Here is a 451,222-nt window from a genome sequence, read left to right on the forward strand (position 1 = left end):
AACAATGTAAAATAAGTTCGACATCCCTGGTTTAATACAAAAACAAAGATGAATATGTTGCGTTAAGCTTCATTTAACGCTTGTGCTACACACAGCCAGGACAGCCGCTCGCTGCTTGTTGTGCACAGAAACGAGCTCTAGCATTGTAATTTGTGTTCCCTTAAATTACCCAGAACATCCCAACCTTGAGCTCAAATGAAACGAGACATTTTAAACAAATTCTCCTTTACTTGAGTTCATTTGTAAATTTTTATTACATTTTTTTTATTCATAACAGCAAGAATCAAATATAGCAATGCAGGCCCCGTGAATAAAATGGGTCACGTACTTTTCTCTTAACTCCACACATCCATCAGTGTTGGCACAGCACACCACAAGCTATACTAACTACCTCCATGACTGGAATTATTGCATGATGCTATAGTTAATCAAAACCAAGGCAAACACAATCCTGTGAGATCCAGAACATACCACACCCCAACTCTTTATAATTTTTCTCATATTTCATTCAGATGATTGGATTTTATGGCTTTAGACTGTTGCAATCAGTAGTTTTCTCTACACACGCTTTCCAGACGAGGTGGCTGGTATGCAAACATGACGCATCCTTTCAGGGGGCCCGGAACAGTAAAACAAGCAGAAACAAACTGCAGCAGAAGACAGAATACATCATCTTAGCACTACAAGCAGAGAAAACAAACGACAAACCAAAAAAAGTTCAGTTTACATTATATCATAAATGTAAGCATGCGTGCTTGTAGAAGATGAGAGGTGACTAAGATGATCAGGACAAAATTTCAAACTAACTGGTTAATAACCAAACTACGAAGCAGTATATCATTCTGCAGTTATTCTTAAATTCTGACCTGATGTTGAACTACGATCGGGTTCGGTCAGTTTCATCTACTAGAAGCACAGCTTACATAAACATAAAGAACATACTTATAGCTATGGTGTTTGTGTTGCATGTATTTTAACTCTCCAAGTGGTGAAACTTTAGTGAGTATATTCTCAGGAATCTTTTTTTTTTAAATAAACCACTATTCTATTTTTATATTTTTTAATATATATTTTATTCCATTACATTGATAGAATATTGTATACTGTAAATACATCTTTCTGTGTAAATGTTTTCTTAATCAATAGTACTGTGTTGTGATTTCTTTTTTTAAACTGTATATGTATTTCCTTTAACATGCATTCCTCTCTGAGTACAGTAAAGAGACAGGACGTGTTGTGATTGGTTGGGCCTGGGCGGGCGTGGCCATGACACACACCTGTGCAGTACAGGCGGGTTGGGGGACCAGACAAACCCAGTCAGGCCCTTACCCTGGAGGGTAGTGGACGCCTCCTCCGGAAGGTTACCTGGCAAACTACAAGCTGCTGACAAAAAAGAAGAGCAACACTTGGCCTTTTCTGAAAGGGGTAGGAGAGTGAGAACTCGGTGCCCTTTTGATGCAAGCAATTTTGTTCAGCCTTTCATAAGATTTTTTTTTGTTATCCTAGCAAAATTCCTTGTCTTGATAGACATTATTTTTTTTATTCAAAATAAGATCTCAATATACATGATTCTTTCTTTTTTGACTATGTACAGAAGTGCAAAAAAGTCAACCATTATCACCTCAAGATTCCCCACCCCACCCTTGTTGTTTGCAGATGGCTGGGTAAGAAACGAGAGTTCAGACTCGGTTTCCTACTCGCCACATTCACCTGACCCCGCCAGCAACGCCCCCAAAAGTGATCAAATATGCAGCTTGTTTTCCAACATGGCCCAATTTCCAGGGAGAGTAAAAACATTAAAACAATAGTTACTATTTGAAATGGATACAGTAGAAAATAACATCTTTACTCTAAACATCTAAGAACTAGATTTTTATAATAGTCTTTTTTTTTTCTTATATGACTAGTTACAAACCTTACAATCATTAAAATATTACTCGTTTATTGGCGACGGTTGCCACAGCGACAACCTGGGCCTCTCTGTTCTATTATTTCATTACTGTTAGATACTCATATAAAACATCTTTGTTCAAAGAAGACAAAACAAAAAGACTAGCGAAATGAACAATATGCATACAGTTCAACAATATGCATAACATAGAAAATATTGAGTTTACAATTGTAATCATACGAAAATTAACATTACATGGAATTTTAGGGAACTGTGCATGAGGAACACGCAAACACACACACTGAACCTTATATTCATTATAAGAAAGATAAATATAATAAGCCAAACTGAAAATCTGAACTAATATCAAAAAAATCATCCAAACAAAACAATAAAACAATTGTTGTTGTCTAACAAAGAAAACCGCAAGAGAGTTAAGAAAACACAGACAAAAAAAAGTGACAGTTACATAGTGCTCTCTCTGTGTGTTAATATGGCGTGGATTAGGCAACTGGATGGTTCAAAATGGCATGTTGCATTGTGCTGACCCGATAATACATTCTAAGGCTTTGGATGAGTTATACAATCGTTTATATTCTTGCCACTTTCCCTGTACTATCCACCAATTGACTATGCCTGAAAAAACACCCAGAATATTAAAAAATAAAATAACATAAAGAGTTCTAGAGATCTACTCCAAACACTCGATCCTTCTTTGGGCTACATATTTTTAAGAATTTAGCCCCACTAGTCTATCCACAACACCTAACAACAGTGACACGAAAAGACTTTGGCTGACTATCTGAAAAACAGTTCTCAGGTAGACATAAGAACAAATACTCTTAAATATGTCTGACTTTATATACACTACACTGAATTTACTTTAACCTGTCTTAAAATATGAATAACGATACCAATGAAAAACAAAATCGGGTCGTACAGGTCGCGTATTTGCCAGTCGCACTGTCGATTTTGACTTCTGTCTCACAGCAGCGTGGACATCATCTGATCCTGACCCTGTGGTGTCATGATAACAGTTTCATCGCTGAGAGAGCTTCTTTGGTCTCTCACCCAGGCTGAGATCTCACAGTCTACTCGTCTGACGTTTAGAGTCAACAGACTTAATGGCCGCACAGAGCTCGGATTACGAGTCAAGTCATTTCACGTCTAAACAACTGACATCAACAACAAAGTTGAAGAAAATAAAATTAAAAGCTAATCAGTAGAAGATTTATGTAAAGCACACGATCCGGGGACGGTCATCTAATCAATGGGGCGATGGTGCTCTTAGGGAATCACGGACAATGACGGGCTATGACATTGGACACTTCATGCTGTCCAAAAGAGAAAAGAGACGTATTAAAGGGAGTCGTTGAGTTGCAACACTTTGTAACACTGTTTCTATACCATTCATGTAGTTTGAGATGTATGGCACTTTACAGGGATGCCTGCAACATTAAAGACATGTGCTTAAGAGATAGAAAGGTAGGCTACAAAGGTTTGAAAGACACCTCACAGACATTCAGTTGCTATTTTGCCTCTGAGTGCACTCATGTAATTTCCCTTATATCAGGTTTAACAAAATCAAATCATTAACAAAATCATCGTGCATGCATATGTGATTCAGTCAGATTATTTCGTTTTTCCTCAAATGAAATACAAGGTGCACCTTTGTGTAAACAAAAGACCAACAACCGATGAATAAACACACACAACGTAAGTCATGATTCTTGGTCAACAGACGTACCGATTCAGTCGACCTGTTCAGCGACTGCTCCACACATTTACCTTATGTTAACATTCAAAGTGTGTCTGGTGAATAAAGGTCAGTTGCCTCTACAGAACGCAAGGCAGTCTTTGATGCGATGTTGTTCTTTTCTCTTGTTGTGTAATAGTGTGCATGAAGTACACATGAAAACGCTTCTAACAAACTGTGCCTCCTATGTTAACATGCAGATTTATTCCAAACCAGTTCGGTCCTCCGTTTCGCTCCTGATGTTACGAGCATGGAGGGTGACCACTAATCTTGGACTTGACACCAGCACGCTCCAGCTCCATCTGAAAAGAAGTGCGTGAAGTACAGGAGGTCAGTTGTGAGCAACGGCAAAATGGCGAAGCAAAGCTAGTGAGTTTACTGCTGACTTAGAGTTCAATCAGACAAGAATGCTGATAATAAGCCTCAAAGTTTCTTTCTAAAATTTCTGTCTAAAACAAATGAATGTATGGTTTCCATAGTAACTGTGAATTACAAACTGTACTTGAACCACTCATTTGTTTTATTTATTTGTTTATATATACATATAAAGCACTGATTTTTTTAATGTGCAATCATATATAGAAATACAGCATGTAAGGCAAAAACTGATAATTTATCATTTTAACAACCTTGAAAGTCAATACTTGGTATGACCACCTTTATTCTTCAACGCTCTAAGGGAAGCTTACTTGCAGTTTCTTCAAGTAATAATAATAATAATAATAATAATAATAATAATAATAATAAATTTTATTTATAAAGCGCCTTTCAAGACACCCAAGGACACTGTACAATAGATAAAAACACATAATAAAGTAGTGTTCAGGAGTAGTTGTACAAGATTCCTGAAGGACAATAATGTGATCCAGGCTTTGGAAAACCACTGAATAACTGGAAAATGTTCCACTTGTTTTTCTATCTGTTGTTACTGCAGTGTGTTTGCGATCACTGCCCTGCTGAAAAGTGAGGCGGATGGTGTTGCACGGTGGATCAAAACGATGATAATTTCACCAGTTATGTTCTCCAACACCACAGGCTGAAATACACCTCTAAACTTTGACAGAGCCTCAACACTGTTTTACAGGTCCGTAGATGCTCACTGCTGTACTTGTCTTCTGACCTCCTCTTTGCATATTGATGATGATTTGAATCAAAAATTCAAATTTACTTTATAACAGCTTCTTGAAAACAATTCAGCAGATCCATTTATGATGGATCAGCTGAAGTGTCAAACTCCTTGAAAACAAAATCTAATGAATGAGGGGTGGCTCGAAACTTTTGTACAATAATGTACGAAGTTATAGTTAGCGAAAATCAAGGCAAACAAAAAGGTTAAATGAAGATCTCTGAGGGGAGGCAGACTATTTCATGCACTGTTACTGAATATTAGAACCCATTAGCTGCACAATTGTCCAATATGAACATATTTCTTAGAAGCACAAGCTGCTTTAGAACAAGATGTGATATTTGACATTTTTGATGTTACTTATCTGTCATCAACATTATTAGTATTTTATTATTTCATATATTTTATTAACTATTTTTAGAGCTTTATATCGACACAGGTTATATCAATCAATTCTATAATACATTGTTTATGTTCTACTTTACTAAAACGCTTAAAGAGCTGAGATATTCACAGCTGTATTAAAAACAAAAGATTTTTGATCTTAAAAAAATATGTAAAAGTATGCAAACACTGAGCGGCTGAAATTAATTTGATCTAGTTCAGCTGTATGATGACTATCATATCGTAAATCTCATCAGCGGGGAATCAGGAGCGCAAGAAAATCTGATGGATCACTGTAGAAAACTTCCACAGTGGCCAAGTCATACAAGACAAACAGGATATTAATTCATCTCTGTTGGCTTGTGCTGTTTGATAGTGTGGAAGCTTATTTGCTATTCCTGGCATGTTGTAGCTGCTGGCAGCTTACAAGCTAGTTAATGTTTCCAGCAACTATTTAGAATCACAACTTTAAATATTGGCAAACATTACTGTATAAATTTCAACATGCAGGGAGGGAATGTAAACAGATAAGCACTAGACGCTCTACTTGGCAGCTTTTAATATATTTATTTATTTATATTTCATTTAGTTTTTTTTAATTCTACCTGTTTTGCTGTGTTTCTGTTGATTATTCTAAGCTAAGTTAAGCAGCTCCTGACTCCAGCTTCATCTCTAACGTTCAAATATGAGCGGAGACGTAATCTTCTCTTCTAACTGCTACCAAGTAAGTGAACAATTTTATTTTGTAAAAAAACATTTCTCCCACAACTCCCCCAAAAAACAAACAAAAAAAAGCTTTTGTAACTCTGTCACATCGGAGGTTTGGAGGTCTTTTTCAGAGAAAAAAGATTTATTGTTCGAATGCATTGTGTGAGGTGCTGGAGGTGCAGTACATACTGTTCTGAGACTTCTACATCTGGGTCACATACTTGTGACTAGTCAGATGGTCTGCAGATATTATTGGAATCTGATTGGGAGGAGAAAAGACAAATAGGGGAGGAGGGGGGAATGGGAAGACAGAGGGAAATAAACAGAAGGGTCTACCGCAATGAGGACAAAACACACTGGAACCACAACCGCTAACAAGCATAAGCATAGCGATCATGTCTATAATCACAAATTGAGATATTTAGAAATAACTAGCAAAGACCAGAGGTGATCCTTGTGCACCACTCATGCACTTTTCATTTCATTCACATTGAAATCGTACGATTAGAGGAGAAAAAGTCAGAGGTGATAGCAGAGGTGAAAGACTGTGAAAGAAGGCAGGAGAGGAGCAAACCTGATTGGCTGTTGCTGTTGCAAAGGGAACACTTGTGGCAGATGTGGTGGCTGCAGACACAGTGGCTGGGGTAGCACCGTGCATCATGGGTACTTGGAGGGGGAAAGATCACACAGGCAGTTGAACCAGAGCAGATTTAAAGCTTTTAATGCTTGACACTTCATTTGTATGTCTGTGTATAGAATGCTGATAAACATGAGATCTAAACAGCTTCAGATTTATTGTCTGCTTTCTAGCAATCTTTAACGTTTTATCTACAAACATCCCAGCAATTTGCGTAAACTCATAGCAACTCACCTGCTGTGGAAAAAGAAAAGAAACGTCAGGGAAATTATTTAAATAGCGGCTAATTGAAAATTGGACGAGCATATCATATCAGGAGGCAGCGTGTTATTTTCTTGGCGGGGAGCATTCAAAACTGAATAAGAGACTTCACTAGGTTTTGCAAAAATTACAGTACAATCAGGATTGCATAAACTTCACACAACATCTCTATCCTTTCTTCTGCTACCACTGATAAATCCTCATGTTTATATGGCATTTATAACCAGACAGTATAATGAGGCGCTCAAGAGGTTAAAGAGCTTGAAATGTAAGTTAAACAAAGCAGGGGTCAGGGGATTTTGAACTGCAACAAGCATTAGGTGACAGACAGATCTGTGGTGAAGCAAAAAGGTCTACAGTACAGAATAGTAAAGCACATCATTTCCAATTGAAATTACACAAGTATGCTCACAATCAAAATTTGCAGTTTACATTTGAATAGCCTGTGTTGAAAAGACACTGAATATCATTTTGAGTACATTTCAAAGTCTAAATTAAAAAAAAACAACTGTGCTCACTTTATGTGGTGAGTTAAATGAGAGTGACTACAATGGGTTCAAAGATCATCAATAAGGAAAGCTGGCACCTACCAACACTTGTTGCAGGTGTCATGCACAATATCGAGCCTGCCCATCATGCATTGCAACAGGGAGTGGAGTGAATAGGGGGGAGAAGAAATCAGCAAAATGCATTACAAGTGTTACAAAGTCAGACAATATTGGATTCATTCTGGATGTAAACATGTGAACTCTTTCATAGAGTGGCCACAGCTTATTATATGACAGCATTGGTTATTATTACTTTCATGGCTTGCAGTTGCTGTAACTGCACATACTGCATATTTAAGAAAACATATGCATGAAAGGTCTGAGTGGGAAGAGGTGGGAAAAACTGAAAAGAAAACAAAACTTGCTGGCCAACCCCAGTTTACTGTTCAACTTATCCATTAAACTGAAGGGCAAATTAAACGCTACCACTACCCCAATTTTCCTGTCAGGGCCATGGCAGCTGTTTGTACGGTGACAGGTTTGAATGGCTTGCTTTTTAAGCCCTCAAACAGTGTAGCTGTAGTGATCTGACAGTCCAATAGAGTGGGACATATGAAGATCTGAGGATCTGAATGTCTCACAGATGGGAATCGATGGCAGGCTATTCTTAGGCTGTCACAGGAGAATATGGGGCACAGTTAACGATGACTATGCAGTGCCCAAAGAAGAACATTTAAAAAAGCTGTCTGTGTGTGTGTGCATTTTGTGCATGCACATGTAGTGTACACCTTGGGTATAATTTAAACTGGCAGAGAGTGAAGAAGTGCCCCTCATGTTCCAGCAGTCGTGGATTGTCTTGCCCCATTTTTCAGAATTTCAGTTCAATTAAAGTCATATCTGTTTATGTTTATGTTTTTATACCACACAAAACATTTTGAGCCCAAAATGTTGATTTGTAACTAATTTAATTAAATGTATATTTCCCATGTAAATGTAACATCAAATGTTCAACTTAATGAACATTTTAATAAATAAAAACTTTGATTTATTTATCTCAGTTGCATCTTATTCAAAATTACTGCTTCCTGTTTATTAGAATGATCTTTTGAGCATGGTTTATATGTAATACTAAGGGTGTTTTCACACCTGCAGTGCTTAGTTCATTTAAACTCTGGTTTGTTTTTTCCCTCAGTGCGATCATTTGGACAGATGGGAAAACAGTAATTGGACTCGGGTGTAAAACAATCGCACCAAGACCCTTTGGTTCCAAATGGACTCCAGAGCAGTTCGTTTTTCATGTGAACATGATCCGACCCAACTGCGTTCCAAGTTTGAGCTCAAAAAGTTCCCGTTACCATGTATGCTTTGTATTCTGAATGCAGCAAGGTACTATAAATGTGCCAAAGTCTGTGCAGGCAAACAACTAACCGTGAAATGAATATAAACTCTCCACTAGTCTAGAATGCAGCACCTTCTTCCTGTATTTACTGTTGTTTGTCCAGCCCCAGACTCATCTGGCCAATAAGCAGCCAGAATATTTTCACGTGGTTTATAGTGAAACGTTTTGGTTCACTTGGATTTCTCCGTGTGTGAAAACAAACCAAACCACCGGGAAAAGCTACAAGTTTACAAACTCATGAACTGACTCGGGCCAGAGAAAACAAATATAGGTGTGAAGACATCCTAGCACTGCCTGCCTGCCTATAAATGAAAAAAAAATAAACCTTTTGACTATTATCTTCCCACTTGTGACACCAAAGTTATGACCATGCAGTACATATATGTGCAAATAACACTGTGCAAGTTTTTCCCCCATCATTTCACACATTCAGCCAGACAGTGCAGATACCAAACCATAATCAAAGGAGTGTGGAATGTGAATAGGATAACTGCCACAAACACCAGTTAAAGAAGACTCGGACCTTACCTGATGGTATGAAGGCAGCCTGCTGCTGAAACTGCATGTTGGCCAGGGCCTGTTGGTACGGGAATACACCAGCATTGAACATAGTGGTGGCACCGTTGGCTTTTTCAAGTGCAGGTCTCTTTGGTAAAGGAGGCAAGACGGGAGGGAGCCCCTGAAGAGGGGACAACATCAAAACAAAAGGATGGGAGTGAGGGAAATCAAAGTATGGTAGCAGTGACATTCAGGACAGAGAGAAGAAAGAAATTCATTAGAAGATTAAATTGCCCATCAAAACAGCAATCAAATATATTGGCAAGCAAGCAGTGGACTACATTACTTCTGTCAGAGCAGGCGGACAGAGGTGCTAGCTGACAAAAAAATGTGTGACGTATATCTTACGACAAGCATAAAAGTACTCAAGATATTGTCATGAACCTTTTTACATGATTTTAGAATATTACAGTAGATACAGTCAATATTTTGCTTGCTGAGAACTCGAATTTTCCGTAAAGAGAACTTAGCAGCTGCTTAATATAAGCTGAAGCACAGATTGCTGGACCACCAATGGAAATGATGTAGTTAGGGAAAGTTGCGCTGTCAGCTCCATGATAATAGTAAACTATACGCCATGTTAAGACTGTCATGACACCTCTTTACCAGTTATGCATGCAGTATGGGAAATGACCAAGACATGCAAAGACTACCATAGCTTATACCACAATAAACTTTTGCATTTTCATGCTTTGAGATTCACTTAAGGTGATGAACTGACATTGGAAAATGTAGTGCATTTCCAGTTTTGAGCCACTGTCCTTATTCTTCACTAATGTGATTGGAATCTGTTTTTAATCTTAAAACGTCAAACCAAAGGTTACAATCAGTTCATCACCCTTAAGTGCTTTCTCATTTAGTTAGTTAAACACAGCTTCAAACTATATCTATCACACCACAGCTGCATGCCAAGCTAAAAGGTGAAAGGTCATAGTACCAGATCAAAAGTTGCGTCGAGGGGTCGCTTCATTGATTTGACAGCCGACTGAGTCTTAATTAGCAGGCAGCGAGCACATGATGGCAATGGGCCAATGGGGTTCAAGCGCATTAACAAAAACCAGCAAGCGAAGGTGCGTCATGGGGGCAGCAGTGCAGTGTGGGTTGGTGAGGAAAAAACAAAAACAAAAAAAACAAAAAAACAAACAAAAACAAATCATTGGAATGCAATATACAACAATTACAAGACTTGTGCATGCACATTAATGGCTTTAGGGTTACTGAAAAGAATTACAGCCCATAGCAAACTTTGCTGTCAGAAAAAAGTTTTTATTTTCATGAATGCGAAAATTCTATGCCAGAAAAGATTATTAGCCAATGAATGAGCTTTGATCAAATACATTCATTTGAAACAGATTATAAATATTATCTAATGTGATTCTGCCCTCTGCTCCAGATGCACTGCTTTCTTAAAGCCTGTGGTGGCTGGACCATGGCAACTGTACTGAAACTAATTTCCTAAAGTGTCACTTGACTTTTGGTCCTAGGCCCGTTTTAAGGGTCTTAAACGACTGCAGTTTCCAGTACTTGTGTGATTCTCCTCTTCCTGTGTTTTCTGTTTCATTCACATGATTTGAATATACCATAAAAAATCATTGACATCTTCAGATGTGTTTGTTCCTAAATTGATCCTAGGGTACATGTATGTATCCTATGTCCTCTTTAACAGGTGGGCCAATCTGAACAAAACTTTTGTATCACATACACTGATTATGAAATTGTAGATACATTTTAAAATGTTTTATTACTAAATCCTTTGTCCTGTCTCTGTCCCATCACCCCCAGCCGATCATAGCAGATGGCTGCCCCAGATGCTGCTTCTGCTGGAGGTTTCTTCCTCTTCAAAAGGATTTTTTCCTTCCCACTGTCGCCAAGTGCTTGCTCATACAGGGTTATCTTATTGTTGGAGTTTTCTTTCTAATATTATAGGGTCTTTACCTTACAATATAAAGCTAGAGAACACCTTGAGGTGCTTGTTGTGTTCTCTGTTTGAGTTTGTTTCATGTGTCACAACTAAATACTCAATGAAGACTTTGAAAAAGCGTCACAGGTCTGGCTATTTGTAATAAAAGAAAAAAAGAGGACAATCATTTAGTCTAATTCTATAGATACACTCTAGTAATAATTATCATTGTGCCATTATATTCATACTAATTGCCATTTTATATCCCAGGAAGTTACTACATTTTATTTGGAAAAGATGAGATTGGACATGATAAATGGCAGGCCTGCTCAAATTGTGCTGAATCAATTGAAATAAACAGAAATGAAAGGTTAACTGATATAAAGCTGACCCATATTTTTGAATTCAGTGAAGCACAATATTATCTACTGTACAGCACTTGGCGGAGCACGACCTTTTTACTGTCTCTTTAGAGAAACCGATCGCTGCATTGCGGAAACAAGATCCAAAATATGCCGCAGTCTACACAATTGTCTTCTCAGCAAAAAATGTTACACATCTATCGACTGTGAAAAAGCAAAATGTAAAACTAACAAAGCAGCAAAACAAGGAGGAGCAGGCGAGGGGAGGCTCAGTCACATACTAGCACGATTACTGCTGCTGCTAACAAAGCACACATTGACACAAGCTACATCTGTATCATTTTAGGGAGTACTGAGTCAGAGCTGCAGAGGCACAACGGAGACTAAAGGTTGAGGTTAAAAGCAGGGTAAAATGTACTGGCTCAAGCAACGCTGTCGATACATAGAAAATTATCTCCAGATTAGAGTATTTGTGGTGCAATGCTTCTGCTCCAAACGAAAAAAGAAATTATTTTTGGAAAAACTATACATTTTAAACTTTAATGTACATTAAATGACATTTAGCTTTAATTGCTAACAGCAGGTTGTGAGATTGTAATACTTGAATGTTTCTTAGTTTGATTTGCTTTTGGAGGTGTAATGTAAACAGATACCTACCATGGCTGCAGCAGCTGCAGCTTGGTTGACTTGGTGTTGGGCGGCTTTGATTTTGGCCTGCAGGTGAGCCGGAGGGTGAAAGTACTTGCACTTCTCCCTCGAGCAGCGGCCCTTTATGTAGTCCATACACACGGTGACTGTGTTGTCGTTGGTGTCGATCATGGTGCTATCTGCAGGATGGGCAAAGCGACAGTCGTTCTCCCCACGCGTGCAGTTACCCCTCTGATATTCCCGGCATACCTGGGGCAATGGTAAGGATTTGATCATAAACCTAACACACATACACAGTTACACACATAAGTTACAAAGTTACTGGTGAGTCCACGTGATAAAGCAATCCATCTGCTCTGTCATTTCAGATGGTATCAGACAAGGTAACCGATCTTAATGATGGGTTCGGCCATTAATGTTGATTGATAAGCAGAACAGATCCTAACCAACGTTTACAGACTCATTAATCACACCGCATTCATCCATTATTTAAATGAGAACTGTTTTTGTTCTTCCTGAGTCTGACAGAAGGGGGCAGCACTTGCATGAACAATTGGGAAAATGCCTTCTTCATTCTGAACGTACAGACTCAATGAGGCTCATGGGAAATATGAAGCTGGTTACCCTCGAGGGAGGCTGTAGCTGACGTAATTGTCAGCCGCTGGAACACAGTAGCAAACACACGCGCGCGCACACACACACACACAAAAGGTGGGTGTATATATATTATAAGGCAGCACTGTTTTTTTTTTAATTTAGGCACTCAAAGAGCCTTGCAATAACTTCAGATCTCTGCTCTCGGCGCTCCATCAGACCGTTGAGTCTGAACTGGATTCGAGATGCAATCCTCCACCAAAAGAAATGCAATTTCATGGTGCGTTGTATTGATCTATCAGTTACTGTGATGGAACAAGCCATTTACTAAGTCTGTTTACCAGTCTCCCTGTCTGCGTGCATAAAGGATTTGATTTGTGGTGGACCGGCTGCCAGACAAAAGGCCACCAGCACAGTTATCTGCAAACTGCTCTGTCTCCAGTCCTGACAGCTCATCATCTACGTTCACTGACTGCTGTGAGTGATAGCGTTTCTCTCTTTGCCTGTCCCTTGTTTCTCGTGGGTACCTCTCCCTTTCTCAGATATGTATGCCTACACGTGCACACCACCCCACCACTGCTAACCAGTAACTACTGCTACTTGTCTTATTTTTTTTTAAACGAGAGACTGCCTTGTTGTCAGGCAGATATTGTAGAGGCGGGTGAGGGAGGGAGGAAACTTGGAGAGAAGGGAAATGTAAGCGTGGTTGACGAATATAGAGTAAAAAGACAAGGATGGAGATGGAGGAGAAAGTGAGAGCCTTTGGTGATGAGGTGTATGTAGGCTGTCATAGGAAAAAAAAAACAGGGGAGGACTGAATGATAGGATTTGATGTTCTCGGGACCAGATGTCTAACTATCCCCCTGAGCTACTTGCATCACCATGGTTGCAGGTGACCAACATATGACTTTATGCATGCTGACATGTTGCAGCATACCGTATGTAAGGAAAAGACAGCAAGACTTCTGGAGCATATTTTCTCAGGAAAACTGTCTGGGGCATTGTCTTCTAAAATTGGAATTTCTCACAGCCTAAAGGAAACAGTCCGTAACACATCAACTGAGCGGTATGTGTGTCGCTCCACAGAATTCCAGCTATGTTTACTTTGAACGACACACACTGGAAACTGAAATATGACTGGCCCCTTTCTCTAAGATATTTTTAGCAAACCTAGTTCCTTTCAAATTAAGAAACTAGGATATGAAATCTCCTCATCAAAAAGTTTCACCCACACATGCAGCCTCACTACGTCTCCTGCAGCCTGACCACCACAGATGCCGTTGACCAACAGGCCTCTCTATCTAAAAGGAAAACAGTGGAATGAGGAGAGTATTTCTGATTTGGTTGATAAATATTTCATATCCCTTTGCTATCGATCTTTTGCAGGACAAATCGTTTTAATCCTTAGAGGTTAAGGATAGTCACTTATCCTTAACCTCTACAGCATGACTTGTACTAACGCCTCCATAAAATTCAGTCAGCGGCCTTTGCTTTGTTTCTGGTATCTCTGTCTCTGCCTGCTCCAACCCCTCCCCTGATGACCACAACAGGTCTACAAATTGATTTCCTATCTTCCGCCTCCATCTCTCTTTCCTGTCAGTAACCTGTTCTGTCGCTCTGCATGTTGTCCATTCATTCACTTGGTCCAAAGACTTACTCAGCCTCACCCCCATTAATTACCCAGCTACCCAACATTACATCTTAAATGTAACCTTCCTGCATTCTTGCACGCCTCCTGCCTGCCTCCAACGATTTCCCCATTATTCCGCTGCCACTGTTTCTCGGGTGGGGCTACATAATGGATGAGATTGACTTACTGTCCAATTAATGATTATCTGAACGCAGCTGGAGGAGGGGCGCTCATCAGGTTTCAAAGAACTAATTGCTTTCCGAGAAGAAGTAAAGATTTTTCTGAAAATGACATATGTACATTATAACCCGAGCTTGTGCCAGACAAAGTTATCCCCTTCGTATCGATAGTGTCAGCAATGGTAATGTTTGTGGATGCTTTCATTAACATCTCATTCTCTTGCTTAAGTCTGAGAAATAACTCTGTCTTGGTAATGGCATGTAGTTAGTGTAACAGAAATGGTGTAGATACACAGACGTACAAACAAGACTATTAATATTGAATAGACAGATCCTACATCTGAAAAGCTTCTGTTAGAAAGGAGTGAAAAAGGTATTTCTCCCAATCGTTTTTTATAATCTGCGAGCGGCAAAGGAATCACAAAAAATTATGCAAATCCTCCCGATGTGCTTTCATATATTTTTTCCCCACTTTTTCTTGCGAATGTGTGTAAATGTTTGTGTTCCTCCTCACCTCCAGTCTGTCTGTCCTCATGAGTTTCTGTGCAGCAGCGGCGGCAGCAGCAGCAGCGGGTATGGGAACGCTGGGGTTGCTGGTGACCAGTACGGGGGCACTGGGCAAGATGTCAGCGGGCATCAGGCCGGGCGACACAGGGCCAAGGTAGGGGTTAAATGCAGCAGCCGCTGCTGCAGCAGCATTGGCATTGGTTGCAAGGCTGGGTGTGACTGAAAACATGGGCTGAGAGCACATGCAAAATAAGAGAGTTGGTCAAAATTGATCCACAATGATTTCTCACAGTCTATGTATAAAGATGCTACATATATAATCACATTGTTTCTTCCTCATATAATTATTACCTCTGGTGGATATACAGCATATGATGCAGAAGATTATCAGTAGCAAAGCAAAAAATAGGAACTCTGATTGTGGATGTGGAAGGAAAGATGCAAAAACAGATAATTAACAGGCTTACATCTGAGGAAAAAGAACATGGCTGCTCGTCTTTCATTTGCACTAACGCGCAGAGCAAGCGTCAGTATGTGGTGTCACCTTCTTCCATTGATCAGATTGAATCACATGCTTCATACCCCAGATATCACACAGTTAGCAGTACTGATGAAGGACGTCAAGCTGTGTGAGCATGTGAGTGGGGAGAGAGGCTTCACTGTAAGATAAAGTACTGCCTGTATGCGTTGTACTGGAGTTTGACAGAGAGAGGAGTATGCACTGCAAAGTTTTCCCTGCCTGATCCTGACCTCAGCCCCAGTCTAAGGATTGTCTTTTGAGCCCCTGCCAACAGGACACAGTGAGTAATAGAGGAGCGGCAGCCAGGGCTGTACTGATACATTCTTCCTAAAACCTCCTCACTGCTCAGCGATGACTCAGAAAATCAGAAATAATTCTTTCGGCACTGCCCTCTGGAATGTCTGAAGAGTTGTTTGCAATCATAAGGTGCTCTGGAAAAGCAGATGTGTCTCACTCCAGGTGCTCAGATATCAGTTTGAGATATTTGCAGCTTGGGGTTTGGATGGAATAAGCATGATGTCATCTAAAACATTTGCGGTCATGGGGTTTTAACTATGCAGTGATATCATCTTGCGAAGAGTTTGAAAGCTTACTAATAGGCCTTTTTTGGAACACGTCAAAGTTTCAGTATCGATATGAAATTGAATATTCGCATTAATTAACAAAAATGCTATAACAGAAACATCTATAATTGCATGCAGGGCTTAATTACAGTTCAGCAGTATTTGTTTTCACTATTCCCAGTAAAATGTGTTATCCTCTCTTTTTCAGGGCATGTTTGCTGTTGTTGTTTTTTGCATAACGGTGGAAAACCTAAAGTTAAGTTTTGCTGAAAAGTCCCCACTACAATTATAATGATCATGATGGTAAAATGTGACGTAACAGTCATTGCACAACTTTATTTATCTAAATTGCGGTTTTACCAATTAGCCACTGAACTGGTTATAATGGACTAAGAAACATACTATATAAAGACATTCAATACATATTGAAACTCTTTGTAAACAAGCTTAAATTCAGATTTGAATATTCTAAGATTTGTACGTCAGACGCACTGACCTAGTTTGACCTTTCTTTGTTGTAGTGCAAACACTTTGCCACATGAGCCATAACTTCAGCTCCTAAATATTTAAACACAGAGATGTGGCCAATTACACCCAGCCACTGGAATGTCATTGGATTGTGGCTTCATGCTTTGACTTATTTTATTTTCAAAGAGGATCTGTACTAAACAGGTCCTTTCCTACTGTGAGTGAGTGACAACCAGCTGTGACAGACCCGAACCACTTCACTGTGTTCATGGTCCAATGCATGAAATTAAAGTAGGTTACCTACATACACTGAGGAAGGATGGATAGCTGCAGATAAAAGAAAAAAAGGGAAATAAAATGTGGTAGAGATACTAAGGGTGGAAGAAGGAGACTGAGCTACAAACACAAGGTGAGGTTAGGAAGAATAAAGTCTGATTCTTAGAAAGGTAAGTACCCGGTTTTACCCTTTGATCCCTGTGCACAGAACATGCTCTATTTTCTTGACTTTTCTTTGTAGTGGAGGTCTAAAGCCATCTCTCCTCACTGCTGTCATCCTATCTCCTTCACTTTACCTACCTGTCTTACCCTGCCCATTTATCTATTTCGGCTGCATTCCCTTCTCCCTTTCTTCTTCTGCTGTGTCCTTCTTTGTCAGCTTGTCTTCCTGCTTCTTCTCTCGTCTTGCTTTCTCTCACCCCATGACATAAACAGAAAGGAAGGCTTTGCTGTTCCAGGGAGACCTATGCTTCTTTAAACCCCCATCCCTCCCAATGGGGCTCTCAACTCAGCCTCTCTTTTCTAGATAGGGTTGATAAGCCATCAGCTAAGTGTGCACTTGCAGATGTGCGTCAAAGCACACTGCATCTTTTGAACTCCTTTGAATAGTGTTAGACAAATTCACTCCAGTGCTCTCACTTAAACATAAAGGAACAGTGGAGATGACAGAGGAATTACTTCAAGCCTGACTGGCAGTTATCATTGTTTCTGTAAGGTTTCTGGATCGGTCATGGAAGGATTCATTTGGCTGAACGGGGCTGTGGCTATCACCTTGAACATCCTTGGAGCATGCTGCGCATACATAGAGCAACATCTTAACTCAATTTTGTGTGTGTATGTTACATGGCTTTATGGATGTGCTGTTAATCATTTAAAATAATTCCCTTCATTGCCTTATACCAGGACTGGCTATCCATCCATCCATCCACCCATCCATAGTTAGAACCTAACCCAACTGCCTATTTAATCCATTCATCCATCCATTAGTTTTCTATATTATGCAATGTACAAACGAAAGGAAAAGTAAGAATAAACTTTCATCAAATTAACTAATTCTGTCAATTTTCTTTAAGCTAAACATTTTTTTCAAACTCAGTCACAGAACTGTTTTTCATGGCTTTCATGTTTGTCAAGTTCATTTAAAGAACACTGAACAGACAAACAACCCTACCCACCGGCAGTCCTATGATCGGCCCGAGTGCTGATCATATGATTGCCCTTATGATCGGTTTACATTGGACAAATGCTACAAATATTTTTAGGGGGGTTTAAAATCGGGAAAAAAACAATGTTTTCAATAACCCTTACACACTGTTTATACTTCATACCTTTGTAATATGGTCCTATTTGGAATGTATTTGTTTTATTGAATGTGAAACTGGCAAGAACATTCTGGAACTGCTGGGATTTATTATATAACCACTAAACCTATAAACACTGTCTTTATTGTTGTCATTAAGCAAATCCTAGGAAATTACCAAGTATAATTATGAATGTTAATTTAGCAATAATAAACCGTTAGATGACAAAGCACACAAAATTGCTTATTGCAAATTGGTCTGTGCATTCACAGCAGTGGTAGGAAACTTTGTGTATGTGTCACACATGTATTCTACATGTGTGACTGTTTTTCCTATACTCACTGAAATGGCATGGATTCTGGTCCTTATGAGCGTCATGTCTGATCAATCTTGTGCTATTTCACATACAGTGCTTAACAAATTATCAGAACACCCAGTATAAAGTCTGTGTCACAGATGATCTTAATTACACAGCATAATTACCAAAATCACTGCTATCATGGTTTCTGTAGTGATTATTCCACCAGTAAACATCAGCTAATCAAAACTATGCTCCTAATGTTAAAATATAATTGCTGCTGTTATCCATAAATTTTCAAATGTAATGTTTTACAAAAGAGTTGAAAAAATAACTAGAATGTCATTAATTAAGATTAAGACGCAACATTTCAATTATTTACTTGCTGGACAAACAAAAATGTATGTTATGCTTGATTCATTTCTGACTTCTCAGAGAGAAGTCCAGTGTGCCGACTATTTGGGTCTAAAATGTGAATTCAGTTTGTTAGCTGTTCAATAAATACCAATAAAACAAGACAGCTTTCTGAAATATTTGTGTCTTTTTGTTGTTTTAATGACAAGTCGTCAAATAAATTTGTTAAGATCTGTAAAGTGGTAAGCACTATGTGCTGCACTGACACTCGATCGAGCCAAAGTTTATATTGTGCTGGCTACTGTGCCAAATCTGTACTGTGTAATTTTTTTGTGCCTGCTCACTGTCTTCATATAGAGTATGTGTGTCTGCTTCCCATCATTCATTGTTTCTACTGGTCATGTCAATGCAGAAGCTTCCGAGACAGCATGTTTGCATTGCACCTTGCCAAACCATTCACGCACAGTACAAACCACAGGAAATAATGGTTTTCAGAGGGCAGCGGTGCTGATGCTGATGTTACATTTCGGGCCCTCTACAGGAACCTGGGCAAATATGGTGGGAACGCAGCTCTCGTGACAGTGTCAGGTCTCATTTGAGCTGTCACTACTGTCCCATAAAAAATTCACACTGACATCATGTGTGCAGTTACACAGTTTCAAAATTCACTAAAACCACCATATTGACTCAGACTAGTGGACATAAAATCCATCTAAATGGATATGGGCCAAACAGAGCCCTCAACTCATTACCACCAAAGGACTGACAAACACAAAACACCTTACAATACTCATCAAAAGACTCAAAAACAAAAAAACTTACACAAATCCACTACAAACTGTATCTGGGAACAATATGCTTATTTGCACACTCAGTCACATAGTTACTGAACACACATCTAAATTATACTATATTTGCAGATTTTGCATCTTGCACATCTTCGTCTTGTCTCGTCTACAATATCTTGACAATAACTTGAACCAAAGGAAAAAATGGAGTCAAGCTAAGTTCAATGGATATAACTTTTTAGGAAAATTTAAACAAGAGTTTGTGCTGGCCTTTAATTCACTAAAATCTAACTTCTATCCTTTTTTAAACCCTCATATAATTGTGAGTATTTTTCCGATATCAAGCAACATTTTAGACCCACTGCTATAAATGACTAAATTCAATTAACATTTCGCAGTTAAATATTTTTTACCTGTTGAAAACAGAACATTTTAGACATATGGTCATTGGTATGGGTATTTATTGTAATAATTATCCATAATTAAGCCCGGAATGTTCAAACCGTTATATTAATAGGTAAGTAACCGTAAGTACTCTGTCCACTGACAAGGTCCAGCAAATCAAGCCAACTTGCATATTAAAAATGGATGGCTATAGAGTGGTTATTCGTTTTTTAGACGTGTATTTCAATAGAATGTTTTATATGCAATGTGCAGTTAATTGCCACTTTATTAGGTACATAATTATTAATAGCTTTAGGCCCCATTTTGCCTTTAAAACATCTTTAATTCAACAAGGTCTTGCTCAGAGACTGTTTTGAAAAGTGCTTTGTTGGATTAAGATCTTGTGACTGAAGCCCATTGGAGTACTGTGGCACTTTAGTCTGTTTAAAGCGGGCATCAGCAGGTGGGTACACTGTGCTCATAAAAAGATATATTCAGGTAGGCTGTGGTATTTAAATGATGCTCAGTTAGTATGATGGGGCGCCAAGAAATTATTCGCTACATCATTAAATCACCACCACTGGCAGCTTGAAAGGTTGATAGAAGGCATAACGGATCTATGCTTTCTTGTTGTTTTTGCCAAATTCTGACCTTACTACCTGAAGGTCACACTAGATATTGAGATTCATCACACTGGGCAAAGTTTTTCCAATCTTCTGTTGCCCACAAGATTGGAAAAACTTGAACTTTGAAGCAGTACCCCATCTACTTCAAGGTTCAAAAGGTTGTGCATTCAGAGAAGCTCTTCTGCGTACTTTGGCTGTAGCAAGTGGTTAGTGGAGTTACTGCTGGATTCCTATCGGCTCAAAGAAGTCTGTCCATTCTCCTCCGACCTCAGGCATCAACAAGGCATTTTGCTGCTCAGTGGACATTTTTCACCCGGCACACAATGCACCCGACCCCTATGGCGCCTCCTGCGGGTGGTGGGCCTGCGGGAGGATGGGCCCATGTCTCCTCTTCGGGCTGTGCCCGGCCGGGCCCCATGGACTAAGGCCCGGCCATCAGACGCTCGCCCTCGGGCACCCTCCCCGGGCCTGGCTCCAGGGCGGGGCCCCGGTAACCCAGGGTAAACTGTTCCCTCAATATTCTTTTCATAAGGGTCTTCTGAATCGCTCTTTGTCTGGTCCCTCACCCAGGACCAATTTGCCATGGGAGACCCTACCAGGGGGCAAAAGTCCCCAGACAACATAGCCCTTGGGATCCCTGGGACACACAAACCCCTCCACCACGATAAGGTAGCGATTCAAGGAGGAGCCTCCTAGGTGAGGTGTTCCAGGCATGTCCCACCGGGAGGAGGCCCCGGGGCAGACCCAGGACATGCTGGAGAGATTATATCTCTCGGCTGGCCTGGGAACGCCTTGGTATTCCCCGGGATAAGCTGGAGGAGGTGGCTGGGGAGAGGGAGGTCTGGGCCTCTTTGCTTAGGCTGCTGCCCCCGCGACCCGGCCTCGGATAAAGCGGATGAAGATGGATGGATGGATGGATGGATGGATGGATGGACATTTTTCAGAGAATTCTCTACAAACCTCCAGGGTTTGTAGAGAGGTGTAGAAAGGTGGACAAGAATATACCTGCTGCTCGGTCTGTGGCTTTTTGTCTGACTCAGGGACCACGGCGTTGTTCTTTGTAGACATATTTTCCTCATTGCCTTGTTTAAACCGCCAAAAATGGTGGTTTAAATTTCGTGACTCACTGACGAACCATTTTGTGGCATGCAGTCTAACGACATCGTATTTTGGTGCCTGCTCGGATCACTTGGAACCTCAGGCGAGCAGGTACTAAAAAAGGTACCTGGTACCAGGCACTATGACCTAATGGAAAACCCTGAAAATGTGGCGAACCGTGCCAAGTCGATCTGAGTAGGTACTAATGGAAAACTGACTTTTGACCATGTCTACATGCCAAAATGCACTCAGTTGATGCTATGTGATTGGCTGATTAGACATTTTTGTTAATGGGCAGTTGAACAGGTGTACCTAATAAAGTGTCTGGTGAGTGACTACTCACCACTGGTTGTAGCTGTGTGCCGGGCATCATGGCGTTAGCGAGCTGCATCTGCTGGGCCAGCATGGCCATGTTTTTCTGTTGGATGAGGTTGTTTCTTCCATTGATCTCTAGCTGGGTCTTTAGGTGAGGAGGAGGATGCAGGTACTTACAGTTCTCTCTGGAACAGCGGCCCTGATGGGATGAGAGACGAAGAGAAAGGAGGAGACAAGGAGGGCAAAATCAAGGGAGGGGGGTGGGGAAGAAAGACACATGGGAAGTGGTGGATTAGAATCCTGTTCCCTTTAACCACAGCCTAATGTATAGAAGTAATGAGCCTTGAATTAAGTCGCTTCCCTCCTATTTAACCGGTGCCGACCTCACATCCTTGACATCTGGGCCTGCCACTCTTTTTGCCATAAAGCAGACCAATCAGTTCTGCAGAAGATGTAGGCTTACTACCTTCTCTATTTTCTCAAGGTCCCATTGGGAGACAAATTAGCTCCAAGAGCAGAGATAAAGAGGATTAACTGTCTATCTGCTCCTTCTAAGAGATTGCTTTACACAAAGCAAACATTAAACAAACACAATGTTTCCGTGTGTCTGTGATAAAAGGAACACTTCATTGTCTGGAAATTATTTTTTTGGTTTCATTTGTTTATTATTTGATCAAAATCATGAACTTTGTGATCATAATTTCTTCAATGCTGAAATAACATCTTTAAATTAAGTCTAATTTTAAAAGTAAAAACAATTGCGTTGAATTGATTCGGCATTGTTGGTCTAACCCCAAAGAAAATTTGTTTTGGGAATCTAAATTAGCAAAAGCTCCCCAGTCTCCTCCATCCTACCACCTAAGAAGCTGTTCAACTTGATGCTCGATGTTTTAAAAAGCCCTGTGAATCACCATTGATCTCCACTCAATTCAAACAAATGAGCCATGTGTCAATATGGGACATAATTTCAGTAAAGATGAGGCGGGAGAACTGATGTAGGATCGATACGTGATTGGAGACTCCTGTGACACGAAACATAAACACATTATGGCAATCTAATGCTGTATTATGCTACTATGCTAGAGACTGTGGTCTGTGTCTGTGCGGACTCACTGCTGTGGGTGCTTATATTCATTCTGCAGCCAGCAGCCCAAAGGGAGGAGAGAATGTAATTTACACTCTCATAATGCCTGCTCCACTGAACACTCCCCTGGCTAGGTGTAATATCTTAGATATCTCCACCTCTCTTTCACTCCCCCTTTCTTCCTCATTCTCTGCCTTTCACATCAATCCCCATACATCCTGAGCCCCGTGCTGATATTTGCTCTCCTCATCATGAATACAGAGCAGCGCAAGTACCGACGTACTGCTGTGATCTGTGTATATATTCATGTATGTGTGCAGCATTTGTACTACTCCTTGCCTTTGTCAGCTTCTCTCTCTGTCTTCTTCTTGTGCCTCAACCACCTCATCAAAATGCATCCTCAATCCATCTATTCCCATTACTGCTTTATGTAAAAAAAATTTTCAGGGGGATTGGGAAACCAGCCCTGCGACAACTCCACAGTGTCCCCTCCCATGGGGAATTAAAGGTTGGCTGTCATGCGACTGCTTATCTCAGTGAGATTACCTGCTGCTCACTGTGGCCTACTATGACACCTTCCTTCACAGCCTAACACATACACTCTCCCACTCTGGCTTTATGCTTAACACCTCTCTTCTTTCTCCTCCTTTCACTTCCTGGTCTTGCTCTGTCTCTGCCTCTTTCCCATTTATTCTGCCTAGCTACAGCATGAAAGGTACTTTGCATTGGAGAGCAGCAGAATGTCAAGACTTCATCCAGCATTTTGATTGGCTAAAAGCTGTGAGGACTAGCATTCCTAGCCTGACCATTGGCCCAAAGGCCCACATTGACAATGCTCCAAGTCATCCCTCCCGGTTCATCCCTATGTGGCTGTAAACTATTGATCAGTGTTAATTGGTTAATGTCTTTTGATTTTCAGGGTACATTCCCTCTGGACTCAAGCATGTCAAATCCAGCCGTGTGTGTGTGTGCGCGTGTGCGTGTGTGTGTGTGTGTGTGTGTGTGTGTGTGTGTGTGTGTGTGTGTGTGTGTGTGTGTGTGTGTAATCAACTGTGACAATGCAGCCCCTCAATTACATAAATTACAGCTCTATCTGAGGGCTGTAATTTATTTAAGCTCTTTTTCAGCGGGGTTCCCTGCATCAGTTTTCAGTGGTCAAAGCTCAAAAGGTTTTAAACACTTACACATTTTAACAAGCCATACTGGGAATAAGCTGCAAAATAATTACTTCAAGAATAAGAAACTTTTGTAAAGGTTTTTAAAGAAGAAAAGGTTTAAGCTTCTGGTAAACAGGTGGTGGAAGTGCTTTTCTATGACGAGCAAGAATGTAGATGATCTCATGTTGCCAGTTTTTTATCGAAATATTTATATAAAAAACAACTACCTGACATTCTGGTGCTTTTAACTGGCACCACTCAATCGTTCACTGCAGTCAAACAGTGTTATTTTCAAAATAACATGGACAAAATTCTTAGGTTATGTTTTCGAAAAAGGTATTTTCTTTCTCGAAGATGAACAATATCAGCAAATTACGTGGATCCTGATAAAGACAGAATCTGAATTATCGTTTATTGGCTACATTCAGAAAGGTCAGCGCCCTAATATATTCATCCCCCTCTATTTTCACCAGCAGGGCCATTATCTATAGCAGCGTTGTTGTTCTCCAAACAATGCCATGCATGAGCCCGTGGTCCTTGCCAATCATTGTCTGTGATGTTAATGTTTTGGCTTCTCTCTTGTGCCTTTTCACCTGTCTGCCTGTCCTCCATGGAGACGTTAATATGCTAACAGACTACCAGCATCTGTCTCTCAAGCACTCTCCCTACTGTTCCATCTTCTTCTCCTCTCATCTTATTTTTGTCTCTTCTGTCTTTTTCCAATTCTTCAGGTCCAGTTCTCTGCAACTCCCTGCCCCATTCTTTCTTCTTAAGAATTAAGCAAGTTTCACACGTTTGGTTCACTCTCCAAATAATGGAGGTAGCTATTCCTCAAATCCAGATTCTAACACTTGAACCAATTTACCTTCCCAATATTTTAGTTGAAGCAAAGAATAGTTAAATGGTTAGCACTTTAAAGACAGGAAATCACTTTTCACTATTAAGGTGTATGGAGAATAGAGCAATCTGTTGTTAAAAATCACCTTAGCCTCATTAAACCAGATTTCTCCCATGTTTATTATAGTTCCACACATGCAGGTTATTCTGGTTCGGCACCCAGTACCAACTTTCCAGCTGGTCTCCAGCTTGACTATATAAAGGGGAGAAATCTCATTAGCTTTATCATGCACACCTGTCCGTTGAACCTCCCTGACACTGCCCCTTGAGCTCACAGTACCAAACCTCCCCTGCAGCTGAGCCAGCGACCGAACCTCCGCCACAGTAAGTAACAAGGAAGTCTTGGCCAAGATGTTCGACAGCTACACTGAGAGTTTCTGAAACCCACAGAGGCAATAAGTCATAAGTAATAATAAGTTATAAGTCAGTAGATAAACTGATTGATTTCCAGATTGTGAGTTTAACCCAGAAAATTGGAGTTTTGGTCGAGAGTGCAACATCCTCGACGTCTGGGCAACCACCTTCGGTTGCAAGGTGCAATCGGAATCCTTGTAGAAACTGCAGTTCCTCTCACACAGATTGGAAAATGTTTACAAATAATTGCTTACTAAAATGCTTGCTGACTTAATAAATACAACAAATTGTTACCAGATTCCAATCAATCTGCTCAAATGAGCAAAACTCGCCTGTGATGAGTCTCTTTCGAACAGTGGACTTAATTCATTTAAATGCAAGGTTCTGGTTATATTCCTATATAATAGCATGGCTGCCAAGTACCTATGTAGTTTCAGAGCAACAGAGACAGTCAGCAGACTGACTGTCTCTGTTGTTTTATCACCATCTTGACGTACCAAATTCTCTCTGAAAACGGCACATGACTGTGAGTCGTCATACACCAGGTCCCTAACTTTAACATGGCCATTTCAAGATCGCAAGTTTATTGCACACCGTTGTAATAATTCTGTGACTGAAGCCGGTACAAAGATTAACATATCAATTTGTGTCAGCATACAGTGATAGATAAGTGAGTGGATATAAAAAGATTTTATTCTGAAATCTTTAATCTTAAGGAGACCCTTGGTTGTGACTTGTGGGGCACAGAATTGATAATTATCTGCTTTTTGTTTTTTCCTAATAAGTGTGTCATGTATTTATAAGAAGGAATAAAACAATTTAATTTCAGGAATTATACAAACTATTACTGCTGTAGTAGTTGTTGTTGTTGTTGTTGTTGTTGTTGTTGTTGTTGTTGTATTATTAATACCACTATTCCATAGCAGTAATTACTGTCAATATGTTTTTTTAACTGCTGCTTTATTTTGTCATCAAATGTAAGTGTATTTTTTGTCATGTCTCGCTCCCATCATCCCCTGGTTCTGAGGTTTCTTCCTGTTAAAGGGAAGATTTTTCTCCCCTTTGTTGCCAAGTGTTTGCTCAAAGTGAATCATTTGATCATTTTATTGTAGAGGATTTACCTTCAAATATAAAGTGTCTTGAGGCGACAGCTGTTGTGATTTGGCACTATATAAATAAAATTTAATTGAACTTAAAATGTATTATATACATAAAGGGATCAAGGGTCAAGACACTGACCCACATGTTTACGAAGTCATCGAATCACTATTTTTGCGTACATGTAAATGTTTCGGGGCGCTGTGATCTGAAACTCGCAATGTCGGTCTTACTTGTTGCCTGCGGTGCTTTGACAGCTCTCTGAAAGATGTGCCTGAGGAATTCCAGTGAATAAAACCTGTGGCAGAACTCCTCTCAGAGATTGGCAACAGAGGCAAAGACAAGAACAGAAGAAGTAGAAGGCAGACAGTCAGAGAGAGCTACAGAAAAGCAAAAGGGAGTGAGACAGACAGAGACACAGATGCAGAGTGTGCTTTTCATATTAATATTAATCAAAGTGGTCTGTGCAAGTGATTTCGGCTGTGCCTTTGTTGGCATGTATCTACAGTATATCCTCCAAAGGGCTGAATGGCACATTGCTTTCCACAAAGTCCTTCTGCGCGTTCACTCCCGTAATCACACACTGATTCTGAATGATCTTTTAATCTACCCATCCAGAATGACTCATTCCAACTTAACCACACATAATCCAACAGCATCTGATCTTTTCCGCATTTTCACTCTGTCTCTCCTCTCGGTGTGCCTGAGCTCCCCTCAAACCACGGCTGCACAGTGAACACCGTGACCAGTGTGACAACTGTAGAGCTTAAGTCTGGACGGCCACCGTTCCAAGTCCCTTTGCATTATTAATTCTCTCTCAGTGGAACTGCCTTTCCCTCCTGCTCCCAAAGACATGCATCAATCAAGAAAGTGCCGTCTGGTTGAGGGCTGTGGTGAGAATACACAAGCTCACATGCACACGCAGACACGCACTCTGGGGCATGTGCTTTCCTGACCAAAGGGTCCTGTTGGCAAGCATACGTCAGACAAAATATGACATCAGATACGGTACAAAGAACAGCCTGTCTGAGGACTCAGAGTGCTGCCAGACAAGCCAATGTTGTTAGTACGCACACACATACACCCCGTGCACACAGACACACGTACACACTCTAAAACAGAATTTTTATTAAGCAATACAGCTCAGCTGCAAACCACTGGCAAATCAGGCAGTATGTTAGTAGGTAAACCCGATGAGAAACATGTTTTTCGGAGACAAAAAACATCCTGTTTTCATTGCCTTCCCTTTTTCCACCTCTCCCTGTTCCATAGCTAATACCAGCCGGCTATATAAGTCTCATTATCTCGATCCAATCATTTATTAAATCTGGAACACCCCAGGTGCATTAGTATATTAGCCTGGATCAGTTAATGACCTTAAAATCTCATTTAACTGGGCAGAGGGATAAGCCGTTGAGACAACGACAAAGATAGACGTGTGGACAAAAGAATCACAGACAATGATAGACGAGGTGACGCAACACACCTGGTAGAAACTAGTAATGGAACATTACAGCGGACGAATACCGCCGAACGTCACGGCTGACGTAGAATCCGAGGAAAGCTTTTAGCTGCAGTGCTCAATTAGCCAAAACACCAATTACATTGCCCAATAGCACACAGAGTGTTAGCATGTTTTGGGTGGACGTTGGTACAAAATCATTAGCACAGGAAGTTAATGACGGGGCAAAATCATTAGCCCCCGTGGCTAATGACAACACTCTGCTGCTGCTGAGCTGAACTGCTCTTGTGATCTATTACCATACACGACGGACACATCTAACTCAAGCAGCTCATGTCAAAGGAGCATTTGACATTTTGATTCTTTTATTACTGGCTATCATTCTCCTTTTTTAAAAAAAAAATTAATATTATGCTCTGCATTAATCAGTCCTTTTTCAAGGTAAGATACAGAGAGAGCTCACAAATCCCAGTGCTTCTTTTATTTGCTCTGAATACACTGGCTAAATCACATCAATCAAAATATCAAAAAATAATGATAAAAGCCTAGAATTAGAATTTGGTAGGATTTTTTTGTTAAGATTGTCTGGATTTAATCGTGAAAAAAAACCCAGATCCCATGCAGGACAGATTTTGAAATTCTTTCCATTTTGCTGTGAGGAAATGAATGAAAGCCTCCAAACAGATGATCAAGAAACAGGTACTTGCTGAAATCACATGAAGTGGACAGAAATGTCTGAGGAATTACAGTGGCATTGCTATTTTACCACCAGTACTGACTTATTTCACAGTGGGCCACCCGACAACTAAAGGAGTGCACTGGAATTGGTTCAGAGAGTGTATACCATGTAATCATTAGACTCCCTTGAGGCCGGGCAAATGAGGATAAGGCATACCTTCTGTATCTGCTGCTGACCGGTCTGAAAGTGAACACCAGCATGGTTAAAAAAAGTCAGCATTAGCACCCAAGAAATAAAAAAAAGGATTAAATGAAACGTCAAAGTGACCAAGTCAGCAGCAGAGCCTTTTTTCATCTTTGCTCACTATGCTCCTTTACTAAAGTCACACAGCTCAGACTTCTTCATTTTATTTTTCACTTGCTTATAGGGCTGTTCGATATAACCATATATATCAGATGACGATATGAAAACGTCTATCGTTTCATTTTACGCTATCGTTTGTTTCGTGGTATCGCAAAATAAACTGTTTACGGCTATATTTTTTCATTATTTTGATGGTCACTGTAGTGGCTATATTAATTTCTTAAAGTTCTCTCTTTCTCTTATATTTAATATAACCACACTACAGACAAGCGCTTGTTTTTATGCGTTGTTGTTATTTCCACATAAACCTTTCACAATAAAGCTCAAGATCCTGTTGAGACTTTTCAAAATACACAGAATCACGTGAAAGATCTAGAGCAGGGGTCCCCAATCTCAGTCCACGAGGGCCGGTGTGCATGCAGGTTTTAGATCTCACCCTGGGTCAACACACCTGAATCACATGATTAGTTCATTACCGGGCCTCTGGAGAACTTCAAGACACGTTGAAAAGGTAATTTATCCATTTAAATCAGCTGTGATGCATCAAGGACACATCTAAAACCTGCAGGGACACCAGCCCTCGTGGACTGAGATTGGGGACCCCTGATCTAGAGTATTTGCGGATAAGAAGCAAAAAAGAGCCGTCAGGTGCTAAAAAGTAAACCTTAGACTCAAACAGAACAGGCTTTCCCCCGCAGCACGCTGTGTAATAAATACTCACAAAGAAAATGGCGGCCGTTACAATCTATGTCTAAAAATGTATAATTTCATGCATCGGTTAAAACACTCGACGCCCAGCTGGAAACACTTCCCGCAAGACGAGCTGCCCGAGATTCACAGAATTTACAGAAAATGTTACATTTTTGTGATTTATATCGTTATCGGATGATATATGTCTTAATATCGGGATATGAGATTTTGGTCATATCGCACAGCCCTACTTGCTTATAGAATCTGCTTTAAAATGCGGGATGAAAACGTTCAAATAAAAAAAAGTCTCTGTGGCGTCTGACCCTCTCGGCTGCATTATAGGTGGGAAGTGTTATCTTGGCTCCAGCGGGAACGTCATTGTAGAGTTGGGTAAGGCAAAGTCCCTAATTAGCTTTGTTCTCATTTAGTCTACAACGCTATCTCCCCTCAGACAGACAAATACACACATTTTCAAACACATATACACACATATAGACAGCAATGCAGAGAGAGGCGAGAGAGACCACCCCACAGCCCCTGAGATCTGGCCCTTCTTCTCTATTCCTCTTTCAATTAACCCTCTTCCTCCATCCTCTATCCGTTCATCTTTTTCTCTCGGCCTTTATCTCTCCTTCACTCTCTGTCTGAGCGTTCCCTATTCACAATCTTTAAAGTTTAGTCTAATTCAGTTTTATCTCCCATTCACTCTGTCAAAAAGGCAGGCAAAGAGCAGACCCATTAAAACAGGCTTAATGGAAGACTGTTGAACAGGCAGACAGGATTCAACAGCTTTTAGACCTAATTATTTCCTGCCCATCGTTGTAACGCTCGTTCTGCAGTTATACTGTATGGGCGTCACTGGCTGCTGGGGACAGACCTCTGTTCTTTTTTTGGATTTTCTTCATCTAAACCTTCCCCCTCTTTTCATATCTTGCTCTCCATCAATTTTCACTCTGCTTAAATTGCTTTACACTTATTGTCATTAAGTGTTCATTAAGAGGTGGGCTAAAGAGTTTTTGTTTTGTTTTTTAATTGTTTGCTTATGACTCTATTTCAAGGCGGGGCGAAAAAGATGGAGTTGTCCTTGTAAATGAACAAAAGATGCTTGCTGACAAAGAATGGCAGCTGCCTTTGGTTTGTGCTGTGATCTTTAGCAGCTACATAAAGTGGCTCCGAAGTGAAAACAAAAGATGCTGTTGGCAACAGGAGACGGGCAACAGAGAGCGCTGCTCTCAGCCAATGAAAACTGCATTTGACGTGGTCGCTGGAGAGCAAGAAAAACAGTTCGATGCCTTCTCTGCATAATGACCTGAAGAAGGCCTTAATATCAAATGACTGTTCTTTTTTTATGAGTCAAGATCAGATGCAGTAAAGTCAGCTGGCTGGAATGTTTTATTCAGCTCTTCTGATGAGTCATGGGGGACATGGCAGATAATCACAAGACCACAACCTAAAGCTTCAGAGTGTGAAAAACTGAGGGCAAGTTGTCAAATGCTAGTAGAGACATCTCTTCTTACATCCATGTGTGGCACATCTTCATTCACGCTCACACATACTCCTTCAACAAAGGGTGTCACTGTACTGGCATCAGCAGCTAGTGTCATTGCCTTGAGGTTAAAGCAGATAAGAGAGGATTAGCATTCATTACTCCACGGAGTGATGATACACCCACTGCAAGCACACACAAAATGATGCACAGGCATTCTTAAAGCACACACACTCGAGGAGCGTAGCCAAATGCTTTTCTCCAAAGATTATATTAATAATAGAAGGGAAGTACAAAGGAAACAACAGTAATACAGCATGTAATCCTTTGTATCATCAACAACTGCAGAGCTGGAAATCCTTAAACTGAAGCCTTTGGGATACATGACGAGTTTTGGCATTGTTGGGGGAAAAGAAAAAGAAAATAAGCACAACAGTAAAAAGGAATTAGCTATTCAGTGCAAGATTCTTCTATTTCCATAATGGTTTCATGATGAAGTTACCCGTTTCCCATGTGCACTACCCAAGAGCACTCAGAACAAAAGTAAGAATTGTTTAAAAAAACAGATAGATAGGCGTCTTTCCCCCCCTCAGAATCTTGTCTTCTCTACAGGAAAGGAGCATTCAGCACAGAGTGTCTTTTTCCTGTAAAGAGCCAAAAGGGAGCAAAAGTAAAAGACGGACAGAAAGAATAGAAACAAAGACTGAGATGGAGTCACGGGTTAAGGATGTATTCTGTTGGGGTGATATATCATGTAGAAAAGCATGACACAATGTGTCTTAATTCTCTCCCTCACACACTGTGCACAGCAGAGCAAAGGGCCATCACCCCCCTCCGTCTTCACATAGCGCCTTCCGGCTGCACACTCATCCACATCGATCCACATTGATCAAAGTCGGCTTGTACCACTTCAGCAAAGAGCGGGGAAACGCTGGACAGGGTGATCACCTTCTCTAAGCCTCTCTCACAATGGACTCATCTTGTCAGAGCTGCCACTGCCACGTATTGTATCCCGCTGTAGTCGCAACACGTAATGTTGTCCATCCACAAAGCCAATTAGAAAGAAAAAAGTATGAACAAATTCTAAAACTGAACAGAATTTATAGAGGAGCTTACATGAAAAAGCTTGCTTGAGAAAATAAGGATCTGACTGCACTCTAGATGTCATTCAGATCAAATATTTGTGAGGACATGTAGTCCAGTCTAGACTTAAAATACCAGCAGGGAAGCTGCGGTGGTAGACACGGGGGTGACAGACAGCAAGCTGTCGGCAGACCCAACACAACACAGCTGCTGTAGCCCTTCTGATGGCTGAGCCTGATACCGATGTAATCCAGTTAAAGCCTCCTGAAGAATCACAATGTCTAACAGCAAGCCCTGCAACATGCACTATAACAATAAAGGGATATTACAGACATTCTTCAATATTGCACATGCCGAAGAGCTGGCTGGCACCACTCCCGTTCACTTCCGCACTCCCTTTCTCTGTTATTACTTTCCTTCCATCTACACACCATCTTCCTGCACTTCCCTTTTCTCGACCTGTCCATCATTGTCCATGTGACATAATTTGATTTCTGTCCATCACTCTTTCATTGTCTTTCACTTTATTTCGTTGCTACACAGTCTCTTTTCCTTTCTGACGCCACCCTCGTGCCTCATCTGTGTCTCTGCAGGGATTACACTCTCGGTGTCTTTTATGTCACGATGATGCAACTGGTGATGCAGACATTTTCTGCAAATGACACCGTCTCATTGCGTCATCTCACCTTGTTCTATTTGTCACTGTTTACTTGTTTTATTTCATTTCATGTGTTCATTTGCTCAGGTTTGCATGAGTTGCATGTTTCCGGGTGGGTTTTACAGGTAGTCTTTGTAGGAAGAAAAGGAGAGAAGAGCCGTGCTGAAAGCAGCCAAACATCCGCTCCATAATGGTCATGAAGGATCAATACTGCATGGCGACAAAGTGCTGATAAACAGTGTGGTTTCTGTTAATTAGCACTTCTCTAACGATCTCTCTCTCTCTCACACATTTTCTCCTCCTCTTTTCCCTACTCTTTCACTTTCTGTACTTCCCTCCCACCCTCTTCATTCCCTTCCATTAAAACCCTTTGTTTCTCTGACTTGATCGCTTGGTCACTCCTCTAAGTCTGCTGACGCTGTCCTCCCAACCAACACTATCTCCGAGCAAAGAAAACAAAGTGAGGGGAGGAATCCGAGTTCTTTTCACAAGCGTGATGAATATCCCACTCCTGTGTTTGTGGCTGACGGCTCTCAAGGATGAGATTTAATGAAGCTCTCATCCAACTCTGATTATTTTCTAATTAAAGGAAGGAGTGATGAGGGCAATGAGTAAATTCATGAATGCATGTTTATAAATGCGAGGCAAAAAACCCCCAAAAAACAAAACGACAAATACGCCAATGACAGATGCCAAAGACAGTAATCACACTCAGCTGAATCTTGTTTACTGCGCTCCATTGGGAATGGAGGTCATTTGGCAGGAATACATGATCGTAGCACTTAAACAAATTACAAATCTAGCACAGAAGTATGTTTAACATGTTCAGCAAAATGCGCATGCAGCTGCTGTAAGTATTTTTTCTTACTTGCATTAATCCGGCTGGACTTCATGGCTAAGAAACTGGATATCTGCAAACATTTTTTTTAGGATGCTCGGGAGTTAGGAAACTTTAGAGGCAGTTTTTCATACCTCTTGTATTTTGCCATTCAGTTCTTATAGTTATTTGTCAAATGTGTTGCTTAGTTGGCCTTTTCAGAAGGTGAAAAAATAAAACCCTAATTAATATCTATGCTGTTTAATGTAAATGTGTTTAAAAGTCGTTGTTGTATTTCAGAACTGAAGGTTGTACAGAGAGCGCAGCTAAGGTTTGGTTCTGCTAAGAGTACTCACCAAGCGTAGCTGGTCAGTAAATCCCTTCAAAATATCAGGCTTAACCATTTCTAATTTAATATGTCTTCACATTAAGGATGTTAACCATTAGGGTTTTTTTGTCAAATGTTTGTGAAGATAATAATAATATGAATAACAATCAAAAAATACCTTTTTAATGAGTAATGCATATGTTGTTTTTATAAGTTATTTTTTTGATATCAACACTGATTGTTAGGATCTGAGGTTTGCTTACACAAATACATTTCTTGTCTTTCAGCGAGGCTTTGAAGTTTTTAGCAATTAGCCTAATTAGCCAAGACACTGTTTTGTTTTCATCCTGTAATCAAATGAGTCTATACTCCCTAAGCGTAACAATAAGAGAGCAACAGTATGCAGTATGGGCTCGATGTTAACACCAGCTGTTTAGAAGTAAAATGTTAATAATGACAATGATCCCAAACATAATGCCATGCATGCATGTTTGCAAACCTTGATAGAAAAACATATAACGGAACACTATGAGTTACGGATTGGCCTCCCCAGAACCTCAACATTATTGAAGCACTGTGGGATCATCTTGACCCTAGAATGAAATAAGAGGCAGCCAACATCCAAAGAGGAGTTTTGAATGTCCTTCAAGAAGCCTGGAAAATGAGAAAGCTTTGCTAAAAGAGTTCAGGATGTGTTAACTACTACACAACTGGAGAATAAAACTGTTCACACCAAATATTGACTTGTTAAAATTGTATAACCTCTGTTTTTGCCTTATATACTATGTCTTAATCTGTGTTTTTACATGTTTCATGTGACCCGGGAGCAGCTAAAAGCAGTTTGTTTCAATCACTGCACCTATTTCTCATTGTCCTGGAAAATGCACAGTACTGTAGATGAAAAACAATTTTCAAAGACACAACAGTTTGTCGTGTGGAGACATTCATTTCAATCCAGTTTGGTTTCACACAACACCACAACTATCAGCCTCTTATTGGAAGCAGTGCTGCAGACTGCCCGCACAACACGTCTGCCTTTGTTTCCACTTTGATCATCCATGATTCTAATTTCTCTGTTCCAATGCGTTGTGATTTGCGAGCTATCCTGCCGTGGCTTCCATGACGACACATAATCGCTTCAAAATGTCCAATGACACAACAGCGTGCGACTTGCCCAGCCTCCAGTTTCCTGCCTGCTCTAGCCTGCAATATCATTAACCAGGCACCAAAGCCACTCTATCGTGATCACCTACCTGAGGTGAATACTTATTATTTTTCAGGACCCTTTGTGCTTTACTGAGATCAGCGAGTGTGCTTGTGTCATTGTGTGAGTGGGTGTCTGCAGGCGAGAGTAAGTCTTTGTTGCTCATGTCAGTTTGTGTGTTTATGTGTTGGAACCTGAAAGTGAATGATTACACTTCAGAAGAGCTACTGCACGATGCCCGCACTGGTGCGATCGGATGAAGAGTGCGGGGTCAGTGACGGATAGAGAGAAGCGGAGATGGAGCAAAGACGGGGGTAGGCAGAATTACGGTGCAGCCAATCGACAGAAGCAGGAAAACAAGTTGGCAGATGACTCTCTGTCCTGGGGTGAATTAATGTTCTGTTGCTTCCACTCTCCATTTACTTCACCCTCCACCCCCGTACACCTTACTTGTCTGCAGTCTAATTTAAATGTTTGTTTTATTACATTAACCTGAAAGAATTACAAATGGAGAGCTTTGAAAGGAGCCCGAAGATAGCGAGAGGTGAGGTCAAAAAAGGGGAGGAGGTGGAGGCGGAGGAGGGACAGCGATCAGCACACGCGGAGAAAGGCGATGAGTTAGTTTGGTGAGACGGGGGACGGGGATGGGGGCAGTCGAGACAGGCTAACAGGAATGGATCGCGCCATAACTGATTAGATATTCTATCCACAACAGCACTAGCAGCAGGAGCAGCAATAGCAATGGGACATCACGACTCAGCACGCAGATATCCTGATATTACCTTCAGACTCTCTAAATGTCCAGGGCCCTCCAGTTTGTTAAGAAAACACATGCAGAAGTAAGCATACGCAAGAATGACACACATATTTGTAGAGAAATACGCACAGAAAGCTCACAAGTTGAAAAATGAAGGGTACCAAAAGGTGAAAGAGGGAAGTTTCCATGAGCTGGGAGGCTATCCCTGAATGCCCTTGTATATATTTTGGCTCTGGTGTTGTTGTGTCATGTCTCCATGCTGATGCAGCATGTTTAAAGATGGATGTGTGTGTGTGCGTACGTGCGTCTATGCTGATGCAGTGTATCCACAGATGGATGTAATGGTGGCCTCTCTGAGGACAGAGAGACATTTAGAGGAGACGTTTCAAGGGAGGACCTGCTCATGAATATAGCCAGACAAAGTTAATAGCTGCTGGCTGCGTGTTTTCACTCCTCAGTTCATGGCAATGTGCTAATAAAAGTCTCTCTTAGGCCAATATGTGTGAAAGATTATATATAGTATATCCTGCTTAGGAAGACCAGACAATATAAAAATGGATCTACAGAAATCATAAGAAACAAACAGAAGTATAAAAGTACTGATCCCACAGTGAGCAAAAGGGGACTTTGGGGTCAAACTGAAATATGTATCAGCTAGAAAATTAGCAAATACTCTCTGGTATGTAACTTGTTCTGCACACTTACTTGGTAAAAAAATAAATAAATACAGTCTAATTTATTTCACTCTAATTTTCTGCAGTGAAGCAGCCCTTGACATAAGTGTTTTTGCCACAGAGTGTAAAGTCTAATGGGAATCACTGCTAATTTTAGCAATCTAGGCTAACTAGCTTTCACTTCCTTAATTTTTCAAAGTGTAATGGGAGCTCCCAAATGCCAGGACACAGCATCTGCTAACAATGCTCACCTGTGACTGCCCAGCAACTGATTACTCAAAAAAAGAAGCTCATTTACTAAAATATGTTAAATATGCAAAAAAGCATAATGATTGTAGACTACTGAAGTAATTACAGTGAAATGAGCAAACAGCCTGGAAACGAACTAAAAACTGCACTCTAATTAAAAAAATATATATAAAATGAATAAAACTTGTGTAAAAATATTACACCATAACTCTGGTCCCCGGAAGGCCAAAGATAACATTACAAAGACGCTTAAATTTTGTCCATCGTCTAACTAATAAAGCCCCAGACAAACAAATGTCTCACCAAAATATGATGAAAAGTGATAAAAGATAAAATCGCTGAGTGTGAAATGGAAATGAAAGTGTCTGGGATGCCTGTAAGGTAAAAAAAAAAAAAGAAGAAGAAGAAGAAAGGGGAGAAAGAGGGACGAGGGCGGGATGGGTTGAGTAGAGACAGATTAACAGAGGTAATGAGAGGAGAGGATGAGAGCGAAGAGCATGGCAGGAGAATACAGATACAGAGCAGATTAACTCTGTCGGAGTACGTTTCCTTTTCAAAGAGTTCTTATTCAATATACTGCATCCCTCTGTGGACTACACACTAACACACACTCACAGCTCTACTTCTGTTTTCTGCCAGGCTCTGATCTCAATATATATTGCCTAGCCTATTCTGCTGTTATCTGTTCTCGGTGCTTTCCTCTCGCCCGCTCTTGCTCACCCCTTACATTTTTGAAAACGTTTTCAAGGACTTTGAGGTATACAGTATAGCTATGTAGGTCACTATACCTTCCCAATGCTGCTGGCTTGTGTGTCTCCGCAATGTGGCGATGTATGTGTGACTGTTGAGTGTAGCTTTTAAACACTGATCACTGCGACAGGGACACCAGGTGATCATTGCGTAAATATATTTGTATATCGCAAACTAAGCATACAGTATTGATTCAAACACTTTACAACACAAATACATCAGCGTTGTTGGTTCAGAGGACAATGAGTTTACCAAAGCTGAAAAGTGGGGGTTTTTTTTCCCTCTGACTATCTTGCATGAATTATTAAGGTCCTTTGGGCAACTTTAAACAAACATAATAATACTCCATCTTATTTGATTAGAATGTGCCTCTTAGTCCCCACCAGTTGGTACATCAAAGTCTGTTTTTTTAAGTAAGGATTCAGCAGAAATAAGACCTTGTTGTAGACTACAGCCACATCCCAGCGACTCTGATAACAGCTGACCTTTTTTTAATTTTAACATGAGCTTCTGTGGGGGTTTTTCAGTGCCTACGAAGCTTTTGCTTTTTACAAGAAAATATTGTAATAACCTCACTTGTTGCTTGCGCCACTCTATCACTTCCTTAATGCACTTGAACAGGCACTCTGGTGTTTATGGCGGTAATAACACACATCACCATTGGTGTGATGATTGCAAGGGATTCTCTGTGTTATTGCAATAATACAGTCACCATATCTCAAGTACACGTGGAATCACTGGTATAATCTTGAATGCAAAATGTGTGCGTGGAACATTTAATTTGCTTAAACAGTGGCAGGACTTTATTAAGCTCAGACAATAACAGCACATTTACAGGCCAAACTTTCAGTTAAGAACTTGGCTGCGTTGGGTCTGACAAACAGCATCTTGGAAAATATACTTCATGCTCTGCTGAATGAAAAGATCCAGGAAGGAACGGCACTTGTATTCTCAGCTGTAGGCCGTCCGGTTCTCCGGTGCTTTATGTGACACATCACTGGGGTTTGGCTCGAGTGTGAAATGAACATCCCCTGGATTGCCAAATCTAAATATGTCCTTACCTAATAAAAGTCAGACCCCACACTGGCCATAAAACTTGGGACAAAGGGATTGCAGGACTTCAAACAGTGTTTGATCTTTCATTGCTGAACTTTCTCTTTGTCTATGTTAGTTTTCTTTTGCCTTTTTCTTTCTGGCAACTATAGTTTTGAACACAATGAGCAAGTCAAATTAAATCAAACCAGCGCCCCTCTATAAACACATTCTTTATAAGATGTTTTTTCTGGCTTTGTACAAAGAGGCAGAATTGAAACCCCTGCTGCCTGATTGGTTAATTACCATAAATCCTCTAACAGCCCATTATTCAACATTACATCAGAACAAAATTGCTGACAGACTGTTAAAATTGTGATATACTATATTTACACCATACGTTTGACCAACTTGAATGTAGGCCACCAAAATACTTGTAGCTCAGTGTAACATGCAAGTATTTTTACTTAACCAAAACTATTAATAATAAAAAGAATAATATTAAATTGTGCAAGAAAGAGAGAACAACTTGACAGCACGCACTGTGCTGTTTTTCACATTTATTCACCACATTCAGGACACAATGCCCTTGAAGTTTACTCAGTGAAAAGGTGAGGAACAATTACAAATACACTCAATATAAATATAACTTTTTCTCTTCATAATCTTTCATGTAACATTTTTTTTCTGCCAAACCTCAAGTTCCACCAGCATAAATAAGAGAAGGGCAGAGAAAATGCATTACTTATACAACATTTAATGCTCCCTTATCACAGAATTTCCTTTAAAAACTACTAATATATGTCTGTGAGGACTTTGAAGTTTGTGTGTGTGTTTGTGTAATGTTGTTTTCTTTGAAACAAATAATTTGATCATCCTCAGCGGGCTTATTAGAATTCATGTTAATACGGAATAACAATATATTCCGTACAAGATGAAAAAAATCTTCGTAGTGAAATTGTGATTATAAAAACTCCCGCTCCCCAAAGAGCAAAACTAAACTTCCTCATGTTTCCTGTTAAAATAATGTATTTTTAAGAATAGAACACATTTTCAACAATGTATCATTTTGTAACTTTGAAAGTAGCTATTCAACACACACAAGCTTTAAAGGGTTCTAAACTTCTTATAGAAAAAAGAAGTTTTAATGAGAAAAAATTGCTGAGGAAGTCAACTCGCTGTCAGATAATTTTAGCACAGTCATCAGTAGCCAGTCGGAACCCCTTTGGCTTTTTTGGCTCACTCTCACCTGTTTCCCATCACAGTCCAATGGTAAGTTTATTGTATTTCGTCAGCTTAAATGCCCCCAGATTTGCTTTTTATTCACTTGCAGTGAAACCAGCTTTCTGTCCAGCTGCTAATAGCAACAAGCTGTTGAATTCCTTCAGCAGGAGACAAAAGGAAGAGCATATCCCACTGTTTTCCATTCTCTCAAACAGTTACAAAAATACATTGTTTGTTCAAATCTTCTGAAACGGACTCTTTAGCACACGTGAGTACATCCTGATCTGGCATCTCTTTCTGTTTAAATGTAAATAATTTTAAGAGTAGAGATTATACAAGGTCACTCCAATGCCATGACATCTAAAGGGGAATTTCTGCACCAGGACATGGCATCAAGCTACTTCTGTGCTTGGCAGGCTGAACGGAGAAATTTTTCAATACGACACAACTGCACGCAAAGTCAAAAGTGAACACCAACTCACAGAAACTCACTGTTAAAAATGAGAACTCGGGTTGTAGACACGTCTGGTTCATTTGGAAAAACTTGAAAAAATGACCTACGTATTAGAGAAGAGTTTTGAGTATTTGAACAAAGTGGTAGATGCTGTTTGATTTATTATCGTAGACAACCTCTAAACAGAATGACGGCTGAAAACATTTGAAGACTGGTAAAGAAGCAATGCATTACATTATCAGTACTTCTTCCAATGGCAAATTAAAACTAAATAAAATCATTTTGAAGTTGTGCTGTGTACCTAGACAGATTCCTCATGTCTTTGTAAACATCGTATTCTTCGTTACTTGAGTCCAGGCCATGAGGGTCAGTCTCACTGTAATATTGGCCAATCATAAAGAGCCTCTGCCTCATTTCCTGTCTGCTTTTATCAGTCCATCCTCTGTTATACGCCCCGTAAATGGAACTTTCCACCATATTCACCACTGACAAAAACCTATTTTTGTGACATTGCTGAATGGCTGAACGAAGTTTGGGTATAAATAGGTATAAATAAAGGTATTATCATAAGAGACCAACTGGTAAGAATTCACAAGGCTCTGATGTGAAAATAAAATGTGCATTTACGGAATCTGAGAAAGACTTGATTCAATACATAAAGAAGATAAAATTAAGGAAGCTATCCATGCGTCTTTCTATTTCTCCTGCTACAAGTCCTCCTTTCCTTTGCTAGCCTGCATTGTAAAAGCACCGAAGGGCAGGTGGTGTGAAAAATTATCCAGGGGTGGGAAGCCACGTTTAGCACCATCCATCCCTTTACTCCTATTTTTCTATCCACATTCTCCTGCCTGTCCTTCCCTTATCCCCTTGCCCCTTCTCCATGCCTGGCTATGTATTATGAATTCATCTGCAGATAAAGCAGATCTATCATTCTGTCATGAAGGCAGGGAAGGGAGGTAGACTGTGGAATGCCCTGGCACTGAGAGCAGGGAAGGGCTGTGTGCATAGTGCTATGCTTCCTTGCGCATTCCCTGCTGCGCCTGCTCTTGCCCTCTCCAGCTCTGTCTGTCTGTCTGTTCTCATGATCCATACAAGGCCCCAGCTGCCCCCCTTATCCATTCTTGCCTTACCTGTACCAACTAAACCCACACAAGCCACCTTAGCTTCAGCCAAACAGCCCATAACTGTAATAACACAGTGCCTGGCTTAACAAGAAATCCATCCCCAGGTATAAACCAAGGCCTGCACTGCTTGACTAACTCTCAGCTCAAGTCTCCAGTTACACAGAATAACACCCTGCTTGCCAATCAGATAGGGGACAAATTACAAGACGTGCACAAGAGAGTACACAGAGCTCTAGGATCCAGAACGATTGTGCCCACTGGAGCCAAAATATAGAGATGTATCTCACCGATAGCTCTGCATTCAGCACATATAAAACATATGAAGTAATGAGAAAGCAGTTAGAGGCATGTGTGTGCATGTTGTACATTTGTCTTGTGTTTATCCCGTGTACGTTCACTTTTATGATCTTTCGATGCAAAACCTCTCAGCCATCATGTTTGGCTCTCAGCCATTGGACAGCCTTTACACCCAATCTCGTTAATGTCGATCAAATAAAAAATGAACTGCATATTCGATGTGTATGAGTGTTTATAACATTTTGCAGCATCAAATTTAAGAATACATCCATCCAATTTTCTTAACCGATTGAATTCCTATCCCAGCTGTCATTGGGGTAGAGCGTGGATAGAAACAATCATTCGCTCTCACAGTCACACTTAGAATCATATTTAACCTAACATGTTTTTTGACTGCAAGAGGAAGAACCCAGCAAACCGGCAGAACCAAACCCAGGACGTTCTTGCTTTGAGACGGTGCTAATCACTGCACTGCTGTTCCACCTACATATGTGTGTTATCAAAATTTACCTCCTTGACTGTCTTATTTTCTCTTCTTTTTCTTTAACTAAGTTCACACCTGACTTTGTCTCCTTTATATCAAAAGAAAAATGCCTGAATTAAATTACGTCAGCATCTCCTTATCAAATTAATAACATCTGAGATATCAAAATGTTTATGTTGGCATTTGTTCCCCTAGAGTATCTGCATTTCAGTATACAGAGTATAATGTCAGGATGAGGTGTTTATTCTTTAACTATGCTAACACTATGGTGGTAGGGTAAGTTTTGTGTCTTCTTAGTGATTTCCTCCAGAATCACCAAGAAGCAGATGTTTCTAGTTTGGACTGAACATTGTTTAGACTGATTTTGTTCTATTTGTAAAAGTATTAACATTCCCATCAGTCTCAGCTAAACTTTGTGTTTAGCTGGCAAACATTTGTATGCTAACATGCTAAACAATGATGGGGGCAGCTGTAAAGCAGACACATTAAACATTATCACTAATCTTAGCATGGCTCTAGATTCAGTTCTGCTCAAAACTGGCTCAAAATCAGAAAACTCTCCAACCACAGTGGTTAGCTGCCGTGAGCTAACACTCATGAGTCAAGATGCAAAACCTCTCCAATGTCTCCAGTCGCCAGAATCAAACCTTTGTCCTCTGTCCACCTTTCGTACCACTTACACTGACAACAAAAGCAGTTAAGCTTATTGCAAAATGTATTAAATAAAATTGGTTGAAAGCCTATAAACAGATTTGGTGACAAGCTACACTGCGACATAAATTTCTGTGTCATTTCTTCTGGAAGTTTTAATCAAAACTTTACTCGCGCCTAGGGCGTTTTAATCTCTTTTAAGCATTGGATAAATAATTCTCGCCCAATTTATTATACCTTAATATATGTATTTGTGTTTTCTTCACAACATCTCAGCTCAGTCCATTTTCCTCCCTCTTTCCATCCACTCTGCTGTTTGATTTTTCTTCCCCTGTCTCGGAGAGAGGAGTTGCATAGTGGGAGTGTGTTGTCTCAGTGCCAGGGCAAAAATAGACAGTAAATTACAGAGCCTTCTGAGAACACCCCACTGTGCTGCATGACCTCAAAATAACACACACAGACATATACCCACAGACTTACATACAAACGTGAATTACACAGTATGCTGTCCTACTTCTCTATTTCCCATGCAGCCCGTTGATGTGACGATCACACAAAATCCTTTGCAACTTTGTGCCAACCAACAGTCCTGCACCAGAGTTATGTGCCTGCAAAGGAAACTCTGAGTCTGATTCACAGATGTTAATGCGATTATGGCCTCATCTCAGCTTACCCTGACACACAAACATACTTTTAAAAGTATTTATGCAGATCTATATACATTCTATTGCCAAAGTATAACCAAATGTAGTCATAAGAAGCACAGCAATAAAATAATATTTTGTGTCGATTTTGTAGACGAGTTAAACAAACTGATAAATTCTCAGACAACCCTTGTCAGCAGCATAAGCTCAAAAATAAAAATAAAAACTCCACAAAAACAAAAAAACAGGGCAGTGCTGATTGAACATCACAGGTGTTTGTCATACTCACCTTGAGAGAGTCAAAACAGGCAATGACTCTGCCATTTTCCACTTGACAGCTCTTGGCAGGGTGGGCGAACTTGCACTCACTGTCTGGTCGTGAACAAGTTCCTCTCTGGAATTCCCGACAAACCTCCAGTGTCAGCCACTTTGTGTCCCGGATCGGTGTCACATTCACCGCCATTTTAAACCAGGAAGGAGGGGTCGATTAAGAGTAATAGATATCCAGCAAATGCAGTTATGTCTATTTCTGTATGTTTCTAATAACACTGAGGCAAATGATGAGAAAGTACAAATAAAGGACATGGGAAAAAGGCAGACTTTACAGGTTTTCTCCCCAGGGTCTGACTCTGAATTTAAGCCTAAGAGGCCTTGCTGTCGTCTACCACCTGTGGCCCATCCTAAGAGTTTGTTTGGGGCTCCTTCAGCACCTGTCACCCAGGGCTTAGGCTGCTGACAGCCAGAGAGACCTGCTTTGTAATCGCTCTCTTTCAAACACCCACACCATGCACACCAGTTCTCCCTGTGCCTTGCTTGCTCCTCAGCTGAACTGTCAGGTGAGATGAATGGCAAAACACATTATCGATCGAGTTGGCCCATGATGAAAAGATGCATGGCTGGAGGAGAGAAGAAAGCAGGAGAGGAGGAGGAGGGGGAGAGGGGCCGGTGGAGGGGAGAGCAAAGAGACAATCTTCTTCTGCTAAAACGAGCCGATAAAAACGCTGTGTCTTCAGTATCGGCCTCTGTCTGCGGAGAAAGGTGGCGTGTTTGACTTCCACAGAGGAGGGCTGAGTGGCATGGGTGGAGAGAGGTCTGGCTGGCAGACAGAGGAAGGGATGGAGGGGAGGAGGGAGGTGTCAGTGATGTGGAGACAGCCTCAGCGGACGAGGCTGGCAATCATGGCAGTCCTGGTGCTCGTGGTGTGGCTGGCAGCTCCAGCAGACATGGACAGGCGCAGAGGCACAGGCGGCTTCAGCGGAGCCAAACAGCCACAGGGGTCAGCGAATGAAGGCACTTCTCTCTGTGGAGAAGGAGGGAAGAGTATCAGGGTAACAGCGCTTATTGCACATACATGCTCACAAACACAAGGCTAATACTCTTCCTCTCAAACACACACAATTGGATTCAGACACAAAGCCTCATTTGAACTTGCCTCCCATTCATTTTGTCGCGCACGCTCTCCCACAGTAGCTCTCGCAGACACTACCAGGCTCTCAGCTGGAAAATCAAACACCACATTGCTAACAGGAAAGCTCAGCAAAGCTCAAGCATTCAGGCACAGACAATTTATTTCAAAAGTCGACCATGAAGAAGAGAGAGGGGGGAGACAGAAAGTGGAAGAGGGACAATTATGTTATGCATCTTTGTCTGCATCAGTATTAATTAACATTTAGAATTAGCGCCGTAAACAAACAGAAAATAATGAATGACAAGTGAACAATAACAAGACAATACAAAGAAAAAAAAGAAACACAATAAACAAAAATCAAGTAACTATACTCTAAAATACTGCAGCCAGTATTTACACGCACCTAATGGCGAGCACTCAAGTATCAAAGTATTGATTTGTGATTTAACAATCGGCCCATCCCCAGTAAGATTAAAAGTAGCCTATCAGCAAGCTAGACGGTCCCAGCGTCACTGCTGGAAGGTTGCCGGGTAGGACAAACGAGGCAATGACTTGATAAAGGTCGCTACAGAAGAGGGAAATATTTGGGACGTGCTTCTTTGTTTTACTTTTGTTAGACTCTTTTCTGCGATAGTTAAAGCATTTCATCTGAGAAAAAGTGGTTGCTGAAAGAACATGACTGTCCCTCAAATCTCCAACAGCTTACAGGAAGTGCCCAAAAACCGACATCCCACCAGTGATTACATCACTTCTAAGTCTCCCACACTTTAAGAGATGAAATATTTCTGTGACAGTGCTATCATGAAACAGTGGTATGATGTTTATATAAAGCATCCAACTCGATAGGAGTCCTCTGGTAACTTCAAAATGACCTTATTTAGAGTGACCTCTCAGTCAATCTCACCGTGGCCTGTGATTCACACAGAGGCTCTATTCCTAAATATGTATTCCTGGTATTAGGTAACGCCTCTTTAACTCCAAAACATGGTATAGTTTCAGTGGGGTTAAATTAGCATTTAAAGTGTGTAGAGGAAGAAAACTAAGTCAGAAAAAAACCAAGCAAATCAACTCACCAAAGTCTGTGTGGATAGATATCAAGTCTTAAGCATGACTTTAAAACTTACTCTCAGGTGGTTGTATTAAATCAAAGCATTTATCTCACTGGGCTGTCACAAAAAAACCCTTAATGATGCCAGATATTTAACAGTAGAGGAGCATCAAGGACCAACTTTTTTCAGATTTTTAATCAGTAGTCTAGCAATGTGGCCAAGAGTTAAAAATGACAGTTTGAAGAAAAATGAAGAGGTACATGACTTAGGAAGGGAAAAAGCATAATAAAATGAAAGTACTTGGTCAAGCATTGATTGCTCCTATTTGGGCCAGTCACTTCGTGAACTACTTTTTCAGCCCAAAGCTGATATTTTGGGCAGCGCGGATATGTGCAAGTGGCAGCAGAGTGAATAGAGAGATGACTACTGCTTGCCAAAATTAGTCTTCTACATCACCCACTCTTTCTTCCTGACCTTTCTGGTATCAACATATATTCAAACATTGTTTTTATTTATGCTGAAATCTCTAAGACACACATGTCAAGATGTGAGTCAACACTTCCTGTATGCAGACAGAAGTACAGGAAGTACAAATTAAGCATCAACAACTAACAAGTCAGGAAAACCACCGGTTACATTCAGGAACAGGAAGCCGTGCACCGAAAAAAGAAAAACAACTCTTTGGACAGATGAAATCAAGATTAACTGTTAACAGAGCGATGGGAGAAAAGCTCAGAGATGGAGAGAAACGGTTTATGACCTGAAGCATACTGTAACATCTGTCAAACACAGTGGAGGCACTGTTATGGATGCTACTGGAATCGAGTCACTAGTGTTTATAGATCATGTGATTGCTGATAAAAGCAGCAGGATGAGCAGTGAAGTGTACAGGGATATACTCTCTGCTCAGATTCAGCCAAATGCTGCAAAACTAGTCAGATAGTGCTTCACAGTGCAAATGGATAACCCTTAACAAGAGTTTTCCAAGAGTTTTCCCAAGAAACCCAAGAGTTTCTTAAGGCAAAGACATGATATATTCCTTGGTGTCCTAATCAGTCACCTGATTTCAGTACATCAGAGCATGTTTTTCAATTATTAAAAGTAAAACTAAATGCAGAAACCCACAAGCAAGCAGCATCTGAAGGTGGGTGCAGTAAAGGCCTGCAAAGCATCTCCAGAGAGGAAACACAGCAATTACTGATGTCCATGGGTTCAAGACTGGACATTCATTGACAGCAAAGGATTTTCTTTGAAATGATATAAAATGATGTCCGCCCAGTTACTTTTGATCATCTAAATATGTGATATAAATGTATAAAATGGCTCTAATTCCTAAGCATTTATTGCAAAACTTTTGTTAAACCCCTTAAATTAAAACAGAAAGTCTGCACTTCCATCACATCTTGACTGCTTGATTTAAAATTCAAAGCATCACGAGGTCAAGCAAAGGCTTGAAAGAGAATTCGTAACGACTTTGGAAAAAAGAACCAGAAAATCGAAGGACCCAACTAAATGGTACTTACTGACTTGGCAGCAAATGTCGTGGGTACGTTGTAGCTGCTGGAGCTGAAACGAAAATATTGTGAAGATGAACTAGAAAAAGCACATCCATGATACTTTAACTTGTTGTTTGTCTTTGTTTGTTTGTTGTTTTGCAGGCTATATAAATGTGGACATCTGAAAAAGATTACCTCATTACCACCGTTGTAATTTTAAAACGCTGAATCTAAAACATTTAAAATAGAAGAAAATGCTTGTCACACTGAGATTAGTTGCTCATCCTGTAGATTTATATTTCCCCTTCCCGCTGTGGAGATGATCCAGTGTACCTCAAGTCTTTATTAAGGCATTCGGCATCTGTGACTGAATTAAAATTAATTAATGATAATCCTGAAGTCTGGCAATACAGCAATGCTGAAACTAATGGTAAACCTTAAATTTATTGTACTGATGTATGTATTCACGCTATTTATTTATAGCACACTCTCTAAACCTGTCATGGTCCCTGTGCCTCACCATGTGTTTTTGTTGTTTTTGCTCTGTCTCTCTCTCTCTCTCTCCTGCCGGGGCGGTGCTCATTATGGGCTCCCGCCCCTGGCCCACGCACCTGCTATCTCCACACCTGCTGCCTATCGTCGCAATCCCGAGCCCTACTTAAGATGGCAGCACGGTGCTACTCGTCGCTGTATCGTTGAGCAATCAGTCTGTTTCTAACCGGAGTTTCTGTGTACAGATCTTTCCCGGACCCGGGAAAGTAAATAAATTCACTGTCTTCCTTGCAAGGATCCCTGGTCTGCGTGTGAGTCCGTTTACACCCCGTGACAAAACCTATTAAACCTTGGTATTAACTAATGCAGATTCTAATAAAACAGCATGATATCCATAGCTCACCCACGAGAATAACAAACTGTTGTATGTCTAAAACATATCATCAAATCTACAAGTTATAGTAGGAAATGCACCGGTAATTAACATTTACACGATTTGTGTAATCATTTTTTTCCTCGAACAGCTTCGAATTCTCCGAACTAAAGCCATTATCTTCTTTCCTCTTATTAAAGATGCACTAGTGCATCCGATGGTAAGCAGTGTGACAAAGTAGGCACCAAAGTACCTTTCCTTAGTATTTACAGAAGTCATCTGTCTCGTGTTATGGCTGCCATACAGACGCTTTCAGTTTGAACCTTTGCAGAGCAAAACCTTCACTTTCATACAAAGCAGCATACGTTTCTCCGAAAACATGTATTATATAACATGTATGTGCCTGTGCCAGCTATCCCATGTGCTCTGATTATATTTGAACTGTGAGCCAAGTGGCTATGATGTCATATTTAAACTTGATTTGCCAGACTACAGGACAGTGTTCTTCATAGGACAGTTCCTAAGCCTTGCAAACATTTCCATTGCAGAATCATACCCTATGAGTTAACCACCATAGCTGTGCAGCATTCCTACCACCATTTTTAAAGGACACATAACATTTTTGTTTTTCAAAATCCACATTAAAAATTAAAAGTTTCAACATTTTTTATTGTTTTCATTTATTAAAAGTAGTTTCAAAAGTGTAAATGTCTCACATGCACTATATTATGTTTATAATTTTTCAAAGTGTTGATCAGCATGACCAGAAAATGGACAACAGTTGTACTTTTCTGTAACCTAAGTAAACAATGTAACACAAAACAATGGAATCATAACTGAAGTGCATCAAAAACTATATTCCCACGTGGGGGATGATCCTGGGTCTCCTGGTTAAAAGTCTTGTTTTATTTGGTCTAAGCACAAAGGACATGAGACATCAGAGCATAACCCCACAGTTCAGTTGCACTGAACTCTCGCATATGCTCATATAAAAGGGAATATGCCTCATTTGCAAGGCTGCATGGTTAAAAAGAAAACAAACAGAGAATGTACATGGATTTGATTAGACAAACTTACCCTTGAGTCCTAAGGCAATGGCATGCTAGTTTTCTGTTAAGAGTTATGCTTTCTGCGGGTTCTGGAATATCCTAAATGAAACAGCTATGACAAAATAATATAGATGTAATGGGGCTCCACGTTTACATGCATTATTAGTGCCAGTTCCACATGGGGGAGGGAGTGAGGCACCTTAGTCGACTCTCACCTCAAAGCAGGATTAAAACTAAGAAGTAACAAATGTGAGAAATGACTCTGGCACAGAGGAAATATATAAATAAAGAAGTCATCAATAAACATCTTACCACGTGTGAATAATGCATGTGGCCATTTCCCATAGCCTGAGGCAGAAGATATTATTACACCATCAGATCAACTAGCCAAAGTAATAAGTTGGAGTGCAGAAACCTGGGGATGTTACACTCCCACAAAACACCCCGATTTCTTCAAACCCCAAACAGACACATGCACCCCTACACACACACACACACACACACACACACACACACACACATAGAGTTCATTAAAAAGAATAAAATATTGGCTGAATATTCTGTCTCATTCCAGGCCAACCCCAGCTGTTGACATGTGGTCAGCACAAAGCAGACTGTAATGCCGAGTGTCACCAGGGTTCACGTATCTCCTCGTTTAAAGAGAGCCATCTGATCTTGTGTTAATCTGTCTGGTAAAACAGTGCCATTCATTTGGCCCAACTCTACATTATTTCATGCATATGACAACTGACCAGGAAAAACACACTGATTTAGCTCAGAGTGACACCCCTGCTGTGGAAGTACTGACTACTAAGACCCTCTTACTAACATATCTGCAACACCTTTATAATATTGCAAAGGTAACACTGATTTGGCAACTTCTTTGAACAAAAATAAGACTCAACAAAAATAATATCATGTTATGTCTGTGAGAAGCTGCATGTAATGCTCAAAATTGAGAAATCTGTGACCCCATGAGCGACTCAGCCTAATTTGCCTCTGGGGACAACAGCCAATGTTTTTGTGGCTTTCTGTTATCCAAATATTTGAGTCAAGATTTCCATTTTTGTCCTCTGGTCATTGTTTCCACATCCAGATAAAGAACAAGAAGGTAATAAAAAGTTACAGCTCATGGTTTCTGGACGCTATATCCAATTTGCTTGCCACACGCAGCTTTTATCTGCATGCAACCACAGCCTGCTCACACATGAAAAACTCAAGGTAGGCTACAAAAACCTGAAAATATTCATGTAGCAAAAAGATTAATTTGTTAAGTAGCTATTGGTAGTAGTAGAGACTTATCCACTATTAGCTAGAATTGAATGAAAAGGTCACCAAATTTTTTGTAAGTCATTCTGAGCTGCACACCAATATCAACTAGCAGTTGTGGCATTTCACATAAAAATGCAAATGTCACACTGCAGGTGGCACCACTGAAAAAGTCAGCAGGGTTCATCCTCTGGGCACCATGAATGTCCACGTAAAATGTCATGAGACTTAAATCAGGAGTTGGTCAGGATGTCTGAGCCAAAATGGCAAGCCAGCCAATAAAACAGAAAGACAGGCCAAACAGAAAAACAACACTGCCATTTGTAGCATAGATATAATTAATTATACATTAGTTGCTCAGAATGATGTCAGTGTTATTTTTTATATAGTTGCATACCATAATATTAATTTGGACTGTTGAGCATAACACACATGAAACTGAGCTGTTAACTAAAGCAACATGCAGCCCTGCATCTGAGAGTAAAGAACAGACAAAAAGAGGAAGAATGAGGAAGATTTTTGTGAACGCAGGCCAGAGATCTGAGTCATTTATTCACTTTGAATGACTTCCAGAAAAGGGGAAAAAAAATAAAACCAAAGGTGAAGAAAAGAAAGCTAGAAAGCAGGTTCCTTCATGTTTGATTTCCTACGGATGATCTACCAAACACAGTTCACTGAGAAACAGAAGCTTGCTGGAAACTAAGAGAAAATAATATGCTTGAAAACATAACTCCCCAAGAGAGTCACAGGATAAACTCTGATCTATTAAAGTGCCTTCGGAGTTGCTGTCTAGCATTTGAAAAGTCTTGTGTGTTCATGCAGTATAAGTTGATGGTTCAGCCACTCTCTAAGTGTTACAAATTCAGCCAAGAGTTCAGAATCTGTTTTTTATGCTCTTTCTCTCTGGATTTTGGGAATACAGCAGGTTAGAAACAGGGATTTTTATCTTCTGGCTCCAATTTAATTGTTCAGTAAGTTTACACTGCAGGTATTAAGGAAGAAGTTGGTGGCGTAAGAGGCGAGGACTGGGAAAAAAGAGAAGGGGAAATTCAGTAATGTGAGAGGTTAAAGGGCGCTGACTGCAGCAGCAGCAAAAAGCAGATGCTGGACGCTTCATATTACACCGCATCACCGGCTGACCAGGATATCATCTATAAACGACCTGAGCTGCCCTTTATACTGATAGGCACATCAGGGAGAGCCTGTATGGGGTGGGGAGGCTGCGAGAGACAAATAGAGTAAAGGAGACCAAAGGTGGTGACAGGAAAAGGCTAGAAGCTGGAAAGGGATTGATAAGAGGCAAACAGGAGCAATTAGTACAAGTCTGTAAGAGACAGAGGTCGGTGTCTGGTAGTAAGACAGGAAAATCAAGGTGTGAACTGGCAGGTACGCAAGAGGAGGAATCAAAAGGGAAAGCTGGGAGGGCAAAAAGCAGAGTTTTAAAAAGCACGCCTGGCATTCTGCTGTGATATCATTTCAACATTTCTCATCTCTCTTCATTTCTCGTACCCTAATCTCCACCTGTTCTCCTTTTCTGTTTCTTTACACATGCATGCTTCAGTGTTTCACTTATTTTTCTCTCCCCAAGTCTTTATTCTTCAAACAAATCTGCTCGCCTTCTGCTAAGTTGCACTCGCAGTATCATGTGACATAAACAACTCTGTGAACGTGGCTAGTCTTTTAATAGTAGCTGTCCTCGTTTTATTCGCCCACTGTCTCAGCCCCCTCTATCTCTCCTTCTCGCTGTCTCTATACTCATTCCTTGTTCACACAACACCTTATGCTGCAGTACCACCAGTAATGTGCTGCAAGGTCACCATCGCCACGGCAACTAGATAAACCATGCTTAAAGCAAGGACAAAGTGGTTAATGGTGTCAGGTCCAGCCTCATATCATAGCAATATAAGGGAAAGACACAGAGTTTTCAAATGACACTGTGACATCGGGAACGGCCACTGGGCTGTCCATTAATGAGGCTGCAGTGGTTAGGAGCAGGGGTAGCGCAACGGCAGGAGACAACGCCTGTATATATGCATATAGCTTTGCCGCAGGAGTGTCAAGCATAAGGTCCGGGAGCCAGAATCGGCCCGGCAAAGACTCCAATAAGGACCATTGGATGTGAAGGACATTGATTTTGGACTGGTAACTGCAACTTTTTGATATAAAAGTTTTAGACAAAGTTATTAACTTACAGATTTCTGTCATTTTACTTCTTACGATACATGTTGACAGAGTTCTTTAATTTAATACAACAGCATTTCAGCATCCATACATTCTCTTCCGCTTATCCTTTTTAGGGAGCCAATCCCAGCTACCATATGGCAAGAGGCAGTGTACACCCTGGACAAGTTGCCAGTTTGTCATAAGTCTAACAACCACTCGCACTCAGATTCCCACCTCACATTCACACCTAATTTGGAATGACCACTAACTGCATGTCTGTGGACTGTGGGAGGAGGCCATAGTTTCCGGAAAGAACCCAAACAAACAAAGGGAGAACATGCAAACTCCACACAGAAAGGCCAGGTGGTGGAACCGAACTCAGGACCTTCTTGCAGTGAGGCAACACTGGTCTGGTCTTTAAACCACACATCTATTCAAGCAGTTTCAAAAGTTGGTTTGGTTATTTCCTCCCCCAGAATGGCGCATACTATTTAAATACATTTTAATAATGGAAATAACAGATACACTGTGCTGCAAAATTGAAATTTAATGTGCTATGACTTAACACACTTGATTAATGGTGTCGTTTCTGACCTGTTTTGAAATATTGCATGAGGGATTTTGTTTTCTGAATACAAGTTATATTGAAGGTTTACATGCAGTCCTAATTAGAGAGGAAACTAATTTCCTCTATATGAAAACATCAAATGTCACAGTGACAACAAAAAATGGATTGTTGCCTTCAGATGATCTGCAGTTCTGCAGTGAGAATGCTGACAGGGAATGGAAAGAGAGAGTATATTTTTCCCATATTAGCTTCTCTTCATCGCCTCTATATAAGGTCTTGAATAATCAGGTCAAATCTTATTTTAAAGACCTGATAGTACCTCGCTCTCAGACTGCTGGCTTACTTGTGGTTCGTAGGATATTTAAAAGTTAAATGGGAGGCAGAGCCTTTAGCTTTCAGGCCTCTTAAGTTTGGATTTGGGAGACAAACACCCTCTCTACTTTTAAGATTACACTTAAAAACTTTCCTTTTTGATATAGCTTAGAGTTAGGGCTGGATAAGGTAACTCTATAAGCCAAGTCTGCTGGGGACTTCCTATGATCACTGAACTTTTTTTTTTCACTTTTATTATTTGCTATTAGATTAACTATTACATTAGTTATTATTGATTGATTGATTGATTGATTGATTGATTGATTGATTGATTGATTGATTGAATCTTTATTTTGAACATGTTGAAAAAGTACAACAAAATAGAATTAAGAGACAAATGAACAAAGCAAAACAAAAGGAAAATGAGCAACCACAGCTCCAAATAACTTTCATGTTCAAAAAGGAGCAGGAAGAAGCATAAGCTTATTTAATCCCACCCCTTTTCCACTATCTAGTATCAATAGACTACAGAAATACCTCCTTGCAATTACATTATATGACATGTGTATTTTTTTTAAATATATATACATATATGTTTCTATCTATCCATACATACGTATATACACATACGCACATATACACATTTTCAATAACCCCATTAACACCTCAAGGATACACAACCTACAAATATATACATATACCCATACCAACATACCCGTGCACCCGCACACACATGAAAATATTAGACAAGAACACCCTATCAAATCTCTACCTTTTCCCTGTACCCTGTAAAAACCATATCCTTAAACCGCTTTTTAAACTACGCCATGCTTGGACATTGCTTCATATCTTTACTTAGTCTGTTCCACAGCTTCACTCCACACACAGAGATGCAAAAACTTTTTAATGTTGTACGGATACGAGGATGTTTTAAATTTAATTCCTCCCTCAAATTGTATCCCCGTTCCCTTTTAGAAAACATTTTTAGAATATTGTCAGGAAGCAGGTTATTTATTGCTTTATATATAATTTGTGCAGTGAGAAAATGAACCAGATCTGTGAATTTTAGAATTTTTGATTTTAAGAATAGTGGATTTGTATGATCTCTGTAACCAGTTTTATGGATTATCCTTATGGCCCTTTTTTGTAATATAAAGATTGATGATAGCGAACATTTGTAAGTATTGCCCCAAACCTCTGCACAGTAATTCAAATACGGTGCAATCAGGGAACAATAGAGAATGTGGAGTGATTTGTGGTCCAGAATGTGTTTTACTTTACTCAAGATTGAGACACTTCTTGAAATTTTGTTATGTATATGAGTTATATGAGACTTCCAGTTTAATTTATCATCTATAATCACGCCAAGAAACTTATGTTCAAGTACTCGTTCAATTTCCACACCATCTAAATGAATCTGCACTTCTGCATTTCTAAGGGAATTCCCAAATAAGATTATTTTAGTTTTACTTAGATTTAGTGATAGTTTGTTCCTGTTAAACCATTTTTTTAATTTTGCACATTTCTGAAGTAATTGTATCCAGCAGCTCCTTTAGATTCCCCCCAGAACAAAAAATATTTGTGTCATCTGCAAATAATACTAATTTTAATATATCAGATGCCTTACAAATATCATTTATATAAATAATAAATAATTTTGGACCCAGTACAGAGCCTTGTGGAACACCACAAGCAATGTCCAAGCATGATGAGGAACGGACACCCAGCTTCACAAATTGTTTCCTGTCACTTAAATAATTTTTCACCCATTGCAGTACAACCCCCTTGATCCCGTACCGTTCCAGTTTATTAATTAATATGTCATGATTGATTGTGTCGAATGCTTTCTTGAGATCCAGAAATACTCCAGCTGCATACTGTTTCTGATCTATAGCATTCGTAATCTCCTCAATTGATTCGATTAATGCCAGAGATGTTGATCTTTTTGATCTGAATCCATATTGACTGTCAGAGAGTAATTTATATTTATCTAAGAATTTGTCTAATCGTTTATTAAACAGGTTTTCTAGGATTTTGGAGAATTGTGGTGGTAAAGAAACAGGCCTGTAATTTGTGAAGTGGCGTCTATCCCCGGTTTTATACAGCGGCACAACTTTAGCTATTTTCCTTTTGTATGCCACTTTTCCCGTCTGAAATGATAAGTTGCAAATATATGTTAGAGGTCCTACAATTCCTTCAATGACCTTCTTGACGATTTTCATGTCAATATCATTACAATCAGTGGATGTTTTATATTTACACATGTGTACAATGTCAATTATTTCTTTTTCCTCCACTGATGTGAGGAACATTGAGTTAGGGTTCCTATCAATCAGGTTTTCACTACATTCTACTGATGGCAGTGACTCAGGAATTTGTTCTGCCAGTTTTGGTCCAATATTTACAAAATAATGATTAAAGCTGTTGACCTTATCAGCAGTGTTTTCCATAATATTGCCATTGTCGATAAAGTATTGAGGATAACTTTGTTGTCCAGAATTATTTTTAATGATACAGTTTAAAACATCCCATATTCCCTTCATATTATGTTTATTGTTGTTCAATATTTTACTATAATACTCCTTTCTACATACACGTATAATATTGGTCAACTTATTTTTGTATTTTTCATATTTATTTTCAGCATCTTTTGTTCTTTGTTTTAGGAATTCCCTATAGAGTGTATTTTTCTTTTTACATGCGTTTTGTAAACCCTTGGTGATCCATGGTCTATCTGAATATTTGTGCTTTCTGTTGTATTTTATTGTTGGACAGTTTTTATCGTACAACTCCATGAATATTCTTAAAAATATGCCATATGCAATATCAATATCAGTTTCTTTGTACACATTGTCCCAGTCCTGATTTAATAGATCGTTCTTAAATGCATTCATAGTTTCTTCTGTCCTTACGTCTGTATCTCAGTTGTTCTTCATGCTGATTTTTCTTATAATTAGTGTCATAAACTGCAAAAACTGGTAGGTGATCACTGATGTCAGTAATTAATATTCCACTCACAATGTTGTTTTCCATATTGTTAGTGAAAACATTGTCAAGTAAGGTGGCACAATGTGGTGTAATTCTGCTAGGCCTGGTTATTTTAGGATGTAAACTCAAACTGTACATAGTGTTTAGGAATTCGTCGGTCATTTTATGCTTTTTCGGATTCAACAGGTCAATATTAAAATCACCACAGATAAACATAACTTTTTGATTTGTTTTAGAGAATATTTCCTCTATGAAGTCATTAAATACTATATTAATGTCTGGTTCTCTTCCACACTGTGTCTTCTGTCCTCTGTCCCTCCCCTCGCTGCCCCTCCCTGCGCCTGGTTCTTGAGGTTTCTTAAACCTCAAAGGAAGTTTTTTCTTCCCAACTTTTGCCAAGTGCTTGCTTTGGATCGTTTAATGGTTGGGGTTTTCTCTGTATTATTTTAGGGTCTTTACCTTACAATATGAAGTGTCTTGAGGCTACTGTTGTTTTGATTTGGTGCTATATAAATAAAACTGAAAACTGTGCATTAGTTTGATTTTAGGCAATTTTCTCTTGAATCTACAGTACCTCAGGAAAAATAAAGCCTTTGCTTGGTTTCCTCCCTCTCAAGCTGCTAGAGGAACAGTGATGGGCATCTTAGTCATGGCACAAGTTAACTCAAATACCTTGCCGGGGTTTAACTGAAATTATAGGGCTCACACATGAACCCTGTCAAACAAACGCAAGCTGGAGATTTGATCCGACAGTCTTCAGCTGAGTGTTAGTCATTGTGGAATGATACTCCATTATGATGACGGTTAGACAGATTGTACCATCAGGGTAATCTTATACCTCATTCTGATGCTGAGTTTGCGACACTCATACACACACACATATTAGCACTGCGACAGCAGGCCTGCATCAGCTAGAGGAAACACAATTGTAGTGATAAACGTAAGGTCACCAAGTGCATTTATAATCAGGATACTACCATATGAGTGATACGTATGCATATGCACATCAACGATCTCTCGTGCACTCTCTCTAATTCACACACACACACATTAACCACACAGTCTGTGACTCCCTCCTTTAGCTGTAAGACAAACAGAGGGGAGGGGAGATGACAAGGGGCAGTCAAGTGGCACGTGTGCAAGCTGTCGTCTGCACTGTGGTATCAGCACAAGTGTTTAAAGAGCCTGACATGCACATAGACAGAAGGGGTGAGGCACTTGTAGCACACTCATATGACTTGGGATGTGTGAGATCATATAGATTTCATGGTTAAGATATGTGGTTTGATATGCTACACAGGGAGAGGGGATTACATGCAGTCCCCATGTACACATACATTGTGTGGATGTACACATTGTCTTCCTCCTTTACTGCAGTACGGCTACTTTGCTGTGGTGATGCCAGCCTGGTGTAATGCAGCGGCAGCAAGGGTGTCACTGAGTTCATGGACATAAACCAACCCACTGCCAGACCAGTCTGCTCCTCTCAGGAATAGCAATGGAGGTGGTGCGTGTGTGAGTATATGTGTGCAAAAAAGTATGGGTGGGAGGGTAGATTTTGAAAGATTGGAAAACGCTGAGAATGAGAGGAAGAGTCACAGACCGAAAGACTGATAGAGACAGTGAGTGATAGAAGAAGATGTCCAGGGGATATAGATTTAATGGCTGGAAAGGTGGAAGACAGATGCTCATGAAAAAGGAAAAAACACCTAAATTGTAAATTCACTTGGCATCTCAGCATGTGTCATTTCAAGCACAGGGCCATTTTCAGCAAATGCACAAACACAATTGATGTCACTGACATGACTGTTCAGTTTAACAATGTCTGTTTCGCTTTGAGACATGTCAGCCTCGAAAGACAATACAGGCAGACAAGTGAATGCAAAAGTTATAATAAAGAAAAGCAGCACAGTTAAAGTGACAGACAGATGGAAAGACAGGGAAGGGAAAGGTGGCATGGCCTGAGAAACAGAACAGATATTTTGCAAATAATGAGAGGAGTGAGGAAAATAAGCAAAAGGTAGAAAAGGTAGAGCAAAATGAGAATTATTTATGAGCTACTTGGCTGTGGAATTCCTTTACAGAAAAAAAAAAAAAAAGATTAGTAACTGTGAGATGATCCCCGATTAGGAATGGAGGTCTGAAAAAGCTTAATAACATAACGTAAAGTTCAGTAGATGAAGATTATTAATGCTAATGATTTGACCTTCTGGGACTTTTTTCCACATCCAAGAGTCTGGCATTTTTGATCAAATGAGGAAATACCAAAGAAGTGCCCCTCTCAGAAGAAAATATCACCACCACACCCACATGCGAAATGCAGGATCCATGGCTTGTCATCAGATCTATATAAAGATCTAGTAAAGCGCTATATAAATACAGGCCATTTACCATTTACCAGATCAGCAAATCGGCCAAACATGGGGATAATCTGTACTCTTCAGCTGTCTCTGACCAGTGATTCTGTTTGACACCTTAATCTGTAGAAACCACAGAGGGCTGCTCTATGGAGCCAACTGTATTTACTATAGATTACATCTTCCACTAGTGTGCATTAGTCCGGTGACAGCTTTGCAGACTGCAGGGAAAACAGCAATCATACACCATTGACTGACTCACTGTGACTTTGCCACTCGCCAAATGGCCTCGTAGGACTTCCCCAACCATTTGTCTGAGTGGCTGTCTATCTGCCACTTACACGCTCTGTGTCGAATATCTGAGGCTTGGAATTCAAAGTCGTGTCCGCTCACGTTCTTTTGCTTTCACCTTGATCAAAGCATCCACACTATTTTCTTATTTTCTGGTAACTGAATAATGCAAATAAGAGTAAGGGTGAGTTCATGTTGTTATGCACATACACTTTAGCTTTTTCAAACAAACACACTGCTCATCTGCATTCAACAGACTGCCCCGTGGCTGCTGAAGACAGCAGGGAGATGACATCACTTCGAAAGGACAGAAGAGGTGGTGGATGAAACTAGAAGGTGGGGGAGGATGAGAAATGAGGACAGACCTTTTCTACATTTTTTTTTTTAAATTGCAAAGAAATTCACAAACGCAGGTAATCAAGCATTCTCTCACTCTCCCTATTAGAGCATCTTCTTGTCTTACACACTCCTAGTTGATCAGTCAGAGTTATGCGTGCTGTGTAATTCAGTATGTATCTGAGTGCCTCCACACGCCGCTGTTCTATACCCTAATGACCTTGTAGATCTGCAGAGAAGTTCTTTCAACCGACTCAGACACTGAAAGAGAAGCAAAGCGAGAGCCACAAAAAAAGCAGGCAGACAGAATAAAACTGAAAGCTGCAGGGAGAGACAGAGACAGAGATGTGCAATATGAGAAAGTAGAACTGTGAAAGAGAGTGGCAGGTGTGGAGATAATGATTGATAACAAGCAGCAAGGAGTGTGAGTTTGGTAAATAACAAAAATGTGCATGTGAGCTCAAATATGGTACTCGTTTTACTTCTACCACTATACATAGCGGTAGGTGTGCCGCCCACAAACAATCAACATTCAGGCATCATTGCATTTTTTCTTCTTCTAAATTTTAAACCTGTATTTTCAATTTTGTGAGTCACTATCAATTGCCATGACACCGGAGCAAGATACCATTAAGGGAAAATCACCTCGCAGCATCAAAATAAGTCTTTTACCGGTAAACCACCGCAATGCTTTTATTGTGTTTTTATTGCTCTGGAAAGTGAAGGTATAGTTCTAAATGTGAGCAGCTATAAGCTGTGCCTTTGATAAATTAATATTTTACCTTCTTTTTGATAAGTGGGTTGGTGTTTAAAAAAAAATCAGAAAGTTCAAAAGATTTCACAGAGAATTTTAGGTGCGAGGCACTCATGAAGCTTAAAATGAAACCCTCCATTCTGTCATCGAAGAGACATCATGCACCACAACCCCTTTTTGTGCAGTGTGGAAAATGTATGTAGATGAGTGGCAAATGAGATGTGCATGAAGATAAACTGGGAATCACATTTTTTAACAGAAATTATGCACATGTAATAATCATAATTTCATCACGATTGCTCCTCGTTTCCTAACCAATCCTGGTGCAAAGATAACAGCATTTAATGTACTTTTCTTAACGGATATTGTGAATATTTTACATTACACACAATATTCAACAGATTTTTTTTTTTTCTTTTTTGCACGTGCGTTTGTGTGTCAGTCTGAGTAACGTTCAGGTCATTTCCTGAGGGCAGCTGCACTGTAAACACCAGTAGCCTTGCTTTTGTACAGAAGTGCAGGACTGTTCTCGAGTCAGAGATTGAGTTGGTGTGCGTGTGCGCGTGTATTTATGTTTCTCATTCAGGTATCCATCAGGGTGAGAGCATATTTAGCATTAGTGTTACCAGCAGTTTTCACACAACAGGGACTTTATTGCAGTCCAAAAATAAGACAGACACAGTGTAAACGAAAAGGGAATGTGTGTCAGTGTGAGTGTGTGCTAACTACTCTGCGAAACATTAAACACCAACCTTACCCATTCTTTTTTGTCTGCTCAGCTCTTTTCCACATTTATGCTCTCGCAAATCAAAACTACCACACATTAGCAGTGAGGCGCAGTGTCAATATGCACATGTACACACATAATTAGAAACACTCATAAAACTCACTCAAACACCCATCAACACATCAACACACTCAACGTCCAGATGGCGAATAAAAATTTTCAAAAGCGAGTCACGGCAGAACAAAGGAGAAAAAGTAAGAATGGACAACTCGGTCTTGTTAACGCAGAGTAGCACGCAACCCACACAAACACACACACTCACACAGACACACACACACATATAAACTGAGTAAACAGCAAGACTTACTGTATCTCTGCATGGACTCATCTGACTGCTGCTGAGGGGAGAATGGAAAGCGAAAACCTCATGCTTGCTTCGCGGCACTCCTCTCTTTCACTCCCTCTGCCACCGCCCCCTCCTCCTTCCTTTTTCCTTCGCTTTCTCTCTCCCTTGCCTCTTTTCCTTCCTCCTCCTCCTCCTCCTTTTCTTCTTTCCCTCTCTCCCTCCTTCCTTCTTGGCAGAGCCTTACAGTATTCAGATACACCAGTCTCCATATAAGGCAGCACAGCTAAACATGTCACACATAATTTATCCACAGCAGGCTGCAAGTTCACCTTTCACAGCCCGTGCTTGGATCGTATGCAATGGAGGGAGGGAAGGAGAGAGGGAGGGCAACGCAGGGGAACAGACAAACTTCTGCTGTCAACAGCCACGTTCCTACGATTTGGCAGCGCGAGGGAGAGTGCACGCATCCGTGTGCACGTGTGTATGTTAACAAATGCTGACAATCAGACCGTGAAAGTGCTACCGGAGACCGAAATGCAATTCACCTGCACTGTTCCGACACCTCCCTCTCTGTCTCTCCACCATCTGTATCTGCAGTCAGTTAATCTTATACAGATGATGTTTGCGAGACCTGTCCACCCGCACGCCCCCTCCTCCACCACCACCCTGCTCTCAGGAAAAGAGAGAGAACTGCAAAGGAGGAATACACAGAGACTTGAAAAAAAAGACAGGAAGAGTTATAGTCTGAAAGAGGGAGAGGCAGCAAGTGAGAAGGGTGAGATAAAAATAATATGTCAACAAATAAGATGCTATCCGGAATGCTGTCTGGTTGCAGCAGGGAGAATCAGCGCAATTCCCTCTGATGATGTGTCAGGTTTTGCAATCGATGGCTTCAAAAATACATAGTTCCTGACCTCTCTTCTGCCTCTCTCGGTTGAGTTTTTCTCTTTTTTTTCTTTTTTGAACCTCATAGTCTTTCTAACGGTCTTGAAGAAAAACAAAAGCACCATAAAGATAGCTGCTGTGAAAGGCAAGAAGAGGAAAAAGCAAGGAATAAGAGAATGGGAATAATAATAGCTGCACTTGAGAAGCCGTGTTGGCTGTTAGCTTTTTCCTCCCTCCTCCACAGCTTCAGTCCACTCACAGGACAGCAAGAGTCACAGCTCTGTTGCCATGGCTTCTAACTCCATCAAACACTACGTCAGGTGCATGTGTGTATGTGTGTGAGCATGTGTGAATATCTGGCTTTGTTATTGCAGAGGTGCGTGTGTGTGCGTTCATGCATGTGTGTGTGCGTGTGAGGTGGGTGTTACCGAGTGACTCAGAGCCACATCACTGACTTATAGCAGCAGTATTTCATCCTGTATATTATTTATTTGTGCATGTGTGTTGGTGTGTGCGTGTAAGACAGTAAGTGAAAGGTGTTGACTGAACAGCAAGCTAAAGCCCGCCTTCAAAGGCACCTATGATGGATCTCTGCACTGCTCTAAGTGTTTAGCTCCAGCTTCTATAAATATTTATCGGTTCGTTCATAGAGTCAAAGCAACACAATACAGACACCAGCAATATGGAATTCAGATTTTAGAGATGGCAAGTCATTGTTCTGTGCCCAAAAAAGGTCCTGTAGTTGGCTTAGAGGACTATGCTCAACTGTGTCTCCAAATGTGTACATGTTGCACTGTGATCTTTTATAAATCAGGTGAACTCTAAAACACTAGGAGTTTTAGAGTTCACCATTTTTGCACTGGAAAAAGCATCATCTGTAGTCGGACTATGCATGCTGGAATAGTGTACTTATGATAACAGTGAGGAAGTTCAGTTTGGAATGATGCGCACTTCTTGCCCTTAATTATGAAGCAGCATGGGAAGGACAACCAACCCTGATCAGCAATTACATCACTGCTAGTCAGGTAATATTAACAGCCGCTGATGTTGTGGCTGCGTTTGGTGTTAATGTGCATAAAACAGTCATTTTCATCACAGAAGAATTTAGTACTTGATGTGTTTCAGAGGCTCGGCGAGTTGTAAATGTCCAATAAATGCAACAGTTAATGTGACACATTCAAATGCAGCGGTGTTACTTCAAATAAGTGCACAACTTGCCATATTTGATTTGAAACTATCCTGTCAAAATTACGCAAGTGTACATAGTGTAACTACTCATCTACCTCATTCAGAACACTCATCAACACTTCTGCAGGCAACATGGCAAATATTACAATGTTAAAATGATCCTTTCAAATGGAAGAAGAGTATTGTAGTTAGAATTGCTGCTTCACAGCAAGAAGGTTCATGAGTTCAAATCCAGGCTGGGGCCTTTCTGTGTTCTCCCCATGTCTGCGTGAGATCTCCTCCCACAGTTTAAACACATCTATGGGGTTAGGTTAAGTGCATGTGTGCACTTGTGTGTTAATGTGTTTCTGAAGTAACCGTGGGTATGGATGTTTGTTTGTCTCTATATATTAGCCCTGCATGAGATTAGCGACCTGTCTAGGGTGTACCTAGATGGATGGATGGATGGATGGATGGATGGACGGATGAATGAATGGATGGTTAATATTCATCTCGGTAAATTAGAGACACATAAAATAACTTAATATGTATACTTTGTCTACTCCCACATGCTCAAAAAATATTTGTCTCCTTAACAGCAAAATATTCTGTGTTCATTAGTCTTCAACTAGGATCTCACTGCCCCTTGCTGTTGGCTGGGTAGTGTAGCAATAGCTCTTGAAACAGCTTCCCAGTGCAGTGTGTTCAGTGTCAACCCAAGCAGTAACACAAGCTTCAGTGGAAGGCAGAGCTAAGTCTGTAACTGCAGGTTGAGGTGATAATGTTTTGTGGATATGTCATTAGGGGTGACATGTTTTACACTATTTTTGCAGCTTGTCTCTTTGCTAACAGAAAACTATTGATTAGTCTTATAAAAAGCTACTCAAACTTCAAATGTAAAACTGCATTTCTTACTTCAGAAAATCAACGGCTGTGCAAGTGTTACAGTGCAGCTATTTTATTTGTTCTTTAAAATGCAAGATATCTGACTGAACCCTATTTGTAAGGAGCTGATGTACTCTGATTACCAGCTCCAAGGTATGAATCTCAACTGCATATGTTCCATCTGAGACAAAGTGTAAGTAGTATGAAATGGAAATAATCAAGTAAAACGCCGTTCTTTTAGAATTGTTTGAGTAAAAGGACTTTGCACAAGCAGCCTTCTAGTCAAAAGGGATAAATACAGTGATGAAAAAACAAGGCAGAGTGAAAGGTCTTGGACTTGCAGATAATTGCTGCAATTGCAGATAATTTATTGCACACTAAGGTTCCTGCTCACCACTCTGCTGATGTCTGTGTATGGAAGAGAGAACGACAAAAGACTTTTGAGTCACTGCTTTCGAACATAAGCCGTTACACGTTCAATCCTCTCTCATGCTGATCATATCAAAATGAGGTCATGGACTCGTGAACATGTGGAACTTGTGTTCCAGGTCAATAAAGGCAGGAATGAGGGAAAATCTTAAGCAGAACACCAGAGACAGCATCAATTGTAGTTGAACGAGCAGATCTGGACCCATATATCACTTTTGAGCCATGCTGCTGAGCAAAGCCAGGGTTGGGCCCAGACCAAAAGCCTTAAACCTTAAAGATTTTGCAGAAGCGAAAATCATACAGGGACAACCTGACATAGCAAGTCTGTTGTTAACCATTCCAGGTCCAATCGCAAATACTTAACCTTCCAGAAGTTCATCCTCAATCCGAACAGCTCTGTGTACAGGTACCAACATATTTCGGGGCCCTGCTAGTGTGACTGTACTGAAAATGAGGGAATCTTTCAACACAGAGCTTTATAACAGACCAGTAGTAGAATATTTGAATATCATTTGTTTTAAAACCTCTTAAACTCACCACTGAAATAGTTCTGGTATAACCACTGTTATTCAGAGAAATTTTGGATTTACTCTCACGATCTGAAACCACTATTCTTCAAGCCCCCCCCCCCCCCGCAAACTTTTAACGAAGCAGCTACGCAGATACATACATGAACAAACCTGGAAATAATCAAGTACATCTTTAAGCACCAACACAGCTACAGAGAAGATTAAGAGGTAAAGAGGATACAGTCAGCAACAGATAACATGGAGGGAGACAATTAATGAAAGCAACCATTATGAAAAAGAGAATCAACTCCATTTTGAATGTGACAGGTGGATTTTTTGCAGTGGCACAGCAAAGAGACTGGTTTTTGGCCAGTGCTAAATGGAGACAAGCTGAATATTCACAAGACATTTTTGTGCGATCTGCATTGTAGTTTCTTTTTTTCTGTTCTTTTTCCTTTTTTTAAATTTTATTTGCAAAATCTCTTTGCATAGCCTGTTAATGTTGAGCAAAAACAGATCCCATACCTACATAATTGTTTCCAAAAGGTGCAAGATACACAAATATAGTTCCTCGTGTCATAGCTCCTTTGAGGGCTCTTTTGTGATAAAGAGCACTATAAATAAAACTACTTTCAGCCATATTTCATTTAAACACAGAATTTGTATTTCTTCAGAAAACACATTCAAAAGTCTTTCTGAAATTATGATTTAATCCAAAATAACCAGTTTTACTGACTGATTTGGGGTTTTTTTGTCTTTCTACTTAACATTGTTGAAACATGATTTTACACTTGAGTCCCAGAGGGGAGACTTCCCAGTTGAGTCTGGAGGTAATAAAGTTTAAGAGTGTGTGCGCTAAGCTGATGCAATTGCGCTTTTCAGGTTGCCTCAGTCTCTGGCGCAAGAGATATGGTCACAAGCCTCTGTGACAGTTAAACCGCAAAATGAATACAAAAGCTACCCTTTTACCTGTCAGCTTACACCAGTGTCATTTAGGGCATGTATAGTAGACTACCTTAAAAATGTATACGTGTATACGTTTTACAACGTTGTATAATTGTTGTCTTTTTTATAGATAAATATATTTTTTGTCCAATAAAAAGATATGTTTTAGTATAAAATGAACATGTTACGCTGTTTCTGATGAATTTAACTGTCCAGAATGACAGTGCTTTACAATTTGTAATTTCCTGAAAGTTTCATCATGTTAACCAGCACTATCTGAACAGAAGCGCGCACAAAAATCGCATCCAGTGTATTGAAACTGGCTACAGTTAAACAAACCTGCTAGATCAAAGGAAAAAAGCATGCAAATACCAAGCCAAGTAACAACCAAAAACTGACATGAATATATCACAGGCATATCAACTATTTTGATTCCGCTCTATTTAATATACTCTTCCTCTTGAATAATCCAAGTTTCAGGTTTTTTTGAGACAGAATTTAGCAGCAGTCACAAGCAACAGGTAAAGAAGTTGTCGGGATCATAACATGTCAAATATTAATCACACCCTGGCATCTGTATAGAGCCACTCTTCTCTTCTCACTTGGCAGGGGCGAACAGAGAAACAGACGATCTCGAAAAACTCGGCGCTATCTGTGCGGTCAGAGCAAAGCTGTCTTACCTGCCTGGACGTCCGTGTATTTTCTTGCTTCGGTCTGGGTGTATGAGTGCGTGTGCGCTCACAGACAACCCCTCGAACAGGAACTGATGAATCTGCACGACTTCAGCCCTGCAGCGTGCGGTGCATTATGGGGTTTCAGTCAGGCTCTCTCTCTGCTCTCGCTCGCTCTCTCTCTTCCTCTCTGGCACAGTGTTAGAGGGGGATGTCCTCGCCTCCTGCCTGAAGAGAGGAGGGTGAACTCACACACGCTGTGTCCATACACACACACGCAAACACACACACACACAATGCAGAAGAAGCCTCGTGATGACGATTGCCGCGGCTTTGGTTGCCATGGCAACAGCTCCCCCCCCCCTTTGCTGTTGTAGTTCGGACTGAATATTCTGATAAAATACTGATAAAGAGTCAAACAAGAAAATACTTCACATGCTGAAATCTCCCTACATGCCTCGATTTCACATCTGCTTGGAGCCAGCTGACGCTGAAATGAGGAAAGACTCTTGTGGTCATGTGACCACTAACTGTTGCTTCTGCCTTCTTACGTTAAGAAAGAGTTGTGGAAATGAGTGTCTGCCTCGCTGTGTGTGTGTCTGTGTTCTGAGCATGCGGGTTGATGTAATGGTTACTGGAAGCAGGCTTCCTGTTTGCGGTCTCTTTCCTTTTCTTCATTGCTACTGCCAGTCCACTGAGGCCTGCTGCCCTTTGATAACACATTTCAGTCACATTATAAACAAGGGAAGTACAGCTGGATAGCCCAGTTAAATGACTGGGTGGCTACACATGTTCATGCAGGCATACAGACAGACATACAAAAAGACTAACGGTTCCCTCCACTATTCACTTTTCTGGAAGTTGGTTAGTTATTTAGTGCACAGATTTATCAACAACTGTAGACTGATAGACAGAAAATGAGCAGAAACAGAGGGCGAGCAAAGGAGCAGTATAAAGAATGAGAAGTAGAGGGAATGAGACTGAGGAAGAAAAAGAGACGAGGTCTCCTCTCTACCGTTGCCCATGGAGACAGAGTGGGTGGAAGGTCGTGGCTGTCCTTCAGGCCCTATAAATCAGCATATCACAGCTGAGTCCTGCAGCGCAACCATCACGCTGGTAACCCCCAACGCTCAGTCTTTAAACGTCTAGCTTCGCTTTTCGTTTATTTTGCATCTTCCACCGCACTCTCTGCCCCTCAATATCTCAGTCTTGGAGCAAACCACTCTGCGTCTAATCCATTTGACCCCAAATTAATTTTTGCATGTTCCAAAAACTTAGTAGACAACATTTAGAACAGAAACATCCCCACTATGTTCTCTGTCTTTTCGGTAGCCATGGGAACAGATAAGAACTGGGATCAGTGAGCATCGATTGCTGAAATTGTTTTGACAATAATTTAATCAGCGAGTTTGGCAGCAAAAGGCAGAAATCCAGGGTAAAGTCGAGGTCAGAGGCAACAGGTCAAAGTGAATTTAAGCATGCCAAGATAACTATATTGATTGAATTTAGAGATTTTTAGTTTAATGATATAAACTTTATATTTATTAACTCTACAGGTCCTTGTTTGAGCTGCATGATAATAAGACCTGTTCTTGGATTTTGGCAACAAAACTTTACACTTATGAATGCAGATGAAACCCTCAAGGGGGGAAACATAAACTAAGAGCGTTAGTATACTAAGGATTTATGAGATGTAAATGTTTATGATCAAATCATTATTTAAGTCCTTTTGTGCCTGTGTCATTTAGCTTTAACAACTTGGTGTGACCTAGGCCGAGCTAGCAATGCTCGACCATGAGAGTGACTCCTGGAGTAATTAATCACATGTGACTAATGTTTATCTTTATTAACTATGCGGTACATGGAGTAGGGAAATTATGACAAAACCTGAAGACAGGATACATGTACAATGGTATGCAGTTAAATTTGACAGTATAATGGATACCTAAATTACTACCAGCATTACATAGGATCCATACTTTGGTGTTAAATTTGTGGTGTAGAAATGTAATTACATGTAACTTCTATGTAGGCCATAATGATTGTGATTGGCCTGTTTAGTATCATCATTTTCTCTTATGCATTCCTGAATACTTTTTGATATACCTTTTGAATGGATCAGTGACAGAATAATAACCCCAGCCTCACTATAAGAACTCACAGACGGCACCAAATTCTCAAAACTAACAGAAAGGATGTGAGACAACATACAAATGAGTGAAAAAACACGAGGGATGCAAAAACGTTTGCTCTAAATCCACGAGAGAAAAATTCTCAGCATTTTATTGCCACTGCATATTCACTACAGAAGTTTAAATCAACAATTATAGTGTAAAGCTCTTATTCTATATACAACTATATACTCACGGGTTACCATGCTTCTCTGAGCTGCCAACTCAAACTCACCACTCTACTTTTTTCTTTAAGTATGCAGAGAACATGCCACTAAGTTGCAAGCTGCTCCTGCAGGCAATTCTCTGAGGGGCAGAAAACTAAATTAAATACACTGGGCTTTTCCATGGGTTTTCCATTTTTGCCTCTAGAAGAAGCACGTATCAGTACAAGCATTATTGCTAAACACTCAGGTGGTCTGTGTAATGAAGGGTCCTTGAAATTGAGGGACACTGAATCACCTGCTCAGATTTGAAAGCCAGGATGATTAGTCTGCTCTCTGGGACTAATGGTAGTAGCAGGTGTCCACAGACTCTGGGTGCCACATCTATTCATTAGAGACATTAACACTAACCCCACACACACAGAGAGAGCAGGAGTGAGTGAGAGAGAGGCAGAGAACTCACTGCTCATTGGAACGATTCATTAACAACACTTTAGCTCCCCTTAAGCGCAATAGCCATTGATTAGGTTTATGCATAATGAAGGTGGTGAAACTGTTTAATTATTGCAGCTCTTAGATTTTTGTCCACTTTGGTTTAGATTTTTATGGCACATCTGCACTGTAAACATCGTGCACCTGTCTACACTATACTTTGGGAGTATTCCTGTATACATTAGAGAGACTAATGTGTACAGGAACTACAACTTCATCAATTGCTCCTGATCTGTGCAAGCAATTTTTCTCCGTGCAGTATTGTTGCAGGGTGGGGAGGTGGGACTCTGTGGCAAGTAGCCTACTGCTTTAGATAATTCACAAATATAATACACCCACAGACTTTATATAAATCATGAATGTAGCCACTGTGATATCCCCCAAAGGCTTAACATTGGTGGTTTGGCTACAAGTTCGTTTTAGTTACTCTTTTTAAGCCAGAAGCCACCTCCTTTGGATAAAATGTCAAAGTTATTAGCTAACGCCAGTGAGCTTGGTTAGCAAGGTGTTTCCAGAAAACCAATGGCACAGACAAACATATTTGCTAATTAGTACTAAGTAGTGATGGCCCGCTTGAAGCTGACGCTCCGGAGCGTGTGTCGAAAAAAACAACACACTGGTTCAGAAGCACTGTGTCGAGGCTTGCTTCGTTTGGCAAAAGTCACGTGACCAGTGACGTCCGAAGCTTCATTACGCACGTAACTGCTTCGGTACCTGATTCAAACGGATATAAGGAAGTGAATCATCCACGGGATTCGTGGAGTGTGTTGATGGTGACAGAGAGCGAAGAGGTGATCATTCCACTGACAGATATGAGCGAGGAAGAGAGGACGTTCTGGCGTGTGGGAATATTTTGAGTTGATTTTGCTCAATTCATTTTATCTGCCGAAGTGAAAAACTTGAAATGTCCAAAATCATGTTTTCATAATGTAAATATCATTACAGCATATGACTTTAGGAACACTTCCATGTGAATTAAAGCTAATGAAGACTACAACAATGTATTTGACACTATACGTACATGACATTGCTACAGTTTAGAAAATCATTTTGTTTATTGTTTTTAGGTGATAGTCTGCAGGACCCAGGAATACCTGCATATCTACCTGCTTGCAGTGTGGTTCCTGCACTCCACAGCCTCTTCTGTTCCATGCAAGTGGATTTTCTCCAGGGCAGGAGAAACTATTTCTAAGAAAAGAAACAGACTCAGCCAGCGCACAGTAACACTAATCCTCTTTTTAACTGTAAATAACAAAAGGGCTACCTGACATAGATCATGTTTTTACTTTGCAAGTTCTTGATTAGGGATGGGTTTTGATTATCGCCTTTCTGATTACAATCCATGCTAAATTGAATAAAGTGATATTGATTCATTACAATCCTGTGTCGATTTGTAAATTAACGCCAGCATATCAGGTTAAACCCCACAACATGTCGTCAAACACCATGCAGCTAAAACAGTAACTGGGAGCAGGTTTACGGATTCTGCATACAAACGTGAACACAGAGCGCGGACCCGACGCGTCAGAGTCAGATTTTGATGTGTCGTCAGGTCCGCGCTGTGTTTGCCTCTTTTTTCTTCGCTGGCTTCTGCAGCTGCAGGTTTCATAACTCTCTGTTTACATCTCTAATTAAGTCTCACATGTGTCAGCTTTCTTTTAATAGATACGAAATTATGGATATATACTGATACATGACCAGAATTGTAATATTTCTGACTGAGGCAAAACTTTCAAGATTCCAATCAAATTGAATCGGATCCTGTATCGAATCAAAAATGATTCTACAAATCAGTAACGATGCAGCCGTACTCAGCCCCCTAAGCATTTTCCCTTTCCAGTTCACAATCAGTCTCCCCCCTATGTCAAAAATATGTATAGGACAATTGGCCTCGTCTAATATTTTGTATGAACCTGTCCAGCTGTCCAGTGATTAAATGACAAGTAGATGGAGGCAGGACTCCACAGCAGGGGCATACTCCATAATGTGCTGTGCGTTATCATATGTATATTATATATATTGCTCACTTATTGTATTTACCAACATCAAGGAGTTATGAGCAAAGAAAGGCCACACCATAGTGCATGTTTAAATAGGGAAAGTTTATTGATCAAAATGTATTACGCAAATACGCATTACATTTTTGTCAGCCCCCCAATCGAGAAAACAAAACCAATTACATGTTCAAAGCAATGGAACGGTGGCCCAATATCAGAGAGAACTCCACTCTTGAGTGAGCAGTGATGCTTGAGCAGTCCGTTTTATTTTGCAGATTCAAGCTGCTCTTCAAAATATTCGCCACCAGATGTCACCGGAGAGGACTGTGTTGAAAAGCTTCGAGTAATGAACCATTTTTCAATACAAGCTTCAGTGCTTCGGAAAGCTTCATTTGGCCATCACTAGTACTAAGTAAAAGCCTATTAAAAAATGTCACTCACCCACACTGAAGGACGTTGAAGCGCTAACTTTCTAGATGGGTTGAACCACTTTGTCACACGATTCCATTAAACATGGTAGGTAGGGCCAGGTCAGTGATTGGCTAGCTGAGCAGCCCTAGCCAGGAACTAACTGGCTTCAGCTGCCTGGGTTGGGACATCTGTCAATCAAATTGATGAAATCCCTAAATTCAGTTTAGAGATGGATGAGTAATTAAGTATCTATAATAATAATTAAATATTATTTAATACTGTAAAGTTGGGCAGTTTAACGTGGAAGTCTGTGGAGATTTCTGATCTAATGGAGGCCACTGGAGGATCTGCAGTTTTTGACATTTCCTCGTTAGCTACATTTTTCATTTCGACATTTTATATTTCCTTGGAGATTACTGGGTACCCTGGGGACAACAATTTAGAATCATCCAGCTAATGCAAAAAACTAAACAAAACTGGTGTTAACATTAAGTTATCACCAGTGTGTTAACTTTGCACAATTTGGATTGCAAATTTGCCTAACTTGTGAAGTCCATTTGGGCTTGTATCAGGATGGGCATCTAATATAAAAATCTTCCAAATTAAATATGTGGCATTATCTGCTGGATAGAAAAAGTGTCAGGGTTCTGGGTCAGGTTCGACCCAGCATTTTGAGTTCTTATGTTTTGGTTTATTTTTGAATGATTGTTTTGTTTCTCTGATACTATGATGATGATTATTATTAGAGTTCCATGTTTCTGTTTATCCGTGTTTAAGGATTTGTTGTTTCATGTATTGTTTGAGTTGCATGTGTTATATTCTGTCTGCGTCTTTGTTTAGTGGTTTCTTGTTTCCTGTTTTATTGTGAAGGTCTGTGTCTCATGTGAGTGTGTTCAGTTCTACTGCTCCCCTGTCTCGTTAGTCCAATTTCTCCCAGCTGTGTCTCCCTCCTGTTGCTCATTCCCTGATTACCACCCTGTGTATATTAGCCCTGTGTTTTCCTGTGCTCATTGTCGTGTCATACCATCAGATTATGCCTGTGTGTTTCTGGGCTCAGTATTCAGTGTTCACTTCATGTTTTGTCTTCATGCCAGCAATAAAGCTGAGGTTTTGAGTTGTATTACGTGTCCGAGTCTCGCATTTGGATCCTCCTCTCCATCCGCCTGCACACAGAGCCCTGACAAAAAGGTTTTGCTCATGGAAGTTAGAAGGTAACGTTAGCTTGCATAGTTGAGTGCCAGTCTGCTACCAGACAAAATAAACAAGTCTGGTTATATATCTGTACTGTGCAAACAATTTGAAAGCAAAAGGCTGCTCACAGAGCAGAAACTTACCTCTCATAATAAATGCGGAAAGAGTTGTAGTTAGTATTACAATAAACAAATATATTTTAAAAAGCTCCAGGGAACAAAAAAATGAGACCTAGAGTCAAAAAAATCCCTTTTAAGTTCCAGTTACTGAGGGCATTTTTTGTTCTTATGTTTGTGTTATGTCACACCTTTATTCTATTCAATGATGCTCTGATATGTCATTTCATATCAATGATATGACACATCAGTGTGTCACCTTGGCCCCAGCTAGCTGTGATTACCTGTGGAGTAGGTCATCTACCAATTAGAAAATTGGTGGATCCGTCACCGACTCCTCCAGTCCACATGTCGAAATATTCTTGGGCAAAATAGTGAAACCAGAGTTGCCCCCTGTTCATCCATCAGACTGTGAGTGTATGCTTAGGTGCAGATAAAAGTGCTGAATGTGTGCGTGACTGGGCTAATGAGACTTGTAGCCAAAAGCGCTTTGAGCACTCAAGTTGAATAAAAAAAGTGAACCAGACCATCACCTCAAGAAGAGTTTCAACTGACACGATCTTCAAGTGTGCAAACAATTAAATCAGTCAACTAACTAATTAATCAAAAACCACAACCTGAGAGGTTGTTTGGATTTCATCTATTATTTTAAGTTTATAGTTGAATCCTATAGGTGCTGTCACTCTCAGCCCATTACGCTGGGGTTGACAATAAATATAAACACTCAGGAACCGCAATTACAGGACTGTGGACATCATATGATAAAAAAAAAAAAGTTTGACGTCATGGTCATAGCAGAAGGGAAGTCATTATAGGAGTTTGGGATAATAATGGTCTGAGGTAATTACGGTAACACCATCGAGGCACCCCATCTGGGAATCTGGTAATGATGAATGGACTCATCACTGATGTGATGGACTCATTTTGTGGCTCTCTATGATATGTCACAAACTTTCACTGAGGCAGTTCCAGGAGTATTATGCTAATATTTCTCTCACCTCTTTCTATATGAAGACCTTTATAGACAGTGTTTGAGCGGTATCTGCATAGATGTTATTTCAAGCACATCTTTTTATGTATTTATGTCATTCAGGATGATGGGGGGAATTCTTATGCACATATATTTTCTATCTTTATTCTCAGCAATATTACACTTAAATGGATGATCTTGCAAAGGTTGATCAAAGTTTAAAAAATGAGAAATTTTGACACCGTTCATCATGGATCCAAATACACCAAGGTAGCGAGAAGGAACAAAAACATTACATGCAAATTTATTTAGGAAGCCTCCACTAAAACCATAGTTTATTCTGACAAACTCCAGGACATTTATATTTTAATTCTTTCCCTGCTATCAGGGGATGTAGAGGCTGTGCTGGACAGTTGCCATTTGATTTAGTCATCAGGGTGCTTTATTATATTGCTTGCAAAATGAAAAGACCCCTTTTTGTGATTACACCCGTAGAAGCAGAACAAAAATATTTTATATCATACATCTAAATAACACTGAACCTGTGATTAAATAGTGAGCGCTTAGATTAATCTGTAAACAGCAGAACGTCTAGTCAAGACTTGAGTTCCAGTTGCTGATGACAGTCTGAGCAGGCTTTTTAAACAATATATCTGACAGCAAAATAATATTTACCCATTTATTTTTAAACACATCTTCCCTCGTCTCTCTCAGAGAAATGGAGCGGGGATGGGCGAGGGGTTCGATGTCTGCCTCTGTATTAATCAGACTCTTCCCGCTGAGACAAACTCACACCAAACAGAATGAACAAGCATCACTGGGATGAATTCTTTTAAAAATTCATTTACATGCAGATTATCAACAGTGCCACTGCTGTATCATCCAAACAATATGAAGGAGGCTATTGTAGAACAATCACAAATCAAAACCAAATAAATACAATTATGTTTTGTGAAGTCTACAACAAAACTGTTTTAAAACTGTTTAAAAGAGACACAAATGCACAAATACCGACTGCTAATCAGTCTTTTTCCTGCCAGAAACTCAAAGAGAATACCAGAATGTTGTCATCACCCTTAAATTAAAGGTTGTTGAACCTGAGTAAGTTCTGCTTACACCAGTGAAATGTCAAGAAGAAAAAAGCAGCAACTCTCAAGAGTTTGGCAAGAGTCAAACTTCAAATTACCAGTAATTCTTTCAAAATTAGCAACACATTTTCACAAAAGCAATTTTTTTTCAGAGCTGATATTTTCATTACTTTTTGTTTTTATCTGACAAATGGTACTTTAGTTTAGTGTGGGTATAAATTATTCAAAATCTGAGAAGTTGCTGAAAATACATAAGCGCACTATATATCCCTGTATGAAAAAGAAATGGAAAAGTGCATAGCAAATGTTTATATGAATCGTACCTACTGAAAACATTAACGTGGGCCCTTTTGTCAGTAAACCATGAGCCACTTTCACATAGGAATTCATCAGGACAGCAAGTTTTCCAGTTTTTTTGGAGGGGTAAGGGAGTTGGTTGTTTTGTTTGTAGAAAACTTAACTAACACACGTGATGCCCACTCAATGTATATATTACAAATAACTGGAAGTGCATTCTTCCAGAACTGACAGTGTTCAGTGTCACAATACTAATGCCTAGATTCTTTCCCCCCAAGAGTTGCACGCATTTTGTGTGAAGGTTTTTAAAACTTTTAGTGGGTAGTTCATTTCACTATTGTGAGTATGTTGACCACAAGGACCATCAACCACACTGTAACTAAAGGACAACAAAGATAAATAATGGGTTAACTATGCAATCAGAAACATAAGCATTGAGTAGACAAATAACCCTGCTTGTTCCAGTTATTCAGTCAGATCTGCTCACCTGGTTGGAGTGCTACTCAAACAGAATAATGTAATCTTGTTGCAACCTTGCTTGTTGCTGCTTAACTCGGAAAAAAATGTGGAGACACAGAATTATCAGTTACCTAACAATGCTGTTAGAAAATGCTCTGCAACAAATTTAGACTCAAGCTAACCTCAAAATAAATAATGAAATGGGGCTCTTAAAAAGCTTTGTGTATGGGGTACAGTAGGAAAGGCGCTGTATGCGAAGGAGGCCTTGATGTCTCAGATAACGTAGGTTACTCTTGGGTTTGATCGAAGTATACCTAAGGCTACTGAGAGAAGAGTTAGAATTCTGAAAAATAAAACACACCCGGGCAAGCACAGTCTGGAGCACACAGAAGAATGGATGCATGCACATAAAATATGGTGGGAGTGAACAAATCTCAGCAGATTGCCCTTGGTAACTTGGTGTTGGTAAATATTAATAAGGGCAATCTCTAGACTTATTGCAAGTAGCAGAAAGATGTGTAAATGTGTGAGATGGCAAGGGAAGGACAGGGAGACATAATGAATACTGAATAGAATGCTGAAGAAAGAGAACAGATGCTAAGACACAGAGACAGACGGGTGAAGGATAACAGAGGAAAAACAAAGCTTTGGTTTCATGACAGTTTAGAAATAGTTGAGAAAGAAAAGAAATGCTTTGGTCTAAGAGATGCACATACCTTTTTCAACTAACTGGCTATTATAGTATGTTACAATGATACAAAAAACTTTGTTTATGTGCAGATTTTATCTGATTAGTAATGCGTGAACAAACACTGACTTTCTCTACTAATGGGCTTGAATTTGAAACCCCAATTCTAGAAGCTTTTCAAAACATGTGAGTTTTTATTGCTTCATTTATTTCATACTTTGAAATGTGGCCAAATTTCCAAGAATTCCAAGTGAATTTGCAGATAGTAGTTTGAATGCATAAATAGCCTGTGCTAATAAATAGATGATTTATTCTGCTCGTTTCAGAGGGGGGGGGGGGGGGGGGGATTTGGGATTCTGTTTGCAATACCACCTATTTAATATGAGATAAAAACCCGACAGGCACAATGAGTTTAAGTATATTCTACAAAAAGTGAAAATGGCAGGAACATACTGGAGCTGATGGGATTTATTATAAAATCTTGTGTAAACATTACAGCAGTGAAACACTCGTCATAGAATCTCACCATAAAAAAATGTCATAACTACCAACTATAATTATTAATACTAATTCAACATTAATTAATATTTAGAATACAAAGCATAAAAATTATAAGGTAATTGGTAGGAAAGCTGTGTTGCATTTGTGTTTTCCACACTCATTGAAATGGCACTGATTCAAGCTTCTCAAAAATCACCATTGTCCTTGAACTGACTTACACAGGTGGATCTAAAATGAATCTGAACAGATATGGGTTCAATTTGACCCAGAACAGTCTTGGTTTATAAAAATTAGTAGCAACTGTACAACTATGTCCAATTTGTTTCAAAATTTTCATTTATTTCTGTGTTTTGGGTAACTTCAGGATAATTCATCTAATTTGAGGCTAAAAGAATAAGATTTTATTGTCAAAACAGGCCAAATTTGACTTAAACTGTATGTAAGAGTTAAACTGTTAGCTCTGTTGTAATCAGAAAAACCTAAGAAAATCATCTCCAGCAGCAGCAGGCAGTATAAAAGATGTTCTGTTTTATTGGACAAACAAATGTGTTGTGAAATAATTTTGCCATGGATAATTGTGAGTTCTTGATACACACTGCACACATTTGTAATGCTATGATATTTACCAAATGAGGTGATTAGTGATTTAGAACACTTATTATTTTTTTATTTTTGCATTTATTTTACATTACTCAATCCGAGCAGCTTACCCGGAAGGCATGCATTCTTAGTTAACAGCTGGTTTATAACTATGGGGAAAGCCTGATGGACAATCAAGAGCATGCCTCCTTTGTGTAACATGTACTGTATACTGAAATCCGCTGATCTTCCACATGTTCTTTTTCAGTAGTGATTTACTGTTGCCTTTAGGGTCTCTGAGAAAGACTGTTTTATCATCCCTTTGAACATCATGCATATTTAAACATTCTCATGTATGCACTGTAGTGTATGCCTGCTACCAGAGGAGCACAGGCACATTATATAGATAGATAGATAGATAGATAGATAGATAGATAGGTGTGTGTGTGTGTGTGTGTGTGTGTGTGTGTGTGTGTGTGTGTGTGTGTGTGTGTGTGTGTGTGTGTGAGAAAGCAATAATGCTTTCTTTCTTGGCATCCTGCAAAATATTCTAACAGACAAATAGGTGAAAAGCCAATAATCTGTGTGCAATACAGTCACAACATGTATATATGTCTCTTTTAGCTAAAAATAAGTCTGCTTCTCAGAGGTGCTGGCCAGCCTAATAGACTAATTAACTCAAATCTCTGGAGTACTTTGATAGTCAAAAGAAATGTAAAAATAAATAAATAAATCACACAACACTTTGCATTGAAACCATGGACTTGCTGTCTTTGATGGTGTGCATCGGTTTATGTGGATTTCCTTAAAAAAAAAAAAAAATTCTTTCAACATGGATCCAAACATGCAAATTTCTGTCACACACACATTCCCTGACGGAATGATTTCTCACTTTTCACACCCTTTTCCCCTTTCCTTTGGAGACAGTAATCCCCAGCTGCAGCACTAATAGCATTAGCAGAGCATATCCAATCCCCTTATAGTACTCTGCCAGGGAGCTCAGACCTACCCTGAGACAGACACTCTGCGAGACTACATTACCCATACTCCTCAGGAGTTACCTGGTTACCTAGTCCAGTTTGGTTTGTAAACTAAGACAAATATTAAACACAAAGTAGAAGGCATTTTATACAAGCTACTGTCTACTCTCAGTTCTACCACAGAGGCACAGAGCACCAGCTTTAGTATCACACAGTTACTGCAGTTGTCACAAGTTAGGAACACTATGGAAAAAGACAGCACAGGATAAAGAGGGCTAAGTGTAAAATAAGGTAAGCCCTACATGTTTAAGTTTAGTCATTATGCAGCTGTGTGAAAAATGATACTGAAAGGCTGCAGCGCGTTAAAATCAATCAGTGTTTTTTTAAATGTAGGTCCAGGGATGGAACAGTCAAAAAGCTGCTTAAGGCTAAAGAATCTCAACAATTTTAACACCGGTACAACATTTTGCACATTTATGGATCCAATCCTTATTATTACTCATAAGCAATACAGTTGCATCATTTGAGACATGTTTGCTGCAGCAGTGAAGCACAGCTTTTACTTTAACATTGAATGATCTCCTTTTCTCATTTGTGGTGCACTCCTCTTAGTTTTGCAACCACTTGGGAAGTAGCAAATCAGCATGTTACATATAAACAGGTGACTGTGGCAATCTGCTAGAATCCAAGGCAATCTCAAGGAGCTTTTTAGTTCAACAACATATTTCCCATTTGCAAGCCATTACATGCAGCGACAGCAAGCGACACTCACCAGCTAGCTGGAGAAAATAATTTTTTTCTGTATCCACTGGTGGCTACTAGGGGGTCATGGGCTGGTCTCCTGGCTGGTATGACTGGAGCTAATATAAAGGGTTGGAAAATGTGTGTAAGAAAGAGCAAGAGAGCCCTTTTGGACATGATCATTTTCCAGTGAGACAAGTTTAAACTCTCATGGATTTAGCACCGAGATTTTTAAATTACGGTTCTTTGTCTAATCAAACTAATTGTTAGTATGGGGTCTTATTTGTAAGCAACTCACATATTATTACATATACATATTTATTTGATTTCGCATGCACGACAGACCAGATTTTTTAAAAAAGATTATGAAAAACACGCCTTGCATATTCATGTGTTTTGAATGAACAAATGGTATGAAATAATTTGAATATAAAATTCCAGACCGGCATTAACAACAGCATCATTCCTGAATTATTCATGTGCACGCAAACAACACAAAGCACTGTATGCACATTTCTGCGCAGACATACTTTTACTCACAAGTGCTCTTTTTTGTGCTAAGAGAAAATAAAAGCAGACAAATAGGAGAGGATGCTGAAAACAAACCCTGTTCCCAGACACAGCCATCTAAGGCAGAGCAGCACCAAGCCAAACAGCAGAGAACTTGTCTTCCTTCATCCCAGCCTCTGTAAGCCAGCTCTCAGCTTCTTGACTGCAGCTCCATCTCTCAGTCCTTAACCATTGCTCACAGTGAGTCATTGACTTAAAAACAGGCTGCAGTCTGCCACGGCATCAGCTCATAAGTAATCATTCTACTGTGCAGTGTAAATATTGGTGTTTATAAGTGTTCTTTCTTACTTTTTTTTTGCATGTGTCCAAGGAAGGATAAAGAAAACTAAGCAGATATGGGAAGGGAACACGGAAGATACAAAGGGGTTAGAAATGAAAGAAAGATTGGGAAAAAAACGAGGGTTGTGTGTCAGGCCTAAGAATGAGCTGTAACCTAATGAGTCTAAATGAAAGCTGACTGTCTGAGCTAACTCAATTCTTTGCTCTGCTAGTCACAGTTCTTAGCTTAATGATGTTTGCTGCAGACTACTGATGCAAGAGCCAATGGTGGATTGTCTTTTTTGGTCATATGTTTTCCTGCGTGTGGCATCCCTCTTCGCCACTTGCATGTGTAGAATGTTGAACTTGGCTCAGGGAGCACACGTGATGACATCACCCACACTGTGGAGCAGACATCCATTTAAGATATGTTTACCGTGCTTAAACCATTGGCATGCCTCTGTCCCTGCTCGTGTAAACACAGAATGCGGCTGACCATGTGCCCGCTTGCGTACCATGCGTATACAGCGTTTACACAAAACAGATAAAGAAATAAAAACCAGAGTGGGGAGTGCGGGTAGAGGAGGCAAGGCTGCAATCTGTGGCGATTTGGTTAAATATGGAACAAAGAGGAAGCAGCGCAGGGGTGAGGATGTTCCAGGGAGGTCTCTCTGCAAAGGGTATAACAGATTTGGAAAAGGAAATGTGTAGTGTGTACACAGAGGTGAAGAGAAGACATAGTTCATGCTCAAGAATGCTATAAAGCTGTTTGTATAGTCAGCAGGCCAGCCCAGCCTAGGTGTTGAAGCTTTTTTGTACAGAACGTTGGCAAAAAAAAGAGAGCAAACGCAAAAGAAATTGTGGGAATTGAATAAAAGAAAAATAAAGGATCTATAGAGAGAAATATGTCATGTTATAAGTCAGAGAGAGTTTTTAACTCAGCGAGAATCCAGGCTCAGATTAGTGGAATCTGGGAAGCTTTCTTTAGAATGACATGTAAACCTCCTCCTGCCCTACTGCGCCATTTCTACCCGTTCAATAGTCTTTGTTTCAGTGTGCTTATCAGCAGCACATCTGTTTCACATGTCATGTGATTCCAGAGCAAATTTACTATATCTTTCAGAGCCAGGTTTGTGTGTGTGTGTGTGTGTGTGTGTGTGTGTGTGTGTGTGTGTGTGTGTGTGTGTGTGTGTGTGTGCTCGTGGATGTATGTATGTGCGTCTCCTGGCCCAATATCACAAAGACAGAGAGCAATTAAGTCATGCACACACTGGAGGGGGACACAATTTATGGCTCTCCCCTGACTTTTTATTGCTTGAATTCTTCTCCTTCTCAGCTCAGCTTGTTAGCAAAAATAAATAAATAATTGAAAAAGCCTAAAACCTGGTTGGATGTGCTACCAACAGGGTAATGAACCCATAACTAGCATTTCATAAGATTCAAGACTGGAAAAAGGAGATAAAATTGGATACAGATGTGAGAAACGATGAACTCTGCAAACTTTTTTTTTTTTTAGGTTACTGTATTTCTGTGACATAAGCTAAAGCACTTTGACAGTGTGCGTCTTGTAGTAGAAAGTGGAGGTGGGCTCTGCTACCAGAGGGCCATGAGTAATGTTATTTCCTTGTACCATAGCTACAGTGGCTTACTAACCCAAGCTTAACGATACCCGAGGAGCCAGAGCAAACCTCTGACATAGGGAGGTCTTGTGTTTTTGTGAAAGTTTCACCCCTCAGTTCATATTAGTGGATTTTCTTCTCCTGTGACCAAGGTCTAAGGAGAATTTGGTTTTTAAAAAAATACACAAAGCTAAGTAATGTGTGAATGTGGTAATATACAGGTGATGCAGGTAAACAAACTGGCTTTTTCATGGTAAAGAAACTCGTTTTAATAGGAAATATATTTCATATCTTTGGATTTTTTCACTGGAAGCAATACTGCATGTAGCTGGTTTTTGTGTCTGCAAACACAAAAGAGCAAAATGTCCATTATCTTGAATTAACAGATTGAATTTCATGACTATTTCATAAAACTGCCATGAAACTGTGCTGGTGTTCCACTACAGAGGCAAAGGGACAGAGCATATATATATCGTACAAATTGTGCTTGTGAAGAAAAATGAGTGCAGTGCCACTGTGGTAAAAGCACGCTATCCAAAATCTAATAATCTGAAGTTGACGTTTGAAGGTTTGCAACCTTTAAACAGAGCCAGGTTTTAGGAAAAAGTACTGCTCCCTATACAGATAGACTGAACATTAAACCTAAAGTGAGTCTACAGTTGTACTGTTATCTACAGATGTACAGTAGTGTGCAGAAATCTTCAGCCACACTTCATTTCTTTATTTTGTTTCCAAACTTGTATTTTTTTAAAATGGTCTTGAACGATTTGTTCACCAGGCTTTCTGAACGTTTGTACATTGGACATTGGCCAGTTGGCTTTCTCCTGTTCATTATCAGAGGTTCCTTTTTCCTTTTTGTTAAGGTACTTTATAAAGCATAAAAAGGCACTTAACACAGAACACAAAGGCTACCAACAACATACAACTATGGGCACTATGCACGTTTCAGTTCAATTTTCTTTTATTTATATAGATTAAGTTTATATAGTAAGATTTTACTTGCGCAACAGCTGTTGCCTCAAGGCACTTTCCATTGTAAATATCATGCAGAGAAAACACCAACAATCAAACAAACCCCTTTGAGCGAGCCCTCGGCGACAGTGGGGAGGAAAAACTCTTTTAACATGAAGGAACCTTTGGCAGAACCAGGGAGGGGCAGCCATCTGAAACAAACAGTTGGGGTTGATGGCAGAAAGACAAGCGAGGCAGAGATTAACAATAACAATAACATTTGAAATTGAAAATTTTGATTCAATTCATCGTCATCAATATGTATGGACAAAGTCAGGAGAGAGATACAACAGTGAGTGTCTAAAGTTATCTGTATAATACATGAACACATTCATACTTTGGTGCACCATGAAATACCATCTGGATTGGCACCAGCTTTATACCAGCCTGGAGATCTATTCCCAAAGACTACTCTATTTTACATTTTCCTAGAAAAGCATAAAGGGGTGAGGGGTGACTCAAGACTTTTGCATCTTTTGAATCTGCTCAATACCCTAACTTTCAGGTCTTTCAGACATTTCAGGCAGTCATGCATTGCTTCTCCCCTATATCTTCACCTTTTGAGGATTGTCCAGGGTTTTTCTTCAAGTTTACTTTATGTCTGGTTTATTCTGCTCCACGATCACGATTGTCTAAACCAACTCTGACAGGATGCAGTCACTATCTCGCAGTGAGATATGTGATCTATGATGTTGCTTCTCATCAGTCAGACAACCAAAAATATTTCAGTTTTGCATATTTTTTGCAGTAAAACTTTGCTCTTTATTCCAAATTGTCTCACTTTAACAAAACGCAGGGACTAAAGCTCCACCGGGACAAATGTCACAGCTACTGTAGTGTTGACAAAGACTAGTCTGGCTAAGTCTATGTCAACAAAACCTAGTAAGTTTTTCATCTCAAGATAAAAAAAACAAAACAATAAAAATAAAGAATTCATTCAAAGGATTAAAGACTTAAAATGTAAGCGTTTATGTGAAATGTAAGCAACATAAAATTATCCCAATGCCACTTTTCCCCATTGGAGACATTGGGGGTATGTATCATAACCATCTGTATACAATGTTTGTGTAATTATTTTCATTACAAGCAGAGACAAAAGTTCCACGCTGGAAGATTTAAGCAGTCAGTGTTTGCCATGTCCCCCATCTGTTAGCAGCAAGCTAATATTGCAAATGTGCCCTTAGGTAAACTTTACTGACTTCTATTTTTTCCTTTATTTTCTAGGTATTTACTCGTGAACTGTTTTGACCTGATATTTGTATGAGAGTCAAGGAACCTTGCAGTTCATCTGAAATGGCAATATAAATATTTCAGTTATGAATAGAAATGCGTGCTGACAGACGTACCCAACGTTGCCATTCACAGAGAGGTGCGGCGTGTGGAAAATTTAAAACAAAAGTACTGTTTGTATGATTTTTCTAAAGACAAGGTCGTGTTTTGAATTACAAATCGAGTGAGGAATTGTGGCACTGACAGAGCAGAGATTCTGCGCGGGGTTATTTTAGTTTTCCATCTGAGCAAAAATCTAATTTAGCTCCATCTCTCCTTGACCACATACCCATGCAGACTCTCTCTTCACAGTGCAACATAACTCAAGGACAGTGAGTCAGCCGGCCAATATGAGCCTAATCAAATCCACGGTCCCGAAATGTGAGCCACCGTGAGACTAGCAGAGAGTTGGGATGTCACAGGGCAAGACCTTCGCCCCATCTACCTGCTGACAGAGGCAATGACAGAGGGCGCACGAGCAGAAATGGGAGAGATGGCTTCCGTTTGTTCTGTTACCATTTTTTCTATGTATGTGTGCACCAAAGCACAGAGATGAGACACTGCCGTGCATAATTGCCACCTGGGGAGAGAAAAGAGAAGAAGGCAGCGTTACTGACCAATAACGACCATGAAGGTAGAAACACTAGATAGACTGCTTAGATAAACAGACCACGTGCACTAACAATGACGAGCACATACAAATATGCATCTATTATGGATTTTTCTGTATTTCTTTTATACATATCTAAGTATAATAAAAGAAACCGAATAACTGTTCCTGACCACAGCACAACCATTGAAAATCTTAATGGTTTCGTTTCTCCTGGTGAGCACCTCCAAACATCATCTCTCTCCATATTTCCTGTATTTATTTTCTTAGAGCCAAGCAGACCAAGAGAAATTCCTGTGGGTGTGCTATTTAGGAGAACTTTTGACCACTTCAACAATGGCTGGCAAAGTGAGCCCCGTCATCAAGTGCCAACACATACAAACCAGGAAGTCAAAGACCCCACAGAGGAAAGTCGTAATTCTTCACCTCTGACACGGATGCCTTTTATAGTAAGATATTTAGACTTTAAGCTGTCAGGCTTCATATTGTGAATTCGGCTAAGTGTGAAACCTTAGTTCCTCATGTTACTTTTTATCTTGTCAAACTGATGTGAGAATACCATCCACCTTCTGCTCAATGCAATATTTTCCTCCAAGCGCCTGTTGCGAGCTCTGTGTTCTTAAGCGTGGAGACAGATTTCAGTGAAGTTCTCTGTGGAGCCTAAAAATTTCCTCATCCCCTGTCACTTTGTGACACCAATTAGGAGGTTGCTGGTATGACAAGCCATTGGTCCATTGACAAAAAACCCTCTCTAGCTGTGTTTATGTGAGCTATGATTGATTTTATACTATAGCATAGTGAGGGAACGAAAGAACAAAAGTAAAGACCGTTGCAATGATGACGACAGAGAAACAAGAAGAATCCAGACAGGAGGAAAAAGGAAACAAGCTGAAAGTTAAAAACTTCTGATGTCATTTTCGGAAATAGACGTGGGTTTTTTTGGTTTTTTTGTCGGCCCACTTGACTGTCAGCTGACAGAGACACTGATCTCCAGTGAAAGAGTGATAAGAGAGCTGGTGTGCTCATTGAATACTCCTGTTATGAGCACCTGCTGTCTAGAGCAATGTACATGGCTTCAGAGTCATCACAGCAGTTTACAAGACACTCGCTGTTCTAAACCATTACAGTGGGCTTTACATAATGTAACCTGTTTCACGGCTCCCAGGTTCCCCATCACCAGCAGCAGCATGATGTCATCAAGTCAAGATGCATAACAGGAGGACCATTATTTTGTGTGCACTGTGGATATGTTCACATCAGTAAAACTTGCGATGCCAGTAATGAAACAAGAGAAGATCCTTAAGAGTGTGTGTGTGCATGTGCTTGGAAATCCTCCACAGAAAACTCACACCTGCCAAATGAATGATAACAATTCATGTGGACTCTGAGCACGAGGAGGCAAATCATAGACAGATGCTGCCATTTAGAGTGCACCCCTGTGTGTGTGTCACAGTAACTGGCAGCTTAATATGGGGAACAAGTTTCGTAGCTAGTGAAAAATCTACAAGCTACTGTTGAGGATAATTGAAAGCAGGTTGCTGCTGACAGTCCTGACAGTTCACCGTCAGAGAACATATGTGCAACCTAACCAAATGTTATCTGAAGCTGTACTGTAGGCCATGAGCACAGCAGGACAGCATTAAAGCGGAGAGCTCGCATGACCGTAACAGCATACAACCATAAAGCGTCTGGATATAGCCACAACTTAACCTTGTGCTTGACTAACTCTAAGGGCTGCCGATAAGAGATTGAAGTGAAAATGTGTAAAGGTTATACGCAGCACTTAGCTGAGGCTGAGAAATTTAGCTTTCAGCAACGTTTTCAGTGACTAGCGAAGCGATTAGCAGACAGTTAGCTGACCTGATGGTGGTTTTGAATTTATGAGTCCCAGTAGACAGAAGAGGCAATCATATCAGTAACGCTGAGAAAGCCTTACACAGCATACACCACCAGCGTGTGTAAAACAAGCTTCTGGAACTGCAGTGACTGAAAATGAAATAGATGCACAGCACAGCAAAGAATGCCAAACGTTATCAAAGGAGATCGCGGTTCGCACTAAGAGCGTCTGCAGGTCTCATAAAAGATAGATATGGCAATCGTGCTTATTTAATCATGTTCTGTGTGAAAGCAAACCTACAAAAGTAATTAGCATATTAGCTTATTAGCATAGCATATTATTACACATTTTCATACAGATTTTAAACATAAAAAAGCATAAAAAGTAATAGTGATCTATATCTAAGAGAAAGCTGTCCAGTTGTGGCATCAATATGGCTTCTTATACAAAAAATAAAAATGTGCATTAAATTACTTTTTTTTACTGCTTATGCGTAAAACTATAATTTTCAAAAATATCATTTTGATTAAACAGCTTGTGCATAGAGCTGGATTATCCATTACAGAAACATTTTTTTAAAAGTGTTAATTTAGAGCAGCTGTGGCATAAAGCTTACATTGGGTGGTGGGCTAATAAATTACATTAATAAATGGTAAGCGTCTGACATGGATAAAACATCCTGAGTCTAAACAGCTCTGAAACTGCCCCCATTCTGTCGCTGTGGATTCCCACTTGAACAATGAAAACAAGAAGTGTTTGGAGGCTTTGAACATTTTTAAAATCAGCTTGCGTAGCTGGACCTGCCTGTGACCCCAACAAGGGGACAGGAGCAGGTGAAGCCCCCAATCTCCCCTCTGTCTGTGAAGGCCAATTTGTGTGCTGCTCAGACAAACACTGAATGAATTACTGAAACACGGCCTGATCGTGCCTCTGAGAACATTTTGGAAATTGAGGACTGGAAGAAAATGAAGGACATGATTTTAAAAAAAAGAGTTAGGTAAGGCTGAAATGATGATAGAGGAGAAACATTGAAATAAGACAAAAAGGATTCAAAAGCGCATTTATGTAGAGAAAAGTTTATGACAAACTCAAAGGTTTTGGACATATTTCAAGAATTGAGGTAATTTATCTCTCATCCTCACCTCTGTAATTTCATACATGTTAAACCTTTACGAGACAATTTGCTGTGTCGAATTGTGATCCAATTAACCCACTGTCAAATGTGAACCATGTCGATAATTAGTGCAGACTTGTAGTGATAAAGCTCTAAGTGTGTCACCTTCCAGAACTAGGACAGCCGTGTAAGTTGCAGAGACTAATGGGAACACTCACTGAGAATCAGCCTGCATGAAGCAGACATTCACTCACCTCACTCATGTTTTACTGCACCGTGAAAATGTCCTTAAAATTATACCAATTGTTGTCAGACCAAACAATATGGCCTTATTCTATCAACAGATGTGATTTTTTTTCCTTTTGGGCCACCCACTCCTTTCTCTTCCCTTTAGTCATTCTTGTTTTCTTCATCTTTGTGTTTCTTTGTGTACACACAAATACCTCAGGGTACATTTGGGACTAATTGGTCGTCTCAGGTGGAGAGCGTTCGTCTAAGCAGATTAAGTTTGTCTCAAACAGAGATCAACTAACACAAGCATACACACAAATACAAATTATGAGAGCGCTATGACATTGCAGGCAGATGCACCCTCTGCTCTGTTATCTATATTCTTACTGACTCTCATTCTGTCTCCTTCTGCATTATTTTACTGTCATTCACTATCCCACAAAAACGCATCTTTATGATTCTTAACTTGTTCATTTTTAGCTACAAATGTTGATACTTTTTTAAAACTAAGTTCTTTGTCTATTTCATTGTTGTTCTATCTACACAATTCTATCTATGTATTTCTTTATAAACTAAGGTAGGACACTTGGAATTTCAGCCCGATATATGAGTATTGACTTAATGCTGCCCTCTGCTGCAAAAAATTGGCATCATACAATGTTTGCTGAGGCTGGTACACAAAATTTACAAATGTAATTAAACAATGTTATGGTTTGTACACAGTTCCTGTGAATATGAACACAGTCTGCTTATCAGTGGATCTCATTTATATAACTTACAACATGCAGCTTGTCTTTTGATGTCCTGTAAACAACAAACACAACATGAAGCACATATTTACACTTTCATGGTTTCATTTTACTCTGCTTCAAAAGCACGTACACGGCAGGTTTGAAGGGGACAGATGCATTTTGTTGTAACTGCATTCAGCATTCAATAACATCCAGTTAGTGCAGCAGCTGCACAGAGTTGGCAGGCCAACAAGAGGGGCAAACAACAATAAAACTAATGTAAACCATATAAAACAATTATGCTACAAGAAATTCAATTAAATTGTTTCTCTTTTTCCCGTTTCTTGTAGCAAAATGTCTTATTTCACTCCAGGATACTACAGAGCACCAAGTTGTGCATTGGAGAGTCACTTTGAACTGTTCAAATCACAAAAATCCCAATTCGTGGTCAACGTAAAAACACAAAAAGTTTGTCATACAGACTGCATTTGCATGAGATGTCAAAAACCCTTCAGCTGCACATGCTGTCATGAAGATACGCAAGACTTACGTTTGCTTAGGCCTGCCACCAGAGAGCACTCTTCTCCTACACAAAACAGCAAATAAAAAGATCTTGAACTATATTAAATATAAGAAAGGCATTATTGTAAAAATAATAATGTGACTGTTTCATTATGCTATTTAAACAAAGGCTTGCACGCAACAATGTAAAAGAGATGAGAAGGGGAAAAATTATTTTCATTAATATGACTTAATTAACTTTAAGAAAACTAAGTAAAGCATATTTTATGCGTATCATTATTTAAAGAAATAAATAATTTAAATAAATTAAACTAAAAAGAAAAGCAAGCGGGGGGGGGGGGGGGGGTCTTGTAATCTGGAGAATAAAAATGAATTCATAATTCAAAGATGATTATATAGCCACTGTAAATATAGGCAAAACATAACGTGATTTTTCTCACGTGAGAATTAAAACAGACTTACATCTTTGCCCTAGCGCTGGCCTCCGCTAGAACAAACTGAACACTATTAAAGACAGGAATGCTGAAAGATTACTTTTGATCCCGTAACCAAACAAACCCCTCACAGTCCCTGCCTGGGTTTCATAAGGACATGCCAGCTGTATTATGTCTGGCTTGCTTTATCTGGAGTTAAAGGTTTTCAATAAAGGCCCAACCTGACTTTGTCTCACACGAATGTGTCTTATGATCTCTCAGCACTATGTCATGTGCTTTCAAAAGGCTGCTAAACATTGTAAGCTCTGTTGCCAAAATATACTGTAGACTCACCATCAGGCTCAACATAATCACGATTAGTGTGTTATGTAACCACAGGACAGGTGTTGAATACAATATGCTGGAAAATGAACAAACCAACAATGTCGCATTAACATATTAGCCATTTGATTTACTCTTACTGATGATGAGAAGTGTTTTTCTTGATGTGTAGACAGCATTTTCATATAGGCTTATTTACATTGTGCCAAGTCACAAAAACAGTCATCTTAAAGCACTTTATATAGTAAGATTAATAAACTACAATATTAGACATAGACAGACGAATGGATTGGAGAAGTCCCCTAGCAGCTTAATCTTTAAGCGTTAGCTGATCCAGACCTAACTGAACTCAAACTGAAAACTGGTTCCACAGGAAAAGAGCCTGTGAACTGAAAACTATGACGTGCTCTGCTGGGATAATATCATACTATGAAGTCTTTAAGCTATGAAAGAAGCTGATTTTTTGGGAGACGGATCTTGCCAGTAAAGAAAACTGTGAGAAACAGGATCTCCCTTTTTAGACCCTGCTAAGCACTTTTGCTGCAGCGTTTTGGATCAGCTAATGACTTATCAAGCTACAATAGTCCTGCATAGAACAAATGAATGAACTAGTTTTCAGCATCAGTCTGAGACACGATGTTTCTAATTATGGCAATACTGTGCAGATGAAAGAAGGAAGCCCTAGATTTGTTTAATGTGCAGATTATAGGACATATTCTAATCAAAAAGACACACACAGCAGTATTGGAGGCCAAGTCTGAGTTTTTATGGACAAAAATAATATAACTTCACTATTTGTTTTTTGTTTGTTTTAGTTTTTGATGTGTTGTTGTTCTGGATGAAAACATTTTTAAACACTGCATATGTGCCACGCAGTGAAAAAGAACATTATCACATGAAAGTATACCTATACTGCTTCCTTGTGAATTAAGAGTCTGAGTAGCTGCTAATGAAATGCACTTGTGAGCAAGTGTGAGCACAAGTGTGAGTCAGGTGGAGCTCCTCTCTTACTGTCTTTGCAACTTTGTACTGAGTACTGAGGTCTTCGCGAATAAACTCTGAATTCATTTCAATCAGGCAGTGCTCGGGCAACCCCACTGGCCTCTGGCCCCAAGGAGAGGTGCCGCTTGTCACCAAAGTAATCTCAAGTCAGATGTTAAGCCAACAGCTGAAGTTTGGCCCAAATTGTGTCATGCAGCAGGCATTGATCCCACAACAGCAAATCTACAACAGAATGGCTGAAAAAAAGAAAAGTATCAAGGTGTTGGAATGGAGCCCTGCATCAGACTGGTGGCCTGTCCAGTGTATCCACACTGCAATGAAAAAACAAGACTTAATTTCTCATGCACTGCAGCCCTGAAGCTTTCTTGATATTGCCTATGTAGCGGCGCCAGGAGGGGAGGAAAGGATTTGGCTGAGGCAGGTTAAAGCTGAGCTTACATCCCGTCGACACACACCAAATGTAGTGGCGCAAGGGATTGCAGAGGAGCGAAACACCACCAACCTAAATGCTATTGTTTTCGTGGGGTGTAAAAAAAGATGATTAATAGATGTACCAATTTTCACAATCACGCAGGTTTGTTATCTGGAGCACCGGTGGGGCAAAGAAACAAACAAAATTACTAAAAATACTTTATTTGATAATCATCAATAGAAGTAAAAAGGTTAATTAAAAGGACTGCCTTTGTACAGTAACAGCCTGACAAACAGGTAAACTAAATATAAAGGGGGAATACTGCCCACTTGGAGGCAGACTACAGGGAGGAGTGCCCAGTGTGCCACCCGCTACTCACCCGTGCGACCTCACCGCAATCCTCACTGTAATCTAACCGGTGTGTTATACCTATACCCCAGTGTACACACATGCATTCTTTGGAGGAAGGGAAACCACCACACGTGCCTAGTCTCCCACAAACGGCCGGACCTTCTCAAAAGAAAAGGACAGAAGAGTTACACAAAGTAAACAACTAAAATAAACAACAAATACAGATTCTATCCTAGAGTCTCCTTTAAACACACTTTAAAACATCACCATCAAGCGTAAAATACCATCACACAAGGGGCAAATAAATGCCGACCCTAGTTGGAATAAACCGAATTAAAAGTAGAAACAGGACAACAAGTAAACAAGACCATAAGACAAGACAGCAGTGGTTTAGCATGATCCTGTAATGAAACAGAGAGAAGCAGTAGTCAGGGTCCACCCTACTATGCCACATTATAACAAGCCCGTAAGTGTCAGGGTCCTGGGACATGGTGACCCAGGATCCCTGAGCAGTTATGTATTATATTATTATTATCATTATTATATGTATTTTGGTGTTGCTGCTGCTCTTCTCCATGCCTGTAGATGTGTGTGTGTGTGTGTGTGTGTGTGTGTGTGTGTGTGTGTGTGTGTGTGCGTGTGTGTGTACGTCTGCGGGTATGCTTGGAGGATGGAGCTCAGCCACCTGCAGGCCTGAGGGGTGTGGCCCTGTGGAAGGACTGGCCACACCCGAAGCCACACACCTGCTGCTGATCAGGGCTCGTCGGGGGAGCTACTTAGGAGAGTCTTGGAGCTCCCACCGACGCGGGATCATTGCATGAGACTCCACGTTAGTCGTCCTGTTATTGAGTTAGTGTGTGTGCGCATGCCCGCAGTTGTATGTGTCCTGACGGCTGCGTCTTATGTTTCCCGCAGGAGCAGCGTGGAAGACACGAGAGCAGCGAGCACCGGGGGGTGCTGACACGGGAGCGGAGAGAGCACAGAAACACGGACTATTCACGGGGAGACACGACACTGGAGTCTGGGAGAACACGGGGATTTATTGTTACGTTGTTTCACTTTGTAAATAAACACTGTCTATACATAGAGCACCGCGCCTGGGTCCTCCTTCCCCACTCCTTCCACGGTGTGCCATGCCACACCGTGACAGAATGATCCCGCCACGTATGGACCCAGCGGTCTCCGAGGAGAGGCTCAAGAGGGAGGTGATGGACAAGATTTACCGCATGTGTGAGTTATGGTGGGAGAAGCCTGCGGAAGATTTGCGTCGCGCCGTGGAGAGGCGGCTGCAGGAGATGCTTTTTAAATTCCCCTGGCTGGTGGACTCTCTTAATTCAGTAGTCCTGGACTTTCTGCTTTCCACCCTCCACCTCCACTCTCCTCCTCAGGCTGCTCACCTGCTCGGACAGCTGGTGGATTCACTGCCTGAGACGCCGGCCCCGACGTCAACACGGAAACGACGTTCGCGCCGTCAGCGTTCCTCACCGCAGCCGACTTCTCAAGAGCCGGCTGAGGTGAGTAATAAGGACACTTTTCCATTTCCCTCACCATCTGTTTGTTTTTCTGCAGTGGACGATGACGCTGCCGTAAGCCTTCCGACGGTGCAAGCAACATCACCTCGGTCAGAAGGCTCCACGCCACTCGCTGCTTCACCATCTGCAGCTGTAGCACCGCCATCGTTTCATCTGCCTGAAGCCACCATTTCAACATCTTTTTCACTGCCAGCCGGCGAGCCGGAGGAGCCCGCACCGCCAGCTGAGGAGCTCGGCGAGCCGGAGGAGCCCGCACCGCCAGCTGAGGAGCTCGGCGAGCCGGAGGAGCTCGGCGAGCCGGAGGAGCCCGCACCGCCAGCTGAGGAGCAGCCCGGCGTGCCGGAGGAGCAGCCCGGCGTGCCGGAGGAGCAGCCCGGCCGCCACGTCCTGCAGCCCGGCCGCCACGTCGGGAATCGTGGGTTGTGCTGAGGCGGGTGCTGCAACGCCGCCGCCACCGGACCCGTGGCCGTCCGCCGGAGCTGCTTCGTCGCCGCCGTCGGACCCGTGGCAGGCCGCCTGAGGAGCAGCGCCGCCGCCGTCGGACCCGGGGCAGGCTGCCGGAGGAGCTGCAGCGCCGCCACCGCCACTGGATCCCGGGCAGGCCGCCTGGGGAGCAGCGCCGCCGCTACTGGGCCCAGGGCTCGCCACCGGAGGGGCAGCAGTGCCGCCGCTACTGGAGCAGTGGCAGGCCCCCAGAACTGATTTTCTGCTGTTGCCGGACCCGTGGCCGTCCGCCGGAGTTGCAATGTCGCCGCCTTTGGACTCGAGGTAGGCCCCCTGAACTCTTTTTGTTATGTTGATGGGCCGCCTGTGACTGTTTTGTGGCGTTTTTGTTTTTTTTTTTTTCGTTTTGTTGCTCCGCTGCTGGCTGGGACTGTGACCTTGGGGGGGTTGTTTTCTTTGGTTGTTTTTGCTTGTTTTGGTTCTGGCCCTCCGTCCTGGTTCCCCCCGCCGCCCGCCCTGGGTTGGTTGTGCTGTTTTTTGTTTTGGTTTTGGGGTCGTCGGGAGCCGACCCTTAGAGGGGGGGTACTGTCAGGGTCCTGGGACTGGGCGACCCAGGATCCCTGAGCAGTTATGTGTTATATTATTATTATCATTATTATATGTATTTTGGTGTTGCTGCTGCTCTTCTCCATGCTTTTGTGTGTGTGTGTGTGTGTGTGTGTGTGCTTGGAGGATGGAGCTCAGCCACCTGCAGGCCTGAGGGGTGTGGCCCTGTGGAAGGACTGGCCACACACCTGCCGCTGATCAGGGCTCGTCGGGGGAGCTACTTAGGAGAGTCTTGGAGCTCCCACCGACGCGGGATCATTGCATGAGACTCCACGTTAGTCGTCCTGTTATTGAGTTAGTGTGTGTGTGCGCATGCCCGCAGTTGTATGTGTCCTGACGGCTGCGTCTTATGTTTCCCGCAGGAGCAGTGTGGAAGACACGGGAGCGGAGAGAGCACAGAAACACGGACTATTCACGGGGAGACACGACACTGGAGTCTGGGAGAACACGGGGATTTATTGTTACGTTGTTTCACTTTGTAAATAAACACTGTCTATACATAGAGCACCGCGCCTGGGTCCTCCTTCCCCACTCCTTCCACGGTGTGCCATGCCACACCGTGACAGTAAGAGTCTTGTTACCACTCTCTAAGGGTGTTACTAAATGAGCAGCTTTCCTGCAGTGCTTCCTGCGACCTGGGGAAGATGATGTGGATTTGAGGGCATCCCAGCATTAGCCCGAGTAGTCCTATGTAAAGGGGCCACACCATTCTGGACATCAGCAATACCTGGCAGCGGATCTGTGCAAACCACAGGGGACATTGAGGGTTCTCCAAACATCCTGAATTTTATGACTGCCTCTAAGCCCAACTTCCTTCAGATAAACCAACTGACCTTCTCGCAGGGGAACTTCCTTTACACGCTGGTCGTGGCATGTCTTACACCAATTAGCTTCAGGGATTTGCGGGCAAATGACCCATATAAACATTAGGATGGGTTTGCGCATCTTTAGCCGACCGTCATCGCTCACACTCCTGGCACCACTGTTGGGTGTTTCCATACATCCCTATCCATTGAGAAAATGACAGGCCATTGAGCACCATTGAGAAACCACATCTACTGTTCTCCGAACACCCTGATAACCATGCTCCTGGTGCAGCTGCTGCAAAACCTGACCCTGATGGGACTTGGGTAACAATACCTGCAGCGTCTCTTCTCTCCCAGGATGACAGACCATCCAATATAACATGTCATCCCGCTCCACTAACCTATGCCATTGCCTGACCAACCCAAGGGTCAGCCTTGAAGTGCAACCACATTCCTTGGCATCAGGCCCCTGTCTCCAAAACTGCAGAAACTCCCAGATCATGGGGTCAGTCACCTGCAAAACATGAAGGTCAGACAATGCATACCCAGGGAAGACTGAGGTAGTGGCTTGGACAACGGGTGTTACTGGTTTCCTACCAATAACCTGGGGCAAAGGGTCAGGTACTACAGACTCTGAGCCTAAGTGAACGGCGAATATGTTTCACATGACTCAGGTTAAACATTAACCTTAACCTCGGCTCAATGGTTCAGGGGGCGGAAGTTTTCCTGAATGGAAGAACAAACAACATTACTTGAACTGGCTTGCGGTGCTGTACCAGCTGACTGAGCAGGCATGACTGTGGGCTCACCAGGGCACTCTCTGGCAAAATGCTCAACCTTCTGGCACTGTCTGCAAATTATGGCCTTATTACGTGAGGCAGGATATGGTTTGGAAGCACTATTCAAAGCAGCAAGACCCCTTGCGAGCTGATTCAACTGCTCTTGCTGACTTTTAAGAATCTCTTTCAACTCCTGTATTTTAGATTCATAGGGTGCAATACCTGCCAGACTACCTCTAAAAGGGACCTCCTGGACACTGTGCTGAAATCCTAACACCGGGGGAACCGAGTAACTTCTATTCCTACTGCCCCTTGGCATACCTCCACGCTCCCATAATATAGCCTCCCGACGAACATCCATCAAGGTGGCAGTAGGGTGGCCGCGGACATACTGCTTTAATTCTCTTTGCAAGAAACAATCATTTTCAACAAACTGATCTTTAAGCAAGACATCTTTGTTCAGCAGATCACGAGGGGACTGTTTCACAACCCTATGCATGAGACACATAAGAACATGTGAAAATTCCTGTAATGTCTCTCTCTCCTGCTGTCATCTTGAAAAGAAATCCTCCTGCAGAGAAACATATGACTTAGTACACCCATACAGTTCCTGTAAAATAGTCAAAATCTTTTCACGACCATCTTTCTCCTCTGGAAGCTGATATTTAATCTCTTCTCTGGGCTCGCCTTCCAGGTGATCATAGATAAACAGGGTTTGGTCGGCTGGTGAAAGATGTCGTACCCTCAAACAGGCCTGCACCTCTTCCACCCACTTGGCAATACCTATTCCAGTCTTACCGTTGAACCATGGGCACTACCTCTCCCGAGGAAGATAAATCAGTCTCTCAGTCACGGGAGCTTAAATAGCAGAATACCCATGGGTTAATGAACCCGTAGAAGCAGCACTGGTTCCAGGTTGCTCCGATTCTCGCTTTTGCCGCATCTGCCGATTTTCTGCTTGCAGCTGAGCAACCAAGTCCTTTAGCTGTGTGAGCTCTTCCAGATTGTGGTGGCATGAAGGAGGATAGCGCGAACATCCACTCCTCCCCAGCTGATAATTAGAGGCCGTTGTAAGAAACAGCCATGCTTCACTACACCTACATACAAATGCATTTGCAGTGTCAGACATTGCATAGTCTACCAGCTGTAGGGTTGCCAACTCCCTGAAAAATAAATAAGGGACACCTCGTGGCCAGGGCCGGGCGACCCAGTTGTCTTCACCCTTCCCAGTGTGGTGAATTTTCTAGCTCTTTTTTTGTGTGTGAAATTATTTTTTTAACCATTTGACTTGAAGTTGATTTAAGTAGATGCATATTCTATTTTTTGTGATATGAACACATGTGAAACAAATGATCATTTAGCCATTTATTTTTAGCTCAAAATGACAACATTAACACAGTAAAACAGGTCTCTTTCTTAAACAGAAGCCTGTCATGCTTAACTTTTGAGAATATAAGTAAATCTTTCTTTAAAAGCACTCTGTCCTGCTTAACTTAAAATAATAGAAAACAATAGAAAGAAAAATATTCTTGTAACAGTGCACATTTAGTGCATTTAGTACAATTGGCTTCAGTTGAGGTATTATTTCAGCTTTTCTAATGCTAATCAGCTGCTCCTGTTTGTAAACCCACTTGCTCCCATGATTACGCATCATAACTCATCATCATTATTCATCTATGTATTACTTTTATGTATTAGTCATCAATTTGTTGTAATCATCTATCCTTGCAGTTGTTTATTACACAAAATAAATTATATTATCACACTTCTGGCCACATAGCGCAGATATTCACTGCACATGCCCATATTAACGTTTTCCAGCCAGGTGTTTTCCTTTTCCCATTCTTCCCTTTCTCTGAGGGGAACAAACATTGCTGCTCTAATGCTGGGCTCACACTGTGCGGTTTTTGGCCCATTTTGAGCCGATTTTTGAGTGATCGGACCGATTTTGGCCTTCATCGTGCGTCGTGTAGTATACGTGGGGTAACGAGAAGTGATTAACACCTCACGACCAGCTCCCGATCATCAATCGCTCGTGAGGGTGTCACCACAGGCGCTCACACTGCTCACGCGCAAACGTAAACGTTGGTGAAAAAGACGGCGCAGCACGGCTGTGCAGCGTGTGATCTGGACACAAGCGATGGAGGCACAACTTGTAGAACTTTGGAAAGCTCATCCGAGCCTTTTCGATGTGGCACCACAAAATTATCACGACCACAACAACCGTGAAAATAGTTGGATTTACACTGCTGCTCAATCACAGCTGCCTGATCAATGTTTTTCATTAGCAATTTAGCAAAGTTGATGGTAGTGGTGTGTCTGTGTGAGTGAAAGACAGAGAGAGCGAGCGACAGATTTTCTGTTATAACCTTCATTTTATGGAGGCACAGTGTGAGCACTCAGGTCAGGCATCAGAGCATCGGGCCGTATAGTGTGAGACCTGCATCGTGACCTATGAACGTCTAACCCCTGTGAGTCAATCGTGCAGTTTGAGCAGGAGCTGAATAACGTGACTGAAAAAATCGCACAGTGTTTGCCCAGCTTTAGGTGTACTGTCGTCCGAGACTTGCACCGCAGTGTCGGCGTTTGTTCCCCTGTTGACCATGCTTCTTGTTGTGGTCATCTGTTGTCTTCCGGTATTTTCTCCGCAAGCGACCTTTCCTCGACCAATGAGATGAGCGGTAATCTGAATTGTCATACTCGAATTGTCATAAGTGTGCTGTCAGCTCATTGGTCACAAAGCAGGAGAGGGGCTGGGAATTATGTTTTCAAACAAAGCGTTAATTCCATAAACATTTATAGACTACTTTTGATTCTCACTGTATTACGGGACAAAGTGCGTCCCTTATTAGCTCAATACGGGACGTGTACTTTTGTTTCGAAATACGGGACGATTCCGTATTTTAAGGGACGGTTGGCAACCCTAACCAGCTGCCTTGTAGAAAATCGTTGTGATGCCCACTAGCAAGAATTTGAGCCAATATTGTATTAGCACAGGTAATAGTCCCATGAATTCATGCCTCCAACATGGCCTACTCAAGTAGCACACTTGCTCAAACTGCATACAATTTATTTAGAAGTGAGAATGTGGCATTTTCAACATGTGCAAAACCATGCCACTTTATTAATAAAGTGCTTGAGGATGTCATGCTAAAATTATCCACACTACTGATTGAGTGACTGATAGTGGAGAAGAAAAATTATTTTGGGTTCTACATAACACATTATAATACAGAAAGAGGAAGTGTGAGTTTACTCTGAAGTGAGTAAAGAGTTATTTTGAAAATCATGCTCTAACTAAAAAGGAACTCAACTATTGGTTGATGCAAGATGTACGTGACTGAAATTTTTGCAGCTTCTTATGAACAAGTATAACCATACAGTGACTCAAAAATACCTTCTAGAAAACATTTCAGTGCTCTTAGAACTTACGCCTTTAACGTTTGAACAACAAATTCCAGGGAAATAGCTCTGTATACTAAAATAAAGTAGCATTGGATGACTAGACAAAAAACAATGAAATAAAAACATTTTTGATTAATTTTTTATGAATTTTGCCATTTTAGTCAGGACTGCCAGAAGCCACCAAGCAAGACCATCAGCTCAAAGGAGACTGTAAGTAAAATTATAGAATCATGCAATGAGTGTGATTTCACATTTTAACACATTGTTGCTGTTTTAACATAAAATGCATATAGCTTCAACTTTTATTAAATGGATGAAAATATCTTCTTTATACACTGATGCTGTGCTTTAACCAAATCCACTGATGATGTGTTTTTCAGATTTAAACACATTGTTGCTTTGTTTACATATAAAGAAGACAGTCTCAACTTTAGTTAGGCGTGGCTGAGAAAGGGTGAAAAAAATCTTATTTTCACACTTCTATTGATATTGTGGTTTAACCAAGACACACACACATGATGTGTTCTAAAATTATAATTTTTCAATATGGGAAAATAAGACCTTCAGTAACTAACTTTTGAGCATCAATAACATTGGAGAATGTACTGTCGGATAATCCGGTGGAACTCAGTGAACCTGCTCTGTAACTGTATGCGGTCTGTCACATCATGGCTGAGTCACTGTGGGTCATAAATGATTCACTTTGCAATAATTTTATTTAGAAATTATCATTACGAATGTCGGAAAGGGAAAAAAAACAGTTGCACAAACTGACATGTTGCAACAGTGGTTTCCTTTTCCCACACTTGAGTTCAGTGAGCTCTTCAGAACAACTTATTATTTTACAAATGTTTGTAAAGGCAGCCTATGGGATCAATTCATAGATAATAATAATATTGAATATATTACAGTGATGCAAGCAGTCATGCATTGTAATCAGACAATATAAATATTCAAGCAGAAATATGTGTTGACAAAATAGACTCAAATATGTTTATTTTATTATTCAGATTAGGAAAGATTTCAAATAAAACTATACGAGTCTTCATCAATTGAATGCAAATGTTTACATTTTTTTCGAAAATTCAGAAGAATTTAAACACTCGATTTGGTTGAAAATTTGAAAAATAAAATTTAAAAAATTTGTTTTTTCCAACCCTTGTTTCAATATCATGCTGGTAATAATGGAGGAGAGCTCATCTGAGCTTTTGATAAGAAAATTATATTCTATATAGTCATGTTTTCTTGGGCGTCCATCATATTTCCACGCTGTAAATGCAAATAACTCGCAAAGTGTTTGTGTACTTAAACCATAAATGAAATGGCTATTTATGTCATATTCGTGGCACCAGTACCCTGACTACTCTGTGTTTACTGTTTCCAGTGTACAGAGGGAGGTTGCACCTGCTCACTACCGCACATCATATCCTCGCTAACAGCAGCTTTCAAAACAACTACACCATGGTAAGTCTTATCTTTACAAATATAATGTGTATTGTGCTCAATGTGTTCAGTTTGAGTTAAGGAGATCTCCTTAAAGTTTTCTTTTCCAGAATGTAAGACTTTGATATAACTGACTGGATAAATTAGTTTGAATAAATAATTTACTTTGTTTTTTCTCTCATTTTGCCCCAATCCTCGCCTTTGTCCTCTTCCTTTCTCCTTCTTTCACTCCTGTCTTCTCTGTATTCCTCTTTTGCTACAGGTGCTTAATTGTATGCAGATAGTTGAGGCACTGGAGACCTATTACCTGCCAACATTTTATGGAATTGAGTTCTCTGTTGGTTTCCTTGGCAACCTGCTGGTTGTACTTGGTTATATATTTTGTTTACAACAGTGGCAGAGCTGCAATATTTACCTCTTCAGTCTTGCGGTTTCAGACCTTATTTTCCTCTCCACATTGCCACGCCTCTGCTACCTTTATTCAAATCACAAGGAAGAGAGCAATCTCTATGTTTGTGTTATCAACCGCTACGTCCTGCATGTAAATCTTTACTCCTCCATACTCTTTATGGTTTGGCTCAGCATGGACCGCTTCCTGCTCATAAAGTATCCAATGAGGAACCATTATCTGCTCAGGCCACGAACAGCTCTGATTGTTACAGGGTTGAGCTGGATAGCTGTCAGCATTGAAGTTGCCCCAATGATAACGCTGATGGTGCAGGACCTAAAAGAAAAAAATTGGACCATGTGCCGAGATTTTGGCAGTCTGAAGGGAGATATCAGTGTGCTTGGCTACAGCTTGGGGCTGACAGTGACAGGTTATATTCTCCCTCTGTTTGGACTTTGTGTTTTTTCCTACCAAATAGCACACCTACTGCGTGTCCAGGAAAGGGCTCTGCAGCGCAGCACGGCATCATCATACAAGCGGCCTCTAAAGGTGGTTGCATCAGCGGCAGCGCTATTTCTGGTTCTCTACACTCCCTACCATGTGCTTAGAAATGTGTCAATAGCAACTATGCAAGGCTGGGCAGGACTGGAGATTTGCACACGGATGCACATAAAGAGTATCTATATCTTGACCCGACCTATAGCCTTTTTTCACAGCGTAATCAACCCCATCTTCTACTTCCTCATGGGTGACAAGTTCAGAGACCTCCTAGAATCTAAGATTAGAAATATAGTCAGCAAAACAGTGGTGCAAAGAAACCCTTCATGAGTAAACTACAAACTTACTGTACGTAAAAAAAAAAAAAAGAATATCAGCATAGCATCCATGTACATCAATGAGACCTACTTTGTAGTTTCTTTATTTTATTTTCTATATTTCTTTTTGTATTTTCCTCATATCACTGCTTCCTTTAGTGATGCACAAATATATATATATACGTACACACACACACACAAACATATTATATATATATATATATATATATATATATATATATATATATATATATATATATATGTGTGTGTGTGTGTGTGTGTGTGTGTGTACACACATATATATTATATTATTATTAAGTAATAAAAAGTTGTAATAGCATATTCTTGAAGTAAAAGTATGAATGAAAGTTTGTCACATTTGCTGAAACTCTTAACTTTGCATTGCTTCATCATTGTTACATCTTATTTGGGAATGTTTGCACATTATAGTGCCATATAGCTTCTTAAGCTAATAAAGACTATTAAAAACTGTCTGCTCTTTTATTATTACCTAGACTTCAACATTTTCTCCACAAATCATTAAAGGGAGTATTGGTTAAATTAATATATATTTAAATGAATTTTGATTAAATAACTGGACAAAAGTTACAAAAAGGAAAAAAAAATTTGCACGATCTACTAGAAGCAAATGCCGTAGTCTGAGATGAGCTGGGTGTGGAATGACACAATGAGTATCAATTACACAGTTTCAGTTCCTGTATTCACTTAATAAACCATAGTATGTAAACATCTGGCTGACATAGTCTAAATCAACAAGAATGATTTAAATTCGAACAATTTTGGTCTGGTCAAGTTGGTCTTTCCCATGTAAATGCTGCATGTTCTCCATGTGCCAAAGAAATGCATGTTAGGTAACTTGATTATCAAACCTAACACGATAAAATCCAACTAGAAAAATTGAATCATAGAGGCGTCTCATGCAAGGATTTTATGCCCATCACGACTAACCACACCATGCTTGACCTATCATTTTATTTAGCCTGGACTACCTTCCTGATATTGAGACAGAGCAAACAGGAAAAAAAGAGATGAAAGTATGCCAGGACAAATATAACGCCTGAAGCTCTATATTACTTATAATATGATTTGGTGATATACTAAAACAGTAAATTCTCTGGGAATATTACATTTCAGACCACCAACGTCACAGAGGCATCATGGGTATCATTTACAAAAGGTTTTATCCTGATTTCTGTATGTTGAGTACAGTTATTTAATTTAAATGCCGGAATGCATTTCAAACATTTACTCTCAAAATCCTAAAATCAATGTTGTATTTGACATTTGAAATTACAGATTAAGCTATTAAGCTTCATGAAAGTTTGATTCTTGCAACATTTAATTACTGGAACATTTTGTCATTGGTGAAGATGGTGTTAGTGCTAGCAAATCAAGTACAATTAACCAGGAGCCAAAGTAAGGATCAAGTAAATTTATTGTCATATAGCTTTAAAAAAAAAATGCACCTAACAAAGGAAACCCAGGACAAATAATAGAAACTGTTATATTGACAATTGAGCAAGTGGAGCTGTTTGAGGAAATAAGCTAGCTTTGTCTGCTAACTTGAAATGTTGCAATGTGTTTTTTTTTTACCAACAATGTTGGTAAGAAAAAAAAAAAGAAGCTAAAAATCAATGAAGACATACTGTGCCCAGTTTCATACACATTTCAAAACTTTCAGACCAGAAAGGCATAGTGTTAACTGCAGCTTGTTATTTGGATATCTCCCATATGTACAGAAGTCACAGAGGTGGTGTCACTCAAGAGAGAGGAAACAGTAATGCTCTAATGACAGGTGATCAGTCTAAAGTCACCTCACCATTGCTAAAAGAAAAAGCAACTCAACTTCTTGTGTATGTTAGAGATAAAAACAAAAGTCAAAGACAAACAAACAACTGTCATAAAAACACAATCAGACGTGCATAGAAAGCCAAATTACCAACTCTTTAATCGCACCTACATACTGTTCACCAAACTGGCAAATGGTCTTGTACTTACAACTCCAGCTAAGTGCCCTAGTCTTTGAACCATTGCTTATTGCGTATGAAGCAAAAACAACTCTACATGCTACATTCCTGATATGGCGACTTTATATTTATGACTCTATGTTCCCAAATGAGAGCACTTTCTGGTTTTCCAAATGTAAAGTAGTTTATTTACATAATGTACTACCATAAAAAATTATCAGCTCATATTATAGGAAGTGAGACTTGTAATAATCGGTAAAGGTTAAGGCTCCAGATATTTTTCCTCTTTTTTTGCCATATTGCTTCTTTACACTGAGCTAAGCTTTATAGCAAAAATGTGTTTATGCGTATGGCGAAGCTTTTCTTTGCAGCATGCTCTTTATATACAGATGCCAATATTCTTCATGGAATGTGGATTATTTTATTTCACTGCCTGTAGCCTTGAAATGAAAATATTTTAAAGCACAAAGCAAGTAGATGAGTTTCTGATGAGGATTTGAAGTTGTTTTTTTCCCCCTTTTATTAGATTAAAATGCCATTCATTCTGCAGTTTAAATTAAGGGTATTGCCATAAGCAACTCTATGTGCACCATTTACATGTAAGGGATACACAACAAAAGGAGTCATTCTTTTTTGTTTTAAACATGTTGCGATTATGCAAGCCAGTGTTTTTGATATTTTCTAACATCACCTCAGGCTTCAGTGACCTGCAGCTTGGATAAATGTTAACTTTGGCTAAACAGACTGTTGTGAAAATTCTTTTCTGCTGTGTCAAAACTTACACTGGATTCTTTAAACCTCTAATGGAATATTTCAGAACTCTCAGTGGTATGCATTACTTATTAAAGCCATAAGATCAAACTAGATATGAGGTGCTGTGGATGGAAAACCATAACAGGCCAAAGAAAGTCCACAGATATTTTTACCCTCATATTTGCCTGTTGAGCCAAACACAACACTATTATTGTACTTTTGTGATGCCGTCATGTGTTGTGCTGCATTCAAGCCACCCTATTTGGAAAGAAAATGTTCTATCCTCTCAAAATTTTGCTCCCTACTCCTATCAATTGCAACAAAACGTACAAGTTTCTCAATAAATACACACAAAAACAGAAAAGGAGACACGGCCAAGAAACAAAAGTCTACACCCAATCAAAACATTCTTGCATTGTGAAGAAATGCTGGAATAACTACTACTGATCCTCAACCTTTTACAAATTTTCCTTGAGCCATTTAATATAGTTGTCTGTCATGCGACGTGCAATCAGGAAGTCAGTTGGCCACACGGTGAACATCAATGCTCCGTGAAATCCTGTGTCATAATGTTCATGTGTCACCTCAACGCCAGCAGCACGGAGCCGTGTGGCATACATGATCCCATCATCTCGGAGAACATCATACTCGCACGTCAGAATGTAGGCCTTCGGCAAAGAGCGTAAAGCTGCGTCAGGAACAAGCAGAGGCGACGCCCTCGGATCAGCAAGAGATCGAGATGGTCCATCCATTGCAACCGTTCCCTCGGTAACTGCGGGAGCACTGTAGTTGTACTTCCTATGATACGTTTCTGGCAGAAAAGCACTCCAGTTGACAAACTTCAGCAGGCTTGAAGACTCTGGGTTGTTGTGGGTGTTGGCCATCATTGCTCTAAAAAAAGCTTTGTCGCTGGTGAAGTACTCACTCCAGAAACGCACCATAAGAGTGCGGGGCAGAATGGGCATGTACTGATTCTGCTGATATGAAGGTGTGTAAAGGTCCAGAGCCTGCAACACAGGATAGATGAGTGCTTGGGCCTTTAACTGAATCTGCTGAGTCGGCTCCTTTTGTAACTGTTTTGACAGAAAGAGAGAACGAAAGAAGGATTAAAATGTTAGCCCAGAAATGCATGTGTCATTGTGGTTGACTCAGTTCACTTCAGTATTTTCTGTTGGGCTTCAAGTGTAATGACCTGTTAACTTCAGTGTTGTAATACCTACAAACCTAAATAGCAGAAGTAGCAAGCATGTTGGATTAACACAGCTGCCCACAAAAACAGGTCCTTGACCAGCCTTCATGCCTTTCAAAGAAATAACACTTCTGTTATTTATAAGCCTAAGAGCCATTTTTGATAATACAGTTTCACACTCAGTGCTTTTTCTATACTTAAGCACCTTCGCATACACACTCACTCAGGGTTCAGTTTCTTGCCCGGAGATACTTTGAGTGGCATTTCAAAGTAACTTGGTATTGAGCCACCACGCTACAGCCGCCCAAAAGACACTGCTTTGCAGCGGACGCATTAGATGTAACAGTTCTTATTTATCAGTTAACCACTTCAATTGTTTTTAAAGGCCAAATGATATACAGGGTACAGGTCGTATGATGGTTGTATTTTAGGTGTTTTTAAGAACCAAGGTTCCTTGGTTGTTTTTTCCTAAAAACAAAACAGTGATGGTATTTGTAAGGTATGTGAACTGTACGAAAGTTGAAATAAAGTATCTAAGAATTGATTCGCAATTGTCAGGGTTCCTGGGTCGGTGACCCAGTGTTTTCAGTTTTGTTCATGTTCAGTTTATTTTGCCACTTCCATGTGCTCACTTCCTGCTTTTCCTGTGTCAGCTCGTCTAGTGTCATTAGCCAGATTATGTTCAGCTGTGTACTCATCGGTCTCTCATTATCATCCTCATCAGTCTGTGTATTTAAGCCCTCTGTTTCTACTCGTTCACTGTCGTGTCATTGATGTTATGTTGTCCTTCCTGTGTGTTCCCTCAGTTCAGTCCGCCATTCAGTTGTCCAGCCAGTCAGTGTCCGTTCACCCACTCCTTATAATAAACCTCACCTACCTGCCAGTCCTGCATTTGGGTTCCTTCTTCCTCGCCTCCACGCAACGCCTGACAGAATGACACGACCCGTGCCATGAAGACACGATTGGAACCCAGCGGACTCGGACCTCTACGAGCGGCAGGAGGTAGCGCTCTCCTTGTGGGCGGAAAAGCTCAAGGAGAGACAGCGGCTCTTCGCGGAGCGAGAGCACGTCTTCGAGGGTACTCGCTTGGCTCTGGGCGGGCCTCGGAGACGCCGCGTTCACCCACCTGCTACCTCCCATGCACCGGAGCATCTGCCGCGGAGTGTGGGCGTTTCACGCCGCGCTTCGGCCGCTCCCTCTCTCGCCACTCCGCTCCTCGTTCACACACCCGCCGCCTCATTTGCCGGACCTCCACCATCGCCACGGCACAGCGGCTACGCCTCCCACCTCGGGTCAACGGAGGCTACCGCGCCAGAGGCTCTGCTGTTTACCCCGGCCGCTTCCTCTTCCCGGAGAAAGCGGCGCACACGCCGCCATAAAACTGACTACTTTCAGCCACTCCCGATGGTGAGCTCCAGTGCCTGTTTTTCGCACTCACCATCTGATTATTCACTTAAAACGCACAATAGACTCACTTCTGATTCATGGGGAGTCTCCCTCCTAGACGAGGACGTGGACTGGGAAGAGTTTTTCTGCTCTGCTCCAAAGACTGTAAATAGTGGTGGCAGAAAAACCAGAACAATCCCCAATAAACCTGCCAGTAACACACACACCGTCACTATTTCCACACCCGTTACTCAGCCATTTCCCACCAGCATGGCGGCCCAGATTCGGCCTTCCCCTTCAGCCGTTTCACCTCCTCTGATGGCTAGGGCCCAGTCTACACCCACACCAGTGCCAGCTCCCAGGAGGAGGGCAGCTGCGACCCAGTCTACCTCCACACCCGCTTCTGTTTCTCAGGTGGGGGTGAGTGGTGTCCAGCCACCTCCCGTGCCTGTCCCAGCACCCAGGCTGAGGGCAGCCCGAATCCAACCTGACCATCCCAGAGGCCCAGCCGAAGCTCTCCAGCCAGTGCCCTCATGCTCCGGAGGCTCGGAAGAGCTAGCCTGCTTACTCATCAGCCCACCACTTCATCCACCACCTGATCCAGCCTTTCACGCACTAGCTTTATCCCTGGTTAGGCTGGCTGAAGTGTCCCCTGCTCAGGCACCAGCTTTACTAGCCCAGGCTATAGCTTTATCTCCCTCATTAGCTCAGTCTATAGCTCAGCCATCAGCTGTACCAACCTCAGCTCAGCCATTAGCCTCACCGACCTCTGTTTATCCATTAGTCTCCTCAGTCCAGTCAGTTCACTCACCTGCCCTCCAGTCCCCTGTAGTTCAGTCTCCTCCTGTCCTCCAGTCTGCTCCTGTCCAGTCTGTAGTCCAGTCAGTCCAGTCTGCTCCTGTCCAGTCTGTAGTCCAGTCGCCTCCTGTCTCCCAGTCGCCCGTCCACCATCCCGTTCAGTTCCCGGACCTGCAGCCACAGCACCCAGAGCCAGCTGTGAGCTCTCCCGCTCTTCAGCCAGGGGTTTCCGCGCCCGCTGGCCCGGCCGCTCCTCAGCCAGAGGCTTCTGCGCCGCCTGGTCCGGCATCAGACTCAGCCGCTGCCTCGCCTGGTCCGGCCTCAGCCTCGGCTTCTGCTTCGCCCGTTCCACCGGACCTGCTCAGTGGCCGTCATCGCCGGCGTCTTCCTCGCGGCCGCCCACCGGAACAGTCTCATCTCGACCGCTGCGGCCACCCACCGGAACAGTCTCATCTCGACCGCCGCGGCCACCCGCCGCGGCCACCCACCGGACCGGCTTAGTGGTCGCTGCCACCTTCCACGTGGCCGCCCATCTGAACTGTCTCGTCTCGGCCACGGGCCACGTGGCCGCCCACCGGTGCTGTCTCGGTGTGGCCTCCGAGACAGTAAATAAATACAGTTTTTAAAACAGTTGAAATTCCCATAAATGTTAACAGCACAGTTAACCTTCAATCAGGTTGGAGGTAGAGCATGTGACAGCCTGTGGGTAGAAACCTTTGAGTCTGTTTGCCTTTGATCTGATCGACCTGTAGTGTTTACCAGAGGGGAGGATGGAAAAAAACGTGAGTGTCCAGGGTGCGAGGAGTCCTTGATGATGATACTGGATTTCTACTGAAATCTGCCAGTATAATTTTCCCTGAGGGGGGTTAGTGAAGTGCCAATTGCCCGCTCTTCCGCCATCACCACCTGCTGCAGTTTCCTCTTATCCTCCACAGTACAGCAGTAGGTCAGAAGGCTCTCGATGGTGAGCGGTAGAAGATCTCAGATCGCTTTGTTCTTCTGAAGTCGATTACCATCTCCTTGGTCTTGGCTGTGTTCAGATGTAGGTTCTTGATATAAGGCTCATTTGTGCTGGAGGTTTCTTTCTGTTAAAAGTTTTCTTTTTCTTCCCACTGTTGCCAAAGTGCTTGCTCGTAGGGGGTTATATGATTGCTGAGTTATTCTCTGTTTTCTTTGTATTAGTGAACTTACCTTACAATATAAAGCTCCTTGTTGTGATTTGGCATATATATATATATATATATATATATATATATATATATTTTAGGGGTGCAACGATACACAAAATTCACGGTTCGGTTCGATACTTTGGTGTCACGGTTCGATATTTTTTCGATACAAAAAAAATGTTCATGCCTTTTTAATTTTTCATTTATTAAAATTATAAATTTATATTTTAACTCAAAAGTACAGTTTTTAAATTTAACCCTAACCCTTGTGCGTGTTTTTTATTTTGACAGCGAATGCGCACCTGCGGACCACTTATGTGCAGCCCTGGTTATATAGTTCGTCATATTGCAGCCACAGAAATTATTTTGTCCATGAAACCATAAAGCTGCACTTTCTTTTTGCCTTATAGTCTGATTTGTCATAACTTCTCCGTTTTGTGGTAAGCTTTTCTTTGGCTGTCACTTCTTCACCCTGACCTGTCTTATTTGGCTCAGCAGAACTAAAATATATATACTGCTGCTTTTACACACGCACTCACATAAGCTCAGCGATTCTCTGCGCAATCAACCTCTCACATGTTTAAGCTTGCTGTGGGAGATTTCACTTGTCATGTTTGCATAGTAAGCTAACGATTAATAAGACGATGTCAGAGGAATTGGTGCACAAATTATCATCACTCACAGATCAGTGCTGTCGCTCTCTATACACAGTCCGCACGATTGCAAAGTGAAAGCAAAAAAACAAGCGCAAATTCAAACGCGATTTCAATATGTCACATATTGACAGTGGCTCACAGATGCCAATGACATAATTACCCAGCTACATTTCTGAAAGAATGCAAAAGCATTGACATATATTTTTCCTTCCTACAATAGCCCGACGGGCAGGGCAGAGATAGATTTTGGTAGCCCGACTGAAAAAAATCGCTAGCTCCAGGACGTCGGGCTAGCGATATTGCGAGCCCTGTATCTGATTGAGGAATCACTCATCTTTGGAAAAGAGAGTTTATTACAGAGAAATGTCTCTTTCCAAAATAAAAGCTATACTATCCGCTTCTTCTGGGCTATATTCTCAGCAGCATAAGGAGAATCACGTGCTAACAGCTGTCTAAATGACTCGGCTAAAGTTAGTAGCATGCTTGTTGTTTTGGTCTTTGCACTAGGATGATGTCGGTGTAAATGTGCAGTCATATTCGTTGTGTTCCCACTAGTGCTTTCAGGTTAATCTCGTTGAAATGACCTTAACGCCACAACACGGCAAATCTCCGTTAACGAGCTACCGCCGATCGCCCCGTGTGTGGGGCTAGACAGCCAACACGTTAACGAGCTAACTGCGCTAACACACTAGCTCCCACCCATGTAATTGAGCATTGCATGGCACATCCAACATACTGTTTTACTTTAGTCCATGACTCGCTTACCTTCAGGGTCATACGTCACATGAAAACCATAATAATTCCAAACGCCAGATCTGAATGAGGGTGGGGGAGGTCCATGTGTCTTGCTAGCTTGCCCTGCGCTCTTCCTTCTGACTATGCTGTCTGTGTTGAGTGCTCAGTGGATCTGCGCTCGACAGTGCAGCCTAGGCGGAGTAGTCGAACGCAGATTCACTGAGCGCTCAACACAGACAGCATCGTCGGAAGGAAAGTTGATAAAATAAATTACAAATGTTGTATTGTTCGATACATATGCGTACCGAACCGAAAGCACTGTATCGAACGGTTCAATATCGATACGAATATCGTTGCACCCCTAATATATATATATATATATATATATATATATATATATATAGAATTGAAAAACTTGAATTGAATATAAAGATGCCAATACTTAGATCGAAGACAGGAACAGTCTTCTGTTTCAGGGTAAGAGAATACTATTTATCACACAGTCACTCAATAACCTATTCTTCTGCCACTTCATGAACAGGAAAACAGATTCGATGTTAGAAACAAAAGTAAAAAAAAAAACAGTACCTGTTGGGTGACTGCAGCTGCCAGGTTCCCCCCAGCACTATCCCCAGACACAGCAATGCGTCCAGGGTGCACATAATACTGGGCCAGCACCCCCTTCTGGAGGAAATGTTTGACCACACGGTAAACATCCTCATAGGGGATTGGGAAGTGGTGCGCTGGAGCAAGGCGATACCTGAGCAGAGTTAACTATTTAAGTCATGTTTACAGACAATATTTGAGCAAACAAAACACGTTGGAAAAAAAATTTAATTATTTTTAATTATTTAATTATTTTTAAGACAAACAGACATCTTTTAAACTGAATAGGCAATAAAGAGACAGAGTATAGAAAGGTTATAAAAATGAAACGAACTTATTGCCATTTAGTTATTAACTTGAACTATAACTTACATAATGTGCAATGGATATAATATTTATGTAATGAAAAACTCAAGGAAAAGGAAAAATAATAATAAAAAAAGTATATATCTGGTTGCATAAGCGTGCACAGTGTGGAGATACAGAAATTCTTTTATTGCTGCCATATAATCTGCATCATTATAATTGCATTAATAACATTCTTTACAGCATTATTTCATCTAATATTTCTGACAGTATTGATACTGCATTACAGTTGTTTATTGAAGATGTCCATTTGAGGATCCTTCCATTGTGTTAACTTTTATTACAAGTACGGTTAGAAGTATTTTATACACATTGCATATCTGTGCTTATTTTGAGTTGATGTTCGGTTCATTAAGGGTCTTAAGCTTCACTGGCGTGACTGTCCAGGTGATACATGCTGAGGGAAACTAGAACATAGAAGGATAACTGCAATGCATGCTTACAGTACATATAATACATATAATCTAGGAATGTGTCCGGCCTGAGGCCTTAACTCATTTGGTGTCTTACTATATTTTATTCTACTTGGTAACAGATGATCAGAGTCGATAATTAGCCTCAGAGACCCTGAGGGCTTGAAGTTTATTACCTTGTATGGAAGGTGTTATAGAAAAGAGAAGCTCTATGTCTGCTTATAGCTATTAAAAATGTACGATTAACTGTGACTAATGTCTGGAACCTATTTTAATCTGTCATTGACGCCATGGGGGGGCGTGTACCCACAACATGTATTTTGGTCAGAAGACATATGTTGATGTTTTCTCCGGGCTGTTAATAAACTCAACGTTTGATTGCACTTTTCTGGGGCCTCCGTGGTTTGTGACACTGCTCTACATTGATTGATTTCGCGACAACAGCCAGCTATAAATAGCCCATGTCCAGAATCAAACAATCACTTCACAACTACAGCTGCTGCAAACTGCTTCTACGATGCTGAAATATGGTTGACACAATAAACGGTTTTGTTTTGCTCTGACCTTTGCAGTGCTGGTGTCATCTCTACAAGTATTTTAATCTATTTGCCAAATGTTACGCATGGCTGACCCTGAGACTCACTAATGCTTCAATTACGCATTGAACCACTGGCAAAAAGCAGAAAGGAATTCAGATGAGCCAGATAAGGAAATACCCTACACACCCCAAACCCATACGCTGTCCACTTTACTACACAGTGGGTTGGTTTCATGACTATGAAAATCTACATTTTAAGAGGTAGAAATACCCATATCTAAAAAGATGTTTAAAAGGTGAAAAAAATTATTTAGTGGATAATGTTAGTATTAGCAAACACACACACAGACAAGGAGCCGGGTGTGCCAAAGAATAGCAGTGGAAGTGCTATGATGGGGAAAAGGCTTACAGAGTCCCAAACAAAAAGAAAAATGGAGAGCTTAACAGCATCATCACTTCAATCTAGCCTGTGACTAATGAGGGATGACGGGGACGTGACAAAAGAAAATTGTGTATGAGCAACAGGGGAAAAGTCGGGGGAAGAGGATGAGATCTATTAATACCACAAACAAAAAAGAATTTAAATAATGCCATAAAAAACAAAAAACATGCTGCTTCAGCAATACCTCTTTTTTCACAACAATATACATGACTATAAAATACGAAATACTTACTCCACTGAAAGAACCACAGCATCGAGCTCAGTGACGACTTTTCTGGCCAGGAGATCATATGGACTCATTCCTAAGTAGATAGTAGAAAAGCAGGATGAAAAAGACTTAAGTAATACAATACATCGCATTAAATTTCATAAATTTGATGCTACAGTAAGAGAGATGAACCTGGCATTCAGCTTAGCAATACTTCCTGGAAAGATTCATGTTACTGTAATTGTGAAAAGCCTTTAACAGATTGCACGAGCAGCGTGAGATGTGTCAAACTGCATGTCTCGTCTTTGGATTAGCAAGGGTAACCACCCCCTGAGGTCCCCACCGATCTTGCAGAAGGCATGTTATTTCCTCAGGAAACTGAAAGCTTTGTGATTTGTGATTCACAGTTTGTTCATTATTTATGATCCTGTCACAGTCCAGCCACTGGGAGTCGATATGAAGCTGTAATGTCATGAACCGCAATCAATCAATCAATCAGAGAATATCACCACTACTCTCTTGAAATAACAATGGTAATATTCTGAGATGAACACACAATGTGTTCATCTTTCAGTTCACCTTTAAAAGCCACAGAGTCATTATTCAGTGTGATAAAGGAGAACAGAGCCCAGCCCAACTACTTACTGGAACTCCCCAGACACCATCCTCCACCGTGCAGGTATATGATCGCTCTCCTGAGGTCTGTGTCACTACCTCGGTGCTTTGGCTGATATAACACCACCTCTACTCCATCAAACTTTTCTTCTGTCACCTTGACATGCTCATCAGAAACAGGTGCAATCTTCTCTAAAAGAGTAATGAAGTACATTACCCCCATGTAGTCCTTCAGGCCCAGTAATTCGCTTATGTCTGCCTGGAAATGGAGAAAGGCAAATGTAAGGTGTAGAGAAAAACACATCACATAATTTGTTAGTGTTTGTGAAACATGACCCATCTCTACTACCTTTTGTACAAATGATAATGTTAGGATAAACAGGCTTATACTATGTACACTTATGCCAGCCTAACATCCATAATATTCAAAACAGAAAAGGTCAAATATGCCAAGCTTGTGACCATGATAAGGAGGAAGCGAGAGAAACAAGGAGTCACAAGAACGCTGTCTGGCAAAATGTCAAGTCCCCTAAAGTTAACCGTTGAAAGAAGTCATATCTAAATGAAATAAAAGCATGACTGGTACTCCATTATGTCTGCTTGCTGAAGCAGTAGAAAGCTGGCTTCAGGGTAATCAGCTGATGTGCCCACAATAACCTAATCAGAGTCATCTAGGACGAGTACCATCAGGAGCTCCTGTCAGGCAGTAGTTTTATTAAAAAAAAACAAAGAAAGAAAAAGAAAGAAAAAAAAACACAAGAGGGGTCCCTTTCTTGACATTACAAAGACCAAAGTGATGTGTACTAAACATTTTAGTATTAAATCAAAATTCAGGATTTTGTTACAAAATGGTCATTACATCTCCAAAACAGATGATTTTTTGTAACTCTCATGTTCTCATGTTAAAAGGGAAAAATGAGATACCACTATCTCTAGTTTAATAACAGAATTGTCCTGTGGTGTTCGAGGTAGTAGACTGCACCTTTTTTCTAACTGCATAATAATCAATATTAAAAACAAGTGCAGCACTAAGATTTACTTAATACTTAGGATGTTAATAAGAAAAAAAGGTGTTCCAAAATAAATCCACTAACCATTATATTAAAACTACACTACTACTGATGATATGGTGCAACACTAATCTATGCAAACCGCATTTGAAGACAATAAAAAAAAAATCCACCTCTATTAGCCGTAGCACAATGGGCTACAGTAAACCACGGGCGTCTTATCCGTCATAAACGCAGACGGGTTCCCTTGATAGGTTCTATTATTAGAACAGGTGAGCAGGACTATACAAAACATGGATTAGCATCTGACATAATCTGGTGTAACCAGCATGTGCATCTACATCAGCAAAAAAACAAAACGTTTAACCTGCCACCTTAGCTGCTCAGAGAACAAAGGCAGTTTACCTACCGTTTCTCAGCTTATGGCTACATGACATACATACAGTGCATTAAAGTGATCAGAAAGGTGTGTTCATACATCCACAATACTGAAGAGCCTACACTCTTTGGGCTTGTATTTCAGTAACAGCAGAGCAGATTATCAAGATAGACGGCAAGAATAGTTCTTTTATTTTTTATTTTTCTTACCAGATGGCTGAGACTTCTAAAGAAAGAGTTGGTCAGCATGAGTTTCCATCTCTCTTCTATCTCCTCAGGAATGGGCTCGTAAACGTAATAAGCGGTGAAAGAGCAGAAAGCGACGAATAAAATTATGCTTCCCAGCCTCATTTTCCAGCGTGGGTCCCTGGCCACAAACTGCGGGGTGCAAAACAAACGGGCTGTTGCGCTTGTTTTAAGTCACTTCGCTTCGCGACTAAGCTTACTCACGGAATCAATTCTTGGATCCACGCGAGCTAAATTCTACAGCGAGCGCTCGGTGTCATTTTGTGGTCATCTGTGCGCAAATTCTGAGCTTTTCTCGATGCTCCAGTGGGCTCCTTAGTGCGTGTCTGTCTCGTGGAGCAGCAGAATTAATTGAAGTGTCAGTGATATGGAGACAGGAGCGCGCACGCTGTGTGCTCACGAGGCAGGAACCGTCCCACCTTGGCCTACAACTCAAATTCCTCAGGTGCCTTCTAATCGCTAGATTACACGGGGCGCGCGACTAAACTTTATGCTAAGATGCACCTGATGCACGAATGTCGTGGCTTGTACCTCAAACATGGCTGGTGGATTCAGATTTCCCCTTTTTTTTTCATTTTCCCTTTCACTCTTTCCATTCCCCGGCTACAAGTTTTCCAGTTGACTTTATATGAGGAGAAAGTCTGTGTAGCTTCTATATGGACACAGCTAAAGTCTGTTGCAGATTTGGTTGCAAGGCTGTCCAAGCTAATTATATAATTGGTGACGGAGCCAACTCTGATGTCTGCTTTCTTGGTAGGACTGTCAAAAGCAACATGACTCTCTGATGCACTCACGTTTGCAAACGCTGCAGGAGGGACGATTTGGTGCTTGCTGCAGCAATGGGAAGAAAAATGTGCAGATGCAGGACTTTTTGGTTTAGTTTATCTTATTTTCATGGGTATATCTTTGTGTAGAAAAAGTGACAAACTGGTTCAACAGAAGTGGGGCGTCACAAGAGATGTACTCGAGACAGATGGAATTTATTAAAACAAAACCGTTCAAACCAACACTGGAGCAATGCCAGTAGTGAAGGCTACCCTAGCATGTGCACTGTCAAGTTTTCTGAACACAAAAGAAGGCTGATGCCAGCTGGATCATCCTGGATCAAGATGAGAAAAAGAAGATGAGGGCCAGCCTTCATTACATTACTTCATTGCATTTGGTCAAATAAGAGACACGGGGAAGCTGAGGTCAGTAAATAATGAGGAGCCCCTTTGCTGTCAAAGTTGCAAACTCTAGCTGTTTATGTTTTTAAATGAAATGATCCATATAATAAATCCATATCCTAAAGCCTTGGTCTGAAATAGTTTGATTTCTCTATAGGGTTCACCTGAGAAATTATGAACTATATACCTCCCCATGACTTAGAGTTGACCTCTCTGTTATGATCTTTTTAATTTCTTTTAGTTGAACTGGAATTTAAAGTTGGCTGGTGTTAAGGTGCAGGTATGTGTCTCCTTCCATCAGCCGTCAAACTCAATTGAGATAGAATCTGCACGATGCAGGGCATGACAGTGGGTGAAAGCATCCATGAGACCGCTCACTGCTGAGCAGTGGAATACTAAATCTCTTCTCTGAATACAAAATCACACTTCAGACACTCAGGGATTCTCCCTGGAATTCCCTCCCTCTCGTTCGCCTCCAACAACTGGCCTCATCTCTGCTTCTGATGGAGACCACCTCAGATCACTTGTAAATCTTTCATGGAGCTCTCTCCACTCTTTGCATCTTGTTAATGGGGAGGATGGGTGTCAGATGATGTGGGGGTGGGTATGTTGTCTTCATCTACGTATAGTCATGCTGTGCAGTGCTATGCCACGTGACTCTCCAACACCCTGCTGCGTGTATGGGTAGCTTAAGCAGATATGTACTGAAGTGTAGGAATATGTGTTCATGTGCTTGCTGGTGTAATCAGTGTAAACTCACATAAATACATATGAATGTGTGTACACACACAGATGGGCACATTCTTGGGATTACCAAATCTACAGAGGCACTTCAAATAGTTATAATTAAGGAACTCAATCCAGACCTCCCCTGCTTATAAGTATGAGTGGCAAACTTTGTAACTTTTTAAATTGCAGAGCCCCTGCTGAGGCAAAGCAGCTGCCCTGCATGACAAGAGGCATCTGAAGGCACTTCATTCCAGAGTCCAGAGTGAGATGAGTGGAAGGAACATTTATTTGATATAATAATCAAAAAATAGGTCAGGTTGCATGGCCAACTTTAAGCAACTAACCTCAAACAAAACCCAAATCCACAAGATTTTTCCAATCTCATTAAATGAAATCATCATATATAAACATACCTGAACACAAATATTAAACACAGATATTAAACTTGGGCTCTGCTAACTCTTAATTCGAGCTTCCAAAGTTGTTTTCATGCAAAACAATTGTTTTCAAAGTGTGTTACTTAGAAATGTAATGCCCAGAAAAACACAAAAAGCTTTTTGGACTGTGCTCTTGATTTTGTTTTCTTGCAGTTAGTTTTACTGCATATATTATTTTACACACACACACACACACACACACACACACACACACACACACACACACACACACACACACACACACACACACACACAGCTGTCATATGTAGTTAAACTGTACCCAATAAACTTTGATTTTTATTGTTCATTTCACCAAATGTGTCTTATTCAGGTTCATACGTGTCATGAATGTTTTTCCATGGAAGACTGAATTGAAGTTGGACAGAACAGAAGTTGGAGGCAATCTTGAAAGAAACGATGGCCAATTTTAAACCAAGATTTTTCTTTCTTCAAAATGTGGCTTTGCTAAACATTTATTTTAGCTAGGAAACTGAACATTTGACTGATCATAAAACAAAATAAATAGTATCTGCTTGTACAAGTAGAGCAGTGGTACTAGGCACTACATGTCTGGGCAATATCTTAAATATTTGTTAGTGTCTGGAGTAACGTACAATAAAATTGTGTTTTTTCATTATGTGTATTCGTCTAAACACATGCAAAAATGCATCTATTCTTAGCCAACAGGCTCAACAGGGTCAAATAACTGTCTCTGATTTCAAGCTTTAGGCCAAAAGCAGAGGCACAACCTTGGGAGGTTGCTTTGTGTTGTTGATCCACCCTAGTCACATAGTTATCATTTATGGATTGCTGGCTTCATATGTGAAGGGCTGAAAGAGCTGTAACTTGTCAGTAAAGACTGACCTACAAAAGCCATGCTTGCATAATCTATCTAGAGGAATGGAAGAAGTATTTTGCCACAGAGTGAATAAGATAATCAGCATCTGACTTGAGTGAAGTGAATAAAACGATAATATTTACATGGAACGTATGCTCTGTCAAAGGTTGTGAGGAGTTAAACGTTTGCCCCTGTTTCACATTAGAAATAATAAACAGTGCATTCCAAAACAAACTCATTGTTTTTTTCCAAAGCTCATTTTGTTTGCACCATAATACACAGTTCCACTATGGTTTTCTTTTGTTTTGTTTTTTGGGGAAGCAGCATCTACACAAACACTTTCTTACTAAATCCTTGCATGGCAATATTTGAAATATTTCTTATTTTAAACAAATCCAGAGAAAGGATCAAAATCGGGAACAGAATTATCCTCCTGACGAGCAGACCTCTATTGCTGCCAAAAAGAAAAAAGTTACTAAAACAGTTACAACTAAAAACTTCCCTAAGCAATTTTCTGTCATTACAGTAAACATGAACAATGACATTTAATTTAATACAATTGTTACGGCCCCTGGCCTCAGGTGGCCCCACCTTCCTCTATGGAAATCAAAGCGTTCCAGGACTCACGGGTGATTGGCTGGTCAGGGACCTATGCCCGCCCAACTTCATGCAGATCAGTGTGCCAGACCACTCACACCATTGGCTGCTGCAGGAGCATCATCAACCATCAAATGCTCAGCAACCCAAAGGGGTGGGTTTTGTGAAAGCTGAGGCCTGTAATGAGGTCCATGGTTGTGGTGGTAAGGTGCCGGACCCCTGTTTCGAACCATTCATTTTTGATGGCTCAGTATCGCTAACCGACAATCCCTCTGATTTAAAACCTGTGCGTATTTTAAGGGACACTGGAGCTTCTCAGACTGTCATCCTCTCGAGTGTTTTACCATTTTATGCTGAAAGTGAATGTGGTTTTAATTCTGTTCTACGGGGGATAGAGATGGGTTACGCTCCCAGACCAGTTCACAGAGTTTTTATCAAATCAAAACTTGTTACAGGATTTTTTCCCCGTTGCTGTTTGCCCGGCCTTGCCAATAGAGGGTGTGGCCATGTTGTTGGGCAATGATATTGCGGAAGGGTTAGTGCTCCCTCATCTGGAGGTTTTAGACAACCCCCTAAATCAGAAGACTTCTGATGTTTCCGTGCACCCTGGGCTGTATCCAACCTGTGCGATTACTCGGGCAAAAGCTCATAAAGATACTAATGTTGCCCTCTCTGATTTGGTGTTGATGTCCTCATTTTGCGAGGAGAATGATGTACCAACTAAAAGAAACAATGTTCTGTCAGCCCCAGACTCAGTGAAACCTGAGGAGCCTGATCCATTTCCAAAGGTCTCTTCGCTACCCTTGACTAGAGACCAGCTGTCAGCAGCTCAATTAGCTGATGAAACACTGCAGAGCTGTTTCAAATGTACGGTAAGTGATGAGCAAGTCAATAAAGCGCAACAAGCCTATTTTGTAGAACATGATGTTCTAATGTATCAGTGGTCTCCACCAGGTGCAGAAGGTGCAGAACGGAGTAAAGTCGAGCAGATTGTCGTGCCCTCTGTGTACCGGCAGAAAATCCTGGCTCTTGCCCATGAAAGCCAGTGGTCAGGACACTTGGGCATCACAAAAACATACCAGCTACTATTAAAGCACTTCTTTTGGCCTGGTATGAAGTGTGATGTTTCTAAATTTTGCCGCAGTTGCCTTTTATGTCAGATTGCAGGTAAACCTAATCAGGTCATACCCCCAGCTCCGTTTTGTCCCATTCCTGTAGTGGATCAGCCATTTGACCATGTCATAGTAGACTGTGTGGGTCCACTACCTAGAACAAAATCAGGAAAGCAATACGATCATGTGTGCAGCTACCCGTTTCCCCGAGGCTGTCCCATTACATAAGGTTACAGCAAAATCAGTTGTTAAGGCGTTGACAACATTCTTTTCCGTGTTTGGCCTGCCAAAGGTCATACAAACTGACCAGGCCTCAAACTTTCAATCTAAGTTATTCAAACAAGTGGCTAGCACGCTAGGTGTCAAACATATCGTGTTCTCTGCTTATCATCCTGAATCGCAACGTGCATTAGAGCGGTGGCATCAGACCTTAAAGGTGATGCTACGCAAATAAGTCTGAAAAGAGCTGGGATGAGGGAGTTCCATTTGTGTTATTTGCTGCCTGTGACGCTGTTCAGGAGTCACTTGGTTTTAGTCCTTCTGAGCTGGTATTTGGCCATAGGCCACGCGGACCCCTCAAAACTCTGAAAGAGGCATTTTTGAGCCCACACGGGGCGTCCAACGTAAATGCAAGCAGGTATGTAAAACACTTCCGTGAGCGTTTGAACCAAGCCAACGCTCTGGCTAAACAGCACCTTGCTGTTTCACAGAGGAAAATGAAACGCCATTATGATAAGGCTTCTGTTAGAAGAAGCTTTCAAGTGGGTGACCAGGTTCTTGTACTCTTGCCTGTTCCGGGCTCAGCCTTGTCTGCTAGGTATAGTGGCCCCTTTAAAGTCTGTGAAAAGAGAGAAGGAGACTGATTATGTAATTTGCACTCCCGACCGCAGACGCAAAACACGTGTCTGCCACATAAACATGTTGAAATTATACCATCCTCGGTCGACACCAGAGCCTGATGGCATCTGTGCACCTGTTGTAGCCTCAAGTCACCTAGAGGAAGGAGGGGTGGACGAGGTTGATGGTTTAAAACTAAGTTATCCCACCTGTTCTAGACCCCGTCTGTCTAACTCAGAAATGCTTTCAGCATTGCAGAGTTTGCTCGAGCATCTGTCTTCAGAGCAGCAAGAAGACATAACTGTCTTGATTATTGAATACACCTGTTTTTTCAGGGATGTGCCAACTCGCATTACAGTGCTAGAGCATGATATTGATGTCCAGGAAGCTAAACCTATTAAGCAGCATCCTTATCGAGCTCATAAACGCTTGCTCAAGAGACAGGAGGCTGACTATTTGCTGCAACATGGCTTAGCGAAGCCCAGTCAAAGCCCCTGGAGCTAACCTTGTATAGTGGAGTCTAAGCCAGATGGCTCGCCCCTTTTTATTACAGACTTCCGGAAGTTCATGCAGATTAGAGTGTGCCAGACCACTCACACCATTGGCTGCTGCAGGAACCTTGAATACGACGGACCAATGACGCGGCTGCCTGCATTTACCTGGGAGTATAAAAGGCTGAGGAGTCTTTATTTGTGGGGGACTTGTTGATGTGAACAGACTCCGTAGACTGTCCCTCCTGCCTTTGCCTTTGCACTTTGCAACCTTTGTGTTGAGTAACTGCCTGTGAGATGTTTAGGTGATTAGTGTTCTACTGTTGTTATTAGTGTTATTTGAATATATGAGTTGTTATGTTCGTTTAAATCACCCTATTGCCTAGTGAGTTGTTTCACTAACTGTTTTCAGTTGTGTTAATAAACCTTATGTTTTTCTTTTTATGTAACCCTCCTGTCTCTGGGCTCATTTATGTTACATCCCCTGTCGCCTAGCAGAGCCGGGTCGTAACAACAATGCGTAAGGTGGGGTCTTTCTTTTAGTTTTCTCTGAGGTCCCTGATACACATGGTCTTTGGGGACTGTACAGTGACTGTAAATGAGCTGTTTACCTAAAATGTTGAACTTTAGTTTTCATCACTTTTCACCAGATCCTCCCTATGTCTATATCGACCAACGCTGCAGTTTATTATTTCCACACTGCGCCTCATGATCATTGGACTGGGTGTAGGAGAGACCAGTGGATAAGCTCTTTATCAGTGCTTACCTATGCAACACTTCTATCTTCAGGAATGTTGGCCTCTAACCTCAATTCCACGTGAATTTCTCCTGTTATCACCAGACACAAGGATATCCAAGGGGGGTTGCATTCAGCTACACATTGACTAAACAACTCAAAACATAGATAAAAAGCTCTGTATTACAACCCGGTTCGAAATGACCGTAACAAGAGCGGGGCGTCCCGTGACTTCCCACGCCCAAACAGACACAGCCACAGCATCGGACTTTTAACAATAGTTTATTCACAACAATGGCACTCACGGTAGTGGGAGTGTATAATTTGAGGTGAGCTAAGGCCAACACAACAAACAAAACTCAACCTAGGCCCACGTAACACTCTGGAAAACAGAATAACTCAGCCATTGCCTGTTTTAACCAGTTTTGACAAGTTATTTGAACTACAGCCCAAACATGGCGGAACATAAAAGGTTTGGAGTTTACATCATGTCTGACATATTAAAACTGGAGTCTACATCTACATCAGCAGCTTTATGAGGCTGTACTTAAGCACTATCTAAGCCCTGCTAATGTCAGCACACTAACATGCACACACTGATAATGATAATATTTGAATGCGTAACACATTTCTGTCTTCCATTTTCTCCATCTTATCTGTGTATGTTAGAATATGAGCAGGACTAAGCACAAAGTACTTTGCTGAGGACGATGGAAGAACCTTATCCACAAGCATTTGGTGATTAAGCTAAAATATAACAAAACTCGAGTTGTTGATTCCACCAAGTGACAAGTCAAAGATCGCAAAATTGATTATAATTCATCTCAAGCAAGGCATAAATACACTAAAATGAATGACAATACATCCAGTACCTGTAGGAAAGTCACATTCAAAGGCACAAATGTAGACCCAATGGAGCTAGAGGGAAGGTTGAGGAATCATATAAATCATATAAATCATTTAAATCGCAACTCCAGAAAAAAGACAGATGATGTTGCTTAAAATATACTGTTAGTGTGAAAACATCCAGTATAGATTGTAGTCATCAGAGAAAAAAAGTAGGAAAGAAAAGAAATGTCTAAAAAAAACAAACAACTAATTTCCTGGTAGCTGTCACATAAAATACAAAGCACCATCTGCTATCAGCTATCTTTGTACAACATTGGACAAAAGCCTATTTATAAAAATATTTTATTCCATGTATCGCACTACATAAATGATGGTCATGACTACTCAAGCAATACTTCTTAAATGAACTTTTACAGGAAAATTACAAATAGCTGCAGTGCATTAATACTTAAGGTATAAACCCTGCTTGATTATTGACTTTTACTCTCCAGCAGAGGGTGCTCTGTCCTAAATCAACTACTGCCAGGCTTCAACACATTCACTGAGTAACATTTTGCTTTGCTTGAGTCAAAATCAGCTATTCCCCAAAAGTGTTTTATGAGGAAAAACTTTTAAAACTTCTGCAGGAGGTAAAGCGTGTCCAGAGTGTAGCTCACTTCTCACCGTATAACGTTTGGGATAGACTCCACCCAGCCTGCGACCCTGAACTGGTTAAAGAGTGAAAAAAAAGCACTTTCAATGTGCAAACAGCCACAGGGAGGTGTCTGTGCAATGTGCAAACACATCTGCTGCTAAAGGCACTGTCACCTCTTTGTCAACATATTTAACACTACTGAATGGGCTCCTAGGAGCCCACATGAATAATTAACTGTAAGAAGCAATCAGACTAGCAAAATAAAAGTAATAATACTCTTATTATTTTAATAATACAACAATATTAAAAATAATAATAATATTTCCTGTCTGGATGTTACCATTCAGATGATGAAGGTAACAATGGCATCTGAAATGGTTGAAATGCGATGATATCAACACATGCTATCACAATGATGTAATATCATTAGGAACAAACTGATTGACAAAGTCATACAAAATTGAAATGATTAAAAAAAATACCTGTGAGATATCTCTGCATGGACCCCATTCGGTTGGATAAAACAGGGTTTAAACAGGGTTAAACAGGTGCAGTGTCACATAAAACCCCCCGTTTCAATCATCTTAGTAGTTTCCAAACTTTTACTAAGTCAACAAACTGGATTTTCTGTCGTTCTCCAAGGCAGATGGAAAGATAGGACCATGCTTTTACCGCTGCCTGAAAGTGAATAATATGATCCTGTGACTAATCCCATTAACTGAAATTCTGTTTAGTAAAGTATAAGGTCATGCAGGATAACAGGTTGGCTCATCTCTTCCTCCTTTGGACCTCGGTGCCTTTTAAATGTCAGGATTCCTGGATGTTTCTGGATATTCCTGTTCTTGTGAGAGAAAACTTGGCCATCAGTGAGGACAAAGAGATATTGGAAGAACTACAAGGTCTGGAGGATCAATAAGCCACATGTTCAATTTTTATGTCCTTTTGGCATCCTTGGAGACACAATAAGGCCTTTAACTGTGGATGCGTGATATAATTTACAAGCCCCTCAAACACAGACAATATTTTTAGTATTGTTCTTTCAGAGTTTTGTAAGGTATCCAGAACCTACATTACAGCTTTATTTTGTAGTGTCTCAGACTGTTTTGATTCAGCTGTAGAGCTCTAATCTTGCAAACTCATCAATGATACATCTATGTCTCTTTACAGACTTAACTTCTGAACCTTCCCAGTATTTGTGATGGGTTTATCGATACAGATTGTTATAGGGCATCATTATATATTCAGGAAAGTGTTTGTGTCGTTATCTTTAGTGGCTAGTTAAGTGTTATCTTAAATGTAAACTTATTGTGGAGGCAGGACAGGTACAGTAAGGCAGTACACAGCAAACAGTAATTAGCTATTGAACTGAGTGAATAAAGATTAAAAAAGGACAAAGTGGGGAAACTGCAGATGTTACGGTGAACAAAGCAAACAGGGAAGATGAATGCAAAAATAAACAAATCATGAACCGGAAAACAACCACAAAATTTTGTTTAGTCTGAAGATCAAACCCTGAAACAGACACTCGAAAGAAACTGTTTTTTAAACAGGTGTTGCTTTCACTTGCTGCATGACTCAAACTGGAGAGAGGTTACATTATGTGGACATTTATATTGTGTAATTTATGGTACAGTTGCTCAGCAAGTTTTCTACTTATTATATAACCTGCAGCATTTTGTAATCCGCGTACTTTTGGTTTCAGCAGTCGTTTAATTCTTTACGTGGCTGTGAAAGACTCACATTTTTGGTCATGGTTTTAATTTTATGCAACTGACAAACTGCAAGCTGTTTTCCATTAATAGCATTCTTATTCAGTGAATTAACTCACACATGTGTTCAGTGTGATGCTTCTCAATATATGCAGATAAAAAAAAAAGAAATGTGATCCATACCTAACAGCTTGGCCCTTGATATCCTTTAATGGCTCCAATGGAATGCAGTGGTTTTATTGGGGCCACTAGAGCCCAAAGGACCACTAGGTATGGAAATATAGTGGGATAAGTAAGGTAGCGGGGGTTGTTTTTGTTTTCATAGTCCTGGGGCATTAGATCAAAAACACATGTTGTTACACTTGCTTCACGATTGGTTTAGTTAGTAGCAAAACATTGTACATTAGAATTACTACACGCAAACAAAAGAAGGCAGGATGTGTGCACCACTGGGTCCTGCTACACCAGCACAGGCTGTGTAGTTTTTTTTGCTTGTCTGTGTGACCAAGAGTAAGAAATATGGCATGCTACAATGATTAAGCTGCAGAACTCATGGCGTGCAATACAAAAGAAATACTTCATTTAAATAGGATCGCTAAGGACAACTGATCACTGCAGTCAGAAAGATAATCAAAACCTGAAACACAGAACTTTACAAGTCTGTCAAATAGCAGTTTGTATTGCTTGCATCCTTCTATATATCACAATAAGGTCACACACATTCACACATGCTAACATGCTTGGGCGTCTATATATCAATGATGTCAAGCACATTCATATGCTTGGACATACTGACCATCAATTGCTGGCCACATACACACAGCACAAGCACAAACATAACAGGCATTTTTCACAAGTTTCCAACATCAAACCTCAAAATGATTCAAGGGATGATGTAACATTTTGACTAAATGAGTTTTACCTTGAAAACAAAGTAAAGTGATAAAGGTAAATGGAAAATATCAAAGAGCTAATTATTGCCGATTATTCTTCTTTTCCCTTCAGTAACAAATAACTTGCAGATTATTAGATCCTGACTAAGAAGAAGAAGGAGAATCGAATTACTATTAAGTTAATATGTGATCAGCTCCTGAAGTTCCTGCCATGTATAGCATATATAAACTCCCACATATATAACCTACACTTTATCAGGTAAACCTTACTAGTACCAGGTTAGACCCTGTTTTGCCTTCAGAACTAAGTCTTTGCAGCATAGATTCGTTCCTCAGAGATTTTGGTCCATGTAGCATCACACATGTGCTGTGTGAGATTTGTTGGCTGAAAGGCAGGCAACAAATTTCATTGTCATATTTAAGAAACAAGGTCCAGATGATCTGAGATTCATAACATGGCGCCTTGTCCTGTTGGAAGCAGCCATCAGAAGACGGGTAAACTGTTGTCATCAGACCACACAATGTTTTTCCAGTCCAATTATGGATGAACAAATGTGAACTGTAGCCTGACAGGTGTGCCATCTGGTGTGGTCTTCAGCTACTGTAGTCCATGTGCTTCAAGGCTCAGTGTGTATTTCAGAGATGGTCTTCTGCACACTTTGGTCTTAAGGGATTGTTTGAGTCACTGCTGCCTTTCTCTCAGCTCAAATCAGGCCGGCTATTCTCCTCCAACGTCTGGCATCAAACAATGTATTTTTATCCAGTGGATTTTCTCTTATTTCCTTGTAAATCCTAGAGATGGTTGTATGGGAAAATCCCAGCAGATCGACAGTTTCTGAAACACTTAAACCAGTCCATCTGGCACCAACAACCATGCCATGTTGAAAATCACTTAAATCACCTTTCTTCCCCATTCTCATGCTCCGTCTGAGCTTCAGCAAAAAACGACACATGGAAAAAACAATAGTAACAATATGTGAAAGATCCTAATCATTTATAACATGACTAATGAAGTTAGTCCAGAGCGGAAGTCTGAGCTACACAAAACTGTTGTCATATTCAATAATAATAATGGATTTTAATTTTTAAAAAAAACCCAGCAAGAGGTCACGGTTTATAATAAAGGGATGCTGACAGAAGATACAAAAGGTCAGCCTGATAGATTAGAATTACGTCTCTGGTAAAATATTGTTTACAGATTTCTGTCTTACGGAAAAAGCAATTTAAAGCTAATTAGCCGCTAGTCTGAGACAAGTACGGATAAACATTACTATGAGGAACAAATAGTTGTTGACTAGCCAACATTAACAAACTGATGACTGATAAAGCTGAAAATAATCAAAAACAGCCACGTGTGTTCATGGTACTATAAATGCTCATCAAAGCATTATTTCAGCAAAGTCCATTTTCAAATAATCATGATAGTCCATGAGGATACAATCCCATGATAAAAGCAGTGCTGCAAAATCATCGAATTTGACGGTGAAATCCTCCATAAACCAATTTTTCAGAAGGAATTTAAGTTTCACTCGTTTTGATTCCCCTCAGCAGGAATAAGATAGTAGTGGACAGACGAATACAGATGTGCACATAACACAAAAAGGAGTATTAGAAACAGGATAAAGTCCAGCAGAGTTCAAAAACATCCTAATCAGGAGTACAAAAAATGATTCTGACAGCAGAAGCCAGTCCCAAACAGGCTTTTGCAATATTGAATTTAAGACAAAAGGATCTGAGTAAAAAATTATTGTTGAATTGTTGTGCCTCATTATTCTAAAATCTGTTTTTACTCATGAGGCCAAAATCCTTCTGTCTTTGTTTTGCTGTGGTCACAAAGACTAAAATACTCACTAACAGTAATCAAACAATCACAGTGCAGTTGTGAAACGAGAATATACTGCTGATCGTAAAGCAGTAAAACACAGATCCATTAGGAATTTATTGAGCAGCCTGCTAAGAAACTCCAGCATTTTCTTGCTATCGCAAGCATCCTGCTGCGGCTAAAACGCTTTTCATTATCGCTGAGATGTAATTGCTTAGTGTAGATCAGAGCTGGCTAGTTCAATGCCAAACAAAGCAGGATTCTAAGCGTATCAGTGATTAGTAAAGAAATACCACCAAATTATTTTTAAAAAGTGATAGCTGAGCAAAAATGTCAGAGATACATAAGCTGCAAATGTATATCCATCAAACACATCAGGTGTACAAATCTCAGATTTATGAGTTTTTGTAAACAAAACTATGCATTAAACTGAAATTTAAAATCTCCAAATTTAGTCAAACAAGTCATTCTAATTTATCTCTGTGTGTGAGAGAGCGTGAAATACCTGTCAAAGAGACTGTTTGGAAATTCTGTTGCTCTCATACCATAAGGTCATGTGATTTCCTCAGTGCTAGAGTGTGACTGACACTTCAAAGCTAACTTTAGCTACCTGACCCTGGCCTGGAGTCAAAGGCTCAAGGTAAGCGTGCATGTGCACAAGAAGACTAATGTGTTAACAGTGTCAGAGTCTGAATGGCAACAGAGAGCATGTTTCTTCACTCATTATATATCAGCCGCATGAACTTACAATAAACAGAGGATTAAACCATCAACAAAAGGCCCTACTTTACCTTTACCTACTTTATCTTTACAGATAAAGCAGACGGTAAAGATGCTAAGAATAGCCAGAAATCTCAACTTATGTTTGGAAATTGTAAAATACAAAACATTGAGAACTATCAAATCCTGCACTTATCTGTTACAGCATATCAAGCCAACGTTTGCTTTCTATTTCAGGGAGGATTTCATTTAGCACATCTTGACTCACAAAGGGTAACATACTGAATAAATCTGTGAGCAGATGTTTTAGCTTTAAAATAACACAGTCATTTTTTGCAAAAGAATTCATTCATCATTATCTAATAAAAGGGTGCGGTACAATCACAAGTACTGAGTGTAAAATGTACAATGCTGACAGGAAAGAATGGTTGTTTCTTTGTTTTGGTTTTTTTAAAAATGCTACTGCTGAGGTATCTTTCATCAGACCACTGCACTTAAACTGTTCCAGAAAACCTCATTACAGTAGCAAATGTAGCAAATCACCTTCATGTTATCTATGCAGATGATATGCAAACTTGATTAATAAAGTTGCTATACAACAAGAGACTTTTACAAAACAACAACAAGATATGGGAAACGATAGGGCTCTCCGACTGAGCCAAATATCTTCAAACCTTCCATGTCATGACCCATAAATGCCAAATGTCACGTCAGCTTCACAGCAGACAGCTGTTAACAGTCTGACAAATGTTACATTGGTCAGGCATGTCAGGAGAACTGGGCTCGCTTTCATCAGTGTTGTTGAGAATTTGTGAAACCTGAGTAAAGACCTTGTCCAGGAGTGAAACACAGAACTGAATTCCAGTGCAACAGATTTTCCGAAAACTCAGACAACACACAAACTAATGCACTCTACACCACACACTGTTTTTGTTCTCAAACAGGATATATTTCATTTTCTTACATACATAAACACATTTATCAGCTAATGGAACTGGAATTAGAATTTCACTGTTACCTACTGCTACAAATATAAACATATATCTAGACTTTTCCATAGCTTAAATAAGGCTGGAACGTCATGTCAAGTAGCTAAAGGATAAGATTGAACAAAGTGTATGAGGAATGCCAGAGTAACAGACTGAAAATGACTTAAAATAGTAGATAGCTTACATCTGACAAAGACAGTCAAGGACTCCACAAAAGTGAAATGTCACCCATTTCAAATCATTTTCCTTGTAAATTTATGTAGCAATTTGTTGACAGTATCCAAATAAACTTAAATGACATGGGGATGGATGCCTCCCAACCCACACTGGTCTGGAAGGGTCAGATGAACAGATGAGAAAAAAAAGAAAATGTTCTCCTGCATTGCTCCATCAAAGTAAGAAAAATAACTGGCTATCTGTTCTTATGTCTGCATGGCCTGGATTTTGTAATCCCTCCTTTTGCTAAACTCTAGGTTTATGCAACGATCAATCTTTCCGGTCTCCCTAATATACAAAGCCTGTTTGACACTAAAGCTTTTCAAGACCTCTCGGTGTGTTTACTGCTCTATAAAGCACACCTGCAGATAGATGTGTGGACACATAAACATCAGTTAATTTGCATATCACAGACACACAGATAGACCAGATAATTAGAGAGAGTTTCATTTTTAAAGCAAACTACATGCACAGATGTATCTAAAGTAAACATTTCTTGATACAGAAAAACAGAAAATATGCTGAGTTGTTATGAGGAAAAACATGTCAGGGGTGTAGAGAGTGTCTCATGTCAGGCGATATTGTTTTCAAACCACACTATTCCTGTCATTCACCCCCTCAGAGGAGGGCCCCCAGTCAAAACCAAGCATTGAATGAGAAGGACTAAAACCAATGCTGTGTGTTTCCAGAGATTTCTCAGCCACCAGCTACCACAACATTTCTCCACATTCCCTTTAGCCTACACTGAATATTGAGAAAAGACAGCAATATGTCATTAACCATGGTGCTTCTGTGTGTATAAACGGAAATTTTCCATTAGCTGAACATTATTAATTTAAAAAAAACATAGTCTCAAAAAACCACCTTTAAATCTTACTTAGCCTCTCATTTTAAGCACTTCGCTTGGAGAACAATACAGCTGCCCTTGCAGTGCTCCTCATCTGGAGTGAATTAAAGCTCAAGAGAAACAGTTTCCTCAGCCAGAAGAAGGATGGAGTAAGCTCAACTTTCTGATCAGTAGAATCACAAACAAACAAATCCTGTTGTACTGGCCACATGGCTGTCCACATGCAAGCACAGGCTGTTGTAAACTATGCTCTTCCCATCATCTCCCCTATTCAGCCCACTAAGCCTCTTACCACTATCCTTTTCCATGTCTCAGAAGAGGCTTAACTTCTCAGTTCTAATGATGACTTGGATCAAGACATAATTAGCTCAAATATGTGTCTGCCCAAAAGAGAGAATAAGAAATCTGTTCTGTTAGCAGATTAAACACACTTTAACTGGGTTGGACATGAAACTCGACATAATTTAATTAAGTCGTGTTTGTATAAGATTACTTGTGAAAGACGAGAAGAGAGGCTCACTAACTCCAATCGTTACAGCAGTAGGGAAGTAAATCAAAAGTGTAGGGGTCAACAGAGTGGGAGAACACAATATCAGTACAATCTAACCAGTTAGTAAATCAAACGCACACTTACATCTATCACATAGTGACAGTTGCTCGGCACTTTATTTACTTCATTTAAGTTAGATATCACAGAGAGAAGAGAAGAGAAGAGAAGAGAAGAGAAGAGAAGAGAAGAGAAGAGAAGAGAAGAGAAGAGAAGAGAAGAGAAGAGAAGAGAAGAGAAGAGAAGAGAAGAGAAGAGGAGGTGTTTGTGTCCATGTGTGATGGTGTGTTATCCAGATGTACAAGTTAAAAAACAACACCGATGGAATATGCCAACCTTGCCTGTGACCAATGAATGGGAAGCCCTATATCTACACAAATAACTAATCCACAAACACACAATCATCTCTTCGTCCTCTGTGGTTCTAAATGAATCTAAAAGGTTACACAGTGCAGTGACTCATTAGTTAGTTCACAAGTATCTGAAAACGAAAACCAGTCCACTTTGTGTGAGTAGTTTCTGATAAACTGAGCCAGCTGCTGAGTGTCACAACCATAAAAGCTTCTTTTATTGCTCAAGATCTTAAGCCATTCATCATTATTTTATTAGTATGATAATATATTTTATTACATTTTTATTATCCGGTCATTAATTCATTTTGTTTGCCCTATGAGAAAAGATGGTATCTGATACCTGGTGGTTTCTGAGCAGTGGCTACAGAGATAAAAAAGTGGCAAAAAAGCACAATATATCCACTTTATCTTAACAAGAGAACAGATTATAACAGTAAATGAATGACAGTTTGTGTGCATTGTGTATAACTTCAGTGACTTTTGTGATAAAACACACTAGTTAAATGAATGGTATGGGGGTTTTTTTTTGGGTTTTTTTTGCCTTTGCGTGTCAGAATAGTGATTTATGTGTGGAATTTATCATAAGAAAACCCCCCAAAAACACACACAAAACCAATTTATTCAAATGACCCATTTGATAGGAGAGGGGGAAGCGAACCGGCTGCTGCTATAATGTGTAACACATTGTGGCTCAAATGTGTTTTAATCTGACAGAAAGACTTTCACAGAAAAGAGTTTGTGGAGTATGTGTGGACAAGCTTGGGGTACGTTTGGTCCAAATGTAATCACAGAAAAGCAGGATTCAATGAAAATATGAAAGAAATATATAATAAATCATATCAGGAAAGTTTCAGATTCTTCAAAAAGACATGTGACCTCCTTCTAAGCTTGGTCATATGAGTCAAAAATTATTGTCTTGGCAGCAGTTAATATTTCCAATATCATCCCGAGTAACTCAAGATGAGGAAGAATTTTGTTGGCCTTTAACTGTCTATGAGATCTTTCAAACAAAGCAACTCCCTGCATTTTTATTTGTAGTTTGTCTAGAACTGCATTACTGCAGTTTATAAAGGAGGAGGAGAAGGAGGAGACTGAAGCGTGTGCTCTGCTGCAGGCGCTCGCAGAGAAATGACTCTAGTCCCTCTGTGCTTACAGAGTGTGCTCATCTAAGAACTCAAACTGGAGAACTACTAAAACTGAATGTGGACTTTAAACAGTTTGACTAGGAATTTCTAATTCGTGCTTCTGCAGCAATTCCGGTTTCTACAGATGTTTTAGTGCGGTGAGAGAAACTGTATACTGTATCTTTTTTTCATGGTTTAAATTCTTCTGTCTGCAGATATTTTACTTCTGCAGAGTTATTTTTCTCATTGTTTTTATTTTATTTTGCAACTGCATGGACACATTTTGACTTGAATGCGTATCCTTCCCTAAGTTTTCTTCTTTGATAGCAACGAATAGCAAAGACGGAAATTAAAATATACAAGAATAGAATGGAACGAATGAAGGAAATGGCTTGGAAATTAAAGCTATTTTTTTCTATCTATATATCTTCATCATTCTCTCTTCAGGTGGTTTTCATTAATGGTTCACGACAAAGTTTTGCTCTAATTTCCTGTGCAACTGAAGCCCCCAACTCTGTGCACAATGACTGAGTGTGTGTGCAGCTCTTCATACCTGCAGAGGTGGTTGCTAAAGACTTTGTTGTTCCTGGCTGCTGCGCTGCCTTCAAGTGCTGACTGTCCCAAACCATGCGCCTGCGATGTTACCACTGAAGTGCACTGCACCTTCAGATACCTGACTTTAATACCTGACCACATCCTGCCAGCTGTTGAAAAAATTAACCTCGGGTAAGAGTTGAAGTACACATACTCTTGGTGAAGAATTACTGAGTGATTTAAACTGCAGACTTTGTAAAAGAATAGCATTACAAAAAGTATTTCTACAAGTCAAACAGGTTTAGTCTAATAACTAGACCACATATAATTACTGTCTGGAAAAGAAATAACCTTTCAGAATTGAGATAAAAAATGTTTATTTAAAATGTCATTGACTCAAGAAAACACAACTTTATAGCTTCAATTTGTGAAGCTGGTTAATCAACAAGCAAATATTAGCTCAGGTTAGGTGACAAAGCCAATCTTGCCATTAGCTAACAAGCAATAGCTAGCAAGCATTAGCCATCAACAATCTTAACCGGAGAACTTTAGCAGTGTTTAGTTTTATGTGCTTTGAGAGGCTTAGTTTCTCAAAAAATAACCAACAAAAAAAAAAACAGCAAAGAAGTAAATCACCACTCTAGTCGGCATCCCATTGCCATTGTCATCCAGCTAGTAGCTGTTACCACAGCCACTAAATGAATTCATCATAAAATTAATCATCATTCATCACCAAATCGTCTATTAATGCCTCTGGCTGTTACTATGTTAAAGATTCTGAAATACATGATGCATAAACAGAGCTGCCTTACCTCTATCCTGTCTGTGGTGCCCTGGTACTACTTCAGCCTGCTTGGAAAGCTATTTGTCAATCAAATGACACACAAGTGCATTCAATTATTGTACGTAATTAGACCTCATTTCAGAATGTGACCAGGCCGGAGCAGAGTATTTACTGCAGACATCCTGAGATGTCGTGGCAGGATTAATACAGGCAGAATTAACAGTTAATTATGTAGTCCTAATTTCCTCTACAACTGTCATCTCCAAGGGCACGTCATGTTGCCTGCTGACACATACAGAGTGAACTCAAACATTACTCTGTACACACTATAAATTGTTTTCATTAATATGTATCACAATATTAGTAATCAACAACCTTTACTGGCATTGTTTTAAACTTGTCTTCACATGCATGTATGTTTCAACATGGTAAAATGTGGCCCTGACCTAGCATGGCTAGTACTACCATCCATCATGTGTTTGAAGTAGTGTAACATGAGAAAGAGCCAAGGTCCCTTACCCCAACCCCCAAACACAGACACATGCAAAAACCACCTATAAACAGTTAAAAAGTACTTGAAATTTCATGTATACTGGTTCCTGCTACAAGAGCTTTCTCTGAGATGCTTTAGTATGCACACAGCCTCTGTTTGGCAGGATATGGTATCAAAATCTGAATAATTTATTAATCCCAAAGCAATTATATAATTAAAATTATTAAATTAATTATTAAATTAAATTGCCTGAATGAGGAACAGGTAATATAGTCAGCACAATACTAATGTCCAGTATGTCAATACTGAGGGCAATATATACCTATAGTTCACCTAGTGAGGTGTTTTCACTTATTTGTCCGAGTAGACAGGTTCTGGATTAGAATGAATGCTTTTTTTCGCTGAGATCTTTCACCAGCATTGCCCACCTTTTAGGTTATATGTGCAGAACTTCAGTTGCATTTCAGTAATATTTCTGCAAAGTATATTTGAAGGCTCATTCAAAATGATGATCAGTAACCAAAGCTTTTTCATTTCTATGCCGTTAGGTACAACAGCATAACTATCCTGAGAGAAAATGATCTTTCAGGGCTTGAAAACTTGGAACTGTTGTTGCTGCACAGCAACATGATACACACTACTGAAGACAGAGCCTTCAAAGACCTTAAGTCATTACAGGTAAAATCCTTTGTAAACAAATTACTCGCAAACCTCACTGCAACATCCAAAATATATCTTTGTGTGACAACCCTAATTTTTATTTCATTTTGACTTGTTATTATTTTCTAGAGTAGATTTTCTTATTTCAGTTTATATTTTAAATTTGAAAATGTGTTGTTTTAGTTATTTTTAAATAAATTAGTTTACATGTTCGTTTTCATTTTTGAATGGAGGGCATATGTCAAACACAAGATTGGAGAAAATCAATAATGGTACTGCAATAAAAATAAAGAATTTTTTGAAAGCAGTTGAAGACATCTACAGTTTCAATAGACATGACTCATCAGTTGTAGTTGCAAATTGCAGTAAAGGTTGTTTTTAGTTTGGTTTTAGTTTACAAAAATAGCCTTACTGCTGACATCATATAGTTTTAATTCAGTATTTCTGTGATGACATACACACATCAGTAAGTAGAGCATGCCTACATAAATATGTTTTTGTTTGTTTTCTGGTTTGTTTTCTGGTTTTTAGATAATATCTGCTTGGAGGGATGAAAAGTTCACAGCTGATTTTCTTTACTATGACTGTTGTCTCACATTTCCATCCATAATTAGTTCAAAATGACAAAAAATTTCAAAAAGCATAAAAAGACGACACAAATGTGAGGGGAAAACAATAAGAGTTGTCCAATTACAGCACAGGGTTTTCACCATGGCAAAATTGATTAAGAAGTATCACCTTTGCTTTTGCAAATCTAATTATAAAGTAATGAAATTAAAAAAAAATAACTCAGGCACAAGTAACTGTGTTTAACCAATAACAGGCAGTATAATTCAATACAGAATTTCAGTGTCACAAGTCCAAACTTGTAAAAACAGAGTTGTATCAACTCTTTTGTGGTTCACAAAAAGTAAATGCCTCATGTTTCACAAAGAATGTTGAGTGATTCACAATAATTTTATATGTCTGTGTGTGTTATGTGAAGGATGGTCCTTGATTCCTTGCACTTTTTCAGACTAAATAAACAGTCTGACAATAATTCATGTTATGTCTATAAAAACAATGTAATTGTGTATTGACATAATAGCTTTCAGTTATCATTGTTTTGACCACCATCTCTATCTTCCTAATTGTGTTTTCCAAGGTCCTGAAGATGTCATACAATAAATTAAAGATTATCAACAAAGAGACTTTCAAAGGCTTGGATAGTCTGCTGAGACTCCACATAGACCACAACCACATCGAATTTATAAACCCTGAGGCTTTCTTTGGGCTTACCAACTTAGAATTGGTTAATCTGGAGGGTAACTACCTCCAGCAGCTCCACCCGGACACATTTATCACACTGAGACACAGCCAGGTTTTCAAGGTATCATCAGTAAGAACCATCCACCTGTCAGACAACCTTCTGACCACTCTGCCAGCAGACATTTTTTCAGGCTGCAGTCAGTTAGAAAATGTCTTCCTCCATGGCAACCCCTGGAAGTGTGATTGCCGTATGAAGTGGTTCTCACTTTGGGCACAAAGAAATACAGGTAAGGAGTGCATCTGTGCTTTGGACAATTCCCAAAGTACTTAGAGGCATATAAAATTGAACCGTGGTTAACAGCTAAGAAAGTCACTTACTGAATCTAAACAGTTTCTTTTTCATTAATGCCAGAGAAACTTTCTCTAAACCTCTGTAAGCCGATATTTGCTACCAGCTTTAATAAGACCCATCTGGTAAAACTGCTGGCAGTATTTGTGGTTGTACTCAGGTTTGAGCATAGTATGTTTTTCTCTTAAAACCTAATAGTGCATGGGATTGTATCCCAAGCAAGACAGGCATATCCAAGAGAAGCATATAAATCTTTGCAGAGACATTACAGGAAGCAGATATCATATAATCTTTTCATCATGAGGACCATAGAAAACAATGAAGACATAGAAGAACTAAAGTTATACATTTTATTTATGACTTGGCAAGCACGAAGGTTAATCGAAATGTCGCAATTCTGTATTGTGATTATGACCTTTTGCGGTTCACAAGTTTTATTAGCCAGTTTTGGTTTGGCTGGAACATAAGTTTGAAAGTGTGATTTTTTTTTTCTTCCATGAATCCATCTAAACATTGCACTGCTTAATAATTCTTTCCAGGTGTGCTGAAATGCTGGCGAGACAGGAGATATCCCAGAGGCCTATGTGCTGTTTGTGAAAATCCTTTGCTTTACCACAAAAGGCCTCTATCCCTTCTACCCAACAATGCTTTTACTTGCACCAAACCTTTGATCCAACCCCATCTAAAGCAGAAAAACATCAGCCTGGATGAAGGGAACTTCTTTCCTGTTTCCCCCAAGGACTTTATTGCCCCATTAGGCTCAATACAAATGAACCTGACCGACCAGTTTTACAATGATGCCAGTCTAACCTGCACTGTACAGCGGCCCACTTCTTTTGAGAACCTGACTCAAACCCTGGAGGAAGGAGAAGGAAACAATGTCACCATGCTTACCACTTGCATAACTACGTATTTGGTGTGTAATATTAACCATGAACACATCCAGCAACTGTGGCAGATCTTAGCCACCTACAGTGACTCTCCTATGAGGCTAGAGAGAGGTTTAATGTTGGCCACAAGCCCAGAAATGGTGTACCGATATGCTCAGATGAAAACAAAGGATCTAGATAAAGAAATAAACACAAACATTAAGGCTGAGATTAAAGCCTCTCCTGCATGGTTAATGCAGGGAGAAGTGAGCTTCCAACTAGACCGCACTGCTACCACCTTCTCTACCCTGCACATTAAGTACCAGTCTGTGGTAAACCTACGTTTGGAAAGCACACCATCTAAGAGGGACCGGTATTCCTGGGCCATGATCAAACGAGATAATCAAACTAAGACTGAGCACACTGTACTTACAGGTGGGAGTCAGAGATTAACGCTTAATATACTAGCTCAGAGATGTGACTTTTACTTAGGTCTGCACATACCAGTAACTGAACTATTTACTTATGTATGAAACTATACTGATCATTGCACTAATAAAATAGGAAGCATTTAAAAAAAAATGAATTCAGAATTTCAAAGACTAAAAAGTCTTTTCTTTTTAGCATGAAAACGGTTATGATATTATCAAATGTTTTCCTCCTGACCTAGGTGGTGTGGTACAGTTGAGCTGCCATATCCAGGGTGATCCAAAGCCTCTCTTGGAGTGGATTTTACCAGATGGAAGCAAGGTCAGAGCTCCTTATTCCAGTGAGGACAGGAGAATAATAATTACTGCTGAAGGAAAGCTCACTCTTCGAGGTGCAGATACCTCTGACACAGGCCTCTACTGGTGCATTGCCACAAACTACCTGGATGCAGATATCCTCATCTTTCGAGTGACAGTTCTGTCCACTGATGTGGAAGAGGCTGAGGTCAATGGTGTTCAACTCTCTAGGCCACTGGGTGAAAAGCTTGTTTTTGACTGTAGCTCCTCGGGGAGTCCTGAGGCCTCAGTGTCTTGGATTCTGCCTGACCATTCAGTGCTTGACAAGCCTCATGGGAACAGAAACATTTTTAAGAATGGGACATTGCTGATTCAGGGTATCACAGCAAGGGATCGAGGATTTTATAGGTGTTTAGTTGCTAATCATGTTGGAGTTGACCTACTCGTTTCTCAGGTGACAGTAACAGACAAAGGGTCCGTGACAGCAAGTGTTTTCAACAGTGAGGGATCAGGGATGGTGACGGAGTTTGCAATGGATTCTAGCTTGACACAAAACACAGTCAAACTCAGTGAGATACACCACTCCCAGCATGCTGACAGAACTATCCAGGAGTCCAGGACCATTACTTCAGATCGGCCTTACCCCAGACACAGATCACGTGGCCGAGTAGGTTTTGGAGGTAGACTGGGACAGAGAAGGAGGGGGTCAGTCCGCAACAGCCACATCTGGAGTAGTAGGGTCTTTGATAAAGCTTCCAGGAAAGTAGACCCGCAGAAGTTTGCAGAATTTATGAAAAAGGCTCAGGGTGGCTCAAAAATAAAGAGTGATAGAGAAAATGAGAAAGTAAAATATGAAAACACACATATTGGTTATTCTGGTGACAATGAAATTGGCTCTGGTGAAGCTCAAGATGAAGACCATCTCATTGTTCTCCCAACAATAGTCCAACCAACAACAGATAATCCACAAAGAATATTTGCTCAAGACAGGCAGACTGAGACAGTAACAACCACACAAATTGGTGAGGGACATATTTTAGCAACAAAGGAAAATGGCATGGAAAATAGATTCAGCAATTATATTAATTCAACTAAAATAATGGAAAATAGAGACATGGCAACAACAGAGCCATATATGCAGTCTACATTCACTACAGATCCAAGGTTAGTTGAGACAAACAACTTTTACACCCTTGAAAGAACCAGCATGCCACCTTCGAACCTACAACCAGTCACTCTCCAACCTACTGTGACAGACACTTCACAAGAAACCCAACTAGAGTTATCAGGAGAAGCACCTGCAGAACCAGAGACTTCGACAGAGGGTGCTTTTTCTTCAACTACAGACCCTAATGTTACTCCAATGAGAGATGAACCAGGCCCAGTGGAGCTAGTCCTTCACACAGACCCTGAAAGCCAAACCTCATTTACAGCAATCACAGCTACAGACAGACAGCAAGACAAGATCATTTTCCATACAACCCAGACAATAAAATCCCCGCGCCTGCCTGCAGGATCTACTATCATCTCCCGGCAGCACATCCATATAATCCCACGCCAAAGTAACAGAGGAAAGGTTGGCAGGAGGAACTTTCAAGGCCGCAGAAGAATCATTAAACCAAACAGGATCCATGACATGCAGTCCTTTATTAATAAACTTAAACAATCCACCATGAATAAAGAAGGGAATGCCTCTGTGCCATATCAAATTCAGTTGACCACAGGTAAGAAACCATGTTCTTAAAAACCCTGTTGTTTTGTACTTCTGTGTTGCATAAATAATCAGTCATGAAACAATACGTATGTTTTTAACATGGTTCTTTTTTTCTCAGCCTGTAACTATAATAAGGCAGCAACCACTGATTTGGCAGTGGTCACACCAACAGCATCTTCTAGTCCATGTTTACACAAAACAGAGAAACCTGCTTATATGCAAAAAACCACAAGTCATTACATGACTTCAAATGCCACATTCAACAAAGCAGAGTCTAGATCAGAGACTTCCAATGAGTACATAACGTTTGCAGTTGCCCCTGAACTGGATCCTACAACTAAAGTCCCAACCACAACCACTACTACATCTACTTCTAAGATCATTCGGGGAAAAATTCCATGGAACAAGTTGTTTGGAAACAAAGGAAGGGAAAGGATGCTCAGTAGGCTTAAGAAGCCATTAACTGCGAATAAAACTTCAACTACGACTGAAACAAGAGGCACCCTAACCACAACCATTGCTCCTACGCCCATTACCTCTGCAAACTTATTAGTTAAAGTTGATAGTTTGTCACCATCCAGACACACAACGAGTAGTTCATTAGATGATGATTATGGAGATGCATCCTCTGCTGATTTCCAGTTCACAACACTGGGTCCCAGCTTGGACTTTATACCTGTTACTAGTTATTCTGGTTCCTCACAGTTTTATACCACTGCAGAAACACCACCAGAATTACAGACTCTACCCTCGCCACCCACTGTCAAACCCACCCAGCAGGAAAATCTTGATGTAACCTCATCTGGGTCTGGAAGACTGTCTGACAATTTGCTTATAATCAGACAGAGGCCTGGTGAGACAAGAGGTAGGCTAGGGCGGAGAAGGAGGCCCAATAGGAGAAGAAGACCCCTAAGGAAACCTGGAATTCCCAAAGTCCGACAAACTACAACAACTGAGGCAATAACTACAGAGGCAACAACCATGGAATACACAATGGAGGCAACCACACTTTTTCAACAAAGCGTTTCAGAATATAATCCCATTTACACACAAAAAGATGCCAGAACCACAGTATTGGGTACCACTGAAAAAAGATCTGAGGAGAGTGACCTATATGAGGACTTTGACTGGACATCTAGTGGTTCATCCAGCTATCCTACCACCATGACACCTCTATTTTCCTCTGCCACTTATGATCCTGCTACTACACTGATACCGCATACAACTAAGCGGTTTTACACAACTGCTCAGACAAGATTCCACAGCAACATCAAACCACCAACACAAAGGAATGGTGACACCAATCGCAGTTTAGTGTTGGAGAGAATTAGACCTACCGGTACTCGAAAAAGCAGTGGTACTAAAGGCAGTGTAGATAACTCTGATACACTGATCCTTCTAACAGCTCAGCAAGGCTACATGATCAGTACCCCCGTTCCTTACATTACAGACAAGGATTCTGCCACCTCTACTATTTATAATCAAGTCTCGGGATATGATGCTACCAGTGCCGGTAATGCTGGTTTTGAACCCACTACAAAGGTCATGTCAAGCAAACCCAAGATAGTGGGTGGAAATGCAGCTAGCTTTACTGTACTGTCTAACTCTGATGCTTTCCTGCCATGCGTGGCTGTTGGAAACCCACAGCCAGTTATAACATGGAAACGATTCTCCTCCAGCACAGGTAGAAAAATGATTTCATTCATTCTTATCATTAGCAGAACCAAAATGTGATACATATTAAGATATGGGAGTGACAGTATTTTTGGCATCATGTAGAAACAAAATTTGTTGTCAGGTGCAAGTAAAAGCCATTTATAGAAAACGCTGCGATAATAAAGTAACAATACTGTTTAAATTTTGTCAGTTGCTTTAAGTGATTTGTGTAGAATGTTTTAGTGTTTGTAAGGTAAATATTTCATTGTCTCTGTATTTCTTTTGTCCCACAGGAAGAACCATTACCATTAAAGAGAGGATGGGCAAGTATGAGGTGTTGAGCAACGGCACGCTGTCAATCCCAAATGCCAATATTAAAGATCGAGGCCAATACTTCTGTCTAGCTGAGAATGACCATGGATCAGATAAACTTATTATCACCCTCTCAGTGGTAGCCTATCCCTCTCGCATTTTAGAGCCAAAGATGCGCGAGATAAAATCTTATGCAGGAACCACAGTTGAACTGAAATGTAAAGCAGAGGGCCGGCCCATGCCTGTGATATCTTGGATCTTGGCCAACCGTACTCAAGTCATGGGTCAAAACACTGAGAAGGGAAGAGCATCAGTATCTGCTGTGGGGACTCTGGTTATTAAATATGTGTCTGTTTATGACAGAGGTCATTATAAATGCATTGCCAGTAATCCTGCTGGAGCTGATACTGCTACAGTCCGACTGCAGGTGGTGGCAGCTCCACCAGGTATCATGGAGGAGAAGCGGCAGCAGCTACAAGCTATTCTTGGCCACAGTTTACAGTTACCCTGCACTGGTCATGGTACACCTCAGCCTAGTGTTCACTGGGTTCTCCATGATGGGTCAATGATACAATCTAACAGGCCTGTAATCGATACACGGATATCCATGTATGAGAATGGGACGCTTCACATTAAGGATGTGACTCCAGCAGACAGTGGAAAATATGAATGTATTGCTACCAGCTCTACTGGTTCAGAACGAAGAGTCGTGACTCTGACAGTAATACTACAAGAATCTGCTCCTCAGATATTGGAGATATCCAAGCGCTTGACTGAGTTGTCATATGGGGATCAGTTAAGACTAAACTGTTTGGCAACTGGAAACCCTAAACCTAGGATAATCTGGAAACTACCTTCTAAAGCTGTGGTGGACTATTGGTACAGGTAAAAATACGTTCATTGGTAGAACAGGTATTTATTGTATTATCTTTTATATTAAAGTTACAAAATTCTAATAATTCAATGTGCATGATTTGCATAAATATTGCTTAGAAAAACTGTAGTGGTTTAGTGAACATTCTATGGAAGAAAGTGGATAAAAATCACCAAAACAGACTTATTTTTGCCCTTAGCCTCTCATGAAACAGTTAAACTGTTGAAAACAATTCAGTGGCATACTGTTATGCTTACCAAAGTAAGCACTGATTGTGAATAGAGTACATGCATTTATATTTTTTATAGGTTTTGTTGCCTGCACTGATTCATTGAATGTCCCTCATAAGTACACATAAAAACATGTAATTCTCTCTAAATGTAAAGAAATGAGATGCAGATATTGACTATACTTATTCAGAGCATAACTCAGCACAGTCAAATGAAGACTGAAGTGAAAATATTTTCAATACAATGGTTCTCTTTCTATGCTTCTATTAGGATTGAAAAAAAAAAACCCGACACAAAAGTCATCATACCGAAGGGAATTGGAGTGTATTTCATTTATATTTTTCCTAATTGTTAGCTTGTTCAGTGTGATAATAATGCAAGCATGTCTTACCTTAATTTTACGTCTTTAAAAAAGCATTGTACGTTTAAACCACATTTCTTATACCCCCAATACCTGTTTATATAAACACTTTGTGTGTTGGTACATTGTCATTTGCAATGTCTAACACCAGAGAGAACAGAAAGACTGAGGCAATGTAAAACAGCTACTGATTTAATTGCTGTATCTCCCCAGTGGCATTCTGTACACATTTGTTTGATGTAAGCAGATAAGACACTTTTCCACTGTTACCGTTTTGATTTTAGCTGTTTGAAAAAATATATGAAACCATACAAATTTATGCGTTTTGCTCTTAATAAGCATAGACAAGGAATTCTGCAAATTATCTTAATGCCAGGTTTGTAACTGTCTCTCTAATTTTCTTTTATTTGTTACTCCAGGGTGGGCAGCAGGATACAGGTCCTTGATAATGGTACTCTTACTGTTAACACTGTGAGTGACAAAGATGCCGGAGATTATCTCTGTGTGGCCCGAAACAAGATTGGTGATGCTCTACAACTCATGAAAGTCAGTGTATCAATGAAGCCAGCCAAGATAGAGACTAAGGTATACAGCAAGAAGCAGGTACCCTATGGAAAGGACTTAAAAGTAGACTGTAAAGCCTCAGGGGCACCAAAGCCAGATATCTCCTGGGGTCTACCAGATGGTACAATGGTCAACAGTGCTTTGCAGTCTGATGCCAGCAGTAGAGGAGGACGAGAACGTCGCTACACTCTGTTTGACAATGGAACTCTTTATCTAAACCAGGTATTGAATTGGATCAAACACAAACTGCACAAACATATATACATATATATCATGTTTATATATCGTGTTTTCATATCATGTTTCTCCAGGTTGGAATGTCAGAGGAAGGCGATTATACCTGCTTTGCTGAGAACCAGGTTGGCAAAGATGAGATGCATGTACATATCACTGTAGTTACAGCATCCCCTAGGATGCGTCCATCCAGCCAGACCTATGCTAGAGTGAAGCCCGGAGGAAGCATCCTCTTTGACTGTGAGGCAGTTGGAGAGCCTAAACCTAAGATATTGTGGATACTTCCCAATAACGATGTAATAGCAGCATCACATGAACGCTACTTAATGCATGTCAATGGTTCTCTGGATATTAGGGATGTCAAGGTAATTGATGCAGGGGAGTATGTTTGCATGGCTCGCAACCCTGGCGGAGAAACCAGAAAAGTCTACAAGCTTGAGATAGGTGGGAATCCACCAGTGATCAATGGCTACCATCAGAACAGAACAGTCATTAAAGAAATAGTGTCTACATATTCCAGGAAACTTATAGATTGTATGGCTGAGGGGACTCCCAGACCTACTATCACTTGGATTATGCCTGATAACATCTTTCTAACAGCACCCTACTTTGGAAGTAGGATTAAAGTCCACCAGAATGGGACACTTGAGATACGTAATGTCCGCCCTTCTGATACAGCAGAGTTTATTTGCTTAGCTAGAAATGATGGAGGAGAGGCAGTAATGGTGGTGCAGTTGACGGTTACAAGTATGCTTCGAAGGCCAATCTTCAATAATCCCTTCAATGAACGTATTGTGTCTGGGAATGGGAAAACCACAGTTCTGAATTGTTCTGCTGATGGGCAGCCAATGCCAGAGATATCATGGACTTTGCCTAATGGAACACGGTTTATTGGTGGAACCAATCATGGTTCTCGCCACCAAATAAACAATGATGGGACTTTGGTCATCCGCAGTACTCACAAAGAAGATGCTGGGAAATACCGCTGTGGTGCCAAGAATCTCATGGGCTACATAGAGAAGCTAATAATTTTGGAGATTGGGCAGAAGCCTTATATCCTGACAAGGCCCAGGGGTATCATACGCAGCATATCAGGGGAGCCCCTCTTCATTCACTGCCTATCTGATGGGAGTCCCAGACCAAGAATCTACTGGACCGTTCCTGGTGGTCACACTCTTACTCGGCCTCAAGTCCTCGGACGCTACCAGTTGCTAGAAAATGGTACTCTTATAATTCAGGACACTACACTCCATGACCGCGGAAACTACATATGCAGAGCTCGAAACGATGCTGGTGAGGCTGTACTTACTGTCCCCGTTATTGTCATTGCCTACCCTCCACGGATCACAATGGGGCCCCCCTCCAATGTGAGGGCAGAGACTGGGAGACCTATTCAGCTCAACTGTGCTGCTACTGGGATCCCCAAGCCAGAGATCACATGGGAGCTTCCAGATCATTCAGTTCTATCAGCAGCAGAAAAGGGGCGGCCTATGGGTAGTGAACTGCTCCACCCTCAGGGTACACTAATCATCCAGAGGCCCACACCCTCAGACTCTGGAACATACAAATGCCTTGTGAAAAACCACTTAGGTACAGATTCAAAGGTCACATATGTACTTGTGCTGTGATTAAAAATAATAGCTGAAGGTTGACAGTATATGCTAATGTAAATATTAACAGACACATATTGTCTGCTCACTACACTACCTATCATCTTGTGGATTAGTGAAGATCAAGGCATGTGTAATACAGAAGCTGATTATGTGAGTAATTAACAAAGCACAAAAAAGGAATTTAAAAAAAGAAACTCCTGCTTGCTTGTAACATTGGAAGCTGGGGTCTGGAAAATCAAAGTACTCATTTAGGGTAGTCCTAACGAGAGCAACAGAGCCAAATCATAGAGCCAAACCTAAAGTAATTTCTCTGACCTGCTGTTGGACATAGTAGCCAAACAGGAAAACAGAAATTAGAAGGGGGGGGTTGGTCTTCTCAAGAGGTCATAATTCCCTTTGGACATAACAGCAAATTTAAAAAAAACAACAGAATATGTAGTAAAATGTATTTTATAAGTAATTCAGTGTTTTTAAGTGGGAAAAAGGGTTTATTCAAATATATATATGATACTTGTCTTACACTGGACATGGTATATTGCGTGCGTGCGTGCGTGCGTGCGTGCGTGCGTGCGTGCGTGCGTGTGTGTGTGTGTGTGTGTTAATTAAGGTCTATATAGATTCCTATATGTCTATTTGGAACACAATGGAATATAATACATATTACCAATCTGTTGTGTTGTACATGAGAATTTACAGTAATGTTATACATTATGCCAATAATAAAGTCCATGTATATCTATTTGCAGTATCTCCTTAATTAAAGTATGGGGAAAAAACATTATAGGGCACCAAAAAGTCACAAACAGAAGCATATTCAGCTCTGGAATTTTAAGTGCAGGCCAGCTATGAAAATAATCCTTCACTCTCTTTGTCAGTGGGCAGGATCCACAGGGGAGCCATTGATATTTGCTTGTCATGCACCCTGATTTTACTGTGCTCCTGCAAATTAAACTGGAAGGTGATGAGTAATGTTAAGACAGAGGAGGTGAACTTAACATGAGTTTGTACTGCTGCTTGAGCCTGCCATCTGAAAATATATATTACATGCTATACACCTTATGCAAGGCTTATTATGCTTGCTCTCTAACCACACTTACTTGGCAAATGTCAGCTGATTCACACCGTCTCCTTTTTCTAAAGAAATAGATACATGGTATTTTAGTCATGCCCTGTACCTTAGGAACAACTGGAAATAATTTCTCAGTGAATTACTCCAATTTTGAATTGCCCATAATGATGCATGCTTTTCAATAGGAAAATCTTAATCTGTACAACACCTCATAAAGAATGCTGTATCTTCTAGTAAGTATACTTCACCATTTGTGTAAAAGTAAAAAGAAAACAAAAACATCAAAGTTAATTATGAATCAGTCTAACATGTTTTGAAATGCTGTATGCAGCTACTGGCCATACCATACCATACCATACCATACCATACCATACCATACCAGCATGGCTGAAAATGTTAAACACCACTTTCAACATTGGAATGTTCAGTACCTGCCAATAAATGCAGTTTTTAGATTTCAGAGAAATAAAAAAGGAAAAAATAAAATTCCAAAGTTTAAAGCCAGTCTGCACAAGTGTGATATAACCCGGGCAGATATGGAGGAAAACGGAATTGTCCTCCATAAACTCTGGAATGTGAGGTACTCGCTGTGTGATTTGAGAGAAAAGTGCTTTCATATGTGAGTTTGGTGACAAACAGATACAAATCACAGTAGTTATGAAGGACCACCTATTCTTTACATATGGTACCTCAATGTAAAAGACAGTTCATCATTCACACCGGGTGCCCTGTTGAGATGTGGACGGTGAAAAGTTTATTTGTTCAGTTCTGGTTTTGCAGTTCATGTTCAGGGAATGATGGAGTTTATGTTCCACTGACTTGGATATTTATGAGGATTTTGAACATGTGATTTTCTCATTTTCTCCTTTTCCCTTGGATATTTAAAGGAAGAGGGTGGAAGTCTAACAAGTATCATTTAAAAATAAGGTTTTATGAGAAGCTACTGAGAGGAGGACTGGGGTTTTTTGTGAAATTCACCTTCACCAGGTCAAAGTCACTTTTTGACCCAATTGCTGGCCATAGCTTTTGTAACTAGACTTTTCAAGCATGAAGCGCTACACTACGGTGTTGCGAGAAGATAAGTAGAGCCTGTTTTTACTCTCAGTGGGGTAGGTGGACTTATGGCCACTGCTTGGCCACCTTGAAGACTGTGGAAAAACAGAATATACTCAGAATCAAATGACCTGCTAGAAATGTTGTGGCAACTTGTAACAGTCTACTTATAATACACAACATTAATATACACAGTTAGATTTAAAAGTGTCACGGACTTGCTAACTACCATTTAATGCATTCACAGGTGAACTAGAGCATTTTTCTTATTCTGTACATGTAGTGAATCTCCTTTTGGGATTTTCACCATTCATTTTCTTTTCAAGAACCACCAGTACATATGAGTATCCTACCACAACATCTGTGTGGTAGTTAATCCGTATTGTCATCTTAATATTTAATCAAATTGCACCTTATGTGAAAGCTATTGTTCATATTGTTAAATCCATAAATAACTATGCTCTGACTCTGCTGCCCGTTCTCACAGTGTGGCATTTCCTCTCATCTCGTATCACTTTCACATGATATGATATTGGTTTGATAAGAGATCTAATAGACGGTGTTTCCAACCATCATCACAATCCAACACAGGAATGTATTTTAAAAGAATGATGTTTCATTCCTCAAATATAGTTGCAGAGACTTGGAAAATTGTTATATTGCTCTAAAGCTGGTCTTGCAACATGTGGCAATCCAGAAGCTTAATAACTCGTTACACATCTTTCTGTATGGGAAATCCCTGCAATAGGAACTGACATTTAAAAGCAAGAAAAGGAGCAAGTGAAAAAAAGTGTGAAGGAAAAGGGATGTTTACAGAGTGGGTAGATGAGGGAAACCAGAGAAGGGTGAGACATAGTTTTGGTCTGTGGTATGAATTCCATACTTAAACTAGAATGCTAGCAGCATGAACATGGAAACTGAGATGTCTGGAGAGCCCTGCTGGGTGCTGACCAACAGCGGTTTCAGACAGTACTCTTCTGTTAGCTCACAGTCTGCTTCACTTCTTTGAAGCTGCAAACTTGGCAACAAGTAAAGTCCCCAGAAAAAATGTAGTCACACTCCTGCTGATATTTTGCTGCCTATGGGTGGAAAACCCTTTCAAAACAAAAATGTAAAAAAAATTCTCATTCTGTTACACACACAGCCTTTTTAGCCTTGTGGGAATACACACACACACACACACACTTGCTCATACAGTCGATTGGTGTTTCTGTCAGTATCTGAGCTACGACTAGAATTTCACACCAGCAAAGTAGAATCCACACATCCACACCACACCATCCATTTTTGCACCTTTCTTCAAGGTACAATCTGTCATTCTGGGATGGTGGTTCCCTGAGTTATTGCTTTTCAGTGTTGTGTTTAATCATCTTTCAGTTTGAGTTAATATTTAATATGTAATTAAAGATTACAATAAGGTAAGCACCTGTAATTCAGATGAAAAGCTCATATAATTATTCATCTCTACTTTCAAAAGCCCTAAAAGTTTTCTTTTTCTTTTTAAAGTGAGCCTTTAGTCACTACCTAGATGCAAAGTATTTGCACCAGGGAAAGTACATAAATCAGCTTCAACCATAAACTGGCTGAAGTTTTCAGAAAGTGAAATGTTGAAAGCAAGAGGGTCCTAACAAATTTAGAAGTGTCTGGTGTGGTACAGTTTTTATATATAAGAACTTGTATACAGATTTTAATGAGACCATATTCCACAGTGTTTATCTTGAGGGCGGTGGAATCTGATTATGGATGCAGATGTGGTACTTTGGTCCCCAGAGAATAATCAGATGGACCAGTGCAGCCTATTTCTGTTTACCTAAGCATTTTTCTTTCAGTTATACAAACACCCAACTAAAAACATCAAAGTACCTCTAAATTATTAGGTCCCCAAGGGGACATGTTTTCAAACGAGCTCTTTCACCCAATTAGACGGCATCAGCAGTGTGGCACTGCCACTTTACGCCTTAGGCTGATGCTTTTTTTTAACTGGTGGGTGGGTCAGCTACATAAGTCTTACAATGCATAGGGGTATTAGCATATTTTCAATCAATGTGCTGTCATTATGCTACACAGAGCTTAACTGAACCATACCAACTGTATTATTTTAAATTCTTTCATTATTTTCTTATGTTGCTCAATCATTCCTTGAATTTTAAGCCTACTGAATGTTGCCGTTTGACTGGCTTCCCATATTCTTTTTGAACCCTAATTATTTCCAGTAGAAGAAGACCAAGACAAAGCTGGAGGACTGCTGTAAAAGAGTCATATGTTTGCAAATTACGTTCCTTTACTTAGACACATCTCACATCACATGACAGCATTTCCTCGGTGCCTCTGGAGCTAAAGCTTAATTTACCACTCTCCAATAAAGCCAGTGTGTAATTTAGATGCACTCTGGAGGAGCTGGAACACAGCTGAGGAAACATTACACAGCTATAAATTAAAAAAAGAACAGCACCAGCAGAAGCTCATTACAAAACCTGAAACCTGCTCCAGTTTACTGTGACATTGATGGTTTTCTATAAACATCTATTTTCACTGTTATGTAAGGTGTCAATTTTTTAACTAGCTACAGATTCAAACAACCTTGATTTTGTTAGAGAACACGAACAAAAAAGGTTTATTTTCCAGAAACACACTACACCTTCACTGACCAGTTCACCTTCAGTTCTAAATGTGAATTAGAATTCTTTTGCTGTCATTATACAAAGTACAACACAATGATAAAGTGGCTACACCTTGCAAAAAAAAAACAAAAAAAAAACAAAAGAGAAAAGCAAAGAAAAAAACATACAGTAATTTACACAGTAAATATAAAGACATACCACGTATGGTGATGAGATTATGGATAGTGACAAAAAGCAGGTGCATGTATTTTGAAGTTTCACTGTGATTTAATCAATAATGGACAATATTACACAGAGTATTCTAATAATTTAAGATATTGCTCATTGGGAGTTTTCCCTTCCCACAATCTTCTGAGCTGTGTTGATGATCTGCTGAATCCTGCTCCCCTCTGCTTCGGTACAGCCCCTGTACCATGCAGTGATACAGCATGTCAGCACACTCTCTGTGGAGGAGCAAGTCTCTGTTGTGTCTTTCTTGTGACTGCTGAGGTATTTGGAGTTCAGGATAGGTCAACAGAGATGATGGTACCCAGGAATTTGTGGCCATTGCCACAATTGATGTTGAGAAAGCTTCAACTCAGGGCTGTTCCTGAAGTCATAGGTGATTTCCTTTTTTCCCCTTTGCTCAGTGTCAGGTTTTTGGTGAACTCCAAGCTGAAAATTTCAGAATCTCATCTTTGACATGGCTTGGACATGGACATGGCTTCTTCTTGTAATAAGATTAAGCCACATGTTATCTTTTGTCAACCAACCAACAGATGGCATCAATAGACCCAGTTATGAAAATCTATGTCGTTCCAAATAGTGCTGAGAAAATACATGTAAAAATATGTAAAGGATTTAAATCTGAAAATCCTTTGAAAACAAATATAAGTGTCCCAGAAAATGAAATAAATTGGGTTCTTTTTATAAAACATGCAAAATGTCAAGGTTTAGTTATAAACAATTTTACATGACTTCATCCAGCTCACCTACTGTGGCTAGTCTGCCTCACATAAATGGTACCCTAGCAACCTCAGAGAGCACAATGACATCACAGGGAAAACAAACCCTCAACAGCTCTGAGTTCAGCAGTCGCTGGTAAAGTCATCATAAAGGCTGCTTTGGACACTCTCTGAACGTTTTATTGCTTTATATCTCATGTTGAAAATAAATGATAAACTTGTTGGGGTGATTTTGTTTCAAGTACAATGATGAAAATCTGCTTTCTATTTAGTTTGCTTTAAATATCTGGAATCTATGGGCTTTGTAAAGTGTTGTTTAAGGTTTAAAACATATTAGTATCTAATTCGTGTTTGTCTGTGAAGGTTCTCAGTCATCCAGGTCATCGTAGTCAAAGGAGCTTGCAAAGAAAAGCGTCTGGACTTCTTTAAGTTACTTGGAGACGTTTCACCTCTCATCCGAGAAGCTTCTTCAGTTCTAAGGTCAAATGGTGGGGAGTCCCAGATATAAACCTAGTGGGAGTATCCCCCCACAGAGGGACAAAAGGACCCCCTGATGATCCTCTAATCACATGAGCCAATGTGTGAAAACGGGTGTGGGTCCCAATCAGCCAGAGTTTCGGGTGAGCTCATTGTGAAACCTGACCCCACCTTATCATGCAATTTCCTGAGGTCAGATGGCCCAGGATGTGAGTGGGCGTTAAGGCGTCTGGGGAGGGAACTCGAAACTGGATTATAGGTGGCAGACAGTTGGTTTCGTCAACCCCCGCTTCTGTTCAAAGATGGTCGCTCACAGTGGACATAGATGGCTTCTTTCACTCCTCTTTCAAACCATCTGTCCTCTCTGTCCAAAATGTGAACGTTGGCATCCTCGAAAGAGTGACCTTTGTCCTTAAGATGCAGATGGACTGCTGAGTCTTGTCCTGTGGAGGTGGCTCTTCTATGTTGTGCCATGCGCTTGTGAAGTGGCTGTTTGGTCTCTCCGATGTAGAGGTCTGAGCATTCCTCGCTGCACTGTACAGCATACACCACATTGTTAAGTCTGTGTTTAGGCGTTTTGTCTTTCGGGTGAACCAGTTTTTGTCTTAGTGTGTTGCTGGGTCTGAAATACACTGGGATGTCATGCTTGGAGAAAACTCTCCCCACCTTTTGACCTTAGAACTGAAGAAGCTTCTCGGATGAGAGGTGAAACGTCTTCAAGCAACTTAAAGAAGTCCAGACGCTTTTCTTTGCAAGCTCCTTTGACTAATTCATGTTTGTTTGTTACACTGGGCTTTTAGCACATCTAGCCCCCACCTTTGTGGGGACCAGATGTGACACTCTCTGGCCTGCCCCTTGGCCTGCCTGCTGCATTCTTTGTGCACACAGGTCTGTGCTGAGCACACAGAGACACTCTGTCAAATATGCCTGGTATCCCTCACTGGCTAGCTTCTAAAAGAGAGCTGTTGTTCATATTTTTCAAATCTCATGCTATTCACCCTGCTCTCCTGGTCAGTGGGTTTGGAGATTACCAAACAAACTTTAGCACCCTCATGAGACTTTAAAAGTAAAAAAATATGCCACTGCTGACCAGAGATGGGCAGTAACGCGTTACAAGTAGTGCGTTACTGTAATCTGATTACTTTTTTCAAGTAACGAGTAAAGTAAGGGATTACTATTGCAAAAATGGTAATTAGATTACCGTTACTTCCCGTAGGAACGCTGCGTTACTGCGTTACTAAAACCGTGATTCTTTTTGCGAGAATGTCTCATGACAGTGACGTAAGCGAGTGCGCCGTTAGTGACAACAGCTGTGTGCAGATCAACAGTGGATCACATATCGATTGTGGGAGAGAGTATGAGCGTGCAGCGTTTAAAGCGTGGAAGTACTGACCTTACCTTTGAGTTTGATTCTATAAAAAGTGACAAAAACATTAGCGTCCATCGTGCGTGGGAAGAAAACTTCTTTTTACAGCGAAAAAACCCCCTAAACTTCCGAGCAAGCACCGAGTGCGCTACGACGTAATGCGCAACTGACCGCGGCACACCTGCACCAAGGTAAACCTCCGCCTACCCTCAGTCCTGCTTTACAGGTGAAAATAGAGCAACAGGACCGCTAGTCTTTGACTTTATTTATTTTCTGCTGTGTTTTACTTGCATCTATTTGAAAGAGTGAGTGAAAACACAAAAAATATTTTATTTTATGCACTGGAATGTGTAGAAAATAGGTTTAAATGTTAAACTAATTTATTCAAGTCAGAGAATGTTGCATATAATAAAATGTTTGCTTGATGCATAAAGTTAAAAGGTTAAAACTAATAAAACAAGTTAAAAAAGAGACTTTTCCTTTTTTATTACATTTTGTATGATGGATTATGTAGAAAAAGTAGAATTGGGCTGAAAGATCTATCGCTTTATCACCTATTCAGGTTGTAAATCGTGTTTTTTTAAAGTAACTAAGTAACTAAGTAATTAATTACTTTTGAAAATAAGTAATCAGTAAAGTAACGGGATTACTTTTTGGGGAAGTAATCAGTAATTAGTTACTGATTACTTTTTTCAAGTAACTTGACCAACACTGCTGCTGACAGGTGCGAGCAGCAAAACACATAACAAGAAATGTAGATATGTGTTACCACTTTGTATTCATAGCAGCTTTTTCCTATTACCTGGCTTATAGCAGGCCTTCTTGCCTCATTAGTACATGTAAGCAGATTGGTTCCTTAAACCGAATCATCAGGAGGTTGCGTAAGTGATAGCTAGTGATGTTGGGTAAATTCAGTTTTGATTTGAGATGAGGCTGCTACATACAACAGCTGAGCTAATTGTCATTTGACTTTCTCCATGCATCTTGCTGTGTAATCACAATGTCAAGTAGTATCAACACAGGAACACACATTAAACCACCACTGATTGTGCTGATTATTATGAATAATCTGGGTAGTTTTTACATAAAAATACTCACCTATATCAGTAATGACAACAGTTACTTGGAATTTTAAAAAACTTAATTGAAGAAACAAACAAAAAATGTTTTAACAATTCAAGACAACACATTGCAATTATAGGTATTGTAACAATTCATAAATGGTTATACTTGTGGTCATGGGAGGCATGAACTAGGCCACATAAGTAAGAACTGTAATACACAGTGTAAGTAAACAGCTGTACTGATGGTTTGAAATATGCATGTAAGCACTTTTAAAGGTATAACTTTACATTGTTATTAATTCTATATGTGACACCGAGCACAGTTACAATCATGTTGCATTTACTCTAAGATATATAGTTACAGTGTCATTACATATGTATTCAAAATCTGGAAAAACTTTTGTTCAGCACTTCTGTTGGTGCATCAGTCCTCATTTATAAGCAGTCATACGGAGAACAACACTTCCACTAAATTGTGACAAATGGATGGATTTGTGGAAAAATCTGTTGCGCAAGCCAAGTAGTGTTTCTGGGTCATTCAGTGATGCAAATGCCAGACCTCAGACATGAACAGTGATTTGTAGCAATGCAGAGACAAATGCTGTTGCTAGGAAAACATCATAGGAGCAACAAACTGGAGCCTGACATGGAATGAACTACATCATTCACCGGTACAAACTCGGAGCCAGTTGGATCCACTGATGGTCTTGTATTCATGCCATTTCAATGCAGACAGTCAGCACACCTGTACTGGACACATGGGGATAATGAGAAATGAAGAATGTGCTTAAGTTAGCAGTATGACTCTGAGACCATTTCATAAGAGTTTTATCATAAATATGTAATGGCAGCAAATATTGTTTCATCCTTGATAAAAGCTATATATGCTGTAGCTCACTATTTTTAGCTAGACCAGTCTACCTCTATATGATCTCTATATGATCTGTGTCAAGTTGGTCAAGGTGGATAACCATATGGAAGGCAGACCCACGGGAAACTACACAGAGCAGCACACAAGTAGGAGTGGTAGCTAAGAAAAACCTTACACTGTCAAAACAAACTGTAGCCCACACATTTCAACTTTGTGGAGAGAGACCAATTTGAAAGCCAGCCAAAGAAAATGCATACATATACACATGCGCACATAAAGGCAAAAGACTGTGTCAAACAGACCACAAGCAAGGACCACCCCCACTGTTTTTCTTTCTCTCGCGCTGTAGTAAGAAGTTTTTGTCTAACGTCTTTAAACCTGTCATCATGACAAAGTGATCAAACATACAGTAAACTGTTAGCAAAGGTCAGAGGTCAAAGTTCAGCGTCAACTTGCCTGTGCATCAACCAGGCAAGGGGAGCATCTTCACACAGCTTTAAGACCTCGTTGTTAAAAGTTTGATATTTTCCTGAAAACAAGACTTTCTTCCATTCTGTCCAACTCCATTCAAAGTTACCACAACCTCACAGGTCTTAAGCTTTTGCCTAAAGCAGTTTTTCTCTATCTGCTCTCAAGTTTTTACCACAGGGTGAAAAGAGTAGTTTGACGCTGCTGGTATGTTAGCAGTGTTTAAGTTTGTGGTTGATCGGAAGACTATGCGAGTGAACAGAGGGGGATAGTGTTGCAAAAAGCTCAAGTCTTGTGTTATGCTTTGTGTTATGCTTTTTCCTCTATTTTAGGTTTTGTTTTCAAATATTTAACTTTTGTAATTATCTATTAATTACTTGATATATTTGAAGACGTGAAATAGTGTCTGTTCAATGGAATTGAATGAATAGTCACTTGAAGCAAACCTCTGATAAAATTCTACAAAGTTTATAAGAAACTGTCAGTTGATCACAACCTACATGCTAAAGACACAAAAGTCGCCATGATCTGTCATATCTGCAGGTGTAGGTGCATGCCAGGTAGAGTTCTGGACCCAAAAATGCTGGACTGAACTAAAAATTGCAGCTTTAATGCTGGAAAAACAGGCCACCCAAAAATAAAAGGCAAAGGACAAACTAAACAGGCACAAAACATAAAATAAACTGATTCACTGACAGGAAGGAAAACAGGTGGACAGAACAAACACCTGCTATGCATGAGAACATGACAGCGAACATAGACAAGGGAAACACAGACAATATGTACACAAAGAGGATAACGAGGGAAGCAGTCACAGGCGGGAGCACAACTGACACTAATCTGAGTGATGTGACAGGGGAAACAAAACTGAACATAATACACAGGAAGCAGGAGATTATCAAAATAAAACAGGAAGTACAACCACTGAGACTAAGACACGTGGGTTTGACATGGGACCGGAGAGAACAGAAGGACGTGGGTACATGACTGCGAAGGCTGAAAGACACCGATATGAGACTAGGAAGACTGAGCTCCAGAGACACAAAAACAGACTAGAACATAAACCAAAGCAAACACAAAAACTGGGTTGAGTACCTGGGACCATGTGGCTGTGTTCGGTGGGGATTTTCTCCTCAAGGCTGAGGGGTTTGCTGAATGAGGATTTGAGGCAAAATAATTTGGATTCTGTTTATAGTTTATGCATCTGAAACTGTCCAATAAACATTTTTCAGACATAGTTTTGACCAATATTCGGAGACAGTGAAGTTAAGTTAACCAAAACTGGAAATACTGCAAAGTCTAGTTGTTCTTAATTGTGGTGTGTTTTTGCATAACTGCCATTTTTGGTCTGCATCTTTAACATGTGATTTTGCCCATACAGTTCCCATACAAGGTTACAAAAATGACCTTTCTTGGAAGTAAGCTGTGATTCTTTTAAATAAAACTCTGCAGTGGGTAGTGCTGACTAACTTATGTCAGACCTGAGTTCTAAATTTTACATTTTATATCTATGAAAACCAAAGCCGAAAAAAGTGGGGAAACCAAAGAGACAGACAGATTAGTGTTAAACTGAAAAGAAGCATATGTAGATCCTGGGTCCAATCCAGGAGAACGCATGCTTGATTCAGTCCTGATCAAACCCAGATGTGACGAGAACATAGCTGCAGAAAACATGACTGGATAGAAATATGGCGGATTGGAAAAATGACCTTACATATAATATTTTAGTTTATAGAGAGTTTAGAAAGTTTTATTTGACTCCACATGACTAATAGATGTAGGCAAAACAAATTTAGAAAAGCATTTCTAGGAACTGAATACTGCTGATAATGCCAGTCTTATTCCAGACACAGGAAGTTGCAGCATTGTCATGCTAGCTTCTGGCATTCAGGAAAATGAAGGGCAGAAGGCATCAGAGTAATGTGCTAAACAGAGAAGTAAATATGGGCCTTTATAGCCAGTGCTCATCAGCAAATCATTCATGAAATTATAAAACACACCTTTCTAAATATCGAGCACAATATTCTGAAACTGTAACTGGACTGAACATCATTACTTGTGCTTATTATTTTTTAAATACTAATATTTACAGCTTAGGTTTTAGTGAGTAATTTTCTTATTTACTGTGTTTTTAAGGTACAGAAAATGTTTCTTTTAAAAATGTTGTTGAGCATGTGACATATAATTAAGATTATTAAACTTAGAACCCTTTAAAGTCTTCAAAACCCTTCATGAAAACAAATGCAGGTCACAAAACAGTATGGCAAGGCGGAGATGAGAATGGTTTGTTCTGGGGCGGATTATTGCCATCAAAATGGTAGTTTTGCCCAGATTTTTGTACATCTTTCAGTCAATCCCAGTGTGCATTCCCCAGTCATATTTTAAAAAGCTGGAATCTATTGTATCCTCCTTTGTTTGGTCGGGTAAGGTTCCTAGAATTTCCAAAAAGCATCTTGTTAAACATAAGACTTGTGGTGGCCTTGGACTCCCAAATTTTAGATTATATTATATGGCTGCACACTTAAATATTTTTTCATTTTGGCGAAGGTGTACTCCAGGTGCTGATTTGGAAGGACAACCTTCATGGTTGATGATGGAACACCTGTCTTGTAGACAAACTTGTCTTCCAGCCCTGCTTAATAGCCCGATAAAAGTGAAGAATATGGCAGAAATCCTGTGATTCAAAATTCAGTTAAGGTCTGGAACCAACTATTGGGCACAGTAAAGGCTCCTAAAATGTATTTGGATTCTCCAATATGTAACAATCATGCCTTCAGGCCCGGGCTGGAGGACATCACGTTTGTGACATGGCAGGGAAGAGGGATTTGTTCTCTCAAAGATATTTACATTGATGGACATTTTCCATCTTTTCAGCAATTGAGGGTGAAATTTAATCTTCCTAATTCACATTTTTTCAGATTTTTACAGTTCAGACATTTCATCAAGGCATCTATTCCACAATACAATTTGATTCCTCGAAACTCAGTGCTTGACAGCTTCATGTCAGTTGAGCCCTATACTAGAGGTGCTGTGTCTCGCTTTTACAGGGCCTTACTAGATATATACAGTCCTTCATCTAATACTTTTAGGGAGCAGTGGCAGGAAGTCCCATGTACCAGTCATTAGCCTGATGGATAAACTTAAGTGAAATATACTCTGTCTTAACATTCATGTATGCTGTATTACCACCTTGTTGACTTGCTGTCCACCTTCTATTGTGTTCTTTTGAAGGTGATTGTTGTATACTGCTCAATTATAAAATCAATAAAAATATATTGAAAAAAAGAAGAATGGTTTGTTCTACTATTTATTTATTTACTTATTTGTTTATTTATTAAAAGGGTCGTGATGTTTGTTTGTTTGTTTGTTTGTTTGTTTGTTTGTTTGTTTGTTTGTTTGTTTGTTTGTTTGTTTGTTTGTTTGTTTGTTTGTTTGTTTGTTTGTTTGTTTGTTTGTTTGTTTGTTGTTTTCTAAAAGGCATTTGGACCAGACTTAAAATATCTCATCACAGATGGCTAGTGTTTCTTCAGGCTCTGACTCCAGAAGAGGGAAGTTAGAAGGTGAGCCTCTCTAAATGGACACGTTTATTTCACATCATGGAACACGGTTATAACCGTTGCAATCAAAATGACATGGGAAGGCACTGAGTTCAAATTCTGAATGGAGCTCTGAGCGGTGGAAAAGTTTTACATCAGTGAAGCAGCTGCCAAAAACCCCTTGATATTGTTTCACAATGGAAGAAAAGGTATTACTGCCATATGCCTCCCAGCCGTTCTTTTTTGTTGTTCTTTTTTATTTTTTCCTGTGTGTGTGTGTGTGTGTGTGTGTGTGTGTGTGTGTGTGTGTGTGTGTGTGTGTGAGAGAGAGAGAGAGAGAGAGAGAGAGAGAGAGATTTTCCATTATCAAAATCTAAGCAACGCAAGATATTTTCAATGTTTGCTGAAAAACTGTAAACATGCTATATCATATTTAGGTGGAAGCTTGCGAGCTAACTCCCTGCTAACTTCTAACTCCGTTAAATGCCATAATTGTTACACCTGGTAGAGCAGCCACACTGATCATTTTATTACATACGAAAGAATTTAGACAGTTTTTCAACTCTCAGTGATCAAGCAGTGATCATTTGACTTATGGACCTGCAGCGGAGTTTGGGCCCAGACACAGCTAAAGACCGGATAGTTTTATAGAGAAATGTAAATAGCTATTAATATGTGTTGGTTATAATACAATGTGTTATTTGTCCCCTGACTGCAAAGACTTGGGAGAACAATTTAATAAAAATAAAAATTACTGCCTGAAAAAATGCCTATACAAAGTAGAAGCAGTGAAAGTTACAAAATAGTTGTAATTTAAATTAAAGGAAGCTAAAAAAAAAGGGGGGGGGGGGGGGGGGGGAAGCTGATTCACTTGTATTATAGTTTTAAAAAATGGATTTATATTCAATTTAATGAATGTTTGTGTCTGATTACATAACTCTGGAAATGACACATGACAGGAAAGTGAAAGAAGAAGGCAACAAGGATAACTTCCTGACCTATACATCACTAGCAACTCACGCCCTGTTTTTCAAAACTTTGAAACTAGGAGGACCAGACAGTCTATATCTGGTAAGAATTGGAAGTATTAAAGAGCGAGGGACCATTAAACCCAAAAGACACCACGCTGGGACTTGATGTGGATTCACTGACAGAACGCAGGAGAACTTGTCAGGTGAAAAACAGAACCTTACAGCCTATTTTTAATAAAGGTGTTTAATTTAATGTTTAGCAAATTTTGAAATAATTCTGTAGCAGTCTTTGCTAAAATATACAAAAAACAGGTGTTAAAAATTGTGCTGGTGTATTGCACAGTGTTTGTTTTCATGAACATTGTGCAAAATGGCATCAGCAAAACAACGCTGTTTATTTCTGATGTTTTTAGCCACTTCCTCCATACAGCATGTGGCTACACAAAGATTCACTTTTTCATGATTAAGATTCTTGAGCAACTTAAAGAAAAACAACTTCCTCTCCCATTTTTTTTCAGGCAACATGGAGAGAAATACAGCTTTCCCCCTGTTCGCTGGCAATCACAGCCACGCCAACAGCACTTGCTCCCGTGACAATGTTTTGAAGAATGTGGTTTTTCCCATTCTCTACTCCTTTCTTTTCCTGGTGGGAATGTCACTCAATGGTATGGCAGTGTGGATATTTCTTCGCATCCCCTCGCAGTCTCACTTCATCATATACTTGAAGAATATTGTGGTTGCAGATGTCATCATGACCTTCACATTCCCTTTCAAGGTTTGCCACGCTTGCATTAGCAAATCTAAATGGGTTAAGGATTCATTGATGGTTAATTATAAAATTATTGGTATTTCATAGGTTATTTGTAAGTATTTTAATGTTTTTTCTCATCGTTTTAAGTTCTAAGAAATGATTATGAGCCTGAGTTGTAAATATAATTAAGCAAACAAATTTGCTGTTGGTAAGTCAGAATCATGAGTTCTGAACTACAAAGAAATCAAGCAAGAAGTGATTAGTTTTAAATTGTAAGCCCCTAATGAATAAACATCTATTAACTCTAAAGATCAGATTTTTAATAAGAGAGTTTCCTGTGAGAGAAAATTAAAAGACAGACAATTTATGAACCATAAATTTCAGGGTAATCCAATGAAAATAGGTTCCATCAAACTTAGAGATAGAATTTGTGGTTTGAATGTGGAATAGGTGTTTGACAGCACAAATGTTTGTGTTTCTGCAGGTGTTGTCAGACTCCAACATGGCGTCCATTGGCCTACGGATATTTGTGTGTCGAGTTTCCTCCGTGCTTTTCTACCTCAGCATGTATATCAGCATCCTCTTCTTTGGCCTGATCAGCATTGATCGCTGCAGAAAGACCCTTAACCCATTTAAGGGCACTAATTCAACTCGGCTGAAACATCGAAAACTCCTTTCGGGGGCCATCTGGACTTTCCTCGTAATTCTCTGTCTTCCCAATGTAATCCTAACAAGTAAAACCCCGACTTCTCGATATTTCCAGTGCAGCAAACTGAAGACAGAGGGGGGGCTACGTTGGCATGAGATAGTAAATCATGTCTGTCAAGTGATTTTCTGGGGCAACCTGTTAACTGTGATAGTTTGCTACACTCTAATCACCAACGAGCTGTACCGTTCCTACTCTCGCACAAAGTCTCACAGCACCGGAGGCTCGATATCTCAAGCTGCAAGTCGGGGAACAGTTAGAAAGCCTCACAAGGCCAAAAGAAAAATGAATGCAAATGTGTTCCTGGTTCTGGCAGTGTTCTTTGTGTGCTTTGTGCCATTCCACTTTGCCCGAGTGCCATACACAATAAGCCAGACCCGAGCCAAAAGCTTTGACTGCAAACTCAAGCTCTTCTTCTTTCAGCTGAAGGAAAGTACACTTTTCCTCTCATCCCTGAATTCTGTCCTGGATCCTCTCATCTACTTCTTTCTCTGTAAGTCCTTCAGGACCACTCTGTTTAATACCCTGCACCTACGTCCTGGTACTTGTAGCTGGCTAACAGGAAGAGGATCAGATACCGACATGTGCAGCTCCCCTCAGGGAAACTCCACTGCTAGTACATAAAATCACTGGACCTGAGAAAGACATGAAGGCATTTATGATGACGTATAGTAAAAAAGTCAACTAAATCCAAATTCAACTGTATGACATGCTGCAAGGGACAGATATAGTGATCTAAAGCCTGTCACTGGCTGTAGAAGAGTAAGCCACGGCCCATATTTGTCTTTATTACCAACTCATAATATTACAAAAATACTAATAGCATTAAACCATATATTTGATTTTACACAGTCTTTGAAAACAATGTGAATCAGCATTACCACAATGAGAAGCTGAAACGAATCAACACATGTTCGCAGTGTTGCCGATGTTTGCTTTTCTAGTCTTCTTCTCTCTCACTTTTTCTTACTTCTTCTTTCTACTTCTGTTGAAGTTGGACATAACATTTTGGGGATTTTTTTTTATTCTCACACTGTCAACAAAAGAAGAATTGAGAAGCAGTCATAATACTAACTTTAAGACTTCCAGAGAATATCTTACTGTGAAACTATAGCAAAAATCTGTATAATGAACCCTAAGTATTATATGCAATCGCCTTTTAATATACTGTGATGTCTTTATGCTGCACGGGGGTGCTTGCTGCTTGCATTAGCACTGAGTGAGATTTAAGGATAAGTAAACCATAGAGCAGATTATGCAGTCTTGTTATTATTGCTATTCTGAAGCATTAAATGAATTACAACGAAACTAAAGTTGGAATGGACATATCAGGAATCTCCAAAAACAAGCGCTGCTTTCTGTCATAACTGCATAGCAAAAAGATAGTTGTTTAAAAGGTTTGCAGAAACACATTATGAAACAAAAATAAAGGAAGTCAAGTGTTGATTACAGCTTTTCTGTGGCTTTTTCTCACACAGGCTACTATTCAACCCTGCATCGCTCTTTTGTAATTATTGTAGGACTGTCTACTTCTATAAAAATCTATTTAATTATTCACATTTCAAAACAATACCCAACTCAATTTTTTAAAAAAAGTCCAAAAGAGATAATACACATTAGTAATAAATGCTTGTAATAAAACAACCTCGATTTCCATCTTCATAAATCACTTCCCTCTGGCCTGAAAACACAAGGCCTACCAATATGTGTCATTTGAATCTGCTCACAGATTTGCATCTCTCTGGTTGAAAAGGCACATAGACACTTTCAATTCATTTTTTACTGCATTAATCTTTCATGTTGTGCAGTTTGGAGTTAAGGACTTGACCATTCCTTGTGGTGAGTGGCTTAACCCTATTTTCACTATTAGCTGAAGCTAAATATATATGTAGGACTGGTTAACATCAGAGTGATAAATCGTTCGTATGCTTAAATGTTGTTTGTTTAAAAAGAGCATAAGGTCTCTTTATGACTTAACAGTGCATTTGTATAGCTTCAGTTTTGTTTACCTGTGTCCCTGCGTGTCTCTGACTGAGAAAAACAATCAGGTCTGCTCACTCACACAGGACACGCGTCGGCTCTTCATGAATTCAAGCTGAAACATATTTACTGACATACATGTGTAACTCACTGAGAACAGAATCATGTTATTGCCATCACCAGGAACCAAACTGTCAGTAAGTACTTGACATGTTAAGGAACCTATGAAGCAAATGGTTTGTATTAGGCTGAAAGGGAAGCGCCTCAGTACACTTCACGAGATAAAGTAAGGTTGTGACTCAATGCATCTATAGGTGCTTGCATGTGTTATGTACTGCATTCAGTGAGGCAAAAATAAAACCTTCAGTGGCAAAACAGCCATCATTCAGGATGCATTCAAATAGTGTGGGGTAGCATTCAAAAACAAATCCAAGTAACAAATGTCTTCTAAACTATAAAAAATGTAAATCATGTCGAAGTGGGCAAAGTGGAAAAATTTACACTGCTACAAGTAATCTCGTTCCAGCTCATTTCACGCCCCATTCTCCACGTCAGACATGTCGGCCTTTGTGTGTTGTCATATCGCACATGAAATATCGCACTCTTGCATGATTCGCAGCTTATTTGTGTTTGCTTGTTGCACATACTGTAAATGCAGGCGTAGGTCCCCTCTCATGTCCAGTACTGCCATTCACTTAGCATGCACCTGGTGCATCGCATTAGTAATATTATAAGCTCTGAACTTAAAGAGACGCTGTGAGCATATGTCTGCTGCTACTTGCGTCTGTACAATTCATCTTTCAAATCATTGCGAGACAAGCCAATAACCTCTGGAGGGAAACTTCACAGATTTGGGGAAAAGAAACATACATCTTCCTGTAGACAGCAATGTACTGCAAGTGTATGGAACTCCTCAGCCAAAAAACATCCAGGCTAGACTAGACTGGATTTCGACCAAACTAGAAAGCACTATGAGAGCAACTATGCACACAGTAACTACAGTTAGTCTGCACATCTGCAGTGTAATGAGGCCTTAGTGGGAGAGAAAGGTTGGTTTTGCCAAAAAAAAAAAACAGACAAATGCTTAGTTTGATTTTGACCCCTATGTATTTTTTACCAGATATTGACGATGTCAAACAGCACAGAACACCTCTCCTCTGACTGTCGCTCTCCCAGCCTGGTGGCCTTCCACATAGTTCTCTTATATCTTTTATTCTTCATGTTTCCTATTGCATTATTACTTAATGGAATAGCAGGTTGGGTGTCTTTACATCTAGACTCCACTTCTACCTTCATAGTGTATCTGAAGAATCTGGTGGCTGCTGACCTTCTCATTACACTCATGATCCCACTAAAGGCAGCCAGCATGCTTCCGGGTGCAACAGTTGAGTTTAGGGCTTTCATCTGCCATTATGCTGGCGTCTCTTTCTACTGCTCTTCGTACACAAACATTGTATTAATGGGTCTCATCAGTTTGGACCACTTCTTCAAAATTGTTCGACTACGTGGAAAAGTCCTGGGGCAAAATATGAAGTTCAGTGTAATAATGTCCACCTTGGTTTGGATTCTGTTGTTTGGTGGTACTGCTATTCCAAATATCTTTCTCACCGACCAGGTTCCTGCTACTCAAACTGATGATTTATGTACGTCTTTGAAACCCCCAGCTGGCAAAAACTTCCATAAATATGTGGTTTTATTTATGGAGATTCTTTTCTGGTGTGTCAACATACTGATTGTGTTTTGCTATATCTGCATTACCATGAAAGTGTTGCAGTCCTTCAGAAACTCTGGGAGCAATAACAGACGGGGAAAGAAGAAAACCAAGCTGCAAGTCTTCTTGATCCTTCTTATTTTTTGGGTGTGCTTTGTGCCACTCCACATAATATTCCTATGACACAAAATGAATTCTCTGACACTGATGTCTGCACTCCAACATGGTTAAAGATAGTCAGTGAATTAGCCACCTGGATGTCTGCTATCAGTGCCTGCCTAGACCCTCTTCTCTACATCTTCCTGTGCAAGGAGTACAGAGGAAAAACTAGTGGAGATGAAGAAAAGTATCTGTGCTGGTGTTCATTCTAGTGACAAAAATGTGATGTCACAGTAAACAAAGTGGGACAAAGGCTATTTTCTGTATTTGTGAACCTTTAAAAACTGAGATATAAGTATTTGATCTTTGGTAAAAAAAAAAATAAAAAAAAATTGGGTGAGTGTTTTATGGTAAATTTATTAAAATCTGACTTACTCAGAAAACAAAACCATAGCACGCACTTTTGATCTTTAAAGTTTGTATTGTACCACCCTCTAGTGCCCCGATAAGGATCAGCATCTATTGAGAGTGAAGGTCCCCCAACAGAAATAAGACAATGCATAGATAGATTAATAAATGTTATGTTGCTTGCAAAATAAGTACAATGCACTGTAAATTTACAGTTCTATTCTAGCTAATCAAAGACTCAGCAAATCTCAATTTGCCTTTTGTTTTAATCAAAGCTGTGTGTTTTTTATACATACATGTGCTGGTTATTCTACATATGTATATAAATATACAGTTCAGATTATTTCGGGACCACTTAAATCACAGACTGGAGCTTTAACAATGAAATATTCAAGTTGAAAATCTTCACTTAGATTAATTTTGAAATTTGTTGAGAACCAAAATCATCAACTCTGGATTCTAAGGGCTGGGTTCAAAATCACACACACACACACACACACACACACACACACACACACACACACACACACACACACACACAATTCAAATTTTTAAAAAAAAATGTTTTACTTACATAAACACGTAAATTCAGTTTCTTATTTTCCCGATATATATAACAATAACAATATATGTTTTTATAAGTTTTTTATAGTTTTCTAAAATATTTGTGTCTTCTTTTTTTGTGACAGCTGGACTAATTAATGTGTTAAGCAATGTACATCTTCTTTGAATGGGTGAATATGTGGATGCTTAGACAGATGGATAGATAGATGTAGTTTATCATTCATTTCAGTGTTTTAACTCAATTATCATCTGTTGCTTTGTTTTTCACACACCATAGAAAGATAACTCGGCTTTATATAAATGCATTTTTGCCGCACAAAAGAATGTAATTGTGTCTTTTATTATAAGAGCTAAACTGCTACTGCTAAGCGCTAACCACAAGAATTCTCATAAATCTTTTTTCAAGATATAATAAGATTACTGTTAAAGTGCACTATTGAGTTGTCAGAATGTAATTCATGTAATTCTTTTGTTAGAGTTAATTTCTTATTTAGAGACTTTTATAGCCTGTGTAATTTTTTTCAAAATCTTTAATCGTTCTCTAAGGAATAAATGTGTATATGCAACTGTGTCCTCTTTGTTCTTCAGCACAAGTCCGCTCTCAGCACGATGAACTTTCTTGACAGCTGTTGCATTTCCTTTTGTTTAAGAAGACAACAAACTTGGCTGTAGGGCTTTTGTGTTTGCTTTAACATCTGATATCATGCTTTGGTCACTTGCTACATGATTGTCAATTTATTTCTTGAACTAACTAGTGCAATAAACAACCCATCGATGCAAATGCAATCAGTCTATTAAAAACACTGTAATAATATTTTTTCAGAAGAACGCTTATTTCCTACATCGGCAATAAAAGTCAAAACTATGATGAGTGGAGAGTAACTTTGAGGATGACGAGTTACATAAAACACGGGAGTTAGAGGTCTTTTCTATACACACCCATAAATGCTTCAATCTAAAAGCGAGGCAGATGTAGTGATGTGTGAAGTCTATATGCAGGCACTAAAAATCATGGGTCACCCTGACTACACTGGTTCACCCCATTGAATTTCAGGTCTAATCACAGTTTACACTGCGAGCTGGATTTATGGCATCTGTTTTGTTTCTCGGCAGAGAGCAATAAGCTGTTATTGTTTTTGCATGTGCTCTGATAAATTACCAGACTCACAGCTGAATTTGTTTGCCATGAAAATCAACAGTATTTCTTAAGCGCCTGCCATGTCAGTGCATTGTCAAGCATTATCTTGTGCCTTAGAAGAACCACTCAAGTCATCAACTGTAAGTAATTCTCAAGATGTGCTCTTATCTTTATTTAAGACTATAGTGTTCACTTTGGTAGCATAATCAGGGGTGACAAAAATAACCTCTCAACTAATTACTTCTCAAGAGCAGTGTAATAACACTGAATTTAGTCTACAGTTGTACACTGAAAGGATTTTTCTGTTCTAGTTTAGAATAATTCATTAAATATGTCCTGCATAGCAAAGTTAAACAGAGACTTTTCTGTAAGAAATATATATGTTTCTAAACCAACAAACATATTTAACCATTTAAACAATGTATAGAGTATTTCTTGGATTAGTCGTGTTTCTATCAAATCTCCTTTGTAAAGGCTATAAAGAGAATGAATTATCCTGCCAGGATAAGGATGCATATAATCTGTAGCATTTGGATTATAATGTATTTACTTTTTGATTAGCTTTCATAACTGGGAATTCAGAACAGTAATTAACACTGAATACAGTTATTGAAGGACGTCATTTATTTGTAATGGAAAATTGAAAATAAAATACTGGTAATAAATAAATGTATTTAAAACAACATAATAATACACCACTGCTTTTGCCCTGTTTAGCCTGCAGCTTGGACTAAGATAAGCAAGAGATAATGGATGTCACGTGGGATGCAGCCTTTCAGAGTAATCAGAGTGAGTAAAGAACTCAAAATATCAAAGTAATTAAAAAAAAGTCATGAATTGTTGAACATTAAAGTGGACTTGACACTTTACATGTATTAAGGCTAATTTACACCATGGAACCCTGCTCTAAAGACTGTCACTGTGTCACTGTAACAGAATCACTGGGTTGGTTTGTTGATTGGTTGCAGGTAATAGACTTGAATTAGTTTATGTTAGCTAACAGTAACAAAGCCAACAAGTGAGTGGAAAAAAAGAAAACTAAAATTGGAAAGCAGTCTATGCAGGGCTGTAATAAGGAATTTTAAAAAACCTGCAAAAAAAACAAAACAAAAAAGGATGCGCTGTTTACTTTAACTCTGTGTCTTTTAAGCAGTAATTTGTTTTTAGTTGCTGTCTAGCTGCACTGAAATGCAAAAATCTGTCTGTTAAACATGATGTTAGAGTTTGTAGAGCACTTTACAAATGAGGACCCTGTGGAGGAGATCCTGTTTGAGTCAGGTGCACCGAAGTCAGAAACTTGATTTTTCCTGTCATTTTTCCTATCCACTGGTGTACTAAGCACGGCAATACCCTGATGTTCACAACATTCGATCAGTGCTGTTTTATGCAATAACATTTTGTGGAATCTCAAACACATCCAAACAGTTTACAACATATCAGGTTACTACATTCACCACAAATAACCCTATAAGTTTCTTACCAAAGCATGATCAGGAATCCTAACATAAAAAAGTCCAAATCTAATTGAAAGAGAGGATTGTTTCCCTGCGGACACGCTGGTGGATATAAGGATTCCCAATTTTGCTTTGGTAAATGGCCTGTATTTGTATAGCGCTTTACTAGTCCCTAAGGGCCCCAAAGCGCTTTACACAACCAGTCATCCACCCATTCACACACTGGTGATGGCAAGCTACATTGTAGCCACAGCCACCCTGGGGCGCACTGACAGAGGCGAGGCTGCCGGACACTGGCGCCACCGGGCCCTCTGACCACCACCAGTAGGCAACGGGTGAAGTGTCTTGCCCAAGGACACAACGACCGAGACTGTCCAAGCCGGGGCTCGAACCGGCAACCTTCCGATTACAAGGCGAACTCCCAATTGGATCCTGTGCAGTAAATCAGCTGTTCCTAGGACTGCGCTCTTCTGGACAGAGATCTCCGATGTTGTTCCTGGGATCTGCTGGAGCCACTCGCCTAGCTTGGGAGTTTGGGGAACTGACTGCTCCGATTACCCCTGGGACCACTGTTACCTTCACCCTCACATCTTCTCAAGCTCTTCTCTGATCCCTTGGTGCTTCTTCAGCTTCTCGTTTCCCTTTTTCCTGATGTTGCTGTTATTTGGTACACTACGTCGATCACTACGGCTGTCTTCTGCTTCCTGTCTACCACTATCATGTCTGGTTGGTTAGCCACCACTATTTAGTCTGTCTGTATCTGGCAGTCCCACAGAATCTTAGCTCGGTCATTCTCCACCGCCCTAGGCGCGTCTCCTATTTTGACCTTGAGGTTTCCAGGCCATACTCGGCACAGATGCTTCTGTATACTAAGCCAGCTGAAACACCAAACTGAATGTCAGACTCCAGCTTGGCTCTCATCAACACAATCCTCATTTATAAATGCTCTACAAACCATAACATCATGGTTAACCGGTGGATTTTCCCATTTTAGTGCAGCTAGCTAGCAATGAAAAAACAATTAATGCTCAAGAGACAGACAGTGAAAGTGGACTTTTATATATAAATATAAAACTTATTGCTGCAGTCAAGGGCAGCATAAATTTGACCTCCTTACACTGCATATCAGTTCCAGTTTCCTTGTTTTTCACTCAGTTATTGGACCTGTCACTAGTTAACTTACATAAACCTATTTAAGTGTCTTAGCAGCAACTAAACAACTAACTAACCAGTGATGTCACTTTCTGTACTGGCACAAACTGGCACTAAACACATCCTGAAAGCTTTCACTTTAAGCACTTAAATCCAACTACACAGACAGTTTTAAATCTATAACAGTTTTTTTGTTCAGTAGCAATGATACATGTAGTGTTTCATGTCCATTCAAGTTGAATGCATTCAAGGAACAATCTGTTTAAAATTCATACGTTACTAAACAGAGTATATAGGGATTTTCTTTTCTGGAACTATGGCCGTTTAAAACATGTTTTCCTTCTCTAGGTGGAGCGATGCCAACTGAGACAGCTCAAAATGATTCAAAGTGCCAGAGTTTCACTTACAACCCAAATGTTATCCCAGCCCTCTACTATCTGATGTTCCCTTTAGCCTTGTTGCTGAATGGTGTAGCAGCCTGGGTGTCCCTACACCTTAAGTCCACCACCACCTTTGTGGTGTATTTGAAAAATCTGATTGCTGCTGACACTTTAATAACCTTGATTGTCCCATTCAAAATTGCATCTGACTTGTCGGGTGCATCACAAATTATATTCAAACTGTCATGTCGTTATTTCAGCGTCGTTATGTACAGTCTAATGTACATATGTATTGGTTTGTTGGGTTTAATCAGTGTAGACCGTTTCTTCAAAATCATGACACCCCACGTAAACTTTGGCCAGAATGTGACATTTAGCAAAGTGATAGCAGGCTTAGTCTGGATAACAATATTTGGAGTCTCAGGTTTACCAAATATAATTTTAACTAATAAATCACCCAACTCGACACAGGTCATTACTTGTATGCAAATGAAAGGAACAGAAGGAGTTGTATATCATACAAAAACAGTGATTTTTGTCAATATTTTCTTCTGGATTGTCAGTTTGGTCATTGTGGTTTGCTACATCTGCATCACAAACAAAGTCATTGAGTCATTTCGAAACTCCGGCAGCAATAACAACCATGGAAAGCAGAAAATCAAACTACGTGTTTTTCTTGTTATTATTGTCTTTTTTGTGGCGTTTGGACCATATCACATAGTCAGGATCCCATACACGTTTCAGCAAGTCAACTATGCCAGTAATTCCTGCTTGTTTGAACTGAGCAAATTTGCCAAAGATGCCAGCCTTTGGCTTGCCACCACAAACACATGCATAGATCCACTTCTCTATGTCTTTCTGTGCAGAGAGTTCAAAGAGAAACTGGTATCTTTGATGGCAGATGTTGCCATCTCACTTAAATTGGCTTCAGCACCAGACAAACCAGACACCACTTTGCAACAGACTAAATTCTGATAGATCTTACGAAATAGTATCCCCGATTAGATCGGCTCAGATGTTATTGCTGTATTGAACTTAATTATTCCTGTATTTATTAACATTTAATTGCATTATTTACTCTTTTAAATCGTGTAAAATTGTCCTTTTAGTACTAAATGTACCACATGAAGAGTTTGAAAAACTGTAACATGAAACGCAACAGAGTGAAGTGGTATTTTCATGCATATTTTATGTAAAGGTAGCACTTTAATCAGAAGGCGAATGGAGACAACGCAATTATCATGCAAATCATCTGTCTTTCATGTAGATGTTTTGTAATGACTGTGGTTAAAGTAAATAAGGTTCATGGCAATAAAGAGTTTGTCTAAAATACATTTTTGTATGATGTTAAGCATGTATGCAACAAGTTTATGTCCTACTGCATTGCTTACTAATTATTAATCTGCTAAAATATATGTCTGTATATTCCATCTGATCTCACTGAGCTTTTACTTATATATTTTTCTTTGTGTGTGCCAAACTGACTGTTGGCTCATGGAATTATATTGTGTTTATCTGTCATGATATGTATCTACATGTGTGATGTGTGTTAAGCAACAACATCATTTGGAGACTTGTAATAGAAACATTTCTCAACTTGCTTTTGCAGCTGTCATAATTCTTGGTTCAAATCCAAACAAAATCCCACAGGAAGTTATTTTTGCAATGTTCTCAGAATGTCCTATTTTTAACAAGAAAGTGAGAGTGGAAGGGGATGGTCAATCAGTCAGTTGTTGTTGTAATTTGATACTATTTACAGAAAATACACGCTATTTCAAACAGGGGCAATTTATAATAATATCATTTACTTCCCAATTTTTTTTACATTAATGCATCATGGTAGAGCTTGCTTGCTTTCAAGTGAAGTCAGTCAGAGCAATGTGCAAGCTTTGCATGTTACTGTTGCCCACTAAAACCACAGCTGGTGGAGACTTTTTGAAACAAGGCGTAAGTATTGAACATTAGTTGCGAGGTGGAGCGAAGAGCTGTAGGGTGCAAGAGGTCTGCAAATAAGTCTGTGGCTGTGGTGTTCGCCTCTTAACAGCTACTAAGTCTGACGCAAGCTAGCGGAGGCAGAGGGACTGGCACGGAGTAGAGCAAGCCTCTCAGCAGACAATTGGAACAGGAAGCAAGGAAGGAAAGGGTCTTTCACCCGGAGGAAGACTGGCAAACTCATTGGGATTGTGACAAGACAGCCACACATTAGCTCCAGGGACCACCCATTGTAAGAGCATCAAACACACACACACAAAAACACTTAAAAAGAGAGAGTCAGAAGGGGAGGAAATACCAAGAAAGACATAAAGATTCAAGACTCAAGCCAGAACCAGTATTCCTGGACTGATTAAAGAACTAAAATAACAGCAGGAGGTTTTCAGTTTTATTTATTTTTTTATTTTCCTTCATTATTTCCTGTGGCTAAGAGGAAAAAAGAGGAATTTGATATTTCACTTCTTCCTTTTTATGAAACATTGTATTTTCCGTTGCATTTTGTCATTATTCTTCTCATGCCCCACCTAAACAGACGATAAAGACACAAAAAGAAGGTAAGACTCAATTACTGGCTTGTCATGTACATCTTGCAGATAAATTACTTTGTGAAACTGGGCACAAATACTTAATTTGCCTAACAATGTAACTTGCAGAAAATCTAATTAACATTTGAGTGCACACTAAACCAGACAAAGGTTTGAAAGCAGTGTGTATTAGTTGCCATAGTCCATGTGTATAACCTCAGTGCTATTCTTCAGAGCAAAAAGAAGAGAGGACATAGGGAATATAGAATGAACAGAAGCTCAGACTGTGCATTTAAAGTATATATTAAGTCTGTATCTACATGACTACAACAAACAAAGTATTGGTATTTTTAAGTAGAGGGTAGGAAGCAGCTGTAACATTCAAAATGATCTGATAATTCCTGTTGTCAATTTTTTTGTAACTCTTGTCATATAAATGAATAAACATCTGTCATATAAGTAATTATAATAATAAAGTACTTCAGCTACATTTTCTTAGGGACTTTTGAGAGATAGACACAATAATGCTATAATTATCTCATATTAATTGTAGAAACAGCATATTACAGTGTTTTTATCATTTCTTATGATGTCTCTGTCATCTTTTTTTCACTCTCTCATCCTGTCAAAAGCCAACTAAGGATCACAGTATGAACAACACCCTGTCCAACACCACCTCCTTCAAGTGTGTTCGGGATACCAGCATAACAGCTGTGGTTTTCCCCTGCCTATACAGTGTCCTCTTCATAGTTGCTCTGATACTAAACTCCCTCGCTGCATGGATCTTCTTCAGTATCCGAAGCACTTCAACATTTCTGGTCTTCCTAAAAAATGTGGTAAGACACCAAGGCTTTTGCTTTGTAGGTTTACTCTCCGCTGCAAAGTAAGGAAACAACAACAACAAAAAAAAAACAGCATTACAATAACAAGGTTAAAATTTGCTCAACAACAGGTGGTGGCTGACTTGCTCATGACTCTGACCATCCCTCTGAAAATCTTAACGGATGCAGGTGTGGGTTCCTGGCAGCTACGCGCCTTCCACTGCAGATACTCTGCGGTGCTCTTCTACATCACCATGTACATCAGCATCCTCTTGCTGGGTCTCATTAGCTTGGACCGTTACCTGAAGATTGTCAGGCCCTTTGGGAAGTGTGCCCTTCAGCGGGTCCGTGTTGGTCAGATACTAAGTGCAGCTGTTTGGGTGGTAATGCTATCATTAGCGTTACCCAACGTTATTCTAAGTGACAAGCCGCCACGGCCGTCTGGAAACAGACTGAAGTGCACATCCATGAAGAGCCCGGCTGGCTTGCTGTGGCATGAAGGTTTCAACTACTTCTGTCAGGTAGCTATGAATTAAGGAAACACTTTGAAATTTAAGTAAACATTCATATTCAACCTCCTTCCATAAAATTTCAGAACCAGCTGTTCTCCTTTAAATGTATCCCACAGATGACACTGCTGTCAGCTTTTTAATGTTACTCATAAGCATGTGTGTAAGCAAATTTCGCACAATAGAGAAGTGTTGCTATTAATATATCTGAACTACACAATCAGCTAATTTAAACAGAATACACGATGTCCTTCTGCAGTTATTAGAATCTTACTGCTACTGCTGACCTAAATTAATTGGAGAAAAGCTGTGAGGTGCTCCTCTGATTTCCCCTTTTCTTGTTTTGTTTTTCTAGGTTATTTTTTGGGGGACGCTTGCTTTGATGGTAGTCTGCTACACATTCATCAGCAAGAAGGTTTATGAGTCATACAAAGCCTCAAAGAGTAGATCTCGGGGTGCCAGTCGCAAAACCAAAGCGAAAGTCTTCGTTGTAGTGGGTGTGTTTTTCATCTGCTTTGCACCATTTCACTTCGTCCGGGTTCCCTATACCCTCACCCAAACACGGAGCGCAACAAGTGACTGCAAGGCTCAGAATGCCGTCTACTTTGCCAAGGAAACCACCCTGTGGCTTTCAGCAACAAATGTATGCCTAGACCCGCTTATCTACGTGTTTCTATGCAAGGTGTTCAGGAGAAGACTGACTGCTGCACTCTGTATTAAGTCTCTCCAAAAAGGTTTTGACTCAGCCACATCAACGCAACTTGAGATCTCACAGATAGCCTACAGTAAAAGGCTGTCACACAACGGCACGTCAGAAGCCAGTGAACAGTGCACTCTGGGACACAATTAATAACACCCTGGAAGAATGTTTATTTTGTATATAGTAATTCCTCCTAATAAGACGGTTGTAAAAAAACAAACAAAAAAAACCATGTAAAAACGAATGCAAGTTTATAAGAAACTGATGAGTAGACAATGTGTCAAAGAAGGAAAGCCAAAAAGTCTCTGTGAGCTACGACTACTGCTTTTCATACAGTACTAACCAAGTTTCTTTGTTTTTTGCTAAGTCATCCATCACATTTCCTTGCTTGCACTTGCTGTCATTTACACTTCCTCTTTTCTAATCTTACATAAACTGCACTTTCCCTTTGCAAAAACTTTGACGTGGTGAAGATCTTGACAGCACAAGGATTAATAACAAGGGACTGAATAATCATTGAAAAGAAGAATAATAGACTTTAACACACTCTGCTTCCAGTAATTAAAATGTTACTATCAGTTTAATAAAAATTATATTTTTCATGCTGCAGTTGCACAGTGTTCACTTTTATGTACTTTTCTGAGGCTAACAAAGCTCACACAAGCATCATTGGTGGGTAAGCTAAAAAGCAAGCCAAAACATATACAACAATAGCTACATACAAATAGATGAGGTTTGAAGTTAAGTTTAGGGGGGCTACCATGAGTCGTAAATATGTCTTGAACTAGCGTTAGTCATGAAATTGAATTTGTGTATTCTTTATGTTGGCTTCTGAACACAGACGATTCAAGTATGAGAGATCGTGAATAAGAGATCATGATCTTGACAAAATGTTGTGTCTGCATCAGGTGATAAAGTGCGCTGTTTGCTAATCAGAAGGTCAGTGGTATGGTCCTTATCTTTAGTCTGCTTAAACTGAATTGAAAGTGAATTTTTTTTTTTTCTTTTTTTTTTGCCTGTCCCGTTTGGCTCTTTTGCCATCAGAATTGTTGTCTAAAGGCAAAGAAAGATGCCCAACGGATTTACTTTACCAAATTGACCATCCCAGCCTTGCCGTAATGGTCCATTTGATTCACCTTTTATTGTTTATTTTATTTTCACTTACTGAATACGGGACAGACTTGACTGGGGGAAAGAAGGGGAGAAAGAAAGAGGGAAAGAGAAACAAGCTGAGAAGAGGGACGGGGGAGAAGGGCAAAAACCAAAAACCAACAGAACGGGCAGAGAAAAAAAATGCATATATCGATCACCTGGGTCACCTGCTGAGAAAGAAAAAAGAAAGCAAGCAGAAGAGAACAAGAGTAATAGAATAAACAACATCACAATGATATATGGGAATATGACAGTAAATACTAAATGTTAAACATTATTGTGCAGCACATAAGATCAACAGAACACAGTGTGCTTTGAGGTAGGAGCCAAAAAGGGTGTAGTTTGTGGGTGTGATCACCCGTGTGTACACCTGTGAGCATGGACGCGCTTGTTTTTTGTTTTTTTAAAAGGTTCCTTCATGTAATGATCTGCTAGAGGGTGTGGGGGGGCCACAGCCCCGTCCTCCAGGGCGTGAAGCAGGTGTGGAGGAGATCAAAACTCCAGACATCCAGAGGCCCCCAGAACACAAGAGACCAAGGAAGACCAACAGAGGGGCAGCTGCGCCACTGTCCCGGAAAGAGCTGAGGAGAGTCCCAGATGAGGGCTCACTCAGCAGCCGCGGAGCAGAAGCCAGGGGGGGTTGCAGTGACGCGCCCGTGAGCTCCGCCGGCAGCCAGCTGCACCTGAGTGACCGAGCCCCAGGCCGAGAGGCCGGGGGCACCCCACCTCCGAAGTGGCCCGAGCGAGCCCCAGGCTCCAGGCCCCGATAAGCGGCCGCCAAGGAGTGAGCTGGTGTGTACCTGGACGCCCATCCCCAAACACAAAGAACCACCAACGCACCGATGTCTGAGGGGGTCCGCCACTGGCAGGGGAATATTGAAAGTGAATATTAAAAATGAAATAAAACCAAACATAATGGCAAATATAAAATTGAAATATCTGTTTTGGGAAACGTAAATACTGGTGTTAGTCAGTCTTTCACATCTGGTACTTAAAGAAAAGATGCCAATTAAATAGAAAGAAAAGGTCAGTGCATTATGAAAGCTTGACAGGAATATGGTTGAGAAACACAGACCTTCAAATAACTTTTCATGGTGTTTAATTATTTGAATTATTTGTTTGTTTGTTTTTTGCTTGCACACTTTACACTAAATGATAGATGACAATATTTACCTATCTAATATCAGTGTTATTTCATATTTGGGACATTTTTTGAAAAAAACAATGAAGGTAAAAAAAAGAACAATGAACAACACCCTGTCCAACATGAGGACAGAAACGCAGACACATAGCGCATTGCAGGAGATCAGCTATTTGATAACAACCACTGCAACCCAACTAGAACAACGCCCAGCAATGCTGCAAGAATTTCCAAGTATAGTATACTGCCTTTCACAATGCTGCAGCAGCTTCTGATGAATTTTCAAATTGAACAAGGGATGGGAAAAAGAATACAGATCTGGAATTAATGGACTTTTCCCCACACTACCACACCCCGAAGATGGGCTTCTGGACATTCACAAACTGGTTCGGCAGAATTAATGTCACTTCCCACCTGATTTATAATCCAGTCTGCATGTGGGTTTGATTAATATAATAATGAAATATGATCTTTCTCCACCCCACCCACTGTCGGTTACGATAGAGGCTGATATTTGGGCAGGAAATTAATGAGCTACTGAGTGGGGAGAGTAGCAACTGCAGCCGGGGGAAGGACCATTCATCACCTTCAGATTAAATCCTCTGACAGATGATAGTAGTGAATTATGAGAAATACTAAATTACATTCATGGAAATTAAATAAACCCCCCAAAGATAATGTTACCTACCCATTTCCACAGAAACAGAATTCTATGACTAGGGATCTATAACATGAGGTAGGGACTGACATTTACTTGCATGGTTGTGTAGCTCACATGTCAGCAAAACCAGTAATGTCAAGGTCTGCACTGACAGACCGTGTGAAGGCTGAAATGTGGACCCAAAAGCAGACATGTGGAAACAAAACTTGATTTCAACTAAACATGAAACACGAAACATGAAACATCTAGTACCTGAGCTAGACGAACAGACGACAAACAAAGGGAAACTCACACAATATATACACAGAGAGGTGACAACAGCTGGGATGAATGGACATGATGACACAGGGGGAGTAAAACTAAACACACTGAACACAGGATGAGAGACTGTCAAAATAAAAAAGGAAGCAGGAAAAATATGGAGCTGAGCGCGAACACACTTGTCAAGTAATGTTTTCATGTTAGAGCTGCCAACAGTTTTAAAACACTCACTGTGATTTTAGGAAGTTTATTAGACAATTAAATATGTTAGGATGATATATTTATATTGCACGGATACATTTGGTTACAATAAAGTAAAAAAAAATCTGAAAAAATATATACATAGAATCAGAATCAATTGAAGTATCTCGGGGTCTTGATCACGAGCGAGGGGAGGAGAGGAGAGCAGGAGATCGCCAGACAGATTGGCGCTGTGGTGCTGCAATGAGAGAGCTGAGCGTAAAACATCGAAAGGAGCCAGTTGAGGTGGTTAGGGCATCTGACAAGGATGCCTCCTGGGTGAGGTGTCGGGGGATGTTCCACTGGGAGAAGGCTCTGGGGCAGACCCAGGATATACTGGAGAGATTATATGTTGCAGCTTGATTGGGAACAGCTTGGTGTTCTGCCACACAACCCGGAATTGGTGGCCAGAGAGAGGGAGGTCTGTGCTTCTCTGCTTCAGGCTGCTGCCCTGAGACCCATCCCCAGATAAACAGAGGAAAATGGATGGATGGATGGATGGATGGATGGATGGATGGATGGATGGATGGATGGATGGATGGATGGAGTGATATAACATTGGGGGTTATTAACAGCATTACTCTGATAAAGAGTGTGATTACATTATCACATCATATGAGAGTTTATTTGCCAAGAGTCTGTGTCCAAAAATGTTATATCCACTTCAAAGACACTGACTCCTCAACCTGTATCTGTCTCCTTTCACAAAACAGTGGACAGTCAGCCTACACTCACTACAGATGAACACCGGGTACAGTTTATGAGGTGACCCGCTTGAGGGTAAAAACATAAAATACCACAAAATATCGAATTGGCACGAGTCATGCCGTTTTCATCAACGTGAGCATTCTGCTCAGCTCTTTCTGATTTGCATAAAAGATTTATAGTCCAAAGTTGGGCTGTTATACAATTGAAACTTCATATATCAAATATGTTTCAAGATGATCGGTTGACCCCCTTTTAGGCTTTTTTTTTTCACGCTATGAAATGTTTAAACATGAAAATCTTGAAAACTATTAAAAGATAAAATCCTGGTCTGTCACTGGTCTGTCTTACCATCAAATCAGCGTCTGTAATTTGAGATAAATGTCTGAGTATTGGTTTTTGAAATACAATTTATCATATTTGCTCAATCTAACGTGTAAGTGTAATGAAAATAGCATTTGTTTATTTTGTGACTATCAGCGCCCCCCACCCACCAAGTTTTTGTAGTTTGTAGTTTTGTATAGTTTTTGACATGTTGATGACATGTTGGGAATCACCTGTCAGGTCACCTGACAATTCAATTCCAATATAGGCGATTTAGCTTTATTGCTTTATTCTTCCATCTCCTATGAAGAAATATAGTCTTTACAATTTTCATTAACCTTTATTCTCACCATCTTTGAATCCGGTGACCAACGAAACTAGCTATCACAATAGTTTAAGCTTTTAAATTAAAGTGACTACTTTATCTGTCCAAAAATACTGCCACACTTTTTACTGTAAAGTTTAAAACCACTTGAATCCGCTTTCGTTTCTTCAAAGAAGAATTTTTAAACGCAAACTCCGCTCTTCTTTTTCAAAACATCCCTAAAAGACCATCTTTCGTTTTTCAGGGAAAGGTGATCTCAACAGTAGCTTTTAGCGTCTAATATTTCATGCTACATCGTGACAAACGTTACTAAACCTTACTAACTAACCGTTTGTGCTCACTGTGTAAGACGAAACCTCGTCTGTTATTTACACTCATCCCACTCCGCTCAGCTGACTGTGCGCGCTCCCGAGGCGTACGCCAGCTTCACTGCGAACATAATGCCACGTGACGTGCATAACGGGTCATATGACTGACACTCTTAGGTCTTCCTCTCTGCTGTGAACCTCACAAATAATCGAACATGGCGGATTTGGAAGAGCGGCAGAGATTGTTGGGAGACGAGGACAGGGGCAGTGGACCCGGCAGGCCCATGCTCGCCATCTGCGACCCCAGCCGCTTACTGCACCGACTGGTTGTCCTTTTTTTTATGTGCTTCCTGGGATTCGGTAAGGAGTAAAAGGCGGCACGGCGAGCTATTTGGGAGATTTGGGACTAACTAAAGTTAAATACTATCAAGCTACTGTAAATAATGCACGTTGTTGTCTGCTTATTATGTATGAAATGTATAATAAATGCAATAGTGTCACGTCTGAGCCCCGCTAATGTGGGTGCTTTGTTCCAGGAAGCTACTTCTGTTACGATAATCCCGCTGCACTCCAAAGTCAAGTCATCCAGGTATTTCACACATAATTCAAACTTTTACACCAGGGCCTTAAAACCAAATGCAGACATTTATTTTAATCCCACACTAACAAGCTTTTGGAGATTTATTTTTATATAGAACAGAGGTTATCTTTTAAAGATCACCATACTCTATGTAAACAAAAAAAATCTACATAATAAACAACAAGAACAGTCAAATAAGATTCCTAGTAAATGGTGTTACACAGATTTATTCAAAAACCTAGAGCCTACTGTGCATTGTGCTCAACACAAAATGATAGCAAAAACTAACACAAAGCGAGAGTCCAATGTCTGTTGTTTTTCTTCTGTGACTCGCCCAGGATTTGCATCTGACGACTGCAGACTTCATGCAGTTGTACGCCTGGTACTCCTGGCCTAATGTAGTCCTCTGCTTCTTTGGGGGATTTCTGCTTGATCGGGTCTTTGGTGTCAGGTAACGAGAAGAACCAGTCGGTTGTATGTTTTTTGCCAACTATGTGTTGTGTATGTATTTTCACCCAAAAGACAAAAGTGAATGCTCCGTATGGATTTTGTACATGTCGTCTTGATTGGTATCTTTCCCCATGTTCTTGTTTACAGGCTGGGAACCATCATCTTTTCCCTTTTTGTCTGTGCTGGACAGGTAATATACTCTTGAAGTTTCAGAAGAATGCAGTTACAGATATACATTCTGTTTAAATCCATATAGCTCAATAGAAAAAATCCTTGGGAAAACTGTGGTGATTAGATTGTTTTTAACTTTTCTACCTCTGCATAGGTGGTCTTTGCTGCTGGAGCATGGACAAATCAATTTTGGCTAATGGAAGCTGGACGATTTATATTTGGGTAATAAAACCAAAACAAACTGTCTTCTAGTTAAACCTTTTTATTTTACTAGCATGTAAAAACGTAAAAAACAAACAAACATTGGTCCTTTTCTTGTTTGAAATAGTAATAAAAAACATGCAGTTTCTTATGACACTGATTCATATCAGCTTACAGAATATGAATGATATAGTCAGAAATACCATATATGGGGGATTCTTAGCGAACCCGAACACACATCAAGTCGCTAAAACAAAGTCAGTGTGGTGTTATTCAGTCACATATATTTATCCGTCAAGAGACATTAAAGTCTGATTCTAGGACTCAGGTTTTCAGTCTTGTTGCTTACATGATCCCTTCTATGTTGTCTTTTCTTGGGTAGTATTGGAGGAGAGTCTTTGGCAGTAGCCCAAAACACATATGCAGTGAACTGGTTCAAAGGCAAGGAGCTCAATCTAGTATTTGGCCTTCAGCTGAGCATGGCTCGCGTGGTAAGAACGCTCCAAATGAAAAAGTGCATTTATACAGGCTTTGAAATACTTGTATTTTTGTTTGTTTTGATATTTTCAATGAGGTAAGCTGTACAAAATGCATGCCACTGACTTCTCTGCTCATCCCAAGGGCAGCACGGTGAACATGAACATAATGGGCTGGATTTATAACAGAGTTACAGATGCTGTTGGCTCGCCTGGACACGCCGTGCTGGGTGCATCACTCTTGATAGGTAAATGTTTTACAGTTGCACTTCACTGAACCTGACTTGTCAGGTGAGTTTTACACTCTCAGACTCCAGTTACACCCCCTTTATTTCCTTGTTTGGTAGAAATGCTACACCCTTTCTTTTTTACTTCTAAGTTCAAGTAACACAGCTAGCACAAACCAACAGAGAGAAGTGATATAGAGAACTAAAAGTGCTGCCGGCTGTTCCAGACGAATCACAAGGAACAGAAGAAGTGCCAGTTCTTGTAACGTTATCCTCTGACATGCAGACGTTTCCACTTTTGCACAACTTGCAGTTTTGTGTTGTTTCCTGCTGCTTCTAATTTCACTGAACATGTTTAGTGGCAATAAAATGATTCTGATTCTCCATTTCTTTTTCTCCCCTTAGCTGCCATAACGTGCGTGTTTTCCCTAGTCTGTGCCTTGGTTTTGGGATTCCTTGACAAAAGAGCCGAGAGGATCCTCAACAAGGAACAAGAAGGAACAGGTAACATCTTCCCATACTTTCTCCCTCAATTTTGTGTTTTCCCTCTTTCACTCACATCAGTGAATGAATACTAGAAGTCCTTCCACAATCGTTGCAGATTGCCCCCGTGTGCAAAGTCAGATTTAGTTTTTGTTTTGTTGAGCTCTAAAACCAACTATCTGGTTTGACTCTACTTTCTCTGTTGTGTTGGACTTTTTGTTGTTGTTGTGTTGGTGGCAGTTATAGCCAGAGGTGATTTTGTGGTTCTAACCCTAGTCACATGACAAAAATAACCTCTTGAATTTATTTACATTTAAAATGTCAAGAATATCCACTTGGTCTTTAGGTTGAAATTACCAGAAGTTAGTTGTCAAAGGTCTCTCTGACCTCTCAAAACCTTTTTTTTTTTTGGTTGCAATGGTTGCATTGTGTGGTTTCATTAGTTAACCCATTTGCTGGCTTGTCAACAGTTTAATTTCTCAAAAATTTTCAGCAGAAGCAACATTAGCAAGTTGAGTTGGCATCGCATGATGTCACCCTATTAAAAGGGAAATGAGAAGTGAGAGCGCTGAAGCCTGAAATGCATCCATGTGTATCCTGCCTAACTCATGAAGTAATTATTAAAAAAAAAAAATCACGCACATCAAATATGATAAAATAATGAACTGATGGCATTTTTGTATTCAAATGGTTTAGTCTGCAGAATCATGGATGAAAACTACTACTCGGCGGGGAAGAAAACGTTTAAATTTGGCATGCTGTAGCATTTGTCAATAAGGAAAAAGGTTGACATGTGTTAAAGAAGCATTTATTCTTTTAGAGTTGGTCAAAGCAAATGGTGTTCTCAGACAGATTTGTTTTTTGTGTTGCATGTTAGCCGAAGTGATCAAGATCACGGATGTGAAGCATTTCCCTGCAGCCCTGTGGCTTATCTTCATCGTTTGTGTAGGCTACTACGTGGCAGTTTTCCCCTTTATTGGACTGGGACAGTGAGTACTCCATACGTCTGCACTCTTCCTCTAACACCATGTTTCCTCCAGTGGTCCTTATATTGCTTTTATAGTATATATACTGTCTGCAGAACGCTGTCTGCTCTGTGCATCCCCTGTTTCTCATGAAATACAGGAAGCAGCACACGGATCCAAACATCCAAGTGCATTATCTTTGTTTGTTAGTGGTGTATTTTATATGTTATTCATTTAATGTTAAAAGTGACCTGATTTAGTCTTTCCTAAAGTCAACATATCCTGTGATGTGCCCATAACCATTTAGCTTTGAGTGAAGAAAGAACTCCCACTCTAAATAATGCACTGTTATGGTTAAAATGCTTGATAAGAATTAAATAAAGAACCGTCATGAAGGTAGTTGTTCAACCTCACAATGTTGTGTTGTGATTAAACTACAAAGGGAGTTTTTGACAAATAGATTTGAAGTGAAAGGACACAATTGCAGCCATTACAAAATGAATTTCCTTCACTGAAAGGCGTTCTCAGATCACGTAGCAACTGACATGGATTTGCCACAATGGGTCAGTGCTAACTGAGCGGATGGCTGCTATGAAAATTCAATCTCTCCTTTTGTTGTCATAACAGCCAAAAAGCTAAGCAGTGCTTTGTACTGTGAACGTATCATCTTGTCTTTTCATTCGCAGGGTGTTCTTCATTGAAAAATTCAGCTTCTCCCCAGCTCAAGCCAGAGCTGTCAACAGGTAACTCAGCTTAGGTGTTGCCTGTTGGGCAACTGAGACCAAGCTACCTTAAGATATTAGCACTCTTTATATTCTGCAGTTTTTGTGGCGGGTGAATTTCATTTAATATAAGGATATTCTTTATATAATGTTTTAACATGAATCATTCATTGTCCGTTGTCTATCTTTCCTAGTATTGTGTACATCATATCAGCCCCTGCATCTCCAGTTTTGGGCTTCATGGTTGATAAGACTGGGAGGAACGTGTATTGGGTATTGCTTGCAGTGGCAGCAACACTTGCCGCTCACATGATGCTGGCCTTCACTTTCTGGAACCCATGGATCGCAATGGTGACTTCCCTGGCAACCTTTTACACTGCACTTAAACATTTTGCACATTCATAAACCGTTATAGTATGTCTTGAAAATTGAGTCTGTTCGTGTGGATGAACTAAAACTTTTTTTCAGTTGGAGAATTGTTTTATCTCGTGTCCAGTTAACTTCTTTGGTTTCAGCCAACTGAGAAATTGTAAAGTGAGATTCTGTGCATTTGCTTGATTTCCAGTCCCTGCTTGGCGTGTCATACTCCTTATTGGCCTGTGCACTTTGGCCCATGGTGGCTTTTGTCGTGCCTGAACATCAACTCGGGACAGCCTATGGCTTGTATGTGCCTTTTTTTTATCATTAAGACTTAAATTATACATATTCTGCTTGTTTGGGCCACCCATTAACATATAAATATTGCTATATTGACACTGATGTGTGTTCTCTGTCTTTGCACATTAGTATGCAGTCCATTCAGAACCTGGGACTCGCTATCATTTCCATAGCGGCAGGGGCGATCCTCGACAGCAAAGGGTACCTGGTTCTGGAAGTGTTTTTTTGCGCCTGCATTTGTGGTCAGTACTTTTATGTCTTTTTGTTTCCCTTTTTTTTTTTTTTCAAAGTCTTGTTAGACACTTGTGAGTGCCATTGTTGGTTATGTCTTTTTTTGCATTGGTTTTCCTTCCACTTTCTTGTAGTTGGACTGATAGCCGCAGTGTTGCTGTACTTTGTGGATTACATTAAAGGTGAGAAAAGACTGGAGTGTTGAATTGTCCCACATTTTCACTCCTCTCTGTTTTGTGTTTCTTTATTGTCTCCGATTTTCTTCATAAGCTTTCTCATATGACATCTTTTCACTTTACTCTCACACTCTTTTCCTTACCATCAGATTCACTCACTGCTTAATCTGCCTATTTCCTTCTCTTGCTCCAGGAGGAGATTTGAACCTGTCAGCCGCAGCCAGAGCCAAACTCAGTAAAGAAGCCAGTTCAGATGCAGAGTGAGTAGCTTTGACCTTCCACACACCGTCAGTGCTTTTCCACCCACTTGCGCATCAATTAGACAAGCATCTCAGAAACGTATTGAACACTTCTCTCATGCAGTCAAGTGACATAAACACATTGTAGGTAGACAGAAACTTCCAATATAGACACAACTAATAGTTTTAACTACAAATAATAGTTAATAATGTATAGAGGTTATAAAACATACCAAAAGTTTTGGTCGATTAAACTTTAATTTGTTCAGAGTGGTTGTTACAGAGAACAGGGTTATGGACTTGCTAGGGATATAATACAGTGTATCAATAATGTTATGATTTCTTATTATCCACGCTTAAAATGCAAGAAACCTGTACAACATGTATTTTGTATGTATTATATATTATACATGTATTACACATATAAAAATGAAGCGGACTGACACAGACTTTGTTGTTGGTTCTGCAACAAAGAGAAATTTTAAAGGTAAAAATCCTTTATTAGGTTTTAGTTCAAAAGTTTTTTTTTTTAATAAACACACACAGGCAAACATGTTTTGAAGCGAGTCTTCTTTAACTTCAGGAAGTCATTTTCTATATTAGCTGGCTGGGTTATGTGCTTCGGCTTTCATATTCATTTGTACTGACACGTGCATGTTAGCTGTGGTTGGTTTATTTTGTACTCGCAGCACTGAATGAAACCAATACTTCTACTTTCAGTTCACAGTTACAATTAGAAAGAACGATGAAAGTCACATGTTTTCTGGACTCATGTAGAACCTGACTAATCTCTATTTTTATGTGTGTGTTATGACTTGTGCAGACTGATTAATATCTCCTGGTTCATGCCTTAATTGATATTTTCCAGATGATGATGATGATGATGATGAGCGAACACACATGGTCCTGGGCTTCAGAGCCAGCAGGCTGCAGTGTCCACCCCTGAGCTTTCAATCTGCTACCATGGGGCAGGACTGCGGTTCTGACTCCGCCCAGTGATGTCATCTGTGGTTCTTCACACCAGAACTGACTGTCTGGAATTGGGACTGTTGCATAACCTTGCATAAATGTCTAAATGCGATTTTACGGGACACTTGACAAACGACATATCCTACTTAATCCACAGTTACTCTCCAACGTGTCAAAGTTACTTTATTTCTACTTGGATTCACTCACTACTGACTTTTTGTGTGTGTCAAAGTTCAGCATGCTTGAAAAATATTTGAATTATCAAAAGATGACATTTGTACTTACAGCACAGAGTGAAGGGGTCCTTTGATTTTATCATGTACTATTTATTGTTAATTTAGCTTTTTAACATGTAAAATGGGGTAACTGATTTTAAATGTTTGGGGTTTTGTTTTTTTTGTTTTCTTGTTTTTACAAAAAAAAAAAAAACATTTCTGCACAACTGTTATTAGCCTGGTTGCAGAAAGCTCTGCAGTTCATTTATGTACACACCATTTGTCACAATTACTAACCAAAATCAGCCTTTTTGGACTGTGCTTGGGCACAATGGGCTCATAGTCAGTTCTAATATGTTTCATTGACCTTTGTGTGGCAGGTTATCTCAAAAAGGGCAGAGCTCTTTGTTTAAGTCTTTACTGGCTGATTCTCTTATTTCTTCATTTACTCTTTGCTGATTTGCAAAGTTCATAAAATTTTATTTTCTGTTCCATCATCAAATGTTACAATTACCTTAAAGATCTTCTTTTTTTAATTAATTTTATATATATATATATATATATATATATATATATATATATGAATGAGATACACCTTTGACGCGCTTACCCATGTAATGATATTCACAGTCTCAACTTTTATAAACTCTTCCATTAATGTGACCTTTATTTATTTAAAGAGTCAGATCAGTTCCACGCAAGAATTGTGTTTTATCGATTGTCTTTATTGCTCTTTTATCAAGCTCAGGTAATTAATTCTTTCTAAGCACTTCCCCAAATTGATATTTGCTTTATCTTAATGGTGTAACAACATATTCAGCTTAACACTGACCATTCCAGTAATGTGGGAGGAGGATTTTGTGTTAATGGCAGGGTCACGCACTGTGGATGATTAACATTCACTACCTCAGTTGGGCAAATGAACCCTTATTCGAGTCTTAACAAGAATTTCATACATACATAAAGACAGCCAGTACAATTAATAGTACAAAAAGGGAAGAAAAAAAAAAGGTAGTTACACATTCAAATGACTATACTCAGAAATGGCTGCTCGGTCAGCTTGTTTGCTCTGTGGTGTCGGGAACTCACTGCAATTGTTTAACAGAGAAAACTTGTATTAAACTTTAACTGACATTGAACTGTGTACAAGATGACTGTGAAATGGTACAGAAAAATTCAAAGTTATTGAAAAGATCACATTTGATGCCATGAACAATGACATTCAATTAAACATTTTTTTTAAAGTATCCTTTTTTTTTTTTTTTTTTATTGAAGTAGTTCTGTAATACTTTTGTGTCCTTTTCTCTGTCTTCTGCAGCAGACTGGGTGACTAATCCTATTGTAATATTTGCATAATTGTGTTCATGTTAGTGTTGGCTGCAGAGATGTTCAAAGTGTCTATGTTATTTTATTTTTTCCTGCAGGAAAGAAAGGCAGCCAAGTAAGCCGACACAGGGTGAGCTGGCTAGACTGGCACCCATGTCTGCTTTTGGCTTACGCAACCGCTATCTCTCCAGGCTGGGCGCACAGGTACACAAACACACACACACTTTATGCAATTCATATTCAAAGAGAGCCATTTATTAATCCGTTCAGCCTCTTATCTTTACAGTGATAGAACATTATGTTTTTTCTATTATTGTTCTGTTTGTAGGCTTTGCTTCTTCGCTGTTGTAACTTCCACTGTGGGGGTTTTTCTTCTTCATTTAATCTGTCCTGTCTTCTCTTCGCTCAGATCCCAGACCACTTCTCCAGCCATCTGTCATCACTTGCTTACAGGAGTGTTCTGAAATGATGCCCTTCATTCAGCTGTCTGCTGCTCCAACACTGTCACTCTGTGCCTCGAGACAAGTATATGCTAAAATAGACGATGCTTTAAAAAAATGTCCTATTTTCAATGGAAATTTGAAGCGCTTTTTACCTCCAGGTCATTTTTAATCTTCACTTGAATTACTGTTCCGAGTGTTCGCTGGTGTGTTTGTTTTATGGCTACTTAATGTCACTGTTTGGAATATTTTAGACCTGTCTTATTTTCCATTTTTGAACTGAATATTTCTTCTCTTTTAGAAATAAGATTCTCTACATACGACAGAGGGCACCAGTTCCCACAAATGTTTAATGTCACCTATGACCACAGTGTTGCTGCTTTCTATTGAGCAGTCTGTTGATTGTGGTGTTGCTCCAGTTTTGCAAGTTAATTGCAAGATGACCTTAGTATTTGCATAATAATTGCACAATTAGTGAAATTTTGTATATTGTTTAGTTATGACAAATGCATTTTTTAATTTAAATCAATAAAATGAAGTATAAAACACAGAGAATGCGTTTGTAGGATAATTTAAATCACTGTTGTCTACCGATCACATCCCTTCACGGATTATACCCTTCACACCTCTTGCTGACCAGACACACAGTGGGCTCCACTCTTTTATTCCTCCTCCAGAGCCAGGCTCTGAACTTCAGACGCTTTGGCTGAGAACTACAGAAGTAGATGAGAGGATTTACGCAGCAGTTTAGCACGACAACCGGTTTCCAGACTTTAAACGTGATCATGGCCAGGTTCAGCAGATGACAGTTTCCTGGCATGTAGACTCTGACAAACATGTAGACAGTGCGGACAATATGATACGGCACAAAACAAACGGCAAACATGAGGCACACAGTTAAAAGGGTATACAAGCACTTTTTGCGCACACGCTGTTTCCTGGTATTAGAAATGCAGTCCGCGGCCCCGCAGTACAGCACCTTTATCATGGAGCAGTAACAGGTGACCACGACCAAGAATGGGATCAAAAAGCCCGCTATAACCAAGAACAGCCCATATGGAAAGAACATATCAAATTGCGTCGGGCCGGTCATTTCAAAGCAAACAGTCATGTTGTTGATCACACCCGTGTGCGCAAACACAAATGTCGGTGAAATCTCGGCATTGGCTAGAATCCAAATGGACCCTGACGCAAGGATGGCGAACTTTCTGGTCCTGAGGCGCACAGCAGCGATGGGATAGCACACCCCGATGAACCGGTGAACGCTGACGCAGGTGACAAACATTATGCTACAGTGGAGGTTGACCAGAAAGACAAATCTAACAGTTTTGCAGAAGATGTTGCCGAAGGGCCAGAAGTTTCCCATAGCATCGCTGATGATAAGTGGAGGAAGGGCCAACACGAAGAGGAGGTCCGCGACTGCGAGGTTGGTCAGGTAGATCACCGTGTTGCTCCAGCGGCGCGTCCGACAGATAACGCACCACAGCAGGACGCCGTTTAAACTCAGGCCAAGCAAAAAGACTAGGCTGTAGGACACCGGGATAAGGATCCTTTTATAGTAGGTGGACAGCGGGCAGATTTGGAAGTCCTCCATCCAAAAGGCCAAATCTGATGGTTTGATAGGCCCTACAGCAAAACGCCCTTAAAGGAGGCCTTTTAGTATTTAGGCATCTTTATACCTCACCTCTTCGGTTCTCACCTGAGTCTGTGTAGGGTGGCGTGATATAAAATATCAATCGTGCTGTTTGTTTAACTTGAGTCCAACCCACACCCTGGAAGTTAGTTGCTAAGAGCAAATAGATTGGCACACCGTGAGCAATTCCCAGCAACCTCCCCCCCCCCCCCCCCCCCCCGCGCGCGCGCGCGCGCACACACACACACACACACACACACACACGCAAAAGATAAACCGCGCAGAATACAGCGATTAAAGTCGATCGCCAAGTTAAATGACGCCGTGTCAACACGCGCGGGGGGGGGGGCGCTGTATTGAAAAGCAGAGGCGGGGGGCACGCGCACACCCTCAGCATCCCATTGGCTGCGAAAATTTTCCAAGTGTGGTCGCTCACCGGCTGCTCCCGACTCTAAGTGTTCACTGCATCTCTGTCTGACTGCGGGTGGAGAGCTCGTCATGCTGAGGAGCGGCACGTACAGGTTAGTAACCCGCGCAGCGACTCGCCTTAGTCCCAAATGTAAAGCAGCAGTGTTTGTTATTTCGGTTAAACGGGAAGCTCCGGTAACGGCTGCTTCAAGCACTGATGAGTGATTTTAAAACCCTACGTATCGGTACTCTCTGCAGCTGGACACAGAGTACAGGCTCCTCGCATGTCGAGAGATTCTGACATATTTCATATTTTTGAGAGTTTTGCACTCTAACTTGAGTGATGTCCTTACAGAAATGTTCACCAAGGAGAGGAGGTGAGACTGCGCAGCGGGAGTCTGGCTCGGGAGAGGAAGCACCTTGCTCTGTGCATCAATAACCAGGTAAGATGCAGGCTGTTAGTATTGTTGTCATTACTGTAAAATAGATTATATATAATTGTCTGGTGCTGGGAAAGTCATGTCTGTGGATGGATGACAGACTGTTTTTTTTTTCGGTGAGGGAACAGTTCAGTAATGATGTCATTCACTTTGTCATTCTTTTTTGGAGCGCTAAGTTGACGCTTTCACTGCTGGGCACCACACACTTCTAGGAGAGGAGAGAAGACGGTGTATGTTGCAAACATCTATTAAAAATGTCTTTCATTATCCGCTTTTGGACTTCTGTTGCACTTTGGAAAGACATTAGAAAAGCACCAACATTATGCACAATGGAAAATCTTTTCCTAAACTATATTAAAGCCGTTTTTCTCCCTTGCTCTCTAAGTGCTTTGAATTCTGCTTCCCTTATTCACCATTTAAAATGGTAAAACAAAACTGACTGAGTTCAGTTTGGTTTAGGAAATTGCTTTTTTTATGTTGGCTCGGGGCCACTCAAAGATTATCGTTGTGGCCGCAACTAAAAAAGGTCTCATTAATACTACATATAGCGCCCTTCATTATGAATGACTTCATTTTCAGAAAGAAATAGTCATATTTCTATAGCCATAGTTGAACTGCTCAGCTGAATGGGGCTGGCATGTGTTCCTCATTGCAATGAGTCCTGAGCTCATGTATAGAGTTTAATAGCTCTGACATCTGGTTTGAAAGGAGCAGTTGTTGCAGTTGACTTGCTAATGTAAATTCTGTTCTGCTCGAGTCATCTTTAACAGACTGTTTCCATTGTGTGCTCGAGGTGAGTGTATAGGTGCACAAGTTCACCTAGGTGTAGCGAGCCCCTGAATATTTAATGTCGGTGATGTAGTGTTGCGCATTATCGGTGGCTGGGGATATTGAGCCTGTGAGATCTGAAAGCAGAGTTCCATCATACATTTTTCACTTACTCTGCAATATAGTATGATGGTGCCCCCCCCCCCCCCCTTTTTTTATTTCACATCCTCCAACACTTGCTCATTTTGACTTCAGATTTTATCCTGATGTGTTTCTACTGCGCGACCTGACAGCTGAATTTCATCATCACTTTTCCAAAAATGACATTTCTAAATTGATCTAGCTCAGCTCTGTGACATGCCACGTCAGGGTGGATTCATGCAAGACTGCTGAGGAGGACGTGAAGAAGCTCGGTGAAGGACCAATCAGTAATTGGCATTAGATATATATGAGTGAGGATACAAATGTGGGTTACTGAGGCTGCTCCACTTGCTCCGTGTGCATGAGTGATTCAGATTCATTGCCGAGGTGAGAACCCCGTGAGAAGCGCATTAATCTATCTAGCTATTACCCCGTAATCAATGGAAAAGCTGAATTTCATGGCTATGGGTCCGTGTTGCTAATCATTTTACAGAGAGATTATTTAAGCAGCATGCCAATGGGGTCACATCTAATGGGGTTAAGTATAAAATATAAAAGGTGGAATATTTGATGCACCACTCACAGTTGGAATTTTGAAATCTGTTACCAGTATCATGCATGAAACTTATAATTCAATAAAAATCAAGAAAAAAATGTCCCAATGTGCAGTCTTTTTAATGAATATATTCAACAGGAGCTGAATATCCATGGATTTCATTCAGATCCTGTATCGCGGTACAGGGCAACAACAGAGTCTTGCATTTTAGGCACAACTGCAGCATTCTGTTATGCAGAGGGTTGTACACAGTACGAGTGTGGTGCCAGGGAAGGGTGTCATATTTCAGAAGTGCATTACTGTATCTCCCTGAGTGGGACAGAGCAGCGCTGAGTGCTGTTTGCGCTAGCTCACTCAAACGCCCCGCGATTGAGTTGTAATGATGTGGACGAGCAGCATGAGCTTGCACGCTGATGGACAGATGTGTTCTTTGCCCACCCCAGTGTTCGTATTCACACTGGAATTTAGTGCCACAGGTAAATAAAAAAAACACCTCTCCCCACCTCACGGTAAAACACACAATTATCTGCCAGTTCTGTGGTGATTTCCATCTCATCCCTTTAAAATGTCCCTGAAGGCTGGTCAGGTCTCAAAGTGTGAGCTTACGGTCTTTGATCACTGAAAGAAGCCCCCTTACCGATGATGGCCTTGTCTATATGCACTCAGAACTTTCCTCACCATATGTTAACCGGAGCAGCTCTCCGCTGGTTAATAGTACCGGCTGGGGAATACTCCCAAGTGCTCCATTTTGCATTTTGATGGGGTGTGTGATCATTTTCTCTCACCTCCTTCATCTCTTTTCATCACACCCCACCCACTTCATATCTTCTTCTTCTATTGCATTTTTTTTTTTTGAATAACCCTGTGCTCACTTCTTCTTAATTGATAGGCTCTTGCTTCCCTCATTGTACCTCACCATTTTCAGCTTCTTGAATGTTCTGCATTCTTCACCGCAGTGCCATATGCTCAACACAGGCAGTTTTGAAGGCTCATATCGAATAAAGTATATTCTGAGTGCATCAGTGCGAAGGAGACGAATCTGCCGCCCAACCAAAACAGCTGGTCAGCAGAAAATTGACAAAACTAACAGTTTTGAGATCTGTCATCACGTGTCGAGCAGAATTACCTCGCAGCAGCAAAAGACGGCAGATCAAAAGAGGAACAGATAGTTAAAATATGTGCCTGTTCAGCCTTAGTGTAAATGCTGTGTGATGGCTCTTCCATTAGAGTCATTTCTTTTGATTTATAGATATTAAATCTGTGGATGTCTTTCAAATAAATAGGTATGTATGAGGGGTTTTTTTTTTACTTTTTAATTACAGACCTTCATCTACTTTTTTTGTGTTGCTGTACCTGATTTGCTTCTTCTAGCTTTACTAGATCTACTCCAGCCAGATATTGATAGCTGTGTAAGTACAGCAGCCTAGGATTTATGAGAATGTATACATTCAGCTGCACCTGCCAGTTAAAGGTCTCTACATGTTATAATATAATCAACATGTAACAATTTTCACACGACACTTTCATTTGGAATTGTTTGTCTTTTCTTTTTTCTCTCTCCTAGTTTTCTCGTACCCCTTTCTCACCTCTTAAAGGATATAAAGCTTTCTATATAAGGATATTTATTGCCACTCTTTTACTGCATAGCTATAATACTAAGAGAAAACAAGATTTCAAATTACGTAATCACAGAAACACCTCAGTAACACTATCATCTCTCTGAATGCTTTTTTTGTACTTGGGGACTCAGACGAAAGAGTAAATGTTGACTTCCATATTACTCCTCTCATGCACTGCGCATGTAAATTGATTTCCAATGTCACAATTAATGAGCACCTCCAGTGGTACAGCCCTCTTGATTGGGTATTTCCTCGAGCTGATCGGCAAGTCGAGCGACAGCTAAAGAGTCAATAGTGTAATGCAGATGTTTCGGCGCATCAACACACTGTAATGAAATCCTCTGAGATCAGACTGAGGTGTATACGTGCTTGCATACATGCTGCTGTGCACGTATGCAGGTGCATTAACTGTTCTAGTGCAGTGTTTGTGTCCACGGGCTTGTGGAGGGGGGCTTTATCCTGTGGAGAGACAATGCTAGACTGAAGGGCACAAAGGCCCGACCATCTCCCACAAGTGTTTTGTGTACGTGTGCAAGTGTTTTAGTGTGGCCGTTCAGTGGTGCCTGCCATCGATCTTTGTGATAGAACTAGGACGCTGAGAAATAATGATTTTAATAACTCATCAATTAAAGGGAAGCAGACTTTCTGCTATGTGCTGTTGTTTTCTCTCCCCTTTATCCCACTTTTCCATCCATCTCCCATTTTTCAGCAACTTAATGCTTCACTTTACCTTGCATCCAAGTCTATTGATTGCCCTTATTTTGCTATCGAAAATAATGTGATAAACTTGTTTATATGCACAGGAGCAGCAGGTTTCACTAATATCCCCGTTTCTATGCAACCATGTATTCAGGTGTTGATTTAATCGATTGCCCTATAGACTGCAAGCAATATCCCTCCCTTGATATTTCTTATGTAATTGTAGAGCATTTTATCTCGTTCAGAAACCCAAGAGATTACAGTTGGTGGTGAATAAATAGTAGCTGAAAAAACAACAACAACAAAAAAACATAGCTTCAGTAAATATTAGTAACTAATAATTGTCTCTTTAAGCTGTGATTTGTCAGCTGATCTTTATCATAATCAGTATCATGAAGAGTAATTATTTCTGATCTCAGTAGTATCCATATATTTTAGCATATCAAAATTTTTATATTAACAAATATTGTATAAAATATGCTAACACATTCATTCCATTTAACACTGCCATTGCCATTAGTCATGGATTCTTATGTTGGCTAGAGCATCTGGATGGAGTCTTCATTTGATACGGCATAACACTTGTTGACACACTTATATTTTAAATCCTTTGCCTGGCATCTTGAACACTTAATCCATAATTGGCTTTGGTTGGTAGATATGCATAAACATTTAGAAGAGTCAAACTATTACAGTAACAGCACACAATGCCTGTACTACATGTACCGAAATGTGCAAAACATACAGAAAATGAATGTGCTGTGACACAAAATTTTGCTCAAAAGATTTGATTTTGTATGTATTGAATGCAAAAGGCTGCAGTTGAAATTATGAACTTTAGGATGTCTGGCCTGAGAATATGTTCCAAAGTAGTCTTTTTCTTTCCCCAACAAGTATAGTATAAGTTTGTGTGGTGATGTTCAAACTGGGGTAGTTCTGTAACTGGACAATGCCAAGACTACATACTTTAAATAGTTTCTTGTCATCTCAAGGGGCATATTGTCGTCTAGAAAGAATTAAATTTGGAAACACAGGTTTTCCCAGACCTTTCAAATGTACATTTTGTCTTTTAAACTCAACAGAATGAGTTGTATGAGAAACACTGACATATGAAGTTCACACTGCCACAGGTGATCGTGTATTTTAGTGTAATAGAAAAAATATTTGTTGGTTTGTCTGCAAACTACTCCCACACAATCAGTTGTGCAACCAAACTTTTCACACAGGTATCTAAAAGGCCCCTAAAGGTTCTTACATATGTAATCATGTTGCCTAGCAACCACTATCAAGCAATGATCCATTAGTAGTGTTTATGCACCTATAACGCCTTATAAAAGAGTTGTATCATTTTAATTTCCTTGATTTAGCCAGGTTTATTTTTATACTCATTGTTGATATTTCTACATTTTACAATTTAGAGTATGAATATTATGTTACATCATTTGGCACATTAATTTATGAAGTAAGGTTTATTGTATTTAAAGATGAGAACAAAAATGTAAAGTTGGATGAATAACTAGATAAATGTATTTAAGGCGTGTGAATTAGTTCAGCCTACAAAACTCACCATTTTTCCAGATGTATTGCCAGTCCCATGCCCAGATATAAGACGTTTTCATCAGAGCATTCGGCATAAAATCGAAATCAATCAAATCATCAAGAATGAGCTTTCCATACCAAATTGGTCATGGTCTGGTTTAACAACAACTGCCTCCAGTGCTGTTAACTATCAGGATGCAAACTGTGGTCCTGTTGGCCAAAGACAAAGGAAGAAGCGAGGCTGAAAGTGTGTTCTGAGCCAGAACAAGAGAAACGAAACGAAAAGAAGAGGCTGGAATATGGAGATGAGACTAGGGATTTTAAATGTAGGAACCAAGACAGGTAAAGGGAGAGAGTTGACTGATATGATGGCGAGGAGGAAGGTAGATGTATTGTGTTTGCAAGAGAAAGGCTCTGGGTAGTGAAGAGTTTCCAGATGACTGGAAAAATACAGATGAAGCCATAAAGGACACTGCCAAAAAGGTGTTTGATTCTTTACAGAGGAAAGAAGACAAGGAATTGAGGAAAGTATTCAAAGGAAAACGTTAGAAAAGATAAAGTCTGATAGGCTGGGAGAGGTAACAAAGGAAAAAGCTTATAGTGAAATGTGTATGAGGTTGAACACTAAGGAAGGAAAACTTGTATTGATTGGCGAGATGGCTGGAAAGGATGTTAGGGTGGTTACAGATAGAGATGGGAACTAACAAACGAAGGAAGAGTGTTGAAAACAAGGAAGGAGTACTTTGAGAAGCTGATTAATGAAGAAAATGAAAGAGGGGGACAAATAGAGAAAGGTTAGTGCAGGAAGTGCAGAAGATTTGTAAGGAGGAAGTGAGGACAGCTATGAAGAGATGGAAGGACTGGTGTTCCAGAAGACATACCTGTGGATGTGTGATGGTGTCTAGAAGAGAGTAGAGATGGACCGATCCGATATTACGTATCGGTATCGGTCCGATACTGACCTAAATTACTGGATCGGATATCGGAGAAAAATAAAAAATGTAATCCGATCCATTAAATATCACGAAAGCACCTCACAAAACTTGCAACACGCCGTAACTCACCTCAGAACTTTAGCACGTCGGAGCAGTATGCATCACGTGATAGAGCGGCTGTGGCATGCGGGACCTGTCGGTGGTCTGGATAGCATGTGGAGCTTCGCTAGCAACCTGGCATTTCATCTCCGACAAAGTTATTCCCGAGAGAAGTAAAGCAAGTGTGTAAGTCCATCTCTGAATGTTTGTAAAGCATTCCTGCGTTAAGCTTAACAAACGATATATGGAGCGACTGCCTCTTCTTGCTGCTACTTCAATCATGAAACTGCTTAACGATCAGCTGATTGGCTTTTCTGTCGGGAGTCCGTCTCTCTTGTTTGCTTTTGGCCCACTTTGCACCAGAAAGAGGAAACCAGCGGCTGAACAACAGCAGCACGTTTAAGCTTGATCAGCTGTTGTTAGAATGTATTTAATATTACTTTCTACACCAGGATCTTTTTCTACGTAGCTGACGCTGGTAGCTGTGCAGGGGCGGATCTAGCAAAGTTTAGCCAGGGGGGCCGATAGGGCATTAACAGGGAAAAGGGGGCACAAAGACATACTTTTCTTTCTTATTCTCATTTAAAATGTCGAGCTTTTAATAAATAATTATCTGACACCCAAAGTTTTAATTTGATGCAAAATGAATAGAAGTCCATTACTGTATATAGTAACTATTAAGTCTAATATATATATATATATACCCTAGTAAGCTATAGTACTTTTTCCTTTGTGAAGGTACCATCTGTGCAGTCTGCAATTTTGTTGAAGAAAGATGTTGAATCTATTTAATATTTCTTGAAAAATAATTGATTTCTGTGCATTTTTTTTTTCCACACTGCATCAAATTAAGGTTGATTACGTCGATTAAGCATCATGAGGTGGAGCGTGAGGGGTGGTTCCCTATTTTTTATTTATTTATTTTTGTTGTTGCTGGGAGTTGGAACCCTATTAGTTAGGTTGCTTAATATTTACGCTAAGTACTCTTTAAAATACCAGAATAGGGAGGATGGTGTAGGTCTAAGTTTATTAGATTGATCAGTATTGCTGAACTATGAAATATTTTTTTTGGATACAGGTATAACAGAATAGCTTTAGTGTAGTTGTTGTTTTAAACTTGAGTATGAACTTATACAAAATGCAGCAAGATATTTAAAAAACAGTTTTGTTGATTAAAAAACACTATATCGGATTCATATCGGTATCGGCAGATATCCAAATTTATGATATCGGTATCGGTATCGGACATAAAAAAGTGGTATCGTGCCATCTCTAGAAGAGAGGTCAACGGACATTTTAACCAGAATGTTTAACACAATCCTGGAGAGTGAGGAAATGCATACGTATTTGCAACAACACTGATAGAAACAGTGCTGTCTTTACTTCCTGTAGCTGACACAGTGAGGCAAAGAGCTCCTCTCCTCACTAACAACTAAAGAAGTTAACGTTTATGACACTGAACGACACTTTAGGAAGAATTTCAGTCGTCAGTAAACCTCCTGTTTCAACAACACTGAAGTTTTACACAGTTATCATAAATGTTAACCTGTCTGGCACACACAGTAACATTAGCCACTTAGCAATTATCACTTAGCAGTGAGGGAACCATAGCTGAACTTAGCATAGAGTCCAAGACCTAAACAGAGCAAATGAAAGGTGAAAGTCTGGAGCAGAGCAGCGGTTTCAGGACTGATGAGTAGCGCTGAGGATGCAAAGAGCTGCAGAGAGAGAGCAGCAGGCAGCCGCAGGCAAGATGATGAAATGTAACTTTTCTATTTTTACAGTAATTTATTAAAATGTGTCACCTATTTTGATGTAGCAAACTGTGTGGTCAGATTTAAAAGTGAGTGCTCTGTTTTTCACAACTTATTTTTTTATTATTATTATTATTATTATTATTATTATTATTATTATTATTATTATTTTAAGTATAAGTAAAAGCACCCTTTATCCATAATGTATTTGTAACTTTTCCATAATGCTCTTCTACAATAATTACATTATTTAGATGTTAGGTATTGTGCTGTTTGCTGAACCCTTAGTTTATTAGTATGTTCTAAAATATATTTTATCTTCAGGGTCTGCAATGAAATTATCTAAATAATTTGTGAACTGGATAAAACCTCCAAACCAACACCTTTAAACTTGATCTTAATCTAATACCTGTTTCAAATTTGTATGGAGTCCTGGCAAAGTCGGTACCGACTTTGCAATTGCAGTATCGTGACAAGCCTAGTAATAACTACAGAGAGATAAAGTTGATGAGTCATACCATGAAACCGTGGGAATAAGTGGTTGAAGGGAAGGTTAAGGACAGGGGTGATGATCAGTGAGCAGCAGTATGGCTTCATGCCATGAGAGTACTATAGATGCAACTTTTGCTTTAAGAATTTTGATAGAGAAGGTGAGAGGGTTTTTTTTTGTGTCTTTGTGTATCTAGCGAAGGCTTATGATAAGGTACTAAGAAAGGAACTGTGATACTAAATGAGAAAATCAAGAGTGGCAAAGTGTGGTGCAGTACAGCGAGACATCAGTGAGGTGTACAGTAGAAGTGTCAGTGAAAGTTCAAGGTGGGGGTGGGTGTAAGCTCAGTGATGAGTGCTGAAGCCCTTCTTGTTTGTGGCAGCGATGGACATGTTGACAGATGATATTTGCAGACAACACTGCCGTGTCTAGTGAGAGTGGGGAGCAGATAAGGAGAGCCTGGAGAGGTGGAGGTATGACCTGGAGAGAAGAGGAATGAAGTCAGTAGAAGCAAGACAAAATACATATGTGAGAATGAAAGGGAGACAGGCAGAGTAGTAAAGAAGTAAGGAGTAGAGGTAGTGAAGGTGGGTGAGTTTAAATGTCTGTGGCAGACCATTCAAAGCAACAGACAGTGCATGAGACAAGTGGAGAAGAGGTGGAGAAGAGCTGCCAGGGTTGTTTTTTAACAGAATAAAAGCAGCAAGAGTGAAAGGAAATGTTTACAAGATTGTGGTGAGACCTGCTATGACCTACTGTTTAGGAGAGTGGCTCTTCTTAGCGGATACCCGGCTAGTTGGCACCTGCATACGACATATGCTGCTATGCATCAGCATTATTCCAACTTACAAATCTGTGTTAATCAAGTGACTCAAATATGCGCCCTTATTTGAGGTTAGAAGGGACTGATAGCAACAACAAATTATAAATCACCTGATTTGACTCAGTTATGTAGCTATGCCAGGCAGTATGTGTGTAGGTGTTATTAATTACACATACAGATAGATATACTACATATTTATTATCATACAGCTTTTCCACTGTCATATGCGTATTCCATTAACACTGAGAATTATAGACCATGCTGACATATTGATGTTTTTCAACTGCCAGGAAGAAGTGAAAAGGTATCATCGCTACTGCAACCACAGCGGAGGCCAAGCTGTTCAAAAGATAGAAAGGTGAGACCCTGTACAGAAATCTGCCTGTTCATAAATGAGCAAAAAACCCCAAAGCACACGGCATTCTCCACAATAGGAAAATGCAATGTTGGATTTTAAAGCTATCAGAACCATTTTGCCATAACAGCACTTTATTTCACAATTCCAAAAACATTAGGCAGCTGTGTAAGATGTAAATAAAAAAATGAATGCATGAATCTGCAAATCTTATAAAGCCATATTTTATTCAAAATTGAACACAGATTTAAAAGAATGTACCATGTACCTTTTAGCATTGATGGTACCTTTCCACATATGCAAGCTGCGACTTTCATAGGCACTTGTGCCCCCCCATACCATCAGAGATGCAGGCATTTGAACTGATTGCTGATAACAAGCTGGTTCTTCTTCTGTACGTACACATGTATTCTTCTTTAAATGTTCCTATGTTGGAATTCTGTCATGACTTCCATGACAGAATCATCTGTTTTTAATACAGATCTGCCTGAAGAACCTGAAGCTCATTGACATTCCAATATTGACTTTAGGCTGTGCCTCTTGCACATAGAGATTTCTCCAGATTTTTGGAATGTTTTAATAATATCATATAATGCAGATGATGAGATATTCAATCATTGCAAATGCCGAACATTATTCTAAAACAATTCAACAATTTGTGCATGCATGTTTTTGCAGATTAGTGAGCATCTGCCATCTTTATTTTTGAGAAACTATGGGTCAAATTACTTACCTGTTACGAGTTAGTCTAATTAGTTACATTACCACTTAATTTTCCAACCTTTGTTTGCCCTCATGCCAGCTTTTTGAGGCATTTCCATCAAAGTGGGATATTTTTCTTTAAATGTGGATTTATGACATTTGCAAAACATTGTTTGCTTTTATGTATGTTTTTGAAATTGGGGTTTCACTAGCCTAGTATGTGCAGTAACCCTGCAGTAACAACTTATCATTTTTTAGATGATTTGCATACACCATGTTCTGTGTTGATGCCAGTATTTATATTTCCAACCTCACAATTATTCTTTATCTGCACTGTTATCGTTGTAGAAGTTGTCCACGTAGGAGTGAGATGGAGGACGACAATAGCCTTCACCGCCGTGATCAACAACAGCACCTAGAGATAAAGGCTGCTGTGTGAGTATCACTTTTGGCTGCTTTATGTATTATTATGATTATTTGTACAATACCCAGTCATAACAATAGATTCTTACAATATGAAAGGCTTTCATTTTGAATGTCATCCATGTTCAGTTCCTTTCAATTCATTCTGTTCTTTGGGGTCATGGACTTGTGGGGTCAAGGGTCACTTTGAAAGCATTAACTCTTGTCAGCTTTCATCTACGCAGTTACACACTTGTAGGTGCGACAGGGAAGAACAGCTCTGGCTTCAGGCTCTCACTTCATTGGAAGCCAAGGATAGAAAAAAAAACAATTTCTCTATAGGATAAAAAAACGTTGACAGATAAGGAAAAAGTGTTTGGATGAACTCAGAGAAAAGTCAATGAAACAGGAATACACGGAAATGGAGAGACTGAAAAAGCAAAGGGAAAAGGAGAAGCGAAGGAAGCGAAGGAAGAAGAAAAGGTAGTGGCTTGGAGCTAGAAGATGTGGTTTAATTCAATTTGTTCCATTTGCCTCAGCTGTCTCTCTGCTCCACTGGAGGTGAATGTGTTTCTCCATCGGGTAATTGATCCTACACTCCATCCTGGAGTCTGCTGTTGAGGTGACTACTGGGATGAAAGTGAGCGGAAAGTGAAAGATGGAGAGAAAGCTGTCTGTAGGTTGGAAACATAGGCTGGGAGAGGACAAGGTAAAAGGAAAACATAGACAAAGTTAAGCAAGAAACTGAGGAGAAAGATGTTTGAGAATGGCCAAGAAGGAGAAGTTGTCTTGGAAATTCAAAGAGCTAAATAAGAAGATGAGTTAAAGAAAGAGAGACAGAAATCTGGTGTGATGCACTTGTTTACTTAATATCTTGCATCTTGGCAATATTCCTTCAGTTTTATGAAGAAACAGAACTGGAAGTGAAATAGTTCACTTCCAGTTCTGTGTTCACTGTGTTTGTGCTTTTTTGTTTGTTTGATTTTTTGGTGAGCATTCAAATTTAAGTTAACCTTTATTCATAATGATAGCAAATTAAAAAAAGAAGAAGCAAGAAACCTGTTTTGGCTCAGTCTTACAACTATGCCAGACAGACAGTATATATACTCACACATATACTGCAAATTCATTATTGTATGCTATCATACAAGAACAAGCCCAGCAGTACTGCAGATGTGCTTAAAGCTCTGCACCAAAGCTGTTAAATTTGATAAAAATTAAGTGATCGGAGAATAAAGAATGAGCTGTGTTACATTTCTTTAATGGGTAATTGTTAGACTTACTTCTTTACGCCTTCTTAGGTATTTCTATGCTCTCCAGCCACTTTGTTAAGTAAACTGAATTACTGCCAATCACGGGATACCAACAAAGGTATTTCGAGGTTGGTTGACCTCCTGAAGTACAAACCATGTATCAGAAAAGGTAATAATGTGATTTGATTTGATTCAGAAAATTTTAAACTACTTCACATTTATCTCAGGTTTATGGTCAGACAAAGAGAAAATAGTGAACATCTGTTGATGTTAAAGGAGAATAGACAGACTGTGTTGATCTTACAGTAATGCTACAGTAACAAAAATAAGACATTTATACAAACAAGGTATCAGAAGAGCATTTGTGAATGCACAGCATATCCAACCTTGAAGCAGATGTGCAGCAGAAGACCACACCGGGTGACACTCCTGTTGGCTAAGAACAGGAAGCTGTGGCTACAATTCACACTAGCTCACAAAAATCGGACAATAGACGACTGGAAAAACGTTCTCTGGACTGACTCTTTCTGCTGCATCAATGAGATAGTAGAGTCATAATTTATGTAACACATGAAAGAAACAATTCAGGTGGGTAGTCCTGGTGTAATAGCGTGGGATATGACATTAAGTTTACTGTACTCAAATTGCCTCCACAGTCACCAGATCTCAATCCAGTAGAGGACTTTTTGGATGTGGTAGAATGGGAGATACAAACCATGGATGTAAAGCTGACAAGTTTGTAGCAACTGAACACTATCATGTCAGTATGGACCAAAATGAGGGATGTTTCCAGCTCCTTTGTGAATCTATGCCATGAAAGAGTCAAGAAAATGTTTAAGACAGATTGGTGTCCAACTCTGCACTAGCCATATATCTAATGAAGTGTCCAATGAATGTTGTTGTCTTTTTTACATAATTTTTCTTATTTTTAAAGTGAGTAAGAAAAAACAACACTTGCTTGCCTTTGGTTATGGCAGCACAACATTGTGTATTTTATGCTCAGCAGCTATCACTCCAACAATCGTTCATCAAACATCCTTGAAGCAAATACTTAACATGGCTTCTAAAAAGTTTCAGCAAAACCATTTCCTTTCACGAAGAACTCCAAAATTTAACACCCTTTTTTAAAAAAAAAATGCAAGATGTCTCAATAAATACATTTTGCTGACTTATGTCACCAGGATCCAGCGTGCCTGGCGTGCCAGTATGTCCCGTAGAGAGAGCTGGCAAGCACAAGACAAGAACCGAACCAATGATCATTGGAGAGAGACTGTGCCTTCAGAGAGCCTCCAGGAACCTGTGATGACCACCAATATTTCACCGGTGAGACAGACAAAATCAGACAGCCATATGGTGTGACATGAGAATGAGCCAAGTGCTCAGAGATGTCTTGAGTGAGTGATCAGCGGTGATCTGTTGTTACAGTAGAGAATGAATAACAAATGGGGGGAGAGGATGCACGGATGGGTAGACTAACAAAGACGAGAGTAAAAAAGAGGGAGCGAGGGAGGGATGTTTACCTCTAGTGTCATTTGGGGGACTGCAGGGGTGTAGGTGGATGGGATGCCAGCTGGCACTGTGCCCAGATCTGTAATTAGCCGTTAATTAGGTAAATTTTCAAAGCTGGTTGATTGATTAATGAAGTGCCTATGCCCTTGTCCTCCCCCATCTTACCCCCACACTCCCCCCAATCTCCTCAGGGAATGTGGGGGTGCATTAAACAATGCTCACAGGGCATGGCAGCCAAACAAAAGCCAGAGAAAAAAAATAACTGCATAAGCAGCAGCTGATAAACAGCGAGAAGACAAGGAGAAAAGAACAAAGACAGTCAGAAGCAGATGCAGAGATAAGGAGATGATTGCAGAGATGAAAAAAAGATGCTTTTAGATCGCCTCAACTTCTAAGTGACACATGTGGACGCAGAGGCGCGCACATTAGTCTGCTGCGCTGATTCCCCAGTCTGTGTCGGCTCTCACAGTTTAGTAATCACACTGAGCCACACACACACACAAGCTACCCGCGCACTCCTGCCCACGTTCTTTGCAGAGACTCAGCACAGGGAAAAAATGATGTCATGTCTCCGTACTCACTAGTGTGTGTGGGTTGCATTTGTTTCCCACTCTCTTTTTAAGCAGTGTTAGAGGAAGCAAGAATCCCTTAGCAAACAGATGGGCTAGTATCCTGGTGAGACTCAGTGAGTGTGTGCATGTGCTTTGTTTATTAGGTTGTTTGTTCTGGTTGAAAGAGTTTGTTGTTCATTAAACAGCAGCAAAGTGTCTCGCTAATTAGAAACTTGCTGTAACTTAAAAACCAGGATGACAAAGAATCCCCTCTCTTCTTGAAAAATCAAGTATGTTACTCTTCACTATTGCAATATATTTAATAAATAAATATATTTTTTTATTTGCAAATTTTATGTTAAAATATGCTGGACTCATGAAAACGATGGACTGTATTATGCTGCTAACACTTTAGTCCTATATTATAATAAATTGTTATACAATTAGAGGAGACGTTGAATCGAGTTAAATACTTTTACCTTAATTGTGGCTGTTAATGTTATTTCACATCGACTGAACAATTGAAATACTTGTAATATCACCAAGCAGCCCACACCTATGCACGCTGTTGTTAAGTAACGCTTAGTCAGCCTTTTCCTCCACTACTTCAAATTGAATGGTGTAAAGTTTACCAAAAAAAATCTTTTGAGATTAAACACTTTTGCTGAGAGTGTTTACTGTGAGTCACTCACTCCCCAATCTGCCTTACCTTTTTCAGTTTGAAGCTCTATTTTGGTGGAGTAATGCTGGACAAGCTGTGCTGAACCTTTGCCCTCTGTACCGCCTTGCCTTGCTTTCTCTTGCACCTCCGCCCACAGCACACTACACTCTTAACTCCATTTTTTTTCTTCCCCTCTCTGCCTTGTCACCACTCTCTCTGCATCGTTTTCTCTCTTGCTTCGTCTGTCCTCATTCAGACTGTATCACTCTGCTGTGGCTCTTGTGGTCGCTGAAGGACAGACATTCATCAGCATAAGGCCAGGGTGCCATGCTATGTGTGTGCGTTTGTGAATGTATGTTTGTGTGGTTCTTCATGTTGGCTCATGTGGGCTTGAAGGACCTTGCTGCTGGCCTGTAGGGGAGGGGGAGGTTCAAACATACTTCAATATCATAGTTCCATGAAATATGCATGAACACACACACATAGAGGAGACACTGCAGCACTGTGGTTTTTCCTTCTTTACTTCTTCCAACATTGGAAAACCTCCTAGATTCAAGCTCACCTTCCCAGTACCTCCCAGACCCTCAGCTCTCTCGACCTCCTTGAAACAAGATGTTACATCTCAAGGGGTTTATCCAGATACAACAAATTTCAAGTACTTGTACTACAGTTGAATATTTCCATTTTATGTTTCTTTTTTTTTTTTTAACTTCTGATTGGCACACAGGCTCACAACTGACTGGTTGCTACACATAGCCCATGCGTCATGTAATGATGACTTCACCTCCACTTAGCCCATACACTTGTATTAATTAAAACATGGACATTTGAGGATCAGTAAATGAACCTTTCCTGCCAAGGATAGTCAGCTGTTTTTAATGAAACACATCTTTTTTTCTCCAGATGATCCCCCTTGGGGGCACCACACACACACACACACACACACACACATTTTTATATATATTTTATTCAAAGTTAAAAAATCTCAGTCTCTGGTTTTCTGCTTCCTGGTCAACTCTACTGACTTCCTTGACCACATGAATTGTCAGGATAAACAACAAACCTTTTTTTTGTTGAGCTGGCCTGAGTGTACTCCATATTAAGCATGCAGTTATCAATCGTCATTTAACTTCCAGAAACAGTACTTAAAACACTGGTGTCCACCAAAGTGCTTAACATGCTGAAGGCAAAATCACACTATTACAAGTCATGTTTCTACCAGCCTTCGGGCTAAACTAACATTCTGTCTGTAGACATATCTGGGCAAATTTGAGAACTTACCTGGGAATTGATTAGCTTCACTTTTGAATGCTGATGAGGTCGTGTGGAGTAGTGAAAGCAGAGATGCTAATTCAGTGATATATAACAGATCATTATCTGCAAGCTGGAAACAAATTATGTCTCTGTGCTCCCGCTTTATTTGACCATAATTGTAGACTAGTATTAGGTACCTTGTACAGTTTGTTCTGCATTTCAAATATGCTTTAAAAAGTTTATGTGTACATTTACATTTGAGCATCTATATGTGCTGACTTGATTGCACGAGTAGATCCCCATGATTCACAGCAGAGTGTGGCCCTCTGGGATGGTTTGGTGAGGTTCGTTCAGTCGCACAAACCGAAGATCAAAGCCAAAGTGTTGAGATGAGAATGGAGATAAAACGCTTCAGCTCGGTTGCTGTCATTGCAGAGAAAAAGATACAGCTGGTGGGCGCCTGATGAAATGATTTAAGTGATGTATAGTTAAGAGGCGAATAGGACTGTGAGGAGAAGGATGAAAAAGAATAAAAAGCACAGAGCTGACTGTATTAAAAAAAAGATAAATTACATAACATCCTCTATGCTTAGCTGCATTCAGCTTGTGCGTCCATGGCTGCTTGTCTGCTAACTGTGTTTGTGGACATTGATCTCCTCCTGGCTCTGTGACATGTTTGCACTTTTCCCCTTCCTTTTGTTCAGCCCAGGTGGAGGGAAAGTGTCACTGTAAGCATTTCTGTAGCCTGCGTGGGAGATCACTCTCTCATCTCTCACCGCCAAGAATCCAAAGCAAAGTGACGTCTTCATCTATGCCTCCACCTCTACCCTACTTAATCCCTTTTCCCCACCCTCACTCTATGTCATCCCTTGCTTTCCCTCCCACTGCCTTTCCATGCACAGTTACACATTCACATTCACAAATGCACCCTATGCCCTCCCCCTGCCGTGCACACACACACACGCGCGCACACACATCCCTTGGTGTTTCTCCTGACAAATTCTAACAAATGTTTTATTGGTGTCAGTTGGTGTCTCATTTGAATTGAATTTATACACCTCTGCTCCAGAGTTGACATCGATCGGGTTTAACTCATTTAATAGCCATGACATTTGCCTATTAGCTTATTTACTGTCAAAACAGGCCCAGGCTCAGCTGGCTTCCTGAGAGACACTAACTCTTGCATTTGTATCCGTTAGGGAAGAAAATGTGATTGCTTGTGCAAAATATAAACTCAAGAAGAATGTTCAGCCCTGAAATACACACAGAGATGGACTAAAATGAATGTGCTTCATCTACAGTTAGGTGCATAATTTGTTGAGAGTTTTGTAGCTTGCATCTGTACACCACCACAGTGCTTCTTAAATCAAGCAGTCTGCATGTGATTGAAGTGCTGACTTTCCTTTTTAATTACAGCCATATTTATACATCATCCTCCATTTTCTGAGGTTCAAAAGTAATCGGACAAGCTAACATAATTTTAAATGCAAGAAATGTTTTTAGTTCTTGAATAAAAATGATTTGTCGTCAATGTTTGCCTTAAGTCTAGAAACTATGCATACTTATAAACAATGTGGGTTGCACAGCATGCACAAGACTAAGCTTATAAGTGAAGCTGTGAAATAGCCACTGATTTTGTGAATGCCCAGCGGGAAGCTATCTTAAAAATTCATCTTGGCTATGTGACAGTGAGATAAAATGAGGAGAAGAGAAGGCTAATTTCTCCAAAGGCAGAAAGAGAATGATGGATGACTGAAAATCTGAAAGGATTAGGAGTTAGAAGGTAGATAAGATGCGGCAGATTTTGGAGTGATTATGACGATAATAACTGTGCCTTTGAAGCCTTTATGACTCTACATTTGCGTGGGTATGAGATCAAGTGTATGCACGGGCACAGGTATGTCAGTCAAAATGTCTGATTCCTTCTTTGTTGCTGTTTCTATGTCTTCATACGAGGTAGATGTTAACTCTTACATCCGTGGACCTGGAAAAGTACTCGTAATTACACGCTCACATCAGCTTGTGTACACACATATAAACACAGCAACAGTCTTCAGTGGCACATTAAAGCCCTTCCAAAACAAATCAATGAAAGCTGTTACACAAATGAGGAAAAAGATGACAAATGAACAAGAGACAGACAGTAAAATGGATGTCGATCCAGAAGTAGGAGAAAAACGCTAAGTATCGTGAGGGAAAAGGGAGTCCTCACTTTTTATTTTTGCATATCCTTTTTTTGTGAGCACATGGTCTTGAATCGCTTGATTGGATATTTAAAGCAGGCTGTGTGCAGCATTTAGATGAGAGCAATGGTTTACAGCTGGTGTATAGCGATTTGATTAGATGCTGTAGCTCACTGCAAACGCCCCACAAGCTTCTAATTGGTTATTTATCTAGAAAACATGCCATTTAGCTGACATTACTTAAACTAAACAAGCATATAGTGGCATGCGTGCTCACATGTAGTCACGCACAGACAGAGATGTGGCACACACACATACACACGCACATATATATATACTATAGCACAACACAAATCTGCTGAAAGCATCTCCAAACCATCTGCAGCAGTAATAACAATCTGGTACCTAAGGCTATATGCTCTACTGTTCATTTCAGCACACTTCTCTTTGCACTCACACCTTTTCTCCGATTGCTCTTTCCCCCCCTCTATTGCAGGTCCCAGTTTTTTTTCCCATCATCACTCTTGCTTACGCTCTTTCTCTTAAGCATGATGTTTTGTCCCCCTCTTTTGTCCCACTCTTTAGCCTATCACATACGCTGTTAGGAGAGGAGGGGGGGGGGTCGCTGTCTTATTTAATGAATCATTTCAATGTAAGCAGCTATCTCCTGGAAGTTTTCAGTCTTTTGAATATGTGGCTTTACAGCTGAAGGCCCCATCCAAAGTTGGGTTTCTTAATGTTTACAGCCCTCCCAAATACTGCACAGACTTTTTTAATGACCTCAGTGAACTGCTGTCTGTGATCTGTGTTGATTTCGACTGTGTAATTATTGTTGGGGATTTTAACATCCATGTGGACAACCCTCAGGACAAAGGGACTAAAGACCTGAGTAACACTCTGGGCAACTTTGGGCTGACTCAGCATGTAACAGAGGCCACACATAATAGAGGACACACTCTTGACCTACTGATCTCCAAGGGCCTGAGCATTTCAAAGGTTACTGTGTCTGATGTGGGCCTGTCTGATCATTACTGTGTTTTCTTTGAAAGTAAAATCTCAGCCCACACAAATATATCAACAGCAGTGATCACAAAACGGTGTATAACTGAATACAGTAGTGCAATTTTTAACCAGGTCTTCCCATTAACACCTGACCTGTCCAGAGGGTCAGTCAATGAGCTCGTCAATATAGCTTCAGTGCTAACATGTTAAATGTAATAGACACTATTGCTCCCATTAAGGTGAAGGTTATCTCTGGAAGGAAAAAGTCTCCCTGGAGAAACTCCAAACTGGTGAAAAATGAAAAAAGAGTGTAGGAAAGCTGAGCGCAGATGGAGAAAAACAAACCTCCAGGTTCATTATGACATCTATAAAGAGAAACTTCACAATTATAATTTACAACTCAGGAGTGCAAGGAGGTCCTACTTCTCTGACATCATCACTAAAAACAGCCATAATGCTCGGGTCTTATTTTCTACAGTTGACAGGCTAACAAACCCTCCTGTGTCAGTGGCAGCTGAACTTCATTCGACCATGGCCTGCAATGACTTTGCCAAATTCTTCACAGAAAAAATCCAAAAGATTAGACAAGCAATTGGTACATCAACAGCAGATCCAGGATATGTACTGTGTCCACCAAAAAACTGTTTAAACAACATGAAACAGTTTCACCCTATTAACAGCAAAGACCTGGAGGACATCTTAGGTCAACTGAACTCCTCCTCTTGCTGTTTAGATGTCCTGCCAACAAGTTTTTTCAAAAAGGTCTCAAAGACTTTAGAGTCAGACCTGTTACAGATCGTCAACTTTTCTTTATTATCAGGTGTGTTTCCAGAATCACTAAAAACTGCTGTAATTAAACCTATACTAAAAAAGGACAATCTTGACAAGACACAAATGAACAACTACAGGCCGATCTCAAATCTCCCATTTTTAAGTAAGATCATTGAAAAAGCAGTTTCTCAACAGTTCAGTTACTTCTTAAAACAGAATAACTGCTATGATGTTTTAGACAGAACCACAGCACTGAAACCGCTCTGACCAAAGTGTTTAATGACATATGTCTGAATACAGACAGTGGAAAAATGTCAGTCTTAGTTTTACTGGATCTCAGTGCAGCATTTGATACAGTTGACCACAACATATTACTCAAACGACTGGAGAACTGGGCAGGTCTTTCAGGAACTGTACTAAACTGGTTCAAAACATACTTAGAAAACAGGAAATACTTTGTATCAATAGGTAACTTCACATCTGAGCAGACAAGTATCACATGTGGAGTTCCCCAAGGTTCCATCTTGGGACCCTCTCTGTTTAACATTTACATGCTCCCACTGGCACAGATTATAAAGAACAACAAAATAAACTATCATAGCTATGCAGATGACACACAAATATATATCACAATGTCACCAGGAGCCCGAGGCCCTGTGCAGGCTCTTGGTAAATGCATTGAGGAAATTAATGGGTGAATGTGTGTGTGAATGGGTGGATGACTGGATATGTAAAGCGCTTTGGGGTCCTTAGGGACTAGTAAAGCGCTATATAAATACAGGCCATTTACCATTTACCATTTAATGACTGGTTGTGCCACAATTTTCTCCAGCTAAACAAAAACAAAACTGAGGTAATAGTCTTTGGCGCCAAAGAAAAACGATTACAGGTCACCAGAGAACTTCAATCTATACATCTAAAAACCACAAACCAGGCGAGAAATTTGGGTGTAGTGATGGATGCAGACCTAAACTTAGAAAAACACATTAAGACAATAACAAAGTCAGCTTACTATCACCTCAAGAATATTTCAAGGATAAAAGATCTGATGTCTCAACAGGACCTGGAAAAACTAGTCCATGCATTCATTTTTAGTAGGCTTGATTACTGTAACAGCATCTTTACAGGTCTACCTAAAAAATCTGTCAGACAACTACAGCTCATTCAGAATTCTGCTGCTCGAGTCCTCACTAAGACCAAAAAAGTGGACCACATCAGTCCAGCGCTGAGGTCTTTACACTGGCTGCCTGTCTGTCAGAGGATAGACTTTAAAGTTCTGATGCTGGCCTATAAAGCTCTGAATGGTTTAGGACCAAAATACATCAGTGACCTCCTGACCCAGTATGAACCATCCAGATCCCTCAGGTCATCTGGATCCGGTCTTTTATCAGTTCCCAGAGTCAGAACCAGACACGGAGAAGCTGCATTCAGCTTTTATGCTCCTTATATCTGGAACAAACTCCCAGAAAGCCTCAGATCAGCTGAAACACTCAGTTTATTTAAATCCAGGTTGAAGACTCACCTGTTCTCAGCTGCATTTGAATAAAGCACCAAATCCACACTTTAAGCTTAAATTTCAAAACTTACATTTAACTACTGATTTTATCTACTGTTCTGATTTTATCTGTTTTGATTTTATATACTGTTGTTTGTTTGTTTGTTTGTTTGTTAATTAGTTAGTTAGTTTGTTTGATTGTTTTAATCAATTTTAAATCATGCTTTTTATTTGTTTTTGTTTCTAATGTCTCTGTAAAGCACTTTGAATCACCTTGTTGTTGAATTGTGCTATACAAATAAACTTGCCTTGCCTTGCCTTGCCTAGGCTCAGTTCTCAAGGCCAATGAGTCTTCCATAACGAGATCCCCTGAGGAGAGAAGAGTAGTGTAAAGAGCAGCGGGGACAGCAAATGGGAGGGGAAGAGCTGGGGTTTGATCTCCTTTCTGACCTGCACAAATAGTGCAGCCTCTAACTAACCTTTCACTACCACTTCTCTTTCTCTCAGTCTCCCTTAACCCACCATTTACGTGTTCCACTCCCCTCTGTTCAGGAGCCATCTATCATTACTGTCCATTGACCCGATCAGATGCATTATAATCTTCTTCTGACAGCACTCCTGCTGTGTTTGCAATACACTGCACAGCGAGAACGGCTGAGGAGAAGCGCAGACAGTTGTCCTTACAGAGGAGAGGGAGTCTGGGGTAAAAATCAAATGGGTGCATATCTAAAAGTGAGACAAAACGTTCTTAGGAAAAAAGGAGCTTTTACAAACACTTATCCACCCATGTTCTGGAGTTTGTCACAAAACTGATTCTTTAAAGATTGATTTTCTGCTTTCAATAATAATCTCTCTCCTGTTATTTGAGTTCACTACAGATTACCCACAGTCCTTATTTCATCGACCAAGAAAGTCAAGCAGAAAGGAATGCTGTGCCAGTCAATGACTGTTAAACTTGAGTTACCTCCCTGATATCATAAAGTCCGGGCTGTGGCAGCTAGCTGCTGTTTGCCTCATTAGTATGTGCGCTAACAGAGTGGCAAGCTGCTCATCCTTCCTCCGACAGCGTTTTAGCAGTTTAAGCGGGAGTTCAATAAAAGTGACTCTTAATGAAATGCTCTCTGGCCATTTAGGGAGACATGGTCTCTGGCAATTTTGTAATGGTTGTCTTTACACAATCTGTGTACTTTCATTGACTTTTGGCGTATTTGTCAAGGTGCACCTTTCAAAAGAAGTATACAAATGAGCGGCAACCAGCGTAGTCTTGTGTCAGCATGGCATGATGGATATGTTGTAATTATAGAACATATTCATCATGCTCCCTGCTTTATACCTAAACACAATTGGTTTAGGTATAAATGTAAAATGTGTAATTTTATTTCTGTATTGCTAGAGTTAAACTTAAATTGCAGGAGATTTTTTTTGAAGAACTCCTCAAAAGCTTCTCATTCTCCACTTTCTTGCTTCAGGGCTCAGTTGATTCTGTGTCAGTGTTTTCGAGACAAGATAACATACTGAAAAATGTGAGATGGTAGCTTCTGCACAGTTAACAGTTACTGATTCATCCGGTATTGTAACATTGACACTTGTGACAACACACGAATAATATCATAAAAATGTGGCTGGGTGTGTGAAGCTCGCTCAGGTACGCTCAGGCGATGTCCTCTGTGTGAGTTTCTGACAGCTCAGTCTGCCCTTTCTCGTGTTTTTTGATCAGAGAGTTAGGAATGAAGGGGCAAGGTGTTGCCCTTTTATTTGATGCATACATTATGCACCAATAGATTTCACTGCATCACAAATAAATAAATAAAGCAGCACATTAAAGAAGTCAAAGATCTAAGATTCCTCTGGATCAAACACCTTTTTCTTATGCAGACCATGTGTACGAGTTGATGAATATAAAGTGCTTTAATGTTGTCGGGCTGTAAGCATGCTATTGTTAGGTCAGAAATCTTCTCAGCAAAGAGACTCTGCTTTGAAGTTTTGCATTTGTCTATAATAGTTTATTAAATCTTTGAAGCTTCTGTGAAGACGCTTGTGTTTGCATATGCATTCATACTAACTGTACTGAATAGAGCTGTGTGTATGTGTGGACCGGATCCATACATACATGTGTATGTGCACGTGTATAATGTGCACTCACATACAGAGCACCTGTCTAGTTTCCTCTGTAGCAGTTTAAACATGGGCCAAATGTGTCCTCACAGTTTTCTAGCGTCACCATGGTAACAGTGAACTTGCTCAGAATGTCCTTATTTACTTATGCAAATGACTTCCTGCAGCCCTCCAGCCTGTCAATCAAGATTGCAAGCATATTGGAAAAAATATAGTTAGAAAGGTGAGAACTTTCAGTCTTTGCTACAAGCTTATGTAACCCTCACTTAGCTCCAGTTTGTATAAATCAGTGCCTCCATATTTTTTTGTCTTCTAATGCTGTGGTAAATCTCATATTACCTAACGGACCCTTTGTTGGGTTTCAAGTTGAAGCTTTTCTCTCATTTATCCATTTGCATTTATCCTTTAATCCATCCTGTTCTTTGTTGTGTTTCCTAATGCTGCTTCTTAATGCTACTTAATTGTTAACTGTCTGTGCCAGTTTCATGCTGATTCATCTGCATTATGTAATTTGTTTGCAAGATACAAATAGTGGGAATGTTTTGTGAAATTAAAATTGTCTGTCCCGAGCCAGACTAGCTTACTTTTTCCAATACTTTGCACAAGCTACCAAATATCTTTCCGCTCTCGTTCCCTTTTTTGTCTGTCCTTAGCTTTCGCCCTCCTTGAGGTTTTGCTTGTTTATTTTCTTCTTCTTGTGACTTCTTCCAGCTGCTTCGTCTTTTGCTTTTATTTTTCCATCTGCATTTTGCTCACTAACCCACTATCCTTTGAAATAAGAGAAAGGAGAGTCATTCTGATTCTTTAAATAGTGCCAATTACTTCTTTTATATATGATCTTCTGAAATAATCATATTTCTTGAGCATTTCTTTAACAATATTTATTTGTTAAAATGATTTTTTTTTTAAATGCTGTATTATGGTCAAGGCAATACTAGTATAAGCTACTTACAATCTGACATTAGATTATTTCCAAGTCAGGTGACAGACTGCCCTTTTTGATTTGGGAATGAAGCACTGCCCCAAATGAAGGAATTAAAGATGGATGAGATGGATTTGTGGTATGTCTGAAATGTTAATTGGCTGACTGTAAGCTTGAGCAGTTCAGCAGTCCGATTTTCTGCTTTCAAAAGATCTCTTATTACGCTGGTCAACAATTTTTCAGACGTTATCTGCTTGAGAGGATGAGAGGTGAGCTTTTTTTTTTTAAAGATTTTGAGGTGCTCAAATATGACAGTTAAAATAGATGATTGGCTACCATTTCCAAGATTTCCTGCTCTTTTCTCTTTGTACATGTTGCCCTTGGGATTAATTTTTAGTAAATACAACATCTCCTTTCACTGCTATGCCGATGATATCCAGATTTATTTACCTTTGAAATCCGATGTTTGCATGAAGTTAAAATTTGGTTATCACATAATTTTCTTACATTGAACGAGAATAAGACCGAAATCATAGTCTTTGGTAGTCACACTCCGCTAGACCAGTTAGCTGATGCCTTAGGCCCTCTCGCTAGCCATCTTTCGTCCACTGTAAGAAACCTCGGAGTGTTCCTGGATGGCTCTTTTAAACTCGAGAAACAGGTGTCCACTGTGGTAAAAAACAGCTTTTACCAGTTGCGTCAGATTTCCAAAGCAAAGCCGTTCCTTCCTTTAAAGGACCTTGAAAAGCTTATCCACGCATTTATTACATCCAGATTGGACTACTGTAACTCCCTCTACTCGGGCCTCCAACACTCCTCTCTTTGCCGGCTCCAGTTAATTCAAAATGCAGCTGCGCGTCTTTTAACAGGTACGAGAATTCATGAACACATAACTCCAATTTTAGCCAAATTACATTGGCTCCCTGTTAAATATCGTATAGATTTTAAAATTCTTTTGTTCACTTTTAATATTTTGAATAATTTAGCGCCCAGTTATCTTTCTGATTTACTCCATTCATACAATCCCAACAGAGCACTTAGATCGTCCAACCACAGGCTCCTAGCACAACCTAAGACTCGAATGAAGTCGAGAGGCGACCGGGCCTTTGCATCCGTGGCACCCAGACTCTGGAATAACCTCCCCGTTCATATTCGCACTGCTGAGTCTATCCAGTCTTTTAAATTACGTCTTAAAACTTATTTTTTTACTTTGGCTTTTGATTCTGTCTAGTTGGCTGTTTTAGCTTGTTGCGTTGTTACCTATTGTTTGTTGTCCTCTTTTATTGTTTGTTTTAACTGTCTCATGTTTTTATTGACTGTGAAGCACTATGGTCAACACTGTTGTTTTAATATGTGCTATATAAATAAATTTTGATTTGATTTGATTTGATCAAAGTTTTTATTTTAACAACTGTGTTTGTTAAATAGATGAGTTTTAATTCTGAATTGTTAACTTTTTTCATTTGTTTATGGTCAATTCATATGATAATATTTAATCTTTCTTCATTGTGTAACAGTTTAAAAGAGATATATAGATACACGGAGAGATAAGAGTTAATATGAAACACATATACATCATATTTAATGGAAAGCACAGCAGAGCTATTTCAGTTCACAAAAAAACTGGACTGAAATTATTTAGAGCCCAGCAAGCCCAACCAGGGAGGTCAAGATGTTGTGTCAAGGTGGCATGTTGTGACTTGTGATTTATGTCTGTGGATATCTCCACAAGCAAACTTATTTTATTTGGTAATGTAGTGCACCAGAACAGGAAATGCAAAGGTTATCTGCCTTTTGGTGGTGCAAGTCACGTTATTTTAACAGCATAGTGTGAAAGAAAATGACAAATATTACTTGTGAGACATATACTTATTTAACATTTTGACAGTACAGTGCCATGAAAAATCGTTTTCCCTCTCCATGATATATTTGTTTTTTTGCACACTTACGGTTTGTAAGTCATTAAACTTTCAATATTAGACGAAGATAACCCAAGCAAATACAAAATGCACATTTTGAATGATGATTTTATTTATTATGGGGAAAAAAAACGTTGACTAGTGTAAGCTGATAGCTTGTTCTAATCTTACTCAGTTTTACATGTTGTGGTTCAACATGAGAAAAGCCGTGATATGAAACTGAGTTTCAGGACAGATGTCGTCTGCTCATTGTGAGTGTGTTAGACTTCATTTCATTACCTTTTTCTGGCTTTCCATTTATATTAGAAATATACAAAGTAACATTACCATCTTTCCAGCCAGCATTTGTGAGGACATAGATGACATAAATAAAGGCTGTTCATCAGTAGATAAAACCTGCCAGAGTTTCTGTGCAGTGTGAGCTCCATAGTCATTGATAGTCATTTGATTGTACAGTCAGTGACAGTTTCTAGACCTCTGCAAAGAACTCCTTCCATATCTGATCACAGTCACTGTGTCAGCATTTCAGGCCTGTCCAACAGGGATGAGATCCTCAGGCAAACCTAAAACAACATAGAGCAAGTCTTTGTATCCCTTTGCTGACTGATCTAGAGGAGGTGGCTAGGGACATGTCCACTGCTTTGGTGACCCCAAACCAGCAGAAAATGAATCACACTGTGAAATAACAACATGGATTTTTTTTTAATGGCTTGGGAGAAAGATCCTTGACATTTTGGGTTCTTTGACTGGATGATTGCCACCGGTGGTTGTATGTTATCGATTTCTCGAAGCGGAACCAGGTATCCTCTTTGTGGAGCAGTTTCACAAAGCTTGTTTGGCGATAGCAAAAACGAGACACTCTGGGTCTATAGCTGTGTGTGTGGCCAATGACTATTCATGAGTTACTGTTCAGTCTGTGTGATCGTCATGGTGTGGTATGTGTGGAGAGAGGAAGAGAGGTTTACTGTTTACAGTTTTAACATTTACTGCGAGAATGAGCTCATGTTTCTCTTCCTGCTGTCATTTAGCAGATGCTGTTTCTTGTCAACAGTGAACAGAGAGATGAGCAGAATTAGTATCAAACCCACGATACTAAGACAATAATGCAAGTGGCAGAAAGACAGTAAACAAACACTGACAGAAAAGAGACAATGGCATCTGCTCTAACTGAGCTGCAGAGTGAGTGAAACCTCATGTCTCTGATGTACAAAAGATCCTTGTTTTTTAATTATATATGTATTTTTTAAAGTTAAACTTTATTTTCATTTCATATTTTTCCATTTTCTTTTATTTAATAAGGAGCCTATTATTGCACATGTATCATGGCCATATAAAATATAACGTTTCATTTCCTTTTTTTCTAGCCAACTACAACCTGTCATAATTATGTAATGTATATTTTGACATACAGAGCAGGCCTATTATAAACATATATGTACATATATATATAATCAGTCACACCCCGAGCGCTCACTTTTCTCAGGATCTGTTGTGTATAGCAAGAAAGGCGTGTGTGTGTGTGTGTGTGTGTGTGTGTGTGTGTGTGTGTGTGTGTGTGTGTGTGTGTGTGTGTGTGTGTGTGTGTGTGAGAGAGAGAGAGAGAGAGAGAGAAAAAGTGAGAGTAAGTTAATTTCATGCAGTGTTACCTCATTTTGTAGCATAAAAATTAGGATGATACATCATTATACATATTCAATGAGAAGCTATCTTACATGCATAAGAGGTTGTCTGAGGGATGAAGAGATAAAAACCTTTGGTGATAAATTGATTTTTATGCAGTTTTCAGGGAGAAAAATGTTTCAAAGATAAAAAAAAAATTCAATTTCTGGCCACAAAGAACTCTTTTTAAATTGGTTAAGTTGTTACCCTTATACCACGTAGCAGTGTTGAGATTGCATTTTGAGTATCCGGCGTATCCTCTGGAGGAGTTTTATTTGACACCCCCCCCCCCCCCCCCCCCCCATTATATTGTTTACTCCTTTAACTAAGTCAGTGTTTAGGAAGACAGAAGAATGACAGCTAGCTGCATTTAAAAGCACTGTTACTTCTTATTACACTCATGCACTCATATAAATAGTCATTATCTTTTAGCTTCATTGTTTTTTTGTTTCTTTTACTCAAAAACTGTATTTTAGTGCAAAACAACACATTATTTTTTTTGTAAAAGTGACATCTGCACTTCCAAAATGAAATAACAAATTTAATGCATGAGTAGCCCAAGGCTATTGAAAATGATTAAAGATTTGCAAAACTATTATGTGAAGAGCATGAGATGATGTTTCTTTTTGTGTGCTTTTCCAGCTCTATTTCACATTGTGACTTTTGTAACTTTCATTTCTTTTGCTCTTATACTCTCTTTTATATTTTACTCTGTCATTTTTCTTTTCTCTCTCCAGATTTCAGCCAAAAAGTATGAGACCTTATTAAATCATTTCTGGTGCCTTGTGCACCTTCCGCAGTGGCAATGCTGGACAAGGTCAGAATACTGATAAATGGAGCACACGTGTACTCGGGCAGCCAGACATTTTTTATTTCAGGCCATACAGCTCAGATAGTGTGAGGGAAGCAGATCGGTGATTTCATGTGTTGAAATAGAGTCTGAAATTCAGCGCTGCCCCGCCTGCACAAACCCAAGCATTTATTAACTCCTCGTTAACCTTCAATGAAGAGTGTCTTTTTTGCTTGTGGTACAATAAAGCATCCAGTATCTATCTCTTAGATGTCTTTAATGTCACCTCTGTATTTTCCGCTCTGTCTGACACAAAGAGGACAAACATTGCACACCGAAGCAGAAGCCCCACAATGCTTCACCACCTTAAATGAGAATGATGCTTCGAGATAAGCTCTGAAAGCCGCAGAGACATAAAAGATACAAAACTGGTTCTATAAATAGTAGCAGTCTGCACAGATCCTCAAAGCAGTAGTTTTTTCGGGGAGGAAATATTTTTTTCACTTGCTTATTTTACCACAAAGACTGGAAGCTGCTACCCTGGCTCTGCCAGAAAGTCTACCTGCTGAAACCTCTAAAGCTCACTAAAGCCTTTCTCACACATGGCTCAACATAGCTAGTTTTGTGAATCGGTTAAAGTGACAGCCTTTTGTCATTCAGACTGAGGTCACCTTTACATCCTTGTTCCTCAGTGCTTCATTTATACACAATTCAAAAGGCATGCAGACTCTTGAAAATGTTTTCACTTTCATATTTTTGCTTAAAGGTACTGCCGTATATGCGAGTGCTGACCCTTCCCATCGCCTACAGGCTACAAGAGAGCTCTCTTTTGGGTTGGGTTGAGATAAAATGTTATTAACGTCATATAATTGTTGTTTAAGGCATGCCCCAGAGTTATCCTGTTCTTTGCAAGCTAAACAAAGCATAAGACAGTCATATATTTGTGCCTGCTTATTTGTATCGCTGCTACATGCAGCTCTGAATTGTGCCATGCTGAAAATGAATATGGCTGAGCGTGTATTGCCTGATTACCATCGCAAAGGGATCACATTGCTCATTCATACAAGAAAGGTGCCGACAGCCATATGTAAAGGAATTAATAACACATTATTATATGTTATACCTTTTTATTTAATTCATACAAAAACCTTGAATGTCTTCATTCAAGAAATCATAAAAGTCATTTAAAAGCATTCAAGGATATAAATATCAAAACACACCATTAAAATAGCACGATTCATTTTACTGTTACACCTCACTGTGTAGCCAAATGCACTTGAGCGAAATCAAGATAATTCAGCAGCCTGTTAGAAGTAGGTTGGCTGTATCAGTGACAGCAGGGCTGGTGCCTGTAGTAGCATGTGTAGAGGCTATGTAATGGTTATATTTAGCATCTCATCTCCCAGACGGTTCTCTGAGCACACACTCGACTGGCACAGCAGCCTATTCTGGTGAGAACTGTGAACACTGGGAACAGTTAATGCCTCTGTGTGAATGATGAGTTTTCCAGCATCTATCAGTTCTCAAGCCTCACTTCTAATACAGATACTGATTTCCCTCTTTTCTGTAACTTTTGAATTCCTGTGTGTGCGTGTGTGTGTGTGTGTGTGTGTGTGTGTGGTTTTTCCCTCTCTCACCTGTATTGTCTTTTTTACCTTCTTTCATTCACTCCCAAAGCTCGTTTCCCTCAGTAATCTTCCTGCCAGAATGAGAGTTGGAAAACAGGCTTTTTTTTTGTGACAGAGTGTGTGATGTTCCTTGTGATCCCTCCCAGTGTTTGAAGCTCAGACTTTCCATCCTGCCTGCAAATCCTGACTTTCATAGTATTCGTATGTAAGCAGGAAAATGGGTGAACTGAGGCATTGATTGCCCCCCCCCCCCCCCCCCCCCCAATATATTCTGTATAAACATGAGAAACATTCACATGCACTGCACACAACGAAAATTTACTTGCACATACATAACTCGTATCTGAATGCACGAATGCTGCAGACTTTTTGAGTTACAGGTATGCACACAGGATACAAGCTGACATCTGTACATCCTGCTGCTGCTGTTTGCTGCTGAAACACTGGGGCTTACTCCTCTGCATTATAGATGAGGAAGCTGTGAACAGCTTGTTTGCTTTCTAAATTAAGTTTTTCTCTCCTCTCTTCCTCTGCTTCTGTCTCTCCCTGGGTTGCTGCTCCTTTTGCTTTTTACACCCTGAGATGAGCCAAAGCCTCTGCATGCCAGGGTGTTTTGCTGTTTTCCTGCATTTTTGTAAACGTGTAAGCAGCCTCTCTGCTAACAATGGGTATGAGAAGGTCTCATCTTTAATGTATGTTGCCCTGTGTATAGAAAAGTAACACCCTCAGAGCCAGAGACTTTCCTGCTGGCTAGCCTGTAGTGGATTGGAACTAAGCACATTCTCACAAACATTCGTACAGCCATCTATTAGCTATATCCATTTTAACCCATGGAGGGTAACAGAGCAGCTTGATGGTCAACTATTAACCATAGCCAATTAACCTAAGATGCATGTCTTTGAGCTGTGGGAGGAAGTTGGAGCTCCTTCAGGAAATCTGCAGAGCCACAGGGAGAACATGCAAATTGCACTCGAAAGACCTCAGCAGACCAGCAAGATGTAGCCCAGAACCTGTGAGTGAGGCAACAAGCTCAGCACAGCTGTGCATTCCCACTGCACAGAGCTTTAATTCTCCTGTACAATGCAAGACTGGATCAAGTGTGATCTCTCTCTGACTCTTTTTCTCTCTATATGAGTTTTTCCTACATTTCATACAATTAGAGTGCACTAAATAAGGGTTCAAAAATTTAGAGCATCCTAAAGTCAGCAGAGAAGCTGAAGTCATTTTATTTGAATATAATGTAAATAACTGCTTCAGCTGTTTGCAGTGGTCTGTCTGGAGTCACTTGTTTCTGATACTTTTGAAATCTTCTTCCCTTGCATCCTCTTTTGTCACATCAGCCCTCTCTCCCTTTCCCATAGTGTCTACATTTAAAGTCCTTACTCTCACCTCCACACTACAGCCTTTCATTCTCGCTTACTGGCCTCTGAAAACACCTCACCTCTTCCTCTGTCTTTAGCTATCAGAGATAGAGGAGGAGAAACATTTCCATCAGCACTCATCCAGTATAGAAATCTTACTGATGATCTGCATGTTAGTTTTCCTGACACTACACTCCCCATTTATCCGGGCTCGATCTCTTTGCCATAACAAACACGTGCCTTGTGTGCTCGCTAGTTGCTTTGCACTTCATCTAAACACATTAGCTCCATCCAAGAACCATATATAAAAAAACATTGAATCCCAGCTTAAAGAATCACTCATAACATCCATGGACAACATTACACCCACACTTTAAAGCTACAGTACCAGTCAGAAAGTTGGACACTCGTACTTATATCCAAATGAATTCAAGTCTGCTTTTCATCGTCTTTTTTTCTATTTTTCTCTATTTCTCTGTTATTGCTATATTAGATGGCAATCAGATTCATTTAAAACATGAATTGGGTAAACAGAAAACTTTCTTTTTGTACACTCTGTTCGGATTATTTCAGAAAAACGGAATATTGCATAGAATATAATGAACTAACAAAATTAGACCTAAAAACTGCAGAGCTATTCCAGTGACATTTATTAGCGGTAAATCAAATGTTAGACTATATGCTGTTCCACTCTATTATCTGTTTTACTTAGTAATAATAAGTAATAACACTTTCCTGGAAAGTTGACATTTATACTTCTCTCCTGTTGTCAAACAAATTCATTCTAAATGGCAGGATTACCTTAAATTATGCCTGAGTTTCATAAAAAGAATATTGTAGCTGAAATGATATTCAGACTATGTTCAGTGAGTCGCATCTTTCATTTCAACCACAAACCGCAAACAGATGCCCACTGTGACTAATGGGATACTATCTGATTTCTTAGATACTGTGGCATAAACAAAACTCTGACGCACAAAAAAGAGATTAGGAGTGTCTGTCTTTCTATCTATCAGCCTTCCTGTCTCTTGAGCCTGTCTCTGTCTCACTGTGGTTTCTGTTCAGCTCTTACTGGGGTCTAGGTGGGCGGATCAGAAGTTCTAGCACTTCTGTACAACCTTTCGCCGGGCTGTCTTTCCATCCTTCTCTGGTTTAATTTTCTCTGTTCAGACTTTGACTGAGCTCGGTCAGAGGCTATTGATTCACAGAGAGACGAAAAGGAAGGTCAATGAAAGGCAGCAGAGTTGCTTGAGAGTTGATGGGAACTGTGAGCATGCACACACACACACACACCTGCTGTGCTTTTCCAAGAATGACTTGATTTGTGTTTGCTTGTACTACACATACAAGCACAAATGAAAGCATTGCCTCTTCTTAGATGGATGGCAGTGATTGTGCTGTGCATGCCTCTGGATATATCTCTATCATCAACAGACTTCAACATGAGGTAGAGCTCTAACCTTGCCTGCTCATGTGTCATGTGTTTACCCAAAACAGAGCGAGAGAGTGAGGGAGGGAGAGAGAGGCATAAAATGAGATCCAGTAAACATTATAATTGTGTGTGATATCTCTCTCTTGGAGCATTCTCTTGTTCCCTAATCTGTTCACATGCCAGGCACCTGGACTTCCCTGAATGTCAAGGGGAAATGGCTTATCAGCCCCCCCATCCATTTCTTTTTCTCCCCGTCTCACTCTCATTCCTCTGTCCAGGCAGTCTGTCTGTGTGGCTCCCAGAGGGAGGCTACCCAGAGGTCAGATCTCCCTCTTCACCTTTTCAGTTCCTCTCCAACTTTTTGTCCAGCCTGCCCAGTGGGACGGAGGGTCGCTGGCTGACATTTATCTCCATGGATATGGAGTATGCTCTCAGAATGGGAAATGGGTTTTTCTCCTGCAAGGCAAGAGCCTAGAGAGAAGTATATTTTCATTGGTGTCATTTGGTAAAGAGATGGAGCGTGGACAAAAGGAGAACTCATTTGATTTTGATGTGCATCCAAATTGCTGCTGAAGAATTGGCTTTGCTGAAGCACCGCGCTCTCTCAATGATCTGACTTCATGTTTTCAGTGTGTATGTGCGCAAATTATGTTTCTTTGATGCTCCATGGAATTACTGTAGCTTGTTTGCTAATGGTGAAAGCTTCAGTTACTGTAGGTGCTTAGCCCATTCAGCTGGGTGATACATGTCAAAGTAATATCCATATGAATGCCAGGACCACAAATTTCCAAGCACACGTAATGAAATAACCAGTGTAATTGAGTTCACCTGTCCGTAGTGTCATCTTTTTTCTTTTCTTTTTTACCAGCGTTAACGTCATGCATATGCACAGACAGTTATCTTCAGGGTGTAGTTTTGATGTAGCTAGCTAAAAGCTGCTACAGTTTCATTCAAAGTTCTTTCAGGAAAAACTAAAAAATTCATGTTTGACAAAAGTAATCTTTGCAGTAGCTTTTCATGATCTTGATCAGCAGAAATTCCTCTGTTGTTGGAGATAGAAGTGTTGAATTGTCAGCTTTTTAACTGGGTAACGTGAATCTGACATCTTGGTTTAATGGTTTTTGTCAAATGCTGTTAGTGGATCAAAAGACATTTTTCACACTTAAAGGCCAATTCATGCTTTTCATGTTGGTGTGTCTGTTGGATTGTGATTCATTGAGGGATTTCAAGTGTCTCTACACACTATGATGAGCCCTATTTGTTAGCTGACTTGTTTGTCAGCACATACAAATGGTGTTTAGTAGCATAGGCAGTGGCAGTTGGTAATAAACTACATCAGTATGACTACTTAAAATATGTTTCAAGATGTCTAGAAATGAGAATATAAATCGAACTGAGGGGATGTCCTCTGTTTTCTTCTGGTTATTCGATTAGAAGGGAACTAGAATGGATTCAAACCTCGAACCTTCTTGCTGTGAGGACACAGCGCTATCCACTGCACCACCACGTCGTCAGAAACATTATTAATAGGCCCATTTGTCACTCAGTGCAACTTGTCAGAATCAGCACCAACAATTCTATACATCTGTAACTTAATTGTAGATATCTATAATGAAAGCTTATAGAAAAGAATGGCAGCTATGTCACCATGATATAGCAAACATAAAAGCAGCAAATCATCACTTTCTGACAAGCTGATATTTTCTTGAAGGAACAGACAACATATTTAATTTTTACTTGAAAAAAATTACAAGGAAGCAGAAGAGACGAACCTCTCATGTGGTGACATATTGTTTGCACTGCTGAATGCTGTAATTAAATTTTTCACAGTGATAGTGTCTTCAAACAGTTACAAAGTTAACACGTTTGAAAAGGGCCTGCTTTGCTCATTAGCAGCTGGGAATGGATCTTCTCACAGCAGGGAGAAGATGAGGGTCTGCCAGATGTAGATTTTGATTATTTGACCTGAGCTCTTCTAGGACTTAGAGGCACTTTGTAAGGCTACGTCCATCGTTTTCTCTCCGTTTTGGCCTCCCGGCCACACTGAGACGCTCATTTTCGTTTTCGCTCATGGAAAACGCTGCGTTTTCAAAACGCTCTTGAAAACGCATACATTTGAAAACAGTGCTTTCGCGTTGCAGTGTGGACAGCGAAAACGCAGACTTTCTAAAACGATGATGCACGTCACATGTCATATGATGCAGTCATGTGACCAATTAAACTAAGATAGCGGAGGGCATTATACAGCAGTTATTTTGTATCCTCTCAATTTTGACAGCCCTATTAAAGATTAATATCAGTCTTTACATGCTCCAAATTCTTTAACTCTAACTCGCTTTTGCAACTTTGTACTTTTGTGTTACTCGCAGCAACAACTCCATCTCATTGTTAGTCCATTTAAAAAACTCGGTGCTTTTCCTCAACATTTTGCTGTTACGTTTTAAAGAACCGGAAAGTAAATAAGTGACAGACTAACTGAGGCAGGTCGAATCTTCTTGCGATTCACGCATGCACAGGACTGGAACGTAAGCGTTTTCGGCCGTTTCAATGTGGACGCACAACTCTGTGAAAACGACTGAAAACGCTAGTGTGGACGCGGAGCATTTTCAGATGAAAACAACGTTTTCGAATCTATCCGGGCTAGTGTGGACGTAGCCTAAATGAGTTGCTGGTGTTGGAGGTAATCTTTCAGAGTATCACTGTGTTTCTATAAATGTGAGCTGTACAAAAAAAGGTGCCTGTTTACTGGTCGTCTTTTCTTTGTGTGCCTGTGTGTGTTAGTATTTTTAGACATGTGGTGCAGAACACAGTGGTAAAACAATTACAGTTCATCATCTAGAGCTTATCCATTGTACTGCTGCAGATGGTAAAGCTGTCAATCTACTGCAGATATGGCGTTTAACATCTACAAAACACATGTGAATTCAGCACGGTCCCCTCCCTTTTTCTACAGGATTGTATTGTTGGCTAATTGAGATTCTATACCAACCTCAGCTCTGTGTGCATTGCTTTTATCAGTGGACTTTCATCTCACCCCGCTTCATCCTCCATCCTCCCGCCTCGACCGAGCAGTCAGATATCACAGCCTGCCCCTGAGCCCTGAGCCCCGCAAGCTGCCGGGGTGGCCAGCTGCTCCCTCTGGCTCTCTAACACCACTAATTGAACCATTTCACTACTGACGATGAGTTGTATGCACAGCAGTATGGGACAAAAGCTTCAACAGGTTTTTATGTGCATTACAGTTCTCGTGTGCAAGCAGGTGTGAACGTACAATCACAGTAGAAAGGGTAGATCAGAGCGACGTTGTTAAGGCTTTGTTTACAATGGAGATAGTCAGAATGGGTTTATCGGGTAGTAAATCAGCAGGCAGCTTGTGTCTGGGGAGCTTTTAATTAGATTTGTCCAATTTTCTCACTTGCACCGACTCCCGTACACGTTCTTTCCTTTTGAATCTCTCGATCTCTTATCGTTCTCATTCACTGCATGACACACTCGCACCTCTTTCATGTGTTACTTGTGCTACGAATGTGTAAATATGGCAGGTACATAAACACTGACAGTTTAAAGGCGGTTGGTTAAAGAGACTGATATGTAAAACGGGTCACGTCGACTAGGACGTGTTCGTATAGCTGAGCGCATAGATCCGTGTGTGTGTATGAATATCTGCTGACATAAGCTATGTGCCCTCCAGCAGTTCTCTTTGCTTACCCAACTCTTATTAAAGCAGTAAATACGGCCAGGACATAAATTTGACCTCATGATTTAATTCCACTCTCTACACTCCCTCTCTCTCTCTTTCTGTTTGTGTGTATGCGGGCATGCTGATGCTCGTTAATATAGCATTAATGCTGCCTTCTAATTACAAGAAGCCAAAAACTGCTGGGGGGCGAAGTTTGATGCAGTCTATTTCAGGGTGCTCTTTTGAAATATGCCCACCTTTCCATTTCTCATCAATCTAGTTTAGAGGGGCTGATATATTGCTACTGTGTGAGTTTTTATGAGTGTGTGCAATTGGAGTTTTATGTAGATGTTCTTGGGCGGTTAAAGAGCCAAACAAGCTGCAGGTGTTAGTGCCTCTTATCCTCCCCAACTTAAAGGCACTCTGGATAGTTGCAGAACAACCTGATATAACAGAGCGCAACCAGGTACACAGCCTTCTATTTACAGTACTGGCCCTTTTCCAGAACACTACACCAAAGATGATCAAAAACCTGAAAAAGATGAAGTTGTAAATATAATTCATTCCCTCCTTAATTTTACTTTGAGATATATATCTAGCAACCTTTCACTGCTCCACATAAAACCCCAAATGACACGATGACTTTCCTTGTGGAATGTTATACTGCGTAGAGGGAAAACTATATATTTTGTTTTTGTAATTTTGTGTCTGTGTTATGCCACACATCTGGTGCAGCTCACATGCAGATGCATTTAAGCGTTGTTTGGGCTACTTTTGGTGACTGCAGCTAAATGATGGCTTTGTCCACTGTTGAGTGAGCCATGTGAGCCCCACAAGTCAGGAGCTAGGCTTGACAGGTATCACGGCCAATCCTAGGAGGTTCTGAGGAGAGTGTTTACTCCTTTTACCACCCTGTTTAAGTGTTATCAAGCTGTGGGACCAACATGAACATCAATTTTCTTTTAATTTAAATACCATTATGGAAGTTTTATTGGATTTTATTGGGTGTAATGCAAGTAGAGATAAGACAGGGCCTTGCAAGCGGCGATAAGGGGAGTGGATCGAGAGAGGAAGTAATGACACATGGGATGTATATGAACATCTGGGGGAGGGATGAGGACAAGTTTTAATGTTATGTCAGATTTGTATAAAATATCAGGTTCAACTTTTAATTGGGCTGATGAATGTTATTATGTGGTACCCAAACACATCCTCCTTCTCCATCTCTGCATCATAAACTTTGCCTGACTAAGTCACACACACACAAAACTAGTTTCTTTTGTGAATAGCTGTGAAGGAGGTTTCTGTAACTTGTGAAAAATGCATTTGGGGCAGTGCAGAGAAGAAATGGGATGAAAGCACAAAGGAAAGAACACTTTAGCCACACTCCTAACCCGCCCATCATGCCTTTCTTCTTTCCTTTAGTCTGAGACGGAGTGAGACAGTGAAAGAAAGCATTAGAAGAGGTGTGAAAGGAAGAAAGGGTGAAATCTGGACTCCTCAAGGCTTCAAACAGGAACACGGCTTTCATCACCTTACAGATAGAAAGAACAGAGTGATTGTTCTGTAGAATATGATCATATACTTGCACTGAAATAAGGCCGACCGAGTTTTGTGCAAGAGACATAAAGTTAGCATGTGGTATTAACTTAACCCATGTTTGGTATTCTATTTTGTATCTCTGGATATTACCTATTGAGTTATTACTGATTACAAAAATTACCTTTTTTAAATTTCTGCTTCTACAGCTGTGCTCATTTCACTTCCTGTTCTCTCCTTATCTCTTCTCCATTCCTGTCCCGTGGTTACCTGGGAAACAGTTTCCTTTGCAGTGAGAAAAAGAGTCAAATTTAGTTAATGTTCTCATCCCCTACAGGGCTGACATAAAAAATAAAACAGCATTGAATGGCATCGACATGTTTCCTGCACAAACTGGGGTGGCTGTAGCTCAGGTGGTAGAGCAGGTCATCTACTGAAGGTTGGTGGTTCGATTCCTGGCTTCCCCTAGTCTGCATCCCAAATAACCTTGGGCAAGATACTAACCCCAAATTGCTCTCTGATGCATCCATCTGTGTGTGAATGTTAGCTATAAAGCACTTAGATAAATGTGCTTGGGTGAATGCACAAGTTGTGTAAAGCACTTTGAGTGCACAGATGACTAGAAAAGCGCTATATAAGAACCAGTCCATTTACCATTTACAAACGTGTGCGACTGTGCAGCATTCATTAGGTGCTTTATTAAAATACGGTTTCCCCCCGGTGTCCATAATTTGTAGTGATTTTTAGTTTTTCAATTCCCGACATTTTCTTGGTCATACCTTCCTTGGTTTTATTAATAAGCCACAGTCTTCTATTGGACACATGTCGTCTCTGACCACACATTTTGAGCCCAACCGCACAATTACTTTAGCCTGTCTTCAGTTTCTCACTTTTCATTGTGCCTGTTGAACTGTGATCGGAAGCAGGTAGTTAAAGCTGTGTAAGCATAAATATAGAGAGTTAAAAAGAACAGTTTACCCCAAAATCAAATGTACATGTTTCTTGTAACTTCAGCCAGATCATTGCAGAAAGAGGCATGCACCTTCTTGTGTCAAAAGAAGCTTGTGACATTGTGACAGGATATGAACCTGTATTATTATGCATCTATTCACTTCTTTTGGAAATCAGAAAATATGGCTGGGTTAAGAGATCATCCAATTACACACTGGGAAGGTGTGGTGGGGGAGTGGGCTCATGTCACTGGCAGTAATAGTAGAAAGAGGCTACTCACTGAATAAAGGTATTTTCCTTGTGTGTATGCATGGTTATTCCTATGTTTATATTAGGGCTGCTCAATTAATCGAATTTTAATCACGATTACGATCTGGGCTTTCAACGATCATTAAAAATGACTAAGCCGATTATTAGCCCCTCCCTCATTTATCCGCGACACCTTAAAGGCCGGTCCGTGAAAATATTGTCGGGCATAAACCGGTCCGTGGCGCAAAAAAGGTTGGAGACCGCTGATTAAGAGGACCCGAGGTAAGCTCGGAAAGCTAAGCAGAAGTTATTTGGAGAGTGACTGCCGTTGGTTGAAAAGAGAGTTTAAAAAAAAAAAAACTTCAGTGGTGTTGCACACTATTTTATATTATTTTTTTAAAGTCATTGTTAACCCTTTAAAGCCAGTCAGAGCAGCATGCTCCGTTTTGCGTAACTATTTTTAAATCCCTGTAGAACCTGAACCGCGTAAGCTAGCGCAATAATTTGTTTTGCATATGAAACCGGAGGAGTTGTACTTACATCTTATGCCATCAACTTGTCCTCGGTCACGGTTTCCTTCCACATATAGCTTTGCAAAAATTGCATAAAAAGCGCTTGCAGGAACAAAAACATAATATTCCAGAAACACGCTTTGCCGATCCATCAGCTGTTCGTAACACTTCCCACAGTGAAATGATGCACCTGCTGTTTTCTTTGCAAATTTGCATCATAGGATTGTTTTTTGTTTTTCCTGCAGTATATAAAAATTGCTGTATCTCCAAAATAAAACTATGAAGACACTCAAAATAAATTTCCTGTTGTTGTAAACTATTTTTTGCAACTTTATTGTATTTAAAGTTTTGAGGGATAAACCTCTTAAATTTCTCCAAGTAGAAATATATGTAAACAAAACAAAAGCGATTTTCGATTTTTTTTGTAGTTTATTGCACTTTTTTGCAATTTATGTAATTACTATGGACTTAATGCATACATATTATTAAAATATGGGCTATAACAGTTGTATTGATGTATAGCAACTTGAAATGCTCCCACAAATGGCACTACAGCATGTAAAAAAAATAAAATAATATAAGCTCTGGTGGACTTGGTTCTATAGTAGGTCTTAAAGGGTTAAATAAATATCGTCAAATAATCGTGATCTCAATTTCAGTGAAAATAATCGTGATTATCATTTTTGCCATAATCGAGCAGCCCTAGTTTATATTACACAAAGAAGCAAGTGGTATTGATAAATGAATTCCAGTAGCTATTAAAATCATCTAGGTTATTGTTTTTTAGTGCCATTTATCTTTCTTTGCAGATGCATTCGGATAGTAAGCGTTGCCACTGAGATATTGAATTTTTTCTTCCTCTGTTTCCAGTTCAGGAGGATTGTTTTCTTAGAGACTGTCATTGTGATCAATATGGGTTACCCATATTTCAGTGGTGATTCAACTGAAATAGCATTTCCAAGCAGTCAAATTGATGGAGACGGTGCAATGCTTCAACTCATGTATGAAGATAATGTTTTGGTGATGTTTATTCAGAATGTTTAAATAGCTCAGTAGAGCAAAGGTGGCATGTAGGTAATTATGTGTGGTGGTTAATGTGCAATGTGTGGTGCAGAAACTGTGAGATTGTGAGAGTCATAGAAAATATATTATTGCGAATGTGTCCAGAATTAAAATTCCCAGATCTTTTTCATAATTTTAAAATAGTTGTAAAAAAAAATGCTAATTTTAAGTAAGAACTGAAATAATTTTGCGAGAGATATCCTTTATTATTACTTTTCAATACAAATAGTTTTTGGGGTTTTTTTTTGTTTTTTATCCTTCTGTTTCTCCTGTGTGTGTTTGTTTGTGTATGTACGTGACAGGGACCCAGTGTGTGATAGCTGAGCCCTGTCACCCACTCCCACAGTGAGGTGAAATGCTTTTCACTGCTCGCTGCCTTTCTTTTCCATGCTCCTCGGGCTGCATGAGCATCCAGGTGGGACAGCAAGCAGAGAATATTGAAGCCCCATAGCTATGTGCATGTGTGTGTGTGGCGTGTACAGGTATGCATGTCTGTTTTCCAGCATAGCTGCGTGCACATGTAGTGTGTAGCTGCATGATTTTCAACCAGCGGAGTGTATCCAAAAGCTGAGGCATCCCTGTAGGCAAGCTTTCACTATCCAGCAGTCCCGTCACAAGCCTTTCTCCGTCCTGCTGCTACTTTTACAGGATTAGAGCTGCCACCAGTGGCTCTTCTGTTTGTGTGGCTGTGTGCTTCACAGTGAAGATAGCAAAATGATTGAGCAAAGTTGGAGGCAGCAATATCCATCATTTAAATAATGAAGCTATTTTTTTTATTGAGGTGATGGCAGAAAAAATTAGCTTTGCAGCATGCTATCCCACATCTATATGACAGTTGTCCTATTGGCCATCATTGAACTGTCTCAGTCGCTACCTTATTAACTGTAGCATGCAGCTGCATGACTAATAGACTAATATTACACTGATAACAATCCTTACTGTGGTGTAATTGCATGAGGCAATTTCCATCCGCATTAGCCCATCTCTCCTGCACTGATAAAGAGCTGGGAAACCTTCCCATTAACTGCCTAGAATTAGTTATTAGATCAACAAATATCAGGCCTCAGAGTTGTTCATGAGATCTGTCAGAAATATATTAAATGCAGATGGGATGTGTCTGGCACCTGATCATCTTTCAGATACAGAGTGTCTCTGTAACAGTTTTTAGAAGAGAGAAAAATAAATTTTATGACACTCTACAAGTGCCGTTAAATCAGTAAAACCCAATTTGTTTATTTAAACAAGTAAGAGTGTGAATACAAGATGTCTTCCACATTTTTACAACACATCATTTAGTCATCCTTTCATCATGATTCATCATTTCACCCAGCTTGAACTGTTCATTCACATGTAGCTTACAGTTACATAGCAACATTGTGTACTAATAATTATCACGGACACCAACATTTCCCCATGCACAAACATATACTTAAACTTAGCAAACTCTTCTGGGAACTTAATATTATAAAGGGTATTATGGTGCATCATGTAGGTTGTATACAAGTGCAACCGTTTTAAATTTGAAGCTTGATTCTTGTTCTCCCCGTGTTTGCGTCGGTTCCCTCCGGGTACTCCGGCTTCCTCCCACCGTCCAAAGACATGCAGCTTGTGGGGATAGGTTAATTGGAAAATCCAAATTGTCACTAGGTGTGAATGTGAGTGCTGTTGTCTGTCCCTGTGTGTTGGCCCTGCGACAGACTGGCGACCTGTCCAGGGTGTACCCCGCCTCTTGCCCTATGACAGCTGGGATAGGCTCCAGCGCCCCCCGCGACCCTGAAAAGGATAAGCGGAAGCGAATGGATGGATAAAACAAAGCCTTAGTTCTCAATCACCTCTGTGGAATTTAGAAGAGTGGCCAAAATGTGCTCGCTCTCCAAAAGTCTACAGGGCAACCTGATCCTCACAAAGACAGCCAGGCAATTAGACACACACATGCACATGCACACATCACATTTCCTCCCACGGCATGGCGACGTTTGTCCGTTTGGAGAGCAAACATTAGATTCAAATAGTTCTCAGAAAATGGCTGCAAAGCTGTCCAACTTTCACACTCTCTCACACACATTCATACATTTACTGAGATAAGCGATGGAGCTTATCAGTCAGGAGCACAGGCTGAGACATGGTAGCCAAGTAACCTGTCTGCTACCTAACAGGAAACAATAAAGATATTCACAGAGCACAAATGAACACGCAAGTGTGTGCGTGTCCTTCACCGCGAACACAATGACGCAGATACAGTTTGGGAATCATGTCCGTTTTGAATAATGACCCATTCACCAGCGCAGCCAAAGATACATCCCCGATCCAAGTTCATTAACCTTTTAAGGATTTTCCCAAGTGTTTTTTCAGAATTCTCCTACACAATGCTGCAACATATTGGAGACATCATAATGTAGCAGTAACACCAGATCATATTATTTACAGGCAACACATACACACTGCAGGTTGTGCTGCCCATAATCATAATGAAGTGTGGTAGCTGAGGTCAGATGGGCTGCTCTAAATTCTAAGTGAAAGGGCCATGGCAGGCATGGGTGGAAATTTCTCCTCTCTTACTCCAATCCTGATTCAGTTCTTAGTAATAAATTCTAGATGTTGATTTGCGTACACGTCTATCCATAAATCTTAATGAGGCAAAGAGCACTTCTAAATATTAAAGTTCTCACTGTAAGGTTTCAGTATTACCTGCTGTTTGATCTGACTGCTATTTACAAAAAACAGGCAGGTATATAACTTATACTCTTATTATCCTGCCTCATGCATAAAGGGCAGCAGCATATAAAACGAATGTCAGATCATAATACAGATGTTGTAAAGCATAGCACAGAAAGTGTTTTCAGCATTTGCAAACACACTCACATACTCTGTGATGTACCCTGCTCACTGTTCATTACCCTAACAGAACAACACTCTTTTTTTCTGCTCCATCAAATCACATTTTTTCTGCTAATTATTCAATACTATATATAGAGGAATTAGTGTTTTCTTGTATTTTCTACCATCAGATTAGCTTTGAAGCAAATGATTGAATTCAACAACTGCAATCGCATTGAACTCATAATCCTTGTTATGCATATCAGACTAGCAGTCACAGAGACATTTATTATTCGTTTAAAATTCAGGGATTGTCAAAATAAAGCAACAACGCACACACAGACACATTGGAGCTCTTTTAAAGACATCTGATTGGTCAGCCTAGTTTAACTTAAACCTTGAGACCTCATTTGGAAATACCCACAGGCGTGACAGAGAGAGTGCACGCCATATGTAAAAGATTAAAAGATTCTATACCAAGTTAACATGTAACTTGACTGCCCAGTAAAATAATACATCTGGTATAAAACTGCTCTGAAAAAGAACTTAATGCATCTCCTTCCACATTGCCAGCTGCGTGACTTCTCCTTTTTAAACTCTCTCAGCGCTATAAGCTCAGCTGTCCTCTTATCCCCCGAGTGCCACTCTTTCATTTAATGCCTTCTCCATCGCTACGTGGTGATTCATGTATTTTGGCCTTTCATTCAAGTTTTAGGTCACTAAAAATGAACCTTTTTTAAAAACTCCTACCAGGGTGAAGACATCGAGAAACTCGATTGACACTGTACAGACAGGAAAAAGAGTGTGATACTCCAATCTGTTGATATCTTTTTAAACAGGTAATACTGTAGCCCACCTGTTTTTGGACTTTATTTATTGGTTGTTGTATTATCCTAGACATGCTGGATTAATTGAAGATGGCGGGCATGATCACAGCCGGATTGGCGTCCTCGCGGTGGTGCCGTGATGTTTGGTGTTAAAACTCCAAATAATTCTGGTTATAGACCTTGTTTGGTCAAATAAATAAACTAAGATTGACATTTATAAGAGACAAAATGGCAAAGATGAAGAAAGTCGAAGAAGATCTGGAGGAGATTAAGCATTCACTTAACTCGTTGACGTCGGAAATTGAAAAAGTAAATAAGCAACAAGGAATATTAATGTCGATGATGGACCAAATCAAAGAACTAAAAAGCCTGATTAAGGAGAAAGATAAGACAATCCAGTTTTTGGAAAGGAAGGTGGACAATCTAGAACAGCAGGCTCGACTCGAGGAAGTGATTATTACGAGTCTGGAAACTAAACAGGACTTATGTGAGAGTCACCGAGTCTGGGACTGGTGCAAAAAGAGGAGAAGACGCGCCCCCGATGGAGGAGCTACAGTCGTTGCAACGGCAGGTTGTGGAATTCTTTTCGAATAAAAAACTTCCCCTGCATAGTAATAATATATCTGCATGCTATACCCTTCCTAGAAGGCACACTAATGCTCCTCCAGCAATTGTAGCGAGATTTGTAAACCGTAAACACAAAGTTGATTTGTTGAGACGGTCCAGCCTTTTGAAAGGAAGTGGAGTATATTTGAATGAACATCTTACAAAAAGAAATGCAGATATTACTAGACAAGCTCGCATTTTACGGAAGGAGAAAAAGATTCAAGCAACCTGGACCAGGAACTGTAAGGTGATGATTAAACTGAATGGAACTCCAGAAGAAGCCAAGGTTATAACGATTAAGGATCTTGAGGAATTGGACACTTATACGTGATAATATTATAAAGATAGGCAAATGGTTACGACCAATTATGGCTATGAGCCTAAAAACAATTAGTTCATCCTTTACAAGAACAAATGCTACTTCGGGTGGAAAAGGACAAAAGGAAATTGTAAATTGGACATGGAAGAAAACAAGATCAACGGACTTTAAAATATGTCGATAAATGAATGTGCAATTGCTAAGGATCCCTTTCTTTTTTCTTTTTTTTTTTTTTTGAGGTTAATAGATAGTTTTAGAAGAATTATGCATAATGCTTGACGACTCAGATCATAAATCATATGATTTTGAAGTAGGTATTGACCCTGAAAGGAATGTGCTTAATACAATTAATGTCACATGTGATTATTTTACAGAGGAGCAATTCAGGGATAAGTTTGATATAGCCAACACATTTTCATTAATTCATATTAATTGCAGAAGTCTTTATAGAAGTTTCGCTTCAATTGAAGATTTTCTGTATAGTTTGAGAGGCAGGTTTCAAATAATTGCTCTGTCTGAAACATGGTTAGATGAGAATATGGATTGTCATTTCTGTATTGAAGGGTACGATTTATACTTTGTAAATAGAACTAAGAAGAAGGCAGGAGGGGTGGCACTTTTTGTTAATTGTGATTTGAAATGTAAAAAAGTTGAATGTATGTCTGTGGCTATAGACGATTTAATGGAGTCTGTGACAGCGGAATTGGATATAGAAAGAAGAAGTAATATAATTGTAACGTGCATATATAGGAAACCGGGGTCACAGATTGAGTTATTTACAGAAGCAGTAGAAGACTTATTGAGTAAGGCTAAGGGAAATAAGACTTTATGTTTGTGTGGTGATTACAATATTGATCTTTGTAAAGAGGCAAATGATAAGGCTGCGTCAGATTTTTTTGAATTATTATTTGGTAAAGGATTGTATCCTTTAATTATAAAGCCGAGTAGAATAACCGATAAATCAGAAACACTAATTGATCATATTTTAATTAATAGTTTGGAGAGTAATATTATGAGTGGTCTCATCATAAATGATATAAGTGATCATCTAACAGTCTTTTTTACTTTTGATTTAAATATGAAAAGAAAGGAAGAAGTTGGTTTCGTGAGTCATAGAAGGTTAAGAAATAACGAGGCAATTAACAAGTTTAGACAAGATCTCATGGAAGTGGACTGGAAGGAGGTTTATGTTAATGAGGTCAACGTTGCATACGGAGCATTTTTAAATAAACACAAAACTAAGAATGCGGAAATGAAATATAAAGTTTATAAAAATAAGTTGGTATTAATATTGAGGAAAGCCAAGAAAGACTACTATAATAAACTTTTTCAGGAAAACAAGAATAATATTAAGGGCATTTGGAATATTTTTAGTATTGGGTAACAAGAACACACCCTTAGATCGGCCTAATTATTTTATTAAGAATAATCAAGTTGTCGAAGACAAGACTGAAGTAATAAACAAATTCAATTCCTTTTTTGTAAATGTTGGACCTACTTTAGCAAATTTAATTGGGAAAAATGACGATCCAGAATATGAGGAAGCCTGGAAAGGAGATAATAGAATGGTTAATTCTAGAGATGGACCGATCCGATATTACGTATCGGTATCGGTCCGATACTGACCTAAATTACTGGATCGGATATCGGAGAAAAATAAAAAATGTAATCCGATCCATTAAATATCACGAAAGCACCTCACAAAACTTGCAACACGCCGTAACTCACCTCAGAACGTTAGCACGTCGGAGCAGTATGCATCACGTGATAGAGCGGCTGTGGCATGCGGGACCTGTCGGTGGTCTGGATAGCATGTGGAGCTTCGCTAGCAACCCGGCATTTCATCTCTGACAAAGTTACCCCGAGAGAAGTAAAGCAAGTGTGTAAGTCCATCTCTGAATGTTTGTAAAGCATTCCTGCGTTAAGCTTAACAAACGATATATGGAGCGACTGCCTCTCGCTCTCCGGCTGCTACTTCAATCATGAAACTGCTTAATGATCAGCTGATCGGCTTTTCTGTCGGGAGTACGTCTCTCTTGTTTGCTTTTGGCCGACTTTGCACCAGAAAGAGGAAACCAGCGGCTGAACAACAGCAGCACGTTTAAGCTCTATAAGCTGTTGTTAGAATTTATTTAATATTACTTTCTACTCGAGGATCTTTTTCTACGTAGCTGACGCTGGTAACTGTGCAGGGGCGGATCTAGCAAAGTTTAGCCAGGGGGGCCGATAGGGCATTAACAGGGAAAAGGGGGCACAAAGACATACTTTTCTTTCTTATTCTCATTTAAAATGTCTAGCTTTTAATAAATAATTATCTGACAGCCAAAGTTTTAATTTGATGCAAAATGAATAGAAGTCCATTACTGTATATAGTAACTATTAAGTCTAATATATATATATATATATATATATATATATATATACCCTAGTAAGCTATAGTACTTTTTCCTTTGGGAAGGTACCATCTGTGCAGTCTGCAATTTTGTTGAAGAAAGATGTTGAATCTATTTAATATTTCTTGAAAAATAATTGATTTCTGTGCATTTTTTTTTTCCACACTGCATCAAATTAAGGTTGATTACGTCGATTAAGCATCATGAGGTGGCGCGTGAGGGGTGGTTCCCTATTTTTTATTTATTTATTTTTGTTGTTGCTGGGAGTTGGAACCCTATTAGTTAGGTTGCTTAATATATATGCTAAGTACTCTTTAAAATACCAGAATAGGGAGGATGGTGTAGGTTTAAGTTTATTAGATTGATCAGTATTGCTGAACTATGAAATATTTTTTTTGTATACAGGTATAACAGAATAGCTTTAGTGTAGTTGTTGTTTTAAACTTGAGTATGAACTTATACAAAATGCAGCAAGATATTTAAAAAACAGTTTTGTTGATTAAAAAACACTATATCGGATTCATATCGGTATCGGCAGATATCCAAATTTATGATATCGGTATCGGACATAAAAAAGTGGTATCGTGCCATCTCTAGTTAATTCCATATTCTTGGCTGATATTACCATAAAAGAAATAGTAGCAATTGTAGAAAATTTTAAAAATAAAAAATCTACTGACTGTGATGGTATAGACATGGTTATAATTAAAAAGACTTTAGATTGTATAAGTATTCCTCTTTGCTATATTTTTAATCTTTCGCTACAATCAGGAGTATTTCCTGATCGAATGAAAGTGGCAAAAGTGATGCCCTTATATAAATCAGGAGATAAGCATAGTTTTAACAATTATAGGCCAGTGTCTCTTTTTTCACAGTTATCAAAAGTGCTTGAAAAACTCTTTGCGCAAAGACTTGATAGTTTTATTGAAAAATATCAACTAATAAATGAAAATCTATTTGGATTTCGTAAAAATAGATCAACAGCATTAGCATTGTTGACTTTCATTGACGATATTTCATCTGCAACCCATAATAATAAATATACAGTGGGGGTATTTGTTGATTTAAAAAAAGCTTTTGATATGTTACAACATTCTATTTTGATTTCTAAATTGTATAACTATGGTGTGAGAGGAGTGGCATTGAATTGGTTAAGGAGTTATTTAGAAAATAGGTTGCAATATGTACATTATCTCGGCAATACCTCTGAAAGATTGAAGATTGTATGTGGCGTTCCTCAAGGTTCTATTTTGGGACCTAAACTTTTTAATTTATATATTAATGATATCTGTGACGTATCAAAAAGGTTAAATTCTATTTTATTTGCAGATGACACAAATTTTTATTGCTCAGGAGTGAATTTGAAAGATTTGGTTGAAATTATGACTTCTGAGATGTTAAGATTAAAAAAATGGTTTGATGTAAATAAATTATCTTTGAATCTGACAAAAACGCAATTCATGATATTTGGCAATGGTCTAAAGGAGAATGAAGTCATTATGTCCATTGATGGAGAATTGATTGAAAGAGTTACTGAATTTCGTTTTTTGGATGTAATAGTAGATGAAAGTTTGACATGGAAATCACATATTGAGTATATTAGAAAGAAGATGGTTAAAAGCATTTATATTTTGGGAAATGTAAGAGATTTATTAGATTATAAAACAATGCACATTTTATATTTTTCAGTGTTTTTCTCATATTTTAGTTACTGTGTTGAAGTTTGGGGGAATACATATGAGAATACTATAAAACCTCTAAACTTATTACAGAAGAAAGTGATACGAATGATTCATAATGTTAAATATAGAGAACATACAAATAAATTATTTATAAAATCAAAATTATTAAAATTAGGAGATTTAGTGAAATTACGGACACTATTAATTATGTTTAAGGCTAAAAATAATATTTTGCCCTTTAAGTTACAAAGAGTATTTTTAATGTGTTCAGGGGGAGAAGATAGCAGAAGGAAATTTTATTTTAAGCATCAGTTAGCTAGGACTACACAAAGATTAATGAGTCCAACGGTTAGGGGTATACGACTGTGGAACTCTTTTCATTATAATTGAAAGAATTGTATAAGTTTACATTGTTTTAAAAAGTGTTACATGTTTAAAATGATAACTCAATATGAAGAATGCGAATGAAATTGGAGTTCATTGAAAAAGGATCCATTATAATTTTTTGTTTTATTTATTTTAATTTTATGTTTCTCCTTGTTACTATGTGGAGTGGTATATTCTGATTGTAAATTTGTTGTTTGGTTTGGGTTAGGACCGGAGATAAATGTTAATATTAGTTTGTTCCCTGATTTTTGGTGCCCACTTGTAATATAAGTTGGATTGTAGATAGGGGGCAGGGTTTAATAAGAATATTTTCTTCTTCCTGCTCCTTTTCACACATGGTTGTAGTGCTTTATTGATAGAAAGTGTGGTTGGTTTGTTTGATCTGTTGTACCAAGTGTGAAATAAATAAATGAAATGAAATGAAATTCTGTGTGTACCCATCTGGTTTGGCAACTGTATGCACTTCAGATGCCGTCAGATCAAAGCAGGAAATCTTAACAGAAATGGGAAAAAACCCACAAAATTTGAAAATAGATATTTGTCCTTCTTATCAGAAAAATTGCCTTCCAATATGCTGAAGTTACTTTAGGTTTTTTGCTTAATCAAACACTTGTTGCCTACTACAGTTTTAACAGAAAGGGGTACACATCAGAAGTTTGCTTACATTTGCTTTTTGTTAGGGTTTTTTTTGTTGTTGTTATTGTTTTGTATTTTTTAGGGTGGGGGTGTTCCATCATCATATTGAGCTCTTTTGGCCAGTGTATTCTCACTGAGGGTTGTTATCCAGAGCACTGAGCTCTCATTTCATCTGTAACACAGACAGGCACTGAAACATGGCATGGGCTCTGTTAGTGCATGAGCATGGACAGTGTAGGAATATGTGAGCATCTGTATATCCCTCCACCTGCGAGTTGTTGAGTGGAAAGATGCCATACTGCGAATAAGATGGGCTTGTCAGCAGCTGCGTTGTGGCCCATTGAACATCCCCTCTCAATGCAGCCAGCTCATCCCTTCTCTTTCCATCTATCCTTTTCTGGCTTTGCTCATTCCACTTGCCCTCCATTGCCTTATTCACCCTCCCTCTGTTCTCCATAAACCTTTCTTGCAACCAACTCAATGCCCATCATTCTTCATTTCACCTCTTTTCATACATCTTGCAGGCCTTCCCATTGACTCCCTTTTCCTACTGTGATACCTCTTTGTATCCCTTTCCCTTTTCATGATACTGCCCTTATATTATACTCCTTTCTTTCCTGGTCTCTCTTTGTACTTCCCCTCTGGTCCTTGTCTTACAGTTTCTTTATTCTGCTCCATCTGCTTCTACATTCCTTTGGCGTGAACGACGTCTGCCTGTTATTCTTTCTATTTGGTTCTTTTGCTTCTTCCTCTCTTCACTATTTTTCAGCACAGTATTGTTTTCATCTCTCTTTCTTCTCTCTGTGCCTTTAACCATTGTTCCCATTATCCTTTTCTTCTCAATGCTTTACCTGCGTAAAAGAGAAAAAAAGAACCTAGATGTGCAGAAAATCCAAAAAGTGATGTAACAAAACACAGCACAAAATAATAGCAGAACTCAATAGAAAAAAAGAAAAAAAATTACATCAAAAAAGCCTCACACAAGGAAGTCATGTAGTTTTCACCTAAAAACCTGCCTGAAATGGTAAATGGCACTTTACTAGTCTCTAAGTACCCCAAAGCGCTTTACACATCCAGTCATCCACACACTGGTGATGGCAAGCCACCCTGGGGCGCACTGACAGAGGCGAGGCTGCCAGACACTGGCTCCACCACCACCACCAGTAGGCAACGGGTGAAGTGTCTTGCCCAAGGACACAATGACCGAGACTGTCCAAGCCGGGGGCTCGAACCAGCAACCTTCCAATTACAAGGTAAACTCCCAACTCTTGAGCCACAATCGCCCCAAAATTACCCAATCAAGGAAAGAAATAGATTTTTCAGACTTAGGCCCAGTTAACCTGGATCTACAGAGTGGTCAGTGACCCCTGGCAGATTGTTATGGAGAAAAATATATGAAATATGAAAAAATATGCAGGCAGTTGTTAGATAAAAATGTACAGTGCTGTACTGAAAAACCTTCTTACCATTGCTTTGGTTGGTAGCAGGTTGCTGTGATCGCAGCAATATTCACTACTGCTTTTTATTATAGATTTTAAATACTACCTAACTACATACATCACTGACACACGTCCAGAACACCAAACACCTGTTTTGAAAAGAAAAGTGCATGTGCCAAAGTTTCTAGAGAACATGACAGTTTGATAAAGTACATGCAAAGACCAAGGAGAGGATGGAGAATGGTAGAAAAATATATGTATAAATAATAAACTTTAATGGGCGATTAGTGTCATTCAGGTAATTGTCAATACTTTAATGAGCTATTATTATCGGCATTCACGACACCCGTGCTTTCTCAGCTAACGTCAAAATACGTTTTGATTGCAAAGGGCATTAAGTGGGAGGAGAGACCTGTCATAGCATCATAACAAAACAGATGGATGTCTGAAAGGAAAACAGACAGAATATCACAGGGTCTTGTCTTTTTTATCCAGGTCCTATAAGATAAACTGATTTTTGTGGCTGGAACACTGAGCGTTTCCACATCAATAATAATTGTACCAGGTAATGTTTTCAGCATGAATTATTCTACAGTTTTTTTCTGATATTATTAATAATAATAATAGCTAATAATAACTGGCTTGGAACATTAAGCATCACAGTAAACTGAAGTTCCCATTTATTACAACAAATTGTTTGTTTCTTGTGGATAACTAATAATAATATAATTATTTGTTATTCTCTTAGACAGAATCCAGTATATTAAATTGATCTCTAATCGGTGACAGATAACAACTGTCACAAACTGAGAACCTAATCGTTTCTAAGCATTTTCCATGTGACTGATTGCTGTAACATCTTACACCACCACCCCTCCCCCGCTCATCTCAGATCACCTCTTTGCTTCACCTTCTTCATTTCCTTCTCTATCTTTGTTTTATCTCCCTCACTACCACCACCTCTAACCTTCCCTCTGTGTATTGTCTAAGCCGGCCTCTTGGCTCTGCTTTAATCTGCTTCTGCCCTGAACATCAGTCAATCACCAGCAGTCCAGCCTGCCACCTGTCTCAATTTCAGTCAGTACATTGTGTAACACTTTACCTTCAGCTGGTCCTTCATCTTTCATCCTATCTGTTCCCCCATCCGTTCTCTCACCAATCACCCGTCTCTCCTCCTAATTTTCTAATTCTTTTTCATATATATCTTAAGTGTTCTAAGAAAAGCACACACTTTTTAATCACCTTTCTATATGTGTTTCTACAATGTCCACATTCGTCACTTCTGTTAATGAAAGTGCCCGTTAGCTCTGTGTGTTTTTATGCTTAAAGTACATTAATGATTTGTTTAACCTTAACTTAGTCCCGCCTTCCAACCTATCTATCTATTTAATCAAGATCAGCATTGACCATAGAGGTGGGTGGTGACTGACTACTTCATCCATGTTATATTATTATTATGCAGGATTGAAAAATTATCTATTCCATATATACTTGACCTTGAAACGAGGCTAGTGAGATCTGAAGCATAAGAAGGGTGCAGACAGCAAATAAAGCTATCCATCAGGGGGGATGGAGGGAAACAGAAGCAGAGCTGTTTGGGGTGAAAAGAGTGATGGGTGGAGATGTGGGGGAAGAGAAATGAGGGGACGAGGGCTGGCGGACATGTGAGAAGACAGAGAGGTCTGGTGATGGGCAGAGGGCAATCCATGGGAAGAAGGAAAGGATGGGAGAAACAAAGAGAGAGGGATGCTTTAAGGAGATTAGCTTTTTTAGATAGAGTAGATGAGACAGAAGGGGATTGATGATGGGGAAGTTGGAGCTATAAAAGCAAGAAAAGAGAAAATGTGAGCGCTCGTGAAGAGCCCGTAAATGCTTACAGGGTTTGTTTTACCCCAATCTGATTAATGAGGTTGTTTACTGGCTGTAAACAGTGCAGGATCTAGAAAGTGCAGATCAATTGAATGTCACCCTTAGAGAAAAAACATAGCATGCTCCATAAAGAGCAATACTAGCCCCACCATCTCTGCTCAATCGCATCCACCTGACAAAAGACACAAATCGAATGACACACAAAGTGTTTCTCGAAACAAGGATTACAGTGTTTGATTTATCAAATTGTGCCTCCTTTAATTATGATGTTTGTGTACAGGTGTAAGTGTGTTGGAGTTCTGGTTGGATGAAACTTGACCTGTTTATGAGGCACCATGACACAGGATTTATTCTAAGGGATAAATGAAAACCTAGCAGGAATGAGGCCTAGGTTGATGTAGGTAAGATGGATGGAGTGATGAAACGGTCAAAAGCAAGGGTCAGTAATTACGCTGTGGTGCACTTTTCCAACATTACCGAAACCCAATATTTACTATGTGTACTGAACGCTTGACATCAATACAGCCGCGTATAAACAAATGTAGATTTCATCTGTGCCACCTTTTGATACACTTGTTCTCAGAGAAATTTAAATCAACACAGAAATCCATTTTACTGCCACTCTCCTCACAGCTTATTGCCATCGGGGTTGTTTGCTGCTTTGCCAAGTAAAGCTTGAAGTGTGTTGCAAGACTATTGACTGCAGTGCAGCCACAACTCGTCAATTGAAAGTATGCCCAAAAGGCGGAGCCGGTCTTCTTAAAATGCACTATTGGGCAACATCTTCAAATCCCAAAGTGATGTGAAGTGGGAGAGGCTATTTCTGACAGCCAGTTGTTGCAGAATATGTTCTGAAAAATAAGTTGTAATTCTCGAAGACTTGTGGTTAGTCTACAGTAAATTTCTCAAATTCAAACAAGGTTTGATTTTTGGTTTTGTTGTTAAAACTGCTAAAAAGAACAAAAGATTTTGAAAAAAAGAAGAATTTAGCACAAATTTTCACCATTTACTTCAGTATAAAGAACTCAAAAAAATTTCCATATAAAGAACTAATCCGTTGACTGTTGACTATTGACTTGACAGCTCACTAGACATCAAATATCTTGGCTTCAACTAGATTTCAGCAAAGCTAAAATTACATTTGCAATAGCTGCAATCACACTACGACCTTTACCATGAATGTTTTTGGGGGGGAAATTCCGTGGCCAGTGTTGTTTCCGTTTTAAGGCCAGAAGGTGGCACTGTGGTAAACTTAAAATTATTGTATTTGCTCTTATAATGGACAGTATCATTTCAGGGAAACATCTTAAATCTGCCTAAAATTCTGTCAAGTGAGCTAACTAAGACTAAGCTAATTAAGACATCAGTCATACAGAGTGGTTTCGATTACTAGGGAAATGTTTATTCTGTGACGAGTTGACAACTAATTGCTGGAGGTTGCTGGATGTCACCAGATAAAATTGGTTGCAAATAGGTTGCTGCACCAAAAAGCTTGTTGTGATTGCTTTGGTTTACAGCAGATTTCTATGGCTTGCTGCAAGATTCTGACCTGTAAAGAAAAAAAGTTGTGCCTTTTGAAATGTGCAGGTCACAGTAGTAAGGCACTGTGCAAGTTTGTGTTGCAATTCTTCAAATGTGACTAAATGTTGAGAATACCAGTATTCCTTGGAAACTACTGGCATCTGCAAATCAATCACGGGGAGGTTTTTGGTGCACCACATCTTCATGTCTTTTTGCGACTAATTTCACTCTAGCGACTTTCAGCAACTCCAGAAACCACTTGCCAGCAGGCCGCAGAATACACACTTCTACTACACACAGTCTCTAGTAATGTCTGGATAAGTTCATAGAGACTGCCGCCGGCCTCCAGTAACAATTTTTTTTTTGCCTCATAATTGGTGGTTGCTAGATAGTTGTTGGCAGGTCTCTCGGCGCGTGTGACTTTGGCCTAACTCCGTTGAGAGCTAAAGATGTAGGTGCTTAAAAACTAAAACCACAATCTAAACCTTAAATAGATTTTACTTTAAACTTTCTTTTTCAGTTTTATTTAAAAAAGCAGCTATGACACCATATTTTGTGGTTTGAATTCCCTCCCAAACAAATGATTCACAGTTCATAGCAATAGAGCCCAAGGCTCAGACCTGTATCAAACAACAAACAAAAGACAATTTATCAAGAACTATGTTGGAAAAAAGTTTTATTTTAGTGTTCTTGGGCGAAGTGTGTAAACTATCACAATCAATTTTTGTTTTGGAAGTCAGTACCTCCAAAACAAAAAAGCTAGTCATCAACTTCAGGAGGTCCTGTACCTGCAGAATACACAAAAGCTTCTAAACACCATTTATTTTATCATATTCTATTCTACTCTAATTTAAATTTGAAATGGGAAGATGGACTGGGAAGATACGTCCTACTAGACAAAGCCGCTTTGACTTCATAAACTATACGAGATAGACTGATGTATCAAAAGTGGTCACGGTGGAGTCAGAGGCCAGAATTATACATATTTAAACAGGAGGGTGAAGTACTGATATATCATGGGGCAAACAAAGTACATTGGTTGACTGTATTGATGTGTCTTGTAAACAGAGATAACCTCTAATTAGTGTTAAGTAACATGCTAATGAAAGATTAGAACAATATTCACCAAAACCAGAGGAGAAACTCACTGCATGTGATGTATCATACAGCCAGAGCTGTTATTAGTCAGATAATTGGAGGGATTGTTGCAAAGCAACAATCACACTATATGTTATTGTCATCAACCATTTTTCTTCTTCTCACACCATTTGTCATAGACAGACCGTTCATGCCTTAAAATGACCAGCTCGACTGTGTGCTGCGTGCTTCTATTCAGGATTTTTAAATTACTGTTTCTGAAAAATTCCAGTTTTTCTAGTGACTTCCCTCTAAACTCTCCTTTACTGACATTGTGTCAGAGTTACCACTCGCTCAGTTCTTCCTTGTATTTTGAAGGCTGTGAGTTCAAGTACAGCATAGGCTATTTTTCACAATGATGTGGGGTTTTTCTTTGTATGTATTGTATATTACACATCAACACACTTTTCAGAAAACAACCTCACACTATCATGGTGAGTCACAGCAAAGTGCACTGTGGTACAGTTTGGTTTTTTTACGATAGACACAAACCATTTTTTTCTGTTGGGAAGTTGAGCACTTTAATGTGATGGGACTGTTGGTGGTATTGAACTTAAAAACAGCATGTTATAATTCATGTTGACCTCGCGTTGCCAGATTCCTCTCCCTCTCTCTTTTCTTTCCTTTAATTGTTCCACCATTGTTTTCAGCCCCTTATCTCTCCAGATACCCTCCTTCTTCATCCTGTATATCTCGCCTAGCTGTTCACTTATCTTGGTCTTCTTTTGAGTGTTGCTATAGTTACTGATGTTAGAGAAAAGGACAACTGGTGTGAGGCAGCAGGGGGCCGTGAGACTGAGCGATTTAAATGAAAGCCAGGTTAGGACCTGCTGGAGTGCTACATGTTGTACCCAAGTTTAACGCACACACGGATGCATCCAAACATTTGGAAACACAAATAAATACAAATAAAGGGAAAGGTCAAATTGTAGAAGACACTAATTAGCACTGCATTAAAATGAGGACTATCTCCTGTCTTGTTACCAGAAATGAGCCATGTCTCTGGAGTAAATTCTCACATGTGGTGACCTTGACCTTGTGTGGGTGGAGGCAAAGATGGAACGCTTCATTCTGCTGGTTTCATTGTTTATGGAACTTAAATACTAAACAAAAGTCTTTCATTCTCACTGCCCCATCTGCCCAGGCCTCCTCCTCCTCGCCTGCCTTGCCCTCTCATTTTGATGAAACACAACACTTTTCATTTCTACTCCTCCATTCCACCTATATGCTTTTCCTCCCACTTTGCTGTCCTCACCATCTCTTCTTGACATGCTTTCTCGATTCACTTCGGCTTCATCTGTCTGACCCTTTCCTATCAGTTCTTCTTTTTCTTAACCTCTTTCTATGGTCTGTTGCTGCCTATACATTTTCTCCCTCTTTCTGTAATTTAGATTTTCATCACACTTTGCTCTCTCTCTGTCTCTCTCAGACTGCCTTTCATTTTATTTCTTTTGATGACTATCTCTCTTTTTCACTTCCCCGTCTTTGTCTCACCCCGTCTCTGTCTCTCTGCACCGCTTCAGTCTCTTTCGGGCTCCCTGCCTCACAGACTCACAGTTCTCCTCTATTAGCATTCCCCCAGGGTGGCTAGACTCCACAATGTGTCGTGTGTCACCTCACCAAAAGGCAAACAATAAAGAAAAATGAAATGTGCCTTTGCATGGAGGAGAGAAGTTTTGAAGAAGAATAAGGAGAGACAGACAAGGTGGGGGGGGGAAAGGCGCTGTAATTGAATGAGACAAAAAAAGACACAGACAAATCTGGTCATCCATATGTATGAATGGTACAGAGACCAGACAAATGGATGCATATGAGCCGTGAGTAACTACCCATTTTCCTCTTTTCCAATAAAAAGCAGCCCTGCACAGGTGTGGTGCAGTGCCGCACATCAGTGTATTCCTGCCCAGCGACACAATTTGCAGAAAATCCACAGAAAAAAGCATTCCCCTCAGCTTTGGTTTGGTTCACAGTTTGTTCTTTTAATATGAGACATGGTTTGGTATTGTTATCAGTGTAAGAGTCGTGGTTCAATATATGAGCGAGACGAGGCAGATTTTTTACAACTCAAAGTTTATCTGAAACAGTTTTGAGTAATTTATCATGATACATTCTCTTAATAATTATTTTTTGGTCCTTTTCTCTGTTACACATCACAGTAAACTGAATGTCTTTGAACTTTAAAATCAGAAAAACTCAAAGACTTGGAAATCGTGACAGACAAATTTCACTCAAAGAGAAACTGATAACGAAAAGATGAATAAGAATAAGACAAACAATGATGCATATTTATATGCAGTTTTACTGTTGCAAGTCTTCATGTAATTCCCTCTGTATGTGCCATCACACAGTATGCTGTCAGATATATTTTTATCACTATACCATCCCTCACAGCACAAAATGAGCGTAGCAAAGTGTACTTTTCAGATACGCCGTTTGCTAAACAATGGCTGACACTTACAACCCTGAGAAATCCTGTCATCGTGTAGGGTATTCATAAAATGCCCAAGAAACGTATGGAAGCTGTGAATATGAAATGCATGCATTATTCTCTGCGAGTGTGATCTAGTCTCGTATCTGATTTGGACCTCATGCTTGTCTCTTTACAGTAAAACACTGGTGACAGTCGCGCTCCTTTTTCATTTGCTGGAGAAAATATGTGTCCAGCGGGAGAGCAGTGTCCTAACTGTTTGTTGCTAGTATATTCATAAAAGGGTGCACAAATATATGCCTGTTTTCAGGTAATACACATAATCGTGGTGTGCACAGAAGTGGGAATCAATCTTCAAACTCAAAATCAAGCAAGCATTCAAGGTTTCTTTTTCTTACACGCGTACACCTCATCGAACATGAGAAGAGATAAGTCAGACTTTGATATAGAGGGTGTGTCAGCGTGCGTGTCGTGTGATGTAACTCACGAGTGTGAGTTAGTGACAGAGCGAGGAGGAGAACGGAGGTGGGTGACTAAAGGGCGAGATAAAGAGAAGACGGCCTGAAAACACAGCACATGAAAGCAGAGAATTGTCACGCGCCTTCCCCCTCAGGGCCCAGAGATCACCCCCATCTTCCCATCTTGTGACTTGAAAGACACACCATGTCCAAGCGGGTCTATCGGAGATAAACACAAACACACAATGATGCTTTTCCCCAAACTCACACATGCGGCACACAGACCACCCACAGTTTGACAGCCACACGCAGTCTCACAGAGATTGCAGTCATAAGCACGTCTGTCTCACTCATCTTTATACCTGTATGAGGTTTCCAAATTGCAACATCATCATTCGAAATTTTATCTCAAAATGATTCTGAAACATTTGAACAGGAGAGCTCAACCCAGGAGTGACTTTGCAAGACTGGAAAAAGCAATGGGGCAGTCGTTGTGCGTGGTTGTTTGTGTGCTGCACTAAGGTGCCCTCCGACAAATGTTCATGCCCACACAAACACACACACACTGACCTTCAGTGGGTACCTTAGTAGACAGGTGGTGGTGCCATTGCCTGTTGCTAAGCAATTACCAAGTCCATTACCCCTGCAACATGTCCACAATGTACATTTTTTTCCCATCTGTGTGTGTGTGTGTGTGTGCGCTTGTTTATGTGATCTTTCACTAAAACAGATGCAATCTACAAAGTGTTTCTTGCTATAAAACACTGACCCTTCTGTTATGCAATTCCCAATTTACATTTACTCATTCAACGCCTCTTAGGTTCAGTTTTTAAAGCTGTTTTTCGTAGTTGCAAAACAGATTCAGTTGAATTAATGCCACCTCCTGAATTTGGTCCTTTATTTGGTCATATGGTGAGCAAGTCTGTAACACAAAGCCATGAGATGATAATGCACCACAGAGATAAAGCATCTATGGTGCATTATGAGAGCTGGCTGGTAATTCTCTTTGGGTTTATGTCCAAGTGAAACATTCACATTGCTAATGTGCACATGCATTCAGTATTACAGACTACACGTATCATACACTCACTTTATTAGTTACACCTTGCTAGTGCAAGGCTGGAACTTCTTTTTCCTTCAGAACTGCCTTAAGTCTTTGTGGCAATGATTAAGCAAGGTGCTGGAAACATTATTCAGAGACTTTGGTCGATATTGACATGACAGCATCATATAGTTGCTGCAGATTTGTCAGCTGAAAATCCATAATGGAAATCTTCTGTTACATCACATCCCAAAGGTGCTTTGTTGGTTAGAGCTGTTGGCTTTGCAGGGCATTTGAGTACAGTGAACTCATTGCCATGTTCAAAAAAGAGATGATATGCAGTTTGGTGTGTTTTCCTGCTGGAAGCAGCCATTACAAGATGGGTCCACTGTAGTCATAAAGGGATGGACTTGGTCAGCAGTGATACTGAGGTAGGGTGTTGTGTTTAAATCATGCTCATTTGAAACTAAGAGGACCAGAGTGTGCCAAGAAAATATCCCCCACACCATTACACCACAACTGGCAGCCTGAACCAGTGATAGAAGGCAAGATTTACCACCAGAATGGCAACACAGATTTCAGTACCCATCAGACCACCAACATCTTCCTCTTCTGTAGCTTCGAGGTGCACATGTTGTGCATTCAGAGCTGCTCTTCTATATACCTTGGCTATAACACATGATTATTTGAGTTACTGTTGCCTTCCTGTCAGAGGTCAGAAGCAGTCTCTGACCTCTGACACAAACAAGGTATATTCACCCAAAGAACTGCTGATCTCTGCATATTTTTTTTCTTTTCAGACAATTGGGTTTGAACTTCACCAGGTCATCTTGACCTTAACCTGAATGCATTAAGTTGGTGCCATGTGATTGGCTAATTAGATGCAGCTGTCATGCAAAGTCATTGCACGCCTTTTCTGCATTCTCTGTTGTTTTTTGGTTTTTTTTAAAGCAGTATATTTATAACATCTTCAGTTCATTTTCTTTATTTGTAAGAGGATGGGAATTAGGAAGTGAGATTTATTATTTGCACATTTGGTCCGTGTGTGTGTGTGTGTGTGTGTGTGTGTGTGTGTGTGTGTGTGTGTGTGTGTGTGTGTGTGTGTGTGTGTGTGCGCGCGCGCGCGCGCGTGTGTGTGTGTGTGTGTGTGTGTGTGTGTGTGTGTGTGTGTGTGAAAGAAAGAAAGATGTACGCAGCCTGATATACAACACACTAGCTAAATGCAGCAGCATGTGTTGGCTGTAAATAACCAGCAAGCTATTATAAAAGGTTAGACAACTGCAGCTGGTGCAACACAGTGCAGACTGAAAGACACAGATATATACAAGAGCCACCTTGATCCGCTGCAGGTACACAGACAGATGAACAGACACCACTAGATGTTAAACAATTCAACCCTTCCTCTTCCCTTCACTCTGCCTGAAAGAGACTGAATGCGATTTGATCTTTAGCATGAGATAGACAGATACCCTCCCCTAACAGTCAGCCTATTCGAGGAACCTATGTTTGCCCCTAATGCAGAAATGATTGGTGCTTGATGTGATTACTTTTCCCCAGTATTCAATTAAAATCACCCCTCTCTGAAAAAGGAAAAAACACATTGAGGGAAAAAGCATTACTTACCCTGTCTGACTGCTTCCTCCTCCCCTCCCACCTCTTTCTTCCGTCAAGTTCATTTCACCTCTGCTCGTTCAGTAAAGGAAAGGGTAATTAAAGTTGAACTTCTCCTGCACTAACATATGCCGAGAAGTGATTGTGTGCACAAATAGTACTATGTGTACTTCAAGAACAATCAAAAGAAAAATGCACATTTAAGAACTTTTTAGGTACTTATGAACTTATTGGCCAATAATTATTATAACTCCCTCCACCCATTTTCACCCCTTTGTTTGTTTTGTTCAGAATTTTGTGTATTTGTTCATTCATTTACACAAGCCAAAGAAAAATAGAAAAAGTAGACGTCTAGCCCTGCCAAGCGAGCAGCGCTTGTCTCAGTCAAGCCTTTTGATGTGATTCTGAGATCCTGAGAGTCGTTTGGGCTCCCTAATCATTCAGTAGATGTCACAGTTGTATTAATCCATAACGATGAGTAGCTGGGATGGCAGTTATATGCATGATTGAAAATCACTGCCTCTGGAAAGCAGTTTATGCATAATGTGTAGTAGTTCCAGTGATGATCTTATTACTTTGTGTCTGATTTATATGTACCCAAATTACAGTAGTATTTTCTTTGAACACGAAACTAAACTAAACCATGCATGAAGAAAATGACTTATAGGAGGTTTTAATGGGTTTCTTGAGAAAATAGAGATTTCTGTAATATGCTTATTGACTTACTTGGTAATAGTAAGAAAAGGAATTTCCAAACCAGTCTCATGTCTGTATGCTAAATACAGCCATTATCTAAGCACAGCACAGAGAGCTAAACTGCCAGTCTATGAATGTTGATTTTTTTTGCACCGATTGAAAAAACACATTAAGAAATCTTAACTGGTGAATTTGTGCTCAGTGGATTTTATTACTTTTGCACGTTCTCCTTCATTTCCATCTTTCTGTGAAAGCTAATTCACTCTCTCCCGGCTATAGCTTCACTCTAAGGCCAGTCCACAGCCTGTACATCTGCCTGGCCACTGTGGTTTTGTAGGGATCGTGTTTTGCGAGCACACAAAGCGGGATGGCTCTTATACTGTAGGCAAGAAAGCTCATTCATGTGTTTAAATCAACATTTTGTATAGCAAGATAATGAACTGGCGATCTGTCCATGTGGTCCCTGCCTCTTGCCCTGTGATCTCTATATAGGATAAGCTTTCCAACTTTGAACTGGATAAATGGACGTTCATTTTATCACTTTTTAGCAAGTTTCAGAGTGTAACCAAACAGTCGAAGTTCACATGACAGAACTTACCTCTGTGTTTTTTTATTAGGTATGTTTCTAACTGTTTGGTGCAGCAAAATAGTTTTCATCGTGATATTTTTTATATTCACGACTATCTTTCACTTCATGCTACGACTTCATTTTACTATTACCTGCGTGTCTTTCTTTTTCATGCTCGTACACATGTACTCATCTTGCTCCTCCCTCTCTCTCTGGGTAAGGGCCCTGTGGTAGAAGTGGTGATTTATGGTTTATGGCTTCTGGCTCCAAATGGGATGTTTTATTCAGTGGTGGGAGGAAGTTGCTGCCTTTCTCCACTGCATTCTGGAGAGTTGCGTTAAAACGGCGTTAACACAAGCACACACACAAACATGCGCAATTTAGAAGGATGATTTACCGCCAACACTGACATTTCTGCTTTAAGTTTAGACATGTTAGACGAGGAAAGATGAACTGAGCAAGATGGACAGATTGACAGCCATTTAGGGAGAAGAGAAACGGAATAGAGGGTAACTTCTGTAGCTACTGTGGAGTTGACCACAGTGTGTGAGTACGGTATGTGCTTAAAGTCAAGGTCACCCCAGCGGGCTGCATTTCCATAGCTGTTGCCAGCTCACATGCTGACAGCTACACATAGATTTGTGGGCAGAAATGGAAATTTTTCAGTTTCTCTGTTTTTTTCTTTCTTTCTTTATTTGCATTCACATGTGCGTCCAAATGTGTTGGCTCGGGTTAGGATGCAAGAATGTAAATGTGCATGTTTATGCATCTGTCGAGTGGATGCAGTGGGAAAGATCATGCTTCTGAAAATAGTGTGAATATTCATCAGCTGTGTACTGGTGACGGTTACCCATGTACCTGTCTCTCAGAGTCTCTGGTGGTTGCAGCTACACATAGACACACATCTATAATTCGGTGACGTTTGCTATATTCTTCTTCTGCGTCGGGATACTTGTTCACTGTCTCGTTTTTATTCACACATTGGATTCATGCATGCTTGAGTTTATATTGATGCCGTGTGTTTGTTTGAGGGTAGGGCATCCACTGATTTATTTATTGCTTCTGTCCCTTAGAGACATCCTGTGAGCAGGATAGACTGCAGCTTGTCTCCACTCTGTGTTTATGACCTCCAGTTGATGTTCTTGTGGCAGAGCTCCCAAACTCTATGCTTTAATTCCAGCAGAGGTCCTGCTGGAGAGACAGGTGCACTAAACATGACTTATCCCTCACCTGAGTCCCCTACGATTGGACGCTAATTGAACTTCTGTGTACATCTGTGTGTGTGCATGTGTGTGTTTGCTCGTGCTCCTGTGTATATGGCCATGACTCTGCTATTGAAACGCATGCACTTTCACACACATATATCTCCGGAACTAATTTCAACTTCATTCTCGTTGTGTGATCTGGAGAGCAAAGACAAGTCATGCAATAGCTCAGCATGGAGCCGTAAACACAGCAGGTGAAATGGTGCTCAGGGAGCACACAACTCTCCCTGAGCTCCCCAGGAATATTCAGATAGTTTTCATTTTCCACAAGATTGACTCTGGTTGATGGCCACTCGGTATGAGATTGGAACATAGCAAAATAAAATTAGGGGAGCCACACCAAGAAAGGGAATGTGTGTTTGTGTTTAACATAAACATTCCTCTGTCTCTTGTTGAGGCGAGTTACAAGCAGATGGTTTTTACGAGTGACAATATGGATATTTTCTTTCTGGCTGTATTGCTTTGACAAAGGGGGGGGGGGGGGGTTAACCTGTTGTCCAGCTCATTTGCCAATTATTTTTCGTTATGCCATAATAATGTATTTAGTAACCTGCATTACCTGGCCAGCTTGTGTTTTTTTATATGCACTGCAGGGCAGAATAACAGCGCGTGAGACATGCTGGAATGAAGTCAGCGTTTAAAAAAAAAAAACACAGACAAAAATGTCATAGTTATTTGAAATAATGGCAAGAAGGACAGAATGTCATATAGAAAGCCAACAAAATGAGTGAGTTTTTGATGGAAAGCTGAGGATATGGATAAAAGATAATTGGTTGTTCACAAAGTAAGAGTATGGAAGCTTTGGCTTGCTGTCTAAACTGTAGCTGACCTTTATTGAAGGAAAAATATTACTGAGTCCACCTGTCCTTCAAAATCATTGTGTTTTTCTGTCTTTTCACTTTTCTCCATGCCTTTATGCCCCTAACCTATTTCTGGACATCTGTGTGTTTGCAAGTTCTTTTAATTGTGTGCGGTACGCCTTTTCCCGTGTTGTTACAGCTTCGCTCGTAGTGATAAATCTAGTTATAGTGTTGCCATAGGGGCGGATTGCAGAGAGACAACCCCCCCTATTAAAGCCTACTATTCTTAGCTCAAGCAATCACAGCACTCTCATTATTACTCAATAGGATGGAGGCATGCAACTCATCATCTCTCATCATCTGTACATCCCCGGGCAATAAATGCACACATTAAAACTTTGCACATGCACATTCACATCCTCTGCTTATTATATACTATTGTAGCTGATATGTTTTTGTATTGTTGCAGAAGTGAAAGAAGCAGCAGGGTGGGGGGGGGGAAGGGCTTCATCAATACTCATTGTAACATGAGTCCCAGTGCTCTTATAGTGCCTTAGTTTTTACATTCAGCAGTGTGAAAGTCATTTATCTGTTTTAGATAGTCTGATGCTTTTATTGTGTTGTAATAATAATCTACAATGAGGGAACCTCTGGGGATTATTAAAAACTATGTTAAGATACAAAAATACAGACAACTTGGACTTAGACTTTCCAGCTTGTTCCAACAGCACAAGTAACAGGAAGGAAAGGTAAATCAGGGATGTAATTAGAGATGTAAAAAAAGCCAAAATGTTATACTATGTGCAGATGGTTACTATATACAGTAAATTACAGTAACAGTTTTTTATATGTACATAAATGCAGGGGGGAATGATAGTAATATACCAATATTTTTAGAGAGTTTTCATCCTGTGTCTGTATGTACAGCTTGGATGCTGTTGGAATGAAATACCTATGATAGCCTTCAGTCCTGTAACAGTCTACTGTTAAAGAAGCTGCTCAGAGGTGTTGTCCATAATGAATATTAGCTTGGCTAACATCCTCCTCTCACTAGGGCTGCCACGATTAGTCAACTAGTCACGATTACGTCGACTATCAAAATCGTCGACGACTAATTTAATAGTCGACGTGTCGTTTGAAGCTTTGTAAGATCCCAAAAGATGCAGGAATAAGTAGTAGGATTTAAGAGTGTAATAATGGACTGAAACAGAAGATGGCAGCACTGCACGTACAACGATGCCAGCTGCCGTTAAACCCCGAAGAACAAGAAACTGTGTCCCAGAATCGCGGCCCTGCTCAGTTTCCAACAATGGCGGCAGCTAGTTAGTTTTAATATTACTCTTATTATTCTTTCTGGGTCACAAAATAAACGTTTAACATATTTTCAGGTGAGAATGTAACTGTGTAAGCCTCAAATTTCTGCTCAGTTTATCAAGACACCACATATTTTCAAAAGCGCTCCGATGTTTTCGGAGACGTCTGTTACCCACTAGCTCAAGCTAGCTAGCTAGCTAGCCGGAGTTCAACGCTCACTAGAGCCGGTGAGAACACCGGACTCCCGGCAAATCGTTTTCAAGCCCGTTTTTCGCTACTCAGGTTAAACATGATATATAAGTCACTTAGATACCTTAAAAATGTTATTGTTTGGCTTTTTTCAGTATTTTATTTGTTCCTGAGTAAATCGGTTTGGCTGAGATTAAAGTTATACAGTAGTTTTTACACAACTGATTATCAGAAGTGTGAGATGCTGGAGAATATACTCCGGTGTCCCGTTATATTTGTCATGGTCCTGCGACCATGACTCAGTGACTTTATGTTTATGTTCTTTATTGTTATTACTTTCATTATTATTCATGGCTGTTTTGGGATGGTTTGTGTTTGGGATTTTAGACACTGGGTTCTGGGTTTGTGCTCCCTCTGTTGGTCCCTGGTGTTAGTGTTCCCCTGTCTCGTCAGGTTAATCAGGTCCAGCTGTTTCCCCCACCTGTGTGTGATTTCCCAGTGTCTCTTTGTGTACTTATAGTGTGTGATTTCCTCTGCTCCTCGTCGCGTCGTCTGTGTTCATACCCTGTGAAATCCCCTGCGTGCTCTCCCTGCTGTTCTCCCTTCATGTTCAGGTTTGCCACTCCTTTGTGTAGTTTCACCCAGTTTAGTTCATCCTTAGTTCTGTTTTGCCATCTCCACTTTATGTTTGATATTGTCAATAAATCACCTTCACATCTGAGTAAGTGCTGCATTTGAGTCCTCCTTTCCACTCTTCACACGGCCGCTGCCCCGGACCGTGACAATATTATAGATAGCAAGGAGCAGACGGCTGAGTTTATTAAACTCACAGATCACAATCTGCAAATTTCATTTAAATTTAATAAACTATCATCTTGTCTTTATTTTTAGTTAGCACATACCTTAAACACTTAAAGCTGTAAGCTAATGATAGTTATATAAGAGCAGATGCACGCTGGTGCAATAAGCTGTACGTTTTACGTTCAATGGATGCATGATCTGATTAGTCGACTAATCGCAAAAATAATCGGTGACTAGTCGACTATCAAAATAATTGTTTGTGGCAGCCCTACCTCACACCAACCTTCTCAGTGGAGTCAAGGGGGCTGTCCAGGACAGAGCTGGGCTTCTTTACCGAGCCTTTTCCTCTCCCTCTCCGTGCTTCCACCTCCCCAGCAGGCAACCACATAAAAGACACCAGAAACCATCACAGTGTCATAGAACGTCCTTTACAGTCTAGTTCAAGGCCATTTGTTTTGTTATGACTAAATTATTTAATGTGTGATAATGGCTAATAAAAAGCATTTGAAGCTTATAGGATGCACACAGTAATTGCACATCACTTCAAATGTGACGGCTGGTCGTTTGCAGACATTCCACTGGTTGCCTAGGTGACCCTCTAACGTGTTTGCTGCCAGCTCATATTTCAATCAACAGTATTCTTCACTCTCATCTGTAGTTACTTCAGTCGTTGCCTGGAAATTGAGAACGTTTGTCTTGGGTTCCGCCCACTTCCTGCCGCCATTGGTTATTTGACCCATAGTAGCTTAAAGTTGCAGAATATCATTTGTTTTCTATAGTCTCTGGTCACAGCATCATTCCAGTCTATATGCAATTTAATGCTTTGGAATATAAAGTATTATTATTATTTTCAGAAGACTAGATTTATTTAAGTTGCATGATGTTATTGATGGGCATCCATCTTTAAGGACAGAGTCAAAGTAATGAAATGCATGATAAAGAGAGATGAATGGTCCTAAACTTTTCAAAAAGCTCTGAGAGAACATCATAGACAGTTCTAAAAAGAAAACATCTGGGCCGTGCTGTCAGTGTATCATTCTGGTGATCTGTAGCAAGTGTGACGTGAGACTTTTTATCCACCTTATCTGAGGCTCATCTCTACAACTTTGCTCTGCAGGATTTAACTAGAAAAAACTTTTTTAGATTTAAAAAAAAACTCTTAAGATCTCTGGATTTGTCTGAGTAGTTCAGAGAAACAGAATGAGACACAGAGAGATAATGAGAAAGAGAGCCGGGAGGAACAAGCGGCACAGCTCCTCACCTCTCCCTCTCCCTGCTCCCACTGTCATGAGAGTGTGTTCGTGGGTGTGTTGGACAGGCGAATGGCTTGTTTATGGGCAGATTAATTGCTTTTATGGCCTTTTTTCACCCCGTGAATGGTGCTGGGTGTTTTAATGAACACCCACACTCCCTGCCTGCCTCATAAGCCTGGTATGCCATTCCCACTGCTGATTTTTAGAGCAAAGCCAAGCTTTAGATAGAGCCCAGCAAAGCTAATTGCCTAATGCTCACTCCACAGTAAGGAGCACAGTTGCGTGTGTGTGTGTGTGTGTGTGTGTGTGTGTGTGTGTGTGTGTGTGTGTGTGTGTGTGTGTGTGTGTGTGTGTGTGTGTGTGTGTGTACGACTGTGCACCGTGCCTTCTTAAGAGGCCCAGCACAGGTGGGTGGTTCAAGCCGAGGCCCACAGGGCTGAGGGTGACCAGCAGCTAACTGGACCGTGACTTTAATAATTTCCTGCTGAGCTGAAGAAAAGTGAGCCAGGCTTTCTGCAAGCTACTGTTAAGCTACTGTCATGGACACAAAGATGTTTAAAAAGACCTTTCAAGAACAAGATACAATGATATCTTTGAGCAGAGGCAAGCATTTAGTAAATACACTGAAGGAATTAAGACGGGATAAAGACATTTAACATGGCAGCTTTACATGGATCAATTAAAAACAGTAATGGAAAGTCTCTACTTGCTAGTTCCCTGCCCCTTTTACTTCTTGCTTCATCACCTCTAACAGTGCAATTTTGGGTTTCTCTTTTCTACTCTGTTCTTTTCTCCTCTCTTCCGCTACCTCTTTCCTCCTCTCATTAATTAGGTTTGCAGGATTTCTCTTGCTTTTGGCTTTCTACTTCATTAAGCCTGAACAGCAGTGGACCATTGCTAATGGACAGTCTCAGCTCTAACTCACAACTAAAGCCCAGCGTTAATTGTTTGCTTTGTGTAAAGTATATGTGTGTGCAGCTGTATTTGCAAGTACTGAACTGTGTGCATGTAGTGTGAGCACAAAGGCTGTAAAGAAAACAGGCTTTATGTGTCATTTATTTGATTATGTGTTTAGAAAGTTGCAAGAAAAACAGCATGTAGACTTAAGCAGCCATGATGGCCCTTGATTTATCTCACCTTTAGAAGTTCAGAATAGCAACTTTTTGTGTTTCAATCACTTTTGTAGTTAAAGAGGTGTCTTGTTAATTAAGTGCGACCTGGTGAAATTACTCCAGTAACATCACCCTGGTATCTCAGCTTTGGCTTGGACTATACAAATTTAAAACATAAAAACCGAACAGTTAACTCTTCAGGCTTTAACTGTTTTAACAAAAGATAAAAGCGAGTTACATTATCAGTCTGGATCCAGTATCTTTATAGTTTCATGTGATGGAGTTAGAGTCACAATGACTTGGTAGAGTTTGCAGCCTTTACTTTAAGTGCTATGCCTAATCATTTTAATGCACTTTAGCGGTCTTTAACATAACGTGTTCCGGCCTTGTTCAGATGCAAAATAAAGATCTGAATAGAACCATATCACCTGAACTAAAAAGCCCTTAGGGAGCTCACATTCCTTACTCTGCATCTCTTTTACTACTCTTTCCACAACTACCTTTACAATCCTATTAAGCAGCAATGCCGATCCTTCCATTTGACCATAATGCCCAATAAAAACAACTTTATGGTTGCATACATTTACCTTCAGCTCTTTGCATATATATTGCTCTTCATCCAACAGTGCAGTCGTTAGTACTGTGGTGTTATGCTCAGCTGCCGTGGAGGACAGGTAGTATTGATTGGTGCTGTAAAAGGAGGAACTGCTTTACAGTGTGTTTGTTCTGGCATGTTAACGGCTGGCTTTACCGCTCTGATTATGGCCCACCGGGAGCCTGTTAACTACACATTGGAAATGCTGCTTGGAAAAAAGGACACAAGGAAGCGACAGTGTACATTTCCTCAGGCTGTGTGTGGCTTCACAGTGAGACAAAATGAGTCCCCTGCCTGTGTCAAAGGATACATTGTTGTACTTTGATCTTTCATATCTGGTTAAAAGTTCAGACCTAACTTTCTGACAATTAAGATCATTTCAAACTTGGCTGATTTCATCAGTCTGTCTGTCACAGGACACCTTCATGTTGTAGTGTTGAAAGTGATGCAGAAATGTTACGAGCTGTGACCTTGTAAGACTGTCATTTCTCCATTAAAAAAGGCATGAGATTAATGCGAAGGAGTCTTAAAGGATCTTTATACGCTATTATATTAGTATGTCAACATGTAAAGGGCACAGTAATATCATATGACTCAACTTGGGTGTGCTGTGTTTTGTTACACTGAAAGTCGTGTTGCCCCTCATTGGTTTGCGCCTGAATGCCTGCATTGCTAACAACATTCTCTCATATGAGTGCAGTTTTTGCAAATAAATTGATTGTTATTCTGGTGCAACAAACCCCCCACAGCTTGTGGTCTGAGTCTGAATTTCTAATTTGATAAGTGCAAAGAAAAAAGATACACTGCATGCACAGAATTATGTTTTTCCACAGTGGACCAGTTCCTGCTCCAATCTGACACCACACAGATGCTCAGTCTGTTGCCTCGACAACTGGGGACCTCTGTGTGTGTCTGTGTCCCTGTGTCTTTGTGCATGTGTGTATGTTTTGCTCTCAACTCTTCTCACCTCCTGCAGCTGGCATTGCTCACGGTGTGGTCCTTATCCACTTAACTGAACTCCTTTGACATTTTAGGTTCAGCTAAATCATTTTAGCTTTTACCCCCTTTACCTCTCTTGCTTATTAACAGCATCATTCCATCTTCATTTATTACTGTTTGTGTTCGCTGGCAGTGATGTGATTTTTCACCTTTTCTCCATGGTATTACATCTTTAGGTTGTCTCCTTGCTCCATTTCCTCCTCTTGCAGTCCGTCCTCTCCGTCTCTGACACCGTCAGTTATTAACCTAACTCCCAAGGCAGAATGAAGGGCTCTGTGTCTGTGTGTGTGTGTGTGTGTGTGCAACAAAGAGTGCCATAGAAAAAGTATAGGCCACCTCTAGTTGCAGGGTCACTCGGGGACGACATTGCCAGTGTTTGGACACCGAATCCCAATGGACACTGGGAAAAATCTGCACATACACACACACACACACACACACACACACACATGGAAGCAATAAGACACAGTGCCTTGTCAGGAATAGCTAGAGATAACAGCACCTGTTCTCAGGTTTTGCTATCACTCCCACACACAAATGCAGGGTGTTCCGACAGGTTCTGTGTCCCTGTGGCAGAAGAGAGCGATGAGGATGTGAGCCTGATGGCAGAGATGGCGCCGGCTGGCTGGCTAGGCCAAAGAACCCCAGGGAGGTTTGACTGATAGAAGCTGCCTCCAAGCTCTTTGGCTAGCGTGTCTGTTTGTGTGTGTGTGTGTGTGTGTGTGTGTGTGTGTGTGTGTGTGTGTGTGTGTGTGTGTGTGTGTGAGAGAGAGAGAGAGGGAGGGGTCTGTGTAGCACCGCAGATGGTATGACAGTATTTAAATTAGTTAGGTTACCATCAGTGGAAGACCACATCATGACAGCTTTTTGGCTGAAAGGTGAATGGAATAACTCCTAGCCTCAAGGTTATTAAACTGGGGGAACCTCCAGCTAGATTTAGCAGGAAATAATTTATGCATGTCGTTATTTGTTTGCTTGGTGGCTGACATATTGTTGATAGATACACAGTCATACATCAGTTTCTGGGATTGAATTAATATGAATGTGTGTTCAGTCAAGCACTGGACTAATATTTCAATTACTGTTTTATACCATTACTACACAGCCATTAGAGGGACACAGTCTGCAGTACATCAAAAACAAAAAACATACATCGAGCTTTGACAATATTTTTATTTTTTTTGACAAATTATCCTGTGTAATATACTTAATCTTGGCTTCACTTGAACCAACAGTTTTATGACTTTATCAGTCATAATTAATATAGTACAAAACTGTCTAGCACTCTGAGTTTTTCCTTTTTTATGACAGCAATGAAGCACATTGTTCTATTTATTCTACACAAATGTGTGTTGTCTGTTGTGATTTCATTTAATAGAATATGCTTATCCTGCTTTGTCTTAATTAATTACTTAATTTTGATCTATGATTTGAGCATTTAAACTGACCGTGATTACCTGGTTAAATCACATGTGTGAATCCCAAAACATTGATTCTATTCATCTGGACGTAGCGTTTTCGTTGTGAAAAGCATTTCGGTACTTATCTAAAGTGACTTCTTCAGTCTCAGAAAGACAATCTCATGCTCCATCTCGTCTTTATGAGACTGAAGAATCAACTTTTTGGGATTTCCTCACCTGGATGATTGAGTTTGCAAGACACGTGTGTAAGTGTTAGTATGTGTTAATGGATCAGTCAAGGTACAAGAGACAGATTTACACTCGTACAGGAGAGATGAAGGCCACTTCCCAGGAAGGCCATTTCTCTCTTCTCCGTGCTGCTCTGGCTAGTTGGCCTTGGTCCAGCTTAATTCTTTCTCAGCACACAGGCCAGTTCTTCCGCCTCCACATCCCTTCTTTCCTTTGCCAAGAAAGAACCTTTCACCAATTTTCTTCTTCTTTAATACCTTCAGCAACTTCCAACTACATCATTTCAAGAGAAAAGTCATGGCTGTCTAGTTTTCTTTCATACAGTGAGAGAGCACGTTTATGCAACATCCAATATAAAAGAGCAAAATATGTAAATTACCTTAAATATACAGCACTTCTGATTGATTAATCTTCTGTTCCCAGTGTGCAAAACAACACAAACATCACCACAAAGCCTTCTATAGTCATTTTTATGTTTCAATTCATGTCAGGTAGAGCCATTCTTTATAGTCCCATTTTAGAAAATGTGATGTGCAGCCAGGTATTAAAGTATTAACAAGATAATAAGGCAGGAACTCCACAGAGAACTGTAACACAGAAAAACAATATTGTAAAAGCAAAACAAAAAACACTAAAATAATTATATAAAAGCAATAAAAAGTATAAAAAACAATGTAATATGTGTAGCATCAGTTACCACAAACCAGCCTGTCAATACCACCTTAAAACACATTTTAACAATTGGTTTTGAGCCCATGATATAATAAGAAGGGTTATGGTAAACTGCCTGTTTAAAAAAAATGTAAACACTCCCAGGTTGTTAATCAGAAATTTTGGATATTACAGAACATGAATCAGCTGTTTGAACATCTTTCAGCCTGTGCAATTTAGTTTGAAACACCAAACTTTGCATGTGGGAAACAAACCATCCATTGAACTAAGAAGAGTTTAATTATAAGTCTTTCCCCTTCATATGGCCAGGATGCACACTCCGCAAGTAGCTGTGGCCAAGCTTTAAAGCCAAATATATAATAAATGTGTAGCCATGTGAGTGACTGGTAACCAGTCCCTTGAGTACCTCTTGGCCTGTGACAGCTGGGATAGGCTCCAGCCCTTTGTAACCCAAAGTTGGATAAGTGCCTGAAAAAGAAAGATAAACGATGAATGGATGGTTGGGTGATTATGAGTAAGTAGTGTTCTGTCATGATAGCTACAATCTGAAGGGCAAGAGCTCAAACTCTTAGTTCAGAGTTGCCAGTAAAGGGTGTCAATATTGAATGCATTTGGCCTTCCTAGACACTTTCTGCCCATCCGTCGTTTTTGACATGTCCTGTCAAGCTTATTCTTAATGGCCCTATGACCAATTCTCAATACCATTTCAGGTGAAGTGTATACCTGTATTTTCATCTATTGATTGATCTTTACATAGATCCGTACACACACGACAAAAAAGACCTCCAAAACAACTACTAGTCCACTGCACTCTGCTTTGTCTGTCCTTATTCCTAATGCCAGTATATTTCTCACAGTGTGATTAAATCGCTGACTTTCCTCTTTATCATCTCCACTAATTGTGTGCTTTCTCTTCTCATTGCCTCCCTGTGCCTGTCTTGTTTTATTTTCATTTATTTTCTCGGAAAGTTGAGTTAAGGAGAAAAGACTGATGAAGGAAGAAAGCAGTGGGGATAGAGAGAGGAGGCGAAGGAAGGGAAGATAATGAAACAGGTCTTGTGGTCTGTATTTGGCTGCCTTTAGCTCTATTTCCTCTGTTGTTATTTCCTGGGAGTTCAAGGTCTCTTCTGCATCAGCATCTCTCCCTGCCTCCCTACTCCATCCTCTCTCTACTGTGCCTGACTTTACCATAAATCCACCAATACACAGGTTCACATATACACAAACACTCACACCAATCAATACAAGCCTGCTTGGCACTGCCAAAGCCTAAAATGACTATAGATTTTCTGTCGACTCTGCCACTAAATTATGCAAACCTCTGGTTTATGTTCCGGTACATTTTTGGTATTCCTTCTCTAAAACTGGGATAGTGGTTTTCCATGCAGATCAGAATGGAAAGATACAGGTACGGATAGCAGGAGAAAATACTCAAACAGGATCTAATAAATTCTTATAATAGCACATTGAGCTTTTGGTTTGGTACACAGTAACTGCAAAATGTTTACTGCTACAGGTCTTAAAATCAATACCATGTATTAAAGTCAATGTAAATGTCCCCCTGAGTTCAGGATTGTGTTTAAGTGATGAATAACGCACTCCTGATGTTTGCGTTGCAGTTTTTGTTTTTCAACCTCCCATACGCACAAGCAAGGATCAAAAAACAGTGATGAGAAAAATGACGTGAAGGATGAGGTACTACAAATACTTAAATGCAATTTACCGTAAATAAACTACACCTTTTTAAATAACTTAATGTTGATCTATTGTTATGCTAAGTACGGAAATAAACTTTAAATCTAAAAATGAAATTCAACAAATTATTGAATGCAAATAAAAAATGGTAATTAGGCATCTTAATAAAAACGTAATAATGTGTTTTACTATCTTTTTAGATGTTTTTAGAAAATACAAATTTTAAAATGAATTCCTAACAAAAATAATTATAGATAAATATCATTTCAATTTAAGAGTTTGCACATACTAGTGTGTGTGTGTGTGTGTGTGTGTGTGTGTGTGTGTGTGTGTGTGTGTGTGTGTGTGTGTGTGTGTGTGTATTGTTCAGTATTACTGATGAATGTGTGAGAAGCTGTATGTTTCTATGGACATTTACAGTGTAAGGCAAACACATGTTTTTACTGTTTAGTGTCATTCTCTATGTTTTGAGTGAGGTTACGACCCATTTAACACGACTATTCTTGCACTAAACTTTTCAGTTTGCATGCTGATTAATTAGTTTTAGTTGTACTTTCTTCTTTTCAGTAAAACAATAAATAAGGATTCAATTCTGTGTGTCAGCTTGTGTTAATGTTTGTGACGCGTGTCTCTATGTTAGTGCCTCCTTGTGTGCTTGTAAGTGTGTGCGTGGATGCGTGTGTGCGTATGTGTGTGTGCTGAAGTAGGCTAACAGTTTGTCTGGTCAGGCTTGTGACAGTACCATCAGTAACTCGAAGGGGAAATTGAAATGATCGCCTCATTCAGTCTCCCAGCACCTCTATTACTCAAAACCACACACACACACACACACACACACACACACACACACACACACACACACACACACACACACACACACACACACACACATCTCTACTCATTTATACTCTGCTTATCTCTACATCATGTTGTTTAATTCTCTGGTATCTCTTTCTCTAGAGAGAGAAAGTGTTTAATTGGATTTCTATCTGTGAAACTGGTGGATTCTATAGCATAAAACCTACTGTCTTTCCAGGGAATTTGGAAATGCAAAGGTGACTTCACTGGCTCTCAAAACAAATGACAGTTCAGGGAGGTCTGGGTTCAGTGGAGCTGCAGTTGTGCTTTCAGTGAACCTTATTTCATTTGAGTAAACGGAGAGGAAAAGACAATGTGGGAAAAAAAGAGAAGGGGAGGAAAAAGCTTCTTGAAACAGTCATTGATCACTAGTCAAAGTCCTTGATTCTGCCTAATGAGCTGCTTGTTCCTTCTGGGAGGCAGAGAAATGAGAAAAAAACAACACTGCCTGTCACACTGAAATTAAGCAAACAGCCAAACAAGATATTTTTATAAGCCTAGTTCTATAATATAGTAAGACAGTGGTTCCTACACTGTTTTAAATGCACTATTTATGTACTACGTTTGTGTAAGTAACACTTCAGAAGGACAGGACACTTGCATAGTTATTAAGTGGGGAACTTATATATCAACACATATAATGAATATTAAACACCTTGAACCAAAGCATCAGCTAACCACTTGAGTGTGGTGATTTGTCTTAGTGTGGTCATACATGTGCGAGCTGCAAAAATATTTCTTTGTGCAGGTTTCTTTACAGCCCACTTTGCTATTTAATAGATGCAATATATTCTTTCGTGCATAGGTCATTATGCAGTAATGAATTAATAACAATAATAGCCAAATAAAATTGAAGTTTGCCCATAAACACACATCCACAAATACATTGGGATGACGCTGATAGATGCTTGGTGCCCTGATGCGACTCGCTTGGCTCATCAGGAAGAAATGCTCCACTTAAACATTGTTGCTCCTTTGTAATTGAATTAGTATGTTCAATTATGTAGAGGCAGGCCTGTCCTCATTATAAAGCACTATTAAAACTCAAGAATGGAGCCAAGGGGAGGAGAGCAGCTGGCGAGGACTGGAGGATGGAGCTAAAAGTAATTTTAGTAGAGGAGTAAAGTTTTACTGCTCTAATCTCCAATGTGATTGGCACATCTGTACAGCTGTGCCATTGCTACATCAATGATGTCCTTTGCGACTTATTTGCTCTGCCCTGGTCTCTCTCTCTTTCTCTCTGTGTGCTTCTGATCCAAATGCCTGGAAAATGCTGAGCCAGCTCAGATGGCCGAATTTTTTCAAAGCTTACTTTACTAACTTCTCAAGAAAACATTTAAGTGAACCAAAATGCTGCCAAACCGCATCCCTCAGGGGTCCCTGATCTCAGCACAATGATCACACATCTGGCACACATTCATTCATAATTGTGCACGCACACACAAAATGCTGGGATCTCCTCTCATCTTTCTCATCTCATCGCCGCCTCCTCCTCCTGTTCCCAGCTGCTTGACTCTGTATTTGTCCCTCTTGTGTATCTCTTACACAGATTCATCTCAAGAGCCTCCAGAGTGGATACAAGCATGTTAATAATGAAGGCTTCCAGCTGCACAGGTGAGTTTGGTTATATGTGCACACATAACCGACCCAGAGTAGTCCTATATATTTATATTTATGACTTAAAGTCATAAATATGACTTTAACTCATAAATATGACTTTAACTCATAAATATGATACGAGAGTATCATGGTGTGTTTTTAATGCACAGTATTCTCAGTCGCATGTTTTCCTCTTCAGATACACTAACTTGTGAATGATTCAGCAAATGACGATCAGGTTACGGTTGATATTTTCAATCGAGACTGTGGCTGCTTCTGTTTACTCACTCATCCCAGCAGCTCCACCATCACATGCAAACCCATGAAACTGTGCTCAGAATTTCTTCAGAAACTCCTCCATCGCAAGATTTTCTAACTGCAGGATGTTGCAGACAGCAGCCCTGGTGCAGACCTGCAATTTAACATATTGAAAGAAGAAGCTGCATAAGCCACCTGTGTAAGGAATTCTGATGTCAGCGATCAGCAAGGGGCTAATCCAGTTAATTTCTGTTTTATTTATTTCACTCTGAAACAGTTGTCCTTAGCAGATTAATGGAAAGAAGAAGAAGAAGAAGCATCGGGGGGGGGGGGGGGGGTGTATCTCTATCCCCTTTGCAGCATCAAATCACACCTTAGGTAAACCTTATAGTAATAAGCACAGAGACAGAATGATTATCCTGCTCTTGTTCTGCTGCAGTTTCCCTATAGGAGTGATTTACCACTGTTTAATTACTGATAACGTAGACTGGACCTGTATGGATGTATGTGTGTGTCTTTGTGTGTGTGCTGTTTGTTGTTCTTTGAATGTCTTTACCCCTTTCCCCTTTTCTTCTGCTCAGTAATCACCTGACTATGAACCTAGACAACAACATCAATGTCAACCTGCCACCAATTGAGAACAAGGTGTTGATGTGAGTATTTCTTTTATCTGTCTAAAAAAGGACCATTTGCAGACTTTTGTTTTAATTGCAGTCATTAAAAAAACATTTAATAAAGTGCTTCATTTCTTGTGTATAACTACTATTATGTTAATTTCCATCATTGCGTTCATGAGATTTGAACATTTTTGTGCCTGTTTACCTCTCTGTAGCTTTCAGTGAGTCACAGTTCAAATGAATCTTTCTTTATCTTTTACATGCAGTATTCAGCGGGCTTGGCGTGACTTCCTGCAGCGACAGGAAGTGGAGAAAAGGAGCCCTTCCCCACCGTCCCTCTCCTCCTCCGATAAGATGAGCATGTCAATCAGCATGTTGACCCTGTCAGACGGCAGCACCCCAGTAAGTCACGCCCATGTCAAGCAAATGTTCTATTACAAATGTATGGCTTTAAACAACATGCTACATGTGTGATAGCATTTGAGGAGGCTGCGTGTCTGAGCGTGTGTGTGTGACAAATGACTAGAAATGACTGCCGTTAGTCACGTGTTGGTTGGTGCAGTAGTTTTGTGTTGTATGTTAACAATATGTAATACTATATGCAGGCTTATGTTAGAAGTGTGTGACAGTACAGTGGCAAAAGAAAATCCTTTTGATTTACCTGTTTGTTCTGCACTACTTGTTCATAAGATCTTATCTGAGCTTCAGAAGTGCAGTCAAACAGACACATTACACATTTCCATTAACAGCTTGGATTTAATAACTGATAACAGAAACTTTTTGGAAGCGCTAACTTCAACCTAGCATCTGTAGATTGGTAGGGTAGGGTCTTTACTTTACAACATGTTGGAGGGGACTGCTGCAGTAATTTGGTGCTGTATAAATAAAACTGAATTGAATTGATTAAAGCTCGTCAATGTTTTCATTCAGCTCAGCTAGTTTTGCTTTTTGTTCATATATATTTTTATGAAGGCAAAATGTCTGGCCTCTAATTTGGTCGCACTTCAATGTGGAACTTAGTTGTTTAAACCTTTGTTGTTTTACTTGAGTTTTAGGGATATTCCATTGCTGCATTACCAAACCTTTCCTTAGGAGGGACCGTGACATGTAGGATTTCATTTCCCCTTTAACATGGTGAGCAGCAAAGTAACTCATAATTACTAGGCTCCCTCTACTGTACTACTCTGGGATGAATGCCAGATGTTGTGTGTTCTCTACAGTGTAGTTGTGTAAAGGTTTCTTTCTTTGGTTTCTTTGTGCCGTCTTGTTAAAGACACACGAGCAGAGATGTTAGTTAGCTTATCTGGCTGCTTTAAGCCTTTGGGTGTGACTTTGGGGTGTGTGGTTTACCTCGTTTAGTATTTTGTGTCATTTTAGCAGCGTGAGTAAATGCAGTCACTGTGTTGACTTTCTGATGCTTTCCAGCTATATGCAACCAAATCAGTCGACAAGTCAAAGTCAAAGTCAAAATAGCTTTGACCTACACATTCCTGTTTTGTTTTATTGAATGGTGTTGATTGTTTTTCTTTCTGCTTTAATTTGCTGTGTAGAAACAAACAGTATATTTTAATTTTATTAGATAAAATACAACAGTGTTTTGGATTTCTTCTTTTTCTCACATGAGACTTTATTTTTACATAAATACAGAAAGTTCACAAATTTTTCTCACTTTTCTTGTCAGTGTTTTAATATGTTGCTCCAAGTTATGACAAGCCTTTTGTAGAGACTGTGAAACTGTGCTCGTAGTCCCACTTATGTCCACAAGGGGGCAGTATCTTAAAGCCAGTTTATTTGCTCCGCAAACTTAGAACCAGCTGCTATCAAAGAGTAAATATACGGGGATGTGGTCTCTCTTAAACACACTCTCAGAGCAAGCGCACGCTGAGAATAGAGAGCAGCCGAAATGCCATTCTCATTCAGCACATCTTCCGATCTTCCATTTAACCAGACCACAGTAAATCCCTGGGATTTTCTCTACTGCTTCTGTTGTGGTCATTATAATTCTGTACTGACGTCGTCTTCAGGCTTCTGGCTGAATAGCAAGTGTGTGTACACTCCTCTACTAATCTCTGAGCCTGAAGTCAACAGGCAGGTTAAATCTCAGAGACGGCTGGGAGAGTTCTGCATTTGAGCACACTTAGGTGGTACTTGTCCACTCAGTCACTACAGAGAAAAGCTTTTACACTGAAGAAGATTTGGATTTGGATTCTTGAGGACAAAAGGGGGTCGAGTGGGTTATGAGTGAAGAGAATACAGAGTGCTGTGGAACAGAAATACAATCTGCTGGCTTAGAAGCTGTCAGGCGACCTATAAGATTCGCAGCTGGTGGTTGATGATGTTATACGCGCGCATCCATCCTGAATGTTTGCGTATAATGCCATCAGCCAAGTTTGTACACACGACAACAGCACACAAACACACACAAAAGAGACATCGTTTATGTGGTGTGGAAATGCTTAGCTCAGTGACTTCAACCTGCTGACAAGGCCAGATGATCATCACCAAGAGAGAAAGACAGCGCGGGAGCGTGCGTGTAATAGACCCTAAGGTCACGGGAGACGGAGGAGAGTGGCGGAGAGGAAAGGCGGATGAAAAACAGACGTTGCTTCACCGGTTGAATGTGCTGATGTTGTAGATCTGCCCTCCTCTGTGAGAAAGGAAGAGTCAGCTTTTGCTCTCTTGTGATTTCAAGAGAATTGATCGCAATAGCCCAGCGAAATCTGCGCTATTATGTTGAAGCTGTCTCGCTTCACACAGGTTCTCTCGCTTTTTGACCTTTCCCTCCCTTTGTTTAGTCGTCCTGTCTTTACGGTAATGTTTTAGCTGGTTGTGACATCTCCGCCCTGTTACATTTCTGTTGACCCAGCTAATCATTCTCAGCACACATTGGTGTTTGTACATTCATGGATAAACACACACGCACACACATATGCGGGATGGAGTCTTGAGACACGGTGACGTGGAAGCCATCGCTAAAGTGATTGAGTTTCTAACCTTTGTGACTACAACATCAGTCTTTGACAAAACCTTGCTGCATTACTCTGCAGCCTGTGTGGGTGGGTGTTTTTCTTTTTTTTCCCCACCCTTGTGTGTGTTTAAGAGAGATGAGTGTACTGTTCTCAGCCGAAAGATGTGGTTGACATGTGACTTTACTGTGTAAATTACTTTTCGCACTGCAACTTGGCTCACTAATTGCCATGGCAATCCTGCAAAATCGAGCAGCTCTAGATATCTCTCTTTATGATCGATCCCTCTGCTGTGTGGCAACGCCATCGAGGGTGGCAGAAATTATAGGTTTCATTAAAGGGGAACCTAACAAAACTCTGGCTTTTATGCTGAGACATGAATCAGCTGTCTACATTTTATTGTTTCATAATATTGTGCTGCATCAACACGGCTAGCCAGACCACCAGCAAGTACACACACACACACGCACACACACACACAGGCACGGGCACATGAACACACAGTCCAGTGCAGCTTCAATTTTAGACTGTCTAGATGATAGATGTCTTTTTATAACCAGACATCAATCAATACTGTTTTGGGACTGGCTGAATCTGTTTTTTATGCCTCTAGCAGTGTTGTTGCTCAATTACTGGAGAAATGAGAATGAAAACAAACATCCAGAGATCTTAAAAATTAAACAAGAGGTTTGTTATTTTTAAGTTTAAAAATTTGAGGGCTTTGATAGAGGTTCTAGTTCAGTTTTCTTCCTTGTTTTTTTTTTTTTTTTTTTAAGGTAATTTGTGGGACTGTTTTGGAGTGTGGGAGCTGTCCTTTACTTTGGTGCTGATCCATGCTCTTTAATGTAGTAGCAGAGTTTCGACAGTAGAGGGAGGGCCTGTATCACAGTCGAGTTTATTGGGTTTTCTTTTTAATACATACTAGATTAATACAACATCTTTAAGATCTAGCAGAAATATAATAAGTCAAATACTGCAACAGTAATTAACTGCTCGGTAATTACTCTGTAAGTACATAGAGGCCTAATACTTTTACATAAATTCAACATCACAGTGTGAAACCAGCATATTATAGTACAATGCCACTTGGCAGAGAATAGTCATTTACCTTAATAGACTAAATAAGCTAGTGTTCCCGAAAAATATAACTAAATATATAAACTCTGTGTGTGTGTGTGTGTGTGTGTGTGTGTGTGTGTGTGTGTGTGTGTGTGTGTGTGTGTGTGTGTGTGTGTTGGCTTATGAAGGGCACAGAGGGCCAACTCAGTCCATCTGGCCTGCTAAGGTGCAGGGAAACTGAGCAGAGGAGTGCCGCCTTCTCTGTCTGCCAGCTGTCATATGTCTCCATCTCTGCCCCCTCCATCAGTGCTCTCTTAACACTCTCCTCCTCCTTTCATGTGATAGTTTATTTAGTTCTTAGAGTATTTTATGTCTTTCTCTTTTTCCATCTCAGTCTTAATGGCTCTCTCAGAGCGTCCCTGCATCTTTCTCAGTTTCAGTGTCTGTTTTTATCATTTGCTCACCCACATACTGTTCTCTTGGCTTTATCAGACCAGGCAGCAGCAGCAGCTGTGGAGGCCTGGAAGTAGAGATAAAAGAGGTTAGGCAAAGTTTAGGGAACTTTTGTGAGCTTACTGTACTGTCTGCTCTTTATGTACAGCATGAAGTAGGAGATGGCTTCAAAGAGAGATTAATCTTTCAGCAATATAGCACTACCTATTTAGGTCTTCGGTTTAACCTCTTGCATGTTTGTAGCTGTCCTTAAATAACCCCGACTGCTCTGCAGATGACTCAAATTCAATATTACACAAAGCACAAGAACTTCAGCAGATTACTGAGCCAGCAGGCTGCACAGTCTGTACCCTGTGTCAAAGCATTTAACCCCTCACATTTGTTTCACCCATTTAATCCAGTGCAGGATACAAATAGTTTCCCCGTCAGTGAGCTCACATAGTTTTAATGACGGATCCTTTAGTTTACTGCACAAGTCAACCTTTCTTTACTGTATGTAGAGGAAAGCAGCAAAGATCACCTACTGTGTTACATAGGTAGAATGGTGATTACCCAAAGACCTCAGTATTGTTATTGTATAAATGGCTCTCCCTCGTGTTTACTGCGGCTTCATTCTGCTGTATTTACTGTATATTAAGCTCATAGTGCAGCATTCCCTAAAAGGTACCTTCATGCTGCATGAAGTATGAATATTTTTAAAGCATTACTGAAACTGTTGCCACAAAGTCAATTAAATCAAATCTGTTTCTTTGAAGCCAAATATCCCCAATTTATCTTGAAGAGCATCAAAGTTTAGCGCATCACCTGCAATGTTAAACTCTTTGAACAGGTGAAAAAAACGTTACAATTATCTGTTATACTTACCAACTATTTGGATATTTTTCCAGCAGTTTAAAAAAGTTATTATTTTAACGAAATGATTCACTGATTGATACAGGGGGGGGGACTCCAGTTTCCATCACGACATACTTAACTTTGTTTTTAGAATAACACAGTTATTCCTTAATCACCACACTGCCCGCTAAGTCAGCAGTCTTTTGCATGCTGTCACCTTCCCAAACATTTCCTTTTCCCAATAGCGTTTCTCTGTTCCCCTCTACTGTCGACCAGAACATCCCTGCACTGATTTATGGTAATTATGCAAATGAAACATAAGGCTTTGGAAATTAATGCTAACCCCCACCAGTCTCTTCGTCACTTGAGGACGGGTGTATCTGGAGCCAATGCTTTTACAATCCTGTTACTGTAATACCAGGGACAATGCAAAAAGGCTAGGTCAGGAGATTAAGGATTGCCTTGAATTAGTTTAGGTTTATTGAAGCCTCATTGAGGCAGTTCATTAGGGAGGAAATTGATTGAAAAGGTATCCTACACATGGGTTTATACTCTTTCTTAGTCCTCGGGAGTGATGCTGGGTCTGTGGGCTGCAGATTTCATTGACATAATCCCTCTTGTCATAATCTCTCACCTAGATGAGATGTGCCGCATAGTAATCGTGTAGGTCTGTGTGTGCTGGCTCTTCACTGTGTCTGAGGTGCACTGAGTGATGGGCCTGACAGGATGCAAAAGACTGCTGTGACACACCAGCCATGGTATTGATTGACAGAATCATTAGTGACCCCGCACCAGTCCATCACCGTCTTGTGCGGAGACGGTCTGGTTCTTTATCTCAACGTTGCTGAGTTTTCTTGGCTGTAACCAAGTCAAACTGACTTAAAACAATCTGAGTCTCTAATATGTGCTCCAGCTCCAGTGTTACAACCACCCTGCAGACATGTGAAGGACATTCATATGACTCTTATAATTATGTATAAGGGAGATGGAGCCTTCTGCGTAATAATATCTAATGGAGGGCACCGAGGTCTGACTCTCTGTTAATCACCTGCCAGCAGCATGTCAAGTCAAACATGGGCCCTTTCTCACCTGGGACATGTCACATCATACACTCCCTGAAGTGTGTAATGCATATTATGGCCATGTGACATTCTCGACACGATGCGTGTGTTTGTGTGCGACTGTGACGGACGTGGGACTGAATGAACACCGACTCTCAATTAGTCAAACGTTGAAGTTATTTGATAGGTGAAATTCTAAAAATCAAAAATACGTGAGTTCACAAACTGCACGATCATCATTGGGGTTTAAATAATTTTGACGTATTTGCAGAACAGTAGTTTGCAAATGGTAACAGCCCTCGCTTCAGTGTGACGTCATGTTGCATTTGTGTTGTATATTAGAATCCACAGGAGGTCACTGTTCTGCTTTGCTGGGATAGACTAACCCAATACCTGGGAGGAGTCCAGGTCCAGTAAGCAGAAAAAAAAACCTTTATCAAAATGGATCTAGTGTTTACTCTGCAAGGTATTCATTTTATTGACTATCAATTACTTTATCGATCTGTATTCAAAGGCACACAGTTTCAGAACACCCTATCCAGATCTGCAGGCACGCTGATGTTGTTGCTGTGTAGAGGACACTCTCAGTTTGTAAACACCCCCCTTCCCCTTCTGTCTGATAATGCCAGTCAAGGGCCTCTTCTTTTAAATTAATAGCTCATTATCAACATATTTGTAATTAAAAAGAGAGGTGAGCTGCTTTTTTTTTATTACACTCTCTTATCTGTCTCGCTCTACCTTTCTCCCTGCGTCCCTTCTATTTTGCCTCCCTTTCCTTTTCTCCTTGAGCCTTTTTAATTTCACAACACTTTGAATTAAATATTAAAGGGTTTCAGGATGACATCAGACTTGCGAACAAGCTGCTGGGTTTTTCTAGCCCGCCTTCTATTTATAAAATGTCATCCCTCCCTATTTTTTCACCCTTTTTTTCCCCTTCCAATTTCATTCTCAACTTCCTTTACATAAATTGGTGCTGTCAAAATGTGCTGGGATGAAAACAGAAGAAAGATCATGATAATAACAGAGTCTACAAATAGTAAACAATGGTGGATTAAACTCCCTTGAGACCTTACAGAGGAATTTACTCCCAGCATTTCATTTGAGTGACTGCATTGATATTACATGAAATGTAACGCATTGTATGGTAATATCAAATTATTGTTATCCACTGCTAGCTAATATAAACATTTTCAGGTTGTGTTACAATGATCTAAATAAACAACTACCTTTAAGAAACCTGTGAAAACTACACATTGATGTAGAAAATATTGTGCTGTTAACTGCAGGTCACTCGGGCCCCAGCAACTGATGTGCTTTACAAATCCCACTTTCACATGGAGACGTCAGTATTAACCAATGCAAAGGGAGAAGAGAACAGCAGCTTTGAACAGTATTTGTGCAACAACACGGACAAGCAAATTGAGACGCGTTCCCAAACCTTCACAAAGTCAAAAGATACTCACACGTGCGTCATTCTCTGATAACATTTTAATATAAAAAAATACATCTGCTTGAAAAAACCTAGCATGTTACAACATATATCATTAAAAGGAGCAAAAAGCACCTTCTTTCCTTTCCCCTTTTCTCATACCAAGAGTGCCTTTCTGTCTTTACTGATCCCACAACCACCATTACGGTATTTCACTGATCTCCTGCTCGCTCCATAAAACAGACGTAATTGATCATCAAAGCCTGATTGGAGACAGCGATGATTTGAAGTGCAACAGACTGATACAATTATTCATTATCTTAGCTCTAGAATCTATTGATTGGGGCTTTGCAGGGGTAATCAAGAGCAGCCACGCGCTGTAAAGTGTGATACTTTATTCTGAAAAGTGTCCAACAGTAAGTAGATGGACACAGGACTCAATTTAATTCTGAAAGCTGATAAGCATGATAGTGGTTACAAAGAAAGCATCTAATATTTTTTTTGAGAGGACTGGATAAGAGGATGAAGAGAAGGAATATGGATTATCATCAGTGAGATAAGAATTTTGTAAAAAAAAATCTATAATAATAATAATAATAATAATAAATATAATTCACAGTAAATCGCTTGTGTTGCTTTTTTCATGTTCTGTGTAATTTTTTTTTGTTGTCTGTTCTGAACGAATAAGAGCTTGCTCAGTATTTATCCAGAGCACTGGCTCTGGATTTCATTTCATTTCATTTTGGAATAAAGTGTGTATTCAGAATCAGAATCAGAATCAGAATACTTTATTGATCCCTGGGGGAAATTATTTTTTGTTACAGTGCTCCATTTTAAACCAACATTAAGACAAGACAGACAATACGCTAACTAAGAATAGTACAATATATACATATATATACATACATACATACATAAGTCACTTATAAATAAATATTTGGAAAAGAAACATGTGTAGTTGTAGCAGCAAACAGTGTGTTAAGTGGATGCGTTGTACAGGGAGATGGCCACAGGCAGGAATGATTTCCTGTGTCGTTCAGTGGTGCTTTTCGGTAATCTCAGTCTCTCACTGAACGAGCTCCTGTGACTGACCAACATGTCATGGAGTGGGTGGGAGGTGTTATCCAACATTGTCTTTATCTTGGACAGCATCCGCCTCTCCGACACCACCTTGAGGGAGTCCAGCTCCATCCCCACAACATTGCTGGCCTTACGGATCAGTTTATTAAGTCTGTTGGCATCTGCGACCCTCAGCCTGCTCCCCCAGCATGCAACAGCATAGAGGATCGCACTGGCCACCACAGACTCATAGAAAATCCTCAGCATTTTCTGGCAGATGTTGAAGGACCTATTAGCACATCAGCTGCTACCTGTAGCTCATTAGCAGTGCATTTGTGCTGCCTTTTAGGCGACACTGAAAAATAGAGATGAAGATGGAACTGCGTCTATTTTCCTGTGCCACAAGTTCTGCCTACCTATAACTAGCGCTAGTAATGGAAATGTTTTATTAATAGGGGAGTTCATGCTCTCTGCCTCAGACATAATTCATGCTATTCATGCATAAGTGCATCACACATACATGTGCACATGTATGCACATAGGAAAGAAAGAGGTAATTAAGAGTATGTTACCGTAGCGCTCATTTATACTTGACATGATTTTACACATTCATACCTCAAGAGCTAGAAGATATCTTGAGGTGTGTGTGTGTGTGTGTGTGTGTGTGTGTGTGTGTGTGTGTGTGTGTGTGTGTGTGTGTGTGTGTGTGTGTGTGTGTGTGTGTGTGTGTGTGAGAGAGAGAGAGAGAGAGAGAGAGAGAGACACAGAGAGCAAAGGAACAGCCTGCAGCACGTTTTATATCCAGCCTCATTTACCAGATTCCACTCCTCCATTATCAGCTGGATCATTATCCTCTCTCCGCCCTGCCCTGGCTGCTCGCTTCAGCTGGGACTCAAGGTGGCACACTAAAACATCAACGCATACATCACTTACTTTCACCCAGAAAGCTTAGTATTCTGCATTTCTTTTAAAATGTGAACCTGAAAACTGAAAATAGTTCACTTCTGGGTGTATATGCGCACATAAGGGTGCAAAGTTTTCGTCCCGCTGCGGTTGTATGTGGCTATGTGTGCACGTGTCTTTTACTTGTGAGACGAGTGGTTTGCAGCTAAAGTCGAGTATCGAGATGGAGCGATACACGTCTAAGATTAGATAAAGGTTTCAGTTCTGCCACGAGCACGAAACCACTCAATGTCATACCGGTCGTTATCTTCTTTCATGTACATGTACTGTATAATGCTTTGCTGAGCATAATAGAATGCATTTTATGTGGCATAGCTAGTCATACGTACTGTAGGTACTCGTGAAAGGACACATTTGTCTGTGTACACCGGCAAAGATTACAGGAAGTGGAGCATTAACTTTTCAACGACTGGCTGTTTCACTATGATAATAATTACTTAGAATAGATCGCCGAAGTGAGCGAGGAAAATCATTTTACTTCTGTACAGAGAAGTCCTTTCTTTGATTTTGTACACTTGCTGCTTTTTTTCCTGTTTCCTATCAAGATGGCAAAATTCCCCCACTCAGACAATGAGTCTGTTTTCACAGCCTAGTCTGAACTTATATTTCAGAGAAGTTCTCCGTGTTGTTATTCAAGGCGAACAATCCCACTGCTTATTCAGCCCTGTGAGATCCCACTAATAGTCACAGTGACTGCTGAGGCGTGGAACGGTAGGATACACTGAACCGACTTTGGAAATATAAAAGACTGCATGCATACCAGAAGTCAGTTGTTGTGTGTGTGTCTGCATACATTTTGGTGTGTATGTGCTCTCTCAGATGTGACCATCTAAGCTGTGATTTTTATTAAAATACTGAACATGCAGTCTGTTTGAGAAGGAGAGAGTGAGAGTGAGGAGGGGGATTTTGTTTCTCGGTTTATTGCTTTGGCATTTAGAGACAGGAGAAATCCTGAGGAGAAGAAGAGAGGGGAATGTATTGAACAGAAGGGAGATAAAAGGGGGAGAGGAAAAGCCTATTCTTCTTCCCACTGAGTGTTCTGGTCCCCAGAGAGAAACAAACTGATTTGTGATTAATGAAAAGATGGAGAAGAGGCTTCCTCTCCTTCTTTTTCTTCCTCCACAGTCCCTTTCTCTTACTAACCTAAATCTCTCACCCAGAAAAATCCATCTTGGTAATGATGTATGTGTATTGGGAATGATTAGAGAGCAGATAAAGAGGGAAATCAGTCAATAAAATAAAGACAAAAACATTTTATAATGTTATCATCGCACAACCACTTTGTGCCCCATGGGAATAATGTGCAATCGTGAAGTAAAGACCTCACCGCTTGGAAAAGTCTCATCTCTCTCCTGTGGAGCTTTCTCTCCACTTTCACAAGTGAGTGTAAGTTTTGTCTTCTAAGTAAGCTCACGAAACTTTCTACCTTGCTGAAACTACACATTTGCTCCACAACTTAAGATTCGATTTTTTTTTTTTTTTCATTTTTTAAGTGAGAAACTTTGATAGAAGACATGACCGTAAAGGGAAAGAGGGAGATCCTGAGCTCTATGGAGCATTTTCATGTTTCATTAGCTCAGTGAAAACCAGCTTTGTTCCCTATCATCACACAGTGCATATTCCTGTGCCGCACTGACATTACAGGTCATCACTTTGCCCCAGTTATTCATCCTATGACAATGACGAAGGAGGAAGGTCGTTTTTTTAATGTATTCTCAAAGCATTTGTAGGAGAACATGGTTGAAAAAAAGTATGTGAAAGAGTTGTAAGACGTGCGGAAATGGAACAGGGGTCAGCCAAAGTATCATAATTAGAGACACCTGGAAGATCGGAAACCAAGGCGCTATACTGCACCTGCCTGTCACAAGGGAGACTTCACAGCAACCGTAGTGCAACTCCTCGTTCACATGACATTTCTCGGGGAAAGCAAACCATTTTTAGTAAATCAAGAGTGGGGACAGGAGGATGGAGGCGTAAAGGGAGAGATGGTAATTAGGAAGAGGAGAAGCTTTTCTGCTGAAAGGCAGAATGTTGAGAAGACGAGCTTTGATTTTACGCATAAATTCATGGAGTGCCAAGGTGAGCGGGTGAAACTAAGTGCCATCAAGGGGTGTGGCAGCAAGCCTACTGAGGCAGATATGAGGAAAGTAAAGCAAGAGATTTTGAGCACTTTAAACAGGATAAAAAAAAAATACTTTTGTGTCTCATTGGAGCTTAATGCAATGTGAAAAAAATAAAGTGAGAAAATTTAAAATATCCATCCATCCATTCATTGTCTTCCAACTATCCTTATCAGGGTCTTGGGATGCCTGTAGCCTATCCCAGCTGCCATAACACGAGAGGCGGGACACACCGTCGACAGTTCGCCAATCTGATGCAGGGCTAACACAGAGACACAACCATTCACACTCACATTCACAAAGTTTTTTGAGTAAACAACAAGATTTTAGCGTCAGAGACATATAACTTTACATTCACAACTTTCAGCTGCTCCCTTATTTCCTGCAGCAGATTCAACTCCATATTTGGTTTGGCACAGGTTTTTATACCAGATGCAAATCCTTCCATTTATCCCGGCTTTGGGGCCTAGCTTGTGGATAAATGGGAGGGCTGTCAGGAAGTGTGTCTGGTGTTAAAATCTGTGCCAAGCCAAAAATGTTATTGTTAGCCTCATAGTAATGTTGTGATTAGGTGAAGAAGAAGAAAATATAAGATGCCAGAACTAAAGATTAATAAGTAAACAGGTGAGAAAATTCAGAAAGCTCAAGTAGGCATGATTTTGTGGTAAATTGACTGTTACTTAAATAGTGCTTTTCTCTCAAAATACTATAAGCTTCATTCATCCATTCACACACATTTAATTTAAGGTGACATTCATACACTCACACTCCAATAGATTAATCGGGGGCAACTTGGGGCTCATCGTCTCGCCCAAGGATTCTTCAACATGCAGACCAGAGGACCCAGAAATCAAACCGCTCTACCTCCTAACCCAGACTGCCTTAGCTACTAAGCTTAGTGTTACTAAAATCACCTAAACTGGCCACTCATTGAGGATTTTCAAGGTCATGACTCAACTACCATAATGTCTGGATATATAGTATACAGGTAATTAAATAAATGTTGACACTAAGTGTTTCAGTACAGTAAGGTTAGGTAAAGATTTTGGTAACGTCACTGGTTACTCGCTGGTTTCTGAAAGGTTTCCACTTTTGCTTTCTTGTGTTTGACAAGTCATTCATTCAGTCATTCAGTCATTCAGTACCAATGAGTGGCATTTGCATACCAGATAATCCTCAAAATAGACTTAAGTTTATATTCAATATGATCTGAAATGAGTGAGGTCAAGACAGAAAACCGCAGGCATGTGACCACTAACCATGTGATGTTAACTGTCTTCCTTTGGGTGTTCATAATAATCTTGACAATGTAGGATCAGTCACACATGCCTAGAAACCAGCCCATGACTATCTGGCAACCAGCAGTCAAGACAGAAAAATTAGTGTCCTCCTGTGAGTGGTTGATGAAGGTTGATGGCATTTGCTGGGAAAATGATTGCTAAAGCCCCAGTTACACAGCCCCATGAACCAGTCACGGATCCCCTGGCGACTGCTTGTCACTAGGGAAAAGTCACTAGGTCATGGCTTGTAGTTGTAGTTTGAATAGAAGAGACAGACTTGTCTACACACGCTGTTAAGATGTGACACAAATCGAAAATGTAGACTTTTGCCTTCAAAGTGAAAGTTGTGCTGTATGAAGCATGTGGCTGCAGTGCTTAGACATAATTTCTGGTTTGCTTTGTACATTTTCGACTTGTAATTAGCAGGTTTTGCATCCAAACATGAAAAACCACAGCCAGTTCTGGCAATGTGCTAACAACCAAAGCAATCACTGGGAGATTTTTAGTACAACTAGCCAGCAACCTCCAGGAACTACTGCCAACTAGTCGGGTAACACGTGGTTTTCCCTAGCAGCCACAGCTGTCGCCATCTGGTGTCTTCATATAGAATGCATGAGTATATGCATGTCATTGTCAAAGGCAGGAACAGACCTGAGCTTGTAAAACTTTTAACTTCTCTTAGTGTTTATTTTCCCCCTTCTCACTACATTTAAATGTATCTGATATGCCTAACCTGCATTTGTTCATTTAAGCTAACAGCTACACTTAATGCACAGAAATGTGTAGTTTCTGTTTAAAGTTTCTGTGTATTTAGGAATTTTGCAAGTGTTGCCTCAAAGACAGCACGTCTACTCTAAGTGTATCCTGAGTGACAACAGGCATTCTGCACCAGACAATGTTCAATGTCTGCATATTTGCATCAGCTGTCTAGGAAATGATGCATGCAGGATTCATAGAGCAAACAAAGAATGGCTGACAGCTTTGATATGACAACGCTTTTCCTCTCCTATGGAGCTCCACGGTTTCAAAATCACTCATTCCCTGAGTTCATGAACTGTGGAGAAAAAAACGGCATGTGCAGGAGAGAGTACGACAGAGAGGACAGCAAATGTAAGGAAAAGAACAGAAGTCTTCCTACAGAGTGCTTCCTGAACAATTCTTCTGTGGCTTCCCACTCCTGTGAGGAACATAGGGTTTGCTGAGAAAAGAGATCACATCAGTATTAAATCGAAGGCATTTTAACTGCTTTGTAGGAAGCAGAATTAACTTGGGGCTAGCAGAGGTAGAAAGTTCACCAGGTACACGCAGGGAGAAGCTAACTAGTTTAGAGAGAGAGTTTTTCAGTTCCAGTAATGTTTTATTAATTGCAGTTATGAAAATTAATATCTCACCAAATATCAGAGCTTTAGGCTAGTTTCTGTCCAATAATTCTCTTATTAATTGAAAGGCTCTTTTTCTGCCCACACACTGTTTTGTTCTTCGGTGGGGATAAATATTTCATTTGATGATTTACATTTCCAGGAGGCAACTATCTCCCCTCATGCCATAAAGGCTAGAATATGGAAATGGCCTGAGTCGCTTTGGCACAGTCAATGCATTCGAACTGCAGAACATCAATCACAATATATACACTTCTATACCACCATTCCTTATTTGCATATGAGTCTTTTACAAATTCAATATTGTGCTCTCACGAGTACTGTTTGAACGGAGAAATGCACTCTGCATGCATAATGCATCACAAACATTTTCTTTTAATTGAACACAATTGTTTCAAGTTCCAGTAAGACTCACAATCACAGCACAGACACAACATTTCTCCGAACAGTTCAGCAATTTGTTGAATATATGATGATTTAATATATTTCTGCAACCACAGGACACAAGATCAGTTTTCTGGAACAAATATGAGCAGTAGCGCTGTCTACTGGAGATCATCAGTACTTATATTTAATTAAAAAATAATAATTAGTAATTAGTGTGCTGTTACAGATCAAGACTGATTTACTATGTCAAGTTAAGATGCAGTTTTCATGACATACCCCCAAGTGCTGGCACTCCGGTGATGTACCAGCATCTGTGATGTGGTTATAGAAAGGAAGCCACTTCCATTAATTAGTATTATATGTGGACAAACTACCAAAATAAAAGCACTACCAGCAAGGCTGTTATTGAAAATAAGAGGGGAAAAAATGAGGAGCAGCTGAGGGTGGAGATCGCTTCAACAATGACTTCACCACATTCTGTAATAGCATGGGTTTTGAAATAACATATTTCTCTTGCATACATTCGAAGCTTAGGAGCTACTGACTGCCAAAACTGCGGACAAAGGAAAAGGTAAAACAATGATCTGTGTACCCTTTTGTCTACGTATACTTTGCACATCTTTGGAGCATCTCTCTTTTTCTTGTTTTATTAAACGGTATGAATAATGTCTGTGCAATATTAGAATGACAAGGGGTTTGAACAGTGTGTTAATGCACTGCTGTGTAATACCTAAAATGTATCTAAAGCCCCTCTCAGCTCATCTATAACGTCTCTAAAAGGACACCCCTTTTTGCTTGTTCATACTGAGCCAAGCAGAGCTGACCTAATGCCACAAGAGAGATTTTTAGTTAGCACATCGCTGCTCTGGAATCGGACTGTAGAGATGCAGGTAATCTCGGTGGAGTTATTTCATTGTAATAGAAGAACACCAAGCAAAAAATCTTCATACCTCAGCTGCAGTTTGATGAAGGGGTGATGTTTTGGTGCAGGGGGAAATGAAACTTATACTGTATGGCAAAACTTACTGAAGCAGAAGTCTCACTCCACGAGATGAGAGTGTGACATCCTTACATTAACACCCAAGTTGCGATAATTACAGCAGGCCTACAAGAAGTGTTTTACAGCTAGCAAGTTCATTATCAAGGCAAGCCAGCGAATATTCATATTACATGTCCAAGTCCTGTATGTGTGTATGTTACGCTTATACACGTAAATGTTCTGTTAAGCGTAAAACTGCCGGATCGTGCCTTCACACACGTCTGGCCACGACGTAGCCGTGAAAGACAGTTATGCACTAAGATTAGAAACACAAAGTCTTATTCGATCTTTGTAATGAGAAACCTGTCCTCATTTCTATGCTACTGATTTGTGGAGAGACTGGAGAGGTCCATGTGCGGTGAGAAAAGAGCAAAAGCCAATCAATGTTTTCAAAGTAGAAGAGTGCACTGCGGCTGCTCTCTCCTAACAAAGAAATCGCCCATAAACCCATGCAAAGAATTGAAATGATTTATTTATTAGACTTGCTGTTTAAAAATAGTTCCATTTTCATCATCGTTACACGGTGTTTACCGTATCAACTTTAAAGCAACATGTTTTTGCAATTTTGCAGTAATGAAAACCAAAACAGGTGTCTCTAGCAGTTTGAAACTTTACCTAGGAGGGATTTTCCATAAACAAGTGTCATGTCAGTGAACCAGTGTTCATCTCTTCACAGCTAATTATCTTGTAGGAGACGGCACATAGCACGGTGCTTGGATCAGTTTCAATGAGCATACTGCATGTGCTAAACCAGGCGCCGTAGGAAGTGGAAATCACCAAAGGACGCAGGGAAATCTCTTTGCTACACTGAGGCATAGAGTGGGATTAGCAGTGATGGGTTTGACTTTGCTGTAAACAGGCTGAGCAGTAATGCAGTTGTATTAGAACAGTTTCTATCACAGGCTGCTGAAATCGCCTCCGATGCGATGTGGGTGCATTATTGTGTCCCTGACGTACGTACCTTTGATCAGCTGCGATATTTAATTACACTGAAGAACACCCTGAACATCTGAATTTGTTTCCACTTTGTTTTTGTTTTTTCATTTACTCCCCTATGCATTTATAATAGAAAACAGCTGGGCATAGCATAGGGAGCAATAAAGTGTCTTATCCCGAAAGCCTTGCTATCATAGCTGTTTGCATTCATGTTGAGCTCTTTTGTGCAGTGTGACACTTTATGAACACAGATGTTCACTGAACGCAGAGACAGACAGATTAAGAGGATAACTGCTCATTTACAAATTTTGAAATTGTTGAGTGTTGTCTCAACATATACACAACATTTACTACGTAGCAACTAACAGCTGTCAGAGATTAAAGTAAAAGGGAAAAGATGCCAAAATGCACTCATTTCTCACCAAACCCCAAGTCCATTTTTACGTGGTAGCTACAGCACAAGCGCAAAGGGTGGAGACAAGATGTGAGTTATTGAATTTGTAATGAATGGTCTCAATGACACCACTAGCTGCCAGATTGCATATTTTAGCTCAATCCATCACTAACGGGACATTTTCAAATCTTACCCTGAAGCTGAAATATGAAAATCACAGCCACTCTGCCTGGTTTTAAGACTGAAGCCATCAATCCTCTGGCCCCCATCTTTTCACAGCCTTAATTACATGGTATCTCTTGTGCCATCTGCCCTCCTGTCCAAGTCTGGTTGTCGTTCAGTATAAAATGAGTGAGATGAGCCTGTTCTAATTAAATAAGAAAGAGATAGACTGGGGAGATTACAAGATGTGTGTGCAATATGAGCTGGGTGGAAAAATGTCTGTACTTGGCAGTTGGTGTTTATGAACTGCTTAGCTGTCGAGTCATGCCACATTTATATAGGATAACTGAAACGAAAGATATGAAACCAACCTCAACAGAAACATCTGTAATAGACAAATGTTGTATGTTCTGCTATCAGAAACCTGAAATACTGCCGTATTTCATGCTTCAATGTGTGTAATGAAGGCCACCCAGAGGAACTGCTGCTACTACAGCTCATTCAGTAAATAACAATTACACATGTCGACACTTGTATGAGCACAGCATAAGCATTTTGTGTTAGCAACTGTTTTTTTAGTGTAAGATAATTAACGCATATTGTACTCTTACCCTCATTTCTTTTTGCTCCGTCACAGCAGTAGAAGGTAGAATTCGGATTCTGTTTCCCTTCTTATCCGCCAACAGTGTGACTTATAATTGGTGGAACTGATCAAATGAAATGAGTGAGCTGATGCAGTACAGCGCAGTGCAGAGCAGAATAGTGTCAGACTAAAATTGCACACGCACAAATGAATGACATTTATGAGATCAGACATTTACATGAACTCTGTCTCGCTTGCCAGCTCTCACAGAAGGCAGAAGGCACCTGCAGAGAGAGGAAATGGCTCACTTTTTGTGCATTTGGGAGGCTGGGTGTTACTGGAAATTTCCTGAAAACAGCTTACTCATCCCTGAAACAATATATCTGTTATTTCCGTCCTGTTCGTATATCCCCACTGCACCAACTGATTCCCCCCATTTGGTGCGTGCAAACATGTGTAGATGGCTCTTACGGGAAGGTGTAGGTCTCAAGCCTTGCAAGTGTTATCTCTTTAACAGAGCATGGAGCACCCTGTGGCGCCGATCAGCTGGGCAGCCATCTCTTCCACAGCAGGACATGCACTGGTCAGAAATACTCGCTGCTTTGCTTTTCTCCGAGGGTTAATCGAAGAGCTGCAGGTATGCCCTAGGGGGAAACAGGTGGAAAGAAGGATTAGGTTAAAGACAAGAGATCTCGTGAATGTGCGTTTATTGATTAAAATGACTAGTTGAGTCTAGTTATTTGAATCAATCAAAGCTGATTCTGTTAAACAGAATCAGCTTCTGGGGATTTCCTTACCTGGATGATTGAGCATGCATCAAGAAGTTTTTCTAATCAGTTTATTGAGGGACATTTCTCCTCATGCATACCATCCAAACCAGTGCTTTGTATTGCTCTTGCTCCAAAACAAGGTCAAATATTATATAAAGGTCAGAGTGATTAAATTTTACCTGTGGTTCATACCAAGTTCATTGAATACATGAGACTTAACTCACAGGGTAAGATCAAATGTCAAACTCCTGAGTCCTTGACCTTAGATCTCCTCCCAGTGGCTTCACTGATTTATCTTTGTTGATGACCTTGCAAGGAATAAAAAAGAACATCTCAGTTTTCTTTCTTGCAGGTGTGCTTTTGTGTCTGGTGAGATATACTGGTGTATCTTCCAGAAATTCGGAAGTACGCGGATCCCGTGTCCATCTCTGCCTTCCCCAGAAAACTTCTCTGCCTCCTTAGGCTTTGTGCCCTGAGCTGAAGACACAAACGACCGCCAAGGCTCTGTCAGTTTCACAGCAAACAGTCGCTTGTCACTTCACAGTGGTGAAATCAACTCGGATAAGAGGATTATGTGACTGAGGACAACTGAACAGAACATTTAGTGTTGGCGCCAAGAATCAGCTCGATCAACAGCTAAGGGTTATTAGGCAGCTTGCAGACTTGAAGTCCTCGCTATCTTTCATTTACTGTCCTCGACTCCTGCCGTTATCTTCTTCTGCCCCTTTCTCCTGCTAGAGGTTTTCTTTTCCTCTTTTCTTACGCCCACTTATTTACTCCTCTGTTATATCTGTAGCCTTGCACCTTTCTGTTAAGATCACTTACATCTTGCTGTTCGGTTATTCCTCTTCTTCCATCCTTATTATGGTTGGTAATTCATCAGTTTGCCAGCATGAGAGTAATATTGCAGTTTGCATTCATCAGAAACTTGTATAAACTGTTATATGGCTGGTAATAACACTACGTGTGTGTACGTGTTTTCTCTCCTCTTATTAGGATCGTCAATTTTCCAGCAGGAAATATATGTTCACCTCTCGTGCTTTAATGTGTGTGGAATGGCTGAGTGCTGTAAAAGAGAGCCATAATTGTACCACATCAGAGAGAGCGAGGAAAGTGACTACCCCCAAAGGACCTGCAATACAAGAAAAGATACTTACACAGAGAGGAATGCAGTGACACAGTCGCTTATCCGATAGACCATCAGTCACACCACTTGGATGGGTGATCTTGGAAAACCCTTGAAATTCAAAGGAACAGAAATATGGTTTGTAAAGTTTAGGTATTTCTGTTTTTATTGTATTACATTTTTTTTATTTGTTAATCCAGGGGGAACATTGTGGTTCTGCTCTCATTCCCAGCTGCAGAATGACTTTTAATGCCAGTTGGTCTTCATTTCTGGCAAAATATTTTACCTTGAGGGAGAGAAAAGAGCTTAATGTCTGGCTCCCCGCTTCTTGTTTTCACTTTTTATTTGTGTGAGCAATAAAATGATCGCAGCAGAGCTTGATGTTAATGCTGTTATTTGTTTTAACCACCAGAGATATTTGAGTTTAGATTTAGGCAAATGATCGTTTGCTTACAGAGCACGAAGCTTGTCTCAGTTGTAGCACAACCCAAATATGCCATAGAAAGTGAGACATGAAATGCCTGCATTAGAGAGTACTGAATACTCTTCATTAAAAATAAAGCATGGAGGTAATCTTTAGCATTGACTAAACTGTCAGCTACTGTTTTATTATTAACACTTGTTTTAAAACTGCAAGAGCTGCCTTGTTCAAGAGGTTTTGTTTAATGAAACAAAGCAAGAGGAAGAATTTCAGATATTCAAAGGAGCTTGCAAAGAAAAGCGTCTGGACTTCTTTAAGTTACTTGAAGACGTTTCACCTCTCATCCGAGAAGCTTCTTCAGTTCTAAGGTCAAATGGTGGAGAGTCCCAGATATCGCTTTTCTTTGCAAGCTCCTTTGACTACAATGACCTGGATGACTGAGAACCTTCACAGACAATTTCAGATATTACCGAGCATTGCTTATTTTTTTAACACAAGCAGCTCGTCTAAAATGCAAGAGGTTGGTAATCAGGGCTCCCTGCAGCATAAAAAAGATGAGCAGTCACCCGTTCATGACAAAATATGGTGAAAATCCTGTATTAAAGAATCTTACGCAAAAGTGCTGAGGGCAGGGGCGATTCTGGGATCAGAGCTTTGCTGAAGCACCCCCAAAAATGGGCTAAAATCGCCCCTGGCTGAGGGAAAAAAGATCTTGTCCAAGTGTGCATAAGAATTCACAGATAAAAATCCACCATGAGATAGAATCATACCAGCTATAAAACCACAGAGCTCTCAAACAGCAGAAGAACAGAACTTCATTGTGGCCTTAACTATCCAAACAGACATTTTTCGTTATACAGTGTGTCTCACATTTCAATGATAACAGGGACACACACATATAAACCAACAAGGTGAAAATAATACCCACTACTTCAATCCAACAGTTACATCTTTTAATACAGAAGAAAGAAATGCAATAGAAAACTTGAGGCTATTTTGGAATGGGATCACCTTAGCTGCAATGGCAGTGAGCTGTCTACCTTTGAACGTATCATTTGTTTATACACCAGGTAAAAATATCCAGTATGGGGCTTTAAGAAAACATTATAAAATAAAAAGCAGCATCTTAAACGGGACAGACCATACCAATTTTCAAGCTTCTGTCCAAATTTTAAACTAAGCTCAGAAAGAACAAAAAGGCTCCCGGGTTGAAAACAGTACCAGCCTTTCTGTTGCAAGCATAACAGAATTCCTGCCAACAAATGGACCAACTTTATCATTCAGTCTCCATGCCCTGCTTTTCCCAACCAGTTTGAAATAAGTAATTTCCAACTCATAAGCTAGCTTTCCTCCCAAGTGCCTTCCCAACTCCCTCTCCAATGCACACTCATTGCATTCGTCCAAACAGCCATTTCCTAAGCTGACATTTGTTTTGATGCAGTGTTACGAATGCGGTAACACTGCAGAGCTCTCTGAGTTAGTGTTTAGTGAATCAATCCTGTTTCATTTAGCTTTGTCCTTAGTGTTTAAGGGGACTCTGGAAAACACAACTGTACTTTGTCGCAATGCCAAGAACCTTCACTAGTCTATCATGATGACAACACATTAAGTTAAATGCATTAACCCAGAGATGGAATAAAAGTCAGAGCCAAGGAATCAATCACATAGCAAATGGAATAAGTTTGTTTATTTGTTAAGACAAATGATAGGGAGACAAATGAGAGGGTGTAGCCAATTACAGCTGATTCTGTGTGAGGGGAGAGAAAAAGCGGTGCGTCAAGTAGATGAGCGAACGTTTAATATTTCATCTTAAATGTTCACCTTAAAGACTGATACCCTATTTCACAGATAAATAGCTTTTACACAAACAATTATACATCGTTCAATAAGCATTTAAAAATAAAAGGCTTTTTCTATTGCCAGCGATCTGGTTCAGTGATGCTTTTTTTTGTACATGTGCTCAAGAACACATTCACACACATGTCTTCTTTGAGCAAGGCTTTCAAATTCAAAAACCTTGCGCTGTCTTGTCTGTGATGTTTTGGCATAAAAGATCCCGTCATTTCTAAGCTCTAGTACGCACTCAGTCAGACCCCAACAAGCCATTTACTCACTCAGTAGGGTGCCAAAGGTATTCATTCCCTATTCCAGCAGCATTTGTGTCTCCAATCATTTTTCAGTTGTGTCCTTTTTTTTTTGTCTAATTCAGACATGATGCAATGAATTTTGGAATTGGTATCTGAAGAGCTAAAAACAGCAAAATCATCACCTTTTCCTCTGGCTTTCAGCTCTGCAGTGTTTTATGCTCAGTGCAAACATGGGGGGGGGGGTGACTTTCTTCTATCCTCTCTTCTTTTATGTGAAGTGACATTCTCAGGACAATAATAACTAAAAGGCTTCTCGAAACCAAAAAAAAATGTCATCTATGGGTGGAAAATTATTTTCAGATTTTCTATCTTCTCAACCCAAGAAAACCAATTTCTTCTTTATTGTCATATTTCCAGCAAATGAATTGAGGGGTTTTTTCTGTAGCGGTGAAAAAGTTCTAATCCTTATTGCTACAGGGAGAAAAATAATTGAGTCAGGGAGAGGTCAATAGACATCCGTGCAAAGATAAGGCGCACGCACATAAGCTGGTTTTGTACTGTACATACATACATACAAAGACACAAAGTAAAACAATACATTCGCAAGGAGAAGCATAGACATGTACCCATTTCATTCAAAAAATACACACGTTTATCAATGTCATTTCTTTTGGCACTGACATACCCACAGCGATAGTGGTAACATGTCAATGTCTGTGTTCACCTTAAAAGGGTAATATTGTAACTTAATTCTTCTTATTTAGAACAGAATATCCATCTGGGGCTGGCAAGAATGTATTTGTTTTGCAGGTGATAGTTATAAAGCACACTACTTGGAAAATGGGAGTATTTTTTTTTACAAATTTTTACAGCAATCCAACTATTAGAGAAGCAAATGAGGCTGACAGGCCAACAGAGAGATTCGTAAAGCCACTCTAAATTTCCATTGTCTCCAAAAAAGCATCTAAAACTAAAAAATATTCTCTCTGGAGTGATAATAGGCAGATTCTTTTCATTTTCACTTTGAATAAACTGGATTCAGTGATCAACAGGACAGTTTTAACTGATAAGTACTTATAAAAATGGGCAGCAACAAAAAATGACAAATCTGCAAACTAACTAACCAAAAACACAGGTATTGTTGTATTGTGGGATAGTACATGCTTGAGTGTCTTGTAAAAATGCCACGCTTTATGAGCATGGGGCACCAACATCCCCTCTGGACCAGATGTAAACAATGCTGTGGCCTTCCTTAGTAATATGTGTGTAGAGATGTGAATAATCATCAAGTGCGAGCCCCTGGCTGACTGTGTTGCCAGGGGAAATCAAGCTGAACAGCACGCAGTAGGGACCCTTCCATTCCATTAGCTAAAGTACAGGTGGATCAGCCCTGCCTGACTCCTGCTCCACAGAGGCAAATGTGTGTTTGCCCACGTTTGCAGACTACTGTGCACAAGCTTGTTTGATGCCCGTGTAGCACGGATACTGGGACAGCTATGGCCTTGCTATACTGCCTGCCTTCAGCTCCCCAATATGCAGCCATTAATCATTGAGCAGACCCTATAAATAACTTCTAAAGGGATTTCTGTTGTGTAAGAGTCTGCGCCTGTAATCAAGCAAAAGAAGTACCCCTGTGGTGTGTTTTTGTTGCTGTTGTTATTTTTATTTTTATTGTTTTTTTGCTTTTCTTCTTTCTCTGCCTTTTGAGGCGTAGAATGGAAGGTTATTGTCAACAACGTCATCCTTAATTGTCCTCGCCTCATCTCTCTGAGGGGCACCCTCTTACTCTTGTACAATAATACTTTATTTAGTTGACAGCTGCTAATAGCCATGTTTGGAAACATGCATGTGCACATCTTGATATTCATTTTTTGTGATTAGACGTGTGTGTTTATGTGTTTGTGTGCATGTGTGCCTGCGCTCTTCCATATGCTTGAATGTGGCTGGTCTGTCTCTGCCAGGTCTCAGTCATTAGGATCGTATCCAAGTCACACGAAGCTGAACCTCTCATCTCTCATTTAGCCTGATGGACACCCACTTGGGTAAGCACAGAGGGGAGGCACGTCCTGCTCTGTCTGTCCTTCTTACTTTCTCTGTTTGTTTGAGCGTGCAGGACTATGCGTGCCTGTCCCTGAACGCTCAAGGGCACTGAGTGTAGAAACTTCCATTAAAATAAAGGCTGAAAAAAATCCAGTACAGAAAACTTGAGCCTTTCTGTCATGTAATGTCATTAGCTCATGTTAAGGAAATTGAAGATTTTTAAAGATATGGGCTTTTTCTTTTTATAATAGATGTTGTAGCAGCACTTGAACTCGCAGAGCAAGTGCATTCTTAGGTTAAGCTTAGCATTTAAAAGCTGTAAAAGATATGAAAGGTTGCAGTCATTTGTTATAATTTCCAGCCTAAAGTTGTTTATTGAGATGGGAAATAAATGCATTTTTATTATTCATCCTGTAAAATTTGTAAAAACAAATTAATGAATAAATAAATTTTTAAAAGGAGACAAAGAAAAAAAAATGAATAAGCTCCGGTGTGAAATTTATGGTTTTCAGTGTTTTTATCGTTAACTCGGCTTCCCTGGGTCTTTTCCCGTCTGTTATGGATAAATCTTCTTTTTTTTGGTACCGGTACTGATTTTATTTTGTTGTATTTATCCGTGACACCTTAAAGGTCGGTCCATGAATATATTGTCGGACATAAACCGGTCCGTGGCCCAAAAAAGGTTAGGGACCCCTGCTGTAGTGGATCACTTACAGATTCTAGACATTAAAATGCTCAACCTTAGAGCAGAAATTCACATGTTTTGCGCAAAATTTACTCAGAGGGGCAAGTTAGTGCTGTACTTAAAAGTATATATATAATAAGTTCTGACTTAAAGCACTTTGTTTCAATAGCGACCAGCAATCTTCTCAGAGTGGCGCAAATTAGCGGGTCCAAAAAAGCAGGGTATGTGCAGTCTGCAGGCCAAAATAATAAGCTGTAAGCGCACGTTTTCTATTGTGTTAATATGGCAATTTATAACAGAGGCAGCTGGAGAAGAATCAATATGTTAGCCTAAGTCTTCTGTTAGAAATTTCTGGGGACTCGTGCTTGGTTCTGTAGGTTTAAAAACAGCTGTTCTTTGACTAAATCAGGACATGTCTGATTTTCCTTATTTGATTCGTTTTGACAGACCTTCAGTTTGGTTTGTAACAGATTGATACCAGAGTGAAGTCAAAAGAATAAAATGGTTGCTGCGTGCGTTCACACTGCTAAGAACGAGCATGTGACATCTGCATACCGCTCAGCTCGATGTGAAAAGTAACCTGGCCGTGGGTAAAACAAGATGCACATTCTTTTTCTCCCTTAATCTTCAGCTCAGCTCGGCTAAGCTCTGCTCGGTTTCATCAAAATGCCAGAAATATGTGACTCAGGTCTAGCCAAAGTTTTGGCACAATGCTCACAGCTTTGAGCAATCCACTCGTGCCAGTTACTCACTCATTCTGATAATCTCTCCCTTCCCTATTAAGAAAGAGCACTTCTAACAGTAACTACCACAACCATACATAAAAAAGACGTTCTTCTTTTCAGCATTAAATTCAATGGAAAAGTTTCTTTCATGCTGCTGCAGGCTGTTAGGATCTGGCTTTGGGGCTCAACTAATTTGAGTCCCTAAACTGTTTGTGGTGCATTTTTAACACTGTTGTCTAAAAGCCAAAAAACACTACTGCACAACTATTTCACTGGATGCTAGGAAAGGAACAGATGCATCCAGTGTTGCGCGCTAATTTGCAAAAAATAATATTCATTTGCAAAATGGCAAAATTCAAAAGGGTAGTCCATAAACCAGTGGGTGATGTCATGGTGGATACTTTACCCCAGTCTTTGCCCTACAGTATGCTAACCAAATCTCCTGGCTGTATCTTTATTAACAGACAGATACGAGATATGAAGTCAAATATTAAATATAATTATTATGAAGAAAGGGAACAAGCTTATTTTCCAAAAAGGTCAGTTAAATAAGCCTTAATCACTTCCATTTAGCTCAGTAGCAGGATTACCGACCAAGAAAATGCTCGTATTCTGACAGTTACCTGTCCTCAGTGTATTATCTGGCCCGTATTAGTGATAGCACAAAGCACAACAAAAGCTTCAGGATGATCTGCCATCAGCATAATTCATAAAGCTCCTCGGGCATATCAGTGTCAAACATATGCCAATGCTGTTTAATTACTAGACTGAGATAATCCACAGGTAATTACTCCTTTTTATTAATTTCCATTTTTAATGTCCCCATATTCATTCATTTGCTTTGTTGCAGCTGCCGGGAGACTTGGATGGAAGGCATTATGTATTTAGACAGGTTTCATTTAAAATTTTGTGTTTTCCTGTTGCATGGAAAGGAGGAATTGGACTAATGTAAATAATGTGGTAATTTGCCAAAACCTAAAGCCCCAGTATATTCTATCTCCACATGCAGCATTCTTGGCTTTGTGCCTCAAGCACTCATGTAGCATCCCTACATACAACCAAGTCTTGGTTTTAAATGCATTCATATCCTTCTTTTTCTCCATTTGTTCAATTTTAAAATGCTTTCTTCATTTGTGTTGGTTGAGCTTAGCCATCAGGCTGAACTTTTTAATTTTAAATGGGTGGACCATCTTATTACTTAGCCTAGATGCATTATTATGAAATATTTTGAAATGTTTTCCTGAGGTTGTTTATTTTGTTTTATATTTCCCTCTATACAAAAGAAGCAGACTTTAAGTCAAGAAAAATGGCCTCGGGCATACAGTATTTGGCTAAAAACAACTAGAGAACTGTAAGCACATTGGCTTAAGAAAAGTGAGAGAACACAAAGACAACAAAGTAATTTAGGGGGGAAAGGTTGTGGAGAAGAGGGGATAACAGGGTCGTTATGTTTCACCACAGAGTACATTCCTTGGACATCATTCTCCTGCTTCCAATTAAGCCCTCCAAAAACAGATCTTTGCAGACAGGAGGAAGGCACTCAGCTAAGACCCTGAATGTCTCCCACTGGTCCAGTTTCCCCAGATAAGTAGTGGATCAGTGCAGCCCCAGCACTGCTGTGTCTGAGGCACTGGTACCTTCTTTGTCAAGTTGAGGAAACTCCAGCTGTTCTCTTGCTATAAGGAACTGAGGATGCATCTTTTTCCCGGATAAAATGAGCTTGCCTGGAGGGAACAAGAGTTTGTGGATTTATAGCAGGCACTTTCAGCACAAGCCAAATGGTTCACTGATATAATCAGGCTCAGACACAGCTACTCTATGCCTTTTGTCTGTCACATATTCACACATGCAGATATCCACGGCAACCTTTTTTTCCTGTGTATACACACACACACACACACACCACCAGCACGAGCACAGTTTACCTACCATCCAATTGAACATGTGTAGTATCCCATATGGAAAAGAAATAGAAAAAACTTGCATCAGATGTGGCCTACTTCATATAGTGAATCATATAAGGCTTATATGATTTACTCATGAAAGTGGCCACTTTCATATATAGTTTCAGTAAGTCTCCAAAACATACAAGTTTCATTTATATAATTTTTCTAGGGATCTTATATCTTATCTTATATCACACAAGACAGAAACAAACTTTATAAGATTTATATATATCTTTTCCAAATGGGATGCTTCCTCTGCCCGTATAGTATTCAGTATATGTGTCCATACTGTACAGATATCATCAGCTTAGACCAGCCATGTCTGTGTTTTTTTTCCCCAAAGGATCAAACATTTCCTTGTCTTGCATCATTATAAAGTTTTTCAAGGTGTGCGGGAAGCTCAGCCGTGACTTGGCGCTTTGTTGATGAGTCATCCTAATCATTCCCGCCGTCCCTTGGCTCTTGCCATGCATTCGTGTGCCTGCATTTACATTATATCCTAATAAGTGTTTCCCCGCAAGATATCTGAAACTTTCTTTCATTGTCTTGAAACCTCAAAATGAATACAAATGTAGATGGATTTGATCAGTGGAGATGCCGCTGATTTAAGTTTCCTCGATGTGCTCAGCAGCGCTGGATAAGAATGAGGTGCTTGTGTGTGTGTGTGTGTGAGAGAGAGAGAGAGAGAGAGAGAGAGAGAGAGAGAGAGAGAAGGTGTTGACATCAAGTACACTGTGTGTCCTGTAAGATTGTTGCTAGGATGCACATCTCTCAGAAGGAAATGAAATCTGGATGATGTTACAGAGGCAATCAATTAATCCTGCTTGAAGTCAGGACAGAGTCACACGCCCTCATGCACACATGCACACCAGTGCGCACACACACGTATCTGATTGGTCTGTATTTAAAGTTGTCATTGGTGCAACTCAGAGTGGATTGTTGTATCATCGTGGCATATTATTCGGTTTGTTTTATGCCATGTTTTCTTACTTTTTTTAAAAATTCATAGTAATCTGTTTTGTTGTCCTCTGTTGGTAACTATAATTTGAAAAGTGCTACTCAATTTGAACCTATGACCTTTGCTCCTGAATTTCTGGGGGTATATTTTTGCATCAGGTAGGGGAGTGCGTTGCTGCAGGAGCAGCAAGAACAATTGGCTATATTCAAAGTTGAACTGCAAAGTGAGAACTCCCACACAGTAACACAGTTAGCGCTGAGTTTATGCAGCAAGTCATTGGCCTTATTGAACCACAAAACTGAATGAATCTAAAAGCTAGACAGCTCTAGTGGCTTATGAATAATGATCTCTAAGCTAGGTAATTTGATTTATCATTGCATACTTTTAGCCAGAGTCTACTTTTTCTTCTTTGGTAAATTGATTCTCAAGGTTAAGAGACAGCAGTATGATAGTACTCTGGAGTTTGTCTGAAATCCTTTTTTTTTTTCTTTTATTATAACTACAATGTAAGAGGCAGAGGTTAACAGAAGCATAAAACATAGAAAGCACGGTGAACCAATCTGACATAAACACAACAGGGGTATAAATGTATATATCAACATAAAGCAGGAGCACAGCTTATTTTTAAAATGTTTTAATAGATTATTTGATGGTGCATTGCTGTGTGTCCTTTACTCCTTCGCTTTCATGATACCTTGTATATTGTGTTTTGCATAAATTCTTAGCCAGTTCTCTTAATCAACAGCTTGTGATGCTTTAGCCACATAAAAAGCATCAGTGTGGCCAATGAACCGAGACAGGAAAAAGAAGTGGATGGACACAGAAACGGTTTTAGTGGCACTCTGTTGGACTACCAGTTGCTGCTTATGGGGTTTATAGCAGCTGGGGAAGTCTTGTCAAAGAAATAGTGTGTTGTAATTCTTCTGACAAACAGAGAAACACAATAGTGTCAAAGCTCAATGGCTTTTCTGTGTCGTGCATTGTGGGATGGATTTTGCTGAGGTGTATGTATATATTGGCAAAGAGCACAAGATAAACAGTGAATATAAGAAGTGCTCGTTCACTAGCATATCCTCCCAAGAGTGAGGATCTCTTTATACATGACAGAAATATCAAAGGCCTGTTTGATCTCACCACCGGCTTTTCACCCTCCGAAACAAATCGACACGGTTCAGTCTTTTTTTCCCCCCTTTCTGAATAGCTGCTTGTTGGAGTTTTGATGATGAAATGTTGCAGTCTGTTCAATCCCTCATGCTCTGAATTTCTCAGCTCCTCCCTTTGGTGTTCTTTCTTTTACCAGTTTTACTCTCTCAAGTCAGGCTCTCTTCTTTAAAGTTCAGCATCTCTCCTCGTGTGGATGTGCAGCTATTTGTATCTGGATGAGCTCTGGGCCAGCAGTTTCTGTATGGGACAACATCCTTAGGAATCAAATGGGAAGAAAGAGGAGAGAAGGGAAATGGAGAGCAATATGCTGGCTTAGTTAATTCGAAATGTGTGCTATCACAGCCCCATCCAATCTTACTGCCACACACTCATACTGTTACAGGCTCTTAACCATTCCGTCTGGTCCAAGTTACTCTCAGTGTGCTTAATGTCCACCAATTAGGCCCAGGCTCATTTTGGACTTGGCATGTCTTATTATTTGTCATTTGTCCCATCAGAGCTGTGTTGCTGGACTCATAACTGCTACTTAATTGGCTGGGAGACAGAACACTGGGTCTATATGGGTTCTTATGCTGGTTGCTGACTGATGATGATGGCTAGTTTGGGACTGAGAAAGCCTATCTGTAGGGTAATGGAGTCTGAATGGATGGTGCCCTGCAGATGTCTTGTGCTTTCTATTTAGCCCATATAAGCCCTTGTGTCTAGACTGGAGGTGCCTATTAGAGATGTGCCAAATACATGGTGGTGTCTATGCTCTTTGATTAAACCTACACGTAGAAGGTACAATGCTGCAGTACTTCCTTTTTTTGTGATAGAACAGACAGAGAGCACTTTGCTGGATGGACACGTCAACATAAATCTTGTTTAAATAGGACAGTTAAAGAGTAAAGACTGTACTAGTGGGCATGGAGCCATTTTAATTCCTTTTGGAACAAAGTGGGTGACGAAGCACTCTTTTTTTATCAGAGGGCAAAAACCCTCTAAGTTGCAAGCCACTTTGGTTAATCACAGGTCGTTTCAGATGGAGAGCTTATCATTTGGTTCCTCCAGAAACTAAAACACACATGCATTTTCCTCCAGATAATAAAAGTTGGATTTAAAACCAGAAAATTCTCCAGGAAAAATATACTGCAGCCTGTAACCTTCAGGTATTTTATGTTTCATGAGACTTATATGTCTCATCATGTAGATATTACACTATAAATTACCCATGAACGTGTGCACTTTGCCCCTTTGCGGAATTTGCTCATCACGCAATGACTTCCTTGAGCAAAAATATTCCATCTTCAACTGCATGAATGTTATATGCAGTGCTGAAAAACAAGGTGAATTCTAAGCCAACTTTTTCAGTGGTTTTAAATAAGCAGAGAGCCAGTGTCTTGTCACCTGGAGCAGATGGACAACACCTCTGCAGATAAGACCATAAAATGCGACAGATAAACAGCCAGTCTGATAAGACCCATTGAATCGAGCTTTGAATAACTGGCTCAATGAACACGCGGAAGGATGAGCTTCAGTTGAAGAAAGACTTGATATAATGTGGAAATTTTAAAAACACACACACACGCATAGGCAGTGTTGGCTGTTCCTGGAAGCCAGTATGTCCCTGACTACATATTGGAAGAGGAAAAAGCGTGAGAGAAATAAAGGAAGGATTGGTTAAGAACAAGGGGTCATGATTGCTACAGCTTGTATGTAGTCAGGCTGAATCTGTTAATTTCACACTTCACTTCCATGTCGACTCGCTCCTCTTTGGCTTCATAGTCTTACAAGTCCCGTTTCATTAAGGAATATGAACATATTCTCTAATCCACTTTCCCATGTACTGTAACCATAACAACCAGGAGATCTTTTTTCTTTCTTTTTTTTGCATGTTTTTCATTTTATTTGACTTCAATCTTTGTTTTTCCTTTTTTTCTCCCAGTTTGGTGAGGCCACTTCCCCTGAACTTCCGATTTTTTTTTCTTTTTTAACTGCAAAGGCTGGAGGGCATAGATAGTCTTGTACCTCCACTTACATGCACGCTGTTACCAGCTGCTCTTTTCTGCCTTCAGAAGGCTGTAATATGTCCAGAGATTTCCTGGTTGTGGAGTAATAAAGAAATGGGTACTACTGTGAAATAAACCCAGATACTAGGATGGGCAAGTGCTTTTCCTAGGCCAAGCCACTTTACTGCAGCATATCCTTAACGCTTACTAAAATAATTTCATTTCCAACTTTGATTATGTGCCACTCTTTGATTATGTATGGTTTATGTTTAATGAAGTTTCTAATCCCACATTTGTCATTTTTATCAGCTAAGCAAAAAAAAACTTTTTGCTTCTATTCAGTATGCATTTGATTGTCATTTTGTGACCTGCGTGTATTGAAAACATACTATATGTATGTGCATCATTTCTATGTGGACAAAACAAAGGAAACTATGGCAGTAATATGGTTCTCTGTGGCCCTGCTGCAGCCCATAGTGACAATCTGAAAGACATTTGCCTTACCTGTGTGCAGTTAGGCAGTTATATAAGTGTGTCTGTCAGTAGTTCTACCATCCACTAACTCTTACTATTGTGATATTCACTCCACTAACATGAGACAGAGGCATTCAAGGGAGAAACTGGGATTCTGCAATAAGAAAAAGTGAGCAAAGAAAAGAGGAATACTGTAGGTGACAAAAGGAAGCATATAGACAGAGACACACACAGTAAAAGCAAGCTGTGTAAGTAATACGAAAGCCACTGTTATGGAACTAAAAAGCAAAAAGGTCAGCTTGTCTGTTTGAGAGAAGCATTCTTCTGGGCTCTGCTGCTCGATCTTCTGTCCTCGCTTGTTTTCTGCTTCTGTTTTTATCTGCCTGCAATCTCTGCCACACTGCAACGAGCAGTTGGTTTACATCAGAGACACCTGTATTATGATCAGGAGCACTGAAGGGGGATATAAGACATTATAAATTTGATTTCACAGTGTAAGAGAGATTTATCAGACTGATGGTTTTATGTATCAGTATACATAATGCAAAGGGGTAAACCCAGATTCTACCAAAAACAACATCATGTCTTTGTCTCCTCTGTAAACTCCTTTCATCCCATCTTCACTACTCGAAAACTGACCTCTGCCAGACAGACAGCAGATGGGTTTGGGGTTTTTTTGGTTTCTTTTCTGTTGTGCTCTCTCCCTCGTTCTCTTTCTGTTCCTTTCTTTCACTGGTGATGTCACTGATGCAGAGATAAATATGCTGCTTTAAAGACCATCTCACTGCTGAGGGACAGTCCGCAGTGCGGAGAGGAGGGAGTCAGAGGAATGCTTAGCAGAATCAAACAATGTGTAATAGACAAAAAAACTTAGTTCTAACTAAGCTCACAATGGTGATTCCTACTTGCTGTGAAGAGTTAAGAGTCTGTGGTATAAGTAGGCATTGATATTCTCACAGTGCTTTAGATATGCATCACTAATAATGGCTTACAGTTTATTTATTATGTGATAGTAATAGTAATCTAGAGTATTTCCATATGCAGTCACATACATCACTGGCCACGCCCATCAGCGTGCACGCAGGCATTCATAAACTTCTGCAAACAGCCAGAGAAAGAAGAAGCCAGGCTCAGTGTGTGCAGATGTCTTGCAGTGTAAGTGATTTATTGCCCGCCAGCTCATTCCTAGATGAATTCTCCCATGAATCATTGCACCTGCAGTGGTGATGGCACACAGGGCAGTGTCACTAGCCGCTTTTTTTGCTTGGCTCTATACAACTTTGTTTAGAAGGATTTGCTATTTCTACTCTCTTTATTCCACTTGACTAGCCTTAACTACACACATACACACACGAGCTTGCTGAGTTTTTCGTTTTTCTTTTTAGCATCTTTTTGACCATCTTGCAAATAAGTACCCAAAAGTATGATGAAGGTATAGAATAGATTGTATAGTGCAAGAATAAGCAGGGGGGGGTTTAAGATGCCAAGATACTAGCCATTGATATCCAGGCCCTACAGTATGGTTGTCAGTCAGTGGTGCTTAGAAACCTATCTGCTTGACCATGGCCATGTTTGTGAGCAGCCTTATTCAATATAATAATAATAATGGATACTTTATTGATCCCCATGGGGAAATTACTTGTTTTTTTTTTCTCTGCAGTGGGCAGCCCACTAAGCAGGCGCCCGGGGAGCAGTGTGTAGGGACGGTACCTTGCTCAGGGGTACCTCAGGGTAGCCGTTAAGTGGATTCGAACCACCGACCTTCCGATCATGGGGCGACCACTTTACCTACTGAGCTATCCCTGCCCCTGGGATTTTTTTACTTGTAACGCTTCTATTTTTAATGGTTATGTTTTGAATCTTTTTATTTCCGGACACTGTTCTTAACAATTTTGAGGTTTGTGGCTAGCATTACCCTGAGCAGAGTACTGGTACTAGGGCTGGGCGATATGACCTAAAATCCATATCATGGTATAATTTTAAGCATGTGCGGTAACGATATATATATCGCGATATATTCTTTTCTTCTGTATAACATATTTTACACAATATAATGCACACTTAAAATCCTTTAATTTTCTCAAAATTCGACAGTGTGACTTATGTATGAATTCTGGTTGTGTCTACTGACCTCGAACCGATTTTATGTAGTAAATCTGTCAAAAAATGTTTTAGTATGACTTTGGTAAGCTATGAAGGCGCACTGCTTGATGGATTGCCAGAGCATTACGGCTGCCGTAGTGAGAAGCATCGCGGAGTAATCTGGGTCCAAACGTCCGTCCTCTTCAGGTCCCAAAGTCATATGAGCACTGCGGCATCACTGAGAGTTAAAAACTGTCTAAATTCTTTCATCTTTAATAAAATGATCAGTGTTGCTGCTTTACCAGGTGTAACAGTTAAGTTTAACATCCAGGCATCCAAAAAAACAGATTTTATGAAATTCAGCGGAGTTAGAAATTAGCAGGAAGTTAGCTCGCTAGTTTCCACCTAAGCATGACATACCATGTTCTGACTGAGAGATTTCTGAAAAAATTAAAACGTACAGCTCTGCTATCACTTCCAACATAATTGAAGGCAGAAAACTAAACAGCAGTGACGCTTGAGGGTTACTGAAGTTGGACTAGCTGGTATACAATGATGTGCTACGTGATTGCTAGCGACACAGCTACGTTAGCATAACATTAGCACAGTGAAGCTGAAGGATGAATGCCAACTTTTTCCCACTCGATAAAAGTTAACGTGAGGGTTTCTAGTGGTTAGGGACAAATGCAATTGCATGGCAGGATGCTGTAAACGGACCAAACTTCAGTCAGGAGAACAACTGAGATAATCCATCCACAATACGAGGTTAGTCATTAATATACTGCAACAACATGGGAATATAGCAGCTGCGAGAGAATTCAGCATTAATGAATCAATGGTAGGGAAGTGGAGGAAGCGCAGTTTTTGGCTTTCCCCATATTCCGAAAGTGCTTCGTCTCTTTGCCATTACTGCCGCCCGGCATAATTTGCAGATGATGTTGTTTGCAGCACCCCTAACTGGTATCACTTCAATTAGGTTTCCAAAGAGAAGAAGACAAAAACTAAAGGACTTAAGGGATTCAGCATTCACAGGCCGCCATGATTTCTACCAAAAAAAAAAGGAGAATGAAATTTAAAAAACACTCTTCTTTATCATGCCACTGCACCCTGGTGTTGGTGTTGGTGTGTTTGCACATACCAATTGTAAGTCTCATAGAGTGTATAATATTCACACTGTTGTTTTGCGGCCCATAACCTATTTGCTGTGTCGTCAGCTGCTATGTTCTCGTCCTGGGTGTAAGTGCTGAGTCGCGTTAGTGTAAGCCCAGATAGACTACAGGCCTGCACACATATTTGTTTAGAAAAACGCAAACGCAGCCCAACTTGGACACTCTTGTCAGAGTTTGTAGGGAGTGGGAGGCTGAGGAATTTGCTGAAGGATTTTCTGCCTCTCCGTCTCTAATCACAATACTAATTAAAGTTTACTGGCTAATTGTGGCTGAGATAGTGTTTCTGTATGTTGCCTACTTCTCTGTGCTAGTGCCTGGCAAATTACAGAGCTAATGGTCTATTGGCCAGCTCTGCTGTGGACACAGCTCTAATGCATGAACAGTAAAGTGATGGATTACAGTCTGTGTTCATCAGTCCTGGTCCCACTGGAGCTTCCCATGGGGTTCAGGTTTTTGCTCCTGCCCAGTGATGAAACTTGAACACTGAAAATCATCCCACTCCCTACTAGCCACAGCAGTCAATAGCTGTCATTTCATGCTAGCTCATAAGACTTCTTATCAACCTGTAGTATTACACAGCTCATCCACAGACACCCATATGCTTGCACGTGACACAGATTCCTTTCATGCATGGCCACTTCCCTTCAGTCAGGTTAGAACGTCGACAGCTGGTACTGACAGTCTCATATCCCGAGGCTAGTGCTAGGTGTGTGTAATGTTTGTGCATTCATCAGCCATAACAATGATTAGCAGGGTTAATTGGGCACAGTGAGGCTCTGATTATGCTGCAGGATAACAAGGAGCTGGTGGAAAGCTGTCAGAGTACTACTGGAGTGTTGAGGTGTACCCGAGTTCTGTCCTTGCAAATCCCTGCAGATCAAGTCAGGGAGACGCACAAATCTTCAAACGAGGACTGGCTTTCTGCGTCTTTGTCTGTATGCTCTAACTTTGCTTTAACTTTGCCCGTGGAATATCACTTATGTTTTGTGCAGTACACTGCAATATGCTTCCCAGCTAAGGACACTCAAAATAGTGGCATTGTAAAGCGCTTTGGGTGCCTTGAAAAGCGCTATATAAATCCAATCCATTATTATTATTATTATTATTATATTGTTATTAAGATGCTAGCGGCCTTGCAGGCAGCTGCACTCTCGAGCAAAGAGAAGGACTTGCCAACAGCACAAAATACAAACTGCATACAAGCATCATGTTGTATTCCCAATCCCACACACCAGAATTCCTTTACATCATCATCATCCTGCCTGCTGGGGGCTCGGCTAGATAACAGGGTTTTCAAGGAGCATTCCAGAGAAACGAAAGCACAAAACATCTTTGGAGATGCTTTTATTCAATACATACAGGCGCTCACATATTAACGAAATGATCTAGTGTGTGCCTTGGATGTGGAATTCTGCTCCATACAAAAGCACAGGGGCATCTCTCTCAGAAGCCAAGCCTCTCATAAGCACAGTTTCTTTTGAATGTTCCTCTGTGCATGTGTCTTCTTGCATGTGTCAGTGTGCTTGTGTCCTTTGCCTTTGTAATCGGATCTCTGTGATGTCTTGACTGTCTGACGAACCAAAGCCCTCTGCAGGCAACAAATGATAAACACAAGGGTAAAAAGAAAGAAAGAGAGACCTATTTGAATTAGGGATTCATCTTTCTTTACTGCATACTTTGAAGCTTAGGACAAGCCTGATGATTGGATCAAGGATGCTGTAAGAAATGGGATAAAGGATGGGAGGGGAGTGGTGGGAATGAGATTTTCCCCTCTCTGGGAATGTTCTAAGATTTCTTCATGCCTGCACGCTGACATTGACATTAAGCTTGTCATCATTAAAGAGCTATTCTGCGATTCTATGTGAGCAATAGGAGCGCATATTATCAAAAGTCCTCATATCTCTATGACCGTTGGACATACTCACACACGCACGTTGAGGCATGTATTCTTAATTGCAAATCATTTTTAAGTCCTCCTCCACTGTATCAGATTCTTGATTGAATTAGATCAGCATGCTTTGGCCTTGAGAGGATTTCTCCACATGCATTTTGTATGAGACTGTAATCGGCACTGTTACTATCACTCCTGCTTTTCAAGAAGAAGCGGATTATTAGTACAGATTACAGGAGACTTTTTAAGATATTCTTCAAAAAAAAATCATGTGCTCATATGCCACCCACAGCGTGAGCAAACACTGGTGCCAGAGGGAAAGAAATGATAAAACGGCAACAAAAAGCTGAGAAGAAAGTATTATGCATAGCTACTTGGCATCGTTTCCCCTCTCTGATATATAATAACTTTGATCCAAGCTGTGAGATTTTTCTTCCAATTTTAGCCCAGTTACTCTCGTTTGTGCTGACCTGAGCCTTTTCTACATATGTCTCCACTTTAACATCCGCTGTTAACTACGTGTATGTGCCCTTACTGCAGTGCCCTGCCTCGCCCCACTGTCTGGCGTATTGATCAGGACGGCTTTAAGCTCCCTGCATTGAAGCTCCCCGGAGCCCAGATGCTTCACACCACTCTGAATGTGGACTAGAAAGTAGTGGTTTGTTTTGGCCTTGAGTATTAAGCAAAATACCTCTATACATTGATGCTGCTGATGAGTACACATTCCTCTGTAAAATGCTATCACTCTTTATTCAAGCTCAGTGTGGTATTTTGTTTGGTTTTGTTTGTTTTTTCCTTGGTTTTGGCTCGGATCCTGTCTTTCATTCTGTTGTCTGTGTTTAATTTTCTGGTTAGACTACAAGACCAAGAGCGAGTTTATCTCTCCTCTCCCTCTCTCTGTCAGATCCCCTTGGTGAGTTTGTACCTGCCGCCTGTCTCTCTGTGTGCCTTGAACTGTGCTTTGGAGTAATTACCTGGAGAGACAGAGAAATGAGAGGGAACACCTAACCTTTAAGTCTTTATCAGCCCACAGGCCTGGAGAGGAGAGCACAAACACATGCAACTGAGATAAACACACTCACACAGAATACAGTAATGACACATACAAAGTAGACCTGCAACAACTCTTTGAGCAATTCAGATATACCTGATTACAGAAAATCCTCAATGCTTCATGTCATTGCGGTCCAAATTGCTTAATGGCTCAGTCATATTGGAGTAAATGATAAGATGGCAACCTCCTCGTAAAAAGGAAAATCTGTGGTAAAATCGCACTGAGTCAATGAGCACCGATGCTCTTGAGCCTGTTTCAAAGGTTTTAAGTCACAATTCACTTTATTGTGCCATTTATTGTGTGCTCTGATGGGTGGTTTGACTTCTACTTTTTAATAATAAGCTCAGAGCATAAACACCTTCAAGTAGGTTTTCATCCTCAATAGGTTGTGGCTGGACCCGTCATATAAGCAGTTAATGTGAATTTCTGTCTAATATGAACTTCTGTGTATGTAGACAGCAACAGATCTGCAACAGTTGACAGCAGATTTGCAATTTTTGACAGTTTGTCACAAACAGACTGTATATAATTGCCAACTTGAGCCCATTCAATCATACCCTGATAACCAGACTGATAGTTGACCAGTTCCGTCTTGACGCACCAAAGTTGCTTTGAAGATGGCAACGGCTGCAGGTGGTCGCACACCTAGAACCCATCTTCAAAGAAACCATTTCAAAGGCAACGAGATTTGTAAGTTTAGTCATGCCATGGTTTGCAGCCTCTGTATTTTGTAGTGTGACTATAGCATTAGGTCATCATCCTACTTTCATCAATAAGATTCTTGCCCAATGACACACTTTCCCAGTCTTCCACTGCTGACACCAACACCAATCTGTGAGCCGGGGATGACAACCTACCTGAAGACATCACTGTGTTTGAGCTCGGAGCTTATTATTATTTAAAAGCAAAAGTCAAACCACTTGTCAGAGCACACACAACAAGTGCTTTCTAATTAGCGGTGACATGATCGTGTAGTGCCGGCCATTTTCCTTAGTGAGTGGCGTCCATCCAGTATGTTAGCTGGTGAAGCTCACACTAGCACATGGCACGAATTAAAACTTTTGAAACAGGCTCAAGAGCATCACTGCTCACTGACTCAGTGCTATTTCATTAATTTTCTAAATTCAATTGTTGAGTAATTGAAGATTAAAAAGACAAGATTTCTTATCCAATTAATCCATGGAATGGCCAGTAGAAAACTTGATTATCAAAATAACTGATCGCTGCAGCACTGACACCAGTAGAAGTCTAAAACTGTGTTGTGCTGAGTGATGACACACCATTCCAGTGAGGGATTTGGTAACATGAGCCAGGCACATATGGCGGGGCTTAATTAGACTTGCCCACAGATACACATAATTGATCATGTAATCGGTTAATTAATGTGGCCCCGCCCCACCCCTTGTTTGTGCCCCATGAAGCCCATTTGCTTTTACAGGTCATTAAAATGATGAAGGGATGGAAGTGGTTTGAAATGAACATAGGTAAAGAAATAATGAGTCTGCAGCGGCTTGTGTGGAGGAGTGTGTGTTTGGAAAATGCCTGGAGACCGCTATCTGTTCCTCTCATTCCTTTCACAGGCGTTCGCAAATATGAGAATACACATATGCAGAAGAAATCTGCAGGTAACTTTAAAGAGTAATCGTCTGCATCTACTCCACACGGCCTGTTTCTTCCTTCATAGCATTTGTTTCTCACTCTTTTACATTTTCTTACTCTACATAGCTAGCTCTACTCTATTTGTCAGTTTGCCACTGATTCTTATTCATATGGCAACTGTCTGCATAAACGTGTGTGGACGCACAGACACACTTACACACACAAGTCTGAGGGAGGCAGGTGTGTGAATGTGTTGACAAATGAAAATTAATGAGGAAGAAAGTTTCCTTTTGCAATGGAAAGAAATCTAGCTGATTATTCAAATCAGACTTGGCTTTGTAGTGAAATGAGCTTGGCAGTCGTTCAGAGGAATGAGGCCGTAAAGAAGGAGAGAGAGATATAAGAAACTCACAAGGAAAAAGCCAAACCATGCCATGTGTCTGATAGTTTCCCTGAGGTGGGTGGAAGAGGGGGCTTGGTTGCTTTTAGGTGAGGAGAAAAAGGGAATTGTTTGTGTTGTTTTCCGGTTAGCAGCACAGAGGAGAGGAGACTGAAGCAGTGATTTAACGCACGACTGCTGTCTCGCTTCATCAGTGTCCTGTCATCTTCCACATCACCCTGCCTTAAACGCTACAAACCCACTGCTTCATCATTCACACAAGAACTGTGAGTTGTAGAAATTATAAGAAAGCATACAGCTAGTCCAGCCTTCTAACCTTTAATGCTCAATTCAGAAAACATGATTTTTAATTGTAATTTGAATGAAGTTGTCTAATTCAGTAGTTTTCTTAAACATCTTGTTTTCTTTCTCGGTAATTAAAGGTTGATCCGCTTAAGTTTGCAGTGCTTTCCAGTTCCCGGTGACACTGGTTCACAAAACACTCTTAGTATCAGATCCAATTAGCTGGTGGTCAGATCCTTCTTCCTGAAACATTTTCCCAAATTTGATAAACTCTAAAGGTTAGAATAGCAATTTATCTGAAAGTTTTTCAATTAGCCTGAAAGTTTATCCTTAAAGGACACCTATTACATGCACACTGATACATATATTATGTTACGTGTTGGACGTTCATATTGCAGCTTCAAGTAATCAGTTAAAGTATGTAAAAGTGGTTCTGAGCTGAAAGCTCATGGGTCAGGCTGCTTTGCTTCCTTTATATCATCTCGTGTTTCTGGCAAAAGCTGAAACCACAGTCCTCCTGGTAAGTTGCTGATCACATTGTAGCAAAGCAGTATGAGTAGTGTTAAAGGCATTTATTGCAGCATAGAAATAACCAGTGGTGCAGAGAGTTACTATACAGTTGCTTGGAAACAGCAGAGTTAAAACTTCCTAGCCAGATTATCTTTAGTATGTCCTGGGAGTCGACACTTTACAATTCACTTGGCATTTTACGGTATTTCCCACACGTACATCTATTAACTGGGGTTTAGAATGAAAACATTTTATGTATGGTTTGTGACTGCAGGTAATGAGCGTAATGTTTACCAAACAGAAACATCAGACTGCAGTATTTGTTGCTGCGAAAGTTCATGCAGGTTAAATTCAAGCTCAAACACATAATGATTTATTTAAGATGTTGTAAAATTTCATCTCATGAGAAATATTGTTGCTAAGTACATTTACCATTACTGGATAGACTGTTTTGTCAAGTCTACATACATCTGTGCAGTACTGACCAGGTGGTAGAGGCATAGTATCCACTCCCAGTCACTGCTGTGCATTACTGAGTTTCAAAAGTTCCATACTCTCTAAAATTATAGTAACATACTGACTTCCCCATTAACTAAAAGGGATTATATATCTTATTTCTCTATTTTTAAATGTCCTGCGTGTCCTAGTGATACCATCCAGACAATCTGATGATTGCAAGCAAAGCAAGAACTATTTGTAATTGAGCAGTGCATTAGTATGACAAAGACATTGTTTCATAATAGAATTTGTGCTTTTGTTCGTAATCTTATATACTTAAACATCTCTCCAGCTGCTATGACCCAGTTTCTCTAGAGGAATCATTAAACTTTTATCCTATCGAAACTGCTTTTGGAGCAAAACCTCCAGGCTCTCCAGAGCTCACTCCAGATCACACCAGCACACTGCAGCCGCATTCATCCACACTGGCTGAAAAACCCTTCCACAGCTTGCTACTTTAACAGCCCACTCAGTGGATACAGAAGACAGTGAGGACTGGAAAAGCAAAGGAAAAGTAGCACGAGAGCAGGCAATCATTATAGCTAGCAGCAGTGCAGAATGACTAATGACCTATCAACCAAGTGAGACAAAGTAAAACAGGGAGGAAGTTTGGGTTAATGTGTGGAGGGTTATTTGCACATTTGAGTGCTCGGCCTAATAATAAATATACTGGCACAGAGACTCACAGAGTGCTTCACCTGCCTTATGTTGAAGTGTTGTCATATTGATTAATGGGAGGCCATACAGTCGATTTGTAATAGCATTATCAAACAACATTATCTAACGAAATATATCATCCCCCATTTGTATGACACTTAATTCTGGTTAGATATGTTGGAATATTAGTTTTGCACACCTGAAAGACGACGTAATTTCTAATCCAGAAATCTGGAAATATGCAAGTTTTTGCAAAAAGAGACAGAAAGCATCATTTACTAGATGTTAACTGGGGCAAAAAGAATAAAGTTTACATGAAGTTAGAGGAGAAGAGAGGAGATTTGCCACATGTGTTGCATACTAAGATAAAATGCTTGAGGAGAAAAAACAACATGATACAAGAAAGACAATAAGAGGCTGACTTTGAAAAGATTTGCTGTGTAGAAGTCAAGCAAGAGATATGAAAGAAAAGAGAATAAAGATATTAAAGTCTGAGCAAACCAAATATTACCCATTGAAATCAATGATCCCATTAAAGCCTCCAGCAGCTGTTCCTTGTTAAACAGAGACTGGTCGGCACCGCTTCACATCAAAGTATTGACAAGCAGTACAGCTCCTTCTTACCATAGTGGATATTAAGTCAAGCACCAAATGATTTTAACATAAAGTTCTTTTTATAACATGTTACGTACACAAATAAATTAGGCAAGACTTTCTGCAATCACTCAAAACGTCTTTCCTCCTTATGTTTGGGTTTTCCTTGTATCTGCTTTTTATCTCTGACCTGCGGTGACAGTGGTGTTGCTGCTGTGCTCTCGCTGACATAAAGAAGCACACTGAAAGTAAACTCTTCGATAATTTCCTCCTCTTAAAAATATCAATCCAGAGTTAATAAAGTAGTCACCGTTTGAACCGGCGTAAGTGCATGTGAGAGAATGTCTGCTGGTCTTTATGAAAGAGAGAATTTCATGCATTGCTGGTTATAATGGGAGCAAGAGGGCAATGGTATGGGCTAGAAGGGAGGGCTGGTGGAGATGAATTATGAAGATGGACCTGGAGGAAAGGATTCATGCTGTAATTTATGCAAATACTACTCGCCCCTTCACACTTGATCCTTCCAGCTTTTACAGCATTCCCTCATTTCAGAACCCAGTGGACACAGTTTTCGACTCATTGCACAACATCGATAGTTGTTGTACGTTTAACAGTTACAAATGATACTTGTTACTCGCTGGGAGCCGTCTTTGTAATGTTTTAATTTGATGACAAGTGTTACTTCACTGGGTTTTGTAGATTATGGCGAGATGTTTTGTACTGAAATCAAAACTTGGATATTTGAAGCAACAGCTCTACACAGTATAGTACGATTGTTCAGTCTGTGAATCATCTTTATTTCTCGTATACATATTATGTAGCTTACAAAGACTAGACCTACCTAAGAATGACTTTCATTGTTTTTACCTTTAAGAGCACCTTACAGTTCCCTGAGTTCATTGCGTGTTAAAACGATTCACCGTGTCGTCTTCGTTTCTTTAACTACTGGTTTTTGTCTTTTTGTTCTGAAAATCGAGGTGCTTTGAATAATTCCATGTGGAGAAAAGAAACTTTTACACCATGCAGGGCTCATTTTTATGCAACACAAATAAAAGGGCATTTTCTTCCTTTCAATTAAAAAACTAATTAACAACTAATTATAATGACAATGACTCTGGGACTTGGAGTTTATTATTTGTTTTTGTTAAACCTCAAGGTGATATTTCCAGAGGTTAATAACAAATGCAATAACTTGACACTTTACCTCAGCAATTACAATTGCTAATACACTATCATTTTAGTGCCTTTGTATGGCTCACACTTCTATCATTTCTCTGTGACACACAAGTGCCTACCTTCCTAATCATCCATTTTTCCACATACACTAACACAAACAGACACACAGCTGAGAGACAGAGAGACAGACAGAAAAGCATCTCCTTCTCTCTGCACCTTTGACCAAATGACAGTGGCCATGCTGTCATCCATGAGAGAGGTGTCTCTCCTTCAGAGTCTGGTTCTATAAATCACTCAGCAGCAGGACACTTGCTATTCCCCCGACACAAACACATCTGACAATCAATTCATCACGGTAGTCTGGATACACTTAGGGAGGAGGGCATCACCAAACTTGTGCTTGTTGGGAAAATAGAATTTAAGGGTTTGTTTTTTTACCACCTTAAGCTGTGTCTACCCTGGAAGTGACGTGGTAACCAGAGACCATATAAAGTGAATGACATTTGACAATTTTCAGGGATCACAGGCAAAATTACCGCTGGCGACACAAAGTGGGCAGGACCTGAGGTTAACCTTTCTCAACTTCCAGGTGAGTGTTTGAAGCGACTGCCAATGAAAGTGCGAGTTAATAGTGATTGATATATGACCTAGTAATATAAACCTGTGCTTTATCTAGGCAAGTGGAACCTGGCATGTGCGCAAGCAATCAGCATTCAGCATCAAAGACATGTGCAACGAGCAGATCTCTCGAGTGTGAATGCAGGTTAATGGCTCATAGCAGAGGAAAAATAGGACAATACCATCCTAGTAAACGCCTGTGGTTTCCTGGTGATTGCTTTCAGTTTCTTCAGTTTCCGTGCAAGTAGCTGTGTTAACCAACTGTTAGGCTGTGAGGGTGTTGGACATTTAACCTCTGGGCTAGACTTTTGATCACAAGGAAACAAACAGTCACGGTCTGACTTGGACTAATTGTAACTACTCACAGACAGACTGGAAAAGGTTTGCAAATAATAGCCACCTAATGTATAACTGCAGACAGATTGCCAACACGTTGGTATCAGATGGACGGTATCGGGTTGTGCATCAGTGAGTTTACCTCATTTGCAATGGGTCTCTTTGAGGCAAGGGACTAAACTCAAAGATGGATCTGACTGCAAGTGACACGGCTGCGCTGGCAGACCGTGGGGATGTGGGGAAGGAGGACCTAAACGCTGGACTCTTTGATGAATGCAGTGCGTTTAGTTACAGTGACGTAAAGATAATCCACACAACAATAAATCCCTGTGCGTCCCCGACTCCCACTCCGTGTCTTCTCCAAGTGCCTGTGCTCTGTGTGTTGGCTCCCTAGTGCCCGTGTACTCTGTGCCCGCTGCCCTCTCGTTTCTGCACTCCTTCCGGGAAATCACAGAGGCAGCCGTTTGTACAATCAACTTCACTGGCAAGCTCACACTCACAAACCGACTAGCTGGAGAACTGACGGCAAGTCTCACGCAACGATCCCACATCAATGGGAGCTCAGCAACTCTCTAAAGTAGCTCCCACCAGACAAGACTGATCAGCTGCAGGTGTGAGGCATCATCATCATCATGGGTGCGGCCAGCCACCTGGCAGGGCACACCCACCAGGGCTGATGGTGCCTGTAAACTGTCCTACCTGCACACACACACACACACACACACACACACACACACACACACACACACACACCTGCAAGCAGGAAAACTATGGACAGCAGCACAATACATCCAATATACATATAACATATAATATAAGTCCAAAACTGCTCATGGACTCTGGGTCCCTCAGACCCTGACTGCAAGGGGTTGCAGACATGATCCTCATTTTCAACTAGGGCTGCCACAAACGATTATTTTGATAGTTGACTAGTCACCGATTATTTTTGCGATTAGTCGACTAATCAGATCATGCATCCATTGGACGTACAGCCTACAGCTTATTGCAGCAGCGTGCATCTGCTCTTATATAACTATCATTAGCTTACAGCTTTAAGTGTTTAAGGTATGTGCTAACTAAAAATAAAGACAAGATGATAGTTTATTAAATTTAAATGAAATTTGCAGATTGTGATCTGTGAGTTTAATAAACTCAGCCGTCTGCTCCTTGCTATCTATAATATAACGGGACACCGGAGTATATTCTCCAGCATCTCACACTTCTGATAATCAGTTGTCTGCTTGACGTTTATTCAGCTGTGTAAAAACTATAACTTTAATCTCAGCCAAACCGATTTACTCAGGAACAAATAAAATACTGAAAAAAGCCAAACAATAACATTTTTAAGGTATCTAAGTGACTTATATATGTTTAACCTGAGTAGCGAAAGACGGGCTTGAAAACGATTTGCCGGGAGTCCAGTGTTCTCACCGGCTCTAGTGAGCGTTGAACTCCTGCTAGCTAGCTAGCTAACTTGAGTTAGTCGGTAACAGACATCTCCGAAAACATCGGAGCGCTTTTGAAAATATGTGGTGTAGAAGAAATTTGAGGTTTACACAGCTACATTCTCACCAGAAAATATGTTAAACGTTTATTTTGTGACCCAGAAAGAATAATAAGAGTAACATTAAAACTAAGTAGCTGCCATTGTTGTAAACTGAGCTGGGCTGCGCTATGAATTCTGGGACAGAGCTACTTCTTCTTCTTCGGGGTTTAACGGCAGCTGGCATCCTTGTACATGCAGTGCTGCCATCTTCTGTTTCAGTCCGTTATTACACTCTTAAATCCTACTACTTATTCCTGCGTCTTTTGTGATCTTACAAAGCTTAAAACGACGCGTCGACTATTAAATCAGTCGTCGACGATTTTGATAGTCGACTAATCGTGGCAGCCCTATCTAAAGGCAATGAAACTAGAACAGTATATGAGTATTTAATTAGCTGTCTCTGGCAGTCAAAATGTAATTGACTTGGATAACCATGTAAGTGCTAAATGATGTAATATAACATACACTATTATAAATCTGCATGTAAAACCTTCCACTTGCAAAGAAAAGGTCTTAAAAATACCCCTATGATCAACTTCCCTCTCTTCTCCCTGAAGATCAGTTCACAAAAACTGCTAATACAACCCTGAGATTCAAAACATGTTAAACCAGCTTCATATAAAGAAGCTAGCTTCAATCCAACACACATAAGAAAACACAGACACACATGCAAACACACATAGCAATCCAGTCTGTTAATAGGCAGAGAAAGTCAAGGCCTTAAGGGTTAAAGGTTGCAGGAAAAGGTTTGTATTCAAATGAGGATATTTGCAGTAGGTGCAGACTTAAAGGATCGTGTGCTGTTTAAAATTACTAGAAGCACCCATCATGGGTCAAGATGTCAGTATTCATGCATTACCCCATCACCTGAAGGTTCCAGGAAATGTGCATGAGAGGTTAATAAGGGCAGATTTCTGGTCTTATTTGTCTGCCTCTTTGTGCACGTGTCTGTGCCCTGCATATATTGCATGTTTGGTGTTTATTCATTACTTTTTCCCAGTATTTCTGTCTAAACACTGAGTGTGTACTTCTGTATGATTGTGTCTTTGCTGCTGGCCCACATGCATGTTTGTGTTTGCGTGTGTTGGTTATCATCGGCCGAGCACAGCATTTAACGAGGGAGATGGGAGGAAAATAAATATAGTGGCTTTGAAAATGATTTCATCTCATCCTTTTATTGCCTCTCATTTCCATCCATTTATTGTGTGGGAGAGAGTGTATGGAAGCACAGAGAGGGAGAAAATTTGAATCATTACACCCCAGTGTCAACATTAGTTTGTCCTCCTTTATGCCTCTGTTCAGCTTTATTCGCTCCTCTTACCCCAGCTGTGCACGGTGAGCTCTGTTTGTTAACATTAGGACAACTGCAGTTCAACAATAATACAGTTTGTGGAAAATGTGTGTCCTTTTAAGTGAAAAACAAATGAGTACACCGCAGATCACTCACATGTGTAAATTATGCAAATTGTGAAAAAGTTTTAATGTGGCATTCTTCAGCATGACAGGCAGAATGTACAGAATGTGATACTTTAACTAGCATGGAGTTTCAGAAGCATACGTGATAGTCAAACCATGCATACAAGAAACTGAGACCACTTTTAGAGTAAAATTTGTGCCCTCTCAAGTGTTTTGGTTTCAGTAGTAAAACAGAACTTTTCTTTGAAGGTGGTCTCAGTTTCTGGTTTCTTCACAATATCAGCATCTTCCACGTAAACTCCCAGCAGTCGTCGCAATCCGCTGGTGACCGAAGCAAACTCAAAGAGATTTTTAGGCCAGCACTTTCTCTTCAACAGATTTCACCTGATTTCAGCCATTTGGGAAATAGACATGTTTCTATAGTGTCCAGAGGGGGGTGACTTAGCCTGTGTGACTGAGGTCTTGTTATTTTGTTCATTTGTTTTGTAATGAAGGCATGTAGCTTAATACTACGCAAATATCCTTCCTTGTCTAGAGCATGCTGCCTTTCCCTTTCTCATATTGTTGATTGGTATAACATTTACTGCATCTAAGAAGAAGCTGTTTTTACATGAGTCATCCAGTCAGCGTGGTGGAATGTGTGTGATTGTTTGATTGCCAGTCTAAGAGCTCATAAGCTTTCCAAGTACCAGATTGGTGTAATTTCCTTCCTCTTTTTTTCCCCCTACTTAAAGTAGTAGAGCATGGTGAGGCATTGTGCTTTCTGTTATCATCCCTCATATGCTTTATTGATTGTTATTTAGTAATAATGTTTTAGGGGCAGGGTGAAATTTAGGTTTTGGATTGAGGTATTGTAGAGTTCCTTTACTTTACAAGTAAACTGCCCTGATTTTGCCCACACTGGTCTTCACATAGAAGTGAGGCTTCAAAAACTAGAAGATCATCCTGATGGTTGACAAGATAAAACAGCTTTCTAAAAAATGTTTTACACAGTGACTTCCTTAAGAAGGCCGAAAGAAAGGTTTCTTTCCGGTGTGTTTGAATGGACTGGAAATCCAGAACCATGTGTATTCTAAGGCAAAAAAGGGTTATTTTTGTAATTGGCTTTAAAGCAGCAGACTTGCAAATCTGACGGACAGCTGCTTGTGCCAGGAAAAAGGGCATGTGACCACAAATTACACAGAAAATAAGACATTGTTGCAGGTGAGGGAGTAAAGAGGCGAAGAGAAAAAGAGACCGTGATTGGGAGGTTGCAAAAGGAAACCTCATCCTTTACATAATGCTTCTGTGATTTGTCTCAATTATGACTTCAGTTCAGTGCAAGAAAACAAATCTCTTATTACTTGCTGAACCATAGTTACACATTGTATTTTCAGTGTATGTTTAATTCCAGAGAGATTAAGATAAGATCGTTCCTTTTGTCTGTGGCTGCTCGTCTCTTAATTAAAGCTGTTGTGTGTGTGAGGTCAGAGCCTACAACATTAGGGTTATTACCCCACGGAGCTGAGAATCAATGCGGTGGGCAAGGAGCATTCTTTTTGTCCTTTAACTCATCGACTCTCATTTACCTCCACCCACCATCCATCGTCACCACCCAGTAAAGCGTGCACAGAACGACTAGAGGTGAATTAATAAGACTTTCAGAGTGTGCGTGTTTGTGTGTGTGGAAGTGGATATATGTGTATATATGTTCACTTTCAGTAAATAGAACAGTATGTGATATTTATGTTGATAATCTTCTGCTCTTTAGTCTCCTTCAGTCACTCTATTTTTTCTCAAACACAGCACCTGCAGGCTCACTGCCTGTTACCTCACACTGATACCACTCTTACGCCTCGGCACAGCTGGAGGTGAGGAAACAGTACGTGAACATATGAACCATGTTTCCCCTCAAGCCCCTCTCTTGATCTATCCTACATGTTCACCCTATGTTCACTCCTCTCCTGCCCTCTGCAGCATTTCTGTATTTGTCTTTGCAATCAAAATGGGAATAACAGGGCACCCTTCTAACCTTTTTTCTCTTTTCATTTATCAAACACAAATCACACGGTCTGAGAAATGACACATTTTTTATTATCTACACCCCCTCTGTATCTGTAACGCTCTCCCTCCATGATCATTTTGTAGGTGTTGGTATTATATGATGTGAGGTGCGGCAATTAAGAGAGTGGGCAGGAGGCTGAGCTCTTAACTTGTCTCCTGGTATATAATATGTGACATGTTTTACAGCCATCTGCTGTCTTCAATAACACCTCAATCTCTCTCGGAACAAAGACACTGCTGAACCTCCGAACCCTAGCAATCTTTGTTAAGGTTAATAAATACACACACTCAATACTGCATGCTTCTTGTATTTTGTATGTAGTATTTTGATTCCACTGCAGTGACCCTTGGGTTGCAAAATTGTGAAATCAAACAGGTGTCATTTCTCAATCTTCAGTCTCAGTAGCAATTAAACCCAGTTGTAGGCAAAGGATTGATATCTCACTCTGTGCAGTTTCACTTAATATTTTTCTCTTTTAATCATATGATTGATGGTCACGCAACATCACTATGATATTATGAGTCACTCAAATCGCTCATGCAAGCAAACTAACAGAATAATGTAGTGACATTAGCAGCATTTTGCACGCACACGCATGCACATTAATTTGTGTACTGTCCGTGCGGTGTTTGTGCACGTGTTTTTGTTGACTACAAGGTTATGTGGGAGAGGAGTGCACACATATATTAGCCCTCAACCTCATCACGTATTCTGCGGCAGCCTTGCAATGCAGTGTCCCGGGACTTTTTACAGACCATTTTTCTTTTCATTGTTGGGAAATATCAGCCATTATGCAGGGCACGGGGTATCAAATCTGACTTTTAAATTGTATACAAACACTCATCTCCCATTCGGTGACATCTCCTTTCCACAGCGTGCCCTCAAAGGATTTCTGCTCTATTTTCTCTGTTTGCTGTCTCCCCGGGGAGGACTCATATGAAAGGTGCGTGGCCCAGGGACATGCTCTTTTAATAGCCCACCCCACACACACACACACACACACACACACACACACACACACACACTTAAAGTCTGAAGTCATCCATAATGCTACAGTACAACCTTTTCATACACATGCACTCATAAGTGCACACACAAGCGCACACTTTCTCCTCTGTTTGCCCCGGGACATATTGGAAGAGGAGTCCTTTGGGATCTGTGTGGAGAAGGATAACTTTGACTGGATAAGAGGAAATGATTGAATGTGTGACCTTGGAATGGTAACAGAGACAAGAGACAAGCAGGTAGATTTTGATTAAAGGGTTGCTCTAGGTGAAAGACAAGCTTGGGTTTAACAGTGGAGAAGAGTGTCAGGGGATGGACAGGCGTAATAGTGAGAGTCCTTCAAGAGGAGCGTATACGGGCTAAAGTCAGAGTTTCAGGAGATGCCTGGGTCTACAGAGGAATAGCCCGTATCTGTTCATTTCTTTTTCTGCTTCTGGGAGTGCAAACCTATTCCATGCATATTCATCAAGATTCTTTGTCGTGAAATCATGATTCACAATTTGCATCACAAATGCATCAAACCTTCTAATGAGATGCAGCAAAAGAATATTTTTGGAATTAGTTCCTCAGGAAACTTACTCACTGGGTCTAAATTTATCTCATTGTTTCATAACTTTTGGAAATGAAATTCAAAGCTGGATGCAGGAATAAGGTTTCAAGCAGGGTAGAGTTCTGTGGGCATTGCAGCTGTGTTACGTCACTAAGTGCCGATGTTTCTGTTCCTGGTCCCCCTTTGAATATTTCACACTGCCATTTGCTCCTGAGTTCCTTCCCAGAGAAAGGGAACCAGAGTAAATTGTGCTGTGCCAGATCTCCCCTCTTCTCGTTACCCTCTCTCTCCTTCCTCCCTCTCAACCTTTGTTTCTCCCTTCTCGCCTTTCTCTTCACACTTAACGTTTCTTTTTCATAAACTTCAGTCCTCTGCTCTCCATCCCTCGATTCCTCGCTTATACTCAGACACCTCCTTTCCCATTTATCCTGATCAGAGACATAATAGGTTAGAAACATGTATGTGATGTAATCCAAACAGACTGCACTTCCCTCTCAGGAATACCTCTCCCTCCACCTGCGCCCTGCAGTTTCTTTTAAGACACAGTGAGCCTTCTAGTTCATATCCCCATGTTTTTGTGGCTTGTCTTCACCTTTTCCCACCTTTAAATAGAAGATCTATGTTCGATCTGCCCTCAGTTCCTTAGTAAGGACCTTTGATACCAATTCGCTGTTGTGATGTGAGATGAGCTGCAAGAAAATGAAGATAAAAAAGCCCAAATCACGTAGTTCCTTTTCGCAGTGACATTTAGCAGTCTTTTGCCTGTAACTTTCTTTCTAAGTGTGGGGCAAAAGGTGAATCTCTTCATTCAGGATGAAAATGTTGTTTTTGACACCATCGTAGCAGTTGCTCTGTAGCAAACCTTACAGCTATAATACTTCAAATGTACTAGAAATGAGTGGCAGATCATTGCATAGCTGACCTTGTGAACCGTGGTGGCCCTCCGGGCGGCAGACAGGTGCTGGGCTGATCAAAGGCTGCTTAAAGGCGGTGAACTTTTGTACCAGCATATATCAAAATTCTCTTCTTTCCGTCAGCCATTTGCTAACTTTCTCTTCCTCTCTGAGGAAGAAGCCAGCGAGTGTGTCTTGTCAAAAAGCGGCGACACTTTTATCTGTTCAAGTAAAGAAGGGAAAAAGAGTCGGGATGGGGAGAGAGGGAGATGATGTGGAATCAGAAAATGTGTTTATGCATGGACAAAGAAAAGAATGAGAAACCAATAAAAAGAGAACAGCAGGGAGAGAAGAGATGGAGGGGAAACGAAAGATATTTTAAGAGCCACAAGAAGCATATTCGCTTAAATATTGACAGCAAGGAATGTTAGATTACTTCTCTGTTATCTGGCAACTGCTTTCTACACAGTCTCTCTTTGCTTTCCCTCATAGTGTCACAGCACTCACCCTGTGCTTAGACACAGATGTTTGACCTCCATCAAGAGTCCTCAGTTGTCTCCCCTTTCCATTTTCTGATCCTTTTTTCATAATAAAAACCCACTCCTTAGGAAAACGAATACACAACACAATTTAAAGGAAGCACTTTCTCACATATTCGTATTCATTATGTGCTAAACCCAAAAGCAGTATTGCTATCTACATAGCAGGGTTATCCAAATTCAGTGATTATTTAAGTTTATTAATCTACCAGTAAAATATATTCATGATCAGAGTCTGTTGTATTGCTTATATTAGCTAATGTGGCCAAATAGAGTTGAAAGGATTACATTCTATCATCCCCATGTTGCTGCAGTTTGTATTAACACCCCATTCCAGTGGCTTACAAATGCTTGCCACTCATATTAGCCTCATGAACCGCTATATAACCTAAATATTTAGCCCATGCACTGTGAATGTGTTGCAACGATGCCCATTGTTCTCAATCTTTTGGAAGCCATGAGACTGTAATTATGCTTCAGTAATCTAATGGCTCATTGACACTGTGCTTTCCTGTTGCAAAGGTCTGAGCTAAGCATTGGCTCAAGTGGATGCAAAAGGAGGCGCACTGCACACAGGCTCAGCGGTGAATTATAAAAAGAAACGCATCTAAGTTTATTCATTAGCACCTCGGCACATGCTGACAGCAAGAATCCCTCGCAGTGGTTTTACACACACATGCACACGGCACAACATACCCACACACATTTGTTCCCAAAAACAAAAGCCTCTGTCAGTGCTCCATGGTAGCACAACTGCAGTGCTGCACAGCCAGATTTGGGTCAAGTGCTGGATGGTAGCCGTATGGCTGTGGAGCTGAGTTGTGGCTTTTTAACAGATTGGATTTGCCCTCTCATCTGCTCATGGATGGGTTCTTACTGTGGTTCACAAAATGCTGTGAGCGTGCAGATTGAGCTGAGTGAAGCATGAGAGGAACGAGAAGAGATGGAGTTGGATTTTGCCTTTCAGGGAAATTGTGGAATGTTTCCAAGAAGACATGAGCCTCGGTGGTGTATTTTAATGTGTTGTATTTGAAAATATAGCGGTCCAGTGCTTACCGTGTTTTGATTATGGTGAATGAATGATGACTGAACACCACAAATAGCTAACAGTCAAAAAAAAGTAAAAAAAAACTAATCTGAATTTCATATTTTGTAGAAAATTATAATTGCTGTTTGCAGGACAATGCTTTACGTAACACTCTTTGTTAACAGCTTTCTGTTAACAGATGCTGTCTTCTCCTGATTATGCAGTTTTATTTTAGCTTCTAATCTTCTTACTCTATTCAGGTTAAGCAGTGCTAGTGCACAAATTATATTCTGGGTTACACTATGAAGCTGACAGGTAGTTTCTTAAAGGTCCAATATTTTTGACTTATTAATAGAAAAGAACATTGTACTCATAATTATATACTGTACAATGATTAGTTTGTAATTACATCTTACAAGAAATTGATGCGTTCTTATGAACTTAGAAGAAATTTATTAACAATACATAGAAGTGGGCGTCAGTTTGTGGAAGTCACCCTCTTGATTACTGAATGCCAAGATGGGCATTGCAGTTCAGCCTGATTGCATTTTATGTCTGTGGCTAGAGAACGGCCACAGACATAAATGTAGTAAGCCTTATAAGTTACCTTTAATTTAAAGATCACAAATAGTTCTGTTGACCTGTGTATAACATTTTTACATTCTCTTCCTCCATTGCTGCTTCCTGCCCTCCCTTATTTCCTCCTCTTCTTACTCACCTCCAGCCTCATCTCCTGAACCCAAGTCAGGGCTTGCATAACAACGTGCATAAACATGTTTATTTATTCCCAATTTTGTGGCAGTCACTCGCTGTTAGAAGATTAGACATGTAAACGAGAGCAACCACTAAGCTAAAATTATGCTAGCGGCCAGTGAACATACAGAAGCCTGCTGCCTTTGACCTGACAATTAGTGATAAAAGTGCATCCAGGTTTATGTTATTATAGGGCACATCAGAAATTTCATATACATTTGTTTTCACTGTCTTCATATAATTCAAGAAGTATTTCAGGAATTGGGTGCTGTTAAACTCATTTCAAGGCCTTCATCTCTAAATCATTCTTCTGATGATTTAGTGTTTCCAATATTACTTTCAAAAAGTGTCCACATAGCCGCTCACCAGGGACACATTCATTCTTGTTTGACCTTTAAACTTGCCACAGGCAGGAAATGTCATTTTCACTAACCCACTAACATGTCTAGTGCCATTTAATTAATAACAGTGTTCATTTGTACAATTCACGTATCCACACATACAATTATGCAGTCGTTACTTAGGTATATAGGAGAAATATATTTCATGGACGTGGTCTTTCTGGTATCACAGACACAAACACAGATGCACATGCACAAACTCATCATCATTTTCCTAACTTCTCCCTGGCAGGACATCAAGTTTGTCTGATAAACACTAATGCCATCTCGCCGCAGAAGTAGATCAATCTATCAGAATGCCGCTTCAGTTCCAAACTGATACTGTGATCATATAAAGTTATGTTATTATAACGTTCCTGTAAAAAAAGGAAATGAAAAGATGGTAAGTGTCTTTTCTCCGTGTCAGAGTGTCTGATAATCAGTCTCTCTCTGCTAAAGCCTTGACTTCCAGGGATTAAGTAAGACAGAATGAAAGTGTAGAAAGTAAAAGAATAAAGAGGCTGTAATTTAAATCCACTCACTAAAACCATGAGCTACTATATTTCACCTCAAGGTTTTTATATGTAAATGGAATTTTCTATCATCTGATTCTCTCCCCACCTCCGTGACATTGCAATAATGAGCTGCACTCATCCCAGAGTTCACATCAAGTCTTCAGGCTGTTTGGTGGGTGGTGGAACACACAGAGTGCGCAGAGAGGAGCTCAGTCAAAACTGTGTGGCAGCGTTTCGAAACCTAAGAAAAGCAATTCCGTTTGTGCTCTGTATTTTTGGCAGAACATTGGCAGTTTGACTTCACACTCACACATACAGCGATCTACAAGAAAAGCCCTATAGAAAAGTGGACCGATTTTTATTTCTCAGAACATTCAGAGGATGTACAAAGGTGATTATTTTTTGAACCGGTGTGCCTAGCAGGACATTAAACCTAAATCACTGAACTGATTTTCATGCTCTTTCATCACTGCATCACTCTCCCGCACACCAAAAGAAACAAATGAAAAAAAAATGGGTTGTGTGCCAGTATTTTAATGTATCATTATCACTTAAGCAGTTCAGATTCTGTGTGTGTCCAGTGTGTGTAATGAATTACAAAAAAAAGTGCTTAGTGACAGGCCACAGCAGCTACAAGCTGGAATATGGTTTCCTGGGAAACCTCCTCTCATCTGCTACATTAAATCTCTGTTGCGTGTTCTATAAAAAACAAACCAGAGTTCAGCCTAATATGTTTATTTTACTGGAGTTTTTATATCACTATTTGCTCTTAGACAAGTATTCACCTTGAGACGTGAGAGTTTATTTTATTGACAGTGTCTTACTTTTTCTAGCTGATCATCCTTTATATTTCATAAAATTCTTCCATTCAAATTTAGTATTTTGTGACAGAACTAATGAGCACAAAGTCCACAGATGTATTCTGTCACCCTTTATAATTCTCTTACAATATTGCATGCGTCACATGAAATTTATTTTAAGTGAGTGGCCTGTTGTTTTTTCTCTGCTCAGGAGAAGATTGCAGTTAGTTGCCCATGAAATGTAGAGCAACAGCTTAACACAAGTCCATATGCACCAACATCTGGGGCTGAAAACTGAAGCCAACACAGTTGTGTGAAAGACCTGAAGTTCCTTGAATTGCTCAAAAAGGGAGTCAATCGCCAAATAAGTCTTAGTAATATTACTGTAATACACGAAAGATATGGATATTTTCCCACTAACTCATCCTCCACAATTAGGAATTATGTGACCAAAATTAATGCCCAGGTTCTTATTTGTAGCAGATGGGCTCCAGGACCCTCGTTACCCTGATAAGGATAAGCGGAAGAGGGTGGATGTACTAACAACACTGTTTGCCCAGGTCTATGAGCATGGGTGGTCTCTGCCACCCTTTTTTAATGACCAGTCAAAGGTAAGCTGCAGAGAGCTAAGTAAGCAGCATAGAAAGCACAAGTACAACTTCTAACTTCTAAATGGATTGCCAGCTAGAAGCTGTAGCACGCACACTCCAATCCATCTACCCATTCTCTTCCACTTATCCAAATCAGGTTAATGGATGGACTGGTGTCTTTCCCAGCTGTCACAGGATGAGAGGTCACATATCGTTTCATTATCTGTAAAAGAAAATTATCAGAACTCATTAAGAAGACTTAAAATCAAGGCTAAGCTTCTGTTTAGGCTCAAGAGAGAGCCTACCACTGTTTATTAATGTGTGTGCTTTAGTCATGAATTGGTATTCATAATATTCTTCTCATGGAGGAAATGTACTGAATGAGCAGCCTGACAACATAAAAACACCTTTTATATTTACGTGTAAACTAGAGCATGAGACATTTAATGAAGCCATTACAGTTTGTTTAGTGAATGCTAACTGTGTTAATGCTAATTGTTTTTTATCTTGAGTTTACTGCAGCTGTAGCAGCATTATTTATAGCAGCGTTTAACCGTTTTGACACAGAAAAGCTGGACAGCAGACAGAGGTTGGTCAGAGTCCTCGTTTGTGTGTCGGGCATGGGGGCGCGCAGATGTTGATTTCTGCCGTTTTTGACTGCTGTTTTTCAGGTTGTAGAAGATATCAGAAAACATCTAAAAAAAAAAAACATTTGTCAGAGAGATGATGCTACCATCTGAACAAGGACTCAAACCTCTAGGTTACTATTTGTCTGCTCTAACCTAGAGTCTTTGTCTCAGTCAAGTTGCTAACCCAGGTCTGGGACTGGCTCAGATTGAGAGTTTTATTTAAATCTTACCACTATTAGCAGGCATCTTTGTCTTCACAATGCAGCTGTAGTCAACGGACTGAGCTTGCTAAACCAAGCTAATTAGCGTTGGCCTATAAGTTAGCCTTCCACCCTCCCATCCTAAGACCATCATTTAAGATGGTGACAGTTAATAGGGTGAAATGGAGGCTTTGGAATAGTAGTCCATAAACCTTTATGTAGATTGCACAGGTGAACACCTGGATTTCTTGCCTTTAAACGTGCTGCAAATAAGGATACATAAAGGTACATACATGTGTTTTGCATGTGGGACGTGTGGGAGGGGTTAGCAATGATGTTTTTTAGGATTGTTGTTGTCCTACCTCATTAGCATCGATGCTATACAGTCTGTTTATGGAGCAAAGCCAGCTGCTTTTACCTTTTTTGTCATTCTGTAGAAGAACTAATAATAGTTACATGTCTCACTCAGCCTGTTCCTCTTCTATTCTGAGCCAAACTCTGTATTGACAAAGACAAACTTTAAAATTGATCTGCTGAAAACCTCCCCTTCTCTTCTATCCCACAGGAATGTTAAAGCAGGACAGAAAAGCTTATTTCTCCCTTCCTCCTCGTTTCTTTTTCATTGTCCTCTCTGCATTGCTGCCCTGGACTGCCCTGCAGTAATTCAGAACTTTGACACATGCACCGTCTTCGTGCAGCTGTCTTTCTCTCTATGTGTCTGTGTATGTTAGCAGCTATAATGTGCAGGGCGTGACTCTTTTACAATACGTTCAATATCACACCACAGGGCTTCGCAACCCAGACAACAACTCTAATGATGCAGAGAGAAGGAGCGAGATGGCAGGATGTTAGAATATATGGCACTGAACTATCAGTGCAGAGTAAACCCATTTGTCTCCCTCTTCCCGTATTTGCAACACCCCCTACAGCCTATAAAACATACCACACTAAACATACCCACGCACACTAACAAAGAAACATTATAGCTTCCAAATTCCACATTATCCATCCCCCAGAAGCTGAACAGCTCATATTTCTAGACATGCACTATTCTCCTCAAGCTTTGCTTCAATTGTCAAGCCAACAGGGCTTAAAAGGGAAGACAGATCTACATGATTTGGACTATTATATTTGTAATCTTGTAAGATCTGTGAGATCAATGTGCTAACATAAGCTGCAGAACAATTTAAAACAATGTCAGGGTAATTTCAAAAAGTCTGTCTAATACAGCTTAATAATTAGAGTCAATATCAGACATCGATATCAATATTTTGCCATTTCTGGTGTAGTACGTTACAGACTGGGAAGAAATGAAAACATTGTTCAGTGACACAAGGCTGCAAACTGGGATCAGATCAAATCCAGGCTAATATTAGCTTTTTATTTATTATGCAGACATGGCAACACATTAAACATGCAGATTATCAAGAAAAGAGATTTCCATACTGGATCGGTCGGGGCCCGGGTTAACAAGGATCGCCTTTGGTGCTGTTTGACAACAGGGTGCCGGTGGAAACTGTGACACTGTTGGCCAAAGACAAAGGACATGCAAAGGTTTGGTGTGACAGAGGAGGATTCTAGGGATTGGGTGAGATGGAGACAAATGATTCGCTGTGGTGACCCCTAAAGGCCCCGGGCAAAGGAGAAGACATGGTAACATGTCTCTCTTTCGTGTACCTCTTCGCAAGATAGCAGTCAATTACTGCATTTCCCAAAATGACCGTTATGCTGTTTTCTCCCAGGACATAAGTCGTTTTCCAAAAAATATAACAAACAAAAAGAAATAAGTCAAATCATATGACAGTGACTTCATAAGATTTCAGCGAAACTCAATAATTTAATCCCTTTTTAATTTGCAATGTAATGATCCATAAACAGTAAGTGACAGTTACTGTCATCCCAAAGGACATACAGTACAGCTTGAGCCTTTCAGTTTTAAGAGCCTGTCAGGATTAACTGGCATGCTGCTCAATGGACACCCACAAAGTTTTTGAACACATTTGTGATTTTCTCAACACAGACCGGGCCAGTGAGAGTCTGACAGGCAGTTGGAGTGAAAGGAGACGTGTGCTAATATTTGCTTGGTTATCCATTGATCCATGCGGATGTGTGTTGAGGCTTTGTAGATTAGGTGGCCTGCCTCGGGGCTCTGTGGAAATCAGCAGGATACACACTCATATCAGATTGTCTTAACTGATTTCTGCTTAGAGGGAGATTTAATCTCACTGTCACGAGCCTGACTAATAAAGGTTTTAAAACATTGCCAAGTTGTTAAAAGTACTGAGTGATTAACAGTAGCTCCCAGATGGTAGCTGATCCGACCTATATGCAATTAGCAGTTATACTGGGGTATAAAGTTTTTAGCTGCATTCAGAGACTCGGTTGCAGTGGTGCGATTTAACTATCCAACGTCTTCAGTGATTTTTGCGTAAATGCTTATAAACCCTGATCATTTGACAAGTCAGGCTTCTTACTTTTCCCTTAATAGTGATAAAACTGCCCTTGGGGTGTATTATCATGGGAGGGAATATAATTATTGTGTTTGCTACTTAGTAATGTGGCTTTGATCAAAGGGGGTTTCCAGTGTCCACAAGATTGCTTGAATAGCAATAAACACATGCACAATTACCATTTCCATTTCAGGCTCAATTGAGAACACATTGAGTATGCGATGGTCAAGTGAGCATTGGCCTATAGGGAAAGAATACACAACTACAGTATGGTGTTTTATGAAAAATAGAAAGTAACACCACTGTAGGGCTTGGTCTCCTTTACTGGACAGTTGGTCGTCCTTAAATAGAGAATGAGTGTTTCATGCTTTCCGCGCGTGTGTGTGTGTGTGTGTGTGTGTGTGTGCGCGCGCGCGCCAAATGCAAAAGCAGGACAGACTCTGAGTACCTCTCCACTATTCTCTTTCACATACATTCCCTAGAGATGTATATAGGCTTGTTTTAGAAAGCAGAAAAAGTAGGAAGAGCGAGAGGAAAAAGCTGATGAAAAGTAGGGATATGCTTTAACCCTTCACTGCAAAGAGAGTTATATAAGCAGAAAAATAGACCCTTGTATGTTTTCAGTCTCTAAGCTGACTCAGTGAGAACAATCCACCTGTACCTGCATTCTTCCTTTTCCTCATCCATTCCACTTCTTTCCTCCTCCTTGCTTTTCTTCACCACCCACGATCCCGCTCTCACATCTTCTGCTTTATACCTGCTTGCCAAGTTTCCTCTTCTCTCGCCCACCTGAGCCCAACACCTGTGTGAACAGTGAGTTCCAGGAAAGAGGGCCAGACCGCCATGGCAAGCAGCCTGTCAAGAAGTTCTCTCCTGCTGCAAAGCTACCTCACACAGCCAGCCTGCCTCCCTCTCTGGAGGCCCAGATCTACCCCAGAGATTGTGTTTCTAGGGTGGGTTCTTTAAGCTGCGCACCTTTGTTGCGCTAGAGACTTTCCTGTCTCTCTGCACTTGCACACATATTCACACGTAGAGCCGAGCACACACACTAACACAGAAACACATTGTGCTCTTGGAAAACCTGTTCACAAGTGTGGGCTGCTTAGTGGTAGTGAGTCGTGATAACCCTCTTACCGCCACCAGATGGCCTGCTCTCACTCATCATTGTAATGATCTGGCAGCCAATCACACGCTATGTAATATTCATGAATGAAAGCAAGGCTGGGTGGTTGAGTAAAGTGTTTAGTGAGGGGGAACAGACATTATGTTTGCTTCTCTAATTTTTTGAGATTGAGAGCAGTGTCCCACATTTTATGGTGTATGGTTCCTTGATGGCACCCGAACATCGACTCAGCACTAAGTGATTGTTCATTGGTTTGTTAAGTGTAAAGTTTAATTTAGCTGCATTTGTCAAATCAAGCTGAGTCCTTGAGCAACATTACGCAAAATACATCTCAATAAATAAATAAATTGTTTACTATCCCTTAGCTGAGAAACATTTTTCCACCATTAATGATGTTAAGGAAATGATCAAATGTAAAATAAACAAAAAACAATTAAAGGCTACACATAGAAGAACGACTTTGTCTTACAGTCTTGGGTTAGAGTTTTCATTTGTTGGTTTTTATATATGAAGACCAAACTCAGAAATGTCTTTGATAATTCCAAGTCACTGCATTCAGACATTGATTTATTTATTTAAAAGAGCATTTAGGAGGACGATTAAGAGGAACACAGCTGCGTATTAATAATCAAAGCTACTGAGATTTCCTTGTCCCTACTCTTAAGTATATTTTTCCAAAAAAATGAACACTGAGCATCATGGCACTGTCAGCACTGCTCTACTTTATATGTTTAATAAACATAGAAAGAGCAGCAACTAATGTTGTTGGTTTATTGAGTCAGGGCACTTCAGTACAAGCTGAAATATTTTAACTCTAGTGACAACTGGGGACAACTGGCACATAACCAATGATGAGTATTACTTTCTTTTCCTACGGTAGCTCAGTTATGGGGGTGGATGTGGCTCAAGCAGTAGAATGGAGCTTCCACCAATCAGAAAATCAGTGGTATGATCTCCAGATCCTCTAGTCTGCATGTTAAAGTAACCTTGGGCAAGATATATACAAAGCAGTAGAACACACTAAAAAGACAACAGTCTGGATAAACGCAGTAGGACCTTGGACCTAGACGCAGGGTTGAATCGCTAACATTTAAAACGTTGATTTCATTTCTAATACTTTGGTTCATGATATCTGAAAAACGAATGTCAATCTAGTTAACATATTTTATCTGTTAATCGTTAAGTTTTCTTTTCAGCTATTGTGATTATGTTAGCATAGTGATGCTAGCGTTTAGCTTTTTAGCTAATTAGCATTAAGCTTCTATTGACCAATAGAGTTGCCCTAATTGGGTTATGTTGTGATATTTATAACTGTATAAAAGAGAGAAAAGAAACAACATGCAAAGCTTTCAATTTCAGACACTAGAACCAGCTAATGGGAATTAAATTTTCTGTCAGCTAATAATTCAATGAATCAGTCAGTCATTTCAGCACAGTTCAATCATCCGGATGACATTGTATTTACAATTATCATGCTAATTTATTTTTATTGTGTTAAATTTAATTTCAAACATGCCCAAACCCAGCAGAGAGCAAAGCAATGGAACATGACACTGCTTTGTTATCTCCGGCAGCCAATTAACCTCATCCACTCTGCTTAGGCAGCCACACAAATATGAATAAATACACAAACACACCAGCACAAAAGTACACATAAACAACGTAAAGCTGTGGTGTTATCTGTGATATGCAATTAGGCGAATATTTACCATTGTGCTGATGATAGCAGCAGTGACTGTAGTATTAATCTATTAGTATGCACAGGCTGTGATTTGCTCTGGAACACTACCTTGGATTGTTAATCAGAGAGAGAATAAAGTGTCTGCTGCTGTTTTTTCTTCCCTCTCAATTCTTTGTTTCTCTCTTCTCCTTTTATCTCCCCAAATAACATCCCCTTTTCTTTATTGCATTTGCTTTTCACATCACATTTTTTCCACTCATGGATATTACTCATTACCCCCAAAATTTCCATTTTGTCATTTTTACATACTCAGCCGCTAATTTTATGTCAGCAATTGCTTCATGAGTCTAGAATATTTTGTTTTGAACTCTCTCCGCTTTTCCTCCTCTTCTTCCTCCTCCTGTTGCTCCCCAACTCCCTGGTGTAATGACTCATCTAATGAGTTGAAGTCCAGCAATTTCAACCAGGCCACTGGCCACACAATCACACACAAAAGGGAGACAAGCTTGGACCTAATCTGTACACTGCAGCCAATCATCTCCTGCAAACCAAAAACAAGTGGTGAGATGGACGGGGAGAGCAATAGGTGAAGAAGAGGAGAAGATCAGTGACATAAAGGCAGGACAAGGTAATAAAGAGAGACCATGAGAAAACAGTGTATGTGTGTGTGGGTGGTGGGAGACCTTGTACAGGAAAAAATACGTTGAGAGAGAGTTTGAACCTCATAGTGTTTGCACACATGTATAATCAGTCCCCAAGCCTACTTGTTATTCTGCTTGGTCGTCCAGCTTGAACCTATTGTTAGCTTCAAACTGCACCATAGAAGTTAATTTAATGAAATAAAATAATTATTCCTGTTGACTCTTCTTTGAAGGACATCACATCTACAGGGATCACTGTAGAAGACCTGCTACCTCCTTCTTCAGCCTCTCTGTCATAAATAAACACAAATTCCCCTCTCTGTCTCCACATTCAGTGAGTCATCGGTGATGTGTCAGAGCCAGATCGATACTGGGTGTCTCTTGCACAGATAGAATGGCAGAAACTCCTTGGAAAGGAGGAGAAGTTAGGCTATGAAAATGTGTTCTGTCTTGACTGCTAATATTCCCATTGATGTATTCCCCAGGGCCATCCTTAAATCACACGCCAAGACTCACAAGTGAGAATTTGAATATCGACCTTTTGCTGTAAAAAACATTTGTCTTTTCAGGGCTTGTAAAAACAACTTAGGTGTCTATTTTACATAATTTAGGTTTGAAACTATAAACGTGAAACAAGAAAATGTTGTTAGGTATTGTTTTCTATATGATGCTTGATGGCAGTCGAAGTGCTCTGTGGTGTGGCTGTCAGAAGGAGAACGTAGTTCTATTACGCCTTCAGAAAAAGTTTTCATCACACTGTGTTCTGTCTCCTTGATGCATAGTTTTTCTAAAGTAGTTTCAGACCTATTTTGTTGTAGTTATGGAAACATATGGGCAAAGTGAAAAAATTGCAGCATATATGAGACAGGTGAAAAAAGAGTCAGTTGCTTTATTCAGCCAACCACCCACTGCAACATCATAGCAACAGGACTTACTTTAAAGTTTACAGCCCCAGCAATACAGAAAGATTGAAATCAGTTGCCAACCGCCTAGCAACCACCAGTTGCTAGGGAAAAATGAGTACTGATAAATGACAGGTGCTGTGAATTCAATAGCTAAAGCCCCATAAAGGCAAAAAGAAAAAGTATGTGTTTTTGGGAACGCTTTGCCAGTGATCGCTGAGGTTGCTGAAAGTCACTAGCATGAATTTGGTCTCATAGTGGTATACGAAAAGATATTTTTCTTTGGTTGCTAACAATTTGCCACGGTCTCCAGTAGTTTGATCCGGTCCGGACCAAGAAGCTGTCCCAGAAAGTTATGATCTAAAACCTGACAGGGTGCATCTTTTTTAACTGGTAGAGCTTTTCTGATCTTTACAGTAGCAGTTCATTGGCTGAAGACATGCAGAGACTAATTTGGTGCTAATTAGGCCACATGATACCACTCAGCCAATCAAATCTGTGCATCCCAGGCACTAAACACTGGGACTCTACAATGCTGACAGCTGAGAGTTAGTAGTGATAAATGCAGAAAAAAAGAAAGGGAGAAATACAGATGACTATCTGGAGAAACGGAGGGACAAATAAGGAACAAACGGTGCTGTGAAAAAAAGAAAAGTGGACAGTGAAAATACAGCATTGGCTCCACACTCAACAGTGAGGCAGTTTTCTCCACAGTGACATAATCGAAACTAAATGTCATTCCCAGCTCACCAATGAGCACCTCCACATGTGTGTAAGAATGGCCCTGACTCCATTCAAGCCCAGGTTTAAAATCCTGGCAGGGCAAGCTGGAGCTCAATTCCCTCACTGAGTAAAAAAGGGGGGGACTTGATTAAAAGAGTGGAAGAAAATGATCCTCTAAAACTATTCACAACTGTTAAACTGCGTTAAGATTTATTATCTGTAAAGTTGTTTTAGACCAGTGAGGATGTGAAACAGAAAAGGGGAAATTCAAGTTTTTCCATCATCCATCCATCCTCTTCTGCTTATCCTTGTCAGGGTCATGGGGGGGCTGGAGCCTATTCCTGCTGTCTTAGGGCGAGAGGCAGGGTACACCCTGAACAGATCACCAGGCTGCCGCAGAGCTAACACATAGCGACAGACACACATTCACACTCACATTCACATCTACATTCACACCTATGGGCAATTTAGAGTTACCAATGAACCTATCCCCACTAAGTAATCCCCACTATTTTTCCTCCCTTTGTTTCATTTTTCTGAAATTCAAATTGCTTAGACATTCTTATCATTTTGCATCAAGAAATTTTTTCTAACTGGATCTCTTTACATTTTAGTTGAAAACCCCTGGTCTATGTGTATTGGCCACTATATAACCAGCAGTCATCAGCAGTCATGTTTCTAGGCAAAGAATGGAAGCCCATTATTTCATTTCCTGTTTACACTGTAAATACTTCACTGTTTTGATATAATTGATGACTTTGTCAGTTTCCCATTTGCTGTTTCAGAAGAAATGCTTAACACAGAGCAGTCATCCTTCAACTTATTCATCCATCCATTTTTGCTAATTACCTATCTAATGTAGCCTTATGGGGTGGTTGTAGTGTAGTACAGTTGTCACAGCATGAAGGGCATAGCACACTCAGGACATCCTTCACATCCACACCTTTGCCAATAAGCCTGATAAGCAGGTCATTGAACTTGATTTATTTATCTATGGCCATTGTTATCACATGTGTCCCATATCTTTTCATACATTTCACACCTGGCTGCCTGCACATCAAAAACGTCTAGCAAAAGATCAATACAACATTTATTTAATTAGTCCATCCTGCCACAATCTAATGCACCTCAGTGTCTGTCTTTTCGATCTATTCCGGGAAGAAAGGCAAGTCTTTGGTTCATCTTAAGGTCATGTCAAACTCTGATTGACCAGACACTTTACCATCTGTTCACACTTCTCTACTTCCCCCCTTTTTCTCCTGTGTTTGCATGGATTTTTTTTGTGTGTGTGTAATCTTTGTGTTATCTGTTTTTTTATGTGAGAAGTCCTTGTTGTTAAATCCATTCAGTCAATTGCAGGCGGCCTGAAGCCATCATTTGCACATATATCTGTGTATTTCACTTGAGTGTCGCTTTGCAAAGAGCAACCCTCAGTTGAATCTTGAGACCCTAATATGGTTTATTTGTGTCTGAGGAGTGCTGATATTACAGTTAATTTCTAGATGTACTTTCTGAGCATGGATTTAAGTTGTAATTAAATATTCCCCTTAGAGTAAGCGAGCAGCTATTTTTCATTTTAGTTGAGAAACAAAAAACACGTTTTCAAAAAATCCATTTTGAAAACAATCATTCAATTTCTCTTAAATGTATTCAGCCTAAGATTTTTTTGATTAAATGAATATTTTAAATTCAAGAGTTGTTTATAATAGGCAGCTAGCATTCTGGCACCATAAACAAATAAGTTGTATTCAAATTTATGACATCACACGCTACAATTTCTCCTGCCACAACAAGTTGTTTTGACCATTCTAACTCTAAAACTAATCACTTGTGATCAAAATAGATCATAAAATATTATATAGTGCATAAAAGTAAATAAAAGATGAATTTGTGCATTTTGTGATTTATCTTACCTTTTCAGAGAATTAATTTCTATAGTTTGTTGGTGCTTGTTCCATCGTTCAGTGGGTTCCCAACCAAATCCTGCCCATTATTTCACCAGAAAACACTCCAGTCATAGGCCTCAGTTTATCACCCACAGTGACCCTGTTAGTTTTCACATTCATGTCTGACAAGATAGCAGGTCAACAAATCCTGAAATATGAACTGCAGAAATTAGCTTACAGCACATTTTCAAGCAGAAATAAACCCCCAAAAATCTGTTAGAACCAAAGTCAGAATTGCTCCTTTTCTAGTTTCAGCCCCGCTCTTTAAAACAGCTTTAGAGTGTCTCCCCCTTAACTACCACACCAAGCACCACCCCCTCAAGCACATTACACAACATATTGTTTGTTAAACCACATGCATTTTTATAAATTTCTCCTTGTGCCTTCCATCTATAATGACAGTAGCTTTCTTGAAATTAATGAGATGTATATCTCTGTCGCTCATTTATCAGTTATAGCTGACAAGCAGATGTATATATTGCACATATTGCTTTTTTATATGGATGGATAATACAATTCAACCAGATTTAGCAGCATGTTTCCTTTTTTAACTGTGCTTAAAAAAGGCTAGCTGTTAAAGTCCCCAGAACCACTAAATAAAACCATTTCTGTTCTTTCTCTGAAACATTTACCATATTAACCATTTACTTCATAACCTGACTCGTAAGTCCGAATAGTTAAACAGCATTCTTTGGATTTACATGTTAAATGTTGCTTATTTAGCTTAGCTGGGTCTAAAGCTTTGTTTGATAGCAACCAAAGATTCAAAGCAAGTACATCCCTATAGATTGTACTAAAAATGGTATTTTACGTCCAAAATCAGAAGCCAGTTGTTATCATTGGGACATCAGTTAGGACCACTTTGTTCACTTTGTTTTTCCTACTTTACACACAAAGTGTATGTGTGTGTGCATGTGTATTCGTGTGCTATGATGCACTTGGTTATGGTGTAACTGAAAATTTTGGTCATTTCTAACATTGGTCAGTTGTCAACAAAGGCCCATCCATAACAGAAATAACAATGTTTCCCTGACCTTAACCAAACTGTTTTATGTAGTGCCTAAACTTGATCAAGTAGTTTTTATTGCCAAAAGCAGTGAATGAAACTGAAAGCACAAACGTAAGGAGACAAAAAGAAAGTAACTGCAAAACACAAAGGTCCCAACACGCACAAACTAGCACGTCCTGCTGAGTGTGCCATCATGACCCCTCCAGCCTGGTTGCACGCCTGTTAAATGTGGCTGTTATCTCTCACTGGACAATATAACCACAGTCAGAGCGTCAGAGCACTGACGCTAAAGGACGTCTGGCGCATAATGAAAAGATGAAGGATGCACTACAAAAATGAACAAATAAAGTGTTTATAGCGTGATACATAAACATATACATGATTAAGGTCATGGTCACTTTAATTGATAGACAGGTGCTGATACACCGAGCTACAGCCTAAGTGTGAGTTACTGAAGTAGTTTTTGGAGCCTTTTAATGAAAAATAAGTGTGATGCATTATTAACTGCAGTGTGTGTGTTTTTTGTTTATTGAATTTCCCTTTTATTATTTTTTTATATATATATAAATGGTGCTTGTATGTATAAATGCATATTTTATGAGTACATACTGTTGCATCATTTGTGATCAAGTTTTTAAATAATTTTTCCCAGCTTCTTGTAAAGATGTTAGGGACACCTACAGGTCTGGGAAATAAATGCTCTAAAAAACATGGAAGATTAAAAGAAACAAAAAAAACAAACACACAGGCCTTTGAGTTGAATGAAAAGAGAAAAATAACGTGATCTGTGGTTCCCCACATATTTCAGATGTGACTGTTTATCAGTAGTCCTTTTCATACCTAGATGGGAATCTGCATCATCACTGTTATCATGGCCGTCTTTTTTTAGACAGTCATTTGTGCATCACATGCTGTTCTCCATTGAGCTGGAGAGGGAGAGCACATCAGCTGATGTGGAAGTTGTATCATGCTGTTTAATTCATTCAACCTTTTGGTTTTTTTTAATTTAACTGTTTTCTAGTGTCTTCTAACTCTATAGCTGCAGCATAGAGTACATGCACACACACACATCTACAGCTACCATCTTTTTCTTTTCATTTCTTCAATGCTGGCTACTCTGTGCCATTGATTTGTTCTACTGATTTATGGCAATGGTTGAAGGGCTCAGTCATTCTTTACTTTCACTTTCACATGAGCAGACATCTATATACTTTTGTATACTTTTGTTTGGCTACACACAAACAAACACATGCTGTATTTTACTGTCCATTTTAGAGAATCTGGGGAGAAGAAGTCTGTGTGATTCAGGTTCTTTATAGCCTACAGACTTTGTATTATGCAGAGTGCAGCTTATTGTTCACTGTGTGGGCTGCGCAGCTGTGCCGCAAGTAAAAACAGCAACATATAAATGAAGACGCAGACAAAAGACAAGTATTGCAACTTTTTTATACCAGATGTTGTAATATTGTGAGTCTGAAGGCTTTAAACTGAAAGGCAGAAGGCCTGGGTCAGGCTAAGTTCATGTGGCAGATTTATCCCAACCAGAGAAAGATAAAATTCCTTTCATTTTTGTTTATGGGAAAATAAAAAGGCAAGGAAAAGTCTAATGTTGCCAAAAACAGGATTGGTTGAAGAGATTGGTGATAACACACACCTGGCTTTTTGTGTGCACTAACACTGCAGCTGCAAAGGTTTGACCTTGCATTGATAACTGAATAAGGAAAAACTAAGTATATTGCATTGTGGCCAGACTAAATGTTTTTCTCTGTCTCTCTCTGTTTAATGATTAAGGTTTGATTACTCAGATTTGTAAGAAAGCTTTAGTTAAAGATTCAAAGAGTGCAGCCTCATGGACATAAAAAAAACTGTGGCCTTACATCTATAAAGCCAACTAGTGAGTCAATATTGACCTTTTTCCTCAACAGTTAATCCCTGACTCCAGGCCACCCAGGACCTGAGTCCCATGAACTCATCAAACAGCTCTCTGTCACTTCACCTTTCTCTCGCTCAAGCTTTCTCTCTTTTCATGCCTCATCCTCTCATCTCAGTGACTGATGTTGCAGTCAAACCCCAGCTACCTCTATGACTGTCTCCCTATCCATTACCACCCCCTTTACCTTCTCATTTCCAGTTTTTTAAACCCTTTTATTTTAAACCACGATAACAGCAAAATAGTCTTTTTATGTTGCCACTCGTGTTTCATCTCCGTCTGGCTGTTGCAGAGTTCAGATTTTAATTAATGTGAAGTTATTTGTGAAATTCGGGGTCAAATGCAGGATAATTCATGAATTCAGATCTCGTCTGTGTTTATATTTGAACTAGCCAAAAGTTCCCTAACTTTCTCATTTTTGTGCCGATGTATATTTTTAGTCAAATGTCTCAGGTTATGTGAGCTCTGTCTGCAGAACTGGATCCTGGCACATTTATCTGACGATCAATGTATTGACAAGTAATGTAACTGTAGGTTACTCGTACAGAAAGAAAGTTTAGCACAATAAACAGTTGATAATTTGTCAAAACGAAGAAAAAGAGCACCTCATTCGAGCTGCAATCTTGTATCAGGTTGGACCTTCGTTTTAGATTTTGATGGCATAGATTCCAAAAGATTTTAGTGACAAATTGCTGTAGAATCTCCTGATTTGAGCTTTGTGATATTATCCTGCTGGAAGCTGACTTGAGAACGTGGGTGCAGTGTGGCTGGTTATTTGAGTTACTGTTACGGTCCCATTGGCTCGAAGAAGTCAGGTCATTCTCCTCTGACCTCTGGCACCAATGGGCTATTTTTTCCCCAGATAACTGCTGTTCACTGGATGTTTTGTCTTTTTTGCACCATTCGCTGTAAACCCTAGAGTTGGCTGTGTGCAAAAATCCCAGTAGATCAGCAATTTCTGAAATTCTCAGACCAGCCAACAGCATCAAACACATAACATTTAAAGTCACTTCTTCCAAATTCTAATGCTCAGTTTGAACTTCAGCAGGTTATGTAAAGAAATGCATTAAGATGTTGCCATTAGATTAGATTATTAGAGATCTGTGTGAACAGGTACTTGAATACAAATCTTTAATCCATAAGTGGCCTGAGTCTATATTGAAAAGCTACTATGGATGTAAACACCCATCCGCAATCATTATCCTTGTTATTTTGAACTACAGCATCTATCTAGAGTCCAGCAGATGAGCCTTAACCAGACCTGTTTGTCGTTGTCTGGCTCTCAGGCTTCTCTGTCATGAACTGTTGTACTGCCGCTGAGACTGCGGGTTTTGTCATCTGCTAAAAATAATGTCACCCAATTAGCACTTTGTAATTACCTCATCACCCAGATAAGCCTGATGCTGATTGGTTAATCAAAAATGTGTGTGTAAGTATATGTGAGGATGTGAAATCTTGCAGGGATTTTGTAACCGCTGATTTTCAGCACAGTTTAGTGTCAGTGTGTTTTGAGTTACTGAGCAAAAGAAGTTCACTTCCTCCTTAAAATGATGTGACACAAAACCTTTATGGAACCAGACACATTTAGTGGGAATCAAAAGGCATTACTGGTTAATGTAGATACGCACACACACACAAATACACACATTCACAGAGATATGTTTTCATCAATTTGTCATTACCAACTGTTTAGCTCATCAGGCACTGGCAAAGTGGCCATCTCTATCAGATCTGCCCAGATATCACAAACACACAGTAATTCAGCTCAAGGTGTTGATTGTGCACATTTCTGCGGGTATCTGTGTGAACATGTGACATTCTCTCAGTCTGCAGGCTTTCACCTCCCTGAATCAATCATTGTCCACCCTCTAATGAGGGTGAAAGAACAGACTCATTAAAACACCTCCATTCTCCCACTGATAGACCCAAACAGAGTAACAGTTAAACAGAAAGAGAAAAAACTCTCCGATAATCTTAATGAAATAGAGAGAATTAACATATGGAGTGGGGGGAATGTGAGCGAGGACTGCTGGCGAGATAGATACCTGAGATACAACAAGAGTTAGAGGTGGAGAGGACAGACGGAGAGCTGAAGAGCTGGCCTGAAAGATAGACAGAGGGAGGGATGTGGGATTCCTGGAAGGCGATGAAGAGCGCTGAGTTTGTCGGGTGCACATGAATGATCATTGCATTTGTGCAGGCCTCCTCCATAGCAAATGGAGAAATTGCCCAGATTTCCTCTTTTCATGTGTTGTGTTTCTGATGCAGTGCCAATCCGTCTGCCTGGCCAAAACTCTAAAGACCCATATTTAATCTGTTCACTTCTCCCTCTCTCCACTTTCTGTTGTTCTCTCCTTTCTGCGTAAGTCTTGTCAAGAGCTACTTTAAGCCCCTCACGTTCAGTGTAAGCAAAAGATTTTTCATCTTTTTTATAATAATCCCATGAACCACATAGTGTCGCCATTTTTTTAATGTTTGTGACCTCACTGTGTAACTAAATGTATAACTAAATCTTTCGCTAAAATGACATCATTGTTCACAGAATCTTCTTCATTTAGATGCTGTTTGTAAATTTCCCTGTTGTCTTTCACATTGCCCTTCTTAGACCTCTGTGTGTGTGTTTGCTTGCCTGTGTGGAAGGTTAGTGGATGGGAGGTGAGTACATGCTGCTATGGATGGATGGCACCAGGCCCAATATTACCCTGTGGAAGACAGAAACACTGTACCACAGGATTAACCACTCTTTAAGCCCCTGCGTCTGGGGCTGCTGCACTCTGTGCTCTTTGTGTGTCTGTACAATTTTGTGTTAATGTGTCTGTACATTTGTGTGTGAATGTGCATATTTGTGCTGGCACACCAATGTGTGCGTGCAGAAATGTCTGCTGCTAGCAGATTAGCACAGTGTGTGAAAACAATGGCCAAGCTTTGAGACAAGAAAAGCGAAGAGGAAAAAAAGCAGGAGAGAAGAAAGAGAGGGGAGGGAAATTGCCGAGTGATGAAGAAGGAAAAGGAAATATTGACTGATATTGGGAAATGACTGGATGAATAAGAGAAGGGAGGCTTTAAATAGGAATGAAAAGAAGGTGCCTCTCAGCACTGAGTCAGTGAGGTTAGGAAAGGTTTGATGAGATTTGAAAATAGAATGAGGAAACTTGAATAGCAAAGATATTTATGAGCAATCCAGGCTGAGCTTCAGATAGAAGTTTAGAGACCAGAGTGTGGAGAGGAGGAGATGGATGGACAGATGATTGCATAAAAGGCCACAGAGTTAGGCTCACTTATCTGCGAGGCAGCAGTTAAAGTGCCTGGGGCTTCCCTATCGCTTCCCTCCCTCTCTTTTTTCAGCCCTGTACCAAAGCAGCCTGCTAATTCTCCGGGATTCAGCATCTCGTCGCTTGTTATGCATGCGTGCACACTCAGATGTCTGCTTAAACATTCATAAATTCGCAGTGTGAAGCTGTACATGTGTGATAGATTTGTCTTTACATGAATGACACACACAAAAACAAACACACACACCTAGTTGCTAACATCCATCAGTGTTGTCCCCAGTGTTTCCTGCTCTTGTCCACGGCCAGCAGGTGTCACATCGAGAGGAAACTTGGCTCATGCTGAACGGCTGGCTGTAGACCAGGCTGTCCCCATGTCAAATACACAAACACCAGGACTCACACACTGTGCTTACACACAAATATACACTTGCTAATGTACACACAGAAAAGGTGACAAACACTCACAGCTGCTGGCATGCCTCAGTTTTCTGACAGGCCGACAGAGGACTGCTGGCTTTACACCCACACAACTGTGCAACCCACTGGCCTTGAGCTCCATCAATCTCTGTAACATAAAGCATAAGCATGCACATAAGCCCACTGGCATGCAGATTGTGAGAAGAGAAGAAATATATAAATTATATATAAATGAATGCATTGTATTATAAATTGTTTCTTTACATTATGGCACATCCCACCTTAACATCCCACTCTCGCTGCCACTGAGTTACAGCCCTCATATACTGTTGTAACTCTAAACAGTAAGCTTGATTCTGTTAATTTCAGGTCTGACAGACTGCGCATATTTTTGTGTAATGCTCTAGGCTACTTCCACACTTCTGCATTCACCACCCACATCTCAGATTTTGCTGGGCAATTTAACTTGTCTCTGCTTTTACTGAAATCCCATCAGTGCCTGAGTAGATGGGACTAAGGTTAGGAGCATCTCCAACTGTCTCTAAGGCAAATATGGTGTAACACACAGATGACACCAATACTCTTATCAAGGCTGTGGTAAACTGAATAACCTTAGATGAGAGCGTGCTGAATTTATTTCTTCATGAGATTATTTATTTTCCCCGTGCTTTTGGGAAAAGGTTTTATTCATCACTCGGTCCTTCATACTTGAGGAAATGGGCTGCAAGGATTTAGGGCTCGTAGTTCCCTCTGTCACCTTTTTGACAGCATACTTTAAGCAATTAAATGGAAATGGAAATTACATATACAGGACAAGAACATTTCTAATCTCAACAGGATGTCAGGACAGAAAAGCCCGCAGCTGTTTGTTTGTTCAGGTCATTAGCATCAAGTCGGAACTGTTTACAGATGTGCAGGAAATTAATGTCATGCCAGAGGTCTAATGTGGCATAGTTTAAATGCACAGTAGATAAACATTACTGATGTTTCTATCACCATTTGGTCATATTACATTTTCCTCTGCACCTGTAAGCTGTAATTGTTTCTCACTGCTGGAAAACTCTGAAAACAGCCCGAGCCTTGCACCATGTCAAAAGAAAAGTGATAATGGGAGTCTGCTGAGCTAAGCTATTACATTATTTTAATCCAGTTTAACTGTGTCTAATCAGATCATTTTAATCCCCTTGTATTTCTGCTATATTACGATTTACTGTATCTGGAGGTATCCTGTGCTCTCTGTGACTGACATGTTGTTATCAATGAGCTCTTAAATCCCTTTTCGACCTGCTCAGTGTCTCATGCTAACCCACCCACATAAAATGACAGGTGTCCCACCTTGGCAGCTCACCTTGAACGGTTAGTGGCTCCCTCATTATGTGCCATTATGGTTTGGAGGGATATCTGGCAGAAGAGCAGAGCACGGCTAAAGCCAGAAAGTGACAGCTGACAGAAACCAGCCAGCAGACCATGAAGAGGAAATCTTGTTTCATTTAGTAGAGAATATGTGGTGGCGAGGATCTTTCTACCCACTGTTGTGGTCAGTGTTCTTGTGTTTATTCTGGAGCCTGTTGTTGATGTTGTTTTTGTCTGACTCTTGGCTGGGGAACAATCATTCAGGCTCTTCATGCAGTGTATTTGATGGACTGACTGTGTGCAGCTGGGCAGGATGATAGAGGAGAGGGAGAAACCTGCAACTGATTGTTAACTGAATTGAAATGCAACTGAATCCTGCTTTTAATGGGATGAAAATGCCCTTTGCATTAAAACACCTCCATTCGCAATATCTTTTTATTATTCTTTCTTCTTTTTTTTACTGAACTATATTTAGTAAAAAACAAAAGCATGTTTTTGTTTGTGAACTATAACATTAACACAAATTAACACAAGGAGAAAGGAAATGAGTACAGTCGCATCATCTTTGGCAAAGTGAGGAAGGTGATCAAGAAGCAGCTCAGTGTCATTAAGTGTCATTTAGCTGCCACTTCTGATGTCATGTTTTTGTTTCACCAAATGACAGAAAAGGAAGGTGTGTTTAGGTAAGCCAGAGCTTGTTATTTCAAAGGTAAATGGACGATGAAGGACAACTGTGGCAAAAACCATGTAAACTTAAATTGTTCATGTAATTTGCTGCTGTGACTGTAGTCTAAATATCCATCCAGTTACACACACAAAGAAAATAAGTGTGGTCACTTTGTCGAACGATGGTGACAGAAGATAAATAATTAAACACGCGACAAATAATCGCATCATGTGGATATATCATTTAGACAGTAAATGTGCCAGTAGTGTTCTGTCGGGGCAATAATGTAAGCAGTGCATGCCCAGTGACATCTAAAGGTACACATCTACCGGTCTCTCTCCCTTTATTTCCACCAGCGTTCTGTCATAAACGGTTTGCATCCATCATTTAAATTACTCCTATCTTGTGGCTGCAGCTGGCTATTGTATCTGGAAGCAGGCTTAACTCCGCTTGACTACAATCCATTGGAATCTGGAACATCTGTCGTTATCATCATGTGTCGTCCCCACAAAGGGGCAGGCTCTAAGGCTAGAAACTTTGTAGCAAATGTTTCACTGTAGATAAACCTGTGGTCTTTGGCAGGAGATTGATGGAAGGCTAGTGTGCTTGAGAAGCTTCTGCTAGCTCTGTTTTCACCCTTCTTAGATCGGCCTGTGCGTTGCATGGAAACAGAAGGAGCATTAGCAAGTAAGTGAGTTACATTGTCATTTATCATCTTAACAGATTTTCCTCATACTAACCTCCCTGGGAAACGTGATGTATATTTAGCACATTTACGAGAACCGTCCTGATTACAGAGAGGAAATGTCCACTCCTAAATAAAACGGGCAAGTTAGACAGGTGTACATTCCACCAGCACTGTCTGAATGGCATCACTTGGTTGAACAAATGTTCAAAGCTTAAGCAGCTCTTTTGCTAATACACAACCTTAATTCATGTATTAATATTTTTAATGCCTCTTTAGATACTGACAGTGAAGCACATCACATAATACTCAAGCCTTTCAATTCAGCTGAGATTTTTGTTATTTTATCAATGTAGTTTAATTTAGTTTTTTCAATCAAAGTTTAGGCCTGTTTTTCTGATATCATTGTACTCTGTTTATTCAGAGAAACAAACACTGGACAGCTACTATAAACATTTAAGAGGATAGAATATGATGTATTATTGCAGTTTTAATGAAATATAAAGTATTTTAAGAGACCTTAAATATTCTCATCCTTAGATATCGGCAGCAAGTCATTATCTCTGCTTGGCTTTCTGTAAAAGTCACCCCTTAAATTTGAATCCTTGTGCTTTTTTTTTTTAATATTCTTATACAGAAGTCAAGTGATAGTGGAGATTTTATAAAGCGTCGCAGGAAAGTGTTCAGTGTATGTTTATTCCAATAAAAAAAATATTAGTATTCCACTACAGGTAAAAACCACCAAAAAACACAACAATGAATCAGAGCTGCTGGTTCTTACATAATTATTTAATTTCAGTAAAATAAATGTAAAAAAAAAAAAGAAAAATCATAAAGCTAGTTATGGAAATATATATTGTTATTTGTTCATACACTTCATCCACATCTTGTGCAACATTTTAACTAAAATATACTATGTAATGTCTGCAGTACGCAGAAGACAATGTGATAGACAATATAATAGTTAGTCTTTTCCTTTATTCAGCATAGTTTTCCTTCAAGAATTATGGATTTCTCAATCTCACACAAAACAATCATTTGTCTTTGGCTGTAGATGGATGTAACATGTAGGGATAGAAAACTAAAAAGTGGGAATGAAATGATCGACAGAGGCCTAGTATGAGGGAGAAAGAAGAGATTGAAGGTGAATACCAATGCTCTGTGGTCCAGATCAAAGTGCTGGCCTCCTCTTATCCTTCTGCTCATCAGTTCCCCATCCTCACTCTTCTTTCCACACTCACTCTATCCTCCCCTCCCACTCACTCAGCTTTGCTGTCTCTGCTCCAAATCTTTTAATGCCTTTAAATTCATCTCTAGGCATTCGCCGCTTCTACCAAATTTTCCTGCTTCTTCTTGGTCACTTCCATCTTTTGCCCACCCCTGAATTCCTTCTGTTTTCTCTTTCTACTCACTTCGGCCATCTGAGGAATGGTCTACACCCAAGTTATCTCCTCCGTGTTACCTCAAGCCTCTATCTCTCTCTCTCTCTCTCTCTCATTGTCCCTGTCTCTCTCTCTCTCTGTGTAAGGGATTGTGTACATTCAGTAGCCCAGCTTTCTCCAAATAGCCCATAAATCATTGAGGTTTGGCATGGCGGGAGGAGATGGCCAGCCAGGGCAGAACTATTAATGCAGCTGAACCACACTTATCATTGTCCCTCTCTGCTTCTCACATCCTGTCCCTCACTGACTTTCAGTGATGCTTCCCTGTTAAAGCACATATATATGTAACATTCTCTGTTGATCATAGACAGTGAGTATAGTTAATTTAGTTAAACCATCACCTGCTAGGATTAATTTGAATTAAAAGATCAGTAAATAAACAGATCAGTCAATTCAAATTCTATATTGTGCCTATAGAGACACTCCTGCACCTAAGCAGGTTTTCCACACAAAAGTTCCAAAAAGTAACCTTTCCGAGATGGTTGCTCCTTTTATTTTCCAAGAAGCAAACTGCTTGGAAAATACAGAAACTAAACCTGTATTTGCCAAGAATGTTCCTTCTTGTCATTTCAGTCTGCTGGATGCATTACCCACAAAAGACAGAAAACAAAGGTTTTCGTAGGCTGAACCGTAGACTTACCCTAATGCATCTCTTTATTATGCTGTAGCTCGTTAACCAATATAATCTTTTTAGACACCTCATTTACATTTCAACCCCCGTGTTTATGGAGCCAAATTTTTCTCTGGTTCAAAATTAATTATATTAAGTGCCAACTGACCCACTTTTTTAAAGACCTGTGACCTGATCCAGAAAAAAAACAGACAATCAGCATGCTTATGAAAGGAAGTAGTTCATACAATATCAACAAAAAGAACCACTACTGAAATCTAACATGGTCAGATTATCATGGAGAGGGGGAGATTCAACATTGTTTACATGCTTCATTCAGTCATTCACGTCGCTTTCCATTGCAAACCAAATAATGGTCCTCCACTCAATGACACGTCGCAGTCTCGCTGCAGCGAAGCCAGCATGTTGAGCTCCAGCTGAGCTCCAGTCAGCCAACAGATGGATTATACTCCGTCACCGTGATGCATGGCATTCATTTACCAGTTTGCTGAATGTATTATGTACTTACTCATCGGCATTCATTGCTTCTAAATGCCTCTCTGTATGATGGCCATTTAAAAAGGCTACAATACTACTGTGGGGTTCTCCACGCCTAGCTGAACCCCTTTTGGGCAGAGGATGGGGCACCATTACTGAGCTGCAATCCCTCATATCCCTCCCTCCATTTTCCACATTAAAAAGAGAATGATTCGGATAAATTAATGAACCCGTACATTTACAAGAAGAAGATAATTTGAACAGGTGCACCTAAAAATCTGATATTGAGCCTCGCTCTTTCATTTACTGCATTTCATCTGTTTTATTTCTGGGCAAGTACCTCCCCAGAAACCTTCAAGGAAAAAAAACCTAACTACCATGCCGCAAAATCCCACAGCACCCAGCTGCTGGGTAGTAGAAAGTTTGTGACCCATGTAGAGAACAGAAGAGAAAGTACGGGAAGAAGCGAGGCAAACAGTTGTGATTCCTTTTATCTCCTCAGCTTTTAGAAACATATGCTCTGCTTTGAGCTTGGGACAGACACACTTATACACTGGTCTAGATGTGTCAGTGGTATGCAAATTCACATTCATTTAAATATGTGCTGCTCATCGTCAAGTCATGGTGTCCACCCTCTGACACTGCAGCCAGCCCATCTGTTTATTCAATACATATTCATGCAGTATACATCCATCCATTAATAGTTGCTTTCTTAGTGTTGGCCTCTCCTTCTTCCTGGCCTCTTTTTTCTGCACTTGTAATTGTGCAGCCATATTAAAGTTTTTACATTGAGTCTTAGGAGTTTCATGGGAACACGAAGAGAGATTACTGATATTGTTTAATTTCCCTGGGGTCCAGTGTATTCGAAGAACCCAGAAGCGTATGGCCGCCTGCCTGCGTGCTTACGTGGACCAACTTACATTTGTTTGCCTTTACATATGTCTTTGAGTGTTTTTCTTGAAAACTTAATGGATGAAGGGATGAATTTTGCCAAGCTGTCTCAGTTTTACGTGTCATGGATATTGCTCTCCGTGAGTTTGTGTGCAAACATAAAGTGTTTCGCTTTTTATCCCACATTCGACAAAAGGATGAGGAAATTTCTGGCGACCTTTCTGTGGTTACTGAACCTGCCAGCATGTGCCTTTCAGCCACCTGTGTCTTCTCATATAGCTTGTGTCCCATAGGACTCAGATGATTGATATGTCAGGCAGTTTGCTGGTCACCTCTCCCGTCCTTATGCCACCGAAGTCCCATCCCGGTAGTCCAAGGATGACTGATTTGTCAGGCAATGTCTCCAGACATATTTTTTTCTTTTTTGCAGGGTCCCATGTGAGTTAGTGAGTCAGTTGAACAGACTTCTTGGAGGGATCTTGTCACCTTTCACACTACAGATGATAAATGCTATGTTTTCTCTGTATTTTCTTTCCTTTTCATTTCCCCGTTGTCTCCCTTTTTATTGTCTTGATCTTGATCTCTTTCTTTCTCTCTCTAGAGCCATCTCAGTCTCTGAATCTCAAATTAGTTGTTGACTGAACACATGCAGAGTTATGATGTATCTCAGATCTAGTTGCTTGTTCTGCATCAAAATGCATTAATACACACTGGGCTTTTTATACTTCTGTGTGTTTTTGTGCATGAGGGCCGTAATGGTGTCTTGTGCACTGTGTCGTATGTAAAAATTCAATACGTACTGGCATAAACATTCCTAAGCTTGTGTAATTTGATGTAAATGAGAAAGAGTTCAGCAGAATGAGTTTTGCCTGTCCACCCTGGCATTGCTAGCATATCAATGTGCTGGGTTATTACCAAGACGATGACAGATCTGTCCATCTCTTCCCTGATACAGAACTCTGAGGAGGAGGAACCTTTAAGAAAAAGTTGAAAAAGTAAGCTACATACAAAATGAAATGTGGGAGACGGGGTTGAGATTGACTAGTTTGAGTTAGCAGTCGAAAGAGATGAGCAGCAAGGTGGAAACTCAAAACGTATTCTTTATAGTTGACGGCTCTGAAGGTAAATAGCTTTTCAGAACTATAGGCAAGTAGAAGACTGAAGGTGGGTTACCAAAAGTAACATCTCTCATCTTTAGAGTGTAAGGCAGCGATCAGGAAGCAGAGCTGGACCTGTTCATTAGCATGGCACACACATTCTTCAGTTCTTCTTCCTTCTCTTTTCACCCTTCATTTTGACCTCTCATCTGTTGCCACAGTTTGACAACATTGACTTTCATACCACGGCAGCATCCTGCTGATACTGTAACACAGAAGAAATACTTGGTGCTGAATTCTTACAGTGCTGCAGTCAGATAGTTATGCTGCACAGGAGAGTCAAGCTGGAACAACACTGAGACTGAGAATGAGGCTTTGCTGGCAGACAGGGCAAAGGTTGATGACACACAAATACACATCGATGCAGTATATGCAGTTTCTCTCTGCCTGTCTGATTATGACCTATTTTCCTTCTTTGCTACTGTTATAACAAAAGTTCTCACGAAAAAATGGTTAATTACTGATAACTATTTCACAGCCTTATCTAGCATGAACGTGGACACACACATTTGAACCATGCCTCCGTTACAAACCACACTCATGTCTTTATTTGTGTGTATTATTTTGCATGTCACTTTATTCAGGCTGAGTTTAACTAGCAGCTGCTCTATGCATCTTTACACACAACCCTGACAAATGGCACAGAGCTACCAACGACCACACTACAACAACACAAGTACAGACCAATGCAAATATCCTCCAGACAGTGGGTGGTAGCCGGTGGCAGTTTAAGGGAAATTAATGAGCTCTTATAATGAACGCATCAACTAACCTGTGTGCTGTTGCCTGTGGGAATATTACAGAAACTCTGACACACACACACATACACATAAGCACACGCAGCCCACAGGGAAGACTACATCAACACAAAGAGATGGAGACTGCTCAATCACTATGGTTACACAGATGGGCCCCAGAGAGAGGCCGGCCAGCCTAGAGTCTGGAGGCAAATCACGCATAAACACATGTAATACAGATAAATTGATAGACCACGTATATTGTCACATGTTTACTGACACAGTCGGTATCTCTGAATGAAAGTGCAGAAAAAGGTGTCTCACTGTGCCTGCCTGCCTGCCTGTCCTGTCTGTTTTTGTGTATTTAACTGAGCCTTTAGGCCCTATAGAATATGGCTTATAACAGCACGGCAGACACAAACTCTTTTCTCTTCACACTGTAAAGTTTCATTGTCCCTTTTCTCATCAGGGAATTGTAGTAGAGATAGCATTAAAGTGAACGATATCGCTGGTGTGTGCTCCATATCCACAGGGACAGCCAGAGAATAAATCGCTTTGAGGAAAAGGGAAGTGGGGCAAGGGGAGATGGTTTAGGACTTTTGTGTATTCACTCGCATACTGTATTACATCATGGGGTTAAAGCACATCACAGACTATAACTCTTCTTAAGTCCACACTGTCTTATCTATTTCTCTGTTTTTTCTGTCCTTCCATTCTGCCATCCTTTTCCTCCGTCTGTCCCCAGTTGATCCCTGAGGGGACACGCGTTGTCATCCCTTCCATCTCTGAGGGCTCTGCAGCCTGACAACAAAGCAGCCTGTTGTCCCCCAGGGGCCAAGAGTGCAAGAGAAATAGAAAGTTACATATAGGCTTGAGGAGGGAAACGGAAAGAGATCTGGCTGAGGCTGAAGCCAAACTAGAATTCATGAAGAGGCACAATGTGAGCATTCACATGTGTATATGAATGTAAAGTGCATGCATATAACAAAAATCCTGTTTACCCATGGGTAATGCGGTGAGATAAATGTGAGCTATAGCTATTCAGCATGTGTGAGCTATGAGGCTTCCTCAGTGGGTCGCTGCTTCAGACACATGGCTGACTATTCTTAGCATCGAGACAAGACACTGAAATACTACCTACTCTTTACTGGGCTGCAGCTACACCTGTCTGCTCTGGAACTGAGGCAGCCACACACACAAAGAGAGCAAGCCTTGACATATATGCTTATGCACTGCTTTTTAGGCCATGTCATTTATTATGAATCATTTTTCTGGTTCTGTTATGTTTATCTATTCACATCCAATTTGTCAGTGCGGCTATCAGCGCCGTTATTCTTCCTCATTTTTATCTTGTCACCTGTCCATGCATCTTCTCTGCCACTTTATTCAGTATTTATTCATCATCATTATTACAGAACTGGGCAATATATCAATATAATTGGCACTGTGATGAAAATAAAATTCAGTATAGTCTGGAACTGATTAACATTAACATGCAGGGATCCTCCAACTGTGAAACTAATCTGAATAAAAAGGCTGTTTGGGGGGTTTTTGGGTTCTTTTTGGAAAACTTAAACAGATGTTTTATATGCCAGTGGTCCTTTTTTTAAAAAATGTATTTATTACTTTTTTATACTTATTGTCAGATGAACCTTTCCAGCAAAGGGTTAAAAACTACTGGAATAATGTCAGTTTCAGTTAAAACAATATCAGCCCAGTTATGGCCCATGGTATAGGATGTGTGCACACAAGAGCCAATAGTTACAGTTATAGTTATTGGTATAGTGGGTCATAATCAAAGATTACCAGCAATGCACCTGGCAAAAATCACCACATCCTAAAAAAAAAAAAGAAAAAGTAGCATGACAGAAATTTTTGGGGGAGGGCTGGTGCTCCACAGTGATTCTGTCACGTCTGTGAGGTTGAGCACAGAGTGATCTGCCAGCTGGTGAGAGCTTTTTTCTGCCGCTTAGCCGTGTACAACTGTGTAAACATGGAAAAGCAAAAGAGGAATGAAGTTTCTTTAGCAAGGTAGAACTGTAAATTACAGTAACACAAGCCAGTAACATATACACACAGCTTCAGTTGCCATCATCTGCTTACATTGCTACCTTGTGCTTCCATGCTGATGTGGAGGCGAGATTGATTGGTGGGGCGGCACAATCTGTCATGTCACAAGAAGGAAATATTTTATAACATTGTAACTGACTATTCTTGGCTAATCTACTCTGAACCCTGTATAAGACAAGATGGTGACAAATTAAGGTGTTCATGGGGACGCAGGAAGGGAGAGGCTGAGCCCTAGACCATGAAATGTCAATGAAATTCAGCGTCTTGTAGCGAGGATGGGTGAAATAGCCATAAGCATTGCAAAGTGGGCAGGTCCTAAGTTGAAGTAGTGTCAGTTCTACCAGAGCAAGTGAAGCGAGGACTAGTGGACGGCAAATAATACCCATCATTTTTATATCAGCGGTTTTAAATACATTAGAGGTTTAACTACTGAATGGGAGCCACGACTGTCCAGTAGCAAGCAGCCATCAGCTACAAGTGACAGGCAAAACGCTTCATATGTGCACAGGGCTTTAGTTTGCTTTGACAAGTCAAAACATTCTCCATTAAAACGTCTATCATGAGGTAAATGCAAAAAAAGAGAGCTTAGGAGAGAAGTTCAACCCTGTCGGCACTTCACACCGCTGTGCTGTCACCGTGTCAGGTAAGTGTGAATGGCGAATTGTTGTTTTCAGAAAGAAACAAAAAAATAACAAAAAAGTTCACACCAACAAACAATAATGGTAAAGAGGTGTGGAAAGAGGAGGTCTGACCCCCCAACAAGCTTGTCATTTTATACCTTTAAAACTTTCTGCTAAACAGATTATTAGACACATTACATTTTGCAGTCATTTCCCAGTCTGTCAGTAGTAATTGCTGTGTTTTATTGTCCCTGTATTGTTGGGGATAAGGTTATGGTAAATAATATTTGAGTTTCACAGTCCTTTCCTTTATTGTTGTATGGTATATACATTTTTTATATTGCCTACATTCTCGTTATTCTCCGTTACCCTCTGTCTTTCAGCTCGTCACCATTCAGCCTGATATCCCTTTCCTCCATAGCTGCATCCCTTCTTATGAAAACATTATGTAGGGCCTTATAGTGCCTTTTATGCCAGCTATATTTCCCTCATATAGCCTTCTCTGCATTCTTGTAAAATGTTGTTTGCAGTGAGTAAAAGGCAGGATGGCGAAGACGATGCAGCAGGCCGAGTTAAAGTAAGTCTAGGCGTGATCAGACCTGGGGAGGTGGTGGACTCGTCGTCAGCGTGTGACACGGGGACCGGCTAGTGCTGCCAGACAAAACCAGTCATGTGAAAAACTAATCTACCTATCCATTTGTCTGAGAGCAGCAGAGGTAGACGGAGGTGGTATAATTGTGCTCAGTGTTAGAAGGATTGCCAGCCGCTTTTTGTTTCTCACGGCTATGGAGGCCGGATTTCACAGCCCATTTTTACAGTGCTCAGTTCGCTCTCTAAGCTGTTTTAGATTGCGCAGACATGCTGATAATTGAATGAAAAACAGGTCCTGCGTAGGTAGGAGTGTGTGCATGTGGGGTTTAAAGCCTGGCTGCATCTTATGAGCAATAAGCTGTTGTTTGTGATCCTCTGTGGACGCATAGCAAATGCATGTCTTAGTCAGCAGACTGGTGGCTGTATATTATAAAACTGCAATGGGGTAATTGACTGAAAGGAGGTGAGACAGAAGAATATGGCTGTAAGATATAGCTTTATTGGGAATAACATATTCATTGATGATACCATCAAAATTTTGCACATTATATCTTAATCCAAAGTGGATATGAGTTTGCACTTTCATACAATCTGTAGGATGCAAATGTATCGCCCAAGTCAATAAAACGTATGACTGTATAATACCTTTGTATCACATTAGCATCTTTTTCCTTCTTTTTGCCTTTCTGACCAAAGAGCCCAGGTAGTTAAAATGTTAATGAGTTGGATCAGTTTAATAATGTCACCATAGCTGGAGTCATCAATCATGGCTTCATATGAGGTGCTATATTGCTGACATGAATGCAGACTCGACGCAAATGAAGTCATTAGGCTACGCCCCCAGCTTTAAAGAGAAAAAAACGTCGTCTTTTTATCGTGTTTATACTTTTCTTTGTGTGCATCTATCATCTATCTTTCCTTCTCATTCCTTTATTACCTTCCTTTCATGCTTCTGTTCCCTGTCAACTTCTACTGCTGCTCTCCTGCTTGTCTCTTTTAAATGTGCATCTTCTCTCCAGGCATTCCCTTCTTAGTTTTGCGCTGTAACTTGCTGCTGTTTCTTCCTTTAATATCTGACAAGGCCCCCTGTGCTGAGTTTTTCACGTTTTTTTTTTTCCCACACACAGCACAACACACACATACCACATACACAGACACGCGCAAGCAGTTGTGTTGCAGTCTTTGTTACTATGACAGTACTGTCTTTTCCATCTAGGTGTTAGTTTAGATGGGTTGAACAAGATGGCAGAGCGTATATCCACCTCTCTGGTCCTCGTTGCTGCTACTCTGAGTGACAGTGTGATTATGGATGAGTATGTACCACATGTGTGTGTACCTTTGCTTGATACTCGTGTTCTAAATACATTAATTTCACATTTTGAGGACCTATGTCCTTTTGAAAATCACCATATTGTAACTTATTACATTTGAGGGGAAGGAGATGATTTATCTAGGAGTTAAGTTTATTTCATTTATGGTTGTGGGCAGGGTATGTGTAAAAAAAAAAGAAAAAGAAAAGAAAAGAACATAAGCCAAATGTAATATCGATTGAAACATGACGATGTGTGTGTGTTCAACTCACTGAAGCATGGACTCTACAAGACCCCTGAAGATGTTCTTTTTTTCCCCTTTAAGTCATTTAAGTTTCAGGGAGCCCCACAGACCTTGAATAGATTTCTGTTCCTTTTGTCTGGTCATAAATATGCTCAGTGGGTGCTTCATATGGTATAGCACATAGTGAAGTGGCCAGTATTGGGTTGCATTCAGAATAGCTTTAATCCTTCATGGCACAGAGTCAACAAGTAGCTGGAAACATTCCTCTGAGATTTTGGTCCATATTGACATGATAGCATCACACAGTTGCTGCAGATTTGCCAGCTGCACATTCATGATGCTAATCTCCCATTCCACCACATTCCAAAGGTGCTCTTTTGGATTGAGATCTGGTGACTGTGAAGGCTATTTCAGTACAGTCAACTCACTGTCAAGTTAAGGGAAGCCACTCAGGTAGGATGTTTAAATAATGCTCAGTTAATATTAAGGAACCCAAAGTGTGCTAAGGAAATGCCCCTCAACTCATTACACCAACATTAGCAGCTTGCAACATTTGCAGGATGGATCCACGCATTCATGTTTACTCCAAATTCTGACTCTACCATTCAAATGTCGAAGCAGAAATGGAGACTCATCAGAGCTCATGCAAATTGATGCCTCGGTTTCCTTTTTTAGCTGACAGAAGGGGCATCCGGTGTGGTCTTCTGCTTTTGGAGTCCATCTGCTTTAAGGTTTGATATCTTATGCATTTAGAGATGCTCTTCTGCATATCTTGGCTGTAACAAGTATGTAACATTCTCCTCTGAATCTCTGGCATCAGAGTACAGCACAAGACAACTGCTGCTCACTGGGCATTTTCTTTTTTGGACCATTCTCTGTAAACCTTAGATGGTTGTGTGGGAAAATCCCAGTAGAGCAGACGTTTCTATAAGACTCACACCATTTTGCAGGTCATCTGAACATGCCTAAATACACTGAATTTCTGCCATGTAATTTGCTAATCACATATTTGCGTTACCAAGAAATTGAACAGGTGTACTAAGTAATCCCAGACCTTGACTGAACTGTTGTTATAAGATTACACCAGTCACTACATTTGTGAATTTGATTACCAGGAGATTCCTGTGTGTCTGTACCTGGAAACATTAAAGAAAACATTAAGTTAATATTTTATATTTACAGTAGAGGATAATACTTTTGAAACTGACGTTTCCCCCCACTTAACATCGTTACACAGTGACAAAAGATTTATTCATATAATCTACTTTTACATGGTAAATGGTCTGTATTTATATAGCGCTTTACTAGTCCCTAAGGACCCCAAAGCGCTTTACATATCCAGTCATCCACCCATTCACACACTGGTGATGGCAAGCTACATTGTAGCCACAGCCACCCTGGGGCGCACTGACAGAGGCGAGGCTGCCGGACACTGGCGCCACCGGGCCCTCTGACCACCACCAGTAGGCAATGGGTGAAGTGTCTTGCCCAAGGACACAACGACCGAGACTGTCCAAGCCAGGGCTCGAACCGGCAACCTTCCGATTGCAAAGCAAACTCCCAACTCTTGAGCCACGATCGCCCCTCTGACGGTATAATATCTTTCCACAGTACATGTATAGAAAAGCAAGTACACACTACACATGCTCTACTCTTTAGGACTAACAGTTTCCATCGAGCTGAGGTCAGCAGTTTGCACTGTTGTCACATTCTAAGCCTAATTAGTCTGTTGAAAATGTATAATCCCAGTTTCTCAGTGCAGTGAGTTAGTTAGTCACACTCTAATCTTTCCCTGGCGCATCACTAATCCACATAACATACTGTGCATCTGGATTTTCTTTCCTATTACTTCTGTCAGCATTTTGTCCATGTGTGCGATGCTATTTTGTTCATCTTCATCTCTGTGCCCCACACCTTCTTTCTGAGAGGCTATGCCCAGGTCAGGTTGACATTACACACCCAGGTTTCAGTCCCAGGAGAATGTCTGTACAACTTGTATGATAGACAACAAGTTGAAATCAGAAGTATCAGGAGTAGCTGACTGATTGATTGAATGTAATCTGTGTGCCACATGGGCACTCAGCCAGTCTGTTAGAGCCAAATTTTCTGTCTCACATGCTCTTTTCACTCAGTGACATGCAAATAATAATAATGGTATCCTGCCTCTCTCCATTAAAATGAAACTACCATAAAAATTAGAGACTGTTCATTTCTTTGCAAGTAAGCAAACTAACAAATTCAGCAGAGGATCAAAATAATTATTTCCCCCATTGTATACTTTAATATACTTTTTTAAATGAATGAACTCAGGCCTGTTTTTCAGGCACATCCACACATCACATCCAGTACAAACATATAATTTTGTACAATATGATGTATTACTGTAGTTTAGACAGAAAATAAATATTCTCAGTCTTAAATATCTGCAGCAAGTCATTAGCTCTGAAATAATTACTTCCCCCACTGTAAGTGTGCCTGTGTGTGCAGCTTTGTCAACACTTGTGTGTCCCATGTATCCTATACAGCATACAGCATTTCTAATTAGTATGTGATCGATAGCTGGTTGTTGTGATGCTGTGCATGGGGAGCCGTGTCGGAGCAGGGAAACAGTGACATTTCAGCGGACAGGGATTACTCTGTTGACCTTATTGTTGTGATTAGAATTCAGCCTCAGCTCCCCCCAGAGATGACCTCACCTTATTCCACACTGCACCGGGATGCTGGAGGTTATTCAAAACTTACTTCTTTCCTCCTTCCTATTCCTCGCTGATGTTGTAAACCTCTGAAACACACACACACACACACACACACACACACACACACACACACACACACACACACACACATATATATATATATATATATATTTTTTTTTTTTTTCTGTTTCCTGTTTCTGCTTTTTTCCCTGCTTCTTTACATGTTACTCAATCTAATGCTATACTTTCAAGATTATGTGTCAGAAGATGTTCAGCTTCTATTAGATTGTTACTCTTTTTTGTGTGGCATTGTGCAGAAGGGCTTGTGTGAGTGTGTGGACCACAATATATACATATATAAAAAGACTCAAGGACAAACTGTACTTTTGTAACTTTTTATATCCTTTTTCAGCAAATCAATGCGGCATGTTATTTATATGCAGTCTATTTTAGTTAACCCTTGCGTAATCTCCAAATACAAAGCACACACAAAGATACTCAGGCAAACTTGCATTACTCTTTTGAGTTCATCTTTTTTTGTTTCCACATAACCTACAAATAAACACAAGGTGAGAAACGAGAAAAGATAAAAGAAAAGAAAAACAATGCTTTTACAAAAAAGTGTTGAATATTTTGTTTACTCTTCTCACCGGTTTGTTTCTCCTTGTTGCTAGTAGGAATCACAGCTCTTTCAGTCTGTGCCGTTCCGTGGAAGCCTTTATAGATGTAAAGAAAAAGTAAAAGTGGAGCATCATGAAGGCATGGTGTTGGATCAAAGCCATTCATGAATATTAGCTAATTATTCACTGACCAAGGCATTGCTGGTGGGTTTTTTAAAATATGCTTTTTACGTCTTTATAACCACAGACACAATCTCAGCCACTGCCACTGAATTGCAGCAGTCATATCAGAAGCTGAGCAAATAAAACATATTTCTGAAGTTATAGAGTTTATGAGGTTAAATAGGAGAAAATGTGTTTTTGTTATGCGACAGAACTACAAAGTTCCCACTGCTTAAGACTGATGTACAATTTTGTTAAAGTACAGTACATGGTATTCACAAATGCTTTTAAACCCTTACATAGTGATCTAAGGCATGCAAGATATTTCTACTCTGGTTATTTGGTCCAATTCCCATAACAACAGGTGGGTTCAGAAAAAGCACAGTTTGATTTTGCAGGTTTGAAACAAATAATATGACTAACTGAGAGGATAATCAATGATTACCACGTGCTGAGAGAAATTGGTATGCCACTCTTCTAAAACCATTTGCACTTACTGTATTGATGTGCTTATAAGCAAAGCTGAGAAGCACTCACTTCAGTGGCATAAGCCACTAAAACTTTGTTTGTACTGCAGCTTGTTTGCTGGAGCTCACTCAGTGGTATTTCTTAGTACATGATGGTGGCATGCCCATGACTACTGAATTGTGGTTACCTGTCTGAGGGTAATAACTGCAGCATGGCAGTTCAAGGTTGCATCATTTTCACTACAGGACCATTGGCTGACTGGCCCCGAGTGGCACATGAACTAGGGGGAGGGGGTATAATGGAGCACCACCAGCAGGTGAAGGTTGCAGAATTGCGGATTTAGTTGCAGCCTTTTGGTTCCGCTAAGAGGAGGAGGCTGCTGGTGGCGGGAGACATACAAGCCTGTCACACCGGTTTGATGTCCGCTCTGCTTATCGGGGGGTTTCCAGCTCAGAGACATAGCTATGAAGCTATGTCACTATGGAGGACAGGAGAAGAGAGGTGAGGTGAGGTCATGGCATGCACATATATTGGATCGAGGGAACAGATAATGGTATAATGGTTACAGTAGTGAGAGAGGAGGACAGCTGTGGAGCAATGGCAGTAAAAATGGAGATGGAGAGGTGGAGGGCTGGATGCCACCAGGGGAGCGTTTCGGGCATAAGAATTCCTCTGTAGCCTCCCACTGCTGCCAGCTTAGTGATAACATGCATGACTACACCTAAGGTGAAAGGAGATGGGAAGATGAGGCGAGAGTCAGGGTGGGAAAAGCGGGGCAAAATTGACAGATTCAAAAGAGCAAAGTGGTCTGAAAGCCTTCCCCATCCTCCCTCCTTCCCTCTCTTGCATCCCTGTCGCTTCTCATAGGGGAGCCTGCTAAGGACCTTAGCGTCCATTAAAATTGCAGCATGTTTACATAAAATGAACACAGGCTTGTGCTGTCTTTACCTCCTACCTCATCTCACCCTCCTACATAACACACACGTACAAAAACAGAATTCTGTTTATTCACTGATGTACAGCAAATGCTTTCAAATGTAAATTAATTAATTAATGTAAATTAACATGCAGTTTAAAGCCTTTATCCTTTATCCTGACACTGTACAGACCTGTCTCTCGTAAACTCCCAGTGACCCCCTTTCCTGTAAATTAAAACAGTCAGAATATGCTGCAGATCAGAAGCTCTTCCACATTGCTTATAATCATTTTCCTTAGCTGGATAGTGTTGTGTACAGTACAGTAAACAGCTGCAAAGTCACGCACATACACAAACACGAGCGCATGCACATCGTTCACCTATCAGCTCCCGTATTAATGTCGTACCCTGTTGCGTAGCTTTTGAATGATTCAACACGCTCTATCACAAGGTCCATTTGCTGTCTGATTCCTTCTGTCAGGGTAGTTTTCTCGATATTCTGCTGATGATGCCCTACTGCTTGCTCTCTCTCTGCCAGGGAGCTGTGGGCTTGATGCCCTCATGCCTATTTACCCTCCCAACCTCTTCAGCAGCATCTGATGGTGCATAGAGCATCAGTGATGGCACAGAGAGTCTGGAGGGGAGAGATGAAGAGATGGTGAATGTCGAATACAAAAGAGCAGAAAGAGAAAGGAATGAGGCCATGGATGATGAAAAAAAGACATGAGTGCTTCATTGATGAAGGAAGAATGTGACAAATGAAAGGGAGTAGTTTTACGAGGGGGTGCTCATCGTGATAAGGCCCTCCTTGTGGTGTATTCTCTGCCAAATGGCTGAGGTGCTGCTTTTGGCAGTGCCTCTAACAGGGCATGCCTCTCTGCTGGAGTGGCGGGCTACCATTATGGCTCTTTCAGTGGTTCAGGTTGGACTAACCCTGCGTACTTAATGACTTTTATGTGGAGAAAATGTTCAAACCTTGAAGTAACTTTTTTTCTGCAGGTGCATTTGATGAATGTATTTTAAACGAATGAAATGCATGTCATAGCATCACTGAAATCACGAACAGAGGAATTCTGCTCATGGAAAGCAGTCCTATGATTATCTGCCCTACTAGTTCCCCTGCTGTTAGTTAATAGCAAAACTAAGATGACCAGAGGTTTGTGGACATCTGTTCTTTTTTAACCCAATCTCCTCAGATTGGCTTTATTAACAAATGACAGATGTAATTACAGCAACCAAACCACAGTTTTCTGGTAGTTTTCTGGCAATCCATTCACTGATTCTTCCATCATCCGTGCACTGTGGTCGTGGATTAGCTCTAATCATCGCTGTTGTATTATGTAATCCACTTCAAAGAGAAGTCCATTATAATTTAAACTACTATAATCTGATCTCATTTCCTCGCTGTCATCTCAATTACTGTATCATTAGGCTACTTTCTTAAGGCATATTCTGTGTGTGAGTATTTTGCAATTAAATTATCTGTTCGGTTCTGTTAGATTTTCAGTAGTTACAGGAGTCGTTGTGATGCAAACACGATACTGCTTTTTGTCAGCTGGTCCATTTAGGGGTCACCACAGCAGATCATCTGAATCCATCACACCCTCTGTCCCACCAACCCTCTCTTTGCAATGTCTGCAACCATCTGTCCTTTTCTCTGTTCCTTTCACCTGCATGTCCACTGAAGTCTGCTGCAATCACCATCCTAACCTCCCTGCGGACACTTTACCATTTCATCCAGTTTACTTCAGAATTTTACTTTCTCTTCAGACTGATGGAGCATACGCATCCACCTTATTTAATATGTATACCCCATCCAACTTACAGTGTGGGGCATACACACACATGCTCTTTTCACCTTCACAATATACTCTTACTCTTACATACTCTTCCTTAAAGATTACCTTTTCTTCATTTCTCTTTCTCTACACAGTGATAGAATAGTTTGGATCCATCTCCAATGCTCCCGGCGTTGCTTCCCTTCCAAGTGCTCTTCTGCACGTATCGACCTTCCTTCTCTCCATCATGTCAGCCATCATCATGTACCAACATTTAACCTCTATACAGATATTTGGTGTGACAAGGTACTACTCCCTGAACACAGACAGAAGAAGTCAGTTCCACCTAGATTTTACCGTGTGCGCTTCGTATTACCATTCTTCATAACCATTTTGAGAAAATTCAAATGGTTCCTGAAAGTAATTTGTAATTTTACGTTTAGAAAATAAGTCCATTAGGCCTGTATAACTCTTGGTCAATAAAGGGTTAAAGTCCCTAAACTCACTTCCACACTCGTGCCTTTCCTCCTATCTCACTGCTTCATCACATGCCTTAATCACATCATGTCCTCTTGCTTCATCTTCAGCTAACAGTGGCCTTACCCTAACCCTGCCTAACATTAACCCCTCTATATCAGTTTGCAATGGTACCCTGTTGGCCAGCAGCACCAGAGGCTCCAACAGCTCCGGTTTAGAAATCTCATCCTTGATGATCCACATGTTTGTGCCAAAGACATGAAAGAAGTGAAACTGCAGCTGTCAGTTCGATAAGTGACTTGTAATGCTAAGTGGTTTGATTGGTCAGTAAGACAAGAAAAGTGCTGTATAAATGCAATCCATTTACCATAAATGCTGTACAGTAAGTGTGGAGTGATGATATGGACCATTAGCTGTGCAATACTCTCCTTTTTTTGAAAGTCTATGATCTCCTGTGGGGAAGAAAGATTATTACATCAAAAAAGCCTGCTGACTACCGTTTTTAAAAATGTCAAAATACATCCATTCACAGATGCTGAATAATGGACAGCTCAGTATAAGTTTAAACTTTGTATGTATTTCACAAATTTTTTTCAAATTTCTGAAACTAAGATTAGATTATAAGAAAAAAATGTGTTAAAGATCCTCAAAAGTGCAGTTTAAGGAAGCTCTCATAGCATTTATAACATAAAGACAAACTAAGTTACCGTTAACTGTGGTGAAATTTTAGATTAAAATATTGAAGGAAAATTTGACCCCATTATCCTTCACGGGACGAAAACCAATCATTAGAGAGCCATTACATGGATATCTAATGCTGCTTTGGGGGAGAAGGAGCAGGGAAGACGTAAATGAGTTTGTGCACACTAATAGGCTAAGGGTAATCATTTTGATTTGCATGCTTTTAGGAATTTGGAAAAATAATGAGATAAGCTATCAAGTGAAAGAATATACACAGAAGCAATGCTCCCCAAACAAAAATAATATATTAAACAAAAATCAATTAAATTTTGGCAAGACATGATAAGAGAAAAATTAAACCAATCCCCTTTATCAAAGCCAGACGTCATTGCAATTACGAGACTTAGAAGATGGAAATGAAGTCCAGTTAGGAATGTTATTGAAAATGAGTATCAGGATTTGTATCGTCCAAATGCCAATGTTCTCCTACAACAACTTGAAGAAGACTTTTAAGGACACAAACTATTAATATGTAAAAAGTATGAAAGGCATGATGCCCTGCAGCATATGCATCAGAATAAGACTTAACCATCCGAGTCACTGGGAAACACATGGCTCTTCTCTGTAATTACGGTAATAAACAAAGAGGCCCAAGATTGCAGCTTGTCTGTTGAAGAGGCTGATAGTTAAATTAAATGTAAAGACTGCTTTTGGTTTTACCCGATACACAGTATTTGAACACTGATACACCACAACAGTGGATTTCAAATCAAACATTCAAGGTCTGTTTAAGTGCAGACTTTCAGCTTCATTCTAGGAGTTTAATAAAAAATTGGAACAGACTGTTGAGGAAATAAAGTTATTTTTATACCTAGCCTCCCATTTTCAGAGGCTCAGAAGTAACTGGACTAGCTAACATATCAGGATTGTTTTTAATGCTTAAATGAAAATCCTTTGCAGTCACTGATTGCCCCAAAATCCTGGACTCATGGACATCACCAAATGCTCTCTCTTCCTTGGAGATGGTCTGTCAGGCCTTTACTGCTGCTACCTTTGGTTGCTGCTTGTTTGTTAGTCTTGGAATTGCCTGTGGGTAACTGAAAAACATCCTCTGTTGAGCTTAGATCAGGTGACAGTCTTGGCCATTGAAGAATATCACATCTTTGCCTTGAGAAACTCTTGGGTTGCTTTTACACTCTGCTTTGGGTTATTATCCATGTGTGCTGTGAAGCACGTTTGGTTGAGTCTCATCAGTGAGTATAGTCCTGTACACTTCACAATTCATCCTGCCTCTTCTATCAGCAATCACCTCATCAGTAATTACTACTGACCCAGTTCCAAAAGCACCTATACATGCTCATGCTATAATGCTGCCTTCACCAGTTTTGACAGATAATGTGGAAGGCTTTGGATCATGAGCCGTTTCTCTCCTTTGCTGCACTTTTCTCTGTCCATCCTTCTGGCACAAGATCATATTGGTTTCTGTCTAAAGAATTCTTTTCCATTAATGTGGAGGCTCAGAGTCTAATCTGACCTCTTATTCTTTAGTGTAACCAGTGGTTTGCACCTTGCAACCCTCTGTATTTACATCCATAAAGGTGTCTCTTGACTGTAGACTTCGCCTACCTCCTCAAGACTGCTCATTTGATTGGATATTGTGAAGTTGTTTCATTTAACTGTGGGAATAATTCTGCTATCACTCACTCACTCTTCTGCTGATCAGTGTCTTCCTTCTTTTTAAGAACGATTCTAAATCGGTCTGCTTCAGTTTTTGCTGTTTCTCCAAAAGTTTATTTTTTTTCAGTGATGGCCTCCATCACTTGCATCAACATCTCTTTGGGCCTCATACAGAGAGTTCCAGTGAAAAGTCCAAAACTTCAAGCTCAACGCTTGGCATTAACTCTAGATCTTTTATCTACTTAATTTATCAGTTAATTGCTCATCAGTTAATTATCCGATTACTTTTAAACCTTGGAAAATGATATATGCAAAACAAGGACTGCTGAAAGTCTCCACTTTAATCGTATCTCGCTTGATCAGTGTGGTGATGTGCAGAGGCAAAACTACAAAAATTATATATTTGTCTAAAAACTTCCTTTTTTTGACTAAAATCAAAAAAGAGAAAAGGGGAATCTGTGTTTAAAGGACTGCTGAGAGGCAATTAGCACTCAAGCACAGATATTTGTCTTAATGCTGATAAAATTTTAGAATCATTCAGTGTGTCATTAATTTGTGAACTTTGGGGTTTAGACAAAGTACTTAATTACCTGCTTTAATTACCGCAAGGATTCTTGGAATTCGTGTGTGGATGGACTCTGGTATACATTTTAGACAGAACCGGGTTAAACAAATATGATTTATGCAGAAAAAACACCTTCCTGTGTTTGTTGACACTTTTGTGTCAACTTTTATTTTGTCTAAAATTTTAAAATGCATAATTTTTCTTATTTTTGTTGTTGAAAAAACATTTTGGAAATACTGCTTTTATAGAGGGTACTTTAAACTAATGTAAATGTCTGGGTGATAATTGATCGGTCATGCCAGATAAAATAGGTTGCATTTGGTCTCGCTGAAGGTTTCGCAAATGTTAAAAACACAATGTTTACCCATTTATTTGAACCTTTAAAGTTTAAAGCTCTTAAGATAATACTTCACACTGCAGAGTAAGTTACATCAGCGACCTGTCAGATGTATTGAAATCCCAGAGCCACCTGCTGCCACCTCAAGACAAGACAGTATAGCAAGGACACTACAGCTGCTGTTCTTCTTCTTTGTCATGAAGGCACATCTCACGCTGATACAGTGTATTTCATTTCAATCAGTGATTGCAGCTCTGCCAGTTACTGCCTCTGTCAAGTAGTATACAAACAGGACTGGGCCTGTGTCATTGGATCCCCAATTCTGCCTTCCTGTGGTTCTTATATATCTTATAACAGTGATATATACGTTTACTATTAGTTGTGGTATTTTTCTGTTATTACGAATGATTCTGGGAGACATCAATAACCAATTTAGACAGTGTACCATTCATGTATTACTGCAACTTTCTAATTAAGTATAGCTGACCTTAAGAACACTTTGGATGCATTCAAAGGGTATAAGCTGAAGGTCATCAGTGCTCATTTTAGTGCCAGACTGGTTCTAAAACCTGCAGACTAGTGTGAAATACATGGCCTGTTTTCGACTGGGTGAAAAAGATTCACTGCAAAGAATAGAATAGCCTCCTTTTGTCATATCACCCATCAACCTATTTCCTTTCTTTTTCCAGCTCATTCAGTCCTTCCTAGTTTAATTTGCTCCTTAAATCACCTCCCGCTGCCTCTCCTCTCTCTTCCTCTCCAATCTCTGGATGTTTATTCGTTTATGAGAGGAGGTTGGGAACAGCAGGTGCGAGGCCTGCACAAAACACCAGAGAAGTGATTGAATTTGGTGTGGGCAGTAAATTGTGTGGACATATGCGCACTGCACAGCGTGGAGATGGGCACAGGGCAGTGTGGATGCATATCTCTGTCTGGCTGTATTGCTGACAGGGCGCAGAAACCACAGAGTAGGGGTGCCAGGCGGCATCAGAGAGCGAGTGAGCGAAAGAGACTGAGGATTGGGACCTGACATAGTTTCAGAGTCTCTGTCTCTATAATCTGACTCTTAAATTGTCGTGGATGTTTTCTGCCATGTTGCAGAAAGAGAAGAAGAGAGCTGAGTGTGTTTTGGGGAAAAGTAAAGAGGAGTGAGAGCATTAGGACCGTCATGCAAACCTTCAAGTGTCTTCTGTGGCATTCAGGAAAATGTTCTCCACAGTCCTGAGCCCGAGTCTTTCCACGGCCCCACAGGACGCCTCCCCTGGCTGAGCTAATTGATCAGATTACAAACCTTTGCTTCTTTCACTCTAATTAGCATTAGTGCGCCGTCAACTAAATAGGTCGGGAGCAGGTCTCGGTCCTCGACTCTTGCAAGCGATTAAGATCTTTTGCCACAGCGGTGACTATGGTCATAACTTCATTAATGACTTGGATGACTTTTTCCAACTCTGCTGGTCGCAGTCCCCCTGGGGAGGTTACGTCTGAAATTTGCTTCCCTGCAGCATAACGATCTTTGACTAGATTTAGCAGGCTTCTAGTTTTACTTTGTAGCTGTTTAGATGTATGCCAACCGTATTGGTTTTGATTAATCATGTTTGTTATCGTGATCATCCTCTCACTGATAACTATGGTGTTAGAAACTATCATTTTCATCAGCACAAGCATGGCTGTAATCATTCTGATTTCGCCAGTGATTATCATTAGAGACATTCTCATCTTCCTCAACATCTACATCTCTGTAATTGTCTTCCTCCTCCCCCTCTGTAACACTATATACTCTTCCTTCCTCACATTTATCACTGTCTGAGTTCCCACCCAATCTCTCTTTATGGTTATGGCCATATGCACATATTCTGGTCTTTTCTGTAATTGCTAGTTTGGATTTAAAGCTTCTTTATGAATGCTAAGCTGTGCAAAACACTGTCTACCACTGTGAGCGAGCCATTTATCCTATAAACCAAGCTAGATTAAACAAATTTGGTCTCAGTTTGTCCACACTGCACATGCTACACTGCAGACTGGAACCTGACGTGCTTCCCATTTAAATGAATCTAATAGCTGTGAGTGCTTGTATGTACGTTGGACAAGATGTTGCTCTCACAATTCATTTCACACTTCGTTAGCAAGTGAAATTGTTGGTTGGATATACAGTATAGGAGGGAAGATCAATATATTACAGTCAGGTATTAGCGCTGCAGTCAGACACGGGCATCGGGGTTCGACAGATTGTGTAAACACCATTTCAGAAACACAATACGAAGTGCAGGGCTATGCCTCACAGCACACATACACACACTTACATATAGTTTCCTGGGAAATAAAGAACACCCAGAAATTCACAGACACACACACACACACACACACACAGACTTTTTTCTTTCAGTCCCCCAGTAATTTGAATGGAGTAAATCATCATTGTGTTTGGGAAGGAGATTGATGGCCAGGCTCAATGGTTTGGCCACTCATTCTATTTAGAACAGCGGGTCAGTCGGCCAGTTACGGATCCAACCTCTATTGTTGCCACCTGACATCTCTATTCATCATCACACAGTCTGCATCCTGCCGCTGCTGTCTCAAGGCACAAACTGCTTTGTGTGGTACTTTGTGTGCATGTTGCAGGAAATGTGGCAAAAAGATGTATGTACTCAGAGGCTTTTGATGTATTAAAATGAATAACGGTGTAAATAACTCGTCCTTTAATGACTTGGGGTGTATTAGAACTGCACGGGAGAGTTTAACGCTTCATTGTGATGTAGCATGTATGGAATACATGTTATTTTATTATCTGCTCCTTTTGTTGCCTGCCTAATACATTTTGTAATTTAGGTTCTGTAAAGAAAAAATAGTATTATTATATAACTTTTACAATAATGTGATGCTTATATTTTGAATGATCAGATTTAGCGTGTACTGGAGATATTCTGGTCTTGTTGTTTTCTTTTGTTAATAGGTTTTTAACTGATTTTCCAGACAATTTAGTCTGAAATGCTTTTTATTTATATTGCAGAATTGAACTGTAATTTGAATAGGAGTATGCCTCAAAAGTAACACATCACATCAGTGTTTTGTAATTTATTATGTATTTTTTATTACATTTGACACAATATTTAGGTTTATATTGAAATTTGTGTCCAGTGTTGAATTAAAGTTCATTTTTTGGGGGGATAAGATGGATAAAAGGAGACAGGAGAGTAGAGAGACGGGGATGACATACAGGAATTGGTCTGGGATGGATTCAAATCAAGCTCCTTTAAGCTTAAAGGCTGCCCAGTCATCGTATTACAGCAGCTGCTCGTGGAGTTATTTTAACACTTTTTCAAACATGTTCAAATTTAGTAATAAAATATTTCAGGCTTTGCAGGGGTTCCTTCTTTAACTTCAAAACCATTTTAAAAACAATGTGAGCAGTGCCCAGTAGACTTCTGGCGGGTGTGCCCACCAAAGGTCTGCTCACCTGCTGGTTAAGGTTTGAGTTAGGCTTGCAGTGTATGTCATTATATGTCTGCCCGTGCCTTGTTAAGTGATAACCTATAATTTAGTGTCTCGAAAATAGTGCGTCATTGTCCAGCTGTTATGATGTTGGGGTATGGGCAGCTTCCACGAATCCACCCAACTACATACGAGTGTTGCACATTGTTTCCTTCCTCCTGCAGTTGACAAACAAACTCATCGCTGCTGGTGTGACCAAAAAATTGAATTTGAGTGTAATGAGATCTCTAACAAGTTGAGCTAATTTTATAAACTCACTCAAATGACGCCAACACCAAAGAACATTTTACTTTGGATGTGTTAATAGACACTCTTAGGGAGCTGCAGCAGTTTGGAAATATTGAAGTCTTAAACATTTACAATTTTTGCTGTGTTCTTGCATGTTTGATTATATTCTCCTACGTGACTTTGCTCATATTTGTTCATTTATTTGTGATGCACAGTCACTATTCATAGAGCTATAGTTATTTATAACATTTCCTGTTTTTTCATTGTTATCATTTTATACTGCTATGCAGTTTCTGTGTAAATGTCACAACTTATTCCCTGTGACAGAGAGCAGTGTGTTTTGAAGAGAAGCTGTGCAATGATAATGGCCTTGCTAGATGTGTTTTACTGAAGACTGCTTACACTTACTTGCTTCAAGTTGCCTTTGTTTTCAACAGTTTCCACTAGCAACCTAAGCTGAGCTGCTAATGTTTTTATATAGTTACAGTTTTGAGGAGAAGGTAACAACATAGCCCGAAGTATGGGTAGAAATCTGCATATGTACTCACCGTAGTAAAGAGCACAACTTCTTGACACAAAAGCTTTAAGTGGGTAGTAGAAGTGTGGACAGGGTATGAGGGAAGTATAAAGATTTCATGACAGCCAGGATTGTGTCTTCTTCACCTAAAAAAGACATGACACTGTGAAAGAACTGTGTGTTGAGTGTCTGGTCTCTTTTTGCCCCGTGTTACTCATAACCAGGCAGGACATTTCCCATCTGCAGGTTGTACCACAGTCATGTTTCTGATGCTTCATTTTCTGTCAGCTGGCTCAGTCAGAGTTTGATTTCAGGGTGAACTCCCTTTCTCAGTCCCCGAAAAGAAGGAAGTGAGAGGGAGAAGAGAGAATCCTCCAAGGTCACTTTTGGTGTCTCTCCACTGGAGTCAGTGAGTTCCTGACAAGCCAGAGACAGGTTCAATTTCTCGCTGACTGTCAGGAGCTCCCTGTTTTTTAAATGCCTGTGAGACAGATATAAGCAGAGGAAGATGTTGCCTGACTTTTCAGTATTATCTGAGGGGCATTCTTTTCTCCAGCCTTATCTCTCTGTCAGTAATGGGCCTTCTGTGATTCCTGCCAGATATCTGCTACGGATGGACTGGTAGGCTGGCAGATAGAGCAAAGCTTTCCCAGATACTGTAGATCTAGAATGGGCTGTTTTTCCACGTGTTCCTGCCCCTCGGTGATTGGTAAAGCCGGGTGACCGGCAGTTTGACAGGCACCGCACCTCTGCTTCTTAGTAAAGTAGAGGAGGGAAAAACAAGAGTGGGAGGAATGAATGATCTGAGGCGATGGAAGTGTTGCATGGTGAACTATCTTTGACCACCCCCTCAATCAAAAGTACAGAAAAAAAGGCATCTTTTTTTGCCAGGTGTGATGAGGACATGCATCACAGAGCTTTGATGTGACAGATCATGGACGTCTTCATCTGGCCCTCCTGGCTCTGAGCTTGTTGCTGCTTTTATTGTTTTGTGGAACAACCCACTGAAGGGTAGGATGCCATGTCAAAACTGTTTTTAGAGTCTTTGACGCTAAAGAGGAATGGAAACTTCAAAGACAGCAAACTGTGTGTGCCTGCGTGAGTGCAAGAGTGACCTAAACAATGCTGCCCTCCTGTTGACAAATTAATGATAAATTAATTGCCTGGTGAGCATGTGAACTTACAGTCTTCAAATTCTCTACAGGATAACCCCAACCCCCCCAAAGCAGTTTATCCGCCTTACAGGCTCTGAGTTAACTCTACAACTCTTCATTTTACTTGACTATGACCGATTAATGTTTGGGGAATTAGGGAGGAAATGCAGAGGGGTGGAGTGGAAGGGCTGATAAGAGAGTTGAAAGCAGCAGTGGGGAATGGAGTGGTACCAATAGGCAGGACTCCTGCTGTCTCCTCTTTAGGGAGATCCCTACTAGTGCTGTCCCTACTGCAGTGTAAGGACAGGCTCAGCCAGGGGTCTTTGAAGTACTGCTCTCTTATTATATGGATGAACTCCTTTGTGCTACTATTATATATGCAACGCACCATATCGGAAGACAGCTCCCATCCTTCAAAAAAAACTACAAATCTCTGCAGAGCCCAGCCGGCCGTGCAGAAAGGCTAAAGCTGTGAGGGACTGAGAGATTCTCAACATCATTGCTGTAGTGCTTTTATATTTTCAGATGTTTGGCTTACCACTCGAGAGACACAGAACAGCCTCTAATCAAAACACTCATTATAAAAAAGCTTTGGACTGCATTTTACTCCTGCGGTGGTTGAGATTGGGTTATCATTGACATTTAGCTTGATCTCGATTTCGTGCTATGTAAATTACCAGCTGCTGCAAGAAGAAACAGAATGCAACATGGAGATATCATGCCAAGTTGGTGTTAACCCCTCTTCAGCTCTGACACCGCAGCTGACATCTGTGTGTGTGTGTGTGTGTGTGTGTGTGTGTGTGTGTGTGTGTGTGTGTGTGTGTGTGTGTGTGTGTGTGTGTGTGTGACAACTCATTTGACTGGTTTAGTGACTTCATACAATCAAAGCCGTCCCTACGAAGGAAAAAAGTAAATCAATTAAAATAAAATAAACATTAATACAGATTAATACATGCCAAAAAAGAAGTGAGCATCTGCTGCAATCACAGTGGAAAGTTGTCTTACATCCATCTGACTGATGTCGTTAATTATATGATTTAGTGCAATTTAGAGTTGTAAGTAACAATTATTTTCATTACTGATGATTTTTTTCTTGAAAATGTGATTGCCCAGGAAAATAGAGCTGCCACTGATTTTTTTCTTTGTCTATCCAACAGCCCAAAACACATTCAATGCCTTAATTCTTCATGGCATATATTCAACAAGGTGCTGGAAACATTCTTCTGAGATTTTGGTCCATATTGGCACGACAACTTCACACAGTTGCTGCAAATTTATTGGCTCTACATCCATGACGTGACTCTCGCATTCCACCACATCCTAAAGGTGCTCTACTGGACTGAGATCCAGTGACTGTGGAGACCATTTGAGTGCAGTGAACTTCATTTCATGTCCAAGAAACCAGTTTAAGATGGCACGTTATCCTGCTGATACTTAGGAGCCCAAGATGTGCCAAGGAAACATTCCCCGCACCATTTCATCACCATTAGCAGCCCGAACCGTTGATACAAAGCGGGATGGATCAACGCTTCCATGTTGTTTAAGCCAAATTCTGACCTAACCATCTACATGCTGCAGTGCAGAGTCTCATCAGACCAGGCAACATTTTTCCAATCTTCAACTGTCCAATTTTGTTGAGCCGATATGAATCAAAGCTTCAGTTTCCTGTTCTTAACTGAGAGGTGTTGGACTCGGTGTGGTCTTCTGCTGCCCATCTGCTTCAAAGTTGCACATCTGTGTTCGAGGATGCTCTCCTGCATACCTTGCTTGTAATGAATGGTTGAGTTGCTGTTGCCTTCCTATCACATCTTCTCTGACCTCTGACCCCAATAAAAGAACTGCCATTCACTGAATATTTTCTCTTGTTTGGAAAAGCTGTATAGATGTGAGCATACCTGAGGATTCCCGTAGTGCAGCATAGCCATATGCAATCAAGTGTTTGGTAGTCAGCTTGCACTTTTGTGCTGTAGCTGAATAACTATTTATTTTTACAGTAAAAGTGCTGTTATTACAGTGTGTTTTGACTTTGCTTATACCTTTAATGGCCTTTTAAACACGTTTTGCGTGGCTCTCTGGCTGTGGGGCTATGCAGACTTTAGTGTAAATCACCTGAATACTCCCCTGTGTGGCATGATCTCAACACAAACTGAATGTTATAACCTTCACGAGGTTGGATTTATTGCCGGGCTGTTGCATTGGATTGCACTAGGTGTACCATTAAAATGGTAATTCAGTGTAAGATGAAAATGACAGTCTTTGCTGTAAATGTTTGAAGCCAAATAGAAGATGTAACAACAGGGTGTGGGGGGTGTTCTTGATATCCTTGAGTTTTATAAGGGCTCTAAAACAAGTCTGAAACTATTCTATATTCACAACACCAGAAGTATGTTTAATAATTCACCTAGATAGTTTCCTCCTTTTTATATCTCTCCATCTCGCTCACTCTCTTTCTTACGACCATTTGCAAGGTCAGTGGGTGCAGAAGGTTGGGCTTTAGTTGTGTTTTTCCGTCGTCACTCCTCAGAGTGGCAGGCTGCGACAGACTTAAATAGGGAGGGAGAGAGAGAGAGTCTCCACAAATATAAGATCTGTGTCTGTCGGGGAGCAGCGGCATGCTTGTAGTGCGCTTAGTTTTTAAGTCTTGTTTCTGAGTAATAACTGGGCAATAAACGTTGTGTGGAATTTCTATAACGTGCGCAAACCCACAGTGTAAGGGGACGCACTTTTACTCACAGGCTATTTATTTCCCGGCTGACGTGGGAGCGAGAGAGCGCTGGCTAAACTGTCGGCTGGGCATCTCTGCGCGCCGGGAAGAAGAGGAGAGAAAGCAGCGTTGACCTGCTGGGATTTAAAGACATCCGCGTTATTGTTTGTATTTTCTGTGAGGTCTCAGACTCCGGCTCTCTCCTCTGTGGGTAGACTACACACTCAGTTGCGATGACTGTACTGAATTATCCGCCGGCTGTCTGTAATTTCTCCAGCGAAACCAGCCCCACCGCCACCCGCCCTTAGAATAAAGCTGCTGTAAAGCGAGTCAGCACCGTCGCCGTTGTCTAACAGCTGGGATTTTACACTTTACCATGTCTTGAGACGTGGAAGGGAAGCTGCAAAGATGATGACAGTGAGTATGGATTCGTTTAAATGACAGTGATGTTGCATCGAGACTACTTTTAGCTCATCTCCCGGCTTCGGCTTTAATTTTGACCGATAATGGTGGTACTGAGTAGGGGTCAGCTTGGTCACAGTAGCGGGTGACATCCGCGGTGTGATTGTGTGATATCTGGGCGTTTCTGTCACCGCTGTTGCCGGGGGCATCGGGTTCCTCCTGGGACTTTTTTGGGAACATTACATCATTTGAGTAGCCTATGAATGACTGTGCAAATTGAAGAAACACATGCGGGTTGCCTTTATTTATTTATTTCTTATGACGTGAGTGCTGTCTTGTTCCAGTCGGTGTTTCTGTTTCAATAAATATGTTGCCAGATGTAATCGTGCGGCTGCCACGCGTGGAGAAATGTCACTTGGTCTGAGCTCGACGCACGCAAAAGACTGGGCGTATGCGATGATGCCCCTTTGGAAACGACCGACAGAGTTGTGAGAGTAGTCTTTGGCATAAATTAAAAGGCCAGCCCCCACACCCACCCCGAACACCCAAACGCCCGCCCGGCTGCTGCGGGATGGAGGGGAATAGGTGCAGCTGTCAATTTGCATGTATTCCCGTATTTTGTTGGCCGAATCCAGCCTATAGTCTGCCTGCGCTCGCTTAATCCCACGGCGGATCAGCTTTAGCAGCCCCAGTCTGCCCTCATACAGCGCCTTCCGCCTCTTTCTCTATTCTATTTTCTCTAAATACTTTACATGATTAAATTATTTTTAATCGGGCTCTCGTGACCGTCGTGTATCGACGCGTTAACGCGCAGACACCCGGCGGTGTTTGGAGGCTACAGGAAATGAGAATTAACACTTGAAGAAAAGGATTGGTGACCGAGATTTTGAAACGCGATCGTAGCTTGGATATAGGCTACTCTGCTTCTGCTTAGCGGTCTTTCCACGCTGGGGAGGAAAGCCCACCCAGTTCCTGAATCTATTTCTTTACTTATAAAGGGTGGCGAAACCAAAATGAAAGCCTGGTGAGGCTTTTCATGAGCAAGCCGGTAAGGTTGTTGTCTTCTGTAAGCTCCTGATAAACTGATCACGAATCCGAAAATACGAACAGCCTTGCTACATTTCCAAGCCTAAATGTTACACTGTGTTTTACAATCTCATAACAGTGACGGATGGCGCACTGGGCTGCTAAAAACGGCTCTAATCAATTACTATAGCATTAGCCCACAAGAGCGCAGGTATAGTGTCGTGCGCCCTTAAGTCCTCCCCCTTCATTTGTAAACACAAAGAAGCTCCTGGAGCTTTTCATGCCAGGAAACTGATTATGGGATGTTACATGTTGTTACTGTCTGGGAAATGAAACTAATGAGACGTTCTTGTGCTGAACTTGTTCATCACGCAGGGAATTAATACTAAATTTGCTCTCCTTCCAGTCAAACTGAAGGTCTCAACACCTCAGTGGCTATGCACTACACAACCAAAGTTTTCTTTCATAACATTGCTCTAACTAGGTAAGAACCACCTGCTGTGCTTCATGACAAAAATCTTATATTTTGTGTCCCCACTCCTGTATCTGGTGCAGACAGCATCCCTGCAGCAGCTCCTCTCCTATTCTCTTTGACCTGTTAGTATTTCACGCAGAAATGCAACGTCCTCAGCGGAGGGAGGCTTTATTTTTCTACACCACATCAGCACTTTTTATATCTAGTCTCTAAGATGCTGAGTCACATTCCCCCCCCCCACCCCCAGTGTAGATATTTTCTGCATGGTGTTGTGATGCCTGGTGTCTGCACAGGTGTGATCCAGTGGCCATGTCTCAAGAAAGCTTTTTGTCATTAAGATAATACTATGTTAACATTTCTCTCTCATTTGTCTTCTGCAAGAGGCAAAACTACTGCAAGTCCTTGTGGTCTAAACCAGTAATCAGCAATCTTCATAATTAATTTCAGCTCATAATGCGGTCGCGTAGGAATGTGTCGTTAATTTCTCTTTGCCCTGGGAGAGATTTTGGTGCGCTTTGCTTTTCATTATGCTTTAAAAGTGTTGAGGCTCCATGATAATGTGCTCCTTTAGAGACAAGACTAACTCTGTGAGAGAAGGCTCAGGTCAAGTTGAGATTTGTGGACGGCTGTAAACACCGTCGACGTTTTCATTAGCTGGGAACTAATCAGTCAGGTGGAGATTGGGGCGCTGCGGGAGCATCGCAGTCAAGGTTAGAGATCCGCTCCAGACTCATCTGTTCGTGTCACAGTTTGGTGTGTTGTGTACTGACATGTCGTTGTCACTCACTCTCAGCTCCTCACTGTTTTGTCCCTGTGGAGCTTAGCAGACGTAGGAGGGAATGGCAGCATTTATTATTCTGACATCTCTGGCCGCACAGACTCTGCCTTCGCTGTGTCTATGTGTGTCAAGCCATTAACGCATACACATTTAACAATGTACAGGAATGTAAAAGGAATGGGATTATCTGTTAGGCAAACAAGCAAGAGTAGGAGAGTCCAGAGCACTGCGAATTTAAGGCGAGAGGAAAACAAGTACAAAAGAGACAGTGACTGCAAAATGTTGTGCAGAAAGGAAGTTCCCTGCAGGACAGGAAGTTTTTGTGGTTGCCCGACTCAAACCACAATACCCGTGTGACTAATCTAAGTCTACACACTTCCCTAAATTCTTTTTGACGCCTCCTTTTTTTTTATGTCATTTCACTGATTCTGTCAGACCAACAACATGGCCCATGTTCCCTGTACCACATTTTTCTTTAGGGTACTGTCTCCCCAGTCCTAAATCTCTTTCTCTGTCTCTTCTTTTTTCATTACAGGATTATAGGGAGGATGGCATGGACCTGGGGAGTGACGCATCCAGTCGCTCCAGCTCAGAGTCCAACTCCAACAAGGTCACACCTTGCTCCCCTTCTCTTGACCTGGCTACTTTAGAGGACTACAAATCCTCCCCCTCTCTGGACCTGGTTACCTTAGAGGACTATGAGGAAGATGAGGACTACCAAGAGTATAAGAAGAAGGTGATAGAAGAGTGGGAGAGTGAGTATGGAGAGGACTATACCTCTCCACAGCCGTCTGGTGAGGGGGACGGCAGAGAAGGCATTGTGAGTGCTGACAGTGCTGGTGAAGGCTACAGGAAGACAGTGAACAGTCGCAGCCTTGCTGAAGAATTCCAGGATGTCAAGACCATCCCGCCCTTACCGGCCCCCAGCGGACGCACCGCCACGTCATCCGCAGCCGTCCCCGATGAACTGAAGCAAAACGGCAATCTGATTTTGCCTAGGAACAACCAGCCCCAATCTCCTGGCACACCGCAGGCAGGCACGGGGACTCCTAAGTCCAGCCACCGGAGCACCAGTCAAGGCAGGGGGAGTCGCAGCAGTGGCGGAGGCAGTGGTGGAGGAGGAGGAAGTGTGGGGACTGTGGGGATAATGCGAGGATACAGAGAAGAGGAAGGGGTAGAAGAAGAGCCTCTGCCCACCATGGACTGGGCAGCCCTGGAGAGACACCTGGCTGGGCTGCAGTGCAGAGAGCAGGAGAACCATAACCTCAACCAAAACCAGAACCACAACATGGGCAAGACCAACTACACCTCAGTGAGTGTGCAAGGATTTTTCTTTTTTGTATGTTATTTTTGGGAGTTGAGATTTTGTCCTCTTTTATCTATGTGTGTCAGAGGTCATCAAACATAGTGCACCGATGGGCAGCTGTAATCCAGCAGTTATCTGTGTCAGACGGACCCAGGAAACATGAGGTCAGGTTAGCTGGAGGAAGGTCGAGAGATTAGTCAGCTAATGTAGCGCTAAGCTATGTGGCCCAGCTCCTATCCATTATGGAAGTCTGTACAGCTGGAAGGAAATGAAGTGGGGCAGCAAAGCAACAGGGTTTCAGTTCATCTTACTTCAGATTCAACTGGATGTCCAAGAAGTACACAGATTTAGCTGAGACAACTTTAAAACTATAGATCTACGACTAAGAGTTCATACTGATGAGTCCTGACAGCATTGTAACAACGATTTGTTGCTGACCTTAGAGAGTTACGTCTGTCTAACCTAATTTCTACAAGTTCTAAAAAAAAAAAACCAGTTGTGGCCATGTAGTGTTTCTACCAGAAGAGGTCAGTGTTGCGTTGACATTAAGCAGAGAGGTGCCGTAGGCCTTTCATGCCTCACCAGCAGCACCAGCAGGAGAGGCTGTCATGATTCACTTACTAATTTATTGCATTACTCAGTTTAAATCACAGTCTCAGCCAGAGCTTCATGGTTTGTTGTCAGTTTATGGGTCCAAAAGGGTGTAACTTTAAAATATTTAGGGTGGGAGTGGGAAAAAATTGTTTAGAGCTGCTAGAGCTCCATCGCCAGTTGTCACAGAGTAAAACTAAGTGAGGGCAAATGAAAAGGCTGGATTGGTGTTCTCTATTGATGTGCAAGCACCAAGGCATTTTCCCCCGATGCTCACACATAATGGCTGCAACCTAGTGCTATTGTGAGTGTGTCGTGTGTGTTGTGCGTCTTTGTTTGTCTCTCCTGGAGGCCCTCTCTGTCTCCCTGAGGCATGTCAGGAATGCAGCGGGAGAAGTGGGGGATGAGCGGAAGGAAAGAGGGAATAAAAGGACAGGAGGAGGACCGGGCAGTTCAGGGCCACATTTGTGTCAATGTTCATTACCTGCTGTCCAGCTTAAAGTGGAAGATCACCTCCTTAGAATGGGAAAAATCTGCTCCCTCTCTCTCCCTGTCTCTCGATCCCCTCAGGCAGTGGGCTGTGATATAATTGACCCGGGTGGAGGAAAATCTCTCAAAAGAGGGCCTCTGTGTCCACATGTAGCTACTACTTTCTCCATGCAGCTGCACAAGCACATGAAATCATGCATATGCTCCTCAGACATTTTGATCTTTGCTTGTGCCTTAGATATGAGTGCATCGAGGCTCGGAGTAGTAGATAAGAGATCAAGTGGTCTTGATGATGATAGTGACACAACATCCAACTATCTCTCCAGGAAAAGCCTGAGAAAAACCGGGCCTCAGATTTCAGTGCTCTAGATAAGAAATTGGAATTAGTGTTGTAATCCCACCAGAGCAGGGAGCAGAAGTGAAACACTGGAAAAGGCAGGAGATATAAAATAATATATCCTGGACAATCCCACTCTGCTTTTGCTATTTCTGCAGAACTATACCCATCAGATTTGACCACATTCATTAAAAACTAATAATAATTTGATGGTTTGGTTCCTTTAATCTTTCATTGTATCTCCAAGCTTCCATATACAGTAAAGGCCAGACTCTGTTAGCAAGCAAAAAAAAGGAGTCAAGTGCAAATTTGACACTCCCAAAAGATATCTTCGGTTTATTTCTGTGTCTGGGGTTGTTCAGATCTCTTAATTCTGAAACCTGCTGGTCTTGGCCAACACTCGGAAGAACAGAGAGACTGGTGCTTTTAAAATGTTGTTAAATATTTAGTCGTCCTGTCAAGCAGAACCCACCAGTGAACCAGTGCATCAGCTGGTGCACACAGGGGTGGGTCTGTCTGGTATGTCGCTGGAGGTCCAGTGGGATGGAGATATTCATGCTTCACTTGAGCTTCAAAAGCATCTAAGCCTTCAGAAAAAGACTGGGACGCAGTAAAGTCCACAACTAATAATCTGTAGCGGTCACTTTGTGTCTGAAGACTGGGTTAGTTAATGTGCTGTAGTAACAGAACTGAGTTTTGCTTCTATATATGTAAAGAAATGCGGAAAACATTCAAGTGTCAGTAAAATCAATGGTGCACTGAGTGCACCAGACTGGACACATAGAAGGCTTTTCTGCAAATTTATCCTGCTCAGTTCTCAGTGTCTTTGCTTTTCTGGTAGAAAATTACAGCTGAATAGTTGTATTAGCTACTACTAAGCTGTAGATTTATGGAAAATGTGATGGCTGCACTGTGTTCTATGCCATGAAAAGCTACAGTTATTGAGCACGTTGTTTTATTTCCACTTTATTTTGTATTAAGTCTTGTTGTTGCAGGTGTGTTTACTTAGGGTGTGGCTTTTGGCTCCTGTAATCTCAGCGTCTGCCTTTGGGCTACAGGCGTGGCGTCCGGAGAATTCATGGTGATGAGGGGCCCGGTGGATTTTTCAAAAGTTGTTTCTAATTAAATCTGGAGGCACGTGGCAAAGAGGGCTCCGCAGGGACCTCAAGTACACCGGGGGTAAATTACCTCTAACCCTGCATTTAGCTCTGCACTCCTGAAAGGTGAATGATAACATTAGTCTTCCTATCCGGACTTGAGGTTAAAAAAGCAGAAATGGGCTCGGGCTACATGTATGGTTATCCGCATGCAGAAATTTGCCTGTGTGTTTTCTGAGGTACGTGCTGGAGAAGTATTAAATCTGTGTCTACAGGCTAGTTCTTTTTCAATCTCAGAGTGCACACACCCAGACTTACTCACACAATTTGAAAACACCCCACGGGCAAACTGGCAAAAAAGAAAAAAATATAGGACCTGTGCTGACACCTGCACAAGCTTAAAAGTGCGAGCATGCTCTCTCTCTCTCTCTCTCTCTCTCTCTCACACACACACACACACACACACACACACACACACACACACACACACACACACACACACACACACACACACACACACACACACACCGTCATGATAAGGCTGAGGCATTTACTTCATATGTTTCACAGCATTTTGTCAACTCAAGGAAAACCAGTCTATGTTTTACTTTAGCAACATCCTGATTTGAATACTTGACACTGAGTTTGGAAAGCTGTAACAGAAAGCTATTTTTGGAATCTCTCTCCCCTAACCCTCAGCCTGCCATGCCCCCCCCCCTCCCCCCCCCCCCATATTACTGTAGGGTCTTTGCCTTACAACATAAAGCACTTTGAGGTAACTGCTGTTGTGATGTTGCACTATATAATTAAAATTGAATTGAACTTAATAATATGTCCCGTGAATGTGCTCCATCCTTGTGTAAATTCCCAAGAAAATTGCTACAGTTCGCTTCTAAATCGTTGATAACGTAATCATAAATGGCTCATTACTGCATAACTATCAGTATGTGTGAGATTACATATTGCCAACAGTTATCTTAGGACAGATGTGATGATTCACCTTTGCTCCTCCCCAGCTGTCAGAAGAAGTAATAGGGTGATGAACAGAACCTTGTATCGCAAGTGTCGCTCAGGCACACCATATAAAGAGTAAAAAGGCCACAAGCCAGATGAAACTGTACAACTGTGGAGTGCTTTGCCCCAGAAAAGCACTCAAGGGCCGTGGAAAATAAAAGAATGTGGAGGAATCAGAGAGAGGTTAGAGAAAAGAGCAAAGAAAGAGATCGCTTTCTCTTTTTCTCTTTTTGCACTCTGTGTTTATGTACAAGTTCAGCAGTTGAACCATTCGCCAGCCTCCACTAACAACTTAACGACTACCTTCACCCACAACTCAGACTGTGCCACGTATAGAGGGAGAGAGGCGGCGGGTAAAAGACTAAAGAAATTGCAGGGTTTGGGAAGTCACGAGCACATTTATAAAGGCTATAAATAGGTACAAACAATCTGTATAAAGAGGTTGCACTAGAGTTACGTCTTGAATGGGGGAAACAAATCGGTGAGGCCTGAAATGAGCGATAGCTGTAATAAGCAAGAACCTGTCAAAGTGAACAGGAGCTCATAGGACGTGCATAAGTCCAGAATTGTGGTTTGAATAAAAATGGAGGCAGCCCAAATAGGAAAGGATAAAAAATGGTTAATATGTAAATGAGTTGGAGGAAACTTTAGAGATTGGGGGCATGGCTCTAACCAGGTGTAGAGAACTCGTGGTGGAGCACTAGTGTCTGGTTCAGCCTCCATGGCTTAACACTGCTCCAGCACTGTGTTTGAGTGTGTGTCCATGTGCAGATACCCGCTGAAACATGCCCAACCCTCCACACACCAAAGCTCGTACACACACTCACTCATTATACAACTCACTGCACTGTCTGTGCTTTAAAGTAAAGCAGTCTTCTGTCTCCTGTCAGTCCACACATGCACAAACTCAGCTCACTAAATCATATCAAAGGATATATTTGTATTCTCATAGTATCCTGAAAGTCTGCCAGTGCTGGCAGATGCTTTTTTTTTTTCCTTTTTTCTTTTTTTTTTTTCCGTGGAATATTTTTCATCTCAGCTTAACCTTGGATTCCTCACAGCAAGTCGGGCATTTAACTCAGGTAAAGAAGAATGTGATCAGTTTGTAAAAGTGTGCTCTGTTTCCAGCTTCTCAGACTTTTCCGTGTTTATACATTGTGATGTGGAAACAAATCTTTCATGCACAAAGTTGAATGAGTTGTTTGGAAAGCAGCTTTAAGTGTATTTATAACTGAGTGCACGACATACTTCTGCTGGGAGATGTTGTTTTTTGACTTTGTGCGTTGCTCAAAAAGTTCAATATTTTGAGTATAGAACCAGAACAGAACCAGATGCACATCCATAGATCTCATTTTCCTTTGAATGAAGTTGTGACCCTTTAACAAAGAGCAGGTTCATGCTGCCTTCTTTGTTGCCCCTTTTTTTTGGTCAAAACACAATGTGCTGCACACGTGTGTTTGAATTCTGTTTTAAATAAGCAAATGTTTGCACCATACAGCTGCTTTGAATGAAGGGGCAGAGAAAGTTTTGTGAGACACAAAGCCCTGCTAAAAGAACTAGCCACGACAAAAAGCCAGGCAATCAAAAGCTTTATGTTGCCTCTGGATAACCACGTCTTCTGTCTGCTCTGTAAACACAGAATAAAAGACTGAGATAAAGTGCAGACGGTTAATGCATTTCACCTGTGTTATCAGTGGGCTGTTTCTTTTTCTTCTATTTTTTCCTGGTGAAAGAGGAAGGGAAGCTGACAGAAGCAAAACACAAGAATAAAGTACCTTAAATGGGTAAAAATCAGTGATTCACAAGAACAGTCAGTCAGTTAGCTCTAACACTAATGGTGATTCAGCTTGTTCATTCATCCTAATGTGCCTCTTGGCCGACTGTCTACTGAGTAGGCCCACACTGACCCCACACCCTCAAACATCCAACGACCGGTGAATAAGTGAAGTCAGTTTGACAGTTTAGTTAGTCTGGTATACCAAAATCAGATGTTTTGCTGCTTAGATTTATCTACCTGCAAAGTCTACGCACAAAGGCAACACAAACATCGGAGATAAACCACACGTTACTAAGTTCAAGTTTCTTAGACGGCATGCATGGGAGTGGTGCCTAAACTGCTCTTGTCTGGTGTCAAAGTACAGCTTAATGAGCTGCCTGATAACATCTCCACAGAACCAGTAAACTGACACAAAAACACCACCTATGTGTATTTATAACAATACTGTGATAGTATAGATGTGGCTAAACTGACAGAGACGGGCATCCCATCTGGGTACTTAAAGTGGAAGCACTACCAGTTTGGTTGATGATCCAGAGAGTGATGTCACCCAGGCGAGCAAGCAGGAACTAGACAGAGGCACCGCTGTGACTGGAGATAAATGGCACTTTTAGGTGGAAATTCACAGCCTACAGCTACACATTCCTCTGCCTCTTCTGTCTCACACTGATGAACTCACAAAAGCTCACGCGAGCACACCCTTCCACTGATTTACTCACTTGTGACTCACCACAGTGTGAGAAAGGTGGATAAAATGCAAAGTCAAAACCTCTCTTCAGCATGTGTTATATCCTATCCGGCATGGAAGTCAGCTTAGGCTCTGACTCGTTTTACTACACTGCTGCAAATCTTCACCTTCTCCCCTTTCCCTCGCCGTTTAAAACGTCCCCTGTCCTTCACTACTGTTCCCACTCCCATTCCAAGCTAATTGTTTTCTTCCTCTAGCTGTCAGGAGGCATTATAGCCTAATGTTTTCACACAGCCAAAGTAACAGCAGGACACCATTTCCCCCCTCCTTGCTTGGTTCCCCCTCTCCACCCTATATGAAAACTATCAAAGAGAGGCGCAGGCTGTGAGTGGCAGAGCGTGCTGTGGAGGAAATAGAGGTTTATGTAGCAGCGAGGAGATGGCCTCCAATGTCATAGCTTTGTGTCAGAATGCATACAACACAGCCACTTCAGAGCTGAGCCGAGTACACACATACACTACACACAGGCTGGCTGTATAAGTAAAAACAGGGCTGACGGAGATAAAAAAAACAAAAAAAAAACAAAACAAAACAAGGTTTGCTTTAAGAAAAGAGGGTGTTTTGCTCCCAGTAAAGGATTGAAAACTCCTATCCATCACCTATCCATCTCTGGTCAGAGATGGATGCACATATACAAAGAGACACGTAGTAGCCTGTGTTTCTGTGCATTTACATGGGTGGAGCTGAAACATGAAACACTGGTCTTCTCTGCTCCTAATTATAGAGCGTGTGCTTGGGTGTATGTGTGCATGTGTAAGAGGTAGAGATGTGGGCTGTAAACGAAGTCTAAAAATACGAAACGTGTTTATTCACGTCTGCAGAAAGAGGCAGATTTTAAAAAAGAGGTTTTCTGTCTCCATGGCTGTGTGTTATCTAAGCTGTTAGTCTGTTCATGTGAGAGACAGAGAAAGAGATATTGTGCCAGGCCATGCTGAGATCTTCATCTGTTGCTGGAGAGCACAGAACATTTTCATCCCTTCACATACCGACAGCAAAAAAAAACACATTTCATCAGATTAAGGGAGGGCTGCAGCTAATGACTGACCTGCTGATAATTTTCTAATGAAACACTTCATTGTGAAGGTTGTGAAGTTAAAACAAAGAACAAAAATAAAGTTTGAGCCTGTGGTGTCCCTAAAGCAAAAGATGACCTCTTTATAATGCTTTTTTTAATTGCTCCAACCAACAGTAAACATCATCAGCCAAGACAGAGGCAAGTAGAAAATCAGTAGCTAAAAGTGGGGGAAGGTTTGGACATTTATGCTTTTCCAGTGTACATTACAGCAGTGCAGTGGTTAGCGCTGTCACCTCACAGCCAGGACGTTCTTGGTTTCAGGATGGTTTTTCAAGGACATGCTCGTCAGGTAGACTCAAATTGGCAGTGGGTGTGAGTATGACAGTGTGTGGTTGTTTGTGTTTCTGTGATGGGCCAATGAGACATCCGGGGTGTATCCTGCTAGGATATTCACTCATTCAAACTCCAGAGTGACTGACTGACTGGAGAGATTCACAGAGAGCATGTTTACTTTGTAATTGGATTATGGCAAAGCTGGCTACAATAGATCTAGAGCAGGGGTGTCAAACATAAGGCCAGGAACACAAATTGGCGCTAGGCATCAGATGTGACTCCAATGTGGCCTCTCTCACCCCTGTAAGTGGTCTATCCTTCAAGCTCGGGTCCTCCACCAGAGGCCTGGGAGCTTGAGGGTCCTGCGCAGTGTCTTTGCTGTTCCCAGGACTGCGCTCTTCTGGACAGAAATCTCAGATGTTGTCCCTGGGATCTGCTGGAGCCACTTGCCTAGCTTGAGGGTCACTGCACCGAGCGCTCTGATTACCACTGGGACCACTGTTACCTTCACCCTCCACATCTTCTCGAGCTCTTTTCTAAGCCCTTGGTACTTCTCCAGCTTCTCATGTTCCTTCTTCCTGATGTTGCTGTCATTCAGTATCGCTACGTCTATCACTACGGCCGTCTTCCTCCGCTTGTCTACCACTACTGTGTCCGGTTGGTTAGTCGCCACCACATTGGGGCGACTGTGGCTCAGGGGGTTGGGAAGGGTATCTGTAACCGGAAGGTCGCTGGTTCGATCCCCGGGCTCTCTGTCCTGGTCGTTGTGTCCTTGGGCAAGACACTTTACCCTACTGGTGTTGGCCAGAGGGGCCGATGGCGCGATATGGCAGCCTCGCTTCTGTCAGTCTGCCCCAGGGCAGCTGTGGCTACAACTGTAGCTTGCCTCCACCAGTGTGTGAATGTGAGAGTGAATGAATAGTGGCATTGTAAAGCGCTTTGGGTGCCTTGAAAAGCGCTATATAAATCCTATCCATTATTATTATAATCAAAGTGGGCTGTATGTGGCCCACAATGTAAATGAGTTCATCACTGGTCTAGAGTGAGGTAGTCATCAATCAATAGGAATTAATCGAGCTAAATGGCTGAGACAATTATTTGCAGCTGTTTTCAGACGAGGGCGATCGTGGCTCAAGAGTTGGCAATTTGTCTTGTAATTGGAAGGTTGCCGGTTCGAGCCCCGGCTCGGACAATCTTGGTCACCAGTAGGTGAAGACACTTCACCTACCGGTGATGGCCAGAGGGGCCGATGGCACAATATGGCAGCCTCACTTCTGTCAGTCTGCCCCAGGGAAGCTATGGCTACAACAGTAGCTGCCTCCACCAGTGTGAGAATGAATGAATAGTGGAATTGTAAAGCGCTTTGTGGGTCTTGAAAAGTGCTATATAAATGCAATCCATTATTATTATTATTATTAAAATAATAGATTGGTCAGATGAGATGAAAAGATCTCCACAGGGAAACACTGGGAAACATTGTCCTCTAACACAACAACAACCCAAATCATAGTAACGATATGCTCTTAGTGAAGAACTACCTCCAGAAGACCAAACTGAACATTACTAACTAGTCCAGACTAGTTAGTAATGTTCAGTTTGGTCTGCCCCCCTCCCCCATATTTATTCTAGACTATTTTGCACACACCCTTAAGAGAGGGAGGTTAGAAAATCTGTTCTTTTCTGTGTTTTCAAGCCATCTTTTTTGCTTTTGCCATTTTCTATCTGCTGCCAAGGAGACATACCATGCCATAGTTCTGTCTCAGCTGCTTGTTATTCTCTGTGACTCACAACTGCTGTTTCATAATGGACTTCATCATTGCACAAGTGTAACTGGTGGTCAGTTAGTCATTTAGTTCGCTGGTATTTGAATGTTAATGCACTGATGCGCCTTTAAAAATGCAAGGCAAATATTAATACAGGCTAGTGATCACAGCAGGCCCTGTCTTTCCACCACAAACCGTAGGCATAGAGTCCTCATTAGAACAACCTCTAGTGGCTGGTCGTCCACACACACACGCACTCCTTGGCCTTCCACATCAGTTCCTCCCTGTCAGAGTGAGCTCATTACCGCCAGAATCTGGCCCTCACACTGAGCCAACCTGCTTTGCTATGCAGTGTTTTTACACTGGCACAAAATGTCAGCTCGCTAAAAGCATCTGTGCTCCTCTCTTCCCGCTGAGCCAGAGGGAGGGGGCGAGGGGGGGTAGCAGAGAAGGAGCACTAGGGGGAAATGAGGGGGAAGATGGAGAAAAGTGGCAAAAGAAATCAAATGTAGTTATGCTGAAAGGCCAAAGACAGAGAGGAAGGAGGGGTAGATGGCACAGCAGATAAAAAGAGAGAGGACAAGCTGTTTGTCGGAGAAAGAGAGGTGGTGTCATAGCGTGCTTGAGACTCATGTATTTTCCATGAGCTCTGCAGAGTGTTACGGGACATTATTTCCCACCTACAGCACCACTTCCTGTCCGCTCTGTATCCCACTAGTTACAGAAGAATGAACAGCAGTATTATTCACTCAGTGATCATTTACTTATGATGAAGTATTCACTCCTGCTGTTTTCCTGTACAGATATGCCCACATCGCAAAGCTAAATACACACACACACACACACACAAGTGTTGTTTTGATGTGCAAAATGAGATGAGGAAAAGAAGAATGAGCGAAGAGTCCTCAGTGTACACAACATACTCTCGCAGCAAGTGGCACACACAACAGCAATTCCCTCTGCTCTGTGCAGGCATAAATTACATATGACTGTTAGAGTTTACATTAGAATCAGCAGGCAGCTATTGTATTTTAGCAGAAAGTCACTGCTGGTGGAGATCCAGTGAGTTAGTTTTAGCATCTCATAACGTGGCCAGTGAGTGGGAGGCAAAACTGCAGTCTGCCCGACTCAAGTTAATAATTTTTGTTCTGGGTTTTCTTTGTGGTGTTTTAGGTCACTTACATAATCACAGCTTTTTAAAACTTTGTTTGTTCTGTGTGCTTGTTACTCTCTGTGTATATAATTGTGTGTGTAATTTGAGAGTGGGGGTCTTCACAGTGTGCAGTCTGGATGGAGTCTGATATTGTTTCTTTTCTTGGTGTGAATAAAGAGATGCTCTCTCCGTCTCCACCTGTGCTGTGACTCAGATTGTAACCTTGACAACCCTGTGAAGGTCAGTGGGGGGTGTCTTCAGACAGACTGCTGCCATGGTGACAGAGGAGGGGAAAGGGGGTGGCTGTGGATTCCTCTATCAAAGCTAGGCTCGTGATGTTGGACATCAAAGTTGTTTCACTGCTTTGTAGTGTTGGCTGGATGCATATACTTGTGCAACAGAGAGTGAAATGACTACATCTGTATTGGAAAACACAAGAGCATCTTGAGGCTCCACATACTGGACTGAATCAAGTCATTGACTCATTGCTTGTGGGAAGTTGTTTCATGCTGATGTTCTTTACCTGTGGAGCCTAAACATAGGCTCGCACTCATGGTTTCACTTAAAATGAATATGTTATACAAAAGTCGGTGAGAGAGAAGTTCAAATTCTGACAAGCGTCATGGGAGCATCATCCATCCACCCATGCATCCATCCATCCATCCACCCATGCATCCATCCATCCATCCACCCATCCATCCATCCACCCATGCATCCATCCATCGGTTCAAAACAATTCTTCTAAATTTAAATATATTTTACTGATTTTTATTTTTATTTCTTTATATATTTATTTATTTATTGCTACAGGGCAGAAAGTAACTACCAAAGCAAACCTACAATAGCTGTTCAGTTTTTAGAAAGTTCTGATCAAGCTGCAACCTATTCTAGGGCTGAAAAATGAATCTGTGTGCTGAACATTGTACTTTAAAGCTGACTCCAAAAAGCAAGCCAGTCTCCACACAGACTGTTATAATTGCCAGCCTAAGAGCACAAATAAATACGTTTATGCCCAAATGCACACCAAAAACTGCCTGGGTTTCATTACAGCTGCACATTGAGCACATTTCTATATCTTTTTTTCCACTCTTTTGAATTGTATAACAGCTTAAAGTTGTTTGCTTTAATGCACATCTGGAAGCTGTACTATACACTATAATTTGGGATGTCCTGACCCTCTTCATATTTAGCCACTTTGAGCTTGTTTAATGCATGCTTGTAAGCTTAAAAGTGCTTTTATGAGACCCATTTGGTATTCTATGAGAAAAAAACAGGTTTATCATACAAAGATAATTATATCATCGGTGAGTGTCACAGTATGGGCACTCTTCCAGCCCTCCCCAGCCCTCCCCAGCTGGGCACCGTGCAGAAAGCTAACCCAGAGCCAATGATGCGCAGGCTTGAGCAGCGAGATCAGAGCAGGGAGTTCATCGATCCACATCCAGGTCATTAAACCCAAGAGTGGTCTTATCGGAAAAGCAGCGTCACCCAACAAAGATCAATATCGGATAGAGAGATTTGGCCTGGAGGACGGATGAGATAACAGGGTTAGTGAGTGGCTAGCTACCTTCCCACAAAAGACAAACATGAAACTTGAAACAGATGCATGTTGCAACGGCATGAGAATCTCACATCCTCCAAACCGCTGTTGGAAGTTTTTCCACTTCCTCTGATGGGAATGTTTATAATGGAAGAAAGCAGATACTTACTGTAGAGTCCAAACAGTTCTGTAGCTTCAGTATGCTGGTTTGTGTAGTTTAAAGCTTAAAATGACTATTTTAGAGTGTTTGTGCAGTCATTTTAAAGTAAATAAAAGTGGGGTTACAGTAAAAAAACGAGAAGAACACATCCATCTCACTGGAATTAAAAACAAATAGATGGAGATAGAGAAGGTAGAGATTATCTGAGGAGGTTGACCTGCATGTGGATTATAGACCGGCCATCTGCCACTGTGGGATTATAATCTTACAACGAGGGAGAGAATGACAATGAAGGGAAGCTGAAGATGAACATGTATACTTTCACACAGTGAGGCAAAAGTCACAAAAACGTGTGCATAAATTAAGCGAGAGACACACTGCTTCACTTTAAATAAGGAATGTTTGGGGAGGAATAACTAAATAAGTGAATGATTTGTGTCTTTTCAAACATTCAGTGCCAGCTTTTGATACTTTCAGCTTTCGCATACTTTCTGATTACAACACATTTCAGGTTGAGCTTTTATTCGGTGCCACTTTGTGCAACACACATGCAGATTAAGATAAAGGTTAAGGAATGAAAGTCTCTCCACTGCCCTTGTCTTTGGTCCGCTTTCCGTATCTGGTATGACTTTATATAAAACAGCTGAATGACATCCTGGCCCAGACCCACACCACCCGCACCCTCCCTCATCCCTTTTCCACAATCCCCTCTCCCCACTGGGCATACATTCAGCCCCACAGCTCCTCCCCCTTTTCAGTCCAAAGCAGACAGAGAAAGGCGAGCGGGAGTGTACTCTGCTTTTCACAGCGTCTTTCCCTCCCTCTCTTATTCTCACACCCCTCCTCCAGTCTCTCACTCCCCTCCCTCTTTCAGCTTTGGGGAAGCAGCGATCAGACCCTGCCCTTTTCTGTTAACAAACAGACAGAGCAGAAAACAAGCATAAAGAGACAGAAAAGCAGAGGGTGAAGACTGAACTGACTGACAACGAGAGGCAAGCAGTGGTAGTGACAGATTTTTCTGAGTTTGGATCAAACGCTGAGTGGGATCGCTCCTCTCTTCTCCGTTGGAATACCACTGCAGGGCTGGGAATCTTATCCCAGTCCCGCTCCTGTTCCTCCAGCTCAGGCAGCTCCGCTCTAGGATGCTGTGAAGGATGGTCCACCAGGAAAACTGTTCGTACCAGGTATTTGTCTGACCAAAATGACACAACAAACATTGCTGTGCTTCAGCTGGCAGTCTTACAGGCGCAAATTGATGATGATTCTTTTTATTTTGTTACGTGTAGCGTTTTATAAATCGTAAGTTTTCCCTACAGTGAAGCTTTAAATGTCACATTTGAAAATAGGACACTCAGCACACATGTGCAGGACTTGTGTGTCACTACTGAGACTCAGACCTGTGTGGGAGTGTTGCTCTGTCTTTTGCAGTTACGTGATTGTGTTGTGAATCTGATGGCTGTCTGGTTGCTAAGAGAGAACTTGACTCCAGGGAATAATGTCCTAACTCCCATCCACCTCCTCGTCATACAACCCCCATAACATGGAAGCATGAGTTTTGCATGGAACTGCAAGTTTATATTCTCACAACTAGCCGCTGTAAAGGATTTTCAAAGCTGTGAGATTCATATAGCGGCGCAACAATATTCGTTGTATGGTGCAGAAAACATTGTGATAAATATTTAAATGATAATGCGTGGAGGGTGTGATTGTGTGTGGATTCATGTTTATGGCCGTGTGGGTGACCCTGGTGGGACATGTGACAGCAGTGTCCCACTTTATCTAACTAAGAATTGGGAGAAATGAAGCATCTGTGATTAAAGGCAAGCATCACATCACAGCTGTGCATCCGGTTTTCTATAACCAGCTCTTCTCAGGAAGAAAATCTGCAATGCAGTGAAGATGGAGAGTGGAAACAAGCAGAGAGGTAGATGAAAGGCACAAGAAATGAGGGGATATGCCGGGGGAGGCTGCGAGGAAGGAAAAGATGGAGCTTCTTTGATGAGAAGAAACAAGTGCAGAGAGTCCCAGAGAGATGGATGGGCCTTGTGGGTATACTTAAAGTGTTTCATCAACATGTAATATGGAACTTCAAGATGAAAACTCCATATTCTGTCCTTTAACCGCAACATTTTGCATTTAGCTCAAATTCACTTGCATGAAACCTTCAGCTGAGTTGATCAAGCGTACTCCCAAGCGGGTTATTAACAGTTCCCAAATGCTCAAGTCTCTACAATTATCCACATTTGTGCAGTCTGATCTCTTGGCTGTTTCATGCAAGTGCTCTGTATTCTTAAGATTATCTTATGGAATCAATAAACTGCCCTTAAAAAGATATAATATTTGTATTATTCCCTATGCGTCCTCCACATATCAGTATTTGCGTGTCAGGAGGGTGGATTTGCGCTCGTGTTGGGTTAGGGAGCAGTTGTGTAATGGGATAAGGATTTCCTGCCATGTTTGTGGCAGATAAAGGCTCGATTGAGTGACTGAGAAATGGCAGGAATGAAGGAAAGAGCACAAGATAACCAGAGACGCCAAAGGGATAGTGGAGATGACAGATGAAAGACAGAGATGAAACAGTAAGAAAATTGACACCTCTGGCTGAGCAAAGTCCAATAAGAAGTGTGCAGACAGCAATGACGAACAGTCTTCCAAGGCAACTATAATAGATAATACACATGAAAAAAAATAATCATAATCATCTCCAGTAAAGAGGAAGGGAAAATTAAGGAGATGTTAAAAAAGTTAAAAGCAGAGATGGCTTTAATGTGGCAAAAATACTGGAAAAGAGCGAGATGGAGAAAATAAGAGAAAGAATTCGAGCGGTAAGCGGAAGAAGAGGTTCAAGCTCTTCTGATAACAGCTACTCTCTAGAGGCCTCTCAATTAGACTGGTAACCTGGCAACCAGCAGGCAGACAGCGCCCCTCACACACACAGAATAACACACACACACACACAGAGGGTTGGTAAGTAGCAAAGGGCAATGGCGAGACAGGATTGAAGAGAAGGAAAGAGTGAGGGGTGTGATGTGACATAAAATTGTCAGAGAGTAGATGAAGTGGAAAATAGAGAGAGGTCAGTGTGGCCATGTATGTGCCCATCTCTTTTTTTAAGATCAGCATCAGTGTTTTGTCCTGCTTTAAATAAGGTGTGGTCCTCTGTGTTTGGAGGTTAGCAGTTTAAATCCTCTTTTCTTCCCTTTGTATTCCCCACATACCATATCAGGCAAGCTCCCACTTAATGTCTGATACCATTAGCCAATTAAGAGGCAGGCTGACCCTGGGAGAACAAGAAAAGCAGCCATTTAACCCGCAGTCATCTGAAGCCATCAATCGATTAAGGTTCTAGTTAGTTTAAAGTCCAAAAAGAGGAAAACATTGTCTCTTTAATAACCAATCATCTGCTAGATCTCCTTTATCTCTGTGCTGCACTTCATTTCATTAAGTGTTTAAGTGAGCCAAAAGCACGCAGACCCTCTGTGTGTTTACTCGAGTCTGAGGTCTCGGTATGCCGCCCTGTTTTCAGATTCTCGTGTAAATCTATAAATCTCGCAGCGCCGTATTGCTGTCAGCAGCAGCAGCAATAACCAGTAGGGTGAAGGGTGATGGGGAGGTTTATCAGCTTGGCCACAGTGTGTCATCCTGGGCTGGAGGAATATTGTCAGCTTGCCAAGGCCTGGAGGTGTGGGGGGGCACACATGAATGCTGAGTACTCCTACGCGTAGTATTTGTATGTACATATGTATATTTATGTTGGGGCTACATGAGCTCATGCAGTTTTCCAAGCTTGACTGGAAAACGATGGAGAGAGTTCAAGTGTAACTGTATATGAGGTGTGGCCTAATGAATTATAAATGAGAGTACAGTGCCGTAGATCGCACTGGTAGATCATTCCAGCCTGACAGAACCAATCGATAAGTTGGTGCAATAAGCAAAAATCTATGGAATTACTGTCAATATTGTTTTCCATAGTACACTAGGCCATAGACCTTAATACATTATGTTTGTATAACGTAAGTGAAAGGCATAAGTTTACACAGAGATAAACATATGTATTTAAACTTATTCCCTTTTCTCTGCTAATACTAACTTGAGCTTTATGTGCTTCTTTTCAAGCTTTTCAAACTTAATGCACAAGCATGTGATGCTGTACAACTTCTTTCCAGTGCTCATGTTGCTTGTTGGGCATGTTTCTGATTTATTTTTTAATCAGTCCTTTAGCAGTACTGGCCCTAAGTCCAGTAAATAAGTAAATAAGGCTTAACTTTTGGACTTTAGATGCATTTTGGTGCAAAGCAGAGGTCTGAGTCATTGTCGGTTTTAAAGCCTTCTTGCTGACAAACATCCCCCATGGGGTAATGTCGTAATTACCCAAGCCAAGATGTGGTCCTGATATATTTATTTGATTCACAAGCACAGTGTTTCTTTGTAATGTGGAAAAACTGACACTGATAGTTCAAAACTTCATTTGTTTTTCCTAAGACGTGTCGAGCTCTTCATCATGTGTTTTGGATTTTTGGATGTGGACGTTTTCAGACCTTTTCTTTGTAGCCCGTGTGGAGGTTTTACTTGTGTGGCCCACTTGAGATCAAATTAGGTTGCATGTGGCCCTTGAAATACCTTTCGATTTATCTGGCTGACCTAAATACACCACTGTTTTGGCAGGTTATACTGTAGGTCACACTAAACTCAGGACAGAGCCAACACATAAAAGGGAAATGTTATGAAATTATATTGAAAAAAATACTAAAAACTTTTGTGCATATCATATTATTAACATAAAACTCATAACTCATATTCCCTTGCCTATATGGACAGGAAGATCAGAAGGGAAAATAAGAGCATTTCTTTACCTAAAAGACACCCAGACCGTATCATTTTTGGATTAATTGCATTGCATCATGATGTATGTGCCTGGGATTGCATGAGTTTTGAGTTCCTTAACATCACTCTAACAGTATGTTTAATGTTGTGCAATTTACCAGAATTGGAGCTCCCTCAAAAGCATGCCTCAGTGTGAGTTTTGCAGACTTCCCGATGGGCTGCCCTGTGTTCCTTTCACAGCCCAATTTGTTTGGAACACAGAGCATCACCATGGAGAAATTCTTACCACGTTGCTATGGTAGCAGACCCCATTCTTTTCCTCCTCTTTCCAAAATAAGATCAGATGAGAATATGTGGCGTTACTTTCAAACGTGTCAGTAAAACTGGTATGATAATGACATACAGATATTAGAAAGATGATAAACAGTAAAGATGTGATTCTACAGCATGTGCACAAGCATGCGTTTGTTACTATTATCTTTGTGAGGACATTGGAATATTATGTATTTCCTAAAGCTAAACCTTTATCCTAAAGCCAGGTCTTACCCCTTCAACACACCTTGTGAAGTGTGTCAGAAAATGACGAGCAACCAGACTGTCCTCACTTCCTGCAAGTGTCCTCACCCCTAAGTTCTCAATTCTGTATTGGTCCTCACAAAGATAGATATACAAGTACAGAAACACACATAGCGCCACTGGCCTTGGATCCCAGGCGTACAGGAGGTGCCAGGAACCCTCTCCCACAGTCACCCTCTGTTCACTTGGAACAATAAGCCTTTCTGTGTGTGTATGTGTCTCTCTGTCTTTCATACTCGCTCTCACAGCTGACCATAAAGTCAAGTCATCACCTATACTAGAAGAACTAACTTGCATGTGTGCAGCCTCGTGTGTGTGTCCTAAATGTAGCTTAAAGTACCCACAGTTCACTTCGCCTTTGAACTGTCAGTAGGGAATGTTTGCACTAGTGAGTGGATGTGCGTTTGTTTGCCTCCTTTGACTAGGTAGACCAGGTAACCAATTCCTCCCCAGCCTCCTATCACACTTGAATCAGCAGTGACTTCACCTTCACGATGAAGTCAGCCTCAGTAATGAAGTCGAGATCCAGCGGGGCAAACTCTGCCCCACCCTCTAACTCCAAACAGGCCGCTCTCGCTGACGGCTACCACTGGCTTTATCAGCCTGCGCATGTATGTGTGTGTTGCATGTATTGTCCCCAGCAGCACCCCAGTGTGGGTGGATTCAGGAGACAGCCAGACAATTCGCTGTACTCTGCCCATAATCCACAGGGATCAACACTGAATCAAATCCACTTCCTATTTTTTCCACTTAACCCTTCTGCGTGTGTGTGTGTGTGTGTGTGTGTGTGTGTGTGTGTGTGTGTGTTCAAAAGCTCTTTGATGTTATCATCCAATTGCATTATTCCCCAACTGTCTTCCTCTTTGATATTTTTTCTCGTGTTATTCTCATCTGCGCGCTCTCTCACTCTGAGCAGAGAAACAGATGAATGTGACTCATGTTCATCAGTACCACTTGGCATTCTCCTCCCTCTCGTCTTCTCCTCACAATCCTCGTGTCCCCCTTTGTCCTTGGCTGGGTATTTTATTTCTTATCTGATATCCTTGTCTTTCATTTAGATCCCTCACTGTTTAGCGTGATACATCATCTGAAGCCACCTGTAGGCGGTGGTTTAATGCTTCAAAAATAAAAAAAAACCTCTATTTAACTTTCATGTCTACTCTGTTTGAGATCAGGGTTAGCTTGTCTAATTATACAAAGCTTTTAAGGGTACCATAGTTTCACTTGTTGTTCCTAATACGTAATAATGATTTTAAAATACTGCTGCAAATATATCGTGAATATCTTAAGCTGTTTTCCCACATGAATTACAAAGAATGTTTGAAAGATTAGAGTACGTATAATCCAGTACACACAAAACATGAAATACAGTAAACAAAACAAAAAGTTACCTTGAATTGTGAGGAAAAAGGTTCAAATTACAATGTCAGATGGAGCAAATGGTCATTATGATCTTCCCCCCAACCTGCTGAGGGTCCTGGGCAATTGTGCCCTTGAGATGACCCTCATTTCATACAGATTCTGAAGGTAACTAAGGATGGCACTGGATCCTGCATGGTCACTAATGCTGTTTGATACACCCTCTAGCTAGCTAACACCCTCCACCTTCAATCAGGCTGGAAATCTATCCAAGTTATCTTATTTCTCATCTAGTACACTAACTACTGGAAATGATCCTCGTGGCCTGGGAAGGCCTTATAGAGTATACGAGAAGCAGCACACATGTTACAAGGTAACATTGCATGTGTAAAATACCTTTCACTTCTGGGATATTTCAGATTTCCAACTTTGGAAATACAAAGTTTGATGTATCTTGTTTTCCATTAAATAAAATAAAACAAACCTCTAAAATACAACTGTGTATTGAATGCATTGTGCCTGAAAATTTTAACAGGAAGGAGTAAAAACAATAACATCAGTTGTAATCTGTCAGAGATGTGCTGACATTTCGTCATTATGAAGTAAAAATATAAGTGAGTACCAGATTTGTCATTCTAAGTTCTTGTCGTACCGGCCATTTTTCTGTGTAACCAGCTGACGGTGTGTGTGTGACTGCGTGTGTTTGTGTGAAGTCATGTTCCCTGCAGTGTGAAGCTGCAGCCATATCTGGATATAATTTTCTGTCTGGGCGGCTATGACAAATATATGAGTCACGGGTCAATAACGTCTCACAAAGATGAGATCATTACACACCATGGAGAGCTCAGATTGAAATTGTAAGTCACCGATACAAGGCACAAGCAATCTTTGTGTGTATGAGTGAGTGAGTGACTGTGTGTGTGCTTGTGTGCCAGACTAATGGTCTATTGTGCTCTGTCAGGGTTTATTTAGCTGACCGGGGCTGTGGGGTTTGCTGGCTTTGGAGTCTGGACCAGGCACTATTTTTACCTTAGCAGGAAGGGAGTACACCACCTTCTCTGTTACATATGCTCACTCTTAAACATTCATTCACCTTCAGTGTATAGTCTGATTTGCAAAGTTTTATCATACGCAGAAATCCTATGTGGGACAGACTGGGAAGAAATATAAAGAGCGAGAGATGACGTCCAGGAGGGCTTTTAGACACAACAAAAACCATCGAAAACACACATGGGCGAGCACAGTCCCCTACACACACATACTGCGGATATCCCTGTCCCATCGCTGAGGTGTCTCTTTTCAAACTGGTGGTGAGCAGCTGCTGTCCTCATGTCAGGGCATGAAGATGAAACAAACACCCGTCTGAGTTTCTCTCCTCGCTCTCTCTCTCTCTTTCCTGTCCTGAGCTGTGAGAGGCTGCCCTGGCCAGAGGGTGGAAGGTAGGGAGGGTCTAAAGGGGCTTTACCTCTGACAACTATGCTTTTTCAGTCCTGTGGGAGAGGCGGAATGAACCTATAGACCGAGCGTGCAGAGTATTCAGAAAGTGCAGGGAAGGAGAAACAGCGTCACAACATGTTAGGGTAAGACGAGGAGAAGACACCAGTAGAGGAGTAGATAGGGGTCAGTTGACTGGGATTATGATGCATTTTGACTGGACTAAAGCTCAGGAGTCAGTGTGGACTACAACCTACTGACTGGGACGTAGAAGGGAAAAGACAGGAAAACGGAGAAGGAGAGAAGGATGAGGGAGGCACTGGATAAAACGGATGTATGTGGAGGGGTGGATGATGTCATCAGGCAAGCCTCCAGTCTCTACCTCAGTGATGATTATAAAGAGGTAAAAGAAAGTATGGAATCAAATTTTGATCATTAATTGCATGATTTGAAAGTGTGTGAAGTCAGCAGGTGGATTATTTTAGGTAGGTTTCTTCTACTTCGTGTCTGCCAACTTAAACCACTGAACATACTTTTGTTCTGTTTTGTGACAAAAATAGAAGTTCAAACTTAATGCAAAGTGTAAAAGCGCTACTACAGAGTTCGGAGTTAACTCAGTTCCTAATGCAGCCATCTGTAATTTATTTATAATCAGTATGAAATGTTTTATTTGTTTAATCCAATCCAATGAATACACTAAATTGTGCGTTTCATGATGGCCCATTAACCTCACTGTGAGTAAAAGCCTTCATAAAGTGACTCCACCAAGTTATTCTAGACCTTTAAAGGCACTTATTTGGGAAGTTATTTGGAGGTCTTAATTTAACTTTAATGGTCATGGGGAGAAAAAAAACTACAGAATCTGCTTAAAATCTGATAAAAATGCTTCAAACGTTTTCCTGATTTAGGCCCAAAATAAAGTTTTTAAAAGCTCATGTGCCCTGAAAGTTAAACCTCCACCTCGATCTTTGGTGGAATTTTCCCACAGATTTCAGTTCAGGGATCCTTTGAGTGTTTTGATGTCTTTATAATATAATAATGTCTCTTACTGCAACTGGCTCAGAAATAGTCCAACGCAACACTGCACTGTGTAAGTCTGACATCACTAGTTCAAGGATTTGCTCTAGAGAGAGAGCTAATGGGCTAATAGTTTTTGTTAGTTCCCAGTCTCCTCGGTGAACTAACTCACCTTCATACTGAGCAGAGACGTGATAGTGAGTTTCAGCTTCTGATTTGATTTTCAGCAAGAAAAGTAATAAAAAAAAATTCCAAATGGCTGAACTTTCCATTTAATCCACTTTTGCGTGTTGTGCACAGCTGTGAATGCAGCTCAAAGACCGAGGCTGATGTAGTTTGGGCTTTTAAGCACTTACGTATTCGGGCCACTGTTATGACAAAACAGTATGAGTAACCAGGACTTTATTCTGTAACTCTGCTGCACTTTGCTCTACAAATACTCGGCCCTTCTGCTTGAAAGAATGCTCTAGTGTCACATGGTGGACCCATTGTCCTGTCCAAACCCACTTCATGCTCCTTATCTCTTCTGCCTCCCTTTGTCAGTCTCCCCCCCCCCCCCCCTTCTTTTTTTCCTTTCTCCCACCAAAACCCTCCCCCACCTCTTTTACCCCACATGAACATTCATGTGTAGCCCAGTGCCACTTGTTGAGTTGTTCCCTTCCAATCTGAGTGACAGGAGCAGCCTTGCACTGACCTGCAGCTGAACTATACGGGGGGTCAAAGGTCAGGTCTCTTATCTGTATGGAATGTTCCACTGCCTGGACAGACGGGTCTCAGATAGCATGAGAATTGAAGACAGTCTTACACACACAAGCACACACCTCTTTAGAGACATTTAAAGAAATCTGTGCGCTTCCTCTGCTGCTGAGATGAGAATATCACTGCCGTGTAGATGGGAAGGCTCTTCCAGTAGTCAGTCAGTTTAGCCTACAGGGTGTAAAGCTGTCCTCATAAAGCAGATGCCATCCTCAGAAAGTCATTGTATAACTGTATGCCAAGAAGACCACGAAGATTTGACACTTTGTTCACTTTGATTTATTTAGGGGTTACAAAATCTCATGTGCTATTTTGCTTTAGATATGCTTCTAAGTAGCTATGCTGTGTAATGGATTACCAGCTGCTGGACATGCACTCACTGTTTTCGAACTGTAATTGTACATTACAGTGGTACAGACAGTGCAGACAAGCAAGAAAGCAAAAATAGAAATGAGCATTTTCCCCTCGATGTTACATTTTAAATTTTAAATATAGTCAAGTTGATCCAGTTTTACTCTAAGCCTGCAAGAACATCTGTGTGAAATGTGAAAGTATGTAGCACAGTCATAACAACTGGCTCACACAGAAGACTTTTTGGCCTTGTTTCTGTTTGTAAAGCTGAGGGTTCAGCAGCATCCCACTGTTAGTCCTGGAAAATATATGTGAGTGAAGTCATCCCCGTTTGGATTCACACCATCACACAGAAATTTCATAACGCAGCAACGCACACGCACATCGACACAGCACCTTCGCTGAAAACAAGCACCCAGTCATGCCCAGGTGTGCTCCACTGTCGTGCATTTACTAATAATATACATGAAGACCTGACGTCTGTGCTCACAAGAAGTGCATGTGTGATAACAGTGGGTTCTTGTTCTCAGTCAGGGAGTAAGGTCCGGGTCACTGAAAAGACTCCATTGTGCAGAAAAAGAGAGACCACTTTGTAAGGAATTGTGTGAAAAGAGATGAAGAAACCTTGTAGAGCACTCCTCAGCCAAGGCCAATACCATATGTCTCAAATTCAACAAAAGTGATCCCCATCTGTTCCAAACTTTAATATGCACTTCCCTTGCTCCACCTGTCCACCAAGTCTCCAGACACTCAGCCTTTAGTTTTTTGGGTTAATCTTGATGAAAAAAAAGATAAAGTATGCAGCACTGATCACATTCCTTAGCCTTCGCAAAGGAGTGAAGGGGTTTATAAGTTTTAAAGAAACACTATCTACCACATATTTTAAGTTACAGTAAAAGAAGGCTTTCAGAGACTGAAATCAGAGAAAAGTCAAGCACAGCTGTACTGATTCATGCACATCAGCATTTACATGTAAACACGTCTCAGATCTTAACCACTGAAAAAATTCTGGCCATGAGAACCAACAATTTTGTGGGAGGCAGAAGGAGGATGCTCTTTGCTGGTGCGGATAATTAAATTCATCTCCCTTCTCTAATATAGATTTTCAGGGAAGATTTGAAGGCTCAAAACAAGCACCCTGTCGTCCACTGCCAGGCCTAAATCACCCTCTAGGCCTGCGGATGAATGGTTGTACTGCAGAGTGGAGAGGAGGAAATGCCTTTGTCAATGAGGGTTTTTTCAGCAGAGGAAATTGCTTGGTGATTTTGAGGAAAAACAGAAATTAGTCCAATTGTGTTGGTCCCAATCTAATTTGGAAAGTGATGGCTCTAGTGTTTAGGCCAGGAACTGATGGAGGTAGTTAGGATGATCTCTCATTCGGTGTCTCTTACTCGTTTCGTGCATTAAAATGTTAATGTAATGGATCCAGCAATTTTCCATGTCATCATCAAGTGGAAATGCTCATTTGCGCTTTGTGGATTTTTAGTTTTTCTTCTTTCTTTGGGAGGATATTTAGCAGAAAAATTACAGAGTAAAGCGCACGGAAGAATGTTTGAATAGCAAACCTAATGGAAAGGGTTTGTGTGCCTGGAGCCTGTGACTTGCAAGGTTTGCTTGTCATTCAAAAGTCACACCTGTAAGAGGTGGAAGTGAATATGGAAACTGTGACAGGATGTGATAGCTTCCTGCGTTTGAAAAGTATGTAATTAAACTGATTTTCAGTCAAGGGAGAAACTGAAACTAATATGAAATATTAACATTTAAAGAGAAAAAAACATGCACATTTTTTTTCTGCCCATTTCACACTTCCTCTTGTTAGTTGCATATTCAACACCTTTCTAAAAGGTTTATGGATCTCTCATGATGACTGTTTTACCACCTGCACGCACACACAAGTGCACAACGCAAACAAGCAGTATAACAGATGACGCCTATTCAATGAGAGGAAGTTGTTTTGTCAGGCAGGTGTCAGGTGCAGAGCTTTGCAGAGCCACATCTGCGTGATGTAGTCGTCTACTGTCACCAGGGGGCGATGTCAACAATATAACAGCCAGTAATGTGGGCAAACAAATGTGAAACCAATATGTAGTGCGTTATGGTGCTCGCCGATGAAATGAGAATTTGTCAGGGTAAGTTCACCAGATAAGAACTTATCAGTCACAAGTCGTTAGCCAGTGACCACGCAGTGTCAGATCCACACACCTCACATTATCACCACCAGCAACACGCATGTGCGTCTCCATAGCCTCTGGTTGGTTGGATTGTAATAATCCTTTCCTCTGTGTAGCCAAAGAGCTATGCTTACGGACACAAACACAACAACATTAATCCGGCTTTAATCCAACTGCAGATCAGTGTTACAGTTTGACTCCCAGAGATTTTCCCACTTCTTTATGGAACGTAATGTTGTTTTGTGTGTCTTCATATCAGTTTTGACAGTGCATCACGACTATACCTGCCAGGGGCGTAATTTCCAGGGGGGTTAGGGGGGTTATGACCCCCCCAATAATCAGACCCAGCCAATATAACCCCCCTAATAAAATTAAGAATTATCTTGCATTAATAGGCTGTTTTCTTAAACCCGCTGGTCTGCTTCTTTCCTCCTTGTTTTATACCATATAATTACCAAGTGGATATCTTTGTGTTCTGCAGTGTTAGTCAGACAGACAACACGAATGTGAAGATGTAACCTTGAATGAATTGAAGGATTTCTCGGCTGACTGAGAAAATATTCAGATTAAAAACAGCCCTGGCTTTCCTGTATTCATTGTTTGCATTATATAGAGTCGAACCAGCTTAAGAGTATAACAGTAAAACTCATAAGCAGTGCTGTTAATTATTGCTCTTGAATATCATCAGTAACCAGCGTGTCCTTGGGCATCCCTGTTGCACATTATTGCAGCATATGCTTTGTCTTCTGCATCACTAATGTATTTTAAAAAACTCTGAACTCTGATGACTGGACATTAAATGTAAATCTGTGCTGCTGAGCTGAATAGTAAAACATTACTAAAAACTGGATAAACACAAAGCTGTTAAATAGATCTGGATCTTTATTTCCACCTACATAAGGTCTTCAGCATGTCTTTACCTGTTGTTAAGGTGACATTAATAACATCCAAAATATCCCCTGAGCCTTCGTGAAGAATTCCTTCCCATCCCTCATTTTAGTCTTTTCTTAGCTCTCACCACATGAGCGGAGCATGCAGTTACCGATGCTCAGTGAGCCTGCTGCTTTTGATTCTTACCTTTGCTTGGAGCTACTGTTCAGTGGAGTAACATGAGTGACAGCTTTGTTGCAGTCAGTATGAGTGATGTGTAGTATACGTGTTTGACCTGCACTGTGCCACACAGGCTGCTGTTGCACCTTTGAAGCGGTGAATTGAAACTTTCAAGTGTGTTCTCCAGGGAGTGTCTCAAACAGAGCAGTGCCAGGTCCGCTCCTCAACATGCCAGTGCATGTTTATGTGTGTGTGTGCTCACTGCACAAGGAGCGTCTTGCGGCCTCTTGTGTGGAGTGGGATTATGTTAATATGTTAATTTGTCCTCAGTGAAGGCACTCTCACCAACGCCTGCACGCAATTGTCAAGAGAGATAGGCAGTGAGAGAGGAAAGGTGGGAGAGAAGGAGTTGAGAAAATGAGTGGGAGAGCGGTGAAGGTGTGATGTGCGATTTGGAGTAGCGTAACGAACAGAGTGAACGCAGAGAGATCGTTTGATGGAAGGGTTAGGACGGGCCTGAGGATGAAGATGAAGAAGAAAGCATGTAAATGGAAACAACAAGACAGATGAGCAAGGTGAAAAGTTTTAAGATGGTTTGCATGAAAATAGGAAGGAGATAAAGTAATGGACAAACTCACAAAGACAGGAATAGTGACTATCAGTCAGGCAAACACCACAGGTATCTCTTTCCTGCTTAGCACATTCTCACCTCAGTCTTACGCTCTCCCTTTTGCCAATTTGCCTTTTCTAAGACAGAAATACAGGCCAGAAATATGGGAAAGAGAGAGACTACAGACAGAGCAGGAATGTAGCAGTTACATGATATATATCTTAGCACAGTACCCTGGTTCCCATAAGACGTTAATATGTTATCATTATGGATAGCTTTGCTGTGCACAAACCAAATAGTTGATTTAACCTCAAATCATGTAAAGCTTTGTTTTGTAAACCTTTCCCTCCCTTCAGGTCCCCAGACTCCCATTTGAGAGAAGGACGTTTAAGCACTGCAGTGTTTGGGGCAACTGTGTATCAAACAACCTGCAAAAAATTCTGCAGAGCTTCAAAATCCTTCAAAAATGTGACGCCACAGTTTAAGTGGGTCACTAGTAGCGTGCATCTCTGCCTGCTGTGTTCACCTGTTATCAGCAGAGGCGAGATGGGTAGCTGGTGCGATTTTGTATGAGCACCACCTGTGCTGAAGCTGTCCTGAGCTACGGGAAGAGGCAAGACAAGAGAAACTCTGAAACTGTGTTGTTTGGAATTTCTTGCACCTTTAATTATGCATGAAATGTGCATTAGAGTAATTTCTCAGGGGTTTATTCTATATAAACTCTTGCACGTTGTCTGAGATATCAAGTGTTGTTCTCTGAATCAACAGTACCACCTCCTGGTGAATCCTGGTACTGTCAACTTCTGAAGCTCTAATATTTCAAAAACAGGTTGTTGTTTTTTAGTAAATCAGCCTACACCATGCTTTGTATCAAAGTTGGCTAAGACAGATGCTGCTATAGATATGCTTGCATCTTTGGTTTGTACAGTCAGAAAGTGATCAGGGTGGCACTGCTTTCTATCTGTGCATGTCCTGCGGGATGAAGCTTACTAAAGGGGAAGACACTTGGCCTAATTTCGAAACTGCAATATCAGTCATCAAAAAGATCACAAAAAGTAACCAAATCCTGTTATTTTACTGTTGCAGGCCCAGAAGAATGAGCGGGAGTCTATCAGGCAGAAGTTGGCCCTGGGCAGTTTCTTCGATGATGGGCCGGGCATCTACACCAGCTGTAGCAAGAGTGGCAAACCCAGTTTGTCCTCAAGGTAACACAGCTGACATCTCTCGTATAAGCATGTGACTAACACTTGGAAAGTGTTTGATTGTGTGCGGTTTGTTGTTCGTTCGTTTGTTTTGTTGTTTTATTTTGAAGTGTGTGTGTGGAGGGTGTTATGCGGTCACATAATTCTCTAAATGTGAAAGTGCGCTGAATCAAAATGTATATCTATCAAGTTCTCTTTACTGTCATTGGCAGCTGAGTGGGGTAATGTCATATAGTCAGACCTTGTGGTTTTTCACTTCCCAAGAAAATACCAACGTGTGTATGCACAGAAACACACACACATACACACACAACCTCCTACTTGTACCTTACTGGAACTGCAGTGCTCATCTTATCCCCGTGATTCGAATCAAGTGGATTTCTCATTATTTGTGGTTAATCGTCAAAGGGCAGTATTGTGCAAAATAAGATGCACTCATCAGTTTGACATTAACACGATGTTCTCGAGAAAACCCTGAAATGAGGAGCTTAGTACATTTATGAATTTTTCATATTGGAGTACCAAAAGACTGTTTACATCTTATGACACTGTCTCAGGCATTTCCATCTCTTTCTACTCAGTGCTAATTGTCAGCTGATATATTAACCAATGCTAATATGTCTGAGCCAGATTTATATTGCCAAGCACTATATATATATATACATATATCAGCCAGGCCCTACACTGTTTATTGCTGGACTTCAGTGTATCGTCTCCTAGTTGTCAAAAAGTCACTTTAGTGGTCTGTGCAATTCAGAGAGTGTTTTGATTCTCCTTCTCTCACTCAAAAAACCAACCAGCCACTCAGGTCCTATTTTTATTGGGACTGATTGGATCTATGCTATGTAATCAATCACCTCTGTTTGTAATTACTCTATTGAATTAAGCAGATTATTGATCCACAGTGGGATGGAGCTACACCTTGCGACATTCTGTTCTTCCATGGCCCAGGCAGATTGCAGCAGACCTATCTGAGGCCACCTGGATCGATGCAAAGGGGAGATGATTAAAAACAAGAGCTCTCTTTAATTTTATCTTCAGCTGGCACTTTTCTCTGCTCATGAAGGGCACTTGTTTCTATTGGGATCTTCTTTCTTATTCCCGTATTTCTGTGTTTTAGCACATCAAGGTTTGTGTTTGCTCTCTTACACTCGCAGCACTCTTTGTAAGAGCAGCAGTGCATCAGTGTTCATTTTGATGTTGCTCCAAGTCTGCGTCAGTCACTGCAGAATCAACTAACAAGTGAACCAACTTAACGCCCGCTTTGTGCTAATATTGTTTTTCTCTGTGTTTTCACGCCTCTCTTTCAGGCTGCAGAGTGGGATGAACCTACAAATCTGTTTTGTCAACGATAGTGGCAGCGATAAGGACAGCGATGCAGACGACAGCAAGACGGAGACTAGCCTGGACACACCTCTGTCCCCTATGGTATGCACAGATGCCCACACGTCCACCACTGAAGCCCGTGGCAAAATTCAAAAATGGAGAAGAAAAAAAGGACTTAAATCCTGATATCACTATGCGATGTAATGATGATGTGAAAGTAGCAAAGTGTAAAGATTTGATTGTATCAACGGAAAATCAAGCAATAATAAGAATGAAAGCAGATTAGTGGGAGGGATAGTGTGTTCAATATGAATCAGAGAGATAACTGGCAGTTTAGCACCTTTATGAATTTCTGTGCTCGTGTTTTCTGCGCTGTTCACCAGTTCACAGTTCCAAGGAAAAGCAATTTGGTAGGTGCTCGCTGAGACCACGGATGACTGGCTGCAATAACCTGTTATCACACTGAGACATACTTAACAAAATGAGAGGGAGAAAGATCAAATTTGAGCCTTGTGTCGCACCCATGTGCATAATGACACTCTCATCAGTGTTAAAATCTGCATACCAAAATGCCAAGAAGTCATGAGCGTTAACTCCTTATTACTTCCTCTTTCTTGTGTGATCCATACGTTATTTTCCCTCTAACTTCCAATTGTGTCTCCTCTCTCCTTCAATTATCCAATTCCCATTTTGCCTACTCCCTACCTTCCTCCTCCCTGCAGTCCAAACAGAGTTCTTCCTACTCGGACAGGGACACCACAGAGGATGACTCGGAGTCTCTGGAGGACATGGACTTCTTGAGTCGACAGAAGAAGCTGCAAGCAGAGGCTAAACTGGCCCTGGCTATGGCCAAGCCCATGGCCAAGATGCAGGTGGAGGTTGAAAAACAGAACCGCAAAAAGTCACCAGTGGCTGACCTGGTCAGTTCCAGAAATCCGAGGCTGTCTGTTTAGCTGTTTATTCATTTATTTCCTTTTTTTGTGTGTTACTCATACAATCTTTGACCTTTCACAAGTCATGGCATGACGGAGTGGTGATTAAGCTCTACACAATTATTATTAGACTTAAACTTTCTTGATTAAAATTAATTAGTTTTTTAAAAAACAGGGTGATGATGTTGTCAGTGTAATTTACATTTTCTCTTCTGGGGTCCAAAGTGGCCAAAACATCATAAATATTATTATTACAGGACTAAAAAGACCACTTTTAACAGTGTATGGATCTAACAGCTGACTTCTGACTCACTCAAGCGGGTGACTTCTTTAAGACACTATACATGCTGGAGTGACCCTTTTTAACTAAAGTAGCAGCTGAAAGATGCTCGTGAAGCTCATGTGAACAACCTTAGTTACTTAGAAGCTTTTCTACTTTTGCTCAGAGAAGGTTTAGAGTATGTCTAGGCCATAAATAATTTTATTTATCCAAGAGTGAAAGCCTAGAGAAAGTGAAAAATGAGCAGTTTAGGTGATGTCCCTGAGGACTGACACTTTTACTGTTTGCTGATAATCAGGGGAAGACGCGTCTTGTAGCCCTCTACATGCTCTCTCTCAGTGGCACTTTTCTGACACGGCTTACGCTGGGATGTAATGGAAACAAATACCAGTCAAAGCCCACCCACCTCTCCTCTGTTTCCTCTCCTCTTCTTAAAGAGAGGAAGGTGATGACAGCCCTGCTCATCATTATTTCATTCATTTATGTCTGCCCCGCTGCCTCCTCCGGAGCACGCACGCCAAGGGACACTCACACATCCACGGTGTCACAGATGCACACTTTGTTTCCACGCGCACTTGAAGTCAGAACTTTTTTACTTATTCAGAAACGAGAAGGGCAACTCGCCCGGGTCCATCTATAATTCATATGCCAGAAAGCATCGACTTTGGTGTTCAGGGATGTAGCAGTGCTCAGCAGTCAGAAGACATCACCGTCACACGCGGACACGACCCGCAGTGAATTTTAAAATGTTTTAAGGCTACAGCTGCCCGCCTTCTCCGCAACACCAGAGATCTGTTAAACTGCGTTCATTACAAATGTAAAGTGGTGAACGGTGATTCCCAGCTAAGAGCGCTTTTACCACAAGTGGTTCATCTGCAGGCCTCAACTAATTTGAAAAGTGTAAAATTATAATTTGTTTAAAAAAGACGTCCTTTAAGATATCATTACAAATTAGTGTAATGCGTATCTTAGTGAGCTGAGGCAGAGGAAGTCAGAATAAACTACACCCTGTTTAAATTCTAAGGTTTTACATATTAAAAATAATCTGGTCCTTAGCCGTTCTAAAATTTAGGTAAATACCTCAGGTGAACAAACCATGACATGTTACACTATGTATTTAATATAAAACTGAGCCAACATGTCAAAGCAGTGTGTGTGAAAACGTAAGAACACCCTTAATGCTTCCATAGGAATTAAAAGTGTAAGCAGCAGCAAGGTGCATGTGATTAACGTCATCAGCACGTGTGAACAAATCTGTGAAGTTTCAGGTGTAGGTTAGAGAAATGCCAAGGAGGAAAGACGTAAGGAATGACCATGCATCATTCTAAGAAAGATTATTCACAAGTGGAAAATACTGAAGGCAGTAGTCAGTCGTCTCAAGAGTGGATGTCCCAGGAAATTCACCCCAAGGTCAGACTGTGCAATGCTGAGAAACTGTAAAACCCCCAAAGCCACAGCTCAAACTCAGTCAGTTAGCATAATAAATGTTAAAGTTCATCACAACAAAATCAGGAAAAACACTGAACAAGTACGGCTTATTTGGAAGGGTTTTGGGCAGCAAGGCTCTTCTGTCTTTAAAAAGAAAAAGGGGAAATGCACTTTTTCAGTTCAGTTTCATTTATATAGCTCCATATCACAACAGCAGTCGCCTCAAGGCGTTTTATTTTGTAAGGTAAAGACTCTGCAATTATACAGAAAAAGCCCCATCAATCATAAACAAACAAACAACAAAAACCACGACAGCGTGGATTATGTTTGCAAAATTACAACTGAACGAACCACAAGACTTGTGGAACAGTGTCCCTTGGACAGATATTTGGCCACAGCACTACATTTGGGAAAGTCCAAACACTGCAAATCAACACAATCAGCACAAACACCTCATACTGTTAAGTCGACCGTGAACTCCTGTGTTTCCCAAAGTATTGTAGATCTAAATAGATCATTTCTCCAACAGCTAAAGCTTGGCATAAAGCAGGTGTACAACAGAAAGGCTGAAAAAGAAATGACTCAAGGTGCTGCAATAATCCCGTGAAGGCCTAGTTTGTACTATGCCCTGATATGTAAAACTTATTGTTATACACAGCTTTCAGTAACCCCGAGTCAGGTGTAGACTTTTAATGTTTTATACACCGTCTGTTTATAAAACCTTAAAGTCAAGACATCTTGAAGAAAACTAGCTTTTCCAAAGCAAGACTGGGTCAAGATAATTAAAGTAGCACTAAAACTCTAAGGATAAACAGGTGAAATAGTTAATCGCTAAATCATTATCCTTCTTTAGCTCTGTGTGGATAAACTAAAGATAAACAGGTGAAATATTAGTTAAAGCTAATAAAGCTAAAGCTACATTACTAACAAACAGTTAAAATATATACGAAGAGTTTTAATATATACCTACAGGTAACAGGTTGAATAAAAAATTAAAGATAATCCATAAAGATTTCAAATATGAGCTAAAGCTACTGCGTTTATAGCTAATACCAGATGCTAATACTTCATTACCAACTGAAAATACTACTGGATAAACAACAGAAATGATACGCTAAAAGTAAGTGATGAAGTTTCTGATGAAGTGGCCAGACCTGCCACTGGGCAAGAGAAAAGAACGGAAGCTGTGGCCTGTGCAGTGAGATTACACCTAAACGTCTGTCTGCTGGTTAGAGAGTCGTCCTAAAATTTCAAGCAGAATCACTGAGAGAAAGTGAGAAAATGAGTAAGAGGGAAATGGGGGCAATAATTTGTTTCCACTGTAAAGCCTCTAGTTTCTTTCTTGACTTCATTCACAAAGCTTTACAGCTCCTCAATATGACACAGAGTCATCACAGGAAATTATCTTTCTGGTTTTGAATATTCAGATGACAATTAGCAGTACGGTCAGTCTACCACAGAAACTCAGAAGTTGAGTCACGACTAATACCAGTCTCAAGCCTTTCCCATGGCCCACGCATGCTGACATCACATTTCTCCTTATGTCACTCTCAAGTGACCTTCTTGTACATAGCCAATTTCCCGAAACTGAAACTGACGCATGACAGCCTCATATATACTTGCTCCGGTAGTAATGTGAAAGTGAAATGAGACTACCAAGAAGAGCGAGCCCACGCACCCCTTACGAAAAGAGAGCATGAGTGCGTTCTCTTCGCGTTTATCTCCACTGAGGCTGGAGGTGAAAGTGGGCCACGACCGAGGAAACGGGCGCTGGATGCAAAGATAAAGAATGCAGACTGGTTGACACAGATTGTTAAGAGAGGCAGAGACAGAGAGGAAATGATCCGCCCAGGTGAGCCTCACTAAGCACACGTGATGCTTTAGTGCTTTATTGCATCTGAAGGAACAGGTGCTAGTGCAAGGAGATTCTGATATACACAAAACCAGCAGAAAAAAGCCTAAAAAAGTTTAAAACATATATATATACATGCACTAAAATGCTACACAGATTCTAGCATGTTAAAAGTAATAGTGAAGGGAGAGTTTAAATATCTATTTTCTCATCTCTTTCTCGTCACTCGTCTTTGATTACGTGCTCGATGTTTGCACTACAGGTGCAACCGACTGTGATTTCTTGCTAACTTGCAGCATCAAAAGGTTCCAAGAAAAGAGAGGTGATATAAATGTAAATTAGACATGAGATGACTCTGTGAAGTAAAAATAATTCAGTGGTCTCACTGTTGGCCCCTGCTGGAGAGACAGCAACCCACAGAGACACCGAGTTCATGTGCTGTGGACTTGTATAAGGTGCTGTCAGCATGTTTGTGAACAAACAGTAGCGCCTACTTGAAATCCCCCACCTTTACTGCCGCTCAAAGGAAAAACAAAGGGAAATATATCCTTTTGTTTCAGCAGGGAAGCAGGAGCCTGGGATGCATTCATTCCTTTTGCAGAATGCAAACAGAAAGCGTTCAGGCAAAACAGCTGACTCTTTTATTTCCCACTAGGATTCAGTTTCACTGCCCTTATTCTGCTGATAATTCCTGACAGTGTGGGTTTAACCGGGTTCACGTTTGTTTTTCTTAAGGTTGTTTTTTGAATACAAAAAAAGTGTAAATCTAATCAGGCTCAGATGTCAGAGTCTGGGAGCAGTGAATGGCAGATCAGATATTCATAAGAATGAAATCTGCCAATGTCTGAAGTTTAAAATAGAGATTCAAGGAAACATAATTCAGAACTTGTTCAGGTTCGGATAGTACAGAGTCTGTTTTGTTGGAAGAGTTAAATCATTTGACACAAACACTTAAGCAACTGGAAAACAAAACGAGCATTCGTTGTCATCCAGAAGTCAAAATGTTGCATTATTAACTCAAAATTTCAAATCAACGTTCAGAGTAAATATGTAAAAAAATGAGAAAATCCATTGAAATTTTGAGATATTGAACTGAAAATTGATTTTTCTGGTTATTTTTCAGTGGCAGAAACAAGCTCCCACAGTGAAGTTACAATAAACTCAGTAAAACTGAATTTATAATCTTTGGTGATTTAATAAAACTCATTGGAGTTTATGTTGAAATTGAAGTTACATAAGTTAAATTTTATACTTCTATAAGTTGTAAAATACCAGCTTTAATTCTATGGGGTACATAATGTATTTCATGTGTGTTTGGGTAAATACTTACAGAGCTATTACCTATTCAGTGTTCATACTGTACTTTAAAAGAGATTGTCAAGAAAAAGAAAACACGTCTAAACATTAAAAGCCTTAAAATATAGCGAGCTGGTAATTCTTAAGTTTATAGTTTATTGCTGCTATCAAAACGTTATTAAAGTTATGAGTTAAGTATTTGAAAACAGAGCAAATGAGCAAATTGCTGGAGAGCAATTTCTGTGTTCACAAAACAATCAGTCCTTCGGTTTCTGTCGAGGAAATAAATGTGTAGAAAAGCTGCGGTGAGGAACTGAAAACATGTACAGCATTTACCATGTTTTACCATAGAAATATAATTAACCCTTTAAAGCCTGAACCACGAGATAATTGCCAGAAAAATCACATTTGTTTTAAAAAAACTGGAACGTTCATTGAAGCCTCTGAAAAATTTGAAATTAAAAAAAATGAATATCAATTTGAATATATGAGTTTTCGCTACATTCGGCATTCGTTTCTTTAAACTGACATAAACATATAAGGGGGTTAAAAAAATCACTGATGATGTAGAGGTCTCGAAAACTGACGTATCAAATATGATACACTTGGCGTTACAGCGATAAAACGTATAAACATAAAATATAAGACGATGAGGACGAGCCACTTTCCAGTGGCGTGAGGGTGTGAAGGGCAATTTGTTTCTAGGTCTGTGTGGTTTAAAGGCTCGGGATCATGAGCTGCAGTCACAGCCTTTATGGAGCTTTTTGCACGTTGGATTTAAGGAATATTAAATGCATCAGTTTTCTGTTAATTTGATCAGTTTGTCATCTGTAAACATTCAAATATAAATATTTTTAAAAAGTAAAGAAGTCAGTTGTGCATTTTGTGCTTTGGTTATTAGCGTGAGGTTTCACTATCCAATTAGGGAAAACACATTGTCTAACAGGGTTTTCTGCTCTTGTTTTTTCTCCCCTACATAACTCTGTGTGTCTATTTCGGCAGCTTCCACACATGCCACACATCAGCGAGTGTCTAATGAAAAGGAGCCTGAAGCCCACAGACCTGAGAGACATGACAGTGGGACAGCTCCAGGTTATAGTAAACGACCTGCACTCCCAGATTGAAAGTGAGTTGACCACACGCCCAGAATACAAACAGAATCACGCTGACCTCTGCTTTCACTTGCAGAAATGAGCAAGAGATAAACTGGGGAAAAACATGCACATACATAGTGACCCCTACCCTTTTTAGTGGATGTGAAAGTACTTTTATATATAAGTTAGTCACTTCAGAGAGTTGTACCAGTTAACAGCTTCCCCTGAGCATTTACTGTTACTGCACGGTACACATCATTGATCCCTGTACTGCTGGATGAATAATCTCGCATCTTACATAAAAAAGTTCCAAAAATCCCCAGGAGTCCAAAAGCACGAGTTTGTTTTTACTTACAAAGCAGACTTTCCCCGTTGAAAATGTCTTTAGTTTATGCTTCATATTTTCTGGCACTGAAGGGACAATAGCTGTAACATGTGATATTAAAGACAGCGAGAGCAGCGGGAGTGTGTGTGGTCAGACTGCTGATAAAGTTTTCAGTGGCCATGGTATGAACCCATAATGGGAATTTGAGGGGATCACTTCCAGTGTTTCTTGTAGATTTAGTATCTATTGTTAGGATCACAATGGAATACTGGTATGATCAGTTGTGGTAATTGTGGTGTTTCCCTAGTTTCAGTAGTTTGAATATGAAATTATGCTGTATCATTGTGGTCAGTGTCTGTTCCGCCTCTTATCGATCTCTCCAGGTCTCAACGAGGAGCTCGTACAGTTGCTACTGATTCGGGATGAGCTACACATGGAGCAAGACGCCATGCTGGTTGACATAGAGGACCTCACCAGGTGGCAAAGCACTTTTCAACTATTTATTCACTGCACGTCCCACTATTTATTTATTTTTTTAACTTATAAAAAAGAACGCAAGGGATTCATTCATACGCAGATTTTGCAAACTTCAACGGCTCTCTCAGTGGCTGTAAAAGTCTTTGCGCAACTTCTTATCACATGTGAAGTAGTTCTCCCTGAGAATTGTAAACACTTGCAAGCTTTAATGTCTTAAATGTGCAGAGTTCCCCTTTGAGCAAACATTACTCAAATGTGAGTAAGTAATCCATTTGTAAGGGACTGTTTTCAGCTGTGCATGTAGCTCCTGAAGTAAAACTAATGGTGATGCATGTGAAGGTGAACATGCCACCCCAATGCACCTGTGCACCTAAGAGATTTTAGTAGATTTTCCTTTTTTTTAAACCAAAGAAGTTTTTTTACATTTTACACTAAGAGGTCAAGACTTTTCAACTTTTCAACTTAATAAAAAGAACCTCAGCGATCTAACAGTCCCTTATGAGCAAGCACTTGGGGAGACAGAAACTTCCCTTTGAAAGGAAAAAACCTCTGGCGGGCTCAGCAGGTTAGCCAGGGCATGTGGGGATCAGATATTCAGCTTTAGCTGTTGGTGTTGTTCTCTGTGTGTAACCGTTTCTGTCTGTCTCTTTGTTAGCGGTCTAGCATCCACAGTTTTCTAAATTTGGTGTGATGATCGATACCAATTTGTTGTCAGGGTGGTACCAAATGCAAAAATCATAAAAACTTTATATTATCCACAATTTTTATTAATCATCTTCAAACTCCCCAATAACATACTAGGCTTTGGGGGACATGAAAAAAAGTCAAGAAACCAATTTGAGTAACTTGTTGTATGAAAGGGCGTGGAGAGAGCAGACTTTGTGTTTTTAGTACGACGCTCTGCAACGTCATAACAGGCTTGGCTCATCATATTGTGACAAAGTTTTAGTGTGGCCCTCGCTCTTCAGGGGGAGTTGCCCTGCTTGAGTGCTCTTGTTTATCTTTGGATTTGTTGAGTCACTTAATTCATCATTTAAGTGTCAATATAAATATAATATAAAACTTTTCTCTTTCCAGGCATGCCGAGAGCCAGCAGAAACATTTGGCTGAGAAAACCCTATCCAAATAAGATGCCCCCCACCACCCCAACCTCCACCCAAGCACCCCCCACCCTAACACTCCCCACCCTCACCTACAATCCGCTTCCCTATGCCAAGCTTAGTCCCCTGCTCCCAAACAAGCTTTCCCCCTCCAGCCATTCCACCTCTGCCCCGTGTCGATCCGAACCCCTCCCCGCTTGTCCTAAGTACTTTGCTCCTCGCTGCTTCCCTGTCTGCTCCCGAACCTCCCCATCTCCCTTTCTGTCCAACTCACTGACTTCAGCGGTAGCAGCAGCACAGAAGAAGGCCGCCCTCGTTCATTCGCTTCTGTGGTTTTCTCCCAGCGCAAAGGACGGTGTAGCACGTCCTGTTTCCTGGGAGAGGAGGCAACTGATTGTGTGTCGTCATGGATTCTGTCCCCCAGCTTCCTGTGCAGTGATCGGCCTCGCTTTGCTCTCGTTTCTTTTTTTAACTTTCTACATTCACCACTAAATTATGACTGTTCAAGCTCAAAAATTGTGGAGAAAAAAACAAAACAAAATAATAGTGAAAAATTTAGTAGAAAGTCAGTCATGAGATTTAAAAAAAGAAGAAAAAAGAAGAAACAACGCTGTATGAGAAAAAAAATCATGGAAAACTAACTTCAGACCATTTTAAGTTGGACGGTAATTTAAAAGTATTTCAGAGTCGACCCGTTTTTATTCTGCACAAATGGTCGTTTTCAGCTGATGAGAAATGTTCGTTTGAAGGTGCTATAAGAGTGTAAAAGGAAAACATGCCTGCCTTGTAGTGGAGTTGTAGATTTTTTGGTAATACGTTCACTCTAATTGCTCTTCAACATTTTGTGAATGTTGATTTTCTGACACGAGTCATTTTAAATGAATAAGTGTGTTAATATTGTTTTCATCCTACTGTATTCAGATACTTTATTTGAGGGAAGAAATGTTTATGTACAGATATGTAAAATAAAGAATAAACTTTGTTTCATATATGGCGGTTTGCTGTGCACTTCTACTTGCTGCTTTTGCTGCTGCTGCATAACATAGAGATGAAATTGCGCTTTCAGTTGAGCTTCCTCCTTGAGTGCAAGAACTAAAACCTCACAATAGCAGTGAGAGTATATGACATCACATCACACGTAGTATGACTCAACTCCCTTTTTCGGTCTTGCCTCATCATGACACTCGTAGTTCTCACTACGAGGGTTATTGGGGTTGCGTTTCTGCTCTTAAAGGGACTTCATATCAATTTGGGCAACCCCTTTTGGGTCACATTCAGGGATTTTTGTTTCTCAAGAAAAAGGACAGTTTGTGGAATTAAAATATTTAACGAATGGCCACTTGTGGTCCAGTGAAAGGTAAAAGGATACAGAAATAGTTCTATATGACTTGTAGGTTTGGTAATGAATACAGTGTTTTTACTTGGAAAATCTCCCCTTCTTACTCTCGGATCATATATCTGAGCATATGTTGTATTGTATAAAGTGAGTGATGGTAAGTTTAAGTCTGATGGTCCAAAGACAAAGGCCAGGAAACTCCTCTCAACCACACGATGACCACAGTTTCAGAGAATGCACTTCCCTTCAAAAGTGGGTAAGCACAGTAGACGGCAGTTTCTGAAAACGAGTGAGAGAGGAGAACAAAAGTAGTGCTTTGTGTGTTTCAAAATTTCACGTTACTCTCATTTTGAGTCTTGTGTAATTCTCCGATCCTCTGTGGATAGATAGAAAGCAGAACGATAGCTCATAGCATAGACAGCATCTAAAAAGAGTTCAAAGTTAATTTGTCACATATGAAATAGACATTAAAACAGTCTCACCTTCACTGTTGTTCTGGAGGTTTTGATCATATCCACAACCTTCCAGGGTTAGCGTTAGGATTAGCCTCAGTGAAATGTGTATTTAACACAGGTTAAATACACATTTCACGGAACATGAACACTCATCTGTCTGTTTCATCTTTTTTGTTATTTCATGTAAAACATGAATAAATAAAAATGGATAGATTAACTTTCCTTTCACGGAAAAGTAAAACCAATTTAAGAGAATTTATTTAATTAAATGTTTCAAGTAGTAGGGTTATTTAACAGTTAACTTTGATATCCAAACGCCACCTGAAAATTATCTTCTTGTAAATAATACCTACAGTCACTGTGTCACGACACAAAACTATTTTAAAAACTTGCAAATACGCAGTTCAGAACTACATTCATGGATACTGGGAGCATTCATATCATTTGCTGGAGTGGTTAAAGGGTAATTTATAAGTAAAAAGGAGCTGATATATATATAGAACATAATCTAAGTGTAGAAGAAAGTACCCATTCTGAAGAACTTCTCTTTTAAACTTTTTCTTGGACTTTTATTATCCAGTGAATTAATTCTCTGTCCCTTAGCAGCATTTTAGTATCATACTGGTGGGACTACATTGTCAGGCGGCTACACTGTGTAATTTAAATGTTATTATTTAATATTTTATGCAAAGAAACTGTAGCTTTAGCCGATATTTCTCTAATAGATTTGATAAACAGCGCTATGGCCAGGCTACCGTGTTACCCTGCCCTGTGGGGATTGGTTGGCATTGCTCATTGTTTTCCAAGTTTGAGCATGAGTGAAAACAAAGCAGACATAAACCACAACCACCTCCTCCTCAACACGAGGAAAATAATAATAATAATAATGCCACCTCCTCTTCATTGACGTTATCAGTCAGTTGGTCAAGAACATGCGTAATTAGTCATGCCTGAATGGACACCCGGTTGTATCTGTTGGGGAGAACGTCCGTGGAATTAATTACCACAAGTGAATGAGGCGCTTACTCACCTAATGACAGTCCACTGACAATTTACCACCACAGACCACAATGTTGGTTTGGCCCCTGCTATGATTAGTTTACTATCAGCCGCTCCTTTTTTACCAACAGTTGGGTTATTTTATTTCTGTTTTTTATGATTTATTCTGCATCCAGGTCTGCAGGAATCAATAACTGTGCACCTCACAAGCACAGACTGCTGCAGTGAATAAAATGGTACACGTGCACTGCATCTTTATAACACTGCACACTTTCTGAGAACAGGCTGCGCAGTGCATGCGCTTCAATGTACTGAAAATTTTGCTTAAAAAACTAATTTCCCTTCATCGTCATCCATCCGTGTTGTTTTGATTTGATGCAAATATGCAAACGCCGTCACTTGACTAGGGCGTCGTCAGCTTCCAGGACTGTGGGCTATATATAGTCTGAAAGTAAAGGCACTGGACATGGATGCTGAACGAATCTCAGCTTGTGAGTATATATAGTTTATCGAAAGTGCCCCTCATAGATGCTTCTTGTCAATCTGCAACAATCACATCGGCAAACTCCTTGTTTATTTTCCCCTAATATAAAAAAGATCTCAACGATTACCTCACTAGAAGGCTATTCATCATTGTGGACTTTTTTACACCTTGGTACATAGGAAATGCTCTCATAAATCGCGCATTAATTTTTCCCAGAGCTGGGTATTTAAGACTATTAATCAAAGAGAGAGAGAGAGAGATCTTTTGTTTTTCTTTCAACCATACAAAAAATTACATAATGATGTATGCTTTTAGTTTTAGTTAAGGGAATCCCCCCCCCCCAGCTATTAAGTATATAAACCCCAGCATCATACGGAGACTGAAACAGTGCTGATTTACCAAGCTCTGACCAAGTTCCCTATCTGATCAGCAGTCTTATGGCAAACATTCAACTATGTAAGTCAGATAGGCTGTTATTTAAATTGCTCTGTTGCGTGCTCGTGCAAACTGGGTGTCGTAATGCCCGTGTAGACTCGTGCGTTGACGGCTGTTTCTCTCTTTCCTTGCAGACGTCGCCAGCTGTGTGCTGCTGCTGTCCCTGAGCTGGCGCACATCCGAAGCTCTCCCGGTGCCCGCACCGAGCCCGGGGACCGGCGGTCAGTGCGCCGACTTCTACAAGATGCTCCTGCTGAACATCTCAAAAGCTCTGGACAGCGTGAGTACAAATCTCAGCAGCGTGTGATTTTTGCTTGATTTTCCTCCCTTTTTTTTCTCGGTATCTGTGTCGTTTATCCGTGATTATTCTACTCTGTAGCAATAATTTCTTTACTGTGTATTACAGATTTATTTGAGTGATGGTATCCAATCGGAAAAAATTGAGATGAGGAATACTGGGGAGACCGTACTGGCCTGTGCACCCACTCTGACTCAGGTGAGCCTTTTCTCAAAGCAGCACAGTTTATGGGGACAGCTGACAGCTGTCATAATTTCAGTTCAGCTTTCACTGTGTTTTAATTGGTTGGGCAACTTCAAATGACTGTAGTGTAAACATTGCTGATTTTAAATGTCTGTTTGTTTTCCTGCACAGAACTTAGGTTGCGTGACACAAAGAAATTCTTCCTTCAGTGAGGTCAGTGTCAGACACACTGTATATTCTATAAAAAAAGAAGCTATGATTCATATGCATGTGTTGGTATTGTAGCTGAAACTGAACGGGGTTTTCCCATTGTTTTGACAGACTGAATGTCTGAAGAACATAAAGAAGGACCTGCTCTACTATCACGAAGCGATTGCATCTTACCTCACAGGTCCTCTCAAAAATCGTCCAGAGGAAATTAGACTTCTGAGCCCAATCGTGGAAATCACAAAGAATCTCACAGAGGTGTGTTTATCTTGTAATTTCTTTTTTAAAATTGAGACATCGAGACTTCAAGGTGAAATAGTTTGAATCTCCTGGGAAGTACTTGTCTAACTAAATATTCCTCGGTTTATACAGAACTGCTTTCCGCAGCTGGACGTAGAGAACCTGCCCTCAAAGGTATTTTTATATTCTTTGTTCCATATTTACACCTTGTCTTTCAGTCTTTAGGATCACTGATCTTGAGTATTTGGGGTTTCTTTTCCTGAGACCTTATTGTCCTGCATTCACACTCTATCCTCTCCTGTTGTAACAGGATGCCAAAGTGTGGGGCACTTTGGCAATCCAGTCCTACAACAACCGGCTGGAGATGAATAAGATGATGAAAGGCTTCCACATCAGAGCCATCACTATCAACCGAGCCATTGGCTACATCTCCTCGGGAGACCACAGGAAGTAAACGTCCTGCAACCTCTTCAACTTCAGCCTCATCAAATAATAGCACAACAAATATCAAATCTCTATTATCACATCAGAACAAGCTGTCCTAATTAGTCACTACCATCTCTTTCAACTACTGACCAAGTTCTACAATGTACCTGCTGCACAACTGTCTGCACTGAAGGAAGTTTACTCAGGCATAAGCTCGCTGGTTCAACTCCAGTATCTTCATTCAGTAAGTGCTGAAGAATGTTCAAATTATCGTTACGCTTAGGCGTGAGTTATAATGATTTTATTTATTTATTTATTGCATCTATTTATTTATTTGATCTCCAGTTGTATTATTTATTGTTATTTAAATAAAGTATTTTGTTATCAAGCATCAAAGTTGAAGTGATTTTGATTGAAACTGTTCACCATCAGTTAGAAGTTAAGAAATGCAGTAAAAAAGAGACATGTAAGACACTTTCGGTTGTTTCCTTCAGTCAATAGCGCTTCGTTATTTCATCTCTTCTGCCAAGGCTACTGCCTGTTTCAAAATATACAAAAAGTAAATGAAGGGAACACCTGAACAATCTTAACTTTGATTTTTGTCTCGAGCTCGAATCCTACCCTTAAAGAACAGATGATTTTGTTTTCCACAGTATTCAGTTCTTCATGATCTGATTTGTTTCCTTTTATTTGAACAACGTTCTAATAATATTACGTAAAAACTAAGCAGCTGAAACTTGGTGAGACACGATCAAAAGCAGGAACTATTCTGTTTTGGTGTGAATTCGGATCACTTTCCTTAAAATGATGAAACAAACAGTGATTTCACTTGTTTTATGAAAAGTCTTTGGAGATTCTGACATGGTTTAAAAAGAAAAGGAAAAAACAACAACAACAAACACATTTGTAACAGGGATAAATTGGACTGTTAGTGGTATTTTTCTTTTAAGGAAACAACCCTTTTCTCTGAATGAAACATTGTGGTTTTCTCAAATAATGTTTACAAAAACATTTGCAATTGGTACCTGAAAGATTTCCACAGATGTTCCTGCTGATTTTATTGTACTTAATCGTACCTGAGGTCTAGATCTGCGAAATAATCCTCAAAAAACTGAATTAAAATATACGTTTCTTAGTTTTAGCTGCACTCACACAGGTAAAACACCTAAATTTATCCCTGAATCCCAACATGCTGCATTTTTGTTTTTCATAAAGATTACACATTTGGGGGAAAAAAAACAAAAAAAAAAAAGAAAAGAAATGCATTCAAGCCTCCGGAGGGCAGGACGTAATTCCCAGTTAAACATAATCAGCATCATTTTCTGGTCCTCGTGCACAGCTGTTTTACAGAGTCACGGTTATCGCATCAAATAAAGGACATGTAGACAAAAAACAGACATAACTGGCTTTAAAAAAACATGAGTGACAATGAAATGGAATCTATTTACAGGAAATAGTGCGGACAAGTTTACAAAAACACAAACTAGTTTCATAGTTCAGTCTGTAATTCTGTGGACAGTCATTTTCACGTCCACGTGATATAATGCCTAATTGTTTTATAAAAATTCCCACAAGCCCAACATTCAAAAGTGAAAGAACACACACAAATGGATGGATTTTTCCAGATGTCTTTGCAGTTTCAACACTGCAGCACCAAACATTTACATCTGTTACTGGCTACATAATTAGCTACTAAACATCTCAATGACCTCTACGCCTCTACTGGTCATTTTTTTTTACCTGCTTAAAGATAAAGGTAAGCTAATTTATTTCTGTATCCTTAGATACAGCACAGTTGGTTCTGTACTCACCACAGAACCCAAGAAAACTACAGCTGACCTAAAGAAGGGAAACAAAAGGAAATGATTCCTTTTTATGAAATGCAGAACTATAAACAAATCAGTTTCATATCTAGAAAATATTCAAAGAGAAATGCAAACTGAAGGGAGACGTTAACTCTGCTCTGTTGTGTTCCTGAGATCGTTTCTTCCCGCCGATGATATCCAAGAGTAATGGAATTCATTTTCATTTTCCCTTTCACTTTACCGCTTCGTTAACCATCATATCTGAAAACAACAAACAACAAATAATGAATTAAGATTCTGTACCATCCTTTGAGTTTGAATTTTCAGTGCTCTTCACCTAAAGAGTGAAAGAGCTGCTGAGACAGTAATATTTGTACTGCAGTACAAAGAATCGGTGGGATTGTCATGCATACTTTATTTAGGTAAGTAGCAAGAAGTTTCAGCTCATCGCAAACACAACTACTCTGATGAGTTGGCCTCTGGGAGCCTGTCCCATTCTACGGTTCCTGGAAATGAGCCTTTTGTATTTCGGGTTCCCCTGTCCTAACCGTGATGGGTTTTAGAACAGTTTTTTGGTTAGATGCCTGAAATAAAGTCAGTGACTAACAGAAGCTTGGAGTATTTTTTACAGTTTGTTTTAGAGTAAAAGTTGTTCGTTAACAAGCGGTTTCATGATCCTTCAGACATTCACGTCATCACACTGAACATGCCTAAGTTATAAACTCCGATGTTAGGATTTTACTTTTCTCCAAGAATCGCAAACTTGCGAGCCTCATTTGGTAAAAGATTTTAATTATTTACACCTATTAAAAAGTAAAAATATACTAAAAGAAAAAACCCAAAACACATAAAAGTACAAGAATTGGTCAAGATTGTCTTGCTGAATGAAACATGTACAGTCATAACCTTTTATTTCCCAGTTTTGTTTTGCAATTATCCACGAAGTGGAAAAGTCCCACTGTTTTTTTTGTTTGTTTGTTTTCAAAGGGAACCAGGTGTGGTCCTCAGTCCCAGGGTTAGCCTACAAAAATACATCAAATAAAATATGTCATCTCACTAGTACTGTATTTTTCTGGGCTTTTGGTGTATCCAGGGGATATCTGGACTAAGATTTTCCTTTCCACCAGCTAATATTTGTTTGACTAATGCAGAAAAACAAGATAAATCATCAGCAGACCATAGCTGATGGTTATCTGATGCATTTTCTCAAATGGCATCCATCTTTTGTGCTCCGTGGAAAGGACTGTTTATCTGCATATAACCGAAGCTTGCTCAAACATTACCAGCTTATGCATACTGATAACAAAAGGCTTGTCCCTTTTGTACAGATTCTACATGAGCCTGTGCAGATGGCTATTTGTATACACTGCTCTAAAAAATGAAAAGGAACACTTTTTAATCTGAGCAAAGCATCAAGTCAGTTAAAGTTCTGGGATTTAATCCTGGTCAGTTAATCAGCAGAGGGTGTTGTTAATCGGTTTCAGCTGCTTTGGTGTTAATGAAATAAACAACAGGTGTTGCAAGAGGAGGAACAATGAGACAACCCATAAAACAGGAATGTTTTACAGGTTGAGGACACTCGCATTTTTTCCCTCCTCAGCTAGGGTCAGTGTCACCGCTGGTAGCAGTTGGCCATACCTGGACCCAGCAGGTCAATACGTGCCTTTGCGATTGACCGGCAGAGTCTCAAGAGCATGGAGGAGATTCCAGGAGACTCTTATTTAGCAAGCTTACCCTGAGCACGTGTGAGAGAGGCTGGAGAAGCCGCGGAGAAGGTTATGCTGCTTTTAACGTCGTTCAGTTACCCGTTAACCGGTTTGGTGGTGGGTCAGTGATGGTCTGAGAGACGCACGAACCTCTGCAGGTTAGGCAACGGCACAATGACTGCAGTTAGATATCAGGATGAATTCCTTGAATCGTATTGTCACACCCTAGACTTGTGCAGTGGGTACTGGCTTCCTCCTGCTGCCCGATCACACGTGGAGAGGCTATGTAGGTGAATGCATTTATACCCCTGACTCGCTGCCTGACTAAATCCAATCGAGCACCTCTCAGGTGTTCAGTGATGCCCTAGTCCAGATATGGGAAAAGATCCCTCAGGATACCAAGCATGTGTGGGTCATACAAACTACTTCCTGCAATAAAATTTTGGTAACACAGACTAGTCTGCTGGATTATTTTTTTACTTTGATTTTTGGGGTGTCCCTGAATTCAGCCCTCTGTAGGTTGATCAGTTTGATTTTCCATCTAACAACAATTTGATTGGTTGACTTTTACATGCCTGCTCTTCACGAGCATTCATCACCATCTTAAATTGTTTAGGTTTGCAGTGTTGTACCTTGTAATGTCTGATGAACCTCATTTGGCAAGTCATCCAGCTCCTTCACACTTTCCAAAAGATTCCTAGCCGTGGCTTCTCCCGAATTCCTGTTCTTCCACATCAACAGCATCTTCAACTTCTGCATGGTCACATCTGTCTCTGCTGTCTGGATATTATCCAGCTCCTTGGAGGTAACATCTAGAAAGATAGCCACCTGTTTCCACTCCTTCCCGAGCCGCTTGGCCACCTGTAGCAGCTGCTTCTCTGACATGTCCTGGCCCTGAGTGGCCGCTGTTTTCACTCCATCTGGAGAAAGATGCACATAAACACATGGGTATTTGTTTTTAGTAAGATTTTAGGCATATCTGGAATAGTTCAGGTGTGAACTGTTGACTTGGCCATAAAGTTGTTCATGAAGTTTTGCTGAAATCACAGTCAGACACTTAAAGATACCTGGCTCGTCTTGCATTCGAGTTCTTTTAAAGGCTAGTTCGTCTTCTGAGGGGCTGCTGCTTCTCTGTCTGCCTATTTCAGAGACAGATATAACATCAGTTAATGTTTTCAAGCTAAAAACGTGCTAAAGTCTAATCGGATTACAAAAAAGTGAAAGAGCCAGCATACTGTTTGTCCTTTTCCGCGGCTTCTTCTCAGTGTTATCCACACAGTCACCTAAGGGAAGAGCAAAAGATGGACGTGGACCAGTGAATCCTTTTTGGTTTATTCGGTTTTCGGTCAACATAAACACAAACTTCCAAAAGACAAAAGTGTCTCCAAAGTAAGACTCATGCACCGGTACCTTCTCTGATGGTAGCAGACCATACAGTCTCCTCAGTGTTAATCTCTATGAGAGACAATTTAAATGGAGGGTGCTGCTCAAAGAAAGCCTCAAAGTAGCCCTTCATCTTAGTGACTGCAAGAGTGAATTTCAGTTCCTGTACAGAGACACACAGACACAACTTAGCTGTGTAGTCAGTGAAATACAAAAGCAAAATCTTATAAATGAGATCAAATCAAAAAGCACCTTTGGACAAGTCTGAACTACTTCTAGCTCTCCTGCTATTTTTAGATCTTTCTGTGGAAGTCCAGTTCTAACCAATGTGTCTTGTGCAGACATCAAACTTCACTGTCAACCTGGCGAGACTTTCCCGTCGTGGATTAGCAAAGATAATGAAAGCTGGCTTTCCAGCTATGGCCAACAGACCAAGTAGCATTTTCTAGTTAAAGAATCCACAGGAAAGGAACATGTTTGTCTTTCTTTTAGCCACCCAGATATTCATCAGGTTGTTTGTTGTAAATTTGTCATTGCAGACTCTAATGCTACTCTAATCTCCTCAAGTATCTGAGGGAGAACATTTGATGAAGTCTTCTTCTCCAAAAAATAATATTTCGTATTAGAGTCACCATTTTTGCACCAAGGAGAAGAAGATCCAGCTTGCCTTGCTGGCTGAATGTGGACAGAATGGGACTAACACTGAGCAATCAAAAATAGCAGCAGTGCTGGAAGCCGCCCTGAGGTGCACAAGGAGATCACATTGAAAGCCCAAATTTAAGACGTGTAAGGTTTTTGCTTTTTGATCCACGTAAATTGCAGATTTGTTGAGAGACACACACCTGAGGTTTGATGTCTCCCTCCGGCTCGCTCAGGAGACGATACGTTCCCTCGTCCAGCTTGCACGTGGGAGGCTTTACTATTTCAATGTAGCGAGTCTTGTAGCCCCGCACCTGATTCTTTATATCCTAGTTTAAAAAAAACATAGCTGGAGTTCAGTTTGTAGGCAACGATGACAGAGAAGTTACTAAACTGAGGGCGTCTCATAAGGACTCAGAGTTCACGGTGAATGACGGTAGGACAGAGCGACGGGAAAACAGCAGCAATGGAAAAAAAGACATCATACGGGGAAAAAAATAATCAATGCATTTTTAGAAATAGCCCTTTTTTTAGGTTATAATAAATGAATGACTATTCACCAGCAACATCCTCAAAAACAAACACACATGCTCACAAAACCACAAACACTTCCTGAGTGAGTTCAGTAGTTCAAGTTTTTAAAAAAAAAAAAGAAAAACACCAACAGCTTTACAGCTTTAATGTCATGTAGCTGTCATATTTACACGGTACACTTACAGTAACACAAACACTATTTTGGCCACTGACATTTTTCTTTTATTTTGATATGACTCTTTGTTTTAAGAAGATGAATACTCGAATCATTTCCCTGCACAAACCCTGCGCTTCACTGTAAATAACTAAATGACAGTTGGTTTACTAAGGCCGGTAGCACAAATTGTAGCTGAAATACAAAATCCTGGAAATCTGCACCATTGAAGCTGTTGGCAGTTCGACTAATTAACAAAAAGTGGAAGCTACATTTCGAACAAATTTCTACAAAATTTCAATGGTGAGGTATTTTTCTGGAGTTTCGTCCAGAAAGAATTGGCCGTGACTGAAAAACACAAGGAGACTTTTGATGGTCTCATGAATGGAATATTTCTGTGTGCTGCTCCTGCAACGAAGGTATTTTTGCTGCAGTTTTATTTTTGAACTCTACTCAATGTAAAGAAAAATTCCTCAATTGAAACACAGAATTTACTTTTCACTTTAAGAGAAACATCATGAGAAGTCGGTCAAAGCGTTGGCCGGTCGTGTTCTTCTAAAAGTGGGCAGTTAACGGTTTTATATCTATACACACACATACATATGCATTTTCTATAAATGTGAAACTGATTACTGTCCTCAGTCGTCTGGGTTTAGCATGTGCATTTGTTAAACATGTGTGTTTGTGGTCAGGCATGATCAGAAAATAACCTTGTGTAACCATGTGCATGCTGCGTTAGTGCAAGGTAACTGCAGTATTTCGTTATGGAACAGAAACAGATACTGGGAGGGGAAAGAAGTGCTGAATCCCAGTTACACTTTTAAGAATGAAAATAAACAAGGCACTTTTTTTAAATCGTGTCACTAACAATTGCCAATGCCCGTTTCAAAGAAGTGTGCTCTAACTGGATGTTGTGGAAATGAAGACAGAGATAGAGAAAGAAAACAGGATCCTGAAACCCGAGGAGGGTTTGGTTAAATTTGACCAAATTTCCAAAACCATATGTCAGGTTTGGAAATACACCGCAAGTCTACTGACAACCAAAACAGAGCTGGTTGGAGATCTTTCTAAAAAAACACCACTTACCTTGATGTCAGACGCACTGTTTGTGCCCAGATAAACGTGGAAGCTGTAGCTGTTGTTGTCAGTGGTGAGCTGCTTGTAGACCAGAACCACCCCATGATGCTCTACAGCCTGGCTCGTCTGAATGATGGGACCAACGGGCGATAGGGACGTCACATTCCACTTAACGTGGCTCCCTGAGTGATCCACTGTAGGCTCGATGACTGGACGGTTGCCCTTTATGTGCAGGACACTGAATGTCATGTCATTGTCAGTATCTGTGATATAAGACAGAAAAACAACATTTCACATTTAAACTGAGTAGTTATTGTTGTACCGAGTCAGAACTCTTGCTTCATTCACACAGCGTAAATGTGCTGGGTGAATGCCCTACGAGCTTACGAGCAAGGCAGATGGAGTGTGGGAACTGGATGGACTTGAGGACAGACGCGTCCTTATTGACTGTGTCCACATTGAAGATGGGTCCAGCAAACTTCCAGGAGTCATGTAGAAAGGCGCCAAACTTGGACCAGGATAAGACAGAGTACCGCACAAGAACGCGCTCGGACGCTTCAAAAACCAGACCAGTGACCGAACACTCATATGTGCCCTCTTCTTCTAGCTGCACCCTGAAAGACACAAACACAGAGTCAGTGATGCTGAGCTATCAGAGCTGAACAAAATAAACGTGAGCATGATGCATGGAGACAATGTTCCACTTACTGCAACCGCCCCTTGGACAGTCTCTTCGGGGTAACGAGCTCACTGCCATGGCTCTGTGAAAAGCAAACAACAGCAAAGCACACAGTAAGGACAGAAACAGGTAAAAGAGTGTGCTACAAAGCAAGATTAATGGCTTAGCAAGCCGTCTCAAGCTTAAAATCAGAGTTTTCTGTGTCATAAAAGTGTTTTTTTTTCCCAGCTAAAACACCGTATTATATTATGCCAAATATAACCTGGTCAGCAGCAGGTTATGTTCAGAGTTTGGGTTTAAAATCAGCTGAAAGTGCCAAGTTTAGACTGATTCTTCTCTTCTCACAGAATGATTTAAAAACTACTGAATAAAGTACAAACCGTGTGTCTCATTGCCACAGGAATGTGCATGTGTTAGTTTGGTGATGAAGAAAATGTTTTAACGTAGCTACTAAAACAGAGAAAACACATTCGATCGATAAAACTAATTTCACTTTGATCTGCTGACAAACTAAAGCCATCTCCACGTCTCCATTATTAGGCTTTGGAACAATAAGCTTTAAGTTTCAGAGGTCTAATGTGTAGCCGTCACCTTAGAAAGAAACAGCACAGGGAGCGTTTTCAGGGATGTGTGATAAATCCCAAGATTAAGGATTCTCTGCAGCTTTAATCTTTGTCTTATTTTCAACAGTGTTTACAGTGTTTTACATCATCTGATAATATTTCTGATTGGAGTGGGCTGCACTCCTGGGGTAATTTTGTGTGTAAAAGAGTGATATGACCCGTGAAACAATCCTTTTTTCAGGCCTGAAGCTTAATCTGATAACTGCCGCCTTGACACCCGTTATCTCTAACAGGGGTTTCAGGTTTTGTCGAGCCAGCTAACGCACAGAAAGCCTGGCTGTGTTGAACTTTGTTCAGGGTGTAACCCTGTGATGAAGACAGAATTAAGGGTCAGACGAAGTTAAACGGTAGCTGTAAAATCGCATTTTGTCAGATAGCACCTGGTTTCTGAGCTCACCTGTTGGACGGCTTTGCATTTTTCACAGCATGACTTGAAGGGCCTCTCATCTGTCAGCACACATGGCAACAAACGAGAGGTTATTCATGAGCCGGGCAACACTATCATGAGTGCAGCGTAGCGCATTACTTGGCATGGGCTTACCTTTCCCATTTAACACCCCTGCTTCAGGTCCAGCACCTGCCTCTGTGAGGTAAATGGATTCTGATCAGCAACTATCACATGAGAATCTTACAGGCTGAAATCCAATTTTAAGCCTCTGAGATATCCCACAAACAAATTTTGCAGCCAGTCCCAGGGTGTGTGTGTGTGTGTGTGTACGCGAGTGTGTGGATGTTTGCGAGAGGGTGGAGTGTGTTCAGTTACATTTTAGTTTTGATTCCTTAATTAAAAAGCCAGCTGAATCTGATATTTGTGACATAATTATGTAGTACTACTGCCAGTAAAACACAGTTGTGACCATAGACTACTGAGTCATCGCTAAGGTTTAGGCAGCTCCTACAAGCAGGCACGAACATCTACATGTACACAAACAAGCAAAATAAGAGTTTATTTCCTGGTGTGTCTTACTGTTTATAGAGTCTCCTGCATGGGCTTCTTCATTCTCTGGATAGGAAACAAAGCAAATTGAAGGATTTATAGAAAACTCTTGAAACCAAAATGCAACACATCAAACAGGCACTTCTGTTGACTTTAAACTCATTCATTTAATCAGCGGCAACACGAGGAGCCATGAAGTAGTGACTCTGGTGAGTCAAACAGATCTTACCTTCCTCTTCTCCATCCCTCTCAGTGCCTCCTGTTGAAAGATTAAATGACAAGGAAAAGAAGAAGCAGGAATATTAATGGAAATAGTTCAACTTTTTGCAGCATGCATTCATTTCCTGGGACATCTTTGAGAAAAATCGGCACTTTATAAACAACGCCTAATATAAAAGATACCACTAGCAGCTCGTTAACTTAGCACAAAGGGCAGAAGCAGGGAAAGGTCAAAACCAACTCTGCCCACAGCACCTGTGAAACTCACTAATTATAACAATTTATCTTGGGTTTTTCCCCCCACCTGATGACAAAACTTCAGTACGTCACTGCCCCAGAGTGTCATCTTAGCAACAGTTTTATTCAGATTAAACAACGTGTCGCTTAACGAGTTTTAGAGGAGCTGGAAGAATAAAGAAAAGGTGTTTAAATCTATCCAAAGCAAAGGTGACACTTGCTGTCTGGATATTCATATTACCAAGGAAAACAAGAGTGTGATTTTTCTCATTGTCCTTTCCAAAAAGAAAAATTATTCCATCAAGTTATGAAAATGTGGCTCTCACCATAAGCCTCATCCTCCTCTGAATTGTTGTCTTCGTCCTCTGAGCTCTCGTCGGTGGATGTTCCTGTGTTTTCTGTTCAACAAATCGATGTGCAGAGTATGTGTTAAAAGAATTTATCTTTAATAAAAAATAAAAGAGATTCATGCCACAGCTGGCTAAACATACAGTGCTGTGAAAAAAGGCTTGAGCACCACTTATTTCTTTTTATATTGCTTCCAGGGAGCCATGCGGTCTAGTCTTTTTAAAGTGGACTATGGCGACGGTTCTCCTGGCTTCCTGAAAGTCTATCAAAGATCTAAAAGACCTAATTTTCACTCTAGTTTTGTAACTTTATTTTCAGAAGAATGTTTTTGTTTGCTACAACCAATTTTTAAATTGTATATTTAGGACCTTTGTCACTAGCAGGCAGCCACAATGTTGTACCATCCCTTTAGGTGAATCTACAAAACAAATGTTTACACAGTTCAGCAGACATACAACAGTATTTTGCACCAGCAAGGTGATTCTCAAAGAGCTATTAGCCAAAGATTTGACATATTTCATCATGACGTACTTAAAAACAAATATGAGGAAACTGGCCAAAAGAAGTGGCAGAGCTAGAAAACCATCTATAGCGGATTAACTGTATCTGAAATTCACGTCCTTAAGAAATAAGAAAAAATACTTAAGAAAGGGGAAACAGGAAGAAAAACTTGGGGTGTGCTAAATTACACAAGAACTGCAAGGGCAATAGAGGCAACAAAATTTGAAAGATTTGGTTCAAATCATCATGTGAACAGAAGAGATGCTGTCATAGGGGATTTTTGCCAAAATTGATGGAATTACAAAAGCAGAAAAGTATCATCAGACTTTGATCCACCATGCTATGCCATCTGGAAAGAGTCTGGGGGCACAGCTTGACAATGAAACATATACATGCCAATGTAGTAAAAGCAAACCTGGATAGAAAAACACAGAGTGAAACCAGCATCAGTCATGGACTGGCCCCCCCAGAGCCAAAGAAGAGCTTTGGATGTTCTTCGAGAAGCGTGAAGAAATATTTCTGAACACTACTTGAAGGAATTACAAGAAAGCTGGGTCAGAGAGTTCAGGCTGTGTTGAAGAATAAAGCTGGTCATCCCAAATACTGACTTTCAACTCTATTTTTGCCTCAAATGTAGTATTTCCATGTGTGCTTGAACGTTGCAATAAATTGCTGAACCCATTTCCAATTTTGTAAACAAAATATAAAGAAATGAGGGGTGGCTCAAGACTTTTGCACAGTGCGATATTTGTGCTTACCTGAACCGCTGCTGTCATTTTCTGCCAGATTATCTGTAAACAGATTAGTGAAAACGTTGAGACGGCTGCTGGTTATTTAGAAAAATCTGATGCAATAATTTCAAAATGTGAGAAAATCCAAAAACATTTATTTCCCCCAATTTTATTACTCACTACTACACATATGTCATTGTGATTGTCATTATGGCATCATCACTACTACGGAAACTAGAATACTTTAAATGGTTTGATAATCAACCCCCTCTTTAGTCATACTGCCCAGGACCCTGACAGCTGTCAGAGAGAAAAAAAGCTGCTGTTGTTTTACCAGAAAAGCAACCATAATCCTGCAGTAAAAATAGAAACAACCAATAGTATGTAAATCGAGGGAAAGCTAAATTATTCAGACCGTTTCTTCTTCTACTTCCCCCACAAAGAAAAACACCTATTTAAGAGAAAGTAAGCCTCAAGCGCTCAACACTCACATGATTTAAAAGTCAGAAAAAAGAAAAAAAAAAAAAACTAGAGTGAAGCATGTGATGCATCACAAAAATAAGTACAGGATTAGAACAGGTGCAGCCCCAGTGAGAAACCTCCAGTTTTAGTTTACTTCTAGGTTCGTGCAGTGTGTGGTTTTAATTCATATTAGTCACCAAAAAGCCCTGAGCAGGGCTGAAGTACACCAGCAGTTTTTTATAGATGCGTCATTCACGGCAGCTGAACCGCAGCACCCCGTGAACAAGCCTGTGATAAGTGCAATGCATTAACATTCTGGCACATTTACGTAGATGGGGTCCAGAGGAACTGCTGCTGCTTCTCTCTTCCCAGCAGCACTGACTGTCCGTGGACCGGGCCATGTGGCCGAGCGCCAGGCTGGCTAATGGATGGAGCCCCTCCTCATCTGGCCCAGAGAGTTTTATCTTAGACTAACAAGCAGATGCTGTCTTTGCAGCTCCGCTCACAGCGCCTCCCTCATCAATCTCTCTGTCTCACTTTGCTCAATCTGTCTGCCTCACCTCTCCCTGCACTTTCTTCTCCATGCCTCTCTCCCTTGTCCTCATATGCCTCCTATGGCCCATCTCATTCACTGCAGCTGTTGCTGCTGCTGCTGTCTCACAGCTGAGCCAGCGGGCATCCCTCTTATTTGTCGTTTGGGCATGGCTGCTTCCCTTCATCAGGCTGACAAATAAGGTGGAGAGCAAGTGCCCGCACAGATGCACACATGCAGATGCAATCACAAATATGCAGAGAGTGCTAGAGGCTGTGTGCAACCTCAAGGATTTGGTTAGTATTGAAAGGTGTTAGCTGCCATCTGCTGGCTGAAAACCATAATACAGGAAAAAAACAGAAAGAGGTTAATGGGTTCTTTTTGTGACTTATTAACTGACTCATTACTCCACCAGTAGATTTAAAGCTATCAAAATAAGTCAGCTTTGTCAGATCCATACTGGAATTCATGTTTTGGAAATATTATTTGAAAGACTGTAGATGTTTAGTGAATCTAAATATACATTTCTCCTACTTTAAATAAGACTAAACTACCAAACACTGGAAATGTGATATCCAATCCAGCTTCGAGTCAGGATCAGACTGATATCGATTTACAGTGTACCTGATATCAGAATGGTAACATACACTCGCTGGCCAATTTTTAAGTACACCTGTTGAATCGCTTGTAACCACAATCAGCCAATCGCCTGACAACAAGTCAAAACATCTAGGCACGTAGACACGTTCAGGATAACCTGCTGAAATTCAAACTGGGCATCAGAACGAGGAAAAAAGGTGATGTACGCGGTTTTAAACATGGAATAGTTTTTCAGAAACTGCTGATCTTCTGGGGGTTTCCTCACATAACCATCTCTGGGGTTTACAGAGAATGATCCAAAAAAGGGGAAAATATCCAGCGAGCATCAGTCCTCTGGCTGAAAATGCCCTGTTGATGTCAGAGGTTAGAGGAGAATGGCCTCACTGCTTTTTGCACCTCGTTACACTCGAGCTATCTGAATGCAAAATGGGCTGCAGCATCATCTCCCCGTTAGCTTAGAACACAGGATTGGACAAACATTGCCTGGTCTGATAAGTCTTACATTCTGCTGTTACATTCAGATGGCAGGATCAGGTAGGGCGAAAACAAGATGAAAGCATGGATCCATCCTGCCTGGCATCAACACTTCTGGCAGGTGTAACATTTTCCTGGTTGGTGACCATCCCTTTATGACCACAGTGAACCTTTTTTCTCCATATTAAAAAGCTCAAATTATCTCACACTGGTTAATTAAACATGACTGTGAGTTCGCTGTACTGAAATGGCCTCCACAGTCACCAGATCTCAAGGTAATAGCGAAACTTTTGCATACGGTGTTACAAGAGATTCAAATCATGAAGCAGCAGCTTTCAAGCCTTTCATGCAAATGATATGGAAACAAGGACAGCAAACAGGAAAGGTGAGCCAGCTGGGAAAATATAACGAAAGGACGAGTAAAACAAAATACAAGAAGTGATAAATAGATGAGGATGCACACTTTTCAAATAGCAAGAGAACAACTGAGAGCTCAAAGAAAATGAAAACATGAAGAGCTGCTGAAAGAGAGGGCAGGAAAGCAATGAACCGGCTGGTGTTTACCTTTGTTCTCAGGTGCGGGGATATCGCCGTCTCTGTAAGGCAGAAGAGATAACATTCAGACAAATATAAATCAAACAGAATTCTCCAGCCGTGTAAGATTCAAAGTGCTTTTTTATTTATTTTTGTTTTTAAAAATTGTGCAGCTGCAGGATCACGCAGTAGCCGATACTTCTCCTTTTCTGTACGGCTGAGTAAATCAGTCAAAGAGGAAGTGTGTGGCTAAACGGCCTGCATCACACTTTCTCACGAAACTCCCTTCTCTCAAACGTTTTCAAAGCAGTGTTGATAGCAAAGGAAAGAGCTGAGGAAACATACAGGCTGGGTCTGTTTCCCATTCAACAACTCAGGTTAGACTCTTTTCATTTATGGCTTTATCATAAGACAGCATCAAGCAGAGCGTAAATATGGCTGTCTATTTTCAGGGCCATTGTGTAATATTATAATCATACAATGTTAGCTGGCTAATTATTGACTTTAAGCACTTTGTTACTTTGTCCTACACATTTTTATGCACATGACAAGTTTTATCAAATATAAGCAAAAGACTGATAAACAGATCGCACCACACTAAACATCACTGCAAGCATCTGCAGTATGGTACTGCTCCTATATTCTTCTTAATGCTGCAATAATATATTCAGTGACAGCACTCAGACTTAGATATTAGATACCAGTCTTCCTGACTGTAAACACCAGCCGGTTCATTGTAAACAAAGCCAGACACGAACGCTGTCCAAGTGTTCGTATATGCTGTGTGAAGACTGGAGCAACCTGTTGATGCAGTCAGAGCAAGACGAAACACGCCTGTTCAAGGGTAAAAAAAAAAAAAAAAAAGCCAACCCCACAAGAAGAACGAGTTCACCACCAGCATGTGTTAAAAGAAAAAATAGGTCAGCCTTTGTTTTTTCCTGTCTCACTCTCGCTCTGCTGCAATTATATCCAAATGAAGCAAATGAATCAGGAAGCCTGGATTATTACCAAAGATCAAGAAGTGATACTTTATTTCTTTTGCTTGGCGGCTGTTTCGCCTGATAAGGAGCTGAGGCTTTCCTTTGTTTTTAAACATCTGTCCAGGAAGCTGAACTTTTTTCCTCTCTCTCTTTCTCTCTGCAAGGTCATCTCATCAGCGCCTCTGCCATACAGTCTCACAACAACACCACTGGGGTCATTGCCATGGTAATAGTAGTCATCTCTTCCTGTATGAGTCCTCATGCCTCCTATGATCTTACATGTTTAGAAATTAAAAACATACTCGATAAATCAAACTTCTGTGTGGTTTGTCTGTTTGTTTCTGCTTAAAGATAAAGCCCGGATCATGTCACAGTCGCAACAGCTTCCCACAAACAGCACAGAGAGGAGTGCGTTTGTGTATAGATAAACAACTGTCACATAGCACCAGCAGTGGAACAAAAGAGCCGCCCTTTGTCCCGGTCATTTATTGTCCAGACTTTACTGCTTTTATTGCATTTACAGCAAGTTAGAAATCTCTAATCAAATCATAAAGTGAAAGTTGGCCTTTTCCTGCTATAGCCTCACAAACAAAGCTGGAGTTGGAATAATTTCTATCACATTTAACAGATTCATAGATCTTTAAGGTCTTTTGGCATCTGATCATCTGTTTGGGGACTTTTCCTGCCAGGTGGGGCGTGATGCCGTGCGAGTAACTCAGTAGCTCCGATGACAATGAGTCATCAGTATCACTTCACCTGTCTGTGGCTCACGGATGAACTGATGGTGAATATAACAGAATCACTAAAGACAACTGTATGAATTAGAAGAGTACAGTCGGTTAAAACCCGCCGAATAATATCTCAAAGCATCACCAAGCCGCGTGGGCACTGTCGTGTTTCGTTCTGCGCTGCACTTTAATGTGAGGCTGTGCATTAACGTGAACGAAAACCGATGTTTATTGTGTGTTTTTAATTGAACTAAACTGTTGCATAAGCTTTGCTTTACAGCTTCAGCTTTGGCACGCGCTACCAACTCGCTCGGTGATACGTTGTTGTCACACACAATGTTTAACAACAGAGCGGCGCGAGCGCACAGACACCAACAAAGAGATTTTAAACAGACCGTGTTTGCAACGAGGAAGCGAAAACTAGGCAGACATATATTGTTGTTGTTATTGTTTCATGAAATGCACGAGCAGATGAGCCCCGAAAAGACTACAGCGACAATGACTCCCACTTCCTGTGCGTGGGGGACGAGAGGCGAGATTTTTAGCTCTGCATCCACGCCGATTCGCCCAAAACTGTTCACAATTGAAAAACACAAACCGCCGCGGATCGCGCACAGCAACGCTTTCCACTGATCTATTAACAACTTACCCATCCTCGAGGTGGCAAGCCGCACCGCAGCTGGCCATCTCCGCCACCATCCTCCGTCTGTGGCCCCGTTATGCTTTCTCTTCTTCACTAGCGTGCAGAGGCTGCGCGTAAAAACACCTGGGAGGCAACATGAGCCTCTCACCGGCGGCGATCGCGTTCTGGGTTAAAGGGCTAAGCATTTATTGGGGGAGACCTCTTTGGCTGCATTACTTATTTCACATCATGCGTCCCCCAGAGTGTAGCATTTCCTCTTTATCGAGAAAAAAATAACTCGGTTTGACTCCCCCGGAAAAAGCGCTCACTTTCCTAAAATCCACAAAAAGGAAACATCAGAGTCCCCTTTTGTGCAGCCTAAATGTGGGATGTGTTGCTTTCTTTCACAAAAAAACGTGCTTGTTTGTAAAAAGAAAGAAAAAATACAGACCACAGATCTTCACATCATAGGACCACCCGAATGTCTTTAGAGCAGCGCCACTCTCAGGATCAGCGCTGCTGCGCAGTTATTGCGCATGAATATGGGCGGGCCTGCAGCATCCCGCCACAGTGCAGGCTTTGTGGAGTCTTGTTGATGATTTACAGCCCCACGCTTAACGCTTATTAAATAAGCGAGCTGCACAACCTGTGCGAAAGAAATGTTTACTGCTGGAAGCCTCAGACTGTCTGAATATGAATAACGGAAGATAAAAACCACACCGCTTAACTTTCAGGACATGCACAGAGTTTCCGCATGCAGAGGCCACCTTTTTGCATGAGTAAGCACAGCAGAGGGTCCCCTGAAGCGATCCCCAAAGATATTGAAAGAGATAGAAGGTGATGATGATGATGAAGCACAGTTAGAGGTTTATTCTAATCATTTATGTAATAAGTAAAACAAAGTGTATAATGAGGATAGTGGGAGCTGGACGGTTACTTGGTTTACTTCAAAATAAAACAGGCATTTATCTGAGAGACGTTCATTGCACTGAAAGGAGCAACCAGCTTCCCGTGATGCAACTAGGTCACTTTTGAGCGGGAAAAAATACGCCTGCATTACAGAGAGGTAACCAGCAGATGTCGCATTAGACAACAAAGCAAAAAGCACATTCCAACCTGATTGATGCACGCCTCTGATGTGAGGACTGATCACTGTCATCATACCATAAAGTTACAGTGGAATCAAATCAGAGAAGGTCAGCGTCCTATGGTGGATCTCGGCTAAGCACACTGGCCAGCAGAGAGAGCAAAAAAAGGGAGGAAGGGCGCTGTGTGTCTGTGAGATGTCCGGTGGGAGGAATGAGTGAGGGATGAAGGGCTTTCTTATTGATCTTCAAAGCACCTTTCTCCTCCCTCCATCCACTCACCGAGTTTGACGAGTGGATGTGTGGTTTATAGGCAAGAGAAAGGAAACACAGAGAGGGAGAGATGCCACAGACTAATGGGGGCATTATCCTAGTCTCAGAGTCTAAAGGGAGAGATCAGCTACTCCTCGCAGGGGTGAGACGATATCCCCAATACCTCAGGAAATCAGAGGAGATAAAGCAGAAGTGGTGGAAAAGAAGGGTGAGAGAAGTAGAGGACAGGAAAGGTCAACTTGATGAGAAGATAAGAAGAGATGGGGGGAAAGAGAAAATATAATAGGAAAAAGGGGTCAGTTAAATAGGTTAAGATGTAAATCATGAGAGCAGGAGGCACAAGACTTAAACCATAAACTCAATTTGTCACTCGAGTTGCAAAAACGTATAATTTAATATAGGCTAGTCTGGTATGAGAGTTCATTCGTTCATTCGACCTGACTTGAGACAAAAAGCCAAAGAGGCTAATGTCAAGTTACAACAGCAGTCGCCTCAAGGTGCTAGATGAAGATTCAACGACCACACCTGGTGTGGTTTTACGCTGACAGAGTTAGCTGTGTTAGCGTTCTACAATTTACTCTTTTGCATGTCAAAAACCAATGCAGTATCAGAAAAATGATTATTTTGAACTCATAATGCTGCTGCAGTAAAAGTTGTTAAGACATTTGACCTCATGGTGGAGCTAGAGCAGTGGTTCTTAACCTTGTTGGAGGCACCGAACCCCACCAGCTTCATATGTGCATTCACTGAACCCCTCTTTAGTGAAAAATAAAATGTGATTTTTTTACTGGTGCACAAAATGAGCCATGCATGTCATGGCGGAGGCTCTGCCGAACCCCTGAGACCGGCTCACCAAACCCCTAGGGTTCAATCGAACCCAGGTTAAGAACCACTGAGCTAGAGGAAACAAGAATATCAGTCAGTGGGACACATTGTGGGAACCATGAAATGCATCTATCAAATAATATGTCAGGCCGTGTAGAAGTTACTGACATATTTTAATGGTTAGATGGAAGCTTTGACCTCATAGTGATGAGGAATATTTAAAGTATGACGAAAGTCACTCAGTATGTTTCAGCTGCTGGGGATCTTGCCTGAAGTTACAAAGGGTTATCTGAATCCAGACTTAAAAAGCTCCGTGGAGCTTTTTGAGTCTGGATCAGAGCGGTGGAGTGATGGACCAGGCAACAGGTGACAGAGCAATGCTGCCATCTAAAACGCCTCATCACCAGCTACTAAAAATGCTGAGCTGTTGCACAGAAGCACTTTGGGCATTCAGTGTGGATTGTTGCCATTCTGGTAATTGCGCTGTTGTAACTATTATACTAAGCAGGGAGGGGAGGTTAAAAAAAATCAAAGCTTTGAGTCTTGATCTTAAAAATAGGTACTGGGAAAGCATCTGACTTTCATTCCTCTGTGACTCAGTTAAGACAGTGTTTCACTGTATGAGTGTATGTGTGTGTAATATGACAGGGCTTTTTTAATATAGACCCACCAACCAGTTTGGAAACCATGATGCCACACACCCTCGGGGGGTAATACGAGCCCTCGACGTGCCGACTCATTATCCATCACGTAGATACACACTCAAAACAACACACACACACACACACACCAACCTGATGAAGCACATATGAAGATGCTTCATCAGGGTGGAGGGAAACTCCTACCTTGGCCATTTTGCCAACAGGGCCAGTTTATCACATGGAAAGATGCAAAGTTACTAAAGAGCTGTAACAGCTGAAGGCCTGCATAAAGAAGCTAGAGAAAGGGGACTAGGTACAAAGAGAAAAGAGGAGAGAGACTTGGGAAATCGTTCAGCCATGAGAGCGTTCAAAGGAAATGTATGAGCCTAAAATTCTTCCATGTGTAATGAACATAATGAATTTCCCATTTTAAAGCATTAAAAAAAACAGCGTGGAGCTGTTTTACTCAGATGCAAAGCTTCAGATCAGTGAGGGAAAATGCCTTTGAAAGTCTAATCTGAATAAAGTGCAGATAACTCCTGGACTTAGAGCTAATGCTAACTGCTTGTGACTGGACTGTGAATTCACTTGTGACACACCCCTCTCCCGCTTTGATTTCCTGCTCAGTATCTGAGGTCTATATTTGTTTGTTCTTTATTTTTACATGCAGTGTTGTTTTTCAGTAGTCACCTCTCGCTGCTGCCATCGTGTTGCTTTTTCCTTCCTCTTGGGTAAAAATGTTCTATGAGCACCACCAGGGTATTTTCACCTCACCCACACAGTTTACACTCTTTGTCTTCCATCCCCCCCACCCAGCCCCCCTGAAATTGCTGTCAAATTTTAAAAAAAAAATGGTATGATAATGCAAGAGTTTCCTCTGCTGTCAGGAAATTATTTTTTGCCAAAATGTCCTTTTATTCATAGAATGTAACTAGCAAAATTTGAAATTTCTTATGTCTTTTATAGATCCTGAAATGATTTTCTGCTTTGTTTCAGGATCTAAAATTAGATAAATACATTCTCAGATGCACTACGCCACATGACATATTGTATCTTGTCATTATTTATCAAAAACTGACGCAAAATGCAGAAGCAGTGTGTGAAAAATGAACACACCCCAGTTTGTAGAACCACTTTTACCAGCAATAACTTAAAGTAATGTTCTTTTGTATGACTTTATCAGTGTCTCACATCGTTGTGGAGGAACTTTTGAACCACTCGAACCAACGCACCAGTGCATTGAGGTTTGTGTGCATCCATTTATGCACAGCTCCTGTAAGGTCTTGCCATAGTATTTAAATAGGTTTGAGGTCTGGACTGGCTGGGCCATTTCACTACCTTGATTCTATCTTTTTCAGACATTATGTTGTCCTTGAGTCAATGACTGGAGGGTCCTGTGGCTGCAAAAATAAGCCCAAATCCTAACCCTTCCACCACCATGCTTGACAGTGGGTATGAGGTGTTTGTGCTGATATGCTGTGTTTGTTTGTTTGTTTCCACATGCTTTGTCCCACACGCCATCAAACTGTTTAACTCCTCTCTGGAGGGGAGAGGGAGGGGAAACAGGTGGACAAAGGAGGGGGGAACAACTAAGCTGTAGTGCCTCTTGCAGAGGTTATCTTCTGACACCCTTTGAAACAAGCAATACTTCTTCAGTCTTTTTGTAGTAGTGTTGTCATTAACCGTAAAGTTTTAGTATGCTCATTCAATCATGTAGATCTCTGAGATGTAGCTCTTGGGTTGGCACTGGCAGTGGTCTGATCTTAGGGTAAATTTGCTGTGACACCAATCCTGGGAAGACTGCCTTGAATCTTTGACGCCATAAAATGGTGGACTTCAAGTAGTTTGTAAAGGGCCTTATAACCCTTGCCAGATTGAGAGGTAGCAACTGAATCAAGTGCATGTGATGAGCACCACCTGGCTGCTACTTACTCTTATACAGGGAGTGCAGAATTATTAGGCAAGTTGTATTTTTGAGGAATAATTTTATTATTGAACAACAACCATGTTCTCAATGAACCCAAAAAACACATTAATATCAAAGCTGAATGTTTTTGGAAGTAGTTTTTAGTTTTAGCTATTTTAGGGGGATATCTGTGTGTGCAGGTGACTATTACTGTGCATAATTATTAGGCAACTTAACATAAAACAAATATATACCCATTTCAATTATTTATTTTTACCAGTGAAACCAATATAACATCTCCACATTCACAAATATACATTTCTGACATTCAAAAACAAAACAAAAACAAATCAGCGACCAATATAGCCACCTTTCTTTGCAAGGACACTCAAAAGCCTGCCATCCATGGATTCTGTCAGTGTTTTGATCTGTTCACCATCAACATTGCGTGCAGCAGCAACCACAGCCTCCCAGACACTGTTCAGAGAGGTGTACTGTTTTCCCTGCTTGTAAATCTCACATTTGATGATGGACCACAGGTTCTCAATGGGGTTCAGATCAGGTGAACAAGGTGGCCATGTCATTAGTTTTTCTTCTTTTATACCCTTTCTTGCCAGCCACGCTGTGGAGTACTTGGACGCGTGTGATGGAGCATTGTCCTGCATGAAAATCATGTTTTTCTTGAAAGATGCAGACTTCTTCCTGTACCACTGCTTGAAGAAGGTGTCTTCCAAAAACTGGCAGTAGGACTGGGAGTTGAGCTTGACTCCATCCTCAACCCGAAAAGGCCCCACAAGCTCATCTTTGATGATACCAGCCCAAACCAGTACTCCACCTCCACCTTGCTGGCGTCTGAGTCGGACTGGAGCTCTCTGCCCTTTACCAATCCAGCCACGGGCCCATCCATCTGGCCCATCAAGACTCACTCTCATTTCATCAGTCCATAAAACCTTAGAAAAACCAGTCTTGAGATATTTCTTGGCCCAGTCTTGACGTTTCAGCTTGTGTGTCTTGTTCAGTGGTGGTCGTCTTTCAGCCTTTCTTACCTTGGCCATGTCTCTGAGTATTGCACACCTTGTGCTTTTGGGCACTCCAGTGATGTTGCAGCTCTAAAACTGGTGGCAAGTGGCATCTTGGCAGCTGCACGCTTGACTTTTCTCAGTTCATGGGCAGTTATTTTGCGCCTTGGTTTTTCCACACGCTTCTTGCGACCCTGTTGACTATTTTGAATGAAACGCTTGATTGTTCGATGATCACGCTTCAGAAGCTTTGCACTTTCGAGACTGCTGCATCCCTCTGCAAGATATCTCACTATTTTTGACTTTTCTGAGCCTGTCAAGTCCTTCTTTTGACCCGTTTTGCCAAAGGAAAGGAAGTTGCCTAATAATTATGCACACCTGATATAGGGTGTTGATGTCATTAGACCACACCCCTTCTCATTACAGAGATGCACATCACCTAATATGCTTAATTGGTAGTAGGCTTTCGAGCCTATACAGCTTGGAGTAAGACAACATGCATGAAGAGGATGATGTGGACAAAATACTCATTTGCCTAATAATTCTGCAATCCCTGTAATTACGATAGAAGCAATAAGGGTGCACTTAGTTTTTCACAAACTGCTTCTGCATAATGACTTAGTTTTTGTTCTACAAATAATGACACTGTGTGATTCACTGGGCAGCCAAAAAAAAGTTAAACTCTAAGATTTCATCGGACAACCTTTAGCTTTGTTGGCAGGACACATTCACTGTGGTATTTCAATTAACTTATGCAATGTCACAATATTTATTTCCATCCAGAGTTTCATGAATTATTCACAAAGATCTCCTAGAAGTGACGACAGGAGAGTTGGACTGTTAAAGTCTTCTCAAACACATCCCAAAGATCCTCAGTGGGATAAAGGTTTCAGCTCTGTGGTGGCCAATCCATGTGCGAAAATGATGTCTCGTGCTCTCTGAACTATGAATCCTGGCATCCCATCCCATGTCCATACAATCAAGGAAGGAACAACTTGATCATTTTAGGTATATTCAGTTAGTCAGCTCATTTTTTTTGGCACTAAATATTGCTGAACCTAGACCTCAGACCTCCAATCCAATGAAAGGCTCTCACCTACAGTGTCCAGGCATGTGTCGTTTGTCCCAATATATGAAATCTCAGAGTTTAAAGTAAAGTTTTAAGTTCAAAGTAAAGTTACAGCTTACTATCCCCATATATACATATTAAAAATATACTTAATACTTTGACAGCATCACATTTACTCTTTATTCTGTGAATGCTTATTCCAGCATTTTGTTATATTTCTTATTTAATACTCACATCCAAATTGATATTTTCACATTTGAATGGTTATACTGAGAACTGCAGTTTCCTAACATTCCCAGCATATTCGAATGCTGAAATTAATTTAATTTCAATTTAGTTCTCTTCTCTTTTATTCAAACAACAGTTGCCTCAAGGTGCTTTATATTATAAGGTAAAGGCCCTGCAATAATACAGAGAAATGACCCCCTTTGAGCAAGCACTTGGTGACAGTGGGAAGGAAAAACTCCCACTTAACGGAAAGAAACCTTGAGGAGAACCAGGCTCAGGAAGAGGCAGCCATCTGCCATTGGCTGGGGTCGGGGGGGGAGGAAGATAGAACAAAAACACACTGAGAGCTTTCAAATAAACACTTAATGAGTTTGAGAAATGGCCTCAATAACCAGGAAGTTCAGTCCATAGTGTCTGGTTTCTTGCTGTTTATTGTTTGTGAAAGACATGGGAATCATGGAAATCTCTGAAGGCTTTGCATGTTGCATGTTTTCTAAGAAGAAAAGTATCTGTCCTTGATGCTGTTTGGATTTGATGCCTACGCATACTAAGTATTTGGGAATCTTCGCTTGTCCCTCCGTCACCAGAGGAGAATGATTTAAATTGCTGTACATTTTCACATTTCCTGTTTCTGGACATCTGTAAAACTGCATGCTGGGAAGTAGAATGGAAGAATGGAGGTCATAATTTAGGCAAAGGGGGGGGGGGGGGGGGGGGGGGAGAAGTTAGTGTCTGCATGGCCTCTGGGGAGCTTGGTTACAAGTTTTTAGGTGACCCTTCTTCTGTTCTCCTGTCGCTTTAGTTTACACCCTCCCATTGCTTACACAGTCTATGTACTTATTGCTCTATACTAAGCCCGTCAGCGTTTTGTATAATGTGTGTTGTGTCATGGCCTCTTTCTCTTTTTATCTATCCCGCTTTCCCTCCATGCTGTTAATGCCTTATTTTGAGAGTTCCCTCAGGGAACGCTGTGTTTTCAGGGGCAAGAAAAGAAGGAATCCTGGGATATAATGTGGGCGTTTGGTAAAAGTGCTGAAAGCCATAGTCACCTTCTGAGACACAGACCACCTCCTCCTTTTAGTGTGTCTCAGCGCAGGGGTGTGGAGGCAGGGGGTCGAAAATCCTCTGACCTCCACGCCCACTCAGAACATGTGGGAATGGTAAAATTATCCTATATTTAACCCCCAGGTGTCTGCCTTGTGTGTGTATGTGAGTAACAGTAACTGAGTCATCTGCAGCTGGGTGGTACATGGGTTATCTTATAGGGCGGAAAAAAAGTGGGTGGGTTTGGAAAAGCTGTGCTCCCCCTTAATACACCACAGTCACCTCCCTGGGATAAGAACTTTCTCAGTTAAATATGTCTGAGGTTGAATGTGTGTACATTAGATATATGTGAAATCCAATCAAACATTAAATGTGTGGTTACAGAAAGCCACCGAGAATTAAATGGCAATCTCCCACCCTCTCAGCTAGATAATCATACAAAACTTAATGCAAGAGAAGAACAAAAAAGTCACCTTCAAAGAATAAAAAAAACATTTTTCTTCTTTGTAGAGTGAAAGTAACACATAATTAATACTTTTTTTGTTTTACACAGAGAATATTTGTGCTTATGTGGCTGTGGAAAGGGCATTTGCACATAAAATATTTAAATTTTCAAAGAAGGCAACAATGCTGAGTCAAATAAATTAATGCTATTACCCATCAAAAGGGCAGCTTTATATGGTTATTCACTATAAAGTGAAAAAAAAAAGCTTGGCTCAGCACAAACCTTCCAAACATCTGACTTACTAAGAGCACTAAGTAATTCCCATTAGACAGAGAAGGGATTTTACCCCTCTGTCTTCTGGTGAGGATTTCTTTAAGTCTTCGTTCTCAGAGGAAGTCTGGATTCTGATTCATCTCCCTGCCAAAAACTACACAAAGCTGGGAGAGCAAGCCACATTAAGGTGCTCGTTAAGGCACACACTTTCCCTCAAGTATATTTGTTACCACATGCTTGTTCAAAGGCGCAAAGTTTACACTATGGTGTATTTCAAATGAAGTCTGTCCCGTGACCTGTGCCACGTCATCTCTTCTCGCCTCCATTTTTCGTGTCTCTGTCTACCACATTGTCCAGTTATGCAAAAAAAAAAGAAGAGAAAAAAATGAAAAAGAATGAAACCATACAAAGACACCCACACAAACAAACTCAAACATAAATACAGTTGCCCCATACTCTCAACATGCACAGTCCGTACACTTTAAGACCTCCGAGCCAGCAGAGCGATAAGATTAGAGGAAGTATGTGGGTGTGAAATAGCTGCGGTGTGGGACTTTCTGGATTCACACAATCTTCACTGACTGCAGGCCCTGCTTTTTATTAGAGTTCAAGCTGATGGGAATACACAGCACTGATGACACCCACACTCATATCCTGCACAGATACCGAATTCATACACTAATATGTTAAACAAGCTAAAACTTATGCATCAATCCTCCCCTGTCTGCAAAGCCAGACGCAGCTATTCTTAGGTACGATCACACAGAAAGAAATCCTTTATATAATGTATATTTGTGGACCTGAAACACTGCTATCATTCAAAGGAAAAAAATCTCATTGTTTCCATAAATGCTGCAGAAAAGAAGCTACGGAGGCTGAAGTTGATCTCAGGGCAGTAACCCTGAGGTTGTGACTTCTGCTCTGGAGCAAATAAAGTGAAACCCAGAACCATCAGTGGGTCCATTAACAAAGCCAGAGGCCGGACAAGGCTTTCTTTGTTTCATAATTAATGCAAACATGATAAGCATGACATTGACTGTTGGGCGGGCCGTACATCAGAGTCCTCGACACATGAAAATGAACGTTGCCATTCATCATTAAACACGGCTAATGGACCCCACAAGACTGAATTATTAAGCACAACACAAGAGACCTTTGTGCCAGATTAATGGAAGCACACAGGACGGCGTATTTATTACAGTGATATAGAATAGTGAAAGTGTTATCACAGCGATTGTTGGCCATACAGGAGGCTGAGACTTTGTGCAAGTTAACGCAACAGGAACACAGTCGCCTTTGTGCTGCTGGTGTTAACAGATTTGCTGCATATAAAATATCCATTGTTGCATTCTGAATTTGTCTTCAAGGATCAGGGTTTCTACTTGTGTACATCAAATATTCCAAACTATAAATATACTATGTGTTACAAAGAGGGGGGTGAATGTTATTTTCATGTTTCCTGTGGGATGTCCAATTGGTTTGATGTGTTTGCTGGAAACTGCTAGAAAAGACAAGGGGGGCAAGGCAATCGTGCAGATGAACAGTGAAAATAAATAAATAATTCATTTTACACTTTGATTTTTCTTCAGGATAAAAAGATTTATTTACATTCTTATCTATATAGTTGCTCAAATTGGCTTGATTTGAGTCAGTTAAAAGCCAAATATCCACAGTTTTTCCTCCATACTGTACAGGTTGCAGCATTTTTCTGCCTTCCAGACACTGCACAGAGTGAAAGCTGTGATCAAAAATAGCAGTTGTTCTCTGTGCTTGTCAATAAGAGCCCTCCTGAGAAGCAGACTTGCTGGAAAAACGAAACAGGGGAGAACTGAGAAGGGTTTCTGAACTCTCA

The 451,222-nt window shown here is 40.4% G+C and overlaps 11 protein-coding genes, 1 long non-coding RNA gene and 1 pseudogene across 33 annotated transcripts; 8 read left to right on the forward strand and 5 right to left on the reverse strand.

Annotated features, from left to right (window-relative positions):
• Positions 1-230: 230 nt before the first annotated feature.
• LOC113036528 (muscleblind-like protein 1) lies at positions 231-67,424 on the reverse strand. 8 transcript variants are annotated; one of them, XM_026192931.1, is made up of 11 exons: positions 67,198-67,424; positions 44,009-45,019; positions 22,048-22,218; positions 15,036-15,260; positions 12,128-12,367; positions 10,146-10,199; positions 9,179-9,329; positions 7,354-7,389; positions 6,440-6,531; positions 6,055-6,124; positions 231-3,949 (listed from the first exon to the last, which is right to left on the reverse strand). In XM_026192931.1, exons 2-10 carry the CDS (start codon positions 44,180-44,182, stop codon positions 6,068-6,070), a joined length of 1,200 nt encoding a protein of 399 aa, XP_026048716.1. In that variant the 5' UTR covers positions 44,183-45,019; positions 67,198-67,424; the 3' UTR covers positions 231-3,949; positions 6,055-6,067. The 8 variants fall into 8 exon arrangements, with proteins under 8 accessions (XP_026048716.1, XP_026048717.1, XP_026048715.1 ...); XM_026192932.1 differs by lacking the exon at positions 67,198-67,424 and adding an exon at positions 61,719-61,850 and having other exon boundaries at positions 9,179-9,296; XM_026192930.1 differs by lacking the exon at positions 67,198-67,424 and adding an exon at positions 61,719-61,850.
• A 17,284-nt stretch (positions 67,425-84,708) lies between these two features.
• On the forward strand, positions 84,709-102,728 carry LOC113036846 (succinate receptor 1). Of its 4 annotated transcripts, none has more exons than XM_026193384.1 (5): positions 84,709-85,394; positions 85,641-85,819; positions 100,059-100,107; positions 101,282-101,361; positions 101,603-102,728. In XM_026193384.1, exons 2-5 carry the CDS (start codon positions 85,808-85,810, stop codon positions 102,554-102,556), a joined length of 1,095 nt encoding a protein of 364 aa, XP_026049169.1. In that variant the 5' UTR covers positions 84,709-85,394; positions 85,641-85,807; the 3' UTR covers positions 102,557-102,728. The 4 variants fall into 4 exon arrangements, with proteins under 4 accessions (XP_026049169.1, XP_026049168.1, XP_026049171.1 ...); XM_026193386.1 differs by lacking the exons at positions 84,709-85,394; positions 85,641-85,819 and adding exons at positions 94,269-94,625; positions 95,270-95,367; XM_026193387.1 differs by lacking the exons at positions 84,709-85,394; positions 85,641-85,819 and adding exons at positions 95,168-95,181; positions 95,270-95,367.
• Positions 102,729-103,981: 1,253 nt separating this feature from the next.
• aadac (arylacetamide deacetylase) lies at positions 103,982-116,766 on the reverse strand. Of its 2 annotated transcripts, none has more exons than XM_026193157.1 (6): positions 116,571-116,766; positions 116,004-116,171; positions 114,436-114,664; positions 113,815-113,884; positions 111,806-111,977; positions 103,982-106,357 (listed from the first exon to the last, which is right to left on the reverse strand). In XM_026193157.1, the coding sequence occupies exons 1-6, from the start codon at positions 116,577-116,579 to the stop codon at positions 105,743-105,745; spliced, it is 1,263 nt and encodes a 420-aa protein (XP_026048942.1). In that variant the 5' UTR covers positions 116,580-116,766; the 3' UTR covers positions 103,982-105,742. The 2 variants fall into 2 exon arrangements, with proteins under 2 accessions (XP_026048942.1, XP_026048943.1); XM_026193158.1 differs by lacking the exon at positions 116,571-116,766 and adding an exon at positions 116,244-116,556.
• Positions 116,767-133,707: 16,941 nt separating this feature from the next.
• On the forward strand, positions 133,708-147,362 carry igsf10 (immunoglobulin superfamily, member 10). The gene is made up of 10 exons (XM_026193445.1): positions 133,708-133,843; positions 134,133-134,411; positions 136,045-136,174; positions 137,301-137,691; positions 138,293-139,057; positions 139,293-141,071; positions 141,180-142,745; positions 143,011-143,914; positions 144,914-145,280; positions 145,370-147,362. The coding sequence occupies exons 2-10, from the start codon at positions 134,209-134,211 to the stop codon at positions 146,918-146,920; spliced, it is 7,656 nt and encodes a 2,551-aa protein (XP_026049230.1). The 5' UTR covers positions 133,708-133,843; positions 134,133-134,208; the 3' UTR covers positions 146,921-147,362.
• A 13,997-nt stretch (positions 147,363-161,359) lies between these two features.
• On the forward strand, positions 161,360-164,364 carry LOC113036280 (P2Y purinoceptor 12-like). Its single transcript, XM_026192506.1, has 3 exons — positions 161,360-161,548; positions 161,864-162,120; positions 162,581-164,364. Exons 2-3 carry the CDS (start codon positions 161,869-161,871, stop codon positions 163,424-163,426), a joined length of 1,098 nt encoding a protein of 365 aa, XP_026048291.1. The 5' UTR covers positions 161,360-161,548; positions 161,864-161,868; the 3' UTR covers positions 163,427-164,364.
• A 1,401-nt stretch (positions 164,365-165,765) lies between these two features.
• Positions 165,766-166,864, forward strand: LOC113036645 (P2Y purinoceptor 13-like; annotated as a pseudogene).
• A 6,808-nt stretch (positions 166,865-173,672) lies between these two features.
• On the forward strand, positions 173,673-176,841 carry LOC113036196 (P2Y purinoceptor 13-like). 3 transcript variants are annotated; one of them, XM_026192356.1, is made up of 5 exons: positions 173,673-173,912; positions 174,213-174,234; positions 174,837-175,040; positions 175,157-175,546; positions 175,890-176,841. In XM_026192356.1, the coding sequence occupies exons 3-5, from the start codon at positions 174,855-174,857 to the stop codon at positions 176,382-176,384; spliced, it is 1,071 nt and encodes a 356-aa protein (XP_026048141.1). In that variant the 5' UTR covers positions 173,673-173,912; positions 174,213-174,234; positions 174,837-174,854; the 3' UTR covers positions 176,385-176,841. The 3 variants fall into 3 exon arrangements, with proteins under 3 accessions (XP_026048141.1, XP_026048142.1, XP_026048140.1); XM_026192357.1 differs by lacking the exon at positions 174,213-174,234; XM_026192355.1 differs by lacking the exons at positions 173,673-173,912; positions 174,213-174,234 and having other exon boundaries at positions 174,241-175,040.
• Positions 176,842-181,500: 4,659 nt separating this feature from the next.
• On the forward strand, positions 181,501-190,429 carry mfsd1 (major facilitator superfamily domain containing 1). Of its 4 annotated transcripts, none has more exons than XR_003274484.1 (18): positions 181,501-181,711; positions 181,888-181,940; positions 182,270-182,382; positions 182,529-182,571; positions 182,707-182,774; positions 183,136-183,244; positions 183,375-183,477; positions 183,862-183,960; positions 184,817-184,928; positions 185,591-185,647; positions 185,821-185,977; positions 186,192-186,289; positions 186,413-186,525; positions 186,649-186,696; positions 186,884-186,950; positions 189,538-189,643; positions 189,849-190,040; positions 190,181-190,429. XR_003274484.1 is itself a non-coding variant. In XM_026193137.1 (17 exons), the coding sequence occupies exons 1-17, from the start codon at positions 181,567-181,569 to the stop codon at positions 189,906-189,908; spliced, it is 1,551 nt and encodes a 516-aa protein (XP_026048922.1). In that variant the 5' UTR covers positions 181,501-181,566; the 3' UTR covers positions 189,909-190,429. The 4 variants fall into 4 exon arrangements, 2 of the variants coding, with proteins under 2 accessions (XP_026048922.1, XP_026048923.1); XR_003274485.1 differs by having other exon boundaries at positions 189,849-189,964; XM_026193137.1 differs by having other exon boundaries at positions 189,849-190,429.
• A 54-nt stretch (positions 190,430-190,483) lies between these two features.
• On the reverse strand, positions 190,484-191,473 carry LOC113036646 (P2Y purinoceptor 3-like). Its single transcript, XM_026193057.1, has one exon. The coding sequence runs from the start codon at positions 191,471-191,473 to the stop codon at positions 190,484-190,486; it is 990 nt and encodes a 329-aa protein (XP_026048842.1).
• A 477-nt stretch (positions 191,474-191,950) lies between these two features.
• On the forward strand, positions 191,951-419,985 carry schip1 (schwannomin interacting protein 1). Of its 6 annotated transcripts, XM_026191808.1 has the most exons (15): positions 191,951-192,033; positions 192,276-192,363; positions 202,074-202,141; positions 203,189-203,275; positions 205,677-205,818; positions 270,927-270,991; positions 271,816-271,887; positions 272,118-272,253; positions 380,747-381,523; positions 408,769-408,887; positions 410,195-410,312; positions 410,933-411,130; positions 417,001-417,124; positions 417,801-417,894; positions 418,972-419,985. In XM_026191808.1, exons 1-15 carry the CDS (start codon positions 192,011-192,013, stop codon positions 419,021-419,023), a joined length of 2,163 nt encoding a protein of 720 aa, XP_026047593.1. In that variant the 5' UTR covers positions 191,951-192,010; the 3' UTR covers positions 419,024-419,985. The 6 variants fall into 6 exon arrangements, with proteins under 6 accessions (XP_026047593.1, XP_026047595.1, XP_026047594.1 ...); XM_026191810.1 differs by lacking the exons at positions 191,951-192,033; positions 192,276-192,363; positions 202,074-202,141; ... (3 more) ...; positions 271,816-271,887; positions 272,118-272,253 and adding an exon at positions 377,395-377,947; XM_026191809.1 differs by lacking the exons at positions 191,951-192,033; positions 192,276-192,363; positions 202,074-202,141; ... (3 more) ...; positions 271,816-271,887; positions 272,118-272,253 and adding an exon at positions 378,627-378,980.
• Positions 419,986-420,882: 897 nt separating this feature from the next.
• il12a (interleukin 12a) lies at positions 420,883-424,396 on the forward strand. Its single transcript, XM_026191816.1, has 7 exons — positions 420,883-422,275; positions 422,838-422,983; positions 423,110-423,199; positions 423,356-423,397; positions 423,506-423,649; positions 423,764-423,805; positions 423,942-424,396. Exons 1-7 carry the CDS (start codon positions 422,251-422,253, stop codon positions 424,083-424,085), a joined length of 633 nt encoding a protein of 210 aa, XP_026047601.1. The 5' UTR covers positions 420,883-422,250; the 3' UTR covers positions 424,086-424,396.
• A 480-nt stretch (positions 424,397-424,876) lies between these two features.
• LOC113036647 (uncharacterized) lies at positions 424,877-435,238 on the reverse strand. The gene is made up of 15 exons (XM_026193058.1): positions 435,226-435,238; positions 434,377-434,448; positions 433,824-433,853; positions 433,625-433,660; positions 433,199-433,240; positions 433,055-433,104; positions 432,064-432,116; positions 431,743-431,969; positions 431,365-431,618; positions 429,794-429,919; positions 428,979-429,114; positions 428,804-428,851; positions 428,636-428,707; positions 428,201-428,488; positions 424,877-426,123 (listed from the first exon to the last, which is right to left on the reverse strand). The coding sequence occupies exons 1-15, from the start codon at positions 435,236-435,238 to the stop codon at positions 426,095-426,097; spliced, it is 1,476 nt and encodes a 491-aa protein (XP_026048843.1). The 3' UTR covers positions 424,877-426,094.
• Positions 435,239-435,659: 421 nt separating this feature from the next.
• On the reverse strand, positions 435,660-441,052 carry LOC113035934 (uncharacterized). The gene is made up of 3 exons (XR_003274406.1): positions 441,014-441,052; positions 438,263-438,294; positions 435,660-435,690 (listed from the first exon to the last, which is right to left on the reverse strand). It is a non-coding gene; the product is annotated as an uncharacterized LOC113035934 (long non-coding RNA).
• Positions 441,053-451,222: the final 10,170 nt, after the last annotated feature.

The sequence above is a fragment of the Astatotilapia calliptera genome, chromosome 14, assembly GCF_900246225.1.
Source record: "Astatotilapia calliptera chromosome 14, fAstCal1.2, whole genome shotgun sequence".
NCBI classification, from domain to species: Eukaryota; Metazoa; Chordata; class Actinopteri; order Cichliformes; family Cichlidae; genus Astatotilapia; species Astatotilapia calliptera.

What these genes read in the sequence shown, in the direction of transcription:
- LOC113036528 (XM_026192931.1), bottom strand. Translation starts at nt 44,182, where the DNA reads ATGGCGGTGAATGTGACACCGATCCGGGACACAAAGTGGCTGACACTG. An exon ending in TGAGGACAGACAGACTGGAG is followed by an intron (nt 12,368 to 15,035) that starts GTGAGGAGGAAC and finishes CCATTGCCCCAG; the next exon opens with GTATGCCGGGAATATCAGAG. An exon ending in CTGCAGCTGCTGCAGCCATG is followed by an intron (nt 10,200 to 12,127) that starts GTAGGTATCTGT and finishes CTGCTAATTAAG; the next exon opens with ACTCAGTCGGCTGTCAAATC.
- LOC113036646 (XM_026193057.1), bottom strand. Translation starts at nt 191,473, where the DNA reads ATGGAGGACTTCCAAATCTGCCCGCTGTCCACCTACTATAAAAGGATC.
- LOC113036280 (XM_026192506.1), top strand. Translation starts at nt 161,869, where the DNA reads ATGGAGAGAAATACAGCTTTCCCCCTGTTCGCTGGCAATCACAGCCAC. An exon ending in CCTTCACATTCCCTTTCAAG is followed by an intron (nt 162,121 to 162,580) that starts GTTTGCCACGCT and finishes GTGTTTCTGCAG; the next exon opens with GTGTTGTCAGACTCCAACAT.
- aadac (XM_026193157.1), bottom strand. An exon ending in ATGGTGTCTGGGGAGTTCCA is followed by an intron (nt 113,885 to 114,435) that starts GTAAGTAGTTGG and finishes CTATCTACTTAG; the next exon opens with GAATGAGTCCATATGATCTC. An exon ending in GCTGTGGTTCTTTCAGTGGA is followed by an intron (nt 111,978 to 113,814) that starts GTAAGTATTTCG and finishes AACTCTGCTCAG; the next exon opens with GTATCGCCTTGCTCCAGCGC.
- igsf10 (XM_026193445.1), top strand. Translation starts at nt 134,209, where the DNA reads ATGACTGAGTGTGTGTGCAGCTCTTCATACCTGCAGAGGTGGTTGCTA. An exon ending in GTTGAAAAAATTAACCTCGG is followed by an intron (nt 134,412 to 136,044) that starts GTAAGAGTTGAA and finishes CTATGCCGTTAG; the next exon opens with GTACAACAGCATAACTATCC. An exon ending in ACGATTCTCCTCCAGCACAG is followed by an intron (nt 142,746 to 143,010) that starts GTAGAAAAATGA and finishes TTTGTCCCACAG; the next exon opens with GAAGAACCATTACCATTAAA.
- mfsd1 (XM_026193137.1), top strand. Translation starts at nt 181,567, where the DNA reads ATGGCGGATTTGGAAGAGCGGCAGAGATTGTTGGGAGACGAGGACAGG. An exon ending in TTTTTGTCTGTGCTGGACAG is followed by an intron (nt 182,572 to 182,706) that starts GTAATATACTCT and finishes ACCTCTGCATAG; the next exon opens with GTGGTCTTTGCTGCTGGAGC. An exon ending in CTCGGGACAGCCTATGGCTT is followed by an intron (nt 186,290 to 186,412) that starts GTATGTGCCTTT and finishes TTTGCACATTAG; the next exon opens with TATGCAGTCCATTCAGAACC.
- il12a (XM_026191816.1), top strand. Translation starts at nt 422,251, where the DNA reads ATGGATGCTGAACGAATCTCAGCTT. An exon ending in GAAATTCTTCCTTCAGTGAG is followed by an intron (nt 423,398 to 423,505) that starts GTCAGTGTCAGA and finishes TTGTTTTGACAG; the next exon opens with ACTGAATGTCTGAAGAACAT. An exon ending in TAGAGAACCTGCCCTCAAAG is followed by an intron (nt 423,806 to 423,941) that starts GTATTTTTATAT and finishes CTGTTGTAACAG; the next exon opens with GATGCCAAAGTGTGGGGCAC.
- schip1 (XM_026191808.1), top strand. Translation starts at nt 192,011, where the DNA reads ATGCTGAGGAGCGGCACGTACAG. An exon ending in AAACCCAGTTTGTCCTCAAG is followed by an intron (nt 408,888 to 410,194) that starts GTAACACAGCTG and finishes CCTCTCTTTCAG; the next exon opens with GCTGCAGAGTGGGATGAACC. An exon ending in ACACACCTCTGTCCCCTATG is followed by an intron (nt 410,313 to 410,932) that starts GTATGCACAGAT and finishes TCCTCCCTGCAG; the next exon opens with TCCAAACAGAGTTCTTCCTA.
- LOC113036196 (XM_026192356.1), top strand. Translation starts at nt 174,855, where the DNA reads ATGAACAACACCCTGTCCAACACCACCTCCTTCAAGTGTGTTCGGGAT. An exon ending in TGGTCTTCCTAAAAAATGTG is followed by an intron (nt 175,041 to 175,156) that starts GTAAGACACCAA and finishes GCTCAACAACAG; the next exon opens with GTGGTGGCTGACTTGCTCAT. An exon ending in GTTTCAACTACTTCTGTCAG is followed by an intron (nt 175,547 to 175,889) that starts GTAGCTATGAAT and finishes TTGTTTTTCTAG; the next exon opens with GTTATTTTTTGGGGGACGCT.
- LOC113036846 (XM_026193383.1), top strand. Translation starts at nt 85,445, where the DNA reads ATGACGAGCACATACAAATATGCATCTATTATGGATTTTTCTGTATTT. An exon ending in CCATCAGCTCAAAGGAGACT is followed by an intron (nt 100,108 to 101,281) that starts GTAAGTAAAATT and finishes TACTGTTTCCAG; the next exon opens with TGTACAGAGGGAGGTTGCAC. An exon ending in TTCAAAACAACTACACCATG is followed by an intron (nt 101,362 to 101,602) that starts GTAAGTCTTATC and finishes CTTTTGCTACAG; the next exon opens with GTGCTTAATTGTATGCAGAT.
- LOC113036647 (XM_026193058.1), bottom strand. An exon ending in GAGGGATGGAGAAGAGGAAG is followed by an intron (nt 433,661 to 433,823) that starts GTAAGATCTGTT and finishes TTTCCTATCCAG; the next exon opens with AGAATGAAGAAGCCCATGCA. An exon ending in GCCGCGGAAAAGGACAAACA is followed by an intron (nt 428,708 to 428,803) that starts GTATGCTGGCTC and finishes TCTCTGAAATAG; the next exon opens with GCAGACAGAGAAGCAGCAGC.